Source organism: Balaenoptera musculus, chromosome 2 (genome assembly GCF_009873245.2).
Source record: "Balaenoptera musculus isolate JJ_BM4_2016_0621 chromosome 2, mBalMus1.pri.v3, whole genome shotgun sequence".
Classification (NCBI taxonomy): Eukaryota; Metazoa; Chordata; class Mammalia; order Artiodactyla; family Balaenopteridae; genus Balaenoptera; species Balaenoptera musculus.
The window spans coordinates 162,353,101-162,929,816 of NC_045786.1; the positions used below are offsets into that span (position 1 = coordinate 162,353,101).

The 576,716-nt window shown below is 44.3% G+C and overlaps 2 protein-coding genes, 1 long non-coding RNA gene, 1 other non-coding gene and 2 pseudogenes across 11 annotated transcripts; 3 read left to right on the top strand and 3 right to left on the bottom strand.

Annotated features, from left to right (window-relative positions):
- The first annotated feature begins 24,197 nt into the window (after positions 1-24,197).
- On the top strand, positions 24,198-24,679 carry LOC118889549 (annotated as a pseudogene).
- A 69,603-nt stretch (positions 24,680-94,282) lies between these two features.
- TTC7B (tetratricopeptide repeat domain 7B) lies at positions 94,283-334,717 on the bottom strand. Of its 8 annotated transcripts, none has more exons than XM_036842601.1 (22): positions 334,548-334,716; positions 311,130-311,284; positions 307,319-307,487; positions 277,357-277,487; positions 260,831-260,952; positions 230,229-230,307; positions 224,334-224,506; positions 216,557-216,620; positions 212,585-212,722; positions 196,053-196,136; positions 194,944-195,048; positions 193,039-193,156; positions 190,755-190,812; positions 184,539-184,611; positions 181,843-182,003; positions 161,921-162,037; positions 154,982-155,079; positions 150,639-150,800; positions 148,206-148,256; positions 139,615-139,755; positions 126,176-126,378; positions 94,283-95,260 (listed from the first exon to the last, which is right to left on the bottom strand). In XM_036842601.1, exons 1-22 carry the CDS (start codon positions 334,666-334,668, stop codon positions 95,039-95,041), a joined length of 2,745 nt encoding a protein of 914 aa, XP_036698496.1. In that variant the 5' UTR covers positions 334,669-334,716; the 3' UTR covers positions 94,283-95,038. The 8 variants fall into 8 exon arrangements, with proteins under 8 accessions (XP_036698496.1, XP_036698497.1, XP_036698499.1 ...); XM_036842603.1 differs by lacking the exon at positions 94,283-95,260 and adding an exon at positions 125,783-126,076 and having other exon boundaries at positions 334,548-334,717; XM_036842602.1 differs by lacking the exon at positions 148,206-148,256.
- Positions 253,034-253,162, bottom strand: LOC118891561. The gene has a single exon (XR_005019117.1). It is a non-coding gene; the product is annotated as a small nucleolar RNA SNORA11 (small nucleolar RNA).
- Positions 334,718-343,595: 8,878 nt separating the features above from the next.
- LOC118890583 lies at positions 343,596-361,896 on the top strand. The gene is made up of 4 exons (XR_005018766.1): positions 343,596-343,777; positions 355,886-355,970; positions 358,719-358,806; positions 361,726-361,896. It is a non-coding gene; the product is annotated as an uncharacterized LOC118890583 (long non-coding RNA).
- A 24,600-nt stretch (positions 361,897-386,496) lies between these two features.
- On the bottom strand, positions 386,497-572,489 carry RPS6KA5 (ribosomal protein S6 kinase A5). The gene is given in 20 exon segments (XM_036843627.1): positions 386,497-388,347; positions 389,972-390,135; positions 391,523-391,682; positions 397,132-397,144; positions 397,146-397,162; positions 397,164-397,322; positions 400,707-400,877; positions 404,699-404,741; positions 404,743-404,790; positions 405,458-405,591; positions 405,972-406,097; positions 407,797-407,958; positions 411,152-411,302; positions 429,756-429,859; positions 432,576-432,659; positions 458,290-458,397; positions 461,412-461,527; positions 490,463-490,681; positions 508,309-508,380; positions 572,040-572,489. Coding segments are annotated over 20 exon segments (2,424 nt in total). The 5' UTR covers positions 572,146-572,489; the 3' UTR covers positions 386,497-388,080.
- On the top strand, positions 445,268-445,682 carry LOC118890585 (annotated as a pseudogene).
- Positions 572,490-576,716: the final 4,227 nt, after the last annotated feature.

A 576,716-nucleotide genomic window follows, 5' to 3' on the forward strand; every position in this document is an offset into this window, starting at 1 on the left:
TTTCTTATTGCTGCTGTAACAAGTATCATAGATTTAGCAGCTTAAAACGGGGGTCTCCAACGCCTGGGCTGCAGACTGGTAACGGTTCACGGCCTGTTAGGAACCAGGCCACACAGCAGGAGATGAGTGGCGGGCAGGCGAGCGAAGCTTCACGTGCAGCTCCGCATCGCTCCCCATCGCTCGCGTTGCCGCCTGAACCACCCCTGCCCCCTTCCCCCACCCCCCCACCCCCGCCCCGTCCTGGAAAAATGGTCTTCCATGAAATCGGTTCCTGGTGCCAAAAAGGTTGGGGACCGCTGGCTTAAAACAATACACACTTATCTTACAGTCCTGGAGGTCAGAAGTCTGAAATCACTTTCACTGGCCTAAAATCAAGGTGTCAGCAGGACTGGTTCCTTCTGGAAGCCCTAGGAGAGAATCTGTTTCCATGCCTTTTCTAGCTTCTGTAGGTCACCTGCATTCCCTGGCTCATGGCCCCTTCCTGAATCTTCAAGTGTAGCATCTTAAATCTCTTTCTCTATGACCCCTGCTTCTATTGTCACATCTCCTCTGACTGTGACCCTCCTGCCTCCCTCTTATAAAGACCCTTGTGATTATATTGGGCCCATCTGGACAATCCAGGATATTCTTTCCACCTCAAGATTCTTAATCACATTTGCAAAGTCTCTTTTTCCATGTAAGGGAACATATTCACAGGTTCCAGGAATTGGATGTGGGCCTCCTTGGGGGCTATTATTCTGTCTGCCCTCGACTGTGATTGGCTTAGCTTGGATCAGGTGTTCACCTCTGGACTAATCAACCACCACTAGGAAGTTGGGCTACTCTAAAGTCAGGGCTGCTTCCACAGGAACCACAGAGATGGGGGAATTCTCAGAAGGACGGGAACGCTACACAGAGAGGATGAAAAATTTCCCCTCCGGTGGCATTGCTGTCCACTCATTACCCAAACTAGAAATGTGGGAGTCGCTCATAATTCCTTCCTTCCCCCTCATGCAGTATCAATTATTATTATTATTTTTTAAAAAATATAAATCTGATTTTTTAAAAATTTATTTATTTATTTATTTTTGGCTGTGTTGGGTCTTCGTTTCTGTGCGAGGGCTTTCTCTAGTTGCGGCAAGTGGGGGCCACTCTTCATCGCGGTGCGCGGGCCTCTCACTGTCGCCGCCTCTCTTGTTGCGGAGCACAGGCTCCAGATGCGCAGGCTCAGTAGTTGTGGCTCAGGGGCTCAGCTGCTCCGTGGCATGTGGGATCTTCCCAGACCAGGGCTCGAACCCGTGTCCCCTGCATTGGCAGGCAGACTCTCAACCACTGTGCCACCAGGGAAGCCCTCAATTATGTTATTTTGACCAATACTTAAGTAGCACTTAGTCTGTGCCAAGTGTTGGTTTAAGCCCGTGACCCATAGTCACTCATGTAACCTCCTGTGAGATAGATACTCTCCTAGCTCCATTTTCCAGGAGGGAACCTGTGGCATAGAAAAGGTCCAGTACTTGCCTGGGGTCCCACAGCCAGGAAGCTGAGAGCCAAGATTTGAACCCAGGAAAACTGGCCCTAGAGGCCATGCTCTTAAACACCCTTCAATTCTGCCTTGATCCTTTTCCTTATTTTGCCAAGTGAGCATTTCCTAAATGCTGTGTTTCTTCCCTACACTATATTATTTACTCTTTCAGATAACTGTGATTGAAGGTGGTCCAGACAATTTTACCTTTTAAACACCCCACACCCTGACCCTGACCTGCTTCCCTCCTGAGCCTTATCCTGTTACCATCCACCTCTTTTTTTTTTTTGGCCGCACCGTGCAGCTTGATTGAACCTGGGACCCTGCGGTGAAAGTGCAGAGTCCTAACCACTGGACTGCCAGGGAATTCCCACCGTCCACCTCTTATCTCTTGGTTGACGGCTACCGCCTTCTAACTGGAGTGTCTGCCTCTGGCTTGGTCCCCTCAAATTCATCCGTCAAACAGTTGACACACTAATCTGCCTACAATGCAAATCTGACTGCTTAAAATGCTGAAGTTGAGGGTTCCTTTCCTATTGTCGAGGGGAAAGTCCAGTCTCATTAACACACTCTCCAAGGCCTTCCATGAGGTGCCTCACCCACCTCTCCAGCTGCCTTCCTGCCACTTTATGCTCCAGCAAAACCAACTTGCTCATGGGTCCCCTCACATACAACCCATCCCATTAAATGGTGAGTTTCTTGAGGGCAAAGACTTTCTTACTTACATCTGAATCCACTCGGCCTGGCATGTAGGGGTGACTCATACTCCAAAAATGTGTCAGGGATCAACTCGCATGTGACAGGAGGTCTGCAGTGGATTGCCACTGAGCTCTGTCCTGATCTGTGTTCCTATGCTTGGCTCTGATGAAACCATAACAACACCCCGTATGACAGAATCAGGAAAGTTTACGTTGAAATGATGGTCCCACACGAATTTAACAGACATTTGTGTAACATCTTATGCTTAGGTTCCAGAATGCACCTGCCCACATACAGCAAGAGGGAGACAGAATTTAGGGCAGCAAATAAGGTAGCACTGTGAAAACTAGAGATTCAGTGAGCGACTCGAGGCCAGGAAAGGGTCAGTGTTGAGTCTAGAGTTTGAAATTCCGTTTCCGACATTCTTTCTATAGTCCAGCGTGGCTTCCCCAAGGCCTCTCTCTCTTATTGGTTTCTGTCTCCACTGAAGATGAAAAGCGTGTCTTATATTTCACGGCATCCCTCTTGGCTCAGGCTGTTCCCTCTGGTCACAATGCTTGTTCCTCCACTCTGGGATGGCTGACTCCTTCTCAGTCTTTGGGTCTCAGCTTTGATGTTTTCTCCTCAAGAATCCTTCCCTGACCATCCTCTACAAGACATCCGCCCGTTAGTCTCTACCACAGCATCCCTGTTTGTTTGCTTCCCACCAGCGTAATTTGCTTCCCTTCCTTGTTCATTGTCTGTCTCCTGTGCAAGACAAAGCCCACGGGGCAGGGACCAGGTTGGTCTTGTTCACCAACGTGTCCCCAGCCTCCGGCTCCAGGCCTGGGTGTTGGAGGTCCTCAGTAAATAAATATTTGTTGAATTGGAGAAAGATATGCCACCGAAGCAGTAGAAGGTTACACAGGAAATGCCAAACACACAGGTGGGCCTTCTCAACAAGGGCTCCTGTCACGGCAGGGGATGGGAGGAGATGAGGAGGTCAGTAAGCCCACAGCAGGGTCCAGCCCTAGGGGACTGTGGTCCTGGCCAAGGAGCCAAGGCAGGGACTTGGACCCCAGGATCCAGGTGGCTTTAATGTAACATTGTTCTTTGCTGTGTTCATGTAGGGCCCAGCATGCAGTTGAGTTTAATACATTATAGCTGGGTTGAAAAAAATTTACATATCACACTGTAACTGCCTGACTTCTCCCTTGTTTTTTTCTTTTTTAATGGTAGCAAAGCTCATATAACATAAAATTAACCATTTTAAACTGTACAATTCAGTGGCATTTAGTACATTCACTACTGTGCAAACACCACCTCTGTCTAGTTCCAAAACATTTTCATCACCCAAAAGGAAACCCCAGACCTCCTCCCAGCCCCTGGCAACCACCAATCTGTGTTCTGTCTCTCTGAATTTATCAATTCTGTATAGTTCCTATAAATAGAATCATGCAATATGTGACCTATCGTGTCTGGCTTCTTTCACTTAGCAGAGTATTTTCAAGATTCATCTACACCGCAGCATGTATCAATGCTTTGTTCCTTTTTATGGCTGAATAAAATAATATTCCACTGTATGGATAGACCCCAATTTGTTCCTTCATTCATCCACGATGGGCATTTGAGTGATTCCTGTCTTTTGGTCTCCCCTTGTTCTGGTCAGTGATGCATGTATCTTAGTGGGTGACCTAAGAAAATGGTACCCCAGTGTGTGTGATGCTGATATCACAAGTGAGAAGAATACACAGATGTGGCCTGGGGGCCCTGTGCCCATCCTGCTGTCTTCGGGGGCAGTGCTAAGAGCCCAGCTGTTGGCCTCAGGACACCCACCTTTGAGTCCTGGCTCTGCCACGCGGGCTCCCTGGACCTCACCTGCCAATGGAGCCGGCCACACTTGTGCTGCCCCCCCACAGGTATGTTGGGAGGCTCCTGTGGATGCCAGAAGCCTTTGTGAGCTGAGAAGCTTAGCAGATGGGCAGCTAATACTGCTGGTTCCCAGACCCAGGTGGAGCAGTAAGTCTCTGGGCCTCATGGGACCCAGACTGCTTCGGTCCAAATCCTGGCTCCTATAATTTCTAGTCCAGTGGTTAAGACAGGTTGTCAGCTTCTCTGAGCTATTGAGAGAATACTTTCCCCCCTGGGCCCCTGAGTTGAGCTGGGCTGGGAACTCGGTTCTCCTGCTTCCAAACTTCAGATTATTCCTTCCTCTGAAGTAATGAGAGGGGGCACCTTTTTATCAGACTATTGTGGAAAGGTGAGGGACAGGCTCTTTGCAAAACCAACCCACGTGAGCGTCCAGATACAAACCTTCACACAGCTGCGTACACACATGCAGGGTAGCTATCAAGACACTGAACAACAGGTAGGGCCCTTGTTACCTCCACCAACTAGAACGCGTTCCTTCACTGGAGCAGGGTCGGGGGTTAACCCTTCAGTTGAAGGCTCATCTGTGCCAGGGCTCCAGGGAAGGGCTGGGACAATAAAGGAGCACTTGGGTCTTTGGGGCAGTGGCTGTTTACCAGCAGGTAGGGATGTTTTGGAATATCTGAAGACTGTGAAGGCCATGATGGTACTTATCAGGTACACATCAGATGAATGTCAACATTGCCTACCTGCGAACATTTGCTCCTCCATCAGCACAAACAAGGGCACTGCCCCCTGCCACCCGTGCCCGACACCAGACTTTCTGACCTCCTGCAATCAGTCTTCCTCGAATGAGGCCAGGGCTGGGCTGATTCAGGCGGCACACGGCCAGCCTGCTGTTATTTCCCTCGGCTCCGGCCTGAGAAGCTTCAGGGAAAGAACCACGTGCATCCTGAGCTCTCACCTGCCCTGGACAGGCCTGAGGGCCTCCTGGCCCGGGTGTCAAGGCAGCTGGCCACGGTTCCACCCTGCCCTTCCCTCCTGCCAAACACGTTTGCAGGGAGAAAAACCCACACCACACAGGGTTTCTCCAAAGTCCTTCTTGGGAAGAGGCCTACAGGATGGGCTGAGGCTGGGTTTCCTACCTTTTGGAGCTGGGAAGTCACTCTGAGATAACCGGGCCAAGCTCTCCACTTACCAGGTGAAGAATTAGGTCCCAAATGTTGGAGGAGAACCAACCCAAGTCACCCATAGAGAGGGTGGTGAGACTAGGGCAACGCCCAGGCCTCCCAAGGCCCAGCTGGCACCTTCTACCTTCACAAGTAGAAGTGGACATTCCCCCACGTGCTGTTCCGATTCCCTCCCAGGCAGGACCCCACGAGCAAAATGTGCTAACTGGCCCAGTTTTCTCTCCAAGCTCCGCCCGTGACCGTTCTGAAGGCCTGCCTTCTATCAGCTCTGGTCAGGACCTAACCCATCCATGTCCTGCTCTCCCAGGCTCAGGTGTCGAATGGGTCCACCTGATTGGCCAGCCGACAAACAGGCTGATGCGCTTCAATGAGTGTCCTCTCCTGGGAGTGCGTGGCCTTCATTAACCCAGTTAAATTCACCCTTCCCCATGCCCATCCCAGGTCCACCGCAACACACTGGCTAAGAGCTCCTTGGAGGTCACGGCCAGTCCCGTGGTCTCTCCCTTGCCGAGCCCAGCACAGGGCTAGGCTCGGAGCAAGTGCCTGGTGACTCTTCCCTGAAGGGGACTGAGAGGGACGTGGATCTGCTTGGAGCCAGAGGGACCGGGAGGCGAGGAGCCCGTGGAGGGTGGCCTGCAGGGTGGGCTGCGAGCAGGCAGGGAAAGGGCTCCCTCGGGGGGGTGGGGGGGCTCTGGAATCCCTCGGCCTGCCCTCCTGGACAGCACCCACCAAGCGCCCAGCCCTGCCTGTGACTGTAGGGGCCCAGGTGGGCCGGCGAGCGCTTGCTCAAGATGGGCTGGGTGGCAGCAAGGCCTCAACGACCCCCCCGGGAGGGTCCTGATTCTGAACAGGTGGGCGTGGGGAGGAGCTCAGGGAACGGCTGAGAGCCCAGGATGCGGGGCTGGGAGGAGCTTGCGTGACTCGGGTGGGCAGTGGGGAGCCGGGGAGCCTGTCGGGCTGTTTGTTCTCCGTGTACCCCCAGACTCAGCTCTGCCCTTCTCTGCCCTGCCCAGTGTCCGGGAGTGGGGCTGGCCTGTCTCCATGGCATCCGTGGGCCCCCTCACCCACTGGTTTCTGGCTGGAGTTGGCCAAAGGGAAGCACTTAGGCAGACTGAAGGGCAGAGGGGCTGGTCGTTGCCGGGCCATGAGTCAGCAGTGGCTGTGTCCCAGCGGCTGCGTGTGTGTGCATGTGTGTGTGTGTGTGTGTGTGTGTGTGAGGGTCCCAGCTCCTGCGGGGCAGCCCTTCCTGCAGCTCCGGCTCTCTCTCTGAGGACTGCTCCTGCCCCTTGTGCGGCAGGAGCAGGGGCTGGTGCAGTGCCTAGCCTGGATGCTTCCGTATCCCATGCTGGTGTCCTTCTCCCTGTCCACACCCAGTAAACAGCCCCAATTCCCCTGTTCCAGGGTGCCCTCTGTCTCCCGCCAGGACCCTTGTCGGGACCCTGTGGGTCAGGACCAACAGTTGACAAGCATGGTTCTAGAAGACGAGGGGGAAAAGGCCTAGAGCAGACATGATAGTAACTGGGGCTGAGGCTCACCCCAGAGTAGACTGCACTGGGCAACAAGACTTCTGAGCACAGCGGCCGCCCAGACTCAGCCGGAGGCCCTGGGCGCTGAGACTGGAGAACCAGCTGAGCCCACAGACATGGTTAGGATGACTCCCAGGGGGGAGCTTGGCTCCCAGGAGGAAGAACCCAAAATGGCCCTCCTCAAGCCCAGGCAGTGGGGGGGTGTCTGATCCTGCAGACGGGCACCCCAGAAAGGCTCATCCCTCATTCCTGCTCCGCCCTCACACCTCCTGCTGCCCGCGGGGAATTGGCCGGGGCTTCCAGCATGCACGTGGACTACTTGGACCTTGATAGAACAGTCCGGAGCCTTGGGGAGATGCGGGAAGGGCAGTGGGGTCAACACAGGGCCTTGTTCTGACTCTGGCCTTCCTACTAATCAGTGATGGAATCTCAGGGGGGCAGCTCCTTACCCCTGGGGCTGCAGCCTGCCCTGCTCCCACACCGGGACTCTGGGGCTTCGACCCAAACCTACTTGAGAAGCTACTGAGAGCTGCCTTGGTTTCTCTAAAAAATTGGAGAGAACAAAGAAGTTACCATGGAAACCACCCAAAATTTAAAAGACTAAAACAACAGTTTAATATCTCAAAAATCCTCTTTTTTTTTCCCCCCTCTTAAAAACACACACTCATATACAAATCCCATTGTACCACATTAGTCTGATGAGATGGGGTGGAGGTGGAGGGGAGGATGAGAAAAGGATTCAGAATCTCAGGGGGCCACATGGTGATGGGGTTCCCAGAATTAGTTCTAGGGGTTTAAATTAAAACACGAATAAACATTTGAAATGCAAAAGACCTAAATCCTCCAGCTCCACTGCAGATGAAAACAAGGTAAAAGCTTTTCGCTGGATTAAAAGGGAGAGAAGATATGCAGGTGGGATAATGGGGCTGAGGAAGTCAGCTGGGCCCTAGTGCCTGGGGGAGGGCCGGGGACCACTGCTCCCTCCAGAACCCCATCTCTTGGGCTTGGCCATCACTCCAGCCCCACCTTGTCCCATCCCTCTGCTCTCTGCAGGGCCTGAGAACTGAGGACTGGGAACAAGGCATCCCCAGTATTGTGTGGGCCTGGTGTGGGTGAGTGGGGACTGAGCTAGTTTTCCGTTATGTGGAGGCCATGCAGCCACTGCCGAAATGCCAGGTCCACTCCTGTGAGGATAGGTCTCGCCTCCCAGAGTGTCACACTTGCCCCAGGGAACTGCCCTGGTGTAGCTCCTCACTGCTGGCAGGATGAGTCTGTGGGGCATGCTTGCTGCCCTGTCCCTCTGGGAATGGTTCCCTGAATGTCCACAGGACCCACCCATCCTCGAGTCTCAGGCATGTGGTTTTTGCCGGACTGACTCCACCCCCAGTTCCAGGGGAGGGGCCTGCCGGGCCACAGGGACGTGTTAAAGGATAGGCAAGTGACATGTCATTAGATGCTGACTTGGAGTTCTGCGAGAGAGATGTCCATCTTCCCCTTGAACTTGGCAGCGTGAGTGTGCTGGGGGCCACCTTGAGAACATGAAGGGGTAAACCTGCCTAGAGAAAGGAGCCAACACTGAGAAAGCAATGCTGAGATAACATCACCCTGGGTTAAGCTTCGCCTGAACCCCATCTCCCAGCCCCCAAACGCTTTAGTTGTTTGAGCTGATACATTCCCATCATCTGCTCCTGAAAAAATTTTAGTTGGTACAGATCACGACGCCTGGGCCTGGCATTCAAGGCTCGTTACCATCTGCTTCTCTCCCCTTCTATCTGCATCCCCACTAATTGCTCTGCATGATTCCTCCACTCAGCCCACTGATCCAATTGGCCTTTTTCCAAACATGCTGTGGGCAACCCACCCTCCAGGGTGCTGCTTACAGCGCTGTCCCTACCAGGAATGCCTGTTCTATTTATCTGAGTACTGAGTACTCAGCACTTGGTACTATCTAAGTAGTACTTAGACAGGTAGGCATATTAGATTAGCACTAATTGCTAAGTACTACTTACTTTCCAAGGTCCTTCCCCCTTTTCCAGGAAGACTTCCTTGAAAGCCTCCTCTTGTGTGTTTCCCTGATTGCCCAGGTCTCTCATCTGGCCCTGATGAAATACACCTGGCTTCCCAGGTGGTTCATGAACTCCAAGTATCATCCCTTGGCTTGATTCAGTAGCTTCCTAGAACCTGTTCCTATTCCAGCAAGGGACTTGTGTTTAGGGATGGACACCTGTCCCCAGGCCCCAGCCCTGCCCTGTTCAGGCAGCAAAGAAAATGGATCCTATCATACTCATTTTCACATTTAGTCCTTACAATAGGTCTGTGAGGTAGGAGATTTTAACCCATTTTAAGAACCAAACCTTGAGGCTCAGAACAGTTCAATGACTTGTCCAAGGTCACACGTTCCTGCACTAGCAGACTTGGTACCTCAAACCCAGGTCTTCTGATTCCCTTGTTCATGTCTCAGATGAGAGACAGAACTGAATTTTACTGAGGGGTCCCCTGGGATGTGTGTGCATCTCTCCTTTGTCCTGCGGAGCGCAGGGTGGCACCTGTACCCTCACAGCTGAGCCAGTGTCTTCCATCCTGGACCCAGCAGGCTGGGTACCAGGTGGCAGTGGATTCTGAGCAGCCAGAGGCTGGCCAGCCTCATCCTGACCATGTCAAATCCCAGAGGCCTCGCTGAGGGGTCATGTCCCTCCAGATGAACAAAATAAATTCATGGAAATGTTTTCACAAGGGCGTTTTTCCTCTGCTGGTCTCTGCTTCCTTGAAAAACACAGACTTGGAGGTAAACAGTCTTTACTGCTACAAGGGAGCAAATACAGACTTCCTTCCTCATCCCCGGCCCCGACAGTTCTGCTTCCTCTGCCCTTCTTTCCAGCACTGTCCAGTGTCCCCCAGGAAGGCCTGAGGACCAAGCTCCAAGGGTGGATGGTGTCCCACAGAGACAAGCCGCGGGGACACCTGGAGCTCCAGATGCTTCTGCCTCCCCATCAGTCAGGGTACTTGGACTCCTGTCCTCTGGACTTTCCCCACTCCCATCAGACGGGCCCGATGGCCTGGAGAAGCAAAAGGGGAGCACTTCTGAAAGGAGGGGTGTTGTTAGGTTAAGATGGAGGCTCGATCCTGACGGGAAAAATAATCCACGGGCTTGAACCATGCTTTCTTCTTCCTTCCAGACCCTGGAATTTGCTCGTAAACAACACATTGTCATCTTGATTTTCAGCTCCTCGAAATTAAACAATGTTAAGAAGGGTTTGTACGAACCACCTTAACTGCAGAGGGCAGAATGAGAGGAATTACTGTCTGTTTATATATGCTTTACATTTTCTACTTGCAAAATGCTTCAAAATACATTTCACTTTCTGTCTGGGATTTTTTCTCCCCAAGATCCTGGTGGGGATGCATCTTTCTAGTGATTCCTGGGGATGGGCTGGAGGCAAACAGCCGTAGAGTGACCTGCCCTCAGTCACCTGCAAGAGCAAGATTCACGTGATGGGTTAGCGCCACGGCAGATGGGATTATTGGTTGCAATTCTTCACTCCCCTGTGCTCATATAACACACCCACACCCTAGCCACAGCCTCATAGGTTTCCTTGTCGCACTAATTTTGAGGCTGACCATGTGACTTGCTTCGACCTATGGCAGGAGGACAGAAGTGGCCGTGTGCCAGTTCTCAGCCTAGGCGGTAAGAGACTGTGCATATTTCTACTTGTCCTTGTGCACTTTTGCTATCTTCACGAGGAAAGTTTCCCCTGGTTGCCGCTGCCCTTTTATCCTGGGACCCAGAGTGAACATGTGGGGGGTCAGAGTTGCCCCTATTGATCTACAGATCCCCGAGAGGGAATAAATGACGGCTGTTGTAATTCTCTGAGTTTTGAGGTGATCTGTTACACAGTGTTTCATGGCCATTGTTGACGGATACAAGTACTCAGTAGAAATTCTGTAGATAGTAGGTGATTAATAAATGACACCCTGGCATGTTTATTTCCTACAAATTTACTGAGCATCTGTGTTTTTGCCAACCACTGTGATAAGTTATGGGGATACAGATAATAACAAAAATCAGTAAAATAATAATTAACATTTATTAAACATTTACTAGGTTCCAGGTATCATGCTCAGCTCTTTATATATAATATCTTACTGAATTCTCCCACATTTCTATGAAGAAAATGAGGAAATTAAGCCTTTGAGAGTGAAAGCAACCTGCCCCAGATCATATGACTGGAAAGACCCAGTTCCTGTCCTCAGGACGCTCACAACCTGGCAAAGAAGGACGCTTGCCTGCAAACACTTGTGCATGCCTGTCCATGTGACTGGACTGGTAATTATTATTGTCCAAGTTTGAATTCTGTGGTGAGGCAGCAAAAGGCAGACTGGCTGTTTTGGCAGGAAAACCTGCCTTGTTCTTCTCCGCAGGCAAAGTTGAGCTAAAGGCTCTTAGGAAGCTAGGGGATGGTGAGTTTACAACCTGCACCAAATGGCATGAAGGTGAACATGACCCCCACAGGTACTTAGGAAAGCCCTGCTTTTGGAGTTATAAAAGCTTGAAAGTAAGTTTCTGTGGTTCTGCATCCAGCTTCCACAGACATGTGGTATGACCTTGGGCCCAACCCTTGCTCTCTTTGGGCCTCAGTCTCCTCGCCTGTAAAATGGGCTGGAGGATGTGGTTGGGTGATCTCTACAGTGGCTTCCATTTCAGAGATGTGTGTAGCCTTGGACCCCTGCTTTGGAAGGAAAGTGTCTTCCTTTCTCTTTGCTCTTGTCATCTGCAAGGGGGTGGGAAAGGGAGTATCGAGGGGTAGGGGAGGAGAGGACGTGTTCTTTTAGAAATTGTGTTAAGGGCTTCCCTGGTGGTGCAGTGGTTGGGAATCTGCCTGCCAATGCAGGGGACACGGTTCTATCCCTGGTCTGGGAGGATCCCGCATGTCACGGAGCAGCTAAGCCCATGAACTACAACTACTGAGGCTGCGCTCTAGAGCCTGCGAGCCACAACTACTGAAGCCCGCATGCTTAGAGCCTGTGCTCCGCGACAAAGAGAAGCCACCGCAATGAGAAGCCCGCGCACTGCAACGAAGAGTAGCCCCCCGCTCGCAGCAATAAAGACCCAACTCAGCCAATAATAAATAAATAAATATTTATTTAAAAAAAAGAAATTGTGTTAAAAGCAGTGCAGTTTCATACTGTGATGTTTGTTTGATTAGAGACTTTGTTGACTGTGGCTCTTTCTCCTGGAAACTGGCTGTAGAGTGGGATTTTAGCACCAGCATACGGGGTGTGTGTGTGTGGGGGGGTGGGGGGCGGTGTTCTGTGGGTGGGGTTTAGCTTTTCAAATGGAAGGATCACAGCCCCATCACAGCAACAATTTATTGAGCAACTATTATGAGCCAGGCACTTGTATTATCCCCATCAATCCTCCATTTTACAAAGGAGAAAACTGAGCCCCTTAGGGGCCTCCTGTGCTGCTTTCTCTTGCTCAGGAGCCTCTCCTCTTAGGAGAGATGCTCTTCATGCCTCTGTCATCTTGGGCAAGTTCTGAACATCTCTGAGCCTCAGTTTCCTTATCTACAAAATGGGCATAAGAAACCCTGCCTCACAAGTTTGTAGTGAGGATCACGCTGAGTAACATAAATGTTACTGGGACGTAGAAGGCACTTGATAAAAGTAACCATTTTACTTAATGTGCAAATAATCATGTATTTACTTAAAGTCTTTCTCTTCAGATGCAATAATTCTAACTCCATCCCTTCCCAGAAATTTTTATTCTGTTTTCACAATTACTCACTTTGCTCAATTCAATTCAAACCTCAGAATCATAGACATCAAAGCTCAAAATCACCCAATGTCTGCCAGACCACTCAGTTTTAATCTTTTTTTGTTTTTTTTCACGTGTCTAACCAGAGAACACATGAAACCTAACTAAACCTTCCTAACTAAACCTTTTTCCTAACTAAACCTTCCAGAGAAGCCCAACGAACAAAACACAGAAAAGCTAGGTTGCTCTGATGGAGGCGAGAGGGCTGGGTGGTGCAAGGGATGAAATCCTGCCTGATGGGGGTCCCTCCTCCCCTAGCGGGGGCTTCTAAATACCTCTGAGGATCCTTGCCTGGTGCCCTTCAAACCACATGAAATCAATCTCCAAGTGCATCATTTGGAGCCCAAGGCTGGTTGGAGAGATCAGACCGAGGAAGAAGGAACACTGCAATTTACTGATGACCGCAAAGGTCCCGGCAGTGTGTGGGTTGCATTCAGAGACAGGGGGATTCCATGGGGGAAGCAGCTCCCAGCTGGCTTCTGCTGGATCACGAGGGCTGGTATCCCCAGGCTGGAGCTGGGAGTGACCTTCCTGCTGCACCCCTGCGCTCTTGGTGCCACTAAAGCAAGTGAGCAAGGGCAACCTCGAACCTCTTAAGTTATATTGCTAATAATGAGCACCTTTTCCCCATGCAAATTACGTGTCATATACCTCCCGTGATCCTGCCTGGGACGCCGAGGTGGAAGGCATTAGGCCTGCAGTGAAGCAAGGTTTGATTTTTGTTTTTCTTAGTAATATTCATTTTTTAGACACAGTCCCTACAACTCCTCTGTCCTCCCTTTGTCCCCACCTTCTTTGTGTTCCAGTGTCTCTCTGTGTCTCTCTTGGTCTCTGTGTGTCTCCCTAGATGCCCCAGTCTTTCTCTATGGACTACTCTCTGTCTCTCTCTCCCTGTCTGGGTCACGGTTTCCTCTTTCTCTCCATCTCTCTGATGTTCTTCCCTTCTTTTTTTTTTTTATTAAAAGGAACAGAGCTGGTGGCTCTGAATGCACAGTTGCTACCCCCTTGCTAATTGCACCGCCAGGACCCATAGACCAATGACCACGTGGGAAGAGGCTTTCAAGGCAAGGGCAGTTCCCATGATTCTCCTCCCCTCTCCCCACGGGAACAGGAGGGGAGCCATTTGTGGCTGGTTTCTCCATGGGAAGCTTTAATAACAAGGTGCTGGCAATCAATGGTGGCCTTTTGAGCCCCAACTGCCTGCTCTGGGACACCATCCAGCTCTAGAGAGAGCTAAAATACCCACACTGGACAGGTATTATTAACACTGAGACAGAAAGCAATTTCCCCTCAGCATTTACAGGATCCTCCCCTCAGCTCTGGGAAGGAAGCCCATATTGTCCCCATTTTATGGATGGGGAAACTGAGGGCCAGAGTAGTAAGTGAAGTGACTCACCAGAGGTCTCACAAGTGATTCAGAGCAGAACCAGGGCTTGAATCTAGGTCTCTTGACCCTAAACCTCAATGCTCTGAGCATGAGGCCTGTGGAGATGGAAGCTTCCAGGAAATATTGGCGGGGAGAATGAGAGGGGCAGGATGCAGGATGCTTAGAATTGTGACTGTTTTCCTCCTCTGGGTCCCGGGGCTGAAGTGAGGAAATTCCTCCATGAAGAAAAGCTGGATTGCCTCTTGGAGGCTTCTCTTCCTGTGTTCGGAAGGCTCTCAAGGCAGGAGGGAAGGGGAGCAGCTGGTGGGCATGTTCCTTGCGCCAGGAGAGAGCTGTAGGCGACTGCTTATTTTCCTGTGTCCTCCCAGGGTTTCTTTTCTTTTCTTTTCTTTTTTTCTCTTAAAAGGTTAACTTGAGAATTTAGTATCTTTTATCTATTTATTTATTTTTTTGGCCATGTCACGTGGCATGCGGGATCTTAGTTCCCCTACCAGGGATCGAACCACGCCCCTTGCAGTGGAAGTGTGGAATCTTAACCACTGGACCTCCAGGGAAGTCCCGCTACTAAAGTCTTGATTCAGGGTTTCAGTCTGATCTTGGATGGGCAAAGGGGAATTACAGGTAGCTGAGGAGGGATGGCAAAGGGGGGCAGTAGTCCACCCCCAGAGCTGCCTGGTGGCAGCATGGTGCTTAGTGAGAACACCCTAAGGAGGGTGGGGAGGCTGTTTGGTGCCCAGCTCAGCCTGTCAATAAGCAATGCTGTGGTTGGATTGGCCCTTGTGGTTCTTATTATGATTGTAAGGCGTCCTTCGGCAATACCCACCAGGAGACTCTGTAAAAAATAAAGGTTTATTACTTACAGGACCTGGAAGTTATACGACACACCTGGGGCCACACAGCAAGGCCTGCAGGAGCGGGGGTGGGGTAGTGGGAGAATGGGCCTGGGTTTTGCGTTTATTGGGGTCGAGGGTGGGGGCCTAGGGTTTCAAGGACTCAATCTTTATTGGTGAATTTAAAACATAAGAGTGAGCAGAGAAAGACAAATATCATATGATATTGCTTCTATGTGGAATCTAAAAAAATGGTACAAGGGAACTTAATTACAACAGAGAAATAGATTCACAGATGTAGAAAACAAACTTAAGGTTACTAAGGGGGAAAGGCGGGGGGGAAGGGATAAATTGGGAGATTGGGATTGACATATACACACTACTATATATAAAATAGATAATCAACAAGGACTTACTGTATAGCACAGGGAACTCTATTCAATACTCTGTAATGACCTATATGGGAAAAGAATCTAAAAAAGAGTGGATATATGTATATATATAACAGATTCACTTTGCTGTACAGCAGAAACTTATACAACATTGTAAATCAACTAAACTCCAACAAAAATTAATTTTAGGGACTTCCCTGGTGGTCCAGTGGTTAAGACTCTGCACTTCCACTGTAGGGGGCAAGGTTCGATCCCTGGTTGGGGAACTAAGATCCCGCATGCCATGAGGCACAGCCAAACAAACAAATTAATTTAAGAAAATAAAGTTTAATTACCAGGGGGGAAAAAACCCCACAAGAGTGAGAATTTAAAGCATGGGAAGAGAAAAGACAACTGGCCCAAATGGTCAGTTATTGAAATCAACCAAGGTCTCTAAAACAAAGGAGCCTCAGTGGGAGGAGGCGGGCTGGCTCTCTATCTAGTCCTTTGGCTGGCAATGTGTTTATTCAAGATCGTCATCATTGAAGGTGATGCCTCTTTGAAGTGGCTGCCTTGGCAATCAAAGCTTAACTCAGGCACTTGCATTACACAAAAGAAAAAACAAACCAACAAGAAATAACTGGCAGGGTTTATACTACAAAGGCCCTCCACAACTGGAACTATAGGGACTAGGCACCCTCCCTGCATGGAGACTCTCCCCTCACTGTCCGCTTTGAAGGGTTGGGGTGAGATTTTATTGAGGGAGCTGAAGCTGGTGGGCTGGGTGGGCTATGGGGGAGGGCGGAGGCACTAGTCCATTGCTATCCATTTTGGACATCTTTCAGTGGTTTAGGGAAGCAGGTTTGCCTCATCTGGGCTCCATGCAGAATGTATGCTGCACAAGTCTGGGGAGAACCGGTCCCATTGTGCAGTGCACAACCTACACTCCTGTACATGGCAGCCTGGTCTGGGAAAGAGAGGTGCCTGATTCAAGGCAAAAACAGCCCAACACCTAATAGATCCTGGCTCTGAGAACTGAAAGGCTGGTCTTGGTCCACTTTAGTGACCAATTCAATTTCAGATTGAACTAGCCCACACTGAGCTCCTATTATGTGCCAAGCTCATAGTAGGTGATTTTTCTCATTCAAGTCTCTCCATCTCCCAGTGTACTCTCTACTACATTTTGAATTGGAGGAAATTTACTTGTCTTATTGATAGAATGACCACATTTATGTTCTCAGTGCAGACAGTTCATTTTCAAAACTCAAAAGTCAGTTTTGTAGCCAGGTCTGGCATGCAATGTAGATTGCCTTTGTGCCTCTAAAGACAATTGAGACATTCAAGTTGGTACTCAAGAGCCTTTCTGGGGTCCCGTGGATGTTTCTTCTCATACTGATGACCCACAGGTTTCCAAGCAATCACTCAAAGGGTCCCTGGGCATTTGGCTCTTAGCCGGGTTAAGAAGGGCCTGTGATTCTGGGAAGTTCTCCTGCATCAGGGGCAGGGCTGCCTGCTGGAGTGGCCTGTGGAACTAGAAAGGACCTGGGTCTTGGGTTCAACTCTTACCTCTCTTACCTACCAGCTATGGACCTTGGATAAATTTCTTGCAGTCTCAGTTTTCTTACTGTGAAATGGAGATGATAATACATGCTGCATTATATCATGAGGTTTACATGAAATAAAAGGCACTGTTTATTGAGTACCCACTGTGTACCAGATCTGCTGAGTCCTTGACATTTGTCAGCTCATATGACTTGTACCTGGCACAAAATCCCCACTATTTGCTGAATGAATGAATAAACACTTCCTCAGAGGGCCAGCTTCACGTGAAGGCCACCTGGGCACTTGCACAGGACCCCACACTTAGTTTAATGCTCTGCTGTTGCCATCTTGAAATGTTTCATACTTTTTGAACAAGAGACCCTGCTTTTTTTTAAGGTAAGAAGTAGATTTATTAATATCCTTTGTTGCAGGAAAATGGGGCACAAGAGGACGGTCATGTCCCAGGTCTCAGGTGAGTTCCTGGGACAGGCCACCAAATAAGGATCCTTGGCTTCACACAGGGAAAGAGGACCCTGCATTTTGATTTTGCACTGGGTCCTGCAAATTATGTAGTTGGTATTGCCTCTCCATAAACCCTGTGGGACATACCTATTCTGCATTGTCATACCTATTCTACAGATGCATAAACTGAGGCATAGGGAGGCGAAACTACTTGCACAAAGTTCCCCAGCCTGTAAAATGCAGAGCAGGGCCCCAGTGTGGACCTCCACTAAATGCAGTTCATTTCACTGGGTTGGTGGCCCTGTTGCTCTGGCCTCACGCCTGGGCTGGGCCTGGCAGTGGACAGGTTATAAATCCACAAATTGGAGTGCCCTTTCCTCCAGCTCTTAAAAGTCAGGGGTTTGGAGGATCTCACCAGTCTTTGGAAAAACTTCCACTTTCTGACAAAGCAGTAAAAATGGCCTTCAGTCCGCCCACTCTCTTTCTGTCTTGTTCTGGAAGATGAGTGAGAGGTAAATGGGGGAGAAACAAGGAAGATGAACAAATGTCATGGAAAGTCAACAACATCTCCCTCACCAGTGTGGTCAAGGGGAGGAGGACACACAAAAGGAAAGCCCCCCACCCCAGGCCTGGGGCCTCTGGAGGGATGTGTCCACAGCTCTCCAAACAGTGCTGAAAATGAAAACTGTGGGACAAGCTGGTCCCCACCGCCTAGAACAAAGGGAGGCTGGTGTGTCATAGTCACTGCTAATTTCTGGCAAATTACTGGCCTTGGGAGCAGGACTGCTTGTAAAGTTCTCAGCTGCTCCAAGCTTAAGGCAATTTATTCAAAGGGAAATAAGGGCCACATCTGCTGAGGTGATGGGGAGACAAGGAGCCTCTTGCAAGCTCATAAAGACTGTGCTGGAATCTTAGATGCACCTGCAACAGGCCTGGCGCTCTCCTCAGCCCAGTTTTTATTCTTTTGGATTGGTTTGCAGAAGGATGCTCAGAAGGGTTTATGAGAACCTGGGACTGTGTGTACGGGTTCTTTAAAAAATAATAAAGTCCTCTACTACTCCCATGGCTGAGTGCATGTGATGAGGGAGTCGTGGGCGGGAGGAAATTGCAACTGGTTTTTTTCAGCCTGAGAGGGAGGGTGTTGGAACAGGTTCTGAAGGAGAGGAAATGCTCCGTTGGCTCTTAATTCCAATGTGGCTGGATTCACACACAACACTCCAGCAGCTCAAGGCAAAAAGGGAGCTTCAGGTTGTAGGTGAGCATAGGTCTCAGGGCTGGAAACCCTGCGAGGGTAAAAGGAGAGAAGGAAGAGGAGATAATGCCTTTGCCTTCTTGGGCCTCAGTTTACCCTTCTGTAAAATGGGATCTGGGAGCCCAGACTAGAATGGAGCTTGAACATTCTGGATTATGAACCTAGAGAAAAGGGGCAGGCAGCAAGAGGAGGTTATTCATGAGCCCTAATATGTACACAGAACTTTACAGTTTATGAGCTTCTTTAAAGACATTGTCCATTTCTTCTTCTTCACTATCATCCTAGCAGACATACAGAAAAGGACATAAGCAAATGCAAAGCGTCATGAGTAATTCTAATTGTAATAAATTCTAAAGCAAACACCCATCTAGTGAACAACCCAGATCAAGACAGAATGAATGACAGAATGATGCCAGGAACACTAAGTGATCTTTCCCACTCACATCCCCTCCCATATACTACAGGCACTCATAGCTTTGCTTTTGTGAAAATCATTTCTTTTTCTTTCTCTTTTGCTTTAGTTTTGCCACCATGTATACATCCCTCAATGATAAAGTTTAGTCTTGCCTGTTTTTGAACCGTATATAAATGGACTCATACAGGACATGTTATCTGTGTCAGCTTCTTTTACTCAAAATCATGATTGTAACACTGGCCCATTTTTCCAGATGAGAAAAGGGAGCCTCGGAGAAGTTAAGTGACACATCAAAGGTCACATAACTAGTCCTGGCAAAGCTGGGCATGAAGCCACACCTCCTGGTTACTCTGTTACCCAGATCAATCCGCTGGGGTTGCTAACGTCCATTTCCAGCCATAGGGCAGAGTAGGTAATCCGAGAACAGAAGAGACGGCCCTTATGGCTGAGCCAAGGTCACGGGCCCTAGAGAAGGAGCATCTGTGCCCTGCGCTTCTCTGGTGGGATCCCGTGCCTGGAGTAATTCTCCCATTGAGAGTATAAACAGTGAGGGAGAGAGAATTCCCCCAAAGGAAATGGGGGTGCTATTAGGAAGGGGTGATGCCAGACAGCCAACAACAACACGTGTCTTCTCCTTCCTTCTTTCCTAAATATAGGTCACTCCTTTAAAATTGTTCCTGTTTCACTTTTTTTTTTTCTATTGAAGCATAGTTGATTTACAATGTTGTGTTAGTTTCATGTGTAGAGCAAAGTGATTTAGTTATTCATATATATATATATATATATATTCTTTTTCAGATTCTTTTCCATTATAGGTTATTACAGGATATTGAATATAGTTCTCTGTGCTATACAGTAAATCCTTGTTTATCTGTTTTATACACAGTAGTGTGTATCTGTTAACCCCAAACTCCTAATTTATCCCTCCCCGCCCCTTTCCACTTTGGTAACCATACATTTGTTTCTATGTCTGTGAGTCTCTTTCTGTTTTGTAAACAAGTTCATTTGTAGCTTTTTAAAAAAAGATTCTACATGTAAGTGATATCATATGATATTTGTCTTTCTCTGCTTCACTTCTTAATATATGAGTTAGGACAATTCATCAAAATAAACCACTAAGTACCAGTGGGCAACAGTGAGCAATCCAAGCTAATGGAAGCATAGATTTTTCTGAATTTCTTCTTCAAGAAAGCCTTGCATTTTCTCCTCATAGGCTCTTGCTCCTGAGGCTGACACAAACATAACATAAAACTGAAGCATTTTACAGCACCCAGATGCTCACAGGACTACATTGCCCAGCCCCTGCCTGGGCAGTTGTTCTTTCATGTCACCCCTGCCTTTGCTTGGCCCTTCAGCTTCATGCCAGAGACCACTAAAGTTTGGAGAAATGCCCTCAGTTTCCAGCAGTGGCATAAAATGTTTCCTCATATTGTCTTAAGTGGGGCTCCTGGCGAGTCAGTTATATCCTAGACTGCAGAGAGGCTCCTGGTTTTCGGAAGATATTTGCAGCTGGGATGAGACTTTGGGGAAGGGGGGATTCTTGGCTGGAGAGGGGAGATGGTGAGGGAGGAGAAATGAATATCTGAAGAAATTGGGCTGTGGGTATTTGGGTGTGGAAATGGGGGCAGGGCAGCTTAGGAACACAATACAGGGGTCACAGTGCTCGGGGAGGGAGTGTCAGGTGAAGACAGGGTCCTTGCGCAGACCCTGGCCTGGGGCGGCTCCTTCGAGGTGCTCATGACTGAGGCCCTTGGTCCCTTCCAGGAAGGCAACAGAACTCTCCCCAGGACCCCCCCAGCCTCGGGCAGAGGCATGAGCACTGGTCTAGGAGTCCGGGAGCACTCAAGATGTGGCCAGTCCTGTTCCATGCACGCTCCTGTGTTAATTCATTTGAGACTTACAAGGACCCTACGTTTTTTATTGGCATCATTACTTTGTCGTAAAAGGGAACATTACTGTTCCCTTTTGACAGACGAAGAAAATGAGGCACCGTGAGGTTAAATAACATGCTTGAGCAAACCAGTGGTGGAGCCAGGATTTGAACCTTGGTATCTGACTTGATTTTTTTTTAAATCTTAAAAAAATGAGGGGATGGGACTGGGCGACATCCATCGTCTGTCCCATCCCACCATCAGAACGGCCCATGGTCTTGTCTGCTAACTTTATTGTGAAGTCTGGGGTCACGCAGGGCAACAGAACAAACCTTACAAAAAACAAGCAGCTTTGTAAAAGGTGAGCCTGCCGGGCTGACCCGATCTCCTTCCTTGAGATCATGAGATTATAAGAGACCAGCCAGGCTGGGGGCACATCTTGCCCGTGGTTTGCGGAGAGCAGCCATGAGCCAGCGGTCCCTTGAAGCTCCTCTGTGTTCTGGGTCTCTCTGAACGAATCCTGCCCTGCCTCGCTCGTGCAGCTAATGCTGGATGGGGGGGTCCTCACCTCCTCTGACCTCCCCACCTGCTACACCAGCATGGTGCCAACTTGTACTCACAACCAGAAACAGTGGCGGGGACTGAAGCTGGGCCTCTCTCATCCTTTCTCTGTGGGGTAACACTGGGTTGTCATTAAGTGGGGTCCACCTAGATAGAGTGGGGAACCTAAGGCTTTCATTGACCTGACTTACTTGGGTGACTGCTTAAGCTGAGAAGCAAAGATAAGCCACAGGGGGTGGCATTTAAGAGTCACCAGGTCATTGTTGGAAACAAACTAGTCCTGAGAGTCAGAGGGGAGAGACGTTGGCCCCAGCTCTGGGGGAAGCTCTGAGTGACAGCATCGGGGAACCCCTACTACCCACTCCCTGGACAGATGATCAACCAGTCTTGGAGCAACTTGCTCAAGTTCACAGTGAGTGATGGTGGAACTAAGATTCAAACGGGATCTCTCAAGGCCAAGTCTGGGGCTCCAGCCACTTAACCTTTTCTGCCTTCACATCTGGTACCAGCTCAGGAAACCATATGCTCTGGTCATATGGGCTCGACACCCAGAAGGCCCCACCGCGCTGCCAACAAACATGAGACTGAGAAACGTGAACATGAGTTTGTCCCATCTCTAAGGGAAACTCCAGTGATGACTCAGCACCTGCATTCTCTGAGTTCTTGGAGCTCCTCCATCCAGAAACAGAGAGCCTAGGAGTAACATGGCTGGCAGCTCTCGGAGTCGCTCCAGGCCAGGAGGGACACAGCCCATCACGGGCCACCTTGGCAGCCTGTGCTGTTTCTCCGGGGAGTGGATTGATCCTGTGCTCTGCACTCTGTCTATCCCAGTCCCCAGACACAGCGATACCACTAACCAACACTCATTACCCTTCACAGCAATCTAGTGAGGTTGATACATTAGTGCACAACAGCATTTTACCGATGAGGAAACTGAGGCATAGGAAGGTTAATACCCTGCCTGTACTGGTTAAGTATAACTAGTCAGTGGGAAAGCCAGGATGGCAAACCCAGACAGCCTGGCTCCCAAGTCCATGCGCCCAATCATTGCACCCAGGTTATCCCTCCCTTCTCCTTTCTGGGGGAATTTCACTCAGCATTTCCTTTAAGAAGCTCCCCTCCTCCATTCCGTGAGGTGGGGGGAAGGGAGGGGCTGGCTGTCAGCCACCATGCCCCACCCACAGGGCGGACCCAATGCCCAAGCTGGGCCAATCAGATTCTCTAGGCACAGGACTCCTTGGCTGATTGACAAAGACGTCTTGAGTCATCCTCACAGTGATGGCCCCCAAAAGCTCCTTTCTGACTGAGTTCTCTGGACCTGCCTTTGTTTCTTCAGCTTTTCTTTCACCACTGTGAGCTGTCCAGTTTCCTTCCAATAAATAGCTTTTTTCCCCTGCTTGTTAGCCAGAATTAGGTTCTACAGTTCAAGAACCCTATGGGTATAACCATCGCAGAAATGATTTACTTTTCATTTCATATACATTTAATAGGTGCCCAAACAGGTCTGCATTCAAATGTGAGCTCTGTACTTACTAGCTGTGTGATCCTGAGGAAGGGACTTCTCTGATCTGATCTTCACCCCTCTCATCTGTTAAAGGAGGACATTACCTTGTAGAACAATTATAAGGACAACGTTCCAAGAAGAGGAAAAACCAGATGCAAAGGACTGGAAGTGAGTGAGTGTTTGCCTTTGACCACAGTGGCGTGTGGCATTAATGGCCCTGTTCTACACCTCTCCCTGTGTCCATGCCCTTTGTCATGTGGCTTTGCAGTACCCGCCTTGTTGTGGGTGGGAGGTACTTCCCTACCTCTTTACTCTGGGCTCGACTATGTGCTTTGGCTAATGGGATGATAGCAGATATGGCTCCAGCAGACACTTGATAAGGGCTTGCAGGACGGATTTTGCTTCCTTGTGCTATTACCATCACCTTCAGATGGACATACCCAGGTGAACCCACTGGTCTCAGGTGGAGGATGAGAGAACATGGAGCAGAGCCATCCCCAACTGAGCCTAGCCTAGATCAACGAGCTGCAGACTCATAAACTGGCCCAGCCAAGACCAGCAGAGCCAGTCAAGTTCAGCCTGGGTCAGCCACCTTCCAGCTGACTCACAGACATGTAAAAAAATCATTCATGAGCGTTATTTTAAATGACTGAAATTTGGGATATTTTGTTATGTAGCAATAATTAACTGATACATACACTGGTGCCCAGAAGTGGACATAAAACATAAAACATATGTAACATTGGTTTTTGGGACTGGGTGGTGGGAATGAGTAAACTATTAGGGAAGGCTGAAAAAATAGTAAGGAAATTGCTCTTGGAGGCTGGAAAAATGGCAATCCACATTATGTAATGCTGAATCCTTTAGGAAAACTGTTAGTAACTTGGGAGATAAAAAGTGTATCTAATGAACTCTTGGACTTGGGCAAAGAGATTTCTCAGCAGAGTACTGAAAGCATCAGTTGGCTTTTACGACTGTGTTTGATAAGGTACTACAAAGAAGAGACAAGCTCATGAAATAACTGCCTAGTTTGCAAGTAGTATTAGGAGGATGATAGAGAAGTTAGAATCTGTTCTGTTGCTGTGGCTTCTGGCACATGCAGTAGAATGGAATCATAGACAAAGGGAACCCACAAAGTTCTTAGACAGAGTTATATTGACAAAACGACTCCTAGCCTGAATTAAAAGAGATGGAAATCGTTCAAAATATAAAAAGACCTCTGGGTAGGAAGCAGTTTCAAAAGATTGCTTAAAGGCTATATTTTATAATGCCTTCAGAAGTAGCCAGGGATGGTGATAAAAAAGGAAGGACATCTCAGAGGCTGGAGCAAGAGCCATAGAGAACAATGGGGAGAGAACCTTTCTTAGAATGCAGATCTTGGAGCCTTTCGGCCAGAACCGCCATCTTCCAGTAATTTGTCAAAATGACCAACGCAAAGGGAAAGAGGAGGGACACCTGCTACATGTTCTCTAGGCCTTTTAGAAAACATGGAGTTGTTCCTTTGGCCACATACATGTGAATCTACAAGAAAGGTCATATTGTATGTATCAAGGGAATGGACACTATTCAAAAAGGAATGCCCCACAAATATTACCATGGCAAAACTGGAAGAGTCTACAATGTTACGCAGCATGCTGTTGGCATTGTTGTAAACAAACAAGTTAAGGGCAAGATTCTTGCCAAGAGAATTAATGTGCATACTGAGCTTTTGAGCACTCTAAGACCCGAGATAGCTTCCTGAAATGTGTGAAGGAAAATGATCAGAAAAAGAAGAAAGCCAAAAAGAAAGGTACTTGGGTTCAACTGAAGCATCAGCATGCTCCACCCAGAGAAGCACACTTTGTGAGAACCAATGGGAAGGAGCCTGAACTGTTGGAGCCCATCCCCTATGAATTCATGGCATGATGGGTGTAAAGAAAATAAAGGACCTGGACTGTACAAGTGTTTCTCTTAATTGAGTAGAAGTGTTGTGTCCCCTCCCCCAAAGAAATATTTAAAGCACATTTTAATTGTGTCCAGATTCAGTGGGTGATGTCTTTACTTTTCAAATTTAATAGTTTTTCTTCCTGAAAGATGTGAGGTAGTTTGTTGTGCAATATGCTCCACTGGCTAATAAACTGCCAGATATTATTTATATATATATTAAAAAAAAGAATGCAGATCTTGGAGCTAATCAAGGAATGTTACCTATCCCCAGGTTGTGGTAGCTGGAAACATTTTCCCAGCAGGATTTCAGAATTGCTATGGACCAGTGACTGGTATGGACCTCCTTCTTCCCCTGTTTGAATGGGAATGTTTATTGCAGATGTCCTGTCCCTAGCTTACCATTATATGTTGGAGGTATGGGAGATGGATAACTTGCCCAGAGGTCTTGGATCAAAAGGAGCTGCATCTGGACCTGATGTAGATCATGAGAAAGTAGATTTTGAGCTTGATGCCACTGGCTGTTTCTCAGTCTTGCAATGGGAGTGATTGATTTTTGCATGTGGGAAGGATCTGAATAATTGAGGTTGAGTGTAGGGTGCAATAGATTGATTGCATTAATGGACCCAATTCTTCACCCCTGCCTGTATCCACATCCTTTGCCATGTAAATTGGCAGTGCCCTCTTACTGTGGGGAGGGAGCACTTCCCTACCCCTTGACTCTGGGCTCCCATATGACTTGCTTTGGCCAATGGGATATTAGCAGAGCTGACACAAGCAGAGTCTTGACAAATGCTTACACGATGGGGTTCGCCCCCTTGCACCTCTGACATCACCATCAGAAGGCTACGCTCAGGCCAGCCTAGTGATCCATGGAGGAGAATGAAGGACACATGTGACAGAGCCTCTCCCAAGCTGGGCAACTGCAGACTTATGTGTGAGTTCACTCAAGACCCACAGAACCACCCAGCCAACTCCAGTCAATCCACAGAGACATGAAAAATAATATGATTGCTGTTTTGAGCTGCAGAGATTTGCAGTGATATTTTTATGCGGCAGTAGATATCTGATATAGCAACACAGTGGAGTTTTTCTCCGCGGGAGGCTGCTAGCCACACATGAAGACCAGAGGAACCCCTTCCCTTGTAAGACTTCTCCAATACTAATCATGATAACAACAACAAAAGCTATCACTTACTGAACTCTTATTTCCAGGTCCTGTGAGAAGGGCTATATGCGTCATCTCGCTGAATTCTTACAACAGCCCTTAGGGTTGGTTATGATTATTTCCATTCTATAGATTAAGAAAACCCAAAAAACCCCCCGAGGCTCAGAGAGGTTAAGAAAACAGGCTGAGGTCACACAGATAGTAAGTAGTACAGTTTGGATTCAACCTCAAGCTAGTCTAACTCCAAAAGCTATGCCATCTAGTCAGGCACAGGCACTGTAGTGAATGGGGTTGGTTTCAGGCCTCCATTCTCCAGACTGCCCTATGGATCACACAGCATTTGTTGGTTTTGTTTTCCCAACAGATTTTAATGTAAGAAATTATTTGAACAGGTGTTGGAGAATTGAAGAAGTGAAACGAGTCGTATGAGGGTAACACAGAGGTAGAAGCCACAGCTGTCATCACCCTTAAATCAGGGAACAGAGGGAAGAGGTGGAGTTATCAGAACTTTGCAGCTGGGACTCCAATTTCTGGGGAGGAGCCCTGCCTGGCAGGTGCTGGTGCCTCTGATGGGCAGAGCTCATTTTTGACATGTGAACAATGTCAAGGGCATCAAGGAACATAGCTGGCTGGTTGGGGAAGGACTGGGTTATCCAGTCTGGAACCCACTTTGTTCCAGACATAAAGAAGACCCCCAAGGAGAAGGAACGACACCAGGGAGAAGATGGGGCTTGGATTAGGCATCAGAAGATGGGGATAACTGAAGAAGAGATCTAAGGGAAGGAGTCGCTCACCCAAGGTCCTGGGGCTAGAATGGGAGCAGGGCTGAGACTGAACACAGATCCAGGTGTGCACACTTCCCACACTACCCTGGGGAGGGACACACCCCTGGAACTTCCTCCCAAGGCCCCAAGCATGGGCTTGTCCACCCTCTGACACGATGATAGTGGTCATGTGTGCTGGGGAGGGCAAGAGACAGTGGTCCTCTGAGTAGGAGTATGGGGGCCACAAGCATGGCCTTTGCAGCCAGATGGTCTGGGACCTAATCCTCCCCTCTGCCACCTAGTAGCCATGTGACCTCAGGCAAGTCCCTTAACCTCTTTTATTTTTAAACTTTTTATGTCAAGAGAATTTTAGATTTACAAAAGACTTGCAAAGAGAGTTCCCACATACCCTTCCCCCAGCTGCCCCTGATGTTAACATCTTACATTCATCCCAAGGAAGAAAGTAACACTGGTACATTACTGTTAACTGAACTCCAGACTTTATTCAGATATCTCCAGTTTTTCCACCAATGTCCTTTTTCTGTTCTGGGACCTAATCCAGGATACCATGTTGCACTTAGACTTCTCCTCTCTTTGCTTCAGTTTCCTCACCTGTAAAATGGGGTGATGGTAATGATGTCACCTATTCCCTCGTCCTCTTGTGGGGATCAAGTGATGGATCACTGATGCATAGCACTTAGGTGGTGCCCGGCACAGGGAACTGCTGTGTAAGTGTAGGTCATGGTTATAACACTTAAGACCAGTGACAATTTTCCTGCCTTCTGGGAGCGCACCTTGGATTGCCAGCCGGAGCCCCTACCACTCACTCAGGACTCAGGTTCCTTTGTAAACCCCTGGCAGTTAGGTGGGTGACAGCGAATCCCAGATACCATCACTGAGACCCAAGTGGTGTGAATCCCCACCATCCAAATCCAGCAATTGCACTCTTCAGCCTGAGCTTACTGCCCCGCAATGATCAATTCTGTAGGAATTTCACAGGTTCAGCATTTGAGGCGTCCCACACATACTGGGGGAAGAGGGATCAGGACACAGAGCGAGCTGTCTCAGAAATAGGAGAAAGAGGAGCAAAAATAGGAACCCAGGGAGAAGGTGGGCAGCAGAGCATCATCTGGGCCAGCCAGCCTGAGACCCTCCTTTCCAAGTCACAATGCCACCTGCAAGCCCTCGCGGAGTGCCCGGTGCTGGCCAGGCTCTGGGAGGACAGCATGACGGCGGGCGCACATGAAGGCGCCGCCCGAGGCCACCTCCTGGGAGCCTCCCGCTGCCTCTGGGTTCTGGAGGCATCCTCCAGGGAAGGCCCCGATGGCCTGGTTGGGCATTTCTGCAGAAGCATCAGCTGGGTAGGAGTGAGGGGGCGGGGAGGGGAGCAGAGAGGAGATAACGCGTGGCCAAGGCAAGGGGCGATGTGGCAGACTGGAGGGAGAAGCGGGCGTATGTGATTCCCCGTGAGCTAGGCTGTATGTTCAAATGAGGACAAATGTTTGCCCATGGGCACCAAGCCTGAGAGAAGCCCAGCAGGAGAACAGCGCGGAGAGGGCTCGGCCTGCCTGGGAAATTGCTGCATGGCTCTGCATCATGCTGGGAAAAATAGGGAGTCTGGGGTTGTGACGACCAAGGGAAGAAGACCGGCAGCTGCCGTGCATCACGCCTGCTGTGGGCCCTGAGGCTGACCTCCGCTGTCAGGCACCCTCCCTTCTAGCTACCCCGGAGTAGGGGTTACAGAGGCTCAGAGAAATTAGCTGATTTGCTCACGGACACACAGGTACTAATTGGGAGGGGTGGGGTGTCTCATACAGTGTCCTGCTCTGAGGAGGGTGAGCTGCTTATTACTCTCAGGGGGTGGGGGTAGGGGACTTCTGCACCAGGCTGGCCTCCCAGCTCGCAGCCCCACCTGCTGTCATTCCTGGCTCTGATGCAGCTCATGGGCTCTGGAGCTCACGCCTAGCTGTGGAGGCAGCTGGGAAAGTCAACCCACGGCCTTGGGGACAGACTTGGGGGCTTTAAGACAAGCACCAAAAAAATACTAGGAGGGCAGAGAGAAACCAGCACTTCATTTAGACTGCAGTGGCTGTGCAGAGGCACATTCAGGCAAAACTTCAAAGAACTAGACTGAGAAGGGTCTTGAGGAACAGGAAACAGGCTAACAGGTAGAGGGAAGAGGGGCAGCAATGGTGTTTGCTGCTGATTGCATTGATGGCCCCAGGGACTGGCCCACGCTCTTTGCCATGAGATCTTGCAGCTCCTTCCCACCTCCGATCTGGGATGCCCTTGGTGCTTGCTTTGGCTGATAGAATGCAGCAGAAGTGTGCCAGTCCTGAGCCCAAGCCATAAGAGGACTCACATGCTGCCACCCACTCTCTTGGACTCCAGCCTCCTCCGTGGGAATAGCCTGGGCTAGCCTCTTGGAGGATGAGACACCTCATGGAGCAGAGGCAAGTCACCCAATTGTCCCAGCTGAGGCCCTGGCATGGGAGAGAGCCCAGGCCACAGCTCTTCTGCCTGCTGACACATGAGTGAGACAGTTAAGACAAAAGAACTGCCTCACTGACCCCCAGACTCAGAGGCTAAACAAATGCATACTCTTAAGCATGGGTTTTGTGGTTTGTTACACAGCATTATTGTGAAATAGAGAACTGATACAGTGTTCAATACAGGGAATGGGAAGACAAGGCTTGGAGGTGGGAGAGTGTGGGGTACCTGGGGATGGTGAGCAGTCCAGAATTTCTGTTTCAGAGAGAGGACTGGGGCTTCCCTGGTGGCGCAGTGGTTGAGAATCTGCCTGCTAATGCAGGGGACATGGGTTCGAGCCCTGGTCTGGGAAGATCCCACATGCCACGGAGCGGCTGGGCCCGTGAGCCACAACTACTGAGCCTGCGCGTCTGGAGCCTGTGCCCCGCAACGGGAGGGGCCGTGATAGTGAAAGGCCCGCGCACCGCGATGAAGAGCGGTCCCCGCACCGCGATGAAGAGTGGCCCCCACTTGCCGCAACTAGAGAAAGCCCTCGCACGAACCGAAGACCCAGCACAGCCAAAAATAAATAAATAAATAAAAATAAAAGTAGCTATAAAAAAAAATAAACAAAGAGAGGACTGGAGGTAGCCCCAAAGTATTCTCCAGCCAGGGGCCCTGGAACCTCCAGGGCAGCTGACCTGGCCAGCCGTTGAATGATGGATCGAGTATCTGATTGCCTGGCTGACTGGCCACCAGCCTGACTGCTATCTGATGAGCTGACCAGTTGAATGCCTGCCAGGTTCACAGACAAATAGGCCAGCCTGATGGGATGTTTCCTCAGCCTGTTTTTTCCTATTGATATTTGCCAGTGGCCAGGCCTTTGAAACACCTATCAAAAGACTGCTTCCTGGCAGATCCTGCTCACTGGTGACTTTTGCACCTCCCTTGTGCCCTCTGTTATGGACTGAACGTTTGTGTCCCCTTCAAATTCATGCACTGGAATCCTAACCCCCAATGTGATGGTGTTAGGAGGTGGAGGCCTTTGGGAAGTGATTAGGTCATGAGGGTGGAGCCCTCATGAATGGGATTAGTGCCCTTTTAAAAGAGGCCCACAGAGCACTCTCCCCATTTCTGCCACATAGGAATACAATGAGAACTTGGCTGTCTGCAACCCAGAAGAGGGCCCTCACCAGAACCCAACCATGCTGGCACCCTGATCTCAGACTTCCAGCCTCTAGGACTGTGAGAAATAAATGTCTCTCGTCTATAAGTCACCTGGTCTGTGGCATTCTCTTACACAGCCTGAGTGAACTAACACACCTTCTGAGCATTCATTGCATCGATGGCCACATGGGGTTGGTCGTGTCTACTGTTCTAGTTGTTAGAGGGGAGGAGGCCTTACAGGAGATGCTGATGACACAGAGGGGGTAGAGTTAGGACAAGTAAGGTCGAGGGGGTCTTAGATGTGCCTCCCTCCTCTGCTGGTGCTGGAGCTGAAATGTGCCCCTGAAACCCTCTAGTCTAACCCCTTATTATGGAATAGGGAGCCTGAGACAGAGAAGGCAAACAGCTTGTCCTTGGTCACACAGCAAGTTCACAGCTGGGCTCAGACTGGAACCCCATGCCAATGGTCCCACCACACTGCCCAGCACTGCCTTGCCTCCCCATAATCTCCCCTTGCTGCCAGAGCCAAGCTCCCCCTTCACCCCTTCTTCTGCCCCTCTCTGAGGGGGAGGGGAGTAGAGCCACACAGAAAAATCTGGCATCCTGGCTGGGTGGATGGATGGTGAGCCCCTCATGCCACCTCAGGACCCCCGAGTGCCCCTCCCTGTAACTGCAGTCATCAATCATTCTCCTCATCCTTTTCCTGTACCTGGTCTCTCCCCACCAACCCCCACTTCTGTCTGGGGGCTGCTTAGAAGGCCTGGGGGCAGGGGGCCCAGCCTGCCCCTCAGAGAAGAAAGGGGGGCCTACCAGCCTGTCCTGCCCCTTTCCTTTTTGTTAAGGAGTCCCTAGGCAGCTAGGTTCACAGCAAGGGCACAGTGATGGGGGTGAGGGCAGTGGGGGTTGTGGGCATCAGGGGGTGGGGAAGGAGACCTGTGGGCGTGGAAAGAGCCTGAGCTGGGAGTCTGGAGAGCCATCCCCAGTCCTTGCACTGCCTCAAGAGGGCTCAGTATCTTCATTTATCAAGTGGGGCGTGAGGAGTGTAAGGGAGCTCTGAGATCCTGTCCAGATCCCCAGCCTGCAGTTTTTGTGTTACCCCCTGAAGATCTGCATCTGAGAAGGGAAGGAGGCTACCTGTGGGGGGTGCTTACGGCATGCCAGGAGTCCTTTGCACCTGCCGTGTGGGTGTGACCCCCAGGACCTTGAGGGAGGCCCAGAGAGGCTCCAAGACCATGCCTGAGTTCCATAGCTGTTAAGAGGCCAAGGCCATTCTGGGACTGGAACCCATGTCTCAGGCCCTGTGAAGGTGCTCTGTGTGACAGAGACAGAGGCCCAGCTCACCTGCACACCTTTGGCAAAAGCACAGGTAGGAAGTAGGTGGGAAGTGGGCTAGTTCAGGCCTAGGCTAGAGGGCCAGCCCCCCTGGGAGGGGCTGGAAGGGAGGGACCTACTGCCTCTGCCCCGAATGTGCAGTTTGGTGGGGGCATGGGTAGTCCTAGGCCTCTGCCCTGTTTCTGAGGAGAGCAAGGAAACGCTCCGTGTGTCCTGACTCTGTGGCTCCAGCTGGAAGTGGGTTTTTGCAAGGCAGCCTCTCCCTTCCCCACCCTTACCCCCACCCAGGCAGTCCCTCTATCCCAGGACTCCCCATGCCCAGATTGGTCCCTCTGGCTGGGGACCTGTGTGAACCATAGAGCACCAGCCTTGGCGTCAGGCAGTCCAGAGTCAGGTCCTGGCTTTCTGTCACTGCACCTTTCCATCCCTCAGTTTTCTCATCTGTAAAATGGGGATCACGACAGGGATTACCTCATAGGGTTGGGGGAGGGATAGGGCCTCTGTGTGCCAGTACATGTAGTTGGGATTGCTGGGGCAGAGATAGGATGGAGGGGCCCACAGGTCCTCCTAGCCCTGGTGTCTCACCCCCTCCTCCGAGAAGTAAAAGCTGCTTTGGTTTCCATCCCCAACTGCCCCCACTCTCTCTCCCTCGGGCCATTTGAATGGTCTTTTTTTAAAAAGCCCAGGGACTTCTGAGGCAACGGCAAGTCCTGGGCAGCTCCTGGCTGCCCATGCCACATTTTGGACTCAAACCTGTAATTCATCACGTGTCTAGAGCAAGTCGTAGGTATCCGAACCTCACACGTCACACTCTCGGCTCAGCCTCCTCCCTCCGGGCACCAGGCTGTTTCCCCGGAGGGCCGGGCTAGTGCCTCTTCCTTTCCTGACTCTCCTAGGAGTTGCGCGCCCGCAGGCTCGAAGACACTTGCGCTGCCCCAGGGGGTGATGGAGTAGGGGTGTTTGGAACCCTCTCCCCGCGCTCCCCCATGAGCTTTGAGCTTGGTAAAGGCAGCAGCCGGCAGCTGCCCGTCCCCGGGTCCACTCAGGGAGGGACCCGGGCTCCTGGCTCAGTCATTAGCTCCCCCAGCTCGCGCCCCACCCCCTCCCCAGACCCTTGATTCCTTCTGCAGAAAACCCCCAGCCGCGAGAAGCACTGCCCTGGAGCGGGTTCTGGAGTGGCAGGAAGAGCAGCCAATGACGGTGGAGGCCAAGCATTACATCATCACTGTGGGCTCCCATTGGTTGGGGGACACGGCCTTCCCGGCGCTTACGCCCGGGCTTGACAATGGGCGTCTCTGTGCCCCAGGCTCCCAAAGGTCTCGTGCTGGGTTTGCAGAAGGGCCAGATGAGCCCGAGGTCCAGGCTCTGCCACTGATAAGGGGTGAGGCGCTGTGTCGCCAGGCGTCAGCTGCCTCACGTGCAAGAGGAGAGAGTTTCTGCTCTAACATCCTCGCCCACTGCCACCGTTCTACAGAACTCCCCAGCACCACGGTCTGACCCAGTTCCTCCACACCACATCCACCGGCTTGGACGTCCTCCCCGCGGGGCCAGGAGCCCTGGGGGGACAAGGATCTTGTCTGGCCCACTCTCCTTTTCATCCCCAGAGCCGGGCAGGATGTGGACATGTATAATAATGGTTAGCGTTAACTGAGTGTTTTCCTAAAAGGCAGACATTGTGCTAAGCCTTATATATCATTTTATTCATATTATAAACATTAACTACCCACTGACATTGAGGCTGGGTGAGGACAATGATTGCCCAAGGTCATGAGACTGGTGAGTGGGAAAGCCAGGCTTCGCACCCAGGCAGGCTGGCTCCAGAGCCCTTAATCCCAAAGCCATGGGAATGAAGGACCAACCCTCACCGCTGTGCCTGGTTTAAGCTCCCCTGCCTGACAGGCAGTCCTTGGCAGGAGCCTTCCCTGGACTGGCTTCTCAGGGCAGGGCTATTCCGCTGAACTGTTGTCAGTGAGCCTGGGTGTTGATAGGATTTGAGGAGTTCTGTCCTGAGATGTCAGAAAGGATTTTAGCTCTTCTGCCACCCCAGGGATGGTGGCACATAAATCACAGCAGACTGGCTCCTGGCATGTCACCTGTGGCATTTGGTGCCAGCATGGCTGCCTCCTCTCTCTCCCCATCTGTCTTGGCTCTTGTTTGAACTCTACACAGATTCTCTGAGTGATCCTGAGAAAACTGTGCTGACTGTCTAGGCCTGACATCCGCTAACCTGTACCAGGAAAGGGCGGAGATGGATAATCTCACACCCAGGAAACCTGTGGGGCCCTACCTGTGCCCTCCACCTGAGCTCATCTGGCCTGTGCCCTATGGTTTTGAGCCAAGGTGCAGTTTTGGGGGTGCAGGACCAGGGAGAGGGTGCAGGTGTCTGAATGCTTTTTAAAAATTTTTTTGGCTGTGTTGGGTCTTCGTTGCTACGCGTGGGCTTTCTCTAGTTGCAGTGAGCAGGGGCTACTCCTTGTTGCGGTGCACGGGCTTCTCATTGCGGCAGCCTCTCTTATTGTGGAGCTCGGGCTCTAGAGCACAGGCTCAATAGTTGTGGCGCATGGGCTTAGCTGCTCCGCGGCGTGTGGGATCTTCCCGGACCAGGGCTCGAACCCGTGTCCCCTGCACTGGCAGGCGGATTCCTAACCACTGCGCCACCAGGGAAGTCCCCTGAATGCTTAATAGGACCAACACCTCTAACCTTAGGGAAGCTTCCGTGGAGCCAAGCTTGGTGACTTAGAAATGAATGTCTGACCTATTTCCCCACTACTTCTTGGTAGGTGCTGCAGAGGGCAATGGAGAGCGATTCAACTCTGAAGGGTGGTTTTGCGAAAGAGGCAGCTGGCTTGCTCAGTGTGGCACTGGCAGGCTCACCAAGGGTCCCAGGTGGAAGTTTCCAGTAGACAGATTTCAGCTGTGCATAAGGAAGAACTTGAAGCTGCCCAGATGAGCTGACTTGTGGTAGTGAGCTCCCTGTCTCCAGAGTCATGCAACAGAGCACTTTTACTCATGCATCTAAACTGGCCTGTGCAAGGCCCTGTGCTAAGCACTGGGGGTACAGAGGAGAATGAGACCCAGTGGGGACACGTGCACCTTAACAGATAAATCTGACGTTGTGGGTAAGTGTGAGCACAGGCAGGGGGTGTCTGAGTCTGCCTGGGAGCCTGAAGGGAAGGGTGCTTTGAAGATGAGAATGCAGCCCTTGGCTGAGTCTTAAAGTGGACCAGAAGTTTGCCAGGCAGACAGGGGCTGGGGAGAGGTCTGACAATCATTCTTGCATTTATTCATTCATTCATTCATTCGGGTTATATCTTCTGAATTATATATAGAAGGGCATGTTGCAGAAGAAATGCAAGCATAGGGAGAAGGTAGGACTGGGGACTTTTAAAATTCAGAGTTGCCTTTACCATAGGTGATCAGAATTAATCTGCATGTAGAGATGCTTCTGGGGGGACATTTCCCAGCTCCATGGAGGGCCAGGAGGGACCTCAGCCTTCTCTTTCTTGGCAGACCTGCCTATTGGGTGCTGCCCTTCTTTCCCCTCCCCACTGCACAGCCAGCCCATCCAGTGTCTGTGAACTGCTCCAGAAGGATGCAACTCCAAGGAGGCTCTGGGAGCCGAGTATCCTAGCAACCTCCAAGGCTGACATCCGCAGGGCTAGACACAAACTCAAGGCTTGTTCCAATTCCCTAGCCTTCCATTAATGTGTGTCTCCCACAGAAATGGGGGGTGGGTTGGGGAAAAGAGGAGAGAAATAAGCAACAAGTGTAGCGTCCAGCCCCATCTTGGCCCAGATCAGGCCTCTCAAACAACACAGTGGGGGTGGGGGGGAGGGAGGAACAAGGGGAGTCCTTTAACTGAATATTGCCACCTGCCTGTCACCAAGGTCAATTTACAGCCGTTTAGAATACAATGAATCTAGGCAGTGATCGTCAATGACAGCTAATATCATAAAATGATAGACAGCTGGAAATTATGTTCCTTCTGATGGAAGACCACAACACCATCTATGCAGTATTCCTGCCCCCCAAAAAATCAAACCTGAATCTGATCAAGTCTCTAGAAGTAACTCCCAGTTACAGAGATGCAGCGAGATCTTATCTATAGGAAAAACACTACAAGTTTCATCAACAAGAGATTGTATGGAAAAGGAACAACCGCAAGAACAAAAACAACAAAAACCTCAAACAAAACAGAAGGGGAACAGAAGCTCAAGAGAAATATCAACCAATTATAATATATGGACTTTATTTGGATCCTGATTCTTACTAATAAACTAAAAAACAACAATGACAATAAAAACTAAGACATTCATGAGACAATTGGGGAAATTTGAACACTGACTGGATGTCTACTGATATCATTGGATAATTTTAATTTTTAGGGATGTTAAAATGATTTGGAGATTGGAAAGGGTCCTAATTGTTCAGGAATGCATACTGAAATATTTGTGAATAAAATAATAAGAGGTCTGGAATGTGCTTTAAAATAATCCATGGTGGAGAGGAGGGTGGAGAGGTTTAGATGAAACAAGATTGACCTTGAGCTGATGCTTGTTGTAACTGGGTGGTGATAGGAACACGGGGGTCATTATACTATTAATTTAAGTCATGTCAAATTGCTACTATTTAACCATTTTGGACCTTCAAATGGCAATTTTGTATGGCACAAACTAATCCTTTGGTATATGTTTGAAATTTTTCATAATAAACGTTTTTTTAGAGCAAAAGGAGAGGTCCAATCCTGCTTTTCCAAGAGGCTGTGCCCTAGGAAAGTGGTTTCCCAGGCTGGTACTAAAATCTGTAGGACTGTTATGAAAAAAGCTGGAAACAACTCTCAGAGGCTTCTGGAAACTGCATGAATGATTTCTGTTGAACTAATAGTAATAGTAACAATATAATTTACTGATCACTGACAGCAAATGCTTAGTGACTTGACTGGGTATGTTTGAGCTGTGGAAGATGGCTTCATTGACATTTTAACTGCTTACTAAGTAACAATAAAAAAATAAAGGAATCCAAACAAGCAGTAGACAACATCAAACGAAAATTCTTCTTGCTTGGGAAGAAGGCACACTGGGTCATTCCTGGAGCATAAATTTTCCCTGCGGGCCGTTGGCCAGAAGACCCCAAAGAGGCGGCAGAGTCAGGCCCTGAACTCCAGCGCTGCTTCATCCCATGGTCTCTGCAAATCTCCCAACTTTTGAAGCGATAGTGTTCAACTCCTGCCCATTTCTCAGACTTGTGGTTTCCTGTACCTGGAGAAGGCCCAGGTCACTCTACTACGTCCCTTGTCTAGTTCCTGTTTTTATCTCGATGCTGAGTTACTCATGCAACAAACAAGGTTTTATTTGTTTGTTTTTAGTAATGTTTTCTCTTTGTGAACCACTGTGCTGGGTGCTTTAGATGACACGGTTTCTTGTCGTGACAAGCTCGTGAATCAAATCCCAACTCTTAATATCTTTGTGGCCCTAGGCATGTAGTATTTAACCTCCAATTGGGTCTCAGTTTCCTTACCTGCAAATTGGGGTTAATGATAGTTAATACCTGCATATAGGGATTTTGTGAGGATTAAATAAAATAAGGCAGATCAACCACTTAGTGTCTGGCACATTGTAAGACTCAATGAATGGTAACTACCACTATTATTATTATTACATAAAACCCTCAGTGTTTAACAGTAAAGATAAACTGTGTGGTTTTGGTGATGTGTGATATAAGATATCCTAGTGGACTGGTTTCGCAGGAAAATCTTGTACAGAGAAACTACTAACTGCCCCTCACTATTCATTGTCCCTTTTTTCCTTAATAACAAAGCTGAGACTACATTTCCCAGCCTTCCTTGCTGCTAGACATGGCCATGTGACTAAGTTCAAAGAAGTGAAAACACAGGTGGTATGTAGGACTTCTAGAAAGGCTGCTTAAAAGGATCAGCTGGAAGGAGAATCCCTTTGTCCCCATTTCTTGCTTCTGCTGGTATGGAATGCTGATGTGATGGTTGGAGCTCTAGCATCCACTTTGGAGTGTGAATCCATCTTGCAGATAGAAGAAGTGTATTGAGGATGATAGAACATGACAGGAGCCTGGGTTTCTGATGACTGTGGAACCACCATGATGTCCCTGGACTCCCTATCTCTTTACTTTTTTGTGTGAGAGAAGTAAACTCTCTTGTTTACCCCACCCCCTCTTCTCTGGTAACCACCTGTTTGTTCTCTGTATTTATGACTCTGTTTCTGTCTGTTTGTCCATTTGTTTTACTTTTTAGATTCCACATATAAGTAAAATAATACAGTATGTATCTTTCTCTGACTTATTTCATTTAGCCTGATACCCTCTAGATCCATCCATGTTGTCTCAAATGGCAAGATTTCATTCTTTTTTATGGCTGAGTAATATTCCATTGTGTATGGGGTGGTATCTCATTGCAGTTTTGATTTGCATTTCCCTAACGATGAGTCGTGCTGAGCATCTTTTTATATGCTTATTGGCCACCTGCATGTCTCCTTTGAAGAAAGAATGTTCTCTTTAGTGTGTGTGTGTGTAGGTTATAAGAGGGGCTGGAAGATATCACTGGAAATAACATCAAAGAGGCCAAATGAATCAGATTACAGAAGCCTGTGAGAGGTAGAGTCAGAAATATTCTTGAATTTGAGGCGGTGGAGCATTTGTGGGTTCGGGGGTGAGTGAAGGACCAGATGACCATTGGAAGTGAGGAATCTTGGCTGTGCAGTGCCAGGTGGCATTTCAGTTGCCCCTGCAGTGTAACAAGCCATCCCTATCAGTCAAAGAAATCACGAGTCTGTCCAGATTCGGGGGGAGCACACATAGGTGCCCCTTCTCACTGGGAGAAGTGTCAAGATCATATTGCAGAAACACATGAGTTGGGAGATTCGATTGCAGCCATCTGTGGAAACTACAACCTGGCACAGGAGGTGTCCTTCCTTTTCAGCACCTATCTAGTTAAGAAGCCCCTCAGGGTGGATGCTTTCTCTTTTTTCGCAGTTCCAGACCATTCAGAAGTATCTGGAGGCGCTTAGCTTTCTAAGTGGGATACACAGTGTGCACCTAAATTATTTATGGAAACAAATGATATCTATCGTGGAAAATAACCAAGAAAAAAGCTTAAGCATTGAACTAATTAGCTAATGTAATTGAAACGAAGGGAATAGTTCAGACTCTAAGTATGACTCAAAAATAAAGAGAAATGATTTTTCAGTGGGAGATGATATAGTTCCCATCACTATCCAAAATTACTAGATTTATGAGTCATTCATTTAACAAAATTTCCTGAGTGCCTACTAGGTGCCAAGCACTGTGCTGAGTCCAGGTTGAAGATGCAGATGATCCAGCTCCTACCTGCAAGCGGTCGGAAAAGATTTTAAAGATGTGGACTATTATGTGCTAAGCGCTGTGCTATAGGAATGCAAAAGGAGCCCTGGGAACATGGGGGTGGTTGGGCTCAAGGGTCAACCTTGAGCTGGGGTTTGAAGGAGTATAAGAGTACTGGGGGGCTTCCCTGGTGGCGCAGTGGTTGAGAATCTGCCTGCCAATGCAGGGGACACGGGTTCGAGCCCTGGTCTGGGAAGATCCCACATGCCACAGAGCAACTAAGCCCGTGAGCCACAGCTACTGAGCCTGCGCGTCTGGAGCCTGTGCTCCGCAACAAGAGAGGCCGCGATAGTGAGAGGCCCGCGGACCGCGATGAAGAGTGGCCCCCGCTTGCTGCAACTAGAGAAAGCCCTCGCACAGAAACGAAGACCCAACACAGCCAAAAATAAATAAATAAATAAATTAATTAAAAAAAAATGTGCAATTGATTTAAAAAAAAAAAAGATTGGAAGGGACCTAAGACAACAAAAGACCCATTTAAAAAAAAACAAAAAAGTACGGGGAACCCAGAGGCAAAGCAGGGTTTGACTTGCAGGGTGACCCTGCAAGCTTCCTGAGGCTGGATCATCTCAACCATGGCTGAATGTTGATCTGTCTCATAGATCCAAAGTTAAAAAAAAAAAAAATATGTATATACATATATATATGTATATACATATATATGCATATGGTTTCCATCTTTTTACTGTAACCTTAAGATGAGCAACAGCTAGTTATATACAGCAATATGGGTCTATTCAGGGAAGGGGCAAGCAGCCCCCCAAATCTCTACAAGCCCAGAGGGAATCGTCCAGTTATATTTAGGGCAATAATCAATGTCCATAATGATGACTCTGGGCCATCCAAATGTTTAATTATCTCTTAGATCCATTGTTTAAATGAGGCACAGCAGATGATCACATCTTAAAGAAAATCAATCATTCTTACATAAATTTACAAACAACATATACACATACCCTTTGATCTAATTTTCTTGACAGTCCTGTAAATGAGTTTATCCCCACTTTCTTGATAAGGCTCAGAAAGGTCAAGGGGCTCACTCAAGGTCACTCAATTAAAATCAGAGAGGGGACTCCAACTTAGTTCTTCTGATATGTTTTACTTTCTTGACTGGATAGTGAACTTCTGTGGAACAGCTGATTCTTCAATGAGGCCAGATAAATGACAGATGAATGGATTCAAGTTAGCATCACGGAGGGGAGGAAGTGATGGTCTTTGGTCCTTTATCATTTAGACCCCCACCCCCAAGGTCATTCTGAGCTTGGATATCCCACTGGCAAGAGAAGGAAGAGAGAGTGTGGCATCCCAAGGTTTTCTGAGCCAGGTGGGGATGTGGCATACATGATGTCCCCCACATTCTGTTGGCCAGAACTCAGTCACGTGGCCTCATCTCAAGATCGAGGTGGCAGGGAAATATAATCCCCAAGTAGTCAAGTGCTTCCCAGTGCCATTTAGACAAGAAAGAGGAGTGTGATTGTCTGATATTCTGCTGGTCATCAATGCCGTAACACACTTGTCAAGCGTTTACAATGTACCAAGCAACATTCTATGAGTTCCACCGGTATTGATGCATTTAATCCTCACACCAAAACCGGGTGGAGGTCCTGCTGTTAGTCCCATTTACAGATAAGGAAGCTAAGGCACAGAGAGGAGGTAGTTAGCTGGAATTCACACTGAGATCCTTGTTCTGGACCTTGGAGCTTGGCTTGTCTCCATCCCACACATCCCTCCTTGACTTCTCCTCTGACTTATAGCCTGCATCTGGCTCCTCCTCTCCATCCTCTGCCACTGTTGCAGGTTGCACTTTCTCCATATCTCTTGTGTTCCCCTCTCCCCCAGCTTGTCCCCTCCCATCCACTGTCCCCTCTGCCACCAGTGATCTTGAAAGTCAAGTGTGGCTCTGTCCTTGCACCTTCCTACCAGTGCCTGCCTGTTGCCCTCAAGATAAAGTCCAGACTCCCCTCCGTGGCAGTCTAGGTCTATCCAGTTTGACAATATCTCCATCCCCATCTCTCACCAAGCTGTGTTCTCCAAACACTAGGCTTCCACCCCTCTGAGCTTCTCACCAGTCCCCACTCACCAAGGAGCCCAATTGTGAACTCATGCCTTTGCAATGCTGCGCCTTCTTTCTGGAATGATCTTTCCTTCTCGCATTTGCCAAATTCCCAGTTCTTCAGTACGTGGCTCAGAGACCGCCTACCCCATACCTCCCCTTGGGGCTCCCCCAAGTGGGTCCTTCACTCCCTCTTCTGTGCTTTTCAAGTTTGCACGGAGACTCCAGCCCTTCCCACACTACCTTGTTGGTTCTTTACTTGAGTGTCTCCCTCCCCAGACCAGGAGCTACTCAGGGTCAAGACAGTATCTCATCCACCATCATTTCCATGGGGCCCAGAACAGGAGCTGAGCTCTCACACTGTCGAGCCAGGAGGAAGGGAGCCTGTGTTCTATGGCCCGCTCTTCCCTGGCTAGATTTGACCCTAGTCAACCTCTTTGTGAATGAAGGGAGGGCATTTGTCTAGTCAGTGGTTCTTAACCCCAGGAACCTCGTAAAAATTACTGATGGCTAAGTGTTACCCCCAGCGATTCTGATTCGATGCTCCCTGGTGATTCTAATATGCGGCAGGGCTGAGGACCACTCCAGTGCTTCTCTGGCTTTAATGTGCACACAGATCCCCTGGGATCGTGTTGAAGTGCCAGCTCGGATCCAGTAGGTCTGGGGTGGGGTTAGAGGGTCTGCATTTCTCACGAGCTCCCCAGTGATGCCAATGCTGCTGGACCACAGCTTGAGTAGAAAGGACTTAGATGATCTCTCCCATGGCTGGCCTGGCATTCGATGCCACTGAGAAGGGAGGAGGAGACCTGGAGGCCTGCATGTCAGAAACGAGGGGTGAGGGGTGAGGGAAGGTAGTGAGGTCAGGGAGGTGGGGCATACCTGAGAGCTGTCAGGGAGGACACATGGCGGGGGCGGACATGGCGATACTTGGCACATGGGTGGGTGGCGAAAGTCCTGGCCTGCATGCTGTGGCACCACGGTCCCGTGGTCCTGCGAATCATAACAGCTAGTGTTTACCAGGTGCTGGGCAATATTCTCGACTTCTAATAACCCATTTAATCCCCTCGTCCTTTTCATAAATGAGGAAACAGAGGCACAGAGAGATTAAATAACATACCCAAGGTCATGCAGTAGGAAATAACAGAGCCCAGGCACTCTGGCTGCAGGGTCTGAGTGACTGACCCCTTCGCCATATGGCCCCTCTGGTTTCTGAGCCAATGCATATTCATTTCACCAAATATTTGATGGCGCCCTTGCTCTGAGCCAAGGTCCGGGTTGGGCACTGGGAATACAAGGGTGTCACTGCCCTAGCCACCCCCTACAGAACCCCAGCCCCTTCTGCAAGATCTACACTCATGAGCAGCTCCTAACGTCTGGCCCCAGCTGGAGTGCATGCTTGGCTGAATGGAGGGTCAATGTATAGCCACCCACAGGGCTCTGGACCGGAGGAAGGAAAAGCAGCCTGGGGCCCCTGTCTCTTTCCCTGACAACCTCATTCCCTGCCCTGCCCAGCCTCTTAGGATTTCAGTCCTATTCAGGTCCCCTCTCCAGTCCTTGAATTTCACTGTCCCAGCCCACGAGGCACCTAACTGCTTGCCTTTTACAAAATCAATTCCATTCTATTATTTACTAATTAATTAGTTATTATTTTGATGGATGGAATAGGGCACCCAGCCCTCTGGGCTTCTGTAAAACAAATTGCCTTCCAGCCCACACTACTTGGATAAATAATAGGTCCTCACATTGTGAGGCAGGTGAAAGCCCATGTGCTGGGATGCCATTGTTCTCTGTGTCCCTTGCCTCTGGGGACCGAGAGCCTTCACCTTCCCTCAGGTGGGCTCTCACGGAGTGGGTGCCCCATTTGGTGAGCTCACTGGCTGAGGTCAGAACTCTCCCTCAGGGAACCTGGTTGCTATGGGGGCTGATGCCCTGAGCTCCAGGTGGGGGAGAGGAGAGGGACACGGGGTCAGCAGGAGAGTTATTCAAGTCAGAGGGAATCAGACAGATGAAGGGAAAGCTTATCCCAGCCAGACCCTCCCTGGTCCCAGCCTCTGTCTCCTTGGGTCGTCATGTTGGCACCATTGCCGTCACCATCAGGCTGGGAGCTCCAGCAGCATCTGATTTCTTTTCATCTCTGTCACCCCCAGAGCCTGTGTAGATGACGTCATGCGTATCCCATGGGAGGAGAGAGCCCAAGGATTATCATTCCAGTAGCTGTCTCCAGCCTGGCATCTGCCATTCATCTGCCATTCTGTTTGACTTCTGTTCCTAATAGCTCATGTTTGTGACACATACTTCCTATGCTAGTTTATAATCCGGTATATTGTTTATTCACAATTAGTATTTCCACTTGATGAAATCCTATGGGATCTTGTAACTTACATAGCAAACGCATAGGGAGCGTTTACAATGAGCCATGCATTGTCTGAGGTGTTGTTAACTCATTGAATCCTCATAGCAGCCCTATGAAGTAGGTACAGTCACCATCCACATTTCACAGGAACCTGAAGCACAGAGAGGTTAAGTCAACTTGTGGGTAAGTGAGGAGCTGGGATTTAAACCCAGGCGGCCTTGCTGCAGATTCTGTGCCCTAACCCTTAGCTGAGCTCCTCTCCTGGTCTTTTCATTTCCAATCATTCTTCTCTTTCTCTGATGTTGTATGCCTGCCTTGATCAACATAAAGGAGCTTCTAAACTTTCTGATCATGTATGCCACCAGCAAAAATTTCTGAGCATGCATCCCTCCAATATACATATATTTAGTGCCTATAAGTTCTGTTCAAGCCCTGCTATCAGGAATCAATATCTCAAGGCCCAATATAGACTTCATGCAAGGGCCATCACTTACTATGATGGAAATAACCCACTTTTCAAATAATCTTCTTGAGAATTTAAAATTGGGGGCTAGGGGTAATTGTCTGTTAGATTTGTCACTGGTTTTATCTCAAAGCAGCTGAAAGTAAAGGCTGTCCCTGGAAGAGAGGAGGGTCAGCTTTGTCATTTGCTTTTTTTTCTCCTGTGCTTACGTGATTTGTACTATCTTCAGCCCATAGGTTCTTGGGAGTCTTTTAAAGCCATATGCCCACTTCTTGAGAGCTGATTTAATGAAAAGTAGTTTGCAAACTCAGTTGCCTTGGGCAAACCTGAAACCCACGCACTGAAACGCTAATGGAAGAGGGTCTGCCGTTAACCCCTCCACACTGTGGCTACCTGATTTGGGACAACCTGGAGGTCAGTTTCTAAATTAAACATTAGTAAAGTATCATTTCTTTCCTACTTTTTACATAAAGATCTGAACAAAAATTCTAATATTGTCTGAACTCAGATGAGTCAGCCTTAGCACCCCCTGGGTGCACATACCGCCCCCCATTACAGTCTGTTTCTTGCTCCTTTAATGTTTATTACCATTTCTTCTATGGTTTTCCAGAGTTCTTACACATGATTCGGCCAATTTTACACAGATCAAACCTTTGGCTAACCAAATAAACACTTAAAAATAGCCACAGAAAATTATTTGATTAACTAAATACAAGCTCAGAAACACTAACAGTTCTCAAAAACACTTTTATGGGTGGCATTAAGTTCAAAATAGGTGATTTGTGTTTAGTATTAAACATGGTAGAAATTCTAAGCTTGATTTTAAGAGATCAAGTAAACAAGTGCTCCAAGGACTTGCAATTCTTGTGAACAGTCCCTGCCTACCTGTCACTTGTTGGGTCAACATTTACAAAGGAACAGGGATGGTGACCACTGCTGGAGTGATCATGGGATTAGTGGCCCCAGCTGGATTTGTATCTCCCATATAAGCATTTGAAGCAGAGAGGTTTAAAAGGGGAGGCACCTGAATCTTGGAGAGGTTAAAGGTCACACAGAGAGTTAATGGTGGAGCTGGGTTATAGCCAGGTCTTTTGATAGTGCTACAGCAAGCTTTCAAGTTGGCCTGTGATTTTTTGAAAAAATTTTGACATTCTTTGATGTTTTTTTCATCTTTATTTACTTGATCCCAAGTCAAAACTATAAAACACGGTACATTCAGATAAGTCTACTTCTAGCTAGGTTCAGTTCTATTGTTTTTATTAGTTTGGGGGATTCCTTCAATTGTTTCTTCTTAAAAATATAAATAAAACACACACATGTGTGTGTGTGTGTGTTTGTATGTATTTCTCCCTGTTCTACACAAAAAAAGGACAAACTATGTACTCTGTTCTGCACCCTCTCTTAACAATATGTCTTGGAAATTGCTCCATAACATTACTTAGACATTGTCCTCATTCTTTTATACAGCTGCATAGTAATCCATTGTATGGATGTACATAGGCTATTCAACCAATTATATATTGATCAATATTTGTTTTTTTTCCAGTTTTTGGCTGTTACAAATAACGCTTCAATGAATGACTTTTGCCTACATCATTTTGTATTTCTTTCAGTGTACTTTTGGGATAGATTCCTAGAAATGGGATTGCTGGGTCAAAAGGTAAGGCCTACGTAATTTTGCCAGTTATTGCCAAATTCTTGATAGGGAGTGCATATATTTTTTGTTTTCCTACCAGAATTATGTGAGCGTGCCTGTTTCCCTAAGTCTTCTCCAATAGCGTATGTTGTTAAATTTTTGGAGTTTGCCAATATGTTGGGTAAGAAGTGGTATCTTGGTTTAGTTTTAATTTGCATTTTCTATTTTTATAAGTTTAGCAGCTATATGCTTTTTTTCCCCCTGGGAACTGTCTATTCATATCTTTCATCCATTTTTCTACTGAGTTGTTGTTAGGGGTACTAACTCTGTGATATAAGCTTAAAAATATTTTCCCAGTTTATAATTTTTTCACTGTGCTTATTTTTTTATATAAAAAAATGAAAACTTTTTTATATAGTAATTTTACTATTTTTTCCCCTTATTGCTTCTGGATTTCTAGTCATAGTTTAAAAAATGTTTTTCCAACCCCAGGTTATAAAGGAATTCACATATATTCTCTTTATAGAATTTTATTTAGTTTTTACAATTAGATTCCTGGTTCATATGGAATTTATCCTGGCATGCAATGTGAAGACTGGATCTGATTTTATCTTTTTCTGTATGGCTACCCAGTTGTCTCAACACAACTTATTAAAATGTTCTTCTGGGCTTCCCTGGTGGTGCAGTGGTTAGGAATCCGCCTGCCGATGCAGGGGACACGGGTTCGAGCCCTGGTCCGGGAAGATCCCACATGTCGCGGAGCAACTTGGCCAGTGCACCACAACTACTGAGCCTGAGCTCTAGAGCCCGTGAGCCACAACTACTGAGACCGTGTGCTGTAACTACTGAAGCCCGCGTGCCTAGAGCCCGTGCTCTACAACAAGAGAGGCCACTGCAATGAGAAGCCTGCACACCGCAACGAAGGATAGCCCCCGCTTGCTGCAACTAGAGAAAGCCTGCACACAGCAACAAAGACCCAATGCAGCCAAAAACAAATAATCAAACAAATAAATAAATAAATTTAAAAAATAAATAAATAAAATAAAATAAAATAAAATAAAATGTTCTTCTGGGACTTCCCTGGTGGTCCAGTGGTTAAGACTCCGTGCTTCCACTGCAGGGGGCACATGTTCGATCCCTGGTTGGGGAACTAAGATCCTGCATACTGTGTGGTATGGCCAAAATAAACAAACAAACAAACAAATAAATAAAAATAAAATAAATTAAAATAAATTAAAAAAATAAAATAAAATGTTCTTCTTTGCCCCCATTGACTTGAAATGCTACCTTTATCATATACTAAATTTCCATATACACTTGTGTTTATTTCTGGATTTTCATCAGTTTGTGCACCAATACTATATTGTTATAATTATAGAGGCTTTAAAATATGTTTAATATCTTTTAATGCTAGGATTCCTTATTACTCTTCTTTTTTAGTTTTTTTTTTCTTTTTTTTTGGCTACTCTTACTAGCTTTTTTCCTTATGAATTTTGTAATCAACTTCTAATGCTCCAGGGAAAAATAGACGGTATTTTGGGAGTGGGAGATCTCATTAAATTTATAAATTAACTTATGGAGAATTGGCATTTTTACAACATGGAATTTTTCTACCTGAGAACATGATATATACATCAATTTACTCAAGTGTACATATTTGCATTTCAGGTACTTAAAACTTTTTCTTCCTATAGATTTTACACATCTCTTGTTAAGTTTATGTCTGATTTTTTTTTTTTAAGTTTTGCTATTATAAATGGAGTCTGCTCTGCTGTTATTTTCTTCTAACATAATTTTTTATATTTATGAAGACTTGGTTTCTGCATGTTAATTTTATCTTACTATTTTACTAAATTCTCAACATTTATAGCAGTTTTTCCATATTCTTTTGGCTTTTCCAAATATATATAGTCATATCATCAGCAAATAGAGATAGTTTTTACCTCTTCCTTTCTGATTCTTATACCTCTACTTCCTTTCTCTTATCTAATTGCATTGGTGAATATCTCCAATGCATGTTAAATAGTCACAATGTGCTGTTTTTAAATGTGCTGTTGGTTTTTGTTTGCTAGTATTTTATTTGAGATTTTTCTATTTGTGTTCATAGGTGAGATTGGTGGGGCCTGTTTTTAAACCTTTCCATGGTAACCATGGCCTAAGCATGGGTGACAGCATGAACTGCAAAGATTCTCATGAACTTCACTTTACATCTTCTCTCCTCTCTTCTTCCTCCACACTGGCTGGTGTTATCACCTTCAAAATATACCTCCCCTTTGCTTCCTTTTTCTCACCCTCCATTGGTTTTTTTATTCTTCTCCATTCACCCTCATGTTTGCTTTCTGTTCTTTCTCTTTCCTGGGAATCTATGAATCTTGATGGGATTGGGTAAGTGAATAGACCTCAGACTCACACAGACCAACCTGGTATTGAATCACAGCTCAGCCACTTACCAGTTCTGTGACTTTGGGCCAATTGTAGAATCTTTTCAAGCCTCAACTTTCTCATCTGTAAAATGGAAATGATAATAGTGCCTTACTTCACAGTATTGCTGATAAGAGTAACAGATGAAAGAGACAGTACAATTAACACGTGTCTGTTATAGCTGCTCACCAAACCCATCCTTTCTTCCTGAGCATATTCTTAAAAAACATTTCTGTTTTTCCTTGCAGTTAGGTGTGGCCAGGTGCCTGTGTGCTAGCCAATGGAATAAGATCAGAATAATGTGTGATACTTACAGGTAAGGGCCTAAAAAACTTCCCACAGGTAATTGTCCATGCTTTTCCCCTTCTGCTAGTTTCATGCAGACAAGCAAGGCGCAGATGGTGGAGCTGCAATGTGGAAGGAGGCTGGGCCCCTGCATTGCCATGTGGAGGAGAATCACTCCTTAATCAGAAACATAGTTTCAGACTTTACTTGAATACATAGTAAACTTCTACCATGTTTGACCCATTGTCCTTTTCAAGGTTTGCTTGTTACAGCAACTAGAATTACCCTAAGTAATACATGCTCAGTAAACATGACTTCTTCCCATCCCTTACAACCCATCTCACAATGCCAGCTCCCTGGTGAGACTTTCTCCAACCTCCTCAGGCAAAATTAATAGGTCATTCTGTCTCTGTGCTCGCAGGTCACTTAGCACAAGCCCTGCCTGAATCACAAACTGGATTGTGTATTCTTTGTTTACATATCTTCTCTAGTCACCTGGCCCACAGCTGGTGTTCAGCAAGGGTTCATGGATGGAATGAAGAATGTGTGTAGTATGAAGATGCATCACATCCATGTTCTAATAAAGATGGAAGGCTAGCTGATGTCTGCAAAAGGGTGTGGAAATAACACGCTCACCTGCTCGGCCAAATTTAAGTCTCAAAGCGAACTGTTGGCCTAGTTACAACTTTGGGTCACTGCCAGGCACAGCTCTCAGTAAAGGCTCTTGTTTTTTTTTTTTATTTTTTAAAAATCTTTATTGAATTTGTTGCGATATTGTTTCTGTTTTATGTGTTGGTTTTTTGGTGGTGAGGTATGTGGGATCGTAGCTCCCCGACCAGGGATTGAACCCACACCCTCTGCATTGGAAGGTGAAGTCTCAACCACTGGACCAACAAGGAAGTCCCAAGACTCTTGTTTTTGCACTGGTACAAATGACGTGGATTGCACGGGCCCTTCATTTCCTACCACATAAGGTTCAAGCCTTGGCTCTGTCTGGAATTGGCTGTGCAGCCTTGGACATGTTACCCCTCCCCCCGCCCCCAGCCCCAGACTCACCCCTCTAGCTCAGAGAGCTGTACCTGGGAGCAGGGGAGATAACTTCTGAGCTGAATGTGGGCCTAGGGGAGCTGAGCGACAGGGACCTGAGGCTGGGGGAGGCCGCCCTACGGCTTCTCTGGGGTCCCAAGTGGCATTCATGTCAGCAAATACCAGAATTATGGGCCCAGGCCTCAGCTCTCCCTGCCTTGCCCAGCTCAGCCCCAGCCAGTCTCACTGCTCCAAACTCCCCACAGGCAGGGCCACTATATTTGGAAGAGATTCTGGGGATCGCCACCACCGCAGAAGTCATGCAAAATTAAAACAATACTGGAAATACCATAGTCCAAATGAGTTCTGATTTTTTTCATGATTATTATTTTGACAGTGCTTTTACAGTATTACATATCAACATCTTTCTAAAATGTTTTATTTGTCCTCATTTATTCTTGGTGACCCTGTTTGCAGTCTTCTTCGGCACCTGCTGGGCCTCCTGTGTTAGGATCCAGGAGGCAAGTGATACTCATCTGAAAGCACCTTGAAAGTTGCGCATCCCTGGTGTCTGTGGGAGCGGAGCCCAATTCCTGTCCATGTGGGTAGGTGCTAATACTTCCCCTCACACGTGGCTGGAAAGGAGCCAGGTCTCAGAGCTGCAGCACCTCTCTCCAGTTCCCGTGGCACTTGGCACTCGGAGGAGGAAGGAAGTCTTGCAAGCTGCCGAGTGTGGGGTGAGGGTGTGACAAAGGGTGCAGGGATGGGGACGGGTGGGCAATGGAGAAGCTGAGCTGGGAGGAAAGTGAGTCGGGAGGGGCCCGTGGAAAATGCCACCTGCGTCATCGCTTCGGCTCTGGATGAGGCAGAAAAATGTGGAACAAACCCAAATGGTACTTGGTGGTATAGGGGATTAGGGGCTTGGGACTGGGGAACAAGGAGCCCCTGACTGGACTTCCAGCCTTTCTTCTGATGTTCCAATAGTGGCAGTGAAGCAGTACAGTTAAAGAGAATGCACTTTAGAGCCAGATTGACCAGATCCAAATCTGGGCCCCATCATGACCTTGGAAAAATCACTTAATGTTTCTGAGACAGGAGTTGGTCCAAACTGGAAGGGATCAAAAAAGCCAACTAGTCCAGCAACCTCGTTTTACAGAAGATGCTGCTGAGATCTTGAGTGGGGAAGGAGCTCTCCAAGAGTCCCAGCTAGTAGGAGGCAAGCTGGAGTCTGAACCACGGACTTCGGACTCCCAACCAAGTACTTCATCCAGTACATCATTGTGAATACTGGGTACAAACAACATCCACCCACCAATTCCCCCCATTTAACCAGTTATCCCTCCAACCATCCATCATCCATTCACAGATCCACCAGTTGCTGCATTTACCCACCCATATACCTCATTCCATGCATGACCCATCTATCATCCATCCATCCACCTATCAGTCTATCCAATTAGTCCTTATCCATCCATTTACCCACCATCCTATCCACCATCCATCTATCCACTCACTTATCTACCCATCTTTCTATCCAACCACCATGACATCCATCAACCCTGGGGAAGGGGTGGGGGAATGACTGTTGGGTACATAACCAACAGTGTTTGCCATAGGGTGTGAAGCTGAAATTATTACTATTAAACCTGTTGTTCTTAATTCAATTCAAAGTGATTACTGAATTGCTATTAAGTTCACAGCTTTGTGCTAAGCACTGCTGGGTAAGGGTAGGGATTCAGAAAAAAACCCCCCACAATACATAAAATATTTCCTCCTAAAGAAATACGACAACTAAAAGCAATTCTAGACCCTGGGTTGGGTCTTAGCCTGGAAAAATAAAAGGACTATAAAGGACATTATTGAGACAGTTGATGAAATTCTAATATGGACTGTACAACAGATAATTGTATTTTCCTGGTATGTTTAATTTCCCAATTTTTATAACTGTACTGTGGTTATATAAGAGAATGTCCTTTTTCTTAGGAAATTCACACTGAAGTATTTAGGAATAAAGGGGCATGAAATCTTTGACTTACTTGCAAATGATTTCAGAAAAAATTTTTTTATTATATATATAAAAATATATAAAATGTATAATATATATAAACACTGTAATATATGGTAATATATATGGAGAGAGAGAGGGAGGAAACAAATGGGGCAAAAAGTAAGCAATTATTAATGAATTTGGGTCAAGAATATAAGGGGGAGCCTTTATATTCTTGCAAATTTTTTGTCTGTTTGAAATGATATGAAATAAAAAGTCAGTCCCTCAAATCAATAGTTCCTTTGTGTTAGAGCTTATAATTAGATGAGGCAGATACCCATTGGAAACTCAAACACATATGAGGAGGACAAGATGCCTATTAATTTGTGAGTGTTTGTGTTCCCCTCCCCCACCCTGCAATGTACATCATAAAGAACTGGAGGGGAGAGAATGAAAGCAAATCTGTAGGGGCTGGGGCTGGGATGGGCTTTTGAGAGCTGCAGCTTCAGGCTGTATGAGAACTTGGGAGTTGCAAAGGAGCTTCTGGGAAGTCTGCTATGGATGATGAATTTGTTTTTCAAGCATCAAGAATAAGGACTGAAATGTCTTTTAAAATTACTTTTGGTTGCTTTTCTGTCTTTGAGTGCAACTCTATGCAAAGACTGACCACGTGGAGCCCTGCATCTTATCCCGGTAACAGATTTATAACTACTCCCTATCAATGAGGACTACAGCAAAGAGGTGACTGAGGAATGGGTTGGTCAGAGAAGGTCTACCTCCGATAGTCATTGGAAGATATTGGCGGTGGAGCTTGAGGCGTAAGTGGCAGCTGGCTGGGCAGAGAGGAAGAGGAAGCTATGGGAATCCAGGTGAGAGAGGGGAAAGTCACAGAGAAGACAGGTATTTATGGAGTACTGTACTAGGCTCTTTTACATACCTTCATTTCACTTAATCCATACAATATCCCTGCTAATTACTCACTGTTAGTTCTATTTTACAGGTAAGGAAACTGGGTTGCAGGGAGATTGCCTATACGGCTGGTAAATGGCAGAAGCAAGAATTGCATGACTCTAAAGACCTTTGATGCCACAATGCCTCAGGAAAGAGCATGGCTCGAGGAGATGTAAGGACAGATGAGAATGGGGCGTGTCTGAAGGGAACGGCCTTGAATGCTAGTGTTAGGGGAACCACTGACGGAAACCACCCTCCCTGGCCAGGCATGATAGTAGCCACTTGCATGAGTTATCTTACAACAGGAGGTCCTGGTAAGGAATGTGGAACTAACAAGCTACAACCAACCGGAAGAATTCGGGAAAGGTCAAGAAGAGGGAGGAGACACCAGTCTATATGTCCCTACCAATCTCCCAGAATCCTTCTCACTGGAATCCATCTTGGCTGAGTGATGTGCACGCCACCAGGAAGGACCCTGAGTCAGAGTGATTGGCCAGAGACAACCTGGAAACTAACCCCATCACCATAAAACCCAAGACTGCGAGCCACATGGCAGAGCAGTTCTCCTGGGTTGCCTTACCCTGCTGCTCTCCACCAGGGCGCCTGTTCCCAATAAAGTCTCTTGCTTTGTCAGCACGTGTGTGTCCTTGGACAATTCATTTTGGAGCCCATTCTCGGACCCTGGAAGGTGTCCCCCTTCCTGCAGCACTAGAAGTAAGATCCCAGGCTTTACAAATACAGATTCCCAGAAAACTACTAGAGGGAAAGGGCCTGGTGGACGTAGAATATTAAGAATTGGGAAAAAAAAAAAAAAAAAAAAAGAATTGGGGCCGGGGGACTTCCCAGGTGGCGCAGTGGTTAAGAATCCGCCTGCCAATGCAGGGGACACGGGTTCGAGCCCTGGTCTGAGAGGATCCCACATGCTGCAGAGCAAATAAGCCCATGTGCCACAACTACTGAGCCTGTGCTCTAGAACCCGCGCACCACAACAAAGAATAGCCCCCGCTCGCCGCAACTAGAGAAAGCCCGCGTGCAGCAACGAAGACTCAACGCAGCCAAAAAAAAAAAAAGAATTGGGGCTGGGTGTTCCCAATCTTATCCAGCCACAGCAGCAGTGGTGACAAAGAAGGCCACCTCTTAGAGGGCCTGGTTGGTAGACCTCTCAGCCTGATTGAATATCCTCAGGGTAGAAACTGCTTCTTTCGCCCTGGCACCAGGCACATTTAAATTCAGAGAGAAAGATTTGTGATTCTGTGTGGGCAGACTCCAACTGTGAACTTGCCAGCTGCCGCTTCCTGTTCTCTCCTGCCACAGGATGGGGGGAAGCGCCCCTCCCCACCACCCCGCCTTGCAGAATGGATGATTATTGGACGCACACCAGCTGCTCAATTATTCCAGCCTCCCTCTGCTTGGTGACTTGGACTGCGGCCCTGCCCACCTGGCCAGCCCTGACTCCAGACCCAACCCTTCCGGGATGGGCAGAGGGGCTAGCATGTGACACAAGGGGCCAAGAGAAGGCTGCAGGTTGGAGGGATGGCTTCAGGGCAGCATGAAGGGAGCAGTAAAAGCCAGAAAAAAGTCATTTGGGATTTCAGCAAAGTAGAAGTAGGATTCTCCTGACCGGGCCAGGGCTCTGTCTCCATCTTTCAGATGATGGCAGTGAACCATGACAATGCCCTGCAGGATGGCCAAGCCACAAGACGGAGGGAGCCTGGGTCTCTGAAGGACAGTGAGGAGGACAGCTGACTAACCACCCTGAATACTCAGCCAGGACTAGTGTGAGCAAAAATAACTTCTGTTGTGGTGATCTGTTACATGTTTGGGCCTATTTGTTACAGCAGTTAGCCTACTCTAACTAATACACAGTCTGAATCATCAGGGTGTCATGAAAAGAGCACCCTACTCCTGGTTCTACCACCAATTCACTCTGTCATCTTGGACCAGTCACTTTTCTGGGCCTTGGCTTCACCATCTGTGAGAAAAGAGGATGAGTTAGGTGATTTCCAAAGTCTCTTCTATTCTACAATTCTACAAGTCTATTTCCTAAAAGGTGGGTAGTAATACTTGAGAACAGAAACCCAGTCAAATATTTGACAAAATGCTCCCAATCATCCTTACTAATAATATAGTAAAATGGAATCTTGCAGGTTGTAGGTGGAGATTGGTTACAGCAGGTTGATTAATGATACCTAAGGAACACTGATAAGTAGATCAATAACAACTGGGAAAGGAAGTCTCTAGTGACATGCTACAGGGCTCTTTTAAAATCAACAATTTGGATGAACACACAGAAAGGAAGCTGAAAAAATACAGATCTTTCTCAACTTACAATGGGGTTACATCCCGATAAACCCCATGGTAAATTGAAAACACTGTAAGCTGAAAATGCATTTAACACACCTAACCTAATGAACATCATAGCTTAACCTAGTCTATCTTAAAGTGCTCAGAACACTTATATTAACCTACAGCTTGGCAAAATCATCTAAAACAAAGACTTTTATAATGAAGTGCTGAATATCTCATGTCATTTATTGAAGACTATACTGAAAGTAAAAAACAGAATGGTTGTCTGGGTACAGAATGGTTGTAAGTGTATGGGTTGTTTACCCTCATGATTGCTGGCTGACTGGGAGCTGTGCTCACTGCCTGCCGCCCAGCATCACGAGAGAGGATTGTACCATATATCACCAGCCAGGGAAAGGTCAAAATTCAAAATTTAAAGTATGGTTTCCACTGAATGCATACTGCTTTTGCACCATCGTAACATCAAAAAATTGTAAGTTAAACCATTGTGAGTCAGGGACAGTCTGTATATGGAAAACACAAGGCTGAGAGGGCTGGTTCATAGATGGATGAGGGACTCATGGTTTAAAATAGTCTTTATTTATTTTTATTTTTTTAAAGTGTTTCACTTTTTTTTTTTTTTTAAGGAGGTTAGCTTTTATTTATTTATTTATTTATTTATGGCTGTGTTGGGTCTTCGTTTCTGTGCGAGGGCTTTCTCTAGTTGCGGCAAGTGGGGGCCACTCTTCATCGTGGTGCGCGGCCTCTCACTATCGCGGCCTCTCTTGTTGCGGAGCAGAGGCTCCAGACGCGCAGGCTCAGTAATTGTGGCTCATGGGCCCAGTTGCTCCGCGGCATGTGGGATCTTCCCAGACCAGGGCCCGAACCCGTGTCCCCTGCATTGGCAGGCAGATTCTCAACCACTGCGCCACCAGGGAAGCCCTAAAATAGTCTTTATTAAGCAAGAAGTTGGGACACAGACAACAAAGGAAAATGAACCAAGATGAATGCAGGTCCTGCAAAACTCAAGGGCCGGGGCACTTGTTTTGGCAATAGGCCTTAGCGACAGGCTGTGCAAAAGTGCCCTGGGCATTTCTGTTGACCACAGGTTCTCATGGAGCCAATGCCGGGTCATGGCTGCTGAAACCCACAGCATCTGATGCTGTACCAAGCACTCACACACAGGATCCTAGGAGGGGACACCAAGGGAGGTGCCCATCTTGAAGGTCAGACCATACCTGGGATCTCTTGTACCATTTAGGGGACCACTGATGCTTTGGAACAGGGGTCAGAAAACTTTTTCTGTAAAGGGACAGGTAGTAAATGTTTTAAGCTTTATGGGCCATACAGTGTCTGTCTTGACTATTCAACTTGGCCTTTGTAGCACAAAAGCAGCCATAGACAATAATAAGTGCGTCAATGTGGCTGTGTCCTAATAAAACTTTATTTACAAAAAAGGTGGTGGGCCAGATTTGGTCCTTAGGCTGTAGTTTGCAATCCCTACTTTAGAAAGAGGCAGACATAAATGACTGGAGTGGTGAGGGTCCTGGAGGTTGGGGCATATGTGGATTGGTTAAAGAAAGGAGTGGAATTCACTATGGAGAGTTAGGTGTGCCCACTCAGTGGTCTCAGAAGGAAACCATAATGGGGGAAAGTCACAAAGAGGCTTATTTACATTCATGACAATAAGGACACCATAAACCAACAAGGAGATGATTCTGTATCATCAGAGGTGCAGGGGCTGGGGGATGGGGGAATTGGGCTGGGTGCTCTTTAATGCCCAGTCCTGCTCTGGAGTGAAAAGGTTTTCTGCCTCTCATGACGGCCCTGTCTTCCCATCCTTGCCAGTACTCAGTGCTGAGCTGGTACATCCTGCCCACACAGTGAGGCATGAATAATACATGGGAGATGGAGCCACAGTCCCTTTGATCATGAAGCTCCAGGAGTCGGGGAGACATTTGTAGGGCTGGCTTGATAGGAGACTTGCAGTGAGCCCTGTGGAGGATGGGGAGCCTCTGGCTGCAGATACACCCCCCTGCCCTTATGGGTGATAGAAAGCTGGCTCCTAAAATAAGGGGCCTGGCCCAGGACTGAGCATTCAGAGCTCCCCCCATGACCGAAATGGTGGGAAGGAGTTGGATGAATTAATTTCTCTGGTCCTTCTCAGCATAGGTGTCTTGGGGCCAGCATATGGAAGCATAAACCTCGCTCATTACTTTTGGCTGACCACTGGAAGGGGGCTTGCAAATAGAAGTGGGACCTCCAGGTTTCTTGAGACAACATTCTGGATCCCCTCACCTCAGTTCTGTAAGGTCACGACCGAGCTTGACCAGGTCTGACTCATTCAATTTTGCCGTAAACCTATGGAATGGCAGGCTGGCCATGAGGTTTTGGTTACTAGTAACAGAAACCACAACTCATCTGACTACATAGAAGCACAGAAGCAAGTGACTCATCACCAAGGGTATGAGACCCAAGTCCAAGTTAGTGAGGTGCCTGCTCAGGTAAAAGAATCCCCAATTCCAAATGGCTTAAACAGTGAAGAAATCCATCCATTATCTTAGCGACAATCTTCAGTAATATAGGACCCTGCCTCCCTGGCCACAGCTGATTGGACCAGGAGAAAGAACCAGACTCAGAGCAGCCAATCAGTGGCCTGGCCAGCAGCCAGTGGGATGGTCTGGAGGGGGAGTTCTGTGCCATCAGGGTGCCAGCAATTAAGATGTCCAGGCTGGACTCCTTGGAAATTTGATCCAGAGAGTTGGAGAGAGTGGGACAAGCCTTAGAGGGATCTGAAGACAAAAATCCCACCCAAGGTAGTGAGTAGAGCAGCATGAGCCACAAGGATACAGAAACCAGGAGAAGGCAAGGAGCCAGCCTGGAGAGGGGCTGGTCATCTTTAAAGCCAGAGCTGAAGCAGGTCTCTCCCAGTCCCCAGTTTGTGCTGGTCTTTATACATCTGGCCGAGTGGCTCACCATGGAGGTCACGCCTAGTGACTGGCCTGGCTGAGTTACTATCTTTGCTGCTCCCACAATATCTTTATACATGATCTCCCACCAACCCCTCACCATCATCTGAAAGGTTCTGAGGAGGGCAGTGAACTCCCTGGAATTCTAAGTCTCTTGTAGGAGCATAATGGGCATAGGCAGACCTGAACCCTGGGTCAGGTTCTCAATCCCCAGGGTCCCCCAGGAGAAATGAGGGGGTGCTGGGAATGGCACCCAGGTCTCTGGCTCCCTGAACCTCCCAATGCCATCTCTAGGACAGGAGCCTTCTCTGGGCCTGAGAGAGCAAGCGCTGGTCAGCCAAGGCCAGGAAACTCAGCCAACAGTGGTGCCCGGCAGGTGTGGGCAGCTGGCATTGCCCTTCACCCTGGCTTCAACCAGGAAGGTCGGTGTGGGGTGCAGGCAGTGGGGAGGGGAAGTGGGGACAGGGTCTTCAGAGCATGGACATGTGCTGCCTGTGCCCCTCTGTGTCCCCCCCACCCACCTTCATTTCATTAGCAGCCCCTGGTGTTTCTTAGACAATGGAGACCATCCAGACACCACAGTGGCTGAGAGTGCAGTCACTGGCATCCAGCCAAACTCCTGAGTCTGCCAGTTACTGGGCAAGTCACCCAACCTCCCTGGGCCTCCACTTGCCCATCTGTGAAATGGGGATGATGATAGTACCTACCACATAGTGGTGAGAGGGTTAAATGAATTCACATGTGTAAAACACTTGGAACAGTGCTTGGTGCATAGTATGTGCTCAATAAACATCAACTACCGTTCCTAAGGGCAAGGGCTCAGGGAAGGGAGCGGGAAGGAGGACCTAGAGAAAGGAGAAAAGAACATAGAAACATCAAAAGAGGGAGAAGGGAATGAAAATGGCAGAGGAAATGTGGGGCCCACTTGGGTACTGGCCCTGCCCTCCCCCAGGGCCTGCTCAGGGCTCACTTTCTTGTTCTTCCCTCCCCCATATGCTCTCCCAGGAATTCTGAGGAATTCTGCTTCCACCCCCCAGCAGTTGCCATGGTGATGGAAACCTGGACCCAGTGGAAAGTTCTCTGTGCTTGGCAGCGAGACTGCAGCACCCTGCCTCCTGCCTGCCTGTGCGTGGGCGGCCAGCTACGACTGCTGCCAGATTCGGGGCCAGCACGGCCTGTCCCTCTCCGTGGAGACCAGCCCTCCCCCCTTAGAATCTAGGATGGGAGCCCTGGCATGACTGGCACCAAGCACCCTCAGGGAACATCTAGCCTGTCCCATTTTATAGGTGGGACATTGGGCCTGGGAGGTGACGTGGGTGACCCAGGGCTCCTGACACCCCTGTATTCTCTCTTCTGGGCTCAGCTGTGAATCCTGCAGGCATGGGGTACCCGAGGACATCACAGCATTGGCTACATGGCAGGGCAGGCCAGCCCCAGAGAACTGGGCAGCTGCGGAGAGCCAGGGGGACACAGGAAAACAATGGGACTCTGGTGGGGGGCACCACTGCCCCCTTCCCGCATCACAGTTGTCGGTGGGGTTTGCTGGGGTGCTGAGTTTGCTTTCCTCCCAAAAGCCCTGACTTTCAGCCAAAGTGAGAAGGTCACAAAGCCAGCCTTTAGCAGTCCCCCTCTGGCCTTTCCTGACAGGGTCCCACTGCCCAGTCTCAGCTCCTTCCTCCACCCCTTCCCTTCCCCCCAGACTGAGCCTTGGTTCCCAGAAGGAGGCCATTTCCTTCAGGTGTTGGTAGATCCTGGCTTCTCCTACTTTTCACCTACTCAGCTTCTTCTGTGTGATTTTTCTTCTATGGATCCCATATTTTGAAAACGCTGTCCCTTGAGCAAAATGTCTTTATTGAGTTGCTATGCTCACACAGCTCTTTTTTTTTTTTTTTTCCCACAGCTCATTTTTGATCATCAAAATCCTTTACATCCCAGGTTTGACTGCTCCAGAGGCAGAGACACGGGACTTGTGTGGTTGTATGGGGGATACGTGGGACAGTTCCAAGAAGGGAAAACTGACGCTAGCTCAGGACTCATGGTCCTCACACCTTAGAACCCTTCAGGTGACAGTCTCCAGGTTGGCGACAATGGGATCTCTCCCAAGTCCAACAAACCACCAGTGGGTAGGATGTGGACTGTCTTGGGAGCTGTGGCTACTGACCAGACTGAGGCCAGAATGGGCCATATCATGCCTACCCCAATTTCCTGTGAGTCTTGAGTGTCCAGGCATTTTGGGGTATATGAAAGACTCCTGTGGTTGCTGCCGAGAATCCAGCTCTTGCAAAGAAGGGGTCTCCCACACTGTTTCTGATAATATGACTTGGACAACAACACAACTTATTAGAAGCAAAGGGCTTTCCTCATGTGATCTTAGTGACCCTGGAAGCCGTTACCCAAAGACTAGAGACTAAGCCCATGAGTCCTAATTTTCCATGGAAGCTAGGATTTGGAAAATTCCCTTAGAGATAGATTTAGCCCAATGTCTTCATTACCCAGGGGTGTGAACTGCAATCTAGAGGGAGGAGTGATGGCATAGGCAGGGGATGGGTACAAGATCCAGAGCCAAGGGGTAGGGGCTCAAGATCCACCTCTGTCACTCCTGAGCTAAGTGATTACAGAAGAATTGCATCACTTCTCTAAGCTTCAGTCTTCCCATCTATAAAATGTGGCCACTGTTCGTTCCTTCACCAGGTCATGTGTTCCATAGGGGAAGAACAATGTCAACCTCTTGTTTCTCTTCCATGTTCCTACTATAGAGAGCCTGGCATAGTAGTCCTGGTGAAATCAAAGGGTAGGAACAAACCATGAGGGCATTCCTTCCCCAGACCATCCACCTCTCATTCATTTCATTAATTAATTCATTCGTTTGTTCAACCAAAATTTATTTTCATCACTTATGTGTTGGGGGCACAGCAGTGTGGTAGACAGACAAGTTTATCATTAACTCATGGGGTCAGGTAGGTGGTCCCCACACACTGGGATGTGGGAGGTACAGAACATAGAGGAGACCACCACCTTTAGTTTTGCAGAACCTGAGAAGCCTTCCTGAGGAGGTGACAACTCAGCCAAGACCTCAAAGATAAGAAGGTTTAATACAAGCAAAAGAAGTAGGATTAGAGTTCTAGGAAAGATAAGTATAACCTGGAGGGGGAGAGGTTCTCTGGGGCCACACAATTCCCCGACCCTCACCTCTACTTCCCAAAGAAACAACCTCACTCTGAGCAGAGACCAGAGAGGTAGTTCAGGACCACGGAGAGCACCGTAGGGACTTCCCCACCATTTTGACCTTGCTAATTCGAAGGTGCACCACTTGGGCTAAGACCTGAGAAGAAGGGCAGGTCTGTGGCGCTTTGGGAACCACCTGGTTAGAAGAAGAGGTAGGAGAGTCTGGGGACCTGACTGAAGTCCAGGGTGCCAACTGTCACCTCTCCAGCTGGGTGATGGCTGCAGTCACCAGACCCAAGAAGAGCCTGGTGAGCACCCCCTAGGCACGGGAGCCCAGGAACCCTGCTGGCCACAAGCAAAACAGCAGGATGATTGAGACAAGGGGTTCTCAAACTGTTTAGAGTCAGAAATCCCTTTGAGAATCTGCTAAATAATAAAGAATAAATTTAGAAACATAGCATGATAAATAAGTAAATCATATAGCATGTCAGAAGGTGATATATGCTGTGGGAAAAACAACCCTCCCTCCCCAATAAAAAAAAAAAACCAGACCCAAGTGAACCGAATGTTTTGGTATAATTTAGGAGGTGTTTTTTCTTTCTGGCATTCTAAAATCATCTCTTTATTATTTATTTATTATTTTTTATTGAAGTGTAACTGATTTACAATATTATATTAGTTTCAGGTGTACAATATAGTGATTCAATGTTTTTGTAGATTACACCCCATTTAAAGTTATTATGAAATATTGGCTACATTCCCTATGCTGTATAATATATCCTTGTAGCTTATTTATTTTATACATAATAGTTTGTAACTCTTAATCCCCTACCCTTATCTTGTCCCTTCCTCCTTCTCTCTCTCCACGGGTAACCACTAGTTTATTCTCTGTATCTGTGATTTTTAGCATGCCCGAGCCCTCCATGGACACAGTTAAGAACCAGTCCCCCTCCAGGGTATAACCCACTCTGCATGAGTGTAAGGGAGGGGGAGGGAGGATAGGTGGCGAGAGAAGCTGGCTGAGTCTGCCTGGATCCCCAGGAAGGTACTGGGGGCCCCATGCTCCCTGACCAGCTGCTAGGGGCATCCCCAGGCTCCTGGATCCTGACTTACTTGCAGTCCCATCTCTCCATCATCATATTTATTGATTGAGCATCTATGTTGGATCAGTCACTGTTCTAGGTGTTTAGAAGATATCAGAAAAAGTAAAGCCAATGCCCCCAGGGAGCTTATACTCTAGTGGATGAATACAGATTGTAAATAATCAAATAACTTAAATTATATAGTATAGTCAAAGTGGTAAGTGCTATGGAAAGAAAGGAAGAAACCTGGTAGGTTAAGAGGGATTGGGAGCACCCAGGATGGGCTGGGTGGGGGAGGGGCAGTTGCAATTTTAAATATGGAGGAAAGAGTGGGTCTCACTGTGAAAGTCACCCTTGAGCAAAGACTTGAAGAGGGGGCTTGCGTGGTGGCGCAGTGGTTGGGAGTCTGCCTGCCGGTGCGGGGGACACGGGTTCGAGCCCTGGTCTGGGAAGATCCCACATGCCGCGGAGCGGCTGGGCCCGTGAGCCACAACTACTGAGCCTGCGCGTCTGGAGCCTGTGCTCCGCAACAAGAGAGGCCGCGACAGTGAGAGGCCCGCGCACCGTGATGAAGAGTGGCCCCTGCTTGCCGCGGCTGGGGAAGGCCCTTGCACGGAAACGGGGACCCAACACAGCCATAAATAAATTAATTAAAAAAAAAAATCCAGGAGACAGCAAAAGAATCTATCAACCTCTTCATTCATTAAAAAAAAAAGAAAAGAAAAGACTTGAAGAGGGTGAGGGCCGTGGCCACGCAGACACATAGGGGAAGAGGTCCAGACCAAGGAAACAGCCACTGCAGAAGCTGCGAGAAGGCGACTGTGCCTGGTGTATTGGAGGAATGGCAAGGACCAGTCAGGGAGTAGCCGAGAGGGGCAGCAGGGGACCAGATGATGGGGAGGCTTCACCAGGCTGGTAGCCAGAGCAGTGGAGGCAACAGGTCAGATTCTGGATAGATTCTGAAGGTAGAACCAACAGGATTTGCCAAAGGATCAAAGGTGGGATGGAAGAGAGAGAGAGAGGACTCAAGGATGACTCTGAAATTTTGACCTGAGCAACCGGAAAGATGGAGTTGCCATCCACTGAGAGGAGGAAGCTGTGGAAGGGGCAGTTTGGGGGACAGAACGAGAGCTCATTTTCAGCTGTGTTCTTTTCGAGATGTTCACTGAACATCTCGGTGGAGACACTGAGGAGGCATTTGAAATATGAGCTGGATTTCACAGCCCAGAGTGGCTCGAATGGCTGCCTGAGCCCAAGCCCCCATCAGAGCTGGCACGTTCCCTCACGCATCTCCCATCACTGCTTGCGTGTCCCCAGGGATGGGTCCTCACTGTCTGCTGAGGCAGCCCCTGTATGTCTGAACAGCCCTGACTGAGAGAAGTTCTTCCTGCACTGAGGAGACTTCTGTACCAGGGGTCTAAGGACCGCAGAAAGAAACACAGATGAGAGACACTGGGTCGCCTCCGGTGTAAGAGAGAGTGAGATGTAGAGGAGATATATGGGCTCCTGACGCCTTCCCAGGGTCTTGCTGCAATCTTTTATGAGACTGGGTTTCCCCAAGACGCCTGGAGCTTCCCTACAGATGTTCCCTTTCTCTTAAGCTGGCTCCAGCGGGCTCTGCTCCTGCCACCTAGAGCCCTGCCCAGCCAAGCCAAGGGCTGACAGAGGGGCTGTGAGGATTAGGTGAGAGAATGTGTTGAATGCTTATCCCTATGCCTGGTGAAGAGAAGGTGCTAGATACAATGAGATAGTCACCTGTGACAGAATAATCACCTGTGCTCCAGAAGCATCCAGAAAGGCGGTGGTCAGGAGCCTTGAGTTAAGTCCTAAGAGGTGGGTAGGAGTTAACCAGATGAAGAGAGGGCGGAAGGGGTTCCCTGTCCTCAGGACATCTCTTCTCCATACTGAGCGCCCGGCTCTTGCCTCGCACCCTCCCCCACGGCTGGGGTGGTCCTGCCCCTTACTGGCCGTGCCCAGCACAGAGCTGTGAGAGAGAACATAGCACAGTGTAAAGAAAGTTCACAGACTAGAGCCAGATATTCAAATTCAGACCCCTTGCTTACTAGCTGTGTGACCTTACACAGCTTAACTCCTTTTGTGCTTCAGTTTCTACTGCAGACAAGGGGAGAGTAAGAGAACCTACTTTGTAGACTTTTGTGACAATAAAGTGGGATAATGCCTGGAAAGAGTCTAGACACGGTGAGCGCTCAAGAAGCGTGAGGCTCTAGCGTCACAGATGGAGACTGACGTTGTATGGCCTCCGCCTCCGTTCCGTCCAGCCAACCCTGGTCTGCCACGGTTCACAAGGCTTGCTCCAGCGCGTGAGCTCAGGAGACTCCCTTTCACAAAGAATGAAATGAAGGTGGCTCTGAGTGGCCAGATGACATTTCTCAGACCCTACAGCTGGTTCAGGGCAAACGCAGCCCAGGGTCTGGCTCAGGAGAGAGGCAGTTACTGAGGGAACCCAAGTGAAGGTGTGGTGGGCACTCAGGGCTGCAGCAGGAAGCAGAGGAGACAGGCAGGGCTGAGGGGAGAGAGAGGCAGTTTCCAGCAGGAAGAGGGAGAGGAAACCCAGCAGTCTCCCGAGGGGCAGGGGAAGGTCTGACCCCAGACACCTGGCCGTTCCATTAGGTCCCCACAGACCCCTCTTGCTTCGACTCTGGGTCCTGGGCTGCAGCAGAAAAGTCATTTGCTGAGTCACCCAGCAGCTGGGACCGCCCCAGAGCTTCCTCAGGCTTCCTGCAGAGCTGGGCTGCCTGAATCAGCTCATGCATTCGGTTCCATTCCCCTGCCCAGCGTCACCTCTGAGCCTCGGCCTCTGCTCCGGCCTGGCCACTAGCTGACTGTGTATCCTTGGGCAGGTTGCTTTACCTCTTAGACCTACAATCTGTCCAGTGGGAGTTCCCATCACCAGAATGCAGCCCCCAGGAAGCCAGGGACTTTGATGGCCTGTTCGCTATGTATCCCAGGACCTACAATGCAGTCAGGTAGATGGTGCTTAGAGAGTATTTGTCAAGTAAGTAAATGAATGTATGAACGAATGCCCAGCTCTGGTCTGACGGCAGTAGTGGAAACCAGATAATAGGCTGCAAAGCTCAATTTGGTCCCATCTCCAGATCTGTGCACACACTGGAAACTGGGCCCCGCCTTCAGGATGCTTCCAGGCCTCAGACTCCTTATAACTGAACCCATTCATTGCCTGCCCCCCGACCCCGGCTTCTGCTCAACATCATCGCCCCTGACCACCGCCTAGGAGTCCCCTCAGAATCATCACCCTCATCTCCTGTCCATCACCCGCTCCCTCTACATCCTTAATAATCTCAGCTCCACCCACTGCCTCCATCTGAACTTCATCACCTTAGCTGGACCACATCCCCTCCTACCTTCCAGAGTCACCTCCCAGCTGGCCCCTCTGCAGTCTCACCTCCCCACCACACACACCATTCCATCCTCCCCACTGCAGCCAGATGGGTCCTTCTCCTCCAGGGCTCCTCATTGTCCTCAGGACAGAGTCCAAATTCCTCAGCAGGCCCTGCATGGCCCTTGGAAGCTGGACCTCTGCTTATCTTTCCAGAACTCCTGCCTCTCCACGCCCCTCTCCTCTTACTGTACGACACTCCCCTTATGATTCAGGAACCGCCATGCTCTCTCCACACCTCTGTGCCTTTGCTCATTCCATTCTCTTGGCCTGGAATGTGCAAAGGCCTCCCTTGTCCGCATGATAAACAATCATCCCTCACATCCCTCAAGAATGTCCAGGGAAACCCATCCTGACCACCCAGAGTTGTACAACTTTTGTGAATACATCTATTATATTACATTTCTCATGTTGTACCTTAAGAATTGGATGTCTCTCTCCCTTATGACATATTTCTATAATAGGCTTACGGTTTATTTAGGTTGAACATGAATACAAATGTGAATATTTAAATATAAGCAGTATCCAGCTCAAGTAGGTGTTCATAAATATGTAAATAATGGAGGTATTGTTAGATAGCAAGGATGGGAAGACAAATGGAAAAATGAAAGAAAGAATGATTGGATAGATGAATGGATGGAAGTAAGGAAAAAGGAAAGATGGATGGATGGATATGTTGAAGGAACAAGGATGGAGGGAAGGAGGGACAGCTCAATGGAAGGAAAGAAGGATAGATATTGAATGGCAGGATGTAATGATAAAGGATGGATGAATAAATGGATGGATAGATGGGTGGCTGGAGAGAAAGGCAAGAAGGAAAGATGGAAAGATAGAAGGAAGGACGGAAGAGAGAAAAGATGAATGAATAAAAGAATAGTTGGATGGAATGGATGAATGGATGGTTGAATGGATGGATTGAAGGATGAAAAGATGGAGGGAAGATAGGAGGAAGAATGGAAGGATGGTTGAGTGAAGGCATGAATGCTCAGATGTGATTCGTGGATAGATGTGAGTTTTTATGCCGCTCGAGCTGGTCGGCTTTCTCACAAGGCAGTCAGGGGTTCCCAGGTAGTCCCTGTAGCTGGCCCCAGCTGCCTGACCTGGCACATTTATACTGCACATTTTCACCTTAGACAATAAACTCATCATCAATTTGTGGTTACTAAGAAAAACTAGAATTCTAGAGATCATTTAGCTCAATAGACTCACGGGCGTATCAGAGGAACTGGAGCTCAGAGGGTTAAGCAGCCTGCCTAGGTCACAGCCGGCTCCTGAGCTCAGCTACCTACCGTGAACGCAGCTCTTCTAACTCCCTCCCGAGCTCTGCATGCTACTCTTTGACTTGCCCTTCTCCCCGGAGGCTCATTCTGGGCAGTGCCTGCCTGTCCACCAACCTGCGGAGAGTTTTTTTCATGGAACAGATGCGAAAAAGAAATGACCTCACCCAGGGTTGAGGCCGGAGAGACCTGAGCGCGGCAGCTGCCTTTCCACACCCAGCGTAACCCTGGGCACATTCCTGAGCAGGAGGAAGGAAATCTGGGCCAGTGCCAGCTTCCAGGCACCCTGCCAGGGCCATGACACAGAAAAGGTCTGTGCAGCATTAGAGCGAGGTCTGGGTGCCTGGGAACCCTCGGGGGAGGTGAGCTGGGAGGTCAGGGTGCCCCTCATGGATCCCAGAACAGGGCCTGGCCGTGGAGGAATCTGGCTCCTCTGCACTGTCCCACCTGCCTTCTGTGGTCAAGGTCCAAAGGCTGAACCTCTACCTGTGCCCCCAACCCTGTCCCCTCCGTAGCACTGACTCCTCTCATTCTTAGCTCTACATCCACGGACTTTATTACTGAAGCTTCCAGAAGATGCTTGGCCACTTGTGGTACCCACACACTGTCCTGCATCCCTGCATCCCAGTGAGGCCGGCAATGACCCAGGAGAGCCGCGCCTGGGGTGACATTAGCTCCTCTTTCCAGTTTCCTTCCACACACAGCCCCACTCTGGGGCACCTGGTGGTCACCTCCTCTGGCTCTCCCTCCTTTACCGCTCGTGGAGACTTCTAGCAGCCCCCTTGCGGGGAGGGACTTAGGGTTTCTACTACACAGCTGTAGACCCAGAACCCGGGGCAAGAGGCTCAAGAGAGGTCACACAATTCAGTTACCGAGGGGCACAGATTCTGGAAGGTACCCTTAAGGCAAGGTGAGAACTTCACTTTTTCAGCATCTCTGTCTAACTCTGGAAGTCCTGCTGCCTGTTCGTTTTCTTTAAGGCAGCCTGAGGACAAAGCATGTATTTTTGAAATGGCAACATTTTATTTTCTTTTTCTCCCTTTCTTCCTGGAAAACAATTCAGGGCTTTCTTTTCATGCTTCATGACCATAGTGACTGAAAAAAGTCTGCTTTGGAAAGTTGGGGGAGAGTCCAAGTTTCCTAAGGAGGCTGGCCTGGCCGCCGGGTGTGGGCCATCTCGCTTTCTTTGGTGCAAATGCGGTTGGCCGACCCCTGCCAGCCAGCTTCAGACTCAGCTCTTTGTGGGCCTCCTGCCCGCTGCGGTTTTAAATGTTGTTTCTTTTCAGAGTTAAGAATCTGTGGTTTTTAATTGCACCCCAGGATACCACCCTGCTCTGTTCCCAACCACTGCTCTTCTTCCAGGCGAATGCAGGGCCTCAAGGTAAGTTTTGAGGCTCTGTCACGCTGATTATTCATGAAAACACATAGAGATCTGTATTTACTCAACCAGAGACAAGTCCTAGAAGCCTCTACAAAGAACAAGATATATAAAGTCTAGTTTTCAAATATATGCAAATTAATATTTGAATTGTAGAAATATGTAGCAAAATTGCAATAATACTGTAATTTGGGATTTTATTACTGCACGTCTTTAAGAGTCCAGCCTCTTCATGGGCCTCCTTGCCTCTACCCTTGCCCCTTACAGTCATTTTCAGCATCTCGCCAAGAGAGAAACTTAAGGCACACACATTTAGGACAGGGGTCAGAAAACTTTCCTGTAAAGGGCCAGAGAGTAAATATTGTAAACTTTGTGGGTCACACAGTCTCCAAGTCAGCAACGCAACTCCGAACAAAGCAGCCGTAGACAATAGCAAACAAATGTGTTCCGATAAAACTTTATTTACAAAAACAGGCTGAGGGCCTGATTTGACCCTTGGGTTGTATTTTGCCAGTCCCTCTTTAGAAAAAGGACAGACATAAATGGCCGGTATGGCAAACATTCAGGAGGATTAGGGAAAGAACTTGTTGGGGTTCTGTGTGGAGAAGACTTGCAGAGTTAGACAACCCCCCCTTTAAAACATTGTGGGGCTGGGGAGGGACTCAGTGGTCCCAGAGGCAGGCTGTTATGGGGGGGTGGAGTTGCAGGGGGTTTGTTTTCATTCATGACAAGACATAAGCAACCCAAGACACCCATAAACAACGGAGGGGTGAGCTCCTCGTCATTGGAGGTGGGCAAGCGGAGGCTGGGGCATGGGGGGATTGGGCTGGGTTCTCCTTACACTCCCGTTCTTAGAGTGTAAGTTCCTCTGCTCAAAACTCTCCGTGCCCTTTGTGCTTGGCGCAAAGCAGAAACCCAAGTATCCACAAAGATGGACGACCTTGCATGTCCCGGTCCTGCTGCCTCCCATCTCCCTCCCTCTCTTGACTCCAGTCCTGCTGACCTCTGGGCTGATTCCTGAGCCCCTGGACACCCTCCCACCGCAGTGTCTCTGCCTTAGCTGATCTGCCTCCTAGAATCTTGTCCCTAGACCTCCCCACGGCCAACTCTCAGAAGTCACCTGCCTCCCAGCGCACCCTAGCCCTCCACCCTGCAGTGTAGCTTTTCCTCTCTAGCATTTACCTCTACTTAATATGCCATTTAGTTTACCTGTTTATTTAGCTGACGGGCTGTCTTCCCCAACTAGAATGTCAGCTCCACAGGGCAGGGACTTTTGTCTCCGGGTCACTGCTGTGTCCCCAGTGGTTGTACTCTGCCTGGCTCATGGTAGGTGCACAGTAGTTACTAAGGACGGCAGATTGTATTTTTCCGAAGACGGCCACCACCACACTTCCCCCCCAGCTTGCTTTTTTTTTTTTTAACATCTTTATTGGAGTATAATTGCTTTACAGTGGTGTGTTAGTTTCTGCTGTATAACAAAGTGAGTCAGCTATACGTATACATACCTCCCCATATCTCCTCCCTCTTGCGTCTCTCTCCCACCCTCCCTATCCCACCCCTCTAGGTGGACACAAAGCACAGAGCTGATCTCCCTGTGCAACTTGCTTTTCTTACAGCACGAGGCTGACGCTCCCCCCTTTGAGTAGTGGGGCCAGCGCTTCATCCCCTCGAAGTTTGGCAGGCCTGTGACTATGTTGGGTATGATATTCTGAGACTGGGTGACTTCTGAGACTGGGTCAGGAAAGGTGACAAAGCTCTGTCCAGTTCTGTTGGGATGTTTGCCCTTGGAACACAGACGCCATGGTGTAAGGAAGCCCAAGTCACATAAAGGCCATGAACAGAGGCTCCAGCTGACAGCCCTGGCTGAGGTCCCAGCTGATAACCGGCCTCAACCATCAGACACACATGTGAGGAAGTCTTCAAAATGACTCCAGCCCCAGACACCGTAACTGCATCAGAGGCTCCAAGTGAGAGCCAGTCAACCCCCAGAAATGTAGGCTATAGTAACAAAATGTTGTGTTTTTCTGAAAATTGAAGTATGGTTGATTTACAATGTTGATTTAGTTTTGAGTGTACAGCAAAGTGATTCAGGTATATATATATATATATATCTTCTTTTCCAGATTCTTTTCCATTATAGGTTATTACAAAATATTAAGTATAGTCCCCTGTGCTATACAGTCGGCTCCAACTGCCCCTGCCTCCACCCCTGCCTCACATTCTGTGGCCCCAGGCCCAGTGCTTCTCTTAAATGACGATGTGTCGCTCACTCTGGTGAGTGCCACCACCCGTCCCCGACCTCCTGAGGCTTCATCCTCATCCTCAGAGCTCAGGGAGCCACCCCAGGGCCACTGGCCAGCTCCCTTCTTGGGCTTGCAAATCCGAATAAGCTCTTGCTCTCTGTCTTGGCAGAGCCTCTCTTTCTTCTGGTTTACCCCAAATGAACAGAAAAAGCGTCCAGGAAAGGAGGAGTGTTGAAAACTGGCCTTTGAATCAGGGTCAAATGGCTCAAGCCTTGGCTGCTAGAAGCAACATGGACCCCCAGAGGGTTTGGGGGACACATCTCTGCTCCTTACTAGCTGTGTGACCTTGGGCAATTTCCTTTACCTCTTTGAGCCTCAGTTTTGTCATTTCTGAAATGGGCACAATAGTACCAGTCCTGAGGCGTCAGACATGCCTGCCTGGCTCTGGGGCTGAACCAAGATACTTCTCTGAGGTCACTTTGAAGTTGGTCTCCGCCTTCTCCGGGTCCAATGGCCCCTTCCCCCTGGACAGAAGTCCCATGGTGATGATGTGTGTACAAGTCTGCTTGCCCTTCACGTGTGGGCACCTGGAGGGCTGGGACCCTCCACCATGTCCTCTGTTAGGGGCCCCGTGCCCAGCACAGGGACACACGCAGAGAAACAAGCCTGAGTCAGAGGGGTGAATATGGACTGATTTGTGAGCTCACAGCTCCAGCTGGGGCTGAGAACCCCAGGGAAAAATGTCCCAAGCAAGACCTTGGGGTGAGTCAGCAGGCAGAGGTAGATAGAGGCGGGCAGGGGCAGGCCAAGGAAGACTGCTCTCAGCTCACCTGGCCTTCGGAGAATTCCTAGACAGTAACCCAGGGACCAGCCCAGCCCAGCCCACTGTAGGTGGTGCTGACTCAGAGGGTGAGTGACTCTTCCTTTCCCAGAATCCAGGGGCCCTGGAGGCACCTCAGCTGAAGAAATCTCTAGAACCCACAGGCCTGATCTCTTTTGCTTTCCCCGTCAGTTTCATCCTGTAATGTTTGTCATTCTCACTGTCATCATCCCATTACAATGTATTTGTTTTATTTGGTAAATGTAATGTTTGATAAATGTTGTATTTGATTTAAGTAATGATTATGATACACCAGGCACTATTCTCCGTGTTCAAAAAAATGTGAATTCATTTACTACATCAACTCTAGAAGATGGGTACTATTCATTAACCTGAGGCCCAGAGAGGTTGAGTAACTTGCTGGATGTCACATGGCTAATGGATGTCAGAGCAGGGCTCTCTGCTTCCTTCTGAGAGGCAGCAGCTGAGAAAGGGGTACAGAATGGTTCTAAGCCCATCTCCAGACACAATAATATTCTGTAAGCTCCTCCACGTGCCACGTGGGGCCTCCTGAGCTGCAGTTTCTTCATCCGTAAGTGGGGACAGTAATGGCCATTTCTGCGGGGGCACAGGCCTGGGTACAGGGTCTCCATACCCTCTCCTTTCCATCCACCATCTGGCCAGGGCTGGCTCAGAAGTTCTTGCTGATGCGATTCTGCTGGAACAAGCTGCTGGGATGGAAGGAGGTAAGAGCAGGGCCAGGAAGGAACCCTTAGACTCCACAGCTGGCTGCACTGGGGTGAGGCCCCAGAGTGTGCCATCCCCAAGTGGGGACCTGTGCCCTTGACCTTCCTCTGCCAGGCCGAGAGCCTGGGCTGGCTCTGTATAGCACTGGGCCAGGCTCGCAGCAGCCCCAGGGCCTGGCCCTGAGCTGTGGGCTGTCTGCCAGGGTAGGGTGACCCTGAGGTCAGGAGGCCTCCCCAGGATGGCCTGCCCCCATCTCTGAGGAAATCCACTCTGTTCCCCAAAGAATTCCCTGAGTGAGCGTCCTGCCAGCCAAGGTACACGGGGCCTCTGTGAAGCGCAGGGTGTGGGCAGGAGGGGCGGGCAGGGCTCGGGCCAGCAGGAGCCCCGGGCCTGGTGGAAGGACATTAGGCACCTGCCCAGGAGTTGTGGGTGTCCCCCCCAAATCAGCTTCAAGCCCCCAAAGCTCCCACTCCAGCCCTCCTGGGTTCCCTGTGTGAGGTGAGGCCGAACAGGGACCTCGGGGAGAGGAGAGACAGAGCCCAGAGCACAGCTTGCCCTTGCCCTGCATCAAGGGAGCTGGGGCGGGTGGCACGGGCTGAAGGTCACACAGGAGCTTTGGCCACTGGCCACCCCAGGCTGGGCCTGTCACGGGAGGCCTCTCATGCACCAAAGGCCTCGAAGTAGCCCTTTGACACTCCCTCTGAAGGAGGTGACAGCCTTGGGCATGACTGAGATGTCTGCAGGGTGAAAGGAAGTTTATCTTATAGCCACCAGGGAGGGTCCCATCCCTGGATGCACCTCCCACGCGTGGCCCCCGAGCGTGTGTATGTGGAAAATAAATCCTATAACCAGCTCGTCACTATCACTACGGCGTTGCCCTGGGGGTGAGGTGGGGTGTTAACAGTAGCATTTTATTAATTGCAAGCTTTAAAAATAACTCTGTGATTCTTATAACCCTATCTTGACATGTCTTGGTTTGGTAATGACCGTGCTTCGGGTTGTCGTCCATCTCCGGAGGCCTGGCCCCGGGACTGCGGGGCGAGTGGGCAGCCCTCCCCACCCCCATCCCCTAGGGATGGCGGGAAGATGACGAGGCTTTGGGACTGAGCCAAGTGCTGATGACCAGCATGTGAGGGGCAGGTGGACGACCCCAAATCAGCTCCGTGCAGAGGACAGGACCTCAGTGCCCAGCCCGTCTCGCCGGCCCCTCCTCTGTGACCTTGGGCCATCAGACTCTCGAGAGGCTGAGCTGAGTGACCTCTCTGATGTCCTCCAGCCCTGCGCGTGCGTGGCGAGGATACCCCGGCTCAGTCCCGGGGAAGCCCCCCGCTCTGGGGAATCTCCCCCGAGCCGCCTGGGGCTCCAGCAGCCTCAGGAAGGAAAGACAGGCTCTCTGAGTTGTCATAGCAGAGTGGGCCTCCAGGCACCTCCTGTTTACCGAGGCTGAGTAAATACAGCCAGGCCCTAGCAACGGTCACAAAGGGGCCTTTGTGCACCCGCCCGGCCCTCTGCTCCTTCCCCGGCTCAGCCCCAGCTGGGAGCGCTGGGAGAGGCAGGGCCGGGCCACCAGGCAGGTGACAGGGGTGGGTACAGGACCAGCTGTGCGAGGGCTGGGTTGTCAGGTAGCCAGGCCCTTGAGGGTCCCGTCCTCTACAGGCAGGAAACTCCACCCGATTCTTTCTATCACGCTTGTGAATCAGAGATGCAGCAGGGCGAGCCTTGGACCAAGGAAGTGCAGGGGGGTGGGGGGGATCGATGCCACTCTCGGCCGTGAAACCTTTAGCACGTTACGAAGCAGGTTTGGGCCTCCGTTTCCTCATTTGTAACAAGGGGCTGCACACCATCTGCCTCGCGTGGCCACCTGGGCATCAAATGAGATGAATGTCTGAGGACCTTCATTCTATAAACCCTACCCCTAGGCAGACAGAGCAGAGGGAGGTGTCATTTCAGGCTGGGTGCTGAGAGACGACGATAAATGGGTTGTGCCCCCTTTTGAGAGGTTGTGCCCCCTTGTCGAGAGCCGGAGGCTCCCAGGCCCCCTTTTGAACATGAGGAGCCCCTCTTCTGGAAGCCTGCTCTGTACCAGGCCCTGGGGGAAATCCCCTCTCCCCACTGGCCCTCAATGTCTAAACAGGGGGTAAGGCAGATCATGACAAATGGCTGACTTGTGTAGTGTGTGAAGCGCTACTACAAATCAATACGAAGATGGATGCCCAGGCTGAAAAATGAGGCAAAGACACGAGAAAGTAGTTCATAAAAGAATGGCTGATAAACACCTGGGGAAAAAACATCAACCTCACCAGAAACAAAAATGAAAATGAAAGCAACAATGAGATTTTCTTCTTTTCCTCCTATTAGATTATCAAAAGACTAGAAATATTTCTCCTAGTATTGTCAGAAATGTGGGGAGGGGACTTCCCTGGTGGCGCAGTGGTTAAGAATCTGCCTGCCAACGCAGGGGACACGGGTTCGAGCCCTGGTCCGGGAAGATCCCACATGCCGCAGAGCAGCTAAGCCCATGTGCCACAACTACTGAGCCTGCGCTCTAGAGCCCGCGAGCCACAACTACTGAAGCCCACGCGCCTAGAGCCTGTGCTCCGCAACAAGAGAAGCCACTGCGATGAGAAGCCCGCGCACCGCAACGAAGAGGAGCCCCTGCTCGCCCCAACTAGAGAAAGCCTGCGCACAGCAACGAAGACCCAACACAGCCAAAAATAAATGAATAAATAAATAAATAAATAAATTTATTTTTTAAAAAAAGGAAATGTGGGGAAATGGGAGCCTCCATAAACTAACGCTCTGCCACTTTCTAACTCTTGACCACCGACATAAACTTCTCTGTTCCTCACTTTCCTCATCTGTAAAATGGGTAACGAAAGTACACACCTTGCAGGTTTGAGGGGAGGATTAAATGAATTTTTCAGTATAAAGTGCTTACAGCAGTGCCAGGCAAGGAAAAAGTGCTTAATATATGGTAGTTATTATTTATTAATATTATTATTCAAAATATAAATTGGTACAATCTTTCTAAAGGCCAATTTGGAAACATGTATTCTGTTTTAAATTGCCCACCAGTTCCAGATCTAAGGAAATAATCAGACAAGTGGGCAAAGAGTAATTAAAAAGATATGCATCAGAGCATTGTTTGTAAAAACAAAAAATTGGAAAGAATCTGAACGACCATTAATAAGGGGCAGAATGATTAGATTATAATCCATCTATCCAATGGAATATCACCCAGCCATCAGATCAGATAGGGTGGAGATATTTGTATTGATATGGAAAGTTCTACCTGTCACACTGAGGGATGAAAAAGCAGATCATGTGACAGAGAATTCAAAGAGATCCCATTTATGTGAAATTGTAAACATAGATTTATAGGTTTTGTATTGTGTGTGAGGATATTCACCAGAATGCTAGCAGTGGTTTTCTCTTCAGGTAGCTTTTATTTTCTTCTTTACATTTTTCTGTATTACTTAAACTAAAACACAAACAAACATGTATAAAGTTGTTTTTAAAAAATCTTCCTAAAGCTATTTTCTGTTGTTTCTAGTTCAAATGCAGTATGTGCTGAATGGAATCATCCAGGCCTCCCTCTCAGCGTCTGGAAATGAACCAGGGCAGGGAGTGAGTCAAATCGGGAAAGATGTGGACCGTCCTGATGGTGGGGGGGTGGGGATCAGGAAGACTCCACGGAGGGCAGCACAGAGGCAGGGAGGGTCCGGGGTCAGTGCAGGAGGGACCCTGCAAGGTCAGAACCTGGAGGAGTCCAGGGGTGCGAAGGATGGGGTGGAGGGGGGCGGTTGGAAAAGTAGGTTGAGGTCAGATCCCAGGGACTCGAGGGCCAGGTGCAGGGTGTGGATTTTATTCGGAATGTTGGGACAAGGCGCAGGCCCTGACCCGGTGCCTCTGTCCCTTTTTGGTTGCTCACATCCGGGCCTCACCGCTCCCGGCAGGAAAGCCTTGGAAAGGAGGGGACAGGCCCGAGGAGGCCGGATGCTCACACATAAGCAAGTCGTGCCTCCTTGAGGCCTGCTGGGGCTGCAGCCGTGACTGTGTCTCTCCCAGTCCAGTAGGGCCTGGGCCATCCTGCGACCCGCAGTGAGAGCTGGGCCCCATGCGCCTGCTGGGACACGGTGAGCCTGGGGAAAGGGCTGGATCCTCCTGTGGTCGGCAGGCTCTCCCACCCCAGAGCCAAGTCCAGATGCCACCCCAAGGCAGCCTGATTAGTAACCACAGGGCTTTTGCCCGGCAGCATTGTGCAGTTACAGGAGATGCCGCGCTTCATTCCCCGTGCTCCAGCCACGCCCCTGGATGTCTTGAGATGCGCTATTGACACCTGGGGGCTCAGATAGTTCTATGTGGGGACCGACCCTGTCCACTGCAGGATGTGTAGCGGCATCCTCGACCTCTACCCATTAGATGCCAGCAGTGCCCCTGACAGTTATAACAGCCCCAAATGTCCCCAGACGTTGTGAAATGACCCCTGGGAGGCACAATCACCCTCAAGCGGGAACCAGGACCCCACAGTGACCTACATGGCCGTCAGCCCCTGTCCAGGCCCGAACGCTCCTCCTGGGCAGGGTCTCTGAGCCCCAGCTCAGGCCCGGTGCAGAGAAGCTACTCAGCCAAACGGGGAGCTCCAGCCCTCCCCTCCCCCGCCTGCAGAGACGGCAGGAGTAGCCCTGCCCCCTGCCTGCCCAGCCCAGGACACTGAAAGCCCCACCTTGTCCTCCCACCTCCCCTAGCTCTGGTCTCCGAGTCACCATGATGAAAAGAACCAAATCCTTGGAGTGAAACAAGCTTTAGTAACATTTGCAGACACTGCCCTCTACCCGACCCTCGCACACAGGGAAGCCAGCGCTGGGGACACAGCGGCCAGCGGCCGTCGGGGCGACTCCCTCTGCTTGGGTCTCTGCACACGCATCCTTCACACACATCCTTCCCCGGCACCGCTCGCTCAGGAGGACCTGCCACCGGATGCAGCACCACATCCTTAACACGCTAAAGTATTTACGGGGAGTTAACTTCTCAGAACTGCAGCCAGGAAGGGCGCTGTAGGTGATTCTCCTGTAGATGTGCAGGGCTGGGACGGCCAGGAGGGGTCCTGGGCAGGGGTGCTGCCAGGTGAAGGGCGCCGGGTGGGCGGCAGGGGCGCTCCTGCAGCAAACATCCTGGGGCCGTGATCTGCACAGGTGGGAGGTTGCTTCCTTCTCAGACTCTGATGCGGAAGGGATTCCGTCACCTCGCTCTGCCAATGCTTCGGACAAAGGCAGCTCCTGCTGCAGGGCCAAACATAAAGCGAAAAGCCATTCTAGGTAGGCAAGTGGCCAGAAGGGCACAGAGGGCATTGAAGGAAGGAAACTCTTGACAGCTGCCGGGCTGGAGCTACCAGATCTGGGGCTCAGGGCATTCGCAGGTTCAGAGACCCCAAATCTTGTGCACACGGTGAAATGGGCCTTGCCTCAGGAGGGGCCCCTTCCCAGATCCCATGTCCTGGACGAGAGCTCATGGGGCACAACAGGAGTCAGCAAAACCCCAAAGAGGAGGCATTTGGATAACATCAGAACAGGGCCACATCTCCAAGAAAAGGACTGTCACCGGTCCTCAGAGAGGAAGGACTGGACCCTGATCACACCAAGCCCCACTGCCAGGCTCCCCATCCTTAGGCTTTGTTAACTGCAGGGCAGACATGTGAACTTTTATTTCAGAAGGTACCTGACAGCCAGCCATCCCTTGATAAATCATCTTTATTTGCTGCATGCCATCTCAGGGCTTCTCAGCACTGACTGGTCCCTGGGGTCAAGGGGTCCGAGGAGAGGGGCCACACTAAAGCATCTGAGTTTCTAAATGACTTCCTATTTATTCAGAGTTAAAGGGGATTCCAGGCTACCCCGCGACACCATCGCACACAGGCAGGCAGATGTTTTGGTGAGGGCTGGTGGGGATGGGACCCCGCGGGAACGCCATCAGGTGTGTCATGGTTGGAAGAAATAAAGGCTGAGCACTACAGCTCTAGACGTCTGGGTTTGGGGGACACAGGATATTATGATCAAGATTCTGGTGCCTGGGGTGGGCACAACCCGGTAAGTGGCCCCCTCCTGCTTCTAGCAAGCTTGCTGTCTTCAGCAGGCCTGCTTCTGGCTGGGCTTGCTATCTTTGGGGCACAGCTGCACTGGGATTTGGGGTCCCTTCCTCCCCTCCCCAGGGAGTTCAAACCCCTGTACCTTCTGTGTCCTCTATCATCACATTGCCCCCTGGAGGATGGAGCTCATGGTCACATACGCACAAGTGCCAGACATTTTAACAGGCCCTCCCTCTCCTCTTCCTGGGCATCCAGATCCCAATTTTGTTCAAAACAGCAGAGTGGCCAGGCCCACGGGACGAATCTTGCCTCATTGACGGTCCTGTGCCCTTTTTCCAGATTCTCTCTTTCCAGGCTCCCCTGCAGCTCTAGGTGGCCACTGATTCAATCCCAGGCAATGAAATATAAGGAAAAGTCTGTTGAGTGGAGGGGGAGTTGGGGAGACATCTGGGAGAGCTTTTGCTCCTTCATAAAAGGGACAGGTATCAAAGGAGAGTTCTCTTAGGCCACCTTTCCTCTTTTTTCATAATGGAACGCAGGCCTGATGTCTAGAGCTGCAGCAGCCATCCTGCAACCATGTGGCACCAGGTTAACACTGAGGATGGTGGGCAGAGATATGGAAAGAATCTGGGTTCTTGATGACCTCACCAAACTGCCAAATCACCCTGAAGCCCCCTATGCCCAGGATTCTTTTTATTTTTTATTTTTATTTATTTATTTATTTTTAAATTGATTGTGGTGATGGTTACTCTGTGACATGTACTCTTTTTTTAAAAAATTATTTTATTTTTATTTTTCTTTATTTTTGGCTGTGTTGGGTCTTTGTTGCTGTGCATGGGCTTTCTCTAGTTGCAGGGAGCGGGGGCTATTCCTCGTTGAAGTGCACGGGCTTCTCACTGCAGTGGCTTCTCTTGTTGTGGAGCACGGGCTCTAGGCACGCGGGCTCAGTAGTTGTGGCGCACGGGCTTAGTTGCTCCGTGGCATGTGGGATCTTCCCAGACCAGGGATCAAACCCGTGTCCCCTGCATTGGCAGGTGGATTCTTAACCACTGCACCACCAGGGAAGCCCCAGGATTCTTTTTAAATAAGGAATTAATGCACTTGTGGTTTAGCTGGATTCTGATACTTGCAGCCAAACACATCAGGGAGGCAGTGAGGTGTGACTTGCTCAGCGTGAGCGTATGTGAAGCGCCTAGCACGGTGGCCATTATCACCATGGCATGTGGTGCATGTGCTGCGTGTGTACGCGGTCGCTTACTCACAGGGGTACGTGCGGATGGCTGATGGATGTGTGAAGTATACGTACACATGACCTCTAGAGTCGGAATGCAATTCACGTCCAGGTCTTGGGACTCGGCCCGGCCCTGGGGCATGCCCCTAACCTCGGGAGACTCAGTTTCCTTAATTAAACTCAGAGGATGATGACGACTAACTAAACTGGCAATTAATATGTCAGGTGTCAAGATGACGCAGTTAGGGCAAGAGTTCTGGCTCCACTTGGCAGATGGGGAGACCGAGGCTCAGAGAGGCTAAGTGATGTGGCGAAGTCATGAGCTGAGAAGTGGGGAAGCTGGGACTTGAACTGGATTTTCTGCTCCACCATGTGGCCTCACACAGTGCTTTGGGCATTGGAGGGCTGCATGTGGTGTGTGTGTGCAGGGTGTGTGTATAGGTGTTTATTCAGGGGTACGTCTGTGCAGGGGTGTATGTATAGGGGTGTGTGTGTGCAGGGGCGTGTGTATAGGTGTGTATTCAGGGGTACGTCTGTGCAGGGGTGTATGTATAGGGGTGTGTGTGCAGGGGCGTGTGCACACTGTCACACAGTGCAGTCACATGCTCTCCCAGACTCCCAGGCTCCGGCGGGGCTGCTCCTGTGTGCCGACTCCCGCTAGCTCCCGGGGCGCTGGGGCCTCCACAGCGGCGCCTCCTGCTCCCTTCGCCAAACAACATCAACAGCAGCATCGGTAACAGCTCCCAGGGGATGAGCCGCCTCCCTCCTGTTTACCACCTGCCCGGGCCTCACCCTGCTGGGCTGCTCCAGGCTGCCACCAGCAGGTGCGTTTTCTAGGCCCCTGACATTTTCCCCTCTGGCACCTTTGAGGGCCGGCTTTGGTGCAGCTGCTCCTGAGGAGACCTTCCCTCTCCTTTGATGCCAAGACCCCCAAAACAAGGGGTGTTTCCCAGGCTTCTCCAGCTGGGACAGCCTTGGGGGCAGGGGTGGGGACCTTGTGTGAAAGAGAGGCCAGGGGAAGGATGTCAGAAGCTTACAGAGATGATCCCAGGCTCCTTGCCCCACCCTCACCCTCTTCCTTGTCGGAGCAGATCTTTCAGGTTGCCCTGAAGACAGGGGTCCACTAGGACCTTAAGCTCTGGCCCAGACATTGCCCAGTCACGACAAACATGCTGGGAAAGAAACCCTCTTGTTCTCACCTGACCCTGAAGGGCGCCTTTCTCCTCCTCCTTGCTCCCTGTCCTCACCTCCTTTTCTGCATCTCTGGTAGAAGGAGATTCTTCCCTCCCACCTAGGGCTCAGGGCATTCCCACCTCCTGGGCCCACCCAACACCTCCAGCCCCCGGGCCACAGGCCTCAGTTCCATGATTTTCTCACAACAAACACGCTGCCCTGCCGTCCTCCCCCCAGAGAGGCTTTGATCCAGCTTGGGCCCTGAGCCAAAAAGTCATTAAAAGAAAGTACAGCCAAGGAGAGGAAAAAATTGCTCTTCTGACAGGACAAAGCCAACCACTGTCACATGTCACACACCAAGGCCACTGACCCTCTCCCAGGAACTTGGGGAGAGCTTCTGGGGGCGGGGGTGGGGTGGGCGCAGAGTGAGGCAGAAGAGGGTGCTTGTGGCCGGGGCCTTGCAGCCCAGCTGGGGAGCCCAGCTTCATTCCTGATGAGGCCTTGAGCAAGAGGCCAGCCCTTGGGGACCGCCACCTGGCACCTGGCATAGAGCAGGCCCCAGTGAGGAGGGCCTCCTGAGGGCTCTGCTGTTTCCCACAGCTCACAAGCGTGTCTGAGGGGGGACAGCGCCGGCCTGAGCCTCTCACAGGACAGGTGACCAACTGAGGTCTGGGAGCGATGACCTACCTGACGTCACAGAGTAGTTGGGACACCCTTGGCTGTTCCCACATCCCCCGTGGTCCCCGTGCCGTCCCACACCTGGTCCATAGAAGACATCACAGCAGTAAAGAGAGCGGTCCTCAAGAGCCTCTTTCTCAGCTGGAGAAACAGGCCCAAAGCGGGCATTCTCACGGGACAGGGGCTACAATACACATCTCCTGGTTCTCCCTGCATCCTGCTTGGACTAAACAGCTGACGCTTTTTTTTTTTTTTTTCTTGGCCGTGCCACGTGGCATGCAGGATCTTAGTTCCCCGGCCAGGGATTGAACCCATGCCCCATGCAGTGGAAGGGCGGAGTCTTAAACACTGGACCTCCAAGGACATCCCCAGAACTAAATAGCTGATGCTTATTGGGTGCTTACTGCACTTGGGGCCTAGTGCTCTGAGCTTTCAGTACATGATCATAGTTATTTTTACAACAAACTGATCAATTAGGCACATTTATTACCCTCCCATTTACAGATGAGTTAGTTGGGATGGCAAGGGACAGACCCAAGGTCACACAGCTGACACACGGCAGGGTTAGGACTCAAACCCAGGGCGTCTGACTCCAGTGTCTGTGGCCGTGGCCTCTGATGGGGGCTGAGGGAAGCTGACATAATCCTCCATTCCCTCCCCTCCCTCCCCGAACCCCTGGGCCAGGTGGGAAGGGTGCAAGGGCGCCTTGTACAGGGTGCCTGGTGCATAGTAGGCGCCCAGCGGATGAGGCACTGAATTGAGATGCACGCAGGCTAGGCAGTCACAGCGACAGGGCGCTCTGGCTGAGACCCCATGGAAGCAATGGAAGGGGCTGAGGTCAAGCACTTAAAACAGTGGTTAGTGCAGCTTAAGCGCAAACAATTAACCTCTGTTAATCCAGGCCCTCTGCTCGAGAGGAAGGACAGGCGGGGATGTCCGTGAGGATGCAGGGGCCAGTTAGGACCCTTGAAAGGAACAGAAGAGCAGAGCGCAGGGGAAGCCCCTCTCAGGGAAACCCAGCTGGGGTAGTGGGCGGAGGAGCCATTGGCTGAAGGACACAGGGGCTGCGGTCAGGGCGGCTTCCTCCAGGTGCCTGGTCCCGGCTGGGCATGGAGGTGACCAGAGAGATTGCCCGGGCTCTTGCCATGGCCTCCTCTCTCTCCCAGCCACAGGCCTTTCCCGGTCTCTGGAGCTTCTGCTCTGAGAGTCTGCCCCCATCACCTGTCCCCCAAGGGAGCTTCACATTCCTGGAGGGGAGCTAGGGCAGGGCAGGCCTCCTCCATCCCCAGCCCAATCCTATCTCTTCTTGCAGCCACAGGCGGGCTCCACACCACCCTCTGCCCTCCCGACCTCTCTGTAAAACCAGGTGTAAGTGGGTCTCAAAGAGAGATGCCCCTCTCCACACTGGATGATGGGGGGAGCTGGTTCTTTGGCTCCAGACCCTGAGCCCGAGTTGGTTGCCAGGGCAACAGCAGCCCTAGGGGAGGCAGGCCCGATGGCTGAGAGGAGGCGGGAAGCTGGGTGCTGGGGAGTCACAGCCCAGCCCGCTCACCCCTAAGTGCTGTAAGGGTGTGTGTGTGCCTGGTGCATGCCTGGCGTATGAGCATGAGTGTGTAGCAGGGGTGTGCGCGCCTTGGTGTGTGTCTCTGTGTGTACCATCGCCTATGAGCATGTAGCCCTCAATTCTGTAGCAGAAGGGGAGGGAGGAAAGGGGAGGAGAAGGAAGGGGAAGGGAAGAAAAGGGTGCCTTGGTTAATCCTTCCAACTGTCCAGGAAACATCCCCCCATTTTATAGATGAGGAAACTGAGGGTCATTATGTATTTTGCCCACAGCATAGTAGGGCGGTGGCGTTCCCCCTAGACCTGCTGGATCCAAGCCCAGACTCTTTCCCGGTCCCCTCTGTCACTCCTTCTGGCTGCAGGTGCAGGGCCCAGATTGTACAATACACCTTTCCCTGTCCTTCTACTGTATGCCTGGTGCTCTTGAGCAGAGCTCCCGGCTCACCTGCCATCCGTCCTCCTGGGGCAAGTTGCGAACAGCTGTGCAGGAGGCCCCATCCTGATGGGGTCCCTGGGCAGGGGCAGAGCCTGGACCCCACAGGGCTGAGGACCAGGAGGAGGTGGCAGGGGAAAGGACACTGGGAGCTAGGCTCGACTCCACCCTGGTCAGCTGAGCAGCTGCCCGCAGGTTGGGGAAGCTGAGTCTCCTGCATGCGTCGCACTGTCCCTCCTGCCCCTCCCCACCGGTGGGGTTCCTGGGGCTGTGGCTGGGGAGAGGCAGCTTGGTAGGCCCATTACCCGTGGCCTCACCAATGGCCAAGCCCTTCACCGCCGTGCTTGCTCAGGGACAGAGAGCACCGCTCTTCCTTCCAGAGAACTCGGTGGAAAGAGCTTGGGGGACAGATGGCCCAGGCTTCAATTCCTGCCCCAGCTGCTCACCAGCTAGCTATGTGACCCTGCATACATTTCTTAACCTCTCCAAAGCCTCGGCCTTTTCACGTGTGATAGAACATCTACTAGTCTGCGCAGGCTGCCATGACAAAGTACCACAGACCAGGGGCTTAAACAACAGACGTTTGTTTTCTTACAGGTCTAGAGGCTGGCAGTCCAAGATCAAGGTGTCGGCAGAGCTGGTTTCCTCTGAGGCCTCTCTCCTTGGCTCGTAGACGGCCGCCTTCTCCCCGTGCCCTCACACGGTCATCCCTCTGTGCGTGCCTGAGTCCTAATCTCCTCTTCTTGTCTCCCAGTCTCCCCCAGTCTTACTGGATCAGTGTCCGCCCATATGACCTCATATAAGTTTTCCATTCCTTTAAAGCCCTTGTCTCTAAATACAGTTGCATTCTGAGGTACTGGGGGTTAGGACTTCAACATGTGAATTTGGAGGGGTACAACTCCATCCGTAATAGGGTGTAATATGAGTAGCAGTCTCCTTGGTTTGGTGCGAGGATTATTCATCACGGAATGTAGCCAGCAGGTCTGGGCACCACAGCCCAGCCGGGGTCTTCATACATTATATCCATAACCCTCACAGCCTGGGCGGAGCACAGGCCTGCGGCCCCAGGAAATGGGGGGGTGCTAGGGCTCGGTGCCTGGTCTGGCTGCACCCTTGGCCGGAGCCCAGCCTTCTCGAGCCTGCCCTGTCCACTCCACCACAGAAAAGGGCAGATGTGCGCTGTTTCCAAGAGCCGTCCATACCCTCAGCCCAGCGGGCACAGCCCAGCCCTAGAGTGAGCAGGGCAAGGTAGCAGAGCCCTCCACTTCCCAGATGGGAAAACCGAGGCACAGAGAAGCCACACAGGGCACCGTAGCAGGGGCCGGAGGTGCACTGGGGCCGTGGGCCTGGCACAGGGAGCAGCGATGATGAGGAGGTGGCTGCCTTGCCCTGCCCTGTGCTCCTGGAAGTGGGAGACAGGAGGCGGCCTGGCCTGAGCAAGGGAAGGATCCCCGTGGCCCCAGACCACGGCCTCTGCCCCGGGCCCTGCCCGGCCGAGCCTCCACTTCCTGCGCCGGTAGCCAGGACAGGCTGGGCTGCCGAAACCCTTCCTAAAAAGGAATCGGGCTGTGGTGGCCCAGGCTATTTTTAGACAATTGTGTTGAAAAATTCCCAAAGTACATGTAGCATTTCTTCAGGAAGAAAAAACAGAGAGGGTAAGTGGACTCCCCCTCCTTCGGGAGGGTCCTCATACCACCAGGGCCCTGCAGCTGCCCAGCCTGGAGTTAGGTGCTCAGGCCCTTGGGCCAGGGCAGGGCTCACCTCGGCCCCTCTTCATCCTGGGCTTTCAGGGGGTCTGGGGCACACACGATCACCCCAAATTACAGGTGGGAAGACTTAAGCCATGTGGCCTTTGTCCCCATTTTCAGTCTTCACTTAAAAAAAACAGCTTTTAAAAAAAATTTTACTGGAGTATAGTTGATTTACAATGTTGTGTTAGTTTCTGCCGTACAGCAAAGTGAATCAGTTATACATATACATATATCCACTCTTTTGTAGATTCTTTCCTCGTATAGGCCATTACAGGCTATTGAGAAGAGTTCCCTGTGCTGTATCTATTTTATAGGTAGCAGTGTGTATATGTCAATCCCAATCTCCCAATTTATCCCTTCCCCTCTCCCTCCCCAGCTTTCCCCCCGTAACCATAAGTTTGTTTTCTACATCTGTGACTCTATTTTTGTTCTAAAAACCCAGCTTTATTGGGGTATAATTGACAAATGATAAACTGTACGTATTTAAATAGTACAATTTGGTATGACCTAGGTTTAAACTCATGAAGCCAGCACCACAACGCAGGCAGTGAACACACCCACCATCCCCCAAACTTTCCTTATCCTCTTTGTAACCCCCCACCTGCCCCCCTCCACCCTCCTCAGTTCCCTCCTGCTCCCGGGAACCACGAGTCTGCTTTCTGTAACTGATTTGTTTTCATTTTCTAGAATTTTCTGTAAATGGAGTCATACAGTCTGCTCTCTTTTTTCGACTGGCTTCTTGAACTCATCATCATTACGTTGAAATCCATCCATGTTGTTGTGTGTATCAGTAGTCCATTCCTTTTTTTTTTTTTTCAATTGGAGTATAGCTGCTTTACAATGTTGTGTTAGTTTCTGCTGTATAGTAAAGTGAATCAGCTATATGCATATACATATATCCCCTCTTTTTTGGATTTCCTTCCCATTTAGGTCACCACAGAGCACTGAGTAGAGTTCCCTGTGCTATACAGTGGTTCTCATTAGTTATCTATTTTATTGCCAGGACTATCCCATTATGTGAACGGACCACAGTTTGTTTCTCCATTCAACTGTTGATGGCTATTTGAGCTGTTTCCAGTTTTTGGCTATTATGAATAAAGCAGCTCTGAACATTCATGGACAAGTCTTTGTGTGGACAGATATTTCCTTCTTGGTAAATACACAGGAGAGGAATTCCTGCGTAACTCTATGTTTAACTTTTTAAGAAACTGCCAAGCTGTTTTCCAAGGTGGCTGCACCATGTTACATTCCCACCAGCAACACCCAAGGGCTCCAGTTTCTCCACATTCGAGCCAACACTTGTTATTGTCTGTCTTTTTGATTATAGACACCTTAGTGGGTGTGAAGTGGTATCTCACTGTGGTTTTGATTTGCATTTCCCTCATGACTAATGATGTTGAACGTCTTTTCATGTGCTTGTTGGCCCAAATCGCACTTCTTTCTTAAATAAACTTTTAATTTGGGGATAGTTTTAGATTTGCTAAAAAAGTTGCAAAAATAACATAGATACTCAGATATCCCCTCACCCAGTTTCCCCTAATATTAACCCCTTCTGTTACCTGGTATATGTGCCGCAACTAAGGAACCAGCATTGGTATATTGCTATTAAACTTTATTTAGATGTCACCAATCCATTACACCCATGTCCTTTCCTGTGCCTGGATCCCCACACCACATTATATTGTCATGTCTCCATAGGCTTCTCCAGCTCGGGTCAGTTTTCCAGAATTTCCTTGACAGTTTTGAGGAGTATTGTCAGGTGTTTTGTAGAAAGTTCCTCGATTTGGGTTTTTCTGGTGTTTTCTCATGACTGGGGTTATGGGTTTTGGGGAAGAAGCCCACAGGGGTGAAGAGCCTTCTCATCCCATCCTATCAGGGTACATGCCATCCACATGACTAACCACTGGTGATGACCTGATCTCTAGGTTTCTCCTGCCAGGTTTCTCCACTGTAGTGTTATTAGTTTTCCTCTTTCCAAACTCTCCTCTTCAGAAAGGAGCTGCTAATTCCAGCCCACACTTGAGTGTTTAAGCTTCTCAAGCCTCACTTTGATTTGAGGATCTTCTATGCCAGGCACTTCACACTGATACTTCCCTTAATCCCCAGCTCTTCCACTGTCCCACTGGGAGAGGGTCCAATTATCCCTAAACTCGGCAATGTTTAAAGTTACAAAGGATCAGGGATCATTCATTCAAACCCTTCTTACCCTTTTAACAGATAAGGAAACCGAGGCCCAGAGAGGGAGGTGACTCACTTATGATCACACTACAATCAGAAGTGGTCTTGGGGCACTGGATCAGGGCAGAGGTCTGGAAGGATGTCCTGGCCCAGAGTAGACACCTATTGGTAGATGAGTTGAGCATATGATGATTGAATGATAAGGACTTCTGTTTGTGATAAGGTTTCTCTGAGGACAACGCAGACAGCCAGGCAGGACACCTGTGCCTCCCAGGTACCTGCACAAACCAGGGAAGCAAGAATGGGTGATGCCAAAGGGCAGACTACCCCACACTACCCTGCTGTGAGCCTGGAATGCCCCCCAAGCTGGCCACACAACAGAAAGGCTGGATTCGGGGTTTCAGCTGCCTACGAACAACCTGCCAAATGGTCAGGGTCCCCATAGTGAGCAGACACAGTCACAGCCCACGGTGTGAGTATAAACTGGTAGGGTAATTTGTTCATACATATCAAGCGCATTAAAAGTGTTAATGGTTTTCGCCCTGGTTCCCACAGGGAGACCATGGATGGACCATGGAATCAGATGGATCCTGGATGGAATACAGCTTATGCTCTTCCATGAGTCACTTTATCACCCTGAGTCTCAGTTTTCCCATCTATAAAATAAGGGTAGATTTGAGAAATGCTTTTTTTTTTTTTTTTTGGTGAAATTAGTGGTGTTAAAAAGTGTGCGTGAATCCACAATCAGGGTGGATTGGTTAGCAATATTGTACGGGTACCTCTAATGCGCCCAGTAACCTCTACCCCTCCTGGAGCACCTAGGACCAAACCTCCATCTAATTCTGTGTCCATATGCCTTTGAGGATTTTGTTGCCTGATCGGACCAGGAGGGAAGCTGAATCCTGCCGTCAGAATCCTGTTGCATCTGCCCTAGCGGACTTTTCATGGGAGAGCTTCTCAGTGCCTGAGATGCCAGAGACTGGGGACCCCACCTAACCCAGACCGGGTACCTGCTTTGGCACCTGCTTGCTGATGGTACCCTCTGTCTACGCTTCACATGCATTGGGGCACCAGCTGGCAAGGTGAGCTTGTGAGGGAGGAGCCGATAGCCCTCAGTGCTGTTAACGATTGGCCTCCACACAGAACTGTCAGACAGAATCTAGCAACTAGAGCTGCCCACATGGGGTCTGTTCAGTTTATAGACCACCTCATAGAATTGTGAGGGTTAAGTGAGACAATCCACAGAAAGTGTGTAGTGTGGTTCCAGCACAAACTAACATTCCTCCTAGAAGTCTATCCTAAGATAGATAATCAGAGATGCTAAAAATGTGTATGTGAGTGGCTAAGAGTGTGGATTCTGGAGTTCGGTGACCTGGGTTTGAACCTACCACGGAATCACCCAACCGTGGGCAAGTTTCTTCATCTTCTGAAGAAAGCTTCATCCCGCATCTGTACCAGTATCTGTAGTAAAAGCATCCACCTCATAGAGTTGTCATAAGGGTTAGATGAATTCATACAACTTTTAGATGTATGTAGATCTTTTAGAACAGTGCCTGGTGCACAGTAAATGCTCAATCAATGTGAGCTAGCATTAATTATTCCATTGTATGTGGTGTGACAGGGTAAGACAACTTAAATGGCTGATAATAAGGGCCAGGGTTAAATAATAATAATAAGGGTTAAATAATTGACAGGGCATCCATATGATGGAAGGTTAGGCTGTCTTTAATTGTTCATGGAGTTTAATGACAAGGGGAAGATTAAGTGAAATGGTGTATAAAGTGTTACATATAGTATGATTTCACTTTATTAAAAATATACACTCTACAAATGAACTTATTTACAAAACAGAAACAGACTTACGGTTACCAAAGGGGAAAGGTGCGGGGAGGAGGGATACATTAGGAGGTTGGGATTAACGTATACACACTACTATATATAAAATGGATAATCAACAAGGACCTACTGTACAGCACAGGGAACTCTACTCAATACTCTGTAATAACCTATATGGGAAAAGAATCTGAAAAAGAATAGATATATGTATATCTATAACTGAATCACTTTGCTGTACACCTGAAACTAACACAACATTGTAAATCAACTATACTCCAATATAAAATGAAAATTAAAAAAATAAAATGCAGTTATCATTCAAAAAATATATACTAATAGGAAATTGCTGGAAGACAATAGGCCAAAATGCTGAGAAAGTTAACACTAGATGGTAGAATTTAATGACCTTTACCTTAGTATTCCTGAAACTGTGTGTGGTGGGAATGAAAACTGTCTGCATTTTTCAGCAGAACAACGCACCCGCCATCCCCAAGATGTCCACGCCTGTGAATTTGTCACCTTAGAGAGCAAAAGGAACTTTGCAGATGTGATTATGTTAAGGATCTTGAGATGGGGATGAGATCCTGGATTATGCACTTGGGCCCAAAGTAATCGTAAGGTCTTTACCTGGGAAAGAGGGAGGTGGAAGTCAGGGTTGGAGCAGGCGCTATGATGAGGAAGATCAAAGGTCAGCGTGATTCACTGCTGGCTTTGAGGATGGAGGAAGGTGCCACGGACCAAGGGATGTGGGCAGCCTCTAGAAGCTGGAAACAGCAAGAACGGATTCTCCCCTCAAGCCTCCAGAAGGAACACATCCTTGCCAACACTTTGACTTTTGCCCCTTAAGACGCATTGCAGACCTCTGACTTCAAAATTCTAAGAGAATAAACGTGTGTTAAGCCACTAAGTGGCCATTGACTACAGCAGCAATAGGAAACTAACACAGTGAGCATGTATTTTATAATCACACACACACACACACACACACACACACACACACAGAAAGCTGCTTGTTATTTTTAAAAAGGCAGAGTTATGGGTGAAGCAACTTCACTTCCACAGAGAGCCACGTGCACCTGCCAGTGCGGAAGGAGCTGCCCAGGTTCAAGATGTTAAATACGAGAAAGTGAAGTTTGTAAAAATTCTTCATGAAGTTGAAAGCCAGAAAATTCAAAATACTGTACTGAAAAGTCTTGTGGTTTTTGAGTTCTATCTGATTGCTTAATGAATTTTATTTTTAAGACCATGATTGGCTAAATGAAAATATTTGTAAAAACTAATTTAGTAACCTTTGACCAACCATGTTAAAAAAAAAAAAAAAAAAAACTTTGAGAGGATTTAAAGTGGACCACATCTTTTCAGTTTAGAGAATGCTTTTTCGTCTTCACATGGTCAGATTGTCAGTTCCTTGCTGACAGTTAGAGGGTGGGCCCCCTTTTGCACACTGCCGGGCCCAGGCATCTAGAGTAAAAAGTGGCAGAACCACAGGCTTCTTGGCCATGGTTTACCCTCAGGAAGTCTGTACATGATCCTCTTTTAGGGAGAGAACCCCAGACTCCTACATCTCTCCATGGTGGGGGCCTTCCCGTTACTCAGTGTCACCGCCTCACAGAAGTGTCCCCTGGCCACCCCATCTAAAGTAGCCATCCACCCATTACTTAAAACGTGTTCCCAGCAGTGCCATCTATCCAGTAATTATTTATTTATTGCTCTGTTTGCTGTCTCTCTCCCCAGTCCCCACCTAGACTGTGACCACCTAAGGCCACAGGAGGTGCTCAAAACCTGGTAGCTAACAAAGGGGGATCCGGGTGGGTCCGCCTTCCCGGCAGCTGTACCTTCCCGGGTGCTGCTGAGGGGCAGCGGGGCTGGGGGCTGGGGCTGAAGCTCAGGCTGGAATTCCCTCCTTCCCACCATGGCCTTGGGGGTGCTACGTGGGAGGGCCAGGCTTGGCTCTCACCGGAGAGTAATGATAAGCAGAGCGGTGGTGAAAGTCATGTTAACACGGGTACCATCAATGGAGCACATGTGCCTGTCGAGCGCTGTGCTTATGTTACACACACTCTGAATCTTTGCAGTGATCTTGTTCTGCCCATTTGACAGATGAGGAAGCTGAGACTCAGGACTAGTGACGGCCCCCCCTCCCCCACCACCACAAGTTTCCTCAGAGAATGAGCACCCGGGCCCAGATTCAAAGCCCAGCTGGCCGGCCCCACGGTCCGAGCCCTTGGACACAGGCCCTGCTTCAGGCAGCTGCAGACGTGAGCTTCATGGCGCGTGTGGGCAGGGCTGGCTCTCCCCATCTCCTGGACCCGGGGGCCGAGGAGGCAAAGGTGAGGGAGGCCACCAGCTGCACCCCTGCTGACCTGGCACTGTGGGCAGGAGGCCCCCAGCCCAGGCCTCTCATCTCCTCCTCCAGGCAGAGAGGGAATGAAGCGCGGCGGGAATCGCCATGTGGCTGCAAATAGTTCTGTGTGGGAAGAGGGAGAAGGGAGCGGCCTGTCTCCCCAGGGACTCGCCTCACTCTAGGCAGGGGAGAAAGAGGGGCGTCCCTGCAGCGCACCCGGGGCCCAGGCACCATGCTTCATCGAGGCTGTATTAACAGGCCCAACGGTGGTGTGAGGGGAAATGTCACCCCTACGTTGAGACAGGAGCTGGAGGCCCTTCTCCGCTGGCGGTGACGTGACCGGGCAGAGCTGGGATTCCAGCCAGATCTGTGTGACCCACAGCCCAGTGGTCACCAGGAAAGCCTATTGTCCTCAGGGGGCCAGGGGTCAAGCAGTAGAAGACGGGGGAGGCAGGGAGGGCCCTGGAGGCTCTGGGCGGCCCAGCTGGAGCTGCCGCTCCAGGCAGACGGCAGAAGGCACCCCTCGACCTGCCCGCCACCCGACGACCTGCCCGCCACCCCCCCTGGCCAGCGCCACTCTGGGCCTGAGTATCCAGGAGAAGTCCAGCTGCAGCCTGTCTCCCAGGCCCCTCGCGGTGGCCCCGTGGGGTGGCGGCCCCTTCCTGGCACCGCACACCCGCTACAGCTGCCTGCTGACTCATGTCTCAGCCGGGAGGGCAGGCTGGCAGGGGGGCCTGTCCCCAGAGAGGGACAGTGATTCAGGGTCACCCCCCGGCAGGCACAGAGCTGGAATGGGTCCCCCAGGGTATGGCCTTGGCGGGGCGGGGGGGCGCGGGTCTCGGCCTGGCCCCCAAAGACCTTGTGGAGGAGCCCCTGCCTGCCTGAGACATTTGCAGGATGTCCCTTTCCTGGTCCCATCTGGCCGTGGAGCGGGTGGAGGCAGCAGGAAATGAGCTGACCTCGAGTGGGAGGAAGGCTGGTGGCAGTTCTGAGGGTCAGTCTCCTGGGGACCAGCCATCCCCTTGTGTGTGTGGAGTGGGGGGAAGGGGGCTGGGGTCCTCACAGCCTGGCACGGTCTGCCCACTGCCCGTCTACCCCGGACGGGACTTGAGCACGGTCTCAGGAGCTTGTGGTCCCGTGTGTGGATGCTTCCAGAGCAGGCGGGAGGGAGAGGAGCCAGAGAGAGGGGCAGGGAGGGACCAGAGGAGGCCTGAGCGGGCTAGTGACAATTCTACAGCTCACTTGGTGCCCCCCAGTTGGACATGAGAGGTAGAGGGGGCGGGGGAGGGGGAGAGGGCAGGAAGGAGTTGGGCGGAGATAAGGAAGGAGACACAGTGCAGCGAGAGGCTCCCTGTGGGAGAGGCCGGGAGGGCGTGGAAGAGGGAGACGGTAGGGCACGGAGTGGCTGGTCCCGCCTCAAAACCCCCTTCTGCTGCCCCCAAGCCTTCAGCCGAGCCAGGCTGCCATCTTACCCCGCACCGGCAATGCCGGGGGAGCTGGGGAGGGGCTGCTGGGCTGGGGCCACGGCTGAGGTGGGAGTGAGAGGCTGCCCAACGTGCCCAGAGCAGACAGGGTGGAGGGCGAAGATCTCCAGAGTATGTGAGGAGGGTGCCTGGCTAAGGGCAGGACTTCTGGGGGGCAGATGGGATGGGGCGTCCAAGGATGATCGTGTGACCACAGAGGAGCTCGGAGTGACCATCCGGAGGACTCTGGGGGCTGTTCCATGTGGTCACAGACATGGACACGCACAGGCCGTCTCTTGGGCCATGAACAGGTAAGGGGTCCAAGGGAAGGAGGCCTTGGTTCCCACGTGGGGAGATCCTGAGCTCACAGCCCTCCCTGGTCCTGAGAGTGAGACTGGGATCTGCCCCAGGCCCCAACCTGGCCCTGTCCCCAAGACCCTTCCCCACTGCTGGTGGTGGGGAGGAGGGCTGGCTCCCTTTAAAGAAGGGCATCCCCTCTCCCCTCACTTCTTCGTCCTCCCCTCCCTGGCCCACCTGCCCTCCCATTCCCCTCCAACTTGGGGGGAGTTGGAGCTTTAGTGTTCCAGCCATGACCCTGGGACCCAGTCTCTCTACCTCCTCACTCTCTTTTCCTGAGTTGGCATCATTCTCAGGCAGGCCATCCCACCTGGTGCCAAATGGCCACCCGCATCCCCAGGCTGGCATCCTACCAGGATGTCAAACCCAATAGAAGGAGATTTTTTCTAATATTTCCATAACACAAGTCCTAGAGGGGCCTCCCATTGGCCAAGTTTGGGCCACATGTCTAAACCTGAACCAGTCACTAAACTTGGGGGCTGTAGAGTTCTGGACGAAAAGGCTGGGCCCATGTGTTCATCCTTGAGCCATACGGGTGGAGACTGGGTTCTCCCAAGGGAGATGGGACACTATGGAGGGCACAGATGGTGGGCAGGCAGACAGCAGCCATCACCAGTGCCCCTGCGCAGGCTGATGTGCGCAGGACTTTCCAAGGCAAGGTCCTGGCACACAGCCAGTCTGGGAGAGAGTGGCTGGTATGATACCTAGACCATTATCCTTGGGTGGCCCTGGCCTCCTGCCTTCCCAGTCCTGACCTGGGAGGGACTCTTCCCACAGTGCTGTGCAGGACGGCAGGCTGGCCCTGACCCTCCAGCCAGGGCTAGCTGCTGCCCCTATGAGCACCTGTCCTTTCCTGCCAGTGTCTCACGTTGCAAATTCCATGACTTATGACCACCCACAGCTCGAGGTGCTACCTGGCAAGGCCAGGGCTAAAGTTGGGATACTTACCTGCTCTGCCTACAGTGAGCTCTTGCCTTCAGTCTCTCTCCAGACATCAGCTGCCCCCTCACCTGCCTGCCTAGTGAGAAAGGGAGGTTGTGCCTAGCTTAGGGGGAGGGGGATTGAGACTTAGCGTGCCTAAGATCAGAGCTCAGGCTCTCCACACTTCCCTGGGTCCTGGCAGGGTGGGGTCACCCCACAGCTGCTCAGCCAAGCAGCTCTGGGGGATTAGAGAGTCCTGCTCAAGTTCTCTCTGGTTCTTGATCTTTACTATTCACTCTGTTGGGTTGAGTCTCTGACTTCACATCTGGCCCCCAAACCTCTATATGCCCTCTCCTCATGGTGGCAGGGCGGCTACTGCAGTTCCAGCCTCACCTCTCAGGTTTAAGTCCCTCAGGAGAGTGAGAGTCTTTCCTTGCAGCTCCCACTCTCACTGGACAATTTCAGGTCACATGCTCATTCCCGATCCTCCATAGAAGTGAATGCTAGATGTTGATTGGCCAGGCCTCAGTCACATGCTCCAATCCCAGGCAACATGGGGAGAGCTGGGAAAGGTGAATTCCCACACTAAAATCAGGGCTGGACCTCCTAGTTCCAAGGGCTGACCTGTCCAGGGCAGCCCCCAGGCGCTGAAATCTCCCCACCCCAGGAACTGAGTCTTAACCTCTCTCGGGTCTGTGGGCTTTCATGAACAACACAAGCCATGGGTCCATTTAAAAATCATTTTATTATTAACTTCATCTTTCCATTTAGCCAAGTGTCTGTCATGTATAAGGAATGTCGGTAAATATTCCATTTGAAGCTTCTTTGTACATATTTCCATCGATAAATAAACTCTGAATTCACATAAAAAAGTTAAACTTAAATAACTCATATTTCCTTCTCTTGTAACAGGCATATATTGGTAAAATATAAATATTCTTGGACTCAGGCTTTGTTCTAAGTGAGGGCAGTAATTTATCACATGGTACAATTACTGACAACAAAACCAAGAAATTGTCGGCTGGTGTCCTGGCTTGGACGAGTACTGAGGCGGAAAACAGAAAATTCACATTTGGTTTCTGGGCCAAGGGTAGGGCAGGAGTGGTGATGGTGGGGAGAGAACAGTTTTCTTTATAGCTCTGATAAAAATAATCTGTTCTGCCACTGAATTTTAACTTTGAATATATTCTTCTACATTTGCAGATTAATTCCATGATCATTTTACTTAAAACTCAAGATGTCAGCTAACAAAATATGGCACATGATCCATTTTGAACAATGTCAGTAGATTCAGAAACTATCATTGGGCTGGCGAAAACGACAACAGAAATGCACGTGGAGAGCGATGATCGGGGGTTGGTTTGGTTAGTCCACTGTGGTCAATCGCACATTCATCCAGGGCTTTTGTGTGCACACTCGACCCTCAGCGCCCAGGCGGGGCCCCCTTGGCCTGGGCGGCAGTGAGGCTGGGGCGCTTGCTGCTCAGAGCACGCGGGGGATGATGGTGAAGGGCACCGCGGGGCTGCTGGCCTCCAGCTCCAAGGCCGTCAGGAAGCACTCAGTGGCCGCCGCGTCGTTGCCCTGAGCTTGCAGGACCTCGCCCAGTCCGTTCCAGACCTCGTGGGCCGTGGAGTTCACCTGCACCGCGTCCCGGAGGATCTTCTCGGCCAGACTGTAGCGGCCCAGCTGATGCAGGATCAGGGCCTGCAGAGACAGACAGACAGACAGACAATCAGAGAGACTACCACTCTGCACTCCTATCTGTCCTTGAGTTTCGGCACGTTCCTTGGAGGGAGGCATGCATCTCCATTGGGCTGGGCACGACGTAAGTTCAAATTCTTCCTGCACTCGGGGCTAAGAGTCGAAAGAATCGCTCGAACCATGAACTGTATGAAGCTACCGATGTTCAGCCATTTTTGAACCATAAAAATGGCGATTTCAAAGGGTTCACCCAGGAACGAACCGTTTGGAACAGCCATGGTCTGTACTGACTCAGGGGCGTCCTGCGTGTAACGGCTGACACTTGCCTGCACAGAAGGGTGTCTGCCAGCTTTTATTTTTTTTAACCTCAAGAAGTGTCATCTGTGGCCTTACTACCACAACAATTAGAACAGAGATTTCTAGTTGCTCCCCTACCCTACCCTAGGGTCCCCTACCCTAACCACGCCCCCGATCTCACTGTCCCCTTTGCACTCCAGGCTCGGCCCCCGCACAGCTGTCATTTTAGTTTTAATCAGGGTGTATGTGTTGGTCCCCAAATACTTTATCATAACCGTGTTTCCAAGTTGTGCATCTCCGCAACTGATGTGTTTGTACTCTTTCATCCAACAGATACACTCTCATTTACTCAACGTCTCCCTCACGGGGGAGACATTTAGGCTGTACCCAATGAACGTCTTTCCAGACAGCCCTCTGTGCTCTTTTAGACGAATGGATTTCAAAGCTTTTTTTTTTTTAGAAGTGATACGCTCTATCTTTTTTTTTTTTTTTAATTAATTAATTAATTTATTTTTGGCTGTGTTGGGTCTTCGTTTCTCTGCGAGGGCTTTCTCTAGTTGCGGCGAGCGGGGGCCACTCTTCATCGCGGTGGGCGGGCCTCTCACTATCGCGGCCTCTCTTGTTGCGGAGCACAGGCTCCAGACGCACAGGCTCAGTAGTTGTGGCTCACGGGCCCAGCTGCTCCGCGGCATGTGGGATCTTCCCAGACCAGGGCTCGAACCCGTGTCCCCTGCATTGGCAGGCAGATGCTCAACCGCTGCACCACCAGGGAAGCCCCTCAAAGCTTTTTTTATAGCCCCGGAAATCTTTGGCTAAATGGAATCTTACTGCTCACGCTCACACATTATGGGTATAAACAGACAAAAAGGAACTGCTGGGGGTAGGACAATGGGGGAGGGGCCCAGAGTCCCCAGTGGGCTCCTCAGAGGCCCTGGACAGGCTCAGTGGAACCAGCTGACAACCATTTGGAGAGCCTTCCTTTAGGACAAATTTCCCCAAAGTGGCGTTACTGGGTCAGAGGATAAGACTCTTCAGGGTTCTCCAAATATTTTGCAAATGATATCCCCAAAGGGCGGCATCACGTTTCTAGCCATCTACAGAGTTGCAGTGGTCTGTCCCCTGCCCCACCCCCGCTATCATTACTCTTTATTTTTACTAATTTTGTAAGTGCAGATGGTCCCCTCCTTGTCAAAACCTGCATTTCTTTTATAACAATTGAGGTTAAATATTCAATATTTCCCATGCCCATTAGAAGACATGCATCTGTTACCGTAATTGTCTAAAGTCTGTTTTTGACTTTTGAGGGGTTTTTTCCTTCTGTGAACAGAAGTTTTTAGTTTTTTAAGTTGAATTTGTTGATCTTTGGTTATTGATGGATTGATTGATTGTCACTTCAGAGCTTAGACAGTTATCCTTTCAAAGAACTGACATGCCTTGGATTCCATGTGTTGAGATCTGACTTCTCCCCATAGCTGTCCACCTTCCCCGGCAGATAGGAAACCTCCATGGGTCTCCTCTACATAGCTGGACACTAGCTACTCCCCCCCTCCCTCATTCCTGTGAGGCACTGCCTTTGTCACACAGTGAATTTTTGCAAGAGATGGGGGGGGAGTGCTTCTTAAATTTTCCGATGAGCTACACCACCTTCCTTTCGCATAAGCACCGTGCTGTTTGGATTTCCTTATTCCACATTAGGATTGAACAGGTGGGATTAGAGCCTTTCCTCATCGCTCTTCGCTTTCAGGGTATTTATTGACAATCTTGCCCTGTACTAGTCCAGATGAATTTAAAAAATCACTTTGCAGTTTCCCTCTGGGAGTTGAATTGTACTTGCATGAAAGCTCTAAGAGCGTGGAGAAGCCTAACACCCTTACAGTGTTTTGTCTTCCTAGCCAAGAATGTGGCTGGTCCTTCAAATCTCAGCCCTGTACTTTCTTTCTGTGGCTCACGTGTGGCAGGGGTGAGCCCTCCCTGGTTTCCTGCAGGCTGTACTTCACCAGCGGGCAAGGGGCAGAACCAGGCAGAGTGCAGGGGCGTAACATGCAGCCTGGGCCAGGTGGGCCCTCTCCAAAGGGCTCTGGCCTCCAAGATGAGCTCTGAGAGGGGGTAGGAGGTGCCCTCAACAGGCGGTGTCCAGGCCCCGAGGGCTGTCCGGCTGACCTTGCCCCGGGCGTGTGGCCCTGGGGGTGGTGTCTGAGAGCCAGAAAAGCAGCCTGACTTCCCAGAGTCACCTGCACCTATGAGCAGCTGGCACGGGAGCCGTGAGGCCAACCCCGGAGGAGCTTGTGGTCAGAGGGGCCTGGGAGACGCACGGCCCCAGCGCAGAGTGTGACGCCCCAGCTCTGGGAGGGGAGGCAGCTCGGGGAGGCTCCCTGAGTGAGGAGGGAGAGGAGGCCTCAGGCCAACAGAGGCTGCAGACTTCAAGGTCAGGTCCAGCCTCTCTAAGAGGTAAACTGCATGCATGTCCTTTCTTTTTTTTTTTTTTTTAAAGTTATTTATTTATTTATATTTATTTTTGGCTGTGTTGGGTCTTCGTTTCTGTGCGAGGGCTTTCTCCAGTTGCGGCGAGCGGGGGCCACTCTTCATCGCGGTGCGCGGGCCTCTCACCGTTGCGGCCTCTCCCGTTGCGGAGCACAGGCTCCAGACGCGCAGGCTCAGTAGTTGTGGTTCACGGGCTTGGTCGCTTCGCGGCATGTGGGATCCTCCCAGACCAGGGCTCGAACCCGTGTCCCCTGCATTGGCAGGCAGACTCTTAACCACTGCGCCACCAGGGACCTTTCTTATTAACATCTAGATACGCTGTAACAATGTCCACCCTGGAGTCCCTGGGTACGAGTAGGTCCTGGACTGGATCTGCGAGAGCTGGGGGCTCCGTGGGGGTGGCCAGGGCCAGGCAGGAGGGTCTTCCAAGCTTCGGAACAAAAGAGGTGGCAGAAGCCAGTGCTCGCAATTAGGATTTTACTGGGCTTCTGGAATTTGCTGTCCTCAGACTGCAAGGCCTTCCCGTTCTGCAGTGAGCACTGCTGGGTTTCGGCTGGCTTCCTAGGCTGGTCAGGGTCAGGTTCGCTGGGACTACCGTGAAAGCCCCCTGTTTGCACATGAGGCCACCGCAGGGAAGCACTTCCCGCGTCCACAGGGTTTTCTCCTCACGGCTCCCTCCCCAGAGCACCCACTCCCTACCCACCCAGGAGGGGATAAGGGAACAAGGGCAGACGTTCGGTGTGGACCTGGGCTTCCTGGCAGGATGAATATTAATAATAAGAACGGCAGCGAGTGCTAACAGTGTTTATGGCACACCAGGCCCTGCTCCAAGTGCTTAGTTCACCCGGGGACCCCAGAGCAATTTCACACAGGCGTGGCCAGGACACAGAAGCACCTGCGTGCAAGGCCTGCTTTTATTGCTGCGGAGAAAGAGCCCACAGTTGAGAAGCATCTACTATGCGGTGGAAAATATGCTCACGCACTGGGTCCTCCTACCCCCATGTTGCAGGTGAGTATGCTGGGGTGCCTAGAGGCTCCGGGTCTCTTGCTCTGGCATAAGCTGCCTACTGCAGAGCCGGGCCAGAACCTGCGTCTCCCAACTCTTCGGGCCTCCCTGAAGGCCATTTGGGTGTGGAGTGCACGGTGGGGTGGGGAGTAACCACATCCATCTCCCGGGTGGCGCCCCCCCTACTCCGGCCGGCACCCCCCCTACTCCGGCCCTCCGCCCTCCGTTAGAGAAAACCTGACAGCTTGACACCGGCACTTCCCAACCTCGAAGGTCAGGTGGAAAGAACGGGAGGCCACTTTCCCAGGACGTGAGGGCTATGCCTCCTTTCTTCCAGGGGAGGTTATCAGCCCCAGCTCACGCTAGAACATTCTGATTTAGCCAACAGAGAAATGAGAGTAGGGAGGAGGGTCTGGGTAGTGGCAGCAAACATTGGGATTTAAAGGTTACAGAAGGAGGCCTGTTGTGTTCCTTCAAGGCAAGACTTTCTCAATGCATCAAATTATTGAACACACACCTTTTCTGAGCGGCTCTACCAGTCAGGGAGGCACAGATTGCGTGTTTGGCAAATGGTGATGGGGACAAGCCACCTGGTAAGCCAGAAAGAGGCATGCTTGGTTAATTGGTGCAGGTGGAGAATATAACTTAGGTCCCACTGGCTCTGCTGCAGTAGAAGCAACCTCGTGCTGTTTCCTTTCTGTACCCAGAGTTTTTTCTCCCCGTCGGGCACTATGCTAGACACTTGAACTTGGCTTTGGCTCATCTCCTATTTCCTCCACTTTAGATATAAGGAGACAGGTTCAGAAAGACCAAGTGTCTGGCCCAAGGTCACAGGGCACAGGAGTATGGAGCTTGCAGGCCAGCCCAGGTCTGCCTGAGGCCAAGGCCCCGATCTCCCCACCTCGGCTTCTCATCCGCTCGCTGCTGCCTCTGTCGCTTTAAGAGACAAGCCCGGTGCCCCTCAGGCACTAACCCAGTTACATCTGAGCAACAGTAAACGTGCACCTGCCATGCTGTCTCTCCCTTCCACTTTCTCTGACCACTGATGGCTGGCTCTGCCGCTCCTTCCCACGGTTACGATGGGGAGGTGGCTCCTCTCCAGGGCACAGCTTTTCTCCTGTTTTTCTGCTGTTTGCGAGCATCCTGTATATTCGCTCAAGGACCGGAAGCCTCCTTGCCTCCCTTTGGTGGCCCACAGGCCGGCTGTGATCTTGAGGCTTGGGGTGGCTGCGGCCGCCAAAGGACTGGGGGTCCCGTTAGCCGGAAAGCAGACCAATGAGATGTGGAGACCCAGGAGGACCAGGGCCTTGGTCCAGCAAGGCCCGGGGGTCACTGCTCTCAGCAGCAATGACCTGCCCCTACTCTGCTGGAGTGGGGACAAGAACCCCAGTCCTTTTGCTGGGAATTTTGTTTAGAAAGTGGCAGGCTGCTGAATCTTCCCTATCTTGGGGGCTCTAGGGTACGTGGCAGCGGCAAGTGCACCCCCAAAATGCCTGCAGGAACCAGCCACTGGGCTAATCTGACCCGTCGCCCTCAGTGCTGGGCAGCTAAGGGCCTTTGTGATTCTCTAGTGTTCTTGTGGGCTTGGAAATTTCCAGCCCATTCCTGGACTTATATTCCAAATGTACAAACAGGCTACCATTTCCAGATGACCTTGAAGCTTCCTGAGCAATCTGTCTAGTGGAACTAATTCCTAAAGCTGGAGCAGCTCGGGGAGACATCAGACTTGCTAGGGGCTGCCAGCTCAGGCTTGGCCAGGGAATGAAAAATCGGCCTCTCCCCAGTGCCCCAGTGAGCCAAGAGCAGCTCAGAAATCAGTCACACAGTGAGACCAACCAGAACAAGCTCCAACTGGGGTCTGAGTCACTGTACTGGGCCAGCGTTGCTGGCAGGTTGGCCAGAGGTGGGATGGGACCTGGACGTGCCTGGCTGTCGGGACTGACACACCTCCCAAGCCCCTCTACGTCGTGAGAGGCCTCCCCTGGCTTTGATGTGCTCTTATGCATTAGGACCCTGCTGTCTTTTTCATTCTTCAGGCCCTGCCTCCTCTCTTCTGCAAAGATCAAAGGCCAAAATGTTCTCACCACCAGCTGGGTCCAACTTTCTCCTGGTACAGACCTCTTGGTTCATCCAGGCTGATTTGTCAGTCCAGGTATTTCTTCAGGACACAGCCCCCAGCCCCCTTCCACCTCTCCAACCTCAGTCAGGCCCGGCCTGGTCCCTGCTCCTGGAGCTCTAGTCTATCTGCTCGAAGTGCTGACGACCCCCACTCCCCCCAAAGCCCAGGCCACACTGCCTACCTTAGGCAGGGCTACCCAGAGGCACACGGCTCCCAGCTCCAGCCCTCAGGCTGGCAGGAGACAGAGATTTCGATGACTGACATATTTCATTACCTTAGTAAGTACCCCCCATATCAAAGTCACAAAAACTCACTGAGTGATCACCCAGACCCCAGCCATGTGCTGGGGACACAGATGTGGGCAAGAAGCAGGCCTGCTTTCAAAGCTGGGGCCTGGTGACAATCCTGACATGACCGAGCTATGTGCCAGGCGCTGGGCTACGCCTCGGCCGGCGCGCCAAGACCCTCCCTCACGTCTACACCTCGGGGCCTCAGCAGGGAGTGTTGGCTCCTGCCTAAGACAGGGAGAAAGTGGCAGAGCTGAGACGTGAACGCTGCAGTCCGTGCTCCTAACACTGGGCCCTCTCCCTTCCTCTTGGAGAGGATGTGCAAAAAAAAAGGCCTCCACCTTTGCCAGCCCTGCTGTTTCTGGAGACTCTGGAGGTGAGCAGCCAGGTGGGGCTGGCCTTCTGCGAAGACGGGAACCGCTGAGGAGGCAGCTCATTAGTCCCTTTCTTCAGACACAAATGGAGACAGCTTCCCAAGCTTGTCATTATTATAATCAGGTGTTTTGTACAAATAAGATCTTGGTGATGCACCAAGTTGCAAAGAAGGGATTACATTAAACTTGTTATTTCAAATGAGACAAAATGGCCTTGGCTAGTTTGAGGACAATTAGCATCTTCCTCATTCATGTCTTTCGTGTGTGTGTGGAAATTGCTGCCCAAGGACTAAACACCTTGCCTCATGCTGAGGGCACCCGTGCAGGAGGCCTGTGCAAACTCCACTGCTGCAGCCCTGGCCCTGCGGAGCACCTCTGTCCACGTTCCCAGGAGACCAATAGCCGGGCTGCAGGACAAAAAGCTCCTTGGAGATTTTAGACATCCCTGTGGTGCTCTGCCCAAGTGCCAAGTCAGCCCTTCGCTGGGTTCAAGGGCGTGTCTCAGACCCCTGCTTGTCCCCCTAGGCGTACAGGTACAGGGAGATAACATCGCCGCAAGATCCCCACCACAGCATGCCTTGGAGAGGGGGAAGGATTTCCCTGGCACCCGTGAGCCAGGGGCCCCATCCTGGATGGGGGCTAATGACCAGATCTACAGCCTTTCCCAGGGCCTGGCCTGCACCTGAGCTGCTGGGACCATTCAAGGCAAGCCAGCACCTCCGAGCTTTGGACAAGGATAGTTAAGCCTCCTCCTGGTGGAATTCCTGTTGTCAGGACCCCGGGATTGTGATGGCAGCTAAAGGAAAGCCTGTCTCCCCAGCTTGTTACTCTTGGGGACAATGACAGAGCTGCTGAGCTGGCTGCAGTCTGAGCTGTGGCTGTGCTGGCTGGGGGAGGTGTGTCAGGGGGTCAAGACACAGGTTCTGCAGGCCCTGGTCACTGCTGGTGGCTCCGGAGTTAGAGGGACCCACCAGCAGCCGGGGAAAGGTGTGGATCGCTCAGAGACGGCAGAGGGTAGGTCAGGAGCACGGGCTCTAGGTTCCCCCGAACTGGTTTGAATCCTAGCTCCACCACTGACTTGGACAACTTCCTCTGGGTCTCAGGTGTTCTGTCTGTATAATGGGGACAAATACTAAAATACAGGAGAGCAGCGAGGCCTAAATGAGACAGAGTTTGTAAAGTACTCAGTATAATAAAACTTTGGTGAATGGTCCCCATCATCAATATTATGATTATGAGCATTATCATTCCTCCTAACGATCGCGGGGCAGGGAGGGCCTCCAGGATGCCCATGGTTAGATGATACGTCACTGCCATCCCTGATGCCCTCTTGGCTGGCACTCTGTAAGAGCAGGGACCATCTGATTTGCCTTTGCTTTTGCAGCACCTCGGGCGGGCCTGGCACATCTGAGGTTCTAGGTGAATGTTTGTTGAATGGACGGAAGGATGGAAAAGGGGACGGTGTGGATGCTGTGTGATGGTGGGGAGGGGAGAAGTGGGCATGGCCTCTGCCGGTGCTTCTGACTAATGAGCCCCTCAAAGTTCTGGCCTCAGGTCACCCTTGTCCACACTCCCAAGTCAGACCCCGCTCGCTCAGAGCCTTCTCCGCCTTCCAGGGACATCAGCATGGTGGCTGAGTGAGGGAGGGGAGCAGCCCGTGGGAGAAGGTGCCCGGTTCCCGCTGGAGCCCAGGGGCTGCCATGGTCTTCCCTCAGGCTGTTTGCTCACTCGCCACAGATCTGACACTGCCCCCCAAGAAAACCCCAGAACCCACCTACAGACTTTCTGGTCCTACACTCTTACAGATGAGGGAACAGAGGGCCAGAGAGGAAAAGAGCCATGCTCAAGGCCACGACCCCTGGATGCAGAGCGGGGCTTGACCCCTGAAGGTGCCAGGAGGAGAGGCCTGGTGGCAAGTACCCCGAGTTTTAGTTTCGGAGCCCAGTGCTTTAACACTGCCCTCAACACAGCTGTATATGCACGGCAGAGTCAGGGCTTTCTGGAAGCCTATCAGGTCCCCAAGAGGGAACAGGGACCCCGCACGAGCTCCCACCCTTTCCCAGAGGCCATAGGTCGGCTGGTCTGGGAGTCGGCACCAGCTGAAACATCAGCATTGGGTGAGAAAAACCAGCACGCTGCCGTCACCACTTCTCTTCAGGTATTTGCATTCTCCTTCCTGAAGATGCAATCCATCAGAGAGAAGCAGGGTGGTAGCGATGGTGTTCTCAAAAATATTTTTCTTTTAAATCAGAAGTCAGTGCCACTCTCAGAAGACCACAAGGAGACGACCGACTTGGAAAGGCTTTCCTCGGAGCAGCTCTGAACGCCAAGCCTAGGGAGGCCCGCTCTTCTCTGCAAGCGTCAAAGGCACTGTTGGTTCTGAGCACGAGCATTTTGTGGGTGCAGCGAGGCGGCAGCCCTGAGCCCTGCCCTGCTTTCCGACAACGCCTTGAAAAGGAACTGAACTCATACTCGGATGGGGTGGGGTTCCAGCTTCTCCACCTGGATCCCAGCAGCTCTGGGTGAGGCCGGGTCTATACTGGGCTCTGTTTTGTGTTTCATTTCTGTTTGTTTTGAGAGCTTAGAAATCGCACTGGCTTGCCAGGGGCCCGAGTGTGTGTATCCTGGCAACTATGGCAGCCGTGGAAGCCCCGCCTAACCTGGCCAGGAGTCCCCAAGGAGCCCCATCCTAGGGGTCCTGGCTGATGCCGAGGGCGTCTGCAACCCTACCTCCTACAGCCCCTTGCCCGCTGGAGCTCCAGAGCCTTCCATAGGCCGTCAAGAGTGAGTCGAGAATGCCCTGGAGAAGGACCCCTGGGAGTTGGTGTGACTCAGTTTTCCTATCAACAGATCTCAAGTTTTGGGGAGGGGCTGGTTCTTTGCCACTTTACTCAATTTGACCCAGTTTCCCCAAAGGCCAAGGCTAGCCATTCCTGAGGACCGTGTACTCATCTGAGCCAGGACACAGCAGGCCATGTGCACGGCTGCTGCAACCGTCACCTGGGGGGTCTCAGAGTCCCACCTAGCTGCCCCGGTCCTCAGGTGCAGACAGAGCGTTCATGAGGCCACCTGACCTTCAGAGCAACAAAGGGCCGCTGACGTCCCGTTCTGGGGCCCTGGACTGAGGCTCATGAAGAGGAGGGCCAGTGCTGGCTGAGCGGCTCCTGGGGAAGGGCCAGTACTGGACACTGACCCTGAGGATGGCTCCTGACCGGGGCTGGTGGGACTGAGAAGAGCTGGGGGCAGGGGGAGGAGAGTGGGAGCCAGACTTTGTCCACGTATGCTGGGGCTGGAGACGAACGTTACGGGGAAATCTCCTTGCACCCCTGTGGCCTCCGTCCTCCATATCCCCCCAGTCTCCCTGCTCCAGTGTCAGAACCAAATCACGAGGTGGCTCCTTTCCCCACCCCTCTTCAAGTCAACTAGGCCAAATGCCCCCACGTCCTCAGACAGGCATGGGGGTGCAGCACCCAGAGGGGAGCCTCGGCCCGAGGAACCAGTGGTCTGGGCACCAAGCAGACACCCTGGGAGGCATTCCCTCAGCAGTGTGTGCTGTGAGATGGTGCTGAGTATTCCAGAGGGAGGAGGGAAAGACCCCCAGCCCTTCCGCTCCCTCCCCCAGGGGATGAGCAGACGTGGCTGAGAGGCCGCCCACACCTTTGTTCACCAGCATGCCTGGCGGCTGCAGGAGGCTGTGCTCTCGTGGGGGCCCCTTTCCAGGTCAAATGTTTTATTTGAAAAAATGTACCTTCTGGGGACCAGGCCTTTCTAGCATTGAACTCAACTCAGAAGGAAACAAAACTCAATTTTTCGAAAACCTCTTGTTTTTCGAAGCCAGCAGCCAACCAGCTACGGAAGCAGAAATCCTCGGGGTTGGCGGGGGGGCTTGGGCCTCTGCTCTATGACACAGAAGTCCCTGCTGCAGTCCCCGACAGGCAGCCCCCCACTCTTGCTTGCACCCTCCAGTGACGGGGAGCTCACTACTTCTCCAGGCCGCCCACACCGTTGGTGGGCAGCCTGAACTGTCGGTTAAAAATGTGTAGCCCTAATCAGGCTTTTTATCTAATTCCTACTCTTTGATGTTTGCTGAGTCCTCTGGAGTCATGCAGAAAAGTTCCCTCCCCTCCCTTTCTGCCCTATAGCCTTTCAGGCTTTGAAGAAAGCTTCCAGAATTCTTTCTCTCTCTCTCTCACACACACACACACACACACACTCCAGGGCTTTAGAGCAATGGTAAGCTCAGACCTCCCACCCTCCTGCCCCCATCTCACTGGACTCTAGTGCTGAGTGCAGCGCCCAAAGGAGACCTCACTGTGGGCTCAGAAGAAGGAGCCGTTAAGCCCCAGAAAACCATGAGTGTGGCTTTTCCTTTATTTTTAAGCGTCTGACTGGCAGAATCTTTCAAAGCTGCTTTCTTCCAGGATGGTGTGGAATATTCTGAAGGAACTCATTCTACGATTAGCAGAGCAACGGGCCGTCAGGCAGTAAACACCCGCGGTGAGGAGGGGGCAAGTCTGGCCAGAGCCAGAGGGCCCGTCCAGCCCCCAGTGGATGTCACACAGACTCAGGGCCCTTGGCCCCAAATTTCCTCTGGCCTAATTTCTTTGCAACTGGGTAGTTCGGTGTCAGTGCTGAAATATCCACAGATCGTGGTGGCTCCTAGGGAACAGTCCCTCAGGGAGGAACCACAGCTGGCCTGCCAGCAGCTTCCAAGCACGGAAGACCCACAGCCTGTCGCGTCTGCAGCAGGCGTCGGGAGGGCGCTCAGGCGTGTGCAGAAGGGCACGTGAGCGCCCCCAAAGGCGGGAAAGGGGGCCATGGGTGGGCACGCACGCTGCCAGGGTCACAGAGTGAGCTGAGGAACGGCATCCCAGTTCCCGGGTTCCCAGGACGGGGCTCGCTCACTTTGCTACAAGCAAAGCTGTTTTTAGCTCTTCTCTCCCTTCCGCAAACTTCCTCTGAGTAAGTGCGGATGATCGAGCACCGCGGTGTCGGGAGCTGTGCGGCGCGCGGGGCGCTCAGAGGCACAGGCCGACACCCTGGCCACGTTCCCTGCTCTCTCTGGCCTGGAGGGGTTGGTTTGCTGGGGGTCCTGCCCCAGACCGAGAGCCCCCTGAGCAGGGCAGGGCTGTCATTCACGTGTGGACACATCGAGGACAGAGCCAGGCTGTTGGAAGGAGGATAAGGGGGAACATTCCAGGAGAGAAAACATGATGCTCCCCCGCTTTATAAAAAACGAATGAGAAGCTCATAGTTGGGGTGACTGCGCATGGCCACACGGCGGTGAGGCACTGTCACCCCAAATCGGATCCGATGCCTCCACCTCTAAAAGCTTCCTGTAAACTGGTACCTGGCCCCGCGTGTCTAGTTCTTCCTGGAGGACAATGGCTCTCCCTGGATGGTCTGGGGGGTAGGCAGGCTCCTATCTGGGGGAGCCACACCGGGGAGGGGCCTTAGAGGTGACAGAGAAATGAGGAAATGGCCCTGGGAGTTGGGTCCCAGAACCCAGGTTTCCCAAGGACCAGCTCAGGGCTCTTTGCCCCATGTCAGGTTACCAGGATCTCTAGAGAGGGCAGCGGGCATATAGGGGGCTTAGACACATGCCAAGAGCCTTCTCTGGGTTGACTGGCTCTGACCCCACAGCTCGTGGCTGGTTTGTCCAGGGAGCAATCCTCCGTGGGGGAGAAGTTCTGAGGACGTGACATCCCCGCCCAGCTCTGTCAGCCTGCCTGGGCAGCGCAGGCCCTTCCTGCACGTGGTGGCTTCCAGACCATGGGCTCTCCAGGCCCAGGTGACCACCAGAGCGCCTGGCCTGAGGGGGGCTGACAGCGTTGCCCGCATCTGTGTGACGTGAAGGGCGCCCACCCTACCCGGCACGCTACTCACGCGGCACGCCCGTTCAGCCTGGGACGGGGGCAGCCGGCTCCCTTCCCTGCGACGTAACCCCAGCAGCACCCCTCCCGCTGGCTGTGCCAATCTTATAACCACCCCCCACCTGTAACCTCTGCTGGAAGATGAGCTCAGACTCCAAATTAGAGATGGGTGTCCTGTGCCCGCGGCAGTCTCCCCTGGCCCCCACTGCAACCTGGCTGTCTAGAACTCAAGAGCCCCTTCACTTGCCCTTCAGAGTTCATGGTGTGGTGATTTTGCTAGTCAGGAAAAAAAAAAGGGAGAGCTGACCTCGGTAACAGAAGGATGACGTCACCTCAACATCAGTATGTCTGAGCACCTCTCTGACTTGAACACTGGAAGGCCTAAGGAGGCGTCGGCTTCCTTCCTCCCTGAAAACCAGCGCGAAGGCAGGCTGGGAGCTGCTCCCTCTCCTTACCCCACGTGCTGCCCCGACCCCTAGCCCTGGGGGTGGAATTACTTTTATCTGTGTCCCGAGGCCTGGGTGTCCCACACTGCGGCAGGCAGGGCCCTCGGAGACCAGGCCGGCAGGGTGATGGGGAGTCCGGTGCCCGGGCAGGTGAGCTCCACACCGGCCGCAGCCTGAGGCAAGGCACTCATAAATTCAACGCGCTCGCGCTCAGAAACACCAGCATAAGCGTCTCCAAAGCTCTGCGTGGCGCACTGACCTAACTGAAGAAATGTCAGATCAAGCCAGCCCCACGCAGCGTCAAGGGGCACCCGTGAGAAGGAATCTCGGGGTTACCTCTGCACCTCAGGCTGGGCGGGGGCCCTGGCGAGGGGCGAAGGGGGGAGCCTTGGTGTCCCCAGAAAGATGTGGAGATGCTGGGCATTCTCCTTACTCTGAAGCCTGGGACAGTTCTTGGTAACATTCCAGATAAGTCTCTAGCCTCGCCTCCCTCAATCCGCCATTTAAATCCTGTGCTTTGTTGTTGCCACTGAGTATTAGCTCAGAGTCTCAGCGTGAACCGGAGTGTTAGCTGCCAGCTCTGAGGAGAGACAAAGCCACAGCTTGGCCCCAGGGCTGTGGGACCTGCCACGCCCCGGCCAGTGTTTTCTGTGGGTGCTAACACGGCTCCCCGTCCTCGTACTTTTCCATTGGTAATGGGCAAGAGACTCCTGGCTGACTTATTTAAACGTCTCCCTGGTTGACTTATTTATAAATCATAAATAAGGGGGGATATCCACCTTCCCCAGCAACAAGTCAGGCAGGAACAACAGCAAGGGGTGGTCTGGAAGTCAGCATTTCCCCACGGTCTGAGTTACCCGCGCAGTGGAAAGTTTGGTGCTGATCACCCCCCGGAGGCCGAGGCCCAGCCTCCCACCCTCAGGCGAGGCTGCTGCTAGTCCGGGTGTGTCTGGGAAGATGGCGCTCCTCTCCAGGCCTGTGCAGCCCAGCCAGAGAGTAAACCGGGTCCTGCTTCGGGCCCAGCCTCCCCGTGGGGTCCCAGGGCTTCCACAGGTGAGAACAGCAGCCCAGGCAGTCACCTGGCTCTTCCAGAAGCTGGTGGGGATGGGGATGGGGATGGGGAGGGAGACATGACCCCAGAGCCCTGGTGTGGGGAGTGGAGGTTCTCCACGGTCAGAAAAACAGTTCACAGGCCACCAACTCATTGCTGAGCTGACGAGCTTCCTGGGAGAAGCCAAGGGTGGGAGGGTCCTAGAAACTCCAGCCCCACTCCTGAGGTCCCAGGCTGAGATCCCTTCCCAACGACCCTAACACACCCTCATCAGGCCTCCGTCCCAACCTGTCCTCAGATGGGGGGATGGGGTGGGGGAGGGTCACACCTTTGACTGGGGTGTCACTGTACGTGAGTCTGAACATTTACCACCAAACAATGAAAGCAAAAGCCGGTCCTGTTATTTCCAGCAAGAAGTCCTGGCCTTCCCTGGGCCGGCAGCTGGGGCCGGGAAATGGCACGCTGGTGGAGGGCACGCCCTCTCAGGCCAGCTCCGTGGTCCACCGTCAGCTGTCCAACTTAGGCAAAACCTTCTCTCTAGCCTCTTTCCCCACCTAGAAAATGAAGAGGTGGAGTAGATGATCTCCAGATGAAAATACTACGGTTTGGTAGAATTTCCCACCCAACAAGTATTTTTGGAGCACCTACTACACACCTGGTGCCTATCTATTTTTTCAGGGCTTAAAGTTTAATTGGAGAAACAAGCAGAAAACACTACAGGGCAACCTCTTTCCTGCTGTCTGCAGGGTAACCGACCACAGCGTGAAAGGAAGGGGCGAGGGACAGCGGCTGGCGTGGCTGGGAGGGCTTCCCGGCGGAGGAGAGGCCCAGAGCAGGGCTGCCCTCCAGCAGCAAAACTGGACACAAACAGGAGAGCGGCCCCGGAGGCACGTTCCCTACCGCGGCGCGGCAGCCCAGGCGGAAGAGAGGGGAGCAGGCTCTGCTCTGATTCTGTGGGGGACCCTGGGGACTCTGGGGACCTGTGTGTCCTGGAACCCCGTGGGCGCTCGGTAAACGCTGCTTGACTGAAAGGCAGTTCCGGTCCCTGGCACACGCTCGGTACACTACAGGCACTCGATAGATGGCTGTGTATGGGCGTCATCTCCCTGCTTGGTCACCCACTCCAGTCTAGGCAGCGCCCACCCTGAGAAGGGCTGGCACCCTCCGTGGCACCTCTGGGTGCAGTGGAGCAGGGGAGCGGAGGGAAGGGCTTCCAGGCCCCAGCCCTGCAGGCTCCTTGGGGATATGATGGAGAACGCCAGCTACACGACAGCCACTAGGACGCCTCAAGGCCAAGTGCTCCCGCGACCGGGCTTCCAGCGGGTCCTGCCGGGCGCTGCCCACCTGAGGCCCACCCGCTGGGGGGGGGACAGTGCTCCCCACCCACTCCGCCGGGACACAAGCGCGCTGATTTACTCTCCGCCGAGGAGGATGCGGTCATTTCGGCGAGTGCCTCCCCCATCCCTGCCAGGGTTCGGCATGAACAATTTTTCCATTTTTACACAGGAACAAACAGAAATGATAAGACAGTTTCTGATGACGGGAGGACAGGAATTGATAAACCTTGGAAAAAACGGTTTCCACAAATAACAGGAGGACTCACCCCACGGAGTCCGGGCAGGAAGGTAGGTGTGGGCTCTGGGACCCCTGGGCCGGGCCGGGCCAGCCTGGAGGCCAGAGCCCGGGAAAGCTACGCTGCAGTGAGGAAAAGAAAGACAGGCTGTTTGCTCGGACGTGGGGACTTCCACGCCTGGGCTTTTGTTATAAACGTTCTCCCCAGGGCCCTCAGGCCTCGTCCTGGGACACGCGGGGAGCAGCTGCCACCGGGAACCGTGTGGCTGCCGGGGAAATGGAACAACCTGGCCCGCTCTCTCCGTCCCCACGGCGCCGAGCTCTTACCACTGAGCACTTCAACACAGAGTGAACAGCGTCAAGATTAGGGCCATTTCCTCAAAACTCCCCCATCAGCCCCCACGGGAAGGGTGCAGCGACGCGGTGGCTCCCCTGAACAGAGGCCCTCGGCGCTGGGCCTCGGTGCCCGGGGCCGTGAAGGCTTCTCCAGGCCACGTGCCTGTGCAGGGAGCTCCCCAGCGGATCCCCGAGGGGTTGACCAATCACCTGGACGGAGACAGGCAATCGGAGGAGGAAATTACAGCCACTGCAAACATCGCTCCCGTGGCTAAGCTCCTGCGACTCTCACGTGTGTGGATTAGGGAAGGTAACGCTCACTGGGTCCACAGAGGTGGCCGCTCGCAGCCAGTGGGGACCGGCCCCGGGCTCTGCTGCCCCAGGAGCTGAGCGGGTCTGGTCTCAGCTTCCCGGTAACCCACTCGGGCACCCCCTGCTCTCTGACCGGGTGCTTTGCTGAGAAGTGAGCCCTGGCCTTCTCCCAAAGGACCTAACGTCCACCTTGCATGCATGGGCCCTGGGGACCTCTTCACTTCACCCTCGGTTCTCACAGCCTTGCTTCCTTGGGAAAAGGGAAGGTGCAGAAACCTAACGCCTGCTAGGCAGCTCTTATGTGCTGGGCAGGTGCCCTCACAACACCTATAAGGATAGACAGCTAGTGGGAAGCAGCCGCAGCTCACAGGGAGATCAGCTCGGTGCTTTGTGACCACCTGGAGGGGTGGGATGGGGAGGGTGGGAGGGAGACGCAAGAGGGAGGGGATATGGGGATATATGTATATGTATAACTGATTCACTTTGTTATACAGCAGAAACTAACGCACCATTGTAAAGCAATTATACTCCAATAAAGATGTTAAAAAAAAAAAAAAGGATGGAATTCTCATGTCTGCATGACAGAGGCCAAACTGTCCAAGGTCGTAGGAATCGCCCATGGGTGGTAGAGCTAGAATTCAAACGTGGGTCTTCTTGGCTCCAAAATGTGAGCTCTCCCAACCACCTCTCCCTCCCTGCCACCTGCCCGGGCAGTTCTGAGTCTCAGTCTTTCTCCCCGTTGCCTCCTCTCAGCTGTTGTCTCTGCGGAGAGTGGTGAGGTGAGCTCCGCCGCCTCTGTGCCCCAAGCACCCTGCGCCCGGAAGTCCTGACTCAGCGACACCTGTGCTCTTCTCTGCCGATGTCCACTGCTCCCCCTTCTCCTCTGCCTCCCTCCCCCCCACTAAACCTTCTGAATCTGAGTCCAGCAGTGTGCTGGTAAATTTGCTCTCCGAAAGAAAAAACCCCTGATGCGTAGCATTTGCCACTTTCCGCGGTATAAATACTCCCTCCGTGGCTGAGTTCACAGGACGTCACGGTAGGCGGAGCTGGGAAGCAGGGAGCAGAGCGGCCCACTGGCCCCGCAGGCACCGTCTCCGTCCTCTAACTGGCAGAAGCCCTGAGCTCCTCGCCCCCAACGACAGCAGAGAGGGGCAAGGAAAGGCAGGCGATGCTGGTGCCCTGAAACGCATCCACCCCGTCGGCCAAAGCACATGTTATCTTGATGGCTGGGCGGGGTCAGCACAAAAATACTATTTTCTTCAGGATCGAGGACAGAAAGAGAGAAGAGAGGCCCATTTTCTTCTGTCATCAAGCAACTTGACTCGGGGAAGCTTAAGCCATCATTGAAATGCCCTCATAACACCTCCGACACCTGGCCTTTGTCTTCTCCCATCCAGTCTCCAAAGGATCATTGGGCAACGTGGCCTTCTGAGCCTGGATTTCCCTAAAGCCAACTTTCTTGTACACCGGGCTGCGTCCTGTCATACTCGTGGGTGGGTGCGTGGTGGTCGGGGGTGACTGGAGGGGCTGCTGGCAGCAAGGAGGATGGGATTGCAGCTTTAATCATTCCAGAGGCAGGAGCAGATTCGTCCCCTTTGTGTAAGACACCAGGCAGCAGGTACAGAACCTAACAGCTCGTGGGAGTTCTAATTAGAGAGCCAGGTATAACTCCATTGACCTGCCCGGCTTTGAAAGGCCTGGAAAAATGCATGTTTGTCCTTAGGAAGAAGCAGATTTTGCTTCTCGTTTGTTCTGCAACATCCCCGCAGGGATCGCTTGCTGGCACTTTGATTCTAGCCTCCTGCTTCTGTCCGGATGCCCGCTGCCCGGACGTGGAGGATCAGAGAGAACCTGCGGGGACCCGGGTCCCTACAGGGGAGGGGCCGTTTTCCACAACAGGCCTGCTTCACGCCTTTGTTGATGAAGAAAGACACAGCATCGTACCGCACAGCTTCCCCTGTGGGGCTGGGCCAGCAGTTTGTGCTTCATTTGGAAGGATATCAGCCACCATTTCCGTTACGGATCTAATCAAGACTGACCTCCTGGCAAGGCCGGATCCCAGGCTTAGTGTGTGCGTGTCCACGATTCCTCGGAGAAGCAATCACTGCTGTTATCAGCTTGGGTTATCCCCCTCCCAACCCCCACCCCCCCCAACCCGGGAGGCTGCCAGCTGGCAAGAGAATCAGGTCTCCAGGAGACATGAAGAGGGGACAGTTCACGTGTTTCTCGAGAACCAAGGTCGCATTGACTGTCAGATACCATCGGAGTCTAGGTAAAGCTAGAACAACCCCTGACACGGAGCAGGGGCTCAAATACTGAGTCCTTTCCTGCTTTACAAGCCTTCTGGGTGACTAGCTGATGTTCTGAGAGGCTTGAAAAGAAACAATACCTGCAAAGGTATTTTAAGAGACAGGTGTTGGGGCTTCCGTGGTGGCGCAGTGGTTGAGAATCTGCCTGCCAGTGCAGGGGACACGGGTTCGAGCCCTGGTCTGGGAGGATCCCACATGCCGCGGAGCAACTGGGCCCGTGAGCCACAATTACTGAGCCTGCGCGTCTGGAGCCTGTGCTCCGCAACAAGAGAGGCCGCGATAGTGAGAGGCTCACGCACCGCGATGAAGAGTGGCCCCCGCTTGCCGCAACTAGAGAAAGCCCTCGCACAGAAACGAAGACCCAACACAGCCAAAAATAAATAAATTAATAAATTAATTAAAAAAAAAAAAGAGACAGGTGTTATGTAAACACCAAGCTGATGAGGAAGGGGAGGGAGGGCGCAGCCTGGAGCAGGAAAGAGAGGGACCATGGGACAGTCAGTGGACCTGGCGGGAAGTGAAGGGGAAAAGTAACCATGGGGCGAAGTGGTCGGAGTCCCAGGAACCTTGGTGGAGGAGCTGTCGAGCTAAGGGCGTTGCTAAACTCTTGGAGTCTTGGGCTTTCTGGACACTGAGGCCCAGATCTGAGAGCTAGTGAGGGGTCTCTCAGACTGCAGTTCTCTTCTCTCCCCAGGAGGCAGCTGAGGCCTTGGAGGCACTTTGGGGCAAGGCCACCTCCGGACCCCGGGCAGCCTTCTCACCAAATACCCCAGCGTGGAGCCCCTGCACACCTGTACCCCGCCTTGGTCAGCAGGTTTCTAAGAGCAAGGGGTCTGCGATGACAGGCCCCAGAGGAGGCTTCTGCACATCTGGATCCAAGTCATGACCTTCCCAGAGCCTGAAACCTGGTGATTCTTGGTATTTCGTCATTGGTGCATGTGGCATTCCTTCCTCCTAAAGCAATCCTTCACCACCACCCCACCCCCTTGGTAGCAGGAGGGACACCAAAGGCTAACCCAGAAACTTTTCTGCATGTGCCCGGGCTCCTAAACCAGTGCTGAAGCTGTCGATTCAGGCATATCCAGGGCCCAGGCAGCTGTGAGCATGCTACAGCTACACAGCAGGGAGAGACCCCTCTGGGCAAGGTGAGAGGCAAGAGGAGAGACGGAGACGTCACTGCAGTTGAGAGCAAAAGAGAAAGGAGACAGGCTCAGCAGTTGCTGCTTGACTGTCAAGTCACAGAGTCGAGCCCTCTAATCCCCAGAAGATGGTGAGAAATTCCACTCCTCCCACCACAGCAAGGGGCAGAGTTCTCTGGGGCCAGGGTCACCCTGGAAGGGTTCAGAGAGCCGATCCCTTTCACCCCACCCCCAACCCAAGAAGGCAAGTGCTATTATCCCGTTTTACAGGTAAGGAAAGTGGGCGTGAAACCTTCAAAAGTGATGGAATCAGGATTCCTGGTGGGTCTGCCACTCAGTGCTGTGCCCTTGGCAAGTCCCTTCCCCTGTCTGTCTCAGCTTCCCCAGTTGTAAAAGGGGATGCTTAGACTAGGGAATTCCATTGGCGTTCTAAATCCCGGACTGCTTTCCACTGCCTGGGGAGCATCAGGTCCAAAGGCTTTCATCTGCCACCTGTGCACCCTAGGCCCTCATCCTTGATATCGGTGAAGAAAAACCAGAAGCAGTACCTGGGGGAGACGTCTCACGGGAGGTCCTCCCTAGACCTTTGGGCTGAAGAGTTTTAAGCTCAGACTGTCAGAAGGTCCGGACAACACATGAGAGAGACATGGCCCAGAGAGAGCCCAGAAACGCTAGCAGGGGCGTCTCTGGGACCAGCCCCAAATGATGGGGAAGCAATTCGGGCACGAGACGGGTCGGAGGCTGCCAGCCCGGGTGGCTCCAAATGCCACCATGAGAAAGTGGTGGCAGCTATGCCCTCTGGCTGAGTTCAGAGGCAGGCTGCGTGGGGGAGGAGGGTGCTGAGGAATCCAAGCTAAGCAGCAGGGCTAAAATCCTGGGAGGCCTGAAATAAGGAGGGGGAATTAGGAACCGGGATCTGAGAACACAGAAGGACCCTGCTAAGTGAAAAAATCTGGATCAAATTCCTGATCCAAGCTAGGGAGCAATAACTGTGGCAAGGCAGGAAAGCAGTGGAAGCGAAACGTCAAATCGTCCTGGAATAATGGGGCAGAATTTCTAAGAAGAAATGCTTTGGGTAGAGTACGTCAGATTTTAAATAATTTTAGATCATTATTACTCATGAGACACTGAACCACGCTGCCTGTAATTAGTCATCTAAGACTCCAAAACAAAATAGGAATTAAACACAGAATTCATTTTTTTCCTTAAGCTGAAGCAAAGGAAAGCCTAGTGACATGGCTTGCATTTCAGAGCCTGCCCTGGGTCTGTGTTGCTTCTGGGTCTGTGATTTCAGTCCTCGGGGAACGCAGGGGTGGCCCGATGCCACGGCTCCCTGGCCAGCACCCAGAAAATGCTGCAGTGGGAGGATGGACCCAATCATCAAGCAGAAAATGTCTGCAGAGAACATCCCTGCACCGACTGATGCTGTTTGGGGCGGGAGGGTTTCTGGCGGGGGCGGGGGGTGGCAGGAACAAGGGCCCCAAGTCACACAGGAATCATGGGGATGTACAGCACACGTTCCGGATTCCCAGGCGACACTCCTTTTGCTCCAACGAGGACACACGTTCCCAACAAGCCAGAAGCACACAGTTTCAAAAGGATGTGAAGACATAGCTTGTGTCGTAAAACCTTTCAATTACCTGGTTCTTCCCTCAAGTCATTCCCAATACCTGCCCCCCCCGTCCCCACACAAAGGTCCTCTCTGCTGGGTTCGCTCCCCTGACCCGCTTCGGCAGACTCGCTCTTTGACTGTTTCTGCCACTGCTGTCACCTCCCGCCCAAAGACGGGTGCAGGTGCTCTGCAAAGCCGGTTAGGGCAATGTGGCCTCTCCCTCCCTTCCTCAGAAGACTCCCCTCCCCAACCCAAGCAAGACGTGAGAGCAGAGACGATATCTTGGTGCTGTGGAAATAAGGAAGCTGCTTTCATCTGGGTTTGGGGTGGGGGTCAGGGGCAAAAGAAGAGGCCCCCTCAGTCTGGGACCAAGAGGAGAAGGTGGTCTCACCCTGAACGGGACACCAGGCTCACCATCTACGGAGGGAACCGGCAGGAAGGGCTGAGGATGTGTCCCGAGTCACCACCAAGGGACAAAAGAGTGTCCTTGGGGAGAGATGGCTTCGGGGTGACCAACAGAAAGTCCACTACAAGAGAATTCACCTGGCCTGAGGGAGTGGGGTTTGGAGGTCCGTTGTTTTCAGACAGGAAATGATGTTTAATGATACCTGCATGGCACACAGGGCTGAGGCTACCCCTTTCTTGGCTCATCTGTAGCCACAGGACATAAGCAGGGAGGCTCTGGCCTACAGGGGAGGTAACAGGTGGGAGAGCTCTGGCCCAGGAAGAAGCTCTGTGTGGGTCCACGCAGCTCCAACCCCTCGGCGGCTGCCACGTCAACACGTCTGCCTTGGTGCCCCTGGCCGCCCGGGGTGGCCATTTCAGCCTCCCCGGCACCTGAGTCTGAGTCAGGCCTTGGGGCCTGGCATCTAGCTTGGCAGGTGAGTTCCTCTGGGGAGCGGGGAAACAGAGCACAGGGGCTTCGACCAAGGAATGGTGGATTCTTTTTACATTACCATTTTGATCTCTGGTCTGGAACTAGGTCTCTCGTGGGCCTGGTCAGGTGAGTCTGTTTCTTAGAGGTGACCCTCCCCGACTGCACTGAGAGAGCCTCGCAGCCCCGGCAGACAGCTGCACGGGGGTGCCTGCCCGCCCTCGGCCCGGGCCTCTCTCGCTGCGATGCCGCCTGTGAGGAAGGAAGGCCACTGTAGACTCCAGTAGCATCCCATGGCCGTCTGTGGTCTAAGGATGGTGACCACCATGCTCCCCAAATGGGGTTCAGGGTCTGACACAGAAGAATGTGCTTGGGGACAACAGGACAGAGTGTCTGAACGTGAGAGGGGCCGTCGCTCTCCCCCTCCCAGGGCCCCCAAACAGAGGGCTGCCCCTCCAGCCTTCTGTCATGTTCAGCCCCTGGAGCAGGTCCACAGGTAACCACTAAGCTGACACACCTGACGGGAGCCCTGCCTGGCAGCCCAGCAAGTCCTCTCTGAGATCCCGCTGCCCCAGGAGGTGCAACAATTAGCCCTGTCCGGGCCTCCACGGTCTCCAGTCCCACCTCAATGTCATTTCCTGTCCTCGTGGTCGATGGGACTTTGTGCCGAGGCGGAGCCAACAAAGACCTAGTTAACCTGCCCGGCCGGAACCAGCATGTTCCCACGAGAGCCGCTCAGAGTCTACTCAAGGGAATTAGCACCCAGGCTTTGGGGGGGCTTCACTCATAAGAGGGGAGTAATGACATCTGTCAAGTTCACGGTCGCCTGTAGTTGTTCTCCCCCCTCCCTCCTCCCCACCCCACCCGCCCCACGCCGGCCGGCCACCCCTGGTCTATGCGGTCACTGGGCTGCCTCAGGCAGGGCGCCTTCCCCCAAGGAGCAGACAGACCCATGAGCAAACAAGTCCGCGTTGGTTCAACCAGTGCTTCCGGGGAGGGAGGTCAAGGGGCTGAGGGCCCTTCTGTCAGGGTGGGTAGGTAGGGGGCCAAGAAACGCTTCTCAGAGGCAGTGACACCTGAGCCGGGCTCCACGACAGGCTCTGCCCTTCCTGCCGCCCAGGCTGATGCCTGGTACCTGACCGCCCCTGCCCACAGGCCGAGGGCCCATCCCACCCTGGCCATGGGGGCACCCATCTTCCACAGCAGCCCTGGTCTGGCCCAGCTGGGCCTCCCCCTGAACCCAGTCAGAAGAGATGCTTTCCGCCTCTACCTGACAACAAGTCAGGCCAGCTGCGGCCTCCACCGTTCCCTGACTCCTTTCAGCCTTGATAACCAGGGCTACAGGCTCAACAGAAACAGAAAGTAATACTTAAAAAGGAAAGTGTACTACCATGCTTTCAGCCAAGCACGGGCCATGATATATTCTTATTTCAGCTCCTCCAACTGCTGACATTTGGTTCAGGAGGAAAGCCACACCCATGGTCAGTTCCTTCAGAAAAGAACTCCCTGTCAAATCGAGGCAGAGAGGCTTCCACCACGGGCAGGTGGGACCTAAATTATGGAGACTGGTAGTAACGCTCATAGCTAGTGCTTATGGAGCGCTAGGCAGCCTGTGTGACTCACTTAACCTGCAAAGTCACACTGCCAGGGGGTCACCATTATTATCCCCATTTTATAGCTGAGAAAATGGAAGTACAGAAAGATTAAGGGACTTATCTCAGGCCGCACAGTTGGTAAGTGACAAAGCTGGGACCCAGGCGGGCTGGCTCCAGCGCCATGCTCTCAACCTCCGTGCTGTCCTATCATTCAAGCTGGAGACTCTTAAGTGACTCTACCTTCTTGTCCTGGCTCTGCTCCTAACTTGAAATATGACCTAGGGCAGGTCACCAAGGGCAGCGTCCCCATCAGTAAAAATGAAATTCTCTACTTCATATTTCATACCGCAAGAATAAACATCAGATACGGCGAATGAGGTTTTACATCTCTTTTTAGAGGTTAAGGTTATATTCATGCTAATTATTAATAATTCCTGGGGGACTTCCCTGGTGGTGCAGTGGTTAAGAATCTGCCTGCCAATGCAGGGGACACGGATTCGAGCCCTGGTCGGAGAAGATCTCACATGCCGCGGAGCAACTAAGCCCGTGCGCTACAACTACTGGGCCGGCACTCTAGAGCCTGCGAGCCACAACTACCGAGCCCGCGTGCCACAACTACTGAAGCCCGCACACCTAGAGCCCGTGCTCCACAATAAGAGAAGCCACTGCAATGAGAAGCCCGTGCACCGCAACGAAGAGCAGCCCTGGCTCACCGCAACTAGAGAAAGCCCGCGCGCAGCAACAAAGACCCAACACCGTCAAAAATAAATAAATAAATCTATTTAAAAAAAAAATTATTGGAAGGGCCTGAAGCTGTCAAAGTTGCTCAGAGGCAGTGTGTACCATTAAGGGATGGGAGGGAAGCTGGAGTGAAGAACAGGGGCTAAGCATCTGGTAGAAGGCCCTGCTGTTTCCTCTCCTCTGTTAGTATGAGTCCCAAATACTGTCAGTAAAGACAGTAGAGAAGTTAAGGCCTGTACACTTTTCAAAGAGTACTGTCAATAGCACACAGATGAGTAGGAAAGGTGGACATCTAGATATTTCAGTAGTCTTCCTTTAAAGAAAACAATTGTTCTCCTTATGTTTAAAAGCATTTTAAAAATCCTGAAAGTAAATGAAATACAATTAATAGATGAGACGGCTTCTCACTAGACGATGGTAGTGTTTTGTTCCCCGCCAATCATTCTTTCTATGTACAGAGAGAAATCGATACTTTGGATGAAAGAGATCCGTTTCTCAAGATCAGCATTTGCAAGGGGAAGGGTATCTCCATTCGGCTTCATTACCTTAATTGTACCTGGGTCTTATCCAGAGTAACAGTAAGGATCAAAGTCCCCTTCTTTAAGACTGGCTTCTCCAAGGGAAGGATGCGGAGCCCTGCCCTGTCTGTGCCCTGGGCCCTGGGTACCCCTGACTAAACTGATGGATAAACTAGACAGATACACAGACAGCTGCCGCCTCTGGAATCACCCTGAAAAGTTCACAACTTCATGCTGCATCTCTCCTCCAATAGGGGCATCCACTGGAAAACATGCTTCTAAATCATAAAATAGACACAAGCAATTTCCTCCAAATCTCATGAAACACTTTAAAAGAGGGAGAGAGAGAAAAACACCAAAGTTTCATAATTTAGCAGTGCAAGCTGCCTCAGGCAAGCCGGAGTCACCTCTTTCCCTTGATTCAAACCTGCCCTGCCTGCCACCCTTCTGGCTCGTCATGCGCAATGGGATGAAGTATTTTCGCACAGTAGACAAGCGTGTAAGCTTGAGGACAGTTGAAGGAAAGCTCCGACTTCAGGTCCCTCTTTGAACTTCAGAAGAGCTGCCGCCATCTCCAAGCAATGTCGTTAGCCTTGTTAGGATGCTTCTGGCTCAAACTTTAGAGCTGTGAAAACAACTTAAAATGTAGTAACCATCCAGAAGACTTGTCCCACTTCACCGCGCATTTCAGGTCCTCCTTCTAGACCTCCAGCCAACGTGGCGTGCCTCCGGGTATTTCATAACAGAATGCACTTTTCCAACAGCGCGACCGTTCTCTTCCAGCCTTTGCTACTAATGTGCTCCGGGAACAGAACTGCAGCACCCGTTCTGAAGTTCTCATGCTTGATGTCACTACAGATTTCTGATGTTTCTGAAAACGTAAGATCACGGAGGAAACCCTCGAAGACACCTGTGCTGAAATCTTTAGCCTGGAGCTGTCTGGATTGAACTGGGGTGTGGGGAGAGGGGTGTTTCACGCCTCATCCACAGAGGTCAACCAGCACTTTTGGACCCTTCATGCCCCAAACAAAAAGCCTATTCTGTTATTCAACTGGCCCCCTAAAATAGCCCCCAAACTGTCTTTCCACTCAGCAAGAACCCCCTGCAGCCTCCCTGGTGGGTCCTTGCCGAGCTATTCATACAACCCACCATCATGGGGCCCTCAGGCTGAGGCAGGGAGGCCTCCGCCCCACTCCCTGGGTGGACCCCTGGGGCCTGACCCCTGGCCTCCGACGGTCTCTCTTCCCCATCGTCCTCCCCTTTCTTTGGGGAGCTCCACCAGTGGGCCTTTCTCACTACTTCCTGTGGCAGAGCGGGTGAAATTCACACCGCCCACCCCTGGTCTCCTAGCTACCCTCCTTTGAAGGACGGATGGCCTCTGTCCCTGTCCAGGTGTCCAGCCTTGTCATGGGACCTTTGACATTCAAGGGCGTGGTCCCTGGTGCTTTCCCTCTGGTTTCTCCCCCCTTCGGCATTAGCTCTGAGAGACCCTCATCTTGCCGTAGCTGGAGGCCCATCCCTTGGGGACACGTCAGTCCTCTTCCTTCCCTGCAGGGCGGGGTTGGGGCGCGAGCGGGGCTCTCCGGGCCCAGCCCCTCTCCAGCTCACACCCTCCCCTAAGCCGCCCGAGCAGAGCACGCCTGTCTCCCTCTCCTCCACGTGCGGCCCCGGCCCCCAGCACGCCCTGGGCGACCCCCACCATCTGCTTCTGTTTCACACCTCTTTTCGACCCGTCGAGTTCATTGGTAATGTGCTCCAGGATAAGTTACTTTCTCAGCAGTATTTTCCCCTCTAGTCTTACCAACATCAGCTCCCGGCACACAGCCTTTCTGGCTTCCTTCCACGTTCATCTCTCTCTTGTTGGCTCTGTTCCTTTCTTACCCTCCCATCTCACACACTGCCCTCGGGAGCCCAGGCTGACATTATCAGAGGGCAAGCAGGTGGCCCTGTTTGCAGAGCCTGTCCCTGTCCTGGTCATCGTGTCCCTGTCGACCCTGAGTCCGTGCCTGTCCTTGGCCTGGGTGATATCACCCAGAGGCCGTTCCTCTGCCCTTAGTCCGCCGTGAGCCCCATCTCCCTCCTCTACCCCTCCTCCTGATCACAGGGTTACTGGTGTGGAAACAGTTGCTCTATGTTTCATTAATTTATCTCGGGTCCTGGGAGTGAAAGGCTTTTTACCATGGCATGCAAATGTATGTAAAGGTATACACTTATGCAAAAATGATATGAAAATATGCCTTTAGATTTTCTGGAAAAAAGTCTGATCACTCTATGATTCCCTCCCCTTGTCAACAACATCACTTTGTAATTCTTTATCCCGTCAGCTCACCACTCCCTTACTATCTGCCCACACTCAGCTCTCTTGTCTTGTGCTAACTCATTATTAATATTAAACACATTATTTCTCTTCTTTCTTTGCCCTGTATGTGAACTTAAACACATCTGTGAAGGCTGAAACTATTAGAAAACTGTCAATTTTCACTGGGGTTTAATTTACATTTCTGTTGTCAAGTCTGACCTTGTATTAACTTTAATACATTTAATACTTTAATGAATACCATCTGCCTCCAAGTCGTTATTGCTTTTTAACAACATTAATGTGTTTGCATTTCTCTGAAAGCGTGCCTCTCCTACGAGCTGGGCTGGGCGGTCTGGCACATGCTCCCACTAACCCGCCCTAGAAGGTAACAAACAATCATTCCTCAGGGAACAAGCTCGCGCCCCGACTGCTAACCGTTCTCCATGGCCACCGTCAGCCCCTGGTCTCCACCTGTGACACACAACGTGGCTTCCTTCCTTCAAATCGGCTCCCTCGGACTGTCCCTCGGCCCCTCTCCTTCATCTCTGAGCATCAGGGCTGACGCAGACGCACTTTCCATCCTCTGGGCTTTTTCCATGACCTGCAATCTGCCTGCAGTCGGTTCCTTCCCTTGGAACCCCCTTGGTTGGTTCTTCGGGGTGGTGTTCTCTGCGGCTCAGGTCCTCCAAACTCCTTCTAGTCTTGACCTCTGACCCTCGCCGTGGCCTGGCGGCCAGGCCTCCTTGGCCCACCCTGTCACTTGCGCACCCCACTCCCGAGAGCCAGGCAGGTGCCAACGCTCATGTCTGTTTCCGCCTCCTCTGCCCCGTAAGTCTAGAGCCCCCGACTCTTCCCTTGGACGTCACCTGGTAAAAAGACGGCCTCTGATCTCCCTGCTGACACTTCGTCTTCTCTTAGGGGCTTGCAAACCAGTCTGGCTGCCACGAGGGTAGAGGCAGGACCATCTGTGACTCAATAAGAGGTTTCCCTTCCCATGCTTCATATGTGTCTGGGGCTGAGATTATGCCTCTTTATGCACAAAGAGGGTGAGCCAAAGAAACAGAGCTTTCCTGTGCAGCTGGGGTGGGAGGCAGGAAAGAGAGGGTTGTGGTGTTTCAGGGCTGGGGGTCTGGGTTCCAGGGGCTGCCCCTCCATGGGCACCAGGAGAGTTGGCAGCACCGCTGGCAGGGGAAGCTGACCTTGGCTGCAGCGGGGCTCCCGCCAGCTGTGGCTGGGCTGGGAGGACGCAGGCCAGCGTGCATCGTTTACGAGGTCACCAAGAAGGAACCGGCCAAGCCACCCTTTGGGACCCACGACAATCACAGTCACTGGGCAGTTTCGGACCACGAGAATCTGAACTCCTCAAATTTGTAGGCCTGTTGGTCTCAATCTGCCTCCAGTCTGGATAGTTTTTGAATGTATCAGGATGCGTGGAGAAGTCTTAAGAGTTTATTATTATCGCAATTTTCTCCTGGTGAGATTTCCAAGGCAGCTAATAATGTCTCCAGGCCAGAGAAGGCTTGGTCGTTGCCTGGGATCCAACAGGCAGGGCCCCTCCATCACCCGGCCCTCGCTCACCAGCTCTCCTCCGCTGGGCCCACTGCTGCTCCGTTCAGAAAGGAAAGCATCTGGCATCTGGCAGGGAGCTCAGGTGTCTTGACAAGCTCCAAAGGTGAAACAGAAAACTTTGCTGGTGCGATTTTCCTATTTGATCTTTTGTCTCATGTGTTCCCCTTGGGGATGAACAAGAAATACTTCTCTGAATAATTCATAGGCCCCGGGGTAGAAACACGCTGCCTCTTTTTAATAAAAAGGCTGGGTACTCGGTGTTGATTATACGTCTTCTGTGATACTTCAGCAAAAGCAGGGAGATCTCAAAAGCTCTTTACAAATTCCTCTTACGATAGTGAGACAAAAATGAAAAGCCATGGAATATTTTTAATCAAACAAACTAATGTTTGGATAATATGTAAAATTATTTATAAAGCTGTATTGAACTACAAAATGCTCATAAAGGGAAGTTGAAAATTAAATGATTGTAATTATTACAAGGTCTGATTTATTTTTAAAAGTGAAAATGATTGTCTTCAGTTTTCTATTTAATGAGCACCTACTAGGTGCCAGGAGCTCTGCTGGCCTCATTATGTAAATCATTTCATGTTGTTCTCACAAATGAACTGGGTAAGGAACAGCTCAATGCACAGAAACACCGAGGCTCTTAGAGGTTAAGTGACAAGCCCTAGGTGTCCCGGGGGCAGGGACAGGGCTGAGTTTGAACCCAGATCTGACTCAGAAGCATACGTTTCCCATGGTTCCTAATGCTGGGCACCTGGGCCCTCTTCTGCTGAAAACCAGTAGTTACTGCTCAGCTCCATCTACATTTTGCGATGTTACTGTGAGCAATGGTGAGAGAACAAAGCCTTTGGGACCCTCTGGAGAACATTTTACTTATTAGTTACAAAACCGTATCCTCTTAGCACTGGACAGAAACTCACAGCCTATCTAGTTGAATGTTTTCATTTTACAGAAAGGAAACTGAGTACGGAGAGCTTATGGGCTTTCCCCAAAGTCAGAGAGTGAGCGAGTGACACGGCAGGGCCAGAACTCTGTCCCTGGACACCTTGTCTGGTGCCCACTCCTCCATGTCACACCCCCCTGATCATACACGCTGGGCTCCCGAGGGCTGCCCACCTGAAGGACACCTCGGCTGCATTACGGGCTTTTCCCTTCCCGTGGCTCATGAACTCAGAGATGTCCTACCGCTAAGAATGAAACACAAATTCAGAAGCTAAGTCTGGCCGACAGGCCCAGAGAAAGCAGCTTTTCACCCGCTCCCTGGACCCGGTTCATCTCCAAGTCTCCGTCCAGACTCTCACAGGAAGGGGACAGCAGACGAGCGGCTCCTGTGCAGCCGCTGTGCCCCACGTGTGTTCTGAGAACCCTCCAGAGTGGTCTAACTGACCATGCCCGACTGGAACCGAGGTGGTCGGGTGGCCAACTCCCAGGCAAGGAAGGGAGGGGAGCAGTGGGGCAGCCCCGGGCTCCTGGCCTGGGCACCCAGAGGAGGGGCGTGTGCGGTTTCAGAACCACCACACCCGTATGCAGTGTGGATGCTGGGGTGACTTACCTGGGTCCTCTGGGCGCCGTAGGGCTGCCCCCGTCCTCTGACAGGATGCTCCCACTAGCCAGTGGCCTTGGAGACAGGCTGGGGTCTCGGCTCCCTCAAGGTAAGAGAGCCCCCCAGGAGGTGAAGTGCTCTGACTTCTGTACTGAAGGCTCCCCAAGGTGCGGACACCCCCAAGGTGGCTGCTATAAGCAGCTCGGAGACCAAGATGACAATGACAGTGCCCAGGGCCACAAATATGTCTTTATTAAACCCAGAGCCACAGGGTGGCTTGGACTGCTGGCCGGAGACCGCTGACTCAGACTCTCCCCTCACACCGATCAGGACCCCCAGGTAGGGTCGCTGAGGCTGTGCGCTGCCGATTCCTATGAGCTCCATTGGTGTAAACTACAACAGGAACGGCGCTCGCCGGCTTCGTGCACCTTGACAGCCTGGCAGGCCAAGTGCATCTGGCCTTTGGAACGGGAACAGGGTTTGAGGGTCAAGAACTATGTGCTGCTTCCCAGGGGACCCCTGGTCCAGGGCTGGAGGCCCCGGCAGCCCTCAGACTCACCAGCCGCTGCATGCTCTTCACGTGGGTGGGGCTTATGGATAAGGCCTCTTCGTACCACCGCTGGGCCTCCTCGATGTTTCCTCGGAGCTCGGCTACCTGGCCTCGCATGTACAGGACGTTGTGGGACATCGGGAAGAGGTTGGCAGCTTCTTGGGTACAGGCTGTGGCTTCTGCCGGCTTCCCAATGCCGATGTAGACTTCAGCTGTGAGGAGGAGAGCACAGGCAGATGCTGTCCTGGGTCACTGCCCTTCAGAGGCCCTGAGACATCGACTCCCCTCCACCATGCAAGTCTGGCAGGGGCCCACCCGGAATACGCAGGGCCCAGAGCCAGCCAGCCTAGCCCCCAACCCCAAGTGGAAACAGCCGCGGGCTGACGGTCCTTCCCGCCCACTGTTCACAGGCACTCGAGTCAAGGCCGTGCGGCCTGGGAGGGGACACTTGTCACCACCGATGAGAGGGGAGTGAGGCCTGCCTGGGCCCTGCCCCTCCCCTTCGGAGGTCACACATCCTCAGGGCCCACCAGGGACACCTGCCCTCAGCTCTGACAACCACAGAAGAAGGGCTGGATGAACCCAAGGACAGGCAAACTAGAGGTGCACAGCCCCTCACAGGGCAACGGCTCTGCTCTCGGGCTGGTTCTCCTGATGCCAGGAAGTGTGACAAGGCCAGCTGGTGGTGGCTGCTATGGGCATGAAATAAAATCCCTGCTCCATCAGACCCTGTCTTGGAGCGACCAGGCAAAGCCACTGCACCGGGGAGACTAGTAACTGTATGACACGGACGAGCCATCACTTTCCACAAGGCAGGAAAATGAGCTCTCCTCCCATCTCAGGCCTCAAGTCTCCCACGCCTCCGTGGAGGGTCCCCAATTGCTCTGCAGCCCTGGCTTCCATCATGCACGTCCAGTGCCCCCGGCTGTCCCCAGCTCCGCTCAGATCCCTCATCTCCTGAGGGCCCTGAGGTCACGGCCCCACCGCCTCTCCAATGTAGGGCCTGCGTTGGCTGGATGTGGGAAGACTCCTCTCCCTCCTCGGCCACACCTGTCAAGACCACCGCCCAGAGCCCCGCTCGGGTGGCCGCTGTGCTCCGGGCCCACGGACCCCTCCCCCAACCTCCGGGGCAGCCCCCTCCTCGCCCGCTCCTGCCCTGACCGCTGGCCTCCACTCCTGGCAGAGAAGGATGTTTTGTGCCCATATCTCCAAGTTACGTGTATATGCATATGTTGTGTATAACGGAAGGCACACGAGAATAGTAATGATAGAAGAACACAATAAAAAGAAATAGAAAGTGTTTACTTTTTTCCTCACACACCTCTCAAGTTGTCTCCTGGAGGTGAGGCCTCCTCACGCCCCTCCCGTCTCTCCTCCAGCCCCTCCGCCCCGTGCAGCCACTGACAGACCAACCTCCCCAGGCAAAGCTCCGGTGGGGTCACCACCCTGCTGAAAAGCGCTCCTTCCGCTCCTGTGCACCCCTCACCCCCTTCGTCTTCCCCGGAACGGCCTCTGGGAGGCTTTTGCCGACCATCCCACTTAAAACTGCTGCTACCCCTGCCCCGTCCTGACCCAGCACGACCCAGTGCCTTTCCCTGCTTTCTCTTCCGGCCAATACCAGGCTCACCTTGTCTGTCTCACTCACTGTCTGGGGGGCCCCTCTAGAACATAAGCCACCAGCTTCGCACTATTCACTGCTGTGTCCCCAGTGACTGCATGAGTGCCCGGCAGTCAGAGCGCAGGAAATGGTTGCGAATGAATGAATGGTAACAGTAATGATAACAGTAGCTAATAATCATCAAACATGTGCTTTGTGCAAAGAAGTGCTCTCATTTCTGCTTTTATCTGCACAGTGATCTAGTACACTAGTACACTAGTACACTAGGTACTATTATTTTATCCCCATTATACAGACGAGGAAACCGTGGCACAGACAGGCTGAGCAATTTGTCCGAGGTCCCAGGGCAAGGTATAGGCAGGCGTGGCTTTGTGGCTGTGCTCTCAGCTCTCTACAGAGAACAGTGTCTCCCCTGCCTCCAAATAACATCCAGACCCCTTTGCCTGGCATCTGGAGCCCTTGGTGACTATCTCTACCACTCCTACTAACCTGTGTTCCTACTGCTTCCTACACCCCCGGGCTCTCCCGTGTTAAGCCGCCACTGTTTCCCTGGGTTTTTATTTATTCTCTTGCCTCTGCCCTGATGGTGTCACCCCTGTACCCCCTTTAAGGCCCAGCTCAATGGCCACCACCCCTGGAAGCCACATCTGACCCCGCCCCACCCCCCCAGCTGGAAGGGGAGCCCAGCCTGGGTGTCCCTCTGATGGCTGTGTCCCTAGAGACGTTTTGTGAGGGGTCCTGGCTACGCCCCCGGACAGCACGTTCTGCTGACATCCACCCTTCTGTCTTCCCACCTCCAGCTTCAGGCACGGAGACTGGAAATTCTGGACAGGGTGTGGTCAGTGTCGATGCCACTGGATGGCCCTCTCCTAAGCACCTCACTTCCCTGGTGACCACAGTCACACCAGTGACTGACTCCTCAGGCCACGAACAAGCCCGGGGGAGGCACAGACCCGCCCTGCACCCCATCTGTGCTTCTGGTCGTCAGTCTCCCTCAACAGGGAGCAGAGGTGATGGGCTGGCCCGGGGACCTGCGGGGAGAGGCCCAGCCTCTCAGACCTGGAAACTCAGACACTCACATACAACTGAGCTCTAAGCGTGGCCGGGCCGGCACTGTGTCCGCCTCATGTCCTCTGAGACTCTGCTCTCGAGGTACCTACTGAGCACCTACTACACACGGGGCCTCTGCAGGAACGAAGACCACACGCGTCTGTCCTTCCGCCTGGGCCTCTGCAAAACCTGCCCTCCTGGGAGATAGACACGCAGGGCTGCCCGCTGTCTTCCAGTAACACGACTCTCTCCAAGCTCCCGCCAGAAGAGTCCCGGGTGTATCTGGCAGTTTCAGGTTCCGGAGCCTGGCGGCTGCGGGGACAGCTATACAGAACGTTCCTCCCACTGTACGCTGCCTCCTGACTTGCTTCCCTTTGGGGGTGAGTTCGTGTTCATTTCCAAGGTCCCAGGGCTGCCTGTGGGTGGGTGAGACGCCACAGGCCTCTCCCATCTAGATCGTTCTGGAAAAAAGGCCAACTTGGAAGAGCGGGGACTAAATGATTCCAGAGCTTTGTTTTGTTTTTAATTTTTAAAATTTGTTTTATTTTATTTTCATTTATTTGCTTTTTGGCTGCTTCGGGGCTTAGTTGCGGCACGCAGGCCGTTCATTGCGGCGTGCGGGCTCCTCTCTAGTTGTGGCGTGCGGGCCTAGTTGCCCCGCAGCATGTGAAATTCCAGTTCCCCGACCAGGGCTCGAACCCGCATCCCCAGCATTGGAAGGTGGACTCCCAGCCACTGGACCACCAGGGAAGTCCCCCGAGTTTTTATAACAAGAATCAAGGTGTATGTTGCAGCAGCCGGGGGCGGGGAGCCTTAAACACCAACACAACGATGTAGATGACACCCTGTTCTGTGTGGGTCCCTGTGAAAACAAACACGGGACCGAGTGTCTTCTTGGTTCCATGTCTTTGGCCACAGGTCTGGTGCCTCTGCTCCCTCCTTGTGAGGAGGAAACAAGACGACGGGGGCTGAGCTGAGTCATGATTGTGAAGGTGGGAGAGAGGATCCAGACCCCCGAGGGCTTCTTTGCCGTGCTGCTGTCCAAGTTGTAGGGGCAGGCTCATGTCACTGCGGAGGCCTGCGCTCCCGAGGCAGAGGGGCAGGCGGGTGCGCTGCTCCCCGATCCCTCCGTTTTAAGATCAAACAGAAGGACATAGGCGCAACGGGCTGGGGTGATTTTCAAATCACCTTGGGCAAGGCCATCAACTTCTCTGGGCCTGTTCACCTGCCAGGTGGGGCCTGAGGCTGGCCCGCATCCCTCCAAGGGCAGTGGTAAGGATCAACCAAGAGGGTGGAAGCCTGGAGCCTTGGATGCCCGCATTCTCGGCCTGCTCCTGCGGGCATGATGCTGGGCTCTGCCCCTGCGACATCGAGGCCAGCAATTTGGGACGGGTGAATTCAATCAGCTGTGATGCACTGGGAGCCCAGCTGAGGCCAGACGTCACGATGCATTCTCCGATTCAGCCTCCCTGGGCACAAAGCTGGGAGTGTGATCTCCATCTCACTCCCTGTCTCTCTCTTAATTGGCTCAGAACTCAGGACCTAAACAGAGGTGTACTATTTCCCTAAAGCCTCCAAAAAATGTGATCGGTATTGTCTTTTCCCACTAAAACTACGAGCAACTGCCAGCCACGTCACCACTGCATCCCTTAGCACAGGATCTAGCACTTAGTAGGTGCTTAAGGAAAGACTGTAGATTAATGGACACTGCTTGCGGGTCAGAGGAAGGCAACCATCTCTGTGGCCCAGGTCGATGAAGAGTCAAAGGCCAGAAAAGCCACAGCAAGCGATGCTCCCCTGACCCCTTCACCAAGGGCTAAATTCAAGTAAAAAAAAAAAAAAACAAACAAAAAAACCCACAAAGGGCCTTTTGAGCTTATTAAGAGATATAAGAGCTTGTACCGAAGGAACAGCAACACAGAGGGAAGCTGGTTCTGGGAACTTAAAGCTGATCGGCTCCTAACAAGAACACAGTTCAGTGCAATGTCAGAGCCCCCGCTGCGGGGTGGGCTCTGAAGGGTCACTCTCTGAAGAGGTCACAGGGACAGAGTCTGTCCTGGTCACTGGCAGCTGACAGCCTCTAACCAAAGGTAAGGTGCCTCTCAGGGTCACGGACACTTTCTACCCCATTCTGAAGCTCAGACTAAGCTCTGGCTGTCCTCTCTGGAATCCCTTGGCTTCTCCTTGCTACCAGGTTACTATGAAAAATGCTGGAAATACCCCTCCACCCCACCCCCGCTTGCAAACCCTCAGTGGTTCCCAATTGCAGGTGAATGTGACCCACATGTTTTTGCTTCCCGTTCTAAACTAGGACCCTGCTACCTTTTCACTCCCTCCGTGCTCAGTTCACGGTCTCACCTCCACACCTCGGCTGTGCTGTTCCTTCTGCCCAAAGTGTCTTCCCTGTACTGTTGCAGACCCATCACTCCTCACCCTGGGCTCCTCCAAACCCCACCCTGCACACGACTTCCCCAGGCAGGCCTGGGGCGTCACCCCTCCACCGCCCTGTGGGCTCTGGGAAGTCCCTCACCCCAGGCTGCCTCGTGCTCCCCTGACTTGTGTTATCCCGCAGAGGTCGTGCCCCTGGAGGGCCGGGATCGAGTCCGCTCCCCTTTGCATTGCGCCTCGCGCAGAGGGCTTTCCGAAATCGTTGGCCAAACCAAGCTAAAGATGGGATCTGAAAAGGGCTGAGCTGTACTGCCAAGGCCCGGGGACTCTTTCTTCCTCAGTGGTGAAGGGGGCTCCCGACAGGGGGACCTGGAGCGGGACGCACCCACAGCCCCGCACGCGGCCCAGGTTCCTCACTCGTTCATTCACTCTTCTGACACTTGTCAATCACCTGCTTCACGTCGGCTGCAAGGCTGAGAACCGGCTCCCATTGCCTGCCTTGGGCTCAGGGCTGTTTGGGTCATGCGCCGTGCAAAGGCACTGGGCAGAGTGGGGCTGACCAGCCTGGACCCCGCTGACCAGCTGTGAGCCTGGCGTAGGGCTGCATCTGCCCCTGGAGAGCGAGGAAGCTCTTCCCACCAAGGTGCCCTCAGCTAAGGCACACCTGCTCCCTGGGGCTTAGCCTACCCAGAGGGGACGTTTCTGTGAAACTCACACAAAGGAGCCGTGTATGTGAGAGGCGGCCCGAGGGCTGTACCTGTGTGCGTGCCGTCAGATCCTCCATTCCACCAGAGGTCTGGCAGAGAGGGAGGCAGGAAAAGGCACGTGGGCCATCAGCTTCTCTCAGTCTTGCAGGCAGCAGGGAGTTAGGCCTGCAGACTCGCTGACCCCTCGAAACCATTTCCTTTACCCCAAACCCTGCTTCCCTAGAGAGAGGAGACTTGGGAAACAACCTTAGCAAGCTGGTCCTGGGACAGCCTCTGCCGTGGAGGGCAGAGCAGCGCCGGGGCTGGGCGCAGGTGTCTGCCGGGAGCAGCAAGGCTCCTGTGACTTCACATGACTCTCTCAGGTGGAAACCAGCATGAGGGCCGGAGAGGACAGGGGTCAGTGAACTGATGAGTGTCCTGTCACCTGGCCAAGTCACCAAGGCCTGGGCAGGCCTCTATCCTTTTCAGCTCTCACCCGGACTGTTCATTATTCTTTCTTTTCTGGGGACTCAGGAAGCAAAGGGAGGCAGTGATTTTGTTTTCATGCGTCGGTCTTACCCTGAGCTCTTCTGGCCCAGACCCCAAGCTGAGGCCTGTAGTCCCCACGAGGGACACAGCCCAGGTCCTGTCCTCACTGAGGGCCCGGCCAAATGCCTCGGTCAGGGTCTTGGCTGCACAACTGACATTTATTTCCGAGTTTGCGAATGGCCGTGTCCACTGTCAAGAGTGATCCCTTTTCGTGGGTGGGATGGTGAGACTAGGCCCTCGTCCTTTCACTGCGTTGGCCCAGGTGTTTATCCCTTGGCCCAGGTGTTTTCCTGACTCCTCGCTCCTTCCCCAAAGCCCCCCACCCCTCTGGCTGACCTTGACTCATCATTCAAAGAGAAAGCAGAGGCCGGCAGAGCAGACCTGGAGCCTCTTCTCGCCGACAAAGCGACAAGCCCAGCGTTGTCCTCTGTGCCCATCCTCTGCCCACCTTCTGCTACACCTGAGGGCCGATGCCTCTGCCGGTGCCCTGGGCCTCACCACTCTCTTGCCTTCTTGAGGGACTCATGCCTTCACAGACCCCCCTTCTCTTCTGGATGATGAGGGACCCCCGTAAGCAGTCAACAGCCTTCTGCGTCAGCCTTTTTAACCCCCTTCTTGACCCCTCATGTCCCCACTCCGCTCCATAGGGACTCTCCCCGCAAAGACTGTGCCCCCTCTGCTCCCACATCCTCACTTGCACCCACCTTGCAGCCCACACCAGTGCGGCTCCAGCCCCCACCGCTCCACACCAGATCCAACAAATGTTTCTGTCTCCACCTTACTCAAGCCCTCCGCAGCATTTCCTACCTGCCACACGCACTTAAAAATCATTATTTTACAATGGGGAGAGGGAAGGGGGCAGGGGCAAGGGAGGGGTGGGGGACTAAGAGGTATGAACTATTAGGTATAAAATGAGCTGCAAGGATATATTATACAACGTGGGGAATATTTTATAATAACTATAAATGGAGTATAACCTTTAAAAAATAAATGAAGATACAATGCTGACTAAGAAATCATTATTTTAGCAGTTATTGAGTGTTTGCTACGTGTTGAACACTCTCATGCATTATCTTGTGTGACTGTCAAACTGTCGTCATTTTGCAGAGGAGGACACTAGGGTGGTGGGACCAGGATTTCAACTAGTCTGAGCCCAGAACCCAAGCCCCTGATGGTACCGCACAGGCGCCTTCGTAACCCCCCCTTGGCTGCCAGGACGCCACCTCTCCCGGTTCCCTCCCGCCTTGCTGACCACTTCCTTTCTGTTGCTTTGGCTTTTCCTCTCCTCCCCAAATCTTGACTGTTGGGGGCTCAGGTCTGGGGCCTGGCCCTTTCCCTTCTCCATCGACATTCTCTTCTTAGGCCTTCTCGTCACACCCCTTGGCTTTAAATCCCCACTTGCAACTTGACGTTTCTAGCCCAAACCTCAAGCGTAGACTTGAATATCCAGCCACCTGCCTGACACCTTCACTGTGGGTCCTCAGGCACCCGACGCTCCCAAGTTCAAGCAGGGCTCTGGTTGCTCTTGACCCCCGATCCCTACCCATCGGTTCCCACCACCCAGGCTGCCCGGGGCAGGAAGAGGAATCACCAGTTACCCACTGGCTCCAGCTCCCGACGCAGGAGTCTTCCTTTTCCTTCACCCCTACATCTAACCCATCAACAAGTCCTATCCGTTCTGCCTCGAAAATGCAACTCAGGTATCCCCCTCTCTCCACCCTCAGAGCGGCCGCTCCCCGCGGTCACGCAGACCAGAGCTCCTGACCTTCCCTCCCCACTGCACTGTCTCCCGTTCCGTGCCCCACATTCCGCGGGGGTGATCTTTTAGCAACCTCCCTCTGATCCTTTCATCCCCCCGCTTGCCGTCCTTCAGCAGCTTTTCAGTGCTTTTAGGAAGAGATCCTGACCTGGTCACCAGGGCGCTGGCTCGTCTGGCCTCGCCCCGGCCACGTGATTCTTCCTCTCTAGGCTTCATGCCCTGCGGCCCTGCCATTTCTCTAACCTCAGGGCTCACGTGGCCCACAGGCCTGTCCACGTGTGTCCTACGCCTGCCACGTGCTCAGGCCTCCTCCGGCCCTGGCTGGGGAAGACCTCTGTTCCCAGTTCTCCCAGAGCCCACACTGCTGCTCCGGGGTACTCGGCACCGTGGAATTAAGTGCTTCTGCAATTGTTACGTTTCGCATCTGTAAGCTCCGTGAAGGCAGAGCCCGTGTCCGTCTGCCGACCACTGAGCTCCAGAGCCTCGCCCTGATGACGCACGTGAACAGATGCTCACAGGCGCGTGCTCCATAGCCGAGTGCCCGCCCTGGGCAGGGGCTGGGGCTCTGGGGCCACACTGGTTGGGTCTGAATTCTGGTTTCTCCACTTATTAGTCATGTAACCTTAGGCAGGTGACGTGAGAGCTGTGTCTTGGTTTTTCCATCTGTAGAATGGGGTGATTAAAGGGTATTTATACCTTATATGGCTATTACAAGGACTAAACAAGTTAAGACACATAAAGTCCTAGGATAAGGTCTGACACATGCACGGTGCTCGGTAAAGGTCAGCTACCTGCAGGTTGTAGACCATGAATCAAAACCTCCCAGGGCAGCAGAAGGGGCAGGTCTGGCGGGGCTGACCCACAGAGACTGGCACCGTGTCAGGTCAGGCCTGACCCCTGGGTACCACGTGTTCCCTCCTGCGAGCACTCCCTGTGCAGTGACCCTCACGTCACCTGTCTGGGAGCTGTCTTCATCTTGTCATGGTGGCCATGCCACAGGATTACCCTTCAACCCTGCGGATGCAGCCTCCCGGCGGCTGGGAGGAACCTGGCAGGGGGAAGGGCAAACAGGCCAGGCCAGCCAGGGCCAAGGAATTTGTGAGAGTATCACAGCTTTACATTCCCAGCAGAAATCAGAAAATCTGATCTTGCACATCTAAGAATAGCCGTTGGTTTCGACGGTGAGAGATGCCAAAGTGAAAGCTATAATTATTAGTAAGTAACAAGCAGAAATTATCCACCTACTTCAAAGTCATTTTTAGCTGCCATCCCAGAAGTGGAAATTGAAGGATGGACACCAAGAAGCTGCTTGGCTTGGGAAAGGCCCTGGTTCAACTCTTATGAGTGAATGTATGAATTTCCAATGGCCAATGATAAGGTGTGCATTCTAAAGAAAACGATGTATGACTCCCAGGGAGATACGTCTCAAGGTGCAACAAACATCAAATGCTCTAATTCAGCTCTCCTGACTCCTGCCCAGTGAGACCACAGAGGTTCTGGCTTCTATCTGGCCTGGGTTTCCCTTCTGCATAACAGAGGAAAAGAACGCTTTGGACCTTCTATATAAGATGGTGTATATACAAATGGCACTAGAAGATACTTGGAACTTTCAGGAAAAGAGACCATAAAAATGGGTAGTTGCTTTCTAAATATCATGTGATACCCAGATGCTATAAGGAAAAGATTGCTAAATGTAAAAAAAAAAAAAAATTTGGCAAAAAACCCCCAACAAAACCCCAAAACACAAACAAAATTAAAATGGGGGGAAATACTTATAGCACATATGACACAAGGCAAATTTCTTTGACACATAATAAGTGCTTACAACTCAAAAAGAAAAGCTCAGTATCTAAGAAGATAAATGGGCAGAAGCCATGAGCAGACAACTGAAATACCATTTTCACCTATCAGATTGGCAAAGATCTTGAAGTTTGATAATTTGCTGTGTTATAAAGAATGTGAGAAAATGGGCATCCTCACCTTGTTGACTGGAATGCAAACTGGCACAATTCTGTGGAAGGCAATGTGACAAAATTTCCCAAAATTAAAGAGGATGCACCCTTTGATCCATCAATTCCACTTTTAGGAGTTTACCTTACAGGTACAGAACAATCTATAGAAGGCTACTCATTGACGCATTGTCTGTAGCAGCAAAGTACTAGAAATAATCTAAATGTTAATCAGTGGACTTCTGGTTAAATTATGGTAAAATCATACAATGGATTTACTCTCTGATGTGCCGACAGGCAATGATCTCCAGCGAGTGTTACACCCCGGCAGGTGTGCACACACTAACGGTGGTTGCCGTGGGTGAGTGTGACTGACACTCGGGATGGCAGGAAGCCACTCATTTCACGTCTTTTGTGCCTTTTAAACTATGTATCATGTGCATGTATTATTTTTTCAAAAATAATTTAAATCAAATTGTCACATGGGTCCAAACAAACCAAGCAACAAAACATGTACAACCTATGCCAGTTGGCCACCAGGTATCCTGTGAGGAGAGTGAGGCCCTGGGGTCAGAAGTGTCCAGGAAGGAGGAGGAGGTACAGAGGGAAGGGGCGCCCAGGGCGTGGGTCCCACCACACAGGACGGGAGGGACCCCGGATGGTCAAGCATCCCTGGACTTCTGGGTCTGTGCTCCCCACTGGGCCTGTGGCTGATTTCCTCACAGAGCAGCCAGAGGCTCAGGCGTCCTAGTCATGATCTCTTTGCCATCCAAATGACACACAGGTGGCTCAGGGACCTGCTCATATAATAGGCTGGAAATCTGAGGTCGACTCAGAGTGGCCTTACCTGCCAGCCTCAAATCTGGGGCCACCTCGAGCACGGGCCTCCACCACAAGCTCCCACTACACTCAGCTCACCAGAGAAAACAACCAGGAGAGAAGAGACCCACAAACGCCACAGAAACACCATGGCCTTGGGTGTGAGGCCTTGATCTAGTTTCTTCCAAAGCTTGCAACATTTACAGAATCTGGCAGTATTGTTAGAGCTGATGATGGACGCAGATGTTACCTGGTTTCCATAAGTTGTCAAAAAATGTGAGTCACTTTTAGTTTGCCACTCAGAGCAGTAAAGCTCAAACCACATATGGTAAAACCTTACAGTTCAGTGGAAGCTTATTTTATGAATTCCTTCTGAGTTTACCTCTTCAAAGACCATATTGAATATACGATACAATTCTAATCTTGACTCAAAGTCAGTGCTTTGAAAGAGTCAATATAGCACCAATCCTATAAAGATTATCATTTGCTCCATTCATTCATACTATATAAGTGTGATTTATATTCTGCCTGGAGTTTAAGGCAAGTATGATATTCCATTTCCAGAATTCAATTCCACCAACTCGTAGAATGTTAAAAGCCACACGCATTAATAGCAATGAGAGCTTTATTCTGTCCTATAGGCTATGGCAATGAGAAATGGATGTCACACGATTAATAAAACTTCAAGGATAACTCCAAACGGAATCTTAGCTGCCAGGTTCTTCAACGTTCTAATAAGCAGCTACAAAATTTCCTCCCAAGAGTCATGGTGGGTCACGTCAAGAGGAGCAAAGCCTGGGTAACTGAGTGAGGGGCAGCAAGCCACTGGGCAAAGCGGTCCTGGAACTCAGTGACCCTCACCAAGGTCATTAGCTTTTCCGAGACACAAGCAAGAGAAGCAATGCCTGGGAGGTCAAGGGAGCTGCTTCCAGCCTAGAAGGATCACCTTCTGCCCTTGTGGTTTCATAGACATTGGCCCTTTAAAAACTCAACTTCATGCCCATTTTGAAGGACAACTTTGCCCCTCTACTAGCCCTGCAGGTTGGGCCAGTCTCACCTGGCCTGGACACTAAAGTGAACCCCTTCTCTTTTTGTTCTTTGCCGTCACTGCTCATGAGGGCGACTGAGTAGGACAGGCACCAGGTCCTAGACTGGGGACCAGCTTTTCTTCAAGAGAGCCGCAGAGGAAGGCATGACTGCTGCTCTCGGGCCCTTGAGTCAGCCTGTCTAGAGCCCAGTAAGAGGCTGAATGCTGGCCAGCATCTGCACATGAAGAACAATCAACACATTCGTGAATCACCCCTCTTTTGTATTTCTGCTTAGAAGAACATAATTTGTTAATTTACAGTGGTTGTTTTGGCTCAATTAAAGATGCCAACACGGAAGCGGCTGACTGAGCTCGGCTCTGGGACATGCCAAACCCAGGTAAATCCAGTCGTGTTTCTTACACGAAGGTTCCAAACAAGGTTGAACATCACACAATTAGCCTTGGCAGAAAAGGAGTAAACAGATGGCCAGTGGTGGGTAATAAGCACTTTCGCAGCCAAACCTGGGCTTCTGCCGTGCACCCTGAGAGTTGAGCCTGGGAAGGCCTTGCAGATCAAGGGGTAAAACTTGAGAAACAGAAGTTATCTTTCCTATGGAACTATAAATATGGAAGCAAATCAATAGCCACCATTTGCTCTGTACAGTGGGATTCCCATTGCTAAAATGTCTGCAGGCTGGATTTATCGTGGCGACTTCCTAGCTATGCAGAAGCAGCCACGTGAAACTGGAGGAGGGGCACTCACACCTGCCTTCTGGGCTAGTTTCCAGTTCGGCAGCTGCTGGTACCTGCCTCGCTCTCTGAGGATTACCAGGAGCGCCATCAGAAAGGAGAGCTCGGACATCAAAAACGCTGTACCCCTCACCCCCTCGGCTTAGATAAAGACATCTGTGTCATCAGGACAACTGGCCCCTGTCCCAGGGTCTCTTAGACTTCACCACCAGGGTGTGCCAGGCACTGTGCTCACCAACCCTAGGAGACGATGCTATTAACCCCACCGTACGGATGAGGAAACCGAGGCTGAGAGGGGAGGCTATCACCTCCAGCCTGTGCAGCTGTTGGTAAGTAGCAGAGCTGAGGCTCCACTCCAAGGCTGCAGGACTGCCAGACCTCCGTCGGGTCTGGGACACCACGCTCTGCTGTCCCCGTCAAAGAAAGTCTGGGGTGGGCTTCCCTGGTGGCGCAGTGGTTGGGAGTCCGCCTGCCAGTGCAGGGGACACGGGTTCGAGCCCTGGTCTGGGAAGATCCCACATGCCGCGGAGCGGCTAGTCCCGTGAGCCACAACTACTGAGCCTGCGCGTCTGGAGCCTGTGCTCTGCAACAGGAGAGGCCGCAACAGTGAGAGGCTCGCGCACAGCGATGAAGAGCGGCCCCCGCTCGCCGCAACTGGAGAAAGCCCTCGCACAGAAACGAAGACCCAACACAGCCAAAGATGAATGAATAAATAAATAAATTTATAAAAAAAAAAGAAAGTCTGGGGTGTAGATCTCTGGCCCCTGCTACAGCATGAACCCTGCGGCCCAGGCCGCAAGCTCCCCTCTGGCAGAGCGGCAGGTGGGCGTGGGGTTGAGGGGCGGAGCGGTACCTGCGTGGAGCCAGATCTGCGCCAGCGTCATCCAGGGGTGTAGCGGGCCCTGCTTGGGGGTGCTGCTCTGCAGAGACGACGCCACTTCCGACAGTGCCTGCTCCACTCTGGAGGCTGCTACCGACGTGGCGTGGACAGAGCCTGCGGGGGGGTTTCGGGAAGACGGCATCAGAGGCGAAAGGACAGAGCCAACCAGGCACCGACCCACACAGCCCGCCGCCCCCTCACACACAGGCACGGGTTCAAGACGTACACACACCCCTCCCTCACGATGTTTCCGAGGCTTATGGTCCTTACTGTCTATACAGTCACTGTGGCCTGGCACCTTAGTTTCTGTCCTTCGCTTTAGCTCGCCTTTTAGTCAGGCCAGGGCACACGCTGTGCAAATGCTCCGTCCGGGAGCTGAGTCCAGCGCAGGCTGCGTGTCGGGGCAGGAGGGGCACGGCTAGCCACGAGGCCGTGACACGCTGCTGAAACCTGGCAGACGTGAAGTACTACAAAGGGAGGTGACAAAGCACCCCTGCCTGGGCCTGAACCCAGAAACTACCTGGGGGGCAGGGGGAGGAACCACACTTGCCTCCTGGGGCAGGATTTGGCATAGATGGAGGCCATTCTCAAGACAAACCCAGCAACCGCCCGTTTCGTTCCCTGGCCTTTGAGGGATTTGGAACCATATTCTAGGACATGGCTTAAAAACTGTAGACAAAGCACAATTTGCCTGCCGTCTAAGCAGGTGTCTATCACTAAGGCTAATACCAGACTCGCCGAGGACAGGTTACAGCAAAGTGGCCCGGAGCTCAGGAGCTGCACCCGCCTCACTCTTCTGTAGAAGCCACTGTCCCGAGAGCTGGGGGAGGCGGCAGGCAGAGCACATTCACTGGCCACAGGGCTTCTAGTCAGAAGTCCGCTGAGTCAAATGACACATTCCTCTCCACGCTGACCCTCGAGAGGTCCTGGCGATCGGAGGCCACCTCTCAAAACAGGGGCTCTTTCCCCGCCTCTTTCCAACATCCGCTCTTGGAGGAATGGTTTCAGAACTGAGAGCGGGAGTCTTGGTTATTTCAAATTTAAAACTGGTGATAGTTATATTCACTGGCAACATTCTTAATTTATAACTCATCGTAAAGTGTAATGTGGAGATAAACATTCCAACGCCGTCAGTGGTAACTATCAACTTATCATGAGGTTGAAAATGGTGATAATATAGAGAGATAAATGCTGACTACTCAAATAAATTTCACTCTGGGTAAAATGAGATTGTGAGCATAAAAATAATTTCTGTTGGGGCTTTGAAATGCACCAAGTTGGTCTTTTTTATGATAGAAAAATATTAATCTAGAAATGGGAAAGTATATTCTCAGTATGGCACAAATAGCCAGCAACTGTTATTCTCACAGTTAAACATCAGAGATTGTCTTATTAAAGTCATAAGTGACATAAGAATGTCTTCTGTTTTCATGAATATTTAAGGAAGAAAGCTTCTAAAAGTTCTAAACAGTGAATGACATGAAAGATTTGAAAAGAGGAAAGCATAAAATTATTATTTTCAGATTATATGATTGTATTTCATGAAAACAAATAAAATCTGGAAATTAACTGATCTGAAAAAAAATTTTTTTTTAAATGAAAATTAATTTATTCATTTTTAAGACTACTTGCAGCAATAGACTGGCCATCCATATTCCAACACAAAGGAAACATGGATTTTTCTAAATACACTCAAATCCGTCAGTGGGGTGGGGTTGGTGGAGGTGAAATGCAGGAGGTGGATGGGAACCAGGGGAAGAGTATGAGGAGGGCGCCTCTGGAGAAGGACCAGTGAGTCCTCCGGAGTGAGCGCTGCCATGCAAGGAGGATCTTGAGGCCCAGTTCAGAGACGCTGATCGATATCATTATGATCCAGGAGAACTGATGAAGTTCAGCTAAGAACTGACCTTGCTTAGACAAAGTGTGTCGGACTACTTAAAAAAACCCTAAACAGCAAAATGATTAAACTGCTGTTGATTTTTTTGGTCTTGTTTTGTTTTTAACCTTTTTACGGAAAAATCAATGCTTTAACTTTGATAACAAGGATTTGATGTAGTTTCCCTGAGACTTTTAACAGCAACTATTAGTAAATAAATAAGGTTGCTGTTGCTACATTCTGACATTATCAAGCCGGCTCACCTCCTCACTGACTACCTTCAACAGTGGTTCTCAACTTTGACTTCACGTCAGAATCGCTTAGGGATTTTTAAAAAATCATGATGCCATAGCTACAGCCCAGACCGACCGAATCACGGACCCTAGGGGTGGGACCAGGCATCTATTTGTTAACAGCCCAGGTGGTTCCAATGTGCAGCTAAGGCTGAGGCCCCTGACCTGGGGAGAGAGGAAGCAGGTGTTATTAACTGACATTTGGTCAAGAAAAGCCTGCAGGCGTCCTCCACACAGGCCAGCCAGCCTGAGCTGTCCTGCTTCCCTGCAGCCCAACAGTCTGGGGAAAGAGTACCGGGAAGATCTTCTTCTTTAGGACGGAGGTTCTCAGAATCCTCTTGGTCTCAGAATCCCTTAGGAGTCTGCAAACTTATTGCGACCCCTCAAGAGATCTGGTTTACATGGGTTATATCTATTGATATTGACACATGAGAAGTCGAAACTGAGAAATGCTCAAAATATTTAGTTATTAATTCATTTTTAAAAAAGAACAATAATAAACTACCGCTCTAGAAAAATCCTACACATTTTCTACCAGGTTCTCAGGCTCCTTTGCTACAAGGACTTGTGACTTTTGGAGGGGCTAATTTTGCTTTTTTGGATTAACTGTTTGGTTCACAAATGAACTAATCAGAACTAACGTCAAAGTTCCTTCTCTTAGTGGTATCTATATACAACTAAATTAATTAATTCTTCACATAATAATCTGTAAAATAATAAATTTTAATTTATTATTAAAATCAGTGTTTCACTGTGAAAAAGGTCTGGCAAATGATGATGATGATGACGCCAGCACTGGTGATTATCGGCTTTAGTGAACGTGGCCTGTTTCAGGCACTCTGATTTGCACTTTACATATTATTATTTCACTTAATCTTTAAACAATTCTTTGAGGCAGGTAACACTGTTACCTGCATTGTTTAGATGGCAAAATTGAGATTTCAGTGAGTATCTTACCCAAAGTCATACAGCCGGCAGGTGGCAAAACCAGGACTCAAAACACTAGCCTAACTCCAAATCTAGCCTCTGAATCCAGCCCTGATGCCACCTCCACCAGGAAGGCTGCTGTGAGCCTTCTGTTTCTTCTCCCTAGCACCCTCGTGTAAGAAGTTAGGCCTCGGGTCCTCAGTGCCCCGTCTCACCCTGTGGGTGTGGTTATCACCGTACAGACCACACTGTTTTATGTTAAAAGTTGATGTAACTGTCTCTCCTCCGAGACTGGGTGGTTCTGGAAGACAGGAACATGCCCTCCATTTAGGCATTTTCAGAGGCTCACAATGCCAGGCCCACGCAATGTCCTTGGTAAATGCTTGCGGAATGAGTGAATGATGAATGAATGAATGGAAGAATGAGTACTGTCAATACACACATCACTGTGTGAAATTTAGAAGAGTGGCCCCTCTTTGGGGAAGCATGTCTGGGTGCCCTACTCTCCTTCCCTAATGGCTCAGAGGCCAGAACCTTCCCTGGCTCAAGGGGCTTCTCAGCATGGCTGTGCTCACTTCCAACAACCTGGACTAAGAACCACAGTGGTGCACGGCTGGATTAACGCCGCACTCACCTAGGGGCTTCCCATCTCTAACATAACTAACCCGCTTAAATAGGGAGGGTAACTGAGGTTCCTCAGAAATAACCGTTTCCTTCCTAGTCGATCCCTTTTCACACACGCCTCACAGGGGGCAGAGACCCTTCAGGTTCTGAACTAGGGATGGATATGAGGGCATTCAGTACTTATTAATAATGGTAGGTGACTTATGATAATGGTAAAATTATTTAACAGTTAATGTCTACTCTTTCCGGCAATAGCATAGTATATCAAATTCTTCCACTGGGTTAGAGTTTGGAGGAAAAAAGGGATAAACATCATTATGAATCAGAATGGATATATCTGATTACAAATAATCAAAACAACCTGTAACTTAACTGTTTCATAGGATTGAAAATGGTAAGTGCCCAAACAGATTTTGATTTCTGTTGGTAAACACCTAGAAATGCTAGTTCTAACCAACCTATTTTTAAAGCAACCCTTTTCTTTCTCACCAAAGCAAATGTACTCCTACAGCGTGCATGGGGGTTAAGAGGATTATTCCCCTAAGGGAAATGGACAAATTGAGGCTTGAGAAAGGAATTAGAGGGAGGAATAGAAGACATATTTCTAATTTGAAATCCAAGACTCTGGAGGAATAAGCTTCCAAATAATCAGGTTCGACAGGTAAGCCAGTGAACGTCCGGCCACTGTACATCTCTTATTTATCACGTTAATTTGAGAAGCGCTTGTCCCTGTCGTAACCCTGAGAGCCGAGCAGCCACCAGGTCCCTCAGTCACAGGGCACAGTGGCTCTGAAAAGCTACTGCAAAACCGACTGAACCGACAGCTGACACAGGCAGGTGAGAGCATGCCCTAAAATCTGGCCTAGGTTCTGTGACCTGATTGCCCCAGTGGTCCAGGGGGCATAAGATGCCCTGGAGCTGAGGAGATCTGAATTTCCTCCCACCTAGAGGCCCGAGAGGAAATGTTATCTCGGACACCTGATACATAGGCAAAGTGCCACTTGAAGAATTGTTCTGATCCCTACATCCGGGCTCTTTATCTGAGTCCCCCCCCCGCCTTGGACCACTGTCTGGGTGGGGTGGGGGACAGGGGCAGTGAAAGAGAGGCCCCAGGAGCTGAGGTGGAGAGTCATTTCCCCATGGGCGGAGGGGCCTGGGTTCCTGGCCTCAGGAAGCTGAGTCCAAGCTCAGCTTGGAGGATGTCTGCCCCACATTCCTATCATTTGCTGAAGCCTGTGGAGAAACCCTGCCACAAGTAGGACGCCGGGCACAGCCAGGTCAACTTGCCGTTGCAGTTGAAGCCTTTCCAAAAATCCTTTTCCAAAGCACACTACACCTGCGGTCAATTTCACACAGACCTCAAATGTGGCGATCACATGTGGACCCTATTTCAATATCCAAGGCTCATCATTCAAAGGGGTCTCAGAGCCAATAATTCTGTTAAGCAAAAGGCTCAGTAAATTATGTGGCCTAGTTAGGTCCCATCACCTGTATTTTCACAAGCAGGGTCACTGAGTGCATGGCGTGTATTTATATTCTAGCTACCCTTTTGGCTGTTCTGGTCGCAGTATGTAAGCTGCTGTGGTCTGAAGGATGTCCACCTTCCCTGTCCCCTCATATCTTCACAGCATGTAGGAGATGAACAGGTCTCAGATGCAGCCCTGCTGCCTGCTGTCTTGCTGAGCAACACAGCCCGGGAACAACAGACAGCTGTGTTACTTGATGTGCGAAAAAAATCCTCTACCGAAGAGACACCAGTAGGCGCATCTCACAGGTGTTTGCTCAGGATTCAGGCTGCTCTTTGCTTCCCGGCCCTGGAGAGTTAACTCGGATGCCTCATAGGCATGAACGTGAGAGAATGTAGAGCACGTGGCCGCGCCCCAAGTTCCATCTCTCTGCTTGTCACCCACATTCTTTCTGCCTAATGACGCCGCAGCAGATACTGGCCCTCCCCACGTTTTTCTGAAAAGAAACCGAGTGTGCAGAAATTACCCACTGCTAATAAACCTCTGTACTGATTTTCCCTCAGTCCTGAAGTGATTCAATAGTATCTGTCAGTAGAATTTATTCAGCTTCCGGTTCTTAGGAGCTGTGCCCCCAAAACAATGAAAGAATTAAAGAAAAGCAGCAGCTCCCCTTCTTAAAGACCCTGCAAACTAAACAATGATCTGAATGACTAAGCATTCTGCCCGACAGCTTTGCTTAAAATTTTTCGTTTTTAACAGGAAAAGGATGCCTGTGTCTCAAGATAGGGCTTACGCGTAAATCAGTGCAACACTGCGGACTGCTGGCAGCCCAGCGACCTCCTCACACCTGGCCCCTGTGCGCTAAGGACCAGAACATCCTTGGACCCGAGGAGACAGTGATGACTGTCTCTTCTTTTCTGAGGCGGGAGGAGAGATACGAGCGTCCGCTCTCACTTCAGCACTCAAATTAGGCATATTTTTCTCTGTACCTTAAAAACATGAGCCATTTTCCTCCACTCCCCACCCTGCCAACCCCGGGCGAGGACAGTTCCTATCTTTGCTGGCGGCGGTCCTGCTTCTCGAGGAGGCTGATCTGGGGGTGGTGGGCTCCCCACAGCACACTGTCAGAGATCTCCGTCCACATTTTGATCCCTTGAGGGCTGCCCCCCGCCCTCTTCACAGCATGTCCACCCACGTGATGGGGCCGCGGGGCTGGGGCGGATTTAGGGGCCGCTGCTGGGTCGATCCAACTCCCACCGACTATGGGGCCTCTTGGTTGTGGGTCCCGCCGATAAATAGCTCTGGGGGGTCATTCTAGTAGATACTTTTCTTTTTTCACTGAGTGAAAAAGGAGGTTAAGATAGCCAAGGAAATCTGGACAGCCAACCCATGGTCCCAAGACGAGATCACAGTTTCCAAATGACTTTAACAGAATATCAAGCACAGTTGAAACCTGACAGGATGTGCCTTCCCTTGAAAGGGGAAAGTCCTTTCCAGGGAAAGCTTTAGGGAAGGATCCCCCTAAGGCAGGGGTATGTGGTCACCAGTGGGCATGCGGGGCTGGCCTGCCTGCTGCTGATGGCAGCTGGCGGGGCAAAGCGGCGCACATGCAGCGAGGGTCCCGCTGTGAGGGTGAGCTGAGAGACGGCTCTGGGCGGGAGACAGCACCTTCCGGAGGACTACACCGGGCAGAGGCTACCCACCTCCTCAAACCCTCCCCACTGCACAGCCATGAGGCCGTGTCTCTGGAATGAAGTGTCCTTCCGCCTGGGAAAGGCTTTTGTCTCTGATGCAGCCCATGGGAGAAGCCTCCCAGGCTCAGGCCGTAGTCTAATTGCTGGACGCGTGCTCCTCCACTTCTCCCCGAGTGCCATTTATTATCGACTCGTCCATCTCCTAAAATTCCATCCGACCTTGTTTACAGAAAGACACCCCAGAACTACTTAAGGAGAATTAATTTTAATTTAATTAAAATGGCAAGAAACGGTTTATACTTGAATCATTAGGGCTGAATTTTTTAAACTGCCACTCCTCAAAAGCAGCGGGGTCGTCACTAGAGTGATTTTTTTTCACATACAGGTGACAAAAATGACTTTATTCTATTAAGCAGTTAGCAGAGGGTGAAATTCACCACCTAACTGACTAGTCACTTCCTGATCATGACAGATGTTTTTGAATGTTAGAAAAATGCAAAGTCAATAATAAAATGCCAGCCACAGTGGAAGGAGACAAAACGACTACCCTGGCTTTATTTCTCACCTTATTTCGTTTGAGAGGTATGTTTGCTCGTTAATGTCTGTTCTCTTGTCCTGGTTCCTAAAGAGAGCAGCAGTTTCACCAGAATTGGTGATATGAAAAATGAAGCGGAGCATCCAGAGTCAGCACGTTCTTGGAGAGAAGAATAAAACCTCAACCCACACTTCTCTCCAGAATGATGACTGCTGGGGCGCTCACTGCTGGGGGCGCCTGGGGTCCTCAGGACTCAGGAGTGAGGGCAGGGCGGGGGGTCCTGGCGGCTGTGTTCCGGGCCGGCTCTCCCCACCCGGCCGGTCACTGCCCTCCGGAGGACACAGAGTCCGGGCTGCAACTCGGGGAGAAAGGCACCTGGCCGAGGCTTGAAATCAGGATCAGCTACCGGCAAACCCCAAAGGTGTGTGTGAACAGAATAATTAGTCAGCTAAGACCTTTACAGATGAGGAAGCTACGGCCAGGAAGGTTAAATGAGTTGCCTGGATTCCTCTGCAGAACTGGCCCCGGAACCCAGGTTTCCTGACCCTCGAGAGACTTGGAGCTGTTTTTAGGGAAATAGTTAAGTCCCTTGTATAAATATGTCAAGCCTCACTTTAACATATTTAAAGGGAATTGCTTAGTCTGCTTTAAATTCTGGTAAAAGTAGTTTAAGTTTTATGACGTCTGATTAGCTTATTTTAGGAAAACGAATTATTAGAATTGTTTTCTATGAGCAATAATGGTTGAACTGGAAAGGAATTTTAAGATTCAACTAGTTCCCTCTACCCCAGATTTACAGATGAGCCGCACTGGGGAGCCTGGACGCCTCACATGTTTGATCAGCCCCCGTGGGACTGCTGACCAAGCCACTGCACGCCCCTACTTGGGCATTCTTCCTGCAATGCCTTCTTCTGTAGTCCTTCCCAGACAAGTGCTGCCTCCTCAGTGTTTACACCCGAGCTGCAGAAAGCATCAGAGAGCCCGGGAGAGCTGGGTCCCAGCAGGAGGGTTGAGCAAGCGGGTGGCAGCTTCAGGGCCAAGCCATCTCAACATTCCTGATCAACGGCCACAACACACACTGCATGGTGGGGTCAGCGTGATTCTGGAGACCCTCACAAAAGTTAACAGATAGATTGGTAAACTACTTACTAACTGAAAAAAGGGAGGGAAAACCATGAAAGTATACTTCTGGAGAGTTGCCTTGGAACAACAAATCAAACCAAAAATTAAAACCAAGAAACAAACATTTGAAAAATCAAAATTAAGGCTAAAAAAGCAAATGGAGTTCTAATAACCTTCCAACTGTAAGTCTGGCTGTCTGGAATCAGATTTCAATTCAAGAGTGACATATGTTTTTCCACTAACAATGATTTTTTTTTTTTTTTTTTAAAGCAAAGAAAGGCCAACTGGGCATTCCCCTCCACATTTAGATGTTCACTCAGCACATGAAAGCTGACCAATTCATGTAATGTGTTTTGTTTCCAGGGCAGGAAATTCCAAATGGAAGGGAAAAATAATCAAACAAGCAGTTTTCAGATCTTTCCACACGTTAACCCTAATCATGATTCCAACAGTTTGTAGGGTTGGGCTAGCTTTCAATCCTGTGAAGTAAAGGATTGGAGGGAGAAATTCATAAAACTTCAGGTCTTGGCTATCTGTCCTAAGGGAAAGAGTTGGGATTCAAATTCATTATAATTTTAATCAAGAAATTCTACATTTACTAAATGTATGTTATGTTTTCCCTTCTCTAACTAAATGTTGTATTTATGGGGCGGGGGGAGGGGAGCAGTCTTACTTAAAACACCTGGTTACCGGCTATGCACTCCCTAAGGATGGAAGATGACTCAGAGCTTCACAGAGAATAAACAACTGAGCACTGCTTGGTACATATTACATTCAGCAGAAAGCCCGGTGGGTGCTCATTGCCCTAACAATCTGCTAATTAATCTGATATAAGGTGCCCCACCAGAAGAGTCTGGATTTCAATCTTCTGAGGTTTAAAGGGACACAGGGCTCCTTGGGATGCAACAAGATAACTACTGGCAGGGTGTGGAGGTAGGTGGGTTCATTGTGCAAATGAGAAAGGATGGGGCAGTGGGAACATCTAACATTATTCTAGAACAGTAAGATCCCATTTTAAGACCCCCAAAAACTGGGCGAAAGTCAATGTAATAAACAATTTTTTCTGGAAAAACCAAAGCAAAAAAAAAAACAAAGTTGGCAATTGCCCCTAGGCATCATATTAAAGGGACAATGTCTATTTTAAGAAGTGGATTAAAAACAACATAAGCAGTTTGTAAATTTTATCTTCATCTTCCATTGCATAAAACTGGGATTGCTGTTGAGGCTGAGTTCAGAACACTCAATATGCAGATAAGTAAGGTCAGAGTGTTTCTTGGTTTGAATTATTTATTTTAGATCATAGTCTCCTTTCTGCCCGACTGTGTGTGTGTGTGTGTGTGTGTGTGTGTGTGTGCTTAACACAGCAGGTTACCATCAGAAAGATAAGCGCATTACGGAAAGTAGTTCTTTCTGGCAGCAGCTCCCCTTATGAGCTATTGTTTAGCATATAACTGAGTGTTTGGAACAAAGATGAGCCCTTATAAATCATGGACATAGAGATTAAATTTTCTGGCCGTGTTGCGGGTAAAGTGAACATTAAATAAATGAGTGGAAGAACAAGGGTGGATCTCCTGGTGAGATCCATATTTAGGTGCCATTTAAGGGCTTTATCAACCAGTGTCTCACTTTAATACAGGGATCTCTTTTTTTTCCCCATTGACAGGTCCCTGAACACCCTAAAACAGACTTTCAAATTTCCCTATTATTTAAAATCATGATTACATTAAAATACTGTTCAATTTCCCTGCATAGTTTCATGACACAAGCCCTACATTTTCTTTCCTTGCAAACAGAAAACAATTTATAGCATTGTTTTTCAAAATGTAGTACACAACCCACTGGCATCGGGATCATAAGAAGGTATTTTATAAATCCAGATTCTTGGGCCCCACCTCAGGCCTCCTGAATCATAAACTCCGGGGGTAGGGCCCAGAGAATCTGCAGTTTTCAAAGCACTCTGGGTGATTTTAACACACAGTAAGGTTCGAGAACCACATACTTAAAAGGCATGTGACCGATATCTTTAGAATACTACCTTGATTACTATATACTTGTTGAATTAATTTCTAAACTGAAAACCAGAAATAATTAGGAGTAAATTATTATTTGCAAAATGTTCTAATTTGTCTTTTTAAAAAATGAGATCTGTATGAATTTATATCAACTCTAGGAAAGCACAGAAGTCCCCAAGAACTAGAAGCGATATTCCAGAGAAGCTTCTATTGATTCTGCTCTAAACAGATTTCCTTTACTTTTTAAAAGGGAGGTTGGAACTTGGGCACCAAGGTCTCCTTCTGCCCCGCTCAGCTTTTGGATTTTCAAACTAGCAAGATTTTCTCTCAGATAAATTTGATGGAGTTTCTGATCCAGCTTATCAGTTAGGAAGATTATCAGAAAATAAAACATCAGGCAAATGAAGCAGATCTAACAAGAAAGGAAAAAACCATAAACCATGTTTACACAGAGAGGGTTCCTGGCGGGGACCTGGGTCACTGACTGAATGAGCTGCCGGGGGCCACACAAAGGTATCGGGTTTGGGATGAGAATGAAGATGAGAAGATACAAACAGGTGGAGAGGAGATTCGGTTCTTGAAAGAGAAGAGGAGGAGGAGGAATCTGACACTAAAAAAGTGAAAGAGAAAAATAAAAAAGGATAAAGGCAAAAAAACTTTAGAAACACAAAGAAAAAAAATAAACTGGCTTTTAATATACTCACATAAGCTGCAAAGAAAATGAGGTCATGTAATACACAATCATTCCTCTACTTGACAAAAGAATACAAGTGCTTTTCGAAGAAAACAAATTTGCTGTTTTTTCCACTGGTTATTTAATTGTTCTGCAACAACACCACGGCATAAAAACATCTCAGATTTACCTGGGCACAGATTCAGCAGTATGATCCATTGAAAATAATACCTCTTTAACCTAGAATACCCAGGACATTCTGGAGGAAAAGAAACTATTTGCTTTTCAATTGGAAAGGATTAGAACTTGACTTTTCCTTGATTTGTTTTTTATGAGAAGCACTTATATAAAGTTTACTTGAAAACTAAGGTCTTTCTAGGTGCAGATACTGAGGTGCAACAATGGGTCAGGTCCCCGAATCGTGACAATGGAGTCTAAGCTTGCTAAGCTGGTCTACGGTTGGGTCCACTGGCCAGGCACTTTGAAAAGGAAGCTATTACTGTCACTTCCATGTCTTCAGCTGGAGAGATCCGCAGCAGTAGGGAGAACCACCGCAGTGACAAATTAAAATTTTTCCCAGACAAAATGGATCAAACTTTCAAGGTAAAAGAATCATTACTATGGATCGGTGTCTGTTAATATGTACCAATGATTAAAGATAAATCTCCTTACTCCACGTCCTGTTTTGAAGGCAAAAGGAAGAAAAAGAATTCTTTTTCCTCCTCTATTTAAGGAACTAACTTACTCCGAAGAAAAGACAATGATTCAAAGCTTCAGAGTTAAATGACTCGCTCCATTTGATTCCTCTCTCCTGATGGCTAGGACCTACTGGATGACAGAGGTGGGGGGAAGGGGACCCAGAGGTGATATTAGAAGGGAAAGCATATTCTTTAAGGGTTTTTTTTTTCAGTCTGCCACATCCATTTAATAAAACCAATGTCCACTCTTTAGCCACAGTGGACTCAGCTAGTCCAGAGCTTCTAGACATGGGTTCCCCTTATGTTATTGCACAGATCTGCATATGGACAATTTCAGAGGTGGAAAACCATACCCCAGTTAATTATTCACCTTCCAAAATCAAGAACACTGAGCCTGTACTTTATAATGACCCAGATGTATAATAATGGTATCTCGGTTATATTTTTATAACCGAGCTCTTATCTGTTTGACATATACACTGAAATTTTAACAGGCAAAATATGATGTCTGAGATCTGCCGCAAAATATGATGTCTGAGATCTGCCTCAAAATAGTCTACAAAAACTAAGTGTGGGACAGCAGAGATACAGGAAAAAAAGAATAGGAATTGTTGAAGGCTGGTGGTAGGTACATGGGGATTCATTATACGAGTATTTCTATTTTGGTATACTTGAAATTTTTCCACAGTAGAAAATTTTTTAAAAAAGGAAATAAATTTTAGTTCTGGAAGACAAAAACAACAAGCCAAGAGGGCCTGTGGCTTCACAAAGGAGTCTACTGCACATTGGGTGACTCAGAATTGGCAGTATCACAACCGTGGCAGGTCGCCTCGGCTTTGGCCACACGTCTTTGCCCGCTGTGCTCTTGTTGGATGCATTTCGAAAAGCAGAGAAGCACTGTGGAAGCCTGAGGACGTTCTCCCAAACGGATGCAGAGGGATCCTCAGGGCATGCGTAAAGGGACACGTCACAGGGGCTGTGCAGCACGTATATGGTATGCTATTTTCAAGTCAAGGGACACGGGAAATAAGATCTAATCTTATTTGCATGGGAGGGTAAACAAAAAGCTAATGAAAAATGGTTATCTTTAGGGAAAGGCAAGATGGAAGGGCAGGGATGGAAGCAAAACATCTCTATGGAACCTTCGGAATCAGTTTGAACCAAATCTGTGGGTCGTTCACGAGACAGGTGGTCCCCACTGATGCCCTAATAAGAACCGCTGCCCTCCTGCGACCAGCCACGGGCTGAACTATATAAAACTGGGCTTTATTAATCAAGATGGAGGCATCTTTTCCATTTATAGGCGAGCCTTCCTAATGTTTAAGTCTCTCTGATTTAAACAATCACTTCAGAATGTTTTACCATCATTTATAATCGGTCTGCAACTGATAAGGCCTGCTAACACGGCCTTCCGTTTCTCTGATTCCTGGCCTCCTGGGTAAGTAACTGGTGATGTGAAAAGCAACGATTTGGGGCTCTGGGGGCAGGGCCGGTGACAGGAGTCTTGGAGGGGGTCGTGTGGACATACAACCACACCAACACAATAAACTGGTCACTGGCCAGCGCCTGGGAGGCTGTGGTTTTGTCCTGTTGTCCAAGGGCACCTGCCCCAGAGATCCAGACTCCAACCCCCCAGGCTCTGGAGTGAGGGAGAGCAGTGTCCGCTACGGACAAGGGGCAGCGACCCCCGACTCTGCCACGGAGACACGCCTCGGCTGGAAGCTGCGGCACCTGATGTTTAACCTGAAGAGGGAGCCTCCTGGAGGCTCTGGGGAAAAGGTCCTAAGGGGCAAAGGGGAGAATGAATCCCAAGGGCCTCACTCATTTTCTCCCACTGTCTGTTTTTAATGTGATGTGGATGAAAGTCTCAGACCTCAGGGGAAATTAAGGTCCCGATCAGCTGGAGGGGAAGGGGGTCTGAATTTAGTACGAGTGTCCTCGCAGGGTCCTGGGGGTAGGGGAGAAGGGGAAGCTGGCCCTGGGCAGCCACAGCAGCTGTGAGCCAGCCGTAGTGAATGTTACCTCCCTCTCCTCTCTCCCCGGGGTCCGAGCCTCACCTCTCAGTGGCTAAGTCCTGACAGCCTGACCTTCCCTTTCCTGCAGCGAGGGGGGCTACACACGTCGCTCTAGCAGGTCTGGACCACGAGCAGGACTCTGCTGTGCCATCCCAGGTCAGAGTCTGCCTGGTTCGCCGTCTAAGCCCACCGATGACTGCCCCTCCACCCAGGGGCCAGGCTACTCCAGGGGCGAGTTTCTCTGTGGCCTAGCTGGCCTGCATTTTGAGCAGTGGCTGCAAGCTCTGTTAAACTGCACTAATTTATAATTCATGCTGCTTCCAATGCCCAACACTCTTTTGACCTAGGAGCCCCAGGGCCCTGGGATCAGGCTTCTTAAGCCGACTTTAAATTTGGCAAAAGGGAGACTAGCACAGGAAGGCAGGCAGCTGTGAGGACGGGCTTGGGTGAGTACCACACCCGGCTCCCATTGCCACCTGGGGAGAGGTTTTCCAAGGATGGCTGTGCACGCCTCAGGGCTGCTCTCTGGCTCTTTGGAGGGGCTTGGTCAGGAGCCGGGACCTGGCACAGTGCAGGAGAAAGACCCGGAGGCTCCTTTCATGAAATCAAGCCACAGAAGACCAGGCGTACCCAGACAGCGATTCAGCCTGACCCAGGGCCCTCTGGGGCGGTGGGAGAAGCAACAAAACCAGCTTCCAAAGGATGCTCTGGAACTACCCCTGAGGCTCAAAGCGCCGTGGATTTCTTTACATTTTGTGGGTCTGTCAAGTCCTCCGAACTGCCACTGAAAAGTCAGTATTACTACTAAAGTTACTTGTTTGGAGTTCCGGAGATTACAGAGGTATCTTTACCCCTCTGTACTTAGGCAACTGTGGAAACGCAAATGATAACTGAGGTGTAAATATCTGCTCCGAGGCAGTAAGTGCCACAAGCTTGCTCGTGGGGTCAGTAGATTCAGAAGCTCTGAACCCACCTGCCTCTCCCTGCAGGGTTTTTTTGTGGGGTTGTGTGAGTTCATATGTGCAACTGATTAGAAACCAAAAGCTTGATTTTAGCAAGGTCTGAAATCTAAAGAAAGAGAAAGAAACAGAAAAGCAGAGGGGAAGCTTGATGGGGATGGGAACAGTCTAATTTTAGTTTCGAATTTTCGGCTCCAAGAGCAAGGGGAAAAATAGAAAGATTTCAAAGAGCTGTGTTGGGCAAGTAATATTACTTCCCCCACTGTGAACACACACTTGAAAAAAGACACTGGAGAAAATGCACCTCAGGTGAGAGTTTAGCCTATTTGGGTGAGGACTTCTTCCCACCCCAGGCCCTGATGGTCTTCATCCCGCGCGGCTTGGGGCCAGGCCCCATGTCCCTTCTGGTTGACACCGTTTCGGCCCCTCTGGCTTTTTATTCTCACCTGTCTCGGGATCGCTGAAGTCTGGCAAAGTAATTGTATTAAGCTGTCGTCTGTCAGCAATGGTTCTATCTAAGAGGCTGCTCCCACGTCCAGAATCACTGCAAAACACAGCTACAAATGTCAGTCATTTGAAGGGTGGGCAGGGGAAGGAAACAGAGTCAACCAATCCCGACTCCTGAAATGCAGCAAAACCTTCTGTGCATTTTTTGAGCTTCTTCAGCACCTTTCCACTCATCACCGGGCATCCTGCTTCCCCGCCCGGCCTGGGCTGGGATTCCTTTCAGGATCCACATCACAAACACGGCTTAAACCGCACCCAGAGACCCAAGCTAATTTTCGTCTCTTTTGTGTCATTGTAAGACACAAAAATGAGAACTTTGAGCCACGTTCTCCATCCACCGTGTGGGGGAAACTGATGAGCATTCTGTGCTGGTAAGTCTCAGGCTCATCAAGCCCATAAACACATCATCCTCGAGTCGTCTTTAGGAACCAACGCTCTACACCAGTGCATTTAAGCCCTGGCTGCACAGAAAAATCACCCGGGGCATCTCTAAAAGCCACTGATACCTGGGTCCTGCCCCAGACCAAAAAAATCAGAATTTCTGGTTTTCAGAGCTCCCCAGATGGTTCTAATGCATAGCCAAATTCAAGAACCACTGGCCCTTCCTTTGCAAAGGGTGATCACAGCCACGGCCTCGTTTGTGTCCTAAGAACAAGCCTTTAAGATAAATGGCGTGGTTGATACCTCTATTTAATAGACAAGAGAGAGGAGGTGTGAGGCCCTACACTGAGCTGGGTGCTGGCAGAGCGGCAGCTACAGCCCCCTTCCAGTGTTCCCGCGCTGGGCAGGCTGGGCCTTGGAGAGAACACGGTAGCGTCTTGGCAGCAACCTGCAGGCCGGTGCTCCTTATTAGCTGCCTGCACTGAATCCCCCTCTCCAGGCTGCTCCTGCATAACATAACGGGATCAGCCCCACTCCTCGGGCGAGTCACGTGGGAGACCACATCGGGACTAACTGGAACGAAACACCGTTAAGGGCCCTTGGCTCATAAAGACTTTTTTTTTTTTTAAATTCTAAGAAGCTTGTAAGTAAAAACAATGAAACAATTGCATTCTTTTTTCCTCTATCATGATATTCTATCAAAAGATGCATATCTGTCTCTTGAGGTTTGAGCCTTTAATGCTTTTCTTTGAATCCATTTTTTTTTTTTCCAATCTGGGGGCTCTACAAATGATTTTTTTTTTTTTTTGTTAAGAAGTTCAAATTCCACAATAAAGGGACACAATTTCCTTCCTCTATGCAGCTGTTTCTAAAAGTGGTACAAACAAGATTTGCTATGAAACTTAATATGGTTTGCAGGCTGCAATTTCCACGTCCAGTGATGTAGTTAGAGAAATCCACAGGAAGCAGAAGGAAACTTGCTTCAGTACAGACTGGTTTGTCAGCCTATACTTATGACATCACTGGATACATGCTTTTTGGAATCTGTTCTATTAATTATTTCCACGACTGAGAAACAATAAATGTCTCTGAGCAGAAGACAGCATAAAAGTACATGCAAATTTGCATTCATCACATTAGCAACTGAATATTTCTAGCATTGATCTGTTCATGCATGTATTTTTAATATAAATATTACAAAAAATACTACAAAAATATTACAAAGAGTTAATTATCTGAATGTTGCAATGGCTCCCCACTTAGGAGTTTTTCGGAAGATCTTATCTCAAAATACAGTGAAATTTTTCATCACCTTGGGGATTCCAGGACACACAATGAGGTCTTGGAATTGCCAAGGAAGGATTTGCCTGGGTTTTCAGTGGACCAAATCACAGGAGGTGGACGGGAAATGTCTGGCTCAGCCACAATCCTCCAGGCTTCTCATTTCACCAAGTATCAGAGCACAGGGTTGGCTGCTGCATGTCACGCTGGGTCCCGGAACCCAACCAGGAGTCTGGGTTCTTATCCCACATCTGTCACTAATGGCAGGTCACTCTGAGCAAGGCCCCTTTCTCTGTGCCTCAGTGACTTCCCTGTGAGGTGAGGATAAGGATTGTCTTCCCACACAGGAGTGTGTCAGGCTGAACTGAGGTCATGGACACAGAACATTCAGAAGAACTATAACTTCTGGACACACGCCAGGTGTCCTTATAAATACCATGCCTCCAGACATGCATCTGGGGTTGACAACGCTGGCTGACTTCTGGAGACAACTCATTCCCAGCTGTCTGGTGCAACGGTAGGTGTGGAGAAGCTGAGTTAAGGACCTCCTACTCCAGATGTTATAAACCCCAACTAAAACGAAGATCTTAACTTATGAACCTCAGCCAATGATAGGGACCCACGACCTATATTTCCCTTCCACCAGCTGAGAAACAATATTTGGTTACATTCCTTAGTTTATCTCCATAGTATTTGTTTATCTCCATAGTATCTGTTGCTTATATAGCAACAAATAACTATTCACAATGGAGATGCTTTCATTTCCACTCTGACGGCTGTGACTGACTGAGAATTTTGCTGGATGCTTTAAGCAGGTTATAGTTCTTTGTTTATATGGTGCAGAATTTGCCTTTGCCATGATCCACAGGATGTGGAAGAAGGGGCAGAGGAAGGCCTGGCCTCGTTCTCTCATTCTGGCCAGGCTCTCTCCCGCAAGCCTTCCTCTCTCCCTCTGGGACACATCTGCTTGGGCACCTCCGTGGACCACCTCCCCCTACAGCTCAGTCACCTCACCTCTTCTCTGCCTGGCCCTTAGGTGCCAGGACCACCTCCGAAGGAGGATGACAGGAAGGAAAGGAAAACCATTCCTGGTCAGCGGTGTTCGTAGAGGGTTTAGGGAAAGGAAACTGGAAGGAACCCCAAATCCACCGCACATAAGCCGCAGAGATCCACGTATGTAGATGTACACATCCAGGTAATTTCTATTCCCTTAAATAAGGACTGAAAATCCCGAGTACACTGTACTGATGGTTAAGTTCTCCTGGAAACTGGAAGCTTCTCTTGGAAATCCTCTAACACAGCTACACAGAGATTAAACACAGGAGGCGAGCTGGTGGTGGACTGGGAACCAGAACCCTGGGGTCCTTGTCACAGCTTTGTCCCTTCCCAGCTCTGAGACAGTGCCTGGCACACAATAAATACTGATGTAATAGAGGGGCCTTGGATAGGAAACCAGAACATTTCCCAGGCAACTTAAGGCTGGATTACACGAATCAAGGCAAGTTCTCAACATTCCCGAACTCAATTTTCTCATCAGTAAAATGGGTCTGATGTAACACGACATTTGGCCATTTTATGGGGCTACTTTGAAGATGAATGAGAGCACACTTTGTGAAAAGAAAAGCTCCACCAAAATACGGATGACTACTAGCGTGAAATGGGGTTTCCAATTTCCAACTGAGGTTAGAGCAAAGAAATTGTCTTTTTTAAAAATGTTTATGTGCTATTCGTTAATGTGATTGAAATGGGACTTAGGAAGAAAAAATTTTCTTCCAATCATATGGCTACATGATGGAGATGGTTTAAGTGGCAGTGACAAGAGGGGGGAAGAAGTAGTTAATAATAAAAAATAAAAATAAAGGAAAAAAAGCTGGTTGTCAATTCAGAGAGGCAGCATGGGTGATGGAGAGAGCTTTGATGTTCGGCAGACCTGGGTTTGAATAATAGCTCTACTAGTTGTTTAATTGAGAAAACTAGGGCAAGTTCTTCAATAAAAGTGAAGTGTAGCTTCACTTTTATTTTCTATGAAGTGGAAAAGAACAGTAGCTTTCTTGCAAGGCTGAGGCAGGGGTTGAGGAGAACGTATAAACAGCTTAGCACGGGGCGGCACAGGGAAGGTACAGCATCCCTTGCTGAAGCGCTGGACCGTCTGGCGAGGCTCTGGCCAGAAGTCACACTGTCTTAAGTGGCCAAGTCAACGCGCACAAGAGCTGAGGGAGCTGTGCACTTCAGCAGGAGAGAAGACGAAACGTGAGGCAGATTTCTGTCCTAAAGGCAAGCAAAACTGCAGGCCTCGGGAAATAAACCCAGGCTTCTGAAATGACCAACACCTTGCCAAATGTACACTCAGGAGAACGCCACCCACCCTTTGCTCACAGCAGGAGAAGCGTTCTCAGCCTGCAGGGACCGCTCTTTGGCCTAAGGCTGCGTTCAGCGACTGGCTCAGAGGGTGGTTCTCCTTGAAGCAAGAGTGAAGAGGAGGGACGGGTCGCAGAGAACAGGAAGCGAGGTCTTGGCTCCGTTTGGCCCTGTTACTGCCCGTGTCTTCTTCTGCGCCCCCTTCAGTCCCACCGCTCTGGAGGCCCGTGCCAGACCCTGGGGGGGGCTCTTGGGGGTGGCGAGCGGTGGGACGCCCTGGGAGGGGTGAGCGCAGGTCCCTCACAACTGAGCACACTTAGAAACACGGGCGCCTGAGCCCCGAAGTCAGTGAGGACCTTCTCCAGCTGGAAACCAACAGCCCCCTGCCAGCATGCTTTCTGCTCAGTTTTCACGTCTTGGGCATGCGTTTCTATCCTCTTCTAAAGCCCCGTGTTTCCCGACTTGAGGCTGCCGGGCCCAGAGCTGCCCTTATCTGGAGAACTGCGGGGTGTGCTGTCCCTGTCAAGACGCTGCCCTCCCCTCTTCTGCTTTATTCTACTGCCAGGGTCACGCCCTCCCCGACCGTACTGGGGAGGATGTCTAAATTTGCACACTGGTGAGGGCTACAGGAGAAACGTTTATTTATATCCCAGAGAAAACAGAGTTAAAAAAACAAACAGGAAACTCCTTAATAAGGGACTGCTGCACTGCCAGCCCCCCTCCCTCAAGGCTCTGGGAGTAGCCGGAGGGAGCAGTTCCGTGGAGCTGATGGTCCTCCTCCGCCCACCCCACCCCCACCCCCAGCCCCACCCCCAGCCAGACTCTGCGCCGCCCGGGGCCAGGGTCCCCCCCACCGCTTGGCCCCGAAGGATCCTTCAGGGAGGCGAGCAAGTATGGACACAGCCCAGGCATTTGGTTAAGTATTTTTAAAAAGCTTTCCAATTCTGCTATTTTTTCTTCTCCTCACATGCAATACTCTTGGTTGCTAAGTGGGAAGAAATGTGGGGAGGTGGGAGAGGTGTGGAGAACTGAGGGAAAACTGGCAACGGGAAAGCTGATGGATTTATTTTCTCACTTCTAAAGGGGGTACAGACAAAGGGATGTGCTGCAGTAGGAAGCAGCCAGCTCGGGGAGTATCGCCTGTAGCTGGGCTCGCGGCAAAGACCCTCCCTCAAATCCTGCTGCGTCTGGTAGGCTGGGAGTGGGGACTTTGGGGGACATAAATATGGACATTTCCTATTTCTGCCTACAGACTCAGAAAAGTAGAATTTTTTAAAAAAATTAAAATGATCTTTATCTCCAGAACATACCCACAAAAGGGAAGAGGCCAGTTTCACGATTAGCTTTTCATCAAGAGGAAGATGGGCCCCGTGGGCCTGGGAACGTGCCACAGGCTACGGTTAGGAAGGGGACTCTCGTGTAATTCTTGTGGCTCGGGCTCTGCAAGGGGGGGGTCTCCCGGCCAGGCTCCCCCATCTTCTAGCCACACCGCCCACGGGGCTTGTGGTCTCAACTCTGTCTCACGTCAGCTCATCAGGACCCATCACCTCAACAGGGCCCTGATTTTGAATTTTTTTTTTTTCACGGCAAAAACTTGTCAGACAAGATCTCACATGGAACCCCACCAGCACCGAGCTGCTTCCCTAACCCCACCCCACCTTTCCTCCCGCCCACAGCGACTCACCAACCCACCTGCCCGCCTCCTGCTGGGCTGGATTGGGTGGGCCACACCCTTGAACACATTTACCATTTGACTTATACAGTTTTAGGCTCCTGACTCTTAAGAGCAGAATGTGGGCTGTCCATACATCTTGCCGCGAACTTGAAAACTATTCTGAGTGTTTGAGCAGTTGTTTGAATTCACCTGCATCGTGAGGTCCCTTTTCATTAAATCACTTCCTTCACAGGTCAGGGCACACTTCGTAATCCAGACACATGCCGGGAAACACTGCTCAAGACTTGAAGATGGTGTTTTTCGGGGACATGCTGGGAGTTGACTAGGGGACCTTCCCCAGATTATCTGCCTCTGCAGGGTGGGCGCCTTTGACTGACTCCGACTGGCTGGCCCCTTTCACATCTCTGTGGGGCAGAGTTGGCCGGTAGAAAACCTATGAATTTTGTCTGGTCGAGATACAATCAATGTCCACCTCGTAGGAAAGATAACCCCAAACAATGTATTTCATTGTTCTATAGAATATTATTGTTTTTATATGTATTTGCAAATTCATTTCAGCAAATCTATTTTTCAAATTCTTCTTTGAATGGGTCTTAACATTTTACTGCTTCCCTCATTAGTTAATGAGGTAAATAAAATCTTTCATATGTGCTAATCTTTTATGTTTGATATGTGCTCATCTTTTATATTTGTTTGAGCCATGATTTTAACTTTTTGAAAGTTACACTTTATCATGTCAAAAGCAATTTCTATTCTCCTTATTAGCATGTGGCCTGTTGTCTATGCAGGTCTTTTTAAAATATTACTGTGAGAACCCCATCTGGAATATATAATTGACTAGTCTATCCATAAATCACCAGAAAGATAAAGACTCGTCAAAGGGAATTACGTAAATGGCTGGCTGAGAGAAGTCAGATGGAGACCGATTGGAAGTGAGCCTAGAGGGCCACCGTGGCCACAAAAGCATAAGAAACCCACGATTTGGAGATTTCATCAGACACTAAGAGAAAATCTCCTTAAAAATGTAATGTGTGAGGCTCCGCTGCTCTTACCTGTGGCTCCCGGGGGCCTAGGGGTGCACAGGGGTGGAGAATTTGTCCTGCAAAATGCCAATCGGGGATGGACTGCGAGGCAGGGGCCACGCAAAACCCACGCACAACAGGCGCCGCCGCTGGCCTCTTACCTGGGATTGGTAAGATTGTAGCAGGATTTCCAAATCTGTAGCATGTGCTTACAAGTGAGGAGCGCCTCATCCGGGCCCCGGCACAGCGACTCCAACTTCACTTTGGAAAACAGTAGTCTGTGGTGGGGAGATAAAGGGAGAAAAGAACACAGCTCAAGCCAGAGTCCCCACCAGAACAAAACAAAGTAGCCGGAAGCTCTGTACTCATTCTAGAAGGGGGCGTCCAAAGGCTGGATCCGAGGGAAGCAGTGGCAGTAGGGCCGAGAATTCCAGAACTCCCGGCTCAGTATCTGCCTCTGCATAAGTCTCACCCCCAAGGCCAGTGCCGGCACAATGCCACCATGTGTGGTCAGGTGAAACGTATCGGAGTGGCTAATTTCATTCAGAACACAGGGATTTTATCAAGACCGTGCTTTTTAGAACAAAGCCAGTGTATCTGCAAAACTTCAAAAATGCATCAAAAGCGAATCTTGATTTATTTACAAAATTACACAGGAGATGTAATTATCTACATAAATATCTACAAATAACCTTCCACAATGATCCTCATCATGGGAAGGAGATGAAAGCCTGAACCGAGGGCACATAAAAAGGGGGCCTCGGGCTAAGGCCCTCTCCTCTTTGATCTTCTCCAGCCCTTCTGTAGGGGCTAGGACTTCACCAAGTCACCCATAGTCACCCACTACCTCTTCCCAATTTTTTTTACCACCGATGGCTTCGCATTCCGCCCAGACCTTCAGGGCACTAAGCTTAGCCCCTTCTCCCTTTCGTGGCCCCTCAGAGCTGCCCCGCCCCCTAAGTCTACTTATGTCCCTCTAGACATCAGCTCCCTTGGTCCCTGGGCTCATCACTACTGTCCTTGTGAAAGCCCCGCCATGAGCCCAGGGACCGTCCTGATGGTCTTGCTGTCCACTCACCTGCCCGGCTCTAAGAAGTCATATAATAAAGATCTCCAAAAATCATTTTCATTCTCAGCTCAAGAAACTACAATGATTCCTTATTGACTATAATAATAAGTCAAAATTCCTTATCGAGTCCTTTAAGACAGGGGTACTTGTCCGCGGCCTGTTAGGAACCGGGCCGCACAGCAGGAGGTGAGCAGTGAGTGAGCAAAGCTTCATGTGCCGCCCCCCCCATCACTCGCATTACCTCCTGAACCATCTGCCCTGCCTCCCACGGCCCCCCACCTGTCCGGAGAAAAACTGTCTTCCGTGAAACTGGTCCCTGGTGCCAAAAAGCTTGGGGACCACTGCTTTAAGACACTCTGCCCACTGGCCCACTCCTATGTCACCATCCCATTCACTGCCACGTATCCCACTGGGCCCTTTACTCCTACCAATGTAATTCACTGGCCAAAGGCTATGTTTTTATCATAACTCTAAGAATATACGCCATGTTCTCAATCTTAATCTCTACTAATCCACGTCGCTCCTTAATTCTTTCTAAATTCAGCTAAAACTCCACCTCATCAAATAGGTCTTCCATGGATACCACTTTCACACCTTTATCTTTACTCCGTGTGTATCCTATTAGCTGGTGTTTGTTGTTAATAAAAAGAAGACAAAGACAGGGAGGAGCTCCTGTTTTTTTAAAGGTCTTCTCTGTGCCCTGTGCTTGGCACTTTACCAAACAATATCAGTGTTATCTTTGTAAGGACCCCTCTCAGTAGGGGGTTTTACCTCCCTTCAATAAAAGAACCCCTGGCCTCGCTTCCACAGTGCTTAGAACTGTGCTCTGAGGTCAGTGGGCTTTAAATCAGCATTTGCTCACTGACTATTTTCTCTATAAACCGCAGAAGGTAAAGAAATATGTTTCTAGTGATTTAAGTTAGACATATAGGAGAAATCCTCACTACTCATCTGAAGGCAGGCCCTTCGGAGGAGGAACGTCCGCCCGCCCCCTGCCCCAGGAGAGGTGGAATGAGGGTGGTCCTAACAGTCACCACCCAAGCTCAGGATGGGTTAGCGCCAACTACTCCCTCCAAATGGAACACAGGATGCCCAGGGGGCGCTGGTGGCTCCCAGAGGGCTCAGGGCTGCAGCCTTCTCAAGCCTGGGTCTGCAGAAGCCTAGGACGATGGAATAACAGGCCAGGTAATGAGACGGATGGAGGCCCTGATCTACCAGCAGGTGGGCGTAAAGAGTGAGGCCAGATGTGAGAACAGGGCTTGGCTTCTGCTCAAAAACGCCTCAAGAAGCGGAAATTCCCTGAGGCCCTTCCAGGACTGCCTGCAAGGAATGGCAGCCACTCAGGCTGTCTTGAGGGGTTTTTAAGGAGCCAGAAGCCAACTCCTGCTGATGTCTTCAGGAGTCCAGAAGGTGGTGGGAGTACTTCTCCACCAGAATCTCCCACATGACATGGGTCCAGTTGACATGGGTCAACTGGAACATGTGTTACAAAGGAAGGAGGAGCTGCCAAACGGTCACCTGCCAGCATTTGGTGGAGACCTACTTGGAGGCCAGAGACCCTCGTGGATGAGGTCTGGGTGCCAAGCAATTCTGGCCAGGGGAGACCCCACCGAGACCATGGTGCTCTCTGGAGGCACACCGAGTCCTCTGGCTGAGTCAAGCTCGGAGCTTGCCAGCCCACGGAGGGCCACGGAGTCGTGGGGAAGGTTTCCTGGCCCGGCAGGCAGTGCTGCGGCTCTAAGAGCAATTATCCACGATTCCTCTAACTGTACCAAAGTACAAAACACCAGAGCTTGTCTCTAAGCCACAGCTTGGGGGAACAGTTCTGTGCAAGGCTTCTTGGCTGGAAAAAGAACTTCTAATTAACATGAAATAACAGCTTTCAAACACTTGACTCAGGATATGGAGTTGAAAGGTGTGGGCTGGATTTCAGAGAACCAGACAGGAAGAACAATAGTAGAATTGCTGAGCCCAAATGATGGAAAAGGTACTTGGAAGTGAAGCAAGGGGAGCGGCGTGAAGGAGAGGCTGACGGAGAAGAGGAGCTGAGAGCACAGGCTGGGGAGAAAAAGCAAAGCCTCTCGGCCACTGTCAGATGTGTCCAGAGCGATGGGCAGAAAGTTCCAGGAGCCTTTAGCTCTGACATGTTCTTGCACGCAAAGGAGAAGCAGGAGATTGGAGGCCTCAGAGACTGTGCTCCTTCTCGCCACTCCCCAGACCTCGGCTGGTTTATAAGGCAGAGAACAATGCCGAAAACAGAACAAGGGACTTGTCAACATGTTTGCCGAGCCCTGCTCACACATTTCAAGATTGTTCGAAAACATCTGGCTGGGTGCATGTTACATTGGCACAGACGTGAAGAGTACACAAACAACGGTAAGCGTTAATGTGCTGTTAATTTGATGTCCAAAGATATTGTAGATTCCATCTACTGAGGAAACCCTGAGGCAAAAAACCTGGGACCAACCAGCACTGACTGCATTTCAATCTGTGGAACTGTCAACCTGATAGAGAGGGCAAAGGGATGGCCGGGCTGAGATCATTTGCCGGCCACATCACCCAGGACCCACCACAAATTAAGTGAGATGTTCCTCTTAAGTATAGTAAGGCATCACATGCTGGGAAAATGGTCTATTCCTATTCCCTATACCTGGCTTAAAGTCCATTAATCTAATTAAAAAAAATTTTGCCCAGAGACTCATTGAATACTTACAGGAAATTAATGAAGAATAGAACCTCGCTAAAATACCAATCTAACAATGTTCCTGGTAGTCCAAATCTAGCATCACGTGCAATGCCTTTTATGATCTGGCTCCTGCCCACATGCTTAGCCTCTGTCTGCCGTCTGCCCACCACGTACATCCCCCATTCTAGCCACGATCAACTTCCTCCACATGTCACTCTCCTTCATGCCCCTGGGTCTTTGCACATGCTGTTCCTTCTGCCTGGAATGCCTTTTCCATCCGCTTCTGCTTTTTAAGCCTCTACTCATCTTTTGAGATTCAGGTCAAAAAGCCTCCCCAACCCCCAACCGCTGAAGCCAGCCTTAAGTAATAGGAGCTAAAACTCCCAAATGGAAATGCAATTCCAGAAAATACAAGAGCTCTCAACTGTGGAATAATAAGCTATAAGCCAGGAAGCTTCTGCTTTGAAGACAGTTGAAATAATAACAATAACAGCAGCAGCTGCCAGACACTGTAAATATGTAATCAGTGATCTCTACAACAACCCTCCAAGTTAGGCTGAGAGCTAAGGAATCTGCCCAAGTTCATGTTGCCAGTCGCTGTTAGAACAGAAACGTAAACCCAAACACATCTGACTCCGAAGAGCCAAACAAGAAACAGAGGAGAATGACTTGAGATGTTCTAACCACACTACTGACACTAATGAAGATATGTAGCATTTTCTAAGCCACTGTTAAATATTTAAAACCCTAAAATGTGCAAAGATCTGTGTTAGATACTGTGTGGAATAAAAGTGGCATAAAATACAGTCCCTTGCCCTCAGAGAAGTTACAGGCCAATCAGCAGGAAAGACTTGCCACGAATATTAGGCAGGATTTCTGGCTTAGGGACAGATTAAGGCCCTGAAATTCGGGTAGGGTTGCAGAAAAAGTGGAGTTTGGGCTCCTGGGGTATTGTTCCTAGGATACATCATACATGGTTCTTTAAAAAATGATCACATTAAAAAAAAAATTGATCACATTTGCCTGTGCTTTTTGTGACTTGCCTCTTTCACTCAAAAGTCAGGCCCAGGGCTTCCCTGGTGGCGCAGTGGTTGAGAATCTGCCTGCTAACGCAGGGGACACGGGTTCGAGCCCTGGTCTGGGAAGATCCCACATGCCGTGGAGCAACTGGGCCTGTGAGCCACAATTACTGAGCCTGTGCGTCTGGAGCCTGTTCTCCGCAACAAGAGAGGCCGCGATAGTGTAAGGCCCGCACACCGCGGTGAAGAGTGGCCCCCGCTTGCCGCAACTAGAGAAAGCCCTCGCACAGAAACGAAGACCCAACGCAGACAAAAAAAAAAAAAAAAAAAAAAAAAAAAAGTCAGGCACATATAAAATTCTAGACACTTGAACAATGCAGTTAATCAAGGCTTTACTTTTCATTAAAACTAACAGAAACAATACTTTACCCCATTTTTGGAATTTTTTGAGAATCCCAAGATAACTCTTGAAATAACTGGCTTAGTGTAGACCTTAGAAAGAAGATACAGGCCCCTGGTGAAGCTCTGGGGCCATATGGCCTGGTGACTTTTCACTGGGCACCCTGGAGAATGTACCAGGGCCAGGTTTAATGTCTAATCCTCATCCCCGGGAAGACCTTCCTCACTCCCTGGAGACTGCCCCCAAGCACTGGCTCCCCCTCCGGCACATCTCTCTGGTTTAGCTTCACCCTGGGCCCCACCCCCATGAGACACAGACTCAACAGGATTCCTCGAGCTTTTGCCATATGCCCTCCCATCTTCCTGCCTGCGCTCACGGTGCTCCCTCCGCCTGCCTGAAGTCCCCTCCCCAGCGCCCCTCCTACTCTACCTGTGCAAGTCCCACCGTCTGACATCTCCTATGACTCACCCCCCGCCCCCCAGGCAGCATCTAGCTCCTTCCTCATCTCATCTGTATAAAATATTTTTTGTAATCTGTTTACTCACCCCATAATTTGTACAGCTGACTACCTACATGTCAGTGTGCCTGATAATGAACTTGAATTTGTTCATCCTTTTGTCAATCATTAAAAAAATGCCTATTATGCCCTTGAGGCCACAAAGGGGAATAAGACATGGTATCTTTCCCCAGCAAAGCTCACAGTCTAGTGTTACATACACATATGTGATGAACACAAACAGACATATGGACAAGGTTCTCTGGCAGCACAAAAGGAAGGAGACAGGGTCTGCCTGGGGGGTCATGCAAGACAGCCGAGAAGTAGGACTTTCACAGTTAGGGTGGGAGGGGTCCTGGGGAGGGGCCTTCCAGGCAGGCAGATGGACTATCTCGACAAAGGCAGGAGCGTCCCGTGCACTCAAGGAATGGTGTCTGGAGTCTGGCATATAAGGCTGGGGCCCGAGAAGAAGCTAAAAGGGTAGATATTGCTTAATTCTGAAATCTAATACGCCTCACTAAGCTTTCTGATGAAGAACTGTCCATGAAAATAAACTAGGAAAGTTTAGAGAAATTCTAAAGTAATAATTCCCTCCAATCTTATCTGGCAGTATAAACAATGTGCTCATTAAGTGCATCAAGGAGGAAACACGCATATTAATAAACAAAACCCTCACTAATTAGCAGATCCGTAAATGCTGTATTCAAGGCAACTGATTCAGAAAGAACATCACGGGAACCTTGAACGTTTGGTATTTTGTGCTGATCTGTGTTTGTGTGCTCTTGGGCTCAGCATGCCAGGGACCTGTCTTTGTTTATCTGCTGAATGTAGGCTGGGATGCAAAACAGCTGTGTAGAAAACGCATGTGGTATTTGCCCACGTGGGGCAAATGGCCACAGGGGACTTGGATACCGCCCACATCTCTCACTTCCCGAGAGCCTGACCTGAGAGCTGGAGTGGGGCGGGCTGCCAAACACCTGAAGGGAAGTGTCACCACTTTGTCACCAGGTACAAGTGACAGTACATCAGGCAGGGGTGGGGAGGAGGTAGGTATGCTCAAATGAAATTTTAAATTGAGAAGATGGCTTGGCAGCCACAGATCAGATGGTGAGAGAAAAGAGATGTGCCCCAAGCACATGGTGATGAGGAGGAGCGGTGGAAATCTGAAGCCAGATGAGTCAGCTGGGAACAAAGTCAGACAGGACCGAGCGGCAGCCGGTCACGGAGAGGATGTTCCCAACACCTCTAACCCACCCCTCAGAGGGGGACGAGGGGCTGCTCTCAGGTTTCGGTGGGGCTTTCGTGAAGGAAATCCATCTCAGGTCCTTGTTACCAGCATTTCTCACGTCCTGCTGGTCTTGGAGCCCTTGCTCTCCTGGCCGGGTTTCCAAAGCAGCCCAATCCCAGGAGGTGGTGTTCTCTGCAAAAAGCAGCCTCTGATCCGGGGCTGAGTCACTGTCACTGGAGATCAATGCCACGACTGGCCTGCGAGCTGCCCGGCCTGACGCAGCTCCACAGGCCCGGTCACCACCAGGCGAGCCCATGATGGTGGGGTCGCAGCTGCGCAGGCCCCAGAGCTGAGGCTACCAGCCCCCTGAGGACCCTCTGGCAACAGCTGGAAGGGATGGGGGGGTGGTGGTGTGGAACCAGTCACGTGACTGCTTCCATTAGATATCAAACATTGCTTGGTGGGGGGGGGGTCTCACTAATGGTGATTGTTCAGTAAATGTCACCTGAATGAATGATCTGTATACTCAACTATTACACAGGAAATACACAATTCCTTTGATCATCTGGCTCACCTAATTGCTGTATTGACGTGCTGTTCATTGACTCATTAGAAAAAATATAGATTTTTCCAATTAACCCAGCCCTGGAAAAGGCCTTGAGAGGTCCTATAATGCTTTACTGCTCAAGAGCGTGGTTGGGACAAGCAGCCTCTGCATCCCCTGGGAGCATGTGAGAAATGCACAAAGTACACACCACTCTAGACCCAATGGGTCAGAATCTTCATGTAACAAGAGTCCTAGGTGACTTGTGCAAACTTAAGTTCAAAAAGCACCACTCTACTTCGTAACTCTCCATCTTAGCCTTCATATGGTCTGATTTTTTTAAAAAAAGACATCCAAGGAAAAGAGTTCCCATAGTCCCTACACTTAGGCAATTCTACCTGTGTTTATTTCATTCCAGTAAGGATTTTGAGGGTATTTTATTCTTAAATTCAGTGGCAATTCTGATCAACCACCTACATTAAGCTCACAAATGAAGGCTACCCCCACCTGTGGTCTTGAACCTTCCTTTCCTTCTGGAGAGATTCTCTGGAGGGCTTTCTGGTGGATGTGCTATAACCCTGCCCAGGTCCTTCCCGAGCCTCTCCAGTGAGGGGCAGCGTACCATTCACATTGTCACCCACATAAAGGGCACGTCCTGAGTCTGCAAAGCACTGGATAATCATCCACTGCCCTTGGGGGTCCTCCTCTTCAGGGCTGGAAAACTCAAACGTCTTCCAGAACCAAGCAAGTAAACAGGAGCTGAGCTCGGGATCTCAGGGAGTGTTTGGAGTCCTGCCTGCCTAGCCTGAAGATAATCAAATCCAGACATCTTTGAAATGTGCATTGACCTCCTGGAATTCTAAGAGATGTCTGCTCACAGGCTGCCAGACAGAAACCCTTTGTCTACAAGTTTTAAAGGGATCAAATCTGAGTGCCTGGTTTCCTTTACAAAACCCCCAAGTGCACGCTGACTCCGGCTGGCTTTGCTAACAGGACCACCAAAGGAGGGTTTGGAGAGCATGCACTCTTGCTATGAGTGCATCTTCTCCAGGAACGAAGCCCTGCCGAGCGACTGGCACAGGTGGCTCATGGGCAAACTTCTGTCTGGGAGTTTTTACCACCGAGGAAGTTCTTGAAATCTGACCACTTTCAGGGCCCGTGGTTACCGTGGAAGGAGACGCCGCACAGGGTGCTGGCAGGTCTGGGGGGACATTCAGCACGGCTCCCGGTCGCCGTGAGCCTGACCCCAGCTCAGGCTCCCAGATCTGCTGGTTCCTGGAACATTGACACCACGCTTGTTCAGCAAAAAAAAGCATCAGGGTCAGACACCTCGCTCTGCAGGACTTAGCAGCCCCTCATCCCGGGCTGGGAGGCTGCTCGGAGTGACGGTGCTGGGGACGGTCCTGCCGTCGCTTCTCGGTAGCCTGATCCCGCCGCCTCCTCATGACCCGCAGGGCCTCCGGCTCGATCCCGTATCAGTTACACTCTGCTTCTCATTTCAGTCAAAGTGTCAACAATCTGGAATACTCCCCCATCCTCCTCACGATATTTTTAGAACAAACAAACAACTGACATATTTAGCTGAAATAAATCACCCCAAGAAACCCCAGTTTGGCTCATTTTTCGCTCCCACTTCAGCTATTAATCTCAACTCCGATTAGCGTCCTGGAACCAGCACCTAAGCCAGAAACGACCAGGACAGGCTGACCTGAGAACATGTGTGGCATCACACTGCCCAGACTTGGGAGACCTCCTCCCATGCCTGAGTGTGACATTTTCATGAAGGGAGCCCTTTCATTCAGTGCTATCCACAAAGCAGCAGTCAGGATGGTTTCCTGTGCACGGTCTGACCGGGTGGAACGAGGGGCTAACGGGGTGCAGAGCAGCAGGGGGCCGAGAACCTGCCCCCCGCTCTGGTGAGCGATTCGGTGAGCAAGTGCCTTGGGCCCGGTGAGCCCTCTGCTATATAAACGTGTAAACAGGAAAAATTTGAAAAAAAGTTTTCCATTTAACTACCCCAGCTCTAACAAGAAATAACCTATTCTGTCTGAACCACAAAGCCATTGGTCATCTCTAAAATCGTGAGGGGGTGAACCAAGAGCAGATCTACTGACAGGCCACTCCCCAAAAGCCATCTCTGCAGGATTTATTTCTGACTCAGCTGCCACGGCCTGGATCTCCCCACGTTCCCACGTCTGAGGATGGGAGCTCAAGAAGAAAAGGTGCACTGGGGGCCCTTTTCAGGGATAAAGGCAGATGCCAAAGAGTGGGGATCCTACAATCACCTAGACCTAGAAGGAAGAGGGCTCAGCCCGATGAGACACAGACTCTAAGGAAGCCATGAAGTTCTGTAATTTAGAAATGGCAGCCTCCACCCAAAGTCAAGAAGGGCGCCAGAAAGGAAGAGAGCAGCCGGGTGCTGCGAAGCTGGCCAGCTCTGTGGGACCAGAGGTGGATGAGGCATCCCGCCAGGATCCCAGGCTGAATGGAGCCACGGGTCCTTGCACAGAACCTGCTGCCATGAATCCTGGCCCGTTTTATCCACATTCTCTCTTTACCTTCTCTGTGTTCTCACGTAGCACATCATGAGGTTTGGTACACACTTGGCAGAAAGCGGGCTCTCTAACCCTTCACTGGAGGGATGTTTAAAGGAGAGCAAGTCTGACCATCTGCAGGTGGGTGATGCATTCCCCACCAGCTGTTTTCGGCTCAGGATTCCCACAAGAATGCTTAGGAGATAAATTTGAAGATTCTTTTCTTGCTCTCCTTTAGCTCTCAGGTGTTTTTGTTTTGTTTGTCATTAACTTAAAATGCAAAGACCACTACAAATGAACTGGCATTCAACTGTACTTGTACTACTTGAGGTTTTTTCACAGTTGGCCGGGTAACTAGCAGGAACTGTATATGACCCCTGAAATAAGTAGACATCTTCATTTTATCATCTAGCGGAACTTGGCAGAGTGAAAGCGGAAACAGACACTAGACGAAACACAGGTAAACATGCTTAGCTATGAACTAAGGCCTCTAGGCTGCTCAGCAGGGTCGTCAGTGTACAAACGCGTAGTAATGTTTGCAGCAAGCCAAGCTCTGGGTTAGGGGCTGGGGATCCAGAGATCTCCAGGAAACACCCCGCATGAATTCTGAAGACGATACGCCATACTTTGAATGGTGGGATGAGATATCTAGGAGAACCTGAGACATTGTAAATGAAAGCACTGAAATAAATAAACCTTCTGCATGCCACCATCGGGGACGGATGGCTCTGGGGTGGCTGCCCTGGCCTGGCTTCTCCCAGCAGCCGGGCCTTCAGACAAGCTCTCTTCCCAGGCGGACAGGGAGACAGGCGTGCATAACTGGAACTCTGTATCCACTAAGTACTCTACTTTGTCTCTATGATTTTGACTACTCTGGAAACCTCATCTAAGAGTACTCATACAGTATTTGTCCTTTTGTGGATGGCTTGTTTCTCTAGCATAACGTCCTCAAGGTTCATCTATGTTGCAGCATGTCAGAATTTCCTTCTTTCTTTCTTTTCTTTTTTTAAGAATTTCCTTCTTTTTTAAAAGCTGAATAACATTCTGTTTTATGTATGGACCAGATTTTGCTTATCCATTCATCCATCCATGGACACTTGGGTGATTTCTACCTTTTGGATATTATGAATACTGCTATTATGAACATGAGTGTACAACCTCTGTTCGAATTCCTTCTTTCAGTTCTATTGAGTATTTACCCAGAAGTGGAACTGCTGGATCATACAGTAATCTATTTTTATTTTTTTGAGGAACGGCCACACTATTTTCCAAAGCAGCTGCATCATTATACATTCCCACCAGCAGAGCACAAGGGTTCCGGCTTCGCCACATCCTCTCCAGCACCTGTTAGTATCTGGGTTTTTTTTTTTTAAATAATAGTCATCCTAATGGTATCTCATTGTGGTTTTGATTTGCATTTCCCTAATGATTGGTGATGCTAAGAATATTTTCATGTGCTTACTGGCCATTTGAATATCTACTTTGTAGAAATGTCTATTTAAGTCCTTTGTCCACTTTTTATTCAAGTTCTTTTGCTGCTGTTGTCGTGGAAAGTTGATTTTAAATAAGCTACTGTACCACTGAATCCACTCCACTTTGTTCTGTGGTGTCTTTTAGGCTGTCACCCACTCTCCTTTGCCCAAAGATCCCCTCCTCAGCTTGTATCTGAGGAACAGGCATCCCTGGGTTGGTTACCTTGCACTCATCCCTCCCAGACATCCTTCAGGTTTCCAATGAATCATTTCTCCAGTTTAATAAGACGAACAGCCTCTTTCCTTGTGGTCCAACTTTCTATCAAATGCAAATTTAATAGGCATGTTCATTACTCCATCACTCAGCTCAGACATAAAAATAGCCCATAACACCTGGCCTCTCAGTAATCACTACATCAAAACATTACTCAATATGATATTTCAACGTAAACTGAGTTTCTCTGAGACTATGTGTGTTAAGTGAGACAGACTGAGAAAAAGGCACAATCTTACTTGCCAAGTAATGTTTTTTTTAAACCAGGTATATATACTCCACTCAAGAAAAGAATGATCCTCATCGAGTTTTCTGGTTTATTGAAGAGATTAACAGAGGATATAGGATAAAAATCCTGTTCATCTGGATTGTTAGCTTGAAGAGAGCATAAATTGCCTTTCTCTTGTCCATGGCGGCATGCTCAACACCTCACACGGCAACTGGAATGTGGGAAGAACGCAATGCTTCAAAGGCACAGAGCACAGAGGCCAAGGCCAGGATGCCTGGGTTCAAAGCATGACTCTGCCACTTACTAGGTACACAACTAGACAAATCACTAAACCTCCCTATGCCTTAGTTTCCTTATGTGTAAAATGGGGATGATAATGCTACCAATCTTTGATGGTTTCATGATGATTAAATTAGTTTAAAATATGTGAAGTGCTGATAGGAGTTGCCTGTCACAAAGCACTGCATAAATGCTAGTGGTTATTATTGCTAAATGAGTGAACAAATGGATGAATGAATGAATGAACGTTATATATGTTCATTTCTTTCCATACAGTTAGTTCCTGTTGATGTAAAAAGCAGCATGATTGTCTGAAAAAAATCTGTTTCCACGGGTACGAGAATAGAAGACCACATACAGAAGAAAAGATTGTTTTCCAATCTGGTGACTTGAGGATTTGTTTCAACACCTGATATATCAAAGTCATGGATCAGAAAACACCATAATGATCCCACTTCTATTTTTATCTTTTGAGAGGTTTCAAAATTTACTTTTTGTGCTTTGTGGTAACATTTGATGGTTTCTTAAGTGTGTTGTTCATTTGATGACCTCTCTGAGAGCCAGAGAATAAGTGCCTGTATGTGTTCTACTTAAGTAGGAAAGAGTAAAGTTCAAATCAACTAAAAATCTGTAATTAGGAAAGTTGTACAACCACAGTTTGTCTCAGGGCAAGAAAATACACCCTGGTGTGGCTGCCTTTAGCAGCCATTGGAAGGCTTGCTGAATTAGAATAAAATATCTCAGTTATACTAATGTTCTCAAATGTGCCACCATTGGTATGATACTATCTAGTATATTTTCCAGAGAGAAAAGTAACAAACTGTCAGTTCTCATTGCGATATTTTATCTAAAAAATGAATAATCCCATGGCAGAAACACGAAGTCTGTGAGGGCCTGACCAAGCCCTGGCCAGGCTGTCTTTAGGAGAAACAATTGTTCCCAACATCACCTGGCATCTACTTCTACATTCTTGGGCCAATGAGGAAAATTACTAAGTAAAATACATTAATCAATTAGGAAATTTTTGCAAAGCTCTATTTTAAAAGAAGAACGATCGAGGCTCTTATACCAAGTATAAGAGATAGTGAATCTATCAGAATCTGTGAACACTGTTCAATATAAAAATGTGTACTTTGTTAAATTTTATTTTGGAAAAAACTTACAGTGTGTTAGAGATATTTAATACATAATCAGCAAATACTAATTTTTCATCCTTTTGTTTAGGCATTTAATAGTTAAAGGGTTTAAAAAAACAAGTTTTCAACAGAAGAAAAAGGCAGTATTAGAGGAACAAAAAAGACAAGACACATACAGAAATGTCAAACATACATTCAACCATCATTAATTATATTAAATGTGAATGGACCAAACACTTGACACAAAAGGCAGAACTTATCAGACTAAACAAAAAAAGCAAGATCCAATGATATGCCAGCTATAGGAGAAGGAATACTGGAAGAAATAATGGCTGAGAATTTTCTAGAAATGATAATACAAACAAGACCAATCCACAGTTTTAAAAAGTCCCAAGCAGGATCTACTCTTAGCTGTATCACAGTGAAAATGCCAAGCATCAGCAAGAATGGCAATGAAAGCAGCCAGAGAGAAAAGACAGATGACATTAAAATGAACTGAAATTAAACCAAAGGTTGACTTCTCAACAACGACAAAAGGAGCAAGATCACTGTGCTGTGAGGAAATGTGAGCCTAGAATCATAGATCTAGTTTGAAAATCTCTTTTGAGAGAAAGGCCAAATACAATTTTAGACACAGGTTGAGAAAGTTTGCCAACAACAGACCCTTACTAAAATTTCTAGGGTAATCACTAAACAACAACAACCAAAATAGAATGTTTCTTTTCCAAATTAGTAAAGGAAAAATATGTAATAAAACATAATTATTTAAAATAGGAAAGGAGAGGATAAGATATGAAAAGAGAGCAGGACAAATAGAAAACACAAATGAAGTGGGAGACACTAATACAAATATGTCGCTATTTACAATAAATGGAAATGAACTAAATGTTCCAGATCGACTGTCAGCCTGAGTTAAAAAAAAAAAAACAGCTATATTTAATGAATACAAGAGTGAATCTAAAATATAAGAATATAAAAAGTTCAAAGAATGGAAAAAGATATTCCAAGCACACACACACACAGTATGTGTGTATACACGTATATGTACACATATACATGGCTATTTGTATGTGTAGGTATGTGTCCATCATACAAAAGAGACTTTCAGGCAAAATGCTGAAACTACATATGCAACTACTTACATATTGATAAAAGGTTGAATTTACTAGGAAGACATAGCAATTCTAAATTTAAATGTACCTAATAGCACAGCTTTTAAAATATATAAAGCAAAAATTGCTTTAACTATGGGTAAAACAGGACAATCAATCTACCCATCAGAGGTAGTTTCAATATACCTCTGCTCAGAAACTGAGACATTAAGTAGAAAAAAAAAAAGAAGAAGAAAAAAAAGATCTGAAAAGCACAGTTGATAGCTTAACGTAATAAAATATAAAAAAATTTACCCCCAAATGCAGGAAACATTCTTTTTAAGCACACGTGAAATATTTATAAGTAGTGACCACATGCTGGGCCATAAAACAAGTCTCAACAAATTTCAAACTTATATTGATTATAGTCTCTGAACACAATTCAATGAAGTTAAAAGCCCATTGACAAAAGATAAGTTTAAAAAAACCCATATATTTTTAAATTATAAAATACAGTTCTAAAATAATTAATTCATCAAAAAATAATAATGGAAATTTAAAAATATTTAGAACTAAACAATAACAAAAATTTCACATATTGAAACTTGTGGTTTATAGTTAAAGCAGTACATAGCGGAATATTTTATCTTAAATGCTTATGTCAGAAAATAAGAAAGGCAAAATACTAATGAACTAAACATCCAACTTAAAAAATTAAGAAGGAAAGCCAACTAAAACAAAACAGAACAAAGTCTAAGAAAATAGGAGAAAAGAAATAATAGAAGGACAGAAATTCATAAAAGAGAAAGTAAATATACGGTTGAGATGATAAAAAAAACTAAAGGTTCTTTGAAAAGATCAATGTTTCAGACAGTTTTCTGGCAAGACTGTTCAAGACAAAAAAAAAGGCACATTAAACAGCATGAGGAATGAAAAAGACTTAACCACAGATGCTGTATGACAATAAATAATTTAAAAACATTATAAACTACTCTATGGCAATAAAATTTAGAACTTAGATTAAATGGGCAAATTCTTAAAATATATATAGTATATTAAACATAGCTTAATAAAATAAGAAGTAGAAAAACCTGAATACACTATAATCATTTTTAAAAAGCATCAGAAGTCCTTCCATGGAAAAAAGACCAGTCCCAGATGGTTTTATAGGCAAATTCTACTCAAACTTATTATTCTAGGAACAAATAATTCAAATCTTACACAAAGATTCCAAAACACACAAAAAAGAACTACTCCAACTCATTTTATGAGGCCGGCCTAACCTTGATGCCAAAACCTGACAAGGATATAATGAGAAAGGAAAATTACAAGTTATTTCACACATGAACATAAATGTAAATGTTCTTTAAAAAACTAGTAAATTGAATCCATTAAAAAACTAATAGATCATGATCATGTTGGGCTTATTCCAAGAATGCAAGGTTAATTTAACATTTAAAAATATCAATTAATATAACATTCACAGATTAAAGGAGTAAAATCATATAATCATCTCAATAAATACTGAAAAAGCATTTGACAAAATTCAATATCAATTCATGATGAAAATAAAAACTCTTAGCAAGCCTTCTCGGAAGAAGGAAATTTCCCTAAACTCTTAAATAGAGGTTTAAATAGAAAAGCATGGAATTTTTTTCAGGTAACTAGGAATAAACCTAGTAAACATCAGCAAAATCTTTATAAAGAAAATTATAAAGCTTCATTTAAAAAGTATTTTCTAAAGGCCTAAATAATTAGAGATATCTAATTTCCCCCAAACTAAGCTATTAGATTAAATGTAATTCCAATCAAAATCTCAATGGATGTTTTCGGTGGAACATGAAAAGCCAATTTGAAAATTTATATGAAGGCTCAAAGGCCTGAGGGCAGCCAGGATATCCCTGAGGACCAAGTTACAGGGGTGGACTGACCTCATGTATAATAAAGATGTAAGAATGACGACAGAGCGGCAATCACACAGAGATGGGCACCCTGAACCAATGGAACCAAGTGGAAAGCTCACAAGCAGCTCCTCACACAGATGGACATTTGGTTTAAGACAAAAGTGGCTCTGGGGAGAAACCGCAAAAGGAATCTTTTCAATACATGTTGCTGGACAATTGGGTATCCACATGGGAAAAAATTACCCTGGGTCCCTTACACCTCACATACATAAAACAGTCAATGCCAGATGGACTCCTAGCTTCAAGGATGAAAGATAACATGAGAGAGCTTGAGATGATAAGTTAGGAAAGGTCTCTTAAATCATATCAATCATATCCATGGTCTCTATCCATGGATATGATTGATACATTCAACTATACTTTAAAATTAAGAACTTCTGTTCATCAAAAGATATCATTAAGAGAAAGTAAAGACAAGACACAGATTGGGAGAAGATTTTTACAACACATAACCAACAAAAGCATTTTTAATCATAACATAAAGAAATCTTACAAATTAGTATGAAATGGACAACCCGATTAGAAAAGAAGAAAGACTTCTATATGTGCTTCATAAAAGAGAAAAGCTAAATGACCAATAGACACATGAAAAAGGTGTTCAACCTCATTAATAATGAGGACATGCAACTTAAACTCACAGTGTGATACCATTAACCAGCAACCAACAAGTCTGAGGGCACCAAGTGTTGGTGTCTGGAGTTGCATGGGCCCTTGGGCACTGCTGCTGGAGATGTAAACGGACACAACCACTATGGAAAACAGCTTGGAATTATTTGGTAAAACTGAAGATACACGCATCCTATGACTCAACAATTCCGCTCCTAGGTGTCTACCTGACGACATGCTTGCACACGGGCACCAGGAGGACTGTGCAAGGAATTTACAGCAGCATCATTCGTGTAACAGCTGAAAACTGAAAACAACCCACATATCCGCTTACGGTAAACTAGAAAAAGAAATCTTGGTATATTTATACAATAAAGTACTATTCGTCAGTATAAATGAATAAATTGCTGTTGTATGCAAGAAGGATGGCCCTCAGGAACACAATGTTAAGCAATGAAAGCGAGTGGTGTAAGGAGATCATTAAAAACTTTTTTTAGAATTCGGGATGGTGGTTAACCTGTGCGGGGAGAGGTCAGGGAATAGGACAGCAGGAGTGCACAGGAAATTCACAGGCAACATTAATGTTCTTTTTCTTAAGTTAAGAAGCGGGTATACATAGGTTAGTTGTATTATTATTTTAAATAGATTTAATAAATAGTCTTTTGCTTCTACTCAATATTTAATCTTCTTAAAGGATTCTAAAATATTACATTTGAAGATACTGTATCAGTAGTAATAATATTAATATGAATGCCTCTCAATTACTGAGTGATCACCATGTATGAATGCTTTCAATGCACTGGCCAGGACAGCTCACTGCCCCTGGGGGAGCAGCTGGTCTCTCCAGGGTTACCCGTCCTTACTGTCACCATGAAGTGATAAAAGATGGTGCTTAAGTATCTTGAATAAATTTAACGGAGGCCAAAAAGCTCTGTAATTCTCCGCATCAGGCTAAGAGGCCAGTGAAATCACTTCTTGGTTCAACGGTCGGACAGGCCTGACCCTAGCAGAGGGCAGGGGCCGAGGGAATATCCACTACATACTCAGTCTGTGGTAGGTTATGGTTGCTGGGACACGAGAGACACGAGGACATCCCAGGCTTCCGAGAGTCTGCAGCTCTGCTGGAGACAAGCTTGTCACAAACATACGGATAATGCTACATGGCAGTTGGGACAGGTGCCCACGTAATCTTGTTTAGGTTGGTGTTGAAATGTTTTAGCCAGGTTGGGAAGAAACCATGGGACCCGCTGACTATATCTGGCCCCAACTTTTAATAAAGTATTCTTGGGAGGAAGAAGTTTCCCATCACAAAGGAAGAAATACAAATATTTAAAAAGCAAGCAAGTCATCAGAGGCTCTCAGCCCTGCTGCCATATGCTTTGCTTTTTTGAGCTTACAGCTTAACATTAAAATAACAGGCTCGCATTCCTCAAATACCTCTACTGCTGTTCCTTACTTCTACTACTTGAAAAGGCTGTCAGCTGCTGTCACTTGGAGGCATTACCATATTAGCCACCACTGTTTACTGCTTACTGTGCGGTGTGGCTGTTAGTTTAATAAGCCTCCTCTCCTCTCAGATGACACCCCAGGCTGTCTACGCAAGAGCCACGTGCTGGAATCCAACATCTAACATCTAACAAACATCCAATGAAGGTGCTGGGCTTGGGAGGCAGGAGCAGCCACTTTACAAGAGTATTGATGAGAGAAACTGAATTCAGTTGCATCAGGCTCTACTTTACTGAGGGGTAAAGGGCCGAGTATTTTTGAAAGTGCTTTAACCACTTGACGGTTCCACGGGCTAACCAGCTCTGGATAAAATCCAGAAATGTACTCCGTGGGCATTTTGAGATGTATTCCGTGAGCAAGCGGCAAAGCTCTTTAATTCACTCTGCATAAATAGCTGAACCTACAAGAGAAATCTCTAGTCAGAGGTTTCCTGGATTATAATGAGAATTTTCTCGATGGGGAGAAAAGAAGTGCCCTTTTCACTTGAAGACAAAGAAATGTTTGTAATGGAAATGTGTGAACCAATTTTCCGAGGGGAGTTTGCTGAGACACACTGATTAAAACCACAGTGAGGTGATGAGGCAGAGAAATAAAGCCAAGGCCGATCCACTTAAAATTTGCATTATTTCTGGAAGTGGAGAGAGCCCGCCTTCCCTTCTCCCCCTGCCCCAGGCCGCCCCCGCCTACTGCTGACCCCGCCACTTAGACAATGAGAACCTGCCAGCCTGCAGGACTGTTTACTGTTTCTGGCCTCTGTGTACTGGTTACTAGGCTACTCCACTGAGGATAAAATGAGTAGCCCAAAAGACAATGTCCTTCTCAACAAAGCCTAATCAACAGGCCCGGATTCAGGGATTCAGAGGGAAGAGGTGAATAAGCAGACAATTCCAGCACATGGCAGTTTGTAATGACAATTCTTAGGTTACGAACAAATACTGCTGATTGATTTAAGGAATTCCATTTCCTAGAGAATAAACCTAAGACACAAAGAGGTCAGGTATCCAGATCAAAGTTGCCTAAAATATAGTAATCACCTGGAACTAATGGGCGTCCTTTATGTAATGTGGGACAAACAAGCTATAAAGCAACGTTTCCCAAATTTCAGTCATTGGAGTTTGTTCAGCATAGCTTTTGCCATATCCATGTATATTAATATTTCCCTTTAAATTCACTTTAAAACAACTCATTTAAAAATTCTTAGTCTGCCTCTGAGCAATAATTTCTATGAAATCATACTTTGATAGGCAGCTGTATTTTCTCTAATGTACGTTTAAAAATGCATAACTATTAAAATAAAAATGTTCATCCGTAATGCATTTAAAATCATCTTGTATGCCTCAAAGGTACACATTGGGAAAGAATGGATAAAGTACTTCAACTCAGGTTGACCTGCCAGACTACGTTTGTTTCTAAATATCATGAAAAAACAAGAGTAAAGGGGATTCTGTACTATTTACCACCAGGATGTGCATGAAGGACTTAGATAGATTGGGAGAAGAAGTAATTCAATACCTTCTGTATAAGGAAAAACCAAGTCCAGTATCACTTACATAAAATTTTCTGGATATTCACTCAGGGCCATGTCAATGATATTCAGAGCATCATGGTAATGCTTTTGTGCTGACAACAGGAGGGCAAGGAGGTGCAGGGAATTGGCATCATCGCCTTGAAGTTGAAGAGCTTGGCGGACATACCCCAGAGCCTCTGGTATCTGGTTTAAAACAAAACCAGAAAGAATTTTTAAACACACACACACACACACACACACACACACACACACAGCCACCATTTCAGTATCTGATTCTCTGTAAATATCAGGAGTTGTTTCACCATGTGCCACACTCAGATTTTAAGCCATCTTCATGGCAGCCCCAGGATATTAACCACAAACACAAAAACAGAGGTCCCCTTCAAGCAACAGTATGACTAACGAAGTGATACAAGAGACTCTGTTTCTCAGTATAACTGCCAATACCAAATCGTTTACTTCTCCCTAAATAATTTGTCTCTTTTTCCACAAAACTGATTTACTTTCGATTATGCCCAAGATAATTTCACTCTAAATGGGGACACATAACAAACTGCCAGCAGTTTTTATTGGAATGAAACTGACTTAGCTGAACTGTTCTGATTTTTTAAGTAGTACTGAAATTAAAGTGCTTGATAAGTTTCAGAACCTTAAACAGAGCTTTCCAGAGGATCAGACACCTGTGATTCTTTTCAAGTCCCTTTGTCCTGCATCTCCGTTAGACATCAAGGAACTATGCAAACAAACTAACCAACCCCACACCTTTCCAAACTACAATCCAAAGGAACTCCACCCAAGAAACAAACTGCAATGCCACATACAGAGCAGGTGTATCCAAATTTAAGTAGGACCAGATACAACCTTAATCTTCAAAATCCAACAGCTCTTCAAGACTTTCTTCAAAATCATCCAAGCACAAGGGTGGATAAAATGCATACATAATGGGTATCTGAACACCCGAGATTCTGTGCAGGTTTAACAGTACCTAGGGAGAATTAGAACCTGAAGCTGGATTTCGAAACAGGCTCAAGACTGAGGCATTGTTTCACGGTCGCCCCAGGGACTCCTTTCTGTCTCCCTTCCAACTCCGGGCCCTGGCTGGACCTCTTCTCAGCTCTCCTGCTTCTTCCCAAACCCTCAGTAACCTCACTCCTTAGTAGGAAACCGTGACTTCTGTCTTTACCAAATCTATTCGTTTTCCTCTCCGAAATACCATTTTTGATGGATGTAAGTTTAAAATGCTGGTTACAGAGGCTTTCTGTTTTGAGCCGTAGAATCACAGCTCATCACAGCGGGAAGAGATCATCCGGCCCTACACGCCACTTCACTAAGGCTGCTGCTGCACCCAGAAGGTTCCATCTACTGCTCCCCTCCCCAGGGGGACAGCCTGCTGTGTGAACAGCACTGGTATTCTGGGAGGGTCAAAAGGCAGGTACACTCATGATATCCGTTTTTAGGGATGACTAGCGTAATCAGGGAAAAACTGATACAGGGTGCAAAGTGAGGTCCTTAAGGGCTAGGCTGACTTGAAGGAATTCGAAGCTGGTTCCTTCATTCAATGAGTATTAGTGAGGGCCTACCACGTGTCAGGCAGTGTCCCCGCTGCCAGGGCAAAGCAATGATGACAGACGTGGGTTCCTGCCCTCAGGGAACCTAAGGTCTAGTGAGAAAGATACTGAACAAGAGAGCTGGGCAAGAGGAAGGAGAGGAGCAGCCTGCTATGGGAAGGGGGCTTCAAGGAGGAGGCGAGCGGAGCTCCTGGAGGAGGAGAGAGACCGGACGGTCGGTCACCAGCCCACAGCTGTCTCCGCAGCAGCTCGTGATCAGGCCAGCTGTGAGCCACACAATGCCAGGTGAGAGGACCTTTACAGATGAGCTCTCTTGGTTTCCTTGGTCCCCAGGTCGCCAAGGGGAGCCGCTTCTCGGCACCATTCCCTGGCCTCCGGGAAGTCAGATACATGCGGACAGCCCAGGCCTGCCAGGGGAATGGCATGTCTGGGGAACTGACCTTCGATTCACTCTCCAGTCAGCACTTAGGAATATGCTGGGGTTACCACCAGTGTCTTGCACGTGGTGGGCAGGCAGACCTGGGGCCAGAGGCTCCAGAACAGCTGGGAGGGGACGGGAGGGTATGAGAATGGCAAAGGCAGCTTCTGGAAGCTACCACTGGGAAGATGAAGACCAACAAAGCTTGCCCCTCCAGCAAGGAGAATACTGTCGAGTCCCCTATTTCGAGGAGCCACTGTGTGTAACTGTCCATATCTTCTACGTATTTGAAAGGAACTGGTCTCTTTTGTCTACACCCACTGGCATCTTCCTGTCAATCACCGATACCCTTATGACGACCAGGCCCCAGCAGCGACTAAATCCCCACCATGCAGCTCACCACTGGGCTCTGTTAGCAAGGGACAAAGGCTCTCTGAGGACTCCTCGGTCAGGGTATACACCATGGGCTGCATCCCCTGTTGCCATCCGACCCCAGGTGGGGCCCTCCAGATGTGCGGATTTAATCTCCAAAAGCAGAGCCTGCCTGCCTTGCGTCTTCACAGCTGATGCTCCAATTGACCGAAACACCAGGGTCTCCGCTGCGAGGAGGCAGTGTCCTCTGAGAGTCCCTGGCTCCAGGTCGGCCTCAGGTGAAGGAAAGCAGGTCAGCTACTCCCTCAAACTGTATCAAGACAGAACAGGCACCAAGTGTGGGAACATTGGAGGACTGACCTGTCTGGAGATGGCAAGCTGCAGAGCCAGGTAGAAAGCTGCTTGGTGATCTGTAGGTGACAGGCTGTGGGCCCTGAAAAAGTATTTGCGGCTATTAGTACATGAGAGAGGCCATTTTTATTTTCCATGTCAAACAAGTATTCCCATTTGTATTTTTATTTATACCAAGGCCCCATATTTTTTTAAAATTAATTTTTATTGGAGTATAGTTGATTTACAATGTGTTAGTTTCTGCTGTACAGCAAAGTGAATCAGTTATACTTATGTCTACTCTTTTTTAGATTCTTTTCTCATATAGGTCATTACGGAGTATCGAGTAGAGTTCCCTGTGCTATACAGTAGGTTCTTATTAATTATTTTACCAAGGCCCCATATTTAATTTAACTATTTAATGTTTCACTTAAACTCTTCTCCTCTGTCCACGAACAAATGGCATGCATGTTTCCTCCTGCCACTGTACATGGGAATGACACAGGAGCACGTTTCTGTTTTGTTTAGCATCTGAAATGGCAGCCAATGGGCCTTGACTTTGAGAAGGAGCCTGGGGTTGAAGAATCCACAGGCCCCGAGGTCTGACCTCCCCAGCAGACGCCTCCCTTGGGCTGAGCAGGAGAGGTCCACGTGTCACGCTGGGACACGGTGAGGCTGTGAGCATACTTGGCAAGGCGACGGCTGCTTTGGTTAAGTTTTGGCTTGGTCTTAACACTACTTTATCCAAATTTCTGGATTTCAGAGAAACCATATGAAAATCAAAGGCCCGGCTTTGCTTGTAAAATGAGGTTTTGGTTTTTTGATGAACTATAGAGAGAAATGGAGGATATTCATTCAGTCTTTTGAAGCTTCTACTAAGTTCCATGCAGTTTAACTAATTACATGCAACCATGACATGTAAGACTTTGTGGCCAGACACCAGACTTAGTCTATCAACTGGCTTTTGACACCAATGGGAAGAGGCTACGCTGGCCTCCTACTTGATGGCAGACATGTCATTCTTGCTTTTATGTGGAAGTCAATTGTATCTTGTACCACAAGCAACTCAAAATGTGACTGTATACGAGACATAATTCTGTGTTTAACAGTCTGGTGGGAAGACAAAAACAAACTTTTACTTTCTTTAAAAGGCACTATGGAGCAGACTAATTACAAATGGTGGGGCCCAGATAGTAAACAAACCCTCAGGCTGTTCTGTCAACATTCTGTGATTAAGGGAGGATCTTCTACGAGCAGAAAGCAAATTCAAGGTGAAAAAGAAAGCCAAATCATCATGGAGTCAATTGTGGCAAACATGCCAAGGATGGATTTCTACAGTAATAAGGCCTTTTTAATGGAACTGTCTGTTTGCTGTGGGCAAAAAGGCTAAAGTCTTCTGAGTGTTTGCAATCCAGAAAATATGTGAAGTCCAACAATCCGGGGCATTATTCACGCAAATATGGTAGCTCATGTGTGGGACTGGGGGGAATTAGCGGGTGGGGGGGGTGTCCTCTGTCCTTTTTTTAACCTTAAGAGCAAAACTCCCATCCCTGGGGAATCTTCACTAGTAAGCTTGCCTCCAGACACGGCCTTATGACTCTTCTCACTTTAGTCTAAGAGGCCGAGGCTGAGGATTTGCCTGTGTTGCCCTTTGAGATGTCTTATTTCTAGCAGAGGCCTACTCAGCATGCCCCAGTTTTTATTACTTGACAGGCATTGGTTTTTCCATGAATTTGTACATCAAAGAGTATTTTTCTTTGGTGTTCATAAAAAGTGAGATTGGAATGTCATGGTTTCTGTCTCTTCCAATTATTCAGGGAAAATGAATACAAAATGGATTATGAAGAGACTTTGAATTTAGCATTATTTATTTTATCTCATCTTCTTTCACAATTAAACCAGCTTTCTACAACCCTCAAAAAGAATTCCACAGAGCTGTAATTTTCTCAGGACAGTTTAAATTTTTTACAAATGAAGTTAAATCAAATCATGGTTGTTTCTACCCAACACCAACCAAGTGAAAAGCTGACAATGGTCTGGTGAACTCAGGGTGTGGATAAGAATAGTTCTAACCAAAGGCCCTACCTTAGCCTGTTCAAATGATTATTAACTGTTAGCCACAGCACTAAGAAACAAACAGAAGTTCTAGAAATCGTGGCATCACTGGGGTACATTAGGACAACATTGGAAGAATCGTCAACTTGGTTAATAATGAATATCCAACAGCCAAATTTCTAATGAGGCACAACTTAAACATACACATTTTAAAAAAAACCTTATTTCAATAATTTGGCTAATACGTTAAACTGGCCACTTTAGCCTATGAAAGAAAAAAGGAAACATGGAGATGCTCAAAAAAACTAGAAAAAGTGCAAGATGTTCATCTCAGGTAGACTCCAGAAAACGTGCTCCAGTTGTGCAGGAAAACTTCAGCAGCTAGGCTTCCTGTGACAACACCACATTTGTATGCCCACAGAAAATGTGCTTGACAGAAATCATCAAGCAATGCAGGTGAGAGGAAGGACATTAGTGATCTTGAAAACTGCAAGCCTGCTGGACTCTGTACATGAATTTAGAGCAGTGCTATGAACCCCATTCCCATGCTGTGAGCACCTGGTGAGGCTGCTAAGAGAAAATCAGAGACCTAAAAAATGTCACTACAGGGATGCTCACAAAGTGCTTCCCTTGTCAAAGCACCTCCATACCCATTAATTCCATTTTTATTCCATAGGAAAAGAAAGAATTGCAAGACACTGGCCCACTGAGGGCACCCATCTATCCACCCATCCACCCATCCATCCATCTACCCCTTCATCTATCCATCCATATATCCAACCATCCAACCACCCACTCATCCATCCACCACCCACCCATCCATCCATCCACCCATTCACCCACCCTCCCATCCATCCATCCATCCACCCATCCATCTATGCATCCATCCAAACATCCATCCATCCATCCATCCATCCATCCACTCACCCATCCATCCATCCATCCATCCATCCACCCACCCACCCATCCACCCACCCACCCATACACCCACCCACCCATCCATCCATCCATCCATCCACCCATCCATCTATGCATCCATCCAAACATCCATCCATCCATCCATCTATCCACTCACCCATCCATCCACATTATGCAGTACCTACTGTGATGCCAGGCCCTGTGCTAACTTTTAGGGAGCTTGGAGATGAATAATACAAGTGCCTTTCCTTGAGGAGCTCCCCCCAACACCACAGAGGGGGAGACCTAAAGGATCATTACAGTGCAGTAGGAGCAGCGCCCTGAGAAGGGTATGCCAGACTGCTACTGGAGTGCATGGGATGGGCCTCCCAGATCACCTGGCTAAAACTTAGACTGCCCTGAGGTCCACCCCATCATTCTCCTAGACTCTGGCTCCAACATCCTCTGGAGCTGAACCAAGAATACAGAGACAGCTGATCAATTTTGACCCTGGTCCATTAAGACATGTACCTTGTAACAATAATAACTACAATTTATGAAGCATCTACTATTAAGCATCTTGTTTGAGAACATCAAGCAAAAGAGGTAAAGCCAGAAGTGAAATTCCGAGGCCTGGTCTCTCCACCATATCACCCTGCTGCCTTATTTAGCCAATTCTCCTTGAAGTCCCCTTCAATCCTGATTACAGTAGACATGGGATTAGTATATCATTGTGTTAAGAAAGAAAAGTGCAAACCTGGTTAAATCTATTACTCAGGGACCTCCCATTACTTACACACATAGGATGACCCACTTGTCCTGGTTTGTCCTGTATTTTCCTGGTTTTTGCACTGAAACTCCCACATTCTGGGAAACTGCTCAGTCCCCAACAAACCGGGCTGGCTGGTCACTCCATACCCACAAAACATACCACATTCAAACTTAAATTCAAGCTAGGAGTGGGAGAGGAAAATAAAAGTGAGATTGTGAGATTGTGTCCCTTCTACCGCACTGAGTGATAAACACCAGTGACACCACGCCACCTCCTCCTTGTGGAGCAGCCCGGATCCCTGCATGCTGGGGGGCAAGTCACTGAGACATGCGCTCGACTGTTTCCAGCCTGGCTTTTCTCTGTAGGATGTGAGAGCCCCCAGGAGCCACCACTGAGATCAATACAGCATCTTAGAAAGCTTTGCAAACAACAGTTTTTCTTCACTATAATTTTGTACAGGACATACGAATCGGTTCAGCCTCTTGGGCTGAGCTCATGAGTGTACGAACAGCTGAGGGTCTCAACATTAAGATGCAATCATGCAACTGGGATGTCTTCAAAAACCACCTCTCTGAATCCAGGAGAGAGCAAACCTTTTCGAATTCTGACTCCAGTCATAATTGAGTTAATTTTCCACACGCTATATCTGCAACCTCAGCACTTTTTGAGATACACCGTTTTCTTTTTAAACAAAATTTGCTAAACAATAGTATTAACAGAATTGTGGGGAGAAGATTTAAAATATATAGTAAGAAAATATTTCTCATCCAAGTGATTTTTAAATACTCATTTACATGTAAGAAGTAATACAAATCCTTCTTATTTACTTAAAATCCTTCCCTTATAGATTTTTGTATAGTACACTAGGATAGTCCTAGTTAATGTGTACTTGAAACCAAATATTTCTATTACTTTGAAAAATATCCTTAAATACACATAAACAAAAATTTAGGTTAGCTTTCCCCAATATAATCACGTAGGTTAGTAGGATTTTATTCCTCTTTATTCCCATATGAACTAATATCTTAAAAATCCCTTTGAATTAGAAACTAAGCAAAAGAGGAACAAAAAGAAATTCAGGCCAATGGAACAGCTGTTATATAACATGAAGTTATGAATTCTGCGGCTCAAGGCAGACCACCACCATGGCTGTTTTTAGAGAGCCAGTAAGACGAGCTGATTTAAGGAAAGTGAAACAGTGAAACAGATGTAATGACCACTTTCTTAGGCATCCATGTGTGGGTTTTACAAACTAGGACTGGAAAATTTAAAACTCCAGATCATTTGAAATGGAAATGCTTTCCACACTCCGTGCTGAAGAACATCAACAAAAACTTAGCACAGAGATAGGAGGTCTGTTTGCAGCTGTCAGTTGGTACCTTCTGTCATTAACCAGTCTGGGACTGGCAACGTGAAGGAGCTATGGGCAAACCTGCTAGGAAATGGAAAGAAAAGAGATGAAAGTGTTTCAGACTAACTGAAACCAAGCGATAATGATTTCGTGAAAAAAAGGAGCATGTACACCGTGACAAATTCTCAGGTAACCCTCGTTCTGAGGAGAGAAATCTAACAACGGTTATCAGGTATTGAGAGGCCCTCGTAAAACTTTTGGTTAAGTAACTAAGTTTCTAATATAATTCCAAGAAATCAAGTAACTCAGATATATTTAAGGTGACAGGATCAATACCAATTTTAGATTGGACATCATGGGGCTATACTTTCAGACAGTGATTCATGTTAGTGATTTATTATGCCTGCAATAAGAATAAAATGAGGGAAGTGTGGTGTAGTAGGTACCAGAGAAGCCAGTCAGCGTCAGAGACCTTGACCTTCCTGACTTCAATAGCTACAGGACTCTGGCTCTTCATCCCTGCATCTCGGTCCCTCACCTGCAGTGAACACACGACTTGTTCCATCTACCTTACTGGTGTGGGGTGAGGATCAAGTAAGGGGTGTGAAAGGGCACTGGGACATGCAAGCGTTCTCTAATTATAAGGCCTTCTCCTAATTTCATGGAAGGTACAGTGATGGAGAGAAGCGTAAGGTATTATGGGAGCATGGCGGGGATGGAGAGGCCTGGGGCCTGCCAGCCTGACTGTCTTATAAGTATTTCAGAGACTGCCCTAAAATCTGGCCTTTTCATTTTGTAATATAAAAATCTGCAGATTGACATGTTAAAAAAAAAAAGGTTGCAAAGAATGATCCTTTCTCTAGATGATAAAAAATGTCTTTAATAAAAGGAATCATCTCCCTAGACATAAAAAAGTACCTCTCTTAGAGCTGAAATCGCTTTATTAGGAATGAATAAAATGTGCCTGAATGAATAAACAGATCAAGAATGCAGATTTACATGGCAACAAGTGATGCAGCAAGTTTTATACTGTCTGTTCGGTACTCGAGAGGAAAGACTCCCAGGGGTAAAACACTGTTTACATAATCTTTATAAATATCTCTTCTTTTTATACTTATCATACTTTGGTGTCATTATGTACAGCCGAGTGAAAAGATGAACTCCCACTCACCTCTGAAATGCAAGAAGCGCCTTTCTCTGTAGGACCTCCTGCATCCCTCGCAAAGAAGCTAAGAAAAGGGTTCAGTTAGTCAGTGGCATGGGAGATCAGGGAGTTTCTGACAAATAGAAAACTCATCACAAAAACTAAACGTTTGACTGGATTAAGAGCAACAAATTCTGGGAGCTTATGTGCCCAGTCCTGTCCCAGGCACTGTCGAGGATGGGAAACGAAGGCCGGGTCAGCCTGAGGCCCTTGCACTTGTTGGGCATAACTGTGGAACCATGCCAAGGCGAGAGTGGGAGTTGGCTGGTCACTCTTGGTACCCCCAGGAATAGCAGCCTGTCTTCAAAAGACCAGCTGGGAACTCCAGAGAGGAAAACATTCTCAAGGGCAGGCATGTAATTCACGGGTGAAGAATGGCTCTGCCAGAATGGAATAGAAGAGATTCAAGCACCAGTGGGTGGATTAGATGGCCTTCCGAGTTCCTTCTGGCACCGAGAACCAAGGACACTAGCCTGATGCCATGGAAGGCCAGTTTAATTCACGGTGGCAATGGCTAGGACCTTTAATACCTTGATGTGAACACCAGGGACAGACCGGGCAAACCCAACACTGATACCGGAAAATCAGCTCAGCACTTCCCCTGTAGACAGCATGTGAGAAATGCCACCTTAGAGTCTTGTAGAAACTAAAAAGGTACTTTTTACTGGGACAACAGAAAAAGTCCTAGAGGAACCTGTTTATGGCTGCACCTGGAGATGGTCCTTATCTAACAAATCCAACATGGCAGATCCCATCCTGACATCGCTCTGAGGATGGTGGAAGGCTGCCCAGAGCTGGATGTAGCTGTAAGCCATGACTAACTCAGAACAACAGTGAATGAGCTAGAGGCACCCAGAAAGCTGTCCCAAGTGAACCATGGATACAGATGAGACCCAGCAGGGTCACGTGACTCTCCCAAAATTACAGGGCTAATTAGGTGTAGAGTTTCAACTAAGAAGTTATATGGATAAATATATGGTATTAAATTTACCCTTCACTGAAAACCTACTATAGTTAAAAAAATGTTCTGGGTATTGCCAGTATATCAAGTGTATATGAAAAATTAGCAAAAAAATCTATCATTGAAAATCAGTTGATATGCAAAACTTCTCCAGGGTCTTTGATATTTTAGGGCAGAGGAAAGAAAGATTTGGGGTAACATGTAAAATAAACTATAGCAAAATTACAAAGAAAGCAAAAGAAAATGAGTACCATAAAAGTCAGGGTAGTGTTTTCTCTTAAGGGGGCTTGTGATTGGGAGGGGTACGTAAAGGGCTCCCAGGTAGCTGGCAAGGTTCTATCTCCTAAGCAGGGTGGTGCTTATAAGAATATTTTCCCTTATACTAATTCACTGAGTTGGACAATCATTTTTGAGATTTTTTTTGGTATTTGTGTTACATTTAACAACAAAATGTAAAAGGAATAATAGAAAGAGTTCAGAAAAACAATTTACCAATTTACCCTTTCTGCAAACATATAATTGAAAACTCATTAAGTATAGAAAACATAATTAAGATTTTTTTTTTTAGCCGGAAGCCCATCCACCAAAACAGTAAATACATCCCAAACGTGTAATGTCACTGCACATGCTATGAGCCGCTATACTACACATGTACGTATCTGTGAATTAAAATGTGCAAATGGGGACTTCCCTGGTGGTCCAGTGGTTAAGACACCACGCTCCCACTGCAGGGGGCACGGGTTCGATCCCTGGTTAGGGAACTAAGATCCCACATGCTGCGCGGCACGGCCAAAACATAAATAAATAAAAAAGTTGTTTAAAAAAAAAAAAAGTGCAAATGGAGAAGGGGCAGGTACTGATAAATCAAGGGATGCTTTCTGGAGGAGGTGGGCCCTGAATGCTTCTACATTCCTAGCCTAAGACCCAACATCCCTCCACACGGGGAGAGCTCAGGCCAAGCGCTGGGGCAGAGTCAGGTGAAGGCCGGGTGGGGGGAATTCTCTCTCAGGGCCCTGCTCACCTCACTCCTCGGGACAGACCCCTACACCTGCCAGCTGGGCACCACCAGCACAGTGCACCTGTGAAGAGGGCCTGGAAGCCGGGGCACGGGGCCTGCATTTCTTCCCTTCCATTCTCCGACCCGTCCAAGCAAAGAGGACAGCGGTGGCAGGTCCCCACGGGACGGCACACGAGGAACCAGCCATGTGCCCTCCTGAGACAGGGGATGGGCCCGTCCTGCAGTGCAGACTTGGCGGCTCCCCAGCTCCCGTGGGCAGGGACTTCGCTCACCGTCAGTGGCCTGCAGACTGTACGTAAGCCCCAGGGCCAGGTAGCCTTTGGCCTTGAACTCTGACGTCTTCTCTCCCGCATCAACGACGGTTTTGGCAAACTTCTCAGCCTCTTCCAACTGAAAAACCAGGTAAGTTAAAAACAACACCAACATCCTGCAGAATTTCTAACATGAGTTCCCGTAAGCATCTGCTGTCCTAAGCGATTTCTGATGAGTCACTGTGAAAATAACTCCCAGATCTTCCAGTTCCACTCTGGTGATTCTGTTTTCTTTATTTGAGCTTCTCAACAGTCCTCAGGATTCCCACCTTGCCTTTTTGCTTTAAACCTTTCCTTATTGCTTTTTTGCCCTCTTTTCCAAGGTCACTTCCATACTTGGTGGGGCTCTTTGTCGTCTCTATTTTTCACTGATTGGCTCTGTAATTAGATTGTGCTAGGTATTCAGAAGTTATATATATACGTATGTATAATTTGTAAAGAATAAAGTTCTTGAAATACTTTGTGCTTGGGTCTTTCCTTTTTTGCATGACATAAAGAATCTTTTAGGCTTGGATTCTCTTTCCCACAAGCTGTTAGAAATTTCAAAACTCCATCTATTTATTTTACAATACACCGCACACAGACCTCGCACTGGAAGATTCCAATGGGAAAAATGTGCACCTGTAAACTACACCCACAATAAGACCTTTTGCACAACTCACTAGAGGCAAAAATAATAAGATTTGCTCCTTCGGGGTATGGTAAGTGTTGTTGTTATTGAAGCTGGGTGATAGTACATGGATGATAGTTGATTATACTCTTTACTTTTGTGGTATTTGGAAATTTTAATGATAAAAATGTAAAAAAAGTACAGAAAAGATTTGTTATTCTCATCTTGTAAAAAAGAGTCAGGTTTATGTTAGGCGTTATGGTGATGAACGATGCCATCGCTGGAAGGAGTGTGGCAGAGTCACAGCTGGAAGCTGGCATTTTCAAAACCGAAAGATTCGGTCCACTGCTCCGGCCACTCTCGGAGCCTGCCTTCATGTCCCCTCACTTGCCACACCAAAGTGTTAAAACCTGCACGGACCACACAACACCTTCACGGCTGTGTTTCAGGTGAGAGCCACATTTCAAAATGTGTTTTTTCTTCCACACTTTCCCAAGAAAAATTTGACCAAAGTAGGACACTTTCTTCACAATGTTTACTTTCGCCCTGCTGCGTGAGAATAGATGGAAAAAAACGAGCAGCAAGGACCATAATGGTAAAAAACCTTAGCCAGGTGCCTCAGTCTTTTGGGCAACTTCTTCTTATCACTAACCTTGACATGAAGTTAGAGAAAGACATTAAAACTCCACCGTATGTGGCGATCATCTATACATCGTCAGCGATTGTCTGAGTTTTCTAGTTTCTGCTCAAACAGTACATTTTTGAGGTACTACAACTGTTACAAATCAGGCTCTTCCCAGATTCAAAGCTGAACAAGAACATTTGAAGCGGAAAGACTCTGTGCAGGAAGAGGAATGAAGGAAGTTGGGATTACACATGAGCTCAAGTAGAGGTTGACTCTTGGCTTTACAGAAAAACTCAGGCTCTCCTAAGAGGGAATCACTGAGTGACATAGACTTTTTCAGTCCCATATGACTTGCATACAGGATGCATCTGAGTAGGAATTCCAATTCTATCTTACCATTTCTACTTTTGAAGCACATTCCCATGAAAAAGAAAAACCTGGAGTTGTAATGATTCCCCGAAGTCCTTGGGGTGGGGTTGAGGCCTGAGGAGGGCTGGAGCCCAGGCCAGAAGCCCGGGGCTCTGAACAGCCTTGCTTTTGTGTAGCTGATGAACTGCTACTATTTCCTGTCTGCCTAGGAATCAAAAGGGTGGCAGCCCCCGCACACGCGGAGGGCCCCAGCCCCACTCACCCAGTGGAGGGAGCCCACGCACAGCTTTGCGGCCAGGAGTGGGATGGTGGCGTCGTCCGGCTTCAGGCGGATGCACTCTTTCAGCACCTTCACCGCGCGAGCAGACTTGGCAAAAGGAGATCATTTCTGTGAAACTCAAAATTTTTGACAGAACCAAACACTAAAGCCTTCCCAGTGGCGTTTCTGGTTAGGATACCCTCTTAATGAGGTTTTCCAACTTTCACCCAATGAAGCAAGGGCCTGGGGATGGTGATAACCTGAGCTTGGAACTTTGGGGGGACCGGGGAGTAAACTGTGGTTAAAACAAGTGAAAACGCTGCCCCAGAATCCCCCTACTTTTATTCCCTACTTGTGTAGCCATTGTAAAAGTAAGAAAAAAAATAAAGACAGTGGAGGTTTACGTTATTATAAAAAAGAAACTATCCAATTTAAAGCATACCATTCAGAATTGAAAGCATACCACTCCACTTAGCCCAAATAATCTTGTGTCTCAGACTTTACAATTCACTAAAGGGCCCAAATTAACAAGAATAACAGTGGCTATTATCTTTATTGAGTGTGTTCGTTTTGGGGGTACTATGCTAAACACCTTGTGGGTATCATCTCACTACCTGATGACAATTCTATGAAGTCGGTACCACTTCTCCATGAGACGGAAGAGGAAGCTGAGACACTAAGTGACCTGCCATCGGTCACACGGCTTCGAGGGCAGCACCAGACCTCTCTCTCCACAGCCCTTGCTTTCAACCAATACCATACACTGCCTCATATTACGTCTTGCTAAAGATAATTAGCAGATTTCCCCCGCCAGGAATAGTTTACACTCTCAAATGAGTGAAAGGGGTCAGTGTGAAGAACTGACCTTAGTTTAAGCCACAGCTTCAGATAAATAAAGTTACAATGACTAGAAAAAGGCAAGAATTCCAAAATTTTCTTCTCATTGATGTGTCCATGTTGGCCACAAATAATTAAATTCGATCGCTCATTTATAAATGACCACAGGACAGTTTCAAATAACTGGTGTAGACATCTACCAGGCATCACATCATCCCATGAAATTCAAGTTAACCATCAACACAGAGGATTGCATGTTCCAAAGGGAGACTCACTTTTCCAGCAGCCATGAGTGACAGAGCAAACTGGTACCAGAGGTGGAACTCCTCAAAGGCAAACTTCATGGCTCTTTCTAAGCACTGGTTTGGAAAGAAGAACAAATGCAGACAGGTAAGAATTGCCGGTGTCGCAGCCGGACAGGTGTGAGCTTGCGTCTGTGCACACTAAGAGAAGTCCTACCAAATCTGCTTCCCTGGAATGCTTAAAGCACCCTCCTCCTCCTCCACCGAACCCCTCCCGAGGAGCCCCCCGAGGCACCCCACTGGGCCAGAAGCCGGGGACAATCCACCGTTGACTACAACACAACCCTTGATCCCAAGTAGCTTTTCATCCAGTACAGGCAAAGAGGCAGGTACACAAACTACTCAATACAAGGTCCCAACTGACAAGCGCCCCAAGAGGAGGAAACAGAAAGTACTGTGGGAAAGTGGTCACGGGGTTCAGGAATGGCATCCTGGAAGACTGGTACTTGAGCCGGTTTTGTTGGATGAGAAGGGAAAAAAACACAGCTATGATTTGGAAACGGTACTCCAGGAAGAGGGGGGACAAACAAAGACGCGGAGGCACGAAAGAGTACCCTTTGACGTGCCCATGACAAGTGGTCCAGTATAAACCCAGCTGAGGGCACGGGGGCCAGAAGGCAGGCGCGGCTGGGGCCACGTCACTGAGAGTCTGACGTGGCGGCTCCTTGTCTGAGTTGTTCCATCTCCCTCCCCCTCCCCAGCTTTGGTTCTCCCTCCTCTGTGCTCCCAAAGTTCATACCTGTGTTAACGTGATGTCTTCACCTGCCCCACCCCAGCCCAGCCCAGCCCAGCCCAGCCCAATCCCACTCTGAGAAACTCTCCAGGGCAGAGATCCTGGCTTCTCTGTCTCCTCAGTGCCCTCCCCGAGGCGGGAGATCTACAAACGCAGGTCACTCAGTCAATGAGGAGCCTCTGGTTTCTGCACAGAGTGACACGACCACGTCAGAACCTAAGGAAGATCACGGGATGAGGGGGGTGTATGACGAGGGGGGTGTATGACCAGGGTGGATGGAGGCCAGGAATAAGGCGGATAGAATGGTCCAGGGACTTCAGAAACAAGGACAGAAGCAAGAAATGTGTCTGAATTAGAATCAGCAAGGAAGGGCCACCCAAGGCAGGAGCAGGTGGCTGGTGAGATGTAGGGAGTGAAGGGGGCCCCCAAAGTCTCCGGCCTGCATACCTGGGAGCAAAGCCATGGCACAGAAGGTCTGTGTATGCAGGTGTGTGTGTGTGTGTGTGTGTATTAGAGAGAACGACAGAGAAAGAGACAGAGAGAAAGAGAGAATGGGGAGGCAACCTGAGGGGAACAAGCAGGCAGAGAAGAAACTGCAGAGATGAATTAGAAAGCCAGGCCCCTGGAACAATGGGCCTCTCATGTAAGGCCTTCTCCCATAGAGGCAGGTTCCATAAGATACAGAGGAGAGCCCGGTAGGGAGCTGTCCTGCTCAGCCACTGTTTTCTCTCTAAAGATGGAATGAGGTGGTTGCTGGGAGGGAAGAAAAAGAACAGGGCTAAGAGTTTTTTAAATGAACAGAAAAGCTTTAAACAAGAACAAAAGCTTCAGCCTGAGAGGACAGAGAGCTCCCATCAGGGGCACCTCAAAGACTGGTGTGGATCTGCAGTGGCACCTTCGGCACCATGTGGCCACTTGTCTCCAGTGACGCTCCATGCAGCCCGGGAGCAGAGCAGGAGGGCAGGGGGGTGGGTGCTGAGGATTAATGGATGGACAAGGAGGGGGGGCCAGGGGGCTGGGGCTGAGAGACAAAGGAGCCGCCGAGAAGGTGACACTGAAGGTCACGATACAGGTAGAGTGAAGGGGTGAGAGGAGAGGAAAGAATTCCAGAACTTTAAATGGTAGTCACAGAGAAAGTCACAGCAAATATTACGCTGGCTGGTTTACTGTGAAAACCTGCCCTAAAAAATATATTAAAAAGCGAAGTATAAGCAGTCGATAAGCCCATGCTAATGATGGTGTAGGATGTAAAACGGACACTTGTTCCCTTATTTTGATCACACTGGAAACACACGTAGTCAAAAACTCGGGGGTGGACATGTGACTCCATCCTAGACCAGGATGTTGGCAGAAGTTAAGGGGAGGGCATCTGCAGTTGGCATACACTTTGCCCTCAGCCCTGGTCCTTCTTCCGCCCGGGACACAGACTCAGTACTGGAGGTGGGGCAGCCAGGAAGTGAGAAGCATGAGGACAAATGCTACTCTCTAGAATGACTGAGCAGAAAGGGAGAAGGTGCCGGGCCTCTGATATCATGAGATGCTGCAGCTGCCTCTCATCAGACTTCCTGCCATGGGGAAAAAATAAACTCGTATTTGGTTAAGGCACTCACTATATGCTGGTTTTGTTAATTACTTCTGGATACACCTCTCACTAATAAAAACACTGAAGAGCAGAGCTGGGATCTGAATCTGTCCCCAGAGCCCTCTTACCTGCTCTGCTACACAGATGAGCAACAAGAAAGCATTACTGTGCCTTTAAGGAGCACAGTGGGTGTAAAAAGAGGAAAGCAGCTCACTGAGAAGATCAAGTGGGCAAGATGGGGTGGTGCGGGAAGACTTAACCCAGGTGTGGGGTGGCATGGGCTGGGAACATGTGGGGGAGGACAGGTATTAAGGAGAGAACGCCAAGTGGTGAAAAGCCAACAGTGCTTGGAAACTGATTTAGGGAAGGGGGATGAGGGATGATGAAGAAGGAAACAAGAATGATGATCACAGAATTAGGCAAAGGAGTCAGTATGTGGAGAGAAGTAGGTAGATGATGATCAAAAATGAGGTTTGTTCTACAGCTCCACTCAAGTAATTCATTGCAATACAACCACTAAGCCCTTAAATATGTGCACAGAGACATTTAAAGGTTTAAGTGCTTTTCTGCCTCCTTTGGTGAAGAAGAATGATAAATATCAACTTCTTTCCTGATAAACAAAAGGAGCTCACAGCTGAAACAGTCTGTTCTGAATCAGAAAGCTAGATCCTATAAATAAGTGTGCATCCTTATTTTCTTTTGTGACAAAGGCTAACATACTCATATCCTCAGTGAGAAACATTCATGGAAGCCTAATTGGTATAGGGCTCCATTCCAGGTGCTCCAGGGAAATACCAGCCCTCATAAAGAGTAGACTCAGAATCGTGGGGCTACCAGGGAGCTTGGGAAGCATCTAGTCGAAGTCTCTTAACGGAAGGGACATTTGTCATTTTGGCTGCCTATCGCCTCAAAACTCTTCTGTTGGGGCTTCCCTGGTGGCGCAGTGGTTGAGAGTCTGCCTGCTAATGCGGGGGACGCGGGTTCGAGCCCTGGTCTGGGAGGATCCCACATGCCGCGGAGCGGCTGGGCCCGTGAGCCACAATTACTGAGCCTGCGCGTCTGGAGCCTGTGCTCCGCAACAAGAGGGGCCGCGATGGTGAGAGACCCGCGCACCGCGATGAAGAGTGGCCCCCGCTCGCCGCAACTAGAGAAAGCCCTCGCACAGGAATGAAGACCCAACACAGCCATAAATAAATAAAAAATAAATAAATAGATAAAAACAAAAAAAAAAACTCTTCTGTTTATTTTCAGGCAGGGGTTGGGGTAAGGACACCGTAGATAAAAGGGGGACAGACTCTGCTTTCCAGGTGCCAAACCTAAGGGTGAATGAAGGAGGGAAGCGACTGGAGTGTGTCACGTGACCTGAGCCTGGCCAGTGAGATGCTCCTACCAGCGAGCTGCATCCAGAGGTCTGGGCAGGGGGACTGGCCGTTGGAAGTTGTTTTCCGTGGCCAGGCCTGGCGGCCACGGTAGCAGCTGGGTTGGTGGAGGCCCTCCAGAGTTAACAGTATCCTCCCAAACTGGGGCAGGGGGCTTGCCTCCTTAATTCCTGCTCACCCCTGTTCTTTAGCCTTCTGTGGATCCTGCGTGCTAAACGGTATGCATTGGTAGATGCATGCCTTTTCTGCCTGAATTAACAAGTCGGGTCTGTTACCTACAACCAAGGCTCTGAAGGTGCACCCAATCAAATGCTTCAGGCCCCTCTGATAGCGCCCCCTACCACCCAGCCCCCAACAAGTAGTTGTACTACTTCTGCCTGAGAACCTTCCAGAATAGGGAATTCATGACCTGTACAGCAGCTAGAAATAAAGGATCACCACAGATTAAGTGTGTGAATTTGGGCAAGCCAATTAACTTCTCTAGACCCAGATTCCTCACTGTAAAATGAGAAATATAATAGTAATTAATGTAGAGAGTTATCAGGAAGATTAAATTAGTTAATACATAATAAGCAACAGGAACAGTACTTCAGATACAGGCTAGTAGGTGCTAAAAAAAGGTTAGCTATTACCTAAAATTAACATTCTTATATTAAGAGAGAAAATGGAACATGACATCTATCATTTTACCCAAATTTAATATATGAAAATTCAAACGTATAATACATTATATCAGAAATAATTATTTACTTTACAAAGCGTTTCCTCATTTTAGAAGAGGATTCAATCTGAGACCCTTGAAAATAAAGTACAACTTTATGGAACCAAACTGTTAGAATACATGTTTATTATTTCCTTAATAAGTGGTATGGACTAAAAGTTTGTGTCCCCCCAGAATTCTTATGTTGAAACCTAATCCCCAATGTGACCGTGTTAGGAGGCGGGGCCTTTGGGGTTGATTGGGTCATGAGGGCGGAGCCACAGAGAGATCCCTTGCCCCTTCCGCTGGGTGAACAGCGGGCAGTCTGCGACCAGAAAGCGGGCCTTCACCAGACATCAAATCTGCCAGTCATGATCTTGGACTTCCCAGCCTCCAGAATTGTGAGAAATAAACGTTTGTTGTGTACAAGCCACGCAGCCTGTGGTATTTTGTTACAACCGCCCAGACTCGCTGAGACAACAAGCTCTTTGCTAACACTGCAGCCAGGTGCTCTTCTAATTGCTTTACAAGAACTGCCTCGTTCGCTGGTCCTAATGACCCAACATTAGGGTCCAAGCAGGTACTGTTACATTTACAGAGGAGGGAAATGGAGCACAGCTCTGCCATGTGACCATGCAGGGTCTCAGAGAGCTGCGGCAGATCCAGGATCTGCACCCAGGCGGTCTGGTGCCAGAGCTGGAGCGCTTATCCATAGCACTCCACCGCCTCTGAGACGTTAATTACAGATAAGCCACTCCACTGATTGGGCCCACCCGTACTGCATAAAGCGAAGCATAGCTAAATAAAAGCCTCCTAAAAATGCCACATGTTCCCTGAAATATTTCCGAGATTCGACAATATTTTTTACTGCTGAGGGGCCCTCGCTCCTGTGTCCTCTTGGGGATCCCTGAAGCTCTGAGGACTGAAGCTCTGCAGAATTTTCAGGAAACTTCACAGATCCCAGAGATGTCCACCAGCACCACAGTGGCCCACCTCAAAGGTGCACAATTTGACAAAGATGTACACAGGCCATGGTTTCCTCTACACTGCAGATCTTACTCCTCCCAGCTCGGACCCCATTCTCATAACTATAACTATCCACATCCCATTATAAGCCGTCGGGGTGTCATAAAGAGAGTTAGGAAATGCAAACCAGCAATTACAAATTAACCCTTCACCCCAATTCAAAAGTATTTGCGCTCCGGCCTCAGAGCCAATGGCTCTGTCTTCCTGTGGGCTCTCGGCATGCTCTATACAATGACGGCAGCTGGCTCTGAAAAAGTGCCCAGACAGCTCCAGATGCTCCTGGAATCCTGACGCCAAGCGTACCGCTAGGCTATGTAACACGTCCTCCCCTATGTTCCTGTAAACACTGAGATTATATAAATCTCTAAGCACTCAGGTCGACATACCTCAATCACAAAGGAAGCGAATGCACCGAAGACCAAAGGGAACTTGGGGTGTCACTGGAGCATCTGCTATCCACAGCCTCTGCCCCTTAGACTAGGTCTTTGCTCACCCCAATTCTGTTTGGCTATCCCTTTTAAGCACCTTAAACACACATGTATGTGACAGAGTAAAAATTTCCAGTTTTTTTTTCTTCTTAAAAATTTTTATTATTACTATTCCTGTTCTCTGTGAGTTAATTGCCTTTGATATAAATAAGTTTGGTGATAAAAAATTTTTATTATTGAAAAATTTCAAACACAGACAAAGATAGGGGAAATAGCATAATAAATCCCCATGTACCCTTCACCCTATTTCAACTACCAACTCAATTCTCAACTCTGTTTCATTTATATCCCTACCCATTTCTCCCCAACATATTATTTTGATGCAGATCACAGATAGCATAACATCTTGTCCATAAATTTAAAAATTCCAGTTTTAATGAAGTAGGGAGCCTGGGAACAGAATATATGCTATAAAGTGAGATAATTCACATTTCAATAACGGTTCCAGTCTAAAAGAAGTACTAATGAAAATGGAAGAAGATGTAGGTGTTGCAGGATGGAGACAGACGGGAGTGGGGTGCATATAAGAGGCGGCTTCGGCCCCCCAGACCCAGCCTGGCTGGTGGCTGGAGAGGAAGAGCAGAGGCAGCATGAGGTCGAGAGGAGACCAGCGTGTGCTGACGGCAGCGGCTCTAAGGCCAGACTGCCTGAGCTTAATCCAAACACCTCATTCACCAGCCAGAGGGTTGTTATAGGGTTAAAGGAAGTAATACGTGTAAAATGCTTAGAAGAGTGTCTGGCACAGAGTGAATGCAATAAACATGCTACTGCTGATATCGCTTTCATGAACCAAAGAAGTAGTGGATTCTGCTGCAGGGCTAGATCTGCAGTGAGGAGCCCTGGGAACGGGGCTGGGGTGCCAATGGAGGGCAGAGGGAGAGCGGAAGGGAGCCCCTAATTGGAAAGGGGGAGATGAGAGCGGGCCCTTTTCCACTTCCAATGTCCAGAGGAGAGACGGCAATGTGGGCCTGGGGAGAGGGACATGGACTCCAGATCTGCAGATCCCTGAGTCACCCACACAAAACAGCAGGTGACATCTCCAAATCATCTCCCTTACAAGAAAAGATGATGGATTTGGCAACAGTATTATCTCTACCAGGAAAGACAGGCCCATTTGCTGTAATCAGACTACTGCCACCTCTCTCTAAATCCCAGATAACATTCATTTAATACCAAGAATATTTGGTAGAACAATAATTAGACTCTAACTGGCATCCTAATCATTTGAGTGGTAGTCAAAATGTCACTTCCAAAAATGTTATTTCCTCTTGGTAGCAAGAGCTCATCCTTCCCAGTCTCCTATTTTGGCTGTTCATAAACCAGCCATCTCTGAGGGGGCTCCAGGGATGAGAAGTTCTTCTGGCAGAAGAAAAGGATTTAGCAATTACCTTCCTGGTATGCAAAGCCCAATTACACGAACTGGGTGCATGGCAGTGACAGCTGTACGATACCACAAGCAAGGAAAAGCCAACGTCTATATTTGGAATTCGACGGTGAGATTCAAAAGCCCATGGGGGAGGGGGCAGGAATAAAATAATCAGATACCCCTCAAATTTAGCCTGGAGGGGAAGTCTAAAATTCATCACTATTAAAATAGAACAAATAACATAGAGAACTGTCTTCATTATTCACCTTTGTGGACAGGTTTGCCATATCCTGCAAGTTCTCGTAACCTAGATCCTTCGATTGATTAGGAAGGTTTTCTTTTCTACATGGTGTATACTTAATGAATCAATTAATAAATGTAATTCCTGGCAGGTGTGTAACAATTTTTAAAAATTTAACATGGTATATGAATAATATTTCATTTCCTTACTTTAACGATGAAAAACTATCTAAGCAATGAAAAACTATCTAAGCAATTTAGACATTTTGGACCATTATCTTAGACCCACAGATTGATATAATCAGAGAGCGTGTTGACCTTTGAGATTATCTCGTCCCATTCTTACTTTACTAAGTACATGGAAACTAAGACCCAGAGAGAGGAGATAGGACCGGCCCAGGGTCACACAGTGGAAGCCCTGAAATTAGAAGCCAGGTCTCATGATGCTCAGGTCAGAGCCCTTATTTCTAAATTAACTGCATATAAAAGTACAAATTAAAGCGGAGTTCGAGAGATCTACTCTCCAAGGAGTCTGGGGCCAGGAAAAGCTTCTTCTAAAAGGCAGGCTGATGGGACTCTCAGCTACAAATAAAAGTCCTCCTACCCAGTTTTGAGAAAACATAGACAACACCCATCAAGGCTTGCTCAAGTTTTCTCCCCTTAAACTGGAAATAAAATAGAGCAAACCCCACATCCGTGCCTCCGCTTCCCGTTTCTCTTTTTGCCCTGAAACAGCGATACGGCTCCAAGCAGAGGAGTGTCAAACCTTTATTACTTCGGCAAATGCTTAAATTAGAGGCCGACGCTGCCTCTGGCCATGGTGGGAGGAGTAGAGAGTGGGTTGTTTTTCAAAGGTCACAGACTTTATTACAGACCGTGAACGCTGGACGCCACCCTCCGGCACGCCCTCCCTTCAAGGATGTGAAGCAACTGGATCAAGTTTGCACAGTGTGTAAAGGGTCGCCAGGTTTCTGCTCAAATACCGCTCTATCTGCTCTTTTGCTGATGTAGCCCTTTGTTATTCTTACAAAATGAATTCCTAAATTCAGGAAATGGGCATTTCATTCCTCTCCCTCCTCCCTCCCCAACTGCCCTCACCTTTTGGTCTTAGTTTTCAGTCCTCCCCTGGCTCTGGGCACCAGGGACTTCAACCATGGTTGCCCCTTGACACACACAAGATGTAGGGAGGGAAGTAAGGAGTCCCAGGTGCTCCCTACAGGTGTGTCTTACACAAAGTAGGTGTTCAACGAATGCTTGAATATAGGTCGAATGTTAGGATCCATTCTTCTGGATGTCCTTTAAGGGGGGCAACAGACAAATCTTCATGACCTTGGATTTGGCAATGGATTCTTAGATATGACACCAAAAGCAAAAAAGAAAAAAATCAGTACACTAGACTTCATCAGAATTAAAAACTTGTGTGCATCAAAGGACATTATCAAGAAAGTGAAAAGACAACCTACAGAATGGGAAAAAGTATTTGCAAATCATGTATCTGTTAAGGTTTTTATACACATTAAATAAAGAACTCCTATAACTCAACAACAAAAAGACAAACAGCCCAATATAAAAATGGGCAAAGGGGACTTCCCTGGTGGTGCAGTGGTTAAGAATCCTCCTGCGAACGCAGGGGACACGGGTTCGATCCCTGGTCTGGGAAGATCCCACATGCCGCGGAGCAACTAAGCCCAGGCGCCACAACTACTGAGCCTGCACTCTAGAGCCCACGGGCCACAACTACTGAAGCCCAGGCGCCTAGAGCCCATGCTCTTCAACAAGAGAAGCCACCGCAATGAGAAGCCCACGTACCGCAACGAAGAGTAGCCCACGCTCGGCGCAACTACAGAAAGCCCGCATGCAGCAATGAAGACCCAAGGCAGCCAAAAATAGATAAATAAAACAATAATTTTTTTAAAAAATGGGCAAAGGTCTTGAACAGACATTTGTCCAAACAAGATACACAAATGATGAATATGCACGTGAAAAGATGTTCAACATCATTAGTCAATAGGCAAACTCACAATGAGATACCATTTCACACCTACTAGAATGGCTATAATACAACAACAACAGCAAAAAAACAAAAACAAAAAATAAAAGCGTGGGTGAGAATGTGGAGAAACTGGAACACTTGTGCCTTGCTGCTTGGAACATAAAATGGTGCAGCTGCCGTGAAAAACAGTTCGGTAGTTCTTCAGAAAGTTAAACATAGAATTACCATGTGACTTGGCAATTTTACTCTTGGACATATACCCAAAAGAACTGAAAGCAGGAACTCAGATACGTGTACACCTGTGTCCATCACAGCATTATTCACAATAGCCAAAAGGTGAAAACAATCCACACGTCCATCAACAGACGAATGAATAAACAAAATGTGGCATATACACACAATGGAATATTATTCAGCTATAAAAAGGAATGAAGTTCTGATACATGCTATCAGATATATTATTACAACATAGCTGAACCTTGAAAACATTAGGCTAAGTGAAATCAGCCAGAAACAAAAAACTAGTATTGCATGATTCCATTTGTATAATGTACCCAGAATAGGCAAATTCATAGACACAAAAAAGTAGCTTAGAGGTTACCAGGTTATGGGGGTTGCGGGAACGGGGAGTATTGCTTAATAGGTACAGAGTTTCTGTTTGGGGTGATGGAAAAGTTTGGAAACAGACATAATGGTTATGCAACACTGTGAATCCAATTAATGCCACTGAATTGTATATTTTAAAATGGTTAATATGGCATTTTTTAAGTTGAAAAATTTTTTCCCTTAAGGGCCATAAGAAGAGAACAATGATGCTTAATTCAAAAAACATACCCGTAATGGTGGGAACATAGATACCTGTGGCCATGTCAGTAGCTGAGATTCTTCAGGGCAGGCCTGTCATTCAAAAATGATGTAGTTGATCCCTACTGGGCTGACCCCCAAAGCTGGACCAGAGCTGGGATCTGCACCAGTCAGTGCTCTGCCCCAAGCAGGGCCCACCTCTTCCTCTGCTATTTCCCAAGTAAATGACCTTTAACCTTTGGGCCTACCTGGGGAAGATACACTCACTGCACATCCAGGGACAGTTTACCCCCAAACCAAAGAAAAGCAGGATGAGAATGTACATTGGTTTTGAAGCACGGGTGTGTTCAGCAAGTTTTTATTGTGCACCTATCACGAACCAAACGCTCTACCTTGATTTCTCAGAAGTCTGCGGCTCTGTTTGCATCAGGCCACCCTGATGCCTTCTAGGGACCCTGGCATGTAGGTCAAGGCTGGGTTTCTGCAGAGTGAGTGGGGCTGCATGAAATACCAAATGTTAATGTAAACTAACAAATGATAGGCCGGTTAAAGAGATGTCGTTAGACGTTCAAGTGTTTTTTACAAGGCTCCCTGATTAAGTAAGTGTTTGGGGTAGGGATGTGTAGACGTCCCTTCGGTACAAGCACTATCCACAGTTCTACCCACAGAACTATAAAGTTGTTGAGATTTACCATAAACAAATGAATACGAATTCAACAGGAAAGATAAAAATACCATTTCTGTCTTTAAAGCTGCCATGTCTATGTAGAGGGGATACACACACCCTTCAAAAAGGACCCCAAAACATTCTGTCAAAATGGAGCCATTAATAGTCAAATTCAAGAAACAATTCCTTAGCAGCTTGGGTTCATTCTAAAAAACAGAGAAAGCGGTGCTTGTTGCTTTACTTTTAATAGCGCAGGTTGTCATGCCAACTAGTGCTACTGTTTAAAAAGGGGGAGAAAAAGAAGTGTTCCTTCCTACACAAACCTTTCAGCAGGGCTTCACATCAGTCTTTAAAAACATAAAAACTCCTAGCACTGGAGATACGGTAACCATTGCGCTTATATTTAAACCTGTTAGGATGAGGATGTGATGCTTCTTTGGTTTGAATTCCCTTTGCACACAGCGCTCCTTGTTCAGGGTCCGGCTGCACAGCGCCCCGAGAGAAAGAAAGGCACCGTGTGGGCACACAAGAAAGCAGCCCATCTTGAGATGCGAGGGGAGCCTTCCCTCTTGAACCACAGAGACAGAGAGGAGAGTTTTTTTGCAAAGTGGCTCTGCTCCCTGCCTAAGCACAGTTCTTAAGGGGGCGGAGTCTGCACAATGCTTACGACACACGCAAAGGTGTCGTGACAGGAGGGACTAAGAGAAGATGGGCTGGGAGCCACCCAACCCTGTCCCTGCTGGTGCGGGGGCGCCCGGGCCCGGGCTAGCCGCGTCCTGACGCAGGAGTGTTGACGCTGTGCGGGGACAAGAGAAGGGAGGAAGGTATGAGGACGGGGTGAGAAGGAGGCAAGACCTCTTCTCTCACAGCGGCCTGGTGGAGGTGAACTCTTCTGCTCATGAAAGATTCCACCCAGAAGAAAGGAAGATTCCTGCAGCGGCACAGAGGCAAAGACAACCTGCTCACAGACCAGCTGACGGGTGATGTGCCAGACACGTCAGGGCCTGGCAACCTGGCTGCATGCTTTCCACCCAATAGCCTCGCCCCCTCTCCTGCCTCCATGAGAGCAAGGCCTCACGTCCCTGCACCTCCGTGACCTTGATCATGAGGGTGTCCCTCTGCTCTTAGACTTAATTCCTATCAGGCCCCGAAGAGCCAATTCATACGTCAGCTGTTTGTCATTCTCCCTGGCACCCCCAACCTGCCAGCTCTGCTGCACCTGGCCTAGTCCCTTCACCTGCAATTATCGTGCCTTGCTCTATCTAGTCTTCTCTAACTGGTTACCTTTCCATGTGTTGCTTTCTGATTTCCCTATCTAGACTGGAAGTTTCTGGAAGACAAGAGTGTTTTTGTATACTTAGTTGCTTCCCACATGCCTGGCAACTCCTGGGCACGCAGCGGTAGAAACAGCACAGCAGCACACGGCTGCTGTTTAATGAGCTCTACGTGTAGGGCTCTGTTCTGAGCACTTTACAGGAATTAGCGAATAACCCTCAGAATGATCTGACATAGGTGTGATTATTATTCCTATTGTACAGAAGGAAAGACTGAGGCACAAGTGGTTAATGACTTGCCGGGATCACACAACTGGTAAGCGGCAGAACCAGAACTCACACCGAAGCTCTCTGACTCTAGGGCCTGTGCCCAGGACACATGAGATGGCTGACCCGGGTTTGGGGGTTGAGGAGGCAGGGCTGGGGTGGGGATGTCAATGGAGGGGAGGAGAAGGATGCGGAATATCCACAATAAAACGTCTATAATAACTGTCCCGTTCCTTGAAACTTACATAGATGTACATGCACTTGTTCATAAAGAGATATAGGACAAAGTGATCTCTAAAATGTCAGTGGGTAGTCAACTATTTCAGGAGAGAGGGATTCTCAGTGACTTTTTTCTTTTCCATGTTTGTAGGTAATGCTTGATTCTTCAAGGAGTCTGCTGGGCTGTAGCACATGGCAGAAAGACAATGAAGCTGTTTTCATTATAGGAGGAAAAGGAAAGCAAAACAAAATAAAAAGAGGGAGAAAAAGAAGGGGCAAGGGGGACAGCCATGAAATGTTTCTCAGCAGAAGGTGTTTGAGAAAGATCACTGTGGTGACGATGCAGCAGATGAAGACAGGATATAAACAACGGCCACGTGAATGATAATGATAATCCCAACATCCGCGGGGCCCAGAGAAATAATGTAGGAAGTTTAAAATCCAGTTACTCCACGGCAGCACTGCCGCCACGGCCAAATGTCCACCAACTGATAAACGGAGAAGCAAATCGTGGTCTATCCATACGATGGGATGTTACTCGGCCATAAAAAGGAATGAAGGACGGATACACGCTACAATGTGGATGACCCTGAAAGCATTATGCCAAGTGAAAGAAGCCAGACACAAAAGGTCATATAATGGATGATTCCATTTATATGAAATACTCGAAATAGGTAAATCCACAGAGTCAGAAAGCAGATTAGTAGCTGACAGGGCCTGGGGGGAGGGAGGAATGGGGAGCAACTGCTTAATAGGGACGGGGTTTCCTTTCAGGGTGATGAAAGTGTTTTGAAATTAGAGGTGCTGGTTGTACAACAGCATGAATGTACTAAATGCCACTGAATTGTACCTTTTAAAATGGCTGAGTGTATGTTATGTAAATTTACCGCAATTAAAAAAAAATCCAGTTAGCCTTTTAACCTAAAGTCCTCAGGAAATGGAAGAGCAGATGAGAAGAAAGAAAGGAAGGGGGGGAGGAAGGAAGGAAATATACAATACAAATTGGGGGGAAAAAAAGGGGAAGGAGGGAAGGGAGGGAGGGAGTAAGGGAGGAAAGAAGGGAGGGAGGGAGGAAGGAAGGGAGGGAGGGAGGAAAGAAGGGAGGGAGGAAATGAGGGAGGAAAGAATGGAGGGAGGAAGGGAGGGAGGAAAGAAGGGAAGAAGGAAGGAAGGAAGGAAGGAAGGAAGGGAGGGAGGGAGGGAGGAAGGGAGGAAGGGAGGGAGGGAGGGAGGAAGGGAGGGAGGAAGGGAGGAAGGAAGGGAGGGAGGGAGGGAGGGAGGAAAGAATGGAGGGAGGAAGGGAGGGAGGAAAGAAGGGAAGAAGGAAGGAAGGAAGGAAGGAAGGAAGGGAGGGAGGGAGGGAGGGAGGAAGGGAGGGAGGGAGGGAGGAAGGAAACCCCAGCAAATGAGGGAAGCGGGACACTTTAAGTCATAGCCTGAGACCAAGGGAGAGGGGTCCGTGCTCAGCCAAGGGCGGACCAAGACCCTCCTCCAGGAGGTGAGCTCTCCAAAACTGGGGCCAGCCCTCGAGATGCTGTGCACCTGCGCCTTCCTCCTAAGACAGCTCTACTTAGATCTGCTTCACCGTGGCCGCCAAATGTGCACTGGGGGAAGCTCCATCTGCAAAACTAAGTAGAAATAGCAAGAAAAGCTAAGGCCAAGGATTCAAATCCTTCAGTACTGGATGAGACCCTGTGTGGAGAACCCCCGGCAGCAGCCAGCCCAGATGACAACTGCCTGCTGCTTGGCTGCCTTCCTCTAGGCTGGGAGCCGCTCACGGACAGGGGCCCCACCTCGCCCACGGCTGCATCCCCGGCCTGAATCACAGCCCCTGGCACAGAACCAGGGGCTGCATTTATATGTGTTAAAGAAATGAATGTCCTCTATTATATATATTTTTGATCCATCGATTTATATGTTTAATAGATAAGACACAGATATGGTACGAAATTCAAAAGGCTCCAAGGGATGTACAGTGATAAATTTCCCTTTCTTCCACCGTTCTGCTCCAGCACCTTCAAGGCAATCCCTGACGCTGTTTCCACTGTTGTCAATGTGACTAGAGCATATTCTGAATTGCAAAGGCTCCGGCAACCAACCGGACTACCCAGTGACTTGGGCGTCAGGTCATCACCACGAGATGAAGCTACATGTGATGTCAAGGTGAAAGTCATCTGGCTGAAAACAAGGTCCCAGGATTCCGTGCCGGGCAGAGGCACATGCCAGGGAGCTGCTGGCTCGCGGAGGAATGCCGCTAGGATGACAGCCGTGCCCCTGGAGTCATTTGTGGCATGACGAGAAGCCTGTGGACAGGGGCCATCCAGCCTGTCAGCCACGCCAGCCACCTCAGGCTCCTCACACCTGTTGCAGACACAGGTGAATTTCAAGCTGGGGACAGGTTCTGTTGCTACATGATGGGAGGAAAGCAGACGTGCAAACCACACTCAACCTTGGCCTCCGAGAAACTTTTAGTGGTTTGTCGTGGGTGGAGGGGAGTTCACCTTAAGAGAACTCAGCTGTGAGCTGGGTGGCACTCTCCCCACAGATGGGCTCCTTGGTGGAAGCGGCTGACAGGAACTAAGCTGGCCAGAAGGAGAGGGTCCCAGGAAGCCAAAGCCCCTGGGATGGTAAAGAATCTGGGCCAATCCCAAGCCTGGGCAGTGTCCCAGGGGGTGTACCGTGTATGACAGGAACATCTGGACTCATTGCCTTATCTAAGCCAGATTGCGAGGGCTTTTTTTTTTTTTTTTGAAGACTGAGTAACCATTGCCCTGTATAGTCACCAAACCAAAGACTAAAAAAAGATCCAAGCCACGCAGGCTCATCTGTTCTCCCAAGGCTCCTGCCTAATGTGGCGATGCACCGGCAGGCAGGCTACAGGGTGAGCTGGGTGCTTATCTGATTTCAGCCAATCTGTTACTGTATTTCATTCCCTGTCCTCATGCCCAGAGGCTGTTGCAATGTGTGTAAATTTAGAAAAAGAAAGATAAATAACATGGAAAAGTTCATTTTAACAAAAGGAGTTGTTTTTCTTCCCTTCTTTCTTTTTACTCCACTAAAGAGAGGATAAAATGATCTTGTTACTGATTTAGCCCCTACCAGGGTGGATCTGGCATTCTGGGCGGGGACTCAGTAATGCATAACCACAGCGTCAGATTAACCAGCTTCTTCTGAAACTGTAAAACTGTCAGACTTCCATCCTAAATGTTTCTTAGCAGCTGAGGGCATGAGACGGCAATGCCTGCTACAAGATCTGTAAGCAACTGGGGTCTCTTCTGAACAAGTAAAAGACTCCCCGTGAAGACAGTGTTTACTCCCCGTGAAGCCTGAACCAGCTCACCCAACGTACACTGTGCCGGAAGTTGCCAGTGCACCAGGAGTTATGCATCGATACCTTATATAAAATAAAACCTGTTTTACAAGGAAATTAATATCACACATGGGAGATTGGAGTTATGGTGGAAATTACACTGAAAGAGAAACTGCTTGAGAAACGCCTGCCTTCTCTCATACGTGAACTCACCCCAGTGGGTTTATGGACCCTTGGTAGGAGATGACCACCAATGAATTCCACCACTTAATCGTTTAGCCCAATTCGCATTTTGCAGAGATAGAAACCAAAGTTAAGTGATGGGCCCAAGGTCACATGTCTGCCAGCGACGGGGGGTGGGGGTGGTGGGGACAAGACCAGGTCCCACAGCTCTTCACAGTGCTGGTACCGCCAGCATTACCCACTGCTGGAAGTCAACCAGACTCAAGGGCTGTACCTCTGACAGCATCTCATACTGGCCTCTTCTTCCAAGAGCGATGGTCAGTAGATCATAGACCACAGATGCGCTCTGTAAACTGATGAGGCGGTCGCTCTTGTGCTCAGGTATCCTGCTCAGCACAGCGTCCCGGTTGGCCTGAAAACAACACAGAAGAGAGAAGCAGACGGTGAGCCAGCCCGTGCACACAGCTGTCACCTTGCGCAGAGAAGCCATCCAGGCTCTCCTGCCCCTGAGAGCTTGCCGAGGGTCTGGAGACAAGGGCACAAATGAGCAAGGGGTCATTTATTCAAAATCCCCAGAGCACCACGGCACATGGTAACATGGTATTATCCAAACACTGAAGGCCTGGCGGGCACTTGTCCCTGTCAGCAGGCGTCTGAAGGAAGCTTTAGGAGTCGATGCAAAGCAGGGTGGTTTCTCCTGGGCTCGGGTTCACAGACAGCCACGCTGCAGACACAGCTGCGCTCTGGGGCAGCAGAATCATCCATCAAGTGAAGCCCTGCTGCGCCTCACTTGTAGATCCTGTTTCTGCTGTACATTAAAGAGTGGGAGAAAATTCCCAGCCCCACACTTCCCATCACCAAATGGTGTCATCAAGTTCCATCAGTCCCACAGAGATACAGCGTACTTTTCCTCTCTCACCCAAGCCACGTTCAAATCCCTATATGACATCTTCATTGGAACAGACTACAGAAACAAATTCAACTTTGTTTAGGGAAGCACAAAACAGATGTACAAGAGACAGCAAGAAGCAAACGGATTTTTGTTTTAAAAGACGTTAGCACAGAGGACCCAGGAGAACACCAGGGCATGCCTATTTCACTCCCCCACTGCTTAGCACAGAAATACAGCAGGTGCATTCAAGCTTATTCATCTCATCTATCTAGAAATCAACCGCTCTTCACAGTGACTTGTTTTCATTACTTTTGAAATTTCTCCCCCGATTCCTCCAGACATATCACATGTACTGGAGACTCTAACCATAGCTCATTTTCCTTTTCTCCCTAATAGGGAGTTCAGTATCAATAAAGTTAGATTTTTCCTGTCTTCTTTTCCTTGCTAATGAACAGAAGTCCATCCCTAGGAGCACAGAAAGGGCCCCTCCGTTCTCCCCATGGAAGTGGCACGTGCAGGGCGAGGGTCACTGGTCCAGGCGGGCTGATGTCTACCTTCCTGCCTGACACTCGGAAAGGCCACGCACACAACCTCCTGCTCACTAACGAGGTGAATGCTTTCTTTCGTGTGAGTCCAAGGCATTGCCCTGTAGCCTCCTGTCAGTACTTACTCATTTTAAAACTCCTTACTCTTAAATGTCAAAGACAAATAAGAATATATAAGACAGGCCACTTCCTACAAAGTGAGTCATCTCTTATGGAAACAAGCCTGCTTTTGAAGATTTCATTCTAAGTTTTTCTTGTTAGGAGTGCCTTTCGAGCCAACAAAAGAAGCTCTGAGGAAAATACGGCCTGCTGTAAGTGGTCTCATTTTATTTATTTCCTCTAAATGTTCCATATTGAGATCAATGCCTGGGAGAGAAGGGAACAAGACAAAACACCATTTAAGAGAGATTTTCAGGTTATGCCCAAATGCGTTTTTTTTTTTTTCTTTTTAAAAGAAAAAGTCTATCAGTGCTTTTTGATTAAAAAGGTACAATATAGAACCTCAAACAGGTCCACAAATAATAAACGTCCCAGAACATTGTCTCAGTGGTAGTTGTACTAATACGGTTCTGATAACCCCTTTCTCCTGGGGAAACTAATTTGACTTGAGGTAAGAATGCAGTTCAATTCCAAATGAGTTCTTGTAGGTGGAGGGACTATTGACAAATTTATGCTCCTAAGTTAAAATTAGGACCAGTAAAGAATACAATTTTCTCAGATACCAAAAAAGCCCGGCAATTCTCATTTTGGTTCTGAAATTGAGCACATCTATTTTCGGTCTAAAAACTGAAAAAAATCAAGTAGTCAAGGGAAGTGAAAAAAGACTTCCAAAGGCAACTGAATTTAGATTTCTACCTACGTAACTATGGAATGATTTACAGAGACAACATAATCATTTTGGTTGGCAACCTAGTCCTTCATATTTACTGTCATTGGACTTCACCATCCTCTGAAGAGACTTCCTGGAAATTAAACATGACACAGTCAGATTTGACTGTCTCCAGGGGACCCGAACTTTGAGTATTACTAGTTTCTACCACTTCAAGGAGGGAGCAGGAGAGTTGGGGACATCACTCCCAAGACAACAACACTTAGAGCGAGCATTCTAGAGATGTGGCCATGTTTCCCAAATTCCAATCTGGAACACACGATCTGACAATAGGACTCAATACTTTCAATCAGAATTGTCCAAGAAATCGAAAGTGTGTGCTCACCACGCTTTCAGAATTTTTACCCCGTTACTAACCAAGTCTGCCCAAAGGAAGCTAAGTGCCAGGTTGTGAAGAGTCCCGCGATGAGGCCTGTGTGGGCAGCCCCCCCCCGCCCCCCCCCCCCCCCACAGAACTGATGACGGTGAGACCTGCCCGTCTGAACACCAGTTACTGGAGGCCACTGGGCGCCAGCCTGTGCACATATGTGCCTCCACGTCTGTGCCAAGGTAGAGTAGAGGATGTAAATGACACCGTCCTAAGTCACCAGCTGACAGTCAAGGAAAGATGAGCCGCAGGGGCAACCTGTTTCCTTCAGAGGAAGTGGGGCCAATGATGTCAGCGAGCTTCCAAATAAAAAGAAGCAGTGACTCAAGCAGTCTCGCTCTTATAAACATCTCGGGGCCATTACACAGAACAAGAAAACCCAAAGCTTTAACTTAAGGCAAGAACGCTACGCTGCCTGCCTAATCCCAGCCTCTTTGCCCCTCTTTCACTCAGCACACAGGCATTCCTCTTGTGCTCCGTTTCTAAGTCTTTCTCCCCGAGTGTATTTCACGCCTCCATTTAAACTGTCTGCTTGGGGAAGAAGGGAACACCTTCTCTTGCTTTAGTTACGACTCCTTTTCCTCCTTCTCTCTCCTCCTGCCTGCCGGGTGGGGTGGGAGTTATGGAAGAAGGCAGGATGCTCTGCTAGAAGAAGCAGCAGACCACTGCATGATGCCTCCATTCTGCCTGCTCTGGGCCTCCGGTCCCTCGTCTAAATAACTAGGTGGATGTGAGGACCTCTAGGTCCCTCCAAGTTCCAGGGGCTTGCTGTTCTGCTCAGCTGCTCAGCAGACACCACTTACTTGCCAAGGTATTAACTACTATAACACAGATTACTCCAGAATGTTTCAAGCCGGGCTGTCATGTCTAGCGATATGCAGAGTAGAAACCCAGTAAATGATGAGTGATGAAATTGTAGACCTACATTTGATATCCTGGCCAAACACTAAGAAAACATTTCAAAGGAATTTGATGGTCTGGCAAAAACTCCCTCACAACAGCAGAGCCAGGTAACAGGAGTGGGCTCTCTGGGCCTGAGCTCTGCAATGCCCGGGGAACAGGTGGGGGTTTGGGGAGAGGACCTGGGCAGGAGGACGAGGCAGTTTCATCAGACTGCTGCTGTGGAAAACGGAGGTTCAAGTATACAAGTGTTTCACCCCCAAATTCTCCCTCCCACCAAGGCAAATGGAGAAGGCTCATAAAGGTTACCTTTTGGGGGCTTCTTTCCCCTTTCAAGGTTCCTTTGGTGGTCATTTTAGCTGTAGTTACCCATATACAACTGTGTTAGTGTTCAATCAGTACTTGGTGGATAAATGAATGAACTAAGGGAAGAGAAGCTCCATGCTCCAGGCTGACCCAGGGACATATCTGGCCAGTCCAAGAATTAGAAACGTCCCTTTTTTTTAAACCACTATAGTTTTTTCCCATCAGGTATCCCCTTTGGAAAGTACTCTTCTCCAAAGAAAAAGAATCACTATCCTGATGGAGTCACCATATCAAAACAGGGACCATAGGAATAGGGGAAAAAAAATGTAAAAACACATTCTACTCACCATTGATTCACTAATCAGCAATAACAACAGGGCTTCTTCAGTATTTTCTTGAGGACAAAAAATGCTGTATAAAGAAAATTGACTTTGATATATGGCAATTTCAAAATAACACAAAATACATGACTAAGAGCAGAACTGAAGGCTAACAGCTTCTAGATTTTTATATAGTGTAGAACCCATGAAAAATACTGTATAATCTGGGCCCCTGAATTAATTTGTTTATTTCTATGGTAATCTATGGAATGTATAAATTTTAACTACGCATTTTAATAGCAGGCAGCTGGGTAAAGCTGTAGAAACCAAGTTAAAAGCCCAAAGAACGTTTGTGCCTATTATAGAGGCGGAAATTTTGATCACTACAAACTGACGTTATCTAAATAACACAAGCTTTCTCCTAAACCCATTACGAGGTATAAACTGAAGACATTTCACTACATGGTACTCTTCTTACCTCTTACTTGCTAGCTGGTGTATTGTATATTGTCATTTAGATGAAATAGGAGATAGGAAGCAATTTTAGAGTTTGAATGATTTCCAGAATACTGTAAGAACTTAGTGAGCTATCTTACTCAAACACACGTGTACTATGGCGTGGCACACAAGAGCTGTCTTATTCATCAACTTTATGGGATTTGGCTGAACTCTACCATCTTGGATTAAAATAAAAAGCTTTTAAGCTCAATGTTGCTCAGGATTAAAGAACAATAAAAACCAAACATAACTCTGGTGTCCATTCCCTATATCCTATTTTTTGTGCTTTGAGCGTTTTAAAAGACCTCCAGGGAATTCTCTGGTGGTCCAGTGGTTAGGACTCTGCGCTCTCATCGTCCGGGGCCGGGGGTTCAATCCCTGGTTAGGGAACTACGATCCCACAAGCCGCGGGACACAGCCGGAAAAAAAAAAAAACCTCCAGCATTTTCCCCCATTCTAAAGTTCTAGCATCCTTTGAGTAGAATTGTCAGTCTTATCACTAGTTGGGCCAAACTCAACTCTGTTTCTTTTTTTTTCGGTTCTTGTTTTTTTGTTTGTTTCTCGGCCATGCCAGGCAGGCATGTGGGATCTTAGTTCCCCCACCAGGGATCAAGCCCGCACCCTCTGCAGTGGAAGCGCAGAGTTTTAACTACTGGACCGCCAGGGAAGTCCCACCAACTCTTTTGTGGAATGGTAGAAGAGTGCAATAAAAATGAACTTGGTTAAAAAAACTCCTGGATGTTTTGGAGATGACTAAATAAAGACTAAATTTACATCTTCCCAGGGGTAATATTACAATCATTTAACTTAAGAGAAGGGATGATTTCCCCCCCAAAATGGCCAAAAAAATGTTTTCCAAATGATTACAAATATTCGTTCTCTTTGAAGTGCTGGCAAATTTTGTCTTGTGTCAAAGGACCATGAGGAGTAAGAAAAGTCCAGTGACTGATACCTTTTTACAATTCGGTCATCCCTGGAGGTAAGGAAACCACCTGTGGGATGGTTCCTATTGCTCTTGCAGGGCTAAAATTTTATAAAAGGGCTGGCCTGTGAGCGAGAAGCAGGATTCTGGAATGTGCAGTGACCTCCTTAAAGAGGTAACTTGAGGTGATTTGGGTTTTTGGAAGATGGAACATTTCTTTCCCCTTAAATTCAGAAATAGAGCCAACAGGCTTTGAATTAAGAACGCTCATGTGTGTGTGTGCGCCCGTGTGCCTGTGTGCCTGTGTGTGTGTCTGTGTGTATCCCCATCCAGCAATCAGTTCCTGATATCCTGGCTCATGCTTACATGAAGTTGGGACCTTATAAATAAAGCAGAACCATTAATCATTTTTTTCACAGCTACCCAGTTCTGCATTGTCCAGACTAATTGAAAAGAGAGGGAGCCCATTCTAATCATAACTTAACACCAGCAAATTCAGTCCAGAGATAATCTCCAAATTCCATTTGAGCCAACTAGCCTACTTAAATGCGAGGTTGTGTTATTTTTACTAGAGCTGCTAACAAGTAGCACATTAACTGATTCTAATTCTACTTCCTCTACCCTTCTTTTCAAGGCAGGAAAGATGGGTACTCAGGGGCACTGCAAAGTTCTCAGGGCTGGCAGGAAGAAGTGGGGGGCGGGGGAGGGGGAAAGGATAGTTTTAAGAGACATGCTTGAAAAACTACCCACTGGAATGCCCCCTTCTCCATAATTATGAATTCTCTAGATCTATTTCTGGCCATTCTTTCCCTCTTCCTTGCCCAGGGAAGTGTGGAGCTCAGGGTGGACAGTCAAAATTGTTGGGGCCTTCCTTTTGTGATATTATCCTCTTGGGGCCCAAGAGCCTCAAGGGGAGATCCTGGGGTGCCCAGGCCTCAGCCTTGTGGAGCCGGAAAACTGGGGCCTTAGACCTGGAGGAAGTTGATTGAAGGGATGGTCGTTCACAGCTTCGGTTCTGCCATCAAGTAGTTGTTAGGACCCTTCAATGTCCCCCATCTTTATACTTTGAACAGCATCCTCATCCTTACCAAAAGCCTCTGCATTGGCTACCAGGAGGTTCAGACCTGTATTTAGCACGCCATGATAATTACTTTCTCCTCTTAGGCCTACCAAGGAGTTTAGCACAATGTATGGCACTCCTAGTTTTCAATAAATCATCATCCGCTTCCTGGCATAATAGTGGTTTCTAGCTTCCATCTTTACTTAGTGCTAATTATCTAGTCTAACATGCATTTAATTATCTAAGCCACCTCAAGTGCTTTTTACAAGGAGGAATACAATGGAAGTAAAAATATACTTGAGGGGCTTCCCTGGTGGCGCAGTGGTTGGGAGTCTGCCTGCCAATGCAGGGGACACGGGTTCGAGCCCTGGTCTGGGAGGATCCCACATGCCGCGGAGCAACTGGCCCCGTGCGCCACAACTACTGAGCCTGCGCGTCTGGAGCCTGTGCTCCGCAACAAGAGAGGCCGCGATAGTGAGAGGCCCGCGCACCGCGATGAAGAGTGGCCCCCGCTTGCCGCAACTAGAGGAAGCCTTCGCACAGAAATGAAGACACAACACAGCCAAAATAAATAAATAAATAAATAAATAATTAAAGGTGCTAATAATTAAAAAAAAAAAAATATATACTTGAGTGACATGCACACATATGTGCACTAAGAAACATGTATAAGAATATTCATAGCAGCACTATTCCTATTAGCTCCAAATAAGAAACAACGCAAATGCCCATCAAGAGTAGAATGGATCAACAAGTGGGAGTATATTAATAAAATGGAATACTATTCAACAACAAAAACAAACTACTACTACATGCAAAAATATGGATGAATCTCTCCAGTATAATGTTAGACAAAAGAAGTTAAACATAAAAGTACTTAATATATGATTCCATTCATGTAAATTTCAAAAAAAAAAATGGGCCAGACTAATTACAGTGATAGAAGTCAGGATAGGGTTACCCTTGGGCAGGGAGTAGTAACTGGGGGAGGGTACAGAGAGGCCTTCTAGGGTTCTGGCAATGTCTATTTCTTGACCAGGATGCTAATTACTTGCATGTGTTCACTTAGTGAAAATTCATCAAGTTTTCTACTTTTGGTTCGTGTATTTTTCGCAATGTATACTATGTGTCAGTAAAAAGCTTACTTAAAAAATAAGTAAACAAAAGTCAATAAAATTCTTCATAGAGAGATCTAGAAGAAAGGAAGCAAGGAGGCCCATGGCACGTGATTCTTCCTCTCTTTTTTTATCGTGGATTATCAGCATTTTATTTCCTTTCAACATTTAAGACGGAGAGAGGATGAGCATCCTGTACACACTTCACATCCAGGTTGCAGTGACAGGGAGGGGAGTTTTCTGGCAGAGGTTATTTTTCATTTATTGTCCATTATGACCAATGGTCCTGAATGGTCCGTGTGGTTTGCTGGAGCTGGAAGGATCTATGGCACATAAAGTTTGCTTTGTGCTCATGTTCCTCATAAGAGACTGAGGAGAGGGGAGACAGGAGGGACCACCGGACAAAATGAGATTTAAACATCATCTATGGATTCCCTTTTTTACCTCCCAACTCACATAACTGAACTGGTGATAACATCTTTTTGCCACAAAATTGCTTGATTGGAGAGTCCTGTCTTGTTAATAAGGAAGCCCCAAGCAGATTTTCTCTCTTTACTAATAAATCAGAAGTAAGGGTATGAACATGCAAAACTAGAAAGCTAAAAGCTGATGGTGATAACTGAAGGAAGAAAGATTAGCACAGAAATTAACTAACTAGAGAAACAGAAACACAATAGAGAAAAATCAACAAAACTGAAAGTTAGTTCTTCAAAAAGATCAATAAGATTTGACAAACTTTTTAGGTAGACTGACCCAGAAAAGAAAGAGAAGACTCAAATTACTAAAAGGAGAAATGGGAAATGGAAGAGGGTACATGACTACCAATCTTACAGAAATTATATGTGTGTGTGTGTATGTGTGTGTATGTATGTGTGTGTATGTGAATACTGTGAACAACTGTATGTCAGCAAATTAGATAACTTAGATGAAATGGACAAATATCTATAAAGACCAAAACTGAAGAAATAGAAAATCTTAATAGCTCTGTAACAAGTAAAGAGAGTGGATTAGTAATCAAAAACATTCCCACAAAGAAAAGCCCACGACCAGATGGCTTCACTGGTGAATTCTACCAAACATTTAAAGAAGAATTAATAATAATTCTCCGTAAACTCTTTCAAAAATAGAAGAGGAGGGAATATTTCCCACTCATTCTATGAGGCTAGTATTATCCTAATACCAAAATCAGACAAAGACATCATGAGAAAAGAAAACTATAGATCAATTATTTTATGACTATTGATGCAAAAATCCTCAACAAAATACTAGCAAATCAAACTCAGCAATAAATAAGGATTATATACCTAGTGGGATTCACCTAGGAATGCAAGGTTGGCTTCATATCTGAAAATCAATTAATGTAATACATCACATCAATAGAATAAAGGACAAAAGCCAGATGATCATCTCGGTAGATACAGAAAAAGCATTTGACAAATTCAAAACCTTTTCACAACGAAATATACTCAACGAACTACTAATAGAAGGGACTTTCCTCAACCTGATAAAGGGCATCTATGAAAACCCACAGCTAACATCATACTCAATAGTGAAAGATTGGACGTTTTCCCCTTCCTAAGATCAGGAATAAAACAAAGGTGTCCACTCTTGGCACTTCTATTCAACATTGTACTGGAAGTTCTACCCAGGGCAATTAGGATAGAAAATGAAATAAAAGCCATTTATGTTAGGAAGAAGTAAAACTATATTTGCAGATGACATGATCTTGTATACAGAAAATCCTAAAGAATCTAAAAAAACTATCAGAGGGCTTCCCTGGTGCCGCAGTGGTTGAGAATCTGCCTGCCAATGCAGGGGACACGGGTTCGAGCCCTGGTCTGGGAAGATCCCACATGCCGCGGAGCAACTGGGCCCGTGAGCCACAACTGCTGAGCCTGCGCGTCTGGAGCCTGTGCTCTGCAGCGGGAGAGGCCGCGACAGTGAGAGGCCCGCGCACCGCGATGAAGAGTGGCCCCCGCTCGCCGCAGCTGGGGAAGGCCCTCGCACAGAAACGGGGACCCAACACAGCCATAAATAAATAAATAAATAACAATTAAAAAAAAAAAACTATTAGAACTAGTAAACAAGCTCAGCAAGACTTCAGTATACAAGATCAATATAGAAAACCAATTTTACTTCTATATACTTGCAATGAACAACCCCAAAATGAAATTAATAATAACAATTCCATTTGTGATTGTATCAAAAAGAATAGCACACACACCAGAACACCCTTAAGAATAAGTTTGACAAAAGAAGTGCAAACCTTATACCCTGAAAACTACAAATTGTTGTTGAAAAAAGTTAAAGGAAACCTAAATAAATGGAAAGATATCCCATGTTCATGGATCAGAAGACTTAATATTGTCAAGATGGCAATACTCCTCAAATTGAGCTACAGATTAAATGCAATTCCTACAAAATTCCAGTTGCTTTTTTTTTTTTTTTTTTTGCAGAAATAGACAAAATGATCCTAACATTCATGTGAAAATACAAGTGTTTGGGGGATGGCGGATGACAGCTAAGGGGTGCTAGGTTTATTTTGGGGGTAGTGAAAGTATTCTAAATTTGATTGTAGTGATGGGCTATGTGACTATATTAAAAGCTATATTAATGTGAATTGTACACTTTAAATGAATGAATTATATAGTATGTGAATTATATCTCAATGAAACAGTTTAAAAAAAATGACTGTGTGTATTTGTGTGAAATGAAACTTGTGTCTCAGTAACCAGTCACATGGGAATCTTCCCTTTAACTAATAACTGCATTTAACTAGATCTGCATTTTGCCTCGATAATTCTCCTTGTACAGATGGGGAAGCTGATGTTAAAAGAGTGACAGAGGCTGAGTGGTTCAGGAAATAAGGGAGAAGTGGCCAGCACTGTGAGCTTCTCTGCCTTCAAGGGGTGAGGCCACATTGGAATCGCACCCAGAGAGACACAGAGCTCCATCCATGTGTCAAACTTGATTGGAGGAGGGAGCAAGAACTAGATTCTTCAATATACTGGCACTTTGGCTATTAAGAAGCATCTGAAGCAGAAGAAAAATCTAGGGTCTATTTTTAAGATTTAAATATCACCTAAAAAAGAACCCCAATCCTGCTGCTAAATAGTTCATAATGAGGGGTCAGCATTTTAAAAGTGAGAGTTTGAGAATTGCTAGAACAGATGTTCTACGAATCCAGATAAGTACTAAGGAGTAAACACAGGCAAAAGTTAAGAAAATGCTCACTAGTCTGAATCCATACAAGAAATGCAAATTGAACAAGATGAGGAGGGAGACAAATGCCAGGGTCAATTGAAGAGGATTAAGAGGCAGTTACCCTGAGAAATGCTGCCCCTTTTAAAATGCGGCATTGTGTTCAGAAGTCACACATGTAATAACTATCTAATCACCCCATCTCTGTCAGTGCTTTCTGGGGCCTCAGAAGCAGCAGCCTGTGGTCTTTCAGCCATTTTTCCAATTTGTAATGACTAAAGAAGGTTTCCGTATTTATTCTTACACGTTCCCCTTTGCTTCATGGAGAGGTTCTGAAAAGCCATCATGCCTTGTCCTTGTAGGAACAAAGACGGGAAGGAAAGCTTTGAGGGGAGGAATAGAATGAGTCAAGCCCTGTTCCTGTCTCCCCGCTTTCTTGGGGTCTCTCTCCCTCCCACCTCCTCCTTCCCGGACCTGGGGAAATCCCAGGCTGAGACCGGAGTGTTTCGCTAGCCCATTTTCCTCAAAGGTGATCAAGTTCCAAATTCAAAACTTAAACCAATTAAAACATTCTAAAGAGACATCACCTTCCAATCACCTGTAAGTTATTAAATTCACCTTCTTCTTACAGCTAATTCAGTTTAAAACAAGTTTTTAAACAAAAGGATCAAGGAATTGCTGAGGAAAAGAAAAGAAAAGTCAACTCTGGCTTACTAATAGCTTTGTCACTGACTGCTGTATGGTTCTGCGGTTCTTACAATAAACGAAATGAAAATCCCAAAGACCAACAGTGAAGGCTGAGAATGGCAGCCAAGCACTAGATGAGAGCATTTTCCTACTCAAAATGTCCCCACTCATGCATGGATATTTGCTGAAGTTATGAAGAGTAAAGAGCTATCTTTATTAAACTGGTAAAAAATCTACCCTTGAACTTCTATTCATCCTTACACTTTCCTGAAGTTTCCCTCCCATCCCCTAACCTACAAATGAGGACACCAACTCCCATACTTCTCTCCTGAGTAGACACGGGCTTTCCGCGTGAGGGTGTAGGTTTTTGTGTTTGCTCCTTTCCGGAGAGGATCGTCCAGAGGTGACTGGCATGGCGGATCCTCCAGAGGGTTCCAGTAGCTCTGTTCACACATACCCCGCAACAAGATCTCCGCCAGCTGCCTGGCTATTGTCTGGGGACACAAAGGAGCAAAGGCACAGCCATGAATCTATTTTGTATCATTCATTCATTCATTCGCTCATTTAATTAATATTTTTTAGTCATCACTTTGTCATCACTGTTCCAAGACTCATAATTAAAAATTTCTACTCCTATGATGAAAATTATATCAGTTGATGACAAAAAAAGAAAAGAAAATATGATACACTAAGATATTTGAAAGATTAAAAAAAAAATAAGTTCATGCCCTTCAAATGCTGCCCTGCCTCTGTTATACTCTGGAACACTAAACATGTTTTATACCGGAAACAACTGAAACTTTTAGTTAAGCTCTTTTCCAAAAGCTCTCATAAATAATAGGTGAACTGCAAATATTTTCATCACCTCCCAACTGAGGCCTGCCAAAGCCCGACCTTGGCAGAAAGCCAGTACTCAACCTAGATGATGTAATCCCTGAAAAAAATCTCTTCGTTGATGATAAAATGATGTTCAGTGCAGATTTTTAGAATGTCTTCGTCTTTGGAGTGCCAAGGGCAAGTCCTTCACAGCCCCACCCTGCGACCTGAGGCCCCGTTCTTACTGCATCCTGGCCCTTCCAGCCCAAAGGCTCCCACTGGCCTTGAGCAAAGTGGAGAGCTGGCAAAGTGACTATGGCTACCAATCAAGAAGACCTTTTTTTTAAAGCTGGGCAGGGATCTCCTTTCTTACTGTGAAAACCCAGAAATATCCAGATCTTGTTCTTCTAAGTTAGGTGCAGATTACTATGTTTTTCCAAACTCTATAGCTCCACTGCCTAGAACAGCATCACGTACGATGTATGCGGGAGGGAGATGTGGCAGCTACTAAGAAGTACTTTGTTAACTGATGCATATCAGTTAACTTACCTCATAATCTTCCAGTGACAAAGAAGAGAAGTAAAAAAAAAAAACCCCTCCGAAAATAGAAGCACTGCATCTCAGGGTGGTCCAGGTCACCTCACAATTAGCCAGAGGTGGCCAAATACAACTTCAACCAGCAGGTTTTTCCACAAGGTTTTAGCATTCTTTGGAAGATGCAGACAAAGGATGCTGATCTTCCCTGACAACGAGCCTTTTTAAATAAATATGTTCCAGAAGAGAACTTTGCTAGGCTTTCATCTGTGCGAAATCTCTTAAAACACCACAAGGAAACCTAAATGCAACCAAATCACTAGCTTAGCGGTTTCTGATAACCACTGGATAAAGGCAAATTTTCTTCGTTATTCCCAAGTAAGACCCACTAGCTTTAAATGTCTATAAAAATGTGAAATTAAATGCACTCCTATCATCCCCAACTGAGCCATCTGTAAAGATCTCATAAGAGCTCGATTTTCAGGACCTAAACAGTTCCTGAACTGTTTTCTTAAACCTTCCATTACAGCCTCATTTTGATCTCACTGCAGTCATATAAGCTAATGACTTCTGCTGGAAGCGTCAACTAGTAAAAATAACCTCCACTCACTATAGCTGAGAAAAAAATGTTAAAGGAGAAAAATGAACAAAGAACTTCACTTTCTGGATGTATCTGCCATGGAGGGATTCTAAGGTTGTAAAAGTCTCTGCCCTCAAAACAGTTTGCTTGTCCACTGCTGGATAGCTCATGCTAGATCTCATTTTCCCTCAAGGTATTAACCTTCCGGAGAGATCTTTAAAATGAGGTTTTGATGTGATTGCACATTTTAAAGGCATCACTTCGTCATGCATTACCGATTAGGAAGGATGTTGGCTGTGTTCACTGAAATCTCAAATGAAGTTCAGAAAAGGAGATTAAATATGAGAAATTATCAGCAAGATCAACAGTATCTATGATACCTTTTATGTTTTATACTCAGGTTATATTTAGCTTGCAGTTTAAATGCCTAAAAATTGTTGGTAGCTACCAAATACATTTCAAATACATTTAGAATTAAAGGAAGGAAAGGCGAGAAGCTGGTCTGGAAGAAGACTTGAACTTCTTTGTACAAACTGGGTCATTGAATGCACTTTTTTGTATGTGATTTTAAATTGTAATAAAATTCACATAACATAAAATTCACCATGCTAACCATTTTAAAGTGTACAATCCAATGGCATTTAGCACATTCACCATGTTGTACAACCATGACCACTCTAGTTCCAGAACATTCTTTACCCTAAAAGGAAACCCCATACCCTTTAAGAAGTCACTCTCCATTCTCCCTCCTCCCACCCCCTTGGAACAACTAATCTGCTTTCTGTCACTATAGGTTTGCCTCTTCTGGACATTTCACATAAATGGAATCATATAATATGTGGTCTTTTTGTGTCTGGCTTCTCTTACTTAGCATAATGTTTTCAAGGTTCATCCATGTGGTAGCATGAATCAGTACTTCATTCCTTTTTATAGCTGAATGATATTCCATTGTATGGCTAGACCACATTTTGTTTATTCAATCATCAGTTGGTAGACATTTGGATTGTTTCCATCTTTTGGCTATTGTCAATAGTGCTGCTATGAACATTGACATACAAGTTTTGGTTTGAACACCTGCTTTCAATTATTTGGAGTACTTATCTAGAAATGGGGTTGCTGTGAATGTACTTTTAAATCCTTCTCTGCTATGGTCTCACACCAGAGTTTACAAAGCAACTTTTGCATCTCATAAGGATATCATAAATTTGTAATTATCAGCTAATCTGAAAAGAATCATACAGCAATTAAGGCTGATAGAAACACTGTCTTATGAGTGGCAACAGCTGGAGAAGTTTCCTGATGTCCACCGGAAACCAAGACACCAGTGTAGACTTCCCAGGAAATGCTTCTCAACTAGAGTGGGCGAAGACTCACTTGTGCAAACTAGAAAATACGGATTTTCAGGCCCTGCCGCAGACTGACTCAGGTGGCATTCCTGAGGTCAGGTACAGGGATGTGTATTTGCTCCAAGTTCCTCAGATGGTTCTGATGCACACTTTCGTTAAGCACTCAAGGGATTAGAAACAGTTTAACTTAGGTCACTTGAGAACCAGCAACCAAGACCAAAGGTGTACTTGCAACTCAAGTGTGACATTGAATGGGAAGTGACTCCCCCCTTACATTAACACCAACCAGTGAGTTAACAGCTGAAAGTGCCCAGGGGCAGCCTTATCTACACAGGCTTTCTTTAGAAGCCTCTTCACTGGACTTCTCAGAAAAAAGAAAAAAAAAAAAAAAAAAGAAGAAGAAAACTGTCTTCCTTCCTAACATCTCCAGTCAGAATCCTACCTCACAGGATTTTTATAAGTTAAAACACATTGATTTGAAAATCATAAACCTTAGACAATAATGGAAGATATTCTCTAATTTTGAAAAATAATATTGGAGTAAGCAGCAGGCAGATTCTCACAGTGCAGTGCATGCACTCAACCTTTTAACGAGGAAAAACCCTTTATTTCCTTAACGAAATATATATTTTTTGAGAGTCTATAAGCAATTTTGAAAGATTGGCATTTTATTTATTTTTATTTTTATTTATTTATTTATTTATTTATTTATTTATTTTTGGCTGCGTTGGGTCTTCGTTGCTGCGCACGGGCTTTCTCTAGTTGTAGCAAGCAGAGGCTACCCTTTGTTGCGGTGCGTGGGCTTCCCATTACGGTGGCTTCTCTTGTTGCATTGCACAGGCTCTAGGCACGCGGGCTTCAGTAGTTGTGGCTCGCGGGCTCTAGAGCGCAGGCTTGGTAGTTGTGGTGCACGGGCTTAGATGCTCCGCGGCACGTGGGATCTTCCCGGACCAGGGCTTGAACCCGTGCCCCTGCATTGGCAGGTGGATTCTTAACCCCTGAGTCACCCGGGAAGCCCAAAAGATTGGCATTTTAAATGTGCTTTTAAAACAATTATAAGAACACTTGCCAGTATAACCAGTTGCTTTCATTGTGCTTCCAAATCTTAGAAGAAGCTATTCATGCTGACCAGTTGAGAAGTTTTATGGAATGTTGGGAGTAGGTCAGTTTGAGAGAAAAGATAGATGGCAACAATTTTTACCCATATTTTTGCAGGGTTTTTTCCCTTAAAGAACTGTGAAGATCAAAATGTTTTGTTTGAACTTCTGAGGGCACCCATAAATCATATCAATACGTAAGTAGATATCGAAGACCAAGTGAGTTCTTGATGGGGTGTGTGTGTGAAGTCGCCCGTCTTGTCTTACCTCCCATAATTCTAGGAAAGTCTATGGCTTAGCCATCTGGGCCAGTGAGTTGTATGTCCACATCCTTAGCATGAAGATACAGCCTCATTTCCCACGACAGGAATCTCTTAGCCTTGCCCAACTGAACACTCTCCCACAGCATTTAAAGGACTCATGATAATGGGAGGACAACAGCGTGGAAGACGAGACCAAGGACACTGCAGTCTGAGTGGGGCTGCCACATGGCTGGGGCCTGGGGCACTTCTTAGCTTCCACGAGCACCAGGCCTTCACCCAAACACTCGATGACTCTGGCTCTGAAGGGTAAACTGTGGAGGTATAATTAATGAGCCTCCCAGACAGGAAGGTGAAAGGTTTAAAAGGAAAGAGAGAGAACTCAAGTCAACAGGAGAGCCAAGCTGCTGATCAACCAGTTTATTTAACTAGCTTTTCTATTTCTGGGTTTTGTGGTCAATATAGTTAGTCAAACAGCTAGGTTCTCCTCGGGAGCTAGTCTGCTTTGCTCTGGGTTTTGGTGTGAGTCATCAGCAAACAACTAACCCTTCACCACGCTGGCATCAGGAGGGTTTACCTTCTAACTGCTATACAGGATGCATTTTTTTATGTTTCAGGAGAGAGCATTACCGAGAAGCAACTGAAAAGACGCTCAACATCATTAGCCATCAGGGAATGTAAATCAAAACCACAATGAGACAGCACTTCACACCCTACTAGGATGGCTAGAACTAAAAAAAAAGATAATAAACACGTGTTGTCGAGGATGTGGAAAAACTGGGACCCTCATAATTTTTGGTGAGAATGTAAAATGGTGCAACCGATTTGACAAATAGTTTGGCAATTCCTCCAAATGTTAAATGTAGAGTTACCATATGATCTAGCAATTCCACTCCTAGGTATATACTCAAGAAAAATGAACACATATATGCACATAAAAACTTGCATGAGAATGTTCGTAGCAGCATTATTCACAATAGCTGAAAAGTGGAAACAATAAATGTCTATTGACTGATGACTGCATAAACAAAAATGTGGTCTATTAGTACGATGGAATATCATTCTGCAACGAAAAGGAATGAAAGACGGATACATGGTATAACGTGAATGAACCTTGAAAACATTATGCTAAGTAAAGGAAGCCAGTCACAAAAAAGACCACATACTGTATAATTCCATTTATATGAAATGTCCAGAATAGGCAAACCATAGAAACAGGAAGTAAATTAGTGGCTGCCAGAGGCTGGGGAAAGGGAAGAATGGGGATTGACTAGTAACAGGCATGGAGATTTTTGGGGAGGGACGAGAATGTTCTGAAATTAAATATTAGTGATGGCTGAACGATTCTGTGAGTACTAAAATCCAAGGACTTTGGGTGAATGTATGATGTGTGTATATATATATATATATATACATATGTATATGTGTATATATATGCTTCACTGAGATATAATTTATAATGTATAATGTCTATATTACATAGTATGTTATGATATATAATATATAATTTATAAGACACGTATGAAAGACAGAGAGGCGCTTGAAGTGCCTCGGGCCTCAGCCAAGCCATTAGTTACACTTACCATTCGCAGGTTCTGGGTTGTTCTCGTCTCCACTGCTCTGAGGATCTCTCTAAACCTCCCGACTCCTCTCGTCAAGTTCCTGTGTGCACACAGAATTTGACAGGGTTTCCGTCTGGCGTGTATTAATGTTAAATATTTTATACACATATTTCAATGCATTTTGCCTACATAAAAGCTGTTGGCGAGACTGTAAGCCACCATTCTGCACGTGTCTGTCCATCTTTGTTCAACTCTGAAAAGTTTGACCTAGGATCAATGGTCTTTTGAACTTCCACAATTCAATTTTCTCAAGAAAATAAATGTCGGAAGATCAGATCCAAGGCAAAAAAAAAAAGAAGGAAAGATATCTTTCCAGAGTCTATCTTCCACCTCACAGTGGCTGAGGAGTTTTCCTGCTCTGCTGAGTGGTGCTGAAAACTCTATCTTTTCACCGCAAGGTGGGTGGCAAAGGGGTACAGGAGTATCAACAAGGCACTGTGTGCAACGTGGGAAAGGCTTCTTGTGACCTGCAACCTTCCTAGGCAAGACAAAGAGAAAAGGTATGAAGAATGAGGGGCTCCACCAAGCAACCACTCCGCGTCTTTGAGAACATACATCACTGCCCAGTAAACCCATCGGCCCCTCCTGCCCCCAGTGAGGCAGAGGGTCACAGCCCCTCCCACAGTTAGTGAGCGCTGGCTGGAGGCTGGCGCCACCTGACTGGGGCCAGCACACCTCATTTTGGTGCCCACACACCTCACAGAGACGTGCAGGGTGACACATTTCGTGAAGGGACAGTAATTCGTTAGTAAATCCCGGTCCATATGCCCAGACCCCACTTGCTGTCTGCCCCCTCTGAAGGCTGTGCCTGACCCATTCAGCTGGGAGCGTTTCCCAGCAGGTCCCTTCACATCGAGCACCGCCACCTCCTACGACAGAACCCCGTGATATTTATAACCTGCTCGTTAGAACACATCTCAGCTTTCCAAAAAAGCCACAGAGCGGGTCAGCCGGTGCGGACCTGTCAGCCAGCCTCTGCAGTCTGTGGCAGATGCTCTAGGTATTCAGCTCTCTTCTTGGATGACATTTTAAATCACACAAAGGGATTAAATCAAACTGAAGGTGGGTTCTGTATGCTACGAGCACTCACAAGGGCTATTAATTCGTGTCTTATACCTAACGTGACATCCCAGGACTCTGATTCACAAGAACAGCCCCAGAACTTGAAGGTAATGGTTTATTGGCACAGATACATCAATACTCCCATATTCCTCTCACCCACACATATCAGATGATACCAGATCAGAAGCTTTACGGTGACATAAAAAGAGAGGCTTGCGCTTGGCAGTCCAGGCAGCACTAAAGGAGACGTGAATAAAAATTAGGTAACAGGCCCTGGGACATGCAATCTACGCTGCTGCTTTCCCCTTCATTTGCTTTTATGGGATCTGTGTTCACAGGCACCAGAGTACATTTGCTTTGGACTGAAGCTCGGTTCTGTTAAGTAACATGGTGGGGAGAAAACAGCTACAGCTGAAAAAAGGGATGGGCAGGACAGAGCAGTCTCATTTTATTCCAGAATCGCAGATTAAGCTCCTACTACGTACAAAAAGAATGGCGTTTTGAACTGTGTGAAATAAGGTGGGACTGGGACAATATAGTTGGAGACCCAGGTTTAAAGGGCTGTTTTAGCAGGGTGGAAATTAGGCCTTGAGTAGGCAGTATCAAATCTATATGTTATAAGTCAGGGAAGGCCATCCGATGGGAATTGGCCATTTGGAACGTCCCCCAGGCCCTCTTTGCAGAGTGAGATACCTATCCGGTTACGGAAGCACATTATTGTCTAGCTATGAGTGATCCGACACAACCTAGTCCGCTGGCACACAGAAGAGAAACGGCTTGCTCAGACCTCCACACCCAGTGAGAGGGCGAGCTGGGGCCTTTCTACCCAACCTCTCACCTTCCTGACAAAAGAAATGTGAGCCCTCATATTGAAGTGCGGCTCTAGAAGAAAGAACAAAATATGCGTACAAGAAAGGTCTATGTTTTACACCATTAATATGAAAATTAATATATATACATAATACAAATCGGATGCGTTCCAGGGCTCCCAGCTAATGAGATTCTCCTAGGAACTGGTTCAAAACGGGAAAGAAAATCTGCTGGCCCAGGTGAAGCAGCCTGGTGTCCAAGGGTGAGGCCTCAGCTGCCCTAAATGAGAACCGACGGGTAGAGAAATTCTACTCCCCTCTGAGGCCGAGGTGGTTTCTCCCGTGCAGGACCGAGGCCCTCTGGTGGCGACTGCAGGAAGTTCCCGTGACCGAGGGGACGCCGCACAGGAGGCCAAACCGGTAGCAGCTGAGGGCGTATGCCTGACGCATGGACACTGCCTTTGAGGCAAATTCAAGTTTTTCTCAAATTGCTTCCAGTTTACTTCTGGGAAGAGGTTAGGATTCAGAATCAGATTCTCCCTGAAGCTGGGAGGAATCCTGCTTGTAAACAGCGGATCTGCAGGAACCGCAGAATGTCTCAGGAGGCCTCCGGCTGTGCTGGTCAAACGGCACCTTCAGGACAACCATGAGGCTGCCTGCCACCCACAGGGCAGGAGGGAGGGGGGCTGGAGGGGAGAGATCGCCCAGCTTAAATATCCTAAACGCAAAGACGTACAATTCTCAGCCACTCTTATACCATTCATACATGGTTTTAGTCACATAATTTTATTCAAGCAATCATTTCCACCGTTGCCATGACAGCAGAAAAAAAATTTTTTAAGCTAGATGGATAATCATGATAGAAAGGAACAGAAAAAGGAATTAACTTGCAAGAATTACATTCTAAAGGCTATGAAATACCCCAATTTGAGGGAAATAAACAAAAGCCACATGATTGTTTTCATGTCTCTAAACTATTAGTTTATTCGTAAAATGTGGAGACCCATGAACTATCTGGAATGAATCGCTGCTTAAAAACTCCACTCCAAAATGAAGAGAAGAGAGACAAGGAATTTCCCCGGTTTTGAGGGTTTCCACAGACCCTTGACGTGAGGTCATTTGTTCCATTTCAACACCCTTGACTGAGAGAGTGCAATGATGTCAAAATCCATTATGGTAAACGATTCTTAAAAGGAACGTTCTGGTCAGCATTCTAGCAGCAGGCACTGGCAAGCTGTCAGAACTTGGGGTTCACCTCCTGCACCTCGCTTCCTGAGCTGGGTGCGCTTCCCTCCACGTGGAACGGTTCCCAACAGCTAAGCTCTTACCAAGGAGAAAGGGCCTGCAAGTCCCTTGAGCACCAGCTGGTTGTTCAGCCCAACAGGCAGGCAAAACCTGCCAACATCACCGACTGTCCCCAGCCTAGCAGGGAGGGCTCAGGCCAGCTGAGCTCTGAGGCCAGCAAGGTCTTCAGCCTTGCTCTTGTGCAAACCCAGGCAAAGGAAAGCCCATCCACGGTTCACAGGGACACGTTCTAATCCTCCCTTGACCTACTTCCTTTTTTCCTTCTCTTCTCCCTTTTCCATCAGGTTTCATCCTCCTCCCCCTGAGCCTCCTCCTTCCAGGTCTCGTGTGCTGGCCCTTAGGTCAGTGCAGAAGCATGACTTCCTGAGGACACCCAGGGAGGGCATTGACTGGCCAGCACTTGGCCTCCCTCTTGACCCTTTGGGGCCTGAAAGCAGCACTTCTGAAGGATGCTCTCTGAAATGTACATTCTGACGTACAAACCTACAATCAAACCAAGGGGGAAACGTATACGGGAAGGAAGCCAGAGTTCCAAAATCCAAATCCAAACGGAAAACCAAGGCTGGGAGAAACTCGGAGATGGGAGAACTATTTCACCTTGTGATGGGCAGCTATTTCAACTGCAAGCTCAATATATTTTTTTTTTACATTTTTTATGTTCACTTCTTGGGAGCAGGGTGGGAAAATACAATTCTTCCCTTAAGCTGTCCTTCCAAATTCTCTTCTAACCTCAGAGTTTGGCCCAGGCCACCAATGCACTTAAATTCAATCTCAACTGTCATTGTCATTGCAAACTAAAAAGTTCTGATGTGAATAAAATACTGGATGTCAAATTCCTGGGTAACAAGGGAAAGGTACCACTGCCAGCGTAGGTTCAGTATTTTTTCTCCTTCTCTGTGGTGGAGAACTTTATAACTAAAGATCAATTTTAGAACAAGTCAACACAGTAGATCTCTCAGAGCTAAGAAATCGTTTGGCTTTTTCCATGTTCTTTCTTACCAACCGGCGCTTCTGAATCTCTTAAGCAGTAGGTTATTTCAATAATTACTGAGCACTATTACATATCGGGTTCCAGGCTCATCCCTGAGGATACACTGGTGAACACGGGACAAGCACCAGGAAGCTTGGATGGCTTCACATCCCCCATAAGAACATAAGCGCCGTGAGGACCAAGATCTTTGTTTTGCTCACTGCCATATCCCAAGCCCCTCAAACCTCAAACAGAGCTGGCATCCCGAAAGTGCTCAATAAATATGTGTTGAATGAATGAAATTCAGAACTACCATGAGCTGAGTGAAGCACGACCCTGAGGGGATGCATTTTCTACCTGCTTCTTACCCCCTTCGTTCTCACTGCACATGGACTGACAGGCAGCACAGCCAGCTCCTCTGTTTATATTCCATAAACAGAATATGTCTCATGCATCCTCAGTCGTGGTTGCAGCATGGGTGCCTGGGAGAGCAGGGACACACCTGTAGCAAGCAACGTACCCAGGCATGCCCAGCCTGACAGCTTCTAGAGGGTTCTGTGGATAATGAGGATTTCGAGACTTCTGAAAAAACCTTTCAGACAGTTCAGGGAAACCTTGCTGCCCAGGTGCCTTTCCACACGCTCCTCTCTCTCTTTAAGGAGTCCTAAGTCATCCTTCAAGACCCAGGTCAAAGGCCACCTTTGAGAACCTTTTCTGAGCTTCCCCAGGAAGACACGACACTGCCTCCTGGTGTGGCCAAGAAGTTTGTACATTTTTTTTTTAATTTTATTTATTTATTTATTTATTTTTGGCTGCGTTGGGTCTTCGTTGCTGCACGTGGGCTTTCTCTAGTTGGGGCAGGAGGGGGCTACTCTTCGTTGAGGTGCGCGGGCTTCTCATTGCGGTGGCTTCTCTTGTTGCGGAGCATGGGCTCTAGGTGCACGGGCTTCAGTAGCCGTGGCACGTGGGCTTAGTAGTTGTGGCACGTGGGCTCAGTAGCTGTGGCACGTGGGCTCAGTAGCTGTGGCATGTGGGCTCAGTAGTTGTGGCACGCTGGCTCAGTAGTCATGGTTCGTGGGCTCTAGAGCGTGGGCTCAGCAGTTGTGGCGCACTGGCTTAGTTGCTCCGCGGCATGTGGCATCTTCCCGGACCAGGGCTCGAACCTGTGTCCCCTGCACTGGCAGGTGGATTCTCAACCACTGCGCCACCAGGGAAGTCCAAGTTTATACCTATTTTTAGTGTAGACAGCACTAAACCTGTGCTTTTCCTTGGTATTTATGTCTGCGGTCATCTTGAGAGCCCAGGCCCTCTCGTACTCACCTCTTCTTGTCCCAACTGCCTCACAGAGCCAACCAGGTACCCAGTGACCCTCAGCAAGCTTTTTGCGGGGTGAGGGCAATCTTACATTCTGAAATCCCCTTCCCCATCTCCTGGCTGAAAAGCATGTTTGTGATCACAAAGAGGACAACTGAAGAGATCCTTCTTACACCAGGAGATCCACCCTGTCAGCGCCTGGACACTGTCAACACTTACAACCCTAGAAAAACACAAATGTATCATGTATCCCTAGGTCAATTTCTCTTCGTTCTCAGGCTTGGGAATTGCTTCCCCTTCATTTACACAACCCTTAGTATCATCTATGTGGAAAGAGTCTGGAATCGAAACCAGAAGTCCAGATCCGGAAAGTGGGAGAAGAAAAAGACATCCTTCACAGTACGGAAGCCCACTTCTGGCCGGCTGTCAGGGAGCTGTTTTTCCCAGAATGGATTCCAGCTTCTCCCTCTGTGCACACTCCTTGCCTCAGATCCAGTGACATGCATTTGTGAAGACAGATGGCTTGCTGTAGTCAAGGGCCAGGGATCAAACCCACAACCTTGGCCTCATTAGCAAAGGACTCTCTCTGATCACTGGAGCGAGCCAGCTGCAACCTAGATATAGCAATGGAGGGTGTGACAACCGTGCACGCCGGGACCTGAGCAAGCGGGCGAAACTTCCGTAAGTCTCATTTCAAACCTAATGAGAGTCATACTAGGCTTAACAACATTTTTTTGACCACCCTGGCAACGAGGGCTTCCTCGTGACAAAAGCAGAGCAACCCAGGCGCCCTAGTCAGCTGGCCAGGCAGCCACAGCACAGCGAGCAGGTGCTCACGCCTGTGACATGTGACAGCCAGACAAGCTGTCCTGCCTGTGATGTATGACAGCCGGACAAACTGCCATAGGGGCTCAGACGGAAGGACTACGCACCCTCCTACCCATTCCCTCCCCTCATCCCGACCCCCAGGCTCTGGGGAAACAAGGGATACAGAAAGGCCTGCTCCTCTCCCATCCTCCTTCCTTTCAACCTTTGGAAATGAGTCAAAGGATATCAATCCTCATTCAAACAATACACAGCGAGTGTCCACTGCGCACGAGGAGAGGACCCCGGGGATGCAATGCTGGGCCGGCCAACGAACGTGCTTCCTCCCGCAGACCTGGATCGTAACGAGGCTCAACTTGACCCGAGAGGCCTCACAGTACCTAATGCAGAGCTGGACTCCTCAATCTCACAGCACTTTTAACAAACAAACCAGAGCACGTCTAACACATGAGGCTCGCTCTTCAAAGCACCCACCTGGAAATCCACGTACTCATCTAATCTACGTCCTCAAACTTAGGCAAAATAGAACGCGGACTCTGGAGTCAGTCTGGGCTCAGACCCAAGCTTTTCCACCTAACTAGTTGTTGACCTTGGGCAAGTGCTTGCCTCGGTTTCCTCATCTGTAGAATGGTGAGAACAAATGTACCCACCTCATAGACTGGCTGTAGGAATTAAATGAGTTCATACACGGAGTAAGTGCTTTTTAAGCATTCACCATGATTATCACTATTATCCTCAAAACTCTGCCATTGATCCAAACAGTTTTGGAATTCTGGAATCTACCTTCCAGTCAACGCACAGACATGAAAGTCTGTTTTACTTCTTTGGAGTCATTTAATTTTGAAGAAAAAAAAAAAGATATTCCCCAGTTTGATTCATTCATTCACTCTGCTATTTACTGAAAGCCTACCATGCTCACGATGACAAAAGACACGACTGATGTCAGGTGGAAGAGTGAAAAGCTCTTTCCTGGGGCCCTGTGGTCAGTCTCGCAGGAAAGGATGGCGACATCGCCTAGGAGTGCTGGTGTCCATGGGGAGGAGCAGAGAGTCTCCGCCAAAGGCCACAGGGCGAGGGTCAGAGCCCAAGGCAACACAGATGAGGCAGAGGAACCAAGTGTGTTAGCAGTTGAGTCCTTCTTGTTCTGGCTCAGTTAATACAGGTTTGCTCTGAATCAATTTGAGGTTGCTCTGAATCAGTCAACAGGGGCCAGTCCAAACTCAAAAATGTGAGCTTGGGTGGCTGAGCCACTAGAGGTAGTTTAGCGGCTCAAACTAGTGGTCCGGGCGGTTTAGCCACTAAAGTTCTAGGAGAGCCTGATACAAAGCTGACAAGAGAAAAGCTCAGCACCAACATCATTCACTTCCACAGAGGGAAGTGTTTGCTCAAGACCAGCCCGAGGTGGAAGACGCACACACACGTAGCATGAGGAGTGCAAGAGAGGCCAGGGTTCCATGGCCTGCCTCCAAGAAGGGACATAGTTTACTACATGGAATCCTGATACGCACCAGGCCAATCTAATACTCATTTAAAATGTCAGTAATAAAGCAGAAGGAAAACAATCTAGGAGGTAGAACTGGTCTGCTAACAATATGGCTTCAAACGTTCATGAATTCTAAGCCGCAGGGTCACATAGTTAGAAGGACTTTTGAGCATCCTGTTCATCCAGTCACTTGGGCTGTGGAGAGGGGGGAAGGCAGAGAGGACATCAAGGGGGGGGGGGCCCAGTCTTTCCAGATGGACCACAGTACTTAAACTGAAGGTTCAATACAAGGATAAGAGGGCAGTGTTCACTTCCATTTCAATAGCAGGAAACAGAACTGCATTTCCAAAACAACCTCTGGGGACAATATTTCAAAAGCTATGACAAGTGAGAAAAAATCCAAGGGACTCAGTTTAAAAATAATATATACAGGACTTTAGGGAATTCCCTGGTGGCGCAGTGGTTAAGAATCCGCCTGCCAATGCAGGGGACGCGGGTTCAAGCCAGGAAGATCCCACATGCTACGGAGCAGCTAACCCCGTGCTCCGCAACTACTGAGCCTGTGCTCTAGAGCCCGCGAGCCACAAGTACTGAGCCCGTGTGCCTAGAGCCTGTGCTCCGCAACAAGAGAAGCCACCGCAATGAGAAGCCCGTGCACCGCGATGAAGAGTAGTCCCCAGTCGCCACAACTAGAGAAAGCCTGCACTCAGCAAGGAAGACCCAATGCAGCCAAAAATAAAATAATAAAATTAAAAAAATATATATATATATAGGACTTTAAATGTCCAGAAGTCACGGGTCCAAATGCCTTCAGGAGCCAAGCAGGCAAGAGACGGGGTTGAGGGGAGCTGAGTGGGGACGGGGAGTGGCAGCAACTCTGAAGGCGGCGCTCAGGCCAGGTCAGCCCAAGGGTCCCATTCAAAACCAGACCAGGCACCCTCGAAGGGGAAAGGAGGAGCTTGGCCATGAAGCAGGCACATAAAAGCCTCCGGTATTTTTCTCGGCGAAAACAAAGCAGTATTGCCCAGTTTGAGGCAGCATGGTGCCGCTTGGAGTCCTCACAGGTTCTTGTGAGTCAGGCTGGGAAAGACTAGTAAGTTGGGGATAGAAAAGAAGGAAAGGGCAAAGGTTGAGAGTGATCATGAGACCAAGAACAGAGACTGGAATGTGAGACATCTGGAAACAAGGCGAAGGGAAACAGTACCAGACGCTGGGCCTCCACGGGAGGGGTAAGAGCCCGGGAAACAGGCTTCACCTTGCTGTACCTGCCACCCCATCTGTAAAATGGGACTAATACCTGCTCCTGAGGCCTGGATAAGATGACACCTGTAAAGCCGCTGGCCCAGCGCTCAGAATCACGTAATCCTCCCATTCCCCACCCTCCCCTAACCCTCGCACCACCCCCCACGTGGTCCTCCGTTCCACACATAAACTGTTATCGGGTAAAAGCCAAAAACAGACACTGGTACGTTTGTGTACCTCTGGTTTAGCAGAAAATACTGCAACATCAGAACTGGTTTCCATCATGTACTATGGTCAAAATTTTTTTCTCAACTGACAAGTACTTATTTAGCATCTTCTGTAGTTTTATGCATGAAGAAACAAAGGCTCAGAGAAATTATGTAACGTGCCCGTGATCATCACACAGCCCACAGACAGAAGAGCTGGTATCTGAACCCAGGCCCAGTCTGACTCCAGTGCCCAGAAAAGTTGATGATCCCTGTCACGCAGAAGCCTGCAAACAGTCTGGAAACTGTGACTAACTCCCATGACACAAAAGCAAAAGCACGACAGGGCAGAAGAGAAGCAAGGAAGGCTGGGAACAGCGAGGGCCAGGCCAAATTCCTACCGGGACACACTTGGCTCTGAAGAAGGGCTGTGATTCATGGCCCCTGCCAGTGGCGGCGGACAACAAAGGGACAGCAGAGCATTTCTGCTGCGTGGGCTAACCTTCACGGCAGAAAGAGAACTCTGAAGTGGACCAGGATGGACAAAGAGACTAACGTTGACAAAACGATGATAATATAAAAACGGGTCTGTCCACAATTTGTTAGGACAAGCTTCTACATCAGATGCTTTCATCATATGCCTCAAAGAGTGGCCCTTCCCAGTCAGAATTCACATCCAATCACTCAGATGGTGAGCTCAACTGTACCTTTGCACCATCTATAGAAAAAAAGCTTTGTTAAGCACATGAGCAGGGCAAACATGATCTGTGGGGAGAATACTTAATTTGCTCGGCAGAATAAGCTATTTTCAAGCCCTTCTAAGCCATCCAGAAGAGTGGACATTTACTAATAGACCCCTGACAAGATAATTACAAATGAGTCCCCTCTCTCATCAAGAAAGCCTCCCTAAGACTTTCGGCTGCTGGGAACTTCCCTGGTGGCGCAGTGGTTGGGACTCCACGTTCCCAGTGCAAGGGGCCTGGGTTCGATCCCTGGTCTGGGAACCCGTGCATGGATCCCACATGCATGCCGCAGCTAGGAGTTCGCATGCTGCAACTGAGGAGCTGGCAAGCCTCAACTAAGGAGCCCACGAGCTGCAACTAAGAGACGGTGCAGCCAAATAAATAAATTAAATAAATATTTTTAAAGAAAAAGAGGCTTTCAGCTGCTTCAGGACAGAGACAGGGTCTTCCAGGGTAAGACCAGCTGCACACCTGCTACTCACAGGGCTGCCGTGAGGATCACATGAGGCCACAGTCACTGCTCAGTAAACGTTTGCCATCATCGCCTCGAGCTGGTCCCACGCCACCCCCAGCCCATTGTTCCAGATGGTTCTCCCACCAACCTAGCGAGCAGACAGGACTCGTTACGCTCAACTGACAGAGAGGGAAACTGAGTCCCAGAGAGGGAATGGGAGAGGCCCGCCCAACAGCGCTGAGCGGGCAGCGGAGCCAGGACCGGGACCCCCAGTGCAGGGATCCTTCCCTTGCCCCTGCTCGGTGTCCTTCTATCCACCCCACTATTTTTTTAAACTTTTTGTTAGATAAAATATAGACACAGAAAGCCACATAAAACAAATATATCGCTTGAGAAATTATTACAAGGCAAAAACACTTGTAACTATCACCCAAGTTTAAAAAAAAAAAAAAGGATCATTGTCACTCACCCCATCCCAGTTAACAGGCCTCTCCATCCAACCAAAGTAACTGCCCCCCTGACTTTCATAGTCATGGCTTCATTCCATTCCTTACGGCTTAATCACTCAAGTATACATCCCTGCACTTGCCCATTTATTTTTTTCTTACTTGATGAGTCTTTAAAATCTCTGTTAATCTACAGGTTCCCTTTCTACCTCTTTCTTTTCCTTACAATTTATCAGTTAAAGAATCTGAACTGCTTGACCTGTAGAGATTCCCATTGGCTGGAAAACCACACAGTCATGCAGTTCGATAGGAAAACCACAGAGTCATGCAGTTCGATATATTCCTCCTTTCCCTGTATTTCTTGCATTTGGGAGCTGGATTTTGAGGCTTCACCCATTCAGGTTCAACCCCTTTGCAAGACTTTGCCAGTGGTGTGTTCTTCCATCAGGAGGCACATCGGGTCCGGCTGTCGCTCTTTTTTGGCTGTTAGCTGCCCTTGATGCTTGATGGTTAGATACATTAATTCACTGGGAGTTACAAAATGGTGACATTCTAATTCTCTCACTGAATTTTCACTTACTAGCTGGAATAATTTTATAGGGAGGTGTTTCCCTTCATCTAATATTTGGTTTTCCAGTTCATATAGTAAATGGAGGAAAAACATTTGATTCTTTCTGTCTACTTTGTTAGATACTGAATTAGAACTCATGAATTTAAACATATTTGATGAGACTATTGCAATTTTTATCCTTCTTGAAATTCAAATTGTCCCATATATGGCCTGAATTCCATGTCAGAAAACATAGCGCTAGAAATCTTTGATAGTTCTCTTGCTATCTGATATGTAGAGATTTTACAGGCTTGTCTTATTTATTTCCTACCCCAGAACTGAATGAGGTTTTTTAAATTGGAAAATGATACTTCAAGATCACAACCTAGGCACTAGGGACAGTCACTGCTACTGGGTCAGTCACTGAGCCAGACCTCCTCTCCTCTCCTTGTCTCTCTGAAGGACTTATTTAAAGGACCTCCTCTCTCTCTCTCTCACACACACACATACACACACAAACATATATGTGTATATCTACACACATGCACACACAAATACACATACACACACACACACACACACACAGATACCTAATGATTTCATACTGATATTTCCAATTCAGTCATTCAAATTCAGGACTACACTACAAATAGCAAATGCTGGAAAGGGTATGGAGAAAAGGGAACCCTCCTGCATTGTTGGTGGGAATGTAAGTTGGTACAGCCACTATGGAGAACAGGTGGAGGTTCCTCAGAAAACTAAAACTAGAATTACCATATGATCCAGCAATCCCACTCCTGAGCATATACCAGAACAAACCTATAATTCAAAAAGATACATGCACCCTTATGTTCATAGCAGCACTATTTCACAATAGCCAAGTCATGGAAAAAACCTAAATGTCCATCGATAGACAAATGGATAAAGAAGATGTGGTACATATATATACAATGGAATACTACTCAGCTATAAAAAAGAATGAAATAATGCCATTTGCAGTAACATGGATGCAACTAGAGATTATCATACTAAGTGAAGTAAGTCAGAAAAAGATATACCATATGATATCACTTATATGTGGAATCTAAAATATGGCACAATTATAAAGCAATTATACTCCAATAAAAAAATAAAATAAAATAAGGCACAAATGAACCTGTCTACAAAACAGAAACAGTCTCACAGACACAGAGAACAGACTTGTGGTTGCCATGGGGGAGAGGGGTAGGGGAGGACAGGACTGGGAGTGTGGGATTAGCAGATGTAAACTATTATACATAGGATGGATAAACAACAAGGTCCTCCAGTATAGCATAAGGAACTATATTCAATATCCTGTGATAAACCATAATGGAAAAGAATATTAAAAAAAAGAATGTCTATATGCGTATAACTGAGACCCTTTGCGATACAGCAGAGATGGGCACAACATTGTAAATCAACTATACTTTTAAAAAATTAAATTAGAAAAAAACAAATTCAGGACTACAGAGTTTTTCCTTGATTCCTTCCATCTTAAGCTTATTTTGCCTTTCTCCCACACCAAGAATCCTGGTTCTCAAGGACACGGGGGATAACAGAATTAGAACATTCCATGACTATTAAGTTGCTCTATTTTATGTTACACAAAAACATTTCACAATATCAAATCATATCACCATCATTATGATTACTGAAAAGCTAAAAAACTTATTTTCTGCATATGCTATCAGCATTCTCCTTTCATTTTTTAGTTTATGGTTGTACTATATCTGTTATGAGACAATCAAAGAAATAGGGAAGCATGACCTATACTTAAAAAAAAAAAGAGTAGTCAATATAAACTCACTCTGAGTGAGCCTATGTATTGGATTTAGCAAAGACTTCAAAGTACCTATTATAAGTATGATCAAAGAATTAATAGAAACTACATTTAAAGATTAAAAGAAAATAACAAGTCAACAAATAGGGAATCTCAATAGAGAAACAGAAACTATAAAAATTAACCAAGTGGGGATTTTAGAGTTAAAAAGTATAACTAAAATGAAAAATTCCCTAAATGGGCTCAACAGCAGCTTTGAGATAGCAGAAAAATCACTGAACTTAAGATAAATGAATAAAAATCATCCAATCCAAAGAACAGAGAAAAAAAAAAAGGCTGAAGAAAAACAGAGACACATAATGATAAAACTGCTGAAAAACAAATCTTGAAAGTAACAACAGAAAAATAATTAATCACATAGAGGGGAACAACAGTTAAGATTAATAGTGACTTCTCATCAAATATAGTGGAAGATATACTCAAAGTGATGAGAGGAAAAAAAAAAAATCACCAAGAATTCTGCATGGCGTAAAATTATCACTCAAAAATGATGGCAAAATAAAGACATTCCCAGATAAACAGAAAGTGGGAGAATTCATATCTAGCAGACATGACCAGTACAAAATTTTAAAGGAAGTCCTTCAGACTACAAGGAAATGACAACAGAGGGCACTTTGAAACCACAGGAGTAAATTAGTAAGAGTACTAGAAATGTAAATATGTGGTTAAATATAAAATATTGTTTAAATATATTTTTAAATCTTTTCTTCTTTTAATTTATATTAAAAAAATAGGACTGTATGAGGAAATAATTGTTATATCACACTGTTGTGTTTATAACATATAGAGACATTAGTAGCAAAAGGAGGGAGGAAATAAAGCTATATTAGAGCCAACCTGCATATTTTACTGAAATAGATTGGTAATTTAAGATATGTTTTGTAATTCATAGAGGAACCACCATAGAAATTTTCAAAAAATACAGGTAAAAAATCAACAGAGGAATTAAAATGTAATGCTGAAAGGTATTTGTTTAACCCAAAAGAGGGCCATAGGGAGGAACAAAGAATAAAAAAGACATGAGACATACAGAAAACAAAGAGCAAAATGGCAGATGTAGATCTAATCATATCAGTAGTTACATTACATGTGAATGAGTTAAATATTCCAATCAAAAGGCAATTTTTTTTATACTGGATAAAAAAAGCAAGCTCCAACTATCTGCTATCTGCAAGAGATATACAAGAGAGGTGCTTTAATTCAAAGACACAAATAGGTTGAAAGCAAAAGGATGAAAAAGATACACTATGTAAACAGTAACCACAAGATGGCTGGAGTGGTTATATTAATATCAGATAAGACAGACTTTAAGTGAAGAAATACTACTAGAGACAAAGAGGTATCTATGAAAAACCTACAGCTAACATCTTACTTAATGGTGAAAGACTGCACGCTTTCTCCCTAAGATCGGGCAGGAGTAAGAGAAAGAGGTCTGCTCTCACCACTTCTATTCAACATTGTATTGAAGGTTCGGGACAGTGCAATAAGGTGACAGTAGAAGTAAAAGACATACAGTTTGGAAAGGAGGAAGGAAAACTGTTTTTATTCACAGATGACACGATCCCATATGTAAAAATCCTAAGTAATCGATCTATTAAAAAATTATAAGAACTAGTTAACAAGTTCAGCAAGGTTGCAAGATACAGCATCTATATATAGAAATCAATAGTATATATATATATATATATGAGCAAAGAATAATCTGAAAATAAAATTTAAAAAACAACTTCATTCACAATAACATAAAATGAATAAACTACTTAGGAACAAATTTAACAAAAAATTCAAAACCTGTGTAATAAAAACTGCAAAAAAATTTTGACAAAAATTAAAGAGGATCTAAATAAAAGAAGAGACAATGGATTGGAAGATTCACTATTGTTAATGTGGCAATTCTCCCTAAATTGATCTAGAGAGTCACTGCCACCCTTATCCAAATCCTGGCAGGCTTTTTTTTTTTTTTTTTGGTAGAAATTGACAAGCTGATTCTAAAATTCATATGGAAATATCAAAGACTGAGAATAACCAAAATAATTTTGAAAAAGAACAAAATTAGAGAACTTACATTACCTAATTTCAAAACTTGCAATACAGCTACATATTCAAGACAGTGTGCTATTGGCTTAAGAATAGACATATAACTCAATGACACAAAATAGAGACTCCAGAAATAAACCTTTATATTTATGCTCAATTAATTAATTCTTTTGCTGAAGTGTCAAGGCAATTTAATGGGAAAAGAGTTGACTTTTCAACAAATGGTGCTTAGATAACTGGATATTTAAATGCAAAAAAAGAAAAAAAACTTTAACTTAGACTCTTACATCACACCATACACAAATATTAACTCAAAATAGATTAGAGACCTACGTGTAAAAGCTAAAACTATAAAACTTCTGTAACAAAACACAGGAGAAAAACTTTGTGGTCTTAGATTGGGCCAAAATTTCTTAGCTATGACACCAAAAGGACAATCCATAAAAAGAAAAATTGGTTAAGTTGGACTTCATCAAAATTAACTTTTCCTCTCTGAATGACATAATTTAAAAAAATGAATACCAGCCATAGACTGGCAGAAAATATCTGCAAATTATATATCTGATAAAGGACTTGTATCCAGAATATATAAGGAACTCTTACAACTTGATAATAAGAAGACAATCCAATTGAAAACAGGGCAAAAGATTTGAAAACGTTTCACCAAAGAAGATATAAGAATAGCTAACAGGCACATGCAAAACAGCTGAACATCATTAATCATTAGGGAAATGCAAATTAAAATCACGAGATACCACTACAAACCCACCAGACTGGCTTTAATTTCAAAACTGCCAACACCAAGTGTTGAAGAGAATGGAAAGAAGCTGGAACTCTCATACACTGCTGCTAGGAATGTAAAATGGTACAGTCACTTAGGAAAACAGCTTGGCAGTTTCTTAAAAGTTAAACATAAACTTATGACCCATCAATTCCACTCCGATGAATCTATCTAAGGAAAATGAAAACATATGTCTACAGAAAGATTTGTCCATGAATGATCATAGCAGCATTATTCATAATAGCCCCAAAGTGAAAATGATCCAAATGTTCATCAATTGGTGAACGGATAAACAATGGAAAAACTATTTAGCAATACAAAGGCGTGATTACTGATATTTGCAACAACGTGGGTAAACCTCAAACACGTTATCCTAAGAGAAAGAAGCAAGACACAAAGGACTACGTATTCTATGATCCCATTTATGTGACATTTCTGGAAAAGGCAAATCTATAGAGCAGATAAGTGGTTGTCTGGAGCTGCGGGTAGGAATGGGGACTGATTACAAATAGGCATGAAGAACTTTTAGGGTGATGGAATGTTCTAAAGCTGAATTGTGCCAATGACTGCAATGCTTGCGTAAGTTTATTTAAAACAATTGAACTGTATATTTACAACAGGTGAATTTTTGATATATAAATTATAACTGAATAAAGCTGCTAAAAAATAATAATAGCATCTTGCTTTATGATAATTCCTGGCTACCTCCCCGTCCTTCACTTTTATCTCTACCTGATCGTTCTTTTGTCTCTTGTGTCACTTGGTCAGTTTTCATTCCACTTTCAGCATTCTCCTCATTGTGGGGTCCAGTCCCAGCAAAAAGCCCTAGTGCGTCGGTTTCAAGGCTTCACAGGGGCCAGACTGCTCCAGTCCCTTAGACCTTACTTGGCAAAACCCTCTCATTTTCAGCAGCTAATCCCAAATTGGCCAGACAAGCTTTCCAGTGGTCTTGATGGCTATTTTCGGGTCTCCTGTCCTCAGGCCCCTCGGATCCCCCATTGTTTCCTTCTGCTTTCTCCCACACAAATGCAAATAACATGCTTGTCTCTAGCTGTTGGTAGTCCGTCCCCATTAGCTTGAACTTTGGGGTTCGTGAGTACACCTTGTCATCTAGTTTCACTGTAAATGTTGTGCATGGGTTTTTGGTTTTGCTGTCTGGTTACTGTGTCTTTTTTAATGACAGGATATGAGAAGATCCCAAAACTATACTGCCACTGTTGCTATCATCTTCCCAGACTTCTCAGCTGCTGATGCTTACCTTTTCTTCTAGGGAGCTGACAAACCCTTCACTCTGCAGGGTTTTATTAATTTATTTATCAAACTTACCATGTGCCACTGTCCAAACACACTACAATTACTAACGCACTTAATCTGCCTAACAACACTATGAAGCAGGTACTATTATTATCCCCAGTTGACAGATGAGGAAAGTGAAACACAGAGAGGTTAAGTAACTTGCCAAGGTCACCGCGCCTGTAAGAGGGAGGATTCAAACCCAGGCAGGTGGATCCAGAGTCAATGCTTTTTAACCACTAGACAAAGCTGCCTGCCAAGAGCACATAAAGTGTATCTGGCCTGGTAGCTCTAGCATTCAACCATGACTACCGGCCCTGTCCCCCAAGGCCTCGCTGAGATGGGGCAATCTTACCCCTCCCTCAAAGACCAAGTTCAAGTGTCAGTTCTTCTAATGAACTTGATGAACGCACCCAGGCAAGTGCTTCTTCCTCCTTTCTCCCCTCCCTCTCCTTCCCCCCACCAGCCCATCTCTTCTTTATAGTGCTTTTCACCAGGTGTTATAATTATTTGTTGACATCCTTGTCTTCCCCATGAGCTCAGAGAACATTTTTTATTCATCTCATATCCCAGAGCTTATCCTAGTCACTGGTGCCCAGCAGGCTCTCAATAAACATACATGGAATTGAGAAGGCAATAGCTTCTTTTTTTTTAACTAGCTCAAAATGTACTTGAAAGCAGTATAATTGCATCTTTAAAAAAATGGGTAATTCAGAGGTTTTACCAAGTCTGGCTAATGAGTTTTCCTGAGTATTCTTCAGAAGAAACACAACATCACATTCTTCCTGGTATTTTAACTGCTTGTTTCCAACATGCAGAGATTGCTGCTTCTGATGCTAATTTGCCAGGGAGAGTCAAAGGAGAACCAGCTCCCATACCCATCAACCAAGCACCTGCCAGCAAAGAGAAGACACAGAAGGAAGGGCTAGCTGAAAAAAAAGGTACAGTATGTCTGTGCCAGGCCTAGAGAATTACCACCAAAGTCACCTGTGAATAAAAAGTAAAACTTCAAACCTAAAATAGAGAGGAAGGTGGAAAAACCAAATGTCAATTGAAAAAAACAATTCATTAATTTTTAAAAATCTTACAATTTAATGCGGGATTTTGCTATGAGAACATACAATCATATTGTAGATATCCTTATTGGTGTGCAGATCTATGGCAGACATTGCTATACAAATATAAAGGCAGGTCTTTGTAAGAAAATTTATGGCCCCTCTCACTTTCAATAGAAGGTTCTAGTATTTCCTAAGAAAAGTCATAAATTTTCCAAAGACGTCTCAGTCATTTTCTGGGCTTTAACTCAACCTCTCTGCAACTCTCTCTAAGAGCTGACTAAAAATACCTCTGCAAAAAAAAAAAAAAAAAAAGAATGGAGAGAAAAATGATGACTTAAAAAGAAATAGGTAAGAAATATCCCTTGAAAAGAGCTGGGGCCTCCACCCCCCGCACCCTGCCCTCATGTAAAATATTAACGCATTTGACACCTAAACCAGGGAAGGGAAAGAACAGGTTGATGAGCTTTGCTCTGGCCAAGAACAGGAATGCTGCATGCCTTCCCAACACCCTCCTGCCCATCCGCCCCGCTTCCCGGGCAGATACATCTGGACCGGCTCTGTGGCACAGACGCCACTAAATTACCGAGAAAGCTCCCCACAGTCTGACAGGCTCAGAGAGGGTAAAATCTGGCTTCCTCCTTGACCAGAGAGGACATGAATTCCTCCTTCCCAACACTCATGTGTCATTTCAATGGCCTGCCCTTGAGGGGCTGCCTACAAAGGCCATGCTTAAACAGGTTCTCATGCTTCTGTGTCCAACTTCAGCCTGTGAGGTTTCAACTCAAAGAGCTACATACTTGAAAAAAAATCCGGGTCTGGGAGGCTCTGGGAGCAAATGTTCTCAACACTAAACCGTGGAAAATGATAATTCTCTTTCCTGCTGTGGGAACGCTAGAATCCCATCCAGATGTGTACATGCCAGGCTTAAGTAAGGAGGGCTACAAGCACCAATTTTCCACCAAGCTGGGAGCTTCTCAGAAAAGAAAGAGTCTATCAGGCCTGCTTGGGGGGTGTCTTATAATAAAGCCACCATTATTGGAAACAGCCTCCAGTCTCAGAGATAAGGCAGACAGCAGAAGTCCCTATGACCTTCCCAGAAAACGTATTATTTCTTACTGAGGTCAAGGAAACCACTTGATACCTGGCCCCATTCACCCTCTTCCAACAGAAGGACATCATCTGCGGGAAGAGCTGGACGGTCAGAGCACAGCTCCCCCTAAACAGCAACAGGAGCGGTCACTTCCATGAGGCCCGTCTAGGCTGTCTTTTTCTTCCTTACATCCCGGCACCTAGCACAGCGCTTGCATGCTTAGCTCTCAGTACATACATGCTGCATGAACTAATTTTAAAGAAAACACACAACTGTCAGGCATCTGTGAGCCACAGCCATCTCGGCTGAACATGAGAAGTTCATTCACTCACTCACTCATTCATTCACGTACAACTGTATACCAGATACTCTCAAGGTACAGATCCCTCCCCAAACCAAACAGATAAAAATTCCTGGAACTTATATTCCAGTGATGGGAGACAGACAATAAACAGATTAGATAAGGGAAAAAAAAACACAATGTGGGCAAAGGGTTAGCAAATTCCTTTCCTCTCCTGCTTGAGAATCTGACCTTAGGTTAACTTTCTAGTTCTGTTTCCCTGGAAACCTAATAAAGCTAGAATGTCAATTATGTTACGAGGCAACATTGCTTATATTAAAAATGACCTCTGACTGATAACTTGCATCTGGACTGGAAGGAACTATAAATATCTGATGGGGACAACGCTGCTTTGGGCTTCCTTGGATGTGATGACTTACAACTGAGCATATCCCTCAGGGAGACATTAAGCCAGGGCAGACCCCATCCCTACTCTATGTGAAGCTCATCCTCTAGCACGTGAGCTGTCACTTGATGAGGGAGGGGCAAAGAGAACAGCTCCTGGGTGGCCAGAAGGGCTGCCAAGAGCACAGTTCACACAGGAGAGAAACCCTTGACACTGCCTGGTTGGCAACTTACGGTTCTGTTCCAGGTCTGTCTCGATAGGGGGCCAAGTGTGGCCAGTGAAAGTCTTGTGGGTCGCAATGCTTAACTGAACGTAAGAAGATCCCTGGTAAGCACTGTTCATAGTACATTTGATGCCCGTTAAGTACTGAGAAAAACAAAGCAGAGAAAAAGGATGGGTTGGCTGGACCAGATGCCTCTGATGCCTATTTAGGATCCTTTCAGGTCTAACCAGCACACGAGCACCCTTCCCATCCCGCCTTGCCTTTGTGAGCAAGCTCCTCTTCACTGATTCATCTTCAGGCTCTGCTCAGTCACTTGCTCGGGGAAACCTCCCCTAACCACCAGCTCCAGGTCAACTTCATTTCCAAATGGCCTCTCACGGAAATGGGTACCTTGCCGCCTGAGCACCATCTCGGGGTGCAGTTATACACCCAGGAATGTAAGGACCTGGTTTCTCTCTGAAAGCAAGAAGCACGCCTGGCTGCTCACCATTCCACCCCCAGCACCTGGAGAACATCTGGCAGAAGTAGCAGCTGAATAAACACTGGCAGAACAAGTGAATGCTGTAACAAATCATCTGAAACTAAACAGACTTGGGCAGCAGTCCTCACACCACCCTGTTATGTTCCTGCTGTGTATGTTCACTAATGATGCTCCTGTCCAGAGCATGACCCAAGGGTCGGCCTGCAAATATCGGCCTCTAGAGCAGAAAATTCCAGGGTCAATCTCCGGTCGTATCAAGAGTTATTGGCAAATATCAAAAAAATAAAGTTAATTTTGATTTTTTTAGCCACCACTGTTATATAACCATCTCTTTTGGGGAAAACTTGCAAAGTGAAAGGCTAAATTTAAAGAGGCAGTATTGCCTTCTTCTCCTTTCCTAAGGTGTAAGCCTACTTGTAGTTATTTATTTTCCTGTTAGACTAGAAAATCGGCTGGGATCATTTGCTGTCTCAACCCTAGCTCCTAGCACATAAATGTTTGATGGATGAACAAATAAGTGAATGAATAAACAAAGAACCTCCCCCTTCCCTCCTGCCTCCATGAAAATAGAAAATCACTATCCCGGACAAACCCAAGGTGAAGAACTGGAATAATCTCCTGTACCAGTTCATCTTTCAGGGAATTCCAATTCTGAATGGAGGCTGAAGGAGGCAGCCTGCAGCTGGGAGAAACCGTTCGGAGAGGGGCCTTTGTGAGATGCAAGTAACTGCCAATTCGTTCACCGGCCCCCTCCCCACGCCCCATGCTCCCACCCTACCCCGCCTTGTACTTTGGAAGCCTCAGATGACCTACCCCGTTCTTCCGCTGAAGCCAGGACAGGCCAACGTGGATGCACCCACCTTGCTGAACGCTGATAACGCTTTGACGGCGCAGGCCTCGAACACGCCGTGGGTGCTAAGCGCTTATGCAGTGCATTGAAAGCAACTACCCGTCCCCCATAATTCATTCCCCAAAATTTATCACGGAAAGTGGTCCTGGAATCTCCTAATTAAGACTGACAAAGACTCCTTTGTTTTCATACTAAAGTTTTGATGGCATTAAGGGATGAGCCAGACCTAGTCTACACTGAAACAAAACAGAGAAGACTTGGCTGACGCTTTTCATTACATCAACAATTACATCTAGACTGGCTTTAAAAGTCCTTATTTTCTGAGTCGCATGTGTTCCTTGCAGCTCTGCTGCCCAGAGCTCCATCTTCAAGAAGAGAGCACTAACTGGGCGTGGTCAGTCTGAGGAAACTGGGCTGGGTGTCAGCAGGGGGAGGCACAGGCCACCAACCAGCCAATTTATTCAGTGTGACCCTGAATAAATCACACTGTCTTGTTTAATTCTTTTTTTTTTTTCTTTTCTTTTTTTTTTAGTAGTTTTAGGTTTACAACAAAATTGATAGGAAGGTACAGAAATTTCCCAAAGTCCACAGTTCACCTTAGGGTTCAATCTAAGGAAGTGAATAGTGTTGCACATTCCATGGATTTGGACAAAAGTATAATGACGTCTATCCATCATTATAATGGCATACAAAGTATTTTCACTGCTCTGAAAAACTTCTATATGCTGTGTATTCATCTCCCCTCTCTCCCAAACTCCTGGCAACCATTGATCTTTTTATTGTCTCCATTGTTTCGTCTTTCCAGAATAGCATATAAATGGGATCTTTTTTTTTCCTTGAGAAGAGAGGTTCAAAGCCTTTAAGTCTATAACACCACTCATGGCCCACCACAGGCTCTAGGTGGCAAACTCCCCCACTAAACACTGTGGCTTTTCTTCCAATATTGAGCCCTGTCTCACTGGTCCCACTCAGCGGCCACCTGGAGGTGCAGGAGGACATGTGTAGGGTATTTGTTCATAGGAAGGCTACAAGTTTTGTGCCCCTTGTCACAATGAACCCAGATGCCTGTCAGGTGTGTTATAAACAGAGGAACCATTTCTTCAGGCTCCTGCTCTGAGCGCACCCCAGCACTGTCTTGTTTACTGACTGTCTCCCTGAGCAAAATGTAAACCCCATCAAGGCAGTGACTGGGTCTGACCTGTTCACTTAGAACAGTGTTTGGCACTAGTAAATAACCTCCTGAGGTTCTTGATAAATATTTATTAAATGATCATTGAATGTGATTTCTCTGGATCTCAGAGTCCTCATCTACAAAGGGCAGTGATTTTTAAAAATATGCTCTAACCATTTGGACTCCAGGATTTTCAGATTCTATACCTGACCTTCAGCTCAACTACTATGAAAATTTTCCTTATTACTGAAATGATTCATGGGAAGTGCTTAGCACGGTTCGCTAGGTTGGCCCAAAGTCTTCCAGACACAGGACTGCTTGAATGACAAGTGGCATCACCGAGGTGGTCCTGGCTGGCCAGGCTGCAGGACTCACACCGGTCCATAAACTTCCCTCCTGAAGCTGTTGCGAATAAAGGAAGTAGCACACTTACACGGACTCCCCCACCCCCACTCCCTCCATCGCCCCATCTTTCTCTCAGTCCAATACATACATGGTTCTTGCTGAGATCAGAACGTAACCTATGGCCGAAAATCAAGTAAAATGAACCAAGTCTGACTGATATGGTGGGCATGATTCTGCTGGCACTAGACTCCTGCCAAATGAACTACCCTAGTCTTGGCCCTTCCTGATACCCCATCCTTCTCCACACCTGAAGAATAAATTCCCTGCATCTTAGCCTGGTTTTCAGTCTTCCACCATCCATCCTTCCAGCAAGAACCCTAACTTGGAAAAGGAAATGGGAATGGAAATAACATTTATTTAAAGTGACCCACATCTGATGCCACCACTTCACTCGTGCTGCTCTTTCCCCAATGTAGCTTGTGCTCTGACCATCCACCAAAAGTCCTTTCAAGGTCACAAAGGCTTTCCATGCTATCGAATCCAGTGCTTTGGTATCTACCCTTATTAACACCTCAGCATCATCAGGTGAGCCCTTCCTCCTCTTCAGGCACCTTAGGCTTCCACGAGAAACACATGGTCCCTCCTACCTCAGGCAGCTCCTCCATGGGCTCCTCCTCCTCGGCCCAACTCCAACTCCTGCAGGTTTCCTGCTGGGTCCTGGGCTTTGCTTCTCTCTTTTCGGTCTGTCCCTCTCAGATCTCATCCAGTCCAGGGCTTTAAATATAATCAACATGCTGAGACTCTCAACTTATAACTCAAGGTTCAACCTCCCCTGTGCTCATCTATCCTCCTAGTCGACACGGCCACTTGGAAATCTCACAGGCTCTCAGACGATACACATCCAAAGGCAAATCTCTGATTTCCCCTTTCCGAATCTGATCCTCTCCTTGTCCCCACTCCATCTAACCAGTTGCTCCGACTGCAACCGGGGAGTCATTCCTGATTCCTCGGTTCCCCTTCCCACTCCCCCCCAAACCCAATTCATCAGCTAGTCCCCACACCAGTTGGGATCACACATCAACCAACAGCAGTTCTACCGTACATCTCTAATCCATCCACTTCTCTTGGTTCCTACTACCACTGTCATCTTTGAGGTGAGCATCTAATGCCTTGCCCACCATTGTCACCTCGCCTTTGTTTTGGTGACTTGGGGATTTTTCTTTGGACAATCACTACTCTCCCAGTGAACGCCACCATAGTAGATCTGCCTTTTCAGGGTAAGCCAGACCAAGAGGGTCTGTGACTCTCCCCCCCTCCAACTCTGCTGCAGCCACACTGGGCTCTTTTCAGGTTCCTAAACACATCAAACTTTCCTGGGTCAAGACCTTACATGTGGTGGGCCCTCTGCTTGCACCACTCTTTCTCCCGCTTGTGGCATGCTTACTTCCTTCTCATCCTTCAAGTCTTGGTCTCATGTCACTTCCTCAGGAGGCCTGGCCTGACCACCCTACCTAAGCAGGTGCCCTCTGTTATTTGCTGCACCCATTCGTTTCCTAGCATTTATTACGATTTGTAATTATAAACATTGGTTTACTTGTTTATTATCTTCTCCCTCACTAGACTGTATCCTCCCTGAGAACCCGGGCTATGCGTCTTATATTCACCAATTCAGTACCAAGCACAGTACTGGCACATAGCAGAACTATGTTGGATAACTGACCAAACCTACTGCATGCCAGGTCCTGTGCTGGGAGGTTTATATAGGAACGCATACATTACTGTATAAACCTCTGCTCCAACCAGAGTGGTCTCCTCATACCCTGCAGAATATATACAATACTGAGTACAGTTCTAACCCCATGTTTCTACCAACTAGTTGGAAAGTACCCCTGACTCTCCCAAATCTGTGCACCTACATCATTTCAATCCCACTTCTCCAAAGCTTTACTCCCCTTCCCAAATCTGCAGCCGTCTCAACAAGCAGCCTCCTTATTTGGTTTTCTGGCAACCTGGAGTTACCCTGTCACACATGTACAGACTATCCTGAGACTGCTTCTTTTAATTAATTCCCTGAGATGAAGTTCTAGGAGGGCAGGGACTTTGTTGTTCTTTTCCCCATTAAAGCCCCAGTGCTAGGACAGGGCCTGGCTCCTATGCAATTAGTCCTCATTAAATGAATGAATAAATACTTTACTGAATGAATGAATGGGCCTGGAAACCTCAGCTCAGTTAAAGTGATTATTAGGTGTTCTTGCACTGTTTACTCTTTTACACGACCATACTGTCACCTATAAAGTTACCTATTTTCACATCTTACCCTTTTTCTTTTCTCCTACTATCTCCCACAGTGCAGGCTCATTTCTTTTTACTCTCTGAATCTCTCGAGAAATGTCATGTACAAAAAGTTGATACATGCGAAATGCTTACTGGAAATGTGTCTGAATTTTCTCATGTTCCTTGCATTTGACTCCTAATGTAAAAAGCAGTCGGCAGTTGAAAAAGCAACCACTTCTATCACCGCCAGAAGGAAGACGTACTGCAGGCAAGAGTGCAGAGGACACAAGGCCAAGTCGCTCCAGTGCCTGCGGAGGCCGTGCATCGAGCCAAGGCCCCTCGCTTCCTGGCCGGCACCCTCCCCCTCTCTCCCACCCCCAGCAGGGCCCGTGGGAGCCTGTCTGCTGCTACTGTTTCTCTGAGGCCATAAACCCAGGAACCTCAGCAGCCCATGGGACACCGCAGGCCTCATGGCCCTTCTTCCTGCCTTCTAATTCCAAGCTACACTGAGCAGGGCTGAACAGTTGCAGAGGTCAACAAGATGACTGGGGAAGTTGAAAAACTTTTAAAAGTCAATGTGTAGTGGTAATTAGAGGTCTATTTAAAGCCAACGCATAGCAGTGACTGACTGTAATAACACAACTCCAAAAAGCCCTCCGTCCCACTTTATTCCCTGGCCTGGCTGCAAGCACGTGGGGGGAGGCCCAGAGTCTGACCATATTGCCTGCCTTCCTACCTTCTCCGAGACAGGATCTCCCACACAGAACTCCGTGATGCACCCTAGGAAAGAGGACAACCCAGCGGGTACATTTCCCAGACACTGACGCTCATTGCCTTCTTGCTCGAATTTACCCCCACCCCCTTGAATTAAAACCAATTCAGAATCAGGGAAAACCACACACTAGGATCCATGTGGCTACCAGCACACCTGACACGGTGGAATGGTTGTGGAACAAGAAGCAAAGCTACTTGAAATGTCCTTGGCTACCCTTTGTTTATAAGATATAGTTAAATATTCCTAAATACCATGGAGTAAATAAACGGCATCCCAAACCCAAGCTTCTCTGGCATTGTGGCCTCAAGGACTCAAGGAGGGGCAACACTTCTCAGAAGGCTGAGGGGAGCCCCAGGCTGAGGCCCCTTCTCTGCACACTGCCCAGAACACCCAGTGCTACCGCCTCACACCAGGCGTCCCCGCCCCCCTTCTCTGAAACACTGAGGTGGCCCTCGGTTATTAGGGGTCCAAGCTAATTGTTATGCATCTCGAGCAGAGCTCGCTCACACCAGCAGTCAAAAACGAGTGCCCTTCCTTGAAAACTCTGCTGTGTGAGGCTCTGCAATCAAATGAGTGACGCCTGCTTCGAGAACTTCCACTTCAGCTGGAGCCTGACCTTCGTGTGGTCCCACTTCCAGCTGGAAAGCCAGCCGGCCCTCATCACCGCTGGAAGTTACCATTTCCCCCGCCTGTTCGCCTGACGCTGCACCAAATGCTTCCACGTGCGTTCTCTTAGTTGCGCCTCACACAGCTCTCTCTGGTTCTGGCACTATTTCACAGATAAAGAAACTGGCACCCAGCGAGGAGAAGGGCTGGTCCCTTATCCGGTCCTCTGGCTCCAGTGCCCTTGCTTGCCCTCATCCGAGTGCCTACCGTGGGCGAGGAAATTCGAGAAGCTCGGAGGCAGCAGCCCTGGCCCTCCGAGGCTAACGCTCTCTGCCTTCACCCTCTGCAGAGCCTAAGCAGGATATTTTTCTCATCCGTAACAGGCCTGCTGCTGCCACCCAGAGGGATAAGAGAAACCCACGTGAAATCGACGTGGGTGTGTGCCAAGCCAGACCACGCTCAAGGACACTGGGGCTGGGATGATGACAGGTGCTCGGTCCCTCCAAGGGGACCGGGAGAAGGCGGGAAGTGACGGGGCAACACGGAGACGGAGGGGAAGGGGGTGAGGAAGGAAAGAGAGGGGGAGGAAAGGAGGGGGGAGAGGGGCAGGGGGAGGAGGAGAGAAGAAGAAACATATGATTTGTGACAGGCTGTAGATGAGACATGAGGAAAAGTGTGATGAGGAAACACCAATTCGTGGAGGCTGGGGACCATCCCCCAGCAATGTCTCATCCCGGGGTCAAGTGCTCCCTCACAAGAGAGGCTGGATGGTGGACAAGGCACGGCTTGAAGGTTGAGCCAAGGCCCTGCACACAGCATTTCCCCTGCAGTTGGGGCAGCACTGAAAGGACTGAGGTCAGAAGCCCGGCAGCCAGGTCACCGTGCGTGAAATAGAGGCGATACTGTTTACACCGCCAACCCAAGGGCGGGTGGTGGACGTGGAAGATATAACGCCATGAGGATCAACGATGAAATAAAAGTACTTGGTAAACAGAAAAGGGATCTAAGGGATCAGGAGGGGCCCAGGAACTGGTCCTGGCGTCAGGTTCTCTCTGAAAGAGACCCAAGTTCACGGCCCTTGGCAACTAAAAAGCTGAACATATTTAAGTATATTTCTAAAGAAAAAGATATGCTTTACAATTAGTAACTCTTATTGCCAAACTCATCTATGATGCATTTTCCTAACCCTGAAAATCAGTCAAATCCTGTCAATTACATCCTTCCAGATATATATATTTTTTAAGTGTAGAAACACAAAAAGGGAGCAAGACAACGAAGGAGCAGAGCAAACACATTGGAAGATGGGAAGCCACTGGTGCTAGGGACGGCAACCACCTCCATTTGTCCCCACTTGCTCTGCAGAGACACTGGCTGTAGGCGTCCACTGATGAATGCCCCCGGGTGTGGCTCTTGGGCCCGAGTGGACCCACCGTGTAAGTCAGCAGCCCTGACAGCGCTTGGCATGTCCAAAACCTCCCACTGGTCTCTCTCCTGTTCGTCCATATTTTGTGGTCTCAAAACTGGCCTTCACCTCCACCTACCCACGTAACCTCTTGTTACTGCTTTTAGAACACTGCAGCTGACAAGAGCCTTCCAAGCAGCCGGCTCAATGCATCACTGGTCTTTAGAGCCAGGGAGAACAGCAAGAGGACAAGCAAAAAGGAAGAGGGGCTTCAAAATTAAGCAGTCCCTTAACTTTGACTATGTCAATGGAATCTTCAGAATCTTCTCGAACTTGGGTAACATAAAATGAGACATGAGCCAGTAAGCAATTCCCAGCACGTAATCCATCACCTAGTGCAAACCTCTCATCATTATTTTTTAGTTGGGTTCTGGTGGGCATCCAAAGGTTCAGGGTAAGAGGACAGAGCCCCATAGCCCCGCTTCTTCCTCCTCGACGAATAGGCTTGAAATAGGAAAATAAGTTATCCAGCCCACCGTTATCAATCTCACACAAAACGTTTTCAATAGAAGGTATTGGTTTGGGACTCCTGAAAGCCCCAGGGAAATTCATTCCGGCCTCTGGACTTGCATATCAATCACACAAACTCACAGGTTAGAGGGAGGGAAAGCCAGGGTTGGAGTTTCCTCCGTGATGACACTATTTATTGTGAAAAGGGAGAATAAACAGAAAAAAATATTCTACGTTCCCTCCCTTCTCTCTCTATTTATAACAGCAAAGAAACTAGAACTCAAAACTCAGCCTAGGGCTTCCCTGGTGGCACAGTGGTTGAGAATCTGCCTGCCAATGCAGGGGACACAGGTTCGAGCCCTGGTCTGGGAGGATCCCACATGCCGCGGAGCGGCTGGGCCCGTGAGCCACAATTACTGAGCCTGCGCGTCTGGAGCCTGTGCTCCGCAGCAAGAGAGGCCACGATAGTGAGAGGCCCGCGCACCGCGATGAAGAGTGGCCCCCGCTCGCCGCAACTAGAGAAAGCCCTCGCACAGAAACGAAGACCCAACACAGCCATAAATAAATAAATAAACAAATACTTAAAAAAAAACAAAAAACAAAAAAACTCAGCCTAGAGGACATGCACCATCACTCAGACGATCTCAATCAGTGACAGATGAGATCAAACTCAAACGCATCTATGCCAGAGCTACCAAGCCATTCCAAACTTCGGGGTGTTTATTGCAGCCTTCTGTGGGCCCTGCCAATCTGAACCTTTGGAGCAAAGCAGGCCTTCTCCACAAACAGTTTAATAGGATTTGGAAAATAAGCATTTACTCCCCAACAAATGGGAAACAGAAGCACGTGGCTCTGGGCAGATGAAATCCCACTTCCATGAGCTACGCCCCAAGGTTTGAAGCTCTTGAAAATGAAGAGGGAGCAACTCCCCTGTTGAGTTATCCAATCTGCAGTTTAAAGCGCGATTGGACTGTTCCTGAGGAAGGGGCCTCCCACGCACAGCCTAGGAGGAGCTACAGGGGAACCAGATACATACTGTTGGTCTCCATGCACATCTATCCTGCAGCAAAATGTCAAAACAAGGGACAGCTGAAGAGATTTGGAAGGGCATCATCGCATTTCTCGTAAGAGCAACACGAAAAGGAAAACAAGCATCAAATGCATGAGAGAGCTATCCCTTACATGCAGGCTCTTAAACCTTTTAAAAACTCTTTTCAAAAGCGGCTCAAGGGGAAAATGTACCCGTGTGGCATTACAGCCATACTCGCTTTCATAAAAACCGTCTGAAATTTGGCAAATCCAGTTCTCTAAACGGATCAGCCGTTCAAAGGGAGATGATCCAGGGTTTCCAATCCATTAATTCTCCCCGCAGCAAAGCAGGGAGGCCTGTGCAGTACCATCCCAGGGAGGCAAGGGAGCACAGAGCATGGCCCCCAGTCCCCCCCCGCTGGTCCTGGTGCTCCACACTGTGACTCGTACTCATGGGGGAGCCTCCTCCTCCCTCCTCCCACCTACAGATCTCATGGGAAAGTGAGGAGCCAGGTGGAGAAGAGACAAAAGAGCCTATGCTCATTCTTTTTTTAAAAAAAAAATTCCCATTGTGGTTTATATTTAAAATTGCTTTATGATAAAAACTAAACTGAAGACAGCATTATAAGGCTTTCTATTTTCCTTCTTTAGGAACTTGATTTAGAAAAAGAAGAAGGCTTACCCATTTTTGAAATAGAGGACATGGGCTCTCTGTAGTCCTGTTTCTAGGAAAAAACCTAGTTCTTGATCGTGGGGAGCAGAGCCAGGCTTAGGACTTCTGTTTTGAATATTAGAAAGTATTACCTAGAAGGGGAGAAAATCGGAAAACTAATCAGATCCACATGCAAGCCTACCTCCTTCAAACCCTGTCTCTAAATGCACTGCAGGACTTGAAAAATTAACTTCTGTATGCAAACGTCAGTGCAAGGCACTGCTGTAGAAGTGTAGGCATGAGAAAAGCAGAGAGAGTGACTTCTGTGAGACAGGGAACAACTGCTAACCCCGGGCCACGTGTGGCCCTCCTGGCACTGAGGACAGAGGAGTGAAGGGTGCTGATGAATGTACGGTGCCAGGAGAAGCATTAGAGGTGGAGTGGCTCTGCCGAAAGCCAGGATGTTGACAGAGAGGCTGAGTGACACAGAAGCCGGTCCAGCAATGGACAGAAACGGTCATCATCCACCAGTGGCTGAGGTCACTGATGGGTGGCCCGTGGCTTCAGCCCTCCAGAGTATGATGAGCTTCAGAAAGAGCTGGAGAGTGCCGTGATTGGCACTGGCTCTGGAATTAACCAGAGAGGGCAAACTCACCAGGCTACAGAGCTGAGGCCTGTGGACTGGGCAGCAGCTACCTATTCTCAAGGGGAGAGTTGAGAAAAACAACCTCGACTCCCCCTCTCCCCAAACTTGACCTCTTGTCAGCAGATAACGAGGTTTTAAGGGTTTACGTGTTTAGCCCTGCCAGAAAGACTGCCAACTAGTCAAGAGAAAGGCTTGCAAGTTGAGGGGGATACAGTGAAGGGTAAACACTTAGCTACTGTTACAGAGGCTGCTCTCCTTAAATTCACAAGTCAAATAAAGCATTTATCAACCAGAAGCTACTTGTGGCCCATTTAAAAACCACAGGAGTGCTCTCCAGACATGCTGCCAACATCTGCTGAGACTCAGCAGCTCTCCAAAGATCCAGCTGTTAGCCAAACCCCAAATATTTTAGAGGTCTTGAAATTATTCTCCAAATGGAGTTGAAGCAATTGCTGGTTCTCTACCTTATGAGCTTTGGGAGGGGGAAAAAAGTAGAAGACACACAACGAACAATACGTTGCGGAACGAAATCCAGGTGGGCAACCCTTGCCTTTGAACTACATCCCAGCATCTTATCAAAACTGCCTGGCTCCTTCTTGACTTAGCCCTTGGCCCTGCAAGCGCTAAGAGGTAGGTGTTCCTCCTGCCTCTGAGAACTGTCATTTTTGGCTCCACCCTCACCCATCCTCAAAGAGTTGGAGACGCAGAGAGTGCGGTCCTGGGCCCTTGTCCTTCTCTGTTAAGTGTCTCTCAAGATGATCTCATCCACTCCTCAAAAATCATCTACATGCTGCTGAATCCCAAATTTATAATCTCTAGTCTAGACTTTCCCAGACTCATATATCCGACTACTTCCTTGACATTTCCACTTGGGGGTCCAACGTTGAAACTTTAAAAAATTATCCTCCATTTGCTTTTGATAATAGTTTTAATTTTTTAAAACGTTAAAACGTTGACAGTTGCTGTGGACAACTCGGAAGCCAGCCATGATTATTTTAAAGTGAAAACAATGTAGTACAGTACAAAAAGAAAATTAAAAATCATCCCAAATTCTACCAGATAGAAATAGCCAGTGAACATTGATTGAACGATAACCCAGCTATCTCTGTGTACATATGTATCAAGAGGAGAGAAAGATAAAAATCATTTACAAACATTGAGATTGTTATACATACTGGTTTTAATTTTAATTAAATTTGACAGGAGAAACTAAAGGGTGACCAAAGTAATCACTCAATCTCAGAAAAATGTGGGTTTTTTACACATAGTTCATACATTTATGTCTCTCTAAAGTTAAAAAATGTTATATTTATTACATGTATGCATGTGTGTTATATGTATGTGTATATGTGTATACAGACAGAAAGACAGAGACAGGGAGACAAAGAAAGAGACAGAGAAAGGACAGAAAGTAGGTCATTCTTTTATCTACATATTTCAACACTATACAGTATCTGTTGACCCAGAACAAAAATGAGGAAACTGACATAATCATACTACCTTCTCCTTTGCCTTCTCCTCAGCCTCTTATTTTTGTTATAGTACTGTTTTTTACTGCCAAGGTACCTAACGATTATTTCTACCCCCATAATTGTTTTGCATCAGTTCTATATCAAAATGCATTTGAGGGGCAAGATAGGGGTAGAGGATTAAGAGGTACAAACTAGTATGTATAAAATAAATATGCTACAAGGATATATAGTACAAAACAGGGAATATAGCCAATATTTTATAATAACTATAAATGGGATATAACCTTTATAAATTGTGAATCACTATGCTGTACCCCTAAAACTTATATAATATTGTACATCAACTATACCTCAATCAATCAATCAGATGCATTCATTGTTTCTTTAATTCTTTATTTTAAATTGATTCTTACTTGGTGGAATATTGCCAAAAAGGGCTCATGGATGCTACAGGCCCTGAATTCTTACAGGTGTAAGAATGTCTGTCTCTTGTCTCTGTTCCTCTAAACCTGAGTATGACATTCTCGGATTTCCCACTTTCTCTCCCTCAGAACATGGCAGACGATACTCCAGTCTTCCAACGTTGACAGTTGCTGTGGACAACTCGGAAGCCAGCCTTATTGTTCTCCCTGTAGACAATCTGCAAAGAGCAGTCCTTTTCTCCCTGAAGTCTAGAAAATCTACCAGGCGTTGTCTTGCCATTCATCATTCTATGTCAGCTATTCTTGGAACACAGCGTGAACTCTCAATCTAAAAATTCAGATCTGTAGTATCAAGTAAGGCACTGGACTCGGGCTGCCATTCTGGGTTCAAAGCCCAGCTCCACTACTATGGGCAAGTCACAGTCTCTAAAGTTTTCTCATTGGTAAAATGGAGATGGTAATAGAATTTTTCACTTAGTGCAGTCCTATGAACTAAATGGAATAATAAATGGATAGAACACTTAGCACAGTATATAGCAAGTGCTGAATAAAGCCTTACTTTGTTGAAGAATTTCTCTTTGATTATATAATTGTATTTTCTTATCTATTCTGTTTTTTTCCATTTTCTTTTTCAGGAATACTAATTGTGTGCACTGTCTTAATTACTGTAGCTTTGTACAATAGAAAGTTAAGAGATTGGGAAGTGTGAGTCCCTCAACTCTGTTCTCTTTCAAGATTGTTTTGGCTCTTCTGGTCCCTTGCATTTCCATATTAATTCGTGAATCAGCTTATCAATTTCTGCAAAAAAGGCAGCTAGGATTTTAATGGGGATTGGGTTGAATTTGTAGATCAATTTGGGGAGTATTGTCATCTTAACAAATTAAGTCTTTTGTTCCATGAATGTAGGATGCCTTTCCATTTATGTAGGTGTTCTTTCATTTCTTTCAACAGTGATTTGTAGTTTTCAGAGTATAAGGTTTGAACTTCTTTTTATTATCCCAATGCATTTTAATCTTTTTGATGCTATTAGGAGTGGAATTACAATTTTAATTTCATTTTCAGATTGCTCATTGCTAGTGCATACAAATAAAAGTGATTTTTGTATATTGACCTTGTATCCTACAACCTTGCTGAAATCGTTTATTATTTTAGTTTTTGTGTGTGAATTCCTTAGGATTTTCTAATACAAGATCATGTCATCTGCAAATATAGTTTTACTTCTTTTTTTAAAAAAAATTTTATTTATTTATTTTTTGGCTGTGTTGGGTCTCTGTTGCTGCACGCTGGCTTTCTCTAGTTGCGGCGAGCAGGGGCTACTCTTCATTGTGGTGAGTGTGCTTGTCATTGTGGTGGCTTCTCTTGCTGTGGAGCATAGGCTCTAGGCGTGCAGGCTCAGAGGGCTTCAGTAGTTGTGGCACGTGGGTTCAGTAGTTGTGGCTTGCAGGCTCTAGAGCGCAGGCTCAGTAGTTGTGGCGCATGAGCTTAGTTGCTCCACAGCATGTGGGATCTTCCCGGACCAGGGATCAAACCCATGTCCCCTGCACTGGCAGGTGGATTCTTAACCACTGTGCCACCAAGGAAGTCCCTCCCTTTTCAATCTGGATGCCTTTTATTTCTTTTTCCTACCTAATCTCATCTTGGAAGGAAAGCATCCACTCTTTCACCATTATATATGTTGTTAGACGTGGGTTTTCATGGATGCCTTCTATCAGGTTGAGGATATTAACTTCTTTTTTTTTAAAATTTTTCTTTACTTCTATTCCTAGTTTGTTGTGTGTTTTTTTATCATGGGGAGTGTTGGACTTTGCCAAATGAGTTCTCTGCATCTACTGAGATTATCATTATCATGTGGTTTTTGTCCTTTATTCTATTTATATGTTGTATTACATTCATTGATTTCCATACGTTAAATCAACCTTGCATTTCTGAAAAGAATCTCGCTTGATGGTATATAATTCTTTCTCTATGCTGTTAGATTCAGTTTGCTGGTATTTTGTTGAGGATATCTGCATCTGTATTCATAAGAGATACTGGTCTCTGGGACTTCCCTGGTGGCACAGTGGTTAAGAATCCTCCTGCCAGTGCAGGGCACACGGGTTCGAGGCCTGTCTGGGAAGATCCCACATGCCACAGAGCAACTAAGCCCATGCACCACAACTACTGAGCCTGCGCTCTAGAGCCCAAGTGCCGCAACTACTGGAGCCTGCGTGCCTAGAGCCCGGGTTCCACAGCAACAGAAGCTACCGCAATGAGAAGCCCACGCACTGCAACAAAGAGTGGCCCCTGCTCACCGCAACCAGAGAAAGCCCACGCGCAGCAATGAAGACCCAACAAGCCAAAAATAAATAAATAAATTAATTAATTAATTAATAATAAAAAAAAGAGATACTGGTCTCATAAAATTAGTTAGGGAGTGTTTTACTCCTCTTCTACTTTCTGAAAGCTTCTATAGTACTGGCATCATTTCTCCCTTAAATTGAATCTCTCTTCATTGAATTCACCAAGGAAGCCAACTTGACCTGTAGTTTTCTTTATGGGAAGATTTTTAATGATAAAGTCAATTTCTTTAATTCATATAGGTATACTTGAGTTATCTATTCTTTCTTGAGTGAGCTTTGGTACTTTGTGTCTTTCAGGGAACTTGTCTATTTTCTATAAATGATCAAGTTTATTTGCATAAAGTTGGTCATAATTTTCCCTTACACCCTTTCAATGTCTATAGATCTATAGAAGTGCCTCCTTTTTTCTGGGTATTGATAATTTGTGTCTTCTCTCTTTAATTCTTGTTCATCTTATTAATAGTTTACACAAATTTTATTGATCTTTTCTAAGACTCCATTTTGGTTTCACTAGTTTTCTCTACTGTTTATCTGTTTCACTGATTCTGTTCTAATCTTTCTTATTCCCTTCCTTCTGCTTATTTGGCTTTAATTTGTTCATCTTTTTCTAGTTCCTTGAGTTGGAAATGTAGATCATTGATTTGAAATTTTTCTTCCTTTCTACTATACACATTTAATGTTATAATCTCTTCTATACATTTTGTTTTCTATATCTTGAAGCTCTATTATTAGGTATACATACTTTTAGGATTATAATGTCTTGATGAATTGACTCCTTTTATTATATCTCCCTTTATCTCCTATAATATCCCTTGTTTCTAATTCTACTTTATGATATAATACAGCCACTCTAGCTTTGTTTTGATTATTGTTTGCATAGTGTGTAATTTTACCTTTTATCTACCTATGTTTTAATATTTAAAACATTTCTTGTTGATAGAAAATCTCTACCTTTAAATTGGGGTGCTTAGACAATTTACATTTAATATAATTATTGACATGGTTGGAACCATCTTGCTAGTTTTTTTTTATTGGCCCATATGTTCTTTGTTCCTTTTTCTCACTTTCTTCTTTTTTTTTTTTTTTTGGATTGATGATTCCATTTCATTTCCACTATCAACTGGTTAATTATGTCTCTTTTTTTCTTATTTTTTAGTGGCTGCCCTAGGGTTTACAATATAGCTCTTTATAATATCTCTTAAGTAATATTACACCAATTCATATATAGTATAAATACCTTATAACAATATACTTCTATTTCCTCCACTATCTTTTTTGCTATTGTTGCCACACATTTTACTTCTATATTATAAATCCCATAATACATTGTTCATATTTTTGGTTTAGGCAGTCGATTATCTTTTAAAGAAATTAAACATAAGAAAGTCTTCTTTATTTACCCTCATTGTAACCATTTATGATGTTCTTGATTTCACTGTGTGGGTCTGTATTTTCTTCTGCTTGAAGAACTTCTTTAACATTTCTTGTCACACAGGTGTGCTGGCAATGCATTCTGTCAACTTTTATTTGTTCTAAAAAAGTCTTTATTTGTCTTTCCAGTGTCTTCTAATTTGCATATCTGTTTTGATGATAAGTCTTCTATAACTCTTATCTTTATTCTTCTGTATTTAAAGTTTCTTTTTCTCTGGTTGCCTTCAAGACTTTTGTCTTTGATTTACAACACTTTGACTATGATGTGTCAAGTGTGTGTTTGTATTTATCCTGCTTGGGGTTCTCTGAGATTCTTGGATCTGAGATTCTTTGCTGTGTTTCAGTAATTCTGAAAACTTAACCATTTTCTCTTCAAATAGTTCTTCTGTCCCAGTTTCTCTCTTATCCTCTTGGGGCACCAAATACATATATGATATTTTCCCACAGCTCTTGGATGCTCTGTTCTGGTTTTGTCCCACTCTTTTTTACTTTATTTTTGTGTTTCTGTTTGAATAATCTCTATTAACCTATCTTCAAATGAAAGTTTTTTTCTTAGCTCTTTCCAGTCTTCTAATAAGCTATCAAAGAAGTTCCTCATCTCTTATATCATATTTTGTTATTTCTAGCATTTTAATTATACGTTTTTTATAGTTTCCTTCTCCTTGTTGAAATTCCCATCTGTTGCTGCATGTTGCATATCTTTTCCATGATATCCTTTAACATATAACTCATGGGTATTTTAAAGTTCCTGTCTGATAGTTCCAATACCTGGGTCATTTCTGGGTTTGGTTTTGTTTATTGCTCTTCACAGTGATTTGTTTATTCCTGTTTGTGTGTGTATATATACGTATCTTATAATTTTTTATTTATTGTTGACAATTGTGTATACAGAAATAAACTGAGTTAAATAATATTTACACTTGAAAATGTGTACCCCTTTTCTCTTATCAGGCCCTAAGTGTTGGGGATTGAGTCAACCTAGTCAGTAGTTGAGCTGGAGCTGGGTTTTATTGTTTCTATAGTTACCTCCAATGCACCATAGGCTTCAAACTCCTCCAGCACTGGGTTGCTAACTGTGGGACTTGGGATGCCAGAGGGTTTTCCTCAGTGTTTCTATTCCACCCACAGTTTTTAGCAGTCTCTGTATGCTTGCACTACAGAGGGGTTCTCTCTCCACATTCACGCCTCCTTTCCCAGTAGTAGTCTGCTGTTACATAGTACTTGGTGCTGTGTTGTTATGTGGCTGGTGGGTGGAAGGGAGAAATTCTTGGTTCTCCTGGTCCAGCCTCAGTCTTAGGAAGGGTCTGTACCCAGAACCTCAGGGATGGGGCTCATCTTCAAGGGCCCCTTTCTGGGCATCTCCCTCCTAGCTCCTGGAATGCCTTCCTGGGACAAAAGCCATATAACTTCTACCCCAGAGAAACTTTGAGCATGATTACACTCCTAGGAGTCCAGATTCAGACCAAAACTGAAGCCTCTATTTATCACTCCATCTTATAAATACAGCTGGTCCTGTATCCACGGGTTCCAAATCTGCAGATACGGAGGGCCGACTGTACTATGCCATATTATATAAGGGACTTGAGCATCTGCAGATTTTGGTATTCACAGGGGGTCCTGGAACTAATCCCCCACAGATACCGAGGGGCGACTGTAACGTCATCCAGCCAGCTGCCCAAATCAGACACTGGGGAGTGAGCCTTGAGACCCTGATACTCTCTCACATCTAATCTATTACTATTTCCCTCCTAATTATTTCTCAAACGTCTGTATATATCCATTTTCCACAACCATAACTTTCATCAAAGCTACCACCACTTCCTGTTAGATTTCTACAGCAGCCTCCTAAATAGAGTCTCCACGTCCTCTCTTGCTCCTTAACTACTTCCTTTCCACCCTCCACAAGCAGCCTGAATAATTTTTTAAAACACAGTCCTGGATCATGTTACTCTTATGCTCTTTCTCACCTCTCATGTATCAGCTTGATTGTCATTTCTCAGAAGGGCCTTCCCTGAGCACTAACATAAAGCAGGCCGGCCTCTATGTTCCCTCCCACAGCATCCTATTCTATTCCTTCATTGCATTATTAATGTATTTTTAACTTGATGATTGGCTGTCTCCCTCCATGGTGCTGCACCTTCTGCAAAGTCAGGGGCCATGTCAATTCCATTTACTAATATATCCAGTGTCCGACTGCAGTGTCTGGTACAGGGAAAGCATTCAAAATACATAGTAAATGTAGATAAATGAATAAAACACATAGTAAATGAATGAATGAATAAATTTGCAGGGCCATAAGAAATGCAGGGGAAAAAGCAGTAAGAAAATAACCTATTCTGCATTAGGCACTATGAAGGTACATAGACTCTCATTTTATTCTCCCACAAAAACCCACTGAGACGCACACTATTACCCTCTCTTTACTGAAGGGGAACTGAGACTTTGCTCCACTGAGCAGTTGCCCAATCACATGGCTAACGAGTGTTAAGGCTGGTGTTGAAACTCAGGTCTACCTGACTCTGCAGTCCGACTCCTCGCCCTTTGTCCTATTAGTCTGCATTTGCCTTGCAGAACAAAGTCCAAAAGACAAGGTCAGGGCTGCCAGGATGAGGCAGGATGGGAAAAATGCAAGGTGGGAGAGAGAGGGAATAGCTTAGCTCAGAGTTGCCCTGAAGTCCAAGTTCTTGGATTTAATCCCTTCCTCACAAAGAGCCTCCAACACATGGACCTGGGCAGGAGCATTGTTTGGCAGTGTTTGAAGCCAACCACTTTTTCTGTGATAAACACTTCCCTGTGAGAGGACTGCCAACAAGTATCCTTAACAAGTACAGCCTGTTTTGGCAAAAGCACACACCCAACACCTGAGGAAGCATTGACAGAAAGTGGGCAGGGGCCAAAGATTTTAGGTCAAAAGGCCCAGGTTCAAGGTCTGGTTCTGACATTCCTCACCACTTGTGGACTTAGGACAACTCCTTTGATCTCTCAGATCTTCATTTTTCATCTGATTAATGGGATAATAATATATACCTACATAATTGTTATGAACTGCAAATGAGAAACTATTTAATGAGCAGTAAACATTATAATCCTTACTGGAGATATATTAAAGTATCACCTTCAAGTAGGAACAAAATAAGGATACTTCCACTAACCTTTATAATAACATTGTTTTAGAAAAGTCTGGAGATAGGGCATGAAAGAGAGAAAAGTGGAGAGTATTAGAAAGGAAGAAAGCATACCCGACCACAACTCATTCCTCTGCCATATGTTCATATTCTTAGAAAAATGAAAAGAATCAACCTATTTTTATGGAGGAGTTCAGTATTGTGGCTGATAATCCTGTACTGTTATCCTTGTCCGCCTTCAAGGTTCAGCTCAGGTGTCGTCTCTTCCAGGAGGCCATCCCTGAACTTCCGCACGGGTCCAAGACCCTTCTCTGGGCTTGCAGAATTCTCTGAGCGTTCCCCACCAAAGCAGCCCACGTGCTGTTTATGGACCTGTGTCCTCAGAAAACAGTAAGTTTCCTGAGGACATGCTCTGTGGCTTATTTCTTCTAGTGCCCCCTGGTGTCAAGCACAGTGTGCAGAACAAAGAAGAAGGCACTCATTAAATATTTTTGTAATTGAATTTAAAAAACCAAAGCATTGCTTTATGTGAAAATACAATGAAAAAAATGATCCTATACGCGAAGCAATACAAATAGAAGAGATCTGGGAATACAATCCATCTACTGAAGTCTGTAAAACAAAAATCTTGCAAAATGGAAAGAGGTATCATGGTCACAGATGAGTAAAGACTAAATATAATTCTCCAAACCAATGTATAGCATTAGTAAAAATTCGACCAATCCCAATTATTCTAAATAATACCCAAAGTCAGAGCATCTAGAAATACCAACAGAAAAGGACAAAGAGTATTCTGAAAAATAAGTAGTTACTAATCCCTTCAGATGTTAAAACATATCATAAAGAGCACTTATAAACAGTGTCACACTGGTGCAAGATTAGCAGAACAAAATAAGAAAGTTCAGAAATTACTGTTGTGTAAAATTTTATTAAATGACTTAAAATACATAACAGAAAATATGAAAAAGAGAGATAAGATCATCTTAAAGTGGTACTGAAGTTTGAGGAAAACATTAGAGTCATATCTAATATCATACACCAAAATAAGTCTCTCCGACAAGATTTGAAAATTAAAAGCTGTTTTTTAAAAAATGGAAAATGGTTGAAAACTTTTTAAATCCTAGAGAAGATTTATCCCAATATTTCAGCTTTAAAACAATGAAATAAATGTAATAAAAGATAATCAGATTCAACTAATATATATAGTAGATTTAAAATTTTATGAACAATTTAGAAATGGAAAAGTACTGAGTGGGAAATCATTCAGAGCAAACATAATAATGGGTTAACATATTTATGGTATAAAAGCTTTATTCAAATTATAATACTACATCCTAAAACCAGAGAGAAAGTATAAACAGACAAAAAAGAAATATAACAAGGTTAAACATAAAGTTATCATATGACCCAGCAATTCCACTCCCAGGAATATACTCAAGAAAATGAAAACACTTGTCCACACGAAATCTTACATACAAAAAGTTATAGCAGCATTATTATAATAGCCCAAAGTAGAAACAACCCAAATAATAAATGATAAAATGATGATGGATAAACATAATGTAGTATCTCCATACAATGGCATATTATTTGGCAATAAAAAGAAATGAAGTACCAATACATGTTGCAACATGAGAACATTATGCTAAGCCAAAGAAGCCAGTCATAAAAGACCACATGTTGTATGGTTCGATTTATAGGAAATGTCTAGAATATACACATCTATAGAGACTGGAGAAATTGGAGGTAAATGGGGAGTGACTGCTAATGCGTACAGGGTTCCTTTTGGGGGTGATGAAAATGTTTTGGAATTAAATATTGGTGATGGCTGCACAACTCTGTGACTATATTAAAAACCACTGAATTGAATACTTTAAAATGGGTACATTCTATGGTATGTTGAATTATATCTCAATAATGCTGTGATTTAAAAAAAAGAAAAGAAATATAGCTAGTAAGCAAATAGATGGAAAAAAATTTCAACCTGACTGATAGTCAAAGAAATGCAGACCAAAATGGCAAAGTACTGTTTCACCTAGCAAATCAGCAAAGTAACTTAGATAGAAACAACTGCAACCCCGTCAAGACTGCAAAGCAACCACTACTCTCCTGTACAGCCAAAGGTAGAAGATGTTAGTATGACTTGTAGAAAGCAATTGGATACAATATATAGTAACGAGAATGTTAAAAATGTCCCGACTTCTGGGAATTTGCCCTTAGGAAACAAAGCAAAACAAGGGAAAAGCTACCTGAAAGGAAGCTGGCACCAGAGCACTTATAAAAACAGCTATACCCAACTATAAGTGATTTATATCATAGAGGCCATCCACTTGATAAAATATTACATAACCATGACAACACTTTGAAGTTTTGATGTAATGTTGAGTGAAAAAAGACAGATATAGATCCCTTTAACGCTATAAAATTATGAGGGCAAAGACTGACCAAGAACATACAAAAATTAAAATAAGCTACTGTTCTTTTCTCGTTTCCAGGCTTTTCTGACTCAGCTTTAAGTGTGTTGTAGCCTCCTTTCCCAGCCAGTCAGATGGCGGCCTCAAAGTCAGAGCAACAACATCCTGGCCAGTTTCTTGATATTTCTTTAAGGAACTAGTTTATTCAGATGTACTACATTAAGCCATGACCTATAACCTGCCGTTTCAGCTTAAGTGAAAAGGCAGGGATTGGGAAGGAGGAAGAGAAGGGAGAATCCATCTTTTCTTCATGGTCACATGTTTTAGACCCAAAAGCACAGCCACATGGACCTCCAGAGTCACACCCTGCCTTCCGTGTCAGTAGCACTGAGTACTTTTCCTAGGACATCTTGTTCGAGTTCAAGACACACAGTAACCTTAATCTAATCCAGTTGTGAATCCAACGTCTCAGCTGTGTCACTGTGAGTTCTTCCTGTGGGGAGGACAGAACCCACTCAAGGACTGACCACGATGACCGGTGAACAACTCTTGATGAAGTCTAGGCTGGGCCCTGCAACATTTGGGCACCAGCTCTTTCTTAAAACTTTAACACATAAGAAAATCTATGGGTGTCCCATAATTTAGCATTAACTTCTTTTCTAAAATAGGGTGTAAAGGAATGAACTGTCAGCAGGAGGTAAAGTTCCACCCTGGCACGGCTTCTGCTCAAGAAAGCCATACCCAGCTGGTTGGCTGATGCATGCAAAGGACAGAGACAGGATGACTTCATTTGCCAAAAGCAGGGCTCATATTATGATATTCGAGGGTGAAGTCATCTTTATTCCTATCATTGCACCTTTAGAAGCTCCTTGTGGGGCAGATAACTTTATTTACTGTTGGTGTAATGCCACCATCCAAAGATAAACTAATCAAGGTCAACCTATGTCATGTCCATCTATTCTAATTTGGTTTACTTGATTACATTTTTCTATATGCATAATTTTGGAGGTATCTTTCATTCCCCTTCAGAGAACAAACTATCAGAGAAAATTACTAGCGGATGTCTCTGTGACCCTAATGTAACAAGGACAACACTAACATATATACAATGCACACGGCTTTCAGGTATTCAAATTTCCTTTGGCCCTGCCTCCCCGTTTGGAACAAGGAGGGAGAACAGTACATGGAAAGCTCCTATCATACTGGGTGGAGAACACTGGTGGCTCACTGGTTTTCTTCCCCAGACAAGTCAGGCAGTATTAACCCCACCATGAAAATGGAAAGCTGAAGCACACAGATATAAATGATTGGACCAAGGTCAAACAGCCGGGGTGAACAGAGACTCAGAACCCAGATATGATATGGGGACTCTAGGCAACATGTTGTTCCATTAGCTTCCAGGCAAGAAATGGAAAACCAAATTCTCCTGAAAAAATTACTCCATAAGTATCTCTTTAAAATTATTTAACACTTTTAATAAAACAGCATGTTTAAAATACTCCATATTTTCATCTAAATATCTGAAATCTTCGAAGGTTAGGAAAGATTCTACTGCCAGGTGACACAGGAACAGATAATGACAATAAAACGAACATTTAATGTGTGCTAAACATGTACTCGGAAGAACATGAGTTAACCCAATTTATGCTCACAACAGCCTTACAGCAATTATTATTGCTATTTTACAGCTGAGGTTCGGAGGCAGCACAGAGAGGTTGAGTAACTTGCCTGATGTTCCACAGCTAAGAGGTGGCAAGACCAGGATCCCAACGCCGGCGTCACTTAACCCCTGGGCCCTGCTGCCTCTCCCAACTTAACTTAGCCGCCTGGAGGGGAAGCCGAGGTCAGCCCCCTTTCTGAAGAGCCCCTGCCCTTCAGGAAACAAACAACACTAACGTTGCTAAACATACCCACTCTTAGAGAAACTAGAAGAGGGATGAGGCTGCATCAGAAACAAATCGATGGTTCCAGATTATGAAAAAACATTTTCCACAATACTCCAAACTGTGCTCAAAAGTTCTCCTCAAATTTTATCCTTGCTAGTGAATGACATTAAGAGGCAACACATAAATAAAATGCCAAAAGGTCCCGGCAAACAGAAGTTTCTTCGCTGGGAAGAATGGCTGGGAAATGAGGGGAAAACCACTGAAAAGACTGCCTTTGCCCAGCAGAACAAACACAGGAACAGAGTGTGTGGGGTTTTTTACTTAAAGGGCTACCTACCCAGAAAAGCAAAGCACTATTTACCTAAGCTTGCCCCAGTCTTTTGCTTCCTTCAGATTTTATTTTCCTTACATTTGTTTTCAATTTAGCATAATTCTTAAAAGTCATTTAAGTTAAAGGAAGAAAAAAGAGGCCAAACAGGTATCTTCCTCTGCATGGCACCATTGTCTTGCCTCATAAAAACCCCTGAACTTCCACCAAGCCCAGTGGTCACTTAAGGAAGGTCATTTTTCCCCTAGACTTCTAACTAGTCACAGATAATTTATTGAGCATCTACTACAGTCAAAACAGATGTTTCATTCATTCAATCTCTCTCATTGCTAATATCCCAGCTTCCTGGATCTGGGGAGACCCAAAGTGGTTTCCCATGAAGGAAAACTCAGACTGGAAAATCAGAGCCAGAAATGTGAAAGTCATCTAATATATACCCTGAAATTGAACCATACACTGAGTGAGCCTGCTTCCCCACACTACTAAGAGCTATGGCTTGCTTGGTCAAATACTTATTGAGCACTTTCTATATATAAGGGTGTAAGAAACTACGGGGTTCCACATTTATTGGCAGCGGCCTGGGATAATGAAGTAAGTGATGCTGAACTAGGTGTCACAAGAGCTGAGTTCTAATCTTAGCTTTGGCCCTAACTTCCTGTGTGTCCTTGGGGTCTCCCTTTCTGGGCCTCCATTTTCTTCTCAAAATCTAACATCCTATGATCACTGTTTCCTCAAAACGAAAAATATTTATTTTAAATCCTATGATTATGAGAGTCTCCTTTCTGGTCTGGCTAAAGAACCCAGTGGTGAATAGGTGGTTATAAAGGAACACAACAGGAAGTACATCCAGATCTGCCAATTCCCACATCGTTAAAGACACACATAACAGATGAACCTCCTTTCTCCCAGCCAGGAGAAGGCGGCCCCAGCGTGACAACAGAGAGTAAAGGGCAAAATAAGGTCCCCTAAGTGGCACGGACTGTGGGGTCCACAAGAACAGCTTAGCTGGCGTAAGCAGACTTCTCAGCTGCCCAGCACTGGCCATCAGGGAGGTAGACAACGAAAATCATGTCGATTTTAAAATCAAGCTGCATGATCATTTCTCTAAAGATCGTACCATAAATTCTGAATAACAAATAATTCCTTTCTCATAGCAGACTTCTTATAGAACAACATTTTGGCAAGACAGCCAAATATATTCCTGAATTCCTGGATATTGCGAACCATGATGTATAATCCATTCTGGTATGGGCCAGGCCAGACACCACTCCCATCATCCTCTCCACCTCTTCTCTGTGGCTCTCACCCTACTCTCCCTGATCTTGAAAGGTAATTCTGATCCTTGCCACCCACATCAACACACTACAAAAAGATTTCTACGAAAGAAACTACTTCCAGTCTGTACACTTATAAAATAACAAAAACTACCAAGACTTTGGTAGTCCCCCTCTATTCTAATCCTTAAGGAAACAGAGAACCCATAAGTTGATGGGAAACAAGATTCTGACCATTTTCAAAAGTCTCACAGAACTTCTAATCATTTCAAACAATCTCACAGGATGCACCTCTGGGTCTGAAAGGGGAAATATCAGGATCGAGCCTTGGTTAGAACACCAGGAAGCTCTGCGAGGGGCAGACTTGACTAGGAGCTATTGTTTTTAGTAAAAATAAGTGTCAATTACCAATAATCCAATACGTTTCTGAATCTGGGCTAAATGCCTTTATTTAAATGACCTTTTACAATCCCCACAAGAACTCCATGAAGTAGGAACCATTATTATGCTCCTTTTACAGATGGGAAAATTGAAGCTGAGAAGTGAAGGAAGTAACTTAGTAAAGAGCAGAGCCAAAGACAGCGATCCTTCTAAACAGACAAGTTGCCCACCCCTCCCCAGCCTCATCCAGCCTTCAACTTCCTCTGCCTGAGGGTGTGAGCTCAGGGTCCCTTGCTCACTCGTTCTCTGCTCAGATGGCCCTCTGATCAGCTTCTGGTTTCATTCCCCACAGCAGAGGCAAACCACTGACTGCTGGGAGAAAACCATCCCAGATGGTCTCAAGGATACACAGCCTCTCCAAGCAGGTTGGTTGAGAGTCCCCAGCAGCCCTTTGGCATGACCATTGAGGTAAAGCCTCCCAGACTCCAGATGTACCCTATGTTGGTACATAATCCACGCAAGTGCAAAGGAAGCTCAACCTGTTTTGCCTATGAGAACAGGAATGATTAGCCAGCTTCGGGGCACTGAGGGTATAAATAGATGCATAGTGTCATTTCTGCTCAGAGGATGTTAAAATGCTTCCCAAACATTGACCCATCTATTTTCACAAGGTGCCACATTTACCACCATATTCTCCATAGCATTAAAGAATAGAAGCAAAGCTTTGCACCCAGAGACAGACAAGTTGAAGGCTTCCAGAGGCTGACCACAGTTCTGTGAGATCTGATTTGAAATTTTAAAAAATTATCAACTGAACGAACACATGGTCCTCACTTACCCTTTCTATCTCTTGGAGGTACAGGAGTGCAATGTCCCCTGCCTTCTCATAACAGGTGATGACATCCTGTTCCCGATCCACATGGAGATTACTGGTAGAAGAAGAAATAGGCAACTTCTCTAAACAAAGTCCTAAAAAAAATCAACATACAAAAACTGGGTAAGTTGTTTTTCCTGGGGCTTAATTTTTTAATATTGCTCTAGAGGGCCAGATAATATTAGAGAAGCAGATACTCTGCCCTCTCTCTTTAAGGACAAAATGGAACATCAAAATGGAGTACCAAAAAGAATATCCATAAGTTACAGATGAAGGAGGCCCCTAAATATACGGAAAGCACCATTTGACTTTGATATCCAGGTTGAGAATTTGATCAGGTACTTCACCATGATTCCATTCAGATCTAACAGAGCTTCTCATTCAAATATGTTGCAAGGTCCTTCAAGAATTTTTTAAAGTAAGTACAGGTAGGCTCACAGCACAATACTAGGTACAGAATATCTTCTATCCCAAGATGTACACTTAACCGATTGAACATAAAACATTTCTAAATGCTCTCAGGAGCCTCAGTTACCAGGAAAATCTTCCAACTCTCAGCCCTAGAGTTCTGTAGTAATGACAACACCCCAAGCCACCTCTCAGTTCCAGGCCAAGAAAACACCCAGAACGTTGCTGTGTGGGCACTTCTTGGGAGATGGAGGGGTTACTCTTTGCCAAGAGAGAGTTCAGGGCTGGGACGGGATATGAAAGCATGAACGACTGAGAAATAACAATGCTGAGAGGAGCAGCTGCTGCGTAAACCCAGCACCAACCTCAGCCCCTGCTCTGGGCAACCAGCCTGGGGCACGTCGGGCTCCAGGTCCCCACCTGCAATTGGAGGCAGAGAGGGAGTCCCGCGGGGAGGGTTTCTGCTGTGTCAAGTGCCCTGGGGTACCGGGAAACACACACTGCACACGTTCACTCCACGCATGAGGGTGCGAGAAGCTTCAATGCGGACACAGTCAGGCTCTGCAACTGGAAGGGGCCAGAGAGGTCCCTGGGAAACTCACTCAGTTTATAGACGAAGAAGCTGAGAACCATCATGGTAAAGTTAAGCGACTCACCCAAAACCTGACAGGCAGTTAACAGCACAGCAGGAATGAGATCCCAGGTCTGGGGCCTCCCAAGCAACACCTGTCAAGTGTGCTGCTGGCTTTCAGAGCAGACACCACCGCAGAGGGGACCAGACACACCAAACACCAGCAAGTGACCCAGGGCCTCCCGTGCATCACTCTGAGAACGGCCTCCTCCAAGGTGCTCTTATCAAACTGTGACAGTCCCTCCAGGCTGTAGAAGGTGACAGGAGGTGGTCGTACTGCACGGGAAGGAGAAACCACTTCCATCCACAGGGAGCCCACAGCTGAGGACAGTGTGCCGGGGAGCTCAGAGGTGACCACGTTGTCACAGAAGGTGCAGATCGGCCAAAGATTTTGTTATTGTTTAACAGCTTTATTGAGGTTGCACTTTTTAAATGTTTCATCATGATTTCTTTTGTTTTTATTGACTCTATTTTTTATTAACTAAAGCCCATCATTTACATTAGGGTTCACTCTTTGTGTTGTGAAGTTCTGTGAGTTTTAACAAATGCATAGTGTCATGTATCCACCATCACAGCATCGTACAGAATTGATTCACTGCCCAAAAATTGTGCTCTATCCCTCTAGCCCTCCTCCTGAACCCGTGGCAACCACTAATCTTTTTACTGTCTCTACAGTTTTGCTTTGTCCAGAATATCATATAATTGCAATCATCCAGTACGTAGCCTTTTCAGATTGGCTTTGTTCACTTAGAAATATGCTTTTAAGGTCCCTTCATGTCTTTTTGTAGACAGATAGCTAACTTCCTTTTGTCGTTAAATAACATTCCATTTATTCATTATTTAAAGGCACCATGGTTGCTTACAAGTTTTGGCAATTATGAGTAAAGCTACTATAAACATTCACGTGCAGGTTTTTGTGTGGACATAGACGTCAACTCAATTGGGTAAATACCAAGAAGAGGAACTGGTGGATTGTATGGTAAGAATGCATTTGTAAGAAATAGCTAAATAAATATATTTTATTTACAAATAGTTTTGTAAGAATAAATATTATTGGGTTGGCCAAAAAGTTTGTTTGGGTTTTTCTATAAGACCTTATTTTTAGCTTTATAAGGAACTACTGAACTGTCTTCCAAAGTGGCTGCACTATTTTGCATTCCCACCAGCAATGAATGAGACTTCCTACTGCCCAGCATCCTTGCCAACATTTGGTGTTATCAGTGTTTTGAATTTTAGTCATTCTAATATGTATAGTGGTGTCTCATTGTTGTTTTAATTTGCAATTCCCTAATGGCATATGATATTGATCTTTTCTTACGCTTATTTGCCATCTGTATACCTTCTTTGGTGAAATGTCTGGTCAGATCTTTTGCCCTTTTTTCGATTCAGTTGTTTGTTTTCTTACTGTTGACTTTTGAGTTCTTTGTATATTTTGGATACATGTCCTTTATCAGATATCTATTTTGTAAATATTTTCTCGAAGTCTGTGACTTTTCATTCTCTTCACAGTGTCTTTCACAGAACAAAAGTTGTTAGTTTTAATAAAGTCCAATCTATCAATTTTTTCTTTCAAGGATTGTGCTTTTGGTGTGGTCTCTAAAACGCCGCTGCTAAATCCAAGGTCACCTAGATTCCAAGGTCACCTAGATTTTCTCCTATGTTATCTTCCAGAAGTTTTATAGTTTGGCATTTTACATTTAGGTCTACAATCCATTTCGAGTTGATATTTGTGAAAGGTATAAGGTTCGTCTCTCTCTCTCTCTCTCTCTCTCTCTCTCTCTCTCTATATATATATATATATGGCATGTGGATGTTCGTTTGTTCCAGCACTATTTGTTGAAGAGACTACCTTTCCCCACTGAATTGCCTTTGCTCCTTTGTCAAAAATCAGTTGATTATAGTTGAGTGGGTCTATTTCTGGGCTCTCTATTCTGTTCAACTGATTTTTTTGGTCTATTCTTTCACCAATATTATGTGTCTGGATTATCAGTATACAGTGTATCATTTTTTAAAAATAGCTCTACTGAGAGATAATTTACATGCCATAAAATTCACTCATTTTAAGTAAAATTCAACATTTTTTCAATAAACTCATAGAGTTGTACAACCATCAACACAATCCACTTTAAGAACATTTCCATCATCCCCAAATGATCCTTTCTGCCCAAATCAATCTCTATTCTCAGCCCCAGGCTCAGGCAACTGTTAATCTGCTTTCTGTCTCTGTAGATTTACCTTTTCTGGACACTTCATAAAAATAGAATCATATAATATCTGGTCTTTTGTGTCTAACTTCTTTCACTTAGCATAATGTTTTCAATGTTCCTCCAAGTTACAGCAATATTCCATTTCTTTTTACTGCTGTATGGATATACTGCATTTTATCTGTCCATTTGCCAGTAATGGGCATTTGGGTTGTTTCCTTTTTGGCTATTATGAATAATGCTGCTATGAACATTCATGTATAATTTTCTTGTGTGAACATATATTTTTAATTCTCTTGGGTAAATACCTAGAAGTGGAATTGTTGGGTCAGATAACAAATTTACTTTTAACTGTTTAAAAAACACTTGTTTTCCAAAGTGGCTATACCATTTTACACTCCCACCAGCAATTTATGAGGAGTCCAGTTTCTCCACATTCCTGTCAATACTTGTTATCGTCTGACTGTTTTGTTATAGCCATCTAAGTAGGTGTGAAGTGGTAGCTCATTGCGGTTTTGACTTGCATTTCCATAATGACTAATGATACTGACTTTTCATGTGCTTATTTGTTATCCATACATCTTCTTTGGTGAAATGTCTATTAAAATCAGTATTGACTTTTCTGACCTATGCACAGGGTATGTCTCTTCATTTATGTAGGTCTTCTTTACATCTCTCAGCAACGGTTTGTAGCTTTCAGTGTGCATGCCCTGCAAACCTTTTGTTAGATTTAAGTATTTCATATTTATTATGCTGTTGTAAGTGGTATTGTTTTAATTTTCATTTCCTTTTGTTCACTGCTAACATATAGAAATACAATAGATTTTTGAATAGTGATCTTATATTCTGTACCCTTGCTAAATTCAGTTAGTTCTACACAATCATGTTGTTTGCAAATAAAGACAGTTTTAGTTCCTCCTTTCCAATCTGGATGCCTTTATTTCTATTTATTGCCTTATTGCACTGTCAAGAACCTCCAGTACAATGCTGAATAGAAATGGTGAGAGCAGACATCCCTATCTTATTCCTGACCTAAGGGAGAAAGCATTTAGTCTTTCACATGAAGTTTGATGTTAACTATCAGTTTTTCATAGATGCCCTTTATTAGGTTGAGGAAGATCCCTTCTACACCAATTTTGCTAAGAGTTTATATCAAGATGGATGTTGGATTTCCTCAAATCCTTTTTCTGTGTCTATGGCTTGTTGTCTTTTAGTTATTTAATCTGGTGAATTACATCGACTGATTTTCAAATATTAAACCAAACTTCCTTTCCTGAGATAAACCCCATTGACCATGATGTATTATCCTTTTTTTATATTTTTAGATTTGATTTGTTAAATTTTTGCTTGGAATTTTTTTCATCGATGTTCATGAGGAATATTTGTCTATAGGTTCCTTGTAATGTCTCTGTCTGATTTTGGTATTAGGGTAAGTCTTAACCTCATAAAATGACTTGAGAAGTATTCTCCTCCCTTCAATTTCCTGGAAGAGTTCGTGTAGAATTACTATTTTGTTCTTAAATGTTTGGTAGAATTTACCAGTAAAGCCATCTGGACCTGGAGTTTTCTGTGTGGAAGGTTTTTAACTATAAATTCCATTTCTTTGATATACGGTTGTTCAGATAATCTTTGCTCTTAAGTGAGCTTTGGTAGTTTACATCTTTTAAGTAGTTTGTCCATTTCTTCTGAGTTGTCCCATGTATTGGTATAGTGTTGTTTATAATGCTCCCTGATCCTTTTAGTATCTGTAGAATCTCCAATGGTGACATCTCTCTCATTCCTGATGTTGGCAATTTGTGTCCTATGTTTTTATCCTGAACAGTCTAACAGTTTATCAGTTTTGTTGAAATTCTCATTAAGATCTTTTGATTTCATTGATTTTGGTTTCACTGATTTTTCTCTATTATTTTCCTGTTTTCTACTTCATTTATTTCTGTTCTGATCTTTATTATTTCCTTTCCTCTGCATACACTGGACTTAATTTACTCTTCCCTTTCCAGTTTCTTAGGGTGGAAGCCAAAGTATACATCTGAGACCTTTTTCCTTTTCTAATATATGCACTTTGTATGATAAATTTCTCACCAAGCACTGCTTCAGCAGTATCATACAAATTTTGATATGTTGTGTTTTTATTTTCATTCAGTTCACAATAGTTTCCAACTTAACTTTTGATTTCTTCTTTAAAAATGTGTTATTTAGTTTCCAAACACTCAGGGATTGTCCAAAGATCTTTCTGTTATTGATTTCTAAATTAATTCCATTATGGTCTATGTAGTAAAGGACTAAACAGGCTTGAGATGTTCAAACTCTGCACATTCCAAAGAAAGGACTGGCCTTTGACCAGCTGGGAGAAAAGCTCTAAGCCCTTGGAATATTCTACCTGATAAGAGTGTCTTTGTACATCTGGGGCCTCAGGCCACACCATTTAGTTATACTTAGAATGTGATTTACAGTGTAGGTCTTAGGCCACACTATAACACTTTTGACCTCTAGGGAGTCTAGAGACCGAATAATTAAGTTCCATGGCACTCTATTGACTGACCCCCAGTACAAACCGTGGACATGATGGCCTGAGCGAGCTTCCCTGGCTGGCAGTACACCATTAGTGCTGTCCCACATCGTTGCTGGGAGAACTAAGTGCTGTCCATATCACCCCACTGCGAGAAGATGACTTAAATCTTGTGGTCTCTTCTGGACTCTGCCTTATGTGCCTTTTGGCTTTACTAATTTTAATCTGTAGCTTTTTGTTGTAATAAACTGTAACCATGAGTATAATAGCTTTTCTGAGTTCTGTGAGTCTTTCTAGTGAATCACTGACCTGAGGGTGGTCTTGGGGATCTCTGACAGAAGTCAGAGAACATATTTGAACCCTTCTAATTTTGTCAAAATTTGTTTCTGGCCCAGAATATGGTCAATCTTGGTAAGAATCTTGAAAAGAATGTGTATTCTGTTGTTGGGTGGAGTGACATATAAACGTCAACTAGGTAAAATTAGTAGATTGTGTTGTTGCAACGTTTCTGTATCCTTACTGATCATCTGGTGACTTGTTCTATCATTTATTGAAACAGGGTTTGGAAGTCTCTGAGGATTGTTGCCAGTGGTTGCTTTAAGGTTTAATTCATCACAGTCTACGTCAAATGATATTATACTAATTCACATACAGCATAACACCTTTACTGTTACATACTTCCATTTCTCTCTTTGCAGTCCATATTTTCTTATTATATACATTATACTTTTACATAGATTATAAATCCAATGCTACATGATTATTTTTATTGAAATGGTGGATTATCTTTTAAAGACATTTTAATAATGAGGAAAGACTGATATAGTCTCTAATATAGTTATGATTTCCAGTGCTCTTTGTTCCTTTGTGCAGATTTATATTTCCTTCTACCTAAAGGGATTCCTTTAATATTTATTATAGCACAGTTAAGTTGATGATGAGGTCTTTCTTTCAGTTACTGTCTGTTTGAAAAAGGCTTTATTTGGCCTTCATGTTTGAGAATATTTTCATTTTCATTCACTTGACAGGTTGCTCCCCCCGCCCATGCCCCCCACCCTCCTAGTACTAAAGATGCTCCTCTATGTATTCTCACTTGCATGGTTTTTTACAACAAATCTGCTGTCACCTTATGTTTATTCGTCTGCATGTAATGTGTCTTTCTTTTGGCTATTTTAAAGATTTTCTCTTTATTACTGGTCATGAGCAATTTGGATTATGAAGTGCTTTGGTTTAGTTTTCTTCATGTTTCTTTTGCTTGGGCCTCACTGAGCTTTCTGGATCTGAGGATTTATAGTTTTCATAACATCTGAAAAACATTCAGCCATTATTTCTACAAACGTTTTTTTTACCCTTCCCCTTCCTTAGGGGACTCCAATTACACACATATTAGGCCACGTGAAGTTATCCCACAACTCACTTATGCTCTTTCCACTTCTTAAAAAGTTTTCACTCTGTTTCATTCTAGATGGTGTCTATTGCTACATCTTCAAGTTCACTGATCTTTTCTTCAATGTCTAATCTGCCATTAATCACATCCAGTGTACTTTTCATCTTAGACATTGTAGTTTTCATCTCTAGAAATTAGATTCAGTTCTATTTTTAACTTCCATGTCTCTACTAAACTTTTTGAACATGAAGAATAGATATAATAACTGTTTTAAAGTCCCCCCAGTCCTAAGCGCTCAATATTCACTCCCTTTCCTTTAGAGACAAAGTTGTTTATATGGTTGCAAAAGAAAATTATTAAGCATCCTCTCTCCAGTGTGAACTCTGTTTCAACCTCTTAAAATTTTCTCCGAAGGAGAATACAAGATAAACTGAACAAATTCACCATTTGGTAGAACAGCTCCGGAACTACTCAAAAGCAAGCACTTGATTGGGGCTTCTTAAATGTGCTTTAAGTGCTCATTTGTGCAAAATTAAAATCTCCAGAAAACAACAAAAAGAGATAAATTATTTCATAATCTGCCTTCTGCTTATATGAGAAGCAGCCAAATAATGTGCAAGTCGGTATCAGGGACTTCATATAAAGGAAACAAATTCTCCAGAGTATGTCAAAGGGCCAGGAAAAAATGGGTCTAGTCTTTGGCACTTGATACTACTGCAGCCTGGACTCTGACCACTAAAGCTCATGGAGATGACCAAGGCCCCCAGGGACCTGACAAGCCCACTGAGTCAAAGAAAAGGCAAATCCAGTTCAACACAGTTTTACTATCATCTGTACTGTGCATTCTGAAATATCTGAAATCCACTTATCTAGGGCTGCAATCCATGGCCGTGCATAGTTGGTAAGAATATTCAAAGCAGCTACACAACTTAATCCTCCACCATGAGGAGAGACTGGTGTTTTCTGTGGATTCCTGTTCTGATTAGGTAGATATGTGGACACCTAAGGTCTTGGCTGGCAAATGGGTCTTTGGCAAGGAGTCCATTCTCGGGTAGGAGGCCCTTAATGGTAAATACTGCTCCTTTCCTTCTCCCAAATGCTGTGACGTTCATTCCATGTGCCACCATGCACACCTCAGAGCAACAGCTGAGTCTTGATTTACCACAGTGAATTTGTGGCTATGCAGCTCAGTTCCAGAATATGCAGTCCTCTGTCAAAAGCTGCTTACAGGACCTCTGGACTAGACTGTCAATTTTCAAGTGTCTGGGATCAGATCAACACTATCTGAGAAGCAGAGTTCTGAGGTCACAGTCCAAATTGGCCCCCATTAAAATGTCAGATAATGCCTTGCCAGTTTGGAAAGCTATCATCAATAATGTTTTCGGTTACTTTCTTTCTTCCAGAGAAATGCATGACAAAAATAAAAAACAGACTTGAAAAATAGCTGGTGTGGGAGCAATGCCTAATAAACATCTCAATAAGATCTGCATCTCCAAAATCAAAGCCGTGTACAAAAGAGTAGACGTTAAGTGCTCCATGACCAATCATCAAGGCCAACTATAAAGCACGGGTGGAAAAAGGGCTGACTACAGGCTGTGATTTAAAGAATGCTGAGTAGCCACTGGACCCAAAATGTATCTCCCTTCCTATGGGAAATTCCCACAGATGGACTCACTTCTGATTCTGAAAGGTCCTTTCTATGAAGGGCAACATATTTTAACTAAACTAATGATAATAAAGTCATTTAGGTCATACTTGACTGCTTTGAAGCTCTTCTATGTGCGTTAGCCTGTTCGGGCCTGTTTAATGGGTACTATCCTCCTCCCAAACTTGTGGGAAAAGAAACAGGAGGTCTGCACAGGGGCCAGAACTGAGATTACAAGGGAGCCCCTGAGCTGGGACAAGTGCATCCTGCCCCAGGTGATGGATGGTCTAAGAGTCTGAGGCAGGGTGGGCTGTGGGAAGCAAAGGTGCTGTGCCGCCGTCAGGGACCAGTGGGACATCACGGTTGGGAGGGGACACCAGTCAGTGAGGGGCAGCTGAGGACCCTGGACACTTAAAAGCTCAAATGCGTTCAGCCCCCGAATCGCTCGGTTTAGGTGCATCTTACAGATGCAACATAATATGGCAACCCGGACTCTCCATCCCTTGTTTCCTTCCACACCAAGGTTTCGTCACCTCTGAAAGGGAGCTCCATTTTCTTTCCTCAAGGACTGGAGCTTTGGCTGAGGAAGTGGAGAGCTACACATCTCACTGCCAAAAAAATAAATCAATCCAGTGATCACTGAGGGGTTAACATCCCCACATTCTTTCAGGATTGTCTAAACTTGAGATTCCTCAGCTAGGAGCCTGATCTGGGCGCGTAAGTCTGCACAGTTTCCATAATAGTAAAGGTTCGTTTGTCAAGGCCCTACTCAGCACACAGCACTGTGCCTGGGGTTTGACATGCACCACTTAAAATCCCCACAGCCACCCTGGCGAGGAAGGTGTTAACAGCACCTTATAGATAAGATTGAACTTAGGGTCTCACAGCTAGTAAATGGTAAAGCCAAGTTTCGACCCCCGGTCTATCCAACTACAAAACTCCGCTCATAATATCCTGTCTCATGGAGCTGCTGACAGCATATTTGGTGTCTGATAAGAGCAGTGACCATAAAAATGAGTTTCAAATTGTAAAGGCATAGAAATTGGAGTCCAGAGCTTAGGGCAGTGGTTTCCTCTCCCACCAGGAGCTGCATCACCCTAGGGAAGTCCTGGGATCACCGACCTCTGCTTCTCATCTGTGCCGTGAGGGCTGAACTACTGGGACACCATCTTGAGCTGAATGACTGTGCAGGACTACAAGCCAAAACAAATATTTTGATTTTTTTTAATCGCATTAAAATGAACAGGGAATTAATTTCTCATGAAGTTAAGCAACACAATAAAATATAATTACAGCAACTACGTACTAAAACATTAAGCATTGTTTCCTCATTTACCTTAACTGCATCTCTGAAGCCAGGCCCAGGCCAGGTACACTCTGATGTCTTGCTGTAACATGACCCACAGGGCAGTTTATAACTGGAGGTACCAGAAAAACATCATTACAATACCATGTCTCTGTGGCAAGGACTTCAAAGGCAGTAAGACAGTTTCCAGGGATCTCAGTTTCCAAGGCTGAAAAGTAACTCGGGAAAAGAGATTCAAGAGTCTCAAAGTAAGGTCTTGGTATAGGCAGCCCCGGATTGCTGGTCCTGTGTTCTCACCTCTGGAACAGCTGGGCTCCCACAGGTGTCAGATGTACTCAACTCAGTGCAAGACAAGCCCCAACACAGGGTGTAGAGAGGGGACGCTAATGGAAACCACCCAAAGCGGGGGGTGGGTGGCCTAGACGTCCTGTGAACACCCCGTCAATAAAGAGCTTCTCTACTTTTAGTGGTCTCTGGGCTGGGAGGCACAGTTGGCCCCTTCTGGATGCTTTCAGAAATTGCTGTCTTCCTTCCAGAGTCAGCATATTCTTCTTAGGAGGTGTGCATGTATACATACATGCACGCGTGCACGCACACGCACACACACACACACACACACACACACACACACACTGCTTATAAAAAGAGACGCCAGGCCTTGAATCAGACATTCACCTGCTACAGCAGACGATCTTTCAGTGTCCCTTCCAGCTCTATGATTCTGTGAGCAAATGAGATGCTAATTCAACCTGAAATGCTCACTAAATAAGAGTTTATAATTTGAATTAATGCTCTTAAAGTCTCTACTTAGTAACCATATAATAGTAATAACAACATGCAACAAGTGCTAGCTACATGCCAGACACCGTTCTGAGAGTTTAAAATAATTTTTCTAACCTTCACAGGAACGAGGGAGAATTTACTATCATCCTCATTTCAGAGATGAGGGAACTGGGGCTCTGAGCTGTTAAGTAAATCACCCGAGATTACACAACTAGTAAGTGGCAGACCCTCTGCTGTCCGAGTTCTTGCTCTCAGCCTCTCACATTTCGGACTTACCTGTCTTTAACATGTAAAGCGGTACTGCATAGTGGCTAAGAGTGTGGGCTTTGGAGCCAGACTCCCTGCTTCCTAATCCACAGCTGACTTTATATGTAAAATGTTATGTGCTTAAAACAGTACCTGGCACATAGTAAGCACTCAAAACCCAGCCACTATCAGGATTATTCTCTATATCACTATTCTCGTTACATAACAGTAGGCTGGAAGGTCTCCAGGAGGAAGCATTTATTCATTTGCTAAATTATTTTTATATATTTTTAAAATATCAGCTTTATTGACATATTATTCGTATACCATAAAATTCATGTTTAAAGTGTACAACTCAGTGGTTTTAGTATATTCACACAGTTGTGGAACCATCTCACTAGCTAATTCTGGAACATTTTCATCACCCCAAAAAGAAATACCTTACCCATTAGCCCTTGCTCCCCATCCCCCCTCCTCCCTGACCCTGGAAACCACTAACCCACTTTCTGTCTCTTTGGATTTGCCAATTCCAGATATTTCATATAAATGGAATCCTACAATATGTGACCTTTTGCGTCTGACTTCTTTGTCTTAGCATATTTTCAAGGTACATACTATTGTAGCATATATCAGTGCTTCATTCCTTTTTTTTAAATTGAGGGGAAATTCACATAACATAAAATTAACCATTTTAAAGTGAACAATTCAGCAACATTTACTACGTTCACAATGTTGTACAACCTCCATCTCTGTCTAGTTCCAAATATTCCATTCTTTTTTATGGCTGAATAATACTCCATTGTATGGGTATAACACTTTTTACTTATCCATTCATCAGCTGATGAACATTTGGGTTGTTTACACTTTTTGGATATTTTGAATCATGTTGCTATGAATATTCAGGCACTGGCTTCTGTATGGACAAATGCTTTCAATTCTCTTGGATATATACCTAGAATAGAATTGGTAGGTCAGGTGGTAATCCTACGTTTTGTTATATTATTTGTAATCTTTGTGCTAAAAATGACACCTATTACTACTACCAATCTGCTGGGTAAAATATTAAGAAGTGAAAATACATGGACATGGAAAATACATGAAAATACAGGAGTAGACAGACTTGGAGTCAAACCCTTGCTCCTCCATTTTCTAGCTCTGTGACTTTGAGCAACTTCCTCAATATCTCGGGGCCTCTGTTCCCTCATCAAGCAAATGAAAATAACAGCACTTGCTCTAATCGAGTATTATGAGGTTTAGTCCAGTGCCTGGCTACAAGTAAAGTAAGTATTTGATAAATAACAACTACTATTATCAATAAGCACCTTTCCTGGGGGGAACCGCAATCTTCCTCAATTTTCTGAGGAGTATCTATAAAATACGGAAAAGCGTCGAGAAGACAGTAACAATCATCTATGTCCCCACCCCTCAGAATCAAGCATAGTTAACATTTTAGCACAGACCCTCAACCTTGCTAATACATGATACCATGTAAACTTTGGCCTTGGTTCTAGTTTCTTTCCTAAGAAGAGTGGACTCATCACCCTTAGGGGATCCCTACAGCACCAAGCGTAGCCCTGACTTCAGCAAGGAATGAGAGCGGCCAGTGAACAGATGTGCCTTCCCTTTCTCCATTCCACAAATTCTCACTAAGCACCACGGCTGGGCTTCACAGCGCAGGACACGGTCTTCTCCCTTGAGAAGGCCCACCTCTAGTGGAATGGAGGAGAAAGACATTTCCAAAACAGAGTAAAGAGTACGGTGACTGAGACAGACATGGTATCACAGAAGAACTAAGAACAAGCACCTCAGTGGACCTTCACCTAAGGCCCCAAACTTTCTTTGGGCTCTGTCTCTGCTTGTTTCCCAAAAAAGAACCAATGAGGACACTATCAACACAACCAACGTGAAACGTGAACGTGGGTCAGCAGCAATAAAAGGGCTCTTACTCTCCTTACACTATCTAAATATAAACAGGAGGCTCTGACTAGCAACCTGAGATGAGTGGCTACATGCAACGCAGCATCTAGCTTCCCACCATCCGCAGAACCGTTAAATCTAGATGGGAAGAGGCCTGAGTGCCGCGCCCGAGATAAACAGCTCCAGAAGGCTTACACAGCAGATCCCCAGCAGGCCACGGCCTCACAGCTCCTCGCCTTCTCACACCCGTACTCCCACATTTTCTGGGTTTTGCACATGGGCAAAAGCACTCGGCAAGGACCCCCCGGGCCCCACCTCTGCCACCCCATACCCTCTGCTCATGGATAGTTGTCTATCAAACTACTTCTTTTCACTGCCCCTGAAGCGATCTCAAGACTTCAAAAAATAAATAAAAAGCAGCTTCTAAAGGGAAAAAACTGGATCCCCCTATCTTCTCTCCTCTCCTTACCGTGGAGATAAGGAAATTCAGGCCCAGAGAGGGTACGTAATTTGCCCAAGGTCACAGAATGGGTACTGGCAGAGACAACCCTGAGCCCCGCTGCAATGAGCTCACTACCAGGGCAGGTCCACAGGAGCTGGGGCCCAGCCTCCAACAGACTGTAGAATTTTCCTGCCGGGGAGGAAGCACCCTGCATGTTACTAGTCTGTCGTTCGGCTGCAGGATACCTAGGAGGTCATGGTCATCAGCAAATATCCAATTCATAAAGGTCAGGATTAGGTTCTGTCACTTTAAGACCTGATATTAATCTACCAAGAAGTACTCTAGGAAAATCCTCTTTGGATTCTTCTACAGTCCTTACGACCTGGGACTTTTCAGTCCATGAAAAAAAAAGGAGGTATAGTAACTCCTGCTAAACCTCCACTACCAGAATTCATACTTGTAATTCCTTTCTCTTTTCAAGTCATCCATGCACTGACTTTAATGTACTGAACGCAGTCAGCCCCTGTGGGAGTCTCTGTAAATGCCGTGACTACAGGCAGCAGCAGAGGTTCGGCTCCCGGTCTAGGAAGAACGGGCGAGGCCTATCTATCTGTAATTGCCTATCCAAGGCACAGCTTTCGAGAAATGACCCAGGAGTCCCTTAGGAGGCTCACTGATCCAAGGTTAATAAAGACGGCTGGCAAGTTCACACTCCTTCCCGGCTCCCTGACCTCGAGTAGAATCTCAGAATGATCCAAATTTCAGGGCCGAGGCTGCTGGGTCGGCTCTGCGCATGCTCGAACTCCCCGGCGAGGACGCGGCTCCCGTGCCCCCTGGCGGCGGCGGCCGGCACTGCGGGAAGACCTTGATGGGTGCCAGCCGCGTGGAGGAGGGTCCTCCCCACCCCACTTTGGTGTGGCCCACGACGGAGCTTTTGGCACGTGACCCGCTCAGAGGCCTAATGTGGAATTCCGGTTTTTGAACGTGGCCAGGGTACCAAAGAATCCTACTGTTTAAATAAGAAGCCCCAGTGTTATCGACGCTGTTCAGGGAGAAGGATGTTTTTTCCAAGACCTCCTGCAAGGTCCAACCAGCTCTGGGAGCCACTCAACGCAAACCAAGGCACCTCACAGCACACCACGGTAGACTCAGCCTCTCTCGGTGCGGCGTCGGCAACCTCTGCACCCGGGAGCGCCTGTACAAATGATACACCGGCCCCAGTCCACAAAGCAAGCATCTGACAGCAAAGGAGAAAATGAACGGGGGTCTGAAACAGAGGGTCCACCCTTTACTCCTCCTCTTAACTGGGGGTGGTACCTGTGTGAGGATTAAGGGCGTTAGGGGGCAAGTGCTTAAAGAGTGTTTGGAAGGTTTTTCTTTTTTAATGCTGTAATTACTATTAATAATTTACTACTATTATTCCAGAACCTGGCCCATAGTAGGAGCTTAACAAACCTGAAGTCCTCTCCCTGTCTTGCGAGGCTGCGGTGTGTCCCTGCAGGGCAGACACAGGTCTCTGCCTCACGGGTAAAGGGACTGGGCAGGGAGGCCCAGCCAGGGCCCAGCACAGCTTCGTGCTCTGCTGCACCAGTCCCAAGGTGACTGGGGGAGAGCGCAGAGCTGGCTCTGACACCCTCCCTCTCCCCAGAACAGTCTGTGCTCTGCTCCCGCCCCCAGAGAGCTCTGAGCTTTCCAAATATGGATGCTTTTTTCATTCCCAAAGCATCAGGAACATTTGGGGGAAGAAAATGAACACCAGACATGGTTTGGAAATGATGGAAGCCAAGTGATGGGTGGTGGCGGAACGAGCACTGTGCTAGGACTCAGAAGTCCTGGTTTTAAAATATTAAATGGGAGCCTGGACTGCTCCCATTTTATAACCTGGCCCGCTTTGTATGGGTCTAGGCCTCAAGGACCTAGAAAGAAGGCCCCAAGTCCAAAGAGTGAAAAATACGGCCACTAGCACACAATGCAGGGGAGAAAACTGCATTAAGGAGGCCCAAAGAGTCCCTGGATTTCAAAGAACTGAGCCATGAGAGATGGGCTCGTCAGAGCCAAACAGCCTGAAAAGACAGTCCACAAATTGGGATGATCCACCTGAAGGTGAGTGTGGGTAGAAGAAGAATTAGAGACAAGATTGTTTTATATCGGGCCCAAACCAAAATCTGTTTTCATCTAAAATGGAGAGCATTTCAGAATACACTAAAAACTCTGCACTTTTGCTTAAGCAACTTGTGTTACTCGGGTAGAGTTTATCTTCGATAGTGTAGCCCTGGACGCCAGGGGAGAATGTTTAAAGAACCATCCCATCACAAGCACCCCTGTGTGGCAGGCACTGTCCCAGGTGCCAACGCCGGGATCCGCAGCCGGCAGCTTAGATGCGGTGCAGCCTCAGAGCCCCCCCAACCCCGGAGCAGGCACTGACGTATCTGCTGATTTAATGAATTAATCAATCATACAGTCTAGTCCGAGAGAGGCAAGTGACAGGTGTGAAATAATTAAAAACGGAATGCCCAACTGGATGGTACTAACTATAAATAGAGGTAGAATCAGAGGAAGGAGAGGTTGAAGTGGACGATGGAGCTGGAGAGGTCGTCACCGAGGTGTCACCGAGGGTGGACTCCTCACAGGAGAAATGAGAGACTCCCAGCTGGAGGGAGAAGACAAGCGCAGGGGGGAACAGGCCCGCCAGGGGTGAGGCAGGTGGGAGGGCAGCCGGCAGGCGGCCTGGAGCAGAGCGTGGGTGGGACAGAGCAGGATGTGGGCCCAGCCTGGCCAGACCAGGACAGAGCCTCCAGAATGGGGAAGATGCACGCCCGTGCTTAGACCTTTCATGGTCAGCAGAACGCATCAGGAACCCGAGCTTCAACCATAGGGGAAAAGGTAACAATGGGGGAGCGGGTGTCTGTTCCTGACGACCTCAGTGTGGATTTTTCTCTGGTACATTAAAACCTCAGACTGCTTACTGCCTTCACCACATTTTAACTTCGACCTACTTAAGAATATAAAATCGCCACAAATGTGCAAATGCTCACATGTTCTAGGTCCCGTAACCCCCAGGGGAAAGCTCTCTGTCACCTGTGTCCCTCCTCCCTTTGTGGGCCCAGAGCCCTGGCAGGCGCTCTGCCCACAGGTAGAGCTCCCCTGTTATGTGCTGGGCCTCTTGCCTTCCTCACTCTCTGTGGTCCCCTGAACGAGATGCAGCCACTCCTGGGTTGTAACCAAATCTACACACAGTCAATTCCCGAATCTTGACCAACGAACCAAGAGCCTAGAGACCCTTGTGCTGAGCAGCAGCCCCAGAATTAGAATGGTTCCCTGGACAGCACCCCCTTGTGGTCGCAGAGGTGTCACCATGCTCAACTCCAACGCAGTATCTTTGCCCCACCCTCCTAGGAAAATTGGCTCCTCCCCCTGTAATCCTTACCTGGTTCAACAACAGCATTGCCTGCCCAGTGAGCTAAGCTAAAAATCTCACAGTCATCTTGGTTCCTTCCTCAACCGCATCAACACACATACCATCTCCACAGCCTACTGCAATCCAGGCTTTTGCAGTTATCTGTCAGGATCCAGCTAGGACAAAGGAATCACTCTAGTTCCTTCAGATAAAGGAGAGTCAGTGTATGGGACTGTCTACATAAGGGATGAAACAGATGAGAAGCCAAACAGGATGGTATGGCATCCCAGGATTCTGCAAGAGCAGAAGGTCATGAACACCCCGGGGCTGGAAAGGATAGAGGGAGGAGGTGGAGTTACAAGAGCTGAGGAGCTGGGGCTGCTGGCTGGGAGACGGAACCCAGCACAAGCTCCCTGGTGGGAGCCGAAGCCACAGAGGGAGAGTCTGTCTGGCTACAGCTGGAACAACCAGAGAGATGCAGCCGCTGTCAAAGGTGCAGCCTAAGGCCGAGAGAGAAAAAAAAAAATACCCTGGCCCCTCCCTCCTCTTGCTCCCTAATTTCCTGCCAGTGTTTTCTGTTGGCGGAGCCCAGGCACCCGGAAACAGCCTGCAAAAGTCAGGCCCCCTGAAATGCAGAACCCAAAGCCAGCTCACCTCCCCAACCGGTCTCCTTTCCCATAATCTTTAATTCCTTCTAATCTATTCTCCACTCTGTGCCAGAAAGATCCTTCTTGCTCATGAACTTAATTAAGTCATTCCTCCTGTTTAAAACCTGGCAGTGGCTGACAGTTTTCTAGCAGGAAAAAACAGGACTCATCCACCAAGCTGATTTTGTCAATCAAGTGCAAATATAGGAAGTGCTGTTTCCCTTGACTACGAGGACGTGTACTTGAGTTTACTCTGTAACATGGGGTGAGCTGCTATTCAAGGTATTGTTGTGGAAGAAAATAGAGACCATTCCTCAGTCATCTACCCTGAAAATGGTAACTGGCTAAAGATCATTCCTTTCTGACCACGATTGTTTGCCATGATCTGAGCCTCAGGGCTCCAATGAAAAGATGCCATGTAGAAGCAAGTGGAGAACAAGTAATGGCTTTAAAATCTATTAAAACAATAGAGTATCAAGAGATTGAATTAGTAATCCAAAAACTTCCTATGAAGAAGAGCCCAGGCTCAGATGGCTTACTGGTGAATTCTACCAAATGTTTAAAGAAGAATTAACACCAATCCTTCACAAACTCTTCCAAAAAGTAGAAGAGGAGGTAACACTTCACAACTCACTCTATGACACCAGTATTATTCTTGATACCAAAACCAGACAAAGACATCCCAAGAAAACTGCACCATTATGAATACAGATGTAAAAATCCTCAACAAAATATTAGTGTAGCAAATCCAGCAACACATAAAAAGGATTATATACCATGACCAAGTGGGATTTGTTCCAGGAATGCAAAGTTGGCTTAACATATGAAAATCAGTCAATATAATACATCCTAATAGAAGAATAGGCACAAAGATTACAGTTATTTCAACAGAAAAAGCATTTGACAAAATCTGACACCCTTTTAGGATCAAAAACACTCAACAAACTAGAAATACTTCTTCACCCTGATAGAGGCCATTTATGAAAAACCCACAGCTAACATAGTACTTAGTGGTGAAAGACTGAAAGCTTTGCCCCTAAGACAAAGATCTCTGCCCTGGTCACTTCTATTCAACATTGTACTGGAGGTTCTGGCTAATGCAGTTTGGCAACAAAAAGAAATGAAAGGCATTCAGATTGGAAAGGAAGAAGTAAAACTATCCTATTTACAGATGACATGATATATATAGAAAACCCTAAAGAATCCATAAAAAATTATTAGAGCTTATAAATGAACACAGCAAGGTTATAGGATAAAAGATCAATATACAAAAGTCAGTTGAGTTTTCTATACACTAGCAATGAACATTCTGAAAATTAAATTAAGAAAACAATTCCACTTATGATAGCATCCAAAAGAATAAAACTTAGCAATAAATTTAACAAAAGGAATGTAAGACTTGTACACCAAAAACTAGAAAACATTTCTGAAAGAAATTAAAGAAGACATCCCATGTTCGTGGATTGGAAGACTTAATATTGTTAAGATGGCAATACTCCCCAAATTGATCTACAGATTCAACATAATCCTTATCAAATTCCCAGCAGGCTTTTTTTTTTTGGTACTAATTGACTATTTGATCCTAAAATTTATATGGAAATGTAAGGGACCCAGAAAAGCCAAAACAATCTTGGAAAGAAGAACAAAGTTGGAGGACTCACACTTCCCAATCTTAAAACTTACTACAAAGCTACAGTAATAAAGACAGGGTAGTACTGGCATAAGGATAGACATACAGACCAATGTAATAGAATTGAGAGTCCAGAAATAAACCTTTACATTTATATTCAATTAAATTCAACAAAGACATCAAAACAATTCAATGGGGAAAAAACAGTCTTTCAACAAATGGTGCTGGAAAACCAGATAGCCACAGAAAAAAGAAAGAAGTTGGACCTCTACCTCACACTACATAAAAAAATTAACTCAAAGTAGATCATAGACCTAAATGTAAGACTTAAAACTATAAAACTCTTTTTAAATGTTAAAAAAAGATCTGTGACCATGATGAGGCAACAGTTTCTTAGATACAACACCAAAAGCACAAAAGAGAAAAAAATAGATAAACTAAAATTAATCCAAATTTAAAACTTTTACATTTCAAAGGACACCATCAAGAAAGTAAAAAGACAACCCATAGAATGGGAGAATATATTTTAAAACCATATAGCTGTAAAGGGACTTGTATCTAGAATATAAAATGAACAATTATAACTCAATAATAAAAAGACAAACTACCCGATTTTAAAATGGGCACAAGATCTGCTTAGATATTTTTCCAAAAAAGATATACAAATGGCCAATAAGCATATGAAAAATTGTTCAACGTCATTAGTCATTAGGGAAACAAGTTAAAAACCACAGTGAGATACCATTTCACACACACACTAGGATGACTGTGATCAAAAGAACAGAAAAGCGTTGACAAGGATGTGGAGAAACTGGAATCTTTCAGAATAATACAGCCGCTTTGTTAAACAGTCTGCAGTTCCCCGAAAAGTTAAACACAGATTTATCACGTGACCCAGTAATTTCACTCCTAAGTGTGTACCCTAGAGAAACGAACACATACATCCACCCCAAATCTGGTACACAAATGTTCAAGGCAGCATTACTGATAATAGCCAGAAAGTAGGAACAACCTCACGTCCATCAACTGATGCGTGGATTAAGAAAATGTGCAAAATGTGGTACCTTCATACAATGGAATATTATTCAACCATAAAAAGGAATGATACATGCTGCAACATGTGAGAACCCTGGAAACATGCCAAGTGAAAGAAGCCAGACACAAAACATCACATGTTGCAACATTCCATTTATCTCAAATGTCTAGAATAGGCAAATCTCTAGAGAAAAAGTAGATTAGTGACTGGCTAGAGCTGGGGGGGTGGGCATTAATCAAATAACAGGAAGTGAGTGTTAATGAGTACTGATTTCCTTCTGGGGTGATGAAAATGTCCTAAAATTGACTGTGGTGATGGTTGCACAACTCTGAACCACTGAATTGTACACTTAAAAGGTTGTATTTAATGGGATGTAAATTATATCTCAATAAAGTTGTTTATTTAAAAAGCTATAGAGCATATTTGTAATATGAAAAACTGAAACAACGCAGATGTTCCACAGGCAATTCGTTCAAACATATCCATAAAGCACACCACTGTGCAGCCCAGGTTGGCTCGAACCCTGGTCCCAAAAATACAACTGTAAAATTTGTTAACTAACTCAAGCGGCAGTAGGGTGGCTGGTTTTATTTTTTGCTTTATATTTTTCTTTATTTTCCAAATAGCCTATACTCAACATACAAGTGAAGAATAAATGTTTAGATGCTTCCCTGGTGGCGCAGTGGTTAAGAATCCGCCTGCCAATGCAGGGGACACGGGTCCGGGAAGATCCCACATGCAGCGGAGCAACTAAGCCCGTGCGCCACAGCTACTGAGCCTGTGCTCTAGAGCCTGCGAGCCAGAACTACTGAGACCGCGTGCCACAACTACTGAAGCCCGCGCGCCTAGAGCGTGTGCTCTGCAACAGGAGAAGCCACCGCAGTGAGAAGCCCGCACACCGCAACGAAGAGTAGCCCTCGCTCACTGCAACTAGAGAAAGCCCATGCGCAGCAACAAAGACCCAACACAGCCAAAAATAAAACAAATTTTAAAACAAATAAATTAAAAAAAATTTTTTTAAATAAAAAAATGTTCACTTTTAGATCAAAGGTCAGAATGAGAGGCGGCTGGTCCCACATAGCGCAGATAGGAAAGCACACAGGCACAGCCGTTCTGCAGCACAGTCTGGAAATACTTCTTTTCTGACCCAGAAACTCCACCTCTGGAAACCTCTCCTAGGGAAATCATTAAGAACAAGCACAAAGACCAGGCTGAGAGGGCAGTCATCACAGCCTTATATGTAACAGAGAAAAGCTGAAAACAACATACATGGCCCAAAATAGAGGCTTTTTAGTTAAATATATTATAGCTTATCCATGCAATGAAATGCTGTACAGCTGCTAAATTGTTGCAGAAATGTATCTGTTGTTGCAGAAAGTGACAGCAGGTCACAAAGCAGTATATGTGATATAATCTCATTTTATTAAAAAAAAAAGCCACACGCATGATAAGTATAGAGAAGATCTAGAAGGAAACACGCTAAGATGTTAACAGAGGTTGGCTTTGGGTAGACAGGGTGATGGATATTTTTATGTTCTTTTGACTGGTCTGTATTTCTTATTTTTATATAATGTACATGTATCTTGTCTGTATTAAGAAGAATAATAAAGGGAAATTATGGGGGAAGAGGCAAGAGGGCAACCCAGGACAGCTAGAAGCACCACCAGCTGCCCAAGCAAAGGAGCATGATAGGCGGGGCCGTGGGGAGGGTTGAGACCATCACAGCCACTGCTGCTCCCAATCTCAGGATACCTGAGGTCAAGACTACACAAACTCCCTTTTGCTGACCTCAGATTTATATATTTAAAAGCATTTTCCCATTTTGCCTTCTTCATTCTTCTCAGTATTCTTGTATCATTATCTCCATTGTGTAGATAAGAAAAGCGAGACTTAGATTAACTTACTTAAGAATCACAGAATAGCATCAAGGGTTAGCAGGTTATCTGACACCGGAATTCCATCAATGACATCCCTACTCCAACTGAAAGGCAGCTCAGGAAAGCAGAAATAGTATGGATTCTGGAGTCCACAGGCCTTGATTTGAATCCCACCTCACCTCTGAAATTCAGGTTTTCAACCCCTCCGCGGGGAATGATAATCCTTACGGCGCAGGATTGTTCTCGGGGCAAAGTGCAAGCATGCAGGTAAATCTGAAAGCGTCATGCCTGGCTCCTGGGAGGGCTCCACGAATGCTAATCCAACAGGAGCCCCAACCTCTCAGGGCAGCCGAACCCTGAGGCGGCTGTGTCTGTTCGAAAGGTCTCCAGATATGCGAGTACTGCTGGACTTCGTGCAGCTTCCACTGCCTGGCCCTGGCCCTGGCCCTATCCCCGAGGCCAGAACAGTCAAGTCCCTCTTCCCCTAAGAGCCCTCCACGCAGGCGAGGTCGGCTCCTCCATCCTTGGAGACTGCCTGATGTGGTCTGGTCCCAAGGCCGTCTCCAATCCACAGTGACTCTGTCACAGAGCAGCCACCTGGCTCCTCCTCAATTGTCCCTTTTCCTTTTCCCCTGCAGGGATCGCCTCCAAGGAGAGAAGGCATAAAGAACCCCAGCCTTCCCTCTCATTCCCCTGAAGGGCCCGCCCTCTTCGTCACAGCCTTCATGCAGGTCCTGGGCCAGTTACAGGGCCTGTCGCGGGCCACCGTAACGACACTGAGGATGGGAACGTGACCCAGGCAGGGTCAACAAGACCCAGTGAGAATCTGGCTGAGGTTCCTAAGACTTACGCCTAAGAGACTCAGAGTCTGCAGCTTGAGATGGGAAGCAACACAGGGTAAGATGTGCTGGGAAAAGGAGAGAAAGCGTCCATGCCTTTGAGCCCTGAATCCAGCTGCTACCGAAGTCAGATTAAGTTGGGTTTTCTTTCACCTACAACTGAAAGGCCCTAACCCACAGATCTCAGTAGAACTTCAAAATGAGTCTTTGGCGTGGGTTTACCCGCTGCACGTGCTCAAGGCAGGGGCTCTGGCCTTGGGGGATGGAGCCTGAGTCGCTGACTTGGATCGACACTTCTGCCTCCATCCTCTCGGTGAGCACAGCATACCCGTTCGCTACGTCTGCTGAGCAGCTGGGTCGGGCTGGGCAGAGCAGGTGACATGGACACCCTGCCACCGGTCCAGCCCCTCCCCTCTCCCACCGTGTCCCAGCAGCTGTCGTGTCTCTCTCCCGGCACTCTCTCCCACCGAGCACACAAGCGACCTGAGAGCCTCTCTGCCACCCAGTGTCTCCGTGAGCTGGCTCAAGAGGCAAGCCCTGGTCACCATGCCTGCGCCTGAAGCTGTCAGCTGAGCACAGGCGCCAGCTGGTCCGGAAGACGTCAACCCACGGCCCGGAGAGGGCAGGGGCCCTAGTGTGCGAGGGGGCCAGCACTGCCTTCCCCCCGGAGGCCTCTGGCACTGGTGGAGCATGGCCAGCCTGGACCCAACCCACCACGCGCAGGCTCCCCTGGGAGCAGCAAACGGACATCCCTGAGGATGGAGCCATCAGGGCCCCCAGGCGAAAGCCGCCAACAAACATGTCTCCACTTTCCCAGGGGAATCTGGGCGGCTCCTAACAGACAATATTCCAGGAGGAAAAATGAGGCAGAAAGGTAAACCACCTTCTAGGAAACTCATTCCTCGAGTCACCTCGTTGGGAGTCTGGCCTCACCTTGACCCAGAGGGCTGTTACAATTAGCCCCCAAGGAGAAAGAGCAGACACACCCTTCTCCTCCCGTCTCCTACATTTCATGGGTGGGGGGCGGGGAACCCTGGTTAAAGATATTTGTTTCCTCTGTGGTCGCAACAGGTGACAGCCTTCTTGGGAGCACGGCAGTACTCAAGTCGTAACGACCCACCGCCTGAACAATTTCCAGCTCAATTTGTTTCAGGCCTTTTTCGATACCACCCAGCGGCCCAGGACTGAGCAAAGTGTGGTGGAGAAACCCGTGAGCAACACCTAATAAAAGCCCCTCAGCGATGAATCGTGTCCCTTGTGCTGATTTGCCTGAATTTTGCTCTGGTAGGAGGCCCATGGAAGACAGCGAGCAAGTCCCAGGGGCCTCTTCCCAAAACGTTTTGTCAGTGAATGTTTTAAGTCTCTGTCCTCTGGCCTAAGGACTGATTACTGCAAGCTGAGGTCCGTGGGTGTGAGAAGACACTGGTTTTCAAGCTGGGGAGGGCAAGGCTCAGATCCACACCTTTTTGGAGATGGGTTCTGTGTTTGAAGACCAGTGCTTACAAGCTTAAGGGAACAGGCAGCACTTCTGAAAGCCCCTGAGAGCTCCCTCGCCCCTCGGCACTGCCCACGGAGAGACGGGCACCTTAGTTCCTTCTTGGCACCATGCCCCAAGACCCGATGCTCAGAGCACACAGTGGGCAGACCGAAGAGGGCCCTGGGGCCAGTCTCACACGAGGAAGGAAGTAACACATCCAAGGGGAGGCCATTATATGATTCCGTTACCACATTCCCACTGCTGTTCTCATCACACCCGCCCTTCTGCGAAGTGAGAGGCCCACAAGGTCTGCAGACTCTAGGGAAGGGGAGGCCTCTGGCCAGGGAGTGAAGTCCAGTCAGCAGAGACGAGCCCTCCTCCCTGAAGCCCAGCAGAGCTGGTTTCTCCTCCTCCGCTATCTCCTCTCTTATCAGCCAATGTATTTAGCATGTTCCTTATGAAGACAACTATCTGGGAATTGTGTGAATTGTTCTTGCCTCTTAAAGGAACGCTACTTGAATCAACTAATCCATCCCAACGTGAATGGCCTTTTGTGATAAAACCATGAATGTGGGTCCAACTCTAAAGACCTCTAACCTTCCGGGCCAGCCCGGGGCAAGACTGGTGAAGTGCAGGATGAACTTTGTCTCTGGACCCACCCTCAAGCAGTCCCGTTAGGGTACCCACTCCACCTGCCCCTGACCACTGGGTACTCCCCATCCTCCAGCACCAACAGCCTTTCCTCCCTAAGCCTCCAATCTCTGCTTGCTCTCCCACAGCCTGAGCCAAGCCCTCTGTCACACAAAGCAGATACACTAGGGCAGCTCTCCTCTCTCCCCATAGCTGGCTGTTACCTGGGGCTTCTGAAGAGGTCTATCCATTTGGGTTCAAGCTCCAGGGATACATAAGAATAAAAATAGCTAACCTTTGTTGATCTGCCAGGCACTGTGCTAAGTGCTTTACATGTGCTCACTCCTTCCCTACAACAATGCTATAAAGTAGATACTATTATTATCTCTATTTTATAGATGAAAAAATGGAGCCCCAGTGAGGTGAAAGTAATTTGCACAAGATCCTGTAGCTAGTAAGTGACAAAGCTAGAGATCAAACCTGGAAGTCTGGCTCCAAAACCCCAAGCTCTGAGCCAGTGTGTCAGAGGAGCAATTTCAAACCCAGGAACAAAGGAGGAATAAAGAAAGTGGAGGAGGCCCCACAAAGCTCCCAACACTATACCGCCTTCTCCACCTGGGCAGACGTCATGCAGCTTGACAGGAACGTTTCCTACCAAGAAACACCTCCACGTCCGGGCCCTGCCTCCAGTTCATTCTGTGTCATTGGGCAAGTCCCTTACCTTCTCTGGCACAGTCTCCCCCGCTGGAAAATAAGACGTTTGTATGAGTGATGGTTGTGAAGGCCCTGTTTATATTTTGGAGTCAGTCCTTCTCTGCTTTGGTACCATGCAATCTGGAAAGGAAGTTTAATACCACGCTGCTGTTTCCAGGTTCGTAATTTCCCTCCTCGTGGGCACCAATCCCAAGCCTCAGGTCCTACGCATTCCCTTTCATTCACCTGAGCACAGGCTACTTTCTTCTCCCTGCATCCTCCAACAGGTCCCACCTGGGTCCGAGACCAAGCTCTGATGGACATGTCTAATGAGAGGCTTACATGTCCCCCCAGTCTCCTCTTTTTCCCAAGTGCCTGGTGGCTATGGCCCTATAGTAACTTCTCACCAGTGGACTGTCAGCACAGCTGATGTGTGTTACTTCCGCTCACCCCAGACATCTCTCTCCTCTCCCCTTTCCACGAGCTGTGGCACGCCAGCCACCCAGCTTCAGTCATCCATCACACAGATGAGGACTGCGCCCTGGCAGACGGGGGAGCGACAGCAACCTCGCAGAACACAGCTGCCCACCCACTGTGACCAGGTGGGCCATCGCAGGACTGCCACAGGCCTTCCCTCAAATTGGAACCAATGCATTTGTGGTCCCTCTGTTACAACAGGGAACATGCCAAGGCTATTTATAAAGGCCATCTCTAGGAAGGCAAGCCACTTACAGCTCCCACTGTCCTAGCTGCAGAAAGTTAGCCGATGTCCAGCAGATCGAAGTCCCAAAATAGACAGTGACCATGTGTTCACTGTTCCCAAGCCTCCCCATTTGGGAAAAGAACATCTGTGGCCATTCGGTGTCCTGGAGATTTCACGTGATATCTCAATCCGTACCCAGAGCAAAGATTTCTACTCACTTGATTAACCCAGTTCTACCAGAAGCTAAAGAGTTTCTCCATGTCTTCTATTCTCATTCTGTTTCTCTACTTAGTTTTAAGAGATAGGAGGAAGGCGCTGGGGGAATGCGGGGTGCGGGGGAGTTGAGATCCATTTAGAGGCTCTCTGATAATGGAAATGAACTGAAATGTATAACCTTTGGGGAAGGGATCCATGCCAGCCTCTGTCATGGTGTGATGTCAACATGCTCTTACAGGTATACCCCATAACTGGCAGCGAGTAAGTCTGAATTATCGAAATATGCTCAGTATGTTACCTATGGGCAAAGAAAATGCACCTGACCATGACAGCTAGAAGCAAAGGCACCCAGAATCACCTGAATTACACAATGGGCACCTTGGTAGAAATCTGAGCAAGGGAACTTCTATAAATTTCAATCAATAATTGAGCACCAATTAGGCACCAGACACCGTGCTAGTTTCTGAGGATGGCAAACAAACAAAACAGTTCCTCCTTGAGTGGAACTCACAGACTGGCAGGAGTGTCTGATCGCAGTACAACTAGTTCTAATATAGCGTTTGAGTAGTTCTAACCTACTGGGCTGTGATACTATCAAATGCGATGGCCTCTGAATGGGTGAGCCCCGGAGGGTGTCAGAGAAGACAGGACACGTGAGCTTAAGGGCCAGAACTTACAGCAAGAGACCTGGGCAAGGAGTTAAGGGAGAGGAATGTGAGAGGTGGGGCTGAGAGGAGGGGTGTGGATACAAATCTAGGGTGTTCTCTAGTGAACTGAATGTTTTCTACCTGCGGAAACCTTACCTGCCCTGAGTGCATTCTCATCCACGTGCCAACAGAGCAGAGTAATTAAGAACGTGGGCTTTGGAGCTGAACACTCTTCAGACTGAGTCCCCCTCCCGCCACTCAGTAGGAGAGCATGGGCTCTGGAACTAGCCACTGAGGCTGAGTCCTGGCTCTACTACTTCCCAGCTGTAGGGCCCCGGGCAGCATATCTAACATCCCTGTGCCTCGGTTTTCTCATCCGTAAAATGGAGAAAATAATAGTGTCTACCTCATAGGGTGATGGTGAAGCTTGGCTGAGATACCCAAATGAGGGCCACAGTGCCTGGCACACAGTAGACACCATATCATTCCTAGTAACCTCACCCAGTCTCATTTCCTTTGTCTGTAAATTAGGGGTTTGGAGGATTAAAGAGACAATAAAACCCTAACGTGGTGTTGGCCCATAGGAGGTTCTCACAACTGAATGACGTTGGCTTCTGATTCCCAACAAGCCGAGGCTGTATTACCTGGCCAGGGGAATCTGCTCCCGGCCATGGCTGCAAGAGCAGACGTGGGAGTTCATGGACATTGACTCTGGCTGAGAGACTGGGTCGAGTCAGACCTCAGGGGACCATGGAAAAGTTGAGGTGACCTGTGAAAGTGTGCAGGTCAATTCCCCGGCCGACAGCAGCATACAGGTGGCACAGGGGAGGGGCGTGGGCTGGTGCATGCCCATCCAAGGTGCACCCGGGCTTTGCTCCAGCCCAGTCTTGCTCTGGTGAAGTGAGGGGACAGCTCTTCCCTTCTCCCATCAGCCGGCCAGCATGTCCCAAGAGCCAAATGCCTCAGCCCCGTGGCTGGGGCCCACTGCTCATCACACACCACCCAGGGCCAGACTTGAGGACCAAGCCTCCCGTCCCCCTTGCCCACTTTGCACGGCAGCCGTGAGACTAAGCTGGTGGTGCCGCCTGCAGACAGTCTGCCCCACCAGGCCGTCTCGGAGCCCAAATCAAGACCTGAGCTCTTGGTGCTAATCAGGCCTTAGAGCCATGCTCCTCCCCTCAAAGGACAAACCAACTCCTGGCTACAAGCCAGCAGGCCCCAGGTCCATCAGGTGACTGGAAACTGCCGGATGACGCCTTGCTCTTGCTGCACGATATTGTTCCTGGCCCCGAATCTCTCTCTCACACACACACACGCACACACACACACACAGCTCCCATAAGCCTAAGGCATGTGAGGTGCTGGGTGAACACCAGCGAGAAAAGAGGCCAGCTGTGTGGCACAGACCTCAGACAGATGCACGCCCAGGCCCGGGCCCTCAGACGCCCTGATGTGCCCATTAAACCGCCAGAGTGGCCTGTCAGAGTGACAGCATCCTTTCCCAGCCCACAGGGACACTGAGAAGATTAATTAGAGGAACCTAAAAGTGCTTGAGCAAGGTTCCCCAGGGAACTGGGTGAATATGTCACCCCTGTCACAAGGCTCTTTAAGTGTGCCTTGGCTGGGTCTTTGTTCAACATTGCATAGGATCACCAAGGCAGACATCCGGCTGCATACGAGTGGCCAGCTCAGTGCTGTTCTAGAGGGTCAACCCACCCAGGGCCCGGGCCTCTGTGTGGCCACAGTCAGCCACATTGCATGGTTTGGATGGTAGGTGGCAGGAAGGAGAGGAGCTGCTTTCAGAGTGTCTCCTTCTTACTGAGGCCTTTATAAATCTACTTCAAAGCGTCCCTCCTCCTCCAGGAAGCCTTCCTGGCCCTGCTGGCCTACAGTGACCTCTCCTGCCTCTGAAAAGCTGTTACCGGGCCTGGCTTTTTCCATTTGCTGTTTTGTTTGGGGCTGACATTTAAAAATATCATTTAGTAAGTGCTTTACATACATTATGTGGCTTAATCCTCATAACTCTATGAAGTGGATGTGATTACACTCATTTCATAGATGAGGAAGTAGAAATTTGGAAAGGTCAAATAATGTGTGTGTCCTGGCTTTCTGTCATTTTTTTTCCCCGTGGGACTGCACTCCCTCACATTAGATTACAAACTCCTCTGTGGCAACCGGGGCAACATTTCCCCCTTCTATCCCCTGAGCCCCTAGGCCCCCAGGTAAACACTGCATGGCTGGCTGTTTCAGTGACCACTGAGCCTTAATTATCCCAGAGGTGGCACTGATGAATAAAAATGAGAGCAGCCGCATGGCCAACTGGCCATATGTAAGGATCCCTGTATATACACTGTGCGGCATCTTAATTACCAAGAACGGTCCCTGCTTAAGCTGCACATTAATCATCAGGAAACTTTACTGCAAGTTGTTCCTTCGGGGATAACTGAGGAGCCGCAGCTCTAAGGAAACGCCCTGTCACTGGGCTTAAAATGATCCAGTGCCTGTGGTGGGGCAACCCCAGGGGCCTCGCCGGGAGCTGCCGGGGTTAAGCCCAGCCAAGGGCACAGGGGTCAAAGCGCAGGATCCAGGGAGGCCCTGCAGCTCCACACAGCGCGACCCGGGGCACGGCCCCCAGGAGAGCAGGCGTGGGCCTCACCTTTGGTGGCGTAGGCGTCCGCGGCCATCCGCAACCTGTAAGGGGGGACACCCGTCAGCGGCCAGTCTTCCAGGCCCACCCGGGCATAAATGTTGAGAGCAGCTTCATAGTCTCCTTCAACATAATCCAACTTGGCCATGATCAGATTGGACTCTTGTAGGAATTCTGACTAGAAGGAAAAGGAGAGAGAAAAACATTTTCCTACGATATGATGTGTGATGCTCCCACGGGGCCCCGCGGCTCTCCACACCAAGACGGGCGTGGGAGCCTTCCTGGCGGTACTGCTCACGGGGCCCCAGAGCGGAAACAGCCCATGTGGCCAGCAGCTGATGAGGGCGGAGGCAAAATGTGGTCTCGCCGTCCCCCAGAATATTACTCAGCCATCATCAGGAACGAGGCACTGACCCCTGGGACCACATGGGTGAAGCTCAAGAACATGACGCCGAGTGAAAAAGCCAGTCACACAGGTGACATATATTGGCCAGAACAGTCGAGCCTGCTGAGGCAGAAAGCAGACTAGTGTTGCCTAGGGCTGGGACGATGGGGGCATGAGAGATGACTGCTAATACTTACAGGTTTACTTCTGGGGTGATGAAAATGTTCTAAAATTGACGTTGCACAGCTCCTGAATTGTACACTTTAAATGGATGAATTACATGGCATGTGAATTATACTTCAATAAATCTGCTGTAAAGCAGGCTCCCGTCAGGCCTCAGGCTTGGGTCAAGAACGGAAGGCGTGCGTTATGAACAAAACACACGAGCACCTGTCTCAGAAAAGGAGGCTCCACGGACATCCTGGTGGGTCCTGCCCACGGCACTGGGGGTACACCACAGACTGGAACCCAAATAACCCAAGGAGAGAGGCTTTCTAAATTGGTGCAAAAATCAGGACTTGCTTTCTTTCCAGGGACACACTTTTCTCACTGAGCTGTTCCAGCTTGCTATGGTTACTGACCCAGGTCCCTTCCCAGAGGCTGCAAGTTCTAACTCTGATGGGCTCGTCTTCCTCTCCATCGGGAGAGGCTGGCTTCCCCAGTCCACACCCACCAACCTCATCCTCAGCCCATCCTCGAGCCCCACTCATCACTGGGGAAAGAAGAGGCGACCCAGCCATCTATATAAGGAAACAGATTTATCACCCTCTCCTAGGCATTCTCATTGGAACCTCAGCTACACAAGGCCGGATTTTTCAGCTTACAGAAGCACACCATGAAGCTGCACTATCCTGTAATCTATGGCTGAGACGGGGTGGGCGATACACAGGTAACCAGCCAGAGCATGGCGAGGCCGCTGTTTCAGCCAAGGTGGTCGGCTTCCAGGCAGTCCCTGAAAGGGAGCAGGGGCAGCACCGCAGAGGACATAGAACAGGCAAGAGAACGAAGGGAGCAAAAGGGTTTTAAGAGTGGCCCGAGGGAGTGGCACCAATGCAAGACGTCAGAATTATATTTGGAAACAGAGAAAGAAATCAAAGCAGACTGAAGAAAAGAGAAAAAGAGCTGTGAAAAAAAAGCATCCACCACAGGGGTTCTCCACCAGGGAAGGGGACAGGGCAGCCTTGGGTACACTGAAAAGGCTTCCTAGGAGATTCCTGTGTCCTCCCTCTTTCCCCAGAACTGAGACCCATAGGCTGAAAAGCAAACTGAAGGGGGAGGGGGAGGGAGTTCGTGTTTGCTGGGCACAGAGCTTCAGTTTGGGATGATGAAAAGGTTCTGCGGGTAGATGGTGGTGAGCTGAATATGAACGCACTTAAAACCACTGAACCTAAAAGATGGTTAAAATGGCAAATTTTATGATATTTATATTTTACCACAAGAAAAAAGTTTTAAAAATTAAACCGGAAAAAATTTTTAATTAAAAAAAAAGAGGTAACTTGAAGGGCCAGATGGAAAATACGCAGGAGACTGAAAAAATTCCAAGAGTAGAGGCGCAGTATGGATGCACGGTATGGAGAGCCTTGCTGGGCAAGTCCAATCTATGGCCTCGTGCAGAGGAGGAAACAGCTTGGCCAAGGCCCCTGGGCCGCGGGGGAGAAGGGAGCAGCTCCAGCCCGGTGCCATGTTACCTCGCCTGTGACAAGCGCAACTTTCTTTGAGTTGAATCAGAAGCCAGGCCTCCTGACTCCTCGCCCAGGCTCTTTTTGCCACCACACGGCTACCTTGCTCTGGTCTCTCCAGCCTCAGTTCACTTGTGTTTTGTGGGCACCTGTGTCTGCACAGGGCTTTCCCTAGCTCCCAGCTAGGAGACACCGGAACTTAAGGTCAAGAGGAGAGGAAATTTCACATCAGCCAGTGTGAGTGGGTCAACCCGCCCAAGCAAGAGCAATATGACTTTGGAACACTCTTTATAAGGCAGAGGGAGCTAAAAAATGGCAACAGGAGAAAAATCCTCTAGGTAGAACCAATAAAATAGCAAAAACTGACACGTATCTAGCGCTATTCAGTTGGAAAGAACTTCTACACCTGAGACTCAAAATGACCTTGAGCTAAGTACACTTATAGATAAAAAATGTGAAGCTCAGAGAGGTTAAGTAACTTCCCAAGGTCACACAGCTTATAAATCCACAACTGGAAAGCAAACTCAGAATTCTAAGTTGAAATTCAATGTTCTTACTACCGCACTGGGTTGTGGAGGATGCGGAGCAAAAACTATGAGCATGTGGTAAAATTAAAGGTTAATTTTTCTGGATGAAGGTAGGGGGATTCGAAGTGGGATAGAAACTAGCCAGGTGCCAGGCCTGGAGCAGTGATCTTCAACCTCTCCCCCCAACACAGAGTCTCACCCTTATACCTCCTGGAAGGACACCTGAGTCTGACCAGCTGTCACTATGAGGTCCCCCCACCCTTTCCCACTGATTAGGACCCACCAATGTCACCAGAACCATCTTCGTTAAGAACAACTGACATGGAGACAACTGTCCCTAACTCTGAAGAAAAGTGAAAGAAGGAAGGAAGGAAGAAAGGAAGAAGTCAGAGCTTTAAAAGTTCACTGAAGACTGCCCTTCCCCAATAGAGAATACATCTGAGATTTTAAAGGGACCCTAAAGAAGTTGACAGGAATGGTGGGATGCAGTCAGCTATCTGAACAAGACTGACTTCAGGAAACCAGTAAGAGCCAGACTTCAGGCAGGAAAGTGTCCAGAAACCAGTAAGTGAGGTAACAGGGTGGGGAAGGGGGCAGGGGGGAGGGAAGGCAAGATGTAAGAGATTCAACGAAGCAAGCAAGGAAAGACGTGAGAGGGAGAGGGAAAGCTGAGTATAGAGACCAGGAAACAGGGTAGATGAAGAGAAGGGCAGCGCTTAGGGTTTCCTGTGCCATGAGGATTAGGGTCATTGCTCAGGCAGAGGGAAGTTCCTGCCCTGGTTCCCTCCCACACCAAGGTACCAGGCCTGCCGGCGCCAATATGCACCCCCCTCCGGGCCAGAGCGGCCTGGGACATTCACAAGCTGCATATTTTAGGCAGGATATCGTGCGGTAAGTGACACTCCTGATTAACTTCTCTCTTTTCAGTGGGACAAAGTGTCAGATTGAGTCCTGGGCCCCAGATAACAGCTTTATTCCAAGCACCTGGGGAAGATTAGTGCCATTTCTCAGGATAATATGTCATTAGAGACTCTCATCAGAGAGAACCTATTGGTCTGGAAGCCCCACATCAATTGCACAGGGAGTTGGCCTGCTCCTCAGAAGACAAGCCACAGATGTGCTCCGCCTGTCGCCCAGTTCGTCCCTGGGCATCCTTCCCGAGCACACGCTGCCCAGAGGAGGTAGAGCCAGCATATCCCTCTAAGCCCTCATCCCGAGGCGCACGGTACCTTGAGGTTCCCTCGGTCCAGGGCAGCGGTCAGATGCTTGCGGACCTCAGTCAGCTGGGGCCTGGGGCCTCGGGGACTGGCCCCCTGCCGCAGGGGGTGTTCCTTCAGGAACTGCTCCAGCTTTGATTCCCCGAGGAGGAGTTCTGCCATGTCATCTACAAAGAACACAGTGAGAAGCTAAATGGGGGTGAGGAATGGTCTGTGGGCTGGGAACTCCCCAAGGACCTCAGGACCATCTGACAGTGAATTCTCTTAATTAAGAATGTTCCAGAGTATGAATGCAAAAGGGTGGTAGCTCAAGCATTCATTCCTCTGTCCCGTATTTATTGAACTAGAAAGATGGATACTTGTTAATGTGGACAGAGCTCAAGTTCAGTAGAAAACACAAAGTTGTCTTACGATTTATTCAGCATGATCGCTACAAAACACACAGAACCCAATACTCTGTATTTTTCAGAGACAATGCAGTGAAATCTTCTAGCTCTTTTGTGGTCTACCGCTTTATACGTGGACATGAGCTGGTAGAAAGTCTTGTGTACTCAGATTCTTAAAACAAGTTTGTGTCAAAATGACCTGAATGCATGCAGTCTGTTTCTGCCTAAAAGTCAAAGCTCTACAGAGATGGTATCTGGGAATGTTTGTATGAAGGTTCTGCTCCTAAGAGTGCATTACTTATACTTGTAACTTTGTTAATGTCTGTGTTGGCTTGTTAATTAGAATAAAAACCTCACTCCAAGAGCAGCTCTTTGGAATCCACACATCCAGATTGTTCTGAGTAAACCCAGAACAATTCATACACCAGCCTGAACACAGACTATTTTTTCTGTGAAGGGACAGAACATAATTGTATGAAAATATAAAAGCAATTTTTAAAGGTCTGGAAGGATATACCTCAAACCCATGGCAGTAGTTACCACTGGGGTACAGGAAGGAGAACCTCAACGGGGGTTAGTGGCCAATTAGGCTTTAGCTTTATCTGTAATGTCCTGGCCCTAGAAAGGAGAACAGGTTTGCCCATTATTTGTGTAATCTAAAATTAACTAAAAAAAAATATCACAGAGGACCCACTGAGATTTTGGGAAGTAGGTCTACCGAAGGCCGAGAGCTGTAACAAGAGCCTTTCCAAGTGCTCTGGTCAGTGACCCAAAGCTGCTGAATCTATAGTTCTCAGCAGTGCCTCTGTCTGTGCACTGTGGAGCCGAAAATAATCTTTTAGAGATGAGACCGAGGGTCCTGGGAGGAACCAAGCAACACAGAAATAGAGCTGAGTTAGGCTACTGAACACAAGAATTCTTCAGCTGTCCAAGAAGAGAAAGCAATTGCCTACAAGGTGCGGAGGACGTCAGGCTTGCCCCGTGGCCACATCAACACCGAGGGCCGCAAGGCCATGTCGGCACAGAGCCCGGGGATACGGAGCAAAGCCCACGTGGACAGGCCAGCCCAAACAGCAGCTTCCTCCCAGAAGCATGAGTCCTTCCTGAGAATAAAATCCAGCTAATAAAGAAATCCAGGGCTCAGGGATGAAGGACATGTAGGCAGAGGCCTGCAGGCCTACGAGAATTACAAAACAGAACATGACTGTTATAAATTAATACGATGCAAAGACAATAATACGTCAAAAACTGGGAGGAACTTCAGGGGGCCATGCCCTCATCTTTCAAAACACTGTAATATATGTTTAAACAAAAAAAACAAACATGACTCCAATCTTCTTAAAGCTTTATTGGGGACTTCCCTGGTGGTCCAGCGGCTAAGACTCCACGATCCCAATGCAGGGGGCCCAGGTTCAATCCCTAGCCACTAGGGAACTAGATCCCATATGCTGCAACTAAGAGCCCACGTGCCGCAACTAAAAGATCCCACATGTCGCAACTAAGACCCGGTGTGGCCAAATAAATAAATATTTTTTTAAAAAAAGCTTTATTGGACTCTTTAGGAAATGACTGTCACATGGTGAAGCATTTATTTGGAGCTCAACAATTCCTTCGGATTCAGTTTCTTCTTTCCATGAATACTTACTAACACCTTATTTTCTAAATAGTGCACTGCCATCCAATAGAAATATATGCAAGCCATATGTTACTTTAAAATTTGTAGTGGCTATATTAAAAAAGAAAAAAGAAACAGGTGAAGTTAATTTTACTAATATATTTTGTTTAACTCAATATATCCAAAATATTATCAGTTTAACCAGTAATCAGTATTTTTTAAGTTATTGAGATATTTTACATTCTTTTACATATTAATTTTTCTAAATCCATTGTGTACTTTACACTTATAGCACATCTTGATTCAAACCTACCACAATTCAAGGGGTCAATAGGTACATGTGGCTAGTGGCTACTCTACTAAACAGGAATATGATCACTATTTATAAAAGTGTGTCTATTTCTCTTTAAATCTGTCTGTATCCCTACAGAGACATCTAGAATGATTACCACTGGAGGAAACGATAGTAATTTCTGAATGATAATATTTGGGGTAATTTTTAAGCTCTCATCTTAAAGTTTGAATTATTTATATTGAGCAGAATCATTTAATATTACTTTAAGAAAAAATGAACTCTTCTATAAAAATCGGAAATAAATTAAAAATATATATATATATAAGGATATTAATAGTGGTTATTTCTGAGTGGTAAGACTATCAGTATACTTTGAATTTCTTTTCTGTATACTTTAAGCTTCCAAAAAATAAAATAAAGTAAAATGGGATTCAGAGTTCCAGATTTAAATCTCAGTTTGTTGCTCTGTGACTTTGGCCCTATGATTTAACCTCAGCATTTTGGGGGGTAATTCTAAGAAAGGCTCTCTGGACACATGAGCTGAGGATTCCTCTCTCCCCATTATTCCACATTATTCCGCATTATTCTGAATTATTCCGCATCATTCCCTGCCCCTCCAGCTCACCTCCCTGCTGCTGATCTTCTGCCCCTGCATCTGGAAATGGCTGCCCGGAGCAGAATCGCCAGCAGCTTGCAGAAAGGACAACAGATCAGGACCTCTGCTACCTGCTGCATCTTTCTAGCTGTGGGACCAGGGGCATGCTGAAGCATCAATTCCCCCGTTTACAAAATGGGAACGATACTGTGACCATAGCAAGACTGCAGAATGGAGCTAATGAGTTCTTAGTAGGGACTAGGCGGTGACCTGCAGTGACCACACCACTCAGCTGGGCCTTAGAGGATGCGTAGGATCTGGACTGGCAAACGAGAGAGGGAAGGGTAAACTAGGCTGAGGGAACAGCATAGCATTGGAAAGGTGCAACGGCAAGCTTCCTTTGCATTGAACAAAGTGGCTGGAGAACAGGGTGTGGTGAGTGAGAAGACCAGCTGGGGTCAGAACTCAAGAGACTCACCGGTTCCCCCTCCCCCACCTCCCTACCCAGCCCATCACCACGGGTGACGCCAAATCCCTTAGCATGGAACACAGGTCCTGGCCAAGTTCTCCACATGTGCCAGCCAGGTTCACTCCTCCAAGCCTTTGCAAGGCTCTGGGAACACTGTTGGCCATTACTGATCTCTAAGTGCTGTGGATCTCCTCCCCGACATGCCCCATCCCAAGCCACCCCCAGCTGTCCCAGCAACCTTGAGCACCCCAATCCCTACTAGACTCTAAGGAGAGGCTTAAAGGAAGAACCTGAGTGTCATTTATTTTTGAGTCCCAGGGCCAGGCACAACATCTGGCAAAGAGTGACAATAAATGGTGAATTAACTCGATGACAGGCAGAGGCATTTGGGCTGCACCCTCCAGGGTAGGCCTGTCCCTGCCTGTGGCAGCATCTGCCAGTCGCCCCCTAATATTCATTCTCCCCTTCTTTCTTTAGCATTAGAATGCCCAGGTTTCATCAGTGCACATAGCTTCCCAGGGCCCCTGGGAGCTAGATGCTGCGTGTGACTCAGTTACAGCTGATGGGATACACACAGCATCTGGACCAGGGCCTTAGCGGGGATGAGCTTGCCGTCCAGTCCCTCTTCATCCCACCCCCCCGCCGGGATGTGGCTGTGCTGATAGATACTGGTCCCTCTTCATCCCACCCTACCCGCCGGGATGTGGCTGTGCTGATAGATACTGGCAACCTGTCCCAGACCACAAGGTGGAAGCCATCTACTGAGGACACAAGGACTCTTGGTCTCTAACAGCCAGGACCTGCCACAAGCCCTGGGTGCTGCTTATGGTCAACTAGTACACGAGAGAGAAACATTAACTTTTACCTTGTTCTGCTCAAGTCGCTGTTATTCTGACCTTTGTTACAGTGGCCAAACTCGTATCCTAACTAGATCTCCCAAACACAAAACAGGCTTTCAGCTGAGAAACACTGTTTGAGAAGACTTACCAATGCCCATCCCCAAGTTCACTGCTTTCTAAACAGAACTCTGCAGAACCCAAATGAGGGCTTTGATAGAACCCCTAGACTCTTCACCTCTCCTCTTTCATTGGCTTTTACTTCCTAGGCGTGCAAAGATGTTTATGTAAACAAGGGGCTGCACAGTTGAAGAGGAGTGTACAAACCACTCCCTAGTGCTGTGTGGGATTCACGTCCCTTTACGTTCACCGATCTCCTAACACTGGGGCAACGCACCACAGTCTTTTGTTGTTGTTTGTTTTTTGTGTTGTTGGTTTTTTAATTTATTTATTTTTGGCTGCATTGCATCTTCGTTGCTGCACCAGGGCTTTCTCTAGTTGTGGCGAGTGGGGGCTACTCTTCGTTGTGGTGCATGGGCTTCTCATTGCGGTGGCTTCTCTTGTTGCGGAGCATGGGCTCCAGGCATGCGGGCTTCAGTAGTTGTGGCACACGGGCTCTAAAGCCCAGGCTCAGTAGTTGTGGCGCACGGGCTTAGTTGCTCCGCGGCATGTGGGATCTTCCCGGACCAGGGATCGAACCCGTGTCCCCTGCTCTGGCAGGCGGATTCTTAACCACTGCACCACCAGGGAAGTCCACTCACCAGAGTCTTGATTTAAGACATGAAGAGAGCCTAGTGTTCTCAGAGCAGCGGGGTGGGCCCTGGCAGAGGTTCAGCTGAGAGGAAGAGGCTCTCCTCAGAATTAGGAGACAGCGCCCCTTTTCTCATGGAGGTTCTGGTCTTTCAAGACCATTTAACATGGTGCGGGCTCTAACAAAGATGCATGTAGCTCTGGCTGGGTGGAGGAGACAAAACCTTCAGCAAGAGTGTGACAGGTATATGTTTTCAAGGAGGAAAATGTAGGGAAGGGCATTCCAGGCAGAAGGAACAGAATATGCAAAGGCATGACTCAGACCAGCTGCTTGGGGAAACTCCAAGAGCTGAACCATGAAGGGCGGGGAGAGGGAGAGGAGGTAGTCGGGGGAGTTTCCTGTCAGGTAGGCAAGGATCAGCTCCTCAGTTCTAAAAGGAGCTGCACATTCTGAGTAAAGAGCTTACAATCTAATTTGAAATTTAGCATGGTGGCTACAAAATCATTTTTGAAATTTTTAAATTTCCAGCTCTAATTAATCTCCCAAGCAAATGGTTTTCTTGGCTCCCTTCAAAAAGGTGACTTCCCTGCCACTCACTCTCTCCAACGAGGAGGACAGAAATCTTAAAAATATCAGCAGCTCGGGCTTCCCTGTGGTGCGGTGGTTAAGAATCTGCCTGCCAATGCAGGGGACACGGGTTCGAGCACTGGTCCAGGAAGATCCCACGTGCTGCGGAGCAACTAAGCCCGTGTGCCACAACTACTGAGCCTGCGCTCTAGAGCCCGTGAGCCGCAACTACTGAGCCCAAGTGCCACAACTACTGAAGCCCGTGCACCTAGAGCCTGTGCTCTGCAACAAAGAGAAGTCACTGCAATGAGAAGCCTGCGCACCACAACGAAGAGTAGCCCCCACTCGCCGCAACTAGAGAAAGCCCGTGCGCAGCAACTAAGACCCAATGCAGCCAAAAATTAATTAATTAATTAATTAATTAATTATTTTTAAAAATCAAGCAGCTCATGCCAGAGAAATTATGCAGAAGCTGCAAGGCTCGTGATGGAGGGGGCTCCACAGGCGCTGGCCAAGGACCACACAGCTTCCCAAACAGAATCCACTATCGACAAAAGAAACAGCCGTCCCCCACCCCGCTGTCATGGCCCAACCGTGTGTCCCGCTACATGCCGGGACCATGAGGCATAAGGAAATAAGGCACCTCGGGGCACACAAGGAAATGAATTCCCACTGTATTAAAGAATTAAATATATAAAGAGGATCAAAATGTTAAAATAGACTTTCACTTCCAGCCAAGACGGACCGAATTTACCCTCCCATCTAAAATAAACACAAAAGGAAGACAGAATATATGAAAAAAAAAGAAAAGCAGTTTTCCAGACATTGGACATCAGGCAAGAGAGGAAAGTGATCCCAGAGAACTGGGTAGCAAACAAGGTGCACCCTACAATTGCCTTGAGAGCTTTCCAGTCGCAACACAGAATCCTGCTCCCGAAAGACTTAAATCTGAGTGTCTCTTCCCCACTTGCCTATTCACACCCCCAGGCGCAGGGGAGAGCATCAGGACTGCAAAGTGGGGCCGGGGTGTACTTCCGGGATGGGGAAGCCCAGTAGTACTATGTGAGAAACAGCTTGGCCTCAGGCAGCCGTGGGCTTGAATGCCTGCTCCTCTGTTTCCTAGCTGTGTGGCACTGGACAAGTTACTTAACCTCTCTGAGCCTTAGTTTCCTCACCTTTCACTACTGTGAGGCGCTGGGATACTGTCCTGGCGCTGGGATTCAAACCCAGATGGCTCCTGCCCCATCTCCCCAGCAGGTCAGGCACAACCATGTATGTGGACGTCAGCTTCAAGAGAAGGAGCCCAGCTTCCTTCCCAGCCCTGGCCAAGCCGGGACGGGCAGTTTCTAAGTCCTCTCCTGCTCTACCTGCTGGATTCTCAGGTGACCGAAGGGCGGGGGGGGACTCAGGGGCCCAGGGGCTGGTTTAAACTTTCCCACGGGCATTTTTGGGGGTTTGAGGTGGCAGAAACCAGCTTCCCAGTGACAAATAGAGAGGAAGCCTGAGGCCAAACAGAGACCACTCCCGAGGGCCCTCACCAGGAAGAGTGTGGGGAATTAGCCCCCCGCAGGGGACTCTGGTCCCCGGTTCATGTCCACAGACAGTCCCATGAGCCTCGCGGCCGGCTCGGCTCTGTGCCCAGGTGGCCCTGGCACCCCACCCCCCACCCCCGCCCAGGGAAGGAGGAGCTGTGCCCTTTGCCACTTGAAGTGACTGCTCCTTCCTCACAGCCTTCTCCCTTGTGGGGTAAACAGCTGACACCCAGAGATTTGATCAGATGGGGAAGAAAAAACTTCAGTTTCTACTCTGTTCAGGGAGTACTTGATATCAATATAAAAAAATCTCACTACTCAGTTTACATGTCAATAGAGAAGCATTAGGTCTATTCAAACCATTCCTGCTGGGGCTCCAATCCAAGAGGAAAAACAGACCCCTACGGAAGGAGGAACTGGTTTGTCCCCTTTGTTATCCAGCAAAGACAGCCAGGCTCTGCATTTCCCAGTCTCCATATGAACTCTGAATTTCATCCCCGCGTCTCTCTGGTTTCTTGTAAATCACAGGTACCTTAATGTTTGCAGCACTTGTGACCCTCCTGCCTCCCAAGGAGTGTTGACAAGAAAACAGAGACCATCAGATAGTGTTGGAGGATTATAATCGATAGGAGTGTCTACAGAGGGCAACTCAGCAATACTACAAAACAATGTTCGTACCTGTACCATCCGACCCAGAAATTCCAGTTTTAGCAAATTCTCCCAAAGAGACACGCACTCTTGAGCACAAAGATGTACATATACGGATGTTTAGTTTACTACATGCAGCCCTACTGGTAATGGCAAAGGATAGGAACTACGGCAGGGGGCCTGTTAAATGAATGATGGTACACCCCAGGCAATGGGACAGACTGTGTCCATTAAACAAAGGGAACAGATCTAAACACAGCTCCGTGGTACCCTGGTGGCACAAATGGCCCCAGGTCCTCATGCCTCCCTGAATCCACGTGCTTCGTGGCCTTTCCCATTGACCCTGGGCTTGGCCACGTGCCTTGCTCCAACTGGTAGGACAGGAGCAAATCTGATGCACACAGAAGCTCAGAAAAGGGCTTATTCACTTCTACTTCCCTCTTGCTTCTCTGCAACCACCATGAGAACATGCTTGGCTGGCCTGGACCTAGGAGGCTGAAAGGTCACGTGCAACAGAGCTGAGCTGTCTCAGGTGAGACCCAGCCAGGTAAGAGCACCCAGCCAAGGGCAGCAGCATTCCTGAGCTGACCCACGGCTGGCCACCGAGGCAGGAGCAAGCTCTGATAAGCCCACAATCATGAAAACAATAAAATGTGGTTGTTTTAGGCACTAAGTGTTTCCGATGGTTGTTACAGAGTAATAGATAACAACTCAAAGACAGATACAAAATTGGGAGTGCAGTATGTCACTACTGTGTGTAAAAGCCAAAAACCAACAATATACTTTCTTATAAATGTATAGGTACACAGAGTGTTTCTGAGAGGGCCCCCAGGAATGGTCGTTTCAGTGGAAGGGAGCAAGAGGACAAGGAGATGATGTAAGGAGGCTGCTACTTTCACTATATACTCCTTTGCATTATTAGGTCTTAATAACCATGTACATTCGTTACCTAGAAAGTATTAACTGGTTAATTTAAAATGAAAAAAGATGGTCCGTGTTACAGTGTACTCTGCATCTAGAGCGGCTGGTCTGGGCGCCCACAGAGGGCTTCCCACCACCTACTCCACCATCTCAGAACCATGTGAAGATGTTTTAAGTCTGCAGTTACTACTGAGAAATGATCACCCACTCTCCCTGGGCCGCCAGCCTCTCACACACACTCTCCAGGCCCTCAGCATCCTTCCAAGGCTGTGTCTCACCAGAGGGTGCCTGGACTTGCTGTGCCTGCCTCCCTTCTCCTGCCAAAGTTCGAGGCATCGTCTGAGATGCATTTCAGGGTCCGCCGGGAGAAGCTTCCTCCGCTCCCTCCGCCTGAGCTAACCACGTACCTCACAGGGCTCTGCACATGCAGGCACCAGCCAGCCCGTGCCAGGACGTACAGCAGCGAACGAGACAGGAGAGGCCTCTGCCCCCAGGGAGCTTACGTTTCTGGACGGAGACAGAGACAAACCAGAGAAAGGCCAGACAGTGCTAAGAGATGTGCAGAGAACTAAAGCAGGGTGGCGTGACAGTGAGCAAGTGTATGGCTGCTTGAAACTGGGTGGTCAGATCAGAGCAAGAGTCTCCAAGGAGAGGCGTTTGACACTTGAATGATGTGACAGTCAGCCACGCAAATGGCTGAGGGAGCAGCATCTTCTCAGCTCACGTAGGGGCCCTATGTGGGGACACAGCTGGTGTGTTCTAGCAACAGCAAGAAGGCCAGCATGGCTGGAAAAGAGGGAACAGGTCAAGGTGGGGATAGACAGAGAGGCAGATCATGAACATTCTCATAGACCGAGGTGAGGAGTCTGGCATTCACTCTAAGTGCAATCGGAAGTCTTTGGTTGGGGGCTGGGGGTAAATGGGGGTGTGCAATGATCTGATGCAGGTTTTGGAAAGATCCCTCTGTCTGCTGTGTGGAGAGTGAACTTGGGGTTGGAGCATGGCAGAGGCAAAGGCAGAGCCAGTTAGGTTGCTGTAGTAGTCGGGCGAGAGGTGAGAGACACTTGGACAGGAGGGTAAGTGGTGAGAAATAGCGCAGAGAGGGAGAAATCGTTTGAGTGAGACATAGTTTGGAGATAAAATAAACCAGACTAACTAATGGAATGGACTGGAGATATGGCAGACAGAATAGGAGCCACCCCTCGCCCCATCAAGACGTCTACGTCCTAACTTCTGGAACCTGTGGATATGTCACCTTGCCTGGCAAAGGGGACTTTGCAGATGTGATTAAGTTAAGGATCTTGAAATGGGAGGACTCTCCTGGATTATCTGGGTGGGCCCATTGGGCCCCTAGGAGAGGGAGGTAGGAGGGTCAGAGTCAGAGAAGAAGACGTGGTGATGGAAGCAGAGTGAGAGAGACTGGAGGACACTGAACCACCAGTTTTAGAGATGCAGGAGGGGCCACAAGCCAAGGAGTGCGGGCAGCCTGTAGAGGCTGGACAAGGCATGGACAAAGACTCCTCCCTACAGCCTCCAGAAGGAATGCACTCCCGTCGACACTTGATTTTAGCCCAGTGAGACCCATTTCCTATTTCTGACCTCCAGAACCGAAAGAAAACAAATCTGTATTGATCTAAGCCAGTAAATCTGCAGTAATTTGTTATAGCAGCGGCAGGAAACCAATGCATGAGGGTTGAGGAAAGGAGAGGATTAAAGGTAAATTCTAGATTTTAGATTGCACAGTGGAGCGGACAGTGGTACCACTTTGCCATGTACTGAGGTGAGGAAGAAAATACCCAAGAGTTCTGTGTTAACCAAGTTAAATGACACTTGATATCCAAGTAGAGAAATCAAGTCAGTGGACGAGGGTCCACATCAAAGCTGTGGGAGACTGAGTGGGAAGGACCAAGAAAGAGAGACTGAGATTAGAAGTTTCCAGAAAGAGGGAGTGGTTAAGTGGGTTCAAGCAGCTGGAATATCCAGGAAGATAAGAGCATAAATACAACCATTACGTTTGGTAACATGGAGGGCAACATCGGGGGGTGGGGGGGGAGACCTTACATGAGAAGGCTCGGGGAAGCCCAGGGGATACAAGCCCAGCCAGGGTGAGCAGAGGAGATGACGATTCTCTGAAGAGCCTTTGCCAAAAGGGAACAGAGAGATGAGGCAGTAATTAGACAGCGATGTAGGCTAAGGATGGTTCCAATAGGAAGCCTAGGGCATGTGTGCATCCTACAGGGCATGGTCCAGGAGAGCCAGACAGAGAGACAGAGAACTGATCCAGGGAGGCAGAGAGTGGACCTGCAGAGGCCAATCTGGGAAGGCGAGGACGGAAGGGATTCAGAGCAAAGGGATTCAGGGCTGCAGGCCTTTGGAAGGAACTGAGGCCCCAAGCAGGGCAGAGGAAAGCGGGTCAACTCGGGGGGGGAGGAAACGAGCTGGTCTCCTGATTGTTTCTATTTCCTCACAAAGAATGAGGCAAGGTCATGAGCGAGGGTGACAGCAAGGCATTCAGAGGACGTACAGGGTCTAAGAAGAGAAAAGAACGCGTGCAACAGACATTTTGGAAAGGGGGAACGCAGATCTACTGGAGGAGGGGCAGTGCCTTGGTGAGGTCACTGGTCAGCAGGGGCACGTGGTCAGCAAGGTGAGGGCATTCCTCAGCCAGACCCACGGGTAGGTAGAGCTGGGCCGAACCAGGGTAGGGACACTGTCACGGAGGAGGACGGGGAAGAAAAGGGCACACACCTTGACTAGAAAATATGGATTACACGCCCTACACCTGTTTCAAACCTAAGTCAGGTCATGTCACCCCTCCCCTCAAACCCTGCAGTGGCTCCCCCCTCACCCAAAGTGAAAGCCAAGATCCTTGTAACTCATCACCTCAGCTCTGACCTCCATCCTATCGCTCTCACATCCACGCTCCACCTCCACTGCTCAGCACACAGCAGGTGTTCCGTACACACTTCTGGAATGAGTCAATCAATAAGCATGTCTCCCCTCCACAGACATGGCCCAACCAAGTACCGTAGTCTCTGGAGACGCAGCTCCCTCCGCCGGGGTGCCTGGCACACAGTTGGGGCATGATGCTCACTGAGACCAGACCTCCCCGTGTCTACCTCAGGCCCCACTGCTCCCCTTCCACTATCTTTGTTTAAATTGTGACCCAGCTCGGAGGGCCCGGCTACTTGGAACTCTGACTGACAGGCAAAGATGGCGTGAGGCAAAGAGTAAGGAGCTCAAAAGATGCTGGCAGAAAACGACATTCTGGGATCGTCAGGGTCCAGGCCTCGTGCCAAAGCCTCCTCATATCCACGCACAATGCAGAAGCCGAAGGACAGGATGCGAGAGTAAAACGTGGGAACAGAAGACCATGCTTCCTCTGCGCCGGCAGAGTAGACGAGTACGCTGGACACACACGCACGCACGCACACACGCGCAAGCACACGCACGCACACACACACGTGCACGCACTTCCCCTAGAGAAACCTCGCCTAAGAAAAGACAAGGTAACTTGGAAGTCATGAGCTTGAGTTGGCCTGACTGTCCCCAGAGCTCCGCAGGGCAGGAAGTGAGTCTAATGGGCAGGGGGGGGCTGTTATCAGGCCAGCCCAGAAGGCTCGGAAATGGCTCTCTCAGGAAGCCAGCCCCACACAGGCTTGTTAAACGTACACCCACACGGACTCAGCAAGCTCCTCCTGAAGACCCAAAGCCCCAGTCCAGTCCTTGCCTTGAAGGGTAGGGTCTGTAGGGAGGCGGGTACCACCAAGTCCTGCACGGTGGTGTGCAAAGACCAGCAGGGACACTCAGGAGGTGTGAGGAAGCAAGCGAGGTCTGAGGGGCCTGAGGAATTTCTCCAAGCGAGACTCCAGGCAGAAGGGTGACTGCACGCCGCCGGCGTGTGTGCTGGGGCAGGGCGGGGAGGAGGCTGCCACAGGGTGTGGGGCGGCTGCGACGGGCCAGGGAGACCCACCTTCCCAGGCCTCCGGGCCCAAGACTCAGTGCGGAGCTGACTGCCTCGGCCTGGTGCCTGGTGGACCAGGGAAGGGAGGGTGGCATTGACTGCAGGTCCCTGGGCTGGGCACCACCCCACCCCTCAGGGGTATCATCTCACCAACTGGACACTCCCCCAAGGCTGGCTAACGTGGGAGAACGCTGCTTCCGAACCTACAAGAGCCAGAGGGGGCAGTTCCTCAATGGAGCCCGGCCCTGCAGCAAAGGGGCTGAGCCAGCCCGAACGGGAGGAGGGAAGAGGGATAAGGGGGGCAGCGAGGGGACCGGAACCCCTCCCTGGGATGGGCCTCCCAGCAAGTGTCCACCCTGCAGTTGCCCAAGAAACAGGGAGAGAAGGCCACAGGCAGCCAGCCCCAACAGCGATCCATCAGCCCAGGCGGGCCCAGGCCAGTCACGCTAGGACGACACCAAGAGGCTCAGATGTGCAACCACGCGCGGGTGGACACTCCCTCCCCGGGGGGCCGCCACAGCCCAGTCCCTCCACCACCCCCCCAGCCCTGAGCCCAGTCTCCCAAGTCTCTATGTACTGGACTCAGCGATCTTCGCGTTCCAGGCCCTCAGGACAGGGCTGGCACCCAGGAGGTGCTCAGTAGGCGTCTGATGAGTAAACGAATCCAAGTTAACTCCTCCAGAGCACAGGCCAAGTTGTTCGTTGAATAATTAGTTGAGTACCTACTGCGTGCCAGCCATGTGATTGGTGCTTGGGATAGAGCAATGAACAAAAGGCCGTGCCCTCCTGGGGGCGGCCAGCCCAGTGGTCTCATTCATCTTCGTGTCCCCATTACCCGTGGCAGCACCCCTACGTCCTACCCCAGCCTCACTGGGTGCTGAATGGGTGGCTGGGAGAGAAGGCCCGAGGCATCTGTCAGACCTGGGCTGAAGCGCTTACTAGTTCTGTGACCCAGCAAACACGGGTGGTTGCCAGCTTCTCAGCACAAGAACCCCACCCCCACTAAGCATCTTTGCTATCATTACTATTATTGTTGTCCTGCCCACTTCGTCCACACCCTGTAAAGGACTGAGTATCTGGAACTTTCTACCTCCTTCCACACACAATACTCCTGATGCAGTGAGGCTACTTGAGATAATGCTGTGCTAGAAACTGCATTATCTGATTTGTTCCTCAAAGTAACCTTTGAGATAAAGATTGAGGCTCAGAGAAGCTAAGTAATTCACCCAAGGCCGGACGAGCAGTAAGTGTCGGACCCAGGATTTGAACCCGGATCTAACAGGGCAAAATCCACCGCTTTCTCCTGTACTAGGTTCCTTTCCTCTTTGCTAAAATACCTCCATCCGCCTAAGAGGGCGAACTATTGTCCCACTGCCCAGGACTGAGGGGACTCCGGGACACAGGACTCTCGGCGCTAAGACCGGGAGAGGCCGCCTAAAGCCACGCTCTGCCAGGCCTCACCCGCCACCCTCGGCGCCCAGTAAGCCAGCTGCACCCTGTAGCCTTCAGTGATGCTGTCACTGTTCTCCTCGGGCCGCAGGTGACGCTGTCCCACCACCTGGACAATCATGCCTCAGTGTGGTCCGGGAACTCCCTGCGCCACAATCCCCCGGGTGCTGGTTAACAACCCTGTTCCCTGAACCCGACGCCACCAAGGCTTCCCGAAGCAGAAGCTCGGACCCAGCCTGGGACTCCGGGAAGCTTCCTGTGGCCGGTGACCAGCTCGGCTCTACTTCTTCTGGTGCAGCGTCCCCCGCCCCGCTCCACAGGAGGTGCTCCTTAAATGCTAAGAATGCTGGCTGAGGGCAGGGGCTTTCAGACGCGCCTGAGGACACAAATCACCGGAGGCTCAATTTTGAAATGCAGATTTCCAGTCCGAATCTTGGACCGAGAATCGCCACCCTACATGGGAGGTCTGGCAATCCATAACGTCCGAGCTCCCTTAATTCGGTGCAGCTCAGGGCGTGTCCACGGACCGCCAGCACTGGCACAACCTGGGAGCTTAGAAAGAGCGCAGAAGCCTAGGCCCCAACCCAAACGGGCTGCATCAGAACCACCGCGTGTGGAGCCCTACAAACCGGGCTCTAAATAAGCCGGCTCGGTGATTCTTTGATCTGAAAAGTTTAGAAAAACATTAGTGTAGAATAATGGAACTAGAGGCGTAAGTGGGCTAGAGCCCTATTCTATGAACAGCTCCAAGCCTCGGTCTACTCGTGGCCCTGAAACGGGAATCACAGCCCCGACCCCACTCCCCACGTGGCTGTTGTGATGATATACCGGGATCCACGTAAAAGTTCATGCTCAGAATCCAGCACACAGCTGAAGCTCAAGAAATGCTTGTTCATTCTCCCTCCTTACTGGCACTGTTTTAACACCCATGAAGTCGGGAAAACTAAGGTTTCAGTGGTTCAAGTCATGTGCACAAGGTCACTCAGAGGGCAAATGCCTGGGATTCTGACTCCATGTCTGGCAAGCCCGTGAAAGGACCAAAAAACATCTGTTCTGCCTGGTTCTGGCACCTCCACCACGTGCTGTGCTTGATGAACAGGGACAGACAAACCTGGAGGGTAGCAGGGCCTAAGGCCACAACACCAGGTTTCCTGTGGCTACGGCTGCCCTTTATAGTCTACGTGGCTCTCATCTCACCCGCCTGCCAAACTCTGCTCAGTCTCATCTTGGTGGCTGATGGGGATGGTTTTGAGACGTCTCAGAAGACCTCTTCCTATTTGCAGCAACATGGATGGACTTGGAGGGCATTACGTTAAGTGAAATAAGTCAGACAGAGAAAAACAAATACTGCATGATATCATTTATATGTGGAATCTAAACAATACAACAGGGGGCTTCCCTGGTGGCACAGTGGTTAAGAATCCACCTGCCAATGCAGAGGACACGGGTTTGAGCCCTCGTCAGGGAAGATCCCACATGCCGCGGAGCAACTAAGCCCGTGTGCCACAACTACTGAGCCTGCGCTCTAGAGCCCGTGAGCTGCAACTACTGAGCCCGCGAGCCACAAGTACTGAAGCCCGCGCTCCGCAACAAGAGAAGCCACCGCAATGAGAAGCCCGCGCACCGCAACGAACAGTAGCCCCCGCTCACCGCAACTAGAGAAAGCCCGCATGCAGCAATGAAGGCCCAACACAGCCAAAACTAAATAAATAAATTTATTTTAAAAATAAATAAATAAAATGTTTTTTTAAAAAAGAGAGAAGCAGACTCACAGATATAGAGAACAAACTAGTGATTACCAGGTTGGGGAGAGGGCAATATAGGAGTGGGGGAGTGGGGGAGTGGGAGGTACTAAGTATTGGGTGAAAGACAGGCTCAAGGATGTACTGTACAACACGAGGAATATAGCCAATATTTGTAATAACTGTAAATGGAAAGTAAAATTTTCCAAATTGTATAAAAATTCAAAATTAAGAAGAAAAGACCTCTTCCCTCTTCCTGGCTCCTCAGATGGGAAGCAATGGCTTTCACACAGTCAAAGGTCTGGAACCCTCCACCACCTGCCAAGCACGAGGTCATCCAGAGGGGCAGGAATCCGCCCACTTGAGGGCGATGTGAATCAGGAGGAAAGGCCCTTCTGGGTGCAGCGCCTGGTGCAAAGCCGGCCGGTGGCAGGTGCTCTGGGTAAGCGAAGAGGTGCACCAGTTAGAACGCCTTCAGCAGCAAGTAATGACTGAACACCCGACTCAACAAGGCTTCAACAAGAAGGCGTTTATTATCTCAGGTAACAGGAAGTCCAGGGAGGGACCGCTGCAGGCGTGGAGCATCAGCAGCTCGACAGCATGGCCAGGCTCTCCCTGTGTCTCCGTGACCCACGGAGCCCCCTCACTCCTGAGCCGAGTGCCTCCTGGCACAAAATGGCTGCAGCTCCACGTCTCAAAAGCATGAACCATTTCCAGGGCAAGAAGAGAGAACGTTCTTCTTCCCTCTTAAGCATGTACGTCACTCTTAAGCGTGAAGAAATCCTTCCCAGAAGCCCCCTCCCACAGCAGATGTCTCTAATGTCTCATGGGCTGCAGCTGAGTCACATGCTCATGCCTCAACCAATGACAGGCAAGGGAGTAGACCCTTGGGGCCAAGGCCCACCTACCATAAAACACATGGCACTCAGAGGGGCCGACAGCTGAACAAAATCAGGGCCCAATTAGGAAGAAGCAAAATGACTGGAGGCGGAGAATGCTGGATTGACACCACCAGCCCCACACGTAAACGCCAGTCCCCGCAGCGCAACACTCCCCAGGGACAGGGTCATCACCTGTACCTTGGCCCTCACATCCATTTTGGAAGGCCCTCAGCCTTGCTTCCTGAAAGACCGGTTCCAACTGGTCAGGAGCCTCCCCTGGTGAAAGTCTGCGGGCCACTTCGACACAGAACACCCATTGCGGGCTAGGAGGCTGGTGGCCCACTAAAGCAGGAGCACGCCCTTCAGAAGGACCACCATGGTGCGGAGACCAGGCACATGCCCAGCAGACGGTGTGGGGGAGGGGAAGCGGCCCTGAGCGGGGAGGTGGGAGACGCTAGCACCCACCACCATGAGACAGCCCATGCTATCTCTGCTAAGGGCTTACTCTGTGCAGGCCCCGGGCTAAAAGCACTTTCAGGTGCTCTTTGGCTTGTTTTGTTCTGTTCTCATGTGGTCCTTCCAGCCACCTTACCAGTTTAGCACTGTCATTACAGGTTCACGATCCCTCGTCCATAATTTCCAAAATCCAGACCTCTCTACAAACCAAAAGCTGGGTTTTGTTGTTAACTTACTGGGCAATTAAACTGAACCAACATAAGGTTATTTGGAGTCTATTTATCCCTTTTGCAATGACTGTTGATATGTTTTAATGCAGAAATACTGCTTGTTTTCTCATGAAGCACTGCCACTAACCCCACGGAGAGTGTCACGTAATGTCCAGTATATACACTGCATTCCGAAAAATTCTGCATCCTGAAACACATCTGGCCCCAAGGGTTTCAGAAGAGGAATTCTGGATGTGTGTCCCCACTTTACACATGGGGTTTCTCAAGGCGGAGTAACACTCTGACCCAGGGTCCAGACCTCTGACCCACTCTGCTCACCTCTGCCATCGCCAGCTGGTGGCTTTAAGGAAGACACCTCTCTCTCTGGGCCTGTTTTCTCTTCTATAAGATGGGGAGGTTGGACTAGATCAGTGGGTTTCAAATGTGTTTTTTTAAGCACATTAGCCCTCCTTCAAAGGAAACTTTAAGGGAAAATGTAACTGCTCCAATGAGTGAGGCCTGCCCACCTGGTCACCAGGGTGGTTTCTCGACAGGACAGTGTGAAAACTGCTATCCAATGTGATCTCTCAGGGCCCATCTGGTTCTGACTCTCTGTGGTTGTCTTCTCAGAGGCAAACAGCCTTTTCTGTGGGGGAAGGACAGCTAGGAGGAACCTGAACCAGACCTTGACAGATGGGTAGGCTTCTGACCTGCAGAGAGGACTCTGGAGCCCAACAGCTTGAGCACAGGTGAGAGATGAAAAGCAAGGGGAGCGAGAAGGTTCGGGAGGCCAAACCAGCCAACGGAGGGGGGCGCACCAAGGCGATGGGAGGTCAGGCTGGAAAGGCTGGCTGGCCAAGCGGATGGATGTCGGGAATCCTCCTTCCTCTCCACTCGGAGCCTGAAATTCCTGTGCCCTGGAGGCGGGGGGCAGGCGGGGGGGCGGCGTGGAGGAGGAGCCGAGCGGTCCCAGCCCCACTGTGTGGAGCCACAAGGTCACAGTCTTTTTGCCGCGACCACAGCGACCACATGCGCCCCAATGCCTAGCTCAGAGCCACCCATGTGCTACTGTTGAAAAAATGAATCTTCTGGATCCAAAAATCAGGACGTGTGGTCTGCCACAAAGGCATGTCCTTCAGAGGACAGCAGGACAGAGCATTTGAAAGCAGGACGCTGGCCTGGGAAGGCCAGGAGGGAGCGTCTCCTACGTTTCCTTCCCCTGTGTCTGGGGGCTTCCCGAGAGTCCGCTGGACCCCAGGAATGTCCAAAAACACCATTCCTACACGCCAGGGCCACCTTCTCACCCCGCTGCAGGCTCTCAGTTACACCTCAGCCTTGTTTCCTAAGAAGCCCCTCGGGCGGGCAGAGGGGCCCCCCATCCACCATTACATCTCCCCGTCTCTGAGAAATCTCCAGGGGCCTGAGCGAGCCCAGCCCTCCTCCGAAAGGGGAAGCCACAGTGCCACCCGTGCCCTCCTTCAAACCACAGGAATATCAGCTATTGGCAAAGGCGAGAACCTCACTCTCACGCAAAGGTCTAAGTATATTTCGTAACCAAACTTTGCCCCCCTAAATATTCTTTGTTTCAGGCACCACTTCCCTACCTACCCCTCACCAAGAGGTAATTAAAGTGACCCCAAATCACACCTAACCAGAAGGGCGATGGTCCCTTCAAGGAGACACTATGATTAGGGCCTAATTGTTCCAAGTGAGCTCAGCGACCGAGCCCGTCTGAGACGCTGAGCAGCCCGGGGAAGTGGGGAGAGGCCGACACCGCCTCAGAGCGAGCGGCTGTCTTTCGGGGCGGGTGCACGCTCCAAAAGGCCTGTTCTGTTACTGAAATATGCAGAAGTCTTGACCAGGCACAGCTCAGGTGTGTCATCTCGAGGTCTCCCACACTTTTTCCCAACCAGATGATATCCAGGACCTGGCCTGCCTTGCCCAGGGTCATGCTGAGTCAGCAGGAGGGAGTGAATACCAGTATTTTGCATATACCAAGTTTAACATATATCAACTCATTTCATCCTCACAGCCACCCTGATGGGTTAGGTATTATTAACCCTATATTACTGATGAGGAAACGCAGGCTCAGAGATGTTAAGTAACTGGCTCAAGGTCACCCAGCCAGCCAGAGGCAGAGTCCGAATTGAAGCCCAGGGGACAGATCACTGCACTTTCTCACACAGCAGTGAACCTAACCACCAGGAGGCTAGAGGGTGACCTTCTGGGGAGAGAAGGCAGCTGGGACTGCCCTCCCAGGGCCAGGGCTGACCTGTGAGCCGACAAGAAGCCGATGTGCGGTTCTCCGTGTTCCCCCCGACCCCTCGGGCGGCCACGCCATCTCCAGGCCAGGGCCCCTCCCACTTCCCTGTGCCCACCAATCCCCTGCAGGTCTGGGGTGGGGTCCGAGAGTCTGCACTCCTCACATGCTCCCAGACGATGCCCATGCTGCCGGACCCCTGACCACACTTGAGGTAGCAAGAGCCTGGGCTTGAGTGGACCCTCCCATGCCCCTTAGCTTGTATGTATTCCCATCCCCACTCTCTTGCTGGAACTCATCAGGGCCTGGCATTTAGCTGCCACACATTTTGGTTCCTTGAGATGGAGGGATTAAAAACAGTGACTGCAGTGGGGTATGAGGCAGAAAAGGAACTTCTGGGCTCTGTTTCCAGCTTGGCATTGGCCCTTTTCTTCCTTATACACCTCTTGGCAAAACTATCTAAACCAATTTATCTCAGGGGAGTCAGGCTGAAGCAGCAGGCTCTGAAAGTGTCCGCTATTTACCGCCCTCCACGGGGAGGGGCTGCCATGCCCCGAGCACGTAGCTGATGTGCTGAGCGGAGAGGCTCGCTGCAAGCGGGAGCGTCCAGAACGAGTGACTCCTCTGCTCAGAACCTTCCCATGGCTCCCACATCACTCAGAGAAAACCCAAAGCCTTCAGCATGACCCATGAGGCCCCATGCCATCTGGCCCTGCCGCCCCTCTGCCCTCACCAGGCTTCTGCCCTTGAAGTCCCCTCCCTGGAACACACTCCACCAACTTAGCTCTTATCTCGGATGTTGCCTTCCCATCGAGGCCTTCCCCGGCCTCCCATTTAAACCAGCCCCACCCCCATCCCACCCCAAAGCAATCTTCCTTCTTCCCCTCTTTACTCTTCTCATACCACTTACCACCATCTGACATCCTGTACATTTTTCTTCATGATTTTATTTATCTGTCTCCCTGCCCCTTCCCTAATAGAATGTGGGCGTCGTAAGGGCAGGGATGTTTGTCTGATGTAGTCACTGGTAGATCCCCAGTGGCTAAAACAGTGACTAGCACATTGGCAAGTACTCAGTATTTGTGGAATGAATGAATGAATAAGTGAATGAATGAAGGGCCTGCCTACTAAGGTGTCAGGCTCTGTGGCTAGCCCTGGGAGTCTTTAGACTCCTTTGAATCTCATAACAACCCCTACAAGGTAAGTCTTTTAATCCTCATTCTAAGATGAAACAACTGAGGCTCCGAGTGGTTAAGTAATTTGACCAAGGTCACAGAGTTAGGAAGTGGCAGGTCCAGGACTCAGGCACTGGTCTGGCTGGTTCCAAAGACTGTGCCCTTTCCTGCCTGTGGTTGCCTTCAAGGTAACTGTCGTAGTGTGACAAACACGACATTAACTCGCTGTCCTTATTCTAAACAGCAAATGTTTTAGCTTAGGGATTTTGCCAAATCTGCCCAAAACCTGAGGTCTAGTGCACCCAGGTGGGTCTGGTGCCCCCAAAGCCAGGAGGAAGTCCCACTGCTAGTCAAGGGAGCCCCCATCAGCCAAAGAAAGGGAAAGACCCTCCTACAAGCACTTCTCTGAACCCCAAAGGAAAGCCACAATAATTCTGTTTGGTTTCATCCTTTTTCTTTGCTTTTTTTTTTTTTTTTTATCTTCCTGAGCAATCTCTTTGACCTTTTCTAGTCTGTGTGACCTTTGGCCATCCATGGCTGCTGCTTACCATGTGGGTTCTGGGGCAGGAATCTCCCTCTCATGAGTTTCCCCAAACCAAACCTGCACATAGACCCATGGACCACAGTGCCCCGTACAACCTGCTCCCCCCGCAAGCCCCATTAATGACTGTGGCTTAGATTCTAGGGACCAAGCCTTGGAAAGGGAGCCAAGCCTAGAGGGGCCGTGAAGGTAAGATCAGCTCAAGCCACTGAAAGCCCATCTACTCTCTCATTCCAGAGACCACCATAGTTTGAGTTACCCCACCTCCCCTACCCATCATTCTCAGTCACATGATCTTGTCTGTTTTCTTCAAATCACTTCTCACTATCTGAAGCTACCTTGTTTACTATGTCCATATTTGCTTACCATCAGTCTCCTCCGAGGAGGTAAGTGCATGACGGTAGAAGCTTGGTCAGTGCTATTCACCACTGTTGATGCCTGGCACATGTGGGCATGCAAATATTGGTTGAATGAGTAAATAAAGCAGGAAACAAGTGGGTTCTGAAGGGAAAAACCAGGGGGCTCACAAATGAACTTATTTAATCCTAAAATCAACCTGCCCTGAAGGTATTATATGCCCACACAGCTGGGAAGTGACAAAGTAGACCCAGGATTGTCGAACTCTGAAGAAACAAGAAAACTTTGCAGGTACGGGGAAGAGAAGCAAGAGGGCAAGCTCGTGACCCTTACAGGGACAGCAAGGTCAGGCTGCCACTGGGGCCCAGAGGACTGAACACCTTTTCCTCAAATGCTCGCTTAACTGAGAAGAGTCAACATGTTCCACATGCTGAGCCCAGGTAGGTCTGTGCTTCCTCCATGCCCCTGGTATGATCACGGCACCTGCATCTGCCCAGGAAATACCGGCCCAAAGCAAGGTACCACAGTTGAGAGTGCACAAAACCAAGTTCTTATTTTGAGACTCTGATACCATAAAAGGCACAAATATAAACCATTCCTGAAGAGGACACATGACATCCCTCTCCATTTCTGGGTAGTTTGAGGCGAGAAGGTTGAAAACTGTGTGGCGGTCCTTTCTCAGAACAGTGTCATTCATTCATTCTTTCATTCATTCATTTGTTCAGCCAACATGTGCTCACCAGCCTCAGGAAGCCTGAGATGAAATGTGACAAAACCTCTGCCCTCTCGCCAGTGCACTGGTGCCTGCGGTTTTGGCGGGCACTAAAAGACAAGCAAATATTAAGGATACTTGCTTCCAAAACAAATAAGGACACGTGGATCTGTGCTCTGAAATGGTATTTTGGATGCAATTTTGATTCCATTGGGTATGAGAACCAGTTGAGTCAACCGGGTCATAGACTAACTCCAGGCACCAGGTTCCTACTCCTTGGATCTCTCCGACCCCCTCTTCCTCTAGGCCCCAAGCCCCTCACACACCCAACCCCATTTCCCAACATTCTTCAACCACATTGCCACCTCTCTCCACAATATTCTACCTCCTGGCTCCCCTGACTCTATTTCCCCCATATTCCCAAACCCGACCTCCCTAGATGCACAGCTTCGACATCCTACCCTCTGGACCCTGGGACACATCTCAACCTGACTTCCACCACCGCCCCCCACACACCCCAAGCCTGGGCTTCCACCTGGAGCCCCTTGAACGCCATCTGTTTACACAGCATATTTCCCAGGGGTCTCTGCTCACCACCCCCATTCGCAGGAGCCCCGTAATTACATCGTGACTCCGAGTACACTATACACTATACACTATACACTATACCCTGGATCCCCATACATCCACACCCGAGTCCTGAGGACGCACCCTCCCCCCATCGCCTCCAACTTCTCAGAGCCCCTAGGCCGGCCCCTGACCCCCTGGGACCCCAGTACAGCAGCCGACTCCGAGACACCCACCCCCTGACTCCGCAGAAGCCCTCCCTGCACGCCGGAACTCTGGGACGCCCGGCACAAGCCCTCGGCCGCAGGACGCCCCCACCGCGCCGCTCCGCGGACCCCGGGTTCCCGAGGCCCTGGCCCCGCCGCGCACATCTCCGGGCGCAGCGCCCTCGTGACCCGGCCGCGCCCCTGCCCGCGCCCCGCCGCGCCTCGGGGGCCCGGCCCGGCGATCGGCGGAGGCCGCGGCGCCTCCAGCAGCCCAGGCCGGAGCGCCCGGCGCGTACCGTTGGCGATGAGCTTGGCCGACAGCTGCTTGACGAGCTCGGGGATCCGCTCCCATTGGCACTCGGAGCGGCAGCGCTCGATCTCCGTCTCCAGCCGCGAGCCCGCCTTCTTGGTCGCCATCGCGGCCTGGCCGGGCCCGGCCCGCCCCCCCGCAGGCCCCGCAGGCCCCGCCGCCGCCGCCGCCCGGGCGCCCCCGTCGCCGCCTCCCGCTGCCGCCGCGGGCTCGGGCTCCGGCTCCCGGCTCCGCGGCGTAACGGGAGCGCCGGCTGGGGAAGGGGCGGGGAGGCGGGCGGCGGCGGCTGGCGCGGCGGGGCCCCGGGCGCCGCGAGGAGCGGCCCCTACCGGCCAGGGCCGGAGCCGCAGCGCGGGCCCGGGTCGGGGCTGGGGCCGGGGCGAGACCCGGGCCAGGGGGAGGGGGAGGCGGGAGGAGGGGCGAGGTGCGGCGGAGGCCGGGTCGGGGAAGGAGGCCCGGGAACGGGACCTGGAGAGGGGCTGGGGCTGGGGTCCAGATTCGAGGGGGAAGGCGTGGAAGAGAGAGGTGAGGAAGAGCAGGGGCTGTGGTGGTAGGGGTCTGGCCGAATGGGGGCGTGGAGGAGGGAGACCCGGGAGGGAGTGAGGGAGGGAGGCAGAGACTGGGAGCCCCGCAGACCCTCAGGAATAGGGCCTAGAAAGGGCAGTGACCCTGGGGACGGTCACGGGCCAGGCCGGACTAGTGGGCCTGGGGTATGAGGTGGGTGTGACGGGGAGGCCTGCCTGAGCTTGCCCTGCCATCTCAGGTTTCTGGGAGATCCCTCTGGGCCTGGCTTGGCCTGTGCCCCTTAGCAGGCCCCCTCTGCCCCAGGCAGCCTTCGCCCCACCCAGTTCGAGGTGGGTGGAGACTCATCTATCTCAGGCAGGCACAGCACCTGCCCAGGGCTCCGTCAATGTCTGTTCAGGCGAGTTGGATTGAGCCAGGCAAGGACTGCCAGCTCAGATGCCAGCTCCCTTGCCCTCTGAGGAGGATGCAGAGTCCCCAGTGGGGTTTCCTTGTCTTGGCCTTGCAGACAGAGCTGAGGGCAGGTGTCCAAACTGTGCCTTCTTTCAGTTATCCGGTAACTATGTAGTCATCACCTACTACGGCTAGGCCCTGTTGCAGGTGCTGGGGATACAGCAGGAAACTAACCAAATACCTGCCTTGGTTACATTCCAGGCAGGGGAATAAATAAGCAAAATAAAGTAGTAAATTGGAAGGTAAAAGTGGTTAGTTGAAGAAACAGAACAGGGTCCAATGAGGAGAATAAAGAATTGACAGGGTGGTAAGAGATGGCCTCATTGAAGTGACGTTGGACAAAGACTTGAAGAAGGTGAGAGAGAACATCTCTGGGCAGAGGGTACCGCAAGTACAAAGGCCCTGGAGCATATTTAATGAGTTGGGGGAACAGGAAAGAGACCCAAGTGGCTGGGGTAGAGTAAGGGAGGGGGTCGAAGCAGGAGAGCTCAGAGGTGGGAGTCAGACCTGAGTTCATGTTGGGCCTGTGAACCATTATGGAGACTTGGGCTTTTCCTCTGGTGAAATGGGGCATCCGTGCAGGACTTTTAATGAACGTCATGACGTGACCTACATTTTAGGAATACCACTGTGGCTGCAGGGCTGAGAATACTGCCAGTAGTTCAGGAGGGAGATGGTGGTGGATGGACCGGGGTGATAGCTGTGGCGGTGGTGAGAGGGTTGGATGCTGGATACCGCGTTTAAGGATGGAGCTGACAGTCTGGAATGTCAGGTATGAGGAAGCACCAAGCCATGGTCAACATCATCCCTTCTAGGGGTGCCTTACTCTAGCTTTCCAGGAGTCCTTACCTGCAGGTTCATCTCTCATCCCCTCAGCAGCCCTGGGGCTGTTCTTGGGAAGAAAAGACATGGACCCCAGTCAATCAAGGGTGAAGCTGAAACTCAGCTATTCAGAGATGTGAGGAAGGAAGATCAGGAGATGCCTTCTGATGTGACTGGCATAACCTCAGGCACCTCCAAGGACCTGTGAGGTGAGGAAGGTTGGCCTGATGAGCCTCAGATGCTATGGACAGCTCAAGGAAAGGGGAAATAGAATGTCAAAGTTTCAACAGAGGTCCCTTTGGGGGCTTGGATTCTTTAGTTTCACCAAGAGGAAATAGGAAGAGAAGTAGAAGGAATCTCCACAGGAGGTATTTCCACCACCATCCTCCACCCCGGACGCTCATATTCTCCTCTTAGCATGGAGGTCTGTTTCTCCAGATGCTTGCACAGGATGTTCTCTCCCCTCTGGTCCAGGAGGGAAATTCCTGTGCATTCTTTGAACCCAAGCCAAGGGTCACCAAGAAGCCTTGCTCAACATCTGACAGATCCTGTGTGATCCCACAATAGTTGCTCTTTCCCTCTGTGATAGAGCTTCTTATAACAAACTCTGTCATATAATGACTGATGTTTATACTGTCTCAGTTGCCACACTGTAAGGTAAATTATTGGTGTCCATCTCTCTGCTCCCCCGCCAGCTGATAAGTTCCAGAGACAAAGCCTGTGTCTTCATGAGGGCAGAGTAGACCCTGACCCTTGACTCAGCATGTGCTGCCTAGGCAGTGGCATTTAATAGTTCCTGCCTTCCCCGCCGACAGTTCCTCAACTGTAATACCTACCCTGTAGAGTTGATTGTGAATTAAATGAGGAAATACAGGTAAAGCACTTAGAAGGGTGTTGATAGACCATAAGAGTGCAATAAATGTGCCCTGACATTCCGTGTCTCTGTACCCCTTGCACCCAGTGTAGGGTCTGGCACAGTGTAGGAGCTTGAATGAAAGAGTGAATGAATGAATGAATGAATGGACGAGGCTGGAGATCTCCAAGGTCGAGAATCAGCCTGCAAATGTTTTCCTTCAGGATTTAACACAACAATAATAAGTGACTACATTTGAGGCTTCCACCTTCACAGCAGGCCATCCTGGAAGTGACGGACACCCACCAGCGTACCCTTCTGACCATCTGCCTGAGCGCTGAGTTTGCTGGGATATGGGGGTTGGGAGCAGAAGCTGATAAACATTGTCAGCCTGACAGTTGGGCTCCTTGGTCTCTGGGCTCATTCCCACATCTGCGATGAGTTTTGATCCTCACCCATTGCCCGGGCTGCTCTGGCAGCTGCCACAGCAACCCCGGAGATATACAGATGATCACAGGGGGAGAACGTTCCCAAATGGTTTTCCAGGTGAGTTTACCTGCAGGCGGCACTCAGGGAACCTCAGTAGTAGGATGTCGTTCGTGCTAATAATAGTAATTAAACTGACATCTTTTTTCCAGGCATTGCTGTTCCAGGTTTGACAAGGATGTGAAAAATCACAGGCTGTAGGCCGAATCCAGCCTTGAGGGCTGGCAATGGCTGGCAGGAAAGGAGCTAAGTGGAAGATGGCTCAGGAAGTCTGACTCCAGGATAATTCCTGCAGGAGAGCTGGCTTGCCAGGAGCCATGGAGATGGGCTAAAGGTTCAGAGCAAAGGTCAATGCAAATGGGGATGCCTCGGTGGTCTGGAAACGTCCCAGTCCTCTTACCCCAAAAGCCTGGGCCCCCTGGGCAACTAGAATAAGGCAAACTATACTTCAATTAAAAAAAACAAACAAACACCCACAACTAGAATAGGGCAAGAGGTAAGGAGAGGGGAGAGGGCTTGAGAAAGAAGGCAGGCTGGGGAGGGGCGGGGGAGCCCCGGGGAAAGAAAGAGCCTCGAGTGAGCAGGGGCCTGGCCTTTGCCCTTGTGCCTCCCTCGGCCTGGAAGACCCTTCCCACATATCCATGTGGTCCCCTCCCTTCATTTAGGTCCCTGACCCAAGGGCACCTCCTTAGAGAGACCTTCCCGACCACCCTTTCCAAACCCACTCCCTGCCCTTCCCTCCACTCTCTGTCCCCTTACTCAGCTATAGGCTTCTGCTTGTCACCACCTGATTCATATTTATTAATTTAGTGTTTGTCTGTCTCCCTCACTAGAATGTCAGCTCCATGAGGGCAGGGATTTTTGTGTGGTCTTGTTCACTGCTGCATCCCCAGCACTGAGAATGGTGCCTGGCACGTAGTAGGTGCACAGCAAATATTTGTTGAACGGCTGAATGAGTAGAAGGAAGGTGCTGGGGCTGGAGCTGTACTCCAGGCAGACAGGCCCGCAGTCAAGTGCAAATCAGCTTGCTGAAGCATATGGGTCAGGTTTGAGGGGGAGATGGAAATCCGGAAAGAGGAGATGACAAGGGGCCTCAGTGTGCTAACAGAATAATTGCTGCTAACCTTTGACCTCACCATGCCAGGCAGCAGCCCTGTCATCTGGCTGCCTGAGCGGGGAGACTCCCCAGAGCCCAGGGGGTGTGCGCCACGCGTGCTCGGTGAGCCCTGTGGGCGGGCACTACAGCAGTGCTTGTGACGAACTGGGAAACCAGCCACAGTGCTCATGCTTGAGTCATGATAGCTGCAGTGCCTTTGGATGTCTTTAATTATGAAGTTTTTGACACCTACAAAAACATATAATCAAGAGGCGCCTATATAATAAAATAATAAAGTGAACACCAGGGACCCAACTGACCATCTCAGAGTTAACCACAAGTTTGATTTTTGTGTTGATTACATCCTTATTTTGTTTTTTACGTAGTTTTATCACCAAACATTTCCTGCCACCCCTAGTAATATGAGTGTGATATGTAACCTTACGATGCTGTTTAGTTTCATGCTTTCTAAAATGGCGTCCTGTTCTGTAATTTGCTTTGTTGCTCATTACGCTCCACGATTTGTCCTTGTTATGCGTAGCTGTGGTTCCTTCCTTTTCTATAGTGTGTAGTACTCCATGGTATGAAGTATATTATCCATCCTCCAGGTTTATCATACTTCAGTGCCCAGGTTTGCTTTTACGAATGAGGCTGCTGTTTAGAAAGCTGCATCGCTACTACTGTTTTGAGCAGGGTTTCTGAGGATGACTCAAGATGGCTCTGTGCCCCTCCCCTCCTTAAAATACCCTGAGGTCCCCTGACTTTCTTCCCAAGGGCCACCTGCTGCTGCCTGGAGCCATGGTTCCCACTGTAGGAACAAACCAGTGGGATCCTTGCTGAGCAACCCCACTGCAGGCACCGAGCTGGTGTTTCCAATTAACCATCTGTTGCCATTTGAGAGGGACAGCCAGATGTAGGAGGCTGGCTGGCTGGCTGCTCAAGGAGGGAACCAGCACGGCATGACCTGAGTGCGGAAACCACGTTCCTGCGTGGCCTTCAGCTCTGCAAGTCCGGAAACACGTGGGCGCTCCAGGGTGCTCCACCTGCCCCCACTAATGAAGTCCACCAGAGGCCCTCGCTTATGCTCCATGCCAAGTTCCATTTATGATGGAAGCCGTCCCCCAGTGCCCCATACCCAGAGACCTAGTTCCCAGTGTCAGGACGCTTGCAAAGCTGAAATGCTTGCTTTGAGGTTGCTTGGTGAGTGTGGACTTGGAACCAGAGAGAGGAAAGTCTCAAGAAGGTCATTACCCAAGCCCTGGGAAAGCTCTGTGAGCCTTCTTGGTCCCATTCCTGAACCACCTCTCTGGGGCTGAGAATATCCATGTGTCTCAGATCTGTGTCCCCCTGCCCAGGATGAACCTGGAATAGCTCTGAGACTTTTCACTTTTCATCTCCATTCATGATAACCTTGCCTAGGCTTTGGACACCATAACAAAAATCAAGTTAGTTTTCAGTTTAGTCTGTATGATAGAAATCACTTATCTTTGTGAGTGTTTTTTTCACACTTAGAGTTCTGGGGAACTGTTACCTGTTACCCTATATATCACCTGTCCTACCTTCTTCCAGAAAGGCAAAGAGTGGGCTTATATGTCTAAATGAACAGCAAAGTAAAGATCAGAAACTACACAGATATAGGGGAGAACATTATACCTGTCACCAGGGAGGAAACTGTTTCTAAGAGTGTGAATAGGATGCTTTCTGAGCTTCCTAGCAGACCAGGCACCGAAGAAAACACATGGAGGGTTCTGATTTGAATAATGCAATTGATTCACACTTCTGGAGTTTTAAAGGGCAATCGGGAGTTAGGTAAGCACAAGGGATCTGTTTGTTTTTATGGAGTTGTATTGGGTTGGCCAAAAGGTTCGTTCGGTTTTTTCCATAAGATGGCTCTAGTAGCACTTAGCTGTCTTTAACTTCATTTGAAACAATTTTGTTAGATTGTATGTGACAGCTGTCATATCAGCGTGCATTTAAAAAGAGACTTATCAAAATTGGTGAATTTTTGTATAGCCATTTTAATGTTGAAGAGGGATGAAAAAAGCAACATTTTCGGTATATTATGCTTTATTATTTCAAGAAAGGTAAAAATGCAACTGAAACACAAAAAATGATTTGTGCAGTGTATGGAAAAGGTTCAGTGACTGATCAAACATGTCAAAAGTGGTTCGTGAAGTTTCGTGCTGGAGATTTCTCGCTGGACGATGCTCCATGGTCAGGTAGACCAGTTGAAGTTGATAGCGATCCAATCCAGACATTAATTGAGAACAATCAACGTTATACCACGAGGAAGATAGCCGACATACTCAAAAAAATACCCAAATCAAGTGTTGAAAATCATTTGCACCAGCTTGGTTATGTGAATTGCTTTGATGTTTGGGTTCCATATAAGTTAAGCGAAAAAACCTTCTTGACCGTACTTCTGCATGCAATTCTCTACTTAAATGTAATGAAAACGTTCTGTTTATAAAACAAATTGTGACAAGCGATGAAAAGTGGATACTGTACAATAATGTGGAACAGAAGAGATCGTGGGGCAAGCAAAATGAACCACCAACAACCACATCAAAGGCTGGTCTTCATCCAAAGAAGGTGATGTTGAGTATATGGTGGGATTGGAAGGGAGTCCTCTATTATGAGCTCCTTTCGGAAAACCAAACGATTAATTCCAGCAAGTACTGCTCCCAATTAGACCAACTGAAAGCAGTACTCGACAAAAAGCGTCCAGAATTAGTCAACAGAAAACTCATAATCTTCCATCAGGATAACGCAAGACCGCATGTTTCTTTGATGACCAGGCAGAAACTGTTACAGCTTGGCTGGGAAGTTCTGATTCATCCACAGTATTCACCAGACATTGCATGTTCGGATTTCCATTTATTTCAGTCTTTACAAAATTCTCTTAATGGAAAAAATTTCAATTCCCTGGAAGACTGTAAAAGGCATCTGGAACAGTTCTTTGCTCAAAACGATAAAAAGTTTTGGGAAGATGGAATTATGAAGTTGCCTGAAAAATGGCAGAAGGTAGTGGAACAAAAGGGTGAATATGTTGTTCAATAAAGTTCTTGGTGAAAATGAAAAATGTGTCTTTTATTTTTACTTAAAAACTGAAGGCACTTTTTGGCCAACCCAATATTAGCAAACAGTTGTGAAGTTTTCATTTCAAACACTTTACTAATAAAAACAGTGAGAAGTCTCATTTTGTGTGAAGGAGCCTCATAAACACAAAATCTGCATCTGTTAGGAACTGCGAGTGATCTTCCCCTGCACAAGGCAACTAGTGTGCAAGGTTTCCACAGTTCAATTCAACAAACATTTATTGAGCATCTACTATGTGTCAGACCATGTTAGGCCTTGAGAATACAAAATTGTATAAAGTATGATGCCATCCCTCAAGAACTCATGGTCTAGCTGGAAAGGGGACAAAGAAGTGAACAGTAGCACTGCAGTTGGACTCAGATGAGCATTGGGGGCTGCAGGACCCCTTGGTCCACCTTTGTTGGTGGGGATTCCAGGAAGTCTTGGAGGAGGTAAACTCTGAGCCAAGCCTTGCAAAAGGATTTCAGGTCTAGTCTGCTTGCCAAGTCTCCCCATCTAACAGAGTGGTCCTGAGTTTTCAAAAATCCTTGACTCAAAAGAGGGTCATGGCATTCAGACACTTCAAGCACCAGACCACCCCCTATGTCAGAGGAGAAAAAATCCACAGCCTGGTCTCCTTTCCTGTAGCAAAGAACCTGTTGGTCAGAAAGGTTGGGAATGAAGGCTCACCCGAACTGCTGGCCAGCCAGAGAAGCATACAAACACTTCGGATTGCTTCCTTACTCCCAAATTAGATGCTTGCAGTACTGAAGCCATGCTCACTGCACAAAATTTTCCCTAGGGACTCGTGGGCTTTCCAGTCTTTCCAGCATTTGGGGCTCATCGCTGGATAAGAAGAGCAGGAGGCCTGGGTCAAGTCCGGCCTCTACCCACCAACAACTGGTTTGTGATCAAGTACCCATCAATTTCTTCTTTTGTAAAATGAGAGCACTGCTCTGGGAGATTGTAGTCCATGATTCTATCCTGTCAAAGTGGGAGTTAGGCAGTTGCTAGAATGCGAGGAAACCTGGAGTATCCCGTATTAGTATGTGGGTTCTCCTACAGGCAGAGGTTCCTGGACTGCAATGCTGCTCTGAGCTCTCGGTGGGGGGGGGGGGGGGGGGGGGGGTGCAACACTGAAGTTGCAGTTGGAGCCCTGGATCTGATTTTCATCTCTGTTCACCAACCAGCTGTGTGACCTTGTGGGCGCCACCTAATTACTTCCCAGGGAAAATGTGGGACAGATGATCACTAGCATTCCACAGTAAATTCGGGCTTGAGAAACTCATCCACTGAGATGCAGGACAAAACTCGTTCAAATACACGATTAAAGTACGTGGGAAATGAGTGCGATCTGCCAGGTACCTAGGAAAGGCTGAAGACACCAGCTAAACCTCAGCGATGCAGCAAAGGTCAGCGCAGAAAACCAGTACTTTGGCTGGCTGAGAGGCACACTCAAGTCTTTGTCAGAAAGCAGAATTTTCCTTCTGAGGTATCTGTTGTTTGAAGAGAAGCCCTCAAGACTCGAAGACGAGGTTAAGAACTCAAACCGCCTTCCATCTAGGGGCGGGGCCCGCGCAATTTTCCCGAGCTCTAATGGAAGGGGAGGGTCCGGCGCGGCGGCAGCAGCCAACGAGAGAGTAACCCGATGAAGTCATGGAGTTCCTCAGCGCTTCATTGGCGGATCCCCGAGGCGCCGGCGCAGACTGCAAGGCGGGTTGGCCAGTGGCAGCTGGGCGCCCGAGATGCAGGAATGGCAGGGCGAGTCTGCAAACTTCTGCCCAGCTTTTATTTACCCTAAGGGGAGAATCACGCGATGAGAGCGTCTCTTCTTGAAGGGAGAAATGAAAATACCCGGAAAAAAGACCTCTTACCCACCCCAAAGGCTGGATTTACTCATCCTGAGGTAACGCGCATTTCTTTGGTGAAAGTGGAAAGTTTGTTTTGTTTTAATCCAAACACACTGATTAATTAACCACTTTAACCGTTTAGTGATACTGAACAAACATCCCTTGGCTGGTCACCTTTTATTTCCCCATGGTGACACTCAAGGTTGGGAACAAAGACATTTCTGACGTTTTGAAACATTTAAAAACCGTGATTCTCAAACCGTGGTGTACAGAGGGATCCAGAATGTAGGTTGCACACACCGAGCCCCACCCCCTGTTTCCAGTCCTTCTGACTCTGGAACCTGCAGATTGAAGAAACTGGGAGGGCCAGGAATGTGGACCCCACTTTGGGAACCAAGCATTTGAGCGTCATCAGAGCTTGTTACAAATGCAAATTCTCAGACTCTGCCCCTCCAGACCTACTGAATCAGAAACTCTGAGGTCTAGCCCTCTGTGTTTTAACAAGTCCTCCAGGTGGTTCTGATGCACCTTCAAGTTTGAGAATGGCTTTAAATCAACTCCTCATGACCCTTGAGACTGCTTCAGAACAATCTGAAGAGTTACCCTGCAGTCTATTCACTCCTGCACTCCCAGACTCTTAGGCCTATCTGGGGGCCTGTAGTCCAGTCCCTCTGGGGTAGGTAATTTTGGATGCCTGCCCTGTTCTCACCATGGAACTCCAGGCTCCTCACCAGGGCTCCTAGCAGCTGCCATGGTTTTGCCTACAAGTAATTGGACCAGAGATGCACCTGTGACAGTGCTTTCCTAGAATTGATTGAGATGGATTCTGTGAGTGACTAGACCCTAAGGGTGAGCATGGTACCCAAGGGCAGCCCTGTTCTGCCATATGGCCTGGGGAGCAGAGGAAACTGGTCTGCAGAAGGAAGAAGAGGAGTGAAGCAGACACATAGGTCCAGAGATGGGGGGTGGAAAGAGAATCCAGTCCTAGAAGCCCTCCAGGCCCTGCACTACCAGCCTCTGCCTACTTCTCAGACTTAGGCCGCTGGCTCTGGCTCACGGGACTCCGTTAGCTGAAGAAAAGATCACTTTCCCAACCTACCTGAGGCCCTGCTGCCTTCCAGCCTTTAGGTAGCAGGTGATTCCTCAGCCTGTATTCTCTGATAACAAACACCCCTCCTGACTGACCCATGTGGATTCCTGAGATTTGCCACCCAGGGACTCTTGAGGGATTCAGCTTTGTTTTACAGACAAGGAAACTGAGACCCAAGTGACCTGCCCACGGTTATGTGAGCACTAAGCTTGCAGGCCACTGCTGCATCCCCAGGGGACTCACCCTCATGACCTTGGGTCACAGCCCAGGGCTCTCACAGGAAAGCAGTCAGGTCAACCTCAGGCCTTTTCGCCTCCTCTTACAAGCTTTTAATAAATCAGTTTCATTTTCAAAATACTGCCCAGAATAGTCTATGGTCGGCAGAAAGATGCTGACAGCACTGTCTATTCTAGGAAGTTATTTTATTTTCTGATGAACTACAGTGGCAATGGACGGTTTGAATGTCTGTTGCTGAAGGAGCTTGACAGATGTTACACTGGTCCTCACCCCACCCAGATTTCTTTTTTAAGATGTAAAATGATATGATCTAGTAATTCCACTTCTGGGTATTTATCTGAAGAAAATGAAAACACTAATTCAAAAAGATAGGTGCACCCCTTGTTCATTGCAGCATTATTTACAATAATAACCAAGACATGGAAACAGCCTGTGTCCACACACAGATGAATAAAGAAAATAAGAAAATGCAAGATATATGTGTGTGTTATATATTATATATATATAAATATTACTGAGCCATAAAAAAGAATGAAATCCTGCCATTTGCAACAACATGACTGCACCTTGAGGGCATTGTGCTAAGTGAGATAAGTCAGACAGAGAAAGACAAATACCATATGATCTCATATGTGGAGTCTAAAACAAAACAAAACAAACTCATAGATACAGAGAACAGATCGGTGGTTGCCAGAGGCCAGGGGTGGGGTTGGGAGAAATGGGAAAGGGGGTCAAACAGTATAAATTCCCAGTTATAAAATCAGCTATGGGATGTAATGTATGGCATGGTGACTGAAGTTAATATTGTTTGTATATTTGAAAGTAGCTAAGAGTAAATCTTTTTTTTTAACATCTTTATTGGAGTATAATTGCTTTACAATGTTGTGTTAGTTTCTGCTTTATAACAAAGTGAATCAGCTATACGTATACATATGTCCCCATATCTCCTCCCTCTTGCCTCTCCCTCCCACCCTCCCCATCCCACCCCTCTAGGTGGTCACAAAGCACCGAGCTGATCTCCCTATGCTATGCGGCTGCTTCCCACTAGCTATCTATTTTACATTTGGTAGTGTACATATGTCCATGCCACTCTCTCACTTCGTCCCAGCTTACCCTTCCCCCTCCCCGTGTCCTCAAGTCCATTCTCTACGTCTGCGTCTTTATTCCTGTCCTGCACCTAGGTTCTTCAGAACCATTTTTTTTTTTAGATTCTATATATATGTGTTAGCATACGGTATTTGTTTTTCTCTTTCTGACTTACTTCACTAAGAGAGTAAATCTTAAAAGTTCTCATCATACGAAAAAAGTTCTCATCAGTACTTTGCCTGAGTGACTTTTACCAAACTCAGAGATCGTGCTGGTCAGGGAAGGCAGGGGGAAAAAAGAATAGAATTACTAGCTGCCCTTACTCCTGAGAGGCAGAACAACCATTTTTCATGTCTTATGGCCACCTGGGATCTTTATGTCCCGTCCTGTATTGGGGGAATTCCCCGCCTGATGAGGCGGAACCCTCCTCCCACTGGAGAGGCTGAAGATGCCAGGCGCTCACTGTGCCAGACTCCCTCGTGGCTACAATGAAGGTGGGTAACAGCTCTGCCAGGCAGACACCACTCAGAGTCCAGGGGCGGCTGCTTCCGGATTCAGTTGAGGTTGCTCTGGCAGCTGCGGGTGGAGTTGGCCCAGGTGCACCTGGGTGCCAACCCAGCAGCGGCTCCCAGAGATTGTGAACCACCTGAGATTAATTCCATTTCTGCCTAAATCAGCCAGAGTTGGTTTCTGTGGCTTTTAACGGTGAACAGGACTGATGGATGAGGCTTCCCAAAGGAGGGCCAGACACTGGCGGGGCTAGACAGGGGGCAGGTGCCCAGGTAGAAGAAAATGGCATTCGAGCAGGGAGAGGTGCTGCGGCACACTGTCCTTCAGACCGAGTCACACATTGTGCGGAGGGAAGCGAGTCACATTGCAGGTCACAGCATCCTCCAGCTCCTCACGGGGGTTACAAAGGGTCACAGGAATCATGAACGGGCTGGAGGGTTTTCCTGCAAGTCTGGCTTCTTTCTCTTTGATGCTTTCTGAGCTTTTCACTCAAGAATGCTGGGCTTTTCCTTTGTGGAAGAGGAGATTGGGTTAGGAGGGGAAGGTTAGACTTCCTGAGCCTCTGCACAGGCAGCTTATCGGGTTTGACTGGGGAGCCTCAGGGTGTTCCCCCGCTTCCAACGCCAAAAGTTAAATCCTTCACCTAAAGTGTTATTTAACTAGGGGTGGATTTCCTTCCTTCCTCACTCCCTCCGTCCCTCCCTCCCTCTCTCTCTCCCCTTCTTCCTTCTTTCCTTCCTTCCCCCCTTCCTTCCTTCCTTCCTTCCCTCCTTCCCTCCTTCCCTCCTTCCCTCCTTCCTTTCTATCTGTATAGCTGATTTACAATATTGTGTTAGTTTCAGGTGTACAGCATAGTGATTCCGGTGTTTGCTTTTTTGCAGATTATATTCCATTATGGGTTATTACAAGATATTAGATATAATTCCCTGTGCTATACAGTAAATCCTTGTTGCTTATCTATTTTATGTATAGCAGTTTGTATCTGTTAACCCCATACTCCTAATTTGTCTCTCCCCCCTGCTCCCCTTTGGTAACCATAAGTTTGTTTTCTGTGTCTGTGAGTCTCTCTCTGTTTTGTATGTAGATGCATTTGTATTATTTGTTAGATTCCACATATAAGTGATACCATATAGTATTTCTCTTTCTTTGTTTGACTTATTTCAGTCAGCATAATATTCTATGGGTCCATCCATGTTGCTGCAAATGGCAAGATTTCATTCTTTTTTATGGCTGAGTAATATTGCATTGTATATACTTACCTCATCTCTTTTTTTTTTTTGATTGTGCTATCTTATTCTTTTTTAAATTTATTTTTTATTGAAGTATAGTTGAACTACAATGTTGTGTTAATTACTGCTATACAGCAAAGTGACTCAGTTATACATATACATACATTCTTTTTCATGGATATTGAATATAGTTCCCAGTGCTATACAGTAGGGCCTTGTTTATCCCTTCTACATATACCATTTCACATCTGCGAATCCCAAACTCCCAATACAACCCTCTCCCTCCCCTCTCCCCCTTGGCAACCATCAGTCTATTATCTATGTCCCTGATTCTGTTTCTGTTTCACAGATAGGTTCATTTGTGTCATATTTTAGATTCCACATATAAGTGATATCATATGGTATTTGTCTTTCTCTTTCAGACTTACTTCACTTAGTATGATAATCTCTAGTTGCATCCATGTTGCTGAAAATGGCATTATTTTGTTCTTCTTTATGACTGAGTAGTATTCCATTGTATATATATACCACATATTCTTTATCCATTCATCTGTTGATGGACACAGGTTACTTCCATGTCTTGGCTATTGTAAATAGTGTTGCTATGAATACTGGGGTGCATGTATCTTTCTGAATTAGAGTTTTTAGTTTTTTCAGATATATACCCAGGAGTGGGATTGCCAGATCATATGGTAGCTCTCTTTTTAGTTTTTTAAGGAACTTCCATACTATTTTCCAACTGGCGGCACATTACATTCCCACCAACAGTGTAGGAGGGTTCCCTTTTCTCCATACCCCTTCCAGCATTTATTATTTGTAGACTTTTTGATGATAGCCATTCTGACCAATGAGGTGATACCTCATTGTGGTTTTGATTTGCATTTCTCTAATACTTAGTGATGTTGAGCATATTTTCATGTGCTTACTGGCCATTTGTATGGCTTCTTTGGAGAAATGTCTATTTAGGTTTCTGCCCATTTTTTGATTGGGTTGTTTGGTTTTTTTCAATATTGAGCTGTATGAGCTGTTTGTATATTTTGGAAATTAATTCCTTGTCGGTTTCATCGTTTGCAAATATTTTCTCCCATTCTGTAGGTTGTCTTTTTGTTTTGTTGATGGTTTCCTCTGCTGTGCAAAAGCTTGTAAGTTTGATTAGGTCCCATTTGTTTATTTTTGATCTTATTTCTTTTGCTTTGAGAGACTGATCTAAGAAAATATTTCTACAGTTTATGTCTCAGAATGTTCACCCATGTTCTCTTCTAGGAGTTTTATGGTGTCATGTCTTACATTTAGGTCTTTAAACCATTTTGTGTTCATTTTTGTATATGTTGTGAGGGAATGTTCTAATTTCATTAATTTACATGTAGCTGTCCAGCTTTTTCAACACCACTAGAAGGGATTGTCTTTTCTCCATTGTATATTCTTGCCTTCTTTGTTGTTAATTGACCATAGGTGCATGGATTTATTTCTGGGCTTTCTATCCTGTTCCACTGATTTATATTTCTGTTTTTGTGCCAGTACCATATTGTCTTGATTACTGTAGCTTTGTAGTGTAGTCTGAAGTCAGGGAGTCTGATTCCTCCAGCTCCATTTTTTTCCCTCAACCCTGCTTTGGCTATTTGGGGTCTTTTGTGTCTCCATACAAATTTTAAGACTTTTTTGTTCTAGTTCTGTAAAAAATGCCACTGGTAATTTGATAGGGATTGCATTAAATCTATAGATTGCTCTGGGTAGTATGGCCATTTTAATAATATTAATTCTTCCAATCCAAAAGCACAGGATATCTTTCCATTTCTTTGAATCATCTTCATTTTCCTGTATCAATGTTTTCTAGTTTTCAGCATATAGGTCTTTTACCTCCTTGGTTAAGTTTATTCCTAGGTGTTTATTTTTTTGATGTAATTTTAAATGGTTTTTCTTTTTTTTTTTTTACTTTCTCTTTCTGATATTTCATTATTAGTGTAAAGAAACACAACAGATTTCTGTATATTAATCTTGCACCCTGCTACCTTGCTGAATTCATTTATTAGTTCTAATAGTTTTTGTGTGTAGACTTTAGGGTTTTCTATATAGAGTATCATGTCATCTGCAAACAGTGACAGTTTTACCTCTTCCCTTCCAGTTTGGATACCTTTTATTTCTTTTTCTTGCCTGATTGCTGTGGCTAAGACTTCCAATACTATGTTGAATAGAAGCGGTAAGAGTGGGCATCCTTGTCTTGTTCCTGAATTTAGTGGACAGGCTTTCAGCTTTTCACTGTTGAATATTATGCTGGCTGTGGGTTTGTTGTAAATGTTGAGATGTGTTCCCTCTGTACTCACTTTGGTGAGAATTTTTATCATGAATGGATGTTGGATTTTGTCAAATGTTTTTTATGCATCTATTGAGATGATTGATCATTGTGGGTTTTCTCTTTCCTTTTGTTAATGGGGTGTATCACATTGATTGATTTGTGTATGTTGAACCATCCTTGGGACCCTGGAATGAATCCACCTTGATCATGGTGTATGATCCTTTTTATGTATCGTTGGATTCGGGTTGCTAATATTTTGTCAAGGATTTTTGCTCCTATATTCATCAAATATATTGGCCTGTCATTTTCTTTTTGTGTAGTGTCTTTGTCTGGTTTTGGTATCAGGTGATGGTGGCCTCATAGAATAAATTTGGAATAGTTTGACAAGGATAGGTATAAGTTCTTTGTAGTATGTTTTGTAGAGTTCCCCAGTGAAGCCATCTGGTCCTGGACTTTTGTTTGCAGGGAGTTTTGTAAAATTACAGATTCTACTTCACTTCTAGTGATCAGTCTGTTCAAATTATCTATTTCTTCTTGACTCGGTCTTGGCAGACTGTATGTTTCTGGAAACTTGTCCATTTCTTCTAGGTTGTCCAATTTGTTGGCATATAACAGTTCACAGTATTCTCTTATGATTTTTTGTATTTCTCTGGTATCAGTTGTTATTTCCCCTCTTTCATTTCTTATTTTGTTTATTTGGATCCTCTCTCTTTTCTTCTTGATGAGCCTGGCTAGAGGTTTGTTGACTTTGTTTATATTTTTAAAAAAACAGCTCTTGGTTTTATTGATCTTTTCTATTTTTTTATCTCTATTTTATTTATTTCTTCTCTGACCTTTATTATTTCTTTCCTTTTGCTGACTTTAAGTTTTGTTTGTTCTTCTTTTTCTAATTCTTTTAGGTGATAGGTTAGGTTGTTAATTTGAGATTTTTATTGTTTCTTGAGGAAGGCCTGTATTGCTATGAACTTCCCTCTTTGAACTGCTTTTGCTTCAGGGGTGGGTTTTCTTTTTACAAGGAAAGATATAGATTAAAATAACACCCCCCTGCCCCAGCACAGCTGTTAATATTTATGCCTTTGATGGGAGCAACAAATTCCAGTGGAATGGGCCCTTGCAGCTCTGAGTGCATTAGAATGGGCTCCTGAGCCCAAGCCTCTGGGGGATGCCACCCCTGAGCAGCTGAGGGGCTCCTCTAGTGAGACTTCATCCAACATGGGGAGGCACTGATGCATACTGGGGGCCCAGAGATCAGGTCCTTTCTTGGGAGCAGAGTTTGAGCAAGCAATGGGAATGGCTTAAGTACGTAGAGGAGGAAGAGGAGGGAAAGGCCTCCAGAAGGCAGGGGCAGAATCTGGCACCCCACAGACAGGCCTCTCTCCCCTGCTCTCAGGGACTGGGCTGTGGGTCTGTCATCTTATCCCTAACCCCAGTTTAAACCATCAACTTCCACACAGCCCTGTGTGCAGGTCCATGTGAACGAGCCCAGGAGGCATCTGCCCACACAGGGCGCTTACGGAGAACAATCTGGAAAGAGTGGAAGCAGGACAAGTTACCCCTGCAGCACTTACCATCCTGAGCACTCAAACCAGCATCTGTCACCTGCTCCCTTCTGCAGATCGTCTGCTCAGTGTGCCCACTTCTCACTGCGTCCCTGCCTGGTGGGCTGTGGAGTCCCTGGCACTACAGGCCATGCCTTAGTCCTCCACACATCCCCCGGACACCCAGCTGCCCACGGCTCCACAGGCACTCATCAGTTCTCCCACCCATGCAATGTGGGTGTCTTTGGAGAGCCCCCAAAGGAAGGAGAAGGGAAACCCCTGACGAACTACACCTCCCTCTTCACCAGGCTCATCTCCTTCCCCAAGAGGAAGGAGCAGTTGGGATTTCCAACTCACTCCTTTGTCAGTTTTTCTTACACTTTGTGTTTTTACTATAACAGGTATCCACAATCCCTCTCCTGTTAGAGGCATTTGGATATGTATTTGCTTCTCTGAACAGGCTATGAGTCCCAGAAAGGCCAGGACTGTGTCTTGGTCACCTCAACATCCCCCCCACCCCACCCCATCATCTGGCATATGGCTGGCATGCTGTAGTTTTTGAATAAAGGAACAGTCATTGAATGGAATTGTCATGCTGAGGGCACCTACTATAATGTCTGTGTAGTGTGTTGGAATGTGTGATCTTTTTTAAAAAGTTTAAGATATAAATCACAGCACAGAGTCTCAGTTTAAAGTATACAATTCAATAGTTAATATATTGATAGAGTTATGCAACCACCACAGCAATCAATTTTAGAACATGTCACCCCAAAAACAAACCTTGGACCCATTAGCAGTCACTCCCAGCCCCTCCCCCTGCCAGCCCTGGAAAATACTAATCCATTTTCTGTCTCTATAGATTTTATTCTGGCCATTTCATATAAATGGAAACATACAATATATGGTCTTTTATAACCAGCTTCTTTGACTTAGCATAATGTTGTCAGGGTTCCTCCACAGTGTAGCATGTATCAGTACTTCATTCAGTTTTATGGTTGAATAATGTTCCATTGTGTGGAGACCACATTTTATTCATCCACTTGTCAGTTGTGTTCCCACTTCTTAGCTATTGTGAACGATGTTGCTATGTTCATTTGTGTGCACATTTTTGTGTGGACATAATTTTCGTTTTGCTTAGGTATATACGTAGGAGTGGAATTGCTGGCTCATATGGTAACTCTATATTTAACCTTTTGAGGAATTGTCAAACTCTTTTCCAAAACAGCTGAACCATTTTACATTCTCACCAACAATGTATGAGGGTTCTAATTTCTCTGCATCCTTGCCAACACTTGTTATTATTTGTCTTTTTAATTTTAGCCATCCTAGTGTATGTGAAGTGGCTAAGGATGTTGAGCAACTTTTCATGTGCTTATTGACCATTTGTTTATCTTCTTCAGAGAATTCAGATCCTTTGCCCATTTTAAAATTGGGTTATTTTTCCTTTTAATAATTGAGTTGTCATTATTCTTTATATATTCTAAATACAATTCTCTTAGCAGATATATGATTTGCAAATATTTTCTCCTATTCTGTGGGTTGTCTTTTCACCTTCTTTGTAGTGTCCTTTGAAGTGCAAATGTTTTTAATTTCAATGAAATTGAATTTATCTAATTTTTCCTTCTGTTACTTCTGCTTTTGGTATTGTACTTAAGACACCATTGCCTAATCAAAGGTCATGAAGATTTGCATCCATGTTTTCTTCTAAGAATTCTGTAGTTTTAGCCCTTATGATTAGGTCTGTGATCCATTTTGAATTAATTTTTGTATATGGTGTGACGTAGGGGTCCAAATTCATTCTTTTGCATGTGATATCCAGTTGTTACAGCACCATTTATTAAAAAGACTATTCTTTCCTTCTTTGAATGATATTAGCACCCTTATCAAGAAAAGTGTTTATTTCTGAACTCTGATATTTATTCTGTAGATCTCTATGCCTATTCCTATGTCAGTATCACACCCTCTTGGTTACTGTAGCTTTATAGTAACTTTTGAAGTTGGGAAATGTGAGTTCTTAATGTTGTTCTTCTTTTACAAGATTGTTTCAATCATTGAGGGTCTTTTGCATTTTCACATTAAAATTTGGATCAGTCTGTCCATTTCTGCAAAAACCGGCAGCTGGGATTTTGATAGGGATTGTGTTGAATCTGTACATCAGTTTGGTGAGTATAGACATCTTAAGAATGTGAAGTCTCATCCTGTCTACTTCACCTCGTCCCTTGTCTCTGCAGAGTTGCTATTGTTTGAAAGAGGCCAGAGAGCTGGATTTACTGAGCTCCTGAAATCAGAGAAGAGCTTTGCTTTTTCTCTAGAAACCCTTGGGGATCAAGGCTCAGCTCCTGGCAGGATCATCTTCTGCATGATCGCTGTAATTCCTGGGCCCCAATCTGGATGCAGTTTCTCAGGACTTCTTTCCACCCCAGGCCTGATCAGCAGATACTCCCAGCCAAGCCTCAGGAACCATCACCACATTAACAAACCAATTATAGGCTGGCTTCTACATGTGAGGTCACAAATGTTTTTGCAAGTCATTCAGGCAAACAATAACCCCAGCTGCTCTTTGAAGGGTATCAAAAAAGGCTTCTACCCAAAGGCCTTACCCTTCCTCCCCAACCGTCCTTAGAGATTCTCGCCTTGGGTAGGTGCCTTTTAACATGCCTGTGTGTCTGAAGATAATATATGAAGCTCCAATCTCCTAGTTCAAATTAGTTTCTTATCTTGCTTTCCCTTGCAGCTGGCAGGGAACTGTTCCCAGCAAAGTGAGGTGCCTCAGGAGGGCTGTGAGAGAAGCAAGGGATGGAGAGCAGAGCAGAGGCCCTGCCAGCCCAGGGAGGGGTGGGAGGGCGCCCAGGAGAAACTTCTTGACATCATGATTTTCTGAGACCAGGCCTGAATGAATTCATGGCCATTGAGAATGTCAGGGCTGGAGGGAAGTCCTCAGAGAGCAGAGGGTCAGACAGCACAGAGAAGGAGACCAGGTCAGGGCATCAAAAGGACACGTCTGCAGTCTGGAAGGAAGTGCCGGAGGTAAGACTTGAGCCCAGGGCTCCTACCTCTGTCCCTCTACGCTGCGCCTGCCTCGCTGCCGCAGACAGACAGACAGTTCCTTCCAGCTTCCTGAGTGTGGCCCCTGGGACAAAGCTGGATGCTGGTGACATGCAGTGGGGAGCTGACAGCTTAGTGGGGAAGAGACGCATTCATTCGATGGGTATGTGGTCATTTACTCATAACCGCTAGTTATATTAGGAAGGTGTGTGGGATGCTGAACTGGGCTCTTCAACCTAGCGAGGCGTCCGAGAAGGCTTCGTGAAGGCTGGCAGTGATCTGAAGGCCCTGGGCTGAGGGCGGGGAGCAGCAGCCGGGCAGGTGAAGGGCAGTGAGAGCCTGTCAGGAAGGGCTTGGGGAGTGCTAGGGGGAGAGCAGGAAGGCAGGGAGCACAGCGGGCCAGGGCCTGGTCTGCTGTGTGGTGGAGAGGGGGGCAGTGTCCCACGGAGCCCCGGGGCGTCTTCCAGGGAGCAGTTGGGAGACACAGAGGAGTTTCACTGGGAACGTGACCTGATCAGATTGGTCGTTGAGGGGACGTCCTCCTCTAAAATCTCTGAGCGTGGGCCCCACTGGAGCCCAGGCCCTCACCCAGGAGCTGACACCACCCGGGAGGACCTCTGGGGAGGCCGGCTGGCCGCGCCCTCCACAAGCAGATCGGTGTCCCTGGTGTAGAAACCAAAGCTCAGGCTTCTCTCATTCCCTTAAGAGGGGTAACATTTAAGCCTACTCTTCACCCTGAGCTTCAGGGAGTTTCCTCAGCTCCCAGAGACACTCTGGTCTGGCTGGAGACCCAAGACACCAGAGCACACGGGGGCATTTCTGGGCTGGCTGGCCCCTCACTTGTGCCTGGGAGGCAGAAGTACCATTTTCTCTCAGGCCTTCTTTCCACCTCTCCGAAGTCTCAGGAAAGCTACAGAGCCACCTTCTGACAAGGGCGGAGCACTCCAGCCAGCGTGATCCAGCCGCAAGGGCGGAGGATGCTGTTTAACAGACAAAATCAGCGCTGGGACCCGTCCCTTTGTCAAGAAGCTGGGTTCTGAATCACCCACGCTCCTCCTCTGTGGCCTATTCATTTGGGGTATCTGTATCCAAGGCTGGGAATGATGTCTGTCTTTCTCTCTCTCTCTCTCTCTTAGGAAAATTTCTAAACAAACAAACAAAACAAACAAACATGATTTCCAGGGTGGAGCTATCTCTGAGGGTCTTTCTACTAGACTATGGGTAAGTCAATTAACCTTTCTGAGCCTCACTTTTCTTGTAAATATTTCTTGACCCCAAAGTATCTCAGAGTAGGAGTGTCTGGACACCCCATCCTGGTCAGCAGCCAATTGTACAGAGTCCAGAAACTCAACTGCATTGAGGCCCTGGGCCTCCCAGGTCATCCAGTAGGTTTCACTGGGAGGGTTTCACGTGCATGCAGAGGAATGGGCCCTGAGCTTCAGAGGGGGCTGTCCGTCTCCGTGACATCACAGAGCAGCTCAGAGCCCAGCCTAAAACCTCAGGAAACATTCATGTATCAAAGGACAGTCATCAGGGAATAGGGTATTGTTCACTTGTTTGAAGTCTTTTTTTTCAAAGTGCCTTTGGAAAGAAAACTATAAAACTGCGTGACGACTCAGGAGTTTGCCAGTTATTCGTTCATGCTTCTGGCAATAGTCTGAGTCTGATCTTTAGCTATTTAACACGTAAGAAGCAGACGGTGTTTGTAAGTGCAAACAGTGGTCTTTGAGAGAAAGGAGGAAAGCTTGTTATTTCACACGTGGCCCATGATGCGCAGATCAGCTTGCTCCCGTGAGGGCTGGGTCGCCCCGATGAAGATTCCTCAGGGAGAATGTATGGCCCCTAATTACAGTGGCTACACAATCACTTCTCCAAAAGGAAGGTGCGCTAACGGTCGGGAGAACGGATGCAACCTTTGACTGAGACAGTGAGTCATATTCTTTCAAGCTGGGAAGGGAAAGACCGTGGGCTCGAGCGTCAATAGACTGATGAATCAACACAACTTTGCTGCAGTTTGCATTCCTTTCTTTCTCACGGATGGAAATTAATATCTGGCATCCGTTGAGCCTTTTTTCAAACTTCATCTCAGAATAAAACCCTCATTGTTGGATGCAGTGTCTTGACAGTAAATGGCAAAATTATTCCATTATTCTGCACCACCATAGATAATCACTCCACCCGGGGCAGGAGGTGAAGGTGTGGGGAGTGAAAAGGAGCTTCCGGGATCAAGTGGCCTTAGAAGCACAAAGCCAGTTTGATATGCTTAATCCTTGCCACTTTCCCTGAGAGTACAAAAATGTTTTGAACTGCCAGAAGGCACTTTGCAAGGATCTGCATTTCCATTTTTCTTCTTGATTTTATTGACTTCAAGTCCATGAGTAGTTATTAAGCAGCTGCTGAGTATTCAGGATGCTGCTGAATCCCTTCGCTCCCTCCGCCCTGCTTTTCACCCCGCCCCCTACACATTAGTATAGGATGCCCCGCACGGTGGGACTCACTGATGGATTCAGTTCCACAGGTCACTCGTTCTGCAGGTCCACGAACCCCAAAGGCCTGATGGCTTGCATGAGCGAGCGCACACAGCTCCTTGAACTGAACTTTGTACTGTATACTCACTCACCCTCGGGATCATCTGGCTTAAAATTTTAATCCCTGGGTGGCCTCCTCTCACCATCCATTGTGCTCAGGGCGGACTGTCTCCCTTACCAGCTGTTCAGGGAATGTTTTGAAACCAGTTCTAACAAGGTACCAGCGTGCAAGTCTGCTGCTCGTGGCGCTCCCTCTTACTGCAGCTCTGTTCCTCTCTGCCGGGTTTTGTCATCAAGAACGGACTGCTGGGAGGGATAAATTGGGAGATTGGGATTGACATATACACACTACTGTATATCAAATAGATAACTATAAGGACCTACTGTATAGCACAAGGAACTCTTCTCAGTACTGTGTAATGACCTACATGGGAAAAGAATCTAAAAAAGAGTGGATATATGTATACATATAACTGATCCACTTTGCTGCACAGCAGAAACTAACACAACACTTTAAATCAATTATACTCCAGTGAAAATGAAAAACAAACAAACAAAAAGCAAATAAGATGCAGGCAACTCTGCAGTACAGATGTATCTTTGGGAAAGCAAAGGCCACTCAATAAAATTTACAGCCTATCATTAGAGCCAAAAAAAAAATGGACTGCTCTTTGCTGGTGGGACGAGGCCTACATTTTCCTTTAAAAAGTCATGAGGAAGTATTTCTGATATGCAGAAAGGCATAGGAAATGCTATAGTTGACACCTGTGTGCTGCCACTAAGCTCAAGAAAGAAAACATCAGAAATACAACCGCAGCCTCCTGCTTAAAGAGCCCCAAACACTAAAGTAGAGCTTGGCAACTTGCTCATATGCTTGGGATCAACAGCAATTCATTGGGCCACAGTGAAACATAGCTTCTGTGTCTGATCTGGAAAGACACTGCAGAGTCGCTATGGGCCTAGGAGATTGCTAACAATTATTATCCCTATCACTGCATCTTTCTGCATCCAAAATGGGTCCTCAGCTGCAAGATCAACGTGGGCAGGCCAGTGTGTGGAGTTGGAATTTTGACTTCAGCCCACTGAGCCCCCTTCTCATCCTAATGATAACCACACTGTCAAGGTGAGGGGTGTTGTCAGGCCCAAATTATGAAGTAATGCCCAGGCCCACGACCTTCCCCTGTGCCCAGACCTCCTGCAGGGCCACCGTGCCCAGCTTCTTCAGGTCGTGCTGGCTCTTCCTACTGTAGGTGCCCTCTTCAAGCTGCGTGGTATATCATTGACCTTAGACCCTCCCTCAATATTTGTGATTAATCAATAACTACTAAAATTTTTGAGCACCCCAAATGTATCAGACATTTTATATAGGTATTACAGCATAAAGAATTACCGCAGTCTTCTGTGATGAAAGGATAACAATAACGTTATACCTATTTTGCAGGTGTGGAAACTGAGGCCCAGATGGGTTGGATCCTCCAGTGGTTGAAACACAGGCAGTACCGAAGGGTTGTACCAAACTTGCTGAGAAGGTAGGATTTTGAGGCATAGGTCTTCCCCAGACCTTCCACCACAGGCTGACTCTGTTTTCTTGCCAGGCTGGTCTATCCATTTATTTGGTTGTCTTTTAGCCACTCGTGGTCACACCACATTGTTCAGTGGAGGGACCCAGCATGGCCTTCATCTGGGTTTCCTGTGAGTTCCACTTCAGCACCAGCTGCAGCCTCAAACTACCACGAGGTGCAGTCTGGAAGAACTGACTACTGCTTTTGCTGAGCTGTATCACCTGCGACTATGAAAGTCTGGTAGAATAAACACATAATATTTACTAGAAACATCCATGGATGCTTTGCATATATTATTATCTTACAAACATGAGATTCTTGACTCAGTCCATGCATGTGGCTCAGCATCATTTGCAGCTGAACCTTCTGGAAAGTAAGCATGCAGACGGGCAGCAGCAAGCCAGAGCCACCATCTGGGTCATCAGGTGGCCCAAGGTTATCCCCTTCACCCCACACCTCTGCCTGGAGGCTTAGTCCCCAATCTTTGGCGTCACCTGGGGATTACTTCTTCTTTGTCTTATAAATAGTCAAACACATGCCTAGGTTAGCTATTAATCCCGGGAGCTTGCTCTGAGATTTCAGAATCATATCTTCCTCAGACTGAGCACACAGCACACAAAGCAGAGCTGACCAGAGTTAAAGGAGAAAAAAAAAAAACCCACAGGGCTTCCCTGGTGGCGCAGTGGTTGAGAGTCTGCCTGCCAATGCAGGGGACACGGGTTCGGGCCTTGGTCTGGGAGGATCCCACGTGCCGCGGAGCAAATAGGCCTGTGAGCCACTGAGCCTGCGCGTCTGGAGCCTGTGCTCCGCAACAGGAGAGGCCGCGGTGGCGGGAGGCCCGCGCACCGCGATGAGGAGTGGCCCCCGCTTGCCGCAATTGGAGAGGGCCCTCGCACAGAAACGAAGACCCAACACAGCCATAAATAAATAAACAAAAAAAAAAAAAATTAAAAAAAAAAACCCACAGAATGCCAAGCACAAGTCCAGTTTTGAGAGTGTGGCTGGATTTGAGAATTGATCAAAGAGGGAAGTGTGCTAAGAACAGCCCTCACCATGCAATCCTGTTTACATTATCCCGTATAATAGAAACCTGTTTATATTACCCCTCCTGCCATGGAAGACTCCACCGCTCTCTGCTCTCTAGTAATTCTTTGTGGCGAAAGGAAACTTCCTCCGTTTGGTCAGGAGGTTTCAGGGCCCAGAGAAAGGGAGGAGAAGGGGATAGGAATAGAGAACAAGGGATCCAGGGCAGGAGGATGGGCTGTAATTTATTTCCAAGAAGTAAAAAAGGATTAAGAGTACAGAAAGAGCTGTGCCACAGGGTCGGGAACACTGACGAACAGCCTTCCTTCTCAGCAAATTAAATTTCTATTGCTCTTTTTTATTTTTTATGCATCCAGTGTAAAACAAAGGCTTAGAAAAAAATGTCCTGCAGTTTTCAACTTGATGCAAAATATAAACAAACAAACACTGTACTGGACACAGCCCAGCTGCAGGGAATCCAAAAGGCAACCACCAACAAATGAAGCTTTACTCTTGGGCCTAATAAGGACCCAAGCTTCTAAGTTGAGGACACATTTATTTCACTCGCAAATTTTGGTTTTAGCTTGTTGAGCTCAAGAGCAAAATGTCTTGAGAAAAGCCCTCAGGGGCATTGATCCCAAGCAGGGCCACTCCTGGAGGCTGGTGGGAAGGGGGAGAGCTTTGCTCGTTTCTGGGAGCTCTGCACTGTTTTGTCCCTGGTTTTTAAAAGGAGTCTCCTATGTGTTGTGTTCATTGGTGTAAAGTAAAGCTTGTCTCACCCAAGGTAAGTAAAAAATAGATTCCCCGCCCCCCCCACCCAGATGCTGTGCACCACCATGGAGGAAGAAAGCAAGTGCTGGGAGAGCGTGTGCTCAGTAGGGAGACCAAGCAGTGGGGTCATGGCCAAACCCATGGTGGCTAGAGGTGGGCATGGGGTGTATGTTTCCTGTTGCTGCTGTAATAGCTATCATGGGCATAGTGGCTTAAAACAGCACAAGTTTAATTTTTATTGGTTCTTTTCAAAAACAGATTTATCGAGATATAATTCACACACTATACAATTCACCCCTTGAAGGCATACATTTCAGACGTTTTCAGTATATTCACAGATATGGACAACCATCACCATAGCCAGTTATAGAACACTGTCATTGCCTCAAAAAGAAACCCAGTACCCTTTAGCTTTCACTCCCTTATACCCCTAAACCCCCTGGTCCTAGGCAACCACGAATCTAGTTTCTGTCTGGGGCTGGGGACGATGGCTTGCTTCCCTCTAAGTGATGCCCCTGCTTTAGAGCTGAGCGTTTGGTGGGGCTGGGGGTGGGCAGTAGCCTCAGGTCTCCTAGGCTTGCCTCTCTCAGCATGGAACTCTGCCGCAGGAGTCCAGCAAGGCAATCAGGCCCTGATGCTCTCGATGCACCATGCCAGGGGTGGAGCCCCCATCCCACAAGTGTGGGCCAGGCAGAGGAACGAGGCCCCAGCTCCCATCTGCATGTCCCTCCAGAACTTGGCCTTGGCAACAGGAAGCTGGGGCAGGTTTAGAAATGCTGACATCTTGCCTCTCCTGGGAAGACAGCCCTCCGTCCAGGAGCTGGGGGAGAGGGAGCCCTGTGTTCTTGACTTCACCATTCTGGAGTGGAGTTTCTATCATGCTGAGCTGGAGGTCCGAAGTCCAAAATCAGTCTCACTGGTCTAAGTCAAAGTGTCAGCAGGGTCAGCACTTCTTGGAGGCTCTTGGGAGAATCCATTTCCTTGCCATTCTAGATACCACCTATATCCTTAGGCTTGTGGGCCCTTTCTCCATCTTCAAAGCCTGCAGCGTAGCGTCTTCTCTGCTCTCTGACCTCCTGCCTCTCTTATAAGGAACCTTGTGTTACATCGGGCCCACCTGATAATCCACGTTAATCTCCATCTCAAGACCAGGAAGTTGAGATTGGTTCAAGATGGAGGAGTAGAAGGATATGTGCTCACTCCTTCATGCGAGAGCACCGGAATCACAACTAACTGCTGAACAATCATCGACAAGAAGACACTGGAACTCACCAAAAAAGATACCCCACATCCAAAGACAAAGGAGAAGCCTCAATGAGATGGTAGGAGGGGTGCAATCACAATAAAATCAAATCTCATAACCGCTGGGTGGGTGACTCACAAACTGGAGAACAATTATACCACAGAAGTCCACACACTGTAGTGAAGGTTCTGAGTCCCACGTCAGGCTTCCCAACCTAGGGGTCTGGCAACGGGAGGGGGAATTCCCAGAGAATCAGACTTTGAAGGCTAGCGGGATTTGATTGCAGGACTTTGACAGGACTGGGGGAAACAGAGACTGAACTCTTGGAGGGCACACACAAAGTTGTGTGCGCATCAGGACACGGGGAAGGAGCAGTGACCCCCATAGGAGACTGAACCAGACCTACCTGCTAGTGTTGGAGGGTCTCCTGCAGAGGCGGGGGTGGCTGTGGCTCACCGTGGGGACAAGGACACTGGCAGCAGAAGTTCTGGGAAGTACTCCTTGGCATGAGCCCTCTCAGAGTCTGCCATTAGCCCCACCAAAGAGCCTGTAGCCTCCAGTGCTGGGTCGCCTCAGGCCAAACAACCAACAGTGGGGAAGTCAGCCCCACCCAACAGCAGACAAGCAGATTAAAGTTTTACTGAGCTCTGCTCACCAGAGCAACACCCAGCTCTACCCACCACCAGTCCCTTCCATCAGGAAGCTTGCACAAGCCTCTTAGATAGCCTCATCCAACAGAGGGCAGACAGCAGAAGCAAGAAGAACTAAAATCCTGCAGCCTGTGGAACAAAAACCACATTCACCAAAAGATAGACAAAATGAAAAGGCATAGAACTATGCACCAGATGAAGGAACAAGATAAAACGCCAGAAAAACAACTAAATGAAATGGAGATAGGCAATCTTCCAGAAAAAGAATTCAGAGTAATGATAGTGAAGATGATCCAGGACCTCGGAAAAAGAATGGAGGCAAAGATTGAGAAGATGCAAGAAATGTTTAACAAAGACCTAGAAGAATTAAAGAACAAACAAATAGAGATGAACAATGCAGTAACTGAAATGAGAAATACACTAGAAAGAATCAATAGCAGAATAACTGAAGCAGAAGAACAGATAAGTGACCTGGAAGACAGAATGGTGGAATTCACTGCTGTGGAACAGAATAAAGAAAAGAGAATGAAAAGAAATGAAGACAGCCTAAGAGACCTCTGGGATAGCATTAAACTCAACAACATTCACATTATAGGGGTCCCAGAAGGAGAAGAGAGAGAAAGGACCTGAGAAAATATTTGAAGAGATTATAGTCAAAAACTTCCCTAACATGGGAAAGGAAATAGCCACCCAAGTCCAGGAAGCACAGAGTCCCAGGCAGGATAAACCCAAGGAGAAACATGCCAAGACACATAATAATCAAATTGACAAAAATTAAAGACAAAGAAAAATTATTGAAAGCAGCAAGGGAAAAACAACAAATAACATACAAGGGAACTCCCATAAGGTTAACAGCTGATTTCTCAGCAGAAACTCCACAAGCCAGAAGGGAGTGGCATGATATATTTAAAGTGATGAAAACGAAGAACCTACAACCAAGATTACTCTACCTGGCAAGGATCTCATTCAGATTCGACAGAGAAATCAAAAGCTTTACAGACAAGCAAAAGCTAAGAGAATTCAGCACCACCCAACCAGCTCTACAACAAATGCTAAAGGAACTTCTCTAAGCAGGAAACACAAGAGAAGAAAAGGACCTACAAAAACAAACCCAAAACAATTAAGAAAATGGTCATAGGAAGATACATATTGATAATTACCTTAAATGTGAATGGATTAAATGCTCCAACCAAAAGACACAGGCTCGCTGAATGGATACAAAAACAAGACCCATATATATGCTGTCTACAAGACACCCACTTCAGACCTAGGGACACATACAGACTGAAAGTGAGGGGATGGAAAAAGATATTCCATGCAAATGGAAATCAAAAGAAAGCTGGAGTAGCAATACTCATATCAGATAAAATAGACTTTAAAATAAAGAATGTTACAAGAGACAAGGAAGGATACTACATAATGATCAAGGGATAAATCCAAGAAGAAGATATAACAATTATAAATATATATGCAGCCAACATAGGAGCACCTCAATACATAAGGCAAATGCTAACAGCTATAAAAGAGGAAATCAACAGTAACACAATAGTAGTGGGGGACTTTAACACCTCACTTACACCAATGGACAGATCGTCCAGACAGAAAATAAGAAAACACAAGCTTTATATGACACAATGGACGAGATAGATTTAATTGATATTTATAGGACATTCCATCCGAAAACAGCAGATTTACACTTTTTTCTCAAGTGCACACAGAACATTCTCCAGAATAGATCACATCTTGGGTCACACATCAAGCCTCAGTAAATTTAAGAATATTGAAATCATAACAAGCATCTTTTCTGACCACAATGCTATGAGATTAGAAGTAAATTACAGGGAAAAAAACATAAAAAACACAAACACATGGAGGCTAAACAATATGTTACTAAATAACCAAGAGATCACTGAAGAAATCAAAGAGGAAATAAAAAAATACTTAGAGACAAATGACAACAAATACACTATGATCCAAAACCTACGGGATGCAGCAAAAGCAGTTCTAAGAGGGAAGTTTAGAGCAATACAATCCTACCTCAAGAAACAAGAGAAATCTCAAATAAACAATCTAACCTCACACCTAGAAGAATTAGAGAAAGAAGAACAAACAAAACCCAAAGTTAGCAGAAGGAAAGAAATCATAAAGATCAGAGCAGAAATAAATGAAATAGAAACAAAAAAAACAGTAGCAAAGATCAATAAAACTAAAAGCTGGTTCTTTGAGAAGATAAACAAAATTGATAAACCATTAGCCAGACTCATCAAGAAAAAGAGGGAGAAGACTCAAATCAATAAAATTAGAAATGAAAAAGGAGAAGTTACAACAGACACCGCAGAAATACAAAGCATCGTAAGAGACTACTATAAGCAACTCTATGCCAATAAAATGCACAACCTGGAAGAAATGGACAAATTCTTAGAAAGGTATAACCTTCCAAGATTGAACCAGGAAGAAATAGAAACTATGAACAGACCAATCACAAGTAATGAAATTGAAACTGTGATTAAAAATCTCCCAACAAACAAAAGTCCAGGACCAGATGGCTTCACAGGTGAATTCTATCAAACATTTAGAGAAGAGCTAACACCCAACCTTAAACTCTTCCAAAAAATTGCAGGGAAGGAGCACTCCCAAACTCATTCTATGAGGCCACCATCACCCTGATACCAAAACCAGACAAAGATACTACTAAAAAAGAAAATTACAGACTAATATCACTGATGAATATAGATGCAGAAATTCTCAACAAAATACTAGCAAACAGAATCCAACAATACATTAAAAGTATCATATACCATGATCAAGTGGGACTTATCCCAGGGATGCAAGGATTCTTCAATATATGCAAATCAATCAGTGTGATACACCATATTAACAAATTGAATAATAAAAACCATATGATCAACTCAATAGATGCAGAAAAAGCTTTTGAATTCAACACCCATTTATGATAAAAACTCTTCAGAAAGTGGGCATAGAGGGAACCTACCTCAACATAATAAAGGCCATATATGACAAACCCACAGCAAACATCATTCTCAATGGTGAAAAACTGAAAGCATTTCCTCTAAGATCAGGAACAAGACAAGGATGTCCACTCTTGCCACTATTACTCAACATAGTGTTGCAAGTCCTAGCCATGCAATCAGAGAAGAAAAAGAAATAAAAGGAACACAAATTGGAAAAGAAGAAGTAAAACTGTCACTGTATGCAGATGACATAATACTATACATAGAGAATATTAAAGATGCCACCAGAAAACTACTAGAGCTAATCAATGAATTTGGTAAAGTTGCAGGGTACAAAATTAATGCACAGAAATCTCTTGCATTCCTATACACTAACAATGAAAGATCAGAAAGAGAAATTAAGGAAACAATCCCATTCACCACTGCAACAAAAAGAATAAAATACCTAGGAATAAACCTACCTAAGTAGGTAAAAGACCTGCTGTACTCAGAAAACTCTAAGACACTGATGGAAGAAATCAAAGATGACAGAAACAGATGGAGAGATATACCATGTTCTTGGATTGGAAGAATCAAATTGTGAAAATGACTATACTACTCAAAGCAATCTACAGATTTGGTGCAATCCTTATCAAATTACCAATGGCATTTTTTACAGAACTAGAACAAAAAATCTTAAAATTTGTATGGAGACACAAAAGACCCTGAATAGCCAAAGCAATATTGAGAAAGAAAAACGGAGCTGGAGGAATCAGGCTCCTGGACTTCAGACTATACTACAAAGCTACAGTAATCAAGACAGTATGGTACTGGCACAAAAACAGAAATATAGATCAATGGAACAGGATAGAAAGCCCAGAGATAAACCCACACACCTATGGTCAACTAATCTATGACAAAGGAGGCAAGGATATACAATGGAGAAAAGATAGTCTCTTCAATAAGTGGTTCTGGGAAAACTGGACAGCTACATGTAGAACAATGAAATTAGAACTCTCCCTAACATCATACACAAAAATAAACTCCAAATAGATTAAAGACCTAAATGTAAGACCGGACGCTATAAAACTCTTAGAGGAAAACATAGGAAGAACACTCTTTGACATAAATCACAGCAAGATCTTTTTTGACCCACCTCGTAGAGTAATGGAGATAAAAACAAAAAATAAACAAATGGGACCTAATGAAACTTAAAAGCTTTTGCACGTCAAAGGAAACTATAAACAAGATGAAAAGACAACCCTCAGAGTGGGAGAAAATATTTGCAAACGAATCAACGGACAAAGGATTAATCTCCAAAATATATAAACAGCTCATGCAGCTCAATATTAAAAAAACAAACAACCCAATCCAAAAATGGGCAGAAGACCTAAGTGGACATTTCTCCAAAGAAGACATACAGATGGCCAAGAGGCACATAAAAAGCTGCTCGACATCACTAATTATTAGAGAAATGCAACTCAAAACTACAATGAGGTTATCACCTCACACTGGTCTGAATGCGCATTATCAGAAAATCTACAAACAACAAATGGTGGAGAGGGTGTGGAGAAAAGGGAACCCTCTTGCACTGTTGGTGGGAATGTAAATTGATACAGCCACTATGGAGAACAGTATGGAGTTTCCTTAGAAAACTAAAAATCGAATTACCATATGACCCAGCAATCCCACCACTGGGCATATACCCAGAGAAAACCATAATTCAAAAAGACACACGCACCCCAATGTTCCTGCAGCACTGTTTACAATAGCCAGGTCATGGAAGCAACCTAAATGGCCATCGACAGACGAATGGATAAAGAAGATGTGGTACATATATACAATGGAATATTACTCAGCCATAAAAAAGAACGAAATTGGGTCATTTGTAGAGACGTGGATGGATCCAGAGTCTGTCATACAGAGTGAAGTAAGTCAGAAAGAAAAAAAACAAATATCGTATATTAATGCATATATGTGGAATCTAGAAAAATGGTACAGATGAACTGGTTTGCAAGGCAGAAATAGAGACACAGATGTAGAGAACAAATGTATGGACACCAAAGGGGGAAAGTGGCAGGGGGGTGGGCGGGGGGGGGGTGGTGAGATGAATTGGGAGATTGGGATTGACATGTATACACTAACATGTATAAAATAGATAACTAATAAGAACCTGCTCTATTAAAAAATAAAATAAAATTCGAAAAGAAAAAAACGACCAGGAAGTTTCCTTTTGTTGCATAAGGCACCATATTCTGAGATTAGGACACAGCCATTGTTCTGTCTGTTGCAGGGTGAGAAGTAGGAGAAAGACAAAGTGGTGGCTTCCAGCTCAGAAGCTGGCACTTTTACACTAAGCCAGCTTGGCTCCTTCACTGACCTAGCTGGGAGAAGCCCCCCGTACTGTGGGACTGTCTGGGGAGTGTCTTTCCCACACACCATCATGCTGGGGGTCCATCTTCACCTGGGCAGTCAGCAGAGTCCAACCTTGGTCTTCTTCCCAAGCCCAGATAACAATAACTACCATTCATTGAACACCTACTGGGCCTCAGGCTTGGTCTGAATCCATATGACTTCCCTTTGAGGAGATAGCGTTATACTCATTTTAGAGATGAAGAAACTAAGGCTTGGGAGCGTAACTCATCCAATACCACATAGTAAAATTCAGGAGTAAGGATTTACATGTGTGGCGATTTTAAAATATGTCCACAGATTCTTTAATACTCCTCCCTTCAGAAGGGGAGCTTAACTCTCATCCCCTTAAGAGTGGCTGTACTTGGTTGCTGGCTTCTAGAGAATGTAATGGCTGTGACACCTGAGACTAGGACAGCAAAGGAACTGTTGCTCCCTCCTTGCTTTCTCATAGGTACTTAGCTTAGGGGAAGCCAGTTGTCATATTGTAAGGACACTCAAGCAGCCCTTTTGAGAGCCTGGGTGAACCATCCTAGGAGAGATCAGCCACCCCCAGTCAAGCGCTCAAATGATGGCAACCCAGCCACCATCTTCATCCTGCCCGCCTGAGAAACTCTGGTCTGAGTCAGAACCATCCAGCTAAGCTGCTCCTGAATTCCTGACCCACAGGAACTGGGAAATAATAATAAATGGTGGTTGTTTGATGCCACTGGGTTTTGGGGTTGTTTGTTATGCTAGCTGACACAGCAGCTGAGCCTCTGCTCATTCCATCACCTGCTGCTGTCTCCAAAAATAATCCAGTTAAGGAACTATTTCTTTGGAAGACTGAGAGAAGCTGGCCTTGAGGGGTAGAAGGTGGGTGAATTTCAGCGGATAAAAGCGAGGGATCAGTGCCCAAGGGAGCAGGGGAGAGAGTCACAGAAGATTGGGTGGGAGGCGGCCAAGGAGACGGGGAACCAGCTGCCAAGAGCTGTGGTAACGAAGCCCCAGGCACTCCCTCCCTTATGATCTATCAGGGGCCAGTTTCTTCTAGAGCCTTCGGGTTCTGACAGGGGTTCTTTCGAGAAGAGCAATGAATGGGCAACTAGAGCACCAGACCTTTAGAGAACTCGGTGCAAGGGAAGCTTCCTCTACTTTCAAGGCAGTGCAAAGCAGAGCAGACAAGTGCAGCTAAGAGAACAACAGAAAACTGCATTCAGTTACCTACATGCAATTTTAGCACAAGCAAGTTAATTTGAGTCATTCCTCTAAGACATAAAATTATTGATATCTACTGCTGTGTTACTTTAATAATCTTACTTAATTCCAAAAAACAACATACTATAAACAGCTCTCTCTGCCCCAAACCACCTCCCCCCAGATCCAAATCAGGTATCAGGTGTTTGTACACTGACAGGTTAATTTTTTTCTTAAAGCTTGAACAAATACATCTTTACACACACAGAAGTTGGTAGAAAGTAAGCCCTTACTGCTTTGTTAAAAATAAAACCCATACATAAAAACTGTCTGGTCAGACTTCCAAGGCAAGAAAACATCATGTTTCTACAATATATCTACCTTTTGATACATGTGTGTTTTCCAGTGATACAACTCATTCAAACCTGCCTGAACAAAGGGAACACTAAATTTGAGACCAGGAAGGGAAAAAAACACATTCCTCTTATAAGTTTTAAAGACAAGCAGCTATGGGATTCTGAAAATTCTCAATAAATAGTATATCGTATACAAATTTTTAACTCCATATATTTTACCTTTAATCAATGGCAATACCAATTATCACTGTAATAAAGCATTCAAATAACTTTCAAATGACTATGTATATTTATAGCAACAAAAGAAACATGTAACGTTTAGCTCTTCTAATAATCCCAGAAGAGGAAAAGTTCATTATAAATTAATACTTGAAGATTCTAGCACAACTGGACTTAATCAATTTCAAAAAAAAAAAAAAAAATCCTACCCTAAAGTATTATAAATATGGGATTCAGGAAAGCAGCTAAAGAAAAGCTTATACCTACTTAATGTGGGAGGCGTCAAGCCACTCCCTTTGGGGAGAATTAATACTAATAAAAACAATGGAAGATGGCATAAAGGCAGATATAAAGTAAAACTGATCCTTGATGTGAGAATAATTTTATTTCTTGCATTGTCAAAATGTCTTAACATTCTTCTAGAGTGACTTAGAAAAAAAGTCACACAAATAAAATTGTAATTGCATGCCAGTTCAGTGACTCTGTCAGAGGATTGCCCCAGAAGGGCTTTTTCAAAGAGTTTAAAAACCCATTCTAATCGCCATCCAAATTGAGGTTTACAACCGAAAGAAGAAGAAATCATCTATTCCCAAAGCAAATCCTATCTATAGACTTCACTTAAAAGGATTTTTAGCTTCTTTCTAAAATAAACAGGAATTTTCCATATTGGAAAATTGGGAGTAAGGTGAGAGAGAGAGACAGATATGCAGGTAAAGAACCTCATTAAGGCAGGCAGAACATGACAAAGATCAACAGAAGAAAAATACAATCAAATGTCTGCAGATAGAATAGTTCCCTCCTTTGATGACAAATGAGTACCTGATCCTACCTGGGGGGACCTGCATAGGCTGCCTGGGAGTCTGAATATAACAGTTGCTCCTCTGGTATTTAGGGAATGATGAATTAGCTACTGCCTATCAGGCAACTAACAGAGCCAGCAAAAAAAGGGTTGCAAAGACACCTTCAGAAACAGCCCTTTTGAGACTGGAAACAAAGTTTTGGCCAGAGAGGAACACGCACCCATATGTCTGAAAAGAGAAGCTTTTCAAAGGGGATCACTAACTACAGGTCTTTTATTTTAGAAACGTATCCACTCTGGTTGCTGATTCTTCTGCCTGAAAGGCCACCTTGGACTGCTAGACAGCTGATGTGACTGGACAGCAAATAGCTGTTTAAAACTGTCTAAAATAGTTAATTTGGTGGCTACCCACAGATAATCCCTGCTAAAGGGTTTAGAGGCTAAGGCTGGTTCATTTAATATGGTGACATGGTGACCTGGATTCCATCAAGAACAAGCACAGCTTCCTTTAAAAAGGTGGGAGAAAGCAGAAGGAATGCCATGGGGGAGAGAGACTGAGTGAGAGAGAGAGAAACAGAGAGGTGAAAACCAAATGAAAAGATGCAATTAAAGTGATTTACTTTGTTGATGCACATCTGGGCCAGTTAGCAAAACCAAGGTACTCTCATTTCCCAAAGATGGAACAAAGGGTGGATTTAAATATCAAAGCTACATACGTCCCTAAACCTGACCTGATAAAGCTAAATGGACACATTGTTTCAGGACTGTCTTACCTGGCAGCTGGCGCTACACTAGAATGCCATGTCTCTGCCGTGTCTCTCCTGGCTCTCGGAAGCATGCTCCTTAGAAGGAAATACAGTTTCGGGACATTTGGACCCTCTTCTCTACTCTGGGGTCCTCTCAGCTTCCCCTTCCCCAGAGTTCCTGACATCACTTCTCAGGCATTGCCCTGAAAGGAATGGCTTCTAGTTTTGAAGGACCTTTAAATAAGAGACGGTCATCAATCCAGTTGCCATAGTAAGACAAAACAGAAGCTATGATTTCAGCCCATTGAAAAAATAGACATCCCTCCCCTCCTTGCTACCATAAATGCTAAGTGGAAGAAGATACAAATAAAAAGGGAAGAAAATATTGTCAAATTATTAAGAAAATGGAGAAAACAACCCAATCAATGGGGAAAACCATGTCAAAAACATAAAACAAACCCCAGAAAATAATACAAACCTAGGCCCTTTAAGTAAGGATGGTGTTCAATACAAAATTTTAAATGCTTGCATCTTCTCATGTAACACATGACTAGTCCCAAGTTTTAGGAAATTCTTGAACAAAAGGTACACATCAAAGCAGTGAGGTAGCAGCACACTCCTTCCCCAAAAAGTTTTCAGGAAGAGGCTGCATAAGCGCCTGTCAGTGACGTCACCAGGAAGGAACCTGGTTTCCTACAGGAAATCGCCCTGGGTGAGCTCCAAGGCTCCTAAACTCTAAGATTCTGCGATATGCTAAAAATACTGCTATGACTACAGTTTGATCTGATTAACTCTGCAGCCCTCTGATATAACCAAGTCAACTCAAATAGCAAAGACATTCTACAAATTAGCTGAGTGTAGTGATATGTTTTTAACCCACACTCAGATATATAACATACACTATAAATTTTTACCAATATTATTTGATGACCTTAAGTATTAAAAATCTATATAATTAAAAAACTCCCTATTATCAGTTTCTACTTCAAAATGCTAGTTGATATTCACTATACAGTACCAGGCAAAGATACAAGGAAATTGCTATATAGCAAAGCTGTCATGATTAAATAACAGCTACATCTATGTTCTGTCCATCTTTTGGATCAGTGCATCTTAGAGATTTTTTTCCTCTACTTTAATTGATCTTTCAGTATGCTGCTGAGGTGGGGGGAGGACAGGTATAATTATTTTCATTTTACAGATGAAGAAACAGAGGCACAGAGATGCTGAGTGTCTGGCCAGTCTGGAAATCCAGTACTAAACTGCCTTCCCACCTCCTTTTTGCAAAATCATCAGCAATACTCATGGAGAGGCATACATAATCCATTTTACTCTTCAATTAAAGCCAAGGGTTCAGGGAAGAGAGAAGGAATAAAGTGAGCTTTTTATAATTATTAAAAACTGAACACTGAGAAACAAAGCTGGGGCACTGACTAAGCTACATATGAATGACGGGCTTTATGCTTCATTACTCATAGCTTCCTGAGCCTTCGGTTCTCCCAAGAGGTTCACTGTACAATAGTCAGCTTTGCATCCAACTTCAGCACACAGTGTTCCCAATCATCTCAGAGCTCTTTTGAGCAAAAAGAGCTAATTTAATAATATGTTGGTATTGGTCGATATTAAGAAATAAATAGTATTATTTGTTAACAGTCCTAGAATATAGAAACATAGCATTATGCCCAACCAATCCATCTACAAAAAGGTTAAGAAATGGAAATTTCATTTCAAATGGCTCCTCAAAGCTATGGCTCATAAGCAAGCCATTAATTTCCAATGTCTAAATACCTTCAAAGGAGTAAATATTTATGTATTAGTCCAGTCATGTGAAATCTGCCCAAATAAGATCTGATTTGAAAACTTTCAATGTAAAGCGCTAAGTTTAATGAAAAACAGTATATCTGCATGCTGTTAGTATGGTTGGTATCTAATGCTGTGATGGAGTAATGCTAATTTAGAGTTTGCCATATGAGAGGCATATGTGCAGCTTTTATTTTTTCCATATTAAAAATATTTCTTTAAACAAAAATAAATTCCAGTCAGCCTCTTATCAGGAAGGAACATTATTAAGTCTGCAAAACAGTCACAATGAAAAGAAGCCCAGAATATTAGCAAAAACTGCTAAATATGCTTGTCATTCTATACATAAGCTGAATTCACTATGATGCTTTGCTTAACTTGCCTACATCCCAACACAGGCTTTGAAAAACTCCTCTAAATGCCACAACTTTGTAAGGGACATATATGGTTTCATGATATTTCTGCTGCAGAAACTTCTTAGGTTATCACCTCTCCCACAAAAAAAATCCCAAAACCAACCAAACAAAAAAATTCAAATACCCAAAACCCAGCAGAGAGAGTTGACTAATCAAACTAAAATTTCCTATGAAGGCACCAACTATGAAGTAGCTTGGAAAAAAAAAAAAAAAATCACATTTATAAAGTCTAGATAAAATCAACCAAATAAACAAAATGCATTCCTTACTTAATCTTCAAAAAACAAATACCTACTATCTCTGGATGTTTTAAATAACCAAGTTTAGGACTCTGAAGTCTTGAATAAAATCAAAATCTAACCATCTTTAAAGCTACCTTAAACTAATCATGGAACTCTGGAATGTTACCACCTCTTATAGCTATATTAGTTCTTAGGAAACCAATCTGGTATTACTAGTTTGAACTGTTTGTATCCATATATTTCATTTAGAAAGAAACAAATACAGATATCTCATACCCTATGGTTGACTGATCATTCATACCAGAGAGTACTTCAGTATAGGTGGGGATCACAGCAGGGTACATAGTGAATTTAAGGAATGGATCTTATTAACCATTTATACACAGATACACACACACACACACACAGAGGTACATTTCACTGAACTATTAAGTAACTAGTAACAATTAAGTGAATTGTTAAATAACTAGAAAATAGAATAGTATTTTTTCCTCCAAACTAAGGTATCTATTTAGGCTATTAATGCAGACTAATTTTAAGTAATTATCATGCAAGTATGAAGATTTGAAATTGTAATTTATAATTTAATGATTCCTAAATATGCTACCAGATTTAAAACAAAACCCTTTACTATAACCACCATAATCTGCTAACGTTTGAAAAACTGAACATGAAACCACTGTAGAAACTAACTTAAAAATAAAAAGTCTGAATAATGAAGATTATACATTAAGGACAATAGTAACAAATAGTTATCTTTTTAGCTTTCATAACATACATATGGCTCAAATGAATCAATTTAAACTCTAATTAGAATTTTAAAAGACTCGAGTTTTTCACTGAATGTATTTATCATTAGAAAAAATTTCTGAATTTTTCAGTTAGTAGGATTTATTCTGACATTAGAAAGCCAACACTAGGCTCAAAAGCAAGGACACTGAAATTAAAAAAAAAAATCTGGATTACTTTGTCAGTAGGCTTTACTCAAATATCTAAAAGAATCACTCAGTAAAATAATAGTGTACTTATTACAAATTAATCTTTATCTTCCCAGCCCATTCTTGTTTTAAAACATATATATACAATGAGACTAATGATACAACAAAATACTTATACTACTTCATACATTTTAGGTGTGATTTATTCTAAATATTTTAAGAAAAAAAATTTTAATAGTTACTATTAAAAAATACCTTCAAAACATTTACCATTCAAAATTTATAAAAAGTACTGATTTTATTGTGCTGAAATATATATTCTTCTCATAAAGATTTTATATAAAACAACTTGTGGTTTGAAACAACTTTATTTGCATTTTCTATAAAAGCATTTTGACACTTCTAAAGTCTAATTAATTTTCTTCAAAATAGTTCATCTTTGCTAGGACAAAAGAAAAGTTTCATGTGATGTCTCAATCGGTGAATAAAAAAGGTTTATAACTTCACTCTTATGTTGATAAAACCTTTGCATTCGCTGAGTAGAAATAAATTATTGAGGATAAAATTATTTTTAAAATATACAGTGGAGTTAAGAGAGACAATATAACCTCTGATCACAGTAGACCCTTTGAACAACATGGGGGTTAGGGGTGACGACCCTCCATGTGGTCAAAAATCTGTATATAACTTGTGGTTGGCCCTCCTTATATGAGGGTCCTCCGTATCTGCTGATTTAAGCAACTGGGAATCGTGTAGTACTGTAGCATTTACTATTGAAAAAAATCCATGTATAAGTGGACCCGAGCAGTTCAAACCAGTGTTGTTCAAGGGTCAACTCTACTTTTAGTAAAATGGCAAAGTCATGAGTAGCATAATTTTCTGGTATTTCAATGGTATGGTGTTTGAGAAAAAGATAACTGCTCCAAATGACTTCATGATTAAATAAAATACTTCACTGCACAAATGAATCTGCTTCTGAGAGAAAGTTAACATAGGCAGGATTAGAGAGATTTGAGAAAAGCATTCATCAAAGAAAAACGTATGTAAAACAAGAGGCTTGTGGTCCCATTATGACAACAAGGCCAAAAGCGAGGGATTAACCCTCAGAGCAGAGATAAAAGTACAGTAATGAGAAGCTGGATGTAATCACCATTAAAACATAGAGCACATTTAATAGCTATCCAAACATTACCCTACGCTGGAAAAAATACGGTTCAAAGGAGGTGCCCTCTCCCTGTTAGGCTGGGTCTTTCTTTGATGCTATCTGCAAGAAACACATTCACTTTGTCCCCAAGAACTCAATTTCTGTGTGTAAGAGAAGATTTTCCAAACATAATATCAACTGTGCTTCAGAGTTGCTGCTGAAGTAACTGGGAACAGTATTCTCTGAATAGCAAGGTGTTAGGACTGACTTCCTCAAAATAACTATTTGCTCTTTAGTTGGTAGTTCTTTTATGTGTGTGATTTTTTAAAAAATTAAGGTAACTTTGGGACTTCCCTGGCAGTCCAGTGGTTAAGACTCCTCGCTTCCACTGCAGGTGACACGAGTTCAATCCCTGGTCAGGGAACTAAGATTCCGCATGCTGCACGGTGCGGCCACAATAATTTTAAAAATTTAGGATAACATTCACATAACAAAAAATTCACCATTTTAAGTGTACAGTTCAGTGGTTTCTAGTATATTCACAATGGTGTGCAACCATTACCACTATCTAATTCCAGTACATTTCATCATCCCCAAACCTCATCACCCATACACATTAAGTAGTCACTCCCCCATTTCCCCCTCCCACCATCCCCTGGAAACCACTGATCTACTTTCTGTTTGTATGGATATGCCTATTTTGAACATTTCATGTAAATGGAATTATACAATATGTGGCCTTTTGTGCCTGGCTTCTTCCACTTTTAACTGCCTGTTCTTAGACCACTCCGAAAGGGCCGTAATTCCAAGTACACTAAACCGCAGGTGCTGAAGATTCTTGATCTGTCCTCTGAGTGCACTTTAGTTTCTACAGACCTCCTATGTATGATGATGTTCTAGTTCTTTGACTGCCTTTTGATCACATGAAAATGGACTGTAATGGGTAATACAAATTATTGTCTCTGGAATATGTCTTTGGAATAGAAAATTACCCATTGGATGGAGTTTCTGAAGTGGGAAAGAATAGCAAAGAACAGGGGAGTAAAATTTTTGATTTGACCATAATATCTTAACAGTGACATGTACCCAGGTTATATTTTTCTCAGTGACATTTAAGCTGTTCTGGAAGACTGAGAACACCAAGGCATTTTTTAGTATCTCAGAGCATTTAATAAGTGCTCTGTAGCATGTGAAAACTGAAGTTAAAGTGAGAAGCCACAGTAGGCTGATTCTTTATCAGACTCTTGTTGACACTCATGGAGAGATTTAATCTCAGAGTTAAATTTGTTCTTCATAAGTTAGTTCCTGGAGCTTCAACTCAAATTGTCATATAATTGTGCTTCAAAGTGAGTTTTTCATATGTTTATCTTGTCTGTATGATGTAGAAACTCATAGATAAGGAATTAAGCATAATGTCTTAGCTTTCCAAAGGTGGAAAAAATATTGGTGTATTGTGTGTGAACTGTGAACTGGGTTAATCTCTGCAGAACTTTATAAAAGGCTAAAAATATTTGTATAAAATAGGAAGGTGTTGTCATCCCCAAAATCTTAGTCTCAGTCTGTCTTTCTCTCACCCACACATAAGAAAAGTCTTTAATTAGTACAAGCACGACAGAAACCATTTAGAAGCCTTTCTTTAAAACAAGAGGCAGAGATCTTATCTAACTTACTGTTATATTACCTGTGTCTAGAATAATACCTGGCTTGAAGCAGGAGCTCAAAAAATGTTCAGTGCATGAAGGAACAAATTTATAAATGTGAACCTGTGACAACCAAGTTCTCACTGACAGAAGGTACTGTGGGGAAATAACAACGGTGATTAAAAATGATGACTACCAGATTTCTGCTTTGGCCATAGTAGAGTAGCTTGTGATTGGAACTAACTCTCCCAGTGAAAACAACAATGAAAGCTAAATAAAATACATAACATCTGCTTATGGACATCAGGGAGCAAACCGATGTAGGCAGAACCTAAGGAGCTGTAGTCCCTGAAAGAAGGAAAGCACACTGGGGTGAGCTCCACATTCATTCTGCCTCCTCTGGAGGCACTGAAAATTTACACAAGGAAATAAAGCCTAGCATAAAGCAGCAATCCCAGTTGGTTGAAGAAACAAAGGTTGGGGCTTCCCTGGTGGTGCAGTGGTTAAGAATCCGCCTGCCAATGCAGGGGACACGGGTTCGAGCCCTGGTCTGGGAAGATTCCACATGCCGCAGAGCAACTAAGCCCGTGCGCCACAACTACTGAGCCTGTGCTCTAGAGCCCACAAGCCACAACCACTGAGCCCATGTGCCACAACTACTGAAGCCTGCATGCCTAGAGCCTGTGCTCCACAACAAGAGAAGCCACCACAACGAGAAGCCCGCACACCGCAACGAAGAGTAGCCCCTGCTCGCCACAACTAGAGAAAGCCTGCATGCAGCAAAAAAGACCCAATGCAGCCAAAAATAAACAAATAAAAATAATTTAAAAGAAAAGAAACAAAGGTTGGAGTTTGGGCTACCAAAGTAGCTAGGACATGAGGGACAAAGTCCCAGAGAGTAGAAAAGCTCAGGAAAGTGAGCCTGAAATGCTTCCTCTTGAAGTGTTTGCCAATCCTAAACCATGTGCACAAGGTGAGACCTTCAGAAACCCAGCAAACAGCAGCAACTGGGAGGCTAAGGAGGCGAGCAAAACTCTTGGTGTTGAGGAGAGAGAGGCTGGAGTTCAAGGCCACCAAGGTGAAGTGGCCCCAATAAACCCCCCAGCTTTTCAACTGAGAACCCAGAGAGTCCATGTGCCAGGAATAAGGGAAAAACTGAAACCAGTCCTAACAAAATCTAAAATCAACCCTCAGTGGGGTTATGGTGATCTGCCTATACTCTACCTACTTGCTGGAAGAAAACAGAACCATTTTAGGAGGAAGATATCATTCAGGGCCTCTACAATTTTTAATATGCAATGTATGGTATTCAGCTAAACTTACTAGGCATCCTAAAAAACAGAACCAAATGACTGAAAAACAAGAGGAAATATACATGGACAGTAGAAACAACCAATAGCTAGTAATTCAGACACTGGATTTATCAGACAAGAACTTTAAAATTACTTTGATTAAGAAGTTCAAGAATATAGAGGAAAAGATTAAGAATTTCAGCAGAGACCTAGAGTCTATAAGAGAGTCAATGCATATTTTAGATCCCAAAATACAATATGTGACATTAAAATTAATATTCATTAGATCCAGCAGAACAAAAGATAACTGAATTGGAAGACAGGTCAGTGAATATTACACAGATTGAAGTAGAGGGAGAAACAAAGATGGAAAACACAGAAAAGACTGTAAGATATATATGGAACATGGTGGAAAGGTTTGGAAGATTCCTAGAAAAGAGGAAACAGAGAATGGATTGGAAATAATTATTCGAAGAATGATTGGTTAAGAATTTCCAACATTGAGGAAGAACATCAACAGATTCTACAAAAATATCCTTCAAAAATAAAGGCAACATTGAGCGGTACACTTTTAATGGGTGAATAGTATGTTATATGAATTTTATCTCAATATATGTGGTACAAAAGGAAATAAAGGCAAAAGAAAGTTTCAGAAAACAAAAACTAAGATAATTCATTGATAGCAGACTTGGCACTAAAGTAAATCCTAAAGAGAGTTCTCCAGGCAGAAGGAAAATAATCCCAGATAGAAGTAAGTCTAAGGCGACTGCTAAATGAATTTTTAAAAAATCTCCAACAAACTAAAATACTAGAGAAAAAAAGGGTAACAGAGAATACTTGGTTTATTCAAAAGAAAGCAGAACAAGAGAAATAGAGGAACAAAGAGGAAATGGGACAAATAAAAACCAAACTGAGGTGGTAGATTTAAAACCAGGAATCAGTAATCACATTAACTGTAAATGGACTAGATACCTCAAATAAAAGACAACTCAAAAATCTTAGGCAAAATATTAGCACACTGAATCCAATGATATATGAAATGAATAATACACCATGACCAAATGTGGTTTATTCCAGGAATGCAACATTTGAAAATCAATTAGTGTAATTTAGCACTATAAGAGGATAAAGGAGAAAAGTCACATGGTCATCTTAATAGAAATACTATTTAATAAAAACTCTCAGAAAGCTAGGAGTAAAAAATTGTGGGTAAATGGTATCTATTTTAAAATTTATATCAAACATCATATTGAATGGTGAAATACTGAATTCTTATTCTGAGCTCAGGAACAAGTCAAAGAGGTCCATTGTTACCACTTCTATTCAACATTTTGCTAGAAGTTCTAGTGAACTCAATAAGGTAAGAAAAGAAAAACTGGGAAGGGAGAAATGAAACTATCATTATTTACAGAAGATACGGTTGTATATATAAATGAAGAGACACAAAAGAATCTACAGAATTATAATAATTGAAGTGAATTTAGTAAGGTTGCTAGATGCAAAGGCAATATTAAGAATCAATTATATTTCTATCTACTAACAAAAAAGAATTAGCTAATAAAATACAAACATCAAAAATCCAGAAATAAATTTAACCACTACATGTAAATCTTAAAACATTGCTGAGACAAATTCAAGAGGACTAAGTAAGTAGAGGGATATACCACATCTATGGATTGCAAAACCCAAAATTGAGGAGATATAAATTCTCCTGAAATTGATGTATATTTTCAATGCAATACCAGTTAAACCCTAATGGATATCTGCACCCACCCCCAAGGAAACTGACAAGCTGTTTCTAAAATGTGTATGAAAATGCAAAGCGTCAAGAAGAGCCAAGACTATCTGGAAGACGATCAAAGTTAGAAGTCTTCATTATCAGGTATGAAGACTTTGTAAAAGTTCCAACTGCAATGCACTGAGCTTTTCAATACATTGGCCTGGGTCAGGTGGATACTCTTACAGAAATAAATGAACTTTGGCTACTGTCTCACACCATATACAAATATCAGCACTAGATGGACTGTATGCCTAATGTGAATGGTAAAACAAGGCTTTTAGAAGAATTTAAGAATATCTTCATAATATTGGGGCAAAGATTTATTAAACCAGACACAAAAATCATTAACAATAAAAGAAAAGATGGGTATATTGGACTTCATAAAAATTAGTGCTTTCTGGTCATCAAAGGTCACCATTTGGAAAGTGGAAAAGCAAACCAAAGAGAAGATGTTTATAATAATACATCAGACCAAAAACTTGTATCATTAAAATATAAAGAACCCCAGCAAATCAATAGGAAAAAGACAGATAACCCAATAAATATGAACAAGTGACTTGAACAGGCACTTAACAAGTGAAAATTTCCAAATGGCTAATAAAGATATAAAAAGGTATTCCACATATCATTCCTTCTCAGAGAGATGCATATTAAAACCACAACAAAATACACACTTACCATAATGGATAAAACCACAAAGAAATACACACTTGCCAGAATGGCTAAAACTAATAAGGCTGATGGTACCAAGTACTGCTGAGGACATAGAGCAACTGGAACTCTCATACATTGTTGGTGGGAGTTTAAATTAGTACAACCACTATTGAAAACTATTTGGCAATATCTTCTACAGCTAAATATACATCCATCCTATGATTTAGTAGTTTTATTCTTATGTATAAACCCAAGAGAAATGAGTGCATGTGTGCACTAAAAGATATGTACAGGAATGTTCATGGCATCTTTAGACATAAAAGCCAAAAATTATACGCAACCCACATGTCCACCAATGGTAGAATGGATCAATTACAATATACTTATTTGATGGAATACTACAGAGTAATACAAGAGAGCAAACTATTGTTATTGCTACATGCAACAACATACGTGAATTTCACAGACATTATGATGATCAAATAAAACCAGATACGAAGACTACAGACTATATAATTCCATTTACAGGAAGGTCAAGAACAGGCAAAACTATTCTATGGTGACAGAAGTCAGAACAGTGGCTACGTTTGAGTATGGACAGGGAGCCTCATCTTGATCCAGGTGATGGTTATATGGGTGCATATATATGTAAAAATTCATTGAGCTGTCACTTAAGATCTGTGCACTTTATACATCATACTGCATTAAAAATGTTAAAAATATGATCACTACTTATGTAGTGTTAGTCCTCCATTTTGACTGGTCTCTTTGGCCATAGAATGTCAGGGGTCTGGGTGGAAGGCAGTAGGAAAAGTTTGGGAGGAGGCAGAGAAACAGAGAGGAAAATGTTATCAAATGGGCCTCCCAGAAGAAAATCACCACCTTACATTACAAAGCTTGTGTATAACATGTTGAATAAGTTCATTTATCCACACAATAGACAAATTAAAAGATATTTATCGGGGCTTCCCTGGTGGCGCAGTGGTTGAGAGTCTGCCTGCCAATGCAGGGGACATGGGTTCGAGCCCTGGTCTGGGAAGATCCCACATGCCACGGAGCAACTGGGCCTGTGAGCCACAATTGCTGAGCCTGCGCGTCTGGAGCCTGTGCTCCGCAGCAAGAGAGGCCGCGATGGTGAGAGGCCCGCGCACCGCGATGAAGAGTGGTCCCCACTTGCCGCAGCTGGAGAAGGCCCTCGCACAGAAACGAAGACCCAACACAGTCATAAATAAATAAATAAAGAAAGAAAGAACGTGAATTTCTTAAAAAAAAAAAAAAAAGATATTTATCTATAGGCCATTGAAATAGCATTTTTGTAAAGTAGCCCTCTCCATGTTCATACCAAATGTTTGTATCTCAGAGTGGTAAGGTCGCTCACTTTCTCACATAGGATCATTATTTTCTTATTCCTAAATAACTTTCATCCCCAAATTTATCTTTCTCTGCCCCAATCGAGTCTTTATTTCTCTGATCTTAATTACAACCTATAAATGTTAGTCAATATGTATTAAGAAGTAGTGAGTGAAACACCAGTGTAGGGATACATTAATGTGTGTGGTCATATAACTGGAAAACAAAAAAACAAGAAAAGTACACGTGCTACAGTGAATGAAGACAACACAGACAGCAGTGGACAGGAATGGCTTTCCTTTGAGTTGTGGCTTGACAATACTTTTAATTGTCCACATAGAACAGAGGAAAAACTATGTTTTTCATCTTTTTATCTTCCATTTACTTTCTAGAAAGACAAAGCCTTATCTTTATGCAAAGCAGTGGAAGAATTTACATAGTTACATAGATTACTGCAGCTTAGATGATTTTCAACAAGTTTTCAGTTCCACACCCAAGGATACATTACCATTTTAGACAGAAGTATACAAGCTATAAATTAAAATGCCAGTCTTTTCAAAATTCTTCCAAGTATGTGTATATGTGGTTTCCTCTTCCTGTTTAAAATTCGTGCAGTAAAGTTTTAGGGGTATTTTTCAAAATTTTAGTACTGAAGTATTAACTTTATATGTGATGTAGCACCTTTACATTCCCCTTCTTATCCATCAAAAGAAAGAGAATTATTGTACATTTAATCTCTCCTTTTACCAGTATTTATGACTTGAGCGAATAGGAGAGCACTACAGTACCTAAAATAAACTGTTATGAAGAATCAAATGTCTACCACAGCAACAGGTCTTTTAGGAGGATTATCATCGCACATCCATTCCAACACAACAGTGCACATTTACTCGACCAGCCTCTCACAAAGTTAAAAATAAAACTGCAGTTAAGAATGTCAAGTTCCTCAACCTTACTGAATTTTAGAACAAATAAAACAAGAGAAACAGTGATTTTCCAATCTATCTACAAGCAGAAATGCCAGGAAATAAACCTGTAGTATTCTGCTCATACAACTTAAATGTCCTTTTCTAAGTCATGACATTTTGGGGGGTTGTTCTTTCTGTTTTATTCTTCTTTTTCAACATAGGAGGACTTCAAAACATAAATTAAAAGATCAAAACTGCTCCCTATGGGAAGGAACAAGAATTAAAATGGATTTTTTTTTTTTTTTTAGCGAAGAGACAAATTTTACATAACTGTACAAATTAAAAATGTTATGCAATGGAGAAGATTAAATGGAAACCACATCAATGTTAAGTATTATCCCATTTTCCTGTGCTCTGGAGAAACGTTGCTGTATTGAATACTACTTGACTGATCTGAAGTATTCAACTCTTTATGACAACCTAAGCAGTATTCTAAGTAGAAAAATATTACAAAATGTCCTTCCACCTATTCCAGCAGAAATACACCAGGAAAATTAAGCCTGAAGAATAACTACCAAGAATCCTGTCTGTTAATTCCAGTCTCCTTCTAAATACAAAGTATCAAGCTTTTCACCATGTGCTCAAAGGAATAATGGAAAGGAGATGGCTGGCAATAAGCAGTACCTATTTTGCACTAATATGAAGAAGCCAAGACAGATGTATTTGGGAGCCACTTTAATGTCTTACTCCTTTTTGGTGTAATAGTAGGTAAATATAAAATACTGGCACCTGCTTAGTTCACAAATTCATGAACTGAAAAGTGGACAACTGCCTTGGGGAAGGGAAACACAATTACCTAATTACATAACAGGGAGCTGGGCATACAAAGAAAAGGGCTCAGAAGAAATATCTTGAAATCTCAAAGGTAAGAAATGCTGAAGATGAGGACTGAAATGAGACTAACCAAATGTTTCTAAGATGAAAAATGTTGCCTCCTTGAAAATATACTTTTGCCCCATATAAACAAAATTTAAATAATTACCCTTAAGGGAAACATTCTCTCTAAGGAATATCACAATTTGGAGTTACTTAACAAGACAGCAAATAAAACCTTTATGCAGCTGTAGCAGCTATTTTCTTTGGATGGTTTATACTTAAACTACTTATTTGATGCATCTGTTATCTTATGATTACTTTTCCATTCCTTGAGTTTTATAATAACTTGAATTTAAATTCTGAATTTTATTAGAGCCTGCTACATTCATTTTAATGCCAGATAAAGGTATCAAATAAAGGGGGACTCTTGTGTGGGGTAAATAAATTAATTAAAGGCCAGAAATTGGGGTGTTATAGTGTAAGACATTTGAGGGTCCAAAAGTTATACAATTGAAAGATATTTCATTATATTACAATAATCTATAATTATATTGCTATGGTGTAAGTAGCATATCAGTATTTAACTTATTTACTTAGATCTTAAGAATATCAGAAATGTGATCATACAATCATCTAGATCATGTTATTGATCATTGGGAGAAAACCCAAAGTAATAATGTGGTCTAACACACATATAGGGCCAATAACTTAGAAATTTTCACCATTTTGAGGTAACCTGTTTTTAATAAATATGACAATAACAGGTGCTTGAAATGTGGGCAAGGTGAATAAGTAGACTTTAAATTGTATACTTTTATAAAGTATTTGAGAACATACTCCAAAAACTGAGATACAAAAGGAATTCCCGTATTAAAAAAAATAGTCACAGCTATCCTAGTAGGTTTCTTTCAAATAACTTACCTTATACAAAGCCATTTTAGTTATTTATGTATCAGTAATAGTTATTTATCAGCATATCATAGTTATTTAAGAAATCAGCAGTAATATAAAAAAATAAATAAAAGGCAGTTTTTCAAGGGTAAATGAATCCGTAATTCCAAGATGGACCAGAATATTGAAATTAACTCAGAAGACTTGATTTTCTGTTCCAGTGGTTCAGTGGTTTATTGTTTTATAGAGGTTTGGAAGAATTAATGAATTTCAAAACAGCTAATTCATTCAACCATAGAATCTGGCACAGTAATTAGAAGAAACTGGTCTTTTAAAATGTCTTTCCTCTATTACTCTCCTTTTCTTATTCTTGCCTCTCAATTAGCCATATATAGTTATAAAATATATGAGTCAGGATTTATGATGATATGAAAATTACATACACTATAATCAATAAAGGAAGAAGAGAAGGGATGATTTGGCTCTATCTCCAAAACTGTTACAAAGAGAATTTAGTGTATGTATTTGTTTGTCTTAAACCTACTTCTGTTTTTCTCCTAATACCAAAAAGAGTCCTTTCACTTAACATTTTCATATGAATTATTTTTTAGTTTATTTTTGATGTGACTAAACAAAAGCCTTGTGAATTTTAAAGCGTAATTCACTGACACTGACAGCCTGCATGTACCATAACTGCTGCTAACTCAGCATCTTCTGGTATTTATAAGTAGAGTGAGGATGAAGACATTCTATAAGTGGGCACTACTCTGAGTGTTTTCTGACCTCTTCTCAAAAGCCCATTCTAGATTATTCAAGGAGGCTCACCAGTTGATAAATTAGCCTTCTCTTTCCTTCCTTTTACTCTGCCTGCCATTTTACCATTTCATTTTCTGTCAAGTCCTCCAGAAGAAGAGGCAATGAAAATAAATGAAAGTGAAACCCACTGATTTCCAATACTCACAATGCATCAATTACACCATCAGTCATTAGGGTATACCAACCATTCTTCTGGATCATTTCCCCTTAGCAACAAAGTCCCTTTGGTTTATACTTTACTAGTATCTTCTACTAGAATGCACAGTTTTAAAAATGTCTTGAAGAACTAACACATTTCTAGATATAGTCAACCTTACTATAGATATAAATGGACATTTTCTTGATTATTGTAACCCTGTGCCTGATGGGGTCACATTCTGTGAATTAGCTACAGAGTTTGGTAATAATGCACCTAAGATTTCCCGTCATTACTAAGAACGACCATAAGCTAGCAGTACAAAATTTTCATTGACTCAGTGAGAACTAGGTAGCCATTTGGGCCACTGAAAAGTATAAAAAGTTATTTCCGATAATCATTGTGGACAAAAATGTGAACAGGATAACACATTTTGAAAATAGTTTAATATTTGCCATTTTTGTTGCCTGTGCTATTAATATATACATTGGTTCAGTAATAAATATACTATTACATAGAGTGCAATATTTTTAGTATTCATAACTGGTTGAAATTAATGCTGCTATTATCTCAAGAAAGGAATAAATAAATATCATGCCCAATTCCAAACTAATGCTCAAGAGGTTATCATTAACAAAAACTACAAAATAAACATGTTGGGCCTTCTTAAGCATGATTCCTGTAAACATCGCAAAAAATCGCTTTTCTCAGTCCTGACATTTCGTGTGATGATGGCTTTAAAAGAAAATACAACATACAAATCCTATCACTTCTTTTTTTGCATAGGGGATGAATTAATCATATTTTAAAATGCAGCAATCATTCAGTGAAATGTCTTCAGCACACAGCACTTGTTTTCGGTATGAATTCAGAACTTTTGAGCAATAAAAGTGCTCTGCATAAGTTTATAAAATATGCTTTCTGGATTTAAATTTAACAGAAAAATTTCAAAACAAGTCGTAGTTATAATTCTAAAGTATTATGTACATAATATCTGACTACAGGAGGAAAAGCCTCACTGCAGCACAGCACAGTGTACAAATAAGCACAGTGTTTAATAGAATTTCCCTTTAGGTGTTCCTCACATCAGTGCCTCTGGGGCTAATGATTACGTTATACAAGGCCCCTTCTACTTGTTGCATCCAAAGTGGAAGGGGGATGTGAGGGCAAATTTAAAGTAGATAATGGGGGGGGAAAAAAGGCAAAAATACAGTACATATGCTTTAAAGAGTGCACTTTATGAAATAGCTTGCTTTATTCATATTCTTTTATAAAGTGCAACATTACTTAAAACAGAGACATGTACCTTAATATTTTGCAATAACCATTAAAACAAATTGCCAGGAAAGAGCAGTGCAAAATTAAAAACATACGTAGCTTAGCATGCATCTCAGATGGGTCCCCTATATAGAGCGTGGGACCTGAAGTTCTTATATCTTTTTTTTTTTACTTTTTAGAAAAAGATTAATAATAGCAGGTTATCGTCATAGGTAACCATAAAATAAAAACAATAAGTTAAAATCCTCTCTGAAGAAATAAGTTTATGCCACACGTAAAATTCATTACAGACTCTTTTTCAAAACAGACCTTTTTTGCTGATACATCACTGTTCAAAGGGTGCAAGTCTCTTAAAAGCCCACGATGCCCACAAGGCGAAGCAAAAGGTATCATCACAGTACGAGGAACTCTTGCTGGCAGACATCTGAAGAACCTGTGACTTACTTTGTCAGCAGCTCAAATCTCACCAGTCCCTAATTAAATTGACAGACATCTTTGCTCTTTCAGAAACAGTCCTGTTGGCACCATGCTAGGTCACTAAACAGTATGACATGTGGTCTATTCACAGTAACATTCTCTGTCCAGTGCTTTTGGATGAGGATAACCAATCGGGTTTTCCTGAAAAAATTCCCTGCGAGGCAGATTCCAAGGAGACCGATGGGACACGTTTTTCAAAGCACAGAACCTGGCCGCAGGCGCACGACGAGGGAGCTGAAGGGACAATGGACCATCCGTTATGCTGCTACCGTTCCTATGCTACTCAGTCTGAGAACTGGAAAGAGGGTCTCTGGGTTATTGCTGTCGGCAGGATTGCTGGGCTGCAATGTCTTTGTGGGTGTCCTTTTGCCATGAGAATGGGAGGAAGAAGAGTGAGAGCTTTCACTGGAGCTGCTGCGCGTCTCGGTACTGGTGCTGGTCTTCTTCATTTTCCTTCTCTTCGCCAAAGGGGCCTTATCAACATTCTGAAGGCAAAACCCCTCTCTCTTGTATTTGTTAAAGGCCTAGGGGAGAAAACAAGGGGAACCCCCGTGAAGGTAAAAGGATTGAAGTCTTCCTGGCAGTCATGACTTACAGAGAGCTTGCGTTTGGCAAGCTTGGCAACCACAGCTTCAAGTTGTTCTGGGAACATGGTCCTTAAAACCACTGTATCCAAAACTCCGGGCAGGGTACAGAAGCTCATGGGAAAGGGTTTCTGAGGGCTCTGTTTAAATCCACATGTTAGGGCGTCCAGGAGTCACAATTCTAATAAATCTTTTGAAGAGGGCAGGGCTACCTCTCAGTTAAAAAAACCACTGACGGACTGGAAATTCTTGAAGAATATCAGCAATCTAACTCACCTCTCTCCATTACTTTGACTAGTTCTGTGTCTGAGATTTAAAATTCCAACCACAAAGTCCCAACACAGAGCCCCTGATCTCCACTCCCACGTCAATGCAATTTGGGTACATCTTGGACACAATATATGCAGAGAAGATTAGCTCTATAAACCTCAGCCTGGCTTCCTCCTCACAGCAGCCTGTCTTTACTTTTCTTAGCTTCAAGCTTAGGCATTGCTGAAGTGACAACCTTACATCATATGTCACTGAGAAGGTTTGGATCACCTGCCTCAAATGCTTGCAGTTCATCTCTTCACACCTCACCAGATCCCAGTTCATTAATATTTTAATCCATTTCTGCAGCTGAAGAGGAAATGCTATCCTGTCTCCTTTCTCAAGATAATCCCTTCAGAAGTAATTTTATTTCTCTCTAACTCATTGGCTCCTTATCCTTAATGTATTTGCATCTGCTTGGCACGAATGTGCAGAATCTACAGTTATTGCTATGCAGTCTCAGCCTTTCAAGTATACAGTCTTTACTTAATACCAATTAATTTACTTCTTATCCCTCACAGTCTCTAGAACATATTATGCACAAAATGATTTTTGAATGAATGGACCTTCACATGTGCCTTAGTTCCTAATGTCCATTTACAGTTTTTACAGACAGTCATTTAGCTTATTTGAGAGAAAAAGTGTTCTAATACAGACTTGTGGTTGCCAAGGGGGAAAAGGGGTGGGGGAGGGATGTATGGGGAGTTTGGGATTAACAGATGCAAACTATTATATATAGAATGGATAAACAATAAGGTCCTACTGTATAGCACAGGGAACTAGATTCAATATCCTGTGATAAACCATAATTGAAAAGAATATGAAAACGAATGTGTATATATATGTATAACTGAATAGCTTTGCTGTACAGAAGAATTAACACAACATTGTCAATCAACTATACTTCAATAAAACAAAAATTTTTTTAAAGTTCTAATAGTATGCATATTGTTTTCCTTACCGAGTCAAAAATTTCAACTATTCAAATATCAGACTACTGCCTCATCTCACAAACTCATTCTAAATGTCAAATAAATATTTTGTGGGTTAGTGGTGACTCTGGTCCCCATGCACTTTCTGTTTATGAATGTGTTTATGTCATGAAGGGATTTATAAAAGCATATCTAAAATTAAAAGAACCCATTTTAAAAACTGTATTGCTAAGAGGGTGTCTCTTAGCAATAGATTATAGAGTAAGAACATCTATCTGATCCCTTTCCAAACCGCCTTACAAGTGCAGAGCCCAGAGCCTTACATGGAAGGTTGCTTTCACACAGGTGTGCACAGCAGCTCCTGAAGACCCTAGAATGTCTGGAGTCATCAGAGGATTTGAGGATAGCTGACTGCCATCTTGAAGCCATTCATTGTATCTCAAGCCAGACATTTTAAGCCTTTTATTTGGATCGACTGTGAGAAGTCCTGTGGGAATAAATAAGATATTTTTATTTTAGGATTTGTCATTTCAAACATAGTTTAAAATCAACCTCAGACATAGATCTCAATTATGTTCACAAGACATGATGGTTTCTGTAAGGCGTCAACCTCCTACAAAGGTAATTACGTACATTTTCATGTACATTTAAATCCCCTAGTGAATACCGGATGCTAATAATAAAGCCCACAGTAGCCTATATCTGGAGGCTGTAGGCTAGCTGGCTTTCCAATCAGGAGAAAATAACCACCTAAAACAAGGACTCCCACTGGTGACCAGGCAAACTCCCCCAAAACAAAGAGTACCGAGATTTACTTCATTCATGTACCAACATCTTCTACAAGTTAGGGAGTGTGGAGGTATGCAGATGGACACTCAGAGAAGAGCTGCGGGGAGGCACACAGACAAAACCCAGGTCTCATCACATTACACGACAAGTGCTGTAGCACGAGCCATGCGCACGGCAGGCCTAGGGGAAAGGCTCAGCCTGGGGAGTGCGGGCACCCTGGAAGGCTCCCAGGGGATGAGTCCTGGGGGGGATGAGCCGTAGTGGGTTTGATGAAGAAGGGTGCCCTTCTTCAGGGATCAGGAATAGCACACGTAAAGGCGAGCAGAATCCGAGCGCTCAGCACATTTGAGGAATTCAAGTGTTCGAGAATGGTGGAGCGAAGGTGACAGGAAGCAGAGGCAGGCAGGGCCAGGCTGTGAAGGGCTTTGAATTGTGAAGGCTGCACTCTGGAGTTTGACCTGAGGCTCACAGGGGTTCTCTGAAGGATTTTTAACGGAAAAGAGGCATGATTGCATTTGGCTATTAGGAAGGTCACTGTGCCGATGGATGACAACCACGTAAAGTGAGAGGAAGTGAGACAAGTTGAAAGCATGTTGTGGATTTTAGGAGAGAGACGATGACAAGAACTAAGGTGACAGCCATGTGAGTGAGGAGGAGGGGTGGCTGGGAGGGATGCTGCGCCCGCAGGACTGGGTGCCTGGCTGCGGAAGGCGAGGAGGGTTGCGGGGATCTAGGGTGATGCTGGGCCCTGTCCTGGTGATCTGGCTTCGTGGCCATGTAAAAAGAGGGGGAAAGGAGGAGGCACATGCTTGGGGGAAAGGAGAGTAAAAAGGAAGAGGTTCATTTTGGAGGCGTGAGACTGAGATGCTGGTGGATCCAAGTGCTAGTTCACGTAGTGAACGTGGATAAGATTACTGAGGGAGAGTGTTCTGAGAAGAAAATAAGGCTGAACAGAGTAGCCTGAAACCTTTCAGAACACACAGAGATTCCCTGAGTAATTCACAAGCAAATATATGTCGTGGGTATGATTCCACTTCAGTCACTACACATCATATAAAATACGAAATTTTTCATTAGATTCTTACCTTGGATCAAATCTTTAGCCTCTTGGGATACATTCTTCCAGGCTTCTCCTTCAAAGGAGAAATCTCCCTTTTTAATTTTCTTCATGATTTCTACCGCACTGGTGCACGTCAAACTTTTGTCATGAGATTGGAATGGAACTTGCCCTGACAACATTGTATACTATCAAGAAAAAAAAGGAGCAAAACAGAATGTCTGCCAAAATCACCATCAAAGCCACTCTGGTAATTTCATTACCAACTTAGCGTAATTTCCTAGATATTACACTTAGCATTACTGCGTTTAAAAGATTACATGACGGGGCTTCCCTGGTGGCGCAGTGGTTGAGAATCTGCCTGCCAATGCAGGGGACACGGGTTCGAGCCCTGGTCTGGGAGGATCCCACATGCCGCGGAGCAACTAGGCCCGTGAGCCACAGCTACTGAGCCTGCGCGTCTGGAGCCTGTGCTCCGCAACAAGAGAGGCCGTGACAGTGAGAGGCCCGCGCACCGCGATGAAGAGTGGCCCCCGCTCGCTGCAATTAGAGAAAGCCCTTGCACAGAAACGAAGACCCAACACAGCCAAAAATAAATAATAAATAAATAATAATAAAATAAAATTTAAAAAAGATTACATGACTTCAATCACTGAAACAACCAACACATTTCAGACTTGTATATAAAGAGGAATGGCTTAGTATGATATCAAGATTTAAAACCATTTTGATAACTGTATTCAGACAAGAAGAATAAAAAAGGGATACTCTAACCATCTCAAAAGATGGTATTAATGTTGACAGGGGGATGTGTACATGCCAATTGCAGGAATTGCAGGCCCTGGCTAAAATGGCCCAGCAGGGATCAGGGGACACAAATGCGAATGGATCTTGAAGATGCTCAGCTGGAGTGGGTGTGTGGAACATAAGACCTGACTGACGGAGAAGAAATTATTGCCATGGAAACACTTGTCTGAGACTCAGGATTCAACATCCTGGCAGGGACACCTGGAGCCAGTACGAGCAGTCAGCTGAAATGGCTCCTTGAAGCTCGAACAAAACTGTGTACTGGGATCAACAGATGCACTGATTCGTAAAGCTGCAGCAGCAGTCGCTGTACTATGGACACGGCACACTCAGAATCAACCCGAGGAGGTCCAGAAGGCACAGCAAATTACATGCATAGGTGCACATCACCTCTCTCTGTTGCACCAATGCTTCTTCCTTAACTCACACCTATGGCCTCACTGAGGGGGGTTCCTGATGATCAACTGATGAAGGAAGAAAGGAAATTGGGCCTACTTGTCAGGTGGGTTGGCATTCTTTCACTTGGGTGCAGCTGGCCTGTTAGAACATGAAAAGCTCAGTGAAGACACCAGCTCAGGACAATACCCTGTGGGGCTGGGGTGCTGTCCTTTAGGACTGTGCTGAACCAATGGCTGATCCATTGTTGCTGGGTCCCCCATATGTAGATTCTATGGGTGCACGACCCACTTATAGAATTCACGTTTCCTGTTCCTGCAGCCTTAGGGTCTGCTCAGTTAGAGGTCTTGGTTCCGTGAACTCAAGTGATCAGCTCCACTTGGTAACAGTAGGTGGCAACTCAGTGGGGCACCCTCTGCTCTCCCTCTTTCCCTGCCTCCCTGGGATTATGGTCCTTAGGCACATGATAAAACATAAGCTTTAACTTCAGGTTCTGCTTTCTGGGGAACCCAGACTAAAATATCTTTCTATTGTTGATGAAGATTTTGACCTGTTTCCAGTTTGGGGCATTTTGAAACATGCTGCTATATATCTTCTTGTACATGTCTTTTGGTACATAAAAATACACATTTCTGTTGGCTATATCCCTGAGATTGGAACTGCTGGGTCATTTGGTCTGTGTATGTTTGGTAGATACTGCCAAGTAGTTTTCCAAAATCTGCTTGGCTTCTTATCTTACCCCACTTCCTAACAGATACATTTGTGGCTAAGTACGAGAAAATATCCTTCATATTACAGTTTTTTTGCTCTCATGTGTCATAATTCAACAGGCTGTTGCGTGGAAAAATTAATTCTCCGTCTTTGGAAATCTTTAAAGGAGACTGGTGACGGGGACTTTGTAGAAAAGATCCCTTTTCTGGAAGAGTTAGAATTAAACAAACTTTAGGGCTCCTCTCAACTCCAAGATCTTACAATTTAGTTGATTATCCAGGAATCAACTTCTGTTAAGAATAATTCTGTGCCTGCAAACTGTTTGCAAATGGTGTGATAAGAAAGTATCTATATTCATAAAGATATACATCTCTCTCTATATATGTGTATATATATGTATGTATATACACACAAGAGGGAATTAGGGAGAAAGGAAAAGTAAATGTGGCAACGTGTTTAAATGTTCACAGTGTTATTCTCCCAAATTTTCTCTAGGTCTGAAATTTTCACAATAAAATTTTGGGAAGAAAGTGAAAAAATAAGAAATCCTGAATAAAACACTTGGAAGAAATATGTTTTAAATGTTATTATATTCCATCTTGTGGATTTTCTAAATACTGTCTGTTAAGCTCTGAATCATTGTGTGCCTTAAAATTCATATGCCGAAGAGCCAACCCCCAATGTGAGTGTATTTGCAGGTAGGACCTTTATGGAGGTAAAGGTAATGAGGTCATGAGGGTGGGGTCCTCATCCAATAGGATTAGTGTCCTTACAAAAAGAGACACCAGGGAGCTGGCTCTCTCTCTCTCTCTCTCTCTCTAAGTGCATGCACTGAAGAAAGGCCATGTGAGGATGCAGTGAACAGATGGCTGTTTGCAACCAAAGGGGAAAGCCCTCACCAGATACCAACCTTCTGGCACCTTGATATTGGACGTCCCAGCCTCCAGACTGTGAAATAAATTTATGTTGTTTAAGTCACCCAGTCTGCAGTATTTCATTATGGTGGCCCCAAGCAGACTTAAGACACTGTGTAAACTCTATTTTAATTAAAGTCCTGTGAATTTCCAGTGAACTGCACATGCATGAGGTAGACTGAGTTGTAATCAAAGCTGCATGATATGACGTGATGCATCTTCCTGAAGTATTTGTTTTACCCAATGGGGGTAACATAAATTATTTTCATATTAAAGTATCCATATTCATGTGTATTAGATGCAACATGTAAAAGGGCCATAGATTTCTAAGGCAAACCAGATGACCCCCCCAAAAAATTTGTGCTTACTATGGGATAGCTCAGGCTTTGTATCTAGATCCTCTGGAGATATGCACTCATTTATATGGAAAAGTTTGCAAAAGCATTCCTATTTTTTTTTTTTTTTGGACAGTTTAATGCAGGTGCTAACTACGCTTTTCATCTGTATTTCGTGTCTCTAAAAGCAAGGATTTTTTAAAAACCACAACCACAACCTATTATCACACCTAAAACAATTAGCAGTAATTCCTTTGTATCATTCCAATATCCAGTCAATATTCAAATTTCTCCAATTGTGTTATATAATTATATAAATATATCTGTATGACTTAGATGTAGAGTTTGAATTTAATAATAGATTTGAAATTAGATTTGTTTGAATCAGAATTCAAGTAAGATGCAAACATTGTTTCTTAAGTGTCTTTTAATCTATAGGTTCCCAGGCTATTTTTTTCTCATAATTTATTTGCTGGAGAAACTCGGTTGTTTGTCCTGTAGAACTTCCCGCAGTCTGGACGTTGTGATTGTACTCTTGTGGTATCACTTAATCTGTTCTTTGTCCCCTGTTCCCGTTTAAAACTTGACAATTAGATCTAGAGAGAAGCCTGGCTTCTCTCCATGCCATTATACAAAGTTATTTCCATAGACAGGGCATTTGGAGGCTCTAAAATACCTGCCTGCATGTCTAAGACTGTCTTTTAAAAACCTTAAAAAAGCATGTAATTATATTGGCCTGTATTTAAGTAAGGGCTCTTTTACAAGGGGTAAAACATATTATTGCTAAAAAGAAAGGCTCTTTTTTATTTAGACGAATTTTTTAGGAGAGTGCTACTGTAATCAGTTTAAGGTCAAACAAAACTCTCAAATCTACAGAAATTCGTTTTTTATTTTAATTTAAAAATCGTATTCATAAATATGTAATTTCATTTGAAATTATAAATAATGACTTAAAACTGCTGAAATAAAAACCATATAAAGCTTAAAAATAAAAGAACCATCCTGCAGGGACAACTGGCTGCCATTGGGGGAAAACAAACTGACACCAAAATAAATCCCAGATGGAGTGCATAAGTATAAAAATAAAACATAATTCTAAAGGAAAATTTAAGAGAATAATTTTATAATCTTGGGTTGGGGTGGAGTGACAATCTGACATCAAAGCCAGATACCATAAAGGAAAAGACTAACATATATTACAACATAAAAATAAAAAAACTTCTCTATTTAAGCCTCTCAAAAAACAAAATTAAAACCCCATATTACTACAAACAAAGTTTTCAAAGACATGAAAAACCAGAAAAAACATTTCCAATATTAATGGCAAACAAAGGATTAAAATCCTTAATAGACCTTTCAGTTTCCATAAGAAAAATTTCCCCATAGGAAAGTGGGCAAAGCTCATAAACAGCAATTCATAATAGAGAAAATAAAAATGTTCAAATACATGAAAAGATGCTCAAACTGAATACTCATCAAGGAAATGCATGCAAATTATAACAACAGTAGGAAATAATTTAAAATTGAAATTGATAGTATCCTATGTATTCACGTACAGTTGATGAGAACATGATCTGATAAACCTTCTAGAAGGAAATACATGTCAAAATAAAGATCTATATATCCTTCTCCTAGGAATCTATTCTAAGGAAATAATGAGACATCAAACTACATATATAACATAATCTCATTTGTTAAAAAAACCTGAATATATATACAAATATATAGAGAAATCTGTAGAAAGATATAAAGCATACATAATAGGGGGTAGGGATGGGAGGAGAGTAAGAGCTTACACAATATTATCTCTGTATGATGAGATTACAAGTGATCTCACTTTGTTCCTTATATCTTTCTCTGTTGTCTGAAAACTTCTCCCTATGATTATGTATTACAGATTATATGCAGAAAAAGTAAAGCAATTTTGAGAAAAAAACATGCCGAGATTTTTCTAGCTTAATGTTCTGTTTCTGATCCCGGCATCCAAGGAGATTTTGTGAAAAGCATGCTCACCACGATTACTATAAGTTACTATAAATATTTTTAATTTTTTCTATTAATTTGTTAATTTATCCTAAGTGGTATTCCTTAATTACCTTTTAGCCTGAAAACCTCAGAGAATATATTTTAAAATATTAGTCTATTAATGAGTCACTTAGCTATTTTCACATTATATCTAACATGCATATCTTATGAAAATATACTACTGCTTCTTTAAAAATACATATATACATAACTGTAATTCACATTAAACACAGTTGCCTTAAATATTCCAAAATAAACCAAATAAAATTCCTACATTTTCTCCAATGTAATTTTAAGAAAGGGAAATAGTCTTCAGTCAGGCCTTTTACTGAAAAGAAAAACCAATTTGCCAATTTTCTCACAAATTATAAGAAAACAGCAAAGACAGAGATATACAGAGGACGTCAGAGAACTGACGTGTTTTAACGGCCTGAACAATATGAACTCACCAAAATGACACCAACTCCAGAGGTCACAGGACTACATCGTAGCCATTGTGATTCAAGAGCTCTGGGGCGGCGTAGTGAAGAGTGAAGCACGGCGTCTTCAGAGGCTGATTATCGGGTGGCTTTAAGCGTGCAAACCCGAAATCAATTACTTTAATTTCCAAATTGTCAGTTTCATCAGTGAACAATAAATTCTGCAAGATACAACACTCATTAGTTTCTCGTTTAAAATGTCATGGGACTTTGTGATGCATTTATGCAATATTACCTTTCTATCTATTTACATTGGATTCAGATACATGAAAGGTCTGACTGGGGTGGGTCTGGGACCTGGATGTCAGCGTACTGTTGCTCTCTGCTTTATACTTTTTTCTGTATCAATCAATTTGTTCAAGGTCATGTGGAACATTTTCAATGGGACCATGCCTCTTCTTTGTCTATGCTTTCCCTTCTGCTTGTGTCTGTCTTTCGACCTCCTCCACCAACCTCCCTTCCAACCTGGCTCTCAGGCATCTAATCCTAATTAGAGATGCCACCAAACAGAAGATGGAAAATTATTATATGTTCTTCTTCTAGCATTTACTTTTTCTTTCCTGGCACTTATCAGCTCTGCAATATAGTTCAATGGTCTTCACCCACATTAGACCCATAATTCCATGAGGCCAGCAACTCTGCGTCTACCTTATTCATGACTCTCTCACGTAGTAGATGCTTTGGTAAATATTCGTCCATTGAATGAAGTCATAAATAAAATAGTTATACATAATATCTAGTAAAGCCTATTAAGAATACATGGTGGAGACATAAGTTTCAGAAATATTTTTTCCAAAACAGTTAATACTTGAACATTTTTGATGCTTATGGACAATTACCCTCTATTATTCAGAAAACATTGTTATTTGAATCATTTGCCAAGCCGTGTCAATCACTAAGGTTTTACTGATTACTTTTGTATTTACCACTTGTTTTAAAAAAATCTAACTGTACTGATGGGCAAATCACCATTTTTATTAGTACATCAAGCTAGTACCCACAGTAATTTAATCTGATTATATTGGTCTTTAGACATCCTAACAAAAATCTGTTATGCCTTTTTGATCATTAAATTATTCCCCAGTTCTGGAACACACAATTTGCTTTTTAATATTATTTGAAGTGAAATAATATACATCATAGCATGCTTCACTGATACAAAGAAGAAAAATCTTCTAGGGGGCCCCCCATTCAAAAGTTAAAAATGAATGAAGTGGTAGGAAAGAAGCAAAAAAATTAACTGAAAGTTTTTCTTAAAGTTTCTATGTACAAAATGCCTAATCCTGAATTTGTGATGGAATTAAAATGTGAATATAATTCAATGTAAGGCTTCACCACAACTGAAGTCATAGCTGGGGTTCATGGACCGGGTACTTGGGAGAAGTCTCAGCAAATGACCCCTGAACTCTTCCACAGCACAAGGCACTGTGCTACATACAGAGCAGTGGATGAAGCACACCTGGCCTCTCCTCCCAGAGCCTACAAGACTTTGGAAATGACTTCAGTGTCTTCTATACTAAGACGGTCTAAGGACTTCCTTGTTCTTAGATCTTGAAATGGAGGAGACGTGGCACACCCCTCTTCACTCCTCTCCCAATTCTCAAAGTGTAGTTGGGTGTGCATGGTCAGAAGTGGCAGGAATTAGTCATTCAAACCACATTTATCCTTGTCTCAAGTTCTGCCAGAAACTAACTTGATAAAATTTCTCATCTTTCAAGAATATGGGGACCAGTTTGAAAAATACAAAGCAGCTTACTAAGAATGTCAGCCAGCTTCTAAATTTGTTTGATTCTCACCTAGAAATTATCTTGCCTTTGCAGAATATGAATACCACATAAATATCTACCAAAAGATATATAGTCAGATCTTAAAATGCTACATCAATGCGAAAGGGATTAAACTTTTAGCTTGAAAATAATATACTCTGCCACTTAAAAGTCAAAGTGAAAGCTATTTTATTATGAAAATGTTAGTACAAAGGCACATTTTCATGTCTCCAAAATATATGTTGATTTAGGACTATAATGGTAGTAGAATGTCCTTAATATCAGAACAATTCTTCTTTTCAAATGACTATTTGAAAGAAAAGCTTTATGACAGATAAGAATTAAGCTATGTGAGTATCTTTTTACTCAGTGAAATAGGAAGGCAAATTTGAATTCCGCTGGAGAGGACAGTTGCATCATTTGAGACTCATGAGGTGACAGATGGCCAGTTATCAAAGAATAAAACATGTGAAAATGAATTCTAGACAGTCATGGAACAGATCTTTTCAATTAAAAAAATTACATGCTTGTTCCTTGTCTATCAAAAAAAACATTTAAGTGGTATGCTTTCACATTTAAAAATAGACAGCTAATCTCCAATGTACAGAGCACCATATTTTTAGTGGGCGTTGTGTGGGAGAGTGAGAATTGTGATGAAGGAAGCAGAGGGGTAGCTATCATAGTTGCAAGTTCATAAAACACAATTCACTTTGATTAATTATGAGTAATATGAATAACGTAATAGAAAGTACATAGAAGCTTAAATACTTTGGGACTCAGTCAATTATATCCGAAGGCACAGAATTCCATTTAAAAAAACATCCTCTTCCTACCAATAATCCAAGGTACTTAAATAAAAGGCAAAAAATGGTGCTTTTGAGAAATATTCTTTTGTAATCTAATACAAAAATAACACCAAATTATTATTTTAAATATACTTAAAAATGCATTATAATCACATGGTAGTTAAAATTGAAATTCTATTTTAGATAGTAAATATATATAATTTTGTATAGGGTAGAGGATGATTCATTGTTATTCTTTTATAAATTATTGGGTTTTGTTTTTCAATTTTCATTATTCTTTTGATGATTTTCTAAAAGGGAGGAATTTTCATATTTTTGATACTAAAAAGGGATCATTCTAGAGTTAGAACCTTCTTTCTTAACCTTTTGAAAGAAGAAATATATAAAAAGCTGCTACTTCTACATTGCTACACAGTTCTATAAATATTATAGTACATGAGCAAAGAAAAGCACATGTAAGGATGGCATAACTCATTAAACAAAGACAATGCTTTATATTTAAAAATTTAGAACAGAACAACATACATTGCTATTCATGAGCTAATCAATTTGATTACAAAAGTGAAAGATAAGCTTTCAAAATACACGGTTAAAACCCCTCTAAAATGGTATACATATAGGAGGGGCATTATTTTCTGCGACAAAAATTTCCATTGCTATTTTTAGTCCACAATTGTTGCATAAAGTATTTCTTCCATAAAAGGCTCTCACACTTACAAATATAACCTCAAGATGATCAGCTGGCAAAAAAAAAAAAAAAAGAAAGAAAGAACGAAAAGACAAATTTATTTTAGACTGAAATAGAAAAGAAAAAAAAATGCAAGAAACGTGATATTTGCAAGTATCTATTTAGCAGAAAGCCCTGAAAATAAAAAACCAAAACAATCCCCCCCCAAAAAAGCCCACACGTATCTGGGGGATATTTAATAATGATGCTAGATTGCATTATATGAGAAAACATGTAATTTTATACCTCGGGTTTCAAATCTCTATGTACCACTCCAACATCATGCATATGGCTTACAGCTGAAACAAGCTTCCGCATGATGTAGCTGGCTTCTGTCTCACTGAAGTGTTTCTTTCTCTTAATGCGTTCAAATAGCTCTCCCCCGTTCAGAAGTTCCATCACTAGAAACGTGTGAAGCTAGAAAAGAAAGAAGAATAATGTGGAGGGCCTTAATGAAGAGGAGTAGAAGTTAATCAACGTATAAAACATTTCCTGACTATGAACTATAACCGATAAATTTAAATAGTCCCTTGTTAAAATAGTCAACGGTGATCCTTGTATTTTAGAGGAAAGAGTTGAAGGATAATGTGGCTTTTTTAGAGTTCTATTTCGGTAATGGAAAATTTCAAGTACTGCAGTGAAATCTTTGTATATCCTTTCCTTGACTAATTCTTCATTTGAATTCCATTCCCACCCTCTCTATCAAGTGTACATATCTTTCTTCTTAAAGTGTAACCTAGTACAGATAATAATGTGAAATTGGCTGCTTTAAATAATATAGATTACTGATAGAATATGGGCAACTACCCCCAGGAGGCCTGACACACACATTTAATGGCAAATTTACGTTTTAAAAAAGGCACGGTTGGATGATGTCACTTTAAATCTTCTGTTAGGGCTCAACAGATTAGTTTCAGTGTTCCTGTTAATTCCCATGCCAAATACCCATAACTCACTTTGGGCTTTTTTTTTTTTTTTTTTAAATAATTGCTTTTGATCCCAAGGCATTATCTTAATTAAATAGTATTAAAAGTCACGTATTTACTATGTTTTGCATACATTCCCATAAAGAAAATAATGTAGGAGCTACTGAAAAGCAAGGGAATTACATCAGCTCTCCAATGAACACAAATGGTTTAAAAAAGATACATATCAATATTCAGATTCAAGTGCTATGCCTTATAGCACCAATGTTACTCAACAAACAAAACAAAGTATGCTTTCCTTTGAATTAGCAAAGTCCAGGAAAATTGCTTCATTAAAAAGATGATTATAAATACATTATCCTGCACATAATGAGCAAATTCTAGAAGGTGAATAACCCTTTTATTAAGAGAATTGCTCCCAGGCTATTAGAGACCATGCTAATTTGAGTTTCTACATCAGACACATTAAGATCAGATCTAAAGGTCTGCTACAAGTATATGCCAGCAAGCTTTAAAAAAATGAGGGGCAAGACCAATAGTGGTTTAAGAGATAGGTTTTAGAGTCAAACCTGCATCTGAATGCCAGTTCTGCTACTTACTTATGACCTTGGGGATGTTACTTTACCTCTATGAACTTTAGCACCCTTACCAATAAAATGTAGGTAACTGAAAAAATGTATATAGAGTAGCTTGAATAACGGCCTTCCGAAGATGTCCATATCCTAATCCCCAGAACCTATGGATGTTACCTTATATGGTAAAGGGGTTTTTCAGAAGTGATTAAGGATCTTGAGATGGGAAGGGTATCTTAATTATCCACCAGAGTCAACAGTATGCGATGGGACTATGGAAACAAAAGACTGGAATGAAACATGGAAGGGTCACAAGTCAAGAATGTGGGCAGTAGCTCTCCAGAGCTAAAAGAGACAAGTAAATAAAATGTCCCTTAGAACCTCCAGAAGGAACCAGTCCTGCTGACACCTTGACTTTACAGCAGTGTGGCTGATTTTGAATATCTGACCTCCAGACCGTAAGATAATACCTCTGTATTGTTTTAGGTTTGTGGTAATTTGTAACAGCAGCAATAGGAAACTAATAGAGTAGTAAAGCACAAATCATGGTACACAAACTACACTGCTGTACAGTCAAAGGCTGGAGACACACCCTCAATCAATTTCACCCATCAGTTGAAAAGAGGACTATGGTGGATTTGGGCATGATCTAGGCAACTGTGTCACCATCATGGAAAAAACAACCCAAAACTATCAACAACTGTATATTAGAATGATAATATATTTATACTGGTATACATAGGATTACATCATGAGATGGTTTCTATTCTAGTAACTCTTGAATATAAAAATAGCAAATAATAAAGTTAATTTGTCACATAAATAAAATATTAGGGATGTAGTTCCTGAGATCTGACAGTGGCCTGACGGTCAGAGGTGGAAAGTCTTTTGGGGGAAGTAGCTAGGGGCACAGCTGCAAAACCGAGGGGTGTGTCGAAGGTCATCCACCAAGCCCTTGATGGATGTGTGGATCGCCTTCAATAGGAGACTGCCTAGGCTCCTTGTAAGCACCTCCATTGGGCAGGGGACTCCACCTGCACTGTAGTTGAGTGGCCCGGTGAGGTGGGAGGCCGCAGAGGAGCAGGGAGAACAGTTCCCCCCCGAGCCCTTGCTTCAAAGAGCTTCCTTTCCTGACTATAAGCACCAAGGATGCAAGTAGATGATGTCATTTTGGGTGCTCACTCACCTGATGTGAAACCAGGCTTGCGTCTGCCTCCTCTAAGGCAGTAGAACAAAGTAATTAAGTGCTTGTTCTGAGGTTGGACTGCATGGGTTCAGATTCCAGCAGTACCACTTACAAACTGGGAGACCCGGTTACTTAATTTCTGGGAGCTTGATGATACATGTAGAATGAGTGCTACGGTACCTGTACCACGTAACATATGTGAAAATAAACAGCAGCAGTTATTATAGTTATGAAGCTCCTGCTGCTGCCACCTGGTTTCCCCACCACGTGTCATTCTTGGCCACGGCACTCTGGAAGTTCAATGTGGTAGAAGAACTGGGCCACAGCTCTCCTAGGACGTGGATGTCACGGTACCACACTGGAGAGAGCCCAGAACCGGAAACCAAGTTTTCCTACTAGATTCTCACTGACCTGCTATGTGACCTTGGTTGGACGAGTCTCATGATGCCCTCCCCCCTTTTTTTTTTCCTGTGGGAAAACACTCATGACCCTTCTGAACCTCAGTTTCTTCTTTGGTAAAGTTAGGCCAACCACATCCAGGATTGGTTTTAGCTCTTGTGCGCAGCATGCGTCTTGTGTAGACTGTGCCATCCCGCCCAGTCCCAGGAGGAAAGATGACTGTAATGAGAGATTCTGCAGGGAAGGAGACAATGGACCTGACAACAATGTTCCTCCTGTCTCCAAAGTTATATAACCCCTGTGTGAGGGTACTGCTGGAAAGTGGGACCTGGGTAGAAGGCGGGTAGCATGACCTGGCCTGTGGCCTGAGCAGAATCTGTCACCTGGAATAAGAGATGGAAAGAGGTTTCCCTGGTGGCGCAGTGGTTGAGAATCTGCCTGCCCAATGCAGGGGACACGGTTCGAGCCCTGGTCTGGGAAGATCCCACATGCCGCGGATCAACTGGGCCCGTGAGCCACAATTACTGAGCCTGCGCGGCTGGAGCCTGTGCGCCGCACAAGAGAGGCCGCGATAGTGAGAGGCCCCGCGCACCGTGATGAAGAGTGGACCCCGTTTTGCCACAACTAGAGAAAGCCTCGCACAGAAACGAAGACCCAACACAGCCAAAAATAAATAAATAAAATAAATAAAAATTTAAAAATGACTAATACTCTTAAAAAAAAAAAGATGGAAAGAGAGTAATCTTTGCCCTCTGCTTCCTATTTGCTCTTTAGTTTGCACTAATGAGGCTTTAGGCTAAGTTCTACTCTTGAAGTCAAGGATTAAGTTGAAGGCTGAAAATGACTGAGTACTGAGGAGGTACGCGGAGATGAAGCTTTGCGTGGTGGTAGCTGACTGGCAATAGCACAATGAGCTGGGGCTTTAGCCCCCCGTCCTCCTTCCAGGTCCTACACGACCACTACTGAGTGAGAGAAGCAGAAGTGAGAGGAAGCATTGATTTGGGGGTGGGTGACAGTGTGTGTGGAGTGGCTTCTCACTCTCTCAGGTGGCTCGGTCATGTCCCATATCCCTGACTTTGACCCAGCACCAACACAACTGATGAAAAGTAGAACCTTGTATATGAATTAGTATCCACAGAAAAAAAAGTAGACTACCTGATCATGAAAAACTTCATGTAATTTCACGATATTGGGGTGTCCTCACAGGTTTCAGAGCTGTTATTTCTTTCTGAGTATTGGCTTCCAACCTGCAAGATGAAACAGTTAGTCTCTTCATCCCTCTTCACCAAGTTTTTGGAAGCATTGCCCAATCCTAATTTTGTTTTTATTTACAGTATATTCAGAATGTAAGTGTCAAAATATCAGAATGATGCTTCCCTGAAAGTAGTGAGTCATACACCCACCAGAACAAGTAAAGCATTATTCTTGAGAAAAATGATCATTTCTGAGTCAGGAAAGAGCTAATCACATGAAGAAATGGAGGCTCTACTTGCCTGACAATTTGGTAATAAGAATATACAATCATGGAGGTAATAATCAGTTACCAAAAACAACTAGCTGGCTCTCAAACTACCCACAGGTCACTAAATAATTGCAGAACAAAATATTTCAAATATACAACTAATAGGAATGGCAAAAGCTGCTGAACTCACTAAGCAAGTCTGATTAAATAACACCGCCACAAGAAAGTCTTCTCATAATAACCTCAAAAGCATATCATACTATGATTTATGTCTAAAATGGATTACTTTCTCAGAGCTAGAAGTATAATGGATCAACCGATGAGCTGAATGGCTAAAACCTTGGTTAAAAACCTTATAATATACCATTATTTTCCTTTTAAGTAAAAATCTTAATTTATAGAATCCATTGACTAGGACGAATACATAAGAGAGACTGCTGGAAATGTGATACCTTTTGCTGATTATTTTGACTGCAAATGCTTGGTTACTTTTTTTGTGTATGCACTTTCGACAGATTGAAAAACTTCCTTCTCCCAGTGGTTTGTCCTTCAGATCTAGGTCATAGTGTTGATAGAATGGAGAGTCCTGACAAGAAACCAACATCATTTCACTTAAGAAAATATTAGTAATACACAGGGATGATAAAATTGTTGAGTAACAGAACATTATTAATGTTAATAAATAGGAGTGGAATACATTTATAATCTCTAAAAATTCATCATTAGCTCATTTCTATCATGTATATCACTTATTTAAAATATGTTACTTTCTATCGTAAGAAAGGAGCTCATTCAAATGGATGTTAATAATTCTCTAGGGCAAATCTTACTATTTCCATTTATTCATTTTTTAAAACTACGTTTTAGTCAAATGGAAAGTCTATTAAATTTACTTGACTTGAGAAAGTCAATTAGTGTTGGTATTTAAACCATGAATATATCATTTAATTAACCACATGGCTACACCTTCATCATTGCACTCCTTGCCACATTCGTCACTCCGGGACGATCGACTCCCATGTGAAACTGAAGAGGGTCTATGACGGCTGCATTACGCTTGAAGAGAATAGAAGGAGCAACAAAGGAATAGCCCTAAAAAAAAAAAGAAAGGTAAAAAAATAAGGATTTGCAATTTTCCAGTTTAGCACAGACTAGATTGTAATCATTTTTTTCTTCTTTGACTCCGTGCTTTCACCGCTGAGGGCGTGGGTTCGATCCCTCATCGGGGAACTAAGATCCCGCAAGCCACATGGCGAGGCCAAAAAAATAAAATAAAATAAAATAAAAAGCTCAAATATTTGTTAAGATGAATCTAAAATGCAAGGTTATTTCAAATCAATAGAATAATGCTTTTTAGAAGGAGATCACGCCATCTTCTGGTAGAACTAAACCGATTCAAAATTAAAGGCAGAAAAATACTTCCTTCCTATCCCACCCCCAGTATCTGACTCATAGATATAATTCTTTTGCATTGCTGATAAAAGTTTGCTTATAAACAAACACAACTAACTTCTCAAAAAAGGTACAGTTAAGGAACTAAAAAGTGGTCCAAATGCTACTGGTTTTCAAACTAGATAAATAGCAAGTTTCATTCCAGTCAGTTTCTAATTCAGCAATTACTTGACTCATTATATTTCCTTAGGTTAAATTTAAAATTGAGTTTTAGAAAAGGAGTCAAATCAAACGGCAGAATGATGTGCTGAACCAAAAGTGGTACAGATCTTCCTTGACTTACAATGGAGTTACGTCCTGATAGACCCACCATAAATTGAAAATATCCTAAGTTGAAAATGCATTTAACACACCTAACCTACCAGACGTCACAGCTTAGCCTGGCCTACCTTAAACGTGCTCAGAACACTTCCATTAGCCTACAGATGAGTGAGATCACCTAACACAAAGCCTATTTAATAATAAAGTGTTGGCTATCTCATGTCATTTACTGACTACTGTACTGAAAGTGAAAAACAATGGTTGTTTGGGTTCCGACTGGTTGTAAGTGCATCAGCTATTTACCCTCGTGATCGAGTGGCTGACTGGGAGCCGGGGCTCACTGCTGCTGCCCAGCATCGTGAGAGGATCGTACTGCACATCACCATCCCGGGAAAGATCAAAACTCTAAGTATGGTTTCCGTGGAATGCGTATCACTTTTGCACCACCATAAAGTCAAAAAATCCTAAGTTGAACCATCGTAAATTGGGGACCATCTGTATAATGATGGATGATTAATCTGCTTAAGCTAGAACATTCACTAATTCGAGGAACATGTTTTTCAACGTCTGCTTTGTCCCAGCCAAGTGCTAGCCACTAGTGTCACCTATGTCCAGAGACAGTGTCTGGACAGCCAGATTAAACCAAACTACTGGGATGCTAATGGGAGTCAAAGAAGTGAAGCTATGATGCCATTTAATAGAATATTTTATCTTAAGTCTGAGAAAAGATCCTTTCCTAAGTGTAAAATCCTTTCTAAATCTTTTTTACGAGTTGAGAAACAGTTCTGATTAGTCACTGAAGATAAAGAATCAGATAATACTGTTTATGAATTAAGGAATATTTTGTATGATTAAAAGTAAAGTAGTATTATATTTTCTATAAAAGAGCTTGAACAGAAGTAAAATTTCAGGTGTAAATTCAACACATATTTATTTGCAATATCTCTGTATTTAATAATTTTGAAGACATTAGACAGTCCTGTTTTTCAAGATGCCAAAAAGCTTTCACATGGGAAAATTAATCTTTTCTTTCAAAGCATACATGGCCAACAAACACGTGTGGGCTCTTGGAGATTACCTGAAACAGCCTCTCGGAGCTCTGGGGCAGTGCTGCGGGAGAGTAGGTGGGGTCCATTTCTGTGAACTCTTCTGCAAAGTTACTCACATCTAATTCATCTCGGATGACTGGCTTAAAGGGCGCGGGCACTTTTTTGGCAGCTAAATCATCCCAATTTATTTTCTAAAACAGAGAAAGAAAATTGGTACAAAGTAGAAATCAACAAAGTTGAAATATATTTTTGAAAAATAACAAAGATAATGATTTTAATTGAACAACAGAAAAAAGCACATATTTATTTTTTTAAAAATATTTATTTTATTTCTTTCTTTTTGGCTGCATTGGGTCTTCCTTGCTGTGCGTGGGCTTTCTCTAGTTGCAGCGAGCAGGGACTACTCTTTGTTGCAGTGCACGGGCTTCTCATTGCAGTGGCTTCTCTTGCTGTGGAGCACAGGCTCTAGGCGTGCGGGCTTCAGTAGTTGTGGCACGCAGGCTCAGTAGTTGTGGCTCGCGGGCTTCAGTAGTTGTAGCTCGCGGGCTCTAGAGTGCAGGCTCAGTAGTTGTGGCGCACGGGCTTAGTTGCTCCGCGGCATGTGGGATCTTCCCAGACCAGGGCTCGAACCCGTGTCCCCTGCACTGGCAGGCAGATTCTTAATCACTGCGCCACCAGGGAAGTGCGAGAAGCACATATTTCAAACCAATGATTTTAAAAAATATTTTTTACAAGCAGGAGCACATTTTTTGACCACAGCTTATAGCTCACCAAAGCTGTGACTGAGATGAGACTTTCTCCACCACTGTGGAATCTCGTGCTGGCCACTGGGGGGCACCAGGACACCCTAGTTCACCCTTAGGGATAACAAAAATTATTTTGTCATGAGTCCCCTGAGACAGGCGTTAAGCCAAACCAAAACCAAACCAAACCTAAACTAAACTATAATAAAGGGCTTTAAAATGGATGTGAATATTAACTCTAAAGGAACATCCCTATTTTTTAGAGGCAATGTTAACTAGCTTTCCTTCTGTACTTACTTTTCCTCCTGGCCATCTGGACAAATTAGAAAATAAACTCACTCTAATTCATGCATTGGTTTATGTCTATAAATCTAAATGATACTGTGATAGTATGAACTGATGCAACCATTCTTTTCTCATTCAACTGTATTCAAGCTATTCAACATTGACTCTTCTCTCCCCCATGGGATAATCCAGGCCCCCTTTCTACCCATGTCAGTCACTGTCTGATAAACTGCCATGTTTTATATTATTCAAATTCAACCCTCTGTTCCGTTTTCTTTATTCTCCTTCTGCCACGAAAAACAACCTCAGATAATACTTACTGAATTGAATCCCACAGATACCCTATTAATATATTTCTCTTATAATCTAAGATGTCATCCTTGATAGTAAGATACACACTTATTTTATGTACCATTAAGAAAGAAAAAGCATTACCAATTAGAATAGTAAAATGTTGTCCACTGTAAGCTGCATACTGATTTCAGAGATGGTAAAATGTGAAACTTGCACTTCTTGGTTGATGACGTTCAGTAAGTATAATCAACTAACATAAAATGTTTTTATTATGCCTTCTTGTGGAGGCAATGGAGGTAAAATCATTAAATTACAGACCTTCAAAGTTTTCAGCTAAAATGGGTTTTAGAGGTCATTTAGTTCATCCTCTTTATTTGATCCAGATGGAAATCGAAGCCCGGAAATCAGAACTAACCTTTTCACTTAAACATTTGGGAGGGTCAGTCTCTTGACTTTCTAGTTCGTGTTCTTTCCTAGCGTATGATTACATTACAAGCATATGATTACAAGCGTATGATTTGTGCTTGGCTCTTGTACATACATTAAGAGAAACTTCTAGAGTGAAGGGGTAATTTAAAGAAATATACTGTTAGCAGGAGAACGTTTAGTATGGAGAAAATTGAATGCTCTTACAATCCTCTCCACCTCCACCCCATTTGGGTCTTTACAAGTAGAATTTTGGTCTTTCCTGAAGTGTCCCTGTCATTTAAAAAGTCAAGGCAATTAAATAACCTAAAATTACTATTCTAAGCTATAGAAAGGAGAAATTTCTCTAATATGAAAGCTATTTTGCAATATTCACAAGTACAGGGAACCGTGGAGAAAAAGATCCTACGAAAATATGATTTGGGGTATTTTGCTTGAGTATGTTCTTGAATTTTACCTTATTGTTAATTTTTGAGCCGAACTTCTGAACAAGGTATATAAAATAGTTTGTTCAAATGTTAACCTTTCCAAGCCATATTAATCTATGAAATGCACATGCTGAGAAATTAATTTTATTCTAAAGATACTTCTCACTATGTTACTGAACTTCTGTAAGATGTACAGTAATGATTTTCTAAATGGTTACACCAAGAGACTGAAATAAATGTGCCCTTTTTTGAGTATATAAGTACAGAGAGAGAATTCTTATTCTCAATGACTATTTGTTTTTCTATATTAAAAACACAATAAATAACAACATGAAAGCTTACTCTACAGCAGAGTTTTTTTCTTTGTTTTGGTATGATATTTTCATTAATTTTGGTGATAATAATGTAAAAGCTCAGCCTGCAAAGTAAAAATAAAACCTTGATGGTCCCTTTTGAGCATAAATATTTAGGTCATGCTTGTTGATACGATGAAATTATTTAAAAGTCATAAGCTCAGAGTTTTAGAAATCGAGGTCATGGTATCCCAGGTTGACCATTTAGATTGAAATAACTAGCCAACTCAGTCTATTTAACTTTTTTTTCAAGTTATCTAAAATTTTGGTAATTTTTTGGACAACACTTAGCGTACTAGGTTGAGCAGACGTGTTGGTGCTCTGCAGAATGGTCTTATTAGGCTTTTGCAGAATAAGAAAAGCACTGTTTCAAGTACAAAGAAAATAAATGAATAATTCTCTATATATTATAATACGTAACTGAGAAAGAGGCTGATTTTGAATTTTCTAAGATTTCTTCTGGGAAAAGAAGAGATGAAATCACTATCTAAAAAGTATAACACAGTGGCAGTAATAGCTCATGAACTGAGAAGTAAAAAATATAATAAAAGTCTCCTTAGTCTATATGCCTAAATCTTGAGATCACAAATGGAAATCAATACTCAGAAACTCTAACCAATAAGTATGTAGAAAATCAAATGTTATTATAATCCTCCCCTCTCTCCCTTCATATAGGGAGAAAAAGACCATTTAGGTCCCTACAAGTAGAATTCTGATTCTTCTTAAAGGATCCCTGTCATTTAAAAATTGGGAGAAAATGACTCCGAAACAGCCCAAGTTCACTCATTTCACCAAGAATGCCAAGTACCCGGAAAACAGCAGGGCATATAAGACCATCTGTTCAATACGTTTCACCTGAAAAAAGAGATGTTCTTTGATTTCATCTGCATCACGTGGACCACATCCCAGTCTTTTCTTGGGCTCTTTCATCAAGAGACGCTGAATTAGGTCTTTGGCTACAGCACTCATTTCTTGGGGATACGGAGGCTCGCTTTTTAATATTCTCCTGTAGGCAGACAAAACTTGCTGTTAAAACAACCATAGGATGAAGTTATAGTGACCGTATTCTTCGCAGAAAACAAGTATGGCGCAACACACTCTGAAATCGAACTATATGTGAAAAACGGAGATAAAAATATGAGATACCATGAAATCAAATTTCTCAAACTTAAGCAGAAACAAAACGCATTGATCATTTTCCAGTATAAGTCAATCCTCATGGGAAACTAACATCCCAAATATTTAATTAGAAAAAAAAAGGCTTGGGGTTGGATTAGATCTCCTATCTATGGACTAGACTCTATGAGTAAAACTTTTACAATGGAAACAACTTTAATAAACTCAGGGAAGAGAATTCAGCACTCAGATTTGGAAGGACAAAAGAAATCCCAACTCTACCTGCCTAGCTTCTCTTGCCCTGTGTGCCAGTGAACATAAGGCGCCAGCGGGAATGGAGAGGGAAGGAAGCCCCGGAAAGGGAGAGTCAGAACCCGTTGGATGTGGCTCAACTCTTGACACCAGAGCTGGGGGCTCTTCATGGGATGAAAGCATCTGCTTATTTATCTGCGACACTAAAACAGACTGGCAAGCCTTAGAAGGCAAGTGGTGCTCAAAGATGGAGTAAACGCTACTATTTATTACAGAAAGTAAAAAAATTAAGATGATCAGGTTTCTTGATGAAATATTTTAAATTATTCTGTCACAGATGAAATTGATCCAATCCAAATGTACCTTTGCCCCTCTTAAAAGCCAGAGCAATAGTTTAATGAGAAAGAAATAATGGAAGGGCTGATGGAAATTAAGAAGCTTAACATAGTACACATAGAGATAAACAGTTTCTCAATTATTTGGTTTGCAAAAAGATCCCCTGTTGTGCATGAAAATAGTAATAACTGTTGTGGGACAAAAAATAGATAACAAATTAATAAGAGATAGTACAGTGCAGTTAAGAACAGGAATTTGGAGCCTTTTGGGATCAAGTTCAAGCACTGGCTCTGCCGCTTATTGGCTGTGTGACCTTAAAATAGTTAATTAATGCCTCTGTACCACAGTTTCCTCAACCGCTTTCTCAACCGCAGTACCTGCCTAATATGGGTATTATGCCTCTTAAATGAGCGAAGACGTGATGTACAGTGCTTGGCACCGCCCCTGAAACGCAGCAAACGCTTGATCAATATGAGCTACTCGCTGTCCTGCTCCCTCATTTAAGGCAACCACAAAGAAAACAGACAGACAGCCTGGAGCAAGGAGCACTGAGCATCAGGGAAATGACGGTGGGATGGTAACTTCTGACTGAACATTCCAGCAGTGTTGTTCATTTCAAAGCGAATTCTACTTCTAGCGCTCCATCCTGGGAACCTAAGAAAATGCTGAAAGAACAAGCAAAAAAAAAAAAAAAGCAGCAGAACCCTCTTTTCTTTCTGATTCTTTAGTGTTTTCCCATGGCTCACTGCCTGTCAGGGTTGCAGCATTAGACAGAATCCTCTCCTGACATAAGGTGTGGGCGCCCTGTTTCTCAGGGAAAAGCAAGCATAGACTGTTCCATTTCTCCATCTTTAATGTCCTTTCTGCAGGCAAGGGTTTCTTGTGTAAAAGCACCAGGCTCTAGATTCACTGCTGCTGAACCACGTGTAGAAAGAAGCACTTTGGCTGACTTCATCTGAGGGTACCGACTCTGTACTGTTACTCTTACACCTAAGTCAGCGACGTTTACTGGCAGTCTGCTCCGTACCAAGCACTGGGGGAAGAAATGGTCAGTCTTGTTGACTGCGGTGGGTTCGTGGAGAAGGAGGGCCAGCGAGAGAGCCATGAGCCCCTGAAGAGAGGCACGGCCCCACCGAAATGCCCAGACTGGAAGCAGGCACAGGAGACCCCGTGCACACGTCAGGGCAGTAGTCTGGACACACAAACAACAGCATTGGTGTGCCACCGAGGTGTGCGTCAGGTCCACATGCAAGGGAACGAGAGGTTCAGATTCGGGTGAGGCAGGGATCAGATCGGGAAGAAACTGAGTAGAAATCTACAGGAATTCCTGCTGAAAACAGTACTGATGAGGGAACATGCAGAACAAACAGCGATGGCCCCAAACCCTCCCCTTTCCTGAGTGAGAATAATAGGGCCAGAAGCAGCGGGAGCAGACCCGCACAGAGCATGCTCAACACCCACCCGATGTAGAGGAGTGACAGCAGGAGCCTTGCTGGAGACTCACGGAAGGGCCACTGCTGTTGTCATATAAGCAGAGTGAGACAGGGTTTCCTTAGCGATGTGGAGAGGCTCTGAAGCCCAGGAAGAGGACCAGAAACTGGGGGTGGGGTGGTAAGGAGACAGTAGGCTCAACCCTTTCCTCCACGGGAAGATGATCCCGGATTTACCTTCTTCTTATACTGTTTCCTTGAAACGCACCGGGTCAAGATGGATGTGAAGCGTCAGGTGTGCGGTCATTCTGAAGTTACCCCTGAGAAGTGAACCGCGCCTGGCCAGACAGGTGTGAACAGGCATGTAGGTCCTGGGGGTCGCCTTGTCCAGGACTATTTAAAACATATTCACGAGCCTCTGTGTGTTCTCTCTTATTCCCAAGGGTGTCCTTGTGGGGGCTTGGAAGCTGTGTTCGTGGGAGTTAGAAGACAGAGTTCCTGCTCTGAGTTTCCTCTGCTGGGTGGTCCATGCCCGCCCACTAGGTCCCATCACTAATGGCTGAGCGTGTCCCTTCTGGTCTGGTAAGTCAGGCCTAGGTGGTTGGAAGGACCTCTGATGAGATGTGTTTGATGTTGTCATGCCGATACACTATGCTTCCTGACCTGTATCCTTCCAGAAAGCTAAGTAAAACTGGTGCCAGATTCCAGCCTATTGTGCCCTGTGAGTATGAATGTCAGTCTGAGGGCCAGCCCACCGTGGCTGTGCAGGGTGGGCGCTGAGAAATGCGGGTGCAGGTGGAGGGTTTCTGTGGGATGCCCACTTGTAACAATACCAGGGCATCTTGCAACAAGGGCTGGGAGACATTTCTTGGGTGTTGCTGCCACTTTACCTCTTCCAATGTGCTTGATTTCTGAACTGGTAATAACCCAGAGCTATTTTTTCTTGCTTCCAAATGAATCTTAGAGCCCTCTGTAAAATCAGAACAAGCTCTGAATTAACATATCACGTTGAACACTTCACGTGTATATTATCATTCAATCCATACAAAAATCCTATCAAAAAGCTATTATTATCCCTGTCTTACAGATGAGGAAAGATTCCTTTCAAAAAAAAAGCAAGAAATATACATATGAATTAAAATTTCAACCAGATATTTTAGAACCTGGATAATATTAATATTTATTTGCAAGAATTAGTGATAACACAGCTTAGAAAATTTTGAAAAAGAAAATAACTGGGGAGAATTTGCCTAACTACATAGTAAAATGTATTATAAAACAAAACTGTGAAAGTGAAGTGGTAGTAAAATAAATTAACAGCCATATCAAGTGAATAGAAGAGACAACTTGAAAAATAACCAGGCATATACAAAAACTTTTTAAAAAGTTGTTTTTAAAAAGTGACCAGCCAACATAGGAAAGACCGCATTGTTTGACAAATGTGTTGGGTAAACCAGCTACGTGGGAAAGAAACAAACAAGGCAAGACCCTTGCCTTATACCGTAAGCCCAAATAAACTCTGAATGGATTGAGGAATTACATGTAAAATGCAAAATGAAATAAAATTAAAATCTATAATAATATATAAATGAATATAAAATTTCTTCCTATTCATGGATGGAAGTTTCTGAAAACCCCTGTGGTAAAAGAAATGCACAACTGATTAGCTTAAGAATTTATGGAGTAAAGGGTGAGGACATCAAGATTAAAATTAAACCTATGACGGAGAGAGAGGTAGGTAGATACAAAATAAGCAAGGATGGTAAAATATTCACGGTAGAATCACGGCAGTGAGTATGTAGGTGTCCACCGTAACAAATATTTGCAACTTTTCATAATAAAATGTGGCGGAAAGAGTGAACCTATGAAACTTGGCACATGTGTTTGGTATGTTCACTAAAACATAACAACAAAGAACTGTCCCAATAAAACGTTATCAGTGACCTTTAGGACAGTGGTTTATGCTCACCTCATCCCTCCACATCACCCACCCACATCACCTACATCCTACAAAATTGCCGTTTCCCCCACTCTTTAACCTTTTCCTTCATTTTTCTTCACGGAATTTATAGACTATTATGTATTTATTTGTCTATTATTTATCTCTCCCAACTAAAATATAAGCTCAGTGGGAGTAGGGATTCTTTTTTTTTTTTTTTAAAAAAAAAGCAGTCTTGTTCACTGCTTTATTCCCTGGGGCCTAGAACACTGCTTCAGCCTAGAGCAAGTCCTCAACAAATATTTACAAAATCAATACATGTCTAATTGTTCTCCATTTACTATATGAGGAGCTTTCCTCCTCAGTTTCCATAGATGCCTGCAGATAACTTTTTCACTTTTTTGCAGATAGCAAAAGATGAGTTGATTATTTCTATTTGTCCTCCATTTATAAGTTCACAATCTTCCCCATTTCATTGTGGACTCTCACTTCCTGGTTCCCCAGTGGTCCCCAAATCACAGAATCACATACGTGCCTGCCTGAGTTAGAACGATTTTTCACTGAACTACTGACTCTTGATTTTTGTGCAACACAAGGGGGATAGTAAAGCATATCATGGTGTTATGTACTCAGTGGTATACTACACAGCCATTACAAAAGTATGTTTATGAAGAGTTTGTAATTAGAGAATGCTTATAAATTTACACAAAAACTGCAAAATATGAAGTTAACTTCTAGTATGAGCACAACATTATTCAGGTGAAGAAGACTAACGGGAAATAGTAGCAGTGTTCATCTCTGGGTGTTATTACTGCTGTTTTCCTCCTATGCACGCTTTAAACTATAGTGAACATTACTTTTAAGAATAGGAATGCTAAAATGAACTTCATTTACAAGATCACGGACCCGCTGAGAGCACTGCCCAGACCGGAGAGGACTCCAGGGAGTCTGCAGGCCCCTGTGCGTGTTTCCCCACCGTCTGAAAGGCATTTCCTTCTACCCTCCGCCTTTGCAAACCTCATCGGCGCTCTCAGCCCAGCCCATGCTGTCTCTCCATCAGGAGGGCGTCCCTGACGCTCTCAAGCCCCAAGGGACTGTGCCACCTCCCAAACCCAAGGGACTGTTCCGCCTCCGTACTTCCACAGCATTCATCTTACCACTCAAACATTTGTCAACACTCCCTCTTATGATGAATTGTCATCTATTTATTCCATATCTTCCCAAACAGTATGTAAGTTTTCTTAGGGCAAGAACTGTGTGCTTCTATTTGTCTTCCTCCTAGGAGTTAAAAATCACTCAACAAATACTCAAGTGATTAATGAAATCAATCCCTCTGTTGTCTCTGGACCAGTCCTTCCCAATCCTTTACCTGAAATAAGCATCTGCCTCACCAGCAAACAGCCACATGGAACCAAGTGTTACCCAGGAAAGAGCATGAAGCAACTTTTCAGTCACTCTGCACTTGACCCCAGCCCCACCTCCCTGGAGCTCTGAGTCTTCAGGTAACTGAAGCTTAGCTTCCTTGTCTGTAGGACAGCACATGCTGCTACCTCATTTTCAGCATTGTAAGGATTCAAGGCCATGACGTGGGTGACTCTGGGCACAGAGGTTGGCACACAGGGGGGCCCTCAGCCTGGCTACTCCACAGGAGCGCCCCTTCTCTGAGCCACGAGACTGGCTGCCCAGAGAGGACGGTCCCATGCGGTCACTTCCCTCTGCATGTCACTGAGCTCTTTCTCGATCCAGATCCACCTAACCTGTGCTTCCTGAGGCCACATCCACTGGGTGATTAAGAATAATGAGATGAGATTCTTTGGCTGGTACCCTTGCTGGCTTTTGCGGAATGTGCGACTCCACTCAAAGTCTCATCCAGTAATTCCTGGGAGTCCCCAGGGCATGTCTTCTGTGAGCTATGAATACTCCTCTTCACTCTCTCCTAAAGCATCTCGTTTTGTCTTTCACCCAGTTCCCCAACAAGGCCTCCGACCCCCACTGCCTGAGAAGCCACCCGACGGCTCCCATTCCTGCTGCTGCTTCTGGAGCCGAAGGGAGAAAATACCTGTTTCTCATGAGGTTAGAGGAACCAAAGATGTGTGCGTGATCTTGTAAAGATTTGGGCTAAATTCCTTTTCTTTTCAACTTATAGCATCTTCTCCCTAAAAGTGACAGATGAAACCTAGAATTGTCCTTCCTCGCTAAATGGCTAAGGCCTTTGTGAACCCAGCTGGTCTGCCTGGGCTCCTCTCCCTTCGACTCTCGCACAGTTAGATTACTGATGGGTCTACTAGACCGGCTTATCAGATGTGCCTGAATGCGTCTTAATCTCAGAGGTGGGCCCGGCTTAGGCTAAAGCTGGGATCCCATTTCACTCACCAGGGCTTTACCGGCAGACCTCTTCCCAGGCCCTCCTCCTTACTACACTCTTTTCTGTGCCCCAGACGATGCTCTCCAAGTCAGTACTTCTCCACCCACTCCATTATCTGTGTTAGAGTGCCCTTCCTAACAGGGCAAGATGACAGGGTTAGGAGAGAGCCTTGGGGGTTCCTGCGGACCAAGTGGCTGCATGTGACAACAAACTAAGGCCTTGTTGGGGGTCAAGAACTGAGTGGAACACACGGAATTTCAAAGAGATTGAAATGGAAAGGAGCCCAGGCAGAAAGCAAGAGCCAGAGTACGGAGCCAAGATGCTCATCCAAAAGGATGGGGCCCTCCCGGGAGGCCTGCAGAACCACGGCATGTAAGGAACAGCAGATCACACCACAGAACAAAATAAGTGGCGGATTTGTGAATGCAGGGGCTAACTCTTCTTCCCATGGCCTTTTCCAGTAGCTGTGAGGCTGACCTTTGAGGCTCCAGGTGGATGGGAGCAGTGGAGAACCGGCTGGGGTAGAAATCAGAGGTGGCAGTGAAGCAGGAGGTGGAGGGGAAGCTCAGGAAATGGCAACCACTCTGACGGCGTCTCTGAGGGGCCCTCTCCACGGCGGGAATGATCAGCCCTATGTTTTATGAAGGGCTCCAAACCCTCTCCCTACCCAGGGAGTGCTTCAGAGGCAAATTAGTAATTCAGTACCATTTGGCCCTCCCCGCCACGTGTTATGCAAGGGAAGCAGGAGTGAAAAGATCAGAAGGATGATAAGAGGGAAGATGGAAAGCTGAGGATTATGGTGCCAAGGGAAGGGTCATTTTCACCCTGCTCCTCTCCCATCACTGGACTCCGGTCTGAAGCTGCTGTAATTGCATCCTGTTAAATAACAGGTAGAGGAATAGCTCTTGTGACAAACTTTAATAGATTTGGGGTAACGAGTCAAAAAACACCTGGGAAATATAGATACTGCTATTGGATACAAAAATACCTAGAGAGAAGAAAAGAAAAAAACAAATTGCATATGGGGAATTAAGAAGGCTTTATAAAATATGCTGACAAAAAAATTTCATCATAAAGACATAAGAAGAATAAGAAAGCCAAGGAAAAAAATAAATTTGATCTCTTCTTAGCGTTAAGAAATAATGATACTTGTTTTTATTCTATACGTAACTCTGAAAGCAAGACATCAATAAACAGAAAATGTAAAATGATACAAATGGGCTAATTCAATATGTTACTGAATAATTAACATGGATAAAACAGAAAAATACAACAGAATTACTGTTTTTTGATTTTGCATTTAGAAGACTAAATTAGCACATCACACAAAATCAATGTTTTAAAATAATTACTTAAAGAGAAACACTCGTTGCGAGGACAAATAAATTCTTACCTAAACCAGGGGTCGGCAAACTTTTTTGTAAAAGGCCCATGGTAGGCAAATTTCTAAGATGCCCATGATCACTGTCTCCTTGTATTCACAGCCTCGTGTTGCCTGGACCTAGTGACTTTCTTATAACCAATATTATTCAGCAAAGATGAGAGAATGCCACTTTCACGATTAGGTTACAAAACATTCCATCTTCCTAGCAGACCCTCTCTATTGCCTTCCCAGCTTGCATGCTTCGATGAAGAAGCTGCCATGTTGGAAAGGCCCACACAGCAAGGAAGTGAGGGTGGTCTTCAGCCAACAGCCAGTAAGGAACTGAGGCTCTCAGTCCAACAACCCAGAGGAACTGAATCCTGCCAACAACCACATGCACTTGGAAGCAGATCCTTTCCCAGTTGATCCTTGAGATACTGAAAGCCCAGCCAACACCTTGATTGCAGCCTGTGAGTGACCTTGAAGTGGAGGACTTAGCTAAGCTGTGCCCAGATTCCTGATCTACAGAAATGCGGAGATAATAAATGTATGTTGTCTTAGGCCACTAAGTTTTGAGCTCATTTGTTACTGAGCAATGGATAATGGGTAACTAATACAAGGCCAGACAATACATTCTTCAGGCTTTGGAAGCTATATGGTTTCTGGGGCAACTATTCAATGCTGCTGCTGCAGCATGAAAGCAGCCAGACATGATACGTAAATGGATGAGTACTCTGTGTTCTAATAAAACTTAACTGATGGACACCGAAATTTAAATTTCATCTAGTTTTCACATGTCACAAAATATTGTTCACCTCCTGAGTTTTTCAACCACTTAAGAATGTAAAAACCATTCTTAGCTCACAGGCTACACAAAAACAGGCAGCAGAATGGATTTGGCCATAGTTTGCCAACCCCCTACCTAAACAACACCTACAGCTCTGTTTAAACCATTATTTTTATAACACTTAGACCTGAATTTATACAACATTATGCTTAGGATAGCACTATGAAACACATTAGTAAAGTATACTTTATTGATGGATAATGAAATACCAAATAAACATCTCTTGGCAAGTATTTTGTAAATTTCCAAGGCAGAGAAAGTGAGACAGAAACAACCCTGCCGGAGATGATGGAGGAGCTGCAATCAGAACCTCTACGTCCTGATGCCCAGGTGAGGGTAAATCTAATTATCCTGGTTTACACAGCCCCAGGCAAGAAAAAGCTTCTTTCTTGAAGGGGAGGCAGAAAAACTGCTAGCAATACCAGTGGCTGAGGGGACACCTTCCTGTGTGGCAGTAACACATACCCTGAAAGAGGAAGCTCTACACAGAGGCAGTAAAAGCTAGTGGGAAACATACGTGTATGAAAAGCACATGCTACATACATGAAATAAAAATAAGAAACAGATTCACAGAAAAGCTAAAGAGCTATCATTCAAAGCTATAATGTTGACAATGTGATGTTTGTTCAGAATGGTACCGAGGAATGACGAATCTAGAAATCATTTCACATGAACAGTTAAGAGAACTAGAAAGGTTTACCCTAGATAAAACTATCTTCAGACACCTAAAGCAATGTCTGGAAGAAACCACAGAACTACTCTGTTCTTTAGAGGACAGGACCAGGACCAGGACCAGAACTGACTTGCAGAGGTTAGAGGAAACTAATTTCAGCTTGTTTTACAGGAGGAGAAATTCTGATGGAAGGGGCTTCCTTGAAAATACCTTACACAACAGTGTTATCTGTTCACTGATGGCACTCAGACAGAAAGGAGAGGACCGTCAGGGACACTGATAAAGGGATTCTTACACCATGGAGAAAGTTCTCGTCTCATCCTAAATTCTTATCATATTTTAAAATTTGATAACCAGAGAAAACATATTTGTCCTGATTTTAGGCTACCTGTAGACAACAACAGGCAAACAGATAACTTGGATAATATATTATTCTGATGCATCTCAAATAAACTCTATAGAAAGTATGCAGAGTTCAGGGGAGATCACAATAATTAAGGAATGGAAGAATTCAATGATCAGAAAAAGCCCTGGCTATTTAAGACATCTGGGGACAAGGTAATGATACATTTATCTGAATGGTGCATATTTTATAAAGAACAGACTATAAAAGATTTTACACCAGGAAAGACAATCAGAATGATTATCTTGAAAGGCAAAAGTAATGTGGGATAATTCAGCTATTACACTGTTAGTAAATTTCAAGAAAACAAAACAAAACAAAAAAACCATGGAATCATAGGTTAACACCAAGCTTTAAACAAAATTACTAACAACATGACAAAGTGAATAATTAATTGATTAAAGAGAAAGAATCCTATTTAAATTCTTGAGAAATCTGCTCTAGTTTTAAGATTTTAGACAATCTGATTCAGGCTCTCTTTCTCTTGCTAAAACCAGAATGCCAACTAATTGATCTAAAGGCAATAAAAGCAATTTAAATTTGAACATCTTTTGGTTCAGAATTTTCCTGCCATTATGATCAGCAATATACTGTCTCTCTACAGGCAGACCTGTGGTGGAATGGAAAACTGTAAAAAGAAGATTGCTTGTGTATGTGGAATCAGAAAGAGGGAATTAGAGGAGCCACTATTTAATGTTGTCAGGTTAAGTCTGCCCTTTCATTTGTCACCATGACAGGTGTGACCCTGCAAGGGCACCCGAATTCTCAAGACTATGGGCAAGGTTTCCTACAATTCTGAGGCATTTTCAAACTGTCAAAAAGCACATTTAAAATAAGCAAAGTCATGTTTAGAATTTTAATAATAGGCATGATTTAAATTTGATTTTAACAAGAAATATTTCTGATCACTTAGCTTCAAAATTAAATACGCTGTAATAGTGGGAAATTATTTACTTCCTAATATGTCCTGTAAAAGGTACATTCTAAAAAAATTTAGCAGTTTTATTGAAGTAAAATTGATGTATTATACAATAAACTCACCATATAAAGTGTACAACTTGATAAATTCTGACATATATATATATACACCTGTGAAACCATCCCCACAATCAAGATAATGGACATACCCAATGCCCTCCAAAGTTCCACTGTGTCCCTTTGTCATCTTTCCTGCCCTCCCCCCAATCAACTGTCCCTCAATCAATTCCCACACTTGAGCCAGTTTATATACCCACAACCTCTTGAATAAAGGGGATGGTGGGTCACCTTGAGGAAGGACCCTGAGAATTTGTACTGTTAATCTTCCCCCCAGCCTTCCCCAAAGGGACCCATGGCCTTTTACCAGAGTAACTGTACACTGGGGAAAGGAAATCATCAGACCTTTAGGGGACTACTGGTCACTGGTTCTGAATTGACACTAATTCCAGGAGACCCAAAACATTACTGTGGCCCATCAGCCAGAGTAGGGGCTTACGGAGGTCCAGTAATTAATGGAGTTTTAGCTCAGGTCCATCTCACAGTGGATTCGGCGGGTCCCTGACCCCATCCTGTGGTCAGCGTCCCAGGTCAAGAATGCATAATTGGAACAGAGATACCTGGCAGCTGGCAGAATCCCCACATTGGTTCCCTGACCTGTGGAGTGTAGGCAATTCTGGTGGGAAAGGCCAAGTGGAAGCCATTAGAACTGCCTCTACCTAGGAAAATAGTAAATCAAAAAGCAAGACCGCATTCCTGGGGGATTGCCGAGATTAGTGCCACCAGCAAGGACTTGAAAGATGCAGGATTGGTGATTCCCACCACATCCCCACTGAACTCGCCTACCTGGCCTGTGCAGAAGATGGACGGCTCTTGAAGAATGACAGTGCATTATTGTAAATTTAACCAGGTGGTGACTCCAATTACAGCTGCCGTACCAGTTGTGGTTTCATTGCGTAAGCAAATTAATACAAGCTCTGGTACCTGGAATGCAGCCGTTGATCTGGCGAATGCCTTCTTCTCCAGCCCTGTCCATAAGGCCCACCAAAAAGAGTTCCTTTCAGCTAGCAAGGCCAGCAACGTACCCTCACTGTCCTACCTCAGGGGTTATCCGTCCTCCAGCCCTGTGTCATTGTTCAGTTCACAAAGCTCTTGGTCGCCTTTCTTCTTCATAGATAATCACACTGGTCCATTACATTGATGACTTTATGCTGATTGGACCTGGTGAGCAAGAAGTAGCAACTACTCTACACTTATTGGTAAGACATTTGTGTGTCAGAGGGTGGGAAATAAATCTAAAATTCAGGGGCCTCTAGTGGATTTCTAGGAGTCCAGTGGTATAGGGCATATCAAGGTATCTCTTCCAAGGTGACGGATAAGCTGTTGCAGCTGGCGCCTCCTACCGAGGCACAGTGCCCAGCGGGCCTCGGGATTTGAGAGGCAACATATTCCTGATTTGGGTGTGTTACTCCGACCCATTTACCAAGTGACCCGAAAAGCTGCTGTTGAGTGGGGTCCAGAACAAGAGAAGGTTCTGCACCAGGTCCAGGCTGCTGTGCAAGCTGCTCTGCCACTTGGTTCCTCTGATCCAGCAGATCAGCGGTGCTGGAAGTGGCAGACAGGGATGCTGTTTGGAGACTCTGGCAGCTCATAGAGGTGAACTGAAGCACAGGCCCTTAGGATTTTGGAGCGAAACCCTGCCATCTTCTGAGGATAACGACTCCCCTTGGGAGAAACAGCTCTTCGTCTGCTACGTGGCCTTAGCAAAGACCGAACATTTAACTATGGGCCCCCAAGTTACACGCAACCTGAGATGCCCATTTATCTGATCCATCAAGCCGTAGAGTTGGGAGTGCACAGCAACGCTCCATCATCAAATGCAAGTGACATGCACAAGACTGGGCTGAGCAGGCGCTGAAGGCACAAATATGTACGTGAAGAAGTGGCCCAAATGCCCACGTCCCCGCTCCTGCCACACCGCCTTCTGTCTCCCAGCTGGCATCTGTGGCCTCATGGGGAGTCCCCTACCTTAGCTGATAGAGGAAGAGGAGGCTCAGGCTTGGTTTACAGACGGTTTTGCATGATATGCAAAGGTGCAAGCAAATCTTCCCGGTGGGCAGAACTTTGAGCAGTGCACCTAGTTGTTCATTTTGCTTGGAACATGCAATTTTATACTAATTAATGGGCTGTGGCCAATGGTTTGGCTGGATGGTCAGGGATTTGGAAGGAACATGATTGGAAAGCTGCTGACAAGGAAGTCTGGTTGACAAAGATATTTGGGGACGAAGGATGTGGACAGACCTCTCTGAATGGGCAAAAATGTGAAGACATTTGTGTCCTATGTGAATGCTCACCAAAGGGTGACCTGAGCAGAGGAGGATTTTAATAGTCAAATGGATAGGCTGATCTGTTTCGTGGATACCAATCCGCCTCTCTCCATTCACCCCTGTCATCACCCAGTGGGCTCATGAGCAAGGTGGCCATGGAGGCAGGGATGGAGCTTACGCATGGACTCAGCAACATGGATTTCTACTCACTAAGGCTGACCTGGCTTCAGCCACCACTGAGTGCCCAATCTGCCAGCAGTGGAGACCAATACTGCGTGCCCAATCTGCCAGCAGTGGAGACCAATACTGAGTGCCCAATCTGCCAGCAGTGGAGACCAATACTGCGTGCCCAATCTGCCAGCAGTGGAGACCAATACTGAGTGCCCAATCTGCCAGCAGTGGAGACCAATACTGAGTGCCCAATCTACCAGCAGTGGAGACCAATACTGAGTGCCCAATCTGCCAGCAGTGGAGACCAATACTGAGTGCCCAATCTGCCAGCAGTGGAGACCAATACTGAGTGCCCAATCTGCCAGCAGTGGAGACCAATACTGCGTGCCCAATCTGCCAGCAGTGGAGACCAATACTGCGTGCCCAATCTGCCAGCAGTGGAGACCAATACTGCGTGCCCAATCTGCCAGCAGTGGAGACCAATACTGCGTGCCCAATCTGCCAGCAGTGGAGACCAATACTGCGTGCCCAATCTGCCAGCAGTGGAGACCAATACTGAGTGCCCAATCTGCCAGCAGTGGAGACCAATACTGAGTGCCCAATCTGCCAGCAGTGGAGACCAATACTGAGTGCCCAATCTGCCAGCAGTGGAGACCAATACTGAGTGCCCAATCTGCCAGCAGTGGAGACCAATACTGCGTGCCCAATCTGCCAGCAGTGGAGACCAATACTGCGTGCCCAATCTGCCAGCAGTGGAGACCAATACTGCGTGCCCAATCTGCCAGCAGTGGAGACCAATACTGCGTGCCCAATCTGCCAGCAGTGGAGACCAATACTGCGTGCCCAATCTGCCAGCAGTGGAGACCAATACTGCGTGCCCAATCTGCCAGCAGTGGAGACCAATACTGCGTGCCCAATCTGCCAGCAGTGGAGACCAATACTGCGTGCCCAATCTGCCAGCAGTGGAGACCAATACTGCGTGCCCAATCTGCCAGCAGTGGAGACCAATACTGCGTGCCCAATCTGCCAGCAGTGGAGACCAATACTGCGTGCCCAATCTGCCAGCAGTGGAGACCAATACTGCGTGCCCAATCTGCCAGCAGTGGAGACCAATACTGCGTGCCCAATATGGCACCAGTTCCCAGGGTGATCAGCCAGCTACTGGTGGCAGGTTGATTACAGTGGATTGTTTGGCAGGTTGATTACAGTGGATTGTTTGGCAGGTTGATTACAGTGGATTGTTTGGCAGGTTGATTACAGTGGATTGTTTGGCAGGTTGATTACAGTGGATTGTTTGGCAGGTTGATTACAGTGGATTGTTTGGCAGGTTGATTACAGTGGATTGTTTGGCAGGTTGATTACAGTGGATTGTTTGGCAGGTTGATTACAGTGGATTGTTTACATTACAGAAGGGACAGAGTTTCACTCTAATTGGAAAAGGCACTTACTATGGATATGGATTGCTTTTCCTGCATGCAATATTTCTGCCAAAACTGCCAAAGTTCCTTACACACTGTCATGGTATTCCACACAGCACTGTTTCTGATCAAGGGACTCACTTCACAGCAAAAGAAGTGCAGCAATGGACCATGCTCATGGAATTCACTGGTCTTACCATGTTCCCCACCATTCTGAAGCTGGCTTGATATCATGGTGGAATGGTCTTTCGAAGACTCAGTTACAGTGCAAGCTAGGGCATCAAGGTTCTCCAGAAGGCTGAAATGCTCTGAATCAACATCCAATATATGGTGCTGTTTCTCCCATAGCCAGGATTCACGGGTCCAGAAATCAAGGGGTAGACATGGGAGTGGCACCACTTACTACTATCCGTAGTGACCCACTAGCAAAATTTTTGCTTTCTGTTTGCATGACTTTATGGTCTGCTAGCCTAAAGGTCTTAGTTCCAGGGGGAATAATGCTTCCTCCAAGACACAAAACAGTGATTCCATTGAACTGGAAATTAAGATTGCCACCCAGCCACTTTGGGTTGCTCAGGCCTCTGAATCAACAGGCAAAAGGAGTTGCGACACTGGCTGGGGTGAATGATCCTTACTATCAAGGGAAGTTGGACTACTATTCCACAATGGAAGTAAGGAAGACTATGTCTGGAGTACAGGAGATGCCTTAGAGGGTCTATGAGCATTACTAGAACCTGTGACGAAGGTCAATTGAAAACTACAACTCAATCTAGTCAGGACTATTAATGGCCCACATTCTTTGGGAATGAAGGTTTGGATCACCCCACGAGCTGAGGTACTTGTTGAGGGCAAAGGGAATACAAAGTAGGTAGTGGAAGAAGGCAGTTACAAAGACCAGCTATGACCCCGTAACCAGTTATAGAAATGAGGACGGTAACTGCCATGTGTATTTCCTCCTTATTTTGCTATGAATAAGTGTGTGTATAAATTATGTATTTGTTTCCTTTCCTCCCTTATTCCTTCATCATATCAGATAAGATGTGTTGACTTTATACCATGGTAGTTAAGTATTTTAAATTTATACCATAGTCTTTAAGTTATGGGATTTCAAGGAGAAGAGCGGATATCACTACACCACTCAAGGACTTTAGGTCCTCTTCTGGGGAAGGGGTTAGTGGGTTGTTGGGACAGCTGTATCATGTTAGGTGGAATGACCACCTTATTGTCTTTATTTGGAGATCAAGTACAGTTTAAGGAGATGCAAATGGCTGCCAAGGTGACAGGGGCTGGACTTGTAATGGTTAACTTCAAGTGTCACGTGACTGGGCCACAGGCTGAGATTAAACATTATTTCTGGGTGTGTCTGTGAGGGTGTTTCTGGATGAGATTAGCATTTGAATCCCCTCCCCAATGTGGGTGGGCACCAGCCAATCCCTTGGGGGCCTGAATAGAAAGAGAAGCGGAGGAAGGGAGGGTTCAGTCCCTTAACTGCCTGCCTGCTCAACCTGCAACACTGGTCTTCTCCCCTTGGGCTGGGATTTGCACCATGGGCTCCTCTGGATCGGAGGCCTTCGGACTTGAACTGGAATTGCACCACGGCTTCCCTGGGTCTCCAGCTTGCTGACGGCAGATCGTGGGACTTCTTAGCTGTCATAATTGTGTAAGCTGATTCCTTATAATAAATCTCCTTTTATATATATGTGTGTATATATCCTATTGGTTCTGTTTCCCTGGAGAACCCTAATATAGTCAGTCACTTTATTTTTAGCCATTCCAGGGAGTATACAGTGCTATCTCATTGTTGTTTGATTTGCATTTCCCTAAAGACTAATGATGTTGATCATCTTTTTATGTGCTCATTTGCCACCCACAGATCTTCTTTGGTGAACTGTCTGTTCAAATCTTTTGCCCCTTTTAAAAAATGGAGAGTTTTTTTTTTTTTCCTTGAGTTTTGAGAGTTCTTTATATATTCTGCATACCAGTCCTTTATCAGACATAATTTGTAATTTTACCCCAGTCTGTGCCTTGTCTTTCCATTCTCTTAACAGTTTCTTTCGAAGAGCAGAAGTATTTAATTTGGATGAAGTTCAATTTATCAATGTTTGCTTTTACAGATTGCACTTTTTGTGTCTTATCTAAGAAATTTTTGCCTAACCCAAGGTCACAAAGATTTTCCTTTATGTTTTCTTCCAGAAATTTTATAATTTTAGGTTTTACATTTAGCTCTATGATCCATTTAAAATTTTTCTATAGAGTGAAGTATTTATTGAAGTTCACTTTTTTCCATATGATAGCCAATTGTTGCAGAATGATTTGTTGAAAAACTATCTTTCCTCCACTAAGCTGACTCTGCACCTTTGTGTTAAAAAAAAAAAAAATCAGTTACCTATATCTGTGTGGTTCTATTTCTGGGCTCTCTATTCTATTTCACTGATGATTTGTCTATTTTGATACAAACACCACAGTGTCTTAATTGTTGCAGCTTGTAAGTCTTCAAATCAACTTTGGTCTACTTTTTCAAAGGTGATTTGGCTATTCTATGCATTTAGACCCAGGTCCTACGCATTTAGACCCAGGGAGTCAATTTCTACTAAAAAAAAAAAAAAAAAAGCCTGCTGGGATTCTAATTGTGCTGAATCTATAGATCAATTTGGAGAGAAATAACATCATAACTATACTGAGTAGTTCCCTCACACATGGCGCTTATCACTACTTAACTGAATAGTACTTGAGGGGTACCTTCGGCAAAGATCTGAACTTCACTCTCTGCAGCTTTCTCCTCTCCAACACTCTACCCTGCAAACTCCAGCTTCCCTGGCTTTCCTGGACTGTCATTTCCATCTCAGCTCCACTTGTGTTACCCCTCCCTGCACTGCAGCCTGGATACTCTCTCAAGGCAGTAAGCTGGGCAATCATAGGGCTCACCTCGTTTATTTCCCGTCTCTCAGGGTTCACTGTGCTTCATTGCTAGATGTTCAATGTCTTCCATACTGTGGTTTCATATATTTTGCCCACTTAAAAAACTGTTTCAGGCAGGAAAGTAAATCCGGTCCCTGTTATTCCATCTTGGTAAGAAGTGGAAGTCTCAATTTTTAATTTTTAATGTCAAATCTGTTCTCAAAGTTATAAAATTCAAGTAAAAACAGGACAAAAACATAACTAGTAATTAGTACAATGTTTTATCACACTTTGTTTATTTGTTCATTAACTCATTTCATTCCAAGAACATTCATTGAATTCTGCATGGTAAGCACTGTGCTGGCATCTAAGCATACAATGCTGAGGATCAAAGCCAGACAGGCCCCTGGCTCTCACAGAGCTTACAGTCTAGTGGGACAGACAGACATTAACCAAATAATTACAAACAAAAATCTAACACTGCAATTGTGATAACTGCTATGAAGGAAAGGAAAACAATGCTATGATAACCTACAAGAGGGTGATTTTATGGTATTTGTTTCTATTGAGCCTATATCCATGATTTGAAAAATATCACTACTGTTTCTTTAAGTTAAAGTCACAAAGAAATTCCATTATGTATACAATGGGAAAAAAGTATCCATCAAATAAACATTAGGTTAAGACGATATGCTAAGTACTTTGGAGCACACAAAAATTACGACACTATCTACGAAAATTAAGATCTAATTGGGCATATAAAATAATAAAGAAATATAAAGGTTATATATCTATATCCTACAGGAATATAATTGGAAATTTACCACTTACACATCGTTTTTGTCTACCCCATTAAAAAAGGTATTTTTTCTATCAGCCCAATTGCAGAAGTTTGATCAGTTCCTTTGAGAAAACAATACACTTATTTTATTTTGTTAGGTCTTACCTAGATATCTCAGCTTGGGAATTCTTCTCTCCATCAACAGTGAAAGGAGATGCTCCAGTTAGTAATTCATACATTAGAACACCTAAACTCCACCAGTCAACTGCCTATAAAACAACAGTAATTTCATTTTCTAGAATATTAACTAATTTTATTTTATAAAAAAGAAAAATGAACAAAATAAATCTATATATTTGACAATATTTTGACAAAAAGATTTTGTACACAGCTTCCTGTGCAAGGAGTATTAAATTAGCACATGCAAAAAAGACATTGAGAGGACAAATATTCAGGTATCCTCAGAACAGAATTTAAACATAGAGAAGTCAATCAAGTGTTTCTATTGCTAAAAGTGTTTCAATTATTTCCTAAACTAGTAATGATTTTACTTAGGTTAATTAAAAAAATTTTTTTTTTAAATTAAAGTATGGTTGACTTACAATGTTATGTTAATTTCTGCTATACAGCAAAGTGATTCAGATATATATATATATATAATTTTTTTATATTCTTCTCTATTTGGTTTATCACAGGATATTAAATATAGTTCCCTGTGCTATACAGTAGGACCTTGTTGTTTATCCATTCTATATATAACAATTTGCATCTGCTAACCCCAAACTCCCAATCCATCCTTCCCTACGCCCCAAAAAATTTTTTAAATTTTAAATAAGTTTTTAAAATTTTAAGTAAGGAAAATCTTTGGACTTATGATAGGGGGAAAAACGTACCCATCAGCATTTTTATTAACTATTCAGCTCCAATAAATATGAAATTTCTTAAAGCCAAAGAACGAAAATGAAAAAAATCCCATCAAAAGATGTTATTTTTTCATAACCACCTATATCAATTCCTCTTATGGAACCAATCACATAAATCTAGCAGTCTTCACTTTCTGGGAGGTATGGAAAGACTGAAAATAATATAAAATAAAATGTGATCTATGTTGGAAAACAATTTATAAAAGCAGTTACCTGAACTGAGAGCATAGCAAATTATACAGAATTTAAAGAATCTTGATATATTGAAAATTAGTTTCTTTACAATTAGGCAAATCAAGATTTCAATAATTGTTGGATATATGAGCTTACACCAATGAGAAATTAACTGGTGCTAAAATTTTAAACTCTCTGCTTCCAAATTTCAGAGCCAAGATTTCAGAGAGATGATGTAAAGTTTGTGAGCCTAGAGTTATTTTAAAGAAAATACATAACAATAACATATAAACTAAATCAGTAATTCAATTCTTTTATTTATACAAGCAGCTTTACTGCCATCTGAGTCAGGACCCTTACAACGTTGGATCTGAACCATGCTCGTAAATTAATACAGATCTATAATCAGATTCCTAGTCACGGACTGAAACCAATACCACACAAACTTGAAGAACTCCTAAGGGCTCGTAAATGCACGATTAGTCGTTAGCAAGGAGACCACCGATTCTCCACTGTTAAGATATTCCTACTGGGGACTTCCCTGGTGGTCCAGTGGTGAAGAATCCGCCTTCCAATGCAGGGGACGCGGGTTCAAATCCCTGGTCGGGGAACTAAGATCCCACATGCCACAGGGCAACTAAGCCCATGTGCCACAACTACTGAGCTCACATGCTGCAAACTACAGAGCCCATGCGCTCTGGAGCCTGTGCCACAACTAGAGAGAGAAAAAAAAAACCCACACGCCACAACTAGAGAGAAGCCTGTGCGCCACAATGAAGAGCCCGCGCCGCAACAAATGATCCCACATGCCTCAGCGAAGATCCCGCATGCCACAACTAAGACCCGACGCAGCAAAAAAAAAAAAAAGATATTCCTACTGTATATGTGAGATTTTGAAAGGGGATGAGGAAGATGGGGAGATGAGGAGCAAAATAATAGTCAGAATTCCTTATTTGGAGAACGTTATTAATAAAGCAAAAGTGTTAAGAAAGAACTGAACAAATCTGTACCCTTTAATACAGGAAGAAAAAATATGTGACCTAGATTTTATAACTACTTAGAAAGCCTCATCTACAATCTTCATTTTGCACATACAAAGGGAAGTGAGGAGGGAAAAAACTGAGTTTTTTAGAAGGCTTAGGAAAACAAACTTAGACTATCCTGAATGCAGAATTGTTTTCTTTCTCCAAGGATTGTCACAATGGTTTTTTCTGTTGAAGAGGTAATCAACAACGTTTCCAATATCACTACAAAGTTAAAAGCAGAAATTGAGAATAAGAAAATATGAGAGACTCCCTTTTTAAGGATCTCTTACAAAGCAAATTGTCGACTGAAGGTGAAATAGTTTCCATATGTTTTTCTAGCAAAAATCAATAATGCCAATAAGCACTGTCCATAGTCATTCAGCATGACTCCAATGGGGACAATGTGCATTGTTTATGCATTCATGACACCTCTGCATTGTACTGTGGCCCAGGTGTGTTCTAAAAGGCCAGGTCACATGCAACAGACAAAGGGTGATTTCTGTTTTAAACAGGGTTACAACGGATGCTTTGCTCAAGACATGATACTTTTAACGGAAATAAAATAAAAATTATTATTTGAAGAATTAGTCGATTTTGAGATTTCCTTTAACAAGAGTATTATTCTATAAAACAAAATATTATCCTCATCAACAAAACCTGAAAAAAGGGAAATCTAGAATGTCCTAACCTTTCCATTATCTTTTTCCTCCAAAGACTAGATATCATAATATGTTCGTGTATACAAAGCAAAGGAAAGGTAAAAAAATGAAGATAACACCAAAAAGAGGGCCTAAGTTATTAACTAGGATTCTTAATATACATTTTATAGAGATATATCAGGAAGTGTCAAAAATAGAACATACCTTGTCATGTCCTGAATCTCCCCCTCTGACAATATCTGGTGCCATGTATTCAATAGTTCCACAAAAGGAATATGCTCTTTCAGCCTTAAACAAACAATCAAACAAAGAAAAAGGGATTTGATTTTAAGCTCGTATGACAAGTGACAAGAAGAGACAGTTAATACTACATGGCAGTGTTGAGATACACCACAGTAGCAAAGTAGTGGTAGAAGCTACTTGACAGACCTTCTTCTCACCAGGACAGACCTATATATACACACCTATACAGTATGAGGTAAATGGGTAAACTTTTTAAGCCCTGAAACTCTACTATCATCCATCTGTCCGTCCGTCCAACCATCCATCCAACCATCCATCCATCCATTAATGAATCCACTCATTCGCTCTTCTTTTTTTCTGTGTGTGTATATATTTCAATCACTGACTTCTTTAACTGTTCTTGTAAGTGCAAATAGTCCTAGTAGTGTGAATGACTTTATTTCCAGATCGGCAAGATTGGGAAAACATTGGGAAACCTGAAGGAGAAAGGAAGATCAAATACTAAGAAGGGAAACAGGGAACCCAAAGATGAAAAAGGATGAAAAGAATTTTTCCAATCTTACCATCATGTTTAAGTTTGGCACTGCCGATGGTGGGTTTAAGTGATGATGAGCAGAACTGTCTTTTAAAAAAAATACTGCCTCTTAAAGACAGTTGTTTCTCTTTTGTAGAACTTTAAAAAGGGCTAATTTAATATACCAGCCTAAAAATTAATCTTAAAAAATTAAGTAATTAAAAAAATGACCAACTGTGTCATATCTCAATGTAATAAGGAGAAAAAAATATATGAATTGTTATGCAGATAAATTAAATAGGGGAAAAATAATTCTTCTTTAACAATGTACATTCATACGGCTATATCTAAAATTTTAAAGGCACTTTGGTGCCATTAAAATATTTTACAAAACTATTTTAGGGGCTTCCCTGGTGGCGCAGTGGTTGAGAATCCGCCTGCCAATGCAGGGGACATGGGTTCAAGCCCTGGTCTGGGAAGATCCCACATGCCACAGAGCGGCTAGGCCTGTAAGCCACAACTACTGAGCCTGCACATCTGGAGCCTGTGCTCCGCAACAAGAGAGGCCGCGATAGTGAGAGGCCCGCGCACCGCGATGAAGAGTGACCCCCCACTTGCTGCAAGTAGAGAAAGCCCTCGCACAGAAACGAAGACCCAACACAGCCAAAAATAAATAAATTAATAAATAAAAATTAAAATGGAGATTTCTTTAAAAAAAAAAAAAACTATTTTAGAGGAAGCTTTTCAATTTACACTTTATTCTTCTTCTACCAGCAAGGTTTCAAGAAAAATAAGCATTCTTTTTATTCACCAGCTTTAAACATAAAGAACACTACCCTAGCAATGTTATAGAAGTGGTAGAAGGCCCTAGTTTTATTGGCTGAAAGTTCAGCCCAGAGATAATGAATGTAATGAATTTATTTAAACCCTGTGATAACAAATGTATTAAAACTACTTAATTATGATATATACAGCTCAATAATTTTACAAAAATATATAATTTTATATAAAGAAAAATAAAATTAATATGGTTTATGACTCACTTCTTTCTTTTTATGTACTATATATATTGAAAGATTACTATTCCCCTAGAAACTAAAAGAAATAATCCAGTTATGCTTAGATCTGCAGAAAATTTTCTTTCTTGTTACCTGGCAGAATAATCTCATTGAACAGCTATGATAAACTATATATCAAATGTCATTATCTCTCTGCTTCATCACTTCAGTACCAAATGCTAATTTTGTATCAAACTACTGGAACGATTAAGGCTAAATAAAATTGATTTCATATAAATTTGCATTTAAAAGTAATGAATAATTTTAAACATTTTGTTAGACATGTTTAGATTGAAAAAAATATGTGAATGCTTAGGAAGCATTCATTTCTTCACTGAATTATTAAAAAAGAAATACTCCAAAATTACTTTTTAGTGGGATGGGGGGAGTGGGAGGGAGGCTCCAGAGGGAGGGGATATATGTATACATATAGCTGCTTCACTTTGTTCTACAGCAGAAACTAACACAAATTGTAAAGCAATTATACTCCAATAAAAAAAAGTATATATATCAAAAACAAAACAAAACAAACAAAAAAGAATGTGTATGAAGTAAAGCCTGGTCATAGTTTGAAAATCTAAAAAAAAAAAATTCCCAAGCTTCATAAAACTAAATATGTAGGTGTTTTTAGTTAATACACTATTTATTATGCAATAGCCCTTTATAGGATATTAAGCAAAAATCATTATATAGCTGACATAAAGAAACACAAAAAAATTGCTAAGTCATAGTATTTATCATTTGATCTCATCTTTCTTTGTGAACTCCAGTCAACTGTTTTAGTTAAAATTAATTAATTTATTGAAGTATAGTTGATTCACAATGTTTCAGGTATACAGCAAAGTGATTTGGTTATACATATATACATATGTATATTCTTTTTTAGGTTCTTTTCCATTATAATGGTTATTACAAGATATTGAATATAGATCCCTGTGCTATATAGTAGGTCCTTGTAGTTTATCTATTTGACGTACAGTAGTATGTATCTGTTAACCCCAACTTCCAAATTTATCCCTCCTCCCCCTTTCCCCTTTGGTAACCATAAGTTTCTTTTCTATGTCTGTGTCATTTGATCTCATCTTAAAAGATATCTTTAAAACATATCCTAAATCAAGTTTAGATATATTGAAAGAAAATAAAAATAATTCTCCAAAATGGTTTATGAGTAAAAAGATTGCAAATTTTGATTTATTGCTTCTCTAGATTTTTATTTATTTAGAAAACTAGACTTTTTAGTACATATAAATTTTCATTTCTATTTATAGGCATATCTGTGTTACAAGCCACTTTGGAATAATGCACATTTTCTTTTAAGTATGCGATAATGATTAAATTTTACAACTTGAAAGTCATGAAAATCCACACTCTCTTCTTCAAAATACTAGATATTCATAAGTTTAGTGTAAAACCAGTAAGAAACATATGGATCTTATTGATTACTGTGGGAAAGATCTGATAGTCACCACCGCTTTCCATGTCTCTTTTTTTTCTTTATCTGACAATGAGAACTATGCAACGATGCAGTTCAGTTCTCCATTGTCTTGACATACAGGAAGCTCAGAACCACATTAAGTCCTCAAAGATATTTCTTCTACCTTCTCCGTGTGATTTCTGAGCTTTTTTAAAATTCACTTTAGCTTCTCTGTTTTTTGGGGGGGAGGAGGGAGGGACGTAGGTAGTGTCTACATTAATAAATAATTAAGAGATAATTATTTATTTTATAAAAATTCCAAGAGAGAGCAAAATTAAGCTTAAGTGTTGGGAAGTTCCAATCCCTGAGGAATAATAGTAAACAAAGACAAAGTATTTCTTAAGTCTCTCTGTTATTTTAAAACATTGCCATTTTAGCCTCTTGCAATTCTGTATATGCTTCTTCTTCCTCTGCCCCAAATGGAAGTGTTACTCCCTCCGAATTCTAACTTTTAGTGTGTCAGTCTCAATTTTCTAAGAGTTTATCTTCTATTGTAAAAAATAGCCCCAATTTTAACTTTTGAATTTGTGTTTATCTGCCTAGGAAGATGCATGTTATCTAGAGCAGTGGTCCCCAACCTTTTTGGCACCAGGGACCGATTTCGTGGAAGACAATTTTTCCATGGACCAGGGAAAGGGGGGGAATGGGGGGATGGTTTAGGCAGCAATGCAAGCAATGGGGAGCGATGGGGAGCGGCAGATGAAGTTTTGCTCACTCGCCACTCACCTCCTGCCGTGTGGCCCAATTCCTAACAGGCAGCGGACAGGTACCCGTCAGCGGCCCGGGGGTTGGGGACCACTGATGTAGAATGTATGCAGAATGCCTTTCAAATAATTGTACCCAGAAGACAAACTGATGAAGTATGATAGGGGAAGGTCTCTGGTGGGGACAAAAAAGATTTCAAGGTAATATGTTATGAACTATGATATAAAAAGGCTAGGATAGCATAGCTAAACTCTATTATGATTATTATTTATTAAAAATTAATATTTTTCTCAAGGAGACAGGCAATCAGCCAATTTTGCAGTTAAGTCCATAGTATTTTATAAGCAACATTACTTATTAAACACCACAGTGTTAAAAGATTGTGAAGGAGAATTTACTTGAATGTGAAAATAGTAAAAGCAGTGTGTGCACCATCCTGGCACATAATACGGAGTATTCTTGTGTTTAAGTATCAGCTGATCAAGGAGGCTTCACTGTGCCTTAGAGAGAAAGATCAGGTAACACTGGACAAAAAACTGGTTTCCTTCTAAGGAAGAATCCAAATAGGAACTCAACTGCCAAACCCTCAGGCATTACTCAATAAACACGAGATTAAATCATGCCTAGCTTTTATTTGCCAATGTTTTATCTTGATCTTATCTGCTTATGATATATAGATTAATTTGTGAGTTAAATGTAAAATTACCAAAGAAATTTTTATTCCCCCATTCTGTATTTTTTCCCATCTCTATTTTGACAAATCTCACAACAAATATCCAAATGTTGGATTTTTAAGAAGAAATATTGCATTGCTAATCATCCAAGTCTATGCTCACAAGACAGAAAGGGGAATCCCTAGGTGCCAGCCACAAAGAGGATGCTGAAAACCAGAGGTACCCATAGGACCTGGGCCGCGGCAGCACAAAGGAAAGGAAGGGAAGTTGTTTCAGATCCTAGCAATCCAGAAGCTTGAATTTCAATACTTTTATAAGAACAAAAGATGAGGCCCTCGGCTCTAAAGAGGCGGACTGGAATTACTACTCTTGTGTAAACCTTGGAATCTAAGAAAGCTGAACCCTCAGTGAAAGCAAAGTCTAGAAAAAATAAATTCACCCAGTAGCCCAGGTTTGTTTCTGTCTGAGCCCTAGATTTAAAAACAAACAAATAAATGTTCCTCTTGTGGAATCAAATCCCTAGGCTTGTGGCTCTTGTAGATTTGGGACCTAAATTTACTCTTTCCTCCATAGTATGGGAAAGTGAGAAAATCTGGTCCAACATGGTGACACTCTGGAACATATGACAGAACTAGAGAAATTCCCACTACTTAGCTGCCTCAGGATTCACACAGATAAAGCACTGAAGTCTCAAAATTACAAATTAGTGAACTATACTGTGCAAACAAAACAGAAGAATTACTTGAAATACTAGAAGAGCAATCTAGAAAAGGCCTAGTATGTTGTAAAAGATGAAAGACATAAAGGAAAATATCCATAAAACAATATAGCAGCATAGAAAAGACTAGAATGATATGAAAGAGAATACAATAGAACTGTATAAATGAAAAAATACAATAAAAATAGGCAGACTAAACAGACTAGACACAACTAAAGAGAATCTGTGAAGTATACGACATATTTGAGAAAATTATCCTGAATGTTGCGAGAGTCCCAAGCAGACTAAATAAAAATATATCCATGGGTAGCAAATTTCTATTTTTTAACTTGAGTGGTGGTTATAAGAGTGTTTGCTTTATAGTAATAACTCACTAAGCCATATTTTCATTTTGTTTTTGTGTTTTATTTTACAATAAAAAGATACCAAAGACAAAAACCTAGTCCATTCCTAGGTATGTTCATATCCAGCTAAATTATCACTGAATATGCAAGGCAAAATAAAGGCATTTTAAGACAAAGAGTTTACTATTCATTGATCCTTGTTTAAAAAGACATCTAGGGGCTTCCCTGGTGGCGCAGTGGTTGAGAATCTGCCTGCCAATGCAGGGGACACGGGTTAGAGCCCTGGTCTGGGAAGATCCCACATGCCACGGAGCAGCTGGGCCCGTGAGTCACAATTACTGAGCCTGCGCGTCTGGAGCCTGTGCTCCGCAACAAGAGAGGCCGCGATAGTGAGAGGCCCGCGCACCGCGAGGAAGAGTGGCCCCCACTTGCCACAACTAGGGAAAGCCCTCGCACAGAAACAAAGACCCAACACAGCCATAAATAAATAAATAAAATAAATTAAAAAAAGAAAAATTCATTGTTAAAAAAAAAAAGACATATAAAGGATGCACTTCAGAAATAAACTGAACTCACAAGAAAAGAGTAAGATGTAAAAAGCAGTAGTGAGCAGAGAAAACAGGTAAACATGTGAGAAAATCTAAACAAGGTTTGAATTTATAAAATGAAAATAATAATTACACAATAATCAATCTGGGAAATATAACACAAGATGGGACTAAAATAATAAGTAACAGTAACATATAAAATGAGATGGATAACTGAAGCTAAAACATTCTAATGTTCTTGTAGTGGTCATGACAATCATAGACATAATTGTTAATTTTAGACTCTGTTAAGTCGGTATACAGGCACACCTCGTTTTATTGTGCTTTGCTTTTTTTTTTTAAATTTATTTATTTATGGCTATGTTGGGTCTTCATTTCTGTGCGAGGGCTTTCTCTAGTTGTGGCAAGCGGGGGCCACTCTTCATCGCAGTGCGCGGGCCTCTCACTATCGCGGCCTCTCTTGTTGCGGAGCACAGGCTCCAGATGCGCAGGCTCAGTAATTGTGGCTCACGGGCCCAGCTGCTCCGCGGCATGTGGGATCTTCCCAGACCAGGGCTCGAACCCGTGTCCCCTGCATTGGCAGGCAGATTCTCAACCACTGTGCCACCAGGGAAGCCCTGTGCTTTGCTTTATTGTGTGTTTATCTGTGTTTCGCAGATATTGTGCTTTTCACAAATTGAAGATTGTGGCAACCCTGTGACAAGCAAGTCTATTGGCACCATTTTTTCCAACAGCATTTGCTCACTTCTTGTCTCTGTGTTATAGTTTGGTAATTCTCGCAGTATTTCCAACTTTTTCATTATTATTATATTTGTTGTGCTAACCTGTGATCAGTAATCTTTGATGTTACTATTGTTATTGTTTTGGGGTGCCATGAACTGGGCCCATATAAGACAGCAAACTTAAATCGATAAATGTTGTATGTGATCTGACACCAACTGGCTGTTCCCCCATCTCTCTCCCTTTCCTCGGGCTCTCCTATTCCCTGAGACACAACAGTATTGAAATTAGGCCAATTAATAACCCTACAATGACCCTTAAGTGTTCAAGTGAAAGGAAGAGTCACACAGCTCTCACTTTAAATCAAAAACTAAAAATGACTAAGCTTAGAGAGGAAGGCATGTCAAAAGCCAAGAAGGCCAAAAGGTAGGTCTCTTGCACCAAACAGTTAGCCAAATTGTGAATGCAAAGGAAAAGTTCTTGAAGGAAATTAAAAGTGCTGCTCCAGTGAACACATGAATGATAAGAAAGCGAGATAGCCTTATTACTGATATGGAGAAAGTTTTAGTAGTCTGGATAGATCAAACCAGCTACAACGTTCTCTCAAGTCAAAGCCTAATCCAGAGCAAGGCCCTAACTCTCTTCAATTCTATGAAGTCCTGAAAGAGACGAGGAAGCTGCAAAAGTGAAACTAGCAAAGGTTGGCTCAGGAGGTTTAAGGAAAGCTGTCTCCATAACATAAAAGTGCAAGGTGAAGCAGCAAGTGCTGACACAAAAGTTGCAGCAAGGTATCCAGAAGATCTAGCTAAGATAATTAATGAAGGTGGCTACACTAAACAACAGATTTTCAGTGTAGACAAAACAGCCTTCTATGGGAAGAAGATGCCACCTAGGACTTTCCTAGCTAGAGAGGAGAAGTCAGTGCCTGGCATCAAAGCTTCAAAGGATAGGCTGACTCTCTTGTTAGGGGCTAATGCATTTGATGACTTTAAGTTGAAGCCAGTGCTCATTTACCATTCTGAAAATCCTAGGACCATTAAGTATTATGCTAAATCTACTCTGCCTGTGCTCTTTAAATGAAACAACAAAGCCTAGATGACAGCACATCTGCTTATGACATGGTTTATAGAATATTTTAAGCCTACTGTTTTAAGATCTACTGCTCAGAAAATAAGATTCCTTTCAAAATATTACTGCTCATTGACCATGCACCTTGTCACCCAACAGCTCTGATGGAGATGTACAATGAGATTAATGTTATTTTCATGCCTGCTAACACAGCATACATTCTGCAGCCCATGGATCAAGGAGTAATTTCAACTTTGAAGTCTTATTATTTAAGAAATACATTTAAGGCTATAGGTGCCATAGACAAGTGATTCCTTTGATGGATCTGGGCAAAGTAAACTGAAAATTTTCTGGAAAGGATCCACCATTCTAGATGCCATTGAGAACATCTGTGATTCATGGGAAGCAGTTAAAATACCAACATTAACAGGAGTTTGAAAAAAGTTGATTCCAACTCTCCTGGGGGACTTTGAGGGGTTCAAGACTTCAGTGGAGGAAGTATCTGCAGATATGGTAGAAAAAGTAAAAGAATTGGAATTAGAAGTGGAGCCTGAAGATGTGACTGAATTGCTGCAATTTTATGATAATATTTTAACAGATGGTGAGCTGCTTCTTAGGGATGAGCAAAGAAAGTGGTTTCTTGAGATGAAATCTACTCTTGGTGAAGATGCTGTGAATATTGTTGAAATGACAATAAAGGATTTAGAATGTTACATAAATTTAGTTTATCAAGCAGTGTCAGGATTTAAGAGGTTTCCAGTTTTGAAAGTTCTATTCTGGGTAAAATGCTACCAGACAGCATTGCATGCTACAGAGAAATCATCTGTAAAAGGAAGAGTCAACTGATGAGACAAACTTCGCTGTTGTCTTATTTTAAGAAATGGCCACAGTGAGGTCAGCGTTCAGCAGCCACCACACTGATCAGTCAGCAGCCACCAACATCGAGGCAAGATCCTCCACCAGCTAAAGGATTATGATTCACTGAAGGCTCAGGTGGTGGTTAGCATTTTTAGCAATAAAGTATTTTTAAATTAAGGTGTGTACTTTTTAAAAGACATAATGCTATTTATAGCATACTTAATAGACTGCAGTTTAGCATAGACATAACCTTTACATGCACTGGGAAACCAAAAAGTTCATGTGACTTGCTTTATTGTGGTGGTCTGAAACTGAACCCACAATAACTCCAAGGTATGCCTGCATAAGTTAAAAATTTCAGGGTAATAACCACTCAAAGAACAGATATAGAATATATATAACTTCTAGACAACTGGGAAAATGAAATAAAGAAATCTTAATCATTTAAATAGAAGAGAGGAAAGAAGGGGAAAAAAGCAAAGAGAAATGATGATAAAGAGAAACACACAGCAAGATAAGAGAAATAAATAAAACTATATCAGCAGTCATAATATACAGATTTAACTCACCAGTTAAAAGATAGACACTCTCTGGATCAAAAACAAAATCCAGTTATATGTTATTTACAAAAGGCACACCTAAAACATAATGACAAAGAAATATTGAAAGTAAAGAGATGGAAAAAGATATATCAGACCAGCATTAACCAACAGAAAGCTGGAATATCTTTATTAATAGCAGGAAAATGAACTTTAAGGCAAAAAAAAATTATTAAAATTAGGCAGGGTCACTACATAATAATGAAAGGAACATTTCACTAGAAAATAACACTATTCCAAGACTAACACAATCAAAAAGTTTTGAAGAGCCTTAAACCACATAAAGCAAAAATGGTGAGATTTCCAAGAAGAAACGGACAAATCCGCAATCATAGTGGGCACTTTAACATATCTCTTTTACAACTGACTGATCAAGCAGGAAAATAATTGGTGAAGCTATGGAAGATATGCATGATGTTCACGAAAATATATAAAATTTGATATCTAACAGTTAGAGAATGACTATACAGTCTTTTCAAGTATTCATGGCACATTTACAAAAATTAACCAAATAATAGGTCACAAAGCAAATCTCAAAAACCACAGAAATAAAACCATATATGTTTTCTTGTCCAAACAGTAAAACTAAAACTCATTTACAAAAAGATAGCTCAAAAATCCTATATACATGAAAACTTAAGAACCCATTTCTAAATAATTCATGGCCCAAGGTAAAAAACCACAATAAATAACAGTAAAAATGCTATATATTATAACTTGCGAGATACATCTAAAGCTGTTCTTAGAAATTCAGTTTTATTAAAAAAAGAGTGATTAAATATTAGTGAGCTGGATGTCCAACTCAAAAGTTTAATAAAAGAATACAAAAGAAACTAACAGAAAGTAAAAGGAATGAAGTAATAAAGGAAGATCATCAAAGAAATAGAAAAATTGAGAGGCTTGATAAAAGCTGTTTCTGGAAAAAGACTAATAAAATGGACAAATCTCTAGCAAATTGAGCAAGAAAAGAGGAGGAAAGTTACACATCAGTAATATTAGTCATTTAAAAGGAAACATTACTGCAGTTACAATACAGATTAAAAACTAAAGCACTTCTATGAATAATATGATGCCAAAGAATTTAAAAACAAAAATATAACATTTTCTATAAAAACATAACTTACCAACATTGACTCAAGAAAAAATTGAAAACCTGAATATAACTGTAAATATTTTTAAAAAATTAAATCAGTATTTGAAAAGCCACTCATATGCACCTAGAAGGGAAAAAAAAAGAAAAAAATACACCCTCATAGCTAGAAGTGCATTCAGAAGAAACCTTCAGAGGAACTGTCTATCCTATATAAACTATTCCAAATTACTTTCATGATGTTAGTATAATCATGATGTCAAAATCAGACAAATACAATATTAGAAAGGAAAATTACAGGTCAACTTAGACAATAAAATCTTAAATAAAATATTAGCAAACAAAATCCAGCAATATATTAAAAATATATGTCACAGAAAGTAAAGTTTATTCCAAGAATTGAAAGATGGTTTAACATTGAAAAAGAACAAAACCTATTAACGTAACTCACACCACTAGGTGATTAAAGAAAAAACCATAAGAATTTCCTTATATCAATATACTAAGAATATAATTTATCTATCAAAAACCTAGAGCAGATACCATACTAAATGGTTAAAACCTAAAACACATGGCCTTAAAGTAAAAAGCAAGGATATATACATATAAAACTTAGTAGACAGAGCAACAAAACAAAACCAAACCACACATCCCCAAACACACACAAAATAAAAAGTATGAGAATCAAAAAGATACAAAGCCATCATTACTTACAAATAGTAGTTCTGATTTTTCTTTTAATATAGTAATCTACATAAAAAATCCAAGTGAATCTGCAAATTAGTGGAACTAATATGAATTCACCAATATTGCTATGTACAAGATCAACAACATTCCTATGCTTTGCCAAGAAAAACAGATATTCTAATTTTTGTCAATAGGAACAAAATAAGTTAATAGAAATAAATCTAATAATATATGTATAAATCATTACAAAAATTAGAAAATATTATTGAAAGACATAAAAGACAAGGAAATAAATGGGAAAATATGAATATTTATGCAAATTTGTGTTGTTAGATTCAATACCCAAAGATCACAGTTTTCTCCAAATTAATTTATAAATTCAATACACACTGAGGAACAAAAGACCAAGAATAGCAAACACAGTGAAGAGGCAGGAGGAAGGTCAGGGGAAGTAAGGAGAGAATGACAGGATAAGAGTGAAGAGGGGAAAGATCTCACCTTTCCAGATTAAAGACATACCGTAAAGCTATGGCCCTTTAGATTTTTCAGTTTTGACTCAGGGAGAGGCAAGCAGACAAATAGAACTGAATGAAGAGCCTAGAAATAGACTCACAAGCATGCATAGGAATTTGGCATATGACAAAGCTGCTTTTCAAATCAGTAGGGAAGGGATTAACTGACTATTCAATGAATAGTTCAGTCAACTGGGTTATCTATATAAAAAGAGAAAAAAATAAGATCCCCACCTCGCACATATATATAAATTAATTCCTAATAAATTAAAGATTTCAATATGCTAATTTCAAAAAGAAAACAAAAGAGAATATCTTAGTTCATTGAGACAGGAATGGATTTCATTTTAAAAGATTCAAAGAAATCAACAACTTAACTTTACACCTCAAGGAACTAGAAAAAGAAGAATAAACTAAACCAAAGGTTAGCAGAAGGAAAGAAATGATAAAGATTGAAGCAGAAATAAATGAAACAGAAAACAGAAGAACAACAGAAAAAAATTAGCAAAACTTAGATTTTTGAAAAGATAAACAAAACTGACAAACTCTTGGCTAGATTAAGAAAAAGAGAGAGAAGATTCAACTAAAATCAGAAATTAAAGAGAAGACCTTACAAGAAACTAAATTATACCCCAATAAATTGAATGATTTAGAATGGATAAATTCCTAGAAACATACAATCTACCAGGACTGAATCATGAATAGAAAATTTGAACAGACCCATAATCAGTAAGGACACTGAATTAGTAATCAAAAATCTCCCAACAAAGAAAAGGCCAGGACCAGATGGCTTACTGGACATTCTTAAAAAACATTTAAAGAAGTAGTAGGACCATTCCTCCTCAAACTTTCCCTAAAAAACTGAAGAGAACACTTCCAAACTAATTTTATGAGACCAACATTACCCTGATACCAAAGCCAGGGAAAGATACTACAAGAAAAGAAAATTACAGCCCAGTATCCTTGATGAACACTGATGTAAAAGCCCTCAGCAAAATGCTAGCAAACTGGGGGCGGGCTCCAGCGCGGGAGTCCATGTGGGCGCCGGCGCCGTGGGGAGCAGCACGGGGCAGCGGGGGGCGCCATGGCAGAGCTGCAGCAGCTCCGGATGTAGAAGGCGGTGGACTCTGGTGAAGAGTCTGGAGAGAGAACATCCGGAAGATTCAGGGCCTCATGTTCCGGTGCCGCACCAGCTGCTGTGAGGACAGCCAGGCGTCCATGCAGCAAGTGCACCAGTGCATTGAGCACTGCCATGCACCTCTGGCTCAAGCCCAGGCCACGGTGACCAGCGAGTTGGAGAAGTTCCAGGACCACCTGGCCGGGTGCACTATGCATGGCAACGACAAAGCCAAAGATTCAATAGATGCGGGGAGTAAAGAGCTTCAGGTGAAGCGGCAGCTGGAGAGTTGCGTGACCAAGTGTGTGTGGATGACCACATGAATCTCACCCCAACCATGACCAAGAAGATGAAGGAGTCTCTCTCATCCACTGGGAAATAGATGTCTGCTATTGGCCACCGGGGCTGAAGGCAGGAATGTATTTAAAAAGAGGAATGGGGATTTGGGTTTTCTAAGGAAAAGTTTATGAATGAGGAAATTAAGGATGGCAGCAAGTTTAAGGCCTATGTCACTTGCCTCTGGACACTGGTTCCTTTGTGTTTGAATCCTAGAAAATGAAAAAACCTGGTGCTAAAATTTGGGTCAGAGATAGCACAGGAGAGTTTTTGTGAGCCTGAATTTCATGTGGCCAGGGCTTATCCTGGCAACAGGGAGCCTCCCTTGTACCAAACCAGAGCCCTCCAAGGTACCAGATTCTCTTAGTACACAGATACCAACAGGCTGGCAGGTTCATCTGACCTGCTTATGATCTGGTGGAGTGTGAGGAGAGGTGTTTCTATTTGTTGCCAACCTCCTGTTTGCCAGAAGGATCACTACAACATTTTCCATAAACTGGAAATAAAACAAAATCCAGGAGGTCACTAATTTAGAAGGGGAAAGGGGGCTTCTGGGGATTTGTTTTGCTTGGTTTTGTTTTATATACAAGGGCATGAAGCTACTTTAAAGATGTAGAGTTGGGAGAGGTAGTTTGGATAAAAACTTTGGAAGGGTCCTTTCTGGCCATCAAGATGTGGAAGCACATTTCTTAAAATTCTCACACATTACATCTTTCAGCCTGGAGACCCTGCAAAAATATAAGAAGCGCTATCACACTGGTAGGGGAACCAAACCTTCCCTCTAACTGGCAGCCATGATGAGCCCTGAGGCTGTCTGCAGCAGAGTCAGCCGAGTGACAAGACAATGTTGCAGTAACACTCACCCTTGAAGGGAAAGGGGATTTTGACTGTGCTATATGCTAGTATTCAGGAATGAACAGTGAAAGGGAATGTTAGCTGCTTAATTAAGAGAGTTATGAAATACTGGCTTTGGAAAAATCTGGTTTTCATAAAACAAAATAGAACGAAAGCCTAAACCCAGTATTGCTTACTTTGCCCCCTGTAATAACAGAGCTCTGTTGAAACAATCCCTTGGCAACACGAAGGTCAGAGGAGAAAAAGAAAGCAACTCAGGGGCAAGCTGTGACTCCTTTAGAGCAAAAAACAGGACAGCCCTTCGTTACCAAATACCACTTTTGCGACATGCGTTGGTCTTGCCCCAGTTCTGGCACCTTATCGTTTTATCAAGGACCTCATTGTGTTTTTACCAACTTATTACTTGAAATGATAATATAGCCTGTCTGTTTGCTATTTCAAGACTGTGATATATTTTTCTAGTGGTTTGGTTTTAAACATAAATAAGACTTAATTTTTCTTCCAAAAAAAAAATGCTAGCAAACTGAATTCAACAGCACATAAAAAGGATTATACACCATGACCAAATGAGATCTTGGAATGAAAGAATGGTTCAAGATTCAAAAAATCAATCAATGTAATACACCACATTAACAGAACGAAGGACAAAAACCACATGATCATCTCAACTGATACAGCAAAAGCATTTGACAAAATTCAATACCTTTTCATGATTAAAAAAAGCACTTAACAACAAGCTAGGAATAGAATGAAACTACCTCAACATAACAAAACCATGTATGAAAAGCCCACAGCAAACATCGTACTCAATGGTGAAAAACTGAAAGCTTTCCTCTCAGATGAGTAACAAGGTAAGGATGCTCCCTCTCACCATTGCTATTCAACATAGCACTGAATGTCCTACCCAGAGCAGTTAGGCAAGAAAAAGAAAGAAAAGACATCCAAATTGGAAAGGAAGAAGTAAAACTATGTCTGCTTGCAGATAATATGATCTTATATATAAAAAACCCTAAAGATTTCACACACAAAAAACCCGTTAGGACTAATAAGAGAAGCAGCAATATTACAGGATACAAAATCAACATACAAAAATTAGTTATGGGACTTCCCTGGTGGCGCGGTGGTTAAGAATCTGCCTGCCAATGCAGGGGTCACGGGTTCGAGCCCTGGTCCAGGAGGATCCCACATGCTGCGGAGCAACTAAGCCCGTGCACCACAACTACTGAACCTGCGCTCTAGAGCCCTCGAGCCACAGCTACTGAGTCCGCGTGCCACAACTACTGAAGCCTGCATGCCTAGAGCCCATGCTCTGCAACAAGAGAAGCCACCAAAATGAGACGCACATGCACCGCAACGAAGAGTAGCCCCCGCTCACCGCAACTAGAGAAAGCCCGTGCGCAGCAACGAAGACCCAATGCAGCCAAAAATAAATAAATAAAATAAATTAATTAAAAAAAATTAGTTATGTTTCTATACACTAACAATGAACAATACCAAAAGGAAATGAAGGGGGAAAATCCCATTTAAAATAAGCATCAAAAATAATAAAATACTTATAAGTTAACTTGACCAAGGGGTCAAAAGACTTGGACAATTAAAATTACAAAATATTGTGAAAGAAATTTAAAAAGACACAAATAAATGGAAAGACACCCCATGCTCATGGACTGGAAGGCAATATTGTTAAAACGTCCACACTACCCAAAGTGATCTAGAGAGTCAACATAATCCCTATCAAAATCCCAATAACTTTTTGCAGAAATAGAAAAAAAGATCTTAAAATTCATATGGAATCTCAAAGGATTTGAGATTAATAGCCAAAACAATCTTGAAAAAGAAGAACAAAGTTGGAGGTCTCACACTTCCTGATTTCAAAACATATTACAAAACTACAGCAATCAAAACATTTTTGACAAATAAAGACAAACATACAGACCAATGGAACAGAATAAAGAGCCCAGCAATAAATCTTTATGCACATGGTCAAATGATCTTTGACAAGGGTGCCAATGGGGAAAGGATAGGCTCTTCAACAAATGATGCTGGGAAAACTGAATATTCATACACACAAAAAAATAAAGTTGGATCTTACCTTACCCCAAATACAAAAATTAACTCAAAATGAACTGAAGATCTAAATGTAAAACCTAAAGCTATAAAACTACTAGAAGAAAACATAGGGGGAAAGCTTCATGACGTTGGATTTGGCAGTGATTTCTTGGGTCTGACACCAGAAGCACAGCACCAAAAGCAAAAATAGACAAATGGGTTGACATTAAAATGTAAAACTTCCTTGCATCAAAGGAAACAAGCAAAGTAAAAAGACAACCTACAGAATGGGAGAAAAAGTTTGCAAACCATATATCTGATACGGGGTTAATATCCGGAATATATAAAGAACTCCTACAACTCAACAACAAAAGAGCAAATAAATTTGATTAAAAAATAGGCAAAGGACTTCAATAAACATTCGTCCAAAGATGGTATACAAATGGCTAATAAGCATATAAAAAGATGACTCAACATCACTAATCATTACAGCAATGCAAATGAAAACTACGAGATATCACTTCATGCTCATTAGGAGGGCCACAATCAAAAAAGCAGAAATAACAAGTATAGGTGAGGATGTGGAGAAATTGGAACACTTGTGCTCTGTTAATGGGAATGTAAAATGGTGGAGCTTCTATGGAAAACAGTATGAAGGTTCCTCAAAAAATTAAAAATAGAATTGTCACATAATCCAGCAATTCTACTTCTGGGCATATATGCAAAAGAATTGAAAGAATGATCTCAAAGAGATATTTGTACACTCATGTTCATTGCAGCATTATTCACAACAGCCAATAAGTGAAAGCAACTCAAGTGTCCATCAGTGGATGAACGGATAAACAAAATGTGGTATATACATACAATGAAATATTATTCAGTCTTAAAAAAATATGGAAATCCTGTCACATGCCACAACATGGATAAACACTGAGGACATTATCCTAACTGAAGTAAGCTAGTCACAGAAAGATAAATCCTGCATGATTCCACTTATATTAGGTATCTAAAATAGTCAAACTCATAGAAACAGAAAGAGGAATGGTGGTTGCCAGGGGCTAGGAGGAGGGGAAAATGGGGAGTTGTTGTTCAATGGGTACAGAGTTTAGTTTTGCAAGATGAAAAAGTTCTAGAGATCTGTTGCATAAAAAATGTGAATATAGTTAACACTACTGAACTGTACACTTAAAAACGATTAAGATGACAATTTTTGTATTATGTGTATTTTGCAACAATTTAAAATTTTTTTAAAGATTCAAAGAATATAAATCTTAAGAGATTGGTAAATTTGATTACATTAAAATGTCAAATCTGATAATGGCAAAAACACCATTAGTCACAGTTAAAGACAAGTAAAAGATCTGAAAAAGAAATTCACAAAATGCATAATTATCAAGGATGGGTAGCTGGAATATTTAAAGAACTCCAACAAACCAATAACATCAGAAAAAAAATTGCAACACTGTGATAGAGAAAACACAGAAACATAAATGTACCTCAGAAGCAGAATGGATAAATAAACTAGATAATTCATATAAAAGAATATTATAGAGCAGCTAAAATGAACGAAACAGATTCCTGTTTATCAGCTTGAATAAATTTCAAAAATAAGTCAAATAAAAAACAATCTGCAATATAATATGCCATTTATGTACATTTTAGAAACATAAGCTAACAGTATATATTATTTATGGATGTAATATATAAAGTAAGGATACTAAAACAAGATTAAATTCAATCCACCATCCACTCTTTGCCTGCACCTGTGCTGCTAAATGTAGTTTTAAGAAAACCATTTTTTCTATATTTGTGGCTGACAGTATATCTATCCCCAGTCTCTCTCTTCTTAGGTTTAAATTGAGCCAATGCTCAATTTTCAGTCCGTGTCTTACTTGACCTAACAACAGTATTTGATATAGTTGATCATTTATCATCCCTGAAACACTTCTTCACTTAGCTTCCGGGGACAACACACCTGCCTGTTTTCTTCCCAACCTCCTCATCCCTTTTTCTCAGTCTCCTTTGCTGGTTTATCTTCCTCTCTTGACTCTCTTAATGTTGGAATAACTAGAGTTTATACCTTTGTCGTTTTTTCTTTTCTATCTATACTTACTCTGTTGGTATTCTCATTCATTTTCGTGATTTTAAATACTACTTATATATTGGCAAATTCCAAATTCCTATCTCTAGATGAGACTTCTCTCCCAAATTCCAGATTCATATACCCTACTGCCTATTAAACATCTCTGTACATCTAACAGACATCTCAGACTCAACTGGTTCAACTGCACTCCTCCACCCACCCAAAACCTCCCCTTCGGCATATTAGTTGACAGCAACTTCATCCTTCCAGCTGCTCTGGCCCCAAACCTTGGAGCTACTGTTGATTCCTCTTGTTCTCTCACACCCCATATTCAAGCCATCAGGAAATTTCCTTAGCGCTAATGTCAAAATATATCTAAAATCTGACTATGTCTTCCAACCTACTCTGCTACCCCATGGTCTAAATCAATGCCATCTCTTGCTGGGGTTAATGCAACAGCTTCCTAACTGGTCTCCAAGTTTCCAGATTTGTTCCACTACAGGACCATCGTGCTTGGCAAACAGTATCTTCTTAGATAACTCAGGCCTTGTCATCTTCTACGCAAAGCTCTCCAGTGGCTCCCGTTTCACGCGGAGGACCCATAGTCCTTACAATGGTCTCCCATGCTCTGCACGATCTGCACAGTCCTTCCTCCAGATGACCACCTCCACGTCCTTCTTTCCCACTACTCTATCCTCACTCACTCTACACACCCACACTTACCTCCTTTTTGTTCACAAACAGCCCAGGCATATTCCCACCCGAGGGCCTCAACACTGGCTGATCCCTCGACCTAGAAATCTCTTTCCTGGATATTGATACGGCTCATGCTCTCTCACTTCCTTCAAGTCTTGACTCAACTGTCACCTTCTTAGTGAAGCCTTTCCTGATCACCTGATTTAAAAGTCCAAGCTGCTCTCACCCTGCTACTTCCTATCTCTCTTTCCTACTGTACTTGTCTTTGTGTCAATTACCATTATCTAACATATTCCATACATATTTTACTTGTTTATTTGTTATTATCTGCCTCGGGGGGGAAATTTTTGTCTGTTTTGTTAATTGCTGGATTCCAACACCTAGATAGAACAGTGCCTGGATCACAGTAGATGTTCTCTCAATATTTGCTGAGTGAATGGGAAAAAACCACAAATTGTCCATAACTGTATATGTGACTAGTGGGTGCACAGATTCTGCTATACCATTTGCTGTATTTTTATTACATTTGAAATATTTTATAATATAAAACATTTAAGAAGAAATTTGGAAAATATAAACATTTATTAATCACATTTATGCAATGTTAGTATTCCAGGGTGTCTCTTGCTAAATTCCCCTTATGGGTTTGAAAGTCCCTGACACTTAGAAAATAGATTAAAATAATCTATTTATAGGTTTATATATTCTGTTTATAGATTAATATAGCCTATATTAATATAGAATATGACTGCTAAATATAGTTTTCAAGTAAATTAAAAGTATATTTAACATAATTTGAACAAATGGAATCTACAGTAGAAGTTTCTCTGAAAAGAATCTCAGTTCAAAAGTTGTCCCTGCTAGCCCTGTGATGTAATTTACATAAAACCTGCCCATTGAACTTGTGCACTGAGCCTGCCTTAAGATAAGAAATAGTATATGAATAAATCTTACCTGAGCCAATAAGTTCTCCCATAAGAAAAGTTATAAAGGGATCTGTGAGGCAGACACCTGAGGACAAAGCCATCTCTGCCGCCCTCCCCCTCCTCCTGTCCAAGGGCAGGGGATCTGCTCTGATATCTGGTGGAAAAAACCTTTACAAATGGCTAAAGCGTTATGTATTAGTATCTGAATATTGTGTAATATTGTTTGAGTAGAGGAAAAACAGGGGCCACAGAAGAACCCTCTGACTGGTTTCTAGGTCTCCTACTTTCCCAGCACTTCCATCTCAATATTTACCTTAAAATAACTAGAATTAACCCAGAGTCATGATTTTGGCAAATGACTGATAGGACTTATCGACAGAGACTTAACAGGCTCTTCAGGAGCACATGCAAATGAACAGAATCATGACTAGATGTCAGTCACTATGGATCTATCAGGAAGGGAGATGGACGAAACTAAAAATCTGCCTTAGAGAGTTGGCTTGTCTGATTCCTCATGCAAACACGCTCTTTATGGATCCTGAACCTCACCTAGGCATCCTGAGACATGCACATTGTAACAGCAGAATCCTGCGAATGACATTATAAACTAGGCATTTATTAGACAAAGATGTAATTTAAAACTTTCCTACAAATAAGAAAATTATGGGAGAATAATTTAAGATTCTCATTTGTATGTTTTAATTTTACTCATAGTAATCTGAAATCTGAATAGTACCTCTTTAAGTGGAAACTGATATTTACATTGTGTTTTACACTTTAAAAAAGTACTTTCATGAGCATTAACTCATTGCATCCATATGAAAATTGTATAAATTAGATATGACAAATCTTATTTTACAGATGAAGAAACCAAGACTGAGAGGAGTTAATGACTAAGTGACTTGTCCAGTGTCACACAGCCAGGAAGTGGAGAACCGAAAAAGATCCTCTAACTTCAATATGCGTTCTTTCCACTACACTAAAATGCCTCTTCTATGTTCAAAGAATTAATTAATGAATAACATTATCTGAATGGAGCAAAGATTGCATTTTTCTATTTTCTGGAAAGAAAAGTCCACAGGCCTTTTCCTTTTAAGTACAGCTACCATGGCAGTGAGTTATAATTAACTTAGCTACCTCTGTTTTAAATGTTGGGATGTTATTTTTCTTCTAGTTTTATTATCTACCTGAGGATTCATATTAATAACCTGTTGTGAATTTTTTCAAATGCTCAATGTTAAATTATGAAAACATAGAATGCATATACCATAGCTAAGTATAGGGGAATTAATAACACATGAATGTATCACTTTGACATTATTTTCTTATAAATAAGAACAGATGCCCTTTTTAGAAAAGTGCCTTTAAAGTCTTCAATGTTAAAATCATATATCCAATACCTAGCAGACTCACAGTAAGAACTCAACAAATGTTTGCTGAACTGTATTCTCAAAAAATCTTATGAAAAACATATATCAGTGTGCAGATATTTAGAAATGTCTTCTTTTATTCTCAGAATTACAAGGGATTTGTGAAATTATGTGGTTGAGAAAAGAACATATCAGTAAAAGTATCAAATTTGTATAGTGTTCATTATCATATAAAAGATTGTTAAGGCTTCTAAAATAAATCAATTTTATCCAGTATACAATTTAGTTTAGCAAATTACAATCTAGAAATAATTATATGAGGTAATGATGAATACTTCTAAAATCTAGGCTCATGAGGGCAAGGAATTTGTTTCTTTCACCACTATATTTCTAGGGTCTAGTACAATACCTGGCACATAGCAGGTACTCAATAAATATCTGTTGAATTATTAAATTAACAAATATACAGAGAGATGAGTAGTACACCATGAGTAGAAACTTCAAACCTGTCTAAAAAGTAATTCCTGAAAATTAAATAGAAATATTTCCCAGATCAAATGAGAGCAGAATTTGTAATACACAAAACTGTGATAAACTGAAAAAGAAGCAGATTTGGGTGGGGGAATATTAATTCAGGTTTGGAAATGCTGGGCTTGTGTGATCTATGAGAGAGTCAAGGGGAGACACACTAGGGGCATGTTTGGGTCTGGAGCCCAGTAGAGCGGTCAGGGTTGGCCATGTATATTTGGGAATCACCAGCATACAGGGAGAGAGTGCAAGCATAAAAAGAGAAGAGTACCTAGGACTGAACTGTGAGGAGCCCTCAGGTAAAAGAGAAAGAGCCTGCAAAAGACACTGAGAGAGAGAAGGAAAGGCAGGGGAGCACGGTGTCACAGAAGCCAGGGTGAGACGCAATTTCCAGTTCAACACTACTAGGTAGTCAAGTAAGGTGAGGACTCAAAAATACTTAAAATGTGGGCTTCCCTGGTGGCGCAGTGGTTGAGAATCTGCCTGCCAATGCAGGGGACACGGGTTCGAGCCCTGGTCTGGGAAGATCCCACATGCCACGGAGCAACTGGGCCCGTGAGCCACAACTACTGAGCCTGCGCGTCTGGAGCCTGTGCTCCGCAACAAGAGAGGCCGCGATAGTGAGAGGCCCGCGCACCGCGATGAAGAGTGGCCCCCCGCTCGCCGCAACTAGAGAAAGCCCGCGCACAGAAACGAAGACCCAACACAGCCAAAAAATAATAATAATAATAAATAAATAAAAGCATTAATTAAAAAAAAAAAAAAACTTAAAATGGAGGTCAATAGTGGCCTTGGCAAGAACAGGTTCAGTCAACTGGTAGGAGGTGCAAGCCAAACTGGAGTAGATTGAGGGGTGAGTGACCTGTGGGTAATAGACTGCACAGACAAATATTGACAAAGGAGAACATAGGGCAACAACTGGAAGGGAATAGGGGATTCTGAGATTGTTTGCTGTTCATCAGTCAGTCCATTCATCCATTCATCTCTCCATTTTTAAACATTTAAGATGGGAGAGACTAGGCTTGCTTAAATGGTGACAGAAAGGGTCCAAGCAGAAGAAGAAGAGGTAGAAAAGAAGAGGGGTCCGTTACAGATAGAGGTAGAGATGTATAATCTCTCTATATAAAACTGGAAACCAGGGAGGAAACTCCTCAAAGTGAAGTTTAAGCTGAAAACCAAGGAGGTAGCGTAGGAATAGACAAAAAAGAAGCTCATTCCAAGAAATGATATTTTGATATAAGTCAGGCTGACATGGGAAACCAAAAAGGAATGCTAGGTAATCAAAATAGAAATTGTTGGATGGGAATATTTTTGAGGTGCAATAGGTCTAGGCAGGGACACTTGCTAAGTGGATGCCAGGTGGAATAAGGGGGGAGCAAAGGACCATTAGATCAAGTTTTAGGGGACTCAGAAAAGGAGAGTCCCTACTTGAGCCCTAAGAGTTAAACCTGAAGCCTAGCAAGACAGTATGTCCTCTTCAGCTAAGAGGAAGAATGAGCTGGTAGTCTGAGGGGAGAAGACAGATGAAACCATAAGGCTTAATAACACATGACTATAACACATAACTACATGAAATGCAGCTAGGTTGCATTGTGAATAAGGGAATCTATAAATTACTTCTCCACTTCAGATTGAATCCCATTGTTTCATTTTTGCACCTAAATAGCCAAGTGCTCAAAAACTGTGGCATCTGACAAGAATTCCCTTCATTCCCTTGAGGAATAGCTGTTGAATTGACCAGCAGAAAACACAAGTCTCTCTTGTGAGAAGTGACGCAGCTGATTCAGTAACCCAGCAGTTCTGACTAATTTGTATTACTGTATTAAAACCCAACAATTCTGATCATGTTTGAATTTTGTTTACCTCTTGCTTTGGTTTCAAACATTTTGCTCTTCCTCAGTGCCAAAGTCTGTTTCTGCCTATTGCCAAATGATCAGCCACACATGTCCAGAAATACAGGATTCACGAAATGATTCTTTCATTGTAGTATCACCAGAACCTAGCCTAATGTCTAGCAGATAGAAGTCTCTCAACAAATACTGATGAAGTGAATGAGTAAATGTACCTGCGGTTCCACGGGGAGAGGAAAAAGTGATCACCAACTCTCTCTATGCGGGGGGAGTCCTCCATCTTTACATGCCAAGGGTCCTTTGACAGTCTGTTGAAGCTGACAGACCCCTTCTCAGCATAATGCTTTTACATATATTGTAGGACAGAGCAGACTAATGATATTGAAATACAATGAAATCAAAATATAAAGAGAAATTGTGACATCATCACAAATGTGCTTCTGCGGCGTGGGCTGGGCTTGCTAAGCCACAGGCCTCACTGTAGGGAGACCTGGCTGGGCCAGTTCACTGGCAAAACCACTAGCCGACAGCATCTGTAGATTTCTGTTCTCAGTTCTCAGAGAGGAATCCTCCCAGCTCTTGTCTAGGAAGCCACGGTTCTCAGAAGGAAGGGGCAGCAAGAGGCCATGGCAGTTCCACAGCGCAGTGTGGCAATCTTCACGCCACCCCCTAGCTTTGACGGTGTCCTCTCCCTCAACCGTGCTCCTTGCCCCTGAATCCACAGTTTTGTCTATTTAACCTTGTCAGTCTTCCATGAGGGTCAGAAAGGCAAGGTTTCCTACGGGGATAGTGTAGATCTGAGATCTGGGGGGGTACCTGTTTCTTATATAGACTTCCAACTAATCCTCTTATGTCCTGCACTCTTGCTTTGAGCGACGCCTGGTGCCCCCAATTCCTGAGCCTTTCTGGGGGTCAGAGGTGCAAATTAGCCTGCTTTGGGGATTCTCATATTACTGGCTTAGGATTCAGCTGTTCCAGGCATGCTAAATCGGTTACAACTAGTATTTCTGCTGTCCATCTTCCAGAATCTGGTTGCTGTTTTCCTCTCTCCCTTTTGAGTATATGCCTATTTTACGCCTTTACTTTTACTTGTAGTAGGGTTTAGTGAGGAAACAACCATGAACATATTTCATCTGTCACATTTTTCAAGTTGCCACTAAAATTTTTAACAAAGTTTGAAAAATCAAACTTTGAAGAAAAATCCTTAAAAATTCATCTCATCTTTTTCATAACTATGATTTTTCTATCAAAGATAATCAACATATTGTTATACCCTCAGGTTCATGAAGGCAGAGACCATTTCCCTTTTGTTATTGTATTATCCAATACCTAGCATAGTAGAGGTGGTCAATAAATATTGATAAGTGTGAATGAATATAAATATGACAAAAAATTGGGATCCTTTGTTTTCATAATTTTAGTACTTATCTAATTCACCTAGGACTGCTTTGGCAATATTCAAAAAAGCAAACAATCAGAAATACATACACCTAATTTGGAAGCCAAATTACAATTACAAAGTCCTTTATTACAAAAATTTAACTATGATTCTGTATACTATAACAATAATTTCTTGGATAGGAAGGAACTGGCATTCAAATTACTTAGTTGTCTTGAAAAACTAGTAGTGTAAAAATGTACTTTTTAATTACAACTGCTACATAAATAGTATTTAATTACAACTAATAAATGTACAATTTTAAATATTATTAAATAAATCTTTAATAATAAATTTTAATCAATGCTGAAAACGCAAAGTCCTTCATATTTAAAATCTGTACATTAGCTACTACATTTTAGTTTGTATGGGCAAAAAACCAGCAAGTTTATTAAAAAATTAGGTCTAGTAGATCCTTGCTATTCTTTTCAAATGAGTTCAAAGAGCCATCATGACATGTCCTACTTTGTAATTATAATGTAAACTGTATGTGCTTTGTTTTGTAATTCTTTATTGGCTATTATCTAAGCCACGATTTTCCTAAAAGGCCCAAAGCATTATTTTAAAATTTCAGTTATATTTTATGGAGAAAGTTAAATGCATAATTTTGCTTTGTTTTTAACTGGGGAATTCTGATATATCCGTAAAAGGATTACTGGAATTCTAGCAGGATGGTTCCATGGTAGTTTTAAACTAAAAACTTTACAGCTATCCATGTCAAAATATTCCTCTGGGCAAACTTGTAGAAAAATCCATAATCTGTTTAGTACTATCCCATTAAATGCTCATTCTATAGCTAATTTTTCATCATTGTTTACATTCTGTTTTACTAACTTCAAATTAAAATATAATACTCACTTCATCAGCCACAAACTCCTTACTCAGACCAAAATCTGTCAGCACCACATGGCCATTAGAATCAAGTAGAATATTCTCAAGCTTAATGTCACGGTATATAATCCCCAACTGTAAAAACAAACAAATATGCATATTAAAATAACAATTTCCAAAAAATAAATTAGGAAAGTCTTTCTTATCTACCTTAAAAACAAACCAAAAAAAAAGGCATTCTCCTGCTCAGGGTGCTATGACGGCTCTTAGTCACAGGTCAGGGCAAATCTAAATGCCTCCATCTCAGGGTTTATCTGCTGGGTTCCCTCTGCAACCATGTCTTCATGCTCCATAGGGTACATTCCTGTTGGACTAGCTTCTGTTGGGTCTACTTTGACTACTGCTTCTTCCTGGGTTACAGTTCTTGATGGAGTTCATCCTCACTCCAGATGATCTTCAGATGCTTCCTTAGCCAATTCATGTCCATCACTTCTAATGGCTTCAGAAGGCTTTCCTGACTAACCACTTCCCACACTGGTCATTTCTTTGTTTTTATTCCTATAGCATCTATATTTACATCGTACTTACCTAAAAGTAATTGATATTTTCTAGGTACTTCCTGCTTTTCTTGATATACCCATATCCAAACTCTGTTTTTTCACTTTTTATGCATTTACCTAGTATCTAGCACAGTGTCATATGTCAAATAGGTAATTAATAAAGGCTTGTTGAATAATACGCTCCTAAACACGAAGGTTGAAGATCACAGGTTAATTTTAGTTGATCTTTAGTTCTAAATAAGCAACGTAAATCAATTAGATATTTAAATGTCCTTCTATTTTGTTTTGTATGTAAGTTTTATAGTAAAACACTTCAGCTATATAACATAAATGAATCTACCCAAGTTATATAAGAAGTACTTGATATGCATGAATTCCACGTTTCATGTTATGTCAGCCCGAATTAAATGTTTTTAAACTTAGAAACACTGCTTTCCTCAACACTAAGTATATGAAAAATAAGACTCTTGATACTTTCTTAAAATTGAAACAAAAAATTACACAAGGAAAAACACTAGGCAATTTTCTTCCAAGAACCTCAGTGGGGTTTTTTTTTCATATTTTAAAACATTATTATATATTGTAAATGCACAGTCTGTTAAACAGACATTTGACTTGAAGCCTTACAAGCACCTAACAACCAGTATGACTTTTTTTTTAACAACCTCTTTGGAAAAGATTTTAGGAATAAGTCATTTACTACCTGCTTTACCTCATCACTTCCAAGTAAACTCCCCGTTTTTGTCTCTTCCTGAGAAACTCAGTGTTAGTAGCTATATCAAGATTATCATTATTAGCTTTGTGTTATATCTCTTTGTATTTATCTTGTTAGGTAGTCAGATTAAGAGAAATTTAGCTAAGACCTAATCTGCTATATACTTTCCCTCTATATCAATTACATTTATATCTTGTACTCATCATGTTCTCTACCTCTGTGTTTCTGATTACCCTGTTTTAATAATAATGAATGTTCATGGATTTTCCCTTTAAGAAACAGAATTAACAGTTTTCATACTAACTAAAAACTGAACTTACTAGCTTACCTGTCAGAGCTTTGTATTTTGTTTGTGTTTACTCTGGTATTTATGGTGATTTCCACCATCATTTTTATATTATAAAAATTACATCTGATTCCCCTAAGCATAAAACAAAGCTTTTCAGCCTATTCCCTGGCCGAATTTGGCTCATGTATAAAAATGTCCTAACTACTTTATACCCCACAAAAGTAACCATAGGCATAAAGCTCATCCCCACACCACCAATTCTATCAGAAGGAATACAGATGCCTGTTCCTATCACTTCAGTTCAGCTCCCACCTTACACTCCCCTTCCTTTCACTCCATGGCACTGCAGCCCTGAGCCCCAGAGCCTTCTCTACTTCTCTCCTGTTCTTAGACATTTTTTCATTCATTCTCCTTAGAATTCCTATTCTGAACCCTGTCTCCCTCTACCTGCCCAGTTGTGTTCCTGTTCTGGGCTAGATCTACCCATTTCTTGATCCCTTCCTTCTTATATCTTCTCACCATCTTTTCTCACAGCCTCTCCCAACCGTTACCTCCATCCTGCAATTCTAATCTTCCTGCCCCCTTAAAAATTTCATCCTTCTTCCTTGCCTTTTTCCTTCATTTCTCTCCATTCTTTTTATGCTCCATAATCAGCACTTCAATCTTTTTTTTTATCTGTAATCTAGTGTAGCATCTGAATATATAACAAAGAAAAACAGCGGCTTTATGATGTACCCGTATCATCCGAATTTAGCGACTCGCGTCATCCTCCTATGGTCTCACACAACTTTGATAAAAATTATTCTAGTACTTTCTATTTCTTGGAAATACACACAAGCCTAGGCTACATAATGACTGTTTGCTTCTACAATAATGCTTCCTCATTAAAAAAATATTTTTAGTCAAAATTTCTTGGATCAAGATTAATAGTATCTGAAATAATATTTTTTTAAAGTTTAAACTGATTTTATAGAGTTCAAACAGCATCACATACATATATGAATTCCACTGAAAAATTTGAGTAACTGAGTTCATGCCACATGAAGGCAATGGAGCAGGAGGGAGTGGGGGAGCAAGAGAGGACCTTAGGGGTGAACCAAATGGAAAAGAAAGTGAGAGTGGGAGAGGGGGATAGCTGGGTAGCATAGGTAAGTGCTTCTTACAGATATTCCAAGCTAATTGGGAGACATACTCTGAAGATGCACAGGCAGAGTCTGCAATGGAGTAAGTCACAATTAAGGAAATACATATTATGACTTGTGGGTTCACCTTAAAGGTTTTTTAAAGAATGAAAATCTTTTATTCTAATGATACTTTGTAATAAGCATCAGAATTTTTCATGAACAAATCCAAAAAAATGCTCAGGTTCTACCTTTTTAATCTGCATCCCAGGAACTATAAAAGGAAAGTAGACTTTTACAAAGGGAATGATGAAATTGAAAAAATTGGTAGTGGTCTATGAGTGTGCTTTCACAATCTCCACGAAGACAATGACATGTAAACGCATTAGCTCTTTTAGCTCCATCATTACTTTAGTTACTAGATTTTCTAAAAAAGGAAATCCCAAAGGTTAAGCATCTCTTACCTTGTGGAGATGTTCGAGGGCAAGCACGATCTCTCCAACATAGATCTGCACCTCGTGCTCTGTGAAACGCTCTCTTTGAGAAAGATGAGTAAAAAGTTCTCCACCATTTATATAATCTAAAAATGAAATATATTTTTTCTGTCTTTGACTTGTATTCATAAACTAAAGGAAATATTTCCTTTTAACCACTTCGGATTAACCATAAGGCATTGATTTTAATACATTATTTTTGTACAATTCTTAGTATATAGTTTCATATAGAATATATTACTAAATTCATATAAATACAGTTTCATAAGTTAATGACTACCCTAAACCACAAATGAATTTGCATAGAGTATTGCTATTAAAACTATTACATGAAATCTGCATATATTTAAATAATTTTCCCAAATCCAGCATATCAGAAACCTCTGCCATCACCATACCATTCTTAACTTGCTGTAGAGTACCAAAACATTAACCACTCCAATAACTAAAATAAAAAATGAAAAAAACAAAACAAAACTCCCAGCCTTTCCTTTGTAGTAATGGCCGGTCACTATTTTTAAGCAGATTCCCTATTTTCCAGAATTGTCTGTGGAGAGCCCTTCCAAAAATGTATATTAGGTAGCAGGTAGCCTTCTTATGGTTCCACATAACTCAAAAGTAAAAGTAGCACAACATGGGTGAATCAAAACACCTGAAACTAAACGATTCCCATTTCCCTTTCAATTTGCCCATTTTATTCCAAGAGGAATAATGAAATAAGAGAGAAAAAAGGTACAGTGAGACATAAATTAGGAGCTGAATAGTAATAAGCCACAACTGTGTTCATAATAGGCTCTAAGAAGACATTTATTGATAAACTGATAATAGTTTCATCAGAAACTAACCATTACTATCTTACACAACATTTGTGTGTGAGAAACAATGTACACCTAGAAAACAGTCACAGATATAGATTAAAGCTTTTCTCCTAAAAAAAAATCTGAAAAGCATGTATCCCAAGTATATTCATTTGTCAAGTTTACCACAATTTGATAAAAGACCAAAGCAGAATCTTCATTAACTCACAAATTTTTATCTTGCCCGTTTAACTTCAAATTCCAAACAGCTGATGCAACAGAATGAAAGAACTCTAAAAGCTGGTTGTTTTGCAATGTATTTAACAAAGCACATGCCAGCAAAAAGCACTGCCCTTTTAAGACTTTTGTATTTTGCCAAGAGGTTTTAATTATATCTTAACAAAAAGCTAATTATTAAAAAGGTGTAAAGGAACATAGCATTCCTGCAAACTAACAGTGAATTTTTTCTACCTTTAAGTAGTTACTTATTTAAATCTAATACTGATGTTTATGCATATGGTTTCCATAGTTAGTCATGGTACAGATATAGGCATTCATAGGTCAGTTGACCAACTGACAAACTCCTACACACCCTTGAATGTCCTACTTAATTATCTCATCTTCAATAGCCACTCCAGCAGAGTTGATCACTCCCTTTTATGTTACCCCCTGTGTTTATTAAAGACTTATACCACTGCAATTATCTTGCTGCACTGAAAATGTTTATTTGCATACTTCCTTTCTCTGCTAAACTCTGAGCTTTTTAAAGTCACGATCAATGTATTCATCTTTAAAAAAAAAAACACTCTGAAACTCAAGGGCAAATGAGTTGTAAAAAAAAAAAAAAAAAAAAAAACCCAATGTACTCCTGTCTTTGAGGCAACTTGATATAATCCAAAGAACCTGGGCTTTATAATCAATAAACCTCAACTAGACAATGGCTCTACTGTGTCCTGTCTTGAGCAAATAAAGTCTCTCTCAGTGTCAGTTCTTTATCTATAAAATGGGAATCAGAACTGCTATAGATTATTGTTTCTTGGAACATAGAAAGTGTTTTATTTCATTTACTGGGGAGACTAAGAAAAATTAACTATAAATCTAAGAAGACAAACCTAAAACAACATCAAGTCACCTACTTCCTACTTGTAGAATAGACCAACAGAGCAAGGTGAAGACTTGACATTCATAAAATAAATATACTTTATTTGTAGGTACAGAGTTGCACACTTTATAAGCTTAACAGCCAACTCTATCCAGTGGTCCAAGCTGTCAACATTGGTAAGGCAGATACATAGGCTGCCAAAGGACTGTAACAGCAGGAGCTGCGATACCTGGAGTGGTGTTACAGGGTAAGTGCTATCAATAGCAGGGATATGAGGTTAGTGGGAATCTCTGTAAGATAAGTACCTAGTACCCTCAGTTGTTATAATTCTAGTTGTTTTGTTTGGTATGTAGTGGTATCTCGTTATGGTTTTAATTTGCATTTTCCTGAATAATAATGATATTTAGTAACTTTCCATGCCTTATCGGACATTTCTATACCTTCTTTTGTGAAACGTCTATTAAGGGTTTTTGGTGGGTTTTTTTGCCCCTCTTGGTTTTTTCTTTTTTATTTGAAATATAATTCACATACCATGAAATTCACCAATTTAAAGTGTAAAATTCAATGGTTTTTAGTATATTCAGAGTTGTGCAGCCATCACCACATTCAATTTTAAAATATTTTCACACACTCCCTCCCCAGAAATCCCAATTCATCTGTTTCTCCTTTAGTTGCTTGTGCTTTTTTAAAAAAATTTATTTATTTATTCATTTATTTATATTTTGGCTGAGTTGGGTCTTTGTTGCTGCCCGCAGGCTTTCTCTAGTTGTGGTGAGCAGGGGCTACTCTTCGTTGCGGTGCATGGGCTTCTCACTGCGGTGGCTTCTCTTGTTGTGGAGCACAGGCTCTAAGCGTGCAGGCTTCAGTAGTTGTGGCTCGTGGGCTCTAGAGTGCAGGCTCAGTAGTTGTGGTGCACAGGCTTAGTTGCTCCGTGGCATGTGGGATCTTGCCGGACCAGGGCTCGATCCAGTGTCCCCTGCGTTGGCAGGCGGATTCTTAACCACTGTGCCACCAGGGAAGCCCAGTTGCTTGTGCTTTTGATGTCACATTTAAGAAATCACTGCCAAAACCAAGGTCACAAAAATTTACCCCTATGTTTTCTTCTAAGAGATTTATAGGTTTAGTTCTTACTTTTCATCTTTGATCCATTGAGTTAAGTTTTGTATATGTTGTGAGTTATGGGCCCAATTTCATACTTTTGCATATGGTTATCCAGCTGTTCCAGCACCATTAGTTAAAAAGACTGTTCTTTCCTCATTGGCACCCTTGTCAAAAAATCAATTGACAGTAAATGTGAGGGTTTATTTCTGGACTCTCAATTCTAATCTATTATCTATATGTCTATCTTTATTCCAGTGCCACACTTTCTTGATTATTGTAGCTTTGTAGTAAGTTTTAAAAGTGTGAGTCTTCCAACTTAATTCTTCCTTTTCAAAATTGTTTTAGCTATTCTAAGGTTCCTTGATTTTTCCATACAATTTTAGGATGACTTTGTCAATTTCCATAAAAAAATAAGCTGGGATTTTGAGAGAGGTCTGTTAAATCTATAGATCAATTGGGGGAGTATTGCCATCTTTATAAAGGCTTTCAATCCGTAAACATAGAATCTTTTACCATCATGAAGTATCCCTTTTTATCTCTAGTATACTTTTTTGTTAAGTATATTTTGTCTGATATTAGTATAGCCACTCCTGCTTTCTTGTGGTTGCTGTTTGCATGATTTATCTTTTCCTATCCTTTTTCTTTTTAACCTATTTGTACCTTTGAATATACAGTGTATCTCCTGTAAACAGTATATAGTTGAATCTTTCCCCTCGTCTGACAATCTCTGTCTTTTGATTGTACTGATTAATCCATTCACATTTAATGTTATTATTGATATAGTTGGACTTATGTCTTGCTATTTTACTTTTTTGTTTTCTACATATTTCATATCTTTATTTGTTCCTCTATTCCTCCTTACTTCTTTCTTTTTCATTAAGTAAATATTTTCTAGTGTAACATTTTAGTTTCTTTAATGAATTTCACTTTTTTAAGTTATTTTCTTAGTGGTTGCTCTATGGTTTACCATACACACATTATCACAAACAGTTTCAGATTTATACCAACTTAATTCCAGTGATATATAGAAACATTTCTCCTACACAGCTCTATTCTTTCTTCCTCCCTTTTGAGCTATGATTGTTATACATAGTATAACTATATATGTTACAAACCCAACAATACATTATAATTATTACCTTATATAGTTTTATGTCTTTCAAAGAGGCTGAAAGAAAAGAGAGCAAGTACATATTTAGAGTTTGTCATATTAGCCTTCCTATTTACCATTTTTGGTTCTCTTTATTTTTTCTTGTGGCCCCTGGAGCTGGACAGCACAGAGGTTTCTGGCCATTGTAAGGATTTCATATTTTACTCTGAATGAAATAAGAAGCCTCTGGAAGATTGAGTACAACAGTGGTATGATAAGACTTCCATTTTAACAGGGTCAATGACTCTGGCTGCTGTGTTGAGAACTTTCAAGAGGGAAAGTAGGGAGATCACTTGCAGTAAACAAGAAGAGATGATGGAGCCTAGGAGAAAGGTGACAGCTTGGTGGTGGTAAGGATCCAGCCCTACTTGAGCACATGAAGAGATGGAATTGGTGTTACCTGAGATGGGGAAGGCTGCAGGAAGGACAGATTTGGAAGGGATGACCCAGAGTTCACCTTTGGAAATGAGGAATGCACAGGGTCTAACAAATAGTAAAAGCTCAATAAATGGTAGTTATCATCATCACCATCACCATCTTGAATTATATATTCTAAGACTGTTAAAAGGTACAAAAGAGCCCTTCTGGAATCCTTTTAGGAAAAGGAAGATAAATTTCTTATGGCCAATTAGATCATTAAGAGGAAGGTGCATGTAAATTCCTTGAAATTATGCACAATTTTTTCAAGTATATGTAAGCATGTGTGCATTCTACTGAGAAGAGAGGGTCCACAGCTTTTATCAGATTTTCCAAGGAGTTACAAGCCAAAAAAGTTTCCAGAACATCACTCAAAAGACAGCATTAAAAATTTGAATGGAAAAGTGCCTATGAAGTTTATTTACAAACAAACCAATGAATGCGGACTGCCAGCACAGGGGAAACATCTGAGAGTAGCGTCTTACAGCTCGCCAGCACCATAAACTTCATCATCACAGCGCAAGCACCCAGCGCCGTTTCTCCTGAGCATTTAGATCGCTTCTCCCTGACTTCTGGCCTTGCTTGGCATAGCTGTCCTGGAGCTTACTGTATTTAGAACTGGACTACTGAGGTTCAGAGCTTTAAAAAGTGAAATGGAGCATGAGGTTTTCATTGTCAACAAGATCTCTGCCTACTGAGGATGTGCTGGAACTGCATTTCTGGTCTCTTTACACCTCTGTGTTTATCCAGAGAGCTAGCAACTCTATTAGGGGAAGGTTAGGGCTTGGCCTTGAAACTAAAACAACTTAGCCAGGCAGTGACACAACAAATAAAACAAAATTTAGAAAAGACTACAGGGATATTATTCAATTTGAGTTGAATTATTGATATAAAATGTTTACTCTCTTGAAAGAGAACACTGGAATCAAGAATGCAGGCAGATTCTGGGATAGAGTTAGCAGTGGCATGAATATGGTCAAAGACATCAATGAAAAACCAGATCATTACTAACATCTGAGAGGAAGAGTCTTCTCAGCTTTGTAACTCATGGAACATCCACTTTCCCCTACCCCCCATCCCAACCCTTTCCCACTGGGCATAAATTACATTTCTCCATAAAAAAGACTTATTTAAAAGCTCAGATGGAATAAAGCACGTGAGTGGAAACTGTCTACTACTAGAATTATTTAAGATCTACTCTGCCTGGTGGGCCTTGGTCCATGCCAACTCATCTACCCTGAATACTTTCCTGTCAAAATTATGGATTCATTAGAATTCTAGAAATTAGATTTCTCAAGTCTCTGCCAATTTCTTTCTCAACAAACTGCAAGCATGAGGGTTTTTTTTTTAAGCCAATGCCAACGGTTTTTATTCTCTTCATGATAAGAAATAGCATGAGAGTGTCCAGTTTTTATTGATATTCCTGAGGCTTTTTGCCCCTGTGGACATACAACGAAAATGGACTAAGTGGTGTTGGCTCAGTTTACGCTCCTGGCTACTGCCGTTTGTGTAGAAGCAGCATCTTAGTAACCCCGGTTAGTCACGGTAAGTGGGAAAGGGCTCCTGGCAGATAAGAACTAAGAGATGTAAAACAGGGTTTTGGCTGCCTTCCTTTAAAATCTGTATCTCATCACAGCTCAGTGCTTTTGAGACTAGACAAAGAAATAATAACAACTAGAGATATTGGGCACTTTCTATGTGCCTGTTCTATTTGGATATGATAACAAATTTGATCCTGATAAACAGTGCTACGAAGTTGGTGCTATTAAAATAATAGTATAATCCCCAGAGAAAACAGGTAATCTCTAGAAAATACTGAAACCCAGAGAGGTTAAAAAAATTATCCAGAGTTGCATATCTGTTAAGTGAGAGAATAAGGATTATGAACATGGGCAGTCTGACTCTAAAACAGTGATTTTTTTAAATGCTATATAGGTTGCCCTTTTTCCCCTACTGATATAGTTTTTACTATCATTTATCAGGACCAGCCCCACTGGGCAATTGGTATTGCTAATTACTGTCAGAAAAACTGTCTTAAAATCAACTATCCTGTCCTTCAAATATCTGAAAGGCTTAGAGCCAATAATTCTATATATTTGGTCATAAAGTTTCTCTATTTTACATGCTTTTCTTAATCAGGTTTTGGAGGGCTCATAAGAATGTCACAGTACTCAGAAGGAGACATTCCTAGGGGGCTGTACTAAGATTTCTTTTTAATGTCCACAGTAAACAATAAGTCTCCATCTTTTTTGAGAATGTGCCGACCTAAGATTATTGCTGACATATTTCTGACATAGAACTTAAGAAAGTCAATTTATATCTTGTAGGAGAGGGCCTAGGGCTGTTTTCTCCAAAAAAGTACTTGGCCTTGCCCTGCAGTTCTCATCTTAACCCACCTGCCTGTTAAAGCAGATGGCTCTGAATTTGACCACAAAGAGCTACATTCTAGGTTCTTGTCAGAGAGTAGAACCTCAAATTGCCTGCAGTCCAAATCTCATCATATGTTCAGTTGTGAGAAATAATACATACAGGACAATAAATGTAATCTTTACATCTTTCTCATTATTTACTATAATGACTTCAGACAAAGCTACAAACTTGGATAACACTGTTTTGGAAAAATTATACTCTAACCTTGTTCCATAGGCTTACATTGTAAGGGACAGTGGCATAAAACTTGGAATTATATCCTTAGTCAAGGAAGGCTGGTGAAAATTGTCCATTATATCTGGGCCCTATTTAAAAAGCTTTTCCTAGATCATAATGCCTTACCTATGGGTTTTTTTTTTTAATATCTTGATACAATTTCAAACTTACAAAAAGTATTTGCAAGAACAGCACAAGTAATCCCCATATAACCAGCATGCAAATTCACCAATTGTTTATATTTTGCTTCATTGGCTTTAGTATTCTCTGTGTAATTCCCCTGAGCCAATTGAGAATAAGTTGGAGACATCAAGCTCCTATGTCCTTCAGTGCGCAAATACTAAAAAAAGAATGCCCTTTCATATAACCACAGTACAATTATCAATATCAGAAACTTTATGATAAAAATACTATTATCTAATCTATACTCTCTATTCAAAGTTTGTCATTTGCCCCACTAATGCTCTTTGTAGCTACTCTTCCCCAGCCAAGGATCTGGTTTATGATCACATATGCATCAGATATCATGGCTCTTCAGACTCTGACCCTAAGTCACAACATACGTACATATTAATTTTATTAATTGCTGCCAATGTTTACAGGTACCTTCCTCCAAAAGGTCATTTATATTCCCCACTAACAGTGAATGGATGTCTTAGAAAACAAAGTTCTCACCAACTCTTGATATTATCATTATCTTTAATTTCTACCAATTTGATAGGCATTTCAAATTGGACACAGAAATTTTGAAGGTGCAGAAGAAAGAAGAGGGGAAGAAAATCTGAGAGTTTGCAGCAGCCGGACTTGATAGATTTTCAGTGGCAGTAGGACAAGTGGGCACCTCAGACAGGGAAGACGACGTTGATAAGGCTGCAGGGCTGAGAAGTAGTAAGAGGTTAGCAAAAGTCACATGCCGCTCAGGAGAGAGGAGTAAAATGTCTGCTAACCTCTGTGAAATTCTGTTGAGACTATCAGCATGAATTTCAGGCCAGACCCAGCTGACACATTTTGGAGACATATGAGGAAAGCTTAGAAAGCTGGTACTGGAAAAAAAGTTTAGAGAGTAATCAAAGCAACTGCCATGTCAGGCGAGGAGGAAGGTTAACAGGGCAAGTGGTTCTCGTGTGCCAGACCAGGCAGATGCCAGGCCAGTAAAGAGGCACGTGGAACCCAAAGATGTCGCAGGGAAAGGGGCAGGAAAGACTCGAGGGAAGGCAGGGTCAATGAGGATTGAAGAACAGGCCCAGGGAGTGTGAGAAAGGAGAAAAAGAGAAGATTATGGTCAAAGAAGAAACCTGATTAGAAGTCTTAGATGTGCAACTGGTTTTAGTGACAAGGCCCAATGTGTGACTAGGCTTATGAATGGCTACAGTGAAGTAAAGGTTAAAACATCACAAGTCGAGGTGGCTTGGCATGGTGTTGAACTGGTTATCAATACGGCTGCTAAAATTGTGGAAGGGGATGGAAGGAAACTGGAGGAAAGGGAAGCTAGGCCTGAGTAAGTCACTGGAAAAGGCGAGCACGTGTCCCAGGAGTCAGTTAAGTACAGGACTGAGGTTAGGGAGTTGGAAAAAAGCGCCTTCACAAATGAAGCTCTGGTGGGAAATGACTTTTAAATGACGTTTAACTACCATTACTTTGTTGAGCATAAGGGGCCCCTCTGTAAAAGGGGCTGCTGGATAGGTACCATCCTCCAAGGACAGGAGGTTTTACTTAAGATAAATTAGGCACACTCGGTTAAGATTTAGGGTGCTTGTGCACATGGGGTTATCCACCGAGCACAATGGAAGGGGTTAGAAGAGGAAGATAAGGGAAAGAATGAGGTTTAAGCAGGGGAAGAATAATTTTAAAATTCCTAAAGACATTTTTTTAAAAAACCTCCAAAGCTTCTAAAATAGTAGACACAAAGATAAGCTTTATAGAGAGTATAGTCCACAAATAGATTCATGCTTTTCTAATGACATGTTTTACCTTTTAGTCTAAAAGCTTATTTAAATGTATGCTGTCAGAAAGCAAAGTTGAAATGTGACACCAATGAGGCAGATGAAAGTCCCAGGGCAATTTTCTCTCCGCCAGGCACAGGGTCTGACACTAGCAAATATAAAGCATCCACTAATATCAGTTGCATGAATTGAATAAACATGCAACACTCTGCTTACTGGCTGCTGTAGCCATATAGGAGAACTAGGGCAGATTTTTCACCTCAAGTTTATTAACAGTAAAAGTAGAAAGAAATCGTTAAATATTATAATAGCTAAAAACTGCTATTCAGATAGACCAATGGGCAGCAAAAAAGAAGGGGAAAAGTAGAAGGCAACGGGTAATAACATAGCAAGAACACATTTCCTGATGAACATATCTCTTAAATTCTGATCTCTTCCCCTCCTAGAAAGGTTCGGAATAAGTCTTAAGATTCATTCTGTTCATAACTGAAGAAGAGAAGGAGACCATCAATAGTACACCTTTGTGACAATAATTATAAATAAACAAGTGAATAAATATGATATGTTCTCAGGAGCTGTGAGGCACATTTCATCAATGTGACTCTTACGAAAAAACATTGATCAACTTAAAATTATACTGAGATTTACTTACAGTCCATAAAATGGAATACCTCATATGATGCTTGTATAGACTACTGGTTCCTTGATTAAACCTAAAAGGAACTTCCTATATGAAAAAGATTATATCTCAATTCAGTTGTAGTTGCTAGATGATCTTCTTTATATGTAGAATGGCTTATACTCTATATCCATAAAATAGGAATATAAATAATTCCAACTTGCACATAAGATTGTCATGGTGATTAAATGAGCTATTGAGAGTTAAACTTGGGCCAAACATGCAGTAAGCATTTATTTAAAAATGACTATTGACTACTGTTATTATTTACAGACATCAGTTACAATTTATAGAACTGAAAAATAATGACATGTTTAATTATAATGATTTTAAAATAAAATTCAAATTTATGGTGTCCTGACTTACCTATTCTCTCAATGTAAGCATAATTTCAAAGCTTAAAAATGTTTAATATATACTTCTACAAAGTACTACAGGGTCTAATTAGTTTTAGTTGGTATTAAGCAAAAGAGAAATTTTCTTAAATAACTGATATTTTAGTGCAATCCTCATGTTTTAAAATTGCAGAGATATCTGGTTTTTATTCAAATGCAAATAAATTGCTTTTAAAGATTTTTATGTGACAGTAGTTAGAGTGCCAGATGAAGCACTCTGATGTTGTGTTTCTAAGAAGCATAAAAATAACACAGAAATCACACAAATAATGTGAAAATTCAAAGTCACAAAATCTCTCCCACTTTAAAACACGACCATCCTCCCTAAATCCCGTATGTCCCATCTTCTCTTCTCTTCTTCCTTTCATGGCAAAAGTTCTTTAAAGAGTGCTCTACAGGGCTTCCCTGGTGGCACAATGGTTGAGAATCTGCCTGCCGATGCAGGAGACGCGGGTTCGAGCCCTGGTCTGGGAAGATCCCACATGCCGCAGAGCGGCTAGGCCCGTGAGCCACAACTACTGAGCCTGCGCATCTGGAGCCTGTGCTCCGCAACAAGAGGCCACGACAGTGAGAGGCCCGTGCACTGCGATGAAGAGTGGCCCCCACTTGCCACAACTAGAGAAAGCCCTCACACAGAAATGAAGACCCAACACAGACAAAAATAAAAATAAATAAATTAAAAAAAAAAAAAAAGAATAAGAGTGCTCTACATGTCTGATCTGACTCTCCTTACTTACTCTCCATTCACTTCCTATTGCTGCTGTAACAAATTACTACAGATTTGGTGGCTTAAAACAAGACAAGTTTATTATTTTATGTTGTAGATTAGAAGTCTGGTGTGGGTGTCACTGGGCTAAAATCAAGGTGTCAGCAGAGCTGCACTTATTCTGGAAGTTTTAAGGGAAAGTCTGTTTCCTGCCTTTTCCAGCTTCAAGAGGCTGCCCACATTCCTTGGCTCATGGCCTCTTCCTCCATCTTCTAAGCCAGCAGTGGCAGCTGAGTCACTTCCCACACTGCATCACTCTAACCTCTTCTGTAGGCATAGCTCCATCTGACTCTCCTCTTCTGCCTTCCTCTTCCACTTTTATGGGCCCCCCCAGGGAATCCAGGATAATCTCCCTATTTTAAGGTCAGCTGACTAACAACTTTAATTCCATTTGCAACCTTAATTTCCTTAATTTGTTTGTCATGTAACCCAACATGCTCACAAGTTCTGAGGATGAGAATGTCAGCATCCTTGGGTGGCTGTTATTCTGCCTACCACAGCCTCTATTCACTCCTAAACACAGGGCTGTTCCACTTCCACCCCCATAACACCAGTATAGTCTAAGGTTTAAAACAACCTCATGTTACTAAAGTAAATGGATACTTTGCAGTCCTCATGTTTCTTGACTTTTCAGCTGCACTTTGCAAACCAAGAGAAAGACTATTTCAGGAAGAGCACAGCACAAGAATCATCCCTGTGGGTCCAGCCCAAAGTGAGTCTCCCCCAATGGTTGTGTTAAAGCCACTTAATTTGGGGTAGTTTATTATGCAGAAAAGGCTAATGGATACACTAATAACTTGTAGATCATGCTTGTAACCAAATAATTTGCTCAAGATCACACAGTTATTAAGTGATGAAGCTGGAATTTAAATCCAAGTTCATCTGACTCTCAAATCTAAAGGCCCTGCATGGCCCGCCTTTACTACACTATATTCCCATTTACCTTCCTGTCTTTAGGCTATCACAGACGCTGGGTGAAGCCTTGTGTCTGCAATGTTCATTCCTATCCTCTCCTGTTGCTCCTCTAATTTCTATTTTTCCTCTTAAGTTACACTTTAAATGTCACTTCTCTGGACGGTCTTCCCTAATAACCCAGAATAGACTTAGGTCTTTTCACTAGTAACCTCTGCATTTCCTTCCAACTACTTATTTCAAGGGTTATTACTTAACCGTGTACTAATTTGTTTAATGTCTGTTCCCCTTTTAGATTATAAGGCCCGGAGGACAAGAATCTTGTCTAGGTTGTTTGTTACTCTTATCCAAGCACCTGGCACATAGTAAACAGGCAAGAATTTGTAGCATGAATAAAGAGTTCTACAACTGACAATATCTTGATGCAGTTCACTTGTTGTATCAAAGGGTCAATATCCCAAGAGTCCTCCAAGAAACCTACACAATGAACTTGAAGAATCTGAAGCCATATATTATCTCTTAGGTGAGCCATCATTTATTCCTCTTCTTTCAAGTTCTGCAAGACTCCTATGCTTCTAAGTGGCTCAGTATTAGGCCCATGGACTGTGGGAAAAAGGCTTCACCAAAAGTTTGGCTGAAGTTTATGTCTAGAGAAGTAACAAGTTAGAATGCTCAAGACTTCTATCAATGTGCAATAATTCTAGTACTTTGACACATTAATATGTCCTTTAGAAAATAATTTAAAATTACACTGTTAAAATGCCAGATTCTTTATTGTTCCCTTTTGAAAAAAGTTCTTTTTCTCTATTTTACTAGAATGACATTAATTTAGGTCAAACTTTTTTTATATTAGGGACGTAATTTATGTCTCATTTCAATGACACTTAATTGACACAGATACTTAACAACAGCAAGTAGATTTTGTTTTGTTGTTGTAAGGTTACCCCACCCTCAATAACATTTCTTCTTGGATATAGGATAGCATATGTATGTGTGTGTATGTGTGTGTGTGTGTGTCTGTCTGTCTGTCTCTCTGTGTGTATAGGAAGATGGGTGGAAACTGGAGGAGAGAGAAGGAGCCTTTGAACTAGTAAATTTATTTTTTTAAACAATGAATTAACTTTAAGAACTTGAACTGAAGATCTCCACAAAATTTCCAGGATTCTAACAACTCCCTAAGACAAAACTTTTAATATAGTTGTGACAATATCTCATGGGGCTATCATTAATGATACTGTATTATGAAAGCTGCTAAGAGAGTAGATCTTAAAAGTTCTCATCACAAGAAAAAAAATGTAACTATGTGAGGTGAAGGATGTTAACTTATTGCAGTGATCATTTCACAATATATACATATATCAAATCATTATGTTGGGTACCTTAAACAAATATAATGTTACATGTCAATTATATCTCAATAAGACTAGAAAAAATGTATCTCATGAGATTAACATTAGGGCAAACAGCATCTGCTTTCAATCAAAATTATTACTTTTAAAGTACATATTATTTAATTTACATTTCAAAACAAAAAAAAAATTAGGTGTTCAAAGTCACCTGTAAGTATTTGCAACAATTTTTTCTATTCACACTATTAACATCACTGTTAAGAAGCCACGCTATTAGAGCATTAAGAACACGGCAAGAATTCACTTTGTCGAGAAGAAACATACATTGTTAGTTGGTAAAGGACAGTTTCAGCTGCTCAAGACCTCTACACATTTGACTTGACTTAATGTTGAACCCAGAAACCTCTCTACTGTTTGTAGTTTACGTGCTTCTATTAACAGACGGAGAAACTGAAATCCACTGGAGATACTGAGTTGCATAAGCCTTAGAGTATTACTGAGAACTACAGAAACTTCCTGATAGCTCTATTTTCCATTGAGGATGCAAAAGGATAACCATGTAAGGATCTGGCCAACTTTTTAGGCTATGTCTTGTTCATGCAATCTCACGGAAATCTGCTGGTATGAGAGGAAGTAGCTGAGTTAACTGACAGAAAGAAGGGCTAAAACCTACATCTCCTACTTTCAAAGAAAGAGTCTCTGTTCCGCTTTCACTCTCCAAACACCTACTTCTTTCTAGTAATGTTCTGACTGACCTCTCGTCCTCTAGTCTTTTTATCTCAAATTCTCTTTAGAACTTCTGTTTCATATTTCTTCTTACAGTGGCAGCTTCCAAAGAGCTAACTGCCATTATCCCATATTTCCCCCATCTTTCAGTACCCACCCATCCCCAACCATGCCCTGTTCCTTGGTCTTTTTTTTTTTTTTCCTACAAAATTTTCTGTTCCTTCGGAGACACTTCATGTACATCAATCCCACACATTCTGGTCCTCACTTCCACCTACTCTTCCTCCTCCAGACCACCTAAATCGTGCTTGATTCCTCCCTGTCTGGTGTCTCAAGTGCAGTCTTAATGTGATGGACCACACATACCTGAAGGTAATTTCTTTTTAATGTCATGCCAGAGTCATCTCACTTTTTTTTCTGGTTTTAGCTCAACATTCGAATGGCACCTCTTGCGAATGCATTCCAGGGCATCAAAATCATGACAAAGTTCTGACAAAGACATATCTATTTATCAGTGCTGTGAATTAGTCATATTTACTTCAAAGTGGGGAAGCTCCTTCAGTCACTGTCTGTTTTGCTCTATGCTGTAGAATGCAATGGATCATGAACGATTCTAATTGTTACCATCTCAGCAAGTATCCTCACCCGTGCAATTTCTGAGATGAAATTAATACTTGAAAGCGAAACTTTAATGTCTTAAATACCTTTTAGCTCATGTTGAAAGGGTGACTCATGATGACAGAACTATCTACAAGGCAGGGGTGGCATTCATTATTGAGAATGCTCCTTGGCATCACCTTTATAAATACCTTTGTGATTTGCTTCTTTAGTGTCTTGTGAATTCTGATTAATCTAACAGTTTACACAGTCAGAGATCAGCTGGTGTTTTGACAAAATTACTACTAACAGACATCAGAGGACACCAAAAGAAAAATTGTTTTTTACGGATTATTTTCTACATAGCATTCCTTCCCACTGACAGTTGAAATGAATACGAGTTTTAAGAGCGAGAGAGAGAATAGATGAAAATATTTTTATATTTCTTGTTGTAAGCACGCAGAGAGAGGTACAGAAAAAGTGATAAAAAGAGGTATGGTCTCCATGTTATAATATTTGGAAAGGCTAAAACAATATAAAGGAGAAAACCCATCAAATCTATATGATGCCATTAGATATAAATTAAAACAAAGCCTAAAAAGATATTAATATGTAGAATTAGAAGAAAAAAACATAGATGTGACTTATAACAGATGAATTTACTTCAGGGGTCAACAAATTACAGTCCAGAGACAAAATCTAGTCCACTGCCGCTGACCCCTGATTTAGAGGATAGCAGAAACAATACAAATGGGTGGAAGGCAATTACATCTAAACAAAGAATACTGTGGGAAACAATCATCCGTACTCAGTGCTGAGAGAAATGCTATGTTCCGTATCTGGCAAATGTCAAAGGTAGGCACCTGTCAGAGTAATACCAACACTACAATGATCTTATCATGTGGAGAAGCCTGTGCTAAGGAAGCAGTTTATACCAAAGGAGCAGCCTGGTGAAGAAATCCCCAGTGAGCCACGAATCCTGGTAGCAGCGTGATGGCAGCCTAGACCTGCATCTCCAAGTCTACTCCCGAAGCATCTTAAAGAACAGCAAGAATGACTGTAAACCTCCACAACCTACTCCTTCAGCAAAACTTAGAGCCTAAGAAAACCCATACCCACCAAACAGCATGCGGTGAGCAGGCTGAGAAAGAACAGGGCAGGACACAAGCACTCGCGGGAAGGTAGGAAAATGCAGTAAGACAGCAAGAGATAAATGAAGGTACAAAAATTAACAGCTCTCCACTAGAAGATATGGTTGGAAAGAAGACCCTACTAACAACAGTGACAGATGATTGAATATCTAAGATTAACTTAAGAAATGTGGGTAGGAGGAAAATGATTTAAAAAACTCCTGAAGGTCTCAGAGGAAGAGTTCAACATATGAGAAGACATACCATGTTCTTGAACAGGAATAACCCAAATCATAAAAATGTCAATTCTCCCTACATTTTTTAAAAAATATAAAACAATTGCACTAAAAACACCCTAACAAGTTTCCCCCCCCAAAAACCAGGCAATTTGATTCTAAAGTTCATGTTGAAAATAAACCAACATGATGGGCCCCCAAAAAGCTCTGAAAAATAAGAGAAATGAAAGATAAAAGGGGTGTAGCCTGCCCAGGTATTAAAACTTATTGTAAAACTTTGATAAACTAAAACAGTATGGTAATGGCATATGGTTCAACCAAACAAACAGGTCAGTCAGTCAGTCAGTAAGCAGACCTGAACATATATGAGAATTTAAAATATGAAAAAGGCAGCACCTCAAGTCAGTGTAAACTTGGACTTTTTACTCCATGGTGTTGGGAGGAGTAAACATCCACACAGATGTTCTCCATGCAAAAAATAAAACCATCCAAGTACTGAAAAACACATCAGTGAACTCCTTTATAACCACAGGAGTTGAGGAGATCTTTCTAACTATGACTTAAAATCCATAAGCCATAAAGATAGTTTTTAAATAAATTCTACTATACATAAATTTAAAATTTTTACATGGTAAAAACATCATAAAGTCAGGACAAATGGAAAATGGAAATATTTACTATGTATATCACAAATGTTTAATCTCCCAAAGAGCTCCTAGAAAATTGAGAAGAAAAAATGGGCAAAGGGTACAAACAGACAATTCTCAGAAAAAGACAAATGACCCCCTTAAACATATGAAAAGATGTTCAACCTCACTTAAAAAATGCAGATTAACTCTACACTGAGACACCACCTCATCTACGAGACAGGCAAATATCCAGAAGCTTGAGAATATGCTCTGTGGAGAAATAGATACTCTAATACAATGCTGGTGGGAGTGTAAAATGGTACAACCCCTAAGGAAAAGTATATGCAAAATTACAGATGGCAAAAATATACATCAAGCAATCTCCTTCCAGGAATCAAGCCTACAGTTTTTCCCTATGCAAGTGGGAAATGACATGTACAAGTTGTACCCTGAATCATCAAAATAAAAGACTGGAAACAACCCAAGGATCCAGTCCTAGAGAACTGGTTAAGTATGCTATGGAATGGAATGGAATGCAGGGATAAAGATCTTCCCCATTCTTTTTTATGCAGGGATAAAAAAGAATGGGGAAGATCTTTATGAACTGTTACAGAGTAAACGCTAGGATACACTGCTAAGTGAAAAAAAGAAAGGTCAGAATAGTATCAGTACCTAGAGCAGGCTACCTCTGGTTATGACTGAAGACAGCTGATTATCAGGGACCCTGAAATACAGCACCATTTGAGTTTGCTCTTTAACTTCTAACTTTGAATATTGACAATTAAAGGGACTGCGTCTTGCATTTCCATCAGAAACTGCATCTCAGGGAAACCAAAACATTACAGTAGATGAGAGAAAACCATACTCTTCAGAAGAATGACAACTAATAAATATAGAAGAAATGACAGATTTAGAAAAATCACCATTTTGCAACTCATGATGAAACAGTTGATTTAAACAAAGAATTATGAAGTGTTAAATGTTAAAACCATAAAGTGTCAAAACATCACAGAGATTATTTTCACTTCTAAGGAAAAAAACATAACTCCATTATAAATGGATCAGACTGTCATCTCTGTAATTGCCTTAGCATTACTAACAACCAGTTAATAGGTTCCTCTTGATGTGATATAATATGAAATATGCAACATCACCTATGGTGTGTTCTAGCTAAAATATTTAATGTCAATCTGTCAAGACTTTAGCTCTAATTTCCCAAATACTGGAATTTAGCAGAGGAATAACCTAAAGATACTACAAGATATTTTTTCAGACCGATAAACCAAGGATATAAAAAAGGGAATGTTCCAGATTAAGAGACTTCAAGGACATAACAACCAAGTGAGTGTTCCTGGTTTGGACAAATCAGCTGTAAAGGATATTATGTGACAATGAGTGAAATGTCAATATGAACCTGTATGGTAGATGGCCACAAATTCTTTTCAGTCGCCTCATTAAGAAGTGAAGTCTATTGAGGGTGTGGAGAAAAGAGAACCCTTGGCACTGTTGGTGGGAATGTAAACTGGTGCAGCCCCTATGGAAAACAGTATGGAGCTTCCTCAAAAAATTAAAAATGGAGCGACCATATAATCCAGAAATTCCACTCCTGGGTATTTATCTGAAGAAAACAAAAATACTAACTTGAAAAATTATATGCATCCCCATGTTCACTGCAGCATATAATAGGCAAAATATGGAAACAACCTAAGTGTCCATTAATGAATAAATGACTGAATAAAGAAAATGCTGTGTGTGTGTGCACGTGTGTATTTCTATATATATGTAAAATGGAATATCATTCAGCCATAAAGTAGAATGAAATCTTGCCATTTATGACACTATGGATGAACCTTGAGGGCATTATGCTAAGTGAGATAAGTCGGACAGAGAAAGACAAATACCATATGATCTCACTTTACGTGGAATCTAAAACAAAGAAACAAACAAATCAAGCTCATAGCTAGAGAACAGATTGGTGGCTGACAGAGGTGAGGGGTTGGGGGGATGGGCAAAATGGGTGCAGGGAGTGAAAAGGTATAAACTTCTATCTCTAAAATAAATAAGTTATGGGGATGTAATGTACAGCATGGCGACTACAGTTAATACTACTCGACTGCATATGTGAGAGGCCCTAAGAGAGTAAACCTTCAAAGTTCTCATCACAACCAAAAAAGTTCTGTAACTGTGTGTGACGGATGTTAATGAGACTTACTGTGGGGCTCATTCTGCAATATATACAGGTATCAATTCATTACGTTGTTCACCTGAAACTAATATAATGTTGTATGTCCATTATACTTCAATTAAGAAAATCTTAGGGGCTTCCCTGGTGACTCAGTGGTTAAGAATCCGTCTGCCAATGCAGGGGACACAGGTTCGAGCCCTGGTCCGGGAAGATCCCACATGCCACGGAGCAACTAAGCCTGTGCGCCACAACTACTGAGCCTGCGCTCTAGAGCCCACAAGGCATGACTACTGAGCCTGTGTGCCACAACTACTGAAGCCCGCACGCCTAGAGCCCGTGTGCCACAACTACTGAAGCCTGCGTGCCACAACTACTGAAGCCCGCGTGCCTAGAGCCCATGCTCCACAATAAGAGAAGCCACCGCAATGAGAAGCCTGCGCACTGCAATGAAGAGGGGCCCCTGCTCACCGCAACTAGAGAAAGCCCGTGTGCAGCAACGAAGACCCAATGCAGCCAAAAATAAATAAATTAAATAAATAAATTCATTTTTAAAAAATCTTAAAAAAAAACGTGAAAAGAAGCGAAGTCTATTTCCCTAGTCACTAAATCTGGGTTGGTCTCATGTTAGAAGTGAGGCTCATAGGGGCTTTTGGCAGTACCTGTTAGGCTGAGCCCTGGCTCACGAGCTTCCAGGGAAACAGCACAGGTTAATGTGTCTCTATAGAGCTCATGAAGTCGGTTTAATTCATGCATGAACATGAGTTCATTTTTCATACAGCTTTTTTAGAGACACAAGCCATTGTGCATAATTGACCCAAATCCTTCAGTTCTTGTGTTAGAAAGGTAATCAGTGTGTGTTTTCTCCTCTTAATCCAGTGTGTGCAGTTACACATCTGTCTGTGGATAAACTCATAATGTTCATTGCTTAGTATCTCCTATGAACTGATTCCCAGGGAGGAAAACCAAAAGGGAAACCTCCGATTCCTCTCCTTTCAGCAGATGTGGGGGAGATGGTTGGAGGCTATGGGCTCACCCGTGAAGTTCAGCTGTGTGTGGTGAATTGTTAGCAGTCATGTTCTGACTTGATATGAGGAGGCTCCACATCCACCCCTCTGTGGGGACAAGTGACTTGTGAGATTAACCCTGGGAGGCAGGTGGGTCAGCGTGGAGAACGAGAGAGGCCCTGCCTGGCTGGGGAAGAGGAATCGGTGGTACCAAGAGAGGAGTGGCAGCCCTCCTCCCCTTCCACCTTGAGGAGGAGGTGCCAGGAAGTTGCCCCCTTACCTGAGCTCCAGCTCAGGTGGACTTGCTTTGGGGCCTCTGACACAGAAGCTGGAGCCCTGCCTCTCCACTGCTAAGTGGAATCTGGAATCTCTCATCTACCTCTTAGTCAATCAGTTTCTACATGTGAGAAGCAAGCCTGTGGGCCAGTGTCCTCATACATGCTGTGGCCTTAAAAAATAATTCAGAGGTTCCCTGGAAAACCAGTCCCAGGGTTCCTACAATTGGTAGTTTCTACCTGAACTTTAACTGGTATTGCGTACCCGGATTTTGATCAGTTAGCCTTAATTATACCTTGGCATAATCATTTCTGGTGACCAAATCATAAAGTTCTATCAGGGCACCTGTGTCAGTGGTGCTATGCTGGTCAAAATTTGAGACTTTGAAATAAAAAATTTGTCATATTCATGCCTCAAAAAAAAAAAGAAGTGAAGCTATGTAAGTTCCAGAGCCTGGCCTCGTAAGGCCTTGCAGCCTCTATGTTTGCCTTCCTGGCTGTCTTCATGAGCTGCCCTGAGACTGCCATGATATGAAGAAGCTGATCTACTACTGCACTGGGAGGATGAGAGGCCACGTGAAGAAGAAAAGAGGTGCCCCAACCAACAGCAGCACCAACTTTCAGACACAAGAATGAAACCACATTAGCTCTCAAGCCCAGCCAGCTCTCCAGCTTATAGCCACATGAGCAAGCCAGCCAACCCATAGAACCATGAGCGATCTGCCCAGCCAACCCAGAGAATCATGAGAAAATAAATCATTGCTTAAGCAATGAAATTTTAGAGTGGTTCATTATGCAGCAGTAAATGTGTATCACTGAATATTAAATGAAATGAAAATTTATTAACCAGGAAAGGTGGACATCATTAACTGAAAGAAAACAACAAAAAAAGCTGGTTACAGAGCAGCAAGAAGAACTACAATCCTGCAGCCTGTGGAACAAAAACCACATTCACAGAAAGACAGACAAGATGAAAAGGCAGAGGGCTATGTACCACATGAAGGAACAAGATAAAACCCCAGAAAAACAACTAAATGAAGTGGAGATAGGCAACCTTACAGAAAAAGAATTCAGAATAATGAGAGCAAAGATGATCCAGGACCACGGAAAAAGAATGGAGGCAAAGATTCAGAAGATGCAAGAAATGTTTAACAAAGATCTAGAAGAATTAAAGAACAAACAAACAGAGATGAACAACACAATAACTGAAATGAAAAATACACTAGAAAGAATCAATAGCAGAATAACTGAGGCAGAAGAACGGATAAGTGACCTGCAAGACAGAATGGTGGAATTCACTGCTGCGGAACAGAATAAAGAAAAAAGAATGAAAAGAAATGAAGACAGCCTAACAGACCTCTGGGACAACATTAAATGCAACAACATTCACATTATAGGGGTCCCAGAAGGAGAAGAGAGAGAGAAAGGACCCGAGAAAATATTTGAAGAGACTACAGTCGAAAACTTCCCTAACATGGGAAAGGAAATAGCCACCCAAGTCCAGGAAGTGCAGAGAGTCCCATACAGGATAAACCCGAGGAGAAACATGCCGAGATACATAGTAATCAAATTGGCAAAAATTAAAGACAAAGAAAAATTATTGAAAGCAGCAAGGGAAAAACAACAAATAACATACAAGGGAACGCCCATAAGGTTAACAGCTGATTGCTCAGCAGAAACTCTACAAGCCAGAAGGGAGTGGCATGATATACTTAAAGTGATGAAAGGGAAGAATCTACAACCAAGATTACTCTACCTGGCAAGGATCTCATTCAGATTCGATGGAGAAATCAAAAGCTTTACAGACAAGCAAAAGCTAAGAGAACTCAGCACCACCAAACCAGCTCTACAACAAGTGCTAAAGGAACTTCTCTAAGTGGGAAACACAAGAGAAGAAAAGGACCTACAAAAACAAACCCAAGACAATTAAGAAAATGGTAACAGGACCATGCATATCGATAATTACCTTAAACGGGAATGGATTAAATGCTCCAACCAAAAGACACAGGCTTGCTGAATGGATACAAAAACAAGACCCATATGTATGCTGTCTACAAGAGACCCACTTCAGACCTAGGGACACATTCAGACTGAAAGTGAGGGGATGGAAAAAGATATTCCATGCAAATGGAAATCAAAAGAAAGCTGGAGTAGTAATACTCATATCAGATAAAATAGACTTTAAAATAAAGAATGTTACAAGAGACAAGGAAGGACACTACATAATGATCAAGGGATCAATCCAAGAAGAAGATATAACAATTATAAATATATGTGCACCCAACATAGGAACACCTCAATACATAAGGCAACTGCTAACAGCTATAAAAGAGGAAATCGACAGTAACACAATAATAGTGGGGGACCTTAACACCTCACTTACACCGATGGACAGATCATTCAAACAGAAAATTAACAAGGAAACACAAGCTTTAAATGACACAATAGACCAGATAGATTTAATTCATATTTATAGGACATTCCATCCAAAAACAGCAGATTACACATTCTTCTCAAGTGCGCACAGAACGTTCTCCAGGGTAGATCACATCTTGGGTCACAAATCAAGCCTCAGTAAATTTAAGAAAATTGAAATCATATCAAGCATCTTTTCTGACCACAATGCTATGAGATTAGAAATCAATTACGGGGAAAAAAATGTAAAAAACACAAACACACGGAGGCTAAACAATACGTTACTAAATACCCAAGAGATCACTGAAGAAATCAAAGAGGAAATCAAAAATTACCTAGAGACAAATGACAATGAAAACACGACGATCCAAAACCTATGGGATGCAGCAAAAGCAGTTCTAAGAGGGAAGTTTACAGCTATACAAGTCTACCTCAAGAAACAAGAAAAATCTCAAATAAACAATCTAACCTTACACCTAAAGGAACTAGAGAAAGAAGAGCAAACAAAACCCAAAGTTAGCAGAAGGAAAGAAATCATAAAGATCAGAGCAGAAATAAATGAAATAGAAACAAAGAAAACAATAGCAAAGATCAATAAAACTAAAAGCTGGTTCTTTGAGAAGATAAACAAAATTGATAAACCATTAGCCAGACTCATCAAGAAAAAGAGGGAGAAGACACAAATCAATAAAATTGAAATGAAAAAGGAGAAGTTACAACAGACACCGCAGAAATACAAAGCATCCTGAGAGACTACTACAAGCAACTCTATGCCAATAAAATGGACAACCTGGAAGAAACGGACAAATTCTTGGAAAGGTATAACCTTCCAAGACTGAACCAGGAAGAAATAGAAAATATGAACAGACCAATCACAAGTAATGAAATTGAAACTGTGATTAAAAATCTTCCAACAAACAATAGTCCAGGACCAGATGGCTTCACAGGTGAATTCTATCAAACATTTAGAGAAGAGCTAACACCCATCCTTCTCAAACTCTTCCAAAAAATTGCAGAGGAAGGAACACTCCCATACTCATTCTATGAGGCCACCATGACCCTGATACCAAAACCAGACAAAGATACTACAAAACAAGAAAATTACAGACCAATATCACTGATGAATATAGATGCAAAAATCCTCAACAAAATACTAGCAAACAGAATCCAACAACACATTAAAAGGATCATACACTATGATCAAGTGGGATTTATCCCAGGGATGCAAAGATTCTTCAATATATGCAAATCAATCAATGTGATACACCATATTAACAAATTGAAGAAGAAAAACCATATGATCATCTGGTTTTAGATGCAGAAAAAGCTTTTGACAAAATTCAACACCGATTTATGATAAAAACTCGCCAGAAAGTGGGCATGGAGGGAAACTACCTCAACATAATAAAGGCCATATATGACAAACCCACAGCAAACATCATTCTCAATGGTGAAAAACTGAAAGCATTTCCTCTAAGATCGGGAACAAGACAAGGATGTCCACTCTTGCCACTATTATTCAACATAGTTTTGGAAGTCCTAGCCATGGCAATCAGAGAAGAAAAAGAAATAAAAGGAATACAGATTGGAAAAGAAGAAGTAAAACTGTCACTGTTTGCAGATGACATGATACTATACATAGAGAATCCTAAAGATGCTACCAGAAAACTACTAGAGCTAATCAATGAATTTGGTAAAGTTGCAGGATACAAAATTAATGCACAGAAATCTCTTGCATTCCTGTACACTAATGATGAAAAATCTAAAAGAGAAATTAAGGAAACACTCTCATTTACCACTGCAACAAAAAAGAATAAAATACCTAGGAATAAACCTACCTAGGGAGACAAAAGACCTGTATGCAGAAAACTATAAGACACTGTTGAAAGAAATTAAAGATGATACCAACAGATGGAGACATATACCATGTTCTTGGATTGGAAGAATCAATATTGTGAAAATGACTATACTACCCAAAGCAATCTACAGATTCAATGCAATCCCTATCAAATTACCAATGGCATTTTTTACAGAACTAGAACAAAAAATCTTAAAATTTGTATGGAGACACAAAAGACCCCAAATAGCCAAAGCAGACTTGAGGGGAAAAAACGGAGCTAGAAGAATCAGACTGCCTGACTTCAGACTATACTACAAAGCTACAGTAATCAAGACAATATGGCACTGGCACAAAAACAGACATATAGATCAATGGAACAGGATAGAAAGCCCAGAGATAAACCCACATACCTATGGTCAACTAATCTATGACAAAGGAGGCAAGGATATACAATGGAGAAAAGACAGTCTCTTCAATAAGTGGTGCTGGGAAAACTGGACAGCTACATGTAAAAGAATGTAATTAGAACACTCCCTAACACCATACACAAAAATAAACTCAAAATGGATTAGAGACCTAAATGTAAGACCGGACACTATAAAACTCTTAGAGGAAAACATAGGAAGAACACTCTTTGACATAAATCACAGAAAGATCTTTTTTGATCCACCTCCTAGAGTAATGGAAATAAAAACAAAAATAAACAAATGGGATCTAATGAAACTTAAAAGCTTTTGCAAAGCAAAGGAAACTATAAACAAGACTAAGACAGCTCTCAGAATGGGAAAAAATATTTGCAAACGAATCAACGGACATAGGATTAATCTCCAAAATATATAAACAGCTCATGCAGCTCAATATTAAAAAAACAAACAACCCAATCAAAAAATGGGCAGAAGACCTAAATAGACATTTCTCCAAAGAGGACATACAGATGGCCAAGAAGCACATGAAAAGCTGCTCAACATCACTAATTATTAGAGAAATGCGAATCAAAACTACAATGAGGTATCACCTCACACCAGTTAGAATGGGTATCATCGGAAAATCTACAAACAACAAATGCTGGAGAGGGTGTGGAGAAAAGCACTGTTGGTGGGAATGTAAATTGATACAGCCACTATGGAGAACAGTATGGAGGTTCCTTAAAAAACTAAAAATAGAATTACCATATGATCCAGTAATCCCACTACTGGGCATATACCCTACCCAGAGAAAACCATAATTCAGAAAGACACATGCACCCCAATGTTCACTGCTGCGCTATTTACAATAGCCAGGTCACGGAAGCAACCTAAATGCGCATTGACAGACAAATGGATAAAGAAGATGTGGTACATATATACAATGGAATATTACTCAGCCATAAAAAGGAACGAAATTGGGTCATTTGTAGAGACGTGGATGAATCTAGAGACTGTCATACAGAGTGAAGTAAGGCAGAAAGAGAAAAACAAATATTGTATATTAACACATATATGTGGAACCTAGAAAAATGGTACAGATGAACTGGTTTGCAGGGCAGAAATAGAGACACAGATGTAGAGAACAAACGTATGGACACCAAGGGGGGAAAGTGGCGGGTGGTGCGGGTGGTGGTGTGATGAATTGGGCGATTGGGATTGACATGTATACACTGATGTGTATAAAATGGATGACTAATAAGAACCTACTGTATAAAAAAATAAATAAAATAAAATTCAAAAAAATAAAGCTGGTTACAAATCCTATGTACAGGACAATTTCACTTTGATAAAACATACATGCATGCAGACACACAGACAAAAAGATCTAGAAGGATATACTAGGTAATAACAGAGAAAAACATGTATAATGAGGTAAACTCTGGGTAGTGAAAATATATGTTTTCTCTTCTTATTTTTGTTTTCCTATAGCTTCTATATGCATATATATGCTTTTGTAGTAATAAGGAAGTTGTTAAAAATATAATGTTTAAAAAAAAAAAAATAATGTTTTTAAAAAGGTCTATAGTGTTTACTTATTCATCAGAGCAGAAGGTCAGCTGGACCCCTGAAAAGCTTGACTTGTAAATTCTTGCTATTAACCTCTAACAGTACCCAAAAACTAGATAAAGTAAGTTAATCAATAAGCCTTTAAAGACAGTTATGGGCTGAAACTGTCTCCCCCAAATTCATATATTGAAATCCTAACCCCCAACACCTCAGAATGTGACTGTATTTGGAGTCAAGGCCTTTGAAGAGATAATTAAGTTATTAAAATGAGGCCATTAGGATAGGCTCTAATCCAGTCTGATTCCTGTCCTTACAAGAGAAAATTTGAACACAAAAAGGGACACCAGGGGTGTGAATGTACAGAGGGAGGAGCATGTGCAAAGGCAGCAAGCGGGGGGCCCTCTGCAAGCAGAGGAGAGAGGCCTGGGACAGACCTTTTCCTTATGGCCCTCAGAGGAAACCAACCCTGCTGGCACCTTGATTTTGGACTTCCAGGTGCCAGAACTGAGAAAAAAGAAACTTCTGTTGTTTAAGCCACCCAGTCTGTGATATTTTGTTATGGCGGCCCTAGCAGACTGAGACAGTACTTGGAGAACTGACCTAGCGTGAGTTCTAAGCACTGCAAACAAATAATGGAGCCATAAAAACAGTTTATAATAATGTCCTGTTCAAGATTTCTGAAAAGTTTTGTCTTTAAAGTCAAATAGGGACTTCCCTGGCGGTCCAGTGGTGGTTAAGACTCTGCACTTCCACTGCGGAGAGCACGGGTTCAATCCCTGGTCGGGGAACTAAGATTCCACATGCCACGCGGTATGGCAAAAAAAAAAAAAAAAAAAAGTCAAATAACAACTACAAACATGCACAAAGAGAATGACAGTAAACATATCCACGAGGAGAGGAGGTACAGGGCATGCTTTCAAAATGCACTGCCATATGATGGAACGAGTTCACTGTCTACATTCTACTCGTGAGCTGGCACAAGAGATGGGTTTTCTTATCTTGGTTTGTATTTATTTATTTGTGGGCCACTGACAAAGAGCAAAAGTAATGAAGAGCCAACAACAAAAAAAGCAACATTATCAAGGACTATTTGTTTTTTAATCAGATCCAACATATTTCACTCATCTACTTTTAAGTTAAAAATATCAGGCTGGCCAAAAGGCTCCTTCAGTTTTTAAGTAAAAATGAAAGACACATTTTTTATTTTCACCAAGAACTTTACTGAACAACGTATTCACCGAACCTTTTGGCCAACCCAGTATGATTTATAAACTATACTATTACAATAAACAATTTTTAAAAGATTGAATCCAGTTATGGTCAGAGAACAGAAAAAAGAGAGAAGAGAGAGAAGCTGTGGTGTGGTGATGCAGAGGCCAGGAGTTTGGGTTCTTACTGCTTCTGGCTACTACGATCTTATGTCCCCTACAACCTACTGGGTAAAAATACAGAAGGAATTATATTTAAAAATCAGTAAATAACATAGCTGAGCAGATACACACGGGGGCAGAATGAAGGCCTGAAACAACAGGCAGATGATAACATTAGTGGAGACTCTGACAGGACGGGAGAGACTGTGGCCTATGTGTATGAAAGATTTGGGATGGTTAGTTGATGGTAAGCACTGCAAGATAGGCCTGAAGTGTAACTTCATGACTCAAAAAGTGAATGCAATTTTAGGCATCACTAATAAAAGTACAAATTTCAAACTGAGAGCATTCACTAAAGTTGCCAAATACCACTAGTAATCAAAGAAAACAGGAGCACTGTTGGGCAGACTTTGAAATGAGTCAGATCTGAGTTCCAATCTTTATTCTCAAGCTTATACAAGATACGTGACTGCAGGAAATGCAGCTTCCAGAACCTTCAACATCTCTAATGAGAGGACTCTGGCAGTGTTGTAGGGGTCAGTGATACTGTGGGTAACACCTAGTGTGGTGCTGGCACACTGAAGGCACTCAAGAAATAGCTAATGCTTACAGAGCACTATGTGAAATTCTACCTCATCTAATCCACAGAAGAGATCAATAACAGGGGATTATAATACATAAGTGCAAATTCTCAAAAGAATGGGACTAAAACTATAACAGAAGAAATATTCTATGATGGAAGAGTATAATACTAGAAATACTGCCATGTAGGAATAGAAAATGGTACAACTTTTTGCAAAGAAATCTGGCAATATGCACAGAGGACATTTCCAAAGTCCGTATACAACGGTCCAACTCTGGGAAAGGAAAAGATTCAGAAAGTGTCTGTGGGTAGAAACGGGAGTGAGCAAAGGGTTGACTGATTAGTGGGTACCTCCATGAAAAGCAGGTTTATCACCAGAAAGGCAAAGCATCTCTAAGAATAGAAATCTTTTCTTTTTTCTTTTTCCTAATTACTGATTTCCATAAATATCCCCTTGTTGGCCCAAACGTGTACGTTCCTAAGAATTGTGGCCCACTTTCCCACTCAGCTCAGCACATTTGAATGGAAGACACCACCCAGGGAAGCAGCCACCCAAATGACTCCAGTGTTTTAAGATTAATAAAGGAGTGTGGAAGAGAAGTACGCAAATTCCTTCAGGATGGGAGGTCCCAAATCCAGAGCAATTCATGATGTTCAAGGAAATGCCACCGCTGAGAGAGGAATGAAAGTCAAAAGATTTCATTTCTTCTAAGTCTGAAGTATGCTGCCTTTTGAGTGCGTGACGGCACAAGACCCAAGTTTTCGTAAAAAGTCAAAAGTCTGATGACAACTGGCACTTACCTAAAATGAGATGAAGCTTGGTTTCTGTCTGGAAAGCGTAGTGCAAGGTCACCAAAAACGGCGACTGCCTGATGTGCTCCAAGACCTGTCGTTCTGTCCTCGTGTGTTCGGTGGTTTTGGCCTTTTGAACTATTGTTGCCTTTTTCAAAACTTTCATGGCATACAGCTTTCCAGCATCATGACCACTTATTTTACGAACCAGAAACACTTTTCCATAAGCTGAAAATGAAAAGAAAAAGAGTTAAAAGGCTACACAGGCAGAGTGGTAATTTAGTGCAAGTCGAAAGTTACAATGCACAAAAGAACACTCTTTGAATGAAAAAGTATCCTTAGTGCTGTTTCCAATAGTTCTTTGATATATTTCTTCAATTTTATGTCAGACATATTTCTAGGTCTAGCCCTCAATATTTACATATCTAATCACTGCTGACAAAGTTATGCTTTCACTCTTTTACTGTTATTCTCTCCTCAGTATTTTTAGCTGTAGAAAACTAGCTGTTATTATGGTCAATTAACCACAATCCAATTCTGGAGCAACTAGGACATTTTAGACATCAGATAAAAACCTCTAGGTTTTGCTGCTGTTGTAAACAAATGAAAATAGTTCTTAAGAATCTCAAAAAACAAAAAATCTCATACACACATATAATTCAAGTACCTCAAGTACCCCTCTATACTTATTAAAAAAGTCTAAAGCAACATAAGCTGACATTATATAAACAAAAGAGATCTCCAGATGTGAAAGACATTAAAAGACCCTAAATTGCAAGCAGTACCAACAGAAGCCCCTTTACATCTCTGGGCAGTAATTCACAGGTTAGTGGGTCAACCTCGCCACATTCTCCCTAAGTGAGGGCTCAGTTGGGCAAATCCTGTGTGTAGTGCCACTGCCCTAAGTGAGGCATTGGGGCCATATGGATACTGTGCCCACAGCAGGTATCCGCGTTTATTTCCCTAGGGAAGTGGGGAGAGGGCACGAAGAGGTGGGACGAAGGAGGAAGGGGAAGGCAGGCAAAAACACTGAGAGGGAAGGGGTAGGCCCCCAATTCATCCCTACGAGTTACAAAGGCTCTTTTCTTCTCAAAATGCAAACACCTCCTGGGATGGCTGAGCCCAGTCCCACTTTTGAAGTTAATCAGACCATCTGCATTCATCAGACCATTCTGGAGTTGGTCTGAGTTCTGACCCAGACTGGTGCTTCCATAGACTCTGCCCACACCTCGACAGTATTTAGCACAAAACCCTATTCTAATCCAGCCACTAGACCAAGAGAGCTTTAAGGCAAGGGCTCTTGTATCTTGGCTGTTATTCAGTTTAGTACTTCAGGAAGTAAATGAGTGCCGACCCAGTATGTACAATGGGCAAAGAACGGCGGTGGTACTTCTGAGGAGGGAGAGAAACAACATTCCTCAAGGACTTGGTGATGCAGTCTCCGTGCTAAACATATCCACACAGTGATTCACTCACTCCTCAGAACAGCCAGTGAAGTTGGTACTTTCAGTAATTCCATTCTGCAGATGAGGAAACAGATTCAGAATACTTAAGCAAGTGGCCAGAAGACTTGGGTAAAAAGTGGCAGAGCTGATTCAGATGAAAGCAGTGTGATTCCAGGGACCACACGCTTAACCATAAATGAATTTTTTCTTTAAATAAGAGAGATTCTTCTTCAGTACTAGAAATCGGATGTTCTGGATTTTAATAAAACCAACACCATAAACATGCTGAACACATTCTGGGATACAGAAAAAGTTCATAAAAGGTTTGTATCTTATCTCGTTGTAAATAAAACAATTATAGATTGAGAGTTTAGTAAGGCAGAAGTGAACCAAAAAAGAAAATGACAACTTTTAGAACCTATCAAATTAACCTAAAGTATACAAATGAAAAAAGTTAATCTATTCAAAAGCAGTGAAATGAAGCTAGAGAATATTCTAAAGAAGAGTACTGTACCTTCCATGGAGTAAGGCACTATATAAACCCAGAAGAAAGTCAAGTCCTCTCTAAGTACAGGGCTTTTGTGTTCCCTACACACACGGCACCTGCTCTAGATTCCTGTTCTGAGATTCCTATCTCCAGAGTGCTGTGGTCCTTAGAAATTATGTTATCCATCTATCTTCTCCAACAAAGAAAATCTTTCTACAACATCACGGAAAGATGGCTAAGAGCTTCTTCCCAGCGCTCACGTGTGTCTTTCAGTCCAGGTGCTGACCCATGTGGCAGATGGACCACAGGGTGTTAGCATCTAACAGCTGAGTACCTGTCAGGCACTTTAGAGTTGGATTACTTCATTTGATTCTTCTCACATCCCTACGAGGAGGTGAGGAGGATGACCTCCACTTTACAGATGAAGGAACTGGAGCGTAAAGGAGCTGGGTCCCTTGCCCAAGGTCATACTTGCCCATGTGGCCTGACTCCTGAGCCCACACTCGGAGCAGTGCTCCAGCTAGCTGCCTTCCTAAGGTGAATGACCTCATAGGCAAAGAAATTAGGAACCAGACATTAAAAAGAAGTCACAATACAGGTTAGGTAGGTGTTCTAATGGTGGAATAGATACATTTCTACTACTTCCAACTAGAGGAGGTTTCATAAAGTCACCCATTTTATTGATGGGGCGATCTAAATATTCAAAAAATATGCCTTACCTTGAGTGGAAACAGGCCTTTCTACAATATTCATCCGTTAGCCCTTCTATACCTTCTGGACTTACAAAAAATAATATTACTCTTCTTTTCTAAGATAATTTTTAAAATATTTAAAAATACTATTATGCCATCTCATCCAAGCAAAATGTTCTTATTCCCTAAACCAATCTAAAAGTAAATGACTTTAAGACTTTGTACCACTAGGAGGTGCCCTATATGTGTTCCGTGCGTTTGTAAATACTTTTTCTTTGATTTCTTTCCTATTACCTTAAAAATGTCATATATCACTCCAAATAAATGTGAGGTAGCAAAGGACGTTAATGTATGTGGGAAAATAATATAAAATCATCCTTAATGCCACGTTATACACTGTACGGTCAAATAATAAACAGTCATCCTCCTGCCATGTGATGATATCCAGAAGTTTTCCAATAATATGAGCTAAAGACTACATATTTTGCCTTTACCATTATATTTATCTATCAGTAAAATGCCGGGGGAAAAAGTATGATGAAGCTCACAAATCTTTTGATTTTACTTTTATAATTTCCATGATTAACTAAAGCTATGGTACTTCTATCACATGGTACATGCCAATAGATGCTTACAACAATAAACTTCAAGGAGTGCCTCACAATGTTCCAAGCAACAGATATTTCAGATAAACAGGATCTTACTTACAAGTAGGCTGCTTAATGAAACAGAGTTTGCCTCCAAACAGCGTTGTTTTTTGAAGCACCCATAAGGCTGCTTATCACATTGCAAAAGGGGAAGAAAACACATTCACTGCTGGAGAGACCTTGAAGAAGCCACCTTCTCTGACTGAGCTGGTTTGCAGATTAGTACAGAGGGAGAAAGTGAAGGAGTCCTTCTGTTGAAGAGTGCCATCCAGTCTAGAACCGCCTACATGTTTTCCAATATTTTAAGAGGGGCCACTGCAACTGAACTTGGTGGCAATATTATTTCCTTTTAGTCTGTAATGAGATGAATGACTACCTTGTTGTGAAGCCAACTCCTGGCTTTCGTTCACTGTGTGCTGATGTTGTTAAAGAATTCCTATTTTGAAAGCATCTTTTGGAAACTGCAAAAGCTACCAAAGGTGGAAACTCTTTTGGCCGAAAAAGGTAAACAATAGTACTTCCTGCTCAGATGGAGCCCCTAAAATGGATGTTTAGCAATACAGCTGGGATTTGCTGCTTAGGTGAAGAGACTAAGCTTCAGGCTTCAGCATAACTCTAATTTCAGCATCAACGTGCAATGGCTTCAGATGCACTCCCAGCAATCTTCACAGAAGCCTTGTGTACTGCTCTGATCTTATCAAGTTCTCCAGAGCCAGGGCCTTTCCAAGATACTCTGTCAAGAAATGTGAGCAGAAGAAGGCATGGAGTTCACTGGTTTCCCAGAGGACAAGGCTAGCAGCGCTTGATGGGACTTGAGGTAGAATTTCTACTTCTTAGACTGAGGGAAAGTAAACTCTAAAAATAAATGACAAGAAGGATTAATTCCTGACTTAGCTTGACAGACACCTACGACCATATGAATGAGGTAAATCTTTCAATTCAAGGCCCGACAGACACTGTTCTGGATGTTACCGATAACCTGTGTGCTCTTACAGCCGCAGGTTATAGCAGCCGTTTCAAAGAGAGGACTGGATCCAGACAACCATGTAAGCTTTTCCAAAGCTGGGGGGAGAATTCCATAGGTTGGGGGGCAAACTACAGATACCTTACAAAGGTCATTTCTGTTCAAACTGAAATGTGGATTTAGAATCCTAGTCTACCTGACACAGCACAATGTTGCCAATGGTCTCAGTGGTTTGATGATAAAGGAAATCATGTAAAATGAACTAAACGCAGTGTCAAGGGGAAATGTCTAGTTCCTTGGACCAGGTCTCAGCTTGCTTTTCCACAGGTGTGACTCTTATTCCATTGGCCACAATGATCATTATGAATCAGGTTTTTAAGCACGTGTTGTCATAACAGAAAAATTAAAACGGACTGATGGTTTTAAAACAAGATGACATTCATGCTGTCACATCATAAGCCACTGCACAATATCAACTACTTTTTCAAGCTAAACAAAAGCAGCCTTCTTGCTTAAACTTATTTTGAGCATAATTAAACTGATTTTTTTCACTTTATTTGCAAAGTCTGAATTCATTAAAAAAAATTTTAGGAAGTAGCCTTTATCTTGGCATGAAAATGATGAGATCAATTTGTTAAAAAAGTATTTTTACAGCCTGTCTATAAAAGCAATCAATTTACAATGCCATATAATTAAATGCAAGGAAAATCTGTCTATGTTTACATGCATTATTCTGGAGAAAAGGGTTAAGAACTAGAAGGCCTCTTGATTAATTCCTTCAGTGGAGCGCTTATCCGGGACACGCTGCTCCCATTGGGATCCAAATGCTCCACCACCGTGAGATCCCTGTCTTCTGTCACTCAGACTTTTATTAATGCTGCTCACAACTCTATACATTGTACACTCTGCTTAACCAGCCATGCCACACTTTGGGTGCATTCCAACCTTGCAGCATAAACTGCTGTACTCAAACTACGGCTTTAAAAACAGGATGGCAGAAGCTCTCTTGGCGACTTCCACTTAGACAACGCCCAACACTAACTGGTACCCCCCCACCGGTTGTGCACTGCACACTGATGCCTATAACCAGTTCACACGTGCACTGCTGTGCCCACGCCATTCAGCTGTCTGCTTCACACCAGTCACTGACACTCGCTGCCTCACTTGTGTGTGCCTGTTGTATACGTTATTCTTATATAATTTAACTACATATTACATAAGCCACTGAAATGTAAATGTGAAAGAAAAGAGAAAAATGAGGTTAAAAGCTTTGAAAGAACTACATAAAGGCAAGACACTTAAGAAAAAAGAACTGCTGAAAAATCAGGTGTGGATGAAACAACTATAAAAGGCTAGGGGAAAAAATTGTGAAAATCTAAAAGGATTCTGTATCCAGATCACTTCAAGTGTGTCTGGTTCTCACTCCACTTTAAAGAATTGGAAACTTAATTTTAGATGATGCATTACAAGTGCGGTTTATGCAAAACAAACCATTGTTTAAGAACTTACTCTCAAAGAGTCTTGTGCCTACACGCAAAGTGAATATATATTTATATATTTTAAGTGAAAAGTAGTATGCCCAAAGTACATGTATATATCCTTTTAAAATGATATTCCACTTTAACCAACTTTTCTGATTAGCCACAAGTACCAGTCATGTCATATGAGGGAGACTCCACTAACTAAAGGATCATATTCAATGCTGCTGGGATTCATCCCTCTCTCACCCTTCCAGAATAAGGGAATTTTTTTCTTTAACTTTTTATTTCATATTGGGGTAGAGTTGATTAACAATAGTTTCAGGTGTATAGCAAAGTCATTCAGTTATACATATACACGTATCTATTCTTTTTCAAATTCTTTTCCCATTTAGGTTGTTACATAATATTGAGCAGAGTTCTCTGTGCTATACAGTAGGTCCTTGTCGGTTATCCATTTGAAGTATAGCAGTGTGTACATCTTAATCCCAAACCCCCTACCTATCCCTTCCCCCAACCCTTCCCCTGGTAACCATAAGTTCGTTTTCTAAGTCTGTGAGTCTGTTTCTGTTTTGTAAATAAGTTCATCTGTATCATTTCTTTTTAGATTCCGCATATAAGCAATATCATACGATATTTCCCTTTCTCTGTCTGACTTGTTAAATCAGAATCTTGTTAAAGAGTGACTTGACCACCAACCATACTAGCTCTGCCTCTCAGCTTGCTTTCATCCTCAATCTGGTAAACATAACTTTTGTGTTGTCATCTAAATTGTTGATAAAAATATAACCCTTCTGGCTCAAAATACTTGATTTCCCATTACTCTTAAGATAAAGAGAATCCTTAATATAACCTAAATTATCTGGCTTCTACCTACCTCTCTCCACCTTCTCACCATCTCATTTTCTCACTCCTTCAGACATACAGCCTTTCCTGACTTTCCAGACTAGCACAGTTCCTCTAATTTTATACTCTCATAACACCCTGTCATAGAAATTGTCAGAAACATGAGTTTTCATTTATTTGTGTGATTGCCTCATTGTGTAGCTTCCACAGGACTGTAAATTCCACAAAACCAGGGACTATGTCCAGTTTTACTCACTTTGTATCATTAGCAAATTCTAGAGCTGGCACACTGTAGAAACTCAAATAATGTTGAATGCATAAAAAAATAAACAAGATAGCAAACAAAGAAAGAGTTCTGTAGCATACAGCCAAATACCCTCTTCTCAGCTGACAACTCTGATCTAAAGTTGAAGGTGGGTCTTTAGGAAAAGAAACTAACAGTGCAAATCCGCAGTACAGAGCTATATAGCTCACCCACTCTTTCCCTTTGGAGAAGGAACAACGGGCTTTCATGAAGTAATCACCTTTAATTTGGGTATTAAATATGATTCCTGACAACACTCCCTGGTGAAAGTGAGCTCAGGAAACTTAGCTGCCACCACTGCAGAAAAGGAAAATGTCTTAACATGGTGACATCTGTAACTGGCCACTGCTTTGTGACCTGCCACAGCTACATAAGAACTGATGGCCAGTGCCTGGCCACATCCCTCTCTCATAGACAATTTAACTTGAGGAAAGATTGCTACCTTTCCACGTGTGACATGGACACTGACAACCAACCCACCTGCCTTCCCCTCCACCTTGCCCTGTAGAACTTCATTCACCCCAAGTCAGCAGGGTCAGAAATGGAACCAAACAAGAAAGACTCTCTTGGAACTCTACATTTCACTTGTCCTGCCCTTGGAAATTGGTACCCTTGTTAATAGGCCAGCCAAACGTACATGGTAAGTAATGCTAGGGCAGTATATGTCAAGCCCCAGGAAAACCACCATCACTGAAAGGGTTCTCAGAAGAGCAGCTTCATTTCAGTGTTAGCACAGCACAAACAGTACACAAAAAGCAAACACTCAAGGGGTTCAATGGTGAAACCTGGCTGACCATAATTTGGTACTTCTAAAGACTCATCTGAAATATCTGATTAATGAGACCTCAGAGCTGAAAAGAAACATTACTGTCCATCCCAGTAATTCTCTAAAATCTACCCTGTGTTAAGATAGATGGACAGAAATCACCTGACTTGGACCAAAGTAGTAGATAAGTTCTACTCAGACACACACTTTAGTGAATTGAGGTTTAATCTTCTGTGTGCCACTTTTTAAAGAGACTATATACAATAAAATTATGCTTTTTTCAATAATATCTTCATATCCTTTATCAAAGATGCTAGTCTCATGATCTTATTTACTGACCACAATAAAGGAGCCATTTGATAACTTCAGCACTTGTTAGAAGTCTCTCTAGACCAGTTTTTTTTCAAACCATGGGCTGTGACCCATTAGTGGATGATAATATCAATTTAGTGGGTCCAACCAGCATTTTGAAACTAAAATACTAAAAAAGAACTGAATATACTAAATGTGTTTCATGAATCTTCTGTCTCCCCTTTATACACACACACATGTGTAGGTATATGTGAATGTAAACAAGTCTAAGCACATGAGAGAGGAAAAAAAGAGGGCAGTACAGAACAATGGCTAAGAACATAGACTCTGGCGCCTGGCTGCCTGGCTTTGAATCCTAGATATGCTGTTTAGTAACCGTGTAACCCTGGGCAAAACAGGAAACACAACTGTGTCTCAATTTACTCATTAGGGATAGTAATAGTTCCTAACATCATACAGTTTGGGGATTAAATAAATTAATATAAGGATCCAGAGGAGGGCCTGGCAGATAACAAACACTACAGAAATGTTAGTGGAAAAAAAGTGTGTGTATGTGACTGCACGTCTATACACATACATAAATACACATACTGAAAAGCAATACAAAAATGTACCTATTTTGTCCTATGGGTAATAGTCAAAAAAGCTTGAAAGCTACTGCTCTATATGAATTTATATGCCTTTCCTTTAAAAAAAAAACAAACAAATTATGTAGGCCAAAGAACTTTCCCTTTATACCTACCTCCTAGTAAACTCAGGGTTAAATTTAAGACTCGATTGCAGTGACTATGTCAGCCCAGATGTCTATAACATCTATTTCACTTTCCTATTATCTGGCTTTTGCTCTGTTTTCATCTGTTTTTGTTTTCTCTTTTTTTTTTTTTTTGATTCCTTATCTTTTTTTCTATCTTTGAAAATGCCCTTAAATCTCTTTTCGAAAGTCGGCAAATTTTAAACATTGAAAGTAAAATGCACTTGATTCTACATATTTATCAAACAGAAGCACTGATTCCTAAATTCTTTTATAGAATAGATAATTGCACACTAAATTCCAAATACTAAAAAAAACCCCACATAACTATAAAACTAAGTATTTCAACATAATTTTAAAATAAAAAGTGAGAGAGTGGCATGGACATATATACACTACCAAATGTAAAATAGATAGCTAGTGGGAAGCAGCCACATAGCACAAGGAGATCAGCTCGGTGCTTTGTGACTACCTAGAGGGGTGGGATAGGTAGGGTGGGAGGGAGACACAAGAGGGAGGAGATATGGGGATATATGTATACATATAGCTGATTCACTTTGCTACACAGCAGCAACTAACACAACATTGTAAAGCAATTATACTCCAATAAAGATGTTAAAAAAATTTTTTTAATAAATAAATAAAGTAAAATAAAAACAGAATTTGAGCCATTTAATACAACCATTTTTAAATTAGCCCCTGTTGCCAGGATTTGTACATCATAAAAACAAAATGTCTAAGATTAAGAAAGGTAGACTGATTAAAATAGACTATTCTTCTAACATACAAGGAAAAGCTGTGAACCCAAAACATGCTTGATTAAATACACAGATGCTAAAGGCAAACAAGAGACACAGTAAAAGCACATGAAATCATAGGCGGTAATTTTTATGAAAGAGACTGAGGTAGGCCATTTGTTTTAGGTATAAAGTTATATCCTCTCTAGAAGATATAGAACACCGAGGATCTGGAAGAGACTTAATAAAAGTGCCAGGATTCCAGACGTAATCCAGTTTAAGTTTTTAAACTAACCAGGGCCATTTGACTCATTTTCTTAATTACTTTGAATGGTCAAAAACAGTTGCACAGCTGAAATTAGGACCACGAAACCAGTGCATTTTCTCATGGATGGTGTTAGCATCTAAAAAAAGGACTTAATATGTGAGAAGGTTGAAAATAAAAAATAGTTACAGGAATGATTATCTATGGATTCCATTTATGCATACTGTATTAGCTTGAATAATTAAAGACTAATTGTATAATGTCTTCTAGATCAGCACTTCTTAATTTCGGAGAAAGCACTAAGACAGTACATGCATTAGTCCAGCTAATAACTGCATGTATGTATGTGGCCGTGGCCGACTCCTGACTATCTCCACATGAATGACCCACGTAATCCATATGGCATTTCTTATCCCTGGTCCCAGATGACTTGAAAACCAGAGATTCTGGTCCATCAGGCAAGAAGAAAAAGCTACAAAGGAAACCATGTCCCGCTGTGAGGTCTAGACTTGAATTGACTACCCATGGAATGTGATTACCAGAGGACCTTACTAAAAGGAAAATACAGGAAAACAAGGAAATAAGGACCAAGAAGCACATGCATAATCATTCTGTTTCTATCTCAACAAACAAGCTATTTGAGTACAAAAGGCTTGCCTCCTCACTCTTGCTCCAAAACTTCCCAGGGTTCAGGCTGAACCAAAACCCCAGCTTAGACCACATGCTGCTTAGGCTCTTCCTCTGCCCTTGCTACTCCCCTCACTCTCTCCTGAGAGCATTCCTGCAATAAATCAACTGTGCCCAAATCCTTGTCCCAGGCTCTGCTTCTAGCAAATGTGACCTACAACAGCATCAGGAATAAGTCAAATTGTATTTATACTAGGGAGACAATGTCAACCAACACGTTCAAATGGAATTGTCTTTTGTGGTATAAAACATCACAAACACTTGACCTCTAAGATTTCCTTAGACACTGTAGGCTTACACTGAAGCACAAGGTATAGTGGGTACACACAGATGCAAAATTATAAACTTATTTGAATGACGATTTTGACAATTTAATGAATACAGGCTTTTAAAAGTACTATTTTAATAGGGATACTTTCCGAACACCTAAGCGAATTAAATGACAAACGATGACTAAGTCATAATACTTTTTAAAACAGTCTTTATATGCCTCAACCAAAGTTTTTTTCCCTTTGATCATATGGCCAAAAAGTAGCTGTGTCTTTAAGTTGCCTAGTGCAATTCCTAGCACCACCTAGTGGCAAATTACCCAGAAAAAGAAACGTGTCTTATTTAACAAATAAGATGTGTTTCTGAAAAGTCTGCGGTAAAAAAATACATACGTATATATTTTAAAAGGCTGTCTTGTTGGGGATGATTTTCACAGAGTCTGGGACCAAGGAGCAAAGAACTATCAGAGTTAACATTTCAAGGATGGCACTTAGGCTGGGGTAAACAACCCAACAATAATCTCTCCTACTTGACAGTATTTCCACAGAACAGCTTGCAGCATCTCCCGCTGATTACATGACCAACCCCCGACCCCCAGCCAAAAATAAAAACAAAAAAATAAAAATCCACAGGATAAAGAAAAAGTAACCTTCTTACGAGGGCACCAGGCACTGAGGAAAACACAAATGGTTGCTGCTCAACAGACATTATGGGAGGCAAGGCCTTTTGAATCTCTCTACTCTGCCAGCACTCATTTGAAGATTTCATAAACCCAGAAATAAACATTAAATGAAGGCCATATTATTCAATTTTCAAGTTTGTATGTAGTATATCCTTTTTTTAAATGCTCACTACTCTTCCCCCAGCACCCAAACAGTACTTGCCTCTTAATAAAACATGTGAATGAATGAATCCCAAGAGTAATGGGAATGAAATGAAAGGTTTTAAATAGAGAAGTGACATGATCAAACTTATACTTAAGAAAGGTCACTCTGGTTGTAGTATGGAGAACAGATTAGGAAGGAACAGCCTGGAAACCCAGAAGATCTTTTGGTAGTTGCATGTCCCTATTTATTGCTGGACATATTTTAGGCTTTACAATAAAATATTTGTTGTATTAATGTATCACTTATGTATCAAGCTAATCTGAGACATTGGTAATGCATTATACTAGCTCTTTTAGAAGCTGGGCTTCTTTCCCTTTCAGATATATAAATAGATAAAATTTATATAGCATTTACTATATGTCAGGCAATCTAAATGTTTTATTACTCATTTTATGCATATTTTAGCATAAGACTGTTAACCTAACATACAAAAGGTTGTTCAGAACCTAAAATGTTTGAGTAGTTAAGAGAAGAAAACAAAGAAAGAAACACAGTCTTCATTTGACATGTTATTTTGAAGGTAATATACAAATCAACTTTTTAGAAATGCTAATAAAATTTCAACTAACATCACTTATGAAATATTTGTTAGATTTTTATTATTAGAAATATAACTTTAATTGAAATTTCTCCCAGATATGCTAACAAAGTGACTACATGAAAGAACTAGGGCTTCCCTGGTGGCGCAGTGGTTGAGAATCTGCCTGCCAATGCAGGGGACACGGGTTCGAGCCCTGGTCTGGGAAGATCCCACATGCCATGGAGCGGCTGGGCCCGTGAGCCACAATTACTGAGCCTGCGCGTCTGGAGCCTGTGCTCCGCAACAAGAGAGGCCGCGATAGTGAGAGGCCCGCGCACCGTGATGAAGAGTGGCCCCCGCTTGCCGCAACTGGAGAGAGCCCTCGGACAGAAACGAAGACCCAACACGGCCATAAATAAAATAAATAAAAATAAAACATAGAATAAAAAAAAAAGAGGCCGGTGGAGGTCGTGGGAATTTGAGCTCTCATTTGGGAAAAAAAAAAAAAAAAAAAAAAAAAGAACTAATAATCTGTCCTTATGAATCAGTCCTAAATAATTTTGTTTTTCTAATTTAGGGTGCAGCTTTAAAGTGGAGTTCCCTGTTGAATAAATAACCGCAACTGATGGTTATCTAGCAATTGGCAATTCATATTGATTATCTCACTGATATTATCACAACATTGTGAGATAGATACTATTAACTTAGGCCAATAAAGACTTAGGCTCACAGAGTTCATGCGATTTACCCAAGGAACACCAGTAGGCAATGATAATGTCAAGATTCAAACCTGAGTCTTCTAAGTCATCCTTGATATCCAAGTACTTCACAGCTATGAATGCACCAAAATTAGAAGAGAAAAATCAACTCAGCTGCACCCTTTACAGTTACAGGACAAAATTTATCTTTTTTGCCACAATGACAAAAAATCTCTGAAGTACAGATCTAGTATGATGAATAAAGAAAATTCAAAGAGAATACATGTTTCACTTCATTAAGCATCAGAATTACTAGTAATGCACACAATGGATACGTTTAAAGACTTTCTTCTCTACTTAGACAGATGTCTCAAAGAAAGCAAAATCGTTAAAAGGAAGGCAGCAGAAAAGGAGAGAAATTAGAAAGAATCATTACTCCCACAAACAATCCAAAATTTCATCATGAAACAAAATAATTCTAAAAGATGAACCAAAGATACTTCCTGAATTTGGGAGTATCAACCTCGAGAACAACGCTAGAGGCAAAAGCATGAATTATATACTTGTTAGACTATTATTATACTTCATACTGTTATGGGCTATGGGGAGGGAGGAGGGAAATAGGGTTGGAAACATATATAAGGATGATCTTAAGAGTTCACAATCTAGAGGAAAAATATAGCAGATGTGAAGGAAGATTCAGAGAACCACTCACTGCCATTTCTCTACCAAGGACTTTCAGTGCCACAATTCAGAGAATGAAGCAATTGGGAAGGATTCGGACAGGTGGAAAAGGGAAGGAGCACTAAGGTAGAGGAACAAGATAAGGCAGGGCCTCAGAGGATGGGAAAGTACACATAATTGTAGGGGAGTAAAAGAAAATCAACCAGACTAGTAAGTAGGTGGAATATTGGGGTAACTGGAGAAAAAATACAGAGCTAAGCCTGAAAGCAAGGCAAGAATTTGGACTTGAATAATAACTAGGAAAAAAGCACTATGAGTTCTGAAACAGGAGAATAGCATGATAATGTTGAATTTTAATGAGGTTGCATATTATTTATAACAGAATATGTATAAAATGCATAAAATGGAAGAGAGAACTTGCAGAAAGACCAATTTAAAAAACCTTAACAACAATCCATGTATAAGGTAATATGAGCCATGGCACTAAGAACAGAAAAGGTAAATCCAAGGGTCATTTTGAAAGAAAAATTATAGGATTTTGTGAGAAACAAGAAATAAAAAAGTCAAAATAGAGAAGGATCAAAATTATTTCCAAGTTTCTAGCTCAGGAAACTGATCAACAAGATTAGCAATAGATCAAAAGAAACAAGATAGCTGAAAAGATATAAATCAATACTCTGAGTAAAAGAGAGATTTTTTTCATGAATATTACATGCATTTAAGTATGAGATCAAAAAGTAAATCTTTCATTTTCCAATATTCCACAAAGTCTTCAAGATATTGGATGAATAACATTTTTTTCTGGTTCAAAATACATAAAACTTAAATCATCAGAAGATTTCTCAGTTTCACTTCCAAAGAAAGCCTGACATGACACATAAAGACATCTGATGAGGCTTTTCTATTATCCTAAGTAGTTCTGGAAAAAATTAGCTTAAAAAGGTAATGAAACTGAAAGATTAGTGGTGAAATTTTTGAATAAAAATTGAGATTTTATTATATTCATAATAAAAGTTTCCACCTACTCCATTTAGTCATCAAAATTGTGATTTTAAATACAGAAACACCTACAGTGACACTTCTTAGTTATTCCATCTTCTCATAAGAGCAAGATACTGTTAGCTGATGAAAAGGAAAAGCAGTATCCATGGCTAACAAGAGACCAGTTTCAGGAAGAAGCATGAAATGAAAATGCAAGTAAAGCATTACTGGTAAACTCTTTTCTCACGTTTGCAGAATTATCTTAAAGATCTGCCTATGATAGATCCACTCAAAAAGTTGAGGTAAATAATGAGACAAAGTGTTATATATGTCGAAAGAAAACACATACAAGGTTTGTCTTTTTTTTTTTTTAATTATTAGCACCTTTAATTATTATTTATTTATTGATTGATTTATTTGGCTGTGTTGGGTTTTCGCTTCCGTGCGAGGGCTTCCTCTAGCCGCGGCAAGCGGGGGCCACTCTTCATTGTGGTGCGCGGGCCTCTCACTATCGCGGCCTCTCTTGTGGAGCACAGGCTCCAGACGCGCAGGCTCAGTAGTTGTGGCTCACGGGCCCAGTTGCTCTGCGGCATGTGGGATCCTCCTAGACCAGGGCTCGAACCCGTGTCCCCTGCATTAGCAGGCAGATTCTCAACCACTGCACCACCAGGGAAGCCCACAAGGTTTGTCTTATAAACCTGATATTAAATTAAAAAATTTTTTTAATTAAAAGAATTTTTAACTGACCTGTAATTTTTCTTCCTCATACTCTGTGTGTTTTTGGAATCAAGGTTATACTAGCCTTATACAATGAGTTGGAAGAAATAATTCCACTTTTTCTGTCCTCTGAAAGAATTTGTGGAAGATTAGAATTATCTACGCCTTGAACGTTTGGCAAAACTCATTTTTGAAACTGTACCAAGTGTTTTCCTAGCAGGAAGATTTTTACTTACTGACCAATTTCTTTAAGAATTATAGGACTGGGCTTCCCTGGTGGTGCAATGGTTAAGAATCCGCCTGCCAATGCAGGGGACACAGGTTTGAGCCCTAGTCCGGGAAGATCCCACATGCCGTGGAGTAACTGAGCCCGTGAGCCACAACTACTGAGCCTGCGCTCAAGAGCCCGCGAGCCACAACTACTGAGCCCACGAGCCACAAGTACTGAGCCCGTGTGCTGCAACTACTGAAGCCCGTGTGCCTAGAGCCCGTGCTCCACAACAAGAGAAGCCACTGCAATGAGAAGCCCACACAGCGCAACGAAGAGTAGCCCCTGCTCGCCGCAACCAGAGAAAAGGCAGCACGCAGCAACGAATACCCAACGCAGCCAAAAATAAATAAATTAATTAAAAAAAGAAAAAAAAGAATTACAGGACTATTCAGGTTCTCTATTCTTTTTTCAATCAATTTGGTCTTTTACACATTTCAAGATTCATGTGCATGTTAAAATTTGAGGAACACTACCTCAGACCACTAAATTCCTATCAACTCCCAAATTATGTGCTATTTTTGTCCAATACTTCAATTTTCTTTTTTTAACCCCACAAATTAGACATTTCGACTATGGTTTTACACAGTCAATATTGTTTAGATCTTCTTTATTCACCAACACTTTTTCATCCCAGAATCTCTCCTGAGATCACTTTCCTTCTCCCTAAAATTATATCCTTTAGAAATTCTTTTAGTGAGGATGTACTGGTGGAAAACACACTCAGCTTTTGTGTGTCTGAAAATGTCTATTTTGCCCTCACTTTTGGAAAATAGTTTTGCTGGGTTTGCAATTCTAAATTGACAGTTATTTTCTCTGGGCATTTTGTAGATATTCTTCCGCTCTCCTATGGCGTTCATGGTTGCTGTTGAAAAATCATTTGTTAATCTACTCATTATTCCTCTATAAATATGTCTTTTCTCTCTTGTTGTTTTTAGGGTATTTCTCTGTCTCTGATGTTCATCAGTTTCTCTGATGTATCTAGGTAATAATTTCTTTATACTTGTCTGCTTGGGATTTTCTGTTTCCTAGATCTGCAAATTTATATGCTTAATCAATCCTAGAAAATTCTGAGCTATTATCTCTTTGGATAGGACTTCTCCCCACTCTATTGGCTCTTTCTGGGATTCTGACTAGACAAATTTATATGCTGACAAGACCAGCCACATAATTGGCAGGCTCAGTGCGAAATGAAAATGTGGGGTGCCTTGTTCATGAAATATTTAAAATTTCAGAACAGTGAAAGCAGAGCATTAAACCAAACGTGAGGCTCTTCTAGTGCAGGGATCTCTGCACCTGCACAAGTCATATGCCCATGAGTCCCTGACTTTAGAGCAGTGAGAACAGTGATAGCAAAAATTCAGAAGGCACAAAGAAGTATAAAGCAGAATATCAAGATCATCTAACATCTCACCACCCAGGGACAGCCACACTGTTATCATTTTGGTGCATAGATCAGAGATTTTTCTATATATTTACATGTAGACATTTATTCACACAATTTTTATACTATGGAAATCGTATATTGTACATTCTCTTCTATAGTCTTTTCTCAAATTTATTACATTATGGAGATCTTTCCAAAATGTTAGCAAGGGCTTCCCTGGTGGCGCAGTGGTTGAGAATCTGCCTGCCAATGCAGGGGACACGGGTTCGAGCCCTGGTCTGGGAGGATCCCACATGCCGCGGAGCAACTAGGCCCGTGAGCCACAACTACTAAGCCTGCGCGTCTGGAGCCTGTGCTCCGCAACAAGAGAGGCCGTGATAGTGAGAGGCCCACGCACCGCGATGAAGAGTGGCCCCCACTTGCCACAACTAGAGAAAGCCCTCGCACAGAAACGAAGACCCAACACAGCCAAAAATAAAAATAAAATAAATAAATTAATTAATTTTAAAAAATTTTAAAAAAAGGCCAACTAATAATAACAGTAACAGCTAACATTTAAAAAAAAATGTTAGTAAATACAGATCATTTCAATTCTATTGTACAGATAATAGATGCATGTTCATTTAACCAAATTCATGTCATTAGGTTTCCAAGAGTCTTGAATTTTTCATTATTAAAAATGATGAGCATGGACTATCAATAAAATTGAGCGAGGACTGACTGAATCAATCAGTATAAAGCACTTCACAGAGTAGTTGGCAAGTTACAAGCTCTCCATAAATGTTAGTGGTTTTTTAAAAATACTGTGTCCTGTGTAAAAACTGAATTAATTTACATTCCCAACAGCAGGGTAAGAGAGATTGGTTTTTCTTGATCCTTACCAATTCCTTTAAATTTTGCCTTTTGTATTTCTTCTATGAATGCTTTGTTCACATTCTTAGTTCTCCTATTGGATTCCTTATGCTTTTTAAAGATTAATTGATTTCTGTATTGGGGTTATCAATCCTTTGTCATAAGGATATCAAGTACTTTTTTTCCTGAAAAAAAAGAATTAAGACTTACCTCCAGTTCCTAGGACCTTTAGGAGCTCGAAATTTTCAATCCCCACCTTCTCTGCATGTCCTGTTAAATTAGCTAAAAAAGAAAGAGAAAAAATAAATAATTAAGGGGATCAGCAATAGGAGGGGGCCCACAGGGGCTTCTGAGGTACCAGCAGTGTTATATTTCTTGAGTTGGGTGGTTAAACCAGGATTCACTTTATAATTATTCGTTAAAATGTACAGCTATGTTTTGTGTAATTTTCTGTATGTTACATACTACGATAAAACTTTTTTTATTTAAATGTTTTTTAAAATTACTGATTTGTTTTTTGTTTTTGTGGGGGTTTTTAAAAAATTTTTCGGGGGGGGCTGCACCGGGTCTTAGTTGCAGCACGTGGGATCTTCGTTGCAGCATGTGGACTCTTAGTTGTGTCATGCAGAGTTCTTAGTTGCAGCATGCAGACTTCTTAGTTGCGGCATGCGAACTCTGAGTTGCAGCATGCATGTGGGATCTAGTTCCCTGACCAGGGATCGAACCCGAGCCCCCTGCATTGGCAGCGCAGAGTCTTACCCACTGGGCCACCAGGGAAGTCCCACAATAAAACTTTTCTTTTAGAATTTAGTAACTATATAACATTTGTACCAAAGGTTAACATAAAAATAAAGTGCTCTACTTTATTAAAATAAAGACTCTCTAAAAGTCTAAGAGTCTAAAGTCTTTAAAAATAAAGACTCTCTACCGACCAGATAATCTGAAAATGAACACAAATTCTAACATGTAGATAGATATGTAGTAGAGAGAAAATTGGACAAATTTAGAAGATGCATTCATTTATTCAACAAATATTTACTAACTATAGATGCCATTCCCAGGTTCTAGGCTGGGCTCCACTCCCATTTCTGTCACTAAGCACTTGAACAGGATGTAGCCTGCACTGGTTACCTGACCACCCTGCATCTCAGTTCCCTCATCTTTGAGGTGAAAGCACTGGTCTCAGTGAATGCTAAGATCTCTGCCAGCTCTAAAATTCGAGGACTATGTTTAAAAATATAAACTCTTCAAAGACATATTCTGTAGTAAATAAACAAAATTAGGATACCTTATAAATGAGCATTTTCCAGAGCATACTCCAATGAATTCTGATCCTATCCTATGAGATGTTAATAGATGTTATGTTTGGGGGGAAGGTGGGGAAAGAGTGCTCTGGTTGAATAAATTTGGAAATAGTTAGCTTAAACAAGGTTTAACAAGTTTCTTTAACGCTGAACCTCACAGATTCTGCACCATAAAAATATGCATGTGGATCTTCAAGATTGCGATACTTATATTTGACAAATTTATTGGACCATGAATTACTTTGTATGGTAATAACCTATTCATATTGTGTGAACCAGCTTTCTGTGATAAGAAAGAAATGATTAAGAAAGGCTTGGTCCAAATCCTAGCTCTACCACTTAAAACCTCTGTGACCTTGAATAAATTACTTAACTTCTCTGTGTTTCATATCCCTGTAGTGTAAAATGGGGATAATAAAAATTCCTACCCTCAAAGCATACTGGTGTCTACAATTTACTTTGAAATGTATTTTTATTGGGTTGGCCGAAAGGTTCGTTCGTTTTTTCCCGTAAGATGGCTCTAGTAGCACTTAGTTCTGTTTAACTTCATTCAAAACAGTTTTGTTAGATTGTACGTGACAGCTGTCATATCAGCATGCATGTAAAAAAAGACATCAAAATTGGTGAATTTTTGTGTAGCCATTTTAATATTGAAGATGGAAGAAAAAAGCAACATTTTCAGCATATTATGCTTTATTATTTCAAGAAAGGTAAAAACGCAACTGAAACACAAAAAAAAGATTTGTGCAGTGTATGGAAAAGGTGCTGTGACTGGTCAAACGTGTCAAAAATTGCTTGTGAAGTTTCGTGCTGGAGATTTCTCGCTGGATGATGCTCCACGGTTGGGTAGATTAGTTGAAGTTGGTAGCGATCAAATTGAGACACTGACTGAGAGCAGTCAACATTATAGCATGTGGGAGATCGCCAACATACTCAAAATATCCAAACTGAGCACTGAAAATAATTTGCACCAGCTTGGTTATATTCATCGCTTTGATGTTTGGGTTCCACATAAGTTAAGCGAAAAAAACCTTCTTGCCCGTATTTCCGCATGCGATTCTCTACTTAAATGTAATGAAAACGTGCTGTTTTTAAAACAATTGTGATGGGCAATGAAAAGTGGATACTGTACAATAATGTGGAACGGAACAGATCGTGGGGCAAGAGAAATGAACCACCACAAACCACACCAAAGGCCGGTCTTCATCCAAAGAAGGTGATGTTGTGTATATGGTGGGATTGGAAGGGAGTCCTCTATTATGAGCTCCTTCTGGAAAACCAAACGATTAATTCCAACAAGTACTGCTCCCAATTAGACCAACTGAAAGTGGCACTCGACAAAAAGCGTCCAGAATTAGTCAACAGAAAACGCATAATCTTCCATCAGGATAATGCAAGACCACGTGTTTCTTTGATGACCAGGCAAAAACTGTTACAGCTTGGCTGGGAAGTTCTGATTCATCCACCGTATTCACCAGACATTGCACCTTCGGATTTCCATTTATTTCGGTCTTTACAAAATTATCTTAATGGGAAAAATTTCAATTCCCTGGAAGACTGTAAAAAGCATCTAGAACAGTTCCTTGCTCAAAAAGATAAAAAGTTTTGGGAAGATGGAATTATGAAGTTGCCTGAAAAATGGCAGAAGGTAGTGGAACAAGAGGGTGAATATGTTGTTCAATAAAGTTCTTGGTGAAAATGAAAAATATGTCTTTTATTTTTGCTTAAAAACCGAAGGCATCTTTTGGCCAACCGAATAAAAAGATGGATTGATGGACACATATAGGTATGGACAGATACGTGATAAAGAAAATACAACAAATGTTAACTGCAGAATCTAGTTAGTGAGTGTAAGGATGTTCAGCATACACTCTTTCAAATTCTCTGTATTACATTTGAAAATGTTTCATAATAAAATGGCAAATAATAAAATAATACCTACCCTCATTGGGTTGTGATGAGGATTATATGAGCTTAATTCACACAGTGTTTTGCTGTGTTCCAATAATATTATTAGTGTTTGTAAATAAATTAATGCTTTGGGACTACAATTTTAAGAAAATTAGACCCAACTAAGAACTTCTAGAATTAAAAGTTTCAGGGGGATAAGTAATTTCAGTGTCTTTCTGAAGTTTAACTAAACATAACTTTAAAAATATTTTTAATTGTGGTTAAAAACACATAACAAAATTTACCATCTTAACCATTTTTAAGCATCAAATACAGTAGTGTTACTATAGGTACCCTTGTTTACAACAGATCTCTAGAATTTTTTCACCTTGCAAAAACAAACTCCATTGAACAATTCCTCTTTTTCCCTCTCTTCCAAGCTCCTGAGAACCACCATTCTACTTCAGTTCCTAAGAGTTTGACTATTCATGCATAATTTCATAGTGGGAACAAATCAGTGTACATGGCCCATGCCTCAAGCTCACACTGGTTTCAATATAATCTAAAACAAATACCAAAACATAGGTAGTATCTTAAAGTAAACACACAATAGCATATCCTCCTGTAGTATGTCAAGCAGGTTATAGTAAAAGTGAAGCTCACAGGAAACCATCACTTTTGAAATAATGATTTGGCTCTAATTGAATGTTAAATTCTGTTATTTTACTGTGCAAGATTTTTGAAGTTTAAGACATTATTAAAGAGTCAAATGTTAAAAATTATCAATCCTGTTTCTCGCTGTTAGGAGTCATCTTTTATTTCTATGAGTGTGTATAGGCCCCAGCTTTCAAAAGCATTGTCCAAATACTATTTCTCCCATATCTATATTTGCAGCTGGACTAGGAAGATAAGAAACTATCTTTTGATACACAGCCACTTCAGCCTTTCTACACTAACCATAGAATTGCTCTCATAGGAAATTAAAAGAGGCCACAGATTAATTATACTTGGTTCTACAAAGCATACCACCCCGGAAAGCCTGATCATTCACTAAGATTGTTCAGATAATCTGTGAAGGCCTGCTTTTGTTCATAATCTACTACCTCTATTATTTGGTTTCTGACATAAATTAACACTTTGTCTGCAAAGGGAGCTCAAGCCTTCCCAACCTCCAACCCTGGGAGAAGGAATTGACAGAGCTCAAGAAGAACAGCACTGATGGCCTTCGGTATTTGGGGGAGGGAGTGGTCACAGTGGTAAAGGTTCCCCCAGGAGGAGGAGGTTAGCTCTGCTTTCTTCAAGGTAATGTACTCTTTGGAATCTCCTCTCTTGGGCCTTAGCTGTGGACGAGTTTATTTACTCTTTGTATTGCTTTTCTATCAAGATTGGTTACCAGGTGGCTGGTGAGTTAAGGTGGAGCTTGGGAGAGTGTCTTCACTCCCTCATACCTCAAACCCAGGTCCTAGGAATTCTGGGCTTGAAAAGAATTTAGCCCTAGGCTTATAAAACACACTTTATACCACCTCGAGTTTCCTCCAGAATTTATCTTTCCTGGCCTTTCCTTGATTAAGATGGTTAGATTCCAGTCAACAGCTTAGAGGGTAGTATCTGCTTAGGGCAAAGGGCCCCTGTTGGCCCAGTGGCAGCTCACCCAGGTCAGTGATTCACTTTGGGGTAAGGGACCAAAGATGAAGCTTGACAAAATGTAACTCTTTTGGTTACCCTGTCTTGTCTTAACCTCAGTTGGGGCCCAAGCAGATGCAATAGGGTTTTTTACCCAAAGTTCATAGCTTACGTTAGGGTTCACTCTTGGTGTTGTACATCTATGGGTTTGGACAAATGAATCCACCATTGCAGTATTTATATCATTCAGAGTAGTTACTGCCCTAAAAATCCTCTGTGCAGGTTTTTGTGTGGACACGAGTCTTCAACTCCTTTGGGTAAATATCAAAGAGCACAACTGCTGGGTCATATTGTAAGAGTACGTTTAGTTTTATAAGTAACTACCAAACCGTCTTCCAAAGTGGCTGTATCAACTCTGCGTTTACACCAACAGTAAATGAGAGTTCCTGTTGCTCTACGTCCTCACTAACATTTGGTTTTATCAGCGTTCTGAATTTTGGCCCATTCTAATAGTTGTGTAATGGTATCCCACTGTTGTTTTATTGGCATTTCCTTGACAACATATGATGTGGATATCTTTTCATATGCTCATTTGCCATCTGTGTATTTTGTTGGTGAGGTGTCTGCCAAGTTATTGGCCCAATTTTTTCAATCAAGTTGTTATTTTCTTATTGTTGAGTTTTAAGAGGTCTTTTTATATTCTGGACAAGTCATTTATCAGATAATGTCTTTTGTAAATATTTTCTTCCAGTATGTGACTTGTCTTCTCAGTCTCTTGACATTGTCTTTTGCAGAACAGAATTTTTGAATTTTAGTAATTTTGATAAAGTACAGCTTATCAATTCTTTCTTTCATGGATCATGCCTCTGGTGGTGTACCTAAAAAGTCATCACCATACCCAAGGTCATCTAGGCTTTCTCTATGTTATCTTCTAGGACTTATAGTTTATGTTTTACATTTAGGTTCTGTAATATACTTTGAGTTAATTTTTGTGAAGGATGTAAGGTCTGTTTCCTAGATTCAATATTTTGCATGTAGATGTCCAGTTGTTCCAGCATCATTTGTTGAAAAGACTATCTTTGTTCCACTATATTCTTTGTTCCTTTGTCAAAATCACTTGACTATATTTATGTAGGTCTATTTCTGGGCTCTCCAGCCTGTTCCTGTCTATTCTGTCCTCAATAACACACTTTCTTAATTACTATAGCTTGATAGTAAGTCTTACAGTAGTGGGTAGTGTCAGTATCCTGACGATTCTTCTCCTTTAATATTGTGTTGGCTATTCTGGGTCTTCTGCCTAACCATGTAAACTTTAGAATCAGTTTTTGATCCTCACAAAATAATGTACTTGGATTGGATTGGGACTGCACTGAATCTGTAGATCAAATCTGTAGACCAAGTTGGGAAGAACTGACATCTCAACAATATTGAGTCTTTCTATCCATGAACATGGAATATCTCTCTGTTTATTTAGTTCTTCTTTAGTATCCTTCAACAGAGTTTTGTAGTTTCCTCATATAGATCTTGCACATATTTTGTTAGATTTATACCTAAGTATTGCATTTGGCGGGGGGGTGCAAATTTAAATGGCACTGTGTTTTTAATTTCAAATTCCACTTGTTCATTGCTGGTAGGTAGGGAAGCGATTGACTTTTGGTTATCATCTTGTGTCTTAAAACTGTAAATAAAGCTGTAATCTCTTATTAGTTACAGGAGGGGTTTTGTTGTTGTTGATTCAAATTTTCTACATTCTCAATGTGCTTTAATTTGCATTTTCTTGATGACATGTTGAACATCTTTTCATGGGTCTATTAGTCATTCGTATTTTTGTGTGTGTGGGATTGTCTGTTCAAATCTTTGTCCATTTTTTATAGCGTTGTTTGTGTCTTAACTGCTGAGTTGTAAGAGTTCTTCACATATTTTAAATAAAAGTACTTTGGCAGACATATGTTTTGCAAATGTATTCTCCATTCTATAGCTTGGCTTTTTATTTTCTTAATTTTGTCTTTTTAAAAGCAAATTTTTAAAATTTTGATGAAGTCCATTATTTTTTTTTTACAGTCTATGCTTTTTGGATTCTAAGAAATCATTGGCTACCCAAAGTCACAAAGATATTTTCTAAAATGTTCTTCTAGAAATTTAATAGTTTTAGTTCTTACATTTAAGTCTATGATCCAATTTGAGTTAACTTTCTTGTATAATGTGAGGTAAGGATCAAGGTTCTTTTTTTTCTCATACAGGTATCTAGTTGGAAGTTCCAATACCATTTAACGAAAAAAAAAAAAAAAAAAAGAAACCCTCTATTTTTTTTACCATTGATTTATGTTAGCTCATTTGTCAAAAATCAATTGACCATATAAGTATGGGTTTCTTTCAGAACTCTCTTTTCTGTACCAATGGTCTATGTGTAGCCTTATGCCAGTAGCTCACTGCCTTGGTTATCATAAGTCTTGAAATCAGGTAATATAAATCCTCCCATCTTGATCTTCTTTTCAAGATTGTCTTGTGTTTGTTATAAATTTATAATTAGGTTTTCAATTTCTAGGCAAGAAACCCTGCTAGGATTTTTGTCTAGAGTGTTTAATTATAAACATTTATTTTCATCTAAACTACTAGATTAATAGTTTAACCTATTAACAATCTAATATAATTATTGGTATGGTTGGATTTGGGTCTACCATTTCTGTTGTTTGGTCCCACGTTCCTACTTTCCTGACTTCTGAAAAAAATACTTGAATGTTTTTTAGAATTTAATTTCAATTTTCACACTCATAATTTAACTCTTCTTCTCTGCATTATTTGTGTAGTTGTTGCTCTAAGGAGTACAATATACATCTCTATTCACAGTCCTCTTACAGTTAAAAAAGTACCATTTCACATAAAATATAGAAACCTTGCAATCATCCTTCCTGGTATAGCCATCATACATTATATGGGATTTATAACATCTTCCATATGTGTTATAAACTTCACAGACAATATTATGAGTTTTGCCTATATGATACATTTTATAAAGAAATAAGGAAGAAAGAGAGAGACAGACTTTTGCACTTCTCCAGATACTTATCATTTCTGATGATCTTTCTTTTCCAAGGATCCAAAATTCTATCTGGTATCACTTTTCTTCAACCTTGAAGAATATCCTTTGACATTTCTGTAGTACGGGTGATGAATTTTCTTAGTTTTATCTGAAAGAGTCATTCTTTTACCTTTATCTAAATTTTCTATTGAGATATAATTAACATACCATAAATTCATCCTTTTAAAGTATATAATTCAATGTTTTTTAGTATGTTCACAAGGTTGTGCCATCGTCACCACTGTCTAATTCCAGAATCATCTTCACTCTTGAAGGATATTTTCCTTTGATATAGAATCAAAGGAAAATATCCAGGCTTTTTTTTCTCCTTTCTTCCAGCACTTTAAACATGTTCTTCCACCCTCTTGGTTTATGACATAAGGTCAGTCATTACATGGATTACTGCTCTTCTGTTTGAAATGTGTTATTTTTCTCTTACTGCTTTCAACATTGCTCTTTATCTTTGGCTTTCAACGGTTTTGCCATGATGTGTCTTTTTTCTTTTTCTTTTCTTTTTAAAATTTTTATTGGAGTACAGTTGATTTACAATGTTGTGTTACTTTTTGCTGTACCTCAAAGTGAATCAGTTATACATATATACATATCCACTCTTTTTTAGATTCTTTTCCCATATAGGTCATTACCAAGTATTGAGTAGAGTTCCCTGTGCTATACAGTAGGTCCTTATTATTATCTATTTATATACAGTAGTGTGTGTATGTCAATCCAATCTTCCATTTTTATCCTCCCCCCTTCCCCCCTGATAACCATAAGATTGTTTTCTACATCTGTAACTCTATTTGTGTTTTGCAATAAGTTCATTGTACCGTTTTTTAAGATTCCACATATAAGTGATATCATAGGATATTTGTCCCTCTGTCTCACTTACTTCCTCAGTATGGCTATCTAGAGGTCCATCATGTTACGGCAAATGCATTATTTCATTCTTTTTATGGCGGAGTAATACTCCATTGTTAGAAGGTACCACATCTTCTTTGTCCATTCCTCTGTCAGTGGACATTTAGGTTGCTTCCAGCCATGATGTGGTCTTGATGTGGACTTCTTTGGGTTCATTCAGCTGGCATTCACTGAGTATCTTATATCTGTAAATTTCTTGTTTTTCATCAAATTTGGGGAATTTTTGCCTTAATTTTTCAAATATTTGTTCTATCCCATTCTCTCTCCTCACCTTCTTAGATTCCAATTGCATGTATGTTGGATTGTTTGATACTACCTAAGAGGTCCCTGATACCCTATTCATTTTTTTTCTAATATGTTTTCTCTCTGTTCTTCACATTAGTTGATTTCCATTGTTCCATCTTCAGTTCACTTACTTTCCTTCTGGCAATCTCTGTTCAGTTGTTAAATCCGTCCAGTGGATTTTTAAATTTCAAATTGTATTTTTCATTTCTAGAACTTCCATGTGGTTCTTTTTCACTGTTTCTATTTATCTGATAAGATTTCTTATTTTTTCATTCACTGAAAGCATGTCGTTTTATTTCATTGAGGATACTGTAAGAGCTGCTTTAAAATTCATTGTCTGCTATTGCCAATATCTCATTCATCTCAGGCTGGGATTCAGTTGTTTTTATTTCCTCCTGGGATATATTACATTTTCTTGATTCTTCATACTTAGGGTAATTTTGGATTGTACCCTTAACATTAACCCTTAAATGTTAATTGTGAAAATTCTAGATTGTTATTCTTTCTCCAACAAGAGTTGTTTCTTTTGTTTTAGCAGGCAAATATCTTGGCTTGGCCTGGCTTGACTTGAATTACAAATCTGTTTCTTAGAAGGCAGCTCTAGGCCAGTTCAGATTTCTTTTGTATTTAGCTGAGTTCTGAGTCTGTTGTACTCATGCATGGTTCAGAAGTCAGTCAGAGGTGTATGTACAAATTTTGTACACAAAATTTGAGGACTCTCCCTCTTCTAAGGCTCTTCTCCTTCTGGAATTCCTTCACTATCTTCAGTAGCCAAGGTTCTATGACTTTAGTTTTCCAGTTTCTCTGACCAGAGAGACTATTGTTTTTTTACCAGAGTCCAAAGTATATGGCCTGTACTTAACCAGAAACTAAAATTAGTGAAAAGGCAATGATTCCTTCCTCCTCTCCTCCAACTGTGTACTCCCCATAAGAGTCTATCTGCTTCTGTTCACTCTCAAGTGCCTTAAACATTGCTTTTTCTATTAAGTTCAGTTTTTATAGTTGTTTTCTGCAAAGTAATTCTCCAGTAGGAGGTCTTATTCTGACATTACAGGAAGCAAAAGTCTTCCTACAGTCAACATTATAATAGTAGTTTCTGCTTTTCACTTCAACTACTGCCCTAGGAAGTTAACTTCAAAGAGCAAATAAAATTTTAAAGGCGATATGACATAGGCCCATCTCAAGGATCTTGAACTTAATAGCCATATGATTCTTTCTTTTACATAATATCTGTTAGACAAAGTTAAGTGATCACACATATCGAAGCAAATCTTTAGGAAGCTCTATCATATTTAGGCATGGGGGAGTATTTGTTAATTAAAAGATTTTTTTCATTGTGTTAATGAAAAGACACATTTAAGCACATGGTAAATACGATGTTATACAGAATCCAAGCAATGACAAACATATATTCAAGCATGTGAGTCTAGGAGTCGAAACGGTTCTCATTTCTCTATTATTATCTTTCATTGTAATTAGAAGTCTTTGAGCATGAAAGTCTAAAAATAAACTACATTTCTCTTAATTAAATTGTTAACCTAAGAGCAAGAGCTCAAACTTCCCAGCAACACTACTAACATTTATTAGAACAAGACTTAAAATATTTACACACTTTATTTCATCCTAGAAGTGCAATAAACATCAGCCACTTACAGAAGGCTGTATTTCTGAGTCATTCACCTGCCTTGGTAAAGTCCAAAATGATATTGATCAGATGGTTTGGAGCTACCTGGATGCCTAGGACCAGACTGTACCAGAAATAGGCCTGGGGCTTCCCTGGTGGCACGGTGGTTAAGAATCTGCCTGTCAATGCAGGGGACATGGGTTCGAGCCCTGGTTCGGGAAGATCCCACATGCCGCGGAGCAACTAAGCCCATGCGCCACAACTACTGAGCCCACGCACCACGACTACTGAAGCCTGTGTGCCTAGAGCCCATGCTCTGCAACAAAAGAAGCCACCGCAATGAGAAGTCCACGCACTGCAAAAAAGAGTAGCCTCCGCTTGCCGCAACTAGAGAAAGCCTGCGCGCAGCAACGAAGACCCAATGCAGCCAAAAATAAATAAATAAAAAAGAAAGAAAAGAAAAAGAAACAGGCCTGTACTAATGAGAGAGGGAGAACTGTCCATTGCCTTTCCTCAAACACGAAAGGAGATGGTACTTACTGTAGCTGTAGAAGCTCTTTTTCCTGTGTCAGGCATGCTTCTGCCCTACCCCCTGTCTAGTTCTTCCCAAAGATAAAAAGAGGTTACTAACCTAATTATTCAAGAGTCCAAAATTCTGATTGGAGACAGTCAGTAGTAAGTAGAGTCTCTGTGTTAAGAACAGTCTCCACCCAAGGTCTGATGTTTTGCCTCAAATTTCTGGCCTGGCCTGATCCCCTGCGAGCAAATGGCCATTCTTTTGCATGCCTCCCTTCACTATATATAGTGGTTTGGAGGTTCTCTTGGGACCTGGTGTTCACTCACTAGTTTGCTCTCCCCTCTAAACCTTCTAACTCACACACCTCAACATGCTGGTCCCAAGATTATGATTAGATAGGGTTGGGAGTGAAGTAGGAGACCTCACTTAGGCCTTAAGCCTGAACTGCATGCACCAATGAGGCTTTTAAGGAGTAGGTTTTTGGCTTTTTAAAAAAATTTTTATTGGAGTACAGTCGATCTACAATGTTTTGCTAGTTTCAGGTGTACAGCAAAGTGAATCAGTTATACATATACATATATCTATACTCTTTTTTACATTCTATTCCCAGATAGGTCATTACAGAGTATTGAGTAGAGTTCCCTGTGCTACACAGTAGGTCCTTATTAGTTATCTATTTTATATATAGTTGTGTGTGTATGTCAATCCCAATCTCCCAATTTATCCCTCCCCACCCTTATCCCCTGGTAACCGTAAGTTTGTTTTCTACATCTGTGACTCTACTTCTGTTTTGTAAATAAGTTCATTTGTACCCTTTTTTTAGATTCCACATATAAGCGATATCATATGATATTTGTCTTTCTCTGTCTGACTTACTAAGAAGCAGGTATTTTCTAACCTAGTGTTTCCAACTTCTCCTTCTTGTCCCTTATAACATTACCATCAGCCACTTAACCATATGCTATAATCACCCAATACTTTGTTACTATTATTAATTTGGACAAACTGTTGTCTATTAGATCAATTAAGAATAATACAAAAAAATTAAAAAAATTTTTTTAAATTAAAAAAAAAAGAATAGTACAAATAAATATTTATTTTACCTTAAAAAAAAAAAAAAAGAAGCATTCCACACTGTTGTGTTGGAAGCTTACTCAGCTTTTACCAGCATGGTACTGAGTCCCACCGGCTACTGTTCCTTGAAGACCATTCCCTCGTTGACTCCTAAGGGATAAGAGTAATTTTGACTGCACAGAGTTTGGGCATTTCTGGATTTTTGGCTATAATAGCTTAATGGCACCAAAACCCCATACTCAGTCCCTAAATCCTAACTAAAGAATTAACTTTTTCCCACAGAAACAGTGCCTATGAAAACTCTTCACAAGTATATAAAATAACGAAGAATATCGACAAACTTTAAAAATGCAGACTAGAGCTACTTAGCTGGTACATAGTATGACCATATCAGTTGTTTATATCTGGCACCTATTTTGATGCCCACATCATATGAGTTATTAAATATTAGTAAAGTTGGACTAAAACAATAAATATTTTTAAACTTTTCAAGGTCTACTTTAGGCCTATCTCTATTATTAATCAGCTTAGACAGTCTCCTCTCATCAAAAGCATTTAAAGATTTTTGACACTAATATAATACTAAGTTTAATCACTTAGAAAGGATAGGTATGAACAGTTTTGATGCTTTCACAAAGCAATTTTAACCAGTTTTTTTCTTATTAAAATATTAGGACAAACAGATGGAGAGATATACCATGTTCTTGGACTGGAAGAATCAATATTGTGAAAATGACTATACTACCCAAAGCAATCTACAGATTCAATGCAATCTCTAGCAAATTACCAATGGCATTTTTCACAGAAGTAGAACAAAAAATCTTAAAATTTGTATGGAGACACAAAAGATCCCAAATAGCCAAAGCAATCTTGAGAAATAAAAATGGAGCTGGAGGAATCAGGCTCCCTGACTTCAGACTATACCACAAAGCTACAGTAATCAAGACAGTATGGTACTGGCACAAAAACAGAAATATAGATCAATGGAGAACAGGATAGAAAGCCCAGCGATAAACCCATACACCTATGGTCAACTAATCTATGACAAAGGAAGCAAGGATATACAGTGCAGAAAAGACAGTCTCTTCAATAAGTGGTGCTGGGAAAACTGGATAGCTACATGTAAAAGAATGAAATTAGAACACTTCCTAACACCATACACAAAAATGAATTCAAATGGATTAAAGACCTAAATGTAAGACCAGACGCTATAAAACTCTTAGAGGAAAACATAGGAAGAACACTCTTTGACATATATCACAGCAAGATCTTTTTCGACCCACCTCCTAGAGAAATGGAAATAAAAACAAAAATAAACAAATGGGACCTAATGAAACTTAAAAGCTTTTGCACAGCAAAGGAAACCATAAACAAGACGAAAAGACAACCCGCAGAATGGGAGAATATACTTGCACAAGGGATTCATCTCTAAAATATACAAACAGCCCATGCAGCTCAATATCAAAAAAACAAACAACCCAATCAAAAACTGGGCAGAAGACCTAAATAGACATTTCTCCAAAGAAGACATACAGATGGCCAAAAGGCACATGAAAAGCTGCTCAACATTACTATTAGAGAAATGCAAATCAAAACTACAATGAAGTATCACCTCACACCGGTCAGAATGGCCATCATCAAAAAATCTACAAACAATAAATGCTGGAGAGGGTGTGGAGAAAAGGGAACCTTCTTGCACTGTTGGTGGGAATGTAAACTGATACAGCCACTATGGAGAACAATATGGAGGTTCCTTAAAAAACTAAAAATAGATTTACCACATGGCCCAGCAATCCCACTACTGGGCATATACCCAGAGAAAGACCATAATTCAAAAAGACACATGCACCCCAATGTTCACTGCAGCACTATTTACAATAGCCAGGTCATGGAAGCAACCTAAATGCCCATCGACAGACGAATGGATAAAGAAGATGTGGTACATATATACAATGGAATATTAGTCAGCCATAAAAAGGAACAAAACTGGGTCATTTGTAGAGACATGGTGGATCTTGTAACTGTCAATACAGAGTGAAGTAAGTCAGAAAGAGAAAAACAAATATTGTATATTAACACATATATGTGGAATCTAGAAAAATGGTACAGATGAACCTGTTTGCAAGGCAGAAAGAGACACAGATGTAGAGAACAAACGTATGGACACCAAGGGGGGAAAGGTGGGGTGAGATGAATTGGGAGATTGGGACTGACATATATACACTGATATGTATAAAATAGATAACTAATGAGAACCTGCTGTATAGCACAGGGAACTCTACTTAGTGCTCTGTGGTGACCTAAATGGGAAGGAATCCAAAAAAGAGGGTATATATGTATACATATGGCTGATTCACTTCACTGTACAGTAGAAATTAACACAACATTGTAAAACAACTATATCCAAATAAAAAAAAAATTAGGAACTATCCCATTGAAAATCCTTCCCTTCTGGATTAGTGTTATTATCTTCTTATAATGTATACTCCCTAGTTAGGAAATCACTTTTAAGACTGAATTTAACTAAGCCCTTTACGAGAAGTCAAAGGATTTCAAAAAATATGTTTGCCAAAACTCTAATAAATTCTAAGGTTTAAATGACTCCCTTTAGAAAACAGTTTGATTAACAGTTCTTAAAGGAAAAATCTTATATTATACAATGAATATAAAATACTTGGTTCTTTACTCTATAATTGGATTCCTTCAGCTCCTCCTATAATATTAATATGGTTATGTGCACTGTGGGAAACTATGACTGACATAACTTTTAAAATAATAAATTTAGACAAAAAAGATAACTGTCTTTTCTCCCAAATTTAAATAGCTTTTCTGTTGTTTTTTATCATAAAATAATCCAGGTTCACAGTTTAAGAAGATAGACAATATAAATAGGCCTAAAGTAGACCTTGAAAATCTCCCATAGTCCCACCACTGAAAGATAACTCTTGTTAATCCTTGGCATATTTTTCTAAGATCTTAGCCATAAACATACGATTGCTAAACGGCTTCTTATCTCAACTTTCTAGGTAATTCTATTACCAAACATAATTTGTAACACACATTATCTATAATTTTTTTTTTTAGGTTGTGAGATATTTAACTAGGAACTTCCCACTCTTACAGAGGAAAACAACAGTAACAACACATTTTTTATTCTGTTGCCATAGTTTCTGCTAAGCTGTACAAATGTAATTGCACAGAGCATGGGCTGAAATCCTTTCATTAGATCCAGTGATTCACTTATGTTAAAGCTAAGAAAAGCCTTAATTTAAAAGCTCTTAAGTAGAAATAAAGAGAATAATGCTTCTGAAGCCATTTCAAGTAGGTTCCTTGGTATATGACTAAGGCACTCATATACCAGATTTTATTCAATGAATTAACTACTTATTAAATTTGCAATAAGCTGTGAAAATGTAATTTAATAGAAAAAATTATGGAGTCTGTGGACATTAAGGGGAATATCATTATCATGTGAAGTTATCAGACAACCTCATTGAGAATACTGGTCCTCATTCACTCATTTAAGAAACATTTACCAGTGCCTACTAACACCTGAACTAAGTGTTAGGTCTTCTGCTAACAAGCACAGGATTGGAACTGGCAGAGATGACAGAATGGCTGGGAAATTCTGGACCAGAAGAAGAGGTGGGGCAAAAGCAAAGTAGGAATAAGTATTTTGCTAGCAGAGAAAAAGTGGACTGTTCTCTTTAGCTATAAGAAAAATGTGGGGAAAACAGTAAAAATATTACATAAAATAGGTACATGAAATGAGATGATTCCAAACCTGGACTGCCAGACTAATTAGTTTTAATTGAATCCATAAGCAATAATGGCTCTTGACAAGATGAAGGTAAGGTTTTAGGAAAATTACCCTGGCAATAGTGTGCCATGCAGATAGAAGCAAGGAAAGACTAATACTAAAAGCTGGTGAGGTTACTGCAATAAACTAGATGTGTGCTAATGAGGATCTGGTCCAAGTAGAAACTAGAAGGAAGAGAAAATAATGAACTTAAGAATCATTGAAATACTCAGTTCAAGAAACATTCGCTGAACACCTGACTTGGATGCTGAGACTGCAAAAGCAAACAGGAGAGGGTCCCCACTTTCAAAGATAAACTAACTGAACTTCTGTTCCATTTTCCCCCATTGACCCCATATCTAAAATACAAGAAATGAAAGTCTGATGAATGGTAGTGTTACTGCAGAATTTTGTTGAAAGGGGAAGTTAAAAGGGAAAGTTGAAAGGGGAAGTTTTGGGGTTTCAACACTGATTTTGAAGCGATGGCATGACATCCCCAAAGGGCTGTAGTGTGGGCAGTTCTAGAGAAGGAACTAAAGTTCTGCAGAGATAGCACGCTGATGGGGATCAGGACATGCTACCCCAAGATATAGTACCTTGGTATACTGAATATTTTAAGCTGAAGGAACTTGAGAAAGAGCACATGCAAGAAGGACTTTCTGACCTTCCCCTGAAGCATGTCACAAAACCCTCACGTGCAAGGGGCCCTCCCTATATTCAGAGGAAAGGAGCATCCTTATTTTTGAAGACAGGGGACACAGAGAGGAATCTGAACAAACAGGACTTGCTAAGTTTCCCCCAGTTTACTACCCATACCCTTTTCCCATGACGCTCCATTCTTCATCAAACCTAATATTAAAAAGCTCGGGTTTAACCATTACTCCAGGTCTTTATTTCCTTATGAAGCCTCCCATGTAACATAAAACTTACATGAAATAAATTTATATACTTTTCTCTCATTAATCTGTCTTTTATCATAGGGATCCAAGTTGAGAATTTAGAAGGGTAGAGAAAAAAGTATTTTTTTCCTCCCCTACAATGCACAAGGTTATTAGAAGGGGCAATGGCTAAAGCTTTCAGAAGAAAACCCTTCAGGAGACCACAAAAAGAAGGGCAAGTCTTGATGATGACCAGCAGTTAGGATGCAAGAAGAAGAGCCAGAGAAAACGGTTAGAAAACTAACAATGTATAGAATCCAAGGAAAGACAGAATGTCAATAAAAAATTGATCATCAATGAAGTCACACTGCATACAATGATAAATATATATATTTGGTCTCAGTCCTAAAAGCTTAGGAATCTCCAGAGTGGTAAGAGTCTCTTGTAAGCTAATGAGATGACTGGTGGGCTGGGGGCCACTAGACAGCTTCAGGATGGGGGCTGGTTGCTACAAACCAAGGACCTTCAGCCCCACCCTCTTGCCCTCCTTCCTCCCACCTCTGGGGAGGGAAGAGGGGTTGGAGATTGAGTTAATCACCAATGGTCATTATTCAATCTATCATGCCTCGTAAAGAAACCTCCATAAAAACCCCTAAACAACAGGACTTGGGGTTCAGAGAGGTTCTGGGCTGGCGCACACATAGAGGTGCTGGGATGGTGGTGCTCCCTAAGAGGTTAAGAAAGTTCCACAGTTCTCACCGCCTCCCTCACGCCAAATACCCAGCCCTACGAATCCCTTCCATTTGGCTGTTCCTGAATTGTAGTTGTATGAATACACAAAACCCGAGCCTCAAGTCTACACAGTGACGTCAGGGTGCGAAGGTGGGGATGGAGAAACAAAATAATATCCTTAAAAGCAATGGAAACAGATAATTTTGTTCAAGAAATGGGCATATAAAGGGAAGAAATAGAGGAAATGGGGAAGAATCATATGAAACTTTTTTCCAACTTAGAAGGCAGATGAGTGAGATGAACAAAGGGAATAAGGGAAAGGCTGGAAAGAGTGGAGGTGGGAGGGATGGTTTCTAAGGAAGCAGATCCTTCAGAAAGTGATAAATAATAGGATCTTGGACAAAAGGATTAAAGGACAGAGAGAAGGATAAGGGTATGTCAAGGCGTTAAGGTTTGGAGACACAAATGGTCTCCAAAGAGACTGCCAGAGAAGCAGTGCATTGAAACAAGAGTAAAATGCCTCACAAATCAGCCTGGCTAAAATATACAACAGAGGCTGAAGTGAGGTCTAAGAAAAATCACCGTAAGCCGGGTAGAAGGATTTGAAATATCCTAATCAAAAGAACTAAAATATTTAAAGAATGCACAACAAAAGACAGACTGGACAAAGTGAAAACTAAAAAATAGAATGCCAAATTGGGCAGTGTGTTCCTAGCACTTTCCTGGGAATAACCTAATCAACAGCTTCAAACACCAGGTTCCCTAGGTAGGAACACCCCTATCCTGGAGACGGCTGTATCATGCTCCTGAGCCTTTCTGTCTTTAGCTATTAGAATACACAACCAACTCCCTTTTTTTTCTAACTCCATGCTTACCAAGCAACCCAATTTTCACTTGATACCCTTACCCAAAAAGAAAGATGCACTAATCAAGCAAACACAGATGTTTCATGTACTTGTTGATTTGCATTGCCCATTGTAAGTTGGTAAAGTGTCACTGGGGTTTACATCAGTCTTTTGTGATTATAAGTAGAACTATATGCATGAAATCAGAGCATGAAGAGAAAACAAATAGCATAATGATCCAACATTGAATCCTATTTGCCACCAACAAGGAACACTTAATTAACAGCAATACATACAAGACACAGCAGTAGTATACTGTGACCCTGTCAATGGTTTTCTGACTTTTTTTCGTTTCAGAAGAAAAGAACAATTATAAAAAGCAACATTGTGAGATTTAGTTGTGAATGCAATAGGAAGTACAGAATCTTACAGCCTGCTGCAGCTGAAACTGAAATAATGAAGCCATAATTTATTATAAATCTATGATTAACAGAATACTATCAACTGCTAAAACTTAAACAATGTCTACACAAAACCTTGCCAATTTTCAGGTACTTAACCGATTTTCTTCCCCTTTGAGACATTAACTCATCAATTTAAAAAAAGAGAGAGAGAGAGAAACAAAGCCTAACGAGTTAATGAAAAAGTTCCTGTTTTTGGTAAAGGAAGTTTTAGTCCTGGCCCAAATTCCCTATTCCTCAATAATTAGTTTCACCTTCCCCTTTCCAGCACCTTCAATAGTAAAGAAATCAACATTAACCTCTAATTTCCAAGTGCCAGTGTGAAAAAGATCACATCACGACATTGTGGACATTTTCCTCTTTTTAAAACTTTTCTTTTATTATGACCTGTAACAGAGAAAGTCTCAGGGATGGGGTCAACTGTAACCCCACCATCCTAATACTAGCTACTCTCATTTTGTGTTCATTTCCAGTCTTTTCCTGTTGTGGATGTATCCTGGTTATCAGCTGGGTCTTGCCAGCTCCTTAGAATCCAGACTGATGGACTCAAATCCTGCAGAGACAAGGCCTGTGCAAGTCGAAAGCCTCTCCTCTCCCAAGGTTTCCATCAAGTCCTAAGTGGTAATCCTCAGCTCCCTCTGAGGTACTCAGGATCATCTCTGTTCTGTGCTGCACCCACCCAAACAAGACTTGGGTCCTTCTCTGAGTTCTACAAAAGACAAAGGCAAAACCCAAACACATGCAAAAAGCATTCCTTAGCACAAGAGACTTGAGTGAAGATTTCTGGAGAAAGGCAGAGGGGCAGCAAGCATGGCAACACTATAAAGGAAACTGGAAGTGGGAACATCTTTAATCTTTCTCCATCCTCCATCATCAGGGGAGGTCTTTATCTCACCTATTACCCGGCCTCACATCCTTTTTCTGACTTTTTTCCTCTTTTCTCTCTCCTTCCTCATTAGGAACAAAACCAACAAATCTGTCCCCTTGTTTCCTGCCAAGCAACTTCCTCCACTTTGTTTTGTTGTTGGTGGTGGTTTTTAATTTATTTATTTATTTTTGGCTGCATTGGGTCTTTCTTGCTGCGCGTGGGCTTTCTCTAGTTGCAGCGAGCAGGGGCTACTCTTCGTTGCGGTGCGCGGGCTTCTAATTGCAGTGGCTTCTCTTGTTGTAGAGCACAGGCTCTAGGTGCATGGGCTTCAGTAGTTGTGGCACGTGGGCTCAGTAGTTGTGGCTCACGGGCTCTAGAGCACAGGCTCAGTAGTTGTGGCGCACGGGCTTAGTTGCTCCATGGCATGTGGGATCTTCCCGGACCAGGGCTCGAACCCATGTCCCCTGCATTGGCAGGCGGATTCTTAACCACTGTGCCACCAGGGAAGTCCAGCTTCCTCCACTTTGGACCTCTCAGTCCCAGCTAACATTCGGACCCACAACCCTAACACAGCCTGACAACAACGCGATGCCTCCACGGCAGATACTGCCATACAAGGAATTCTGGTGCCCACTGCAGTGGTAATACATTTTTCTTCTCCTTACTTATTTTGTAGGTTTTATGTAGTCATCATACCCTACCTATATTGATACATATATAGTCCACTAACTGAAGAAACATTCTGAATGCTTACTTGTAGACAATACTGTGCAAAAGCCCTGGCAAGCAGACATACTCTCTGATGTCAAGCAGCACAGGGTCCAGAGGAGGCACTCAGGCAGGTGAAGCAGCCCAGGGTGCCAGCACTAGCAGAGTGGTACGAGGTAGGAAGGGTACCAGAAGAGCACGCGAGAGCATCTCCCCTCAACTGAAGGTTTGGGGGAGTCGGACACTGATGGACAGCACACAGAAGCTTACCAAGAAGACAGAGAACATGGTGTATCTGGAAATCTGCAAAGAGAACAGATGGGCAAATGCAGGCAAAGGAAGGAGAAAGAAGGCCCATTAAGACACAAGGCAGGAACCAATTCATGGAAGAATCTGATTTTAAAAAGCATGTATTTTGTTATAAAGGCGATGGGGAGCCAATGAAAGATTTTAAGCAGGAGATTAAGATACAGTTCTGTACCTTAGAAAGCCCAGCAGCAGCAGCAGTGGGTAAGATGAATTAGAAAGGAATCCCATGGAAGGCGGCAAAACCAACACACAGGTTGATGCAGTAGTCAAGGACAGAAACGATAAAGGCTACACTAAGGCACTGGAACTAGGGAAAGAGGGGAAAAAGTAAATTCCTCAATATGTTATTCACCAATACTACTAGGCACAAAGTGAAAACATTGAAATTACTAAAATAGCTATTGTGCAGTCTTTAAAATTCAAATTGATAATCCTTAAGTGACCATGAGATCATAAAGCACTCGGAGTAAAACACAAGTTAAGATCAATTTTCGGGACTTCCCTGGAGGCGCAGTGGTTGGGAATCCATCTGCCAATGCAGGGGACACAGGTTCGATCCCTGGTCCCGGGAGGATCCCACATGCCGTGGAGCAACTGAGCCCCGTGCGCCACAACTACTGAGCCTGTGCTCTGGAGCCCGTGAGCCACAACTACTGAGCCCTCGTGCCACAACTGCTGAGGCCTGCGCACCTGGAGCCCGTGCTCTGCAAGGGGAAAGGCCACCGCAATGAGAGGCACACGCACCGCAACGAAGAGTAGCCGCTGCTCGCCGCAACTGGAGAAAGCCCGTGGGCAGCAGCTAAGACCCAACACAGCCAAAAATAAATAAATTAAATAAATAAATAAAAAAGATCAATTTTCAAAATGGTGCACATGAACCATATTCATTTGTCAAAACCCAGAAATGTATACCAAGAAGAGCAAATTTTATTGTATGTAAATTATACCTCAATTTAAAAAAATTAGGGCCATAAAGTAAGAATGATGAAAATATGTTTAAACATGAATATTATAAAGAAGAAACTTTCAGATTCAACATGGATTTTCTTAATGCTTTTTTGGTTATTGTTTTGCACAAATGTATTTACTTATCAAAGTTAATGCTTACTTTTTAGAAAAGTCCCATATTTCTAAACAGCAATATAAAGCTTCTAAGGCATTTTTCAAAATGCACACATTTTTGATACATCTTATACTACATCATCTAAGCACCTTGTTCTTAAATTTTATAGAAATAGACTATTTGTTTATGAATGCATTATTTTTTTTTTAATTTATTTTTATTTTATTATTTATTTTTGACTGTGTTGGGTCTTCATTTCTGTGCGAGGGCTTTCTCTAGTTGCAGCAAGCGGGGGCCACTCTTCATCGCGGTGCGCGGGCCTCTCACTATCGTGGCCTCTCTTGTTACGAAGCACAGGCTCCAGACGCGCAGGCTCAGTAGTTGTGGCTCATGGGCCTAGTTGCTCCGCGGCATGTGGGATCTTCCCAGACCAGGGCTTGAACCCGTGTCCCCTGCATTAGCAGGCAGATTCTCAACCAAGGCGCCACCAGGGAAGCCCGAATGCATTATTCTTAAGTGTCAGAAGTTTTTCTGTCCTTGCTGGAAGAGCATGTGATTTAACCGCACATCACTACTTAACATGCAGCTTTGTGAGTGTGGGTATGTATAAGTTTGGTTAACATAAATTTTATGAATTAAAAAATAAGTATGTGAAATGTCTGTGGAGTTTCCAAATGAAGATGGCCAATGGAAAATAAGAATTTTACTGTAGTCAGATTATTAAAAAAATTCACAATCATTTTAAAAGATACAGCTTTAAAAGAACAGTTAATTCAATACTTCATCTCCTGGCCATGTCATGTGATTGAACTTAACACGCACAAAAAGGTGAAGTAACAGATAATTTACAGAACAATATAGCACATCAAAATGACTGCACAGAAACTTTTAGAAGACTTGTTTTCAAAAGCTAGTTCCCTTAGTGTTAGTTTATAAATCATTGACTGCCTGACAGTTTAAAGACAATCATGCTTCGAACCTAAATCTAGATTAGACAAATAGAACCTCATTATTTACACTCAGCAGGCTTTCCTTATTCTTAAGTTTCACTCTACCTTCATTTACCATAGGAGACATGCTTCAGTATTCTGGCAAGCAAAAAACTAGATATCTTATAAATGACAAAAACTTAAACCATTACAGTAAGGCAAACATTCCAGCTTCCAAAGTGCTACCAAAATTATTTTGGTATTTGTTGATATATTTTAAGTTATATCTTCCATGCAAGATATAACATAGTTTTTAATAGTCACAAGTAATATTCCCAAGGATCAGATTTCAATTTGATGTAAGAAAATACAACAGCACTTTGTTCCTCCTAAGTCATAACCTCACTTTTCCACTGCAGTTCTATTGTCACCTCTACAATTAATTCTACTGTGAGAAAGTACTTTATCCACACCCTTTCCTTTTTCTATTTTCCAGGCTACATGCTGCTCATAGTGTCAATTTGGTTTCTATTAGCACTCAAATGTAGCAGCCTTGAATCAAATATCGGTTTGCAATAACTTGTGCTTACAGCTATAAACTTTCACAGGGCTGCTGCAGAACTCGCTTTTCAAGAAAAATCCAACTTTTAAAAAATGTTAATTTTAATTCATGATGAACTACGTAATTTAATGCCATGAACACTGGAAACCAAAGAAACTTAGTTCATCCCGTCTTGGCCCATCCTTCCTCTACTTCAGTTTCAACTGTGTTTTCTTCAACACAGCCATGCTCCAACCCCAATTCTGTGATTTAGAAGAAAGAGGTCCAGGAGTGCTCCGGAGGGACTTACAGGCACTAGAACTCTATAGCAACATGCCCCCCTGTGATCCTTCCTTTTCTTATTTCAAAGGTGAAGTGTGTAACCCATTCCCCTGAAGCCAAGTTGAGCAATCATGACAAGCGTATGAGCAAAATTATGTTGCCATGTAAAAAGGTACAGATCATTTGTGCCTCTTAAACATAATTGTTTTTATAATGCTCCCTGAACATTTAAATTTTTTATTTTATTTTAAAATGATTTCAAAATCCAAAGCTGCAAAAACAATAGACAACTCTCATATTCATAATCACTAATTTTTAACATTCTGCCACATTTGTTTCCTGTCTTATTCATACACTCATACATGCACACACGTTACTTATTTTTTTCTGATCTAATTCAGAGTAGTTCACACACGTCACGCGTCCTTACACCTTAGTATTTCAGTGTGTTTTTCTTAAAAATTCTCTTAAGTAACCTCAGTATAGGCATCAAATTCAGAAAGTTCAATATTGATAAAATATTTTAATCTATGTTCCCTATTCTGATTTGTCAGTTGTTTGATGTACTTTGTGATGGCTAATTTTATGTGTCAACTTGGCTGGACCACAGAGCACCCAGATATTTGGTCAAACACTATTCTGAGTATTTCTATGATGGTGTTGTGGGGTAAGATTAATATTTAAGTTGGTGTACTTTGCCCTCCATAAAGGTGAATGCACAGCAACACTCCATCATCAAACGGAAGTGACGTACATGAGACTGGGACTGAGCAGGCGCTGAGGGCACAAGTATGTTCCCTGAAGAAGTGGCCCAAATGCTTGCAGTCCCCACTCCTGCTACACCGCCTTCTCTCTCCCAGCCTGCATCTGTGGCCTCATGGGGAGTTCCCTAAGATCAGTAGACAGAAAAGACAAGACTCAGGCCTGGTTTACAGATGGTTCTGCCCAATATGGATAGTTACAACACTATAGCTCTTTTCTGGGACATTCCTGAAGGTCAGTGGTGAAGAGACCATGTGACCAGCTATAGCCATGAAGACTGTAATTGTCATGAGAATTTCTCCCTTGTTATCTTATTAGTAATATGTTTGTGTGTGTGTGTGTATAAAACAAGTATCTTTATTCTCTTCCCTCTCTTATCCCCTTATCATGTAACATATAATGTATTAAATTTATTTCATAGTATTTAAGTTACTGGATATCAAGGAAAAGAGTAAACATCACTCAAGGACTTTGAAGCCTCTTCTGAGGAGAGGGTTATTGTGTTTTCCATTGTACACAAGATAGTTGTAAAATGTTAGCTGGAAGTATGACCTTATTATTGCCTTTATTTGGAGATTAAGTAAGGTTTAAGGAGATGCATATATGTGCCCAGATATCTGATCATTCAAACATTATTCTGGGTGTTTCTATGATGACGCTTTTGATTAACATTTAAATCTATGGACTTTGAGTAAAGCAGATTGTCCTCCATAATGTGGGTGGGCCTTATTCAATCAGTTGAAAGCCTGAATAGAACAAAAGACCAGCCTCCCACAAGGAAGAGAGAATTCTCCAGCACACTGCCTTTGACTGGAATCGGAACATTGGCTCTTCTGGGTTTCAAGCCTGTCGGCCTACCTGGTAGATTTTAGATTTGCTAGCCTCCACATCATATGAGCCAACTCTTTTCGCTAAATCTCCTTCTATATTTATATACATCCTATTGGTTCTGTTTTTTTGGAGAACCCTGACTAATACATCCTTTAATAGCATTTTTTTTTCTTGCATACAAAGTCCAGTATAGAATCACATATTGCATTTATTTTATCATGTTTCCTTAATCTTGTTCAATCTTGAAGACATCCTCAACCTTTGTCTTTTATAACTGACTTTCTTTGAAGAATAGATGTGTTTGTTTAAATAGAATTTTCAGTTTGACTGAAATTTCCTCATGGTTCAAGTTATGCATGACCAGCTAGAATACTACTCAAATTATGTGTGCTTCTCAGGGTATCACAACCAGAAGCATACAATGTCAGTCTGTCCCTCATTGGTGACGTTCTTTTTTGATCACTTAGTCAAGGTGCTGTCCAGTTTCTCCTTTATATAGGTACTAACCAGGGCCATTAAAGTACCCTATTCCTCATCAAACTCCTGCACCTAAATTTAGCATCCATTGATGAGTCTTGCTTGAACCAATCTTTACTATAATGATTACAAAATAATAATTTTCCAACTTTTCCACTCCTTCCATGTTTATCAGTCAGCACTATACTGAGAAGAATCCTCCCTTCTTCCTATCTATCACCAGACTATTCACAGATTACTATTTTTCCAATGACTTAAAATTCATTCTTGCCCTTAATTATTTTGATGCACAAATTGACCCATATTTGGTCAGTGAAAGCAGCTTCAAGCTGGCTTCTCTGTCCTTCTGACATGACTCCTTCATTTTCTTTTCCTTCTTTTTTAAGCACTTCCTTGCTTTCTCTTAAGTAGCCTTGATTCATTTTAATGGGAAATGATATTAGAAACCAAGATCTGGGTGCCAGGTGTGTTCATTGCTACTGGAATATCTTACCTTCTAGGCTCTTTCATGAACAGAGCCAGGAAATGCATGTTTATATGATTTTATATATATTAAACCTGCTATACAAATACTTATGTTTTGTATGGACTTAACACTGTATACAAGGCTTATGTTGTACACATATGTTATATGTGTCTTTCAAAATATCATAAGGGATTCTTCATTCAGCTGGTGTATAACCATTTGCTTACAATTTCCTAATGAAAGAATTATTTGTATGTGAAATTATTTGACCTTATTTCTTATTTACTGGTTTAAGTCACCATAAATAAACCAAAAAGCACATGGTCAACTCACCCAGAAAAATAAGAATATGACAAGTACAACAGTAATGATCTAACTATGAATGAGGAAACCCAAATATTACAATGTTGAACCAATGGAATGTGAAGTACATCAGTAACCTCCATGTCTCTAGATAATCTGCCATGCTATCACTAAGCCACCTCTCATTAAACAACCTGTGTGCTCACCTCCCTGTGTCTACCCAAGAAACATCAGAATGTCAGCAACTAGAGGATACCTGGTAGCAGCTGAAGCAGAAAAAGAGGCTGAGCAATTTGAGGAGTTAGCTCCGATACCTCTTTCCCACCACCTTTTATGCTTGGAAATAAATGCTTGGATTTGAAAATGTTTACATGGCGTGTGTTGTTTCTTAGTTCTGCTCCTGCATGCTACATCTCAAAGAACAAGATTTTTGCTGTGACCTCAAGTAAAATTGAAAATAAATCTAAAACTAGGAACAAACATGCACACATACTTATGGTCTAAGCCTACTTATGCAATATAAATTACAAATAGTTATATCAACAATATAATTTAAAGCTTACAAAATGTTCCTCTGTCTGTGGCCCCCATCTTTGTTTCAGTATCAGCTCTCTAACTAAATACTAAGTGTTCATCATCAGCGCTTTTCTCCAGTCTGTTTGGATAAAACTCATTGTCCAGCATATTCCTCAGCAAGACTACTTGTGTAAGGTATTCTCTGAGTTCTTGAATACTCAAAACTTTTCTATAGCTTTAATCTTGAAGCTGAATATAATTCTTTTTTTTTTTTTTTTAAATTATTAGCACCTTTAATTATTATTTATTTATTTATTTGGCTGTGTTGGGTCTTCGTTTCTGTGCGAGGGCTTCCTCTAGTTGCGGCAAGCGGGGGCCACTCTTCATCGCGGTGCGCCGGCCTCTCACTATCGTGGCCTCTCTTGTTGCGGAGCACAGGCTCCAGACGCGCAGGCTCAGTAGTTGTGGCTCACGGGCCTAGTTGCTCCGCGGCATGTGGGATCTTCCCAGACCAGGGCTCAAACCCATGTCCCCTGCATTAGCAGGCAGACTCTCAACCACTGCGCCACCAGGGAAGCCCTGAATATAATTCTTGATGTGCCCTTTCTTTCCTTATGTTTCTTTTTTTTTAAAAAGTTCCTCCAGTGTTGCCTTGATGTCACTTTTGAGAAGTCTGATGTCAGCTAATTGTCCTACTATTGTGCAATTTATTTCATCTTTTGGCCTGAAGCTCTGAGAATGTATCTTTCAAGTCTAATAGTATCACTGGGATATGTCTCAGAGCTGATCATTATATCATTACCAATTTTTCCCAGTACCCAGTGGCCATTTCAATGTGCAGACTCAAGTCTTCTTTTATTTTTGGAATTACATTCCTTAGATAGTTTATTTTCCTTCTTTAAGAAATCCAGTTACACATGTTACAACTTTGTCTGTCTTGCACTTCAACTACTTTCTCTCTGGCCTCTTTTTCTTTCTGTATCTAACTTTAAAAATTTTGTTTCCCTGGTTTTCTTTAATGCCTCTTATTAAATTTTCACTTGACTCTAGTCTTCCTTGAGGACTTTGTTATTTAGTCTTCATTTCTGATATGATTGTCTTTTCCTTCATTTTTTTCCCCCTGAATTCAATCAACTCTCACTGCATTTCTTTCTTGGTTTTTTGTCCATTTCTTTCTTAGTTTTTGAATCTCTGATTCAAGTGTTTTTTTTTTCAACATCACCTACTGCTTTTCTAAAGATATTAATTTGGTTGGAAGTATTGCATTCCTGCTTTTCTTCTGCATAATTTAGGGGAGACTTTGCACCGCCTGGAATGTTTGATTTGTATTTTGTTTTCTTTTTACAGCAGTTTTATATTACATTTTTTTTCCTATTTCTAGGTATTTCAGATACAAGCTTCCTAGTATAAGAGGGTCCTATCAGTTTAGTGAGGTTCACTTTGTTTCATGGATGATGGGGCGGGACTGTGGGTAACATTTATTTCTGCAAGGTCTGTAATTTTCTCCTTGTCTTTTTTTCTCTTCACTGGCCACATTCCCAAGGTGCCCACCCCTTCCATATATATTCTCCTCTAGAAGTGATGCTTCTTTAACGCTGCCACTTCTGATCCTGTTCACTTTCAAGCCCTTTTCCTTAGCCAAAGCTGGGAGCTACCAAGTCCCAGGATGGGAATCAGTATTTTGGCACATGCTGTTGACACGTTCTCTTCTGAGGCTGACTTTGGCCTGTGTTTTGTCTAAGTTTTCTGTGCCTCTCTCTTATTTTTTCAAGAGTCTCTTAAGACTGCCCGCTCCCACTCTACGCCCCCACAGGATTGCTGCAACAGGAGCTCCACTGGAACTCGCTGCTCTTTTCCTTCCCTACTTAGACGTCACCTGAAGATTATGGTATTCTCCATCTCTCAGCAAAGCTGAAGTTAGGGGTCACAGGTGGTTTGATTTGAGCTCATTGATATGGGGTTTTTTGGGGGGTAGGGGTGGGGGGAGTGTATATGGAGATTTGGAATCAGGCCAACTGTCATTACCAGACCTGGCATATGTATCCTTGTTCATTGTTAAAGTATCATTTCTGGAGTTTCAAAAAAACAGCAAAAAATCCTCAAGGCAAACAAAGTTTCAAGCTAGGTCTGTGAGTCTCTTAGAGCAGGGGTCCCCAATCCCTGGGCCGCAGACCAGTAGCGGTCCATGGCCTGTTCGGAACTAGGCCACGCAGCAGGAGGTGGGTGGCGGGCCAGCGAGCAAAGCTTCATCTGCCGCTCCCCATCGCGCACATGACCACCTGAACCATCCCCCCTGCCCATCCACGGAAAAATTGTCTTCCACGAAACCAGTCCCTGGTGCCAAAAAGGTTGGGGACCGCTGTCTTAGAGGATGTCACAAAAGTTTAAAACCCTCCAATCTCATCTCTGCCTGATCCTTAATGGAAAGCTAAATGCCACTACCCCTTTTCTCTTAAAAAATCGTGGATTAAAAAAAAAATCGTGGATTATTTGCAGCTTCACAGTCTTAAAAATTTCTGAGAGGCCTCATACAAGGCTTTCCCTACAGTAAGTTTTATTGCTCAGAATCATCTAAATTATATTGCAGCAACATATTACCCCAGTGGCTTAAAACAACCACTTATTTCTCACTTATTCTACAAGTCCATCACGGGTTACCTAGGGTTCTGTTCCATGTCTTCTTTACTATGATACCCAGGATCACAGAGAAGCCACCATCTAGAGTACTGAGAGATAATGAAGCAGTGGGAATAAAATCTTTGAAGGGTGTCACACTGGCAATTAAACGCACCAGCCCTGAAGTCTTACACGTAACCTGTGATCAATTTCGTTGGCCAGAACTAGTCAAATGACTCTACCCAAGCACAAATGGACCTACCTTGTGCCACAGGAGAACCAGAAATCTGTATAATACAAGCTTCACCTTAAACCTGAAATATTCCTAAATATTTCCATTAACTGTAATAAGGAAATGTACTTCTTAGCATGTGAAAACTATTTAGATTGTATTAAAATCAAAGAAATCATGTTCTAATGAAATTTAAATGACATGTAGTAAATCCAAATAAGACCTGTCAAATATATGTAATATTTTAGTTGGCCAAGTGACGGAAACTAAAATGCTTTAATTAGAGTTCCCAGAAAACAAATTTAGCTGTAGCCAAAGCAAGCTATTGCCAACTTTAAATTATGGAAGATGACTGTATCCATTAATACCCTAATGAACAGAATTTGCATGGATTTTAATAAAGGGAACAACGAACATATGCACAAATAGGCTTATGTTTATATACTCAGATGTTTATGTAAATATATATTTAGATGTTATTAATTATCTGCTTACTTAGCACAAATACATCAGCATATCTGAAGGGGTAGTAAACACAAAGTAATGTATTTATTTAATTTGTATTTATCGTCGTTCTCTAATTTGGGCTATACACCTGCAAGGTAAAAAGGCAAGTTTTAAAGTAGCTATAGTATCTGAACAATAGTACATTGATAAGCATAACCATTAAAAAAAAAATTCAAGGACATCCATAGTGAAAGATTAACCACAGAAAAGACTTATTTGCTCTTTGTTGTATGTCTGTAAAAGGGAATTTTAAAGGAATATTACAAGAATAAAAATTTGAACACCCATAGTTTCCTCATGGGAAATGACATAAAAAATTCAATTTTGCTTTCCCATTATTTGCTTTATTATTGCCTTCCATTTTCTATAACTATTAAAATGTGGATGAAAACATACTAGCTTTTAAAAAGCAAATAAGCTAGCTTCATTTATGATATTGAAATTGACTCTGAAAATAATGGGAGAATAAAAAATATTAAGATTTCACAAAGGAAAGGATAGAAGTAGTCAACAGCTAAGCCAAAAAGTGTATCTATAAAAATGTCGTCTTAATTAAAAAAATAAAACCCAGAGTATACTTTAAAATGTTTATTCTAGGGCTTCCCTGGTGGCGCAGTGGTTGGGAATCCGCCTGCCAGTGCAGGGGACACAGGTTCGAGTCCTGATCTGGGAAGATCCCACATGCCACGGAGCAGTTAGGCCCGTGCGCCACAACTACTGAACCTGTGCTCTAGAGCCCGTGAGCTACAACTACTGAGCCCACGCGCCACAACTACTGAAGCCCACGTGCCCAGAGCCCATGCTCCACAACAAGAGAGGACACAGCAGTGAGAAGCCTGCACACCACAACGAAGAGTGGCCCCTGCTCGCCGCAACTAGAGAAAGCCCGCGCGCAGCAATGAAGACCCAACACACAGCCCAAAAAATAATTAATTAATTAATTTTAAATAAATTAAATATTAATTAAATAAATAATTAAATAAATAAATTTAATTAATTAATTAATTAATTTTAAAAAAATGTTTATTCTACAAATATCTAACCAGTTCTAATTACATATAGGCACTGTATAGAGCTGTCTAGAACAGCAGTGGCCTAGAATTTCACTGTGTCGGTTAGAATCCAGGCACCATTTACTAGCTGTACATTCTCGGACAAGCTGCCTAACCCCTCTCTCTGTACCTCTGTACCTTCATCTGTAAAGTGAGGGTATTAATAGTACTGGTCTTACAGGATTTGCTGTGGGGATACAAAGAGTTAAAATATTAAAAATTCTTAGGAAAGGCAGTGTTTGACCCAAACCAGATATTGTACAGATTAAATAAGATAATGAATGTACTACATCACTTAGAATGATGCCACATAGATAGTAAGTGCACAATATACATTTACTGTCGCTGTAATTCACTGAACAGAAATCATTTATTGACTTCCAATTTCAAGATGGTAAAGACCTTCCTATATCCTAGTCTTCCAAAAAAAAAAAAATTCTCCCAACCAATAAGGTAAACAAGAAACCTATTACACACATGAGAACATAATCAAGACATTTTAAGATCCAAAAAATCTTTAAGAAAAAGCCACAAGATCTAGAAAAACGGATTAAGCACATCATGCTCAAGACGATAGTGAAGGAAAGTTCCATGAAGACAATTACAGAGTAGCTGAGAGTAAACAATCCAGATGGAAGAGGACAGAGGGTTCCAGAAGGAATGTTTTCTGGAAAAAAGTAGAGCTCATAGGTTATCTCAACTACAGAAAACCATACAGAAAAGTAATTAACAGAGCTGCTAAAACAAGTGGGAACACTTAGAGACTCAAAGAAAAGTAAATAAATGGAGAGATTGGGGTAATTTAACTCCAGGAAAAACAAAAAATTTATACAAGGAAGGAAACAAAAACATAATATACTTGGCTCAGCTATGGATGTTTATATAGCCATTAAAGATTGAATATGGATTCAACCAGAATTGTAATACAACTTCATTAAAGTAGATGAGCAAAGAAATAAAGGAGGTCTAAAATTGATGACTCAAGAGCTGTAAAATGTCATTTTAACTTGGTAGACAATATTAGAAGAAAGCAGAAACCAGAAATGGAATGGCAGATAAGGGTCAGTGGCTGCTGATTTTGTTTTATAGTGCTATCTGACTAAGTATCTACATGGATTATTTTTGATACAAATCTTAAAATACAGAATATTCGTGGAGTCCTCTCTGTGGCAGATACTATATGCTGGTCCACATACCACCACTCTCAACCACCATTTTCCTTGTCTTGAGAGGTTGGGAATAAATATTCAATTTCACAGCCTCCCTTGCAGAAGGATGGCCACATGCCACCGTATGGCCAAAACCAAAACATACAAGAAAGAAGAGGACTTCAAATCCTACATAGGAAGAAAACACCTCACAAACAGAAAGTGTTTTCCTCTTGCCCCATATTCCTATCTGAATGTGGATAGTCAACATCAGTAGTCAACACTGAGGACAAAACTCACATACTGAGGTCAGCAGAGCAGAAAGACAGAGAGAGCCTGGATTCTTGGCATGGGCTACCTGACTCCAGACTCCTTGTTATGTAGGGTTTTTTAAAATTTAAATCCTATTTATTTAAACCACTGTAGTTGAGTCTTCTCTTACCAGTTATTATAATAGGCCCTGGGAACCAGTTTTCTCATGTCAATTATTATTATGATAGGCACTGGGGAACAAAGATGAAGAAAACAGCTCCCCAAAAGCTTACTATCTACTAGAGTAAACATTACCAATAAACAACTATAATACCAAATAAAATGCACTACTGCCAAAATGTGGAGAAGCCAGAGGAAGGAGAGATCATATCCAGCTGCAACATGAGGGAAGGCTTCTCCTGACTTCTATGGGCCCTGCAGAACTGAAGGAGTTTTAACAAAAATGTACATTCCATACTAAAGAAATACCACAAAAAAAAACAACAACCCAGAAACAGACTCACAGATATAGAAAACAAACTTGTGGTTACCTAAGGAGAGAGAGAAGGGAGAAAGGACAAATTAAGGGTGGGTATGGGATTAATAGATAAAAACTACTATGTATAAAATAGATAAGCAACAAGGATATACCTTAGAGCACAGGGAATTATACCCACCATCTTGTAGTAACCTATAATGGAATATAATCTGCAAAAATTACTGAATCACTATGCTGTACACCTGAAACTAACACGGTATTGTAAATCAACTATACTTCAATTTAAAAAAAAAAGAAAAGATAAGAAAAGAAAAGACATAGCACAGCAAATGTGCAGGGAAGGTACAGAGAATTTTCAAGGAAAGCAAGTGCTTCTGTGCTCAAAGACCTAGTTTCAAATCTCAACCACATAATTTACCAGGTTTGTCACCTTGGAGACCGTATTGTATTTGTTATATATATTTATGTATATATAAATTATATATATTTATGTAAATATAAATATATATATATAACTGGCAAAGGATTACTCTCCAGAATTCATATTCATAAAGAACTCCTACATAAAAGTAAAGAAAGATAAACTACCCAACAGAAAATCAGGCAAAAGACACAAACAAGCACTTCATAGAAAAAGAAATCTAAAAAGCCAATAAACTTATGAAAAATGTTCAACCTCATTAGTAATGAGGGAAATGTAAATTTAAAATCACAATAAGACCACAGTAAGATTCACACTTCCCATACTGGCAAAGATTTTTTTTTAAATCTGACAAAAACTGCTGGGCAGAATGAAGAACAAACAGATTACTTATACATTGTTGATAAGAGTATAAATTAATACAACAATTTTGAAAAAAAATCAGTATTATAGTATTTGACTTCCAGGTATATAGGTTAAAGAAACTCTTATACATATGTACCAGGAAAAATGTAACAAAAAAATGCTCATAGCAATAATGCTTTTAATAGGAAAAAGAAATCAACTCAAGTGTTCATTGACAGTAGAATGAATAATTGTATTCTTTATACATGCAACAGTTTAAAGCCATAAAAATGAATGAAATATACTTACATGCAATAACATAGATCAATTCAAGAACAAAAGGCCAGGTGAAAACACTCAAGTTGCAGAGGAATGCATATAGCAGGATTTTATGTTTACATTGTTTAGAGATCTACATATATGATAAAACTACAGAAAGCAAGAGAATGATTAACACAAAAATCAAGATAATGATTACCCCTCTTAAAAGGAAGGGTGGAATTGGGGAAGAGTCTCTAAGGTACTTCAAAAGGAATATTCTTTTTCATAAACTAGGTGATAGATTCTTGGACAATTGTTGTAGCATTATTCATGGTACTTTACACATATTTTATACATATTTTTAGTCTATTCCATAGTTTAAATCATTATTTTAACTACATAGAATACACTTTGGACCAGACTCATCCTTAACCACAGTAAAAAAACAGAAAAGACAGAAAATGATGCAGATAATTTGAGATAGAAAGAAAGTGATTGAAACAAATATAAATCTTTTAAGTCAACTAAGTCCGGTTTTGTTACAAAAAATAAGGAAGGTGGAATTCACTCCATTGTACATGCTCTCAAATATCAGAATATCTGTCATGTTCCAGAAACAACTCTGGGTGATTAGATACAAATGTGAAGAAAAGACAGAATCCCTGTCCCCAGAGAACTTTAATGCCAATGAGAAGTCCAAAGCAATAGGGGAATAAAAACGTTTCAGATCAGCCAACGGGAAGATAAAAACTCAACAAGCAATGTTAAGCAGAGTAGAGGCCCAACCCAACACAGAAACATCAGAAAGATTTCAATTCTGTTCTAACAACACTCAGAAACCCAAAAGAGAAGAAAATTCACTTTGGAAAGTTCTAATTTGGAATTCTAAAAGATAATTTTCATGTTGACTTACAATAATACATGCTGGTCTCGAAAGCTTATCATCACTTCTGATAGGGTACATCAATGCTCACACTAATCTAGAGGCCACTGTTCAGGAAATACAGCCACCCAGAGTTCAAATACAAGTCCCCAGCTGGAACAGACCTCAGAGAGCCCTCCTAGATTTGAGGAAAGTAGCTCATTACAGCACCTTCACTCCCCGAAAGACAACATAATTCTCAGAGCCTCAACCAGATAATTTTAACTAAAATCAGACAGCAGAAAAGCAATGAAATGCATTGAAAGCATCAAGAAGGGAAACAAGAGAAGAAAAGAAACATGGGAAGAAAAAGAAAGTACTATAAAAGTAAACAGTAACTATAAAAGGCACAGCAGTCTAAGGCATTGAGTATGAGAACACCAATAGTCTCACATACCTTCAGCATTGCTGTCAAAACACAGCACAGGGCTTCCCTGGTGGCGCAGTGGTTAAGAATCTGCCTGCCAATGCAGGGGACACGGGTTCGAGCTCTGGTCTGGGAAGATCCCACATGCCGCGGAGCGACTAAGCCCGTGAGCCACAACTACTGAGCCTGCGCGTCTGGAGCCTGTGCTCCGCAACAAGAGAGGCCGCGACGGTGAGAGGCCCGCGCACCGCGATGAAGAGTGGCCCCCGCTCTCCGCAACTGGAGGAAGTCCCCGCACAGAAACGAAGACCCAACACAGCCAAAAATAAATATAAATAAATAAATAAATTTATAAAAAAAAAAAAAAAAAAAAACACAGCACAATAAATGTTGTTCACGGTCATTTTAAAAAAGGTTAAATTATAACCAAAATATTCTGTTTAAGAAGTTAGGGACACAGGGCATGTAATCACAAGAAATGCAGCATAAAGCACTCCTTTTAAACAGAGAAAAACAATCCAATTTTAAAACAAAAGCAATTTTTAAGTAAGGGGGCAAATGATAGGACAGACAATTTCACAAAAGAGGGAAACTAAATGGTCAAGAAATCGAATTTTTTTTGGTTTTGCCTCATTTTTATTTATTTTTTTCAAGAATTCTATTAAACCTATCAGCATTCAGGGAAATGATAATCCAAAAAGAGAGATTACTTTACCCCATCAAATCAGTTTAAAAATTTAAAACCAAGAGTTGACAAAGTAAAATGAACCCTCGTGTCCTGTCAGCGGGAATATGAACCGGCACAATCAATTTGGAAAGCAGCTTGACAATACTGAATAAAATTAAAGCTGTGCATACCCACAACTCAGTGATTCTATTCCTAGGTACACACTATAGAGCAGGGGTCCCCACCCGCCGGGCCGCGGCCTGGTAGGAACCGGGCGGCACAGCAGGAGGTGAGCGGCGGGCAAGCGAGCAAAGCTTCATCTGCTGCCCCACATCCCTCCCCATCGCTCGCATTGCCGCCCGAACCATCCCCGCCCCCGACCGTGCAAAAACTGTCTTCCACGAAACCAGTCCCTGGTGCCAAAAAGGTTGGGGACCGCTGCTATGGAGAAACTCTTGCACATATGTATGTGGACACATAAACAATGCCACAGTAAACATGACAGTAAAAAATTAAAACCCTAAATGCCCATTAACAGGACAATGAATAAAGAAAGTATGATATAATCATACAATGGAATACCATAGAGCAATCAAAATAAATTAATAAAAGTTACAGATGTCCATACAAACAACTCTCACTTGTAATGGTAGCTACAAAGAATATATATAATACGGATAATAAGGATCTGTATATGTTTACTAAAGATGTGTATATCATGTGATATCATTTATGTAAAGAGAAACACATGCAAAATATTATTATGTACTGTAATTTATGTACATATACTTATGCTGTAAAAGTATAAAAACATAATTGCGATGCAAAAACTACATTCAGGGTAATGGTTACTTTTGGAAAGAAAGACAAAGGGGAGATGACATCAAGAAGTATACATGAGGCTTCAACTGAATTAGTAACAATTTCTTGGAAAACAGATATGAACCCAAGATCACAAAATGTTAAGATTAGATAGCAGGAGTTGGTAGGTTAATGGGTGTCTGTTCTCTACACATATCCGAAAAGATCCATGCTTTTAAAAATGACCTCTTTAAAAACAAAAAACTAAAGTAACTGACAATTCCTAAAAAAAACCCAAAAACATTCCTTGGCTCGCCACGCTCGTTCCTCACCACCCTTGTCCTTACACCACCCCCGATGTGAAATACATAAATAAATAAATCAAGGTATGTTCTTCTCAGGCAGGGTGAAAAATCAGTCGTGAAAAAAGTATTAGGCAGGGCACAGTTTCTGCAGTGCAAATACCTAGGTTCACACCCAGTTTTGCCACTTGCAAGATGTGTGAACTAGAGCAAAGCCTTTAACCTTGGTCTCCTCTTCGTCTGTGACACAAAGACAGTAACAGCACTACTGTACAGGGTAGCTGATGATTTAATGAGAATGCACAGGTAAAGCACCGCCTGAATTATACTATTACTAATAGTAATCATAACTGAGTAAAAGTATAGGAAGTCTCAGGCCCTGCCTCAAAAGATTAGAGTGGTTTGTTCACAATCTTTTGAATGGCTTACAGGGGACATTGCTAAAAAAAGCAGGGTCAAATGTCTTCTCGCAATGACCACCTGAAACTAAAATGTTTCCAAAGAAATTACTCCACAGTTCTAGATCCATGTGGCTTGCTTAGCATTTCTTTTGAAAAGAGCAAATATAGAGTCAAAATATAGACTAGTACAGGTAAAAAATTATCACACAGTAGAACTAAAGAAAACGATCTTTCAATTAAAACATTATTGAAAAGAACGCCTATTCCTTATGGCACACAAATATCAGATGACTATCCATCCTGTTCCCTTTGTCTTTTTCCTTTTTAGTTTCAGAATATAAAAAACTAACAAATCTATTTTCTGAACAAATTCATTTACAGAGACAAATTTCCCTTCTGACCTGTACATTAGTGAACTGATGCGGTACTATGTTGACTAATGCCTGCTGCTTATAACAGTATCTTTCTACAGGGAATTCTGGATGAAATCTTTCTTTTTTTTAATCTACACTGAAGTCCTATAGATCTCTTATTTAATCTTTAAAACCTTATTTGATTTTTACATCTAATAATCATGGCCCACAATACCAAATGTAGTATTATAAATAACAAATGGGTTAAATGGATTCCTTGGTCTGAGAAGAAACAGCTCTCACTTTAAAAATGTTTATGTTCTGAAAAGTTAGGCAGGAAAAAAGAACAAATTTTTTCAATAGAATACTTAATAATTATCATGGTAAAGGGTCTTCATTTTCACATACCCAGTTTCCTTAAGGATATACAACCATAGTGTCAAATTCTTTATTTCAAAACCAGATACAAAACAAAGCACAAGCCAGATATGTGCAGGGTGCTAAAAAGTAGCAACAACTGAGCAGAAGATGGATTTTGACAATCCTGTTCCCAAAATCAATCAGATTAATTCAGTACTGTACATTTAAGAATCAAATTTGCCTTTTCCATAGGTATGTGGAATTTTAGCCACACGGCACATAAAATATATCTTGTATAGCAAAAAGGTAGAAAGTCACTTATACATTAAAATGATCCATTAAAAAAAATTTTGCAGAATCTTTTCACAGATACTCTTTTTCAAAAAGAAACCATGAATCATTTCAGATTCCAGACTTTTAACTATTCAGCAATATTAGAAAAAGTATTTATGAAAGACATTTCAATTTTCAAAAATCAATCAACATTATAAGCTCTGTGGGAGAAAGTGGTAACCTTATTACCTTAAACTTTAGTATTATTATAATATAAACCTGATCATTATTCAAATTTTCTACTTACTTATCTTCTTTTAAAACTGAAGATCAATATGATCCAAAAGTATGCACATTATTCCTAGTGGATAGAGGTGACATTCATCTACTGACTGTGTTTCTATTCTAAGTAAATTAATCCAATTAGTGGGTACCACTATGTATCACAAAAAAGAAACATGTGGTTTGCTGGAGACAGTCACAATTTGATGGGGAGACAAACAAGTATATAACTACAATGCAATATAACACATGTAATTAAAGAGAGGTAAAAGGAGTTAGGAACACAAGGAAGTAGCAAATATATGAGCACGGAAACTGAAAAACTATCAGGGAAGATTTCAAAGAAGAGAAGATGGTAAAGTTTGAGCTGAGTCTTTAGAAGTACAGAGAAACTTCTGGGCTGGGGGGATAATGATAGCTGCCGGATTTCAAATCTCATTCACCCTCAAAAACAAACAAACAAACAAACAAAAAACACAACACCATAAAACCAACAAAGAGGATTTAAAACCACATATGACCCATGCCTTCAGCAGCACCAGGGGACAAAGACTACTACAACCTTTAAAAGACCTGTAATTGAAAAACAGACCAAATTCGACAGAGTTCCCACCAACCCCACAGCAAGTCTGCAGGTTTAGAGACAGGGAGGGACACATAAGAGCCACTGAAAAAGAGTAGAGGGGCACCCAGGGCTTAGACAAAGCAAGACAAAAATCATCCCCAGAGAGGGTCCAACAATAAAAGACAAAATACTACACGCAGGTCAGGACTTGGTACTTTAAAGTGCTGGCTAGGAAAGAGGCTTGAGAGTCAGTGGGATCCGACAGAAATCAGGGAAGCACAGCTTCTGAGGGCAAACCAGACAGAGAAGGGGAGGCACCCTTGGAAACAGGGCAGTGAAGGGAAAGGGGACAAGAGGGGGAAAATTAAGGATGCCACAGAAACAAAAGAGAAACAAGAGCTATCCCACCCCTTCCCCTAACACCATCCAAAAAGCACAGAGGAGGGTGCCATGGAATTCTCTAAGAAGGGAATGAACAGATGCAAGAAAGCAAAAAGCAGGCCACAGACACAGAAAACTACTGTTAAAAAAAACCAGAAAATGCTAATAAAAGCATTTCAGCTGATAAACCCTTCCCCTTCCAAAAGAAAAGCCACAAAGCTGAAGAAAACAGTAACACAACACTCCGAACTGAATTAAAATCTTCACACAAGCATTTGAAATATGGAAACAAAACAAAACAAAACAAAACAGTCCTGAGGCAGAAATACAAAAACTAAGAACAGAAATGAGCAAACAAACAACAACCAAAAAAGGAAGAAAGGAAACAAGAGTTGACTGAACTCAGAAAAGAAACAGAAACGAAAGTACACAGACATTTTTCAAATAGACTGTGAGGGGTGCATCCCCCAACAATGAATCCCAGGAAAAGGAGAGGAACTTATTGGCAAAGGGATGGGTACATTCATGGCACAACTTGTAGACTAGAGAACTCTCAACAACCCCTACGGGCTGGCAGGTAGGGCCAGCTCACTGAGGACTTTGACAGACAAGCTACCTAAGGCCTATTGATTTCACCTTCAAAGGTGGAGAGGCAGTATAATCAAGGAAGAAGAGAACCTGTTTTGGATTCAGATGAACTCAGTTTAGAACTCAAGTTCTACCATTTACTAAAGCTGTGGTGAGCAATTATTTTTTACCACTGTAAGCCCCTTATTTGTAATCTGTGATTGGGTGGGTGGGTGGGTGGGTGCATGAACAGTAGGTAGGCAGATGGATGGATGGATGGACAGACACATACACACACAACAACAACAACAGTTGTACCTGTCTGAGCCTGAGTTCCTCCCAAAAGCAGAGAATCAGAAAAGGACCTGTAAATAGGTAATTTCATTGGAAAGAGAAGGACCAAGGAGGCTGAAACTGGAAAGGAGCAGGAGTCAATACAAGTGTACCTTATTGAGACGCTCACTGCTCTGGGCAACTGGAGCTCAATCTTGCCAAGACTCTCTGAGGAATGATTGGAAAGCTCTTAGAACTGTCTGTGCAAAGACAGGGAAAAGCATTCCTCCACTGGCTCCTGCCCCCTCTGGTTAAGGGCTGCCCTAGGGGGAGCATTAACTTCCAGGCACTTCCAGGCTGAACAAGCCTCTGTGCCCTCCTACCTGTATCTCCTGCTGGGTGGACCTTGGAGAAGCCCTGGAGCAGAAAGGAAAAGATGTATACTTGAGGAAAAGTGAGTACACTTGAGGTAAGACACTGTTGGGGCAAAGTGAGTCAAGGCCTGCACGGAAGAGTATGAAGATGATGTGAGGTGGCGCTTCAGAGGCAACTGATAGAGTGCAGCTCAAATCCCCTCCTGCTTCCATTAAATGTAAATCAGTCATTGAATATACATGTATCAAATCATCACTGTACACCTTAAACTTACACAATGTTATATGTCAGTATATCTCAATAAAGCTGGAAAATAAATAAATCGGTCATTGAGTTTTTTTTTTTACTTTGTTATTTTATTTTACTTTTTTATACAGCAGGTTCTTATTAGTTATGTATTTTATACATGTTAGTGTATATATGTCAACCCCGATCTCCCAATTGGTCATTGAGTCTTAAAGGATGAACTAATGTTGCTACTACTTAATAGTGACAGGGAGGAGCTTATCTTGAACTCAAGGGCTTTACTAGGATTTTTCTTGTTACTTCCAACCTAGTGAACAATGCTCAAGAGGCATCTGCAGCAACGATAGTCCAACAAAGGCAAGGCAACTGAAGGCTAAGATCCATCAGACATTAAGGTCTAAATCATACAAGACAAGTAACATCCTGGTTGGTGGTCCATTTTTCTGGCCCCATGACCTATTAGCCATCACCCCAGAGCTCGGTGGGTCAGGGCACCCTGAATGCCACTCTGGCCCATGATGGTAATGACATCCACCTTGCCCCTGATGGTAAGTAACACGATGTGGCCTCTGTTATTCCACAACCCCATCATTTCTATGGATACTAGGGAGCCCAGTTCCATGAAAGCATTTCCTATCAACCTCAGCCAGTTTCCCTTCAACAGTGCATTCTGTATTACCTTAGAGAATGAGACGTTTTCTTTGGACCCTCCTAAGGAACATGGTCTGAAAGTGTGTTCTCCAGTCTCACATGATAAATCCGCTCTAATATCCTCTTGAGACTTCTGACCTAAATACTCTGTCAAAGCAGTTCTTGCATATTTATCTACTTTATTGTAGGTCATATTCATGTCCAAGCTTCAAGAAACCATCCCAGCAGTATATTAGGAGGAGTGTTACCAGGGTATTAAATCCTGAGTTATGAATACTGGTCCTATATTAATAAATTCTCCCCTATCCAGTCTTATTATTCTGCCACTCCTGGTCCAATACCTTCAAGATCCACACCCCTCCAACCCCCTGCATGCTCCTCCTGTTCCTATCAGTACATATTAGCCAGGACCTGGAATTATTTGCCTGAGTATTTCCTCCCTGATTAGATTATGCTGAGATTGCGTCTAGTTATTGTTCTGGAGGCAACAGGGATAAGGGATGGGACATGTTCTAAGGAGAACGTGCATCATCTTGAGAGGCATCCACCTCAATGGGATCTTTGCATGGTCTCCAAACAAGAGAAGGCTGTTCTCTTCTAACATTGACTCTGCCTGTCCAGATGATTCAGGGAAATTCAGGGGTTCAAGATTCTCAGGCTTATCCACCCAGATGTTCCCACATGAGATCTTAGGGTCCTACTCATTGGGGCACTGACTTTGGCCCTGAATACCTATCAAGAGTGTATAGGAGAGGCAGAACCACTATGAACCATGCGTAACTTGTATAGTGGTTTGACCTCACACAGGTATGGGAGGTAAACAGTCTATGTAAGACTGTTGCTTCTGCATCTAGAGCTGAGCCTGAAGACATCAGGGCAGGCAGTTGGAAAGGAAAGATGGATATGAGGTGGAATGGAGCAAAGAGAAACTGGAATCCCAAAGACAAGCTGGAACCCATGAAACCAAATAAGAACCCATGTCTGTCTCTCACTACCTATGTGCCTCCAACTTTGATGACGCAGGTGACTGCAGAAAAGCTCCACACACTGGCCCAGAATTCTAAGAAGCTGATGGAGGTGATCCAACAGGAGCTAAAGGAGCTGCAAGCCTGGCTAGAGCTACACGCCTGGCTAAAGCTCTACGCCAACAATATGACACAGCAGATCAACACAATGTGTGCGAGTCTAGTACCAACCTTCATATGTAAAAGAACTATGGCTGCTGCTTCGCTTCCGCATTTAAATCTCCCTCAAAACGTCCAGAGCCCAGAAGGGAGTTCAGGGAAATGCAATTCCAGTGTAGCTCAACTGACGCAGTATAAACAAAGCCAAAGAAGGTATAGAGCTCTACCGCCCTTAGGACAAAAGCCTGGGCCTGCTTTTTTAGCATCATCTGTCCTATGGCTGCAGGCGATGAGGAGCTTCTCAAATGCTGCCACAGAGGCCCTCTTCTCCCAGCGTGCCCTGCATTGATGACTAGCTGACCTAAGTCTGCCGTTTTCTTGTTTTCAAGGTTTCCAAAGGTAAAATAGGTCAGTCAACTTCAGTCTTTCCAATTACCAGTCCCCATACCACTCAAGTCCCAGAGCCATGGCATAACCCAACACTTACCTTCTACACGGTGCTAGTCCAAATCCCAATGCCCTGCAGTGGGGGTCTTAGTAACTGTTCTGTCACACATGCCGAGGTTCTCACCCCCCGCTACCGCCAGCAATGTGTCTTTGTTGCAGTCTCACCCGTAGGTGATCCACTCCAATGTCCCGTCCAAGGTATGCTTTCTAGATCCACTATAGATGCTGCCTTAGCCAGGACTCACGTGCAAGTGGTTCATTTGGAAGGTAATCCCAGTGAGAAGGAGTGAGGAAGAACTCAGGAGAGTGAAAGAGAGAAAAAGAAAAAGCCGATACAAGGATGCATTATCAACTCAATCTAATGTGGACCTTTTGAGGAACTTATGGGATGCCTCTCAGAATTCTCCACTTTAGGATCAATACAGAGAAGCATTTAGAGTCGTCCCTTGGTGTTCACAGGGGAATTGGTCCCAGGAGCCATCTCCTCCACCAAAATCATCTGAGGATGCTCAAGCCCCTTACATAAAATGGTGTAGTATTTGCATATAACCTACACAATCCTCCCATATACTTTTTTTTTAACATCTTTATTGGAGTATAATTGCTTTACAATGTTGTGTTAGTTTCTGCTGTACAACGAAGTGAATCAGCTACATGCATACATATATCCCGATATCCCCTCCCTCTTGCATCTCCCTCCCACCCTCCCTATCCCACCCCTCTAGGTGGTCACAAAGCACTGGCTGATCTCCCTGTGCTAGGCGGCTGCTTCCCACTAGCTATCTGTTTTACATTTGGTAGTGTGTATATGTCAATGCTACTCTCACTTTGTCCCAGCTTATACTTCCCCCTCCACGTGTCCTCAAGCCCGTTCTCTACGTCTGCATCTTTATTCCTGTCCTGCCCTTAGGTTCATCAGAACCATTTTTTTTTTTGATTCCATATATATGTGTTAGCATATGGTATTTGTTTTTCTCTTTCTGACTTACTTCACTCTGTATGACAGACTCTAGCTCCATCCAGCTCACTACAAATATCTCAATTTCGTTTCCTTTTATGGCTGAATAATATTCCATTGTATATATGTGCCACATCTCCTTTACCCATTCATCTGTCAATTGACACTTAGGTTGCTTCCATGTCTTGGCTATTGTAAATAGCGTTGCAATGAACGCTGTGGTACATGACTCTTTTTGAATTATGGTTTTCTCAGGGTATATGCCCAGTGGTGGGATTGCTGGGTCATATGGTAAATCTATTTTTAGTTTTTTAAAGAACCTCCCTACTGTTCTCCATAGTGGCTGTATCAATTTACATTCCCACAAAGAGTGCAAGAGGGTTCCCTTTTCTCCACACCCTCTCCAGCATTTATCGTTTGTAGATTTTTTGATGATGGCCTTTCTGACCGGTGTGAGGGGATACCTCATTGTAGTTTTGATTTGCATTTCTCTAATGATTAGTGATGTTGAGCATCCTTTCATGTGTTTGTTGGCAATCTGTATATCTTCTTTGGAGAAATGTCTATTTAGGTCTTCTGCCCATTTTTGGATTGCGTTGTTTGTTTTTTTGATATTCAGCTGCATGAGCTGCTTGTATATTTTGGAGATTAATCCTTTGTCAGTTGCTTCGTTTGCAAATATTTTCTCCCATTCTGAGGGCTGTCTTTTCATCTTGTTTATGGTTTCCTTTGCTGTGCAAAAGCTTTTAAGTTTCATTAGGTCCCAATTTTTTATTTTTGTTTTTATTTCCATTTCTCTAGGAGGTGGGTCAACAAGGATCTTGCTGTGATTTACGTCAAAGAGTGTTCTTCCTATGTTTTCCTCTAAGAGTTTTATAGTGTCTGGCCTTACATTTAGGTCTTTAATCCATTTTGAGTTTATTTTTGTGTATGGTGTTAGGAAGTGTTCTAATTTCATTCTTTTACATGTAGCTGTCCATTTTTCCCAGCACCACTTATTGAAGAGGCTGTCTTTTCTCCACTGTATATTCTTGCCTCCTTTATCAAAGATAAGGTGACCATATGTGCGTGGGTTTATCTCTGGGCTTTCTATCCTGTTCCATTGATCTATGTTTCTGTTTTTGTGCCAGTACCATACTGTCTTGATTACTGTAGCTTTGTAGTATAGTCTGAAGTCTGGAAGTCTGATTCCTCCAGCTCCATTTTTCTTTCTCAAGATCGCTTTGGCTATTCGGGGTCTTTTGTGTTTCCATACAAACTGTGAAATTTTTTGTTCTAGTTCTGTGAAAAATGCAATTGGTAGTTTGATAGGGATTGCATTGAATCTGTAGATTGCTTTGGGTAGTAGAGTCATTTTCACAATGTTAATTCTTCCAATCCAAGAACATGGTATATCTCTCCATCTGTTTGTATTGTCTTTAATTTCTTTCATCAGTGTCTTATAGTTTTCTGTATACAGGTCTTCTGTCTCCATAGGTAGGTTTATTCCTAGGTATTTTATTCTTTTTGTTGCAATGGTGAATGGGAGTGTTTCCTTAATTTCTCTTTCAGATTTTTCATCATTAGTGTATAGGAATGCAAGAGATTTCTGTACATTAATTTTGCATCCTGCTACTCTACCAAAATCATTGATTAGTTCTAGTAGTTTTCTGGTAGCATCTTTAGGATTCTCTATGTATACTATCATGTCATCTGCAAACAGTGACAGTTTTACTTCTCCTTTTCTGATTTGGATTCCTTTTATTTCTTTTTCTTCTCTGATTGCTGTGGCTGAAACTTCCAAAACTATGTTGAATAACAGTGGTGAGAGTGGGTAACCTTGTCTTGTTTCTGATCTTAGAGGAAATGGTTTCAGTTTGTCACCACTGAGAACAGTGTTGGCTGTGGGTTTGTCATATATGGCCTTTATTATGTTGAGGTAGGTTCCCTCTATGCCCACTTTCTGGAGAGTTTTTACCATAAATGGGTGTTGAATTTTGTCAAAAGCTTTTTCTGCATCTATTGAGATTATCATATGGTTTTTATCCTTCAAGTTGTTAATATGGTGTATCACATTGATTGATTTGCGTATATTGAAGAATCCTTGCATTCCTGGGATAAACCCCACTTGATCATGGTGTATGATCCATTTAATGTGCTGTTGGATTCTGTTTGCTAGTATTTTGTCGAGGATTTCTGCATCTATGTTTATCAGTGATACTGGCCTGTAGTTTTGTGTGTGTGTGTGTGTGTGACATCTTTGGTTTTGGTATCATGGTGATGGTGGCCTCGTGGAATGAGTTTGGGAGTGTTCCTCCCTCTGCAATATTTTGGAAGAGTTTGAGAAGGATAGGTGTTAACTCTTCTCTAAATGCTTGATAGAATTTGCCTGTGAAGCCATCTGGTCCTGGGCTTTTGTTTGTTGGAAGATTTTTAATCACAGTTTCAATTTCAGTGTTTGTGATTGGTCCGTTTATATTTTCTATTTCTTCCTAGTTCAGTTGCAGAAGGTTGTGCTTTTCTAATAATTTGTCCATTTCTTCCAGGTTGTCCATTTTATTGGCATATAGCTGCTTGTAGTAATCTCTCATGATCCTTTGTATTTCTGCAGTGTCAGTTGTTACTTCTCCTTTTTCATTTCTAATTCTGTTGATTTGAGTCTTCTCCCTTTTTTTCTTGATGAGTCTGGCTAACGGTTTATCAATTTTGTTTATCTTCTCAAAGAACCTGCTTTTAGTTTTACTGATCTTTGCTATTGTTTCCTTCATTTCTTTTTCATTTATTTCTGATCTTATCTTTATGATTTCTTTCCTTCTGCTAACTCTGGGGTTTTTTTGTTCTTCTTTCTCTAATTGCTTTAGGTGTAAGGTTAGGTTGTTTATTTGAGATTTTTCTTGTTTCTTGAGGTAGGATTGTATTGCTATAAACTTCCCTCTTAGAACTGCTTTTGCTGCATCCCATAGCTTTTGGGTCATTGTGTTTTCATTGTCTTTTGTTTCTAGGTATTTTTTGATTTCCTCTTTGATCTCTTGGTTATTTAGTAGTGTACTGTTTAGCCTCCATGTGTTTGTATTTTTTACAGTTTTTTTTCCCTGTAATTGGTATCTAGTCTCATAGCGTTGTGGTCAGAAAAGATACTTTATACGATTTCAATTTTCTTAAATTTACCAAGGCTTGATTTGTGACCCAGGATATGGTCTATCCTGGAGAATGTTCCATAAGCACTTGAGAAGAAAGTGTGTTCTGTTGTTTTTGGATGGAATGTCCTATAAATATCAATTAAGTCCATCTTGTTTAATGTATCATTTAAAGCTTGTGTTTCCTTATTTATATTCATTTTGGATGATCTGTCCATCAGTGAAAGTGGGGTGTTAAAGTCCCCTACTATTATTGTGTTACTGTCAATTTCCCTTTTATGGCTGTTAGCATTTGCCTTATGTATTGAGGTGCTCCTATGTTGGGTGCATAAATATTTACCATTGTTATATCTTCTTCCTGGATCGATCCCTTGATCATTATGTAGTGTCCTCCTTTGTCTCTTGTAATAGTCTTTATTTTAAAGTCTATTTTGTCTGATATGAGAATTGCTACTCCAGCTTTCTTTTGATTTCCATTGGCATGGAATATCCTTTTCCATCCCCTCACTTTCAGTCTGTATGTGTCCCTAGGTCTGAAGTGGGTCTCTTGTAGACAGCATATGTATGGGTCTTGTTTCTGTACCAATTCAGCTAGTCTTTGTCTTTTGTTTGGAGCATTTAATCCATTTACATTTAAGGTAATTATCATTATGTATGTTCCTATTACCATTTTCTTAATTGTTTTGGGTTTATTTTTGTAGGTCTTTTCCTTCTCTTGTGTTTCCCGCCTAGAGAAGTTCCTTTAGCATTTGTTGTAAAGCTCGTTTGGTGGTGCTGAATTCTCTTAACTTTTGCTTGTCTGTAAAGGTTTTAATCTCTCCGTCGAATCTGAATGAGATCCTTGCTGGGTAGAGTAATCTTGGTTGTAGGTTTTTCCCTTTCATCACTTTAAATATGTCCTTCCACTCCCTTCTGGCTTGCAGAGTTTCTGCTGAAAGATCAGCTGTTATCCTTATGGGGATTCCCTTGTATGTTATTTGTTGCTTTTCCCTTGCTGCTTTTAATACTTTTTCTTTGTATTTGATTTTTGATAGTTTTATTAGTATGTGTCTCGGCATGTTTTTCTTTGGGTTTATCCTGTATGGGACTCTCTGCACTTCCTGGACTTGATTGGCTATTTCCTTTTCCATGTTAGGGAAGTTTTCAACTATAATCTCTTCAAATATTTTCTCAGACCCTTTCTTTTTCTCTTCTTCTTCTGGGACCCCTATAATTCGAATGTTGGTGCCTTTAATATTGTCCCAGAGGTCTCTGAGACTGTCCTCAATTCTTTTCATTCTTTTTTCTTTATCCTGCTCCCCGGCAGTTATTTCTACCATTTTATCTTCCAGCTCACTTATCCATTTTTCTGCCTCAGTGATTCTGCTATTGATTCCTTCCAGATTATTTTTAATTTCAGTTATTCTGTTGTTCATAACTGTTTGTTTGCTCTTTAGTTCTCCTAGATCCTTGTTAAATGTTTCTTGTATTTTCTCTATTCTGTTTCCAAGATTATGGATCATCTTTACTATCATTACTCTGAATTCTTTTTCAGGTAGGTTGCCTATTTCGTCTTCATTTATTTGGTCTTGTAGGTTTTTACCTTGCTCCTTTGTCTGTAATATATATTTTTGTCATTTCTTTTTTTTTTTTCTCTTGATGGGTGGGGCTGTATTCCTGTCTTACTGGTTGTTCGGTCTGAGGCGTCCAGCACTGGAGTTTGCAGGCAGTTGGATAGAGCCAGGTCTTGGTGCTGAAATTAGGGCCTCTGGGAGGCCTCACTCCGATTAACAGTCCCTGGGGTCTGAGGTTCTCTCTTAGTCCAGCGGTTTGGACTCAGAGCTCCCACCACAGGAGCTCGGGCCTGACCTCCGGCCTGGGAACCAAGATCCCGCAAGCTGGTCATGGTAGCTAGGGTCCTGGCAGGATTAAAACCTGCAAAGTTGGAGGAAAAAGCACCCTTCAACATGAGAGTATGTGGTTCCTGAGGGCTACCCAGATGTCTTACGTTCAGTAGGCAGTTGGGCGTAACTGATAAGGAACTCAAGAAAGAGACATAAGCTGAAAATAGAGACATGGATGGTAGTTCAAGCCATGATATTTGATTTCCCAGGAAGAGTATATGCAGAGTTAGAGGAAAAGAGGGCTGACAACAGATTACCAATATGTAAGAGACAAGTAGAGGGATGGAGGCCAGTGAAAGAGGGAGATGCGGCAGTCAGTGACAGAGCAGAGCCAGGAGGAGGAGCACAGTATCACTGGGTAAGGGAAGGGCAGAGCCCATGCTCAAGCGCCAACCACTCTAAAGGGGTTAAGTAAGATTAAGCAGAGACATTTCTACCAGATTATGAGAACCGGGAGACATTAGTAACTTTAAAGAGAACACTTTTGGCGGGGAGATTGAGTTGGAAGCCTGATGGTACAGCACATCAAAGAGTGAACGGAAGATAAAGAAGCAGAAACAGCTGGTATAAACTGCTCTCTCAACATCTGGTGGGAAAGGGAATGATAGCAAAAACTAGAGAGCCACGGAGGATTTTTTTTTTTTTTAACAAGATGGTTCAACTGTGTTTGTGGGAAGAGGAGCCTGAGGATCAGGGAAAGAGGGGAAAAAATAGAGTGAGTTCTCTGAAGATTCAAAAAGAGGTGTGAGAGCACAATATGACTCAATCATCTTCATTTAACATGCCTGGATTTGTTCTTCACATACCAACTAGGAAATACGTAGTTAGCATCTAATTTACTGGGACCAAACCAATGAAGTTGTAAAATAACTTTTCTTGTAAAACCTTGCCTTTTCTTACTCAACGATGCAAAAACATAAGCATCTTGGACTAATTTAGTTTCAGTCAAAAGGTGACAATTGTATGCAGTGAGAAAAAAATCTTTCTCTGCTATTTCAGTTCTTTTTTCCCTTTTTGTCAGGGAGAAATAATTTATAAAACACTTTACCAGATAAACTCTCATTTGGGGGTGTCCAGCATTGTACTGACAGCACATACACAACTCTGAAATCTAAAATCTTTAACCCCTGTCTGCAGGGTCCAGTTAGCCCCATCCTGAGGACTACGTGAGACCTTGAAACTAAGCTAAGTAGCTAGCACATTAGGTTCCTTTAAACTGCCCTGTGGTAAGCTATTCTGAAGCTGTTTAGATTTGTGGTTGGGCCTCAAACCATGTCTCTGGACAACATTCTGCTGGAGGCAGAACAAAGTTATATTTAATATCCGTGTACTTTAAAACAATGCTGCCCACTTTTTCTCTTATTGCTGGGGTCACTTGCCCTTAAGACTTACTGTACTTTCAGTGTATAAAACAGCAGTGTTTACTTATCCAATTGATTCTGCAATTACATGATTGAGCCAATATGAAAACTGAGTCAATAAGAAAAGAAATGCTTATAAAGCAGTAACAAACAGCCTTTTTTTCCAATACATGTACCAAATAAATTTAACTAGGAAGAAGAACTGAACTAAATATAAAACACTTCAAAAAGAAGAAAAAGAACATTATGCTTACTAAGAATTTTGGCATGATCCAGAGAACATGTTCAGGGAATGACCTCTGTGGAAAGCACGGAAGCATTTCAATGGCTATGCCTGAAAACCTCTTTCTGTACGTTGTTCTACAACATTCTACCATAAACTTTCATCTTATAGTACGTGAATTCTGTGTTGGGACTTCCCTGGTGGTCCAGTGGGTAAGACTCCGTGCTCCCAATGCAGGAGGCCGGGGTTGGATCCCTGGTCGGGGAACTAGATCCCGCATGTATGCCGCAACAAAGATCCCGCGTGTTGCAACTAAGACCTGGTGCAGCCAAAATAAATTAATTAATTAAATATTGAATTCTGTGTCAATTTTTTGTGTTTTTCTGTATCTAAAAAAATTTTAAAGACCAGAATAACACTTTTTTAAAACAATGAAGCTATTTTTCTCTTCTTGAATAAAGAATTGCCTTTCTTCACAATTCAGAGAAGAAACAAAAAATCCATGTGCTCAAAACTCCCGCATCTTCCTGCCACCAAATCTACAAATGCACCTGTATCTGCCCTCTCTTCCCTATCATAATAGAAGCAATGGGCCTTCTCCTAGCAGAGGCCAATTTCTCCCCTCCGATCCCCATGTCACCCTTCTCAGGGACCTTGGTGCCCTCAGCTATCCCCCCTTGTTTTGTATTTTCAGTATCTCTCTTTCTGTTTCTCCCTCTCTCTCTCTCTGTAATGGATTCACACGAAATGTGTTCTAGCATCACTCATCTTAAAATAACAAAAAATAACCCTCCCCCTGAACCACACATTCCCCTCTGGCTAAGTCTCTCTCTTTAATCCCCTCCGGAACCAAGCCTCTCAAAAGTTTTCACTTGCATCCACTCCTCAACCCATTCCAATCTGGCCTCTCTCACCAAATCTCCACTAAAATTGCTCTTGATAAGGTCATTAGCTGCTCAGTCAGATCTGACACATACCCCTTGAAGCACTTTTTCCTCCTTGCCTTCCCCAACACCACAACTTTCCTAGGTTTTCTTCTGTTTTTTTTTTCCTGGCTGTTCCTCCTCTGTATTCTTTCTCAGCAACTCCTTTCCAATCCGTCCTCTACATTTTGGAGTTTTCAGGGCCCAGTTCTGAGTCCTCTTCCTTTTTCCATTTGACAATTTCTCCTAAGATGATCTCTCTACACCTGGGCTTTAAAAGTCATCTAAATGCCAGTGATGCTAGAATTTTTACCTGCAGCCCAGACATCTTTTCTGAGCTCCAGACCCATGTCCCACTGATGAATGAAAGCACAATAGTTTAGATGAGCCTGGGGGCCAGACCACTTGGGCTTCAAAACTAGTCCTTCTACTTACTTCCGGGGTAATCCTGTGCAAGTTGGTGACCTTTACAGTTTCCCCATCTGTAAAATTGGAATAATAATAAGAGTACTTACTTCATAAGTTATTGTGTGGATTAAGTGAGTTGATAAAAGCACCTATTGATCCTTTGTAGCACATAGCAAGGTTTCATTACCATGATTACTATTACCATATGTGTCCATTAGAATATGTCAAAGGTATCTCAAAACTTGACCTGTATACAACTGGGTCCTATCTTTTCTGCCCACTCCAAATGCAACTCCCCTGGTTCACCATCTGTGAGTTCTAAGGCAGAATTCTAAGATGACCCCAATGACCCTTTGCATGACCTCCTTCCCTTGAGTGACTGAATAAGATGAAATGTCACTCTTAGAATAAAGGGATTTTGTTGTAGATGTAATTAAGGTCCCAACTCAGTTGACCTCATGATGGGAAGATTGTCTAGGTAGTCTGACCTAATCACATGAAGCCCAGAGAAGATCTGGAAGTCAGAAGGTCAAAGCACGAGAAGCATGTGACACACCTTTGATGCCTGAAGATGGAGGGGCCAAATGAGAAGGAATGCAGATGGTCTCTACCAGCCAACAGAGGCCCCCGGCCGACAGCCATCGAGGAAACTGAGACCTCAGACCAATGACTACAGGAACGCAAATCTGGCAACTACAGCAATGAGCCTAGAAGTGGACTTTCACCCAAAGCCTCCAGACAAGCACTCTGTCTGGCTACCATCTTAATTTCAGCCATGCCATGGAAAATTTTAACTTACCAAATTGTGAGCTGATAAATGGGTGCTATTACAAGCCACTAAGTTTGTGGTGATTTGTTATGTGGCTATTGAAAATTAATACACCATTTGAACAAATGGTACCTTCAAACATATGTTTGTTCCAGCTCGAAAATCCCATATCACTACCACAGCAAATTCTGCTGATTCTATCTCCTAAATATATCTCAAACATATTCATGATTCTTAATCTCTAATTGTTACCCAAACTTGTATATTCCATCTGAACTTCAGCAATAGCCTCCTAACTGGTCTCCCTTCAGACGATCTTTCCTTCCATCCTCCTCACAGCAAGGGAGTCATTTTTTACAGTACAAAACTAATCTCTGAAAAATCCTTTAACAGCTTCACACTGCACTCAGGATAATGCCTGAATGCCTTATTATCACCTACAGAACCCTGCACAAACAGCCCTGGCTACCTTCTCAGCCCCATTTCCTGTGACTTTCCTGCTTGGACACGATGCTCAAGCCACAAAGGCCTTTCTTCCAGTAACCCCAGTGTGCCCAGCCATTTCCCACTTCAGGGCCATCTGTGTTACTTCCTTTCTCAGAAATGCTTAACTGTCCCCCCTACTCTTCACCCCATGATAGCCAGGGCCTCAGCTTGAACATTCCCACTTCCCTCACCCCTCCCCTGAGGCCTGGCCACCCTGTTAGACTTTCTCATAGAACCTGTACTTCTTCACCGTTTATCACAATTGCAATCATATGGTTAGTTGCATGATTATGTATTTAAGGTCTTTCTCTTAGGTATAGTTCAATGAAGGTAGAAGCCATGTCTAACTTGTTCCCTGCTAAAACCCAGCATCTGCTATGGTGCCAGGCACACAGTGTCAACAAATGCTTAATGGATGAATAAAACCGTGACTGTTTTGCCCAACTTATATATGACAAAATTACGTCAAAGTTACAAGTTTGATTTGTGTGTGCCCATTAGATTTGTCCTACTCTAGCCCTAATTATGATGTTTCCTTACAAACAAAGGACAGTGGTATAAAGGAAAAATGGGCAACTTCATGGGAAAGGGTTAATGCAAATCTACTGCTAAGTGTTCATGGCCTCTTAATGCAACACCATTCATTTAGATATGAAGGGCAACATTATCCTTATTACGTATTTTAAATAGTTTTTCCTTTAGGAAAAACATGTAATTCCACTCCAGTATTGAAGTGGTTTGAGGACAGAGTACTTCAGTTGACTGAATTTTCCTATTAATGATGGGATATTCCACTAATGTAGAAAACTGCCTGGTACAAAGACAGCCCTGTGTATGACTTCCACCATCTTGCCAATAAAATTTCTTTTTAAAAGTATGCCTTGATTTTATTGATTTCTCCTTATGTATTTTTTTAAAACTCTAAAATGGTATTAATTAATCAGAGACCTCACTTTTTTTTCGTTTTAGAAGAAATATTAAAAATAGCACGAACATCACGACAAAGATTTTATTTAAGCAAAATACTGGGTACAAAGTCAAATATCTTTCCATATTGTCCATCTTACTCATGGTTTGTATCTATGTGTTTGTATATAAATGCATTTAATTATATATTTACCTAATTCCTGTCTTGGCCCAGAAAAGACTTAAGGCAAAATAACTAAAGCATAAGAAAAGAAGAAAGAAAAATAAGAAGAAAGATTAGGGACAGAAAATGACACCAGGAAGAGGCTCAAGATGCATGCCAGACCACAATTTTATGTGGTGTAGGCTTGAGATATGAAGCATTCTAGCCACCAACTTGATAAAAGAGGTCTGCTCCAGGGATCCACTTCACAGCATTCCTATGAAAAACAGAACAGCTGGTCAAAGCAGCTCAGCTAGACTTGGTACTAAGATCGGAAAGGAATGTCTTCTTGGGGATTCCCTAGAGACGACATCATTCTACTTCTACTAAGAATGACATTTGTTACCATTTTCTACTAAATAGTTGTTTAAATGACTAACTGCTTCACATTGTTATCTTATTCAGTTACCCAAGCCTGGGGCAAAATTATCTCCTGGTTCATCCAATCTTAAGCAAGATGTGTTAGTTCCCTATTGCTGCTGTAAAAAAATTACATAAACTTCATGGTTTATGAACAACATAAATCTGTCTTATTATAGTTCTAGAGATCAGAAGTCTCAAACCAGGTCTTAAGGAGCTAAAATCAAGTGACAGTAGAGCTGCATTCCTTTTGGACACTCCAGGGGACTATCTGTTCTTCACCGTCTAGAGCCTGCTCACATGCCTTGGCTCATGGCCCCCTTCCAGCAATGGCTTCAGTCCAATCTCTGATGCCACTGTTGCATCTTCCCTCCCTCTATTTCCATTCTCACAACACCTTCTCTCTGACCTGCTTACCTCCCTCTCATAAGGACCCTGTGATTACTTTGGACCCACCTGGATAACTCCCCATCCTTAATCACACCTGCAAGGTCTCTTTGCCATGTACAGAAACATTTACAGGTTAGGACATGGACATCTTGGGGGGAGGAGGTGTATTTTTCGGCCTACCACACAAGACTCTATTTACCTGTTTACAGCTACCTGCAATTTACAAATTGTAATGATGTGTCAGAAAAATAACAATGTAAGGCCAAATTTACATAATAACAGTAAAGCCACAAATGGAAAACTTAATCAAAAGTTTTTTTATTTCAAGAGTTAATCATAGAATTCTTTTAAGTACCAAGTTTACCTTCTTTATTCCAAATAATTTGATATACAAAAGTATTATTTACACAATGTTTTGTCAGGAACACACTAGTTATATAAAAAGAAGCACACCGCCACAAAAACTTGAGTGTGAAATAAATAAAACTGCAATACCGAGTACTGTGCCCAAAATCGGGAACTTTAACTCCCTATTCTCCCTGCAGTCACAGGGCAGGGTGCCTACTGAGTACGAAAGAAAAAAAAAAAAAAAGTGAACTAGCCAGCTCACTCACAACTTCAGGAAGGTATAAAGTCCAGAGAACTTCCTTGATTTTTTGGAGGAACAGATATAGTTGAACCCACGGGGGCACTGCTAGAGACAAACATAATGAGGGCAAGATTCTATTTTAGACCCTATTCATCTTCCCTGAAAAACAAGAGGAATGTAGGAGTGCTCATACCATTGAGGTGCACCAAGATCTGTAAATCACTACAGGAGCTCAAAGGAGAAAACTGTGACAACCCCTCCCGCCCACAGCATTTTGAGATTGACATCTCTCAACGGTGTATTTAACTGTGAAGCTTCAGTCAACACATGATGCTATTATGCTAGATTTTCCCTAGAGGAATTTTCACCAAGCATTAGCTTCTTTTTCAGGGGAAGAATTCAATCCTGCCCATCAGATCACTTGTGTCTCCAGGAAGCTGAGGTTTCATGATTTTTTCTTGCTTTGCAGTAATGTTGGGTCTGATACAACAGTTGACTTGTCACCTGAGAAGCTTCCCCCCACCAACCCCCCGCCCCTGTTATAGACTGCAAACACAAAATATTCTTGAATCCCCCTTGATTTAAGGGCTGAGATGCCACCTACTTTGCCCAAATAGATCATTTTCTTTTCTTTTTTTAATTTATTTATTTATTTATTTTTGGCTGTGTTGGGTCTTTCTTGCTGCATGTGGGCTTTCTCTAGTTGCGGCAAGCGGGGGCTACTCTTCATTACATTGGCGGGCTTCTCATTGCAGTAGCTTCTCTTGTTGCGGAGCACGGGCTCTAGGCACATGGGCTTCAGTAGTTGTGTCACGTGAGCTCAGTAGTTGTGGCTCGCAGGCTCTAGAGTGCAGGCTCAGTAGTTGTGGCGCACGGGCTTAGTTGCTCCGTGGCATGTGGGATCTTCCCAGACCAGGGTTCGAACCTGTGTCCCCTGCATGGGCAGGCAGATTCTTAACCACTGCGTCACCAGGGAAGTCCTATATCATTTTCTTAATCTCTAAAACTCATGGTAGAAAGAAGGGATTTTCTTATAAGTCTAGGCTCTAGGGAATTAAGATAGGGTACTATCAAAAACCTATTTATATTTTGACTATCCAAGGTATCCTGTAAAGCTAAAGATAGAGCACAAGTTCTGCCTACTCTTCTCAAGGTGAGGAAAGTGTGAAAAAAAGGGAAAAGTACACACACAAACACAATATATATTTATACATGTATAATATAAAAAAGGAGAGCTGCATTGTTCTCACAGATAACTAAGATTGTCACTGAAATTTTTCAAAGTGTCTTTTTCTAGATAATCATTATGTTCCTAAAAAGCTAAGTATAAATAAAATCATTATAAATGGAATCATATTCAAAGAGCATCAGGGAATTATTTTTCAATGGGATTCAATCATGAATCCTCTGGCAAAACAGAATTATCTTTTAAAGTAAATCAGCACTTCTGACTTTTGTCTATACCAAGATTTCCACAGAAATTCCATTGAAGACCAACTTAATGCTGGTAAGTACTTTGGATATAACTCAGTCCAACACCTTTACTTTATGGATCAGTAAACTTAGGCTCAGAAAGGCAAAATGATTTATCTCAAGTCACACAGCAAGTTTGGGGCAGAGCTAGAAATATAATCCACCCTCAACCTCTGTTAGTCTTTACTTAGAATACCCTAAGTATGGATGACAGCAATCAAATATGTACGATCTTTAATTGGAGGCAGAAATCAATCAAGCATATTTTGGGGAAACCAGACAGAGACATCACAGAAAAACAAAACTAGAGACAAATACCTCTTATGAATATAGACAACAAAAATCCTCTACAAAACACTAGCAAACTGAATCCAGCGTGGTGTATAAAAAGAATTATACACATTACCAAGAGGGATTTATCCCAGGAATACAAGGTTGGCTTAACACTCCAAAATTAATTAATGTAATACACCTTATCAATAAAAACAAACAAAAAAACCACGTGATCATCTCCCTAAATGCAAAAAACAAAATTCGACGCCTTTTCATGATTAAAAACACCCAAACAAATTAGGAAAAGAAGAGAATTTCCTCAATCTAGTAAAGGGTATCTATGAAAAACCCACAGCTAACTTCATACTTAATGGTGAAAGACTAAAGCTTTCCCCCTAAGATCAGGAATAAGACAAGGATGTGTGCTTTCACCAATTCTATTGAATACTGTGCTGAAGGTTCTAGCCAAGACAATTAAGCAAGAAAACTAAATAAAAGTCATACACATTGGAAAGGAAGAAGTAAAACTATCTCTATTTGCAGATGATGTGATCTTGTAAGACATCCAATAAAAAAACATTAGAACTAATATACTAGTTCAGCAAGGTTGCAGGATACAAGATTAATATACAAAAATAAGTTGTATCTCTATATACTTTTAGTGAACGATCCAAAAATTAAACTAAGAAAATAATTATTTTACAATAGCAGCAAAAAGAATAAAATATTTAGGAATAAATTTAACAAAAGAAGTGTAGACATATAGTCTGAAAACTACAAAATGTTGAAAGAAATGAAAGAAGATCTAAATTAATGGAAAAACATTCCATGTTCATAAATCACAAGATTTAATATGCTAAGATGGCAACACTCCCAAAATTGATCTACAGATTTAATGCAGTCCCTACCAGAATCATAGTTGGCTTCTTTGCAGAAATATTGACAAGCTAATTCTAAAATTCATATGGAAATTCAAGGGATCCAAAATAGCCAAAACAATTTTGAAAAAGAAGAACAAGGCTGGAAGACTCACAATTCCCAATTTCAAAACTTACTAAAAAGTTACAGTAGTCAAGACAGTGTGGTGATGGCATAAGGACAGACACAAAAATCAGTGGAATTGAATTGAGTGTCCAAAACTAAATCCATACATCTATAGTCAATTGATTTTTGACAAGAGTGCTGAGAAAATAAAATGGGAAAAGAATAGCCTTTCAACAAATGAGGCAAAAACCTAAATGTAACAGCTAAAATCATACAACCCTTAGAAGGAAACAGAGATATAAAATCGTTGTGACTTTGAATTAGTCAATGATTTCTTAGATACAATACCAAAAGCAAGAGAAAGAAAAGAAAAAAGAAATAAATTGGACTTCATCAAATTAAAAACTATAGTGCTTCTAAGGTTATCACTGAAAAAAAAAAAAGATAATCTACTTTATGGGAGAAAATATTTGTAAACCATATATCTAATAAGGGATCTGTATCTACAATACATAATAATAATAAAAAAGACAAATTAACCAATTAAAAAATGGGCAAAGGATCTGGATAGACATTTCTCCGAATATATACAAATGGCCCATGAGTACATGAAAAGATGCCCAACATCATTAGTCATTAGGAAACAAATCAAAACTACAGTGAGATACCACTTCATACTCACTAGGATGGCTATAAGCAAAAAGACCTACAATAACAAGTGATGGCGAGGATGTGGAGAAACTGGAGCCCTTGCTAGTGGGACTGTAAAGCAGTGCAGTCACTTTGGAAAACTTAAGTTAAACATAGACCTACCACGTGATCCAATAATTTTACTCAAGAAAAATGAAAACACAGGTCCATGCAGAAACTTGTACACAAATGTACACAGCAGCATTATTCACAACAGCCAAAAGGTTGAAACAACCCAAATGTCAATCAAATGATGAATGGATAAAATACAGTACATCCACACAATGAAATATTATCTGTCAATTTAAAAAATGAAGTGCTGACACACGTTACAAATGGATGAATCTTGAAAATACTATGTTTAGTAAAAGAAGCCAGTGATAAAAGATCACATATTATAAAGTTCCATAATAAGAAATGTCCCTAGGCAAATACACAGAAAGCAGAATTAGCAGTTGCCTAGGGTTGGGGATGGGTTGTGGGAATGTGGAGTGACCGATATAAATGGGTAAGACGTTTCTTTTTAGGGTGATGGAAAGTTCTAAAATTAGATTGTGGTGATGGTTGTGTAACTATAAAATTTATTGAATTGTACACTTAAAACAAGTGGATTTTATGGTATGTAAATTATATCTCAAAAAAGCTGTTTAACAAAAAAAGACATTGCAGCTTCCACATTCAATCACTTGTTCTGGGGGAGCCAGCTGTCATGTCATGAGGACATTCAAGCAGCCCTATGGAGAGGTCCACATAGCAAGGAACTGAAGCACCTTGCCAACAACATGTGAGTGAGCTGTCTTGGAAGGGAACCTCCTGCCCCAGACAAGTCTTCAGGTGAATGCAGTCGTGGCCAACATCGTGACTAAAACCTCATGAGAGACCCTGAGTCAGAACCATCAGGCTAAGCAACTCCTGAATTCCTGACCCACAGAAATCATGTTGCTTTAGGCCACTACGTTTTGGCATAATTTGTTGCACAGCAATAGGTAACTAATACCCCTTCCTTGACCCTCTCCTCAGTGTTAGGCTCTCTCTCCTAATGACGGACACCTAAGGAAATGTCTTCCCAGCAACCCTTCCTCTTCTAAGAGTTTAGTTTCCACCCCCCCATCCATATGTTCACCGTAGTAGCTGTCATGTTAGTAGAACATGATCCCATTCCCTGGCCTTAGTTGAACAATCCAAAAGCAGGCACCTTACCAAAGCCAGGCTAATAAAGTCCTTCGCTAATATTTTTGTAACTGAAGCTGATAAAAAGGCAGTGTCTCTGGTACCGAGAGCTGTAAGATATAAAACTTGGGGTCTGTCAGCAGCCATGTCCCTTCCCATGTGGAAAAAGGTGAACAGCAGTGGAGAAGAATGAAGCCATCACATAGAGACGAGCAAAGATTCAAGACGGAGAGAGTACAGACAGCATCAGTCTCTGGTTCCAGGGACTCCTGATGCAACTCAGTCCTTTCAGTGGGAAGACCACACGTGTCTTGTAACCCCAGCATATAAAACAGAACTCAGTACCTAAGAGGTAATGAAATATTTATTGAATAAGTGAATAAGATAACCCTTCCAATAGTACCCGCTCTTTTTTGTTGCTGTGGTTCAACAGAGTTAGATTTGAAACCTAGAAGTCCTAAACCTCTTCTTTGCTAACTTTATACTCTGTATATCCTTCTATTATTACATTATGACAATATATCCTAATTACTGGTTTACATGGCCTCCTCCCCTACCATCAGAGGGCAAGAAATTTTCTCAGTCATTTTTTGTACCATCAGTACCATTTAGCCTAGAAAACAGAAAGTGTCAAGAAATGTTTAACTGATCTAATCAATCCTTTACTCTTGTGATCTTCAGATTTACATGCAACCAACATCTCCTGAGCGCCTAATCTGTGCCAACCAAACCAACAGTCTCATTCAATTTTCACATTCGGTAGATGAGAGAAGTGAGTGTGAAAGAGTTGAAATGACTTGCCCAAGTCTACGTGGCTAGTAACTGGCAGAGCTGGGATTTGGAACTAAGTCTTCCAATTCCATGTCCAGGGATGCCATGCTACTTGGTCTACACTATTGGAACACTTTCCATGTCCTTACATGTAACTTGTTGCCTTTTCACTCATCCTACAGCAGACAATACAATGTTGAGCACAAACGGGCAATCGCCAGCTGCTGACTTGATATGACTATATGCTTGTCCACATTTTGAGAAGCAAGGGACCACATCAGATCAAATTACTTTGGTGCCTATTATAGCATCATGTGCTGACAGGGGTCCAGTTGGCTGCAGATGAGAGAATCTTTCAAGCTATATTTTAACAGTGTTTTTGACCACTATATCCGGTCAGTTGTTCCAGCGTTCAGCAATAAATCAAAGTGACTGTTCATTTCCTTTGACAGTTAACAGTACTAATGAATTCAGTATAATCTCACCATCCATCAGAAAAATTTCTAAAATGCAAACTTGAAGCTGATGATTCACACAGTAGAGAAGGGGAAATAAAGCAGTTCTCATTGTTTTCTACAAAACTAGCATTGTAAAAAAATTTTTAAAAACTAGCGTTGTTTGCAAAATCCAGAAACTGAGCAGTTAGATGACTACTAATAAAGTAGGTTGCTCCTTGGTCATTTAGCAAAAAGCTGCTTGTTGCACCACTGTCAATGGCTGAGGAGCATATGATTTCAAGTAGCTTTTGCTGTACAGAACGAGTCTACATACATAAATCAGTGAATCGTTACGTAAGAAAAGAAAAATTCAAAATTTCCACACCAGAAAACACCTGACACTGAGCCTGGCACAAATCAGATATTAATACTGAATAAATGTTTACTGAATAAATTATTGAATAGCCCTTTGAAAACATCAGTTGTCTATTAAATTGAGAGAGAAAAATCAAACGAGCCAAACATACACAGGTTACGTTAGGAACTCCAAAATATTATGGAGTAACTGGTTCAAGATACATAACAAATTCACAATGACCAAAAAAAAAAAAGATTTTAAGCCAATGTTTAAAAATGTTGAAATAAGTAAGCATGCATTTGACATCCCTCTTAAATTAAGTCACCACACTGGCGCTCAGTGTAACGCTAACCAGTAATAACAAAAAAATAAAAGAACGGGTGACAGATCTAACTTTGCAATCTGTTCAAAACAGTAACAAGGTGTACTAGGCACGCACTTGAAACCTGCTATTTAAGCTCTGTGTCTACACAATAAAAGAATATCCCAATATGCCAAAGAAGCTGAATCAAAAGCCTTAATAAACACGAGAACATTTAATAGTAACAATGAACAATTCATTAAAATGTATTATCTGTTCAGAAGTGCAAAAGGATCTCTAATAGGAGACTGGGCTCCACAAATATAAACCCAACCTATACTGATTAGTCCGAATAAGCATTTTCCAAAATGAACAACCCATAACGAATAACGTAACAAGTATAAAGCCTGGGACGACTCTAGTGATCGCAAACATCAGAACGTGAGCGCTTAAGCTGGCTAGTTAGCCGCTTTTACCTAGAGCTTCAAATTTACTGAGCCTTCTTCTCAAGAGACCTTTGAAAGAAATTTAAGGCCAAGTATAGTATCTCATGATGATTGCAAATAAAGGCACTCAGTCCCTGGAGCCCGCGATCCCTCTTTATGTCACTAGAGACTGGACTCCTGAAAAGGCCGGGGGAAAGCCACCCTTTCATCTTGCACAGGACCGCAGCACCTTAGGGACCCCTCTAGGGAAGCAGAGGAGCGGAGAAGTGAGTCATGCTCCAAAACTAAGCGTCGTTCACCCTACACTGAGGAGGGCGCACCTTTCACCCTAGACAGGATGCAGTGACAGATGTGGCACCTGTGCGGGAAGGGGGCGCAAAGACATCCTCAGAGTCAGTGCCAAGAGGCAGCTGTCAGCTGCTCCGCGGGCCCCAACGCCCCGCGCCCGCCGCTCATTCCCGGCCTGGGGAAAACTTTCCGCCAGCTCCCCTCGGGCGCGCCCCCACCTCCCGGGACCCCCGGGCTCCCGCCCCGTCCGAGAGGCCCCGCCCAGGGCCCGCCCCCCGCGCCCACGGCCCGGCCCCGTGCCCCCAGCCCGAGCAGACCCCTGCGTGCCCTCGGGGCGCGCCCCAGCGCCCAGCCCGGCCGGCAGAGGGCGGGGTCGCTCACCCGTCCGCAGCTCGTGCTTGACAGTGAGGAGCTGCTCTCCCCCGGCGCCGCTGTCCCTGCTGGTCCCTGTGGCGCCGCCACCGCCGCTGCCGCCCTCCTCCTCCATCTTCTCCCTTTCCCGATCCCGCGGGGTCCTCCGAGGGGACCCGGGAGACAGCGGACGCCCGGGCCCTCACAGCTCCCGCTGCAGCCCCAGAAGCCGGGGTGCGGCGGCTCCAGAACTCGGACGCCGAGACGAGTAGCTTTCCCGCTCTGGCCGCACGGCTAGCTCCTCCGCCTCCTCCCCCTTCGGCGGGCTCCGCTAGTACCGCGCAACCAAACCACCCCCTGCTCCGCCGCCTCCTCCGTCAAGCTGCTCCGCCCACAGCCAGCAAGGTAGAGGAGCCATTCGAGCCGCCATCGCTTATTGGGCACAGGGCGCGCGCATCTGTCAGCGCCGGCTCCCATTGGACAGTCCTCTCTGACGCGTCACGAACCGCCCCGCCCCGCTCCTCGAGTTGTTGTTGCTTGGCGGGGTGGCAGGAGAGGGAGGAGCGCGACCGCTCCGATTGGTGAGACCGGAGTTCTGCCCCGCCCGTCTCCGCTGGTCCGCACGCGCAGTCAGAATCTTCCTTTCCCTGACATTCCCAGAACGGTCACACCCCTCATTCCCCAGCTTCGATCTGTTAGTAAACAGTGTCTAGTAGTCAGGAGGCGCTCGGGGTCTGTGATTGGCTATTGCCGAAAGAGGCGGGGAGGGCTGATTGGAACGTTTGGTCCGCCAGTCACTGTGGACAGAGGAGGAGCTTAGAAGAAAGCGCTTCTCACGCACGTGTTTGCAGACGTACCTGATGGTCCCAGGCAGCGACCCACGGGTGTGTGACCAGCTGGACGACAGCGCGTCTTAAAAAGGTGTTACTCGCCCTAGTGAGTCCTAAACAAAGTTAAGTGGAGTTCGTGCTTAAGTACAGGTAGTTCTTAGACGTTTCAAAAATCCCGGCTCTCCATGAGGACTTTTGCAAAGGATAAACATTTGCATTTTGTACAAGACGCATCCTAGGCACCAAAAGGCTACAGAGATTAATAAAATAGAATACAATCCCTGCCCCTAAGCAACTTTCAATAGAACACGAGAAACAGACGATCTGTGAAATACATAGGAAACTGTAAAGCAGAATTCGAAATAATACAGTCGTACAAACTGTTAAGAGAACTGTGCAGATGGCAATAATTATTCTCAGTAGAGGAGCTGGGGAAGGCTTTTAGGGCAAGGAGGCATTTGAGATAACCAGCTTAAAAGGATGGGTGAGATAGGAATACCAGCAACAGATACAGGGATAGTAACTGTGAGCTAGGCCTGGAAGTGGAGAAGGCAAGGGTAGGTTAAGTGATTGATAAGGCTGGATGGAAGTATGACGTAAGAGACACAGCTAAAAAGGTAAGATTCCGTAAGATAATGAAGAACCTGACCACAATGCTAAGCAGTGCAGATTTTATTTAGTACAGGATGGGGAGCCTCAAAGAGTAGCTACGATATCAAAGCTGTTCTCTTGGAAGTTAGCTTCGGTTATAGTGAGAAGATGGACTGAAGGGAAGAGGGGAAAGATGGCACAGCAAGAATACTTTTGCAAGGATAGAACTTATGGGAGTTTCCCATGAGAATGGGAAAAGGAGGGGATTAAAGATGGACACTTAGATATAATTCACATAGAAGTGAACTTTTTAACCAAGCGGGGATTAGATCAGGAGGTCAGCAAACTTTTTTTCAAAGAGCCAAATAGTAAATAGTTATTTTAGGCTTTGCAGGCCATGTGGTCTCTTTCACAACTATTCACCTCTGCTATTGCAGTGTGAAAGCAGCCCTAAACAATAAGTAAACTAACCGATACGGCTGTGTTCCAATAAAACTTTATTTATGGACATTGTAATTAAATTTAACACAAGTTTCATGTGATGATATATTCTTTTAATTCTTTTCAAACATTTAAAAATATAAAAACTATTCTTAGCTCTTGGGCCATTAAAAAAACAGGCAGGAAATCAGATTTGGCCTGCAGGCCATAGTTTGCAGGCTCCTGGGTTAGACTGCCATGGAAAACAAAGCAGAGAAACCTCAGCAGCTGCTTCAGGCTGCTTCAGCTCCCTGGGCTTACCTGCCTGGAATATTCATCCCACTAAGCCATGACTGCCTACTTGTCTTTCTCCTCCACAAGTAGTGTGCTATTTGGAGCCAGGAAATGACTGTGTGCAATGTTCATTTGTTCACTCAACAACTTTTATGCCAGTTATGAACCAAGTACTATGATGGATACTAGAGACACAGGGGGAGCAAAACAGATACAATCCTTGCTCTTACAGAGCATACAGTCTTGAAATGGAAATCAGTATTAAATAATCACATAAAGGAATGTAAACTTTCCATTGTGATCATGCTGTAAAGGAAAATTATAGGGTGCTGCAATAGAATATATCAGGGAGGCCTAATTTAGGTTGGAGGAGCTTGAAGGCCTTTATAAGGAAGTCTTATTTAAGATAATTCTTTAAAGATGAGTAGATTTCAACCAGGATGTGGCAGAGACTGGCCTGATGCTCACCAATCTCATTTCCTCTTCCTGGACACACAGGAAAAGTACATTTTTTTTTCCTTTGCAGTTAGGCCAGGGTCATGTGACTGTGATCTGGCCAACAGGGTGTGGGCACATGCAATGTGTGCCATTTCCAGGCCTGGCCGCATGCATATCACTCACGCTCTCTTCTCTTTCCACAGCACCTACAAAGGCCACATGTTGAATGTGGGCATGCCACAATTTTAGATGCACCCTGAAACCCTGCGTCTCCACTTGAAGAAGAGCCACCCTGACCTCCTTCAGACTGAGATGTGAGCAATAAATAAATCTTTTTAGGCATAAGCTACAGACATGTTGGGGTTGTTTGCTACCAAAGCAGAATCCAGTCTACCCTGACAATTTCACAAGTGAATTGCTGGGGCGAGAAAATTCTAGGAAGATGCAGATGCAAAGTCCTGAGACAGGCAAAGAGCCTATTGTATGTTAGGGACTGAGAGAAAGCAAATGGGGCCATAACACAGTAAGCAAGAGACGAGGTGAGGGAAGCAGACAGAGACCCAGTCGTGCAGTTTGTGGTAAGCCTATTAGTAACTTGGGAGTTTTTCCTGTGTGAAGTCAGAAGCAATGGAAGGAATTTAGATGGGAGAATGATAGAATTGGGGTAGTATTTTCAAAAGGTACTGTGGTTAGTGTTTGGAGACTGGGCTGGAGGGAGCAAGAAGGGATACAGGGAGACCAGTTAGGAGGTTATCACAGCAGTTTGGGCAAAAGATGATAGCAGGCATTGTAGATATGGAAAAGAAAAGGATGGTGTCTAGATATATATTTTGGACTTCATGAAGGATTGATTTCATGGGCGAGGATAAAAGGGGTGTCTGGAACAACACCAAAGTTTCTAGCAGGTGCAACTGTGTGGATGAAAGAGGAAGGTGGTACTGTGTAATGAGGGGCTGAATTAAAGGAAGAGCACATAGAGAGAATATCACGAGTTTAATTTTGAGACATTCAATGCCAATATTAAGTAGCTATGTGGTTATATGAGTCTGGAACTCTGCAGAGAGGTCTAGGGTAGAGATATAAATTTAGGAACCACTGGCACATAGACAGTATTTGAGGCCAGAGTTATGAATAAGATTACCGGGGGAGAGAATGTGCAGAAGGAAGAGGAGAGGAGCCCAGGACTGCACTCTAGGAATTTCAACATTGAGATGCTGGAATGAGAAGGGGGAGCTGGAAGCGCAAGAGGAAAACCCAGAGAGTTTTGTATCTTGGAAGCCAAAGTGTTTCAAGAAGGAGGGAGTGGTCAGCTGGGTTACATGCCCTGAGAGGTCACATGAGATGAAATCTGGGAAAGTTCCCATAAATTTGCCAACTTGGGTGCCACTGGTGACAATTTCCTAGGCAATTTTGGTAGAGCAAATGAGAGGTGAAGGAGTAGAAACAGTGTGCATGAACATGTTTTTCAAGCAGTTAGCCTCTGAATGAAAATAAAGAAATGCCCTAGCTGAAGGGATCCAGGAAGGTTTATTTTTTTTCTACTTTTTACTTTCAGATAATTTTTAAATTGCAGATAAGTTGCAAAAACAGTACAGAGTTTTCACACACCCTCCACCCAGCTTTTCCTGAGGTTAATATGTTACCTACCAAGTTCAATCATCAAAACTGAGAAATTAACATTGGTACAATATTATTAAATAAACGACAGACTCTACAGATTTCGCCACTTGTTTCATAAAAATGGTCTCTGTATTTTTAAATGGTTGAAAAAGAATTAGAAGAAGAGTATACCGTGACACATGAAGATTATGTGAGATTTCAATTTCTATGTGCCAGAATCCAATCCATTTTCCTACATTACATTTAGTGGTCATGGCTCTTCAGTCTTCTCCAATCTGTAGCAGTTCCTTAGTCTTTCCTTGCCTTTCATGACCTTAACTCTTTTGAAAAGTACTGGTCAGGTATTTTTGTAGAATACCCTTTGATTTGGGTTCGTCTGATGTTTTATTTATGATTAAATTGAGGTTACACATTTTGGGGCAAGAGTACCATAGAGGTGACATGCTCTGTCAATTCATCGTATCGGGGTGCAAGAAGTTTATATTCTTATTACTTGTGATGTCAACCTTGAACA

Bases quoted from the DNA above. Each gene is read 5' to 3' on its own strand.
- TTC7B (XM_036842601.1), bottom strand. From the start codon at position 334,668: ATGGCGACCAAGAAGGCGGGCTCGCGGCTGGAGACGGAGATCGAGCGC. The intron at 139,756-148,205 runs GTAAGTAGTTTA...ACCCCCCCGCAG, and splicing joins TCCCTCCCTTTTTTCAGTTA to GCTCTGTCCACGCCACGTCG. The intron at 126,379-139,614 runs GTACCGCTCCGC...TCCTCCTCACAG, and splicing joins GCAGATCTGGCTCCACGCAG to CTGAAGTCTACATCGGCATT.